The following is a 576716-nucleotide window of genomic DNA, read 5'->3' on the forward strand; positions in this document are numbered from 1 at the left end:
GTAAGTCCCCTTTTGCGGAACCCGGACCTGGTACCCGGTATGGGGGTAGACATGCTGCTAAGAGCGGCATGGCTACCTCCATACTCGTAATGAGGCCCATAGCCCAAAACATATTGCAGAATGCAGGCTTCAAACCCTGGAACCAAAATGATTATCACTATCTTCCATTAAGTACATCAGTTGCTCAAATCTTGATAAGGCTGTCCTCTCGCAACTTGAAACTGCTTTTCAACATGGTTTCCAGGCCACCAGATCCAACCTTTACCTTTGGATACAGTCAAGGCATGCCTTTTAAGTTGTTGTACTGACATTGGGCCTCATGACGACCTCGGCTGTAACCCTTAAATCCGGCGGTAGCGCTATTACCACCGGATTTAAGGGTCCGCCAAATCAGGACTTCGGCGGATTTTGCCCCAGCTCTTGGGAAATCCGCCGGCGGTAAGAGCGCAAATTTTCCCCATTGAGCCCAATGGGGAATGGGGCATTCCCGAATGGGCTCAATGGGGAATGGGGAATTACATTACCGGCAAACTCGTGATCCGGCGCTATTAGCGCCGGGGAGTTCGGCGGTAGGGCTAATACCGCCGGCGGTAATACCGCCGGCGTTACCGCCAAAGTCGTGATCAGGCCCATTAAGTAGTCTGATATATGAAGATACAATGATTTCGGAAACTGTTCCTTCTCATGTATGTTGTCTTTGCATAAGGGACTGTTTTTAGTGCATAGCGATAACTGAAGGAACTGAAACCCTTAAACACCACTTAAGGAAAGAGATTAAGATTTTTTAGAGTCATGGGGGGAGGCGGGCAATGACTGTGGGTCCATTTCAGTGGAGAATTGAAAGACCCTGCTGCCATCCCTGAAAGCTGCAAAGTGAGACTGTGACATGGGAGCTGCCTGCAGAGGCCAAAGGTTGGTTTCCCTTGTTAGGATTTTGTTCATGTTTTGCTATGACCTCTGATGCTTTTTTCACAAGTTTCGTACCTTTTTCATTCTCTGATATGCCATGTTATGATTTTCTGGCTATGGATTGGATTATCTGTGCCCCTCACCAATCTGCCCACTGATGTCCCGGACTACTTTCTGCATTAATATGCTCAAATTGTACATTCCATTTAGGGCAGAATTCTATTTTGGGGTTTCTTGTGTACCACTTTGTCAGCCCCCTAAGCGATTTGTTTTCTCTTTGTTGGCTTGGCTAGTTTTTAACTACACGTTTGTGAACAGACTTTAATAGAAGTTCCCATGCTACTGTGACACTTTTTAAAATGTACTATCATAATTGGGTAAGAATCCTTCCCAAGACCCCCATTTTGTTCACCCTGAAATGTCACGGTTTTAGTACACGGCACACTCCAGCCAGGGACTCCTTCCCCTAACAATGAATGTGGCGCACAATAAAAACGCTTTTTATATTGAATAACCCACAGGTTCTTTTATTTGAGTAGGCCTCCAACCCATCTCGCACGCACCTTTACAAATACCCCGTGTCACAATTGACTAGGAACCAGGCCGTTGTGTATCAATAAGATATTTATTTTATTATTTAATGGAAAAAGCAAAGTCAAACAATTTGACAACAGCCACCAATGTTGTGGCATACAATGCAATGTTTCCTACAGATCAATGGGTTCAGATATCCTACACAGTTCACATGAATCTTTAATTGCGAACCAGAAAAATAGTTTTAAAGCATGTGATTGCACTAAGGTTAAGCACCCCCCTTTAACATTCACCCCCAATCATCAGCCCACTTAATTCCCTTTGGATGGAAAGTAGTGGCAAGGAGTAAGGATGAAGAAAGAAAAAATGGATTTGGAATACAGCCCACCAGCCCAAAATGGGAGGCCAGAAAAGAAAGTGAAAACCTGTTTTAGGAGAAAAATGGCAGAATCGGATTTGGCTTATTATGCACACGGCTACGGGGCAGAATGCAAGGAAATTTGTGTTGCTACACTTGAGGAGATGAGGACCTTTATACACTACTAATCTGCACACAGAACAACGTGGAAACAAGGTAGGGAGATCGATTTTGGGGAAGAAAGCAAATGCAAAAGAAAAACACACACAGCAATGCAATTTCATTTTGACACAGGAATTGTGATGACAGGCAGCTAAGGAAAGGGACTTAGCTGTCAAAATCGGAAATTGGTTTTAAGGACAGGGACAAGCACACATGCAGGTAGGATTCTAGACAACGGATTGCTGGTAATGAGACTACAGTTCGGGTTTCAATGGGACAAATGCAAGTTACGAATTTGGGGTAAGGCACACAATACACGGGCAAATTCGGTTTTCAGTGACAAGGAGGCTACTTCTTAGAGACTATATTTTAAAGCCTATAGTTGGTAAAAACGAATGGCGACAATATTGAACATGAATTTCAATGGGAAATTAATTGATTTATGTCAAAATGATACTAAGGACTTATACAGACAACTGAAAGATTTCTCAAAGGAATACACTAACAAACACAGTCTAATACAGATTCTTCTATGGAAAGGTGAACAATGAAACTGGCAATTTGGGACTTTCAATGGGATTTTCAATGGGATTTCCTTTGGGATTTATGTTGCAAAAGGTTTATGCAACTTAGGGCTGGGGTTATTTTCTACTTACAAAGTAAGCCTTGGCTTGGGGTTCTGGACAGCCAGCAGGATCTCGGGTAACTCTGGACAGTTAGGGCAAGGGATCTGGTCACTGCGCTCTCCTGGATGGGATTCTGGACAGCTAGGCAAGGGTCTGGTCTCTGCACTCTCCTGGATGGGATCAGCTAGGCATGGGTCTGGTCTGTGCTCTCTCTTGGATGGGATCAGCTGCCTCCGTCCTCTTTCTCTTCTCTCCCTGGATTCTTGTGTGGGTGTCTGACCATGTGTCTGGTACAGTCCCTCCTTATATAGCCCAAAATGACATCACTCATTTTACAATCTAGGGGAGTACTCTAAAATGACCCTACCCTCAGGTTTGGACAGTCTATCATTCCCCTCTCAACCCCCTGGCCTTATTGGGTCAGGGGAGAGAGCATCATTTGTGTGTTTGGTCATTTATGACATTTCTTTGTTTCTCAGGTCCACCTTTTAGCAAAACTGAGTTATTGATCATAACTTCCAACTTATACTCGCCACCGCCATAAGAAGTAGATAGGCGGTTTCAGTGGTCCACAGGGAATTAAACTGTCTGATCGCCAACTCTGTGTGAGGTAGCATATCCCTTTGGCGCAGTTCTGCCCTTTTCACGAAATACATAACAGTTATAATTCTGCAATTAATTAGACAATGTTCATAGCCTCATTCCCCATTTGTCCACCAATTTTCCCCTTTGTCCCATTTATACATTAGCCAGAAACAAGTTTTTACTGGCCATTTCAGTCCACGAAGTGCTAAACACGTGTACTTTGTCTCTTAACTACCGCCCTGGAAATTGCATGGAAAAATAGCATAAAATGACATTTTCTCTTATTCTGGGTGCTGCGAAAAACGCCTAAAATGCATCAGTCCTTTAATGTCAATTTGGATGATCTGTCACACATGGGAGGGTGGTGCCTCATCCCCCACAGCAAACTGTCTCTTCCTGGCTCATCTTGCAACAAAAGATTTGTATTGCCCCTTTGAAGTTTGTCAGTTTGTCCTTCAGAATGGGTGCTGGACGAACTTGCACTTCTTGATCAAACACTAGTCCCACTAGCTTTCTGTGTCTTCTCTGCTAGTGATGCTTTCTTGTCTGGCTGAACAGGTAATTCTCACGCCCTCAGCCACCTCATATATCATTGCGTAATAGTTCATTTATAAGTGTGACTTCCAGGGGGGGGGAGCAGGATTTACAATTGAGTTTTTTCCTGCCTGAGCCATACTGGTTTCACTGGTATTCCTGAGCCTCTGCCAGGTTGATTGAAGTCTTGTGGGGGGGAAACATAATATACATGGCCATGTCAGCCCCCCACCCCCAACATATCCACTAACAATTCTGTGCAAGCCGTATTTCATCTAATGTTTGAAATGCGTTTTTATAAGTCAGAGGTTTCTGTTAATTTATCCTTCTTGAATGGGTTTGCATTTGTAGTTGTTCCATAGACACGGAGTGGAGACCCTCTGCACAGGGTTCTTTAATTTAACACGGGAGAAGAGAACAAACTAAGCCTTTTTCTTTCATTTGCAGTGTTTCAGAGTGCTGCCGTTCACATGAAAGGGAAAACAAAATCCGTGTTGGTTGCAATGTGAAATCCTTGCTCCTCACATGAATGAAAAATCAGATAATGCTGCTTTCTGATGTATTGCCTACCCTTTTGGGATTCAGATGGAATAAAACAAACCCAGGGCTGTTTTTCAAGCAGCGCATAACTTTGTGGTATTTCTGATGAAAGAACAGCAAAACCAGGGCCGTCTTGAATGTACAAAAAACTCTCATTTCATAACAAGCTATCATGCCATGTTCTTTTTGGAGAGGAGCGCCTGCTACCTTTTTTGAAAGGTGTGCAAGGAACTTGGGGTTGGTCACCCTAAGTTACCTGATGGGGGACAACCAGACGTGGACTCCCTGTTCACTGTGCTCAGAGAGGCACAGCTGCACCTCACTGATGAGGCCCAACAAGGCTGAAACACTTGTATGGGGTTGCTGTTGGTACTCTTGTTCAGAGAGGAATTGCCATAGCATTTCGGTGCTGGACTGCCCATGTGGGTGGGACAAAGACTGATATGGAAATTGATATTTCCCGTCTGTGAAAGGTACAGTGAGCAAAATGTGTGTGCTGCAAACTCTTATCTCAGAACAGGTTATCAAGCCATGTTCTTTCTGGAGAAGAGCGCTTGCTACCTTTTTTAAAATATTTGCAACTAACTTGGGGTTGGTCACCCTGAGTTACCTGGGGGCAACCAGACGTGGACTCCCTGCTTACTGTGCTGAGAGAGGCACAGCTGCACCTCACTGATGAGGCCCAACAAGGCAGAAACACGTGTATGGGGTTGCTGTTGGTACTCTTGTTCAGAGAGAAATTGCCAAAACATTTCGGTGCTGGACTGCCCGTGTGGGTGGGACAAAGACTGATATGCAAATGGATATTTTCCATCTGTGAAAGGTACAGTGAGCAAAATGCGTGTGCTGTCTTGAATGTAGTGCACAACTTTGATCTTCAGATGACAGAACAGCAAATGTAGAGATGTTTTTCACTGCAGCGCATAACTTGGTTCAGATGAAAGGAACAACAGTTGTAGGGCCGTTTTCCGGGATGCAGTGTCACATGCTTGCCACACATATGCCAGGGAGAACACAACAGAGCTCTTTTTAGTGGCAATGTTTAAATGTGGTTTTTCGGTGCAGGATTTCCGTTAGGGCCTGTAAATGCACCCCACATATAGTATGCTGTAATACTGGCGGGCCGCAGCTACATTTAGATTTGGCTTCACCAATAGATTGGGTTCACTCTTTCAGTCTTTCAGGGGTCATTCTTTCACTGCATCTCCCCCCCCCCCTCCCATTTTATTATGCAGGAAGGTTTTGTTTGTCACTACTTTCTCTCATTACAAGGGGGAACACCCCTGTAACCCTTGTTTTTTTTATAGGGATGCAATATACTTTACTACAGAAACATTTTCGACTGAGTCCCTCTCCAACATTCAGTGTCTTTTTCACAACATTAGCAGTCTAATAGGTCTACATAGTAGTCATTGGACTATTAATGTATTTCTTAAGTATTATGCCTGGCCTTTTTACTTTTGCCCACCCCCGTTACTGTGTGGACCATGAGGCAGGCCCAAATAAAGTGGTTGTTGTGCTGAAGTGGGCACATTCTGAACCCAGTCTTGCATTCTTTAAACTGGCTTAGCTTTGTCTCCAGCCCTGGACGGCCCCATTCTACATCCTCTGTGTGTGATCCAGTATGTTTGTTAGTTTTTGGGGACAGGCTGATTGGCTAGCCACCAATACCTTTGTGTTCCTGTCTGGGGTGTGATTGGAAGGCTGGCTTCGGCCCGCCCCAGAGTGAATCTGTTACAAGTTGGAGGCCCTTTGTACTCCTCATATTCTCACCCCAATATCTTGAAAACTGCTACCGAAGTTGGGCCGCTGCTGAAGACCTGGATTAAGCACATTGGCTGGACCCTGGCTCCTCATCCTTGCTCCTGGTTTCTCATAAAGCTTCTGGAAACCTACTCTGGGCTCTTCAGTATCCTCTGTTCGAATGGATTGTGTCCTCCCACGTATTCCTTTTCTTTGATAAATCCACTTCCAGCTTGCTGGCCTCAGATAAAATGTTCACAGTAGAGGGCGCTGCACGTCGACGTCCCTCGAGTCGGTGTCCCTCGAAGGCCTCTGTATCGGCGCCGACGTCTCCGTAGGTATAAATAGTCTTGCGCAGCATCCGCTGCGCAGTTCAGTTTTTCTGCGCTTCGTAAGCCTCGGAGACGCAACGCTCGGTTCTTCTTGTCACACTCAGGAGGAGAAGCCCTGCAGGTTTTCAATTATCACACTTGTTTTGACTGCAAACAGTGCAGGCTTGAATGTATGCCTTTACTCCATCGACCATCTTCGGCCACCAGAAATGCCTCTGAATGAAGCGGAGAGTGGCAGTAATGCCTCTTTGCCCGGAATGAAAGGTATCATGACAAAGTGTTATGATCTTGGTTCTCAGTCTTTGTGTGGGTATCACTAATCTCTTATCGTGGAAGAGGTAACTAGTCTTTGTGACCAGGTTCCATTGGTTGGTCTTGATGCAATCCTGCCAAAGATCAGAAGATGGTGTTTCGATACGGATATCCTCCAACAAGGAATTGGCCTGGGCTATGACAACGGCATTGGGAAACATCTTCGGAAAGACACAAACTTCAACAGGCTCATAATCGGGATGCCTGGAGAAGGTGTCTGCGATTATATTGTTGGTTCCAGGGAAGTGCTGTATGTGGAACTGGTACTGGACGGAAAAAAAGGCCCAGCTAGCCTGACGACTTCCAAGGACTGCAAAATTTGTAGGTATCTATGATCGGTTCGCACCTGGATCGGATGTTTGGCACCTAGGAGTAAATGACGCCAGTCAGTAAAGCCCTGTCGGATGGCTAGTAATTCCTTCTCCAGGACTGAGTAATGGGTCTCACTGGGAGTCAAAGGTCGAATAGATATGCGATGGGGTGCTCCATCTTGTTTTCAAATTCTTGTTTTAGAACTTCCCCGATAGCATAATCTGAGGCGTCCGTTTCTACCAGCAAGGGTTTATTTATGTCAGGTTGAGCCAGGATGGGGGCTTGAGTAAATCTTTGTTTTAACTCCTGGAAGGCTGTTTCTTGAGCAACAGACCAAATGAATAGTGTGTCTTTCTTCAGCAGAGCGACAATTGGATGCACAATGTCAGAAAATGTGGGAATACATTTCCTGTAAAAGTTTGCAAGTCCCAGGAAGGATTGGATCTGTTTTACTGTAGCATGTGCTGGTCAGGAAAGAATTGAGGCAACCTTGGCAGGATCCATTCCAATTTCTTTAAGCGGTTCGGACATGAAAGAGGCATTTTTCAGGTTTGGCCAGGAGCTTGTTTTCTCTTAGTCGCTGAAGAACTGCACTTACATGTTCTTGATGGACTTGGGGGTCGTTGGAATAGATGAGTATGTCGTCCAGATACACTATGACGAAAAGAAACAGCATATCCGAGAAGACACTGTCCATCAAGTGATGAAAAACCGCAGGGCCGTTGGCAAGGCCGAAGGGCATGACCAGGTACTCAAAATGACCAAAAGGTGTTCTGAAGGCGGTCTTCCACTCGTTCCCTTCCTTAATCCGAATAAGATGATAGGCACCTCGTAGATCGAGCTTGGTAAAGATTACAGCACCTCAAACAGCCTCCAATATGTCAGAAATAAGGGGTAGAGGATAACGATCCTTAAGGGTGCACTGGTTAAGACCTCAGTAGTCCAAGCAAGGTCGGAATTCCTTAGTGTCTTTCTTAAACACGATGAACAATGAGGCACCGGCGGGGGATTTTGAAGGACGAATGGTTCCATTAGCGAGATTAGTGTCCAGATATTCTCTTAGGGCTCTTTTCTCAGGTTCAGATACTATAAACATTCTGCCGAATGGAATCACTGCTGTGTCTTCAGTGTCGATAGCACAGTCCTCAGGTCGATGGGGTCGTAATGATTGGACAATGGCTGATGAAAACACATCAGGATAGGATTGATAGATCTCAGGTACTTGAGTAATGTTGGAAACACATAATGGCAGTTGCTCGGGAGTCTGGGAGTCCACTGGAGGATCTGGCACCAAGCCTTGAGACAAATAATGGGTCAAGCAGAATTCTGAACCTAAAAATAGGGATCCAGCTGCCCAATTGATATACGGGTTGTGCTTCTGGATCCAGGGCATGCCTAGAACCATGTGATAATGTGCTGCTTTTATGATATCTAAACAGAGTGTTTCTTGATGGTTGTTTATTGAGAGCAATAGTTCCTTGGTTTGGTGGGTAATGGGTCCGGAGGATAATGGTTTCCCGTCGATCCCTTCGACAGCTTGAATCACTCTTTTGGTTTCTCGAGGAATGTTGTGCCTTAGGGCCCATTCATGGTCTATAAATACTTCTATGGCACCGCAATCCACTAGAGCCAGGATGGGAAAAGTGTCCTTTTTGGTGGATGACAAGAACGTTTGCAGAACCACCAAAGTATTCTGGCGAGGAGAAGTCAAGGAAGGAACAGAAGTGGAGCAGACATCTTTCTCCCGAAGCTATGCTCCGCTCAAGATCAGGAACTGGCGTTTCCCGAATGCCGGGGTGGTGCTATTGGGCAATTCCTTACAAGATGTTTATCGGAAGCACAATACATGCAGAGTCCAGCATTGATCCTACGGGTCCTTTCTTGTGGAGAGATCGAACCCCGCAAGGAGCCCAACTGCATAGGTTCTGGATCCGAAGAGTGTTGAGTGGGTGTTTCCTGGAGGCTAGGGTACTCCACGGTTGGCTTTGGGGTTGTGGTTTTTGTTTTTCTCTCCTGGATTCGGAAGTCGATCTGTAGTGACAAATCCATCAAGGCCTGAAAGGAACTTGGACGGGCCACTCTGGCTAGCTCGTCCTTGACTTCATCATTCAAGCCTCTCCGAAACAGGGTGAAACTAGCCTCCTGGGACCAATCAGCCTCTTTAACCAGTTGCTTGAAACTAGTCACATAAGAAAGCATATCTTGATTTCCCTGTTGGAACTCCAGTAGCCTCTCCTGGGTGCTATAAACGAGTTCCGGCCGATCAAACATGGTTTTGAAGGCTTCTATGAATCCATCATAATTGTCCAGGAGTGGGTCTCCTGTGTTCACCAAGGGAGTTGCCCAGGCTAAGGCATTGCCAGAAAGGTGTGATATTATAAACCCTTCCTTAGCCCTGGGCGTGGAAAAATAGTAGGGTTTAAACGTGAAATGTACTAGGCAGGAATCGAGGAAGGAACGCAGGGATTTGGAAGAACCATCGTACTCGTCCACGATAACCCCTACCAGGGCACTTTCTTTGAATGCCGAAATCCGGGGACAACACGAGTTGTTTTAGTGCTGCGTTTTCCGCCTTGAGGTTTTGAACCTCGGTAGTTAATTCCTGCATTCCTCTCATGAGGTCCTTGACTGTAGCCTCCATGTTAGGCTCAATATCAGGTTCTAGGCGTCTCAAACTGTCACACTCAGCCTTTTTTATCACCTGTTTATCGCTGGTCGGTGTCTTCTTGGGAGATCTTTCCTTCTTCCTGCTGTTCGGGATTTATAAAGGTAAGGGCGCATATCCTCAGGGTCTAGGTCCAGTGTGAGGTTCGCTGTCTGCCTCAGGAAGCAGGGTAGAGTTCAGGATCCAGGAAGGAAGCACTGCGGCGGAATCCAGGAAAAGAATAGGAGCAGAGATTCAGAGTTCGGAGTGTGCAGGGGGAAACCCACTAGCACGGAATCACAGAGCGCGGTCCGGGATGGAAGGAGGAAAGAACCAACTGAATGCAAGGACAGTTTAAGGGGGCAGCTTGGAAGGAAAGGACAGAAGAAACTGGAAAGGGCACTGACGAAAAGGAGACGTAACAATAACAATCGCTAACAACACGGAGCAGTAGCGTTGAGACGCGCAGAGCCGCGAGGAGTGCCTATTTTCTAGAAGGCAACGCATCAAGCGTAAGTGCTAGAGAGCGGCGTTCCTGTGCAGGCGGCCATGTTGGAAGGATTATTGACCCGATGTTGTGGTGCATTATGGACCATGAAGTCCATAGGGGGCGAAAGCAGCGATTTATGACACTTCTACTCTTCAAAAATCTTCAAAATCTTCAAAAATCTCAATATATACGATGGCATCTTCGTCAGAAGCATCGATGCCACGATCTGTTTTCAAAAAATCTTGAGATTGTGGTAAAAAGATGTCACTAACAGATCCTCACAGGATCTGTTTGTGGTGCCTGGATCAGAGCACCAGTGTTCGGAATGTGAGGACTGTATGCCTATGACAGAGAAAGCCTTGAAGGAGCCTAAGGGGAAGTTAGAAAGAGGTAAGACAGTTAAATCTTCTACCCCTTCAAAATTGTCCTCGGCTGAGTCGAGACATTTGTCTCATCATCGAAAGAAACATTCCCGATTGAGATCTCGAAGCGGTTCCCATCACTCTTCGAGATCGAGACACTCTAAGAAGAGACGCCATAGATCTCCCTCTTCTTCATCCTCAAATTCCCCAGGAAGGGTCACCTGCCCCACTAAACACAGCTCTCCAGCTAAGTGGGAGGAACTTTGTAAGAAAATGCTTAGGGTCTTCGAGAATGCAGCCTTGACCCCCTCGGAGATGCCTAGAGGTGATACCCCGGGTGAAAGACCCGAAAAACAAAAACGCAGGGAGTCGTCGAACCCGGCGAAGAAAAACCCTCGAGAGCGTCATGAACCCTTGAGTAAAGAATCATTGAGTAAAGCTGCGTCATCAACACCATCGTCGAAGGTACATTCGACGCACAAATCTGTGTCATCGACGCCGTCATCGAGGCCTCCAACCTCAACTACGCCACCGGGACCAAATGTGTCGAAGGTCCTGCCCAAGGCGTCGAGAGTTACGTCGACAATATCAACGACACCGAGTAGGATTCCGGTTCTCTCGAGTACATCGAGGCCCTTTTCGAGTTTTTCAACATCATTTGCGGGTTTGTCGAGACCTGTAACGTCTACATCGACAACTGCAACCTTTTCCCAAGCAGTATCCACTAATTTGGCTCCTTCTTCTCTGGAAATGGGTTTTACCCCTTATCCAAGATCTGATTATTTCAGAGCTTTATTCTCTATATATGAGGAAGGGGGGGACTCTGACAATGAGAGACCTTTTGGGTTACAAAGAACAACAGTACCCATTCCAGAGGAACTAATTTCTGAGGAGAATAGATTGAAAGATCTACAAGAATCTCTACAAGATGCCAGTGGCATAGATACCCCCCCAGAGGCAGAATTTTCTAGACCAGAACCTGGAGAACATGCATAAATGCCTTGCAGAGCCCTTATGGCTAGAATTATGCAATTTATGGGGTGGACAACACCTGCACCCTCTTTCCAGCAAGATGATCTTATTGACATCTTAGATAAAGGGCCTCAAGAAGACCCTATAATACCTTTTCATGCTGCATTGCAGAGTAAAATAGCTGCAAATTGGGAGACACCTGAAGTTATCCCTGCAGTAAATAAAAAGCTCTCTGCGAAGTACAGAGTATCCGCCTCAGACCCTGAATATTTAAGTAAGCACCCAACTCCAGAGAGTTTAGTAGTGCAGGCAGAGACATCGTCAAATAGTAAGTCGGCATACCCCACTATACCACAACACAAAGACAACAAAAGATTTGATGCCATGTCTACAAAAGTCTTTCACATGCAGTATGGCACTTAAGTCTATTAACGCCACTTGCACGCTAGCTAGATTCAGCCACACCCTTTGGGAGTGTGCTTCATCAGCGGCTGACTGTCTCCCAGAAGGGGAGGAACGAGACGGATTCTTGAACATCATCAGGATCAGCAGAGCCATGGCGGCAAGTACCACAATCTGCAGATTTCCGTGGTTACGGAAGTCTGGTTTTGCTCCTGATGTGCAAGCCAGGCTTCTGAATATGCCCTTTGACGACACCTCTCTATTTGGCAAAAAAGCTGATGACAGTATGGAGAAATTGCAAACCTCAAAAGCGGCCGCAAAATCACTTGGGGCTGCAATCCGTCAAACTCCAAATCGCCCCACAGGTACGTCCCGGAGGGGGTAGCCCTTTCGTTTTAACGCCACATTCGGAAAAGGCAGAGGGCAGCCAGCTCAAAGGGGCCAGAGACGATTCACCCATGGTGTACGGGTCAAAGATATCAAACCCGCATCAGCATGTGCTGCTTTACCCTCAGCATCTGCGTCAGCCGCTTCTAAACCCCTCTGAGGTGTCCCCATACTCGACACCAGTAGGAGGCAGGTTAACTCAACATCTGACAGAGTGGCAGGCTATTACGTCAGATGCTTGGGCATTGGAAACAGTTGCCCAAGGTTACTGCCTGCCTTTCCTACACACTTCTCAGAGTCATCCACCAGGGAAGAACTCTTTGAAGCTTCCAGACCCGCCCCTAATGCAGGAGATTTCAGACCTGCTAGAGAAAGGTGCCATAGAACCGGTACCTGTAGCGGAGAGGAACAAGGGTTGGTATTCCCCTTATTTTCTAATACCGAAGAAGGACAGAGGATTGAGACCCATCTTGGACTTGTGAGAATTAAACAAATTCCTCAGGAAAGACAAGTTCAAGATGGTAACCTTTTCTCAGATCCTTCAGGCCCTCCAGCTTTAGGACTAGTTGGTATCTCTAGACCTTCAGGATGCTTACTTTCATGTGCCGATCCATCACAAGCACGGGAAGTACCTGAGATTTGCCATTGGCAACTCTCATTATCAATTTTGAGTTCTGCCATTTGGGCTGACCTCCGCCCCGTGGGTCTTCACCAAGCTAATGGCGGTTGTGGCTGCAAGTCTAAGGATTTAAGGGATTCATGTCTACACCCACCTGGACGACTGGTTGATGAGAGCAGCGTCCCCGGAACAAACTCAGATCCATCTAGATTATGTTTGCCACTTCCTCCACAAGCTGAGCTTCTCCCGCAACTTAAAGAAGTCACAGATGATACCATCACAGAGACTCCGGTTCATTGGGGCAGTCCTGGACACATCCCTGGGAAAAGCCTTGCCAGCAGAGGTGAGGGCTCAAGATATTATACAGATGGTCATCAAGTTTCAAAATGCCCAGCGTCTACCAGCCTTCGATTTTTTGAGGTTGCTCGGCCTCATGGCATCCTGCATTTTTCCAGTGCCAGAGGCTCGCCTGACAATGAGATCTCTCCAGTGGGCGCTAAAGACTCAGTGGTTACAATACTCAGGAAAGATGTCAGATCTCTTATTAATCCCGGACAGAGTGGCTCGAGACATTCTGTGGTGAGCCTGCCGGGAGAACATCTTGAAAGGAGAGCAGTTTTGGCAACCATGGCCGGAGATAATAGTAGTCACGGACGCTTCACTCATGAGGTGGGGAGCCCATGCCAACGACTTGACCATCAGCGGTCGTTTGTCTCCATCGAAGTCCAGACTACACATCAACCTATTAGAGCTAAGAGCGATCAGACTAGCACTGAAAGCTTTCCTGCCATCAGTACAGGGAAAGAATGTCCTGATAATGATGGACAATACAGTGGCCTCAACAAAAGAGGAGGCGTAGGGGCACTGCCACTGTGCAGGGAGGCAATGCAGCTCTGGTTCTGGGCAAATCAAGAAGGAATCTCTCTATCGGCAGTTCACCTAGCCAGAGAGAATAACTCTGTGTCGTACGCTCTGAGCAGGCAGAACACACTCTCCCACGGGTGGGAACTAGCTCAGGAAGTCCTTCAAGAGATCTTCGCCCTTTGGGGAACACCTCAAGTGGATCTGTTTGCCACCAGTATCAACCGGAAGTGCGATCAGTATTGCTCAAGGGAATTTCACCCCGAGGGGGGCGCTATGGGATGCATTCGTGGTGGACTGGGAGTTTCCACTTCTGTACGCGTTTCCTCCAGTCCCGTCATTCCTCAAATGATCAGGAGATTCAGGAGATTCCGGAAACCCATGATCCTAATTGCCCCGGTCTGGGCCAGGAGAACGTGGTACCCGGATCTTCTCAACATGTCCATCTGTCCTCCGATTCGTCTTCTGCAAAGAGTGGATCGTCTCTCACAGAAGGGAGGTTGGGTTCTCCATCCAGATATCAGGACCCTCAACCTTCACGCCTGGTTTCTGAAAGGTTGAGATACAAGGATTGGGACATCCCGGATGATGTAATGGAGGTGTTGCTTTCAGCCAGAAGGCCAGCAACAAAATCTTTATACTGCTGCCGTTGGAACAAATTTTGCAGCTGGTGTAGGGAAAAGAATATTGAGTGGATTGTGTCCTCTAACGTATTCCTCATCTTTGATGTATTCCATCCAGCTTCAGCTGCTTCTGAAAAATATTTCGGCAGAGGGCGCCGTGCGTCGATGTAGTCGAGTCGATGGTCTCTCGAAGGCCTCCGTCATCGGGTGGATAAGTAGCACGCGCGGTGCCTGTTGGCCTCAGTTCTGTTTTTCCGCAGTGTACTTTGCTTCGGAGATTCAGCGCGCCTCACGTTCTGTGAAGAAGAATAAATAACGAAATATGTCTTTGTCATCGACGCCGACCACGACCCCGAAATCGGGTTTCAAAAAATGCAAATCGTGCGGCTCAAAAATGTTGATTACCGATCCACACCGAGAGTGCTTATGGTGCCTTGGAGATATGTATGATGTGTCGAGCCATTACGGGGAAAGCCTTGCGAGAGAGGAGGGGAAAACTGCAGGTAGGTCGTAAGTCTGACCGAAAAGCTTCTAGCGTTGAGTCTAAGTCCCGTGAGGAGAAATCTCCTCGACGCGAAAGGCATCGGTCTAGGTCCCGAAGCGATCCCCATCGCTCGTCGTCTTCGACAAAAAAATCGAAAAAATGACGCCACAGATCCCCCTCCACTTCGTCTTCGGACAAATCCCCAAAAAAGGATGAAATGTCCCACAAAACATTCATCATCTGAAGAATGGGAAGCATTTAGAGTAAAAATTATGGAGGTGTTCGAGAAAGCGAAGCCTCGGTCCGCGCCTTCCTCGGAAGCCGGCCGGGAGCGTTATCGCTTCGACACTCGCGCGCCCTCGAGCCCGGGTGATCGAAGGAGGAAGGATAGAGAACCTTCTAGGACATCGAGCGAAAAAGATTGCTCGTGTTGAGTCGACCGCTCGAGGTCATCGACGCCGTCCGAGTCAGGTACTACGTCGACGTTATCGACACCTTTGTCGACGCCGAAGCCCTCGACGCCAAAACATTTAGCTCGACAAGATCAGCTAGGAAGAGAGAAAGAAAAGGCTAAAACCTGGGTTGCATTTAGCACTCCTCCTCTACCTCCTCCAGAGAAGGTTTTCAAGCCTCTGCCTAGGAAGGAGTTTTTCAAATCCCTGACATCAATTTTTGAGGAACAAGAAAGATCTGATGAGGAAAAATGTACCTTTTGGGCTTGAATTTGGTACTCCAAATGTTCCTGAATGCCTGATTTCAGAGGAAAGCAGGAGGAAGGTTTTGGTTGAATCATTGCACAATGCAAGTGGTATTGATACGTCCCCAGAAAATGAATTTGGTAGACCAGAGCCAGGTGAACATGCCAATCCATCATACCGTCAGTTAATGACTAAGGTAGTAGATTATTTGGGCTCGGCCAGGCCTACAGCCCAATCTTACAGACATACTGGACCATGGTCCTACTGAAGACCCAATTCTACCTTTCCATGTGGCCTTACAAAATAGGGTGGCCAAAAATTGGGAGACGCCGGATTCTATTCCTCCAATGAATAAATCCCTTACTTCAAAATACTGCCCTGCCAGTAGTGACCCCGGCTATCTGTCTAAACATCCCCCTCCCGAAAGTTTGGTCATACAGGCAGCCACAGATTCTAACAAACTTGCATACCCGTCTATCCCTCCAGACAGGGACGATAAGCGTGTGGATGGCTGGGCACGGAAGGTATTTTCAGCTGGGAGCATGGCATTAAAATCAGTCAACTCCACTTGTGCCTTGGCAAAGTTTTCGTACACTCTTTGGGAGTGCATTCCAATGGCCGCGGAGCACATACCAGAAGGGGAAGAAAGGGAAGGATTCCTAGCCATTGTTAGAGATGGAAAGGAAGCTATGCAGGAATCCCTTGAATCTGGTTTGGACACTGTTGATAGTGTGAGCAGGTCCATGGCTTTTTTGCACCAGACGTACAGAACCGTCTTCTGAACATGTCCTTTGATGGGTCTCACCTTTTTGGCAGCAAGGCTGACGAGAGCCTTGAGAGGTTGCAGACCTCAAAGGCAGCTGCCAAGTCTTTGGGAGCTGCTATCAGGCAACCTCAGCCCTTTCGTGCGACAAATCAATCTTGGAGGGGACGATCCTATCGTTACTACTCCTCATATGGAAGAACGAGAGGAATGGCCAGTCAAAGGGGCCAAAGAAAGGCCACTCGCGGTGGACGAGCAAAACGTGCAAAGCCAGCTCCAGCTACAGCCTCTTTGCCATCAGCGGCTGCGGCAACTGCCACAAAACCACTTTGAGGACTTGCATCACAAACCACCTGTAGGAGGCAGGCTGTCACAGCATCTGCAAGAATGGCGAGCCATTACTTCAGATGTTTGGGGTCTAGAAATAATAGCCCAAGGTTACTGCTTTGCTTTTCTAACACAACCTCAAAGCAATCCACCAGGGAGACACCCTTTGAAGTTTTCGGACCCGCTCCTACAGCAGGAAGTTCTAACCGTGCTGGAGAAAGGTGCTATAGAACCAGTATCCGCAGCGGAGAGGAACATGGGATGGTACTCCCCATATTTTTTGATCCCCAAAAAAGAAAGAGGACTGAGACCCATCCTGGATTTAAGAAACTTGAACAAGTTCCTCAGGAAGGACAAGTTCAAGATGGTCACTCTTTCTCAGATCATTCAGGCCCTTCAGCTTCAGGACTGGCTGGTGTCATTGGACCTCCAGGATGCTTATTTTTATGTGCCGATTCATTTCAGGCACAGAAAATACCTGAGGTTCGTGGTTGGCGACTCACATCAGTCTCGAGTCCTTCCATTCGGATTGACCTCCGCCCTGAGGGTATTCACCAAATTGATGGTAGTAGTGGCAGCACACCTCAGGAGAGGGGGGATTCATGTCTACCCCTATCTGGACGATTGGTTGATCAGAGCACGATCTGCCGAACAGGCACTGGATCACCTGAAAGTCACCTGCCATTTCCTCCACAGTCTGGGCTTCTCCCTCAATTTCAAGAAGTCACAAATGACACCTTCTCAAAGGCTCCAATATATAGGAGCTGTGTTAGACACATCCCTGGGAAAGAGCTCGCCTCCCAGGTCGAGAGCTCAAGACATTCTTCAGATGGTTTCCAAATTCCAAAACGCCCAAAATCTTCAGGCTTACGACTTCTTAAGGTTGCTCGGCCTCATGGCATCCTGCATCTTTCTGGTGCCAGAGGCACGCCTGAGAATGAGATCCCTTCAATGGGCTCTAAAGACTCAATGGTCCCAGTTCTCAGGTCGAATGACGGATCTTCTCCAGATTCCGAACAAGGTTCATCAGGATTTTCTATGGTGGACTTGTTCAGAGAATATTCTGAAAGGAGAACCCGTTTGGCAACCATGGCCGGCGATTACAATAGTGACGGACGCCTCACTCAAGGGGTGGGGAGCTCATGCCATCGATCTGACAATCGGCGGTCGTTGGTCTCCATCGGAGTCCAAACTACACATCAACCTTCTGGAGCTGAGAGCAATCAGACTAGTGCTGAATGCTTTCCTGCCATCTGTCAGAGGGAAGAATGTCCTGATAATGACGGACAACACAGTGGCCATGCATTATCTAAACAAAAGAGGAGGTGTAGATTCACTACCTCTGTGCAGAGAGGCAATGCAACTCTAGTATTGGGCAATTCAAGAACAAATCTCTTTAACGGCAGTTCACCTAGCCGGGGAAGAGAATATGACAGCAGATGCTCTGAGCAGGCAGAGCACAGTGTCCCACGAATGGGAACTGGCTCAGGAAGTCATTCTAGAGATCTTTGCCCTTTGGGGAACCCCTCAGGTAGACCTATTTGCGTCTGGTATCAACCGAAAGGTATTGCTCAAGGGAATTTCCCCCGAGAGGAGCCCTGGGGGACGCGTTCATGGAGGAGTGTAATTTCCCACTATTGTATGCGTTCCCTCCGATTCCCGTCATTCCTCAGGTCATCAGGAAACTGAGACGGTTTGGGAGCCGCATGATCCTAATTGCCCCGGATTGGGCCAGGAGAACGTGGTACCTGGACCTTCTAGACATGTCCATCTGTCCTCCAGTACGTCTTCCTCAGAGAGAGAACCTTCTCTCTCAAATGGAGGGTCAGGTTCTCCATCCAGAGGTCTAAACGCTCAACCTTCATGCTTGGTATCTGGAAGGCTGAGATACAGGGATTGGAACCTTCCAGATGACGTTATGGAGGTGTTGCTTTCGGCAAGACGACCAGCAACAAAGTCTCTATACCGTTGCCGTTTGAAAAGGTTTTGCAACTGGTGCAGAGAAAAGAATGTCAATCCTTTTCTATGTTCTATTCCGGAAGTACTATCTTTTCTTCTGACCCTAGCACATAGAGGTCTGAATGTTGGAACCATTAAAGGTTATCTTGCGGCGCTTTCCATCTTCAAGCGCTCGTCGGAAGAATGCCCCCACTTCAAGATTCCTTTGATAGTACAATTCTTAAAATGACTCACTAAGGTGTTTCCTCCTCGCCCATTTCAAGTACCGATTTGGGATCTCAATTTGGTCCTAAAATTCTTAATGTGTGCTCCTTTTGAGCCTTTGCACACGTGTCCATTAAGATTACTAACATGGAAAACTGCTTTCCTAGTTGCTTTTACATCTGCAAGAAGAGTGAGCGAATTGCATGCACTGTCTTCTGGGCCACCCTATACTGTGTTCCATAAGGACAGAGTTGTGTTGAAGGTTAAACCCTCATTTTTACCAAAAGTTGTATCGGAGTTTCACTTAAATCAAAAAATTGTTACATGCATTCTATCCTCCACCCCATCCTAGTAAGGAGGAGGAAAGTTTACACGGGTTGGATCCAAAAAGGGCTTTAAGCTTTTATATCTCTAGGCTTTCTAGGCTTAGATTGGACAACCACCTGTTTATTGGTTACACAGGAAAAAGATTGGGTCAATCAGTAACAAAACAGACAATATCACGCTGGATTGTGCTTTGCATTTCGGAATGCTACAGACTGGCGGGAAAAGACCCACCAGAAGGTTTAAGCGCTCATTCCACCAGGGGCATCGGTTCGTCTACAGCCCTGCAAAGAGGTGTTCCTATAAGTTCCGTTTGTGAAGCAGCGACTTGGTCATTGCTGCATACTTTTTCAAAATTCTACAACCTAGATGCTTCCCAATCTAAGGAGCAAAATTTTGGTAGAGCAGTCCTATACTCAGCCATCTGAAGATATTTAAAAAAAAAACAAAAAAAATAAAATCTAATCCCTCCTCCATAAGAATTATCCTTACTGCTTTGGGAGTCTATCAAAGATGAGGAATACTTTGGAGGACACAATCCACTCGAAGAACAAGTTACTTACCAACTGGTAAGATTCTTTCAATTGAATGTTCCTCCAACATATTCCTCATCGCCCTCCCAACCTACCCCTCTGTAGATTTTTCCCAGGCTGTTGCCACTCCAACTCTCGCAAGGCAAAATACCTGCCTACCGGCACAGTCTGCACAGTGGAAAATTGATAATAAAAGGGGGAAAAACATAACTGAGGCCAACGGGCGCCGCATGTGCTACTTATACACCCGATGACGTCACCCTCGACGGAGGCCTTCGAGGGACCATCGACTCAACGACATTGACGCACAGCGCCCTCTGCCGAAATGTTTTTCCAAAGCAGCTGAAGCTGGATGGAATACATCAAAGATGAGGAATACGCTGGAGGAACATCCAATCGAAAGAACGTTACCAGTTGGTAAGTAACTTGTTCTTCGAAGGGATTGTGTCCTCCGACGTATTCCTCATCTTAGATATATCCTTCCAGCTCTGCTGGCCTCGGAATTTTTTTTCTAGAGGGCGCTGCGCGTCGACGTCCCTCGAGTCGATGTCCCTCGACAGCCGCCGTATCGACGCTCGACGTCATCCTGCCTATAAAGGCCGTGCGCAGCGTCCGTTGCTCAGTTCCGTTTTTCCGCGCTTACTCGGTGCCTCGGAATACCGTTGCTCAGTTCTTAGTCAGATTAATCCTATTTACCTCAAGTTATTCGATCCATACTCGATGGCTTCCTCGTCGGAACCGACAACTCCTCGATCCGGCTTCAAAAAATGTCGAGATTGTGGGAAAAAGATGTCGTTGACCGATTCTCACAGAAATTGTCTGTGGTGCTTGGGAGCTGAACACCATTGTTTGGAATGCGAGGACTGTAGGCCCATGACAGCTAAGGCCCTGAAGGAGCGTAGGGGGAAGCTGGAGAAAGGTAAGACTTTTAAAGCTTCTTCTTCGTCGACGAAGTCGAGACATTCGTCTCCTCGTCACCATTCGCGCTCCAGGTCTCGGAGTGGGTCTCATCACTCCTCGAGATCGAAGCACTCGAAGAGGAGGCGTCGAAGATCCCCTTCCCCGTCTTCCTCTTCCTCTGTTTCGCCAAAAAGAATCCCTTGCCCCACGAAACATAGTTCCCGGGCTGAATGGGAGGAATTCCGAAAGAATATAATGAGCGTCTTCAAAAAAGCGGCCTCGACCCCCTCGAAGACTGCCGAGAGCGATGCTCTGGTCGAAAGACCCGAAGGTCAAAAACGCCGCGAGTCGCAGTACCCGGCGAAAGAAACCTCTCGAGCGCGTTTCGAACCCTCGAGCAGGACTATGACCTCCAAACCTTCCTCGAAGGTTCCGTCGACGCCGTCGACGAAGGTCCCGTCGAGGTCGATGTCTTCGGCGCCGTTGTCGAGGGGACCTCCGACACACGGGTCTGTCGACTCGACGCCGGCCTCGACACCGGCGTCGACGCCAAGAAAAGTCACGGTGACCACACATCCAGTGACTATCCCCAGGCCCTCGACGTCGTCGATATTGTCGAGTAGAATTCCAATTCTGTCGAGGTCCTCGAGGCCTCCACCTCTGTTTTCGACGCCACGCTCGAAGCCTTCGATGTCGGCGTCGACAACATCGACGTTTTCGAGGCCAATAATGACAAGTTCGGCACCCTCTGCCTTGGAAATGGGATTTACTCCCTTTATGAGTTCAGAACAATTGAGAACTATATCCTCAATTTTAGAAGATGGTGATTTGTCTGAACAAGACACATTTGAGTTACAGGGACCTGTAACCCCAGTTAGAGAGGAATTTTCCTCTGAAGAGCGCAGATTAAAGGATCTTCATGATTCTTTACATGAGGCAAGTGGGTTAGACACTTCCCCTGAGGTGGATTTTGCTAAGCCAGACCCGGGGGAGCATGCTGAAACCCCCTACAGAGCCTTAATGGCCAGGATTACAGAGTTCATGGGGTGGTCTGCACCTTCACAATCTTTCCAGCAAGATGACCTCACGGATATTCTTGACAAAGGCCCACAAGAGGATCCTGTGGTGCCCTTTCATAAAGCTCTTCAGAGAAAGATCATGACAAACTGGGAAACCCCAGATGTAATACCAGCAGTAAATAAAAAACTGTCGGCAAAGTACAGGGTATCTTCCACAGACCCAGAGTTTTTGTCTAAACATCCATCCCCAGAAAGTCTGGTGGTACAAGCAGCATCCTCTACCGATGTCAAAACGGCTTATCCTACAGTCCCACAGGACAGGGACGATAAAAAATATGATGCTATGGCAAAGAAAGTCTTTTCAGCATGTAGCATGGCGTTAAAGTCTGTTAATGCTACTTGCACCCTTGCTAGGTTCAGCCATACACTTTGGAGTGTGCTTCTACAGCGGCTGACTGCATCCCGGAGGGAGAAGAAAGGGATGCGTTCCTGAATATTATACAGGACGGTAAAGACGCTATTTGCGAATCCCTCCAGACGGGCATTGATTCGGCTGACAGTATCAGCAGAGCAATGGCGGCAAGTACATCAACCAGGAGGTTCGCTTGGTTGAGAAAGTCGGGTTTTGCCCCAGATGTGCAAGCCAGGCTCTTGAACATGCCATTTGTGGGCTCTTCTTTGTTCGGGAAAAAGGCGGATGACAGTTTAGAGAAACTGAAAACTCCAAAAGCAGCAGCAAAATCCCTAGGAGCTGCAATCCGTCAGACTCCTTTTCGTCCCACAGGAACCTCTGCGAGGGGCAAGTCCTTTCGCTTCTACTCCGCATTCGGAAGAGGTAGAGGACGACCGGCTCAAAGGGGTCAAAGAAGAACTACCCGAGGTGGACGGGGTAGATATTCTAAAGCCGCAGCAACAGCAGGTGCCTCTTTACCATCGGCATCTGCATCAGCCGCCCCAAAACCACTCTGAGGACTCCCCTCACAGGACACCTGTAGGAGGCAGGTTGACTCAACATCTGACGGTATGGCAGGCTATCACGTCAGATGCTTGGGCATTGGAAACAGTCGCCCAAGGTTACTGCCTGCCTTTCCTACGTATACCTCAGAGTCATCCACCGGGGATCAGCTCTCAGAAAGCTCCAGATCCGCTCCTCTTGCAGGAAATTTTGGACCTGCTAGAGAAAGGTGCCATAGAACCGGTACCTGTAGCGGAGAGGAACAAGGGCTGGTACTCCCCTTACTTTCTCATTCCGAAGAAAGACGGAGGACTGAGACCCATCTTGGACTTGCGAGAATTGAACAAATTCCTCAGGAAAGACAAATTCAAGATGGTCACTCTTTCTCAGATCCTCCAGGCCCTTCAGTTTCAGGACTGGTTGGTATCTCTGGACCTTCAGGACGCTTATTTCCATGTGCCTATCCATCTCAAACACAGGAAATACCTGAGGTTCGCAATTGGCAACTCTCACTATCAATTTCGAGTACTGCCATTTGGGCTGACCTCCGCCCCGAGGGTCTTCACCAAGTTAATGTCGGTAGTGGCTGCAAGTCTAAGGAGGGAAGGGATTCACGTCTACCCCTACCTGGACGATTGGCTGATCAGGGCTGTTTCTCCGGAGCAAGCTCAGATCCAGCTAAATCACGTGTGCTACTCCCTTCACAAACTGGGCTTCTCCCTCAATTTAAAGAAGTCTCAAATGATACCATCGCAGAGACTCCAGTTCATAGGAGCGATCCTGGATACTTCCCTGGGAAAAGCCTCGCCACCAGAGGTGAGGGCTCAAGATATTCTACAGATGGTTACCAAGTTCCAACATGCCTAACGTCTCCCAGCCTTCGACTTTTTGAGGTTGCTAGGCCTCATGGCATCCTGCATTTTCCTTGTGCCAGAGGCTCGCCTGAGAATGAGATCCCTCCAGTGGGCACTGAGGACTCAGTGGTCACAATTCTCAGGGAGAATGACAGATCTTCTTCAGGTTCCCGGCAGGGTGGCTCGAGACCTTCAGTGGTGGGCCTGTCAGGAGAACATTCTGAAAGGAGAACAGTTTTGGCAACCCTGGCCGGAGATAACAGTAGTCACGGATGCCTCAATCACGGGGTGGGGAGCCCACGCCAACGACTTGACCATCAGCGGTCGTTGGTCTCCATCGGAGTCCAGACTGCACATCAACCTGTTGGAGCTGAGAGCCATCAGACTGGCACTGAAGGCTTTTCTGCGTCTGTACGGGGGAGAAACGTCCTGATAATGACGGACAATACAGTGGCCATGCACTACCTCAATAAAAGAGGAGGCGTAGGGTCACTGCCACTGTGCAGAGAGGCGATGCAGCTCTGGTTTTGGGCAATTCAGGAAGGAATCTCTCTATCGGCAATTCACCTAGACGGAGAGAAGAACTTGACAGCAGACGCTCTGAGCAGGCAGAACACAGTCTCCCATGAGTGGGAGATAGCTCAGGAAGTCCTTCAAGAGATCTTCGCCCTTTGGGGAACCCCTCAAGTGGATCTGTTCGCCACCAGTATCAATAGGAAGTGCGACAGATTTTGCTCAAGGGAATTTCCCCCGAGAGGAGCTCTAGGAGATGCGTTTGTATTGGACTGGGAGTTCCCACTTCTGTACGTGTTTCCTCCGGTCCCTGTCATTCCTCAAATGATCAGGAGGTTGAGAAGGTTTCGGATGACCATGATCCTAATTGCCCCGGATTTGGCCAGGAGAACGTGGTACCCGGACCTTCTGGACATGTCCATCCATCCTCCAATTCGTCTACCGTACAGAGAGGATCTGCTCTCGCAGAAGGGAGGTCAGGTTCTACATCCAGCCATCAAGACCCTCAACCTTCACGCTTGGTATCTGAAAGGTTGAGGTAAAAGGATTGGGACCTTCCAGATGACGTCATGGAGGTGTTGCTTTCGGCCAGAAGGCCAGCAACTAAAACTCTATACCGCTGCCGTTGGAATAAATTTTGCAGCTGGTGCAGAGAAAAGAATATCGAACCCTTTTCATGTGGTACACCTGCGGTGTTATCCTTCTTAATTTATTTGGCAAATTCAGGCCTTCAAGTTGGCACTATTAAGGGCTATCTCGCAGCGCTATCGATCTTTAAGCGCACTGCAGAGGAGCCATCGTATTTCAAAATTCCATTGGTAATACAATACCTGAAAGGTCTAACTAATGTTTACCCTCCAAGATCATTCCAAGTTCCCTTATGGGACTTAAATCTAGTTTAAAACTTCCTAAAGGGTGCTCCTTTTGAACCACTCCACTCTTGTTCATTGAAGTTTCCCACCCTCAAAACTGTTTTATTGGTAGCATTAACATCTGCTAGAAGGGTTAGCGAGATACAAGCCCTATCTTGTAAACCTCCTCATACAATTTTTCACAAGGACAAAGTCGTTCTACAGGTGAAGCCTAACTTCCTCCCAAAGGTAGTTTCTGAATTTCACATTTCTCAGAAGATTACTTTACCTTCATTCTATCCTCCTCCCCATCCGGGGAAAGAGGAAGAGAGACTACACAGGCTGGACCCTAAGCGAGCCTTGAGTTTTTATATCAGTAGACTTGCTAAAATTAGACAACCAGACCAACTCTTTGTAGGTTACTCAGGACATAAATTGGGATTACCAATAACCAAACATACCATCTCCAGATGGATTATTTTAGCCATTCTGGAATGCTACAAACAGGCAGGGAAAGAGCCCCCTCAAAATCTAAGGGCTCATTCAACCAGGGGTATCGCAGCCTCCTCAGCTCTTCAAAGAGGGGTACCAATTCGAGTCATATGTGCGGCTGCCACATGGTCATCCGCACATACCTTTACCAAATTTTATAGCCTAGATTCCTCCTCTAGTCAAGAGACTAGATTTGGCAAAGCTGTGTTACACTCTGTTCATTCTTAAAGAGTAATATGGCATCTCTTACTCCCACCTCCAATCACATACCACTGCTATGGGAGTCTATCATAGATAAGGAATACGTCGGAGGACACAATCCCTTCGAAGAACAAGTTACTTCTTACCTGGTAACGTTCTTTCGATGGGATGTTCCTCCGACGTATTCCTTATCGCCCCTCCCATCCATCCCCGCAGTAACATTTCCCTTGTGGTTGCAGCTTACGCTCCTTCAAGGGTAGTAACCATCCATGCAGTAACTACCTTACTCTACAAAACGGAACTGAGCAACGGACGCTGCACGTGGCCATTTATAGGCATGATGACCTCGGCGTCGATACGGTGGCTGTCGAGGAACACCTACTCGACGGACGTCGACGCACAGCGCCCTCTACTGGGAAAAAAATTTCCGAGGCCAGCAAGCTGGAGATACAAATATCATAGATAAGGAATACGTCGGAGGAACATCGCATCGAAAGAACGTTACCAGGTAAGAAGTAACTTGTTCTTCTCATCATTTGCAGGTTGGATTAGCTATTCCATTTCGAGAATATTTCCCGACTGCTGCAATTCTGCCTTCTTGCAAAATCTCCCTGGACTAAGTGCCTTGAGGTGAGGAGCCTCCCTGTCCTGACTGAGTGGTGGTGTGCTGCTACTCCACTTCTGCTTAATCTTATCCCAACCTCTTTATTTTCAAAACATTACTCCCATTGTGAAACCATTCTCTGCTGAGTGCTTTCGCCTACTGCTCCCCTGAGCTGAACTGAACCCTTGGTTGGTGTATTGCATTCTCCTGGTGTCTCCATCACTTCTGCTGCTTTTACCTGGTGGGTTGTTCTCTTGGGTACTCGTGCTATCCCTCCTTTCGGTTGCCTCGGTCATTGCTGGTTGAGGATTTGAGTCCTTTGTTCTCCAGACTTGTAAAGCAATACCTATTCTTACGGGGTTCTGCTGGCATTCGCGGGATGCATCTGAAGTAACTGGCACTGTGAATAGGTCTACAGGTCCTGGAGTTCTGGGATAGCCCTTGAAGACTTTATAAGGGGTCCCCTAGGAAGGCAGTAGTGGCGATTTGCTGACCCCAGCCCACAAACACCTGCTCTGCAGCCATCCTTCTCTGGCTGGGTGGATCTTGAACCTGGAGCTGGAGCTCTCCGATGCAGTCTTCTCCATGTCTTCTTTTGATTTGTTGCTTCTTTGATGTAATCTGCGGGTGTAATGATCTATCATTAAGAAATGGATGCAGTAAAAATTGCTGAATTTAGAAACAAAAATGCGAGCTGCAGCCTGCGCACAGCATCTGCAAAATGAGTAAATGCGCAAAGTTAGCAGCTGATCTACTACTACAACAGGTTATGTCCAAACTGACTGACAAAGCCAAGAAAGTAAGTCCTTCCAGTTACCAGAAAGTATCCAGCAATTTTATAAAAATGGAAAACAGTTCAATCTGAGATGAAAAGCAAAGCATTTCACAGGCGAGTCAAAACCAAACAGAAGCCTGTAATGTGTTTATTTTCATACAGGTTTAGGAATCAGCATTATAAAACCCACAGATACTCAAACATGTAAAATGTTGACAGGGGTCACTGCAAAGAAATGTTATAATGTTGCCCTGGTTTGTCGAAATGTAAAATCAATGGGGAAAAGAAAATGGCTGTAAATGCTGCATTTGTGAATGAAAGTGATATTTTCCTGACCTCCCCACAACAGCTGCTGAGGATGTTTGCTCCAAGGAAATACTGCCAGCTTTGAAGCTGACCAAGACCAAAAAAGTGACACTTTCTGGAATGCAGCAAAGGACCAAATGTTTTGCTTTGTTCCTCAAAGTTGGGCCATGCCGAGGAAGACAAATCCATCATAGATACACAGACTTTACTCTGAGCAGTGGTCTGTTCTCCAAATAATCAAATGTTGTAATTAGCCAGGCCTTTCCAGAATGAAACACTTCAGACCTTAGAAGATTTGGAGTCTGACTAAAGTGACAAAGTGGCTGTAATCATTCAAGGGGGCAGAGCAATATAAACATGTGGCTTTGAGAAACTAAACCTCAAATAACTTGCACAATGACAACCATCTTTCTCAGCAGTCATGAATGACCAGCTCTGTGCTCTAAAGGAACTGACACCATATGGCTATCAGCCAGAAACTTGAGGTGCCATTTCATATTTTGATGTATCCTATGAAATGTAAAGGGAAACAAATGCACTATTTAAAAATTACACATGGAAACGCAGTTTTGTAAATAACTCTTGTTTGGAAGGTTGTAGAAAATAAATGTTTTTTTAAATTATGTTAAAGGTCAGAAGCTCTCGGCTGAATGTATAAGAATATTTTTCTGATATGATAATTATTATACACCCGATGGAGAGCAATCTTATGAGCCAATTAGAAACATAACCACATGTGAGAAACATGATGTTTCAGAAAATTACAATTGTTTAATGTAGAAATTTCCAAAATGACATCACATCAAATAGGGGGAAAACTTGGTATAGAAGTCACTCCCATTAGACGGCCCTCTTCATAGATATGTTCAAGAAGTACAAACAGGATGGTTTAGCATGATGTCACTTTTGGAACACTGTCAAATCGCATGCACTGACCAATTAAATTAGAGAAATGATACACACATGTAAAGGGAGGAGTTTCTGTTCTATACATGTTAAAATCAATAGATTCTGGGGAGAATGACACATTCATTCACTAACTGACTGACTCGCTGACTGATTGATGGGAAGAAGGAGTGAAAGGAGAATTGACAAAAGAAAGGAGAATGGAATAGATTGTTTTCATTTGGACTCATTTTGGATTATTAGCAGAACATTGTACGTGAGGCTAATCTCGAATGTATACCCAGGCCTTCTTCAGTGAAAGAGGCAGCAGACAGTCCCAATACAGAAAGATGAAGACCAGGCTGTGGAGGGAGGCAGACACCATATTGCTGACTAATGTCCACCTGTTCCTAGAGAGGAGGAATAGAACCAGTCCTTAACAGGTTACCCATCTGTCTGAGACAGCCAAAGGAAATTCCTGTGTAAGTATAATATTAAGGAGAAACCATTTGGAGGGCAGCAATACACTAAAGGGGAATAGATTCAATCCCAGCCTTTTTTTTAATTAGTGAAAGTACTAAGGGGGCAGGGTATATACATTGACTATATATCCTGAGAAATTAATAAGCATTTCAGAAATGTATGTGCTTCTGGAATTGTAGATTTGATAGAATAAGTCCTATGGTGTGTATAATGGGATATCCCCTTCCACCATCTCTGTGTAATGATCATGCACAGAATATGTTTTCTGAGTGTCAAAAGGATATCAGAATGTGTGCATACCTAGACAAATAAGGTGATTTAAGTAATTTCCTGATTACATCACCAAGCAGAGTTCTGTTACTGGTGCTGAGTCATTCAAGACAAAGGGGAAAAGGTGATTATCCGCTATCCATTTTCCCACATTTAAGTTGTCCATTGAAAATGACAAATGCACACTTTTGTAGATTAAAGCAATATAACCCCCAGTGAAGGGAATAAAGCAAACATACATGTTAAACATACATGTTCCTTTTTGCAAGCAAATTACATGCAAGAGCCTGCCTTTTAAATGGAATTTCTGGAATGCTGTTTGAGATGCTTGAGATGCAAAACACATTTCAATGCATGGGGGATATGCGCTCAGGGTAAATCATATGGCGATGTGTGTGCTACAAAAGTCTCCATTGCTGTGAATGTACCATTGAAAATTGAGGTGACTAGTTTATTGATCATCTTCATGGAAGTCACCATTAACATTGGAATTTCATAGATATATAATTTGGGAATATTTAAATTGATTCAATTATTTCGAATGGATTGTGACCTCTTACGTATTCCTCATCTTATGATGGTTATCTCTACAGCTTCGACTGCTTTGAATTTTTTTTCGACAGAGGCTGTGTGCAGTGTCGTCGAGTCAATGTCCCTCGAGGGCCTCCATTCAACGGTCGACATCATCATCAGTATAAATAACGCATGCAGCGCCTGTTGGCTTCAGTTCAGTCCTTCCGAGCTAACGCTTCGAGAGAATTACGGCGCTTCAGTGAAATAGTGATTTTCGTTTGCAAAATGTCTTCTTCATCGACACCCAAGTCGGGCTTTAAGAAGTGCCAAGACTGCCGGTCGAAAATGTTGATCACCGACCCTCACCAAATATGTCTGTGGTGTCTGGGCTCTGGGCACCGTACCTCAGACTGTGGCTCCTGTCAGGCAATGACCGAGAAGGCTCTCTTGGAGTGTAAAGGTAAATTGGCGGTTGGGAGGTTCCCTTCAAAGACCGATGAGTCGAGGGATTCTTTCTGACTAAAAAAATCAAAATGGTCTTGATCGAGAAATTGATTGCGCCATTCTTCAACTTCTTCGAAGAAAGCCAAGAAGAGGCGTCATAGGTCACCATCAACCTCCAGTGATTCCTCCACGGAGGTAATCGGGTATCCTACGAAATCATACTCCCCTGCCAAATGGGATGCATTTCGTAGTGAGATGCTTCGAATCTTCGAAGAATGCGGCCTCGAACCACTCGAAGGGCAAGCGGAAAAGTCATGCCCCAGTCACTCCGCATAAGGACGACAAGGGAAGTAACACAAAATCTTTGAAACCGAGCTTGAAGCCGGTTTTGCATCAAGAAAGTTCTCGATCCAACGAGAAATGGCAGAGGGCTTCGACAAGTCAGGAACCTAGCCCCTCTAGGGTTCCGTCAAAGAAGCATAAGAAGTTGACGACTTCGCCGACTCTGTCGGCGTAAGAGCCATCAACGCTGAAGTTGACGCCGACTAAATCGGTACCGATTTCGAGACCATCGTCGACAACTACGACGACTACTTTGACTTTGTCAAAGCCTGTAATGGTACAGGAAAAGGTTTACAAACCAAAAAAGGACTATTTTAAGTCCCTGTCAGCCATATATGAGGAGGAACCTCCTTCTGATGACAATACACCACCTTTTGGACTACAATCTGGCACCCCTAATGTGCCAGAGGAACTAATATCTGATGAGTCCAGGCTAAGAGATTTATACGATAATCTTCAGTCAGCCAGTGGGTTGGATACCTCGCCAGACTTAGAGTTTGGCAAACCAGACCCAACTGAGAATGCTGACTCATCATAACATTTATGGGAAAGATTATCAAATTTTTAGGATGCAGTAGGCCTACTCCATCTTTTGAGCAGGATGATACGATGGACATTGTGGACCAGGGCACTCAGAAAGACCCAATTCTTCCCTTTCACATGGCATTGCAGAAAAGGGTCTCTGCAAATCGGGAGACACCAGAAACTGCGGCTGCGAGGAAGTACAGACCAGCCAGCAGTGACCCAGAGTATCTCACTTAGCATCCCACACCAGAAAGCTTGGTGGTTCAGGCTGCTACATCTACCAAGCAGCCAGCTTACCCGTCCATCCCCCCTGACAGGGATGATAAGAAAGCGGATGCCTGGGCGAGAACATTTTTCACTGCAGTTAGTATGGCATTGAAATTGACAAATGTGACTTGGACATTATCTAGATTTACGTTTACCCTGTGGGAGTGTGCTGGTATGGTGGCTGACCACATCCCGAAAGCAGAGGAAAGAGACTGCTTCCTGGCAATTATCAAGGATGGTAAGGAGGCAATGGGTGAATGTCTCCAGTCAGGGTTGGATACTGGAGACAGCATCAGCAGATCCATAGCGGCTAGCACAGTGTTACGCAGATTTGCGTTGTTGCGGAAGTCCGAGGTTGCACCAGATGTGCAAGCTAGACTACTCAACATGTCCTTTGACGACTCAAGGCTGTTTGGGAGCAAGGAGGATGAGAGTTTGGAAAAGCTGCAGACCTCAAAGGCGATGGCCAAATCCCTTAGTGCCGCCATTAGACAGCCTCAACAACCCTATTCAGGCTTATCTTCCTGGAGGGGTAAGTCCTTTTGATTCTACTCCTCATTTGGAAGAGGAAGAGAACAAGCAGCTCAAAGAGGTCAGAGAAGATTCCCTTGTGGTGGACGAGGGAGAGGTGCTAAATCAGCCCAAGCAGCGGCAGCCTTACCTTCAGCCGCTACTTCAGCCACCTCTAAACCACTCTGAGGCCTTGGCTCACAAGACCCAGGTGGGAGGCAGACTTACTCAGCATCTGAACAAATGGCAGGGCATTACTTCAGATGCTTGGGCACTGGAAACTGTGGCCCAAGGTTACTGCCTTCCTTTTCGAAAAAGGCCTCTTTTCAACAAAGGCCTCAGGCTCTTTCCAGATCCGCTCCTTGTGCAGGAAATGTTGACCCTGCTAGAGAAAGGTGCAATAGAACATGTACCTGTAGCGGAAAGGAACAAAGGTTAGTATTCCCCATACTTTCTGATTCCCAAAATGGACGGAGGATTGAGACCCATCTTGGACCTACGAAAATGGAACAAGTTCCTCAGGAAGGACAAGTTCAAGATGGTTACCCTTTCTCAGATCCTTCAGGCTCTCCAACTGAACTCCAGGACTGGTTGGCATCATTGGACCTTCAGGATACTTACTTTCATGTGCCAATCCATCTCAAGCACAGAAAGTACCTGAGGTTCGCAGTTGGCGGTTCGCATTATCAATTTTGAGTTCTGCCAAACAGGCTGACATCCCCCCATTCCCTCAAGGGTTTTTCACCAAGTTGAGGGCAGTGGTGGCAGTGAGTCTCAGGAGAGTGGGGATTCACATCTATCCCTTCCTAGACGATTGGCTGATCAGGGCTCGTTCACCCAAACAGGCCCGTGAACATCTGAGCGTAACCTGCCACTCTCTTTACAAACTGTTCTTCTCCCTCAATTACATGAAGTCTCACTTGATACCATCCCTAAGACTCCAATTTATTGGGGCAGTCCTGGATACTTCCTCAGGGAAAGCCTTGCCACCAGAGGTGAGAGCTCAACACATTCTGCAGATGGTTACCAAATTCCAAAGTGTCCAGCATCTTCCGGCCTTCATTTTTCTGAGGTTGCTCGATCTCATGGCATCCTGCATTTTTCTGGTGCCAGAGGTTCGCATGAGAATGAGATACCCCCAATGGGCTCTCAGGACTCAGTGGTCCCAGTTCTCAGGCAGGATGTCAGACCATCTGCAAGTTCCGAATAGAGTTGTTCAGGACCTTCTGTGGTGGGCTTGCAAAGACAACATTCTCAAGGGAGAATCTTTTTGGCAACCATGGCCGGAGATAAGGGTAGTGACGGACGCCTCACTCTGGGAGTGGGGAGTCCACGCCAACGATCTGACAATCAGTGGTCGTTGGTCTCCATCAGAGTCCAAATTAAATGTCAACCTTTTGGAGCTGAGAGCAATCAGACTAGCGCTGAAGGCCTTCATGCCGTCTGTATGGGGAAAGAATGTACTGATAGTGATGGACAACACAGTGGCTATATACTTCCTCAACAAGAGAGGAGGTGTAGGGTCACTACCGCTGTGCAGAGATGCAGTGCAGCTCTGGTTCTGGGCAATTCAAGAAGGAATCTCTCTATCGGCAGATCACCTAGAGCAGAACACAGCGACTGACCCTCTGAGCAGACAGAGCACAGTCTCCCACAAGTGGGAAATAGCTCAGGAAGTCCTTCAAGAGATCTTCACATTTTGGGGAACCTCTTAAGTGGATCTGTTCGCGACCAGTGTCCACCGGAAGTGCGACCTGTTTTGCTCAAGGGAATTTGCTCCACGAGAAGTCCTAGGGGACACGTTTGTGGTGGACTGGGAGTTTCCACTCCTGTACGCGTTCCCTCCAGTCCCTGTCATTCTTCACATGATCAGGCGATTCTGAAAGTTTGGGAAACCCATGATTCTCATTGCCCCGGATTAGGCCAGGAGGATGTGGTACCCGGACCTTCTGCACATGTCCATCTTCCCTCCAATACATCTTCCACGAATAGAGGATCTTCTCTCGCAAGAGGCTAGTCGGGTTCTCCACCCAGAGGTCAAGACACTTAGCCTTCACGCATGGTTTCTGAAAGACTGAGATACAAGCATTGGGACCTACCAGATGACGTAATGGAGATTTTTGCTTTTGACTAAAGGCCAGCAACAAAATATTTGTACCGTTGTCGTTGGAATAAGTCCAGCAACTGGTGCAGGGATAAGAATGTGTATCCCTTTCTATGTGACACACCTACGGTACTGTTACATTTGGCAAATCTGGGGCTCCAGATTGGAACAATTAAGGGTTACCTAGCGGCGCTTTCCATTCTCAAGCCCTCTTCAGAGGAGGATTCATATTTTAAGATCCCTCTGATTGTTCAATTCTTGAAAGACCTTACTAATGTATATCCACCAGTACCATTGAATGTCCCTGTATGGGACCTCAATCTAGTGTTAAAGTTATTAACATGCATTCCCTTTGAGCCTTTACACTCATGCCCGTTAAGGCTCTTGACATTTAAAACTGTTTTGCCTATTCCAATAACGTCAGCCCCCTGCATCAGCGAGTTGCAGGCCCTTTCCTGCATACCCGCACATACGGTATTCCATAAAGACAAGGGGCCTCATTATGAGTCGGCCGGTCCGGAAACAATGGTCCGTAAATCCGCCACCACCATTATTTCCGGACCGGCTGATTCTGAGTTCTGCAGGCGGGAGGTGTCACTCCCGCCAGGTCTGACCTAGCAGGAGTAATGCCACCCGCCTGCAGGCCGGAAATGGAAACACCAGCGCTGTTATAGACAGAACCAGTGTTTCCGTTGTCCCCATCTCCATGTGAATGGGGATTTACAGAATTTCCACCTCCGGAATTAACGGGTCACCGGGGTTGTAATGCCCCAGTGATTCCAGCAATCATGGAGGTGGAATGGTATTTCCGGCATGGCTACCGCTGGACTCGTAATGAGGCCCAAGGTAATTCTCAAGGTAAAACCTTCCTTTTTACTGAAGGTAGTCTCCGACTTCCACTTGTCACAAAAAATTACATTACCAACTTTCTATCCACCTCCTCATGCAGGAAAGGAGTAGGAGAGGTTGCATAGATTGGAATCAAAAAGGGCTCTGTTTTTATATATCCAGAATGGCTACATTTCACTAAGATGACCAATTATTCATTGGCTATACTGGTCCCAAATTGGGCCTTGCGGTTACTAAACAAACCAAATCCAAATGGATCTTACTGGCTACTGGAGGATGCTAGAGATTAGTGGGCAAAGACCCGCCAAAAGACTGAAAGTCGCATTCCACAAGGGGCATGGCAACCTCTGCTACTCTTCAAAGAGGTATACCAATCAATGATATTTGTTCAGCGGCCACTTGGTCGTCCATCCATACCTTCGTAAGACATTAATGTCTGGATTCATCTTCCAGTCAGGGAGAACAACTTGCGAAAGCGGTCCTTCATTCAGTCCGGATCTAAAGTCTTTAGATCTAAATTTAATTGGTACTCCCACCTCCAAATTATTACTGCTTTGGGAGTCTATCATAAGATGAGGAATACGTGGGAGGACACAATCCATTCGAAAAACAAGTGACTTACCCCTGGTAATGTTCTTTCAATTTGTATTTCCTTCCACGTATTCCTTGTCGCCCCTCCCATCCTACCCTGCCGTACAATTTACGTGTTATTACACTTACGCTTTCTGTGAGCCTACGGTCTATGGTATGCCTGGTGAGGTGGAAAAACAAATACTGATGATGATGTCGACCGTCGAACGGAGGCCCCCGAGGGGAAAAACAGAATTGAAAACAACGGGCATTGCGTGCACTACTTATACTGATGATGATCTCGAACGGATGCCCTCGAGGGACATCAACTCGCCGACACAGCGCTCTCTGAATAAGGAATACATGGGAGGAACATCCAATCGAAAGAACGTTACCAGGGGTAAGTAACTTGTTCTTCTATTTTATCAATAAATAGACCCACGCATTCCAGTCCGTTCCGTGTCGTGAAAGTGGAGGGAGATTGTAGGGAACCAATATTGTTAAATTAGGGCTCCCTGGTTCATAAAATAACTTTATTAAATGAATGAAAATTGTGCGCGCCTGATGAAAAATGCCACCAAACTAGTTGGCACCCAATTAAAACATACGGAAGGGGTAGAACTGGTAGTTACCTTGCTTTAACCTATAACCCCAACTTGCCTATGGATTTTGTTCACTTATTTCCCATCGACAAATTATTTTGAAAATTCTATACTCTTATTAAGTGACTGAAAACAGGTACTTACATGAAAATCAATTTCTTATATCCCCTTTTATCTCTCTTTGGTCACCAGAGCTTCTACCAAGAACTGTGATGGTAGATGGTATCAATGATTTATTAGGCAATTTAATGTAACCAGTCGCTATAGCTCACTCCTTTACCATAGGATAACACTGGACTCAAAACTCATTTTGTAATTGTGTTTCTATTTATATCTAGACCTATAGATTCAGGTCCTGTATTGTGTATCAAACTTTACATGATCTTTGGGTGGGCCTCTGGGACTGGTTTCTAATTGTCTAACCCTTTTACCCATCTGTCTATTACACTATGTGTATGGTCTCTACCTGTCGGTGTTTGCGGTTGTTGTGAACCATATGTTCAACCCATCTACTGCCTGATGGTTCCAGGATATATGTATGCATTTAATTGTCTGTGGGCATCCCTTTTGTTCTCTTCCTTCATTGGCATTGACATCCAGCATGGGATTAGTCCAAACTCTGGCTATAGAAGTGGGAAGGGTCTGTCCTATGGCCCTTTACATTTTTCTTAATGTACTGTTTCAAGTATATCTATATGAACTACGTATTTGAACTTCATGTGATTTTATGTGTAGTAACCTTAAAATATAGTGCACATATTTTCAGTATATCTGTCTAGTGCCCTCTTTAATGTAATCTATTCGACCTAACTGTATCTACCTAGAGTCCTTCTTCACTCACCTGAGTGAAGTCCGATTAATCTGCCACATTACCCAATCGAGAGAGTTTGGATTATCCCTGGTGGTCACGCTATACTCATTTAAGATAAGTGTTCCTACATCCTTCACCAAAGTGTTGCGGAAAAACTACTCTAACAAGTGGAGGCAGCCTGGTGGGACAACCAGAGCACAGACTCAGTGAAGCAATCACAGAGCTGTTAACCTACAGATCCACGCCTACCTGCATTTAGTGCAACTGCAACTAAAGTAAGTGACTTAGAAATATGGAAACGTTGACAGCACAGGCCTGGGCCCTATTCAAGATTGATAGATTTACAGAACTGTGTAAGGGCAGGGGCCTCAACATGTATGGGGCCAATGCTGATTTGATATAAAATACCCTTGATTTTCAATCTGAAGAACCGTCTTCGTAGGTAGCTGGCGATAAGGCCTCCCCCAATTTGGCCCATTCATGCCCTCGTACCTCTGTATCATCCTGTGCTGAGGTCCTCCTAAAAACTGAAAAGGAAGCACAGATTAAGAGCAGAGATCTTGATAAAATGGAGACAAAAATCTGTAATTTGAATTAAAACATTTGGAAATTATGAAAAGTTAAAAGAAAAAAGATCCAGGATTTACAGAAGGACTATGCGCAAGCCTACCAACCAGAAAGGAAAACGATTGATGTGTCCAATAACTCTTATGTTTCTAGGATAGGTACTGGGGATGCCTTCAGGTCCTCTCCTATTCCCAAAGTCTCCAAGGACCTGATGAGTATCCATGATGAAAATAATGATGTCTTGGATTGGCTTGTTATTTGCTTGTCAAATCTATAAATTGAGTGTGGATGGTCAGGCTGCCTATCTCCTCAGCAGACTCCCTAAGAGTGGTTAGCTAGATGGTGTCTGCAAGAATGAAAGAGGTATTCATCCATAGGTTTGGGAGGATTGGGGTACTATTCTTAATACGTTTCAGAGGTAAGAAAAAGGAGTGTGTGCAGTGGACTACTTTTTAGGGACTCTCATAAGAACATAGATGGTGTCTTAGTACTGTCTAGTATAATCCTTTCAGTGCATTCATATCCTTGTTTCATGTAACCCTGAGCTGAACCAGCACTTGGCTGATTACAAGATGTCAGATCTTGTAAAGTTTGAAGTTTCTGTTCACCTATGGGTTTCTCCCAGAGGGCCTCATAAAGACAACATAACTTTTCATAAGCAGGAGGAGGGCAAGAAGTAGAAAGGAAAAGAGGGGACAGAAAGGAATCCCACCCTAACAGAACCATGAATATGATAAGACACATGGAAAGTTCAATATGCATAGGGAAAGTCCTGTGGCAAGCATGAGTATGGTCACCACAAGAGCCTAAATGAGAACGAATTTTGCAAGCATTTGGTTTGTGAGGCTGGTGATCATGTGAAGGGCAACACCACATTTAAAAGCTTGGTAGTCTAATATGTGCATTTAGCATTCTCACAGATTAGTTAATCAAATTCACATGCACATCCTTCCCTTCTGCTCAAGCTGAAGTTGTTTTGGTGTTCAATGGGGCCTTGGACCAAGAACTTTTAGAAACCCATACCTCCATTCCTGACAATACCAAACATTACTTTAAGGATAGTTACATTACAAGGCCTCATTACAAGTTGGGCAGTGTGGGTTACATTTGGCAGTATTACCGTATAATGCTGCATTACCGCACCGCCCGACTATGACTTTGGTGGAAAATTGGAGGATTCACGTCCAGCTATGACCATGAGGTAAATCCACCAAGTTTCTGCCCAATTTGAATGGAATCCGTGCTGGCAGAATTACCGCCATGGTGATTTTGCCAAAATGCCCCATGGAATCCTCTGGACTCAAAATAAATAGGGACTTACAATGCTGCACCACCGTAATACCAATTGGTTGTAAAGGCAATACTATTTTGTGGTATCTCAGGGGATTTACTGCTGAAATGCCACCAACTTATAATAAGGCCTGGTGCCTTTATTTTGGAGACAACGGGACCAGTAAGTCAATGGTGAACTACTGACAGTTAGACCCAGGATCAGTTGCTAGGGCTGCTATATTGGTTATAAAACGGACTGATGGTTCCCCTCAAATGTTTCCGTTTATACCTTTTAATCTATTAATAAATGGAATGGCTGTCACCTTATTTGAGAGAATCCATGAAGAGGTTCCAGGGAGGGAGCTGTTAGTCAATGATCTCAAGGTATTAGAACTTGTCTCAGATACAGCAGCCCCTGCATCCAGAAAAAGGTCTTCAACCAAAAAGGCACTGGCTGCAGCCAAATCTCAGCCTAAGGCAAAGAGAAAGCCCAAGGCCAAGATTGGAGTGACGTTTTCTGCCCCTTCAGCACCTCCAGTTGAACCTGAGGTTCCAGACCCAATTATGTAACCTTCTCCTGGTGGAGAGGAAATGCTCACTTCTTTGGAAGATCCCAAACCTAGAGACCACTTGAACTGTAGACCTTTCTTGAAGAAGGTGAGGCCTCCAGGGAGATTTTTTAGTAAGGGTCAAGGGGAGTGTCTCCTCCTTGAAGACCTGAGAAGGCATGCCTGTTCCCAGTTGGAGAGTGAGCTCCCTGGAAACACAGATCTACTGGAAAGATGGGCTCCTTCATAGTGAATCGATTGAGTCCACAGCTGAAGACCACAGGAGGTTGTTGGTGCCCTAGTTTGAGAGGCCCTTCCTACTGAAGCAGGAACATGATGTCCTCCTTACAGGTCATCCTGGCATCACAAACAGTAAGGAGAGGTTATCATTCTACTTTTACTGGGCCAAATTAGGTATACACATAGGAGCTCATTTTAATAAAATTAGTAATTTGGCACTGGGGATCCGTTATGTGTTGATATAACTGTAGGCGCCTTCCCACCATCAAATTTGTGTCATTTGAACGGCAGAGTGAAAAAGTGCAGGGCAAAAGGCAGCGTACACGTGTGTTCACTGTATTTTGCCCTGCACTTTTTCACTCTGCCGTGCAAAATGAATAAGCACTGCCTGACATGCTTGCATGCCAGACAACATTTACTTTTTATTTTGAGTGCTGCTTGCTATGCTTACACAGCAAGCGGCACCCACAATTAAAAGTAATTACAATTGAACCCTAACCGACATGCCCAACATGCTTGAGCATGGCAGGCAGCATGTACAATGGATTCATATGGGGTCCGTCTGCTTAAGCTGGCGGATCCCATAGGGATCTCCAGCATTTGCACCAGCATGAAAATCCAAGCTGGTGCAAATGCTGGAGCATTTGTATGGCAGAGAGGAAGGGGGGCCGGCGGAAATGCAAGCTGCGTTCCGCCCCTCCTTTCTGCCATACAAACACATTGAAAATGTGGCAGGGCTTGACTTTCAATTATGTTACGCCACTGACCAACATGAGCCCCATAGAATGTGTGTCACTTGTTGGGTGTTTTGTTTTCAGCCCCTTTGAGCTATCTTTGACCATCTAGTTGGAGCCCTTTGGTCCTGATGAAGTAAGGCAGAGAAACCATCACTCCTACAGCTGATTTGCAGGGGACTACATTGTAGGTCTCAGGAGGAGAGAGGCACGTATGATGGCACAAACAAATACCAATCTGCATGCAGGTCTGGCCTTGATCAAGCACAGGTATTACCAAAAGTCCTTGCACATTCATTTCACTTCTGATCAAGAAGTGCTGGTCATAAAGCCTCTAAAATGTAGTGATTCCCAAGAAAAATTGTATATAGACAAACCTGCTCAGGTAAGCTATTTAGTGGATATGGGAAACCCAGAGAGGCCCCAGGGTTTTCTACATAAATAGGTTGAAGGCACTGATTCCTAGGATTGAACTTGGAGCCCTAATGTTGGTCTCAGACAGAGAACAGGAAATGGAGCATCTTCTAGATTTGCTCCAAAGTGACCTTTCTAATGCCACTGTTGAAAGAGTGATTCTCTCTTCCTCCACTCTCTCATGACCCCTATCTCTTCTATCCTCTCCCTCCATTCTCTCTTTCTCTGTCTCTTTCCGCATCATACCTTACATTACAGTGACATTGCTTAGGAGGTTAGCGCCTCTGTTTTCACTCTCCACAGGGAAGAAACTCTTGAATCAACATGAGTTTGACACAGGGGACGGTGCACCTATGCAAATCAGGGGCTAGAGGATGGGTTATGACGTACATTCATCAACATGCATTTTTTTGATGAGTTTTATGCAGGTTTTTTTTATTCTTGGCCAAAACCCATCGCAATAAATAGGGGGCTGTCAGGAAGGGTATATAAGAGGTGGGGGTCTGGAATAGTCTTAGATTAATGGGCGTTGTTGTGGAGACCCCCCAAAGAGAAAAAAACATTTAAATGTTTTTTTCCAAAGAAAACATATCTGGCAAAAAAAACATTAAACAAAAGCATGTCGCTAAATGAACATAGAACCGAATGTCTAGTAAGATAAGGGCCCACACCAAGGCAGAGGTGAACAAAATGTTGGACCTTTTTTGGAGGGGGTGGGGGGTTGAGCGGTCTAATGGTCCATGTTCCATTTCAGTAGTTGAGGTACCAAAATCGGACTCAAAAGTCTTGAGATTCTGTGTTAACTATAGAGTACTTAATGCTGTCACTAAGACAGGTGCTCGTCCTCTTCAACAAATTGACGTGTTAGTGGACAAACTAGGTGATGCCAAATGCCTTAAAACATTTGACCTACCTAGTGGTTATTGACAAATAGCCATAACTGATTGTGCCAATGAGAAGACTGCGTTCTCCATCCTAGAAGGCCTTTACCCATTCATTGTAATTCCTTTTGGCTTGAAGAATCTACCTGCCACTTTCCAGAGGCCAGTTAATCATGTACCGGATGCGCTTGATGACATTTGAATGCATGTCTGGATGATATTGGTGTGCACAGCTCCACTAGGGGACACACTTTTTGATATTTCACATGAGTATTGCAGGTCCCTCATAAGGATCACTTGACCACAAATGCCTCCCAAGTGTCTAATTGGTCAGGGCTCAGTAGTCTGTCTATGGCATCGGGTAGGAGGGGTAAGACGTACCCTCTACCCACTACGGTAAATGCTATACATGACGGAGAGACCCCCAACTGCTCAGACAAGTTAGAGCCTTTTTAGACCTTACTTCGCACTATAAGAACTTCATGGCTGACTATGGGACCATGTCAGACCCTTAATTGCCATTCCTTCTCTACGAGACCTATAAATGTAACTTGTACTGAAGACTCTGAAAGTGCAGGGACTTAAGGAAAACATTTGTCAAGCACCTATTTTTAGGGCAATTGACTTCAAGAGACTTTTTATTGTGTAAACAGATGCTTCTGAAGTGGGTGTTAGTGCAGTATTATCCAACTCGATGGGCAGGGCAAAAAGCACCATGTATGTTTCACCAGTAGACAGTTTAAGAGGAGGGATTTGAGATGGGCCACTATAGAACTATTTATTTTGTCATAGTGTGGTTGTTGAGAAGATTCAGGCCCTATCTGATAGGCATGATAGGCACTAACTTCAAGAAACGGTGGAGGTGGGTGGGGGGGGACACATGCCCCTTAAATGCCCAATGAACCAAAGGGGTGTTGATCTTACAATAGTGAGGTGGTTCATAATCCTTAAAATCTTTAACTTCCCCAATGGGAATGGGAATAGTTCTAAACTAAAGGCCAAGTTCTGAACATTGCAATGCCGAGGGTTTGTCAATGAACAATAACCAGCCTGTAGGAAAAATTAATAAGACATGGAGTCTTCCTCAACTTTAAAGTGAAGAAGCGGCAGAATAATGCATTGCTTCATTCATCATTTGTGATTCTCCTCACTTATAAAAATTGTGTATCTATAGGCCGCAGGTAGTTACATTCCCCCCTGAGAGACCACCCCCTGCAAATGGTGTTTAATTTCCCACACACAAGGAACATTCTTTTCAACTTTCTCAGGGACTATGTTTTAACAACTTTAAATTTGACTACATGAAATGCTGAAAGACACAGTTCAAAATGTAACTCTCTGCATTGGTTGAAAATGGTGCCCCTGCTACACTGAAACAATGAATATTAGCGGAATTAACAAACAAGAAGTATTAGCCAAGCGTAGAAGAGCATGGTATTTCATCAATAATCACATCATTCCAAATAAATCATGGAACTGCATATCTAAAACTGTGCAAAGGCCCAGCATGTAAGAATTGTACTAATGTAAACAGTATATTTTGTTTTCTAATATCAATTGAAACCCTGGTTTATATTTCAAGAACATATATTTCGAAGAGATTGGGTCCTCTGACGTATTCCTTATCTTGATAATAGATCACTTCCAGCTTTCTGGCCTCAGAATTTTTTTTCAGTAGAGGGAGCTACGCGTCAACGTCCCTTGAGTTGGTGTCCCTCGACAGCCTCTGTATTGGCGCCGACATCATCATGCGTATAAATAGACTCGCGCAGCGTCCGTTGCTCAGTTCCGTTTTTCCGCGCTTCGTGGGCCTCGGAATCATATTGCTCAGTTCGATCTTCAAGTAGATTCTACTTATTCCTCGAAGATATCTCACTATATTCGATGGTTTCCTCATCTGAACCGTCGACCCCATGGTCCGGCTTCAAGGCGTGTCGTGATTGTGGAAAGAAAATGTCGTTGATGGATCCTCACAAGATCTGTTTGTGGTGCTTGGGATCGGAGCACCATTGTTCAGAATGCGAGGACTGCATGTCCATGACGGCGAAAGCCTTGAAGGAGCGTAAGGGGAAGCTCGAAAGAGGTAAGACTCTTAAAACTTCTACTCCTTCGAAAGTTTCCTCGGCAGAGTCGAGACATTCGTCTCCTCGCCGTCACAGGAAACATTCCCATTCGAGGTTTCGAAGCAGTTCCCATCAGTCTTTGAGATCCAAACACTCGAAAAAGAGGTGCCGTAGATCACCCTCTTCTTCGTCTTCTTCTGTTTCCCCAGAAAGGGTCACCTGCCCCACGAAACACAGCTCTGCAGCTAAGTGGGAGGAATTCCATAAAAAGATGCTTAGCGTCTTCTAGAAGCGGCCTCGACCCCTTTGGAGACGGCTAAAGGTGATACCCTGGGTGAAAGACCCAAAAAATCGAAACGCTGCAAGTCGTTGCACCCAGCGAAAGAAACTGCCCGAGAGCGTCATGAACCCTCGAGCAAAGGCAGTAAGACCGCGTCATCGACGCCATCATCGAAGGTCCCTTCGATTCATAAATCTGCGTCATCGACTCCATTATCGAAGGGCCCATCGACACACAGATCGGTTGAATCGATGCCGTCTTCGACGCCGATGTCGACGCCGATAAAGGACAAACCTACTGCTGTCACTACTTTGCAGTCAGTAGTCATACCGAGGGCTTCGACAATGACCTCGAGAATGTCGTCGATAACCTCGACGACTCCGAGTAGGATTCCGATCCTCTCGAGTTCTTCGAGGTCTCTTCATACCTTTTCGATGCCTTTTTTCGGTTTCTTCGAAGCCTTTGACTTCCGCGTCGACAACTTCGACACTTTCTCAACCGGTTACTACAAGCTTGGCCCCTTCTGCTTTAGAAATGGGTTTTAAGCCATTCCCAAGGTCAGATTATTTCAGAGCCTTGTCCTCTATTTATGAGGAAGGGGAGGATTCTGATCATGAAAGACCTTTTGGATTGCAGAGGACTACAACACCTGTACCAGAGGAATTTATTTCTGAAGAAAATAGGTTGAAGGACCTTCAAGAATCCTGCATGATGCAAGTGGGTTAGATACTTCCCCAGAAGTAGAATTTGCCAAACCAGACCCAGGGGAACATGCTGAGAACCCTTACAGAACTTTAATGGCCAGAATAATAGAATTCATGGGTTGGTCTACACCTTCACCTTCTTTTCAACCAGATGATTTTACAGACATTTTAATTAAAGGCCCACAGGAAGATCCTGTGGTTCCATTTCATACTGCATTGCAGAGGAAAATATCGGCCAACTGGAAAATTCCTGAGGTTATCCCGGCAGTTAACAAAAAACTATCTGCCAAATATAGGGTACCTGCTTCTGACCCTGAATATTTGTCCAAACATCCAACTCCAGAGAGTCTGGTTGTTCAAGCAGCAACTTCATCGAACAGTAGATCTGCATACCCTACTGTTCCACAAGACAGGGATGATAAGAGATTTGACGCTATGTCAAAAAAGGTCTTTTCTGCGTATAGCATGGCGCTTAAATCCATGAATGCTACTTGTACGCTCGCAAGATTCAGCCATACATTTTGCAAGTGTGCTTCATCTGCGGCTGACTGCCTCCCGGAAGGAGAAGAAAGGGAAGCTTTTCTGAACATCATTAAAGATGGTAAAGACGCAATGTGCGAATCCCTTCAAACTGGCATTGATTCTGCTGACAGTATCAGCAGGGCCATGGCGCCAAGTACTACAATCCTCAGATTTGCGTGGTTGCGAAAGTCTGGTTTTGCACCAGATGTACAGGCCAGACTTTTGAATATGCCCTTTGACGGCTCTTCTTTATTTGGTTAGAAGGCTGATGACAGCCTAGAGAAGTTACAAACATCCAAGGCAGCAGCGAAATCCCTTGGAGATGCAATCCGTCAAACTCCCTATCGCCCCTCAGGAACCTCTTGGAGAGGTGGGTCCTTTTGTTTTTATTCCGCATTCGGAAAAGGCAGAGGACAGCCGGCTCAAAGAGGCCAAAAAAGATTCACCCGAGGTGGATGGGTTAAAAGTACAAAAGCCACAGCAGCAGCAGGTGCCTCTTTACCCTTAGCATCTGCGTCAGCCGCCTCTAAACCACTCTGAGGACTCTCCTCACAAGACACCAGTAGGGAGCTGGTTAACTCAACATCTGACGGAATGGCAGGCTATTACGTCAGATGCTTGGGCATTGGAGACAGTTGCCCAAGGTTACTGCCTGCCTTTTCTACACACCCCTCAGAGTCATCCACCGGGGAACAACTCTTTGAAGTTTCCAGATCCGCTCCTTTTGCAGGAGATTCTAGACCTGCTGGAGAAAGGTGCCATAGAACCGGTACCTGTAGCGGAGACGAACAAGGGTTGGTACTCCCCCTACTTCCTGATACCGAAGAAGGACGGAGGACTGAGACCTATCTTGGACTTACGAGAATTGAACAAGTTCCTCAGGAAGGACAAGTTCAAGATGGTAACTCTCTCTCAGATCCTTGAGGCCCCCCAGCTTCAGGACTGGCTGGTATCTCTGGACCTTCAGGATGCTTATTTCCATGTGCCAATCCATCTCAAACACAGGAAATACCTGAGGTTCGCAATTGGCAACTCTCATTATCAATTTCAAGTTCTGCCATTTGGGCTGACCTCCGCCCGAGGGTCTTCACCAAGCTAATGTCGGTAGTGGCTGCAAGTCTAAGGAGGGAAGGGATTCACGTCTACCCCTACCTAGACGATTGGTTGATCAGAGCTGTATCTTCGGAACAAGCTCAGATTCAACTAGATTATGTCTGCCACTTCCTTCACAAACTGGGCTTCTCCCTCAATTTAAAGAAGTCACAGATGATACAATCACAGAGACTCCAGTTCATCGGAGCGGTCCTGGACACTTCCCTGGGGAAGGCCTCGCCACCAGAGGTGAGGGCTCAAGATATTCTGCAGATGGTCACCAAGTTTCAAAATGCCCAACGTCTCCCAGCCTTCGACTTTTTGAGGTTGCTAGGCCTGATGGCATCCTGCATCTTCCTTGTGCCAGAGGCTTGCCTGAGAATGAGATCTCTCCAGTGGGCTCTAAGAACTCAGTGGTCGCAATTCTCAGGAAGAATGACAGATTTCCTTCACGTTCCGGACAAAGTGGCTCGAGACCTTCAGTGGTGGGCCTTGTGGGAAAACATTTTGAAAGGAGAACTGTTTTGGCATCCATGGCCGGAGATAACAGTAGTCACGGATGCCTCACTCACGGGGTGGAGAGCCCATGCCAACGACTTGACCATCAGCGGTCGTTGGTCTCCATCAGAGTCCAAACTACATATCAACCTGTTGGAGCTGAGAGCTATCAGACTAGCGCTGAAGGCTTTTCTGCCATCTGTACAAGGAAAAAATGTCCTAATAATGACGGACAATACAGTGGCCATGCACTACCTCAACAAAAGAGGAGGTGTAGGATCGCTGCCACTGTGCAGAGAGGCGATGCAGCTCTGGTTTTGGGCAATTCAAGAAGGAATCTCTCTATCGGCAGTTCACTTAGCCGGAGAGAAGAACTTGACAGCGGACGCTCTGAGCAGGCAGAGCACAGTCTCTCACGAGTGGGAGATAGCTCAGGAAGTCCTTTGAGAGATCTTCGCCCTTTGGGGAACCCCTCAAGTGGATCTGTTTGCCACCAGTATCAACAGGAAGTGCGATCAGTTTTGTTCAAGGGAATTTCCCCCGAGAGGAGCTCTAGGGGACGCGTTTGTGGTAGACTGGGAGTTTCCACTTCTGTATGTGTTTCCTCCAGTCCCTGTCATTCCTCAGATGATCAGGAGGTTGAGAAGATTCCAGAAGACTATGATCCTAATTGCCCCAGACTGGGCCAGGAGAACGTGGTACCCGGACCTTCTGGACATGTCCATCTGCCCTCCGATTCGTCTTCCACACAGGGAGGATCTTCTCTCGCAGAAGGGAGGTCAGGTTCTCCATCCAGACATCAGAACCCTCAACCTTCACGCTTGGTTTCTGAAAGGTTGAGATACAAGGATTGGGACCTCCCAGATGACGTCATGGAGGTGTTGCTTTCAGCCAGAAGGCCAGCAACAAAGACTTTATACCGCTGCCGTTGGAACAAATTTTGCAGCTGGTGTAGAGAAAAGAATATTGAACCCTTTTCATGTGGTACACCAATGGTGTTATCTTTTGTACTCTATTTGACGAATTCAGGTCTTCAAGTTGGTACGATCAAGGGCTACCTCGCAGCGCTATCGATCTTCAAGCGCACTGCAGAGGAGCCATCATATTTCAAATTACCCCTAGTAATACAATTTCTGAAGGGGTTAACCAATGTCTATCCCCTGAGACCGTTCCAAGTTCCCTTATGGGACTTAAATTTAGTCTTAAATTTCCTGATGGGTACTCCTTTTGAACCACTCCACTCTTGTTCGTTAAGATTTCTCACCCTTAAAACTGTCTTATTAGTGGCTTTGACATCTGCCAGGAGGGTGAGCGAATTACAAGCCCTATCTTGTAAACTCCCTCATACAATTTTTCACAAAAACAAAGTTGTCCTACAAGTGGAGCCTAATTTCCTCCCAAAGCCTTGAGTTTTTATATCAGCATACTTGCTAGGATTAGGCAAGCAGACCAACTGTTCTTAGGTTACACAGGGCACAAATTAGGATTGCCAATCACAAAACAGACCATTTCCAAATGGATTATTTTAGCCATTCTAGAATGTTACAAATTGGCAGGCAAAGAGCCCCCTCAAAATCTTAGGGCTCATTCAACCAGGGGTATCGCAGCCTCTTCGGCCCTCCAAAGAGGAGTACCGCTTTTGAGACATATGTGTGGCTGCCACATGGTCGTCCGCACATACCTTTACAAAATTCTATGATCTGGATTCCTCCTCTAGCCAAGAGACTAGATTTGGCAAAGCTGTGTTACACTCTGTTCATTCTTAAAGGGGAATATGGCAATTTTACTCCCACCCCCATTTACACACCACTGCTATGGGAGTGTATCAAGATAAGGAATACGCCGGAGGACACAATCCCTTCGAAGAACAAGTTACTTCTTACCTTGTAACGTTCTTTCGATGGGATGTTCCTCCGACATATTCCTTATCGCCCTCCCATCCATTCCCTCAGTAAAACTTCCCTTGTGGTTGCAGCTTACGCTCCTTCAAGGTCAATAACCAATTCATGCACAGCTACTCTTAAACTTCAAAACAGAACTGAGCAACGGACGCTGCGCGAGTTTGTCTATACACATGATGACGTCGGCGCCAATACGGAGGCTGTCAAGGGACACCAGCTCGAGGGATGTTGACGTGCAGCGCCTTCTACTGAAAAAAAAATTGAGAGGCCAGCAAGCTGGAAGTGATCTATTATCAAGATGAGGAATATGTCGGAGGAACATCCCATCGAAAGAACGTTACAAGGTAAGAAGTAACTTGTTCATTTAAAAGATTACTATGATACTTTTATGCATGCATGTAGAAGCCTATTATCGATTATACAATGATTTGTATGTGCAATATTTTAAAATATTACTGCTTAAATGTGTAAGAAATTAATGGTTTTATAACTTGGCTTTCGTAAATGTTTGTTTTGGCAGCCCTCAAACTCATTTCTTCTGTTCTAGCTCTGCATGTATGATCAAATCGGGGGGAGGTTAGCGATTGGATTTGCCACTTGGAGCGAATAGATAGGTTTGTCTTTAATCATGAAAACACATTGGGGCTCATTTTTTCAGGGGCGTAATGTAAGAAACATGATTTAAAGGCTTTTGCACATGTTTCTTATGTCACATGCCTTTTTCATTCATTTGTATAGCGGAAAGGAGGGGTGGAACAGAACTTGCGTTTCCACTGCCTCCCTTCCTCTCTGCCATATAAATGCTCCAGAATTTGCCCCGCATGCATTTTCATGCCAGGGAAAATGCTGGGAATCCTTATGGGGTCAGCTGGCTTTATGCACAAGCAAAAAGCAGGCAACCCCATAGGGATCTATTGTAAATACTGCCTGCCATGCATACTGTGACGATTCATGGGATCTTGTCAATTCTCCCCAGAGGGGATCCCTTCCCTATGAGAGGCTAAGCAGGTGAGCCTGCTACGCAACAATCCCCCTAGGGATGGTGGAATGTGGGACCTGACAGGGAAAGACTCCCCCATTGGGGACAAGGACCCATGATGGGGAGTTCTTTGATGGGACGCCCTAACCCCTTTAACTTTGAGACCATGCAATCCTCAAGCTCTTCCAAGAACCAAACTGAGAAGATAACTGTCTGTTATTGTAATACTCCCTCCTTTCCTTATATAAGACATGACAATACCAACATGAATAGGAACACACAAAGTGATCATAAGTCATCTCCCAAAAGTACTGAGAAGAGGAAGCTTGAAGGAGTGATGGCAACGACTCATTTTTCAAGTCTAGAGAGTACTAAGAAGAGGTGGCCCCAAGGAAGCATGAAGAATTCCCCATTAACACAGAAGGACTATGGCACTCCGCTGAGGATGACCCAACTATAGGCCATACAAAGCAAGAAGGGTCTTAATGAGGAGGGAGCCTGGTGGGAAGCCTGTCAACTCCGGAGATTCAAACCTGGGAGCGAGGAATTGAGCAGGAGAAGTTAGTCCTTTTGTTCTTTGCTGAATACCGTTGGTTAGTGGTAGGGTCAGAGTACGATAATTTTGGACAGAGGATGGACGCTTTAGTTTGACAACCACAGTGATGAAGAGCACTCGAGTTAGAATTCTGTTAGGTAGGGCAATCCTTTTAGTTGTATGAAAAGAAAGGTATTTTTCCTTTTTGTTGAATAAAAATCTTGAGTTGAAATGCCACACCTTTGTCTGACTCCTTCTTCTGACTTACCACAGGACCTACCTATGTGCATGTTGTGATGAATCCAAGATAATTATCCAAAAACCCTGTCCTGGAACCATTCCCATGTGGCCAGGGAAAAGCAGATGCTTCCTGATCCTGACCCTGGGTTTGGTGTTCTGTGGGAGGATCACACGAGGGGGGACTTGGGTCAGGATAATTGGGAGAACTCTCTCTTTAATTTCCCTAGAGACCCTACCGTTTTGATGGCTGATTGTGGCAATAAGCCACAAAAAGGGGAGCCAATACCGCCCCAGGTAATGCCCGGGGGCCCATAGTTACATGCTCGGGCCTTAATGAGGCCCCAGAGGCATTACCGCGGGCGGTATTTGCCCACCGTCGAGGGGCTTATTGCCATTAGTACCCTGACCCGTTAGACTGAGTACTAATAGCATTTTTTTCTGTTCTGAAACAAGTCCGTTTTCCCTTTCCATGGCGGCCATCGGGAGCAAACAGAAGTGTTTCCAGCGCATTCGCTCCTGAGAAAAGAAGAAAAAAGCAGGTAAGTGGGGTTTGGGAGGGTGAAGAGGGGATAGTTTGCAGGGGAGGCGGTGGAGGAAAGAAAAAAAATACCCGAGTCCCCGTTGGGGACGAAGGCAGCCTCCAGCAGTGGGGGGGCTCGGAGCGGGGATTGCCCTGTTTCGAGCCTCCTCATTGGCCAAAGGGCTACCACGCCCCCCACCGGAAACAAATGCAGGCACGTACGTGCGTCCACAGGATTACACTGTGGTATTGTTCCGCTCACCTGGTCTCTGCGGAGGCGTTGAGACACGGTTGCTGCCCTCCCTGAACTTGAATCACCCCCTTCAGGCCTCTCCCTCAGTAGAAAAGCTGTGAGTGGTGGTACGTGGTGATACTGCTCCTGCGTCGAGATAAGAGTGTGTGAGTGCGCCAATCTGTGATTGTTGTGCCTCTCAAACCCTTTACCCCAAAGTACGGTTTCTATGAGCATACGCTGGCCCATAAAGCTCACCTTTGAATTATGGAAGATGAGCTCTCTGTCCTGCTACTTCGAATGGGATCTAGTTCCTTCACTGATCCCTGATAAGGATTAGTCCAGTCCAGCTGCGACTATGCTTCTACTTATGATTGGTAAGTCTTTCTTGAGCTCTTGTGATGCTGTTTGTTCTGTTTAATATCTTTATATGTTGCTCCTATTTATGCCCGCAATAATGTCTCTCTTCCGTTTTCTTCCCTTAGATGGAAATGCTGCCTCAATGCAGCTGTGAGACGCGAGACATGGCCGGATGGAAGATGGATGCTACCGCAATTTTCGACAGCAGGTAAGTGATGGTTAAGGAAAGCGCAAAGTATGGCAAATCGCAACCTTAAACTGACTGTTTTTTCGATGTCTAACCTTGTCTTCTGTTTTTCCTTGCAGGCGCTGGTGTCGACGATAGAGCGTGTCGTGCTGCGGTGCCAAGGCGAAGATGAATGCTTGGTTCGCCGAAGAGATGCACAGGTAAGAACAGCTTCCCCAGTTGGTAAGTATGCTGGCAGGAAGCAGGATGTCCAGGAAGCAGGATCTTCAAAGGTAAGTCTGACCTCAGGCGACGATGAGCGTTACCCTGCTTGCAAGTGCAGAATAACGCAAAGCGTCTGTCTTGAGGATCGGGGCAGTTTATGGCCGGCTTACCAGCCACACCCTTCCACTCCTAGAGAGCGAGCATGTGCAAAGGCAATCCATTTGCAGCCACACCCAAGAATACACTTGGGGCTGCTTAATGGATGACATGTTCAAGATTTATGCATCCTGCTTAATGGGTGGAATGTTCAATGTTAATGCATCTGAAGTGCTATGTCCATAATAAAAGCTTTTTGGTGTTAAATGGATGTTCGTGTTTAGTTTTGTTCATGAGCCTGGTGCCAAAGGCGCCAGGACAGTGTCCACCCAGGTCTCCTGTGCATGCGACCCCTGCATGCCTGTGCCCCTGACTTCATGACCATGACAGGTATAGCTTGGAAACGAGCCAATCACATTAAGTGTATCCTGTGGATGCACGTACGCTGGGTACTAATGCAAAATAGAGGCCTTTGATACAAAGAGAGACCAGAACATTGGGGATTTCAAACCCCACAATGCCCGAAGTACTGGGACGAGGAAAAGTGACTATATAAGCACCCACCTAGGTGCAGCCCATTAGAATTAGGAGTAGCAGTAGGAGTTGTAAGCCACAGTTGCAGCTGCAGAAGACTGAAGACGCTGGAGCCGCCGCTGTTGTGAGAGCGGAGTTCGGTCCTGAGAAGGTCTTAACAGTGGAAACGCTGAACTGCAGAGGTTGCGCAATGGGGAGCAGTAGACTGACAAGCTATCCTGCGAGAGAGAGGCTCTCTTCATTTTATGCCTGGTTCCGGTGACTGGTGACCACCGTAGTGCAAGAGGAGCAAGACAGACTCCTTTCCCAAACAGCGGGACACAGGAATGCGACAGAGGCTGTCGGGAGTTCAGATGTCCAAAGAAGAAACCGAGGCAGCCATTCAAGTGGGCACATGTGTGAAGACCTGTGAGTTTGCCTGTATTAGGAAACCTTGCAACGTTCCGTAGTCGAAGGCTGACCATTGGTAATACATTTTGAATGTAGGCGATATACTCACTATAAAGGAAAGCAAGGTTACAACTATTGCTGCCAAAACCAAAAGGGGGCAATATTGCAGGAAGATAAAAACCTGCATTGCCAAAGTAAAGAGGGGGAAATACTTTGGCAAATGTATAGCCTGCATCGGCAATGTGATAAAAGAACGATATTGCAGAGATATTGTAACGATTGCTCCCAGACTGAAGAAGAGGCAATAGTTTAGCCACCCACCAACACGCATTGCCTAAGCCAAAAAAGTGTGACAAAGTGACATTATCAGCAGTTGTATGATATGAAAGTGGCAGATAAAGAATGGCAGGAGAGAAACCGTTTTTATAAGACATATCAAGGAGGAGAGGGACATAACCTGCATTGCCTGGGGCAAATAAATCAGTGGAATGAACAGCACCAATGTGTATTGTGTCTTCACAGAAGGAATTATGAATCTTAAATGTTGTCTAAAGTCAAAGACTTTCTGAAAGTTTGAAAAAATCCTTACAAGAAAGTACTTGTAGTAGCGTTACAAGTTTGTTTCCTCACCGGGGGAGTATACCAGGATAGGGATTGTTAGTGGTAGTCCTGCCAGGTTAGTGGACCAGAAAGAAGGCATTAAAGTACTGTATTGTAGTTGAAGGTTGTGAAAGAAGGAAAGTGGCAAAGCCACTATTGTGGTTGAAATATGATAAAAACCATCCTGACAAAGACATTGTGCCTCATTCCGAAATTGGAGGTAGTCATGGCGCTACTTGCGCCATGACTGCCTCCAATAATGGGACCGAGTCCGGTGTGGTGCAATGGGGACTTACCGGTCTAGTCCGACCCTGGCCGGACCGGTAAGTCCCCATTGCACCAACCATTCCCCATTCCCATTTGAGCTCCCATAGGGCTCAATGGGAATGGGGAAGGCGCTATTTACGGGCCTGCTAATGGCAAGCCCGCAATTAGTGGCCTGGTCCCCTAACGGGACCTGTAAGGGACATGTGGTCCGACCACACGTCCCTTGCGGTTCCCGTTAGGGGACCTCGGAATCGGGCAGTAGGGGACCGGTCTCCTTACTGGTGCCCGGTATCCCCGACCGCCAGACTTGTAATGGCCCCCATTGTTGTGTAACAAGAAGTGGTGTTGAATTGCTTATGTTCCAAGAAGAAGTGTTATTGCATTGTTGATTATCAGTTTGAAGATCAAGACCTTTTCTTTTCATTTTGCAACTTGTCAAGTGTCGAGTGAAAGACTTTTGGAGCAAGAAGAACTTTCTGAACAGAACTTGACTATACAAAAGGGGAACTTTCTTGTTTGGAACCTTGATTGAAAATCCTGCTTTTGAATCTGGGGAAGGGAATCCAAATCAGGTTACAAGTATACAAAGTTATTAGGTTCATTTTGAATATAACTGTTATTTCTGTTAAACCTGAATTGCCATATTGTACCTTTATGAGTTTTATGTATGTACAAGTGTGACGGATAGATTCCTTTTATTAGAGTGCTTTCCTTTAGTTTTGTTTTGATAGGCAGGAAAATCATCTTTAGTTTATGGATAGTTAGGCGTTTCTCACACCCTTTTGAGTTAATAAAATGTCTACTTGTGAAAAACCTTTAACAAGTTGTCCACTTCGCATTTCTGATACCTCACAATGTCTACATATAACAGGTCACCACCGATTTATGCAGCTCCATAAAATGAGCCCCATTAGGTGTACATAACAAAGGACCATGATCCCTGAGTAAATGTGACATATCCCTCCCACATTTAAGAGAATACTCTAAAGAATATATCTTCCATCAAGGCTTAATCCATGGTGTCCTGAGATGGTAAGAAACAGACCTATTCATATGACAACCTAGCCTGCGAGAAGCCAGGTCGGACTTCAAAGGCTGGAATACACTTACGATTTCAGCTTTTGGCATCATTTAAAGCAAGGGTCTGCAACCTTTGTCTCTCCAGATGTTTTGGACTACAACTCCTATCAACCATAGTCAGCGCAGTCAATGTGAGGGATCATGGGAGTTGTAGTCTAACAAATCTGGAGAGTCGCAGGTTGCAGACCCCTCATTTAAGGCAATAAAGCGGACCAGAAGCCCAATAATGGAAAATAGACAATGGGGCCTCTCAGAGCTAATAACATGACTTGTGATTCTAGCACAAGAGTTTCACAATTCTAAGCAACTAAACCTAACGATAGAACCATACTACAGAAATATAATGGGCCATTGAAATCAACATTATTCATGCATTTAAAAATAGTTTTTGATATAAATCTGCAACCATATGTCTCAGACTTAAAAAGAAAAAAAAAGCGTGTGTTGTCCATGAGATAATCCTCTATAAAATGAGTCAATCTAACGTGCCTATGTTTTTTAATAATCAATAACATTATAAATATTAATAACTTCATACAAAATGAATGTATATACTTATGTTGCATGTCCTTATTTTTGTCTAGGCCGGCGGATCCCAGAAATTCACATTCCATCCATGTGCCATATTGCTATGAGAAGATATGAAATAAAACATTTTTGAATGGATTGTGTCCTCCCACGTACGTAGTCCTCATCTATATTTCCTATATCCAGCTTCAGCTGCTTCAGAATTATTTTTCGGCAGATGGCGCTGTGCGTCGATGTGGTCAACTTGATGTCTCTTGAGGGCCTCTGTCTTGAGGATGACATCATCGAAGGTATATATGGAATGCGTAGCACCCGTTGGCTTTAGTTCAGTTTTTCTGAGTAAGCTATCGCATTGTGAACTACGGCGCGCTTCATATTGTTTCTTCATAGTTGTGAAAATGTCTTCGTCTTCGGCTCCGACAACTGCGAAGACCGGGTTTAAAATATGCCAGGACTGCGGTGCTAAAATATCACTGACGGACCCACATCGGGTGTGTTTGTGGTGCCTTGGTGCGGAGCTCAAGACCTTGGTCTGTTAGTCATGTCAATTGATGACAGGAAAAGCTCAGAATGAGCGTAAGGGGAAATTGGCGGTAGGTAGACTGCCCAAAAAAAAAACCTTCACCTACCGTGTTGAAAAACCATTCCTCTGACGAAGCTAGAGATGACTCTCCTCGACGGAAGAAAACTGAAAAATCAAGGTCACGGAGTGGCTCTCACCACTTCTCGTCGTTGATGAGATAATCAAATAAAAGACATCATAAATCACCTACTTTGTCTTCCTCGTCTGACTCATCTCCATAGAGGTGTATATTTATTTATTTTTGCATTTGTTGCAGCTCACTGAACCCTTGGGTATATAGGCGCTAGTTACATTGTGAGAGAAAAATAAAATACGGAGTACAGCAATTGCAAGCAAAAACTAGAAAACACAAGGGGGAGGGGTGTCATTGGGCCTCATTACAAGTCAGGCGGTAACCATGACAGTAAAACCGGCAGGTTGCTGCCAGACTTGAGAATTTTTCCAGCGCCTGACTTGCCGGAAACGCCAGGGCATTACAGTGAAGTCAGGCACCAGAAAATGTAATTCCCCATTCCCATTGAATCCCTTTGGATTCAATGGGAATGGGGACCATGGAAGCACTGGCACAGTTAGTAACGGTGCTGGTGCTTCCGTGAAACTCTGGGGGTGGGTTCTGTTCCACCCGCCAGGTCTGACCCTGGCGGGCGGTGCGGCACCCACCCGTAGACTTGTAATGTGCTGGCTCGGTAACAACAGTGCCGGTAGGCTTACTGGCACTGTTGTTACCAGACCAGCACACGTGTAATGAGGCTCATTGTGTCTTAAAAGTCTTTGTTCGAGGAGCAGGGGTGGAGGAGGGGGAGACAGGTGTCATGGTCATCGGGCCAAGAATGCAAACATTAAAGGGCCACATACAGAGGGGCCCCGGATGGACAAAGCCCTGGCGCCAGGCTCATGAATAACAATAAGCAAGACCATTTATTTGGGACAAGAAGCTTTTATTTTGGATATAACACCTCATTTTCGGTGCAAGGTGCATTTAAGCGCTATATAAACCTAATAAATACAAATACAAACATGGGAACTTCCGTCATTAAAGCAGCCCTACGTGTACTCTTCGGTGTGGCTGCTGCTGCTATTGGTTTGCCTTGCACGTGCTGACTCTCTAGAAGTGGCAGGGTGTGGCAGGCAAGCCCGGCCTATTGGGTGTGTCCACGATCGAAGTTATATAAGCTGCTCCGATCCCTGAGGCAGACGCTTTGCGTTATTCTGCACTTCCATGCAGTGTAACGCTCACTGCCGCCTGGGATTAAATTTACCTTTTGGAAATCCTGCTTCCTGCTTTCATACTTACCAACTGGGGAACCTGCTTTCACCTGTGCGCGTCTTCATTGATCCTAACATTCTTCATCAAAGCTTCCCGAAGGCTGAAATATTCTTCTTGACACCGCAGTTCATCTTCAAGCCTTCTGGAACGCGGACATCTTCTTCCTGGCACCGCAGCTCATCTTCAAATCTTCTGGGATGCTGAAATCTTCATCTTGGCACCGTGACATCACGGTGCCAAGATGAAGACAGCAGCACCTGCAAGTAAAAACGAAAGGCAAAGTTAAACACTTAAAAGACATTCAGTTTAAGGTTGCGCTACCACCGAACCTCGCGCTTTGCCTCAAACCATCACTCAACTCTTGTCGGACATTGCGGTCTCAACCATCTTCTCCCTGGCCGTGTTCCGCGCCCCAACAGCTGCTTTTGAGCCGCATTTCTATCTATTGGGAAGAAAACAGAAGAGAAAACATTATTCAGGAATTAACAGCCATATTTGAGAGCAATAATACCAAGACAGAAAACGAGAAGAGGCAAAGAGAAAATGGAAAGGGAAAGAGACAAGAGGAGAAGCATAGTTGCAGCTGAACTGGACTATTACTTACCAGGGATCAGTGAAGGAACTAGATCCCATCGACAAGCGCCCCTGCCAGAAGTAGCATGACGGAGAGCTCAGCGTCAATAATTAACAGGTGAGTCCTATGGGCCAGTACATGGCCACAGAAATCGCCCCTTGAGTAGAAGGGTTTGAGAGGCACAATAGTCACCGATCAGTGCACTCACGTTTTCTCATATCCACGCAGGAGCTTTGTCACCAATTACCTCCGCTCACAGCTTATCCGCAGAGGGAAAGACCGGACGAGAGTGATCTAACTCCTGGGAGGGCTGCAACCGTGCCCTCAAGGCCTCTGCAGAGACCAGGTGAGCGTAACGGAACGCCAAGCCTCTACGACTCTCAGCCTGGGCGATATGAAAACTTCAGAGACAGACCATTTGGCCCAATTACTAGGGGAATTACGGACTGAAGTACATGCGTCAAGGCAGGAAACCAGTGCATTAAGGAGGGATCTTATTGGAACTCGAGAAAGGACCGACTACTTGGCAAGACAGATGCTACAGGCACAAGCAAGGCAGGTTCCCTTGCCGGGGATAGCCCATTCATCCACGCCACAGCAATCAACACCGGTTCATGTGGTCTTTCCAGGAGCAGTGCCTTTAGCCCCACCCGAACGCTTCATCAGCGATCCAAACACGTTCGCCATATTCATGAACCAATGTCGCCTTAATTTCTTATGCAGACCAGGAGCCTTTCCTAACGGTCAAGCCAAAGTTGCACTTGCACTCTCATATCTAGGAAGCAACGCGGAGGACTGGTCAATACCATTGGTCACTCAAGATGATCCTTTGCTTCAGAACTTTGGGGATTTTTAGCATGAGATGGAGAAATTGTTTGCCCCGGAGAAATGTTTTGCCCGACATACTCGAGGACAAGCTCTGGACAACGAATTGTTGTCACTCAGACAGGAGAATCAAGATCTATTAACCTACATTGCAACCTTCAATCGTCTCATAGCCCAGACCAACTGGCCAGAAGAAAAGAGAACTACGCTCTTTTATCCACGGTTACGTGGAGAACTTAAGGATGTGTTGGCTCAAGTCATGAACCCACTTGAGGGGTGTGCGGACTACATAGACCTGACAGTGCAACTCGATTATAGGTTGCAGAATAGGAAAATGGATTGAGCCAGAACAGAGGGAAGGTCAGTTTATGTGCGACCCCGTGAGAACCAAACCAAACCATACGAACAGTCGGAACCAATGCAATCGGTGGTTTACAAAGTCCTCTTACCAAGGCGGAAAGAGAGAAAAGAAGGCAGCAACAGCTCTGCTTATATTGTGGTAAAGCAGGTCACTTCCTCCGTGAATGCCCAGGAAAACCACCCAAGAAAATAGTTGGAGCAACAGACAAAAACGACAAAGAGGTAGTACAGGACTCGGAAAACTCTAATGCCCGGCAAGCATAGGGGTCCACTTGTCGAGCGAGAAAAAGGAATCCGTGCAGACCTCACATCTAGTCCTTCCAGTTCTTTTGGTGAATCACAAGCAACCGTCAAAGATACATGCCTTGGAGGCGTACATTGACAGTGGAGCTGTTGGTAACTGCATTGACCAAGATCTGGCTATCCGAATAGGCCTTCCTCTCCAACAAAAGCAGAAATCGGAAAACGTCACTGCAGTGGATGGTTCTCAGCTATCATCCGGCCCGGTGACACAATACACAGAAAATCAAGCTTCTGTTGCAGGACGGGCATCAAGAGGACATTACCTTCAATCTCATTGGTGCTTTTCAGTTCCAGATGATATTGGGAATGCCTTGGCTGGAGACCCATAATCCTAGGATCGACTGGCGAAAACGAGTTCTGACCTTTCCTCAAGATTGTGCCGACACTTGTTATAACAAAGACGTTGTCAACCTGAAACCAAAGAAAGGAATCGTGCTGGGCCTCACTGGCTCTTTACCACTTGAATACCTGGATTAGCAGGAAGTCTTCCAAAAAGAGCAAGCCAACATTTTGCCCACGCACAGACCCTACGATTGCCAAATAGACCTCGTACCCGGAGCCCAGATTCCCTGCAGCAGATTTACGCTGTAACAGAGCAGGAAAACCAACATCTTAGAACTTAACTGGATCAGTATCTGGCAAACAGTTTTATCTGTCCACCCAAGTCCCCTGCTTCATCGCCCCTCTTCTTTGTGCCTAAAAAGGAGGGGTACTTAAGAACCTGTATTGACGACAGAGCAATCAACCAGATCACAGTAAAAAAGATACCTCCTTACCACTTATACCAGAACTCCTGGATCAGGTGACACATGCTCAGATTTACACAAAACTGGATTTACAAGGGGCCTACCATCTTGTGAGAGTCAAAAAAGGTGACAAGTGGAAGATGGCCTTTTGCACAAAATATGGCCTCTTCGAATACCAAGTCATGCCCTTCGGGTTATGTAACGCCCCTGCAGCATTCCAATTCTTTATAAATGACGTGCTCCGTGAACTATTGAAAGTTTGCGCACTTGTCTACATAGATGACATTGTAATCTACTCAAATTCCAAGGTAGAACATGTTGGTCATGTCCGAGCAGTTCTAGAGAAGCTTCGACAATACCATTTGTATGCCAAGCTGGAAAAATGTTTCTTCCATGTGACCGAGGTCGAATTTCTCGGTTTCATGCTCACACCACAGGGCGTACATATGGACACGTAAAAGGTGGACGCAATCCTCCAATGGCCTTCACCAACATCCACGAAAGGAGTACAAAGTGTGCTCGAATTCGCAAATTTCTATTGTCGATTTATACCTGGATTCTCACAGATCGTACACCCAATTATTTCCCTGCTAAGAAAGAACAAGAAATTCCATTGGCCCACAGAAGCCGAAGAAGCCTGTCAGAAGCTGAAACTAGCATTTACCACAGCACCAGTTCTTCGACACCCTCGACCAGACCTGCCATACATGGTTGAAACAGATGCTTCAAACGTAGCAACAGGAGCGGTATTGTCCCAACGGGACCCGGAAACAGGACAGTTACATCCTGTCACATTCTGGTCTGACAAGTTCTCTGACCCTGAATTGAACTACGCAATCACGAATAAGGAATTACTGGCGATTAAAGCAGCATTCAAGGCACGGAGAAATTATCTTCTTGGGGCAAGACACACGGTCACCGTCATCACGGACCACCGTAACTTACAATACTTTAAGACTGCCAAAGCACAATCCTTGCATCAACTTCGTTGGGCTCTCTTTTTCGCAGAAAACGACTTTATTATCACCTATAGACCAGGAATACGGAATGGAAAGGCAGACTCACTATCACGCATGAGTGAAGAAAAAGTGGCTTTTACAACATCAGATCCCGTGGCCATCATTCCCGAAGAACGAATCCAAACCAAGATTGCCATCACCACGTGTGTAGATGACTTAAAAACCAGTTTGCAATCCCAGATGAATCAGTCAACACAACAGGAATGGCTTTTAAAGGGAGACGGGTACACCATCAAAAACAATCTACCATATTTTCAAGGATGCTTATATATCCTGGACAAGAAACTGCGAAATCAAATCATCACTAACTATCATGATTCCTTAGTGGAAGGACATCCAGGAATAGCCAAAAGTCAGGCTAAAATAAAGCAAAACTACTGGTGGCCAACTTAGAGAAAAGACATTGCCCAGTTTATTGCAACCTGTGGTGTCTGCACATAACACAAATCTCAGAAACAAAACCCTGCTGGCTTACTACATCCCTTGATGGTACCATCAGCATCTTGGCATACTCTGTCAATGGACTTTATCACAGATCTTCCTCTCTGCAATGGTTACAACACTATCTTAGTCATTGTGGATTTATTCTCCAAAATGGCCCATTTCATCCCTCCGAAGGGACACCCAACTGCATCTACTTTCGCTACTGTGTTTTTAGAACAAATTGTCCGATTGCATGGATTTCCATCAATATTAATATCAGATTGTGGAGCTCAATTTGTTTCTGCCTTTTGGAGAAGGTGTTGTACAATGGCCAAAATTGACCTCCGGTTGTCCACAAGCCATCACCCTCAAACTGATGGGCAAACCGAACAAACTAATCAGACGTTATAGCAGTATTTAAGGTGTATGTTACAGCACTCCGAGGACTCCTGGAAAAACATACTCATACTCTGGGTAGCCGAGTATGCATACAACAACTCTGTTCACACGAGTAATGGGCAAACTCCATTCTGTAATGTGCACGGAAGACATCCGTGGACATCAGAATTTGATCCACTCAATACTTTGGAAATGCCAGCAATAAAAACCTTGCATAAAACCGTCACTCAGGTTCTTGAGGAAGCGACAGAACATTTGACTAAGGCCAAAGAAAGACAAAAACAGTTTGCTGATCGACACCGAAAAGAAGCTCCCGATTACCAGATTGGGGATGAAGTCTGGTTGGCATCCCGATACTTACCGTTGAAAGGACACAGGGCCTTCCGCCCCAGATATTTGGGCCCCTATACTATCAAACCAATAATCAATCCTGCCACCATGAAATTAGAGCTACCATTGCACATGAAGATTCACCCAGTATTTCATGTCTCTCTACTCAAACCAATGAAACCAAATATACGGATTAGCCCTCCACCAGAGCCCGAATTACTTGATGGGGAACCGGAGTATGAAGTTAAATCCATCCTCGACTCCAAGGTGGTTTGGTCCAAATTGTATTACCTTATAGACTGGAAAGGCTACAGACCTCAAGACCGAACATGGGAACCCAGTGAACATGTCCATGCTCCATGCTTAATCAGGCAGTTCCATCGCAATAATCCCACCAAACCAGGACCGGGAGGAGGACCACCCTTGAGAGGGGCCTTGAGGGGGAGTGCTGCCATGGTCATCGGGCCAAGAACCCAAACATTAAAGGGACACATACACAGGGGCCCTAGATGGACACAGTCCTGGCGCCTTTGGGGTTAGGCTCATGAATAACAATAAGCAAGAACATTTATTTGGGACAAGGATGCTTTTATTTTGGACATAACGCCTCATTTTGGTTGCAAGGTGCATTTAACATGGGAACTTCCATCACTAAAGCAGCCCCACGTGTACTCTTGGGTGTGGCTGCTGCTGCTATTGGGTTGCCTTTCACATGCTGACACTCTAGGAGTGGCAGGGTGTGGCAGGGAACCCAGGCCTAGTGGGCGTGCCCACGATCGCAGCTATATAAGCTGCTCCGATCCTTGAGGCAGATGCTTTGCGTTATTCTGCACTTCCATGCAGCGTAACGCTCACCGCCGCCTGGGATTAAACTTACCATTGGAAATCCTGCTTCCTGCTTTCATACTTACCAACTGGGGATCCTGCTCTCACCTGTGCGCGTCTTCGTTGATCCTGTCATTCTTCTCCAAAGCTTTCGTAACACTGACATCTTCTTCTTGACACCGCAGTTCATCTTCAAGCCTTCCGAAACGCTGACATCTTCATACTGGCACTGCAGCTGATCTTCAAACCTTCTGGGATGCTGAAATCTTCATCTTGGCACCACGACACGATGCACTTTGCCAGCAACAGCAGCACCTGCAAGTAAAAATGAAAGGCAAGGTTAGACATTTAAAAGACATTCACTTTAAGGTTGCGCTACCACAGAACCTTGCGCTTTGCCTTAAAAGATCACTCACTCGCCAGTTGGTGTCTTTCCTGGCCTTTGTGACGTGGTCATGTTTGGACAAACCTAGGGCTGCTCAGCGGGCATTTTTTGGATGGTTTGCAGCTTGCGCAAGTTGCATTTGGAAGGTCCTGCAAAGAGAGCGTTACAGTTATCCAGTTTGGCTCCGGTGATGGCTCTGGCTTTGGCAATGGCTCTGGCTATGGTGAGTTGGTTGTTTGTGATGAGGAATGGCTTGCTGGCATTCAATAGTTTTGCAGTGTAGGCAGCCAGCGCAGGAAGCAATGTGTTCAACTGGCAAGAGAAGTCAAGGGTGGTGTCTATGTAGATGTGCAGGGTTTTGGCTGCAGAAGATATTTGGATCTGGTTGCAGTGGATGTCAAAAGCTTTGTAAGATGGGTCAATGCTGAGGAGGGTGGAGTGCGAGCCTACAATGAGGCATTACTGAGGGGTTGCCATCCATTTTTGTACAATGTCATAAACTGAGTTTTTGGTTATGATGTCAAGGTGATAAGAACCAGAGAGGGAGAGGAGGATTTGTGTGTCATCGGCCTAATTCATGTAGGATATGCAGAGCGCATCTAGATGATCAAAAAGGGGTTTGGTATAAATGTTGTACAGGGTTGAAGAGATGAAGGACCCTTGTGGGAGTCCACAGGTTACTGGTGTCGGTGGGGCAGCATGGTTGTCCATAAAGACACAGGAGGATCAGTCTGCCAGGATGTGTTTGTCCTCAAGGTGTTGTTCGACCTGGATATATGTTGCACGGCAAAGATTTTAAGGATGAAGGGTATGGTGGTGAATGGGCGGTAGTTAGTGGTGATAGTGGGATCAAGGGAGGTTTTTTTTAGAAGCGGGAGGAGCCAGGCTTCTTTCAGGACAGTTGGCACAGTCTTTGTTGCGAAGGAGGAATTGATGATAAATGTGATGATGGGTGTAAGCGTCTCAACGCAGTCTTTAATGATCGGGGCAGGACAGGCATCTTTACATCGGGAGGGTTTGAGGCCTTTGATTGTTTGTGACTTCGTGTCAAGGAGTTCCCCCCTTCTCACCTGAGTTCGATCTTTGCTGGATTTCGTGATCAATGTGTTCTTGCGGACTGATCGAGTCTTGAATAAGGCTGCACAAGTCTCTTCCGACTCCAGCGTGCGTTCAAAGTTCCGGGATGCAAGGATCCAGGAATCCGAGAAATTAACAGAGTGCTCAACTAGCACACGAGTCCAGGAATCAAGAAAGGAAGGAAAGGGACTAGGAATGGGGTAGGCTGGAAGAAGCAAGGGAAACAATACCGCGAGCTACGGAGCACACGTCTGGTCGCTACTTCGCAATAGCATTGAGACGTGCGGAGCCGCGGGAGGCGTGGTCTATAATTAGAACACACTACGTCCAAGGTGTAGAGCGAGGAAGGTGTTTCACAGTGGACAGCCATGTTGGAAGTACAAGTGAGTGTAATCCCTGTTGAGACAAGGACCAGGAAGTCCAAAAGGGGCGTGTTCTGTAGTTCATGACAGCATGCCTCCTCCAAAGGCCCATTCCTCCGGGTTTGCCCGGGTGTATAAGGTGAAATCTTCTGAGTAGTCGAGGGGCCTTGAGATTAGAAAGTGGTTCCCAGGTTCTTTCACTAGGAGGATATCCTTTCCATTCAACCAGGTATTAAAGCTGACCTTGTTTATACCTGGAGTCACATATTTGGGATACTTATTATTCCAATTGGTTGTCGACCAGTAGAGGAGGAGGTCGGCAGGATTTCCGGGAGGATTTGGTGTAGGGTTTTAATAAGGATGTGTGAAATACTGGGTGAATTTTCTTCCAGGAGTCTGGTAGTCTGATCCGGTATGAAACTGGATTGACAATTTGCTTGATGGGAAATGGACCATAGTACCGAGGGGCCAACTTGTTTGGCCGTAAATGTCGGGGTAGTAATTTCGAGGACAACCAGACTTGATCACTGATTGCATAAGAAGGACCTGGTCTTCTTTTGAAATCCGCATACCTCTTAGTCTGTGTTCTGGCCCTCTCTAAGTTTTCTTTGGCCTCTTGGTGTACGTTGATGAGGGTTTCTATCCAGGAGTCGACAGTAGGTACTGGTGTAGGATGAGGTAGAACAGGGGGTAGAACCGATGGATGGAAACCTTGGCTACAATAAAAGGGACTGGTCTTAAGTGCTGAATGATCAGAATTGTTGTAGGCGAATTCAGCCACGGGTATCAGGAGCGACCAGTCATCCTGAACCTTGGTGGCGAAACATCGAAGATACTGCTCCAGGGTCTGATTAGCACGTTCTGTGGCCCCGTTGGTTTGGGGATGATAACCAGAAGAGAGGGCGCGTTGGATTCCCAAAATGCGACAGAGATGTTTCCAGAATTGAGAGACGTATTGAGGTCCTCGATCAGATATTATCTTGGAAGGAAGTCCATGTAAACGGAATATGTGTTCCAGGAAGAGGATGGCAGCTTACACAGGGGTGTAAAATGAGCCATATGAGTAAACAAGTCAATGGTAACCATGATGGTCGTGTATCCTCGGGAAGGTGGTAATTCTACAATGAAGTCTGTCGCAATGAATTCCCATGGCCTTGTTGGCAGTGTAGGTTGCAGTAGAAGACCCTCCAGTCTCTTGTTATCATGTTTATTTTGACTGCAGACAGTACAAGCTTTGATGTACTGCTGTACGTTGGTCTTTATTCCAGGCCACCAAAACTGTCTTTGTATAAGACGGAGGGTGTTGGTTATGCCACGATGTCCGGAGTGTATCATGACAGAGATTTATTATTCTTTGTTGTAATTTCTGTGTAGGAATGACCAGTGCATTGTCCTTGAATAAATATCCTTCCTTAAGTCTTAGGTTCCATGGATTCTTCCTTGAAATATCCTTCAGGAGGTCAGAGGATTGGGTTTGCACTCAAATTTCTTCCAGGAGGTTGACTGCTTGAGCTACAAATATCGTGTGGGGAAACATATTAGGATAGGCCTTGTCTTCAGTGGTTACATAGTCAGGACGTCGAGATAAGGCGTCAGCAATCATTTTTTGTGATCCGGGAACATGAGTGATTTGGGATTGGTACTGTGCAAAGAAGTAGGCCCAACGCGCCTGACGACTGTTCTTGCACTCCAACAACTGTGGAATTTGAAGATTCCGATGGTCCGTGCGGACCTGAACTGGATATCTAGCACCCAGAAGTAGATGTCGCCATTCAGTGAAGGCTTGGCGGATGGCTAACAGTTCCTTTTCCAGGACGGAATAGTGTGTCTCACTGGGAGTCAGGGTTCGTGAGAGGTAAGCAATGGGGTGTTCCAGTTTATCCTCAAGTTCCTGCTTCAAGACCGCTCCTATGGTGTAGTTAGAGGCATCAATTTCCACTAGGAATGGCCAATTTATGTCGGGTTGGGCCAAGATGGGGGCTTGCGTGATCTCTGTCTTTAAACGTTGGAATGCCTTATCTTGCGGTGTAGACCAGATAAAGGGGGTGTCTTTCTTGAAGAGGGCAACGATCGGCTGAACAATCTCGGAAAAGGTAGAAATTAACTTCCGGTAGAAGTTGGCAAGCCCCAGGAAGGATAGAACTTGTTTCACAGACATGAGAGCTGGCCATGCCAGTATGGCCTTTACCATTGAAGGGTCCATACCCATTCCTTCTGGGCTGAGGATGAATCCTAGGTAGTGAACAGAAGTAACGTGAAACAAGCATTTTTCGGGTTTGGCTAAAAGTTTGTGTTCACGGAGTCGTTGTAATACTGCCTTTACATGTTCTTCATGCTTTAGAGGATCCTTGGACAAGATCAATATGTCATCCAGATAGACAATGACGAAGAGGAATAACATGTCAGAAAACACCCTATCCATAAAACGTTGAAAAACTGCGGAGGCATTAGCTAGTCCAAAGGGCATGACTAGATATTCATAGTGACCAAAGGGTGTTCTAAAGGCTGTTTTCCATTTGTCTCCTTCCCGGACACGGATCAAATGATAGGTACCCCAGAGATTCAACTTTGTGAATATTACGGCGCCTCTCACAGCTTCCAGGATATCCGAGATCAGGGGCAGTGGGTACCGACCTTTGAGGGTGCATTGATTTAAGCCACGACAGTCGAGGCAAGATCTGAGTTCCTTGGTGTCCTTCTTGGGAACAAAGAACAACGAAACACCCGCTGGAGATTTTGAGGGTCTTATGGTGCCGTTTTTAAGGTTGGTATCCAGGTATTCTCGGAGGGCCTGTTTCTCTGTTTCGGAAAGGATGAACATTCTGCCGAAGGGAATCGCTGCTGAGGGATCTGTATCTATGGCACAGTCTTCAGGTCTCTGAGGGGGTAAGGCCTGGACTATAGCAGTTGAAAAAACATCAGCATAACCCTGGTAGGCCTCTGGAACTTGTATGATATTGGAAACCATGAGTGGTGTTTTCTGGTCTCTTAGTGGTTCTCTAGGGGGTGTCGAGGAGGGATCCAGGAATAGATAGTGGGACATACAAAACTCTGAGCCTAGGAATAGTGATCCTGCTGTCCAATTGATATACAGATTGTGCTTCTGTAACCAGGGCATACCAAATACCATGGGGTAATGAGCTGACTTAATGATGTTGAATGTAATCCGCTCTTGGTGATGGTTTATGGAAAGTTGGATCTCTTTTGTCTGCAGGCTTATGGGTCCTGAAGTGAGGGGTCTTCCGTCGATTGCTTCCACCGGCTGCATGATGCTTCGTGTCTCGTACGGAATATGATGACTGACAACCCAGTCTTGATCAATGAAAATTCCCATAGCTCCGCAGTCTACCAAGGCCAGAATGGGATAAGTCTTATTCTTGGAGGGCGACAGGAAGGCCTGTAGAATCACCAAATTGTTTTGTCCAGGAGAGTTCAAGGATGGAATTGATGTGGAGCAAACTTCTCTCTCCCGAAGCTCTGCTCCATCTAGGATCGGGAGCTGGCGTTTCCTGAACGCTGAGGAGGGGCTAGAGGACACTCCCTAACCAAGTGTTTGTCTGAGGCACAATACATGCACAACCCCGTATGAATCCTTCTCATTCTTTCTTGTGGAGATATAGGTCCATGGAAGGCTCCTATCTGCATAGGTTCTGGTTCAGACACTGAGCCTGGGTTTGTCTCCGTCTTGGTAGTACTCTCAAAGGACAGCTTCAGAGTATTACCCCTGGATTTCTTCTTCTCTGCTTTCCTTTCCTGGATACGGAAATCTATTTGCATGGCAAGGTCCATTAGTGCCTGGAATTAATTTGGGGGAGCCACTCTGCCAACTCATCCTTAATCTCCTCGTTCAGTCCTCTCCTGAAAAGGGTAAAACTCACCTCAGGGGACCAATCAGCTTCCTTGACTAATTGCTTGAATCGGGTAACATAGGTGAGCATATCCTGGGATCCTTGCTTAAAGTCTAACAGGCGTTCTTGGGCACCTTAGACCTGCTCTGGACGGTCAGACATGGTCTTAAGTGCTTGTGTGAAGCCATCGTAGTCATCTAGAAGAGCATCGCCGAAATTAACGAGGGGCGTAGCCCAGGTTAAGGCGTTTCCTGAAAGGTGGGAAATTATTAACCCCACCTTAGCCCTGGGAGTTGAAAAGTAGTAGGGCTTAAAAGTAAAGTGGACCAAACATGAATCCAGGAATCCGCGAAGGGTTTTTGCTGAGCCATCGTATTTGTCCACTATGCCACCCAGCAACGCACTTTCTTTGGTGGCAGAATCACGGGATAGAACTAATTGTTTGAGAGCAGCGTTTTCCGCCTTTAGATTCTGCACCTCGGTTGATAGCTCTTGCATGCCACGCATTAGGTCCTGGACGGCCGCTTCCATGTCCATATCGAGTTCGGTCGGTTGGCGTCTCAAACTGTCGAGGAGTTTCCCCCTTCTCACCTGTGTTCGATCTTTGCTGTATTTCGTGATCGATGTCTTCTTGCGGACTGATCGAGTCTTGAATAAGGCTGCACGAGTCTCTTCCGACTCCAGCGTGCGTTCAAAGTTCCGGGATGCAAGGATCCAGGAATCCGGGAAATTAACAGAGTGCACAACTAGCACACAAGTCCAGGAATCAAGAAAGGAAGGAAAGGGACTAGGAATGGGTTAGGCTGGAAGGAGCAAGGGAAACAATACTGCGAGCTACGGAGCACACGTCTGGTCGCTACTTCGCAGTAGCATTGAGTCGCACGGAGCCGCGGGAGGCGTGGTCTATAAATAGAACACGCTACGTCCAAGGTGTAGAGCGAGGAAGGTGTTTCACAGTGGACGGCCATGTTGGAAGTACAAGGGAGTGTAAGCCCTGTTGACACAAGGACCAGGAAGTCCAAAAGGGGCATGTTCTGTAGTTCATGACACTCTGGGTTCTGATACCGGGAGAAAGTCAAATTGGGTAATGGGTCGTATGGTAGGTGGAGTGGAGCGAGGAAGTAGCTGGTGGTGTTTTGGCGAGGATGTCCAGTTGCTTACCGCAGATTTTCACCTGGAGGGAGGCAATTTTCCCTTTGAGGGCTTCTTGTAGCTTGGTGCACTTTTTGTCGTCTATGATGAGGTCTGAGGGAGGGGAGACTGGCGACTCGAGTTCACGTAGGATCATGATGAATTCACGGGTGTTGGATTGTGCATTGTTTATTCTGGCATTGTAGGTGCAGGCTTTGGCGGTGTGAATTGCTCTTTTATACTCTTTGGCTAGGGAGGTATACAGGGCTTTAGAAATTGTGGAAGGGTGGTGTCCAGTTAAAGGTTTGAACACAAAAGGTTTGAATGCAATAGGGTCATGTGAATAGGACCGATAACAAAAGGTTTGAATTTTTAAAAATTATATATATATTTTTGTTGGTTTCCGTATAGGTAAAAAAAGTGGTTTTTACCACAAAAATGTGGGTTGGAGGGGACCCCCCCAAAAAAATATATAATTTTTTTTTTCTGAACCTTTTGTTTTCGGTCCTATTGCCTCAAACCTATTGTATTTCAAACATTTTGATTCAAACCTTTAACCTATAACCTGGAAGGGTCTTTTCTCCACGCCGATTCTGCGGCACGTTTCTTGGCGCGAAAGGCAAGGAGCTCGGGCGTGAACCAGGCATTCTTTTTTAAAGTTTGTTTGGCTTTGCGATTTTTAAGCAGGGCTAGAGTGTCGACAGCCAGAGCAATGGTGTGATTGTACAATTTGACCAGGGGCTCTGGGTTCTTGTCCGTGGTGGACAGGATTATGAGGGCCGAGAGGAGGGGAGTGAGGCGGTCCTTGTTATGGTTTTTGGTGCAGCAAACTAAGGCTACAGGTTTCATTGGATGATGGGGGTTGGCCCTCTTGTTGATGGGGAGGTCGAATGTGATGGTGTGGTGGTATCAGGACTGACACTATGGGCTACGGGACTTGCTAGGTGATCAGCTATATCTTCGTCTTCACTCGATTGATAACCCTCCCCAATCTCTTCCTCCTCACCTGAATAGTCCAGTTTCTTCCGGCGGGTAAGCCCAATGTACGGCTTCTTCTTTTTTAGAAGATATGGTCTACCTCGGAAAGAAGCCACCGTGACTCCCAGACAGAGAAAACCCACGGTGACTCCCCTCCGCGACAGCCAGAGGGGAAGAAGCCACTGGAACGGCAAAAAACCCCTAGATCATATATAGTCGTGAAGGTTTGTGGAAGTCGTCGGCACTGCAGTAGGTTGAATGGTCCTTCGCCGAAAATCCAGGAAATAGTAAGGTCGGCGTGATTCCGTTAATCAATGGAAATGAATAGGGCGGTATACAGGTAGGTACCCCTCGGGTTGGAAGCCAAGAGTGAACGGAATATCCGGGAGATAGAGAATCCTAGAGCGAAGAAATCTCAGCAGAAATTCAGCACGGGAACAAAACACAGGAGAAGGCACACAGGATCCAAAGAAGGGGGGGGGGCCCATAGAGAACGGGAGGAGGAGAAAAAACAGGAAGAGTAAGGCGTGATAGCAAGGCAGACTGTCAGATGGAAAAACTAGCGCAAGCAACAGGGTGAGGAATGAACTCAGTTGCAACGCGCCGAGCCGCCGGCAGCCGAGTGAGATATACAAACGGCGGCGGCCATCTTGAAAACAACTAGACCGAGTCTGGTAGGTGAGGAGGAACGTAATGGAACAGTTTAATGGCGTCCTTGTTTCCACCTTCGCCACAAACGCCAGTCGCCGGCGGCAGTGACAGTATGCCCCCTCCGAAGGCTTCTCCCTCCCGGCCTTTCTGGATGTAGTCGGTGGAACTTGTGTAACAGTTGAGGAGAGTGAATATGGAACTGCGGTTCCCAGGTGTCTTCTGAGGAGGGATACCCTTTCCAATGAACGAGATACTCAAGACGTCCCCGATGATAACGGGAGTCCCGTATCTGAGATACTTCATATTCATCGGAAGCTGGAACTGGCAAAGTCCACAGCTTGGGGGATGCTTGTTTCCGAGTATCTGGCACAAAGGGGCGTAAGAGAGATGAGTGAAACACGGGATGAATCCGTCTGAGTCCCTCTGGCAACTTTAGGCGGAAGGCCACAGGATTTATCTTAGAAGTTATCTCGAAGGGTCCGATGTAGCGGGGTGACAGCTTAGAAGGCCGAACCCATCGAGGAAGGAACTTGGTGGACAGCATGACCTTGGAACCCTTGTCCCAGGCAGGAACTTGACTCCGGTGTTTGTTGGTTTGCTCTTTGTAACGACGGCTAGCCTTAGAGAGGCTCTGACGGGCTGTGTCGTGGGCCTCCTTGATCTGCACAAGGGTGTTCTCCAAAGAAGGAATGTTAGTTTCCTCCCAGAAACTCGGAACTATGGACTGCGGGTTGTATCCGTAGGTACAAAAGAATGGGCTATTTCCTGTAGCCGTGTGGACAGTGTTATTATATGCAAACTCTGCTGTGGGAAGCAGGTCCACCCAATTGTCCTGCTGTTTATTGATGAAACACCTTAAGTATTGCTCTAAGGTACCGTTTAACCTCTCGGTTTGTCCATTTGTTTGGGGGTGAAACCCCGACGAAAGAGCTCTCTCAACGCCCAATGAATTGCACAATGCTGACCAGAATCTGGAGGTATACTGGCTCCCCCTGTCTGAAATTATCTTTTGAGGAAGCCCATGTAACCTAAATATGTCCTTGAGGAATACGTCAGCCATGATCGAGGCGGACGGGATCTTTGTCAATGGAGAGAAATGTGCAAGTTTCGAGAAGGCGTCTACGGTTACCATAATGCAGGTATCCTCGGGAAACTGGTAACTCCACAATAAAATCCGTAGAAATGCATTTCCAGGGACCAGGTGGAACCGGTTCCTGTTGTAGCAGCCCCATAGGTTTCGAGGTGGTATATTTGCTTTGTAAACACACCATACAGGATTTGACATAGGCTTGAGTGTCGGCCTTCATGTTGGGCCAGATGAAAGCTCTTTGGAGAAGTTCCAGAGTTCCTCGTACTCCTCGATGACCTGCAGTCTTGGAATCGTGGCACCACTGAGTGACTCGTCTTCTGAGATTATTGGAAGGAATAAACAGTCTTCCACGGATAAAGTGCAACCCGTCCTTAGTGGTGACTGGTTGATTTCCCATATTGAGAGTAGGTTCTTGGAGGCAGGCTCCTCGTACTTCTTCCAAGAAGTTAGACACTGTAGATATGATCCGGGTACGAGGAAACATAAACTCCTTTCTGTACGGGAAGATAACATCGTCTCTGCGGGAGAGAGCATCGGCAACTAGATTTTGAGAGCCAGGGATGAATGTGATGACAAAATCAAACTGGGCGAAAAAATGAGCCCATCTGGCCTGACGGGTGTTATAACACTCTTGCTGCTTGAGTATTTGCAGATTTTTATGGTCTGTTCGTATCTGGAACGGGTGTAGGCTCCCTTGGAGCAAATGCCTCCATTCCACACAAGCCAACTTCATAGCAAGTAATTCCTTCTCTATGACTGAGTAGTTGCGTTGGCTAGGATTTAAAGTCTTTGAGAAGTAAGCCACCGGATGTTCTAGGTCCTTGACTCTCTGAAGAAGAACAGCACCTACGGCTGCTGCAGAAGCGTCAGTTTCCAGAATAAAGGGTAGTAATTGATCTGGTTGTTTCAAGATAGGAGCTGAACAGAACTTGTGTTTTAAGCTGAGGAAGCTTTCTTCAGCCTCATTTGACCAGATGAACGGACCTGTGGATTTCTTGAGAAGGGATGTAATAGGAAGAGTGAGTAAGGAAAAACTCGGAATGAACTTCCTATAGAAATTTGCCAGCCCCAGAAAACGTTGAATATCCTTAACTGAAGAAGGCGACGGCCATGACAAGATGGCATCTACCTTCCTTGGGTCCATAGTAACCCCTTTGTCGGATAGGATGAATCCCAAGTAAGACAATGAGGATTGAGCAAATGCACATTTCTCAGGTTTTACCAGAAGACTGTGATGTTGTAGTCTGTGCAGAACTTCCTTTACATGTCGAGTATGTTCCTCCTGGCTCTGTGAAAAGACTAAAATGTCATCCAGGTAAACCACTGTGTTAAGGTTCAGAAGGTCGGAAAACAATCGGTCCATGAATCTCTGGAAAATGGATGGTGCATTGACTAGGCCAAACGGCATGACTTGGTATTCAAACAACCCATAGGGAGTGCGAAACGCCGTCTTCCACTCATCTCCTGTTCTTATGCGGAGTAGATGATACGCATTCCGTAGATCTAGTTTAGTAAACACAACAGAGCCTTGGACAGCCTCTAGAATCTCTGATATGATAGGCATAGGGTATCGATCTTTTATGGTCACTCTGTTTAACCCCCGATAGTCGATACAGGGCCGCAGCTCCTTGGTGTCCCGTTTGGGTATGAAAAACAGAGAGGCCCCAGCGGGGGATTTGGAAGGTCTTATGAGTCCATTTGCTAAATTATCATCAAGGTAACATCGGAGTACAGCCTTCTCCGATACAGAGAGGGAATACATCTTCCCAAAGGGGACCAATGCTTGTGGCACTAGGTCGATACCACAATCCTCTGGGCGATGTGGAGGAAGTTTAATGGGGGTCTGCTCCTGAAAGACTTCATTGTATTCTGAAAGACATTCCGGTATGCAATGGATGGAACTGCTTTCAACAGCAGACATGGTCTTAACAGTTGCAAATGTTGGTTCTGGAAGACATTCTCGTAGGCAAAAAGCGGAATGACCAATCCACCGTTGGGTTGTGCTTCCTGAGCCACCCAATTCCTAAGATGACAGGGAAGTGGGCCGCCCGTATAATGTCGAACTTTATGATTTCAGAATGCTGGTGAATTGTCATGATCTCTGCTTCCAAAAGGTCAGGGTTTTCCCAACTCCCCTGGAAGCAGATCCATAACCCAGGTTCCGAGTGCCAACCAGTCCCAATTGGGACCTTTTGGACCCAGTCCTGGCGCCAGTGGCACCAGGCTCATAAATATGCCCAGTCCCAGCGCTGGAAGCGCCGGGCTCATAATGCTTGGGTGGACTTACCTGCAGCAGACCATGCTGCTTACTTGCCTGCCAGTTGAGCCTCTGATCCCCTTCTGTTTGGAACTACTTTTCCTGTTGGGTGGGGCTGGAGCCACTCCCTAGATTCAGAACACTGGAACTCTTCTGGAAAGCAGGAACTCTTTTCTTACCTAGGCGTGGCTGTGGAAGGAGACACCGAAGCACTGCAGGAGGCTATTTAAACCACACCCGGTGGATGAATCTTGCTTTGCGTTATTCTGCAACCTCTGCAGCAGAACGCTCATCGTGTCTTCTGCATCCGGTCCTGGGCCTAAGGAAAAAGGCTTACCATCCTGAATCCAGTCTTCAGCAACACCTATAAAGACAAGAAAGAACAGGTTAGCATTCCGGCATCTGAAAGGCAAAGGCTTACCATCCTGAATCCAGTCTTCAGCAACACCTATAAAGACAAGAAAGAACAGGTTAGCATTCCGGCATCTGAAAGGCAAAGGCTTACCTACTCTTCGTGCGCTCCGGAGGTCTTCACACTGCATTCCGGCATCTGAAAGACAAAAGCTTACCAACTCTTTGCACGCTCCGGAGGCCTTCGGCGCTGCATCCCGCATCTGAAAGACAAAACAAGGTGCGTTTAAAGACATTGGGGAACTTTAATACTCACGTGCCATTACTCCTTTCCACATCTAATCCAGTGGGTATTCCGGCACCCTGCAGCCGCTCCGAACTCGTACCTGCAAAATAAAAAGACAGTTAGAGCGCATCGTGAAGCAGGCAACAAGCGCTTACTTACGTGCTTCCAGGCGCTTCTATTCATCACACGGGCTCCATCTTCAACTCACTTCAGCCTGTCATCCGCCATCGCCGGAACCCTGCAAAACAAGAGACATCATTACTAAAGACTTTAAAGACATTTGAATGACTCGAAACTTACCGTTCGTGCAGTAAACGACGGACAGCAGTCCTCTGAAGTCAAGAGGCCTGCGCTACCTATCCAGTGAAGAAACTGGTTACAGCACCCTGCCCCGAGGCAGATGGAGAGCTCGGCATTCACTTACCTAAGGTGAGAGCGTTAACCTTTGGGGGTCTACAGGAGAGGAGAAGAGGAAAGAGATAGGGACACCCCAATAACCCCAGTTCATTAACCCCATATTTTCTATCTGCAGACATCTTACTCTACACGTCAGGCATACAGTGCACAGAGGTCCAGCCCAAGAGCCAACCGGGTGCTACACATCACCTTTGGAGATACGGTAGTCGCCCAGTCAAGACCGGCGCCTCTGCGAGAATCAGGTGAGCGTTACAGAACGCAAAGCCTACCGCAAAACTCTCGCCCAGGCGCTATGGAAACCTCGGATACTGACCCCCTAGCCCGGTTACTTGGGGAACTAAGGGCAGAAGTGCATGCAGCTCGTCAGGAAACGAATGCTCTAAGAAGGGAACTAATTATTTCCAAGGAGAGAACAGACAATCTTGCTAGACAAGTGCTACAGTCACAAGCCGGACAGACCCCGTTACCCGCATCAGGGGCAAATCTTCCTTCAACATCCTCTATGAATCCAGTGCAGATCAACCTACCTGGGAATGTACCTCTGGCTCCGCCCGAACGATTTTCTGGTGACCCAAAGAGGTTTGCAGTATTTATCAATCAGTGCCGGTTGCACTTCTTATGCCGGCCAGCAGCCTTTCCAACTGATCAAGCAAAAGTAGCTTTTGTACTTTCGTACCTTAGTGGCAATGCGGCAGACTGGTCGATCCCTCTAGTTAATCAAGATGATCCGGTTCTCCATGATTTTCAAGCCTTTCAGCTTAGTATGGAAAAACTGTTCGCAAGACATTCACAGGGGCAGGCCTTGGACAATGAGCTTCTTTCGTTGCGACAGGGTAATCAAGACCTTTTGGCTTATATTGCATCTTTCAATAGACTAATAGTGGAAACTCAATGGCCTGAGGACAAAAGGATTACGCTGTTTTATAGAGGTCTACGTGGAGAGCTCAAAGACGTTTTAGCGCAAGTAGTGAATCCCCCACAAGACTGTTCGGATTATATAGACTTGGTCGTTCAAATAGATCACAGGCTGCAGAACAGGAAGGCCGATCGTTCCAAGTTTGATGCTCGAGTATTTTCCAAACCGCCAACTCCTTCCAAAGGAGTAGACTCCGGGAAACCCATGCAAATAGGGGGTCTGAAAGGTCCTCTAACACAAAGGGAGCGGGAAAGGAGGAAACAGTTGCAATTATGCCTATATTGCGGAAACTCAGGGCACTTTCTTCGAGACTGTCCGGTGAAACCTGCCAAGAAGGCAGTAGGAGCTGCAGTTACCAAAGTTACAAACTCTGAGCAGGGAAACGACCTCGCCCGACAAGAATAGAGGTCCTCTTGCCGAGCGTGAAAACCAGTTCCGTGACCTCGCATTTCGTGATACCTATGGTCCTCATTAGCCCTGATAACCCGGATCGATTACATGCAATTGAAGCTTACGTCGACAGCGGTGCCATCGGCAATTATGTGGATCATGAAATGGTTTTGAGGATGAATCTAACTCTTTGTCCCAAGGCTGTAAAGGACGTCATTACTACGGTGGATGGTACGGAGATAGCCTCCGGGCCAGTAACGCATACCACTCAAGAGGTGACGCTAGTAAGTCAAGATGGACACCATGAGAAGATCGTGTTCGATGTGATCAAGGCCCCTCAGTTTCAGATTATTCTAGGAATACCTTGGTTAGAGAAACACAATCCTCTGATCGATTGGCGAGCAAGAACGGTCCAGTTTCCAGAATGTGTCTCTACTTGTCACCCTCCACCTGGTGTTGCACTGGCCGCAATTTCTTCAGAGACTCCCCAGTTACCTCCCGAATACCTAGAATACCAAGATGTTTTCCGGAAGGATCAGGCTAACTCTCTACCTCCTCATAGGTCTTATGACTGCCAGATAGACCTGATACCTGGATCTACTCCTCCTTGTAGTAGAATTTATGCCCTCACCGAGCCTGAGAACCTTCACCTTCGACAATACCTGGATCAATACCTGGCAAATGGGTTTATTCGTCCTTCCAAGTCCCCTGCTTCTTCAGCTTTGTTCTTCGTTCCAAAAAAGGAAGGAGACCTTAGAACTTGTATCGATTATCGCTCCCTGAACCAGATCACCGTTAAGAATAGATATCCGTTACCTTTGATCCCTGAACTCCTGGACCAAGTCAGAAAAGCATGCATATATACAAAGCTGGATCTTAGAGGAGCTTACCACTTCGTGCGAGTAAAAGAGGGCGATGAATGGAAGACGGCCTTCCGCACCAAGTATGGGCTATTTGAATATCAGGTCATGCCCTTCGGACTTTGCAATGCCCCGGCCGCCTTTCAATATTTTATGAATGATGTCCTCTTAGAGCTCATAGATGTATGTGTTGTTGTTTACATTGACGACATCCTCGTTTATTCTTCATCGGAATCTGAACATCGGAAACACGTGAAAATGGTCCTCGAAAGATTGCGTCAACACAAACTTTTCGCTAAGTTGGAAAAATGTGTTTTCAACGTGACTGAAGTTGAATTCTTGGGATTCATATTATCACCTGGCGGAGTGCGTATGGATTCGAAGAAGGTCGATGCAGTTCTCAAATGGCCATCACCATCCTCCGTAAAAGGTGTGCAAAGCATGTTAGGCTTCGCTAACTTTTACCGCAGGTTTATCCCCGAATTCTCTCGAATAGTCCAGCCCATCACTGCCTTGTTAAAGAAAAACAAACGTTTTGAATGGTCTACCGAGGCGGAACAAGCTTTCCAGGATTTGAAGACTAAATTTATCTCTGCACCAATCTTAAAACACCCTCGCCCCGAACTCCCCTACATCGTGGAAACTGATGCTTCAAGCCTTGCCATGGGGGCAGTTCTATCACAAAAGGACCCGGTAACCAATCAGTTGCATCCCGTGTCATTTTGGTCCCGCAAATTCTCGCCTCCTGAAATCAATTACACGATTACTGACAAGGAACTTCTGGCTATCAAGTCTGCCTTTAAGGCTTGGCGGCATTACCTGCTGGGGGCCCGACACACCGTTACTGTGATTACGGATCACCGAAACCTGCAATATTTGAAAACCGCAAAAGCCCAATCCTCTAGACAACTCCGTTGGGCATTATTCTTTGCCGAGTTTGACTTCATAATTACCTATCGACCTGGTACAAAGAACGGTAAAGCCGATGCCCTTTCTCGGATGGGAGTGGAAGAACACTTGATCAACCCCAAACCTGTACCAATCATTCCCGAACAAAGAATTCTGGGTGTAATCGCCACCGAATCCATAGAGGAAGTTAAGGATAAAGCCAGGCAACTTGTAACTCCAGCAGACATACAGAATTGGCATCTGCAGGGAAAGGACTTTGCAGTAAAGGACAACTTATTGTATTTCCAAGAACGATTATACCTACCCAGCACAGATTTACAGAAAAAAGTAATCTCTTGTTATCACGACTCTTTAATGGAAGGTCATCCCGGTATGGCCAAGACCTCAGAAAAGATCAAGCGCTACTTCTGGTGGCCGTCTTGGAAGAAAGATATCAGAGACTTTATAATGTCCTGTGGAGTATGCGCCCAAAACAAGAGTCAAAAGGAAAGACCAGCAGGCCTCTTACGCCCTATTGACATCCCACCTCGCCCTTGGCATACGCTTTCTATGGACTTCATCACCGATCTACCTCCATGCTCCGGATACAATGCGATTCTAGTAATCGTGACTTATTCTCCAAGATGGCGCATTTCATTCCGCTCAAAGGCTTGCCAACAGCAGCAACTCTGGCCCGAGAATTTCTCGAAAACATCGTCCGACTGCACGGTTTTCCTTCGGTTCTAATTTCGGATCGAGGTAGTCAATTTATTTCTCATTTTTGGCGAAGTTGCTGTCGGTCGGCTCAAATTGATGTGAGACTATCGACCAGTCACCACCCTCAGACCGACGGACAAACCGAGAGGACCAATCAAACTCTGGAACAGTATTTACGCTGCATGCTGCAACAAACTGAAAAAACTTGGAAAGATATCCTTTGGATAGCCGAATATGCCTACAATAACTCTGTCCATTCGGGAACTGGGAAAACCCCGTTTTTTCTTTTGTACGGCAGTCACCCTCGAACCTCGGAGTTGGATCCCCTCCAAGATCTTGAAACACCAGCAGTAGACTACCTGCATTCTACAATCACCCAAGCCTTTAAGGAAGCTGTTTCTCACCTTCAAAGGGCTAAAGAACAATACAAGAAAGGAGCAGATCAACATCGGAAGGAAGCCCCTCACTATCAAGTAGGGGATCAAGTCTGGTTATCCACCAAATATCTATCTCTAAAAGGGCCACGCACATTCAACCCAAGATACCTTGGTCCCTATTCCATCACTACCATAGTAAACCCAGTAGCGGTCAAGTTGGACTTGCCCCCGCACATGAAGATACATCCGGTCTTCCACGTCTCTCTATTAAAACCCGTGCAACCTCAAACCCGACTAACCAAATCTCCAAAACCTATCCTAGTTGATGGAGAACTCGAGTTTGAAGTTAAAAGCATTCTGGACTCCAAGATCTCCAAATCTAAACTATTCTACCTAATTGACTGGAAAGGCTACGGCCCCCAAGAGAGATCCTGGGAACCTGCTGAATATGTCCACGCTCCTCGCCTAATCAAAAGATTTCACCGAACATTTCCTGACAAGCCAAAAACCCCGGAGAAGCCCGGTTTGGGAGGGGCCTTGAGGGGGGGTACTGTCATGATCTCTGCTTCCAAAAGGTCAGGGTTTTCCCAACTCCCTTGGAAGCAGATCCATAACCCAGGTTCCGAGTGCCAACCAGTCCCAATTGGGACCTTTTGGACCCAGTCCTGGCGCCAGTGGCACCAGGCTCATAAATATGCCCAGTCCCAGCGCTGGAAGCGCCGGGCTCATAATGCTTGGGTGGACTTACCTGCAGCAGACCATGCTGCTTACTTGCCTGCCAGTTGAGCCTCTGATCCCCTTCTGTTTGGAACTACTTTTCCTGTTGGGTGGGGCTGGAGCCACTCCCTAGATTCAGAACACTGGAACTCTTCTGGAAAGCAGGAACTCTTTTCTTACCTAGGCGTGGCTGTGGAAGGAGACACCGAAGCACTACAGGAGGCTATTTAAACCACACCCGGTGGATGAATCTTGCTTTGCGTTATTCTGCAACCTCTGCAGCAGAACGCTCATCGTGTCTTCTGCATCCGGTCCTGGGCCTAAGGAAAAAGGCTTACCATCCTGAATCCAGTCTTCAGCAACACCTATAAAGACAAGAAAGAACAGGTTAGCATTCCGGCATCTGAAAGGCAAAGGCTTACCATCCTGAATCCAGTCTTCAGCAACACCTATAAAGACAAGAAAGAACAGGTTAGCATTCCAGCATCTGAAAGGCAAAGGCTTACCTACTCTTCGTGCGCTCCGGAGGTCTTCACACTGCATTCCGGCATCTGAAAGACAAAAGCTTACCAACTCTTTGCACGCTCCGGAGGCCTTCGGCGCTGCATCCCGCATCTGAAAGACAAAACAAGGTGCGTTTAAAGACATTGGGGAACTTTAATACTCACGTGCCATTACTCCTTTCCACATCTAATCCAGTGGGTATTCCGGCACCCTGCAGCCGCTCCGAACTCGTACCTGCAAAATAAAAAGACAGTTAGAGCGCATCGTGAAGCAGGCAACAAGCGCTTACTTACGTGCTTCCAGGCGCTTCTATTCATCACACGGGCTCCATCTTCAACTCACTTCAGCCCGTCATCCGCCATCGCCGGAACCCTGCAAAACAAGAGACATCATTACTAAAGACTTTAAAGACATTTGAATGACTCGAAACTTACCGTTCGTGCAGTAAACGACGGACAGCAGTCCTCTGAAGTCAAGAGGCCTGCGCTACCTATCCAGTGAAGAAACTGGTTACAGCACCCTGCCCCGAGGCAGATGGAGAGCTCGGCATTCACTTACCTAAGGTGAGAGCGTTAACCTTTGGGGGTCTACAGGAGAGGAGAAGAGGAAAGAGATAGGGACACCCCAATAACCCCAGTTCATTAACCCCATATTTTCTATCTGCAGACATCTTACTCTACACGTCAGGCATACAGTGCACAGAGGTCCAGCCCAAGAGCCAACCGGGTGCTACACATCACCTTTGGAGATACGGTAGTCGCCCAGTCAAGACCGGCGCCTCTGCGAGAATCAGGTGAGCGTTACATGAATGGACACCTGAATCTCCTCGGTGGTGTGAGTAATGAGTCCTGAACATAGGGGTGTACTGTCCACTCCTTCAACCTTTTGGTCCTCCTTTCTTTCAATCTTTAGTAGACCCACTGATCAGCCCAAAAGGTGTCAAGGAAGTTTCCAGCCGCCCCACAATCCAGTAGAGCCTGCGTCTCTACCTCTCTCTTCCGGAAGCAGAGTTTTATGGCAATCACCATGAGACGCACATCTTCACTCATCTGAGATGAGGCCACAGAAAGTGTAGTGTAGGAACAAGGTGTAGCCCCTCGATAGTCTGTTCCACTGATTATCGAGGGCGGTCGTTTCCCGATCTCCTTGGGGACACATCGGGACAGTCTCTCAACAGATGGTTGGCGGCTCCACAATATAAACAAAGGTTCCCTTCACGTCTCCTCTTCTTTTCTTCGGCAGTCAACAGAGATCTGGTGCTTCCGACCTGCATGGGTTCATCTCTGGCGGGACGCGATCCAGGTGAGGAGGAGGCGGGGGGTATATCCAAGAAAGAATGTGGACCTCGAACCTTCTTCCTTTCGTTTCTTCGTTCCGTCAGGCGGAAATCTATTCTTAGAACTGCAGTTTGAAGATCTAAAAAGGTTTCTGGGCGCGGGATCCGGGCAAGCTCATCCTTGAGCTCTTCTCGCAAGCCCCGGCGGAATATGGCATACTGGGCCTGCTCTTGCCAACCTGCCTCTGCAGCGAGTTTCTTGAAAGTGGAGATATAGGATAGTAAGTCGGTACTCCCTTGACGCACATCCAGCAAGTCTTCGCTAGCCACGTGTGAGCTTTCGGTTCGCAAAAAGGTGTGTCGCAGTAGTTCCTTAAAGGCCGCATAGTCCTGCAACACTGGGTCTGATAGGGATACCAATGGAGTAGCCCATGCCAAGGCGTTTCCCGTCATGTGCGTGATCATGAAACCCACCTTGGAATGATCTGTGGAAAAGGCATTTCTGCGGAAGGTGAAATGAATATTACAGGCTTCCAGGAATTCCTTAACTTTTCTTTCCGAGCCGTCGAATTTACCTGACACCAGGGGTAGTGGGGGTAAATCAGTTGTCTGTTGTTCTCTTGCAGCTACTCTTTGTTGGAGCGCCACGTTGTCAGCTTTTAGTGTTTGGACTTCTACATTGAGGGTTTGGACAGCTGTCACCAGCTCTTGCAGTTGTTGTGGCGTAGCCATGTCTTCTTTTAGGCGTTGCAAACTATCAGGACTGACACTATGGGCTACGGGACTTGCTAGGTGATCAGCTATATCTTCGTCTTCACTCGATTGATAACCCTCCCCAATCTCTTCCTCCTCACCTGAATAGTCCAGTTTCTTCCGGCGGGTAAGTCCAATGTACGGCTTCTTCTTTTTTAGAAGATATGGTCTACCTCGGAAAGAAGCCACCGTGACTCCCAGACAGAGAAAACCCACGGTGACTCCCCTCCGCGACAGCCAGAGGGGAAAAAGCCACTGGAACGGCAAAAAACCCCTAGATCATATATAGTCGTGAAGGTTTGTGGAAGTTGTCGGCACTGCAGTAGGTTGAATGGTCCTTCACCGAAAATCCAGGAAATAGTAAGGTCGGCGTGATTCCGTTAATCAATGGAAATGAATAGGGCGGTTTACAGGTAGGTACCCCTCGGGTTGGAAGCCAAGAGTGAACGTAATATCCGGGAGATAGAGAATCCTAGAGCGAAGAAATCTCAGCAGAAATTCAGCACGGGAACAAAACACAGGAGAAGGCACACAGGATCCAAAGAAGGGGGGGGGCCCATAGAGAACGGGAGGAGGAGAAAAAACAGGAAGAGTAAGGAAGACGTGATAGCAAGGCAGACTGTCAGATGGAAAAACTAGCGCAAGCAACAGGGTGAGGAATGAACTCAGTTGCAACGCGCCGAGCCGCCGGCAGCCGAGTGAGATATACAAATGGCGGCGGCCATCTTGAAAACAACTAGACCGAGTCTGGTAGGTGAGGAGGAACGTAATGGAACAGTTTAATGGCGTCCTTGTTTCCACCTTCGCCACAAACGCCAGTCGCCGGCGGCAGTGACAGGTGGTCAGACCACATCTTGCCCTACTATGGACTCAGTTGAATGGGAATCATTCAGGCAGGAAATGATACCATATTTCGAGAGACAGGTTCCCTCGAAGCAAGTAGGCCATGCTCCTACTGTGCCTTCTAAGGAAAGGGCTAGAGCCAAATCCTGCACACCCTCGAGCTTGGGGCAAAGGCCAGATTTTCATCGAGAGCTGTTGAGGCCTCGAGACGATGAAAAATCATCGAAGAATCCGTCGAGTCATTGAAGTCAATCACGGACAATGTCTACGGAAACCATCAACTTCATCTGCGTCCAAGACACCGACTTCATCAATGCCAAAATCAAGTTTGGTGACAACTCCATCGGCATTTGGCTCAAAACCATCAAAGACATTGACGCCTTCACCGGACATTCAAAAATCCTTTAAAGGATTGCCAAAAATTTTTTTTTTTTAAAAACTCTCGTCGATTTATGAAGACTATGATCCTTCAGATGACAATAATCCTCCTTCTGGGTTACAATATGGCACACCTAATGTTCCTGATAGTTTTATATTGGAATAATCTAGGATGCAGGACCTACGTGATAATTTACAATCAGCCAGTGGGGTGGACACCACCCCAGAAATGGATTTTGGCAAGACAGACCCGACAGATCACGCAGATGCTTCTTACAGGCAATTAATGACCAAGGTCACTGATTTTCTGGAATGGAGCATGCCTACCATCTCGTTCGAACAGGATGACCTCACCGATACCCTGGACAAAGGTCCTCAAAGGGATCCAATCCTACTATTTCATGTTGTTCTACAAAAAAGAGTAAGTCCAAATTTGGAACCACCAGAATCAAGTCCGGCAGTCAATAAAAATGTGACAAAAAATATTGACCGTCAAGTAGTGACCCCAGCTATTTGTCTACACACCCTACCCCAGAAAACCTGTGAGCAAAAAGCACAGTGAGCAAAAAGCGTGTGCTGCAAACTCTCACCTCAGAACAGGTTATCATGCCTTGTTGTTTCTGGAGAGGAGCGCCAGCTACCTTTTTGAAATATTTGAAAGGAACTTGGGGTTGGTCACCCTGAGTTTCCTGGGGGCAACCAGACGTGGACTCCCTGCTCACTGTGCTCAGAGAGGCAAAGCTTCACCTCACTGATGAGGCCCAACAAGGCTGAAACACGTGTATGGGGTTGCTTTTGGTACTCTTGTTCAGAGAAGAATTGCCAAAGACTGATATGCAAATGGATATTTTGCATCTGTGAAAGGCACAGTGAGCAAAAAGCGTGTGCTGCAAACTCTCACCTCAGAACAGGTTATCATGCCTTGTTGTTTCTGGAGAGGAGTGCCAGCTACCTTTTTGAAACAACTGTTTATACTGGTCATAGACTGAGACAGGCTGTATCTAAACAAACCTTGTCCAGATGGATAATATTAGCTATTACTAAATGCTCTAGACTGGCTGGGAAAGATCCCCCAGAAGGCCTGAGAGCCTTTTCCACTAGGGGCATGGCTACTTCTTCTGCTATGCAAAAATGGCTTTCAATAAAAGATATTTGTGAGGCAGCCACTTAGTCTACCATTCACACTTTTACAAAGCATTACTGCCTTGATTCCATCTTAAGCCAGAATGTGAAAACAGTCCTTCATTTGGTTCCTAACACCTGTGAGAAACCAGAAGTTGCCTCACCCTCTAGTCCCTGGGGATCTTTCATCCCTGTCATCCCTGGGGATCTGACATCCAGGTGGCCAAGATACGGCCGTCGCTTTTGGATCTAGTTCCTGGGGGTGGACAGTGTGTGAGGATCCTCTGGATGAGGGTTCTTGAGGGAGTGGGAGTGGGATACCGGATGGTAAAACGCGGTATTCCATCCCCAGTGACACCTTTTCCCCATCCTACCAAGTAGAATACGTAGGAACGTTGCCCCTCCCTTTTACGACACAAACACTTTCTCACTAACAGGCCGCGATAAGAAAAAACTGACCCAAACCGTATACCTGACATGTCCCAATAAAATGCTCAGGCAATTACTGATCATGACACACACACCTGACTTCCATTACACTTCCCCACACAGATAGAAGGTGGAGCATGAGAGCACACTCTGGGCGAGGCAGAACAAACGAGGAAAGAGCAGTTCCAAGATGACAGTTTAACATGAGAGGAACGATGGCAAGAACGAAGGGGAGCGCAAGGAGGGAAATTCTTGACGTTTTCAACAAGTAACTGTTACTTTCCAGAGACCTCAAAGATAGAAAGCATAAGACCAGGAAACCAGGCTGAAGAATCCTGTATTGTGTGTCAGAGATACCTGGGGCCCTCCCGGGTCGGTAATCAAGGCAGGGAGGATCACAAGCCTCTGTGGTCCCGTCCTTGGCTCCAAGTTCAAAGCAGCAAATCAACAAAGCCGATCAATTGTACATTGATACAAGACCAGTCTGTGTTGAAGCCATGGTTGCAGGTAAGAAAAATGCAAGTGAAGTTAAACTGCTGATGAGTGATTGAACTTTAAAACCAAGATACAATACCTTTGACAGAGTGGTCCAGCACCGTGTGTGTGCTCAATCGAAAGTCTCTGTAAGGTATCCAGCTGAGAATTGGTTAAGTGAAAGTAAGCAAGAGAGCACATCAAGAAAAGAGCGAGTAATTATAAAGGAACGTGGTCCTGTGGCGGATTGAGCAAAATCCTGCGCACAATCCAAAGTCTTCAATTTCTGAAGTAAAGAAAGTTTGGAAAAAGTTGAGCAAATTGGTCTGAGCCCAGCCAATGGAGATCAATTGAAAGCTTGGCGTTAAAGTGGGTCTGAACCTTGGCAGAGGGGCATACGGGGTGAACAGTGAATCACCCAAGAAGGTTTTGTATGTTAAAGGGGTCTGAGCCCAGGTGAGGGGGGCCCGGTGTGAATCGAAAATCATCCAAGAAGTTATACATGAGATTACTAAGGAGAAAGGAACTTTTGAATGTTTTTTGTTGCATCAGGCCCTCTGAAGTAAAAGGGTTTGAATGGCAAAGAGACTTTGAGCTAGAAGGTCCTGATACTGAGATTTGAACTGCATCCTTGTGTTGGTGAGCCAGAGACTGTGCCGTCCCGTGCTTAAAACAGAGGGCAGGGAGGCCAGCGTGTTGAATATTGTGACATATCATTCCTTGAACACTTATATTTTGCATAACATTGTTTCCCACACTATTTGTATTTAGAAGTAAAGATTGGCAATAGGTTTATTAGTATAGGCCCTTTTATTTTGACAAGACACCACTAGGACGGCGTTATTATTATTTGATGGTCGTAGCTTGCTCCCATCTTTAGATTTAGGTTTAGATAGGTGTTTTTCAAACCCAATTGAAGTTCAATAAACACCTTTGAACTGTGGTAATGTGTGTCTGTCTTACTGTTTGATACCATGCCTTCCCTACATATGGTGTCAGCGTGGGATGTGACTCAATTGAGAGACACTTTGGGGAACCCTAAAATTCCATAAGCTTAGGCATAGAGGCTCAGATCCCTCAAGAATCCATAGGCTTTGATAGCTGTAGCATCAGAGAAGCGACTATTCCTCCAAGGAAAAGAGGAATGATTCCCACAGACTAAGGGCCTCATCACGACTTTGGCGGTAACCCTTAAAATCGGCGGTAACGCTATTAGCGCCAATTTTAAGGGTCCGTCTGATCACAAGTCCAAATACCGCCGGCGCCATTACAGCCGGCACAAGTACAGCCGGCTGTACAAGCGCCGGCCATAACAGCTCCAGGAACCATTCACGCTAAAACATCAGCAATCACGAGTCCGGCGTTGGGGCTATTAGCTACATAAAAGCGGCGGACAATCCGCCGAAAATACCTCCAGCAAAAAGCTGGAGGTAACAGAACACAGGCCACAGCAATAAGGACCCAGGTGGAACCACTGCAAATCAGAGGCCTACAAAGGACCCAACCATGCACAACACACCCTCCCCAACACCATTACACCAGCAGGAGCATGGAGGGAGGAGACAGCAATAAGGACCCAGGTGGAACCACTGCAAATCAGAGGCCTACAAAGGACCCACCCATGCACAACACACCCTCCCCAACACCATTACACCAGCAGGAGCAGGGAGGAGACAGCAATAAGGACCCAGGTGGAACCACTGCAAATCAGAGGCCTACAACATCATGCTGCCATTTGGAGCTGGGAGCCTTGATGTTGACTTCTAGCTGCTGCGTCTGGAGCTAAAGAGGCCAGCCAACCAGGCCAGGGCCCTGGGAGTGCAGGGGTCAGTGGGGATGAGGAAAAGGAGTTGGAGAGCAGCACCAGCAAGGCAGCCAGTCATCCCCAGAGTCAGGCCAACACTCTGGGCCCTGACCGATGGTCAGTTGGTGACAGATTATCGGCTGGACAGGGCGACCATCAGTAGCTGGACACAATCCAGGGTGACATTGGCAGCCTCATAGCCACTAGCACGGCAGTACCTCCCCTAGTGAAGCTTGTGTCTGTGCTTCAATTTCTTGGGACTGGCAGCTACCAACATACCGTTGCCATGATGCATGGAATGTGCCAGTCCACATTCAGTGCCATGCTGGGACAGGTGCTTGATGCACTGTTGAATCATGTGAACGAACACATTGCATTGCCAGCCACACAGGCACATCTGCACCAGCTGAAGTGTCAATACTATGCCATTGCCCAAGTCACGAATGTAATAGCAGCCCTGGACTGCACACATGTGGCACTCGTACCATCCCATGCACATGAGGCTGCATACCAAAACCGGAAACAGTACCATTCCCTCAACGTGCAGATGAAATGTGGTCCCGACCACACCTTCATCCACTTCTCTGCCCGCTACCCAGGATCCACCCACGACTCCATGGTCCTGCGCAACAGTACCCTGCCGGCGTACATGAAAAGGCATCGAGGGCAAAACACATGGCCACTGGGTGAGTACAAATGTATACCATAAAGCATGTCAATCCACAACAGATGGTGCCTGTCACAGAATCCAACATTCACAATAGGCAGCAGCATTACTGCAGCATACACATTCAAGCACCTTGCACGATAAATCTCGGACATGTGCAACACAGCAGAACACACCCATGCAGGATGTACGACATGTGGCGGCACAGTGACATATGGAAGCCTCCTGTGTGCGTAGCACCATGGCTCCCAACACTGACACAGTACAGAATTCCCACCCTGCCCACCCGACAATAATTCATTTTCAAATCATAAGCTGGCACAACCAAAAACGCACCCCACATAAGTAGGCCGAGTAATGACAATGTTCATCCCACGAACACTGTCCCCAAAATGGCCATGGAAATGCATGGATAACAGTACAGAGCAGTGACAACCAGCAAATGAAACTGTAGCCAAATGGATTTGCAATGGCACATGAGGCAGCCACTTCTGTCATGCAGAAGTAGATGGAAGTGCCTCTTTATCCTGCAACAACTGAATGAGTACTGTTACCTACAGATACATAGGCGTACCAAGTGGAGAGTACCCCATTGATTCTTTCGTGCCCGTAGGACAGCACACTCCACAATGTTATAGGCCAAATGATATAAAAGGCAAAATGACACTAATGACAGAGCCTTGTACACCCACTGGATTTACCTTGTCCCCATACCATCTTACTCTCCCCTGCAGGTGAATCTGCATATCCCCAAGACATGTGGCACATGACCCCTGTGCGTCACCCACACACGGCAGTGGAGTTGTATGCCCGTATACGGGCATACAACCTTGCCCATGCCCGTACACGGATCTGCGTGTAGAGGGCATTTGGACTGGTGAAGGCACGCTTCCGGTGCCACGACCGCACGGGAGGGGCAATGATGTATGCACCAGAATAAGTAGGCTAAATTGAACTGACATGTGCCATGCTGCACAACATCTGCTGTCGCAGAAATGTGCCACTGCCCCCTGATGCTCATGTGAATCAACCTGAGGATGGTAGTGAGGGCGATGAAGTGCCAGAATGTGTTGCACATGCACAAAGGATTGGGCTGAGGGAGGGGAGGTTGGCCAGACAGGGATTGATGGATGGATTATTTTAGAAATGGGTAATGGGTAGATCGGAAATATGTCACTTCAACATTGAATTGCATGATTTACAATCACTACAGTCCATGAATTGTGAATTTTCTAACGTGAATTATTTAACATCCAACAATCCCCCCTTGCCCCAGTGAACACCCAGCACACTATCCCCCCTCCCCCAGTAAACACCCAGCACACTATCCCCCCTTCCCCCAGTAAACACCCAGCACACTATTCCCCCTCCCCCCACTTAACACCCAGCACACTATCCCCCTCTCCCCCCAGTAAACACCCAGCACACTATCCTCCCTCCCCCCAGTAGACTACCCCCAACTGTGAAGATAGGCACATGTGTCTCATCAGGGCAGCAACAACGATGCCATGCACCACTAGGATGGTCGCGGGCGCTTCCCTTTTCCGGGCCCCTCCAGTGTGCGTGCCCTTAGGTGGCGCATGGACCGGCGCCTAGGAGATGGCTCTAGGGAACCCTCCGTGGGTGTGGTCGATGTCGAGGGGACTGAAGCGGTGGCCATCACGTGCTGTCGCATGAGGTTGTTTGCCTCCCGTGTCTGTTCAGCAAGTGCTGAGACTGCCTCCGTCAACTCCCTCACTCATTGGCCAAAGCCTGTCAGGGCAGCGTACATTGTTCAACAACTCGGCATGTACGCGCATTGTCCCGCGCTATGTACTTGCACCCATGCCTTATTGATTGACTGACTGCCTTGATGTGCCTGCTCTGCACCTTCGCCTTCGATTCCACCCTGGCCTGTTTGGCCTCAGTGATGTTGAGTCGGCCCATCACTGCTGCCCCAGTGACGAAGGGCTCCCCTGGTGCGTCACGTGGTGGCCTACGACTTGTGTGCTGTCGGGGGGGCTGCATGGCGACATGGCGCCAGCCTGGACTGGGCCGCCTGGCTCAGAGTGCCGGTCTTCTGGGCTCCCATAAGATGGCGTGTCCACGTCGGACTGCGGTGTGTGGACACGACGCACAGGCACATGTCGACTCCCTGCATGCTGTGTGCCTGGGCTTGGGCTTCCCTGGGGTGTGATCATCCCTTCAGCCTCACTACTTCCGGGAGAGTGTTGTCCTATGGCATGATGGCCACATGGAGGTGTTGCTCCCACGTCGGGCTCCGATGCAGACCTCTCTCCCTCAGCATCGGGGCTGTGAATGGTGGCTTGGGGTGAGCTGGCGGTCTCCTCCCTGCGGCCATGTGGCTGCCACTGCTGTCTGGCGGGGCTGCGTTGGGGTGAGGTGGGTGTTGGCCTGGGTCGTCTCCCTTCAGTGCGGCCTCTTTGTGGGGGCTTGTGCTGGTGGAGGTGCAGTGCTGTGGGCGCTGTGTTGGTGTGGCCTCGTCCCCATCATCTTCGTCCCGTTGGGATCGACGTGTGCCTGTGGGGTACATAGGGTGTGGTTCAATGCTACATATGTTTGTGGGTTTATAGTCATAATCTCGAATTTACAAATCTCGAAAAAAAAGGCTGAAAAAAAAATAATTGGACATTTTTTTTTTTTCGGCCTTTTTTTCGACTTTTTTTTTCTCGAGATTTGTAAATTCGAGATTATGACTGACCACCATATTTGTGTGATGCAGGTCATGCCAACAAGTGTGATTGAAGACAGTAACAATGACGCATTCAACTTGCATTCTGTTCAGTCACCATGTGGTGCTTGTTGTGAATGTGTATGGAGGTACACTGCATGGGAATGTGTGGTTGGGGTGCACTGCGCTCTGGGTTTTGGGGGTGTGTTCATACACACTCCAACTCTACGTAGCTGTCCTATGGCTATGGAAGTCTATCCCCTGCCCCTGTCATTCATGCACTGCACGTACGGGGTCGTCTAGGCAGCACTACCATTCTTGGGAAGTAGGCCTCACTTATGGGTGTATGCAGTACCTCAGACACATGCCTTCGCTTTCATTCACTAAGGGTCTACATGTGTGGTACTTTCAGCTGCATGTATTTGGGGATGGGACTCACCTGCCGGTGGGTTGATGCCAGTCCCTGCCTCCGCTCCACCAATGCCCTCGATGGTTCCAACGTCTCTCAGGGCTGTCATTTTCTTCTCCCAAGGTGTGAGTTCCGGTGTGGGTGGGGGTGGGCCTCCTCCAGTGGCCCTGCTTGCACTCCTGTGCTGTGACAGGATCCCACGGACTCGCAACGCGCAGGTCATTCAGGCGCTTGCGGCAATCCTCCCCATCCCGGGGCACGCGCCCCACAGCACTGACCCTTTGGCTGATGGTTCTCCATATTTGGGCTCTGCGCTGGCCACTAGTTTTTCGCTGCTGCAGCTCCTTGTGGTGTATCTGTGCCTCCTCGACCAGTACTGCTAGCTCCTGGTCACTGAATTTGGGCTTCCTCACCCTGTCCAGGGCGGACTTGCCCCTAGTGCGCTCCTGAGACATGTTTTGGCCTTGGATCGCGTGGATGGCTTCCAGAAGCTGTGATATCCGACAGATTGTGATTTCCAAGATGGCCGCCGCTTTATTTCCCGTTCCTGCGGTGACGCGTTTCTGGCGTGCTCATAGCGCGCTATGAGCGCGCGCTATTGGCACGCACTATGAGCGCGACATGACGGTAGTGCTCGGTGCGCCGGATTTAAAGGTTTGCGCTATTCGCGCTAACGCCATGGACCTGGGCGCGTGCACGATAACTTGTAATCTGGCGGATTATCCGCCGGGGGCCTTGGCGTTAGCGCTAATTAGGTCCGGCGGATAATCCGCCACATTTACCGCCAAAGTCGTGATGAGGCCCTTAGTCTTGATACCCCCTCCAGGGTGTTATATAAGATTGGCTCAAAAATGTGGCCTAGCCTGGAAGGTCCATCTGGATGTCATAGATACCTACTACCAGGGAGACATAAAGGTTTGCTTACAAAACCATGGCAAAATTCCACTTGAAGTACATCGTGGGAACCAAATTGCACACAGAATTCTTGAAAGGGCTCTATTTCCCTGTTTTATACAGAGTAAACAAGAATAAACTGAGTGGGTTACCTTAGGCTTTGGGGAAGCTGATGAACCATTTAATACAGAGGCAAAAAGGGAAGAACTTACCATCCTTCCTGACCAACCCTTCGCCTAGTGAAATGATCCAGCACTCGCAGAGGCTTTCTTACAGGTGATTCATGAAGGCAAAGTATTAGAGAAGGAAGTCCTTTTTTTCTTCTTAAAACAAGGATTACTGTACAGAAAGGAAACCTCCACAGAAGACTTAAGTACAACTCAGTTAGTAATCCCTAAAACCCATCGGAAAATTGTGCGAGAAATTGCACATTCTCATTTTAAAGGGGGACAGTTAGGACAATCTAAGACCCAGGCGCACATCAGTGGGAAGTTTTACTGGCCAGGTATCCATGCTTATATAAAGAACTACATTCAGACATGTAAAATATGTCAGAAAACCAGTATACATATTCCCTTACCTGCCCCTCTGAACCCTTTACCAATAATAGAAATCCCTTTCTCCCGGATTGGAATGGATATCATTGGACCGTTGGAAACCTCCAGACTGGGTAACAAGTATGTCCTTGTCATTTTTGATTATGCCACCCGATACCTAGCGGTATTCCCCATGTGGAACAACAAAACCCAACAGATTTGTAAACATCTATTGACATATTTTCCCAGGGTTGGTTTTCCCAAGAAAATTCGAATGGATCAGAGATCCAATTTTATGAGCGAACTCATGGTTGAAGTCAAAGAATTGCCCCATAAATACTCAGAGGGTTGCCCACCACTGATTCTCCATGATCTGTCAGCAGCCTTTGAAATGGATTGCCTCCTTCCTCAACAGGAACAAATCGCTTTCCTCCCACCTTTTGTCTCAACTGCTTGCACCGTGAATACTGGAGTACCCCAAGGTGCTTGTCTCTCTGCTCTCCTTTTCAACCTCTGTCTAACCACTCTACCAGGAATCATGCGTGCGCATAACCTCACCTGCTACAACTACGCTGACGATACTCAAATTATCCTAAGAATTCACAAAACAAGCTCCAACCCATGTCCCAACCTTGAAGGTTGCCTCAGTAATATTGATTGATGGAAACAACCTGCTTCTGAACCCAGATAAAACAGATCATGGTATGCGGCAATACTGGCCTTCTCCCGCGACCACTCCCTTGACCCCCCTCCTTTGGCAACCCCCCTCTCTCTCTCCTCTGGATGAGGGTTCTTGAGGGAGTGGGAGTGGGATACCGGATGGTAAAACGCGGTATTCCATCCCCAGTGACACCTTTTCCCCATCCTACCAAGTAGAATACGTAGGAACGTTGCCCCTCCCTTTTACGACACAAACACTTTCTCACTAACAGGCCGCGATAAGAGAAAACTGACCCAAACCGTATACCTGACATGTCCCAATAAAATGCTCAGGCAATTACTGATCATGACACACACACCTGACTTCCATTACACTTCCCCACACAGATAGAAGGTGGAGCATGAGAGCACACTCTGGGCGAGGCAGAACAAACGAGGAAAGAGCAGTTCCAAGATGACAGTTTAACATGAGAGGAACGATGGCAAGAACGAAGGGGAGCGCAAGGAGGGAAATTCTTGACGTTTTCAACAAGTAACTGTTACTTTCCAGAGACCTCAAAGATAGAAAGCATAAGACCAGGAAACCAGGCTGAAGAATCCTGTATTGTGTGTCAGAGATACCTGGGGCCCTCCCGGGTCGGTAATCAAGGCAGGGAGGATCACAAGCCTCTGTGGTCCCGTCCTTGGCTCCAAGTTCAAAGCAGCAAATCAACAAAGCCGGTCAATTGTACATTGATACAAGACCAGTCTGTGTTGAAGCCATGGTTGCAGGTAAGAAAAATGCAAGTGAAGTTAAACTGCTGATGAGTGATTGAACTTTAAAACCAAGATACGATACCTTTGACAGAGTGGTCCAGCACCGTGTGTGTGCTCAATCGAAAGTCTCTGTAAGGTATCCAGCTGAGAATTGGTTAAGTGAAAGTAAGCAAGAGAGCACATCAAGAAAAGAGCGAGTAATTATAAAGGAACGTGGTCCTGTGGCGGATTGAGCAAAATCCTGCGCACAATCCAAAGTCTTCAATTTCTGAAGTAAAGAAAGTTTGGAAAAAGTTGAGCAAATTGGTCTGAGCCCAGCCAATGGAGATCAATTGAAAGCTTGGCGTTAAAGTGGGTCTGAACCTTGGCAGAGGGGCATACGGGGTGAACAGTGAATCACCCAAGAAGGTTTTGTATGTTAAAGGGGTCTGAGCCCAGGTGAGGGGGGCCCGGTGTGAATCGAAAATCATCCAAGAAGTTATACATGAGATTACTAAGGAGAAAGGAACTTTTGAATGTTTTTTGTTGCATCAGGCCCTCTGAAGTAAAAGGGTTTGAATGGCAAAGAGACTTTGAGCTAGAAGGTCCTGATACTGAGATTTGAACTGCATCCTTGTGTTGGTGAGCCAGAGACTGTGCCGTCCCGTGCTTAAAACAGAGGGCAGGGAGGCCAGCGTGTTGAATATTGTGACATATCATTTCTTGAACACTTATATTTTGCATAACATTGTTTCCCACACTATTTGTATTTAGAAGTAAAGATTGGCAATAGGTTTATTAGTATAGGCCCTTTTATTTTGACAAGACACCACTAGGACGGCGTTATTATTATTTGATGGTCGTAGCTTGCTCCCATCTTTAGATTTAGGTTTAGATAGGTGTTTTTCAAACCCAATTGAAGTTCAATAAACACCTTTGAACTGTGGTAATGTGTGTCTGTCTTACTGTTTGATACCATGCCTTCCCTACATATGGTGTCAGCGTGGGATGTGACTCAATTGAGAGACACTTTGGGGAACCCTAAAATTCCATAAGCTTAGGCATAGAGGCTCAGATCCCTCAAGAATCCATAGGCTTTGATAGCTGTAGCATCAGAGAAGCGACTATTCCTCCAAGGAAAAGAGGAATGATTCCCACAGACTAACGGCCTCATCACGACTTTGGCGGTAACCCTGAAAATCGGCGGTAACGCTATTAGCGCCGATTTTAAGGGTCCGTCTGATCACAAGTCCAAATACCGCCGGCGCCATTACAGCCGGCACAAGTACAGCCGGCTGTACAAGCGCCGGCCATAACAGCTCCAGGAACCATTCACGCTAAAACATCAGCAATCACGAGTCCGGCGTTGGGGCTATTAGCTACATAAAAGCGGCGGACAATCCGCCGAAAATACCTCCAGCAAAAAGCTGGAGGTAACAGAACACAGGCCACAGCAATAAGGACCCAGGTGGAACCACTGCAAATCAGAGGCCTACAAAGGACCCAACCATGCACAACACACCCTCCCCAACACCATTACACCAGCAGGAGCATGGAGGGAGGAGACAGCAATAAGGACCCAGGTGGAACCACTGCAAATCAGAGGCCTACAAAGGACCCACCCATGCACAACACACCCTCCCCAACACCATTACACCAGCAGGAGCAGGGAGGAGACAGCAATAAGGACCCAGGTGGAACCACTGCAAATCAGAGGCCTACAACATCATGCTGCCATTTGGAGCTGGGAGCCTTGATGTTGACTTCTAGCTGCTGCGTCTGGAGCTAAAGAGGCCAGCCAACCAGGCCAGGGCCCTGGGAGTGCAGGGGTCAGTGGGGATGAGGAAAAGGAGTTGGAGAGCAGCACCAGCAAGGCAGCCAGCCATCCCCAGGGTCAGGCCAACACTCTGGGCCCTGACCGATGGTCAGTTGGTGACAGATTATCGGCTGGACAGGGCGACCATCAGTAGCTGGACACAATCCAGGGTGACATTGGCAGCCTCATAGCCACTAGCACGGCAGTACCTCCCCTAGTGAAGCTTGTGTCTGTGCTTCAATTTCTTGGGACTGGCAGCTACCAACATACCGTTGCCATGATGCATGGAATGTGCCAGTCCACATTCAGTGCCATGCTGGGACAGGTGCTTGATGCACTGTTGAATCATGTGAACGAACACATTGCATTGCCAGCCACACAGGCACATCTGCACCAGCTGAAGTGTCAATACTATGCCATTGCCCAAGTCACGAATGTAATAGCAGCCCTGGACTGCACACATGTGGCACTCGTACCATCCCAGGCACATGAGGCTGCATACCAAAACCGGAAACAGTACCATTCCCTCAACGTGCAGATGAAATGTGGTCCCGACCACACCTTCATCCACTTCTCTGCCCGCTACCCAGGATCCACCCACGACTCCATGGTCCTGCGCAACAGTACCCTGCCGGCGTACATGAAAAGGCATCGAGGGCAAAACACATGGCCACTGGGTGAGTACAAATGTATACCATAAAGCATGTCAATCCACAACAGATGGTGCCTGTCACAGAATCCAACATTCACAATAGGCAGCAGCATTACTGCAGCATACACATTCAAGCACCTTGCACGATAAATCTCGGACATGTGCAACACAGCAGAACACACCCATGCAGGATGTACGACATGTGGCGGCACAGTGACATATGGAAGCCTCCTGTGTGCGTAGCACCATGGCTCCCAACACTGACACAGTACAGAATTCCCACCCTGCCCACCCGACAATAATTCATTTTCAAATCATAAGCTGGCACAACCACAAACGCACCCCACATAAGTAGGCCGAGTAATGACAATGTTCATCCCACGAACACTGTCCCCAAAATGGCCATGGAAATGCATGGATAACAGTACAGAGCAGTGACAACCAGCAAATGAAACTGTAGCCAAATGGATTTGCAATGGCACATGAGGCAGCCACTTCTGTCATGCAGAAGTAGATGGAAGTGCCTCTTTATCCTGCAACAACTGAATGAGTACTGTTACATACAGATACATAGGCGTACCAAGTGGAGAGTACCCCATTGATTCTTTCGTGCCCGTAGGACAGCACACTCCACAATGTTATAGGCCAAATGATATAAAAGGCAAAATGACACTAATGACAGAGCCTTGTACACCCACTGGATTTACCTTGTCCCCATACCGTCTTACTCTCCCCTGCAGGTGAATCTGCATATCCCCAAGACATGTGGCACATGACCCCTGTGCGTCACCCACACACGGCAGTGGAGTTGTATGCCCGTGAACGGGCATACAACCTTGCCCATGCCCGTACACGGATCTGCGTGTAGAGGGCATTTGGACTGGTGAAGGCATGCTTCCGGTGCCACGACCGCACGGGAGGGGCAATGATGTATGCACCAGAATAAGTAGGCTAAATTGTACTGACATGTGCCATGCTGCACAACATCTGCTGTCGCAGAAATGTGCCACTGCCCCCTGATGCTCATGTGAATCCACCTGAGGATGGTAGTGAGGGCGATGAAGTGCCAGAATGTGTTGCACATGCACAAAGGATTGGGCTGAGGGAGGGGAGGTTGGCCAGACAGGGATTGATGGATGGATTATTTTAGATATGGGTAATGGGTAGATCGGAAATATGTCACTTCAACATTGAATTGCATGATTTACAATCACTACAGTCCATGAATTGTGAATTTTCTAACGTGAATTATTTAACATCCAACAATCCCCCCTTGCCCCAGTGAACACCCAGCACACTATCCCCCCTCCCCCAGTAAACACCCAGCACACTATCCCCCCTTCCCCCAGTAAACACCCAGCACACTATTCCCCCTCCCCCCACTTAACACCCAGCACACTATCCCCCTCTCCCCCCAGTAAACACCCAGCACACTATCCTCCCTCCCCCCAGTAGACTACCCCCAACTGTGAAGATAGGCACATGTGTCTCATCAGGGCAGCAACAACGATGCCATGCACCACTAGGATGGTCGCGGGCGCTTCCCTTTTCCGGGCCCCTCCAGTGTGCGTGCCCTTAGGTGGCGCATGGACCGGCGCCTAGGAGATGGCTCTAGGGAACCCTCCGTGGGTGTGGTCGATGTCGAGGGGACTGAAGCGGTGGCCATCACGTGCTGTCGCATGAGGTTGTTTGCCTCCCGTGTCTGTTCAGCAAGTGCTGAGACTGCCTCCGTCAACTCCCTCACTCATTGGCCAAAGCCTGTCAGGGCAGCGTACATTGTTCAACAACTCGGCATGTACGCGCATTGTCCCGCGCTATGTACTTGCACCCATGCCTTATTGATTGACTGACTGCCTTGATGTGCCTGCTCTGCACCTTCGCCTTCGATTCCACCCTGGCCTGTTTGGCCTCAGTGATGTTGAGTCGGCCCATCACTGCTGCCCCAGTGACGAAGGGCTCCCCTGGTGCGTCACGTGGTGGCCTAGGACTTGTGTGCTGTCGGGGGGGCTGCATGGCGACATGGCGCCAGCCTGGACTGGGCCGCCTGGCTCAGAGTGCCGGTCTTCTGCGCTCCCATAAGATGGCGTGTCCACGTCGGACTGCGGTGTGTGGACACGACGCACAGGCACATGTCGACTCCCTGCATGCTGTGTGCCTGGGCTTGGGCTTCCCTGGGGTGTGATCATCCCTTCAGCCTCACTACTTCCGGGAGAGTGTTGTCCTATGGCATGATGGCCACATGGAGGTGTTGCTCCCACGTCGGGCTCCGATGCAGACCTCTCTCCCTCAGCATCGGGGCTGTGAATGGTGGCTTGGGGTGAGCTGGCGGTCTCCTCCCTGCGGCCATGTGGCTGCCACTGCTGTCTGGCGGGGCTGCGTTGGGGTGAGGTGGGTGTTGGCCTGGGTCGTCTCCCTTCAGTGCGGCCTCTTTGTGGGGGCTTGTGCTGGTGGAGGTGCAGTGCTGTGGGCGCTGTGTTGGTGTGGCCTCCTCCCCATCATCTTCGTCCCGTTGGGATCGACGTGTGCCTGTGGGGTACATAGGGTGTGGTTCAATGCTACATATGTTTGTGGGTTTATAGTCATAATCTCGAATTTACAAATCTCGAAAAAAAAAGGCTGAAAAAAAAATAATTGGACATTTTTTTTTTTTCAGCCTTTTTTTCGACTTTTTTTTTCTCGAGATTTGTAAATTCGAGATTATGACTGACCACCATATTTGTGTGATGCAGGTCATGCCAACAAGTGTGATTGAAGACAGTAACAATGACGCATTCAACTTGCATTCTGTTCAGTCACCATGTGGTGCTTGTTGTGAATGTGTATGGCGGTACACTGCATGGGAATGTGTGGTTGGGGTGCACTGCGCTCTGGGTTTTGGGGGTGTGTTCATACACACTCCAACTCTACGTAGCTGTCCTATGGCTATGGAAGTCTATCCCCTGCCCCAGTCATTCATGCACTGCACGTACGGAGTCGTCTAGGCAGCACTACCATTCTTGGGAAGTAGGCCTCACTTATGGGTGTATGCAGTACCTCAGACACATGCCTTCGCTTTCATTCACTAAGGGTCTACATGTGTGGTACTTTCAGCTGCATGTATTTGGGGATGGGACTCACCTGCCGGTGGGTTGATGCCAGTCCCTGCCTCCGCTCCACCAATGCCCTCGATGGTTCCAACGTCTCTCAGGGCTGTCATTTTCTTCTCCCAAGGTGTGAGTTCCGGTGTGGGTGGGGGTGGGCCTCCTCCAGTGGCCCTGCTTGCACTCCTGTGCTGTGACAGGATCCCACGGACTCGCAACGCGCAGGTCATTCAGGCGCTTGCGGCAATCCTCCCCATCCCGGGGCACGCGCCCCACAGCACTGACCCTTTGGCTGATGGTTCTCCATATTTGGGCTCTGCGCTGGCCACTAGTTTTTCGCTGCTGCAGCTCCTTGTGGTGTATCTGTGCCTCCTCGACCAGTACTGCTAGCTCCTGGTCACTGAATTTGGGCTTCCTCACCCTGTCCAGGGCGGACTTGCCCCTAGTGCGCTCCTGAGACATGTTTTGGCCTTGGATCGCGTGGATGGCTTCCAGAAGCTGTGATATCCGACAGATTGTGATTTCCAAGATGGCCGCCGCTTTATTTCCCGTTCCTGCGGTGACGCGTTTCTGGCGTGCTCATAGCGCGCTATGAGCGCGCGCTATTGGCACGCACTATGAGCGCGACATGACGGTAGTGCTCGGTGCGCCGGATTTAAAGGTTTGCGCTATTCGCGCTAACGCCATGGACCTGGGCGCGTGCACGATAACTTGTAATCTGGCGGATTATCCGCCGGGGGCCTTGGCGTTAGCGCTAATTAGGTCCGGCGGATAATCCGCCACATTTACCGCAAAAGTCGTGATGAGGCCCTTAGTCTTGATACCCCCTCCAGGGTGTTATATAAGATTGGCTCAAAAATGTGGCCTAGCCTGGAAGGTCCATCTGGATGTCATAGATACCTACTACCAGGGAGACATAAAGGTTTGCTTACAAAACCATGGCAAAATTCCACTTGAAGTACATCGTGGGAACCAAATTGCACACAGAATTCTTGAAAGGGCTCTATTTCCCTGTTTTATACAGAGTAAACAAGAATAAACTGAGTGGGATACCTTAGGCTTTGGGGAAGCTGATGAACCATCTAATACAGAGGCAAAAAGGGAAGAACTTACCATCCTTCCTGACCAACCCTTCGCCTAGTGAAATGATCCAGCACTCGCAGAGGCTTTCTTACAGGTGATTCATGAAGGCAAAGTATTAGAGAAGGAAGTCCTTTTTTTCTTCTTAAAACAAGGATTACTGTACAGAAAGGAAACCTCCACAGAAGACTTAAGTACAACTCAGTTAGTAATCCCTAAAACCCATCGGAAAATTGTGCGAGAAATTGCACATTCTCATTTTAAAGGGGGACAGTTAGGACAATCTAAGACCCAGGCGCACATCAGTGGGAAGTTTTACTGGCCAGGTATCCATGCTTATATAAAGAACTACATTCAGACATGTAAAATATGTCAGAAAACCAGTATACATATTCCCTTACCTGCCCCTCTGAACCCTTTACCAATAATAGAAATCCCTTTCTCCCGGATTGGAATGGATATCATTGGACCGTTGGAAACCTCCAGACTGGGTAACAAGTATGTCCTTGTCATTTTTGATTATGCCACCCGATACCTAGCGGTATTCCCCATGTGGAACAACAAAACCCAACAGATTTGTAAACATCTATTGACATATTTTCCCAGGGTTGGTTTTCCCAAGAAAATTCGAATGGATCAGAGATCCAATTTTATGAGCGAACTCATGGTTGAAGTCAAAGAATTGCCCCATAAATACTCAGAGGGTTGCCCACCACTGATTCTCCATGATCTGTCAGCAGCCTTTGAAATGGATTGCCTCCTTCCTCAACAGGAACAAATCGCTTTCCTCCCACCTTTTGTCTCAACTGCTTGCACCGTGAATACTGGAGTACCCCAAGGTGCTTGTCTCTCTGCTCTCCTTTTCAACCTCTGTCTAACCACTCTACCAGGAATCATGCGTGCGCATAACCTCACCTGCTACAACTACGCTGACGATACTCAAATTATCCTAAGAATTCACAAAACAAGCTCCAACCCATGTCCCGACCTTGAAGGTTGCCTCAGTAATATTGATTGATGGAAACAACCTGCTTCCGAACCCAGATAAAACAGATCATGGTATGCGGCAATACTGGCCTTCTCCGGCGACACTCCCTTGACCCCCCTCCTTTGGCAACCCCCCTCTCTCCGAAATAGTCAAAAACCTTGGGTGCACTATGGACTCAGGCCTAACCCTCTCCTGTCAGATGAATAATGTATCAAAATCCTGTTACTACCACCTCAAACTCCTAAGATACATTTTTCCTTAACTCTCCTATCACAACATACTCGCCACTATTATGTCCATTGTTATGTCGAGACTGGACTACGCAAACTCCTTATACCTGGGAGCACCGGCATACCAACTTAACAAACTCCAAAGAGCCCAAAACGCTGCAGCGAAACTCCATCTTGCTCTGGGACACGGATCACATCTCTCCCGCTCTCTGCACCCTTCACTGCCTCCGTGTGGGACGAAGTGCCACTTTCAAAACCCTATGCATTACTCACCGAGCAGTGCACAACACCGGCCCATTGCTCCTGCAAGACAAGATTAAACCCTACCTCCCACCAAGTACCCTAACATCAAGCACTGCCCTCTTACTAGTGATTCCTGCCTCCAGTTCAGCCAGGATTGGAGGGTCCACCTTCTCGACCTTGGCTCCAAATGTGTGGAACTCACTCCCTCCACACATTCGACACAACCATGACTACATGGCCTTCCGCAAAGTTCTAAAAACCTGGCTCTTTCCGTAAACCTGATTAGGACCATTTAGAGCCGCTGAAACCCAGCAACATCATGGACGGCAATTTCAATGTCATTAAATTGGAAAGTAATTACAGCCTGCAGACAAATATACAAGGAGATACCGAGCAAAGAGACTGCAGAAAGAGCCTAATAAATCACAGAGACAGATTCATGAAATAGATACCATAGATGGCAACCTTAGCGTCCTGCAGGCGCGAAAATACTTAATTGCTGACTAGCCACTTCCTGAGTCTAGTACACAGGCCTAGCAGCCTCTTGCGCCATCAAACCGATAATACCCTCTCGCTCCATATTCTGTCCCAACTACATACCTAAGATACAATCCCTCCTTAATGCTAGAACTCCCAGACTATACACTGCCTCCGTCCAGGCTATCCTTTAGCGTCACTGCCCCGATGTTACTGTGTTGGTGCAAAAATAACTCCTGTCCTATAACCAACTCTCCAGCCTAGACCTACCCTGCAACACACCATTAATGACAGAGACCCAGAAAATTAGCTTGATGTGCCTTCATTGTTGCGAGATAGCTCCTGCGCTATAACCAATTATCCTGCCTATTCCTATCCTGCGACCCACCATAAACCACAACCAGTGACCCGGAAACAGGGCCATGATATGCATAGTGCTGAACCTAAAAATAATGACCCTCTGACCGAATGAACATATCTTACTTGGCTCCATCTACCTATGACTGCAGCTATAAATGAAAAAATGTAAAAAGATGTAAAAAGATAAACATACCAATGATATATAGAGCGCTATATAAATGCCACATAACATAACTTATTGCAACATTAAGAACCTCAGTTTACCACCCTCAAATGGACGTATTGTTAGAAAGATTTAACAAAACACTTAAGATGATCCTAAGAAAGTTGGTAGACATGGATGGAAAAGATTGGAGTAAGAAAGACCACACAGGCGTCCACTGGATTCTCTCAATTCGAACTACTTTATGGTAGAGAACCAAAAGATGTCCTAGACATACTCCGGGAAACCTGGGGAAAACAAGAAGAGGCACCTATTCCCCGCTCACAAACAGCTACCAGATTGCGAGAGCATATGAAACTTGTTCGAAATCTTGTCTACACCCACATGGAAACAGCCCAAGCACAATAAAAGTTCACCTATGACAAAAAGGTAAACTTAAGATCTTTTTCAATAAGACAAAAGGTATTAGTCCTCTTACCTACCCCTGAAAATGAACTTGTCTCCAAGTGGCATGGGCCATATGAAATATTAAAGCGAACAGGGACCTCTACCTATAAAATAGTCCAACCTGACAGGAAACAAAAGACCCACCTCTATCATGTAAATCTTTTAAAAGAGTGGGAGGGAAATCCATCCTCAACTACTGCCACAATATTGTCTTGTTTGGTACCAGAGGAAATTGATCATTTCAAATTAATTCCCAAAGAGCTACCTAGTCAACAACAACAAGACTTAAAGATTTAGTCACAACATTCCCTGATGTATTCTTTGAGAAACCAGGGAGAGTGCGAGGCACTTACTATTATAACAGAACTCCAAAGGGAAAAGTGGTCCATTTGAAACCAAATAGACTTCCGGAAGCCCGTAGACAGATAGCGGTTGAGGAAGTGAACAAAATGCTAAGGGCAAATATTATCAAACATTCTTCAAGCCCATGGTCCTCCCCTGTAGTATTGATCACAAAACCTGATAATTGCTGGAGGTTTTGCATAGGCTTCCGACAGGTCAAAGCCATCTCCGACTCCGATGCCTATCCCATGCCACGTATTGACAAATTGATTGATAAACTCTGAAGTACCACCTTCCTATCAACCCTAGACTTAACGAAGGGGTACTGGCAGGTCAGAGTACATGGACCTGATAAGGAAAAGACAGCTTTCTCGACGCCCCTGGGACTATTTCAGTTCAAAGTCCTCCCTTTTGGCTTACATGATCTCCCCGCCACTTTCCAATGGCTTGTGGACAGGGTATTACAGCCCTACTCCAATTTCTGTGGGGCTTATATTGACGACATAGTCATTTATAGTAAGACTTGAGAAGACCATCTTTTCCATCTCTTTACTATTATGAAAGCCTTCAGAGAAGCTGGCTTAACTTCAAAACCATCCAAATGTAGCTTGCTCAATCAGCCGTGAAATACCTTGGCTTCTTTGCATGATATGATATGATATTTTATTTGTAGAGCGCCTACACACTAGTGTTTCAAGGTGTGACGAGGCAGGGGAGGGGGGTAAGGGAGACAAGACAATGATGGTACTAGGCCCAGTGACATTGAGATTGTGCAAGTGCAGGGGAGAGGAAAGGTGAGAAGTGCTGGGGGAGGGGAAGGGAAGGAAGAGCAAGTTTAGGACACAGGATCAAAAACAAAATAAGTAGTGCAGCCAGCAGGTGGCAGTGCAGGGGTTAACTGTAGACAGCAAGTGTTAGATAGTGCAGTTAGGGGGACTGTTATAGCCAATGACAGCATCCAGCCTCAATGAGAAAAAGTGAAAGCTGTCCTAGATACTCCCACGCCTAAAACCAAGAGAGACCTTGGAGCATTCTTAGGTTTAATCATTTATTACCATAGGTGTATCCCTAATTTCTCAGACAGAACAGTTAGGTTGACAGACAAATTACAGAACGCTGAACCCCAGAAGATGCATTGGATTGACAAGGATGATGTATTTTACAACAGCTTAAAACAAACCCTGTGCGAGAACCTGATCCTAGAGGTAGTGGATTTTTCAAAAGAGTTTGTGTTACAAACCTGACACCTCTTACAGCGTTAGGAGCAGTTTTGTCACAAGTTTGTGATGGATTAGGACACCCTATCCTATTCAATATTCGTAAACGCTTAACATGTGAAAGAAATGACTGTGTTAGAATGAGAGGCCTTTGCAATCAAATGGGCCATCACCCATCTAAGATATTAATTTCTAGGAAGGAAGTTCACACTTGTCACTGATCATTCTCCACTAGTGTGGATAAGCCAACGAAAGGACTCTAACCCTTGAGTCATGTGATGGGTCCTAGACCTGCAACTCTACTGTTTCACTGTGGAGAACCGGAAAGGTAAAGACCAGGAGATTTCCTTTATCAGTTTCCCTGTGAAACAGATTCGACGACATCGCATAGGGGAATGGCATGTGAGAAAATAGAAGGTGTGTCACCCGCTAGTCCGCAGGGATCTGTCATCTAGGTGGCCAGGCGACGGCCATCGCTTTTGGATCCAGTTCCTGGGGGTGGACCAGTGCAGGAGGATCACCTGTGTGAGGGGTCTTCGGGGAGTGGGAGTGATCAACGGATGGTGAGATGCGGTATCCCCTTCCTGGTGATACCTTTACCCCATCCTACCAAGTAGGATACGTAAGAACTTTACCCCCACCACCCTTTCACAACACAAACTCCTACTCACGGACAGCCCGCAATGAGAGAAAACGGACTAACAACCGAGCCTAATACCTGACGTGTCCCAATACAACGATAAGGCAAGGTCAGGCAATTACTGATCATCACACACACCTGACCTCCATTACTCTTCCCCACACGGATAAAAGGCGGGGCATGAGAGCACACTCCGAGCGAGGCAGAACACATGAGGAAACAACAGCTCCAAGATGGCAGTTTAACACAAGATGAAAGATGGCAAGACCGAAAGGGAGCGCAAGGAGGGAAATTCACTTGACCTTTTCGACAGGGAACCATTATTTTCCAGAGACCTTGAAGATAGAAAGCATAAGACCAGGAAACCAAGCTGAAGAATCTGCATTGCGTGTCGGAGATACCCGGGGCCCTCCTGTTTCGGTAATCAAGGCAGAGAGAATCACAAGTCTCTGTGGTACAATCCTTGGCTCCAAGTTCAAAGCAGCAAATCAACAAAGCTGCTGGTTTGTAGACCGATACAAGACCGGTCTGTGTTGAAGCCAAGGTTGCAATTAGCAACATTGTATGGCGAGCGCTGGAACATACATTGTTAAAAAGCATGTGATAAGAAATGCAAGTGAAGTTAAACTGCTGATTAGAGACTGAACTTTGAAACCAAGAAACAATACCTTTGACAGAGTGGTCCAGCACTGTGTGTGTGCTCAATCGAAAGGCTCTGTAAGGTATCCAGCAGAGAATTGGCTAAGTGAAACTAAGAAAAAGAGCACATCAAGAAAAGAGTGAGTAATTGTGAATCAAAGTGGTCCTGCGGCGGGTTGAGCAAAATCTTGTACACAATCAAAAGTCTTTGATTTCTGAAGTAAAGAAAGTTTGAAAAAGTAGAGCAAATTGGTCCTAGCCCAGCGGGTGGAGATCAATTGAAAGCTTGGTGTTAAAGTTGGTCGGCAGAGGGGCATCCAGGGTGAACAGTGAATCACCTGAGAAGGTTTTCTGTGTTAAAGGGGTCTGAGCCCAGTGGAGGGGTGACAGGGGTGAATCGAAAATCACCCAAGACGTTATACAATCGAATTGTCACATCATGTCCTATGAATTAAGAGAATGGCAAACAGACTTTGACCTAGAAGGTCCTGATACTGAGATTCGTACTGCATCCTCATGCATCCTCGTGTTGGAGAAGCCAGATACTGCGCTAATCTTGAGTGTGCTGCCTGGTCCCGTGTGTTAAAGGGGTCTGAGTCCAGCAGAGGGGTGCCAGTGGTGAATCGAAAATCACCCAAGAAGTTATACATTAGAATCCAAAGGCGATAGGAACTTTTGAATATTTGTCACATCATGCCCTATGAATTAAGAGAATGGCAAAGAGACTTTGACCTAGAAGGTCCTGTTGCTGAGATTTGTACTGCATCCTCGTGTTGGAGAAGCCAGATACTGCGCTAATCTTGAGTGTGCTGCCTGGTCCCGTGCTGAAAACGTGTGTAAGGGACACCAACGGCTTGAATATCGTGACATATTATTTCTTGAACACTTTTCTTTTGCATAACATAGTTTACCACACTATTTGTATTTAGAAGTAAGGATTTAAAATAGCTTTATTAGTATAGGCCCTTTAATATTGACAAGACGCCGCTAGGACTGCGTTATTATTATTTGATGGTCGTAACTTTTTCCCAGGTTTAGGTAGGTGTTTTTCTAACCCAATTGAAGTTCAATAAACACCCTTGAACTGTGGTCACTTGTGTATGTCTTACTGTTTGATACCATGCCTTCCCTACACAACCCTTGATTACGAAATTCTTACTTCCTGTAACAATCTTGCCAAGAGGATGATAACAAGCCACCACCTCAATGGGTATATATAATGAGGTATTCACTTACCTGGTCAGAATGCCGGTATGGTAACAGCAACTGCAGAAAGGAAGAGCCTCCCTGAGGATCCTGAACCCCCTCCCGGGAATGTTACTCCTGCGGGGGAGAAGCACGAACCCCAGGGAAACCCTCTGGAAAAATAAAACCCTGGATGTGTAGATAGGAGGTCTTGCTGATGGGAGAATATCTTAGGCATAGAATCTCTGGAAGACTGTTGCTCGGGTTCTACTGAGTAAAGAAAAGACAAATAAATTACAAGGAAGACAGAGGGAAAGGACAGTAGAAACACATGTAGAATAGCTCTTACGGAAAGATCCTAACCTGGTTAGATGCGGGCATAGAATAACGATCATTCACTGTCGTCGAGGGATAGTGACTGGTACTCTGAATCCTCCAGGGTTTCCTGCAGTACGAAAAGTAGTGAGTAGCGGGACAAGAGAAGGGAAAGGGAAATTTATCGGAAAGAGAAACTCACTGAATCAAGACGAACTGGGATCCTACTATTTGCTGCTCGTGAGGATGAGGGCAAAGAATCAGGTAAAGTAGAATAACCCGGAAGAGAGGTCTGGATCGGAAGAGTCACAGGAAGAAAGCACTGCAAAGGAATACTGAGTAGAAGACAATAGAGCGAAAGGGTGAGTACAGACAAGAATCTCAATACTTGGAAAAGGTATGTCCTAGAGTTCGAACTTACGGAGCGTCATGCAAAACAGTAGCGACGCAATGAGAAGCAAGTCTTCGGTCCTTAAATGATATCACGTGACTTGCCGTTGGCGTCAGTTGACCGCGTGATGTGATCACGTGGCTCGCCTCTGACGTTCGTTGACAGTGTGGAACAACTATACCGCTGAGATTGTTATTGTCAGACTCTGCCGTCTTTGAAGAAGAATAGTAAAATATAGAACCACATAGTTTCCTTCTCTGCAACCAGGACCAACATCGAAAAGGTGTAACAGTATGCCCTCTCCTCTGGGGTGGTGAACCAGGCTTCCCGGGGTGAAGGTGAAAAAATCGCTGAATCAGGAGGGGAGGGTGGACACCAGAAGCAGGTTCCCACGTCCTATCCGCCAGGGAATAGCCCTTCCAATCAATGAGGAATTGAAGGCGACCCCTATGATAACGAGAGTCACAAATGTTGGCCACCTCATATTCCGTCCCGGTATCTGTTATCACCGGAGGAGGAAAGGCCTTCGTAGCTCGTTGAAAACTGTCTTCAACAGTTGGTTTAACTCGGGACAGATGAAAAACAGGGTAAATACGAGACCAAGCACGTGGAAGAGCTAGCCGAACGGCACCAGGACCCACCTTGGATAATACCTTGAAAGGACCGAAATATCTAGGAGACAACTTGGAAGGAATCAGGTGTTTCGGAAGAAATCGAGAAGCCAACCAAACTCTGTTACCAACGTTCAAGTCTGGCATTTCACGGCGGTGTTTATCTGCATGTAGCTTATCTTGGGCTGCTAGAAGAGCTAAACAAGCTTGTTGGTGGCCTGTCTGAATGTCAGTTATGAGGCTGTCCACTCCTGGAGATTTAGAGGAAGGTGGAGTAGCCGTAGGGATAAAAGAGGGGTGATATCCATAAGAACAGTAGAAGGGACTAGATTTAAGAGCCGTGTGTTTGGCAATGTTATAAGAAAATTCTGCCAATGATAACAGATCCACCCAATTATCCTGGGCTGCAGATACAAAGCAGCGTAAGTGCCCCTCTAGAGCCTGATTGAGGCGTTCAGTCTGCCTGTTTGTCTGGGGATGATATCCTGAACTAAGTGCCCTCCTGATTCCCAAAATGTGACATACTCCTTTCCAATATTGCGAAGTGTATTGAGGCCCTCTGTCCGACACTATGACCTCAGGTAAACCATGTCGTGAAAATACTTCTGAAATGAATAATCTTGCTATCTGGGCTGCTCCTAGGAGCTTGACTAAAGGAGTGAAATGAGCCGTTTTGGTTAGATAGTCAATGGTGACCATAATGGTGGTGTATCCGGAGGATGGTGGAAGATCCACTATAAAGTTTGTGGAAATTATTTGCCAAGGTTTCTCCGGTATGGGCATGCGGGTAAGTAACCGAATGGAGGAGCTCGTGAGGATTTGGACTGAATACATGTAGTACAAGCGCGAACATAATCCTGTACATCAGTCTGAACGGTTGGCCACCAGAAATGTCGTTTGACCAAATCGAGAGTGGTCAGTATACCCCGGTGACCGGCCGCTCTAGAATCATGACACATCCGGAGTACTTCCGCTTGAAAAGAACTGGAAGGAATAAGTACTTGGTCTGCATGGAAATACAAATCACAATCCTTTGTAAGATGATAAGTCGAAAGTAGACTTTCGCACATTGATTGATGTTTGGTGGTTTCTTGTTTCAGTAGTTGTAGAAAGTCGGAAATAACAGCAACAAACCTTGCTTTTGGAAACATCTTTTCAGAACAGACCTGTGTAGTCTGCGGTTTCTTCCGAGATAGGGCATCAGCTCTCAAATTTTGGTTCCCTGGGAGGAAAGTAAATTCGATCCAGTATGGTAAAAAAAAAAATGAGCCATCGTGCCTGTCTACTATTAGTAGTTTGAGCCTGTTGCAAAACTTTCAAATTTTGATGATCTGTGCGGACCTCCACTGCAAAGGGGGAGCCTAATAATAGATGTCTCCATTCTTCGAAGGCCCTCTTGATGGACAATAATTCTTTTTCGAGTACTGAATAGTGTTTTTCCGAAGAGTTAAACATCTTAGACAAAAAGGCCACTGGTCTCTCTTCTCCTAGATCTGTCTTTTGCAGGAGAACGGCTCCTAGGGCATGATGAGAAGCGTCTGTTTCGACAATGAACTGTCGAGATTGATCAGGATTGAGTAGGATAGTTGCAGAGGTAAATAATCCCTTTAAAGTTTCAAAGGCTTGTTGAGCTAAAGGGTCCCAAGAAAAGGCTGTTCCCTTCTTTAGTAATCGAGTAATAGGTAGAATTGTCTCAGAATAACAAGGAATACATTTACGATAAATATTCCCAAATCCGAGGAATCGTTGAACCTCTTTTATAGTAGACGGGGAAGGCCAATCCAAGACGGCAGAAACTTTTTTGGGATCCATGGAAATACCATTTGCAGAAAGTACAAATCCTAGGTACGTTATTTGTGTTTGATGGAATTCACATTTCTCAGCTTTACAATGTAACTGGTTAGCCTGTAAATGACATAGGACAGTGTTGACATGCTGGATGTGATCCTCCATATTTGTGGAGAATATCAAGATGTCGTCTAGGTAAACAACGACAAAATGAAGGAGAAGATCTGCAAAAAGATGATCCACAAATCGCTGAAAAATGGCAGGCGCATTTATCAGATCAAACGGCATAACCTGGTATTGGAAATGACCAAAAGGAGTTTGAAAAGCCGTCTTCCATTCGTCATTAGGAGAAATCCGAATAAGGTGATACGCCCCCCTAAGGTCTAACTTGGTGTAGAAAGTAGAACCTCGAACGGCTTCAAGAATATCTTTTATCAAAGGCATAGGGTACTTGTCCGGTATTGTGATCTCGTTGAGTCCTCTATAATCGATGCACGGTCTAAGTTCATCTGTGTTCTTCTTTGGAATAAAGAATAAAGAGGCACCAGCAGGTGACTTGGACTCAGTTATAAGGCCGTTCTGGAGATTACAATGAAGATACTCCCTAAGAACACTCTTCTCTCGTTGCGAAAGTACATACATCCGTCCAAACGGAATCGGCTGGTCCGGAAGAAGGTCTATATGGCAATCATCCCTTCGATGTGGAGGAAGAGTGGGAAACTGTGGAGTAGAAAACACTCTGAGATAATGCTGGTGACATTCGGAAATCTGACCTAAGTGACCAATGGAGGGGATCTCAGGTGTCTCAGAAGGCTCCGAGGGTATATAAACGCCAACCGACTTTTGGGACAGACAATGAGAGACACAATACTCAGAGCCCAAAAAAAGGGTCCAGCCTTCCAGTTTATATAGGGGTTATGTAGACATAACCAAGGAAGACCTAGAATTACTGGGAAATGAGCAGCTCTTATTAAATCAAATACCAAGGTTTCTTTATGAGAGGAAATCAAACAAATAGCAGGCTTGGTTTGTTCTCGAATTGGTCCAGAGCTCAACGGGTTGCCATCTACTCCTTGAATGTGTGTTGTATATGGCTTGGAAAACCTGTCTATCCCATTCTTAGCTGCCCATTGATCGTCTACAAAATTCCCTGCTGCTCCGCAGTCAAGTAAAGCAGGAACTCCCTGCAAAGTCTGTTCTGGCAATATGATAGTTAATGAAAGGACTATCATAGAAGGATTGGGAGGTAATGGATCAACAGATGATTCTATTTTAACCGGGGAACCCTGAAGCTGAACTCCTACTGTGGTTCCCCTTACGACAGGGACTTGGCGTTTTCCGACGGCATAGGTCTGGATCTGCGGGGAGGAACAACGGGACAGTCTCGCAAAAGATGGGGGGAAGATCCGCAGTACATACACAGATTTAAGGATTTTCTACGTTCTCTTTCAGTAGCGGAAATAGGACCCCTAACAGATCCTATCTGCATGGGTTCTGCTGAATGGGTAGACTTATGCAGGGTAACCAAAAGATCGGAACTCGGGCGAAGGCCTTTCACCTTTTTCCTCTCCAGTGAACGTTCTTGAAGACGATAGTCTATTTGCATAGTCAGGGTTATCATTTCCGCCAAATTAGCTGGTCGAGGAACCTTGGAAACCTCATCCTTCAGGTCCTCAGCGAGTCCCCAATGGAAGGGGGTAAGTAATCTGTCATCAGGCCAACCGGTCTCAGAAGAAAATTGTTTGAATTGGGTAATGTATTTCATAAGATCCTTGTGACCTTGTCTGAGATCTAGGAGTCTTTCCTGAGTGGCTACAGAAATTTCTTGTCGACTAAACATGGTCCTAAGACTGTTTGAAAATGCCAGGTAAGAATCTAATATGGTGTTTCCAGATTTGACTAACGGGGTAGCCCATGCAAGGGCAGGACCCGTTAGATGAGAGATGAGAAAACCCACCTTGTCTTTATCGGTAGGAAAGAAACGGGGTTTGAACGTAAACTGTACTGTGCAGCTATTAAGAAATTCTTTTAATTTATGTGGGTCCCCATCATATTTCCCCGAGGGTAATGTTACTAGAGGGGTCTCAGAAAACGCTTGGGTAACCTGTTGCCTCAACTGGGCGTTGTCCTGTTTAAGGGTCTGCATCTCTAAAGACATAGCCTGCATTGCAGCCATTAGCTGCTGCATTTGTTGCTCCATTCCAAAAGCCGTCTGACCAGGAAAGCCGTTAAACAGGCGTCGCTAGCTGTAACAATCTTGCCAAGAGGATGATAACAAGCCACCACCTCAATGGGTATATATAATGAGGTATTCACTAACCTGATCAGAATGCTGGTAAGGTAACAGCAACTGCAGAAAGGAAGAGCCTCCCTGAGGATCCTGAACCCCCTCCCGGGAATGTTACTCCCCCGGGGGAGGAGCACGAACCCCAGGGAAACCCTCTGGGGAATAAAACCCTGGATGTGTAGATAGGAGGTCTTGCTGGTGGAAGAATATCCTAGGCGTAGAATCTCTGGAAGACTGTAGCTCGGGTTCTATTGAGTAAAGAAAAGACAGATAAATTACAAGGAAGACAGAGGGAAAGGACAGTAGAAACACGTGTAGAATAGCTCTTACGGAAAGATCCTAACCTGGTTAGATGCGGGCATAGAATAACGATCACTCAGTGTCGTCGAGGGATAGTGACTGGTACTCTAAATCCTCCAGGGTTTCCCACAGTATGAAAAGTAGTGAATAGCGGGACAAGAGAAGGGAAAGGGAAATTTACCGGAAAGAGAAACTCACTGAATCAAGACAAACTGGGATCCTACTATTTGCTGCTTGTGAGGATGAGGGCAAAGAATCAGGTAAAGTAGGATAACCCGGAAAAGAGGTCTGGATCGGAAGAGTCACAGGAAGAAAGCACTGCAAAGGAATACTGAGTAGAAGACAATAGAGCGAAAGGGTGAGTACAGACAAGAATCTCAATACTTGGAAAAGGTATGTTCTAGAGTTCGAATTTACGGAGCGTCATGCAAAACAGTAGCAACGCAATGAGAAGCAAGTCTTCGGTCCTTAAATGATATCACGTGACTTGCCGTTGGCGTCAGTTGACCGCGTGATGTGATCACGTGGCTCGCCTCAGACGTTCGTTGACAACGTGGAACAACTATACCGCTGAGATTGTTATCGGCAGACTCTGCCGTCTTTGAAGAAGAATAGTAAAATATAGAACCACATAGTTTCCTTCTCTGCAACCAGGACCAACATCGAAAAGGTGTAACACTTCCTCTGCCAAAATAAATACTGCTTTGGGTGTCTATCATAGATGAGGAATACGTGGGAGGACAATCCATTCAAAGAACAAATTACTTATCCCTGGTAACATTCTTTCGACTGGATGTTCCTCTCACGTATTCCTCATCGCCGCTCCCAGCCTACCTCGCATTAAGAATTTCCGTGAATTACACTGTACGCTCCTTCAGAGTCTCGTATGGTGTAAGCAAGATTAATACTGGTAGTTCTACTCTAAGAAAAAAACTGAAAACTAGAACTGAAGCCAACGGGCACTGGGCCTTTCATATATACCTTCGATGTTGCCATGCTCGAGACGATAGCCCTCGAGGGACGAGTCGACCACACTCTGCCGAAAATGTTTTCCTGAAGCAGATGAAGCTGAATATGGGAGATATCATAGATGCGGAATAGGTGGGAGGAACATCCAGTCAAAAGAAGGTTACCAGGGGTAAATAACTTGTTCTTTGCATTTAAATGTGTGATAGCAGGCAGCCCCTACCATTTTCACATGTATTGAAAATATGATAATCCTATGAAGATGTGGTTATGCATTTTCTGGGAGTGTCTTACGATTAGTGTCTTATGATTAGGCAAGCCAATGGAAAGATTTTAACCAATTACAAAGTATGATATCATCATGACAAAGTGTGGGAATATCACTCGTGATAAAAAGGGAAACACATAAGGAATAGAGAGAGACACAAACTGGAATTAAAAGCCGCAGGGAAGGAGAACACCTTTTCCAAATGGATGAGTGCTGTTCCTTGATGATATCTAGAGATGACAAAGCCTTGTCCAAGAGGGAACCTGAACTAGATTAACTTGAGACCGACCTACTTTCCTAAAAAAGGGAGAAAAGGACCAGGATAAGCCAACTGTCTGGGAATTCCCTGTCAACACTTGAGGGTCCCTGTTGGCTCTGTGTCTTAAAAAATTGTTCAAAAGTGAATATGAAACCCCCCAAATGTAATTTGACATAGGCCCTCTAGAATTACTTCTCTGCTAAGTCACAGGAGCGGGGCAATGGGAGGTGGTTTCACTAGGAAAAGCTAATTTCGAATAGAATCTTTTGATGTTCCTGTGTGAAATGCACTTTGCTTCCCCAATGTATGCAATGCCAAGGAAGATGCCATTGCAATAATAATCAATAGCGTTTTCAGTGCTGTGTGCTCAGTGTAGAACTGATAGCATATATGTGTAGCTAAAGGGCAGTCCTTTGTAAATTAAGTCAAATCATGTTGCACACAGTGTGTTTGCACAGGACTAATCAACCACATAAGCTGTGATTTGAAATGCTACTTTCCATAGCCTAACAGAGAATTTCTTGATAATTTCTGACCTATGAAACCAATAGATATTTAAAAGAGACCGTGGAGAGATGAACGGGAGTTTGACTGTGTCACTTCTGGTCCTGTAGAAAATGATGCCAATGTAAATTACTTTCTTTCCTCTTTATTGACATTATACAGTTGGGGAAGGACCCAATCTGCAAAGTGAAGTGGGAAAGATATTCATCTCTGTGTTAGAAAATCATAAACCATTTTTCTATGTTGGGTGGGTGAACCAATACCCTATGTTCTCTTAATTGATAGTACTGCTTCCCTAGCCCAAACCTTCAGAATTAGATGAAACTCACAGCCTGCATTGAAATTACATGCACACAATAGCAACCCACAACACCATATTTACAGAGGGGTCTGATTTCTATTGAATGATAAACATGTTGATACTTATTTTATTTTAATTTTAATTTTTTTATTTATGATGTATTTGGTTAGTAAAAACCTTAAACACTTTTCACAATATACACAATTCATTATACATAATGTAATTCAACATTTCGTATAGAATAGAAATAAACAAACTTATACCTTTCTATAAAACTAATTACCATTAATATATTTTCATTAAATAAATTAATTCTACCAAAACTACAATTAAAAACATTTCATATCTAAAATTCCAGTTAAAATACTAATCAATTAGTAGAACAATTTATAACCTTGATTATTACATTTGACATTCTTTCTGACATTCGATCACTAGATAAATCTCTCTCCAATCCTGGGAAACTGAGTGCTTTCATTAATTAATCACAAATTTGGTGGCTTTTACATTATTTTCTGTACCCAGTGTTACAGACGGAAGTTTTCCCCACTCTAGCCAAATCCTTTTCCAAATGTAGAATGCTGTCCCAATGTACACAATAGGAGTTGCCATATAAATTGTGCTCCAGAACTGATCCGACTCCATCATTCTGTTATCTGACACCAAGTCCTCATAACCTGCCTCATACCAATTTTTCTAATTATTACATGCAGTGAGCAAGTGTCTAATAGTCTCCACCTCTACATTACAGAATCTACATAATCTTTTCTCCCTAGAGATTCCCTTCCATAATCCAACATATTCTAAACAAGGAAGCATATTAAACCTGAGAAGTAAAATAAATCTATTGAACTCACTATTACTAATCTTCAGCAGATTACTACGTGGAAAATTTGGAGGCATTGCTTGGAGACTATGTTGCAAACCTGGTTTTATTCTTCAAGCTATCCATATTATTTATTAAATCCCATTGGATAGCTTTATTTTTTAATGTATTATACAGGGGATTTAAATTATCGATTTCATTGGGCAATTTAAGGTTAATCAATTCCAGGCAGGTTAGAGCAGTGTTGGTTAAGTCCTTAAAGGCATCATTATTAAGATCTCCATTAGTTATTGTCTCCCCCAGAAATCTGATCAGACTACCATCATTATTTGTGTCCAGAGTCATTTTAATATATAGTTGCAACACCTGATTTTCCAAAGTGTTAACCAGGATATAAGGCCAAGTTCGCAACGGATGGCTTCTATAGGAGTTGAATTAGCTTCTCCTAATGCCGGTCTCCAAAGCCTGCCTTCAATTTTGTCTAAGTTTCTCATATATTTGGCTGCCACCGTCCCCGATGCATACATGGCAAATGGTATAATACATGAAATATACATCTCAAGCAGACCTTCCATAGAAAACCCTCCTTTCTCATTTATATAAGATCTCATGATATTCCATTTCTTATGGATCTTTTTACCAATCATGTCCACTTGATGATCTAAATGAGGGAGGTTTTTAACTGTCATGCCTAGATAAGGGTATGATTCCACTACTTCTATTTATTGGGTATCAATTCGCCATCTGTATTTCACTGGTTGCTTCATGCCACTCTTTTTCCCAAATATAAAAATCTTTGTTTTATTCACATTAATACTTAAACTATTTTCTTTAGAATAACTATGGTGTTCATTTAACAGTCTCTGTAACCCAATTGGGGTCTTATCTATCAGAATCGTATCATCAACATAAGTGAGCCAACAGATAGATAAGTCACCAATCTTAGGAGGGAATGTATTAATATTGTCAAATCTTTCCCCCATATCTGATACGTACAGATTATACAAGGGGGGAGAGGTTACACACCCTTGTTTTAGGCCTATATTGGTTTCAATGGGTAGAGTTCTTTCCTTTTTGTTGTTCAAATACATCACAACTGTGGTTTTCCTATACATTTCTTTGAGAAAGTGGAGCACTATTGGGCAAATCTTCCACCTTTCTAGATTGCCCCACAGTCTCCCTCTGTCAACACAGTCGAATGCCTTCGTGAAATGGATAAAACAAGCATACAATGTGAGTTTATTCTCCACTTCTTCCGTCAACAGAGCATTTAATGTCATGATGTTATCGATAGTTCAATACCCTGCTCTAAATCCCATCTGCATCGGGGGATACGATTATTTTCCTCACTACATTTATTAATAATTTGCAAAAGGAGGGTGCAGAAAATTTTGCAGCTGGAGTCTGGCATCGCAAGTAACCTGTCATTTTTAGGGCAGGATCTTCCGCCTTCTTTATACACAGGAATTAAAATTGCTTTTCGCCAGCTGTCTGGTATCATTCCTGTTTTCCAAATATGGGTATAGAGTTCCAATAAAATGGTGGCCCATTTTTCCTGGTTACGCTTTAATACAATGTTTGACAGATGGATTGGCCCTTGTGCTCTCGAAGATGTCATGTTTTTCATGATCTTGAGCACATCAGTCCAACCAAACGGAAACACCAATTCTTCACTTGACCATTTTAACTCAATCAGATGTATCCCATCTTCTTCTTTAAATTATAATGAGGTTACAAACTCTATCCAGACCTTGATTGGAATGGTATTAACATCAGTATTATCTTCAGTTTTGTGTTGTCGATACAGGTACCAAATATTTTTTACAACTTGTGTCCTACACAGTTTGAAAATAATTTTCCAGTTGGCATTGTGGAGATTATGTTCATAAGCCTTAAGCCAGTTCTTGAATTTCATACGGATCTAGATATATTTTGTAAACGATCCTTCTCATTTAAATTGGATTCTTTCTTTGCCAGCCTAATGGCACAGTTTGTCTCTTTCTTTTTTACTAGCTATCTGGCCATCACATGAATTTTTATGTTTTCCCCTTTTTTAATTAATTGTAATTCTACTTTCAGTCATCTGGATCACCAGAGGTCCATTGAGTACCAGATCCTGTCCATTAATAGGCATGATATTAAATACCTTGTTGAACTTTACCAGATTATTTTATGTCCAGCAAATACTAGTACCAATGGTTGTAAAGGTAACTCTGAATGATACCTTTGCATCAAGTGCAGGCCTCCAAGTGTACATTTAAGGATAAGGTGGTCACTATGAGGGTAGGTACATGTTCAAACCCTTGTATCCGCTCCCACCATCCCCTATTCACAAACACATAATCCAGTTTGTAGGAGACACTACCATTAGTCCATGTAGGACCATTATTTTCCAAATTAGCCGGTTGCAAAAAATGTAATCCCCAACTATGCATCAGATCCAACCAGATCATACCTGTGGAGGTATGTGAGAGAATATGTGTTCCCCTATCAGTAATTAATTTTGTCTTCCACGGGATGTGGTAATTCATAATCCCCACACAATACTTCCCATGCATCAGATTTTAACATTGCAACATCACAAAGTGAATTAAAATCCCCCACTATCATGACATTCGCTTTCGGTGCTTCAGTATGCCAACCCTTCAGAGTAGCCCCAATCACCTTCACCACTTCCGTCAAATTAGCCCCTGCAGGTCTGGAGTTCAAGTTTATCAACAGAAAGTCCTCCTTTATACCAAAATCACCAATTACAACACACATGACAGTCTGATTTACCAAATGTATCATAATGATTAACACTTACCGTGTTTTTCACCCCAACACATAAACCCCCTTTAGGTCTTCCTCTAGGGCCAATGCTTGCAGGATTGGTTAGTACATTATATCCATCTAATTATATGGTTCCCTGAACCCAGGTTTCCGGAATCGCAAACATACCACAGTTTTGTAAAATGGCAATACTTTCATTCTGTAATATCGATCTGAAACCTCTTCTGTTCCAGGATAGAATGGTTCTACCGCAATTCAACCATCTATTAGATAGATAATACTTATGAAAACGTTCTCTAGTAGAAATAATTTTAATTTATTCTGGAGAAAATAGTGTTCTAAAATATGTGCCTGATTATAAGGAAATTAAGGCGATGTACTAACAGCTTGCATTATCTTAATATACTGGCTGTTAAACGGCCTTTCAAGAACTAGAATACGTTTTTGCAATTATGGAATTCGTCTCCTGCATATAGCAAGGCATTTTTTTTAATGTAAATAAATTAAAGTTTTAACTATAAACACATCCTGTTTCTTGTCTAACAGTTGTGGGATGGGCGTGTATAGCCACTTAGTGAAAAGAGTGACATAGAAACAGATATCTCAACGCAATGGGGTTTTGGCCTGGAGCACTAAGTAAATAACTTAACTGATGTTGATGCACCCATCAATTGAGTAACAATTTTATTTTGCAGAACTACAGATCTGTGTGGTGAGGTTTCAAGAGGGCGTGAAATTAGATGATTCCTGCTGTACAGTCTCATTTAAAAATACAGGTTATTTTTCTGACTTTGTGGGATTGTTGGTTTAGAAATAGGGGATTTTGAAGTGAGAAAATAATTCTGGTGGATTCTTCATTTGACGAGGTTAGTAATTGATATAGTGTAAGGTTAGTGTGAACACCAATCATACTGCGTTGAGCCCAAAGTTCTTTTTTAGAATGTGACGTTAAGCAACCGTTCCAGGGGATGGAATGGGTGTTAACGGCCTGGCGGCCCAAGCTTAACTAGAGACCCGGGACTTTAACACCCATTCCAGCCCCTGGAATGGGTGCTTAGCGCCATTAGCACCCTGGGTTACCAAAGCGGTAACCTGGGGGTCCTAAAACAAAATGGAAAAAAAAGATTTCATTCATTGAATGGGATGCAAATTAATGAAATTCTTTTCTAAGATGGCCACCAGGGAAAGAGACGGTAGGGCTCTTTGGAGCCCCTCTTCCCTTTCCATGGTAGCCGGAGAAGCTGGGAAGCGGCTGCGGTGGCAGCCCGCGCTGCCACAACAAACGGGTAAGTGGGGGTGGGAAAAGGGGAAAAAATAAACAAAATAAGGGAACAGAGGGTGGGGCGAAGATGGCGGTGGGGGAGCCAGCGGTCAGGCAGTATAGAATGCGGGCTTGCACCGGCAGTTCAAGCCCGCGTTGCTAGCCGCCAAAGTGCTAATCTAATATTCAAGTGTCATTACAGTTTTGCAGTACTCCCAAAATCATGGGATGTCACTGTTTCCTGAAGCAGTTAGGGCATTTCCTCTTGAATATGACAATACGCAGCAGCCAACTCTAGTAATTTTCTATCACTCCTATGCCTCAGCGCGTAATACAATTGGTTGCACTAAAAACTGTTTATAGTAATTGATGTATATGAAATCATACTTGTGAACAAATATACAATCTAGCCTTGTCATCACAGGACGTTCAGATTGATTTGTCTGTGCCTCTTGATCATATAATATTTCTTGCATGGGCAATGGCTGATGCAAGATATTGAGTTATTGGAATACAAAGTTAAAGAAATTGTGCAAAACATATGAATAGATATTTCGGCACCAGAAGGTCCATTATATAATCATTTTGTTATTTGATGCATGTATTTGTTTATTTAAATTACAGACGCTGAAGGAAAGGCTGGAGTTTGGCCCTTAGCTGTTTGGCCTGGGTGACCCAGCAAATGGCAGAGTCTCTCCAAGAGAAGGAGTCAAGAACTGGAAGTGGTGATGTGCATTCAATGGTGGGAAGGGGAAGTGGGACCAAAAGCCTGCGGCTAGAGAGAAGGGCAGGCATGCAGATGGTGTTCTGGCCCGGACGCCCTGTTCGTCGCTTGCTTGTGGTGCAGGTGGCCGGAGGCGACCGGCTGGATGGAGCGTGCCATACTGAGATTTGCAGCAGGAGTCGATGGGGGAGCCAGCCTGTCTCTGCAGCCACCTCTGCAGGCATAGATAATGAATTACAAAAATGATGTCTAATCTTCACAGCCAGGGAGAAGAGACAAATTATTGAGAATCTTTCTGCCCATCTCTTCTTCCACCTTCATCTGGTAGAGGATAGATTGGCTTAGAATATGCATCAGGTACAACAATTTACAGAAAATGCCCACACAACAAGCTTGTGTTCAGCATGAGCGAAAGGTTAAACAGTTGAATGAGTCTCTGGGTACCAAGCAAGTGTTACTACTGAAACAAAATAATTTAGTGGAAGTAATACAATACAAAATGAAAGTGTGCAAAGAAGCCAAACAATGGTTAGAAAGAGAACTTTTAAACACTAATTACATTTCATCGCTAGTACCTTTATGCATTATATAATTTAAAAGCCAAAATAGCTGATCAAGTCACTTATATGAATAGCTTGTTGGAAGGCAAGATGAATATAAAAAAGGAAATAAGAGAGTAGAGCGACAGCGGCAGAGCTTATTATAGAAAATGTAGATTCACGGTGTGAATTTGATCAGTGATATAATGATATAAAAATCATTAAGCAGCGAAGGACCAAGCACAGGGAAAAGGCACAGAAATTTAGGAAATTCATCAGCTCACTTTATATATCACACAGGCAGATGCCCAGGGTGATCAGAGTAAGGTAATTTCACAAGAATTAATGCTAAGATTAGTAGAGAATGACACACTGAGACAGAAGTCTGAAATATTAATGAACGTTATGATGATGCAATGTCAGAGATTGAGTACCTGAAGAAAAGATTAGCTAGCTGGCAGTCCATAAACCAAGCGTCAGTGAAAAAAATGCATATTTATCAGAACTAAAAAGATTGATTGCAGAAAGCTACAAATCACGAGGTAAAAATTCCAGCACTCGAGCATTCGACACGAGCCAGGCTAGTCTGAATGCATTTTTGGCAACAACCAGTGCAGAGTAAACAGCAGATAATAATTTAAATGCACCATATGGCTAGATTGAGACCAGAAATAAAAGATGTTCGGTTGAGCTCAGAATCACAATCTAAAATGTGCACACATATAAGTTTCATTGAAGAAGGGAGAACATCCCAGATTCCTGAGGCTACCTCACGACTGCTCAGACCTTTCCAGAGTCATACTGTTGGCCTTGGTACAATTAGCCATAGTCAGTATATAGGGGACGCCAGACACCTTATTTCTCCTTCCTAATCTCTGATACACAAGAAAAATACAGATCCCTGTCAGAAACAGAGGAATTTCGATAAATTTAGGTGAGAGGAGTGGGTGGGCGGCACACCTAGAGAGGAAAGCAAATGCTAGCACTCCCAAACATCGAGATAATTAGTGAATCAAGACATGAGAATGAGTTAAAGGAACAAGCATGACAGCATATAATCCAACAGAGAGACTATTTATATAGTTTAGCTGACATTGAGAGACAGAAAATTCCACCCAGAGGGACTTTTTAACGACTGCGATCTTTGCCAAGGATCATCGGGATACCCCCATAAGCCCTAGTTAGATGGTAAAAAACTGATTTTGTGCAATGCTATGAGGACATGCTATACTATCCAGCCCTTCAGAAAGGATTTCAGGTCTATAACCAAGAAGACCAATGGAAGAAAGAGAAAAGAGATGATCCCTTGCCCCGTAAACAAAGAAATCCTCCTTACAGTCATTATCACAGGGATATGTAAGCCGTGACGGTGGGGTTCAAGTAGTGGATCTGACTCTGATGAAGGAAGTTGGACCCAATTAATGAGACAAAAAAATAAAATCGCAAAGACCCAATCAAACAGATTAAGGCCATGAAAAGCTTTTTTGACCTCTTACCATAAAAATGCAAAATATTCTGTTTGGGAATATTTTGAATTGTCCAAAATGATGATTGTATGATTTGGATTTGAAAATGACCCAAAACAACATTGAATTCATAAAATGGACATTCTCTCCTGAGTTTTCTAGTTTCTTTGCTGGTCTTGAAGGTGAAATTCATTACAAATGGTCCTCTTACAAGGCAGCCATTTTGAAATACCTTTCAACTCACAGAAAACCCACAAAGGGCATGCATGACAGTCTATAATTTAATGTGTGCTGAGGATTAATCTCCTAAGGAGTTTGCTCAAGAACCAAATGCACATTTGCCCACATTTCTCGACCTGTCGATACAGAAAAGCGAGATTTTTCTTTTTTAAAATGTCATTGTGCTTTGGCTTAAAATTCAAACCTTTCACAATAGCACATACATAACTTAGTAAAAATACAATATGCATTAGAAAAAACAGAAGAGTTTTGCATATGTGATGAATCTGGACTATTTGCCCTTTTCTACAGAGGGGTCCCACCCCCTTTGAGGCTAGGGAGTTGAACCTGCTGAGTGCGACCCTCCCTAAGGCCCTGGACAAGTGGGACCACACTGGGAGTGACTCCCCTCTCTCGCACAAGGACTCCCACTCGACAAGGAATCCCCGATCCAAAGTACATTTTCTGCTTACATGGGAATTGAAAAGAAAGTTGTTCCTTCTGTTTTGAATCCACCAAACAGTAACATTGCTTCAATACATTTGGCTTCAAGTAATGCTGGATCTCGACTGAACTCCATAGCAAAAGAGGAAAAACACACCCCTTTTTTTCAGGTTAGGTACATAAAACCAAGAGGAACTTTGACCAAGAGAGAAGGAAGAATCCTACACAGAGGCGAGCCTTTGATGGAAAGACGTCCTGGAGGAGCATAGGGTAACGAACAAGTTGTTCACAAGATGCAGGTAGGCTGACATCCGGTCTCGCAAAGAGGCCTGGATCAGAAAGGAGATGCGGACAATAAACAACTGTCTCACCTGGTGATGAGACCACAAAGCCGTGGTGGGACTGGGGGCCGTTAACTGACGCTGAGACCAGATTGCAGCAGGTAGCCCGAATCCCCAAGCTCCGCAGGAGAATCGCACTAGCTGCCCACCTGTGCAGCATAAAGGAAGCAAATGCTTCCGAAGAGCTGATGCTGTTGAGGGAGATGGACAACCACAAACCTGAACAGGGATAACACAAGCTTATTTAAGGGCCAAAGGGCTTTGGAGAGCCCCCAAAAACAAAGAGACTTCATTTCCAAGGCTGTGAAAGCCACAAAGGTAATGGAAGCTAGACAAACCAGAACACAAACAAGCCTATCAGAGGGATGTAGGGCTTTGGAGTGTCCTGAGAAACCTTTCAAGGCTGGGAAAGCCGCAAGACTTATGGAAGCCTGGTAATCCAGAATAGAGAGAAAGCAAACCTATCAGAGAGCCATTGGGCTTCAGAGAGCCCTGAGAAACAGAGAGACAGTCTGCACTGAAGAAATAGAGAACCTGGAGGGTTCCATTCATTAAGTATCATATCAGAACCTTGTCAAGCACCAAGTAAGAAATGTGGGTATTGGATTAAGAAAACCGTTCTTCCTGTAAAGAAGGAAGCATGTAGAATCAAGGTTTGACCTGCAAACTTACATAGAATTGCAAAGAACTGAAATTTGATCTACAGAACCCGCAGAGAGGTTCAGAATTATGTTTTGCTAAAACAAGAACATTGTACAGAACCAAGTTTAAATGGGTTTAATTGCATAAGGAAAACCTTTTCTTCATTGAGAGAGATAATTGTAAAGAATTGAGATTTGATCTATAGAACCCGCAGAGAGGTTGTGAACCGTGTTTTGTGATATTGAGCAGCTTGTGAATCCTATGGAAAAAAGATCCAAGTGAGTGGGTCAGGCAAGAGACAAAGACAGAGGCTATTTCTCAAGCCTCCTTCTTTTGTTATATTTGTTCTTAAGTGGCAAAGACTAATTAGCTATTAGGATTTGGACTAAGGACTATTTCTTTTGAGCAACCTTACTTTTTACTTTCTTAGGTAGGGAACTTCCCTCATAGCAGTAGGATATGATAGGCATTGTCTTTTTATTTACATAAACCTCTTCAAATTGGCATCCCTTAGTCAGAGTCCTTCTTCTGATTCGTCAAACATTGCACAAAAATAAGTATAATTTTGTTAGAAAAATCACATACAACAATGTCATCATAGGAGAGAAGACAATTCAAAGAAAGTTCATTATAACGCTATGAGCTAGCAACCCTATGTTTCCTTCCAATCCTTAGTTATGATATTGACTAAGATATATATATATATATATATATATATATATATATATATATATATATATATATATATATATATATATAGTAAATATCTAATCAGCTAAGAGATAAGGCTACCTGCAGGCCCGCAAGGGGCTTATGCCAAAGCTCTGGTGGGAAGATTAGCCCCAGGTCCTTTATAAATGTACCCAAATAGACATTTCTGCAGGTTGCAAGGGCTCCACATTCAACTACCAAATGTTCAAATGTTTCTACTTGGCCAGAAGCATTACAAAACCTGTACTCCCTATAATATCACTTAGTCTTGGCCCTTGCACCCAAGCTTTCATTGGTCAGCGTTAAGCAAGATTGTATCCAGTACCCTGTGGGAGACTGCACCAACCTTGTCCTCTTGGCAATAAATAACCCAACCTTTGATATAAGCATGTACTACACAAGTTGGTAGTGTGACTGAGCAGCCAGGCTTATCTCAAGAGGGGTCAATATGAGCTGTAGGGTTGCAACATAGACTTTCACAATGACAAGTATCCAAATAAAACTTACACTCAAGGTTTCTTGGTTAAACAATTATTAATTTAACAGTCAGTTCAGTAAGCCTTCTTTAGAAGTGAGCGAATATGTAACTCTTTGCTATAATACAAAATAAACTCTCTCAGTTTCAATAAATCAGTAGATACCCATTTGGGATGGCACACAGACACTTCCTACAGCCTGAGGTGACTTCAATAACTAGAACACTGTGGACATTAATATCTCACTGGTACGTTTAGAGCAGTACTGAGTTCGGTGTGAAAAGGAAAAGGTTAGGGAATGCAACAATGATTAACAAGTTTCTCAAACAGGTAAGCACTTCTGAACCCCCAATGCAATATAGATTAACTCTTTCTCAGCTATAAAAGTAAATAATGTATAACTTTCTGGAGGGACAGATCAAAACACAAAGTCAGAGGTTAGAAGAGTCTTCAGGGAGCCAGGACAGCCAATGTCACTTGAGCAAAGTCTAGGGGAGCTGAGGCACTTCTTGAAGGTAAGTAAAAACTCTTGCACAATGGGCCTCATTACGAGTCCGGCGGTAACTGCGGCGGTAAAACCGCCTGGTTACCGCCGGACTCGTCTTACCATTCCGCCTACGCGATTCCCGGAATTACCGGGGCATTACAACCCCGGTTTTCCGGGAATCAAAGAGGCGGAATGGTGTTAATCCCCATTCCCATCGAGTCCCATGGGACTCGATGGGAATGGGGATCATGGAAACACCGGCAGCATCTTGTAATGCTGCCGGTGTTTCCTCGTCCGCCTGCAGGTGGGCGGTGTTAAACCCGCCAGGTCAGACCTGGCGGGAACATCACCACCCGCCTGCAGGAGTCGGGATCAGGCGGTCTGTAAACAACGGTGGCAGCGGGTTTACCACCACCGTTATTTTCGGACCGCCTGAGTTATAATGAGGCCAAATGTTTTTAAAGAGCTTTGCAAAAAATGGAATCACTGTTGGGTCACAAGCTGGGGGGCTTGTGATGGGCAAAGTTGGAAGCAACTCTGCAAAAGGCAACAAATGCAGGTCTCAACTGAAAGCAAGCAAGTTACACAGCAAGAGGTAAGTACCCCTTAGTTCACAGTACCTTAGATCTGAAGAAATTGATTCCAGCTGGCTTCTGTTCCTGTTGTAGTATGACAGATTTTGTTGTTCTTGGGCTTCAGTCGTGGGGACAAAAGGGAGGACGTCTGGGGACTCCTGCATTACGATTCGAAGGTCGGCGGCAGCGATGGGCAAAGTTCAAATCAGCGGCACTTTGCAGTTTCAGCTTCTCACAAATAGAACCACCGCAGTTCTCAGATACCTTGTGGGCTTTCCTTGCTTCTGGGGTCCAGTACTCTGTTGAGGTGGCTCAGGCTTGGTTAGTCCTGCTTTGAGGCAGTCCGGATATTCCTGAAGCACGGGTCCGACTTAAAAACGATGCACTTGATTCTGGTGTTCCTCTCCCTGGCACTCGGTTCCTGCAGCAGCAAGTGAAAGTACAGCCAGCAACGAGAGGATTTCCAGATGAGTTCGTCTTGGGGTTGATTGGTCCCACCAACCCAAGGGGAGAAGTCGTCCTTTGCACGACTTCTCCAGTCGAGACGAATTCGGAGCTTCACTGCAGCAGGGCTTCACCGGGCAAACCAACGATCCAGGAGTTGCAGCAAGCATCTCTTCCAAGTTCTTCTTCGGATTCCTTCGTCCAGTGGTCGACTATGTCTTCCTTGTAAAAGACCTTGCCTTTTATGCTGGTCTCTCCCATTCATTTGCAACCTAGCTGTCACTCACCCAGCGGAGTGGCTGTCCTCCAAGTACAGCCAGTCGGCCAATCACCTTTGGGTGAATTCCTGTAACCAAGGAGAAAAAGCACAGGGTGTTTTGGGCACCTTCCTCGCTTTCTGCCCTGCCAGACCCGCTGGAGCCAGTGGCAGGCTTCACCAGTGAACCCCGTCAAAGACAAAACGAACAAAGGGACCAAACCTGGTTTGGCGCGCAAAGTAAATCTCAAGAAGGACCTTTGCAACAAGAAATGACAAAAAAAATGGGCATCCATTGGTGCCTTACTGCAGCTGAAATTGCAGCCCGCTGTAAAAACACACTATGGTAGGAAAAAGTAAACCACTGCCACCAGCCAATCAATTGTAAAAAGGGTAACATAACAATGTTACATGAGAAAGTAGCAAAAGGGGATACTAAGTAGCCCCTCCTGCACTCTATGTAAGATAGTGTGTTCTAGGTCAAAAGTTACACAAGGTAAGTAAAGTCAATTTCAGTTTACTGCTCTTGGAAACAGTAGTTTAACCAAGAGAAGGTATTTAAACCTTTGGGGAATCTGAAAGACTTCCATGTGCCACTGCACTGAAGGTGCTGTGTGCCACAATGTAAAAAGATGATGCCAATGGAGTTTGTTAGACTCCAAAACCAAAGGAAACACAGTGTTCATATCAATGACAAATACATGAGAGAGTGGGAAAAAGGTCTCACTCTCTCCAGGATAAAAATTCAAAATTTTAAAGTCCAGCAAATGAGCTGGGGGTCTCTAAGGTAGAAGGGAATTAGAACACTTCTGAGAATTCTCCCTAACAGTCGGTAACAAGTTAAATCAAGCTTTAAGAATTTGCTCTCTCCAGTAGGTATTAGGGAATTTCCTTAAATAGTTAGACACAGTTTTAAGAGGTTTCTCTCGAATGATGGTGTATGAAAATAGTTTATATGTTTTGAAATCGTCAATCGTCCTTATCCAATCCATATGCCAGGGTTTCCTTTTTAGCTTGAGGGGAACAATTAAGAGTGTGTCACCAGTGGCTTCTATTACGTTTAAAATAAAGTAACAGTGCATAATCCAGATATTAAAAACAGTGGTGGAGCTGAGTGGTGTAGGAATGGTCATTGGTGGTGGCCATAGTCTTTTTCCCTCTCTACACTGTGGAAGAGGGGCTTTGTGACCAGCTTTCCAGCATACTGCATGGGTCCAGTACAGCCTGGAGCACTGAGCAGAGTGGTGTAAGATTGGTCATTGATGGTCCGTCGTGGGCCAGGTGGAGTCTGGGATTGTAATGATTGCTGCACAGTTATTATCCAGTTGAAAATTGATATCACTCATTGACAGAAGCCTCTGAGCGCTGGACGGGTAAGCGATCACTCTGAGTGCGATTAATTCTGCAATTGTCTGAAATCGATAAATGTCAAGAATTGTCCTGTAGCTTGAAGTACCACTAAATTATTTGCAAAGCTAAATCTCTCAGGGGCTACTAATTGTAATCAGGCAAGTCTGAGTGTCTGGGACCTATCATAGCCCCCCATTGGGGCAATCCACTGAGTCGCAGGCATTGTAGGAGGTTGCCGGCCCCTCCCGTAAGCACACACAGGTTTCTAGAGGGGTGCCGATCGAGGGGCCGACATAATACCTCTGAAAGTGACTATTTAATTGGGAACGGCCGGGAGGCGATGAGGGGACTGCACATTGTTCTTTTCTTTTAATTTGGTATCACATTGCAGAAAGCTAATAGCAGAGAACCAATTCTCGCCTGCACTTGAAATGCCTTACAAAAGCAAGCCAAAAACGAATCGTTACAAACCCGAGAAAGGGGGGTACTGGGCAAACTGTGGAAGCAACTCACACCACAGCTAATGCGGGTTGCCAATAGCTGAAGTGCGCAAGCCTGCTCCAGCATGACAAAAAGGGACGATAACTTCTTTTTTTTGCCTCTCTGAGCAACCTCTAACATGACTGGTTGCTCTGGCCCCTGAAGTAATTGCTTGCTCAAACGCATGAGGCGAGTGTGTGTCTCAGGACTCTATTACATATGACGACATAGACAATAACTCGCTCCTGTACCTATGGCTAACTATCCAGCAAAGTATGGCCGGGCAGCAGAGGCGCTTGTGCCTGTAATGGGCGCGCCCTTAGTAGTGAATGCCCAAATGAGTTGAGTCCGATGCGAAACATAGTTACTAATCGTTTCTCTGCATCTCCTAATTTGGTCATTGACTCAACTATGGCGGTTCAGATTGAAGATTCAACACAGTTGGAAGACTCTTATCTGGAAATGCAGCCTTTTCTGAGCTTTAATCTTTTATGCTCTTCATACAGTTTGTCATGAAAATATTGCTAAAACTGTGTGGGAGAATACATGAAAGCCTACAACAGACATCTACAGTTCTGACCAACCCAGGGGCCACTAAGGGAAGGCGCTCTAGTGTGCCTATTTCCGGCAAAACTCTTGCAAGTGAAAGTGCAAGCCCTTGCTCCAAAGGAGGATGCGGCAGAGCTTATATCTACCACGAATGCACATTGGACTCATCTGACAGTTTCTATTCAAGAAAGCAACATCGATTGGCAAGACTAGCTGTGACTAGTAAGCTGCCTTGTGTAGTGGCAGCCACCCTGCCTCTTACTGACATTCGAGCAACAAAAATCAAAGAAATCCAGCAAAAAGGTGGCGCACTACAGAAAAGTCAGGATAAACTGCTGGGCAATTTAACTAGCTGGGTCATCGGGAACAAGTCAGCAGAGGTGACTCCTTCCGAGATGGAACAGCAGAACACAAGCTTGGATGCAATTGTAGAACAAACTGTCAGAAAGGGCCCTGATAACAACTCGAACCCTAATGCGCCAAACACGGTGTTAGGCCGCAGACCGACAATTAAGAAGGATCATCAGTTGGAAGGTGACTTACGAATGAACAGTATACCAGTGAGTAAGGTGTGTCTGGTGAAGAAATTCAGTCAAAAAACATGGGACAAATGTCTATGTCGTTCGGCCATTATGTCCCGTCTCCATCAAGTTCCTCAACTGCGTGTGCTTCTGTCTGAAGATTTTGAGTTTTTTAACCTTTAAAGTGTGCTAATTCAAATGTGTCGGCAGTTCATTACAAACACATGAACACTGCTCATTTATTGCAACATGTTCGACCTCAGTTGTTGAGTGGGGGGTCGTGCCTGACATAAAAGCTGATACCATGGACCCAGCGCTGCCACCCATTCAAGTAGCTGATAACTCACAGTTTACAACAACAGCCCTATTGCCCGGAAAAGATACATTTCAGATATCTGATATCCAAACCATGTTAAAAAGGTTAGCAGAATCCTTGCCCGTTGTTCTTAATAAACAATAAGATCTATCACTCATGTCCTGGAATACCTGGGGATTTGTCCACCTATTTGTCCATCTGCTCTTCGCCCTTTACAACTAATCCAGAACAGGACTGCGAGACTTGTCCTTGGCCTCAAGACCAGGGATATCTCTCCAGCCCTGACATCTCTTCACTGGCTCCCTGTGGCTGCAAGGATCAAGTTGAAGACCCTCTGCTTCGTCCACTGCTTGCTGGGGCCAGGGACCACACTACATCCAACCTTCTCTTCCTAAGCATCTTTCTTCTCGAGCCCTCCGCTCATCCACCTCAACTCTCTGAGGGTCAGACGCTTCTCCAGGCAGAGAGTGGGGGATAGATCTCTTTCCTCAGCTGGGGCCTCCCTCTGGAACAGCCTCCCTACCTCTCTCAAACTTGAGCAGGTCCACCTTAGGTTCCGGAAGCAACTCAAGACCTTCCTTTTCGTTTCCACTTTCTCTCTCCCTCGCTGATGTCCCTGTCTGCTACACATAGTGGTTACCTGACCACCCACTGAACCTACGGGACCAGGCACCTGCACGACCAGTTGCCTTGCACTGCCTCCGGGCATCCCAACCACTGTATCTGCAATCCTACAGTCCCCTCACTTTCTGCACTTATGAGCCAATTTCCTGGCAGCACTTAAGAGTTCCTTTGCACTCTCACCTCCCTCCTCACCCCCTGGCTCTTCTCCCCCTCCCAACCCCTGCACTTGCGCGATCTGAATGTCACAAGGCCTAGTAACATCGTTGTTTTGTCCTCCTTCTGTCTTCCCTTCCTTGTCTTGTCGCGCCTAGAACACTTGTGTACAGGCGCATTATAAATGACTTATGACATCATACAATCATCTCCTTCTGGTTCCTTGCCCTATATCACTCAACAATCGCTCTTCCTAGTTCAGGAGACATGTCTAATGACCCCAATATTTATAGATGGTTATACCATCTACCAGTCATTTGCAGCCAAGGGCGTAAGGGGCAGACCACATGGTGGCCAGGTCATGGAGGTGGCTCACAATTTAAAATCCCGTAAAATTCCATTTGCACGTCAATATAATATACTAGTAGTGGTGGTGGTAACCCAGTCAAATGGTAGGCACCACCATGTTTTGCTGGTCAGTGTATATAATCCCCCAGGGGTATCACACAGGGAACAACTTCAGAATAATAGACATGATCTCTTCATGTCCTGGTCTTGTGGTAGTAACAAGGACTGTATCATTGTGGGTGGAGATCTGAATAGTCATTGTGCATAGGTTGAAGGAATGCAAGTGGAAGGCATATTGTCCAACAAAAGTATAATGAAGCAGGCTGATTCTAACACTGAGGAGCTAAGCTAGCTGAGGTTTTTTCAGAGTTGGAATCTTCAAATTCTGAATGGTCACACTAAAGGAGATACACCTGGTGATTACACTTGGAAAAGGGGAAGTTCGAATGCGACTCTGGACTACTTTGTTAACTTAGAAGTAACCATGATGGTGATTGACTTATATGTGAGCCCTAACCTGTCAAATATACGGTTCAAAACATGCAGCTAACCACTGACCTGAGCAAATGGCAGTTCCTTTACAACAGAAAATCCCCCCTAAGAACCTTACTACCCTCCGCCTGGATGTGACAAGGAACAGAGAGAAGCAAAATCCCCAGGGAAACCCTCTGGGGAAGAAAACCCTGTGCAAGACTTGAGTGTGAAGGTAAGTGGTAATTCTTCGATCTTCAGAATCGTGGGCTGGAAGATAGTGGACTGGACCCCCTCAATAGCTGATATTCTTATACTGTCTACCAGAGATAAAAAGAAGGGTAAGTATTGTGTCAGAGAAGAGATGCGATAGAAGAAAGGCAGTGGTTTTCACCTGTAGCTGTATGCGTGCATGTCCTTATTCAGTCTGTAGCTGAAGTGCTTGTGGGTCTGGGTGATTTCCCAAAAAATGGCATGTCTCCTACGGTTGAAGGATGAGAAAAATAAGTTCTGGGTTCCCAGGTAAGGGAGTACCGTCCCTCCCCTTCTCTTTGAACCTACGTGGCTACGAGTGTTGCCGAAGGACAATGTACCTGCAGTAAGCGAGCGGGTGACTCCGGCGGGGGCCGAACTCCTTTGGCGATAAGGCTGCAGGGAAAGAATGAAAAGACCTTCTGTACGGTTTAAGATTGGTAGGGATTCAGATTTATGAGTGTTCGTTCCTACTGTGATTCTGTGGGTCCAAGAAACCTGAGAAAAGGTAAGTCAGGATTTGACTTCTGCTGTTAGAACAAGGTGAATGCAGGTTGGAGCGGACAGTGTGAGAGTACGAAGACTGAGAGCGGATGTAATCGTGGGTGTAACAGATCTGTAAAAATAGAGAGAGAGTGAGCGAGGAAAGGAACAAGAATTTCGGGCAAATGTTTACTCCTAGTTGGCGTACTTACGAAGCGTCATGCTCAAGAGTAGTGATGCACTGGGGCACAGGCTCTGGCTGCATATATACTGTCACACAACCGCACGTAGGTGGAGTCCATACACAAGCAGGAGCAGACAGGCACGTTCTACCAGAACGGAACTTCCCGGCGGCCATATTGGAATAAGCCAAAGCCACTGCATAATGAAGCCGACCACGGAGCCACCATGACCAGCGTCCATAATAAGCTGTAACATAACCTCTGGCATGATCATGAGGCGCTAATTCTCTGCCTGAAGGAGCTCTCTCCACCTGTCTTGGTAAAAGCCCTAGGGGATCTGGAAATTAACCACTCATTTAACTGTATTAAATGGTCAGAAAATAATATACAAAGAGCCACACTCTTTAATAAGAATGTATGCCACTGTGACCTCCAAGAATGTAAAGAAATGAATATCGAGGAAATTGAGACATGGCAAAGCGCCTTTGTTTGTCTGCATGCCTCAATTAGGGAGTCTTTGGTCACTAGAAAGGATAAACCAATTCCCACCTGCGACAAAACAATGTGAGATCGGAAGTGCAAATTAGGTGGGGATCTGCGTAAAGGCCCAAGTTAATCAATGCCCCACAAGAACTATCTTAAGGGGATTAAAGTAATAAAGAACGCATACCGTAATTGGCTTTGCTGAAGGTGCACCTCTACTAGAGATGTCCAATGGCAATGCATGATTGCTGTTCTATGCGAAGGCAATTCGAGAAGTATCTGGTCATTGTTGGGAGAGGCCAAAGGAAGTAGAAAACAGCAACTATTAAACCCTATTAATGGGCATCAATGGGTTACATTTCTATTGAGTCGTAATATTCCAATTATGACTTACCCTCATACACAGATTGACATAAAAACGCCAGACAGATCCCTAGAAATTGATGAGGAGGACATTAATCTGAAGATCTCGAATCTAAAATCCTCAAGGGAACTGGGGCTGGATGGCCTGGCTAACGCAGTGTTAGGGCAAAACCCTACTTTCTAATGGAGTGTGTCCTCCCATGTATTCCTCATCTATGATATCTTCGTTTCCAGCTGCTCCTTTGGAAAATGTTCACTCGGCAGAGGGCGCAGTGCATCGAGAGGATCTCTGTCTCGGCTGACATCATCGTTGAGTACATATACCACGCGCAGCGGCCATTGGCTTCAGTTAAATTTTTCCTCGAATGCTATTGCTTTGAGATTAACGGCGTGTTTCAGTTTTCTACGAAAACTTACAAAAATGGCCTCGTCTTCAGCTCCGAATACTCTGAAGAGGGGCTTCTAAAAGTGTCAAAAATGCAAGATGTCCATCACGGATCCGCATAAGATATGCCTCTGGTGCCTGGGCGTCAAGCTTGTTACTGATGACTGGCGATCCTGTCAGTCGATGACGGGTAAGCCCTCAAAAGAGCGCAAGTCTAAACTTAAAGTGGGTAGGATTTCCCCCAAGTCCCCGTTCAACCCTCCTAAATTTGGGTCATCCCACGAGTCACAAAAAACAATCGAAAAAACAATCTCACTGTGGAGCAAACACTCCTCGTCGTCATCTAAGAAAAAGAGAAGGCATAGATCACCTTCTTCTTCAGAAAGGAGCGTAGTCTGCCTGACAAAATCTTTTTCCAAAGACGAGTGGGAACTCTTTAGGAAGAACATTTGCAAAATCTTCGCGGATCAGGCCCCGTCCTCCTCAAAGCACAAGCAAAGTGGCCATGCTACTGTTGAAGACAAGCATGAAACCAAGACGAAACCCTGTGCTCCCTCGAGCCCGGGTCATAAGCCTTAGACTACTTGAGAGTCTTTGTGTACTCGACAAGATGAGAAGTTGTCTAAGAAAATGTCAAGTCAAGGGTCACCTTCGAAGCACAAGACAAAAGTCAAGCCGTCGACACCATCAACGCGACTGTCCGACGCCATCGACGTTGATACAAAAAACATTGATGCCAATTGTTTATTCATCTACGCCTTTTGTACAAAAGGGCCAAGAAAAGGTTTTTAAACCTTTACCTAAGAAGGATTTCTTCAGGTCTTTGACTTCTATATATGAGGGCTATGAAGCATCTGATGATACCCCTCAATGTGGTCTCCAATTGGATACGCCTAGTATTCAAAAGAATACTGATATACCTGAATGCTTTATTTCTGAAGAGACCAGAGTCAGGGAGCAACATGACACCCTTCAGACAGCTAGTAGGGTGGACACCTCCCAAGAACTAGATTTTGGGAAACCAGACCCAACTGATCATGCAGATGCATCATGCAGAAGTCTAATGACCAGAGTTGTAGATTTCCTGGGATGGAGTAGCCCAACTCCAACATTTGAACAGGATGACTTATCCACATTTTGGACAAGGGGCCTCAATATGACCCTATACTATCATTCCATGTGGCACTGCAAAAAAGGGTTGCAGCAAACTGGGAGGCTACAGAATCCAGCCTTGCAGTAAAGAAAAATCTTACAAAGAAATACAGACAATCAAGTAACAACCCTGGCTACCTGTCAACCCATACAAGGCCGGAAAGTCTTGTAGTACACGCAGCTACATGTGCCTCCAAGCAAGCTGCGTACTCAACCATGCCCCTTGATAGGGATGACCAACATTTTGACACTAGGGTGAAGAAAGTCTTTTCGGCTAGCAGCATGTCCTTAAAGTCTGTAAATTCAACATGTGCCCTTGGAAAGTTGACAATCACCCTGTGGGACTGCATAGCTATGGTGGCTGATCACATCCCTAAAAGTGAGGAAAGAGATGGCTTTATGAATCTGATAAGGGATGGCAAGGAGGCCATTTATGAGTTTCTGCAATCGGGTCTGGACACTGCTGACAGCATCAGCAGGGCCATGGCGGCAAGCACTGTCAGGTTTGCGTGGTTGAGGAAATCAGGATTTCCACCTGATGTGCAATGCAGACTCCTTAACATGCCCTGTGACGGCTCCCATTTATTTGGAAATAAGGCAGATGAAAGCCTTGAAAAGCTGCAGACCTCAAAAGCAGCAGCCAAGTCCTTAAGTGCTGCAGTCAGGCAGCTGCATCCTTTTCACCCCAGAAGATCATCTTGAAGGGGTAGGTTCTTTCACTACTCAGATGGAAGAGTGAGAGGACAGGCTGGTCAAAGAGGACAGAGAAGATTCCCTCATGGTGGACGAAGGACAGGTGCAAAGCCCACCCAAGCAGCAGCGTCTTTACCATCAGCTGCTGCTTCAGCCGTCTCAAAACCTCACTGAGGTCTTGAATCACGACACTCCGGTTGGAGGCAGACTGTCACAGCATCTGAAAGAATGCTGATCTATTACTTCGGATGCATGGGCACTGTAAACAGTAGCCCAAGGTTGCGGCCTCCCCTTCATGCAGAGACCTCAGAATCATCCACGGGAAGCCATTTGCTAAATTTTCCAGGTCCATTCCTGTTGCAGGACATTTTAACCGTGCTAGAGAAAGGTGCCATAGAACCAGTACCAGTGATGGAGATGAACAGAGGAGGTATTCTCCCTATTTCCTAATCCGCAAGCAGGACAGGATTGAGACCTATATTGGACTTGAGATACTTGAACAAGTTCCTCAGTATAAACAAGTTCAAGATGGTCACTCTTTCTCGGATCCTTCAGGCCTTCCAGCTCCAGGATTGGATGGTATTGTTGGACCTTCAGGATACTTACGTTCATGTGCCTATCCATTACAAGCACAGGAAGTACCTTAGATTTGCTGTTGGCGGTTCTCATTATCAGTTTCGAGTTCTGCCATTCGGGCTGACCTCTGCTCGAGGGATTTCACCAAACTGATGGCGGTGGTGGCAGCGAGTCTCAGGAGAGGGGGGATCCATGTCTATCCCTACCTGGATAATTGGCTGATCAGGGCACGTTCACCCGAACAGGCCCAGTAACATCTCTATATAACCTGCCACACTCTTCAGAGACTGGGCTTCTCTCTAATTTACAAGAAGTCACACATGATCCCATCTCAGAGACTTCAGTTCATTAGAGTGGTCCTGAATGCATCCTTGGGAAAAGCCTTGCCTCCCGAGGTGAGGGCTGAACACATTTTGCAGATGGTCACCAAATTTCAGTGCCCAGCATCTTCCGGCCTTCGACTTTTTGAGGTTGCTCGCACTCATGGCATCCTGCATTTTTCTGGCGCTAGAGGCTCGTCTGAGAATGCGATCCCTTCAATGGGCAATCAGAACACAATGGTCTCAATTCTCGGGCAACATGTCAGACTTACTTCAGGTTCCAAGCAGGGTCGCACGGGATCTCCTGTGATGGGCCTGCGAGGACAACATTCTGATGGGAGATTCTTTTGGCAGCCGTGGGCAGAAATAACAGTATTGACGGACCCCTCACTCATGGAGCCCACGCTAATGATCTGACAATCACCAGTTGTTGGTCTCCATCGGAGCCCAAACTACACATCAACCTATTGGAGCTGAGGGCAATCAGACTAGCGCTGAAGGCCTTTCTTCCCTCTGTATGTGGAAAGAATGTCCTGATAATGACAGAGATCAGACAACGCAGTGGCCATGTACCACCTCAATAAGAGAGGAGGCGTACAGTCACTAACACTGTGCAAAGTAGCAATGCATCTCTGGTTATGGGCAATTCAAGAAGGAATCTCTCTATCAGCAGTTCACCTAGTCGGAGAGGAGAACATTACGGCGTAGCCTCTGAGCAGGCAGAGCACAGTCTCCCATCAGTGGGAACTAGCTCAAGAAATCCTTCAAGAGATCTTCACACTTTGGGGAACCCCTCAAGTATTGGGCCAGGAGGACGTGGAGGACATCTGCCCTCCAATACATCTTCCACAACGAGAGGACCTTCTCTCGTGAGAGGAGAGTTGGGTTCTCCATCCAGAGGTCACAACACTCAGCCTTCACACATGGTTTCTGAGAGGGTGAGGTACAAGGATTGGGACCTCCCAGGTGACTTAATGGAGATTTTGTTTTCGGATAGAAGGTCAGTGACAAAATCCCAATACCGCTGCCGTTGGAACAAGTTTTGCAGCTGGCGTAGGAAAAGGGATGTGGATCCTTTTCAATGCGATACAACCAGGATGTTATCATTTCTAGTCCATTTGGCGAAATTGGGACTTCAGATTGGAACAATCAAGGGTTATCTAGCAGCGCTTTCCATAGTCAAGCGCACCTCAGAAGAAGCTTCCTACTTCAAAATACCTTTTAATAATTTAATTTCTTAAAGGACTCACAAATGTGTTTCCTCCTACCCCATTCCAGGTATCAACCTGGGACCTTAACTTGGTTTTAAAGTTTTTGACATGTGCTCCTTTCGAGCCGCTCCATTCCTGCTCTTTAAGACTGCTAACTTACAAAACCATTTTGTTAGTAGCGATGACATCAGTCCACAGGGTGATTGAGTTGCAGGCATTATCCTGTAAACCTCCATTTACCACTTTTTACAAGGATATGGTTGTCCGTAAGGTCAAATCCTCTTTTCTGCCGAAGGTTGTGTCAGATTACCATTTAGCACAGAAAATTGTGATTCCAGCCTTCTATCCTCTACCTCATCCTGGCAAGGAAGAGGAAATATTCCAAAGACTCGAGTAGAGGAAAGCTCTAAGCTTTTATATTTCGAGGATGGCAAAGTTGCGACAGCACGACCAACTTTTCATTGGATATACAGGACAAAAACCAGGTCTCTCGGTCACTAAACAGACCCTATCCAGATGGATTAAACTGGCTATTTCGGAGTGCCACAGGCTAGTTGGAAAAGATCCCCCAGAAGGTTTAAGGGTTTATTCCACTACGGGCATGGCAACTTTCTCTGCCCTTTAGAGGGGAGTTCTGATAAAGGGCATCTGTGAGGCAGCTACCTGGTCCACGTTCCGCACCTTCACAAAACATTACTGTTTGGACACATCTAACAATGAAGGAATATTTGGGAAGGCAGTGCTATGATCCATTCTGGACAAACAATAACTCTAAATTCTTACTCCCTCCAAAAGAACCTAATACTGCTTTGGGAGTCTATCATAGATGAGGAATACATGGGAGGACCCAATCCATTCGAAGAACAAGTTAATTACCCCTGGTAACAATCTTTTCGACTCGATGTTCCTACCACGTATTCCTCATCGCCCTTCCAACCTACCCCACTGTAGAAAAGCTTTTGATCTTGCGCTCCTTTAAAGTCTGATCATTTAAAGAAACTTATCAAGGCTGTTTATTCTGCATATGGGTGGTGAAAAAACAGAAATGAAGCCAACAGGCGCTGCATGTGATATATGTACTCGACGATGACATCAGCAGAGACGGAGGCCCTCGAGGGACATTGAGTCGACCGCCTGACGCACAGCACCCTCTGCCGATTGAAATATTTTTCCAAAGCAGCCAAAGCTGGAAACAAAGATATCATAGATGAGCAATACGTGGGAGGAACATCGAGTCAAAAGAACGTTACCAGGGGTAAGTAACTGGTTCTTCTGGTCCACCGTGCTAAAGATCCTTTGTGATAAGGTTCTAGAGGAAGAAAGAATCCGTACGTCCTGGCAAACAGCGATACTGATCCCTGTGCTAAAAAAGCATTGTCCAACAGATACAGGAAGTTATCGCCTTCTATCAATGCTGAATTGTACATGCAAATTATTTGCAATGTTCCTCTTGAAAGAATTACAGAAGTAGGTGGATCAGGAGGGCATCTTTGATAGATACCAGAGTAGTTTCTGGCCTGGGTACTCCACATGCCATAACCTTAGGCTTATAGATTCTTTGGTAGAGCAGACACACTTTAAGAATGCACCCCCATTGTATGCACTACTCATCGACTGCTTTTGCTACTGCAGCTGCTTTTGATGCAGTTAACAGGGACCTTTTATGCCAGAAGCTAGAACGCCTGGGTTGTCTATTGGGATTACTCTATTTCATCAAACTACTTCATAAGAACAACACTTCTCATTTGAAACTCGATGTAGGGGGGTCTCGGTCTGAGCCTGTTGCCTCAACCAATGGAGTTAAGCAGGGCTGTGTTCTGGCCCCCCTACTTTTCAATATGTATTTGTAAGATCTTCCTCAATGCTTGTCAAGTAATAGAAGTTGCCCACCCAAAATCGATGCATTGCATTGTGCGGTATTAGGGTATGCAGACGATCTTGTCTTTCTAGCTAGATCACACCTTTTCTGGCATGTAACTCGTGGCCACTGCGCTGTGGTCTTATGCTGAACAAAATACCTTGACCATTAATAGGGGCAAGACCCAGATTCTGCTATTTACTGCCAAACGAATAGCCAGGCCTAGATTAACCATTCAGGGCATTGAAATCTCCTATGTGACTCTGTATAAATACCTTGGGATTCACCTTTATGTGAGGGTAGGCTCCAAAACCCGTATAGAGACTTGCACAATGACGGCAGCACAGTTAACTTCGCTAGTAGCTCAATTTGTTAAAAGAACCTGAGGTTTTACGTACGTTGGAGTAAGACGATTGTACTTGCAATGCCTGGTACCGACTGTCATTTTTGGTCTTAAGAGCCTGGTTAGACTAGACTTGAAATGGCTCCATCTTATTGAAGGACGTTTTTGGAGGAAACTCCTTGGGCTGCCCAGTTACGTTCCTATGACAATGCTTGGCCTACAATTGGGGATCCTATCCCTCAACTGAATGATCCTAAAAACAAAAGTGTTTTTGTATATCCAAATGATGAAAAATCCAACTAATCTTTTTTTACAGAGCCTAGGGAACTCAGAAAACAGGCTTTGAGTAAACTCTGATTTCAATAAGAATGTGAAAGAGCAGTTTGAATACATAGGGTGAACCCCTAACTTGGAGGATTACAATCATGCTCAGAGGAAATCTCTTGAGAAGCAAATGGACTTGTGGGACTGGGATGAAAAGGTTCTTCATCTATCAACTCTAAAAAGCTCAATTTTTTTTGCTGACATGTATTATATGTATATAAAAAGACTCAGCCCTACTTGGACATATGTCCTTCTGAGCATTTGCGGAGGTTTATACTCTTATTGCTTATGCATTGTCTCCTGGTGTTGAGTATTCTGGGCCCGTCACTTTCTTTTCCCGGAACAAGAATGGTATTGTCATATCTGTCAAGTTCCGACAATGATGGAGACGCCCAAACATATCCTGACAGAATGCTTAAACATGGGCACTACATACGTGAGCTATCTTGGCAAATTTGTGTACCATCTAGACACGATTAAAGACCTGTTTTAGAATCAATGTATAAATACCAAGAGCTGGCGTTGTATAGAGTTTGGAGCATTGTGTCTAAGCAATTGGTCTTAAAAGATGTGGACCAGGAATTAGCTAAATAAATAGTAATTGCCCTGTGAGCGCTAGGGTAATCTCAAATTCCTTATGTTATTGTGCTCTTTGAACATAGCATCCAGGAGTTAACAGCACCGATTAAAGGATAGAATTGTGGTTTTATAATGCGCATGTTGTTTCTTGTAACATAGGTCCTAAATCATCATTATGAACTATGTAGTATAACTGTAACTAATTATGTTTTTAAGATTCATTTATCTGAGGAATATGAAATGGAAACTGGTTTTAAACTTTATCCAATTGTTTAAATGATGTAATTTTGAATACATTTTTTATGGGTAAAGGTATTTTATATTTAAACTATATCACTTTAAATTAAAATACATTAAAAGCAGTGTCCCCAGGTTTTCATACATCATTTTCAAGGCACTAAATAGAGCGTCACCGCTGCAATACAAATTTTCCTAAAATGCATGCATTTCCAGTTAACAATGGCCTGCAAGGAAGTTAGTTCATAGCGAATAATAAATATCAGTAGTCCCTTAGATAGCCTCCAATTCTTTTCGCCAGAATAGACCTTCAAGGGCAGACGGTTAGTGTTATATATAGTAATAAGGTATGCGCACCATAAGTAAAAATCGTTGCAACCTTTGATTCATAACATTTTAGGGTGGGTAAAAAACGAGAAACAACTGAATCTAAAATCAATTCCATTAGCTTGGCTTGCCAATGCAACTATTTTTTGCCATAGTGTATTATTCCGATTCGACTTATACAGCCCTATTGATGTGAAAACCTAGGTAGACAAAAGAGGGCATAATCTCAAGGCCAGACTGAGTTGAACTTCACTCAAAATATATCCTCTTTCTTTTTTTTGACAATGTCATGATAAGGACTTTAGTTTTGGAAGAATTAAGAATCTCTAATGTAAGATTCAAGGGCATTAAGTTGCTGCTGAAGTCTAATGGGTGTATAATCTAGGATCAGAAGATCATCAGCGTAGGCCAACCAGTTTAAGGAGAGCAATCCCAACTTCGGGGGAATTGATCTTAAAGAAGTTAATGTGTCTCTGATGTCTGAAAAAAATAAATGATAAAGAGTTGGAGCCAAAACGCAGATTGTTTAAGCCCATGCTCAGTGGACACAGACGCTGTTATGAGTCATTCAGTATGGCCGGGATGGTTATGTCCAAATGCAAAGTCCTTAAAGTATCCACTATTGAGTTATCACTGATTCCCCAACAAAGATCTCCTCCCATGTGACCAGCGGATGGCAGCAGCTACCCGATCCTTACCCTGGAGGTGGTAATATGCGGGAGGATCACATGGGAGGAGACGGCTGTCGGGGAAAGGTGGTGGCCCCATCAGGAGAGAGCGTTATTCTTCCCTTCCAAGAGAAGAAGACTTCATCAATCCTAAATTCTTGATGGCTTTTTATCACTAAACAAGTCCTTCCCTTTGCAAACCCTCAAAACCCCTTCTTGAAAATCACTCTAGGCAAAACATCATGCATACCTCATACACTCGTAACACATATTTAGCCTCTCCTATCTCCAATGGCGTTCTGAATAGAAATGCTGAACAATATTGCATTGGAAATCATAGACATACTGTGGACTCCAATTCTCAGAATCCCTAAGGCAGTGAGACGAGGAAGAGGAGAAAGGAGTTTATACGGATCAAAAGAAACACAAAGTCAAACATGCAGACTAGTCGTTTTGGGGAGGCCTGAGTGAGCAATGTACCCTTCTCTTCCCCATAGGTTCCAGGATAACAGATCCCAGTACCATGGTGAGTGCTGATGAAGCCACACATACAACAGTTCCCAGAGTTACCAATTACCAAAACTAATCTCCTGGGAGAGGTAGTTGCTCTTCTAGAGAAAACATTTAAATGATCAAACCTCCCCCCAAGCCCCTACAGTCCGGGGAGTGGAGAAGAATGTTCAGAACTTGAGAGACAGGTCAAACAATTGACAGAAAGCATTGGTCAAGTCATGAGATCCCAACAAGGAAATCTTGATTCTAATGCTCACAGAAACCTTGGGCAGAATGAGTCAACAGTTCAGGGTGGACAATGATGAGAGGAAATGGTTCCAATTCATAATGTATAAGGAGAAGAGGAAAGGAGGATACATCAGAAAAGATATGCCAAGTCTTCGAGGAAGCTTCTTTTATTTCCTGAAAAAATACCCCTGAGTTTCCCGAAAAAACTTGCAGAGGCCCCAGGGGAACCCTATTCATTCCTTGAGATAAGATTGGATCAAAATAAAAAGTGAGGAGAAAAATGTGTCAATTACATTTGAAAAAGAGGAGAACTCTGTGGATGTAGAACCCAGCATTTCTTCTTTCCCAGATGTATTGCCTCCTCCAAAAGAGCAGAGAATCCAAGTTAAAAGAAATGCAAAAAAGAACAGGAAAGAAAGGAAAGATTAACCAAGAAACCCCTAAACACGAGACCCGAGAATAACCAAATCTGATAATTTCAACAGAGATACTAGAACAAATGGAATTTCCTTTCTCTACAGGTTTTTCTAGGTGTTGTGATGATTCATGGGATCTCATAACTTCCACCCAAAGAGGAGCCGTTCCCTATAAGGCTAGGGCGGAGAACCCTACCCAATAGTCCCCCTAAGGGTGGTAAAAATCAAAAGACCTCATAGAGAGAGATTTCCCTCACGGGGAGAAGGACTCCAGTCCCATGAAATGCATCCCTAAACCCTTGTTCCCAGAAGCCAAGAGCCTATTGACTTGTTCTCCCTCCCAACCTGAAACTACCATTGTGTGTTATTGTGAAGTCTCTACTATTGTTTCTGAAAGGCAAGATAGGACAGAGATGAAGAGGAACCAAAGAAACATACAGAACAACAGTAGAAGGGATTACCCAAGAACTATGACAAGGTGGCCACTAGCATGATGATACCTTCAAAGGCTTTGACAACAAACATTGATGCTACGTTGGGGCGGGTCTAGCAGTATAAAGAGTATAAAGACTGAGGAAAGACTAAGAGAGTTCAGGAGCAGGAAGAGCAGCGAGGGAAGCTGGCATTCGTCCTGCAGGGCCTGGGAAAGTCAATCATGTGCTGCCCAAAGAATAGAGAGACAGTCTGTCTCTGAAGAAGAGCCCGAGAGGAATTATAAAAGCCAGAGGTAACGTGACTCGCTGCAGAAGCAGCAAGAATCCAGCTGTGGCGTGGCCTCTCTGAGGTGGACTATAGGGTCCATAAAACATGCTGTGACCGCCGCAGCAACAGCTCCACACAGCCGCAGGGGCATGGGCATAATTTTAGGGGGGCACAGGGGTGTTTGTCCCCCCCCAACTTTCATGGCACACCATTTTGTCCCCATTCATTTGGCTGGGGCACCTTTCCATCAGATGTCATGTCCCCCCCAACATTTTCAGCAATGTTACTACTCTGAACAGATGCCAGAGAGGAGAAAAGCAGGAATGTGAGCTGAGTGCGTTCAGAACTAACAGCGACCTGAGACCCCGGGAAGAACCGGTAGCTCTCCTCAGTGAGGATACAGGTAACGAGAGTTGCGGGAAAGCCGGGTGGGGTCCAGGGAGCTCATAGAGTCAAGTATTCTGCAGGAGTGATCTCCCTTGTCACATTAGTGGCACTCAAAGAATCAAGAGTCAAGTATTCCTCGGGAGTGACCTCCATCGTCACAGTTGTGATACCCCAGGAACCAAGAGTAAAGTATTCCTTGGTATTGATCTCTCTTGTCACAGTAGTGATCCCCAAAGAACCAAGGGTCGAGTATTCTGCAGGAGTGATCTCCCTCGTCATAGTAATGATACACAGAGCTACAAGAGTAAAGAATTCCTTGGGAGTGATCTCCCTCATCATAGTAGTGATACCCAGAGTTTCAAGAGTCAAGTATTCCTCAAGAGTAATTGCCCTTGTCACAATAGTGATGCTCAGAAAACCAAAAGCCAAGTGTTCCTCAGGAGTAATCTCCTTTGTCACAGTGGGAAGCCTAGCATATGTGACATATACCAAAAGGACCAAGAACTGTCAGGGACTAATCTCCCCAAAAGTCAAGATATATAAAGTGCTGACATAGCTCGAGCAATAAGAAGAGTTGGGCTCATTACAAGGTGGGCAGTATTCTGGCAGTAAATCTGCAGGAATATCACCCAATGGAATTACCGTTTCTGCCACTAGGTCCGGTGGTATTACTTCCAGATTACAAGTGGCGGTGGGTTAGGTCCCCATTTATTTTTAGTCCATAGGGCTCAACATGGCATTTTCAGCAGAATTATCGCATTGGTAACTACGCAGCAGTAATTCAGCCAAAAATAGGAGCAAAGTCAGTAGATTTACCTCTAGCTCATAGCTGGATCTGAATCCTCCAACTTTATGCCTAACTCATAGTTGGGCGGTGCGGTAATGAGGCGGTATATGGTAACACTGCTGCATCTTACCTACACCTCCCAACTCTTAATGACCCCCTTAACTCTGTTGTTCCATTGGAATTGGCCTTACTGCCACTTGGTCCGGCCACTCCCCGGCCCCTATATCTTGCAGGTGAAAAATGCTATGCATTACGGTGACCATATCAACCTTATCCTATACAATACAAAAATAAATGAACCTGATGTACCTAAAGATGGCCTGGAGGTGAATCCTCCAACTTTCTGCCCAACTCATAGTGCATGCATGCCTTTAAACTGCACCGAACAACTCGTAATAGCCACCAAAGTCTTAAGTCTGTTTTTCACAAACCTTGAGAAGAATGAAAGAGTCTTCTAAAGACTTGTCCAAAGGACTATCAAGGAACAGTATCCAGAGCTCCTCTAGATAGACCAGGAGAAGGGGGTCATTCTCCTGGTCTAAGTATATTCGGTAAATCAAGCCCCATTACAAGAGACTGTTGTTAAGTGAATTTAAGACTGGATTGTTTACCCAGGAGAAGGGAGCTATTTGCCTTGTGGCATGGATCAGAAGTTCATTGAACCCTTTTCTTCTTGATTTATTTGTTAGTGGTAGCGATAGAGAAGTTGGTTTGGACAGAGGATGGTATATTGGTTTCTTTTGACTTACATCCTGACGAGTACCTGAGTTATTCTGTGTTGAGGTAGGGAAAACCCCTCTAGAAATAGGGAGAGTCAGGTTATTTTCCTTATTTGAATAAAGTATATATTATTACCATCTTGTCAGCCTTCTTACTCCATCATGCCACAGTGTCCTAATCCAAGCAGTAGCAGTGACATAGAGCCTGCGGAAAGGGAAGAGGGCCCCTGTACCAATGATGATCTCCAAGTGCATTTCTATTCCTATATAGTCCTTGACCAACCCACATGATCTTGATCCTGAGTAGAATGCCCCTTAGGGGGCAGCCTAAAATCAAGCTCATAAAATACCAAACAGCAACAAAATGCAATCAAAATGATCTCTGAAAGTTGGAGATGAAAGATGACAGCTTTTCCACATCTATCAAACTTCAAGGACAGAGTGACATTTTGTTTTTCATCTGTACAGGTTTTGGGCAACCTTGATATCTAGAGTGTGGCTGCGGACTCTCGAGTGGGTACCTTTCCAAAGAACAGGTCATTTAGCCGTGTTTGTTCTCGCGGCGTGGCACCTATGGACTATTTTTTCATTGTTTAAGGGACTTAGGTTTAGTCACCCTACGTTTCCTAGGGTCATCCGGACATGGACCCTTTGTTCAATGTGCTCTGAGAGGCACAGCTCCACCTCACTGATGAGGCCCAACAAGGCTGAAACACGTGTATGGTGTTGCTGTTGGTACTCTTGTTCAGAAGAGAATTGCCATAGCATTTTGGTGCTGGACTGCCCATGTGGGCGGGACAAAGACTGATATGCAAATGGATATTTCCCTTCTGTGAAAGGTAAAGTGAGCTATGGACTATTTTTTCATTGATATCTGGAGAAGTACGAGAAACTCTGAACCAAGGAAGAGGGGGGAAATCACTGTATTACCATAAACCCCCATTCAGGGAACTACATAATTTTGATCGAAGGAAATTCCAGTAGAAAGATCCATCCAGTGATATTCATGGCTCTAAAGAGCAGATCTATTTTTACTGGGGAACGTTTTTCTTTGAAGGCTTTCACCTTCAATAGATAATGTGAATCAGGTCTTCTGGACCCAAACTCACCACCCATTCAAATTAGTGTGTGACGAAACCTGAGATGTCGTCACTTCTCCCTGAGGAGAAGCTCCTTCCCACGAGGCCAGGGAGGAAAGGCCGCTACCCGATAGTCCTCCTGGGGGTGGTACTCAGCTTGAGGATCTCATGGGGAGAGACCCCCCCTCTAGGGATCAGGGAGGACATCTCAGGAGAACACAGTATTCCAGACCTCCACTCAACTCCTTCACACCTCCTTGTCCCATGGTACACACCTCCATGTTACAGTCTCCCATGTATATCTGCAAGGTTGCCCATGTATATCTGCGATGTTGATGAGGCAGCAGTCACTGAGACTTTCCCCCTGTTAATCACCTCAAGGAAGGTAAGTTATTTGATAAGGTAAGTGGCCAATCCTGGGAGGTGGTAGGTTTTTTAAACGGAAGTCTTGTGAGTGTTTGTGTGGGTTAGTTGGGTGAGGCCCATGAATGGTGGAGGACATCATAGAGACCAGAGCAGGCGACCACAACAGGAGTGCAGAGGCTATTGGAGAGAGGGGGTCTCTGGAGTGTTTCTGTGTGAGAGTGGACAGTGTGAGAGGTAGAGGTAGAGTGGTGGAGTTAGTAGTAGTTGGGAGTAGAGGTAGTAGTAGTGAGAGTAGTTGAGTAACAGTTATAGGTGTAGGTAGTAAGTAGGAGGAGTGGTAGCAGCCGTAAAGAATAAGGCTACAAGTAGAAGACAAAGTAGAGAGGTAGTGGTAGTAACAGTAGAGCGGGAGCAGTGCTAGCAAAATAACAGTAGTGGTAGCAGAGACTCGATAGTAGTGAGTGGGGAGTGCTGGCATAAGGGATAGTGATAAGAATGGAGGGTCGATGGTAGTAGTGGAGGAATGGTCGAGGCAAGGAGGAGGAACAGAAGGAAGGAAGGAAGGAAGGAGGAGAAGATACCAATGGAGGTAGTGGAGGTAGTGACAGTAATGAGTCAAGGATCTTAGAAACAGTAGGAGAACAAACATCAAAGGGTAGAGGTAGGCAGAGTGTGAGAGTCGAGAAATGTAGACAGCTGGAGGAGAACATCTTAAGAGTCCAGTATAATAAAGGGTCACGCACAAGCGAGCGTGAGGGAAGTGAGAGTGACACTGGACGAAAGATGGCACCATCCCTAACTCCATATAGTACTAAGCGGTATAGGTCAGGGAAAGTATAGAAAATCCCAAGGGAGTTAGTCAGCGGTCGTCTTCGGGAAAGCACCACCAGTATAGGTCAGCAAACAGACAGACAGGTGTTTCTGTTGGCCAGTACTAACATCCCGTTACAGATGCCTGGGCTAGGGATGAGGGAAGGGCCCTAGCACCAATTACCCAAGAACCTGCTTAACCCTGAGAACTATCAGAGAATCCCTTAGACCAACTACTTGTTATATATTTTAACAAATATATAATATTGCAATACAGTACCAAAATCTAGCGATAAGCAATATACTAAGAGATACAGTGAACACAATACGGTTATGAATCAGTCCAAGATGGATGCCTGTGGATACTCATAGAACCAAGGCAGGATACCACATTTAAACGTAGAAACTGGCGCCAGGCTTTCAGTCTTCACTACAACAGACACAGAGAAGAAGCAGAACCCTGACCAACAAAAAGGCAAATCTTTATAAACTACTTGCAGTGTGATTTATTTGTAGAATCATACACCTTTGACCACTCGACACTGAAATAGGGAATTTATGTAGATAAAGAATCAGGACCACGTCTGATATGAAGACTTTACTTTGTTTATAGATGCAAATGTTACGATGTGAAGCCCAACTGAAAGAGAGAGATACTGACGCGGGATCCACTTTATTGAAGCCAGCGCTAGATGTAAACAGGGAACATGTAACCTGAATATTCCGTTAAATTGTGAATACAATATGGTCTAACCTAATGGAGACCAATCATTAAGAATGACATGCACAGGCTGTATTAGTTCTGGTATGCTCGTATCAATAGGATTATTGATCCTGAACAACACATAGAGATATTTGAAAAACAAAGGTTCACAGACTTAGAGAATAATATGCTAGTAAAGAAAGAAAACTATAGACAATATACTTTTCTACTGCTCCACAGATACTACGACTCTAATGGGGGGACGATAGAACAACAGAACTATAACAGTGACGATAACCGCCAAGAGTGGAATTAAAGAATTGAATATATCAATTCCACATCCTTGAAGAGAAAGGTGAGTAGAGAGTACAGACAAACTGATACCAGTGAGAAGGGAAACCTTCATGAATAGGCTCTAATACACATACATGTGTATTGTATTTTCATAGGTGGAAGAGGTCCCAAGAGGGAGTTCTCCGTGACTTATACACAGACCTCAGGAAGAGACTGACAAACGCCCATTCCGAAAGGTAATGAAGATCTATCAAAGGGGGGTGTACTAAAATTACCCTAACACATACAGTAGCATGTATAGCTAATGGACTGTTTGGTCTTTTTTGCAGTCAATGGGATTAGTTGTTGGAGGACATTTTTTTTATGAATTATAAACCGAACATACAGATAGTGATCAAGGGAAAAGCTCGTAAAGAATGTCGCAAGAACAGAAACATGTATAGCGATAAATGGAGCCGCAGGAGGTGTAAGTGCTAACCTCAAGGGCAGGGGGTGTGCAGATGCAAGTGCTGTGGATAGACAGGCGGTGGGCAGAATTGGTGTGGGAGGTCAGGGCCCCAAGGATACATAAGGGCCCAGGACACTGATTCAGCAACTGTCGGATTAGCAGAGAGACAAAGGGAATGAGGAGGAGAAGAGGAAGGTCTTAAGGAGCTTCCTGAATTTGAGATGATCTTGCTCAAGGCGCAGAGTGAGGGGGAGGCTATCCCATAGGAGGGAGCATGCTGAGGAAAGTGAACGACCCCCCGCTCTTTGTTTAGCAAAACGCTTTACACACAAAGATCTAAATTTGATTTAAACTTGATCTACAACTAATAGATAGACAGTACATAGGATAATTGTAACTATACATTGTAACTTTGTTTTTTGTATAGATTTTTAGCTTGATGTGTGTATAATGAATTGATGTTATGTGATTTAAGAGTGATTTAATAAAATGTATGAATCTTACCACTAAGGGACAATAACGTATTAATATCCCCACCCCGATAGTAAAAATACTACACATGTATTTCATTGCAAAACAAACCTCCTGGAGTCATACCTCCAATTTTTTTGATACTATAGTCCGTCTGGACATAGGTTTGACTTGGCCAACTTTCTAATTTAATTTGGTCCTGCGTTTCCTAAATTTATGAATCATTTTAAATAAACATCCTTGGAACTTTACTGGCACATCAGAGTGGTTATCTCTGGTGGGCACATATCAAAGCGGGCATAGATTTTCATGACGGGGCACAAATGCTGCAGATCCCTACGGGGTCCGCAGGGGTTTCAGCAGCTTAAAGCAGGTGGACCCCATAGGGACACATTGTACATGCTGCGTGTGCAATTACAATTAAATGCTGCCCGACATTCTTGCATAAGGGGAAGCATTCATTTGTAACTGTGAATGCTGATTAACATGCTCAGATGGCTAACGGCGTTCACAAGTAAAATTAAATGCTGTCCGACATGCCACTATCATGGCCCCTTTCAAATTCCGACCTCGCACTCTGAACAATGGAGTACCACATGGATCAGCACAGTTGCTGATACTCTTCAACATCGACATTACACCCCTACTCAAATTCATCAACCAAGCTTTTATCCCCTGCTAGATGAGACACAAAAAATCTACAAACTAGCAAACAGTCTGATAACAAACCCTGCAGACATATAAACAAAGTAGTAAAGTGCTATGTTATGTTATGTTGACTTATACCGCGTATCGCTACCACACAAGGGCAGTCTCCAGGCGCTCACGTGGCTCGGCAAGAAAAAGAGGGTGGGATATGTTAGTGGGGATAGGATGATAGGATAGGTTCAGAACCAAGAGAAACTGGCATCTGTGTGTGTTTACACGCAAAGGTGGTTGTGTGACATGGCTTGTTGTAACCATAAAGGTAAGACACAGTGCCGTGGTTCTGTACTATTGTTTATGTCAGGTGTGTGAATCATGTGCAGTTAGGGTGGTAGTATAATCGTGCTCACTGTTTTGTACTCATAAGGAAGAGTCCAGTGTCATGGTTGGTTGTTGTATACACGAGAAAAGTATGTTGGTCTGTGTTTTGGTGTGTTTTGCGTGTGATTTGGCTGGTGTTTTTTGTGGTTGTATGCACTGGTATTTTCCGTCTGTGTGGTAGGTCCAGTGTCTGGGATGTTTGTTGAGTGCAAATGTTAGTTAAGTTTGGTGTGTGTATATGTAGTTTGGCTAGTCCATAGGCATGTATAGTAACTGTGAGTTATGTTGGAGGAGCAGCAGTAGGGTGCATTAGTTAGTACGTTGGTTACTCTCAACAATTCCTCCAAGTATGGCCTCAGAGCTCATCCAGTTGCAGCTCAGTGGTAACTTCCAAGTTTTCCGGCTGAGGTTTGCAGGCTCCCAATTGGCCCCTATTTGTTTGGCACAAATCATTCTGTACAATTGTGCTTCGGTGCGTTGTAAGATTAGCAGCTAAAGTGGCACATGACTGATCTTCACAAACCTTGAGGAAGTGATGCGTGGCGGATCTACTCAAACTATCTGGAGTGACGCATGGTTAGTCCACATAGTTCAATTTAATGTGGTGCATGGCTGATCTTCCCAGCTTTTTCTAGATGGTGCACGTGGGGTGTCTTCACAGATCTGTCTAATGTTAGCCAAAGCTACTATGGTGGGTCAGAAATGTGAGGCGGACACATTTTAGAGGGTTTTTCTGACAAGGCCATTTTATTTTTAAAAAGACCGAAATCCAACCCCTATCTTGCCCTACTCTGACGGGGTTTCCCTTCCTAAGCCAACTAAGGAAAAACACTCTACTAACATAACATTTCTGGCCCTCACACTTATATCATAACATAAATAAACAAAGGTATATGGCAACTTGTATGTAAAAAACTTCCATTTGCACACCTTATAATATAATGTTCTTAACCTTTGTGTATTCCCCTTACTCGGATTTTCAAATAAAAATCAGGTTCAACACAAATTATTAAGGGAAATCCAAGATGGAAATGCAATTTCAAGACAATTACTGCCAAAGGTTATTTAGATCACATGAAATGTCTACCACTTCGCATTTCAACCCAGAGAAGGACCTTCTCCATGAGGAGATAGAGTTCTAGAAGTTCTTTAACCAAAACTATAATGTTCCTTTTGCATTGCCATGTAAAAGTATTACTTTTTGACTCAAAAAGTATCACAGTGCCGCCTCCTGAGCACCATGAAGCACTCCAACAAAAAAAAGGTCACTGTACTCCTCTCCTTGGAACTATGAAATGGTTCAGCTTTCTCAGAAAATATCACAGTGTTTCTTCCTTGGCACCATGAAATACACGATTTGTTTCACAGCACTTTTCTCTCGACATTATGAAACATAATGATCTTCTCTCACAGTGCTCTCCACCTGGCACCATGAAACATTTCAGCTTCACCTTCTTCCGGGGTGTTTCACTCCCATTCTTCACCTCCACTTCTGTCTGGTCTGCTCTCCTGCCAGACCTCACTACAAGTGTGTCCCACACACTCCTCTGCGTTTAAACTCAACAACGTCTTCCACTGTAAACAGCTCTTGATGTTTCTGTACAACGTTATAATGAAGACAAGAATTTCACCAATACCCTTTTAGCTCTGCTGGACAAGCGATGTCTTTGCCTCCCTTTAAACACCATCTTCCTTCTAGGGCACTTTTAAACAGTCTTGTTCAGCCACCAACCAAGTATCTTCCAATTTCACCTCTATTACTTTTGACCATTTACATTCTTGACCAATAGCTGTGTCTCCCACACCATAGTCGTTTATAAACAAGCTTCACCTTTAACAATGTGATAGCAGTCCCCTTTTCTCTGGTAGTAATGGTTTTTCCCCAAAGTAACAGTTAATTCAGCCTCTTTTGGCTGAGGGCAAACCCTGTTCACCTCTTGGCTCAAGGAAATGCTTGTTTTGTCTTTCATGCACACTTTATTGAGGTTTAATACATGGATACCAAGATACAATGTTGTCATGTCTTTAGCAAGGCTTGGTATTTGATTTGCATTTACTTTTATATACATGTGACCACTCTTGATGCTGTTAAAGTTGTTTGAAAACATATTGGGGGTCATTAAAAGGTTGCCCGTCCAGAAACAACGATGGAAAGGCACCCGCTCACAGACCTTGACGGATACACCGGCACCATTCATGAATGGTGCTGGTGCATCCGTCCTCCCCATTCCCACTGAGTCCAATTGGACTGGAATGGGAATGGGGAGTAATATTTTCCGTGCATATTTGTCCATACGCAAGTGCTATATTTGTTGCACTCTGCTTTCTGTCACGCTCCTGTCCGCTTTGTGAAAAGCAACTGGTTACAGTTGCCTGCCTGCACTGCTTGAAGGCTTGAGAACACCCTGCAACACTCACCGCCTCCTCTGCCGTTCCAGGCTGCAGGGCTTCTACTATGGGTGATTTCTTGACCGGGCACGTTTCTCTCCTTACGTTTCTGCCTTCAGTTCCACCTCACAGTCACAGAGTTCGGCCCCCCAAATAGGTTCATCTGAAGGAAAGCTTTCAGACTTCACGCTTTCCACTGCGCAACCTCTACAATTCAGACTTTGGGGGAAGACGACCAACTCAGGATTGGAAACTGGAATAAGTGGGTGGTAAATCCAGGTGTCCCTTCTTTCCTTCCACTTCTGTCGATTTTGCCATTAATGTGTCTCCTTTGCCAACTCCTTCTGCCCCAGCAAGTACTTCGGCTGCTACGACTACTACTCCTTCTTCCTCCTTGCCTGCACCTGACAGAGCTTTTAAGGTTCCCAGCCTCCCTCAGGTGTGGGCTGTTAAGCCCAATTGCCTGACCTTCAGGCCTGTACTGCTCTTCAGCCCTCTTCTTTGTCCCAGTACTCTTGGGTTTATGGGACTTGGCGTCCCAAGCAACAAAGTTAGAATTCAGTACTTCTTTTGCTTGGAAATATTCCATTAATAAGGTGGGATTATGGGGAAAATTATATATGGGAATATCCAAGTCTGCCTGACCTGGTTCCCTTCCCATGTGATTTTCTCGCAGAACACCACCCCCAGGGTCGGGATCAGGACACGTCTACCTTTCCCTGGCCACATGGGCAGTGTCCCAAGTCAGGTTTGTGGGGATCTCTCTAGGTGTGACGCATGACTGGGAGAAGGGGGATGGGATGGGTTGGGGCATTTCTTTTGGTCCTCATTGGTTTCAATGCTATTGTCCCTTTTCACTACTATTGTCCCTTGTGCATTTCTTTTGCTCCTCTTAGTTTTGTTGCTATTGTATTTGTATTTGTATTTATTGTTTTATATAGCGCCTTAATCCAAGGTGATTTACAGTTAACAACAAGAACACATTAAACATGAAAAAGTAGAAGCAATAACGGTAAACATGAATCAAACCAGAAAATCGGCATGTAGAACAATTTACATAAGAAAAGGGGAATGGAGAGGAAGGGGGTGGGGAAGGAGGGAAGATGGAGAGGAGAAAGTAGTGAGTAAAGTGAAGAGTAGGAGAATTTAGAAGAGAAGGGAAAAGATAAAGAGAACAAAAGGAAGGGTACTAGAGGGAGGGAGGGAAGGGTGAGAGTGGGAAGGAAGTCAGGGAGGAGAATGAAGAAGGAGATATTTCAATGAGGAGCGGAAGGACGAATAGGTAAGGGAAGAGCGGATAGAAAAAGGTAGGGAGTTCCAGTGTAAGGGGGCAAGGAGCTGAAAAGAGCACAAACGAGAGGAAGCACAAGGGGGTGGGGGAACCGAGAGTAAGAAGAGATCAGCGAAACAAAGAAAGCAAGAGAGGGTGTAGAAGGAGAGAAGAGAGGAGAGGTAAGGAGGAGCAAGGTTGGTGGTTTAAAGACAAGACAAAGGAAACTGTCCCTGTGTGTTGGTCGTTGGCAGTTGAATAGCCACGTTTTTAATCATTTCCTGTTGGAGTGGTGGTTTTCTGTGGTTCAAATTTTCTTTGCCATTGTTGTCCGTATGTTAGCAATTGGGCGTGAGAATGCAGTTCCTACTCATTTCCTTCTTTTTGTATTGTCCTGTCTCTATTTGGAGGTTGTTGCTTGATCTTAGGTCTGTTCTGGTTGATAGCAGCTGATCTTGAACTAGGAAAATGTGTCTCCTTGTTGGTGGAGGGATTTGTGGAAAATGCAGAGGGCCTTGAAATTAATGCATTTTTTTTACTGGGAGCCAATATAGGCTTCTCAGAGCTGGTGCAATGTGGTCTCTTCTGTTTAATCTCTGGAGTATCCTTGCTTCAGTGTTCTGGACGTGCTAACGTTTTTTGGTGAGCCTTTCAGGCATTCTGAGGTAGAGGCTGTTTGCAAAGTCGATTCTTAACAATGTCAGAGATATGATTGTAAGAGTTCTATGTGGAAAAGAGAGGTACGGGAGCATCCCCCTGAGGAGTCTTAGGAGATAGAAGCACTGCTTAGTGATAGCATTGACTTGTGGTTCCCGGGATAGTCTGATGTCCATGAGAATTCCTAGATTATCACACTTGAAGGTTCCGGTTGGGTTGCCATGACTGACGGGCAGTCTAGTTGGCAGTTGGTTCCGTTGCCCTCTGGGGGTGAGATCATTATTTCAGATTTGGCCAGGTTCAATTTGAGGTTGTTCATTGTCATCCAGCTGTATATGTCTGTGAGATACTTTTGCGGATCTTGTAATTTGCAGTCATGCATCAGCACTTTACACTCAAGTCGGGGCAGCCAATTCTACATGAGATGTAATGCCCCTAAAGAAGGACAATATATGGTTTGGGGGTTAACTGCTATCATTGTACGTTGCACTTTGGAGGAAATGCTGCTGCCAATAGTCATTCTTTTTTCTTTTTTGAAAATTCCATAGGTTTTGTATCAGGATTCACCTCATATTACAGGAGTTGTAACCCAAATTTTAGAAAAACAAATGTTCTTTGCAAAATATTGCACAACAAAGCGTAATGTGGTAATAAGTATTAATGATAGACAGTGTGCATGTTGGAATTTGTGATACACTTTGGGATCAATGGCTGGTTTAGATCATGTGAATCGGAAATATATACTTAGAACATCATGCGAAAATGGCACTCATGTTTGTGTCAGTTACCAATGCTACGTGTCAATCCTTTTTCTATGTTTGGCAAAATGCAACATGCACTTTGTACAAAATAAGGTTAAAATGGAAGCTTGTGAATCACAATAAAATACCAGTCTGACGAAGCCCCGGCAGAGGTGGAACGCGTGGAAGTCTTTTTGCTTTTGGAGCTTTGCTTCGTTGCTATGGTTTTGTGATTTTGTGATGCGACTATGGAAAGAACCCAATAAACCCAACTATTGTTTTTAAGGATCAGTGGATTGCCGTGTTTTATTTTCCCTGAAAAGATATGTGAGGACATTTTATATCGCAGGGAACTGGTAATCATATATATATATTTAGATATATATATATGAAGTTGCCTCGTACCACAGTATAAGGCTTTCGGAGTGCACTCCAGAAAACGAACCCACGTGATGATTCCACACTGGACCCAGAGTTACAAAAGACCAGCAGTCCTTCAAACGTCCAAAAATATTCTTTTAATGAAATGCCAAGGACAAAAGAGAAAGTGCGCGGACAACGACGCGTTTCGCGGCAAAGCTAACCGCTTGATCAGGTTGAGGGTGCTGAAACAAAAGAAGTACATTTAAACCTGTGTATGCTCTATGATGTACATGTGTACAGGGATAGAGCGCCCTGCACAAGGATAGCCATTTGCTTGCACGAAATCCGCCATGTTTCAGTGTGTTTTAAACCCCAGTGGGTTACGTAAAAAACATTAAATTGCATAGAATACATTTGTTAGGCATATCAAATTGGCTGGCAATGTATCACTTTCTCAACATGTAAACCCCACATATTAAACTTTAAAATGTCCTCCAATTGTACATATTACACTTTTTTTGTAATGCTGCCTGTAACGTGTTTGTTTATAGATCTGAAACACGTATGTTTCCAATGTCAAGAATACGCAGACAGGGGGCCAGTAAGTTTCAAGGTGTTGACTTGGTGCAGTCCTGGTTACTTAGCAATGAATATTCCTGCAATTCGAAAACGAATTACCGAAAGCTATGTTTCAATATAACTTGTATCATTTGTTGAAATTTCCATACATCAGATTATTTGTATTCTAGGCTTTCCAGTTAAAGTGCAGGTGCCTTTAGGCTGCTTCTGCAATGAAACTTAAACCAGCCTGTCACTAATAAAGTGCTAGTGCATCTCGGGCTACTTTTTACATATACCACATGTAAAGATGTATAAAGTGCAAGTGCCTATGTGCAAAATCGCAATAGTTAGCCCCAATGGCTAGTGTGCAAATAGCAATATAGCAGCATAAGGATCCAATACAGAGGTATATAAAGTGCTTAGTGCATTCCTAGCCTTAGTGTTGGATCAACAGATTATATCCACACTACCATGTGGATAATGATACAATAAAATACAAGACTGAGACAATGGATAAAATCCGAATTGAAAAAACACACCAAAAAATAATGATATACTGATCTTTGTGCATTAAAGGAAGGGGACAAGTTTAAAATCACTAGAATAGGATATAACCACAGGTTTAACTAGAGTTCCTAACTAACACAACAATAAAGTTGCTCACCCTTCATAAGAAATAAGAAAGTAAATGTTTAAAATTAGATAGCTAGAGATAAAGGGAATCTAAAATTCATTCAATTACTATCATTAAAATATTGAATTGATAGACTCTAAAACCTACAGGCTAATGTGAGAAAAAACGATGGTGTGGACAAAAAATATAGCATAAAAAACCCTGTGTGCAATTTAAATAAATAACATAAAGTAATCCTATAAAATCTATCTGACTGATGGAACTACAAATTATGTTAAAAGGTGTCCCAGAGAGTTTGAAAGAAATGCAAAGAATCGGCACGGGAGGGTCTCAAAGTAAACACTCAAGACTAACAATGCCTCCTCATCTTAAAGCAAGATAAAAAATACACAATACATAATACCAATGCAGGTAGTTGGTTTAGGTCCCAAGAAAGGTATAGAGTTCCTCATCCAGGTTATGTCCCTGGGGTTTCTTAGTTTCTAAGTCCAAAATGTATTTTGTCTCACTTTGTCTAAGGAGCAATTCTCGGTTTCCTCCTCTTGGTGCCTTTGGAATGACATGTATCCCAAAGTAGGCGAAGCCTTGATGGTTGCCTCCAGGTGTTTCCTGAAAGTTGAGAGCCATCGGGTATGTAGGATCAATATTCTTGATGGCTCTTATATGTTGCAGTATCCTCAATTTTAATTTGCCAATAGTACTACCTAAGTACCATTTGTCACAAGGACAAGTGAGCACATACACAACATACTCAGTTTCACAAGTGATATGAGATTTGATGATCATGTTTTTGTGTAATATTGGATGGAGGTAGTTTTTGGTATTCTTGGCAAATTTGCACGCCTTACATTTCATACACTTCTGGAAGCCGTCTGGTATTGCTCCGAGCCAACTTTGGCCTGTTGAGACAATTTTGGGACTCATATAACTAGATACAAGGTTATCCCGGAATGAGGCAGAGCGTCTAAAGGTGATGTTGATGTTGTTACCCAGAATGCTTTGCAAATGTTCATCTTGTTTCAATATATTCCAATGTTTATGCAATATATGACGTATATTGTTGGAAGCTTTGCTATACGTTAAAATTAATCTGGTGTCTCCTGTCTCCAAACTAGTAACTGTTGGGACTTTGGGCATCAGCAAGATAGAACAATCTTTCTCCCGTGTCTTGTTGTATGCTCTTTCCAGCACTTTCTTAGGATAGCCCCTTTGTAGGAACTTTAGGGCCATACTTCCACATTCTTTGTCGAAGGTTTCAAGTTTGGAACAGTTACGTCTTATGCGAATAAATTCGCCGTAAGGTATGCTCCACTTCAGAGCTGTGGGGTGGTTGCTTATGGCATGAAGTGGTACGTTTGAGCTAGTGGGGTTGCGGTACAGTTCTGTTACTAGTTCACCTTCTGCCACAATAACAAGAATATCTAAGTAGACGATAGCAGTCTTGCTATGTGACTCAGTGAACTGTAGATCAAATTCATTAATGTTAAGTAATTTGACAAACTCCAACCATTCAATAGTAGACCCATCCCAGATGATAAACAGGTCATCTATGTAACGTAACCAAAGTACAATCTTATCTGTCTTTTCAGCATTAATGGATGTCCAAACTTTAAACTTCTTCCACCAGCCCATAGTAAGATTGGCATACGATGGAGCAAACGTAGTTCCCATAGCTGTACCTTGCAACTGGGTGTAGAAGTTCTTATTAAACAAAAAGCTGTTATTTGTCAAGCATAGGTTGATCATTACCAGAATCATCTTGCCATGTTCTAAATAGTTAAGTGATCTGGTTTTTATAAAATAATCACATGATTTGAGGCCATCTCTATGCTTGATGGATGTGTATAAAGAAACCACATCAAGTGTGACTAGTGTATGACTTTTCCCAAGGTATCCCATCAATTTTGTTGAGGAAGTCTTTAGTATCGCGTAGGTATGACGGTAAAGTGGTGACAAATTGAATTAGGGTTTCATCCACTAATTTTGATTTGTTTTCAAGTGGTGCACCACATAGTGTAACTATCGGCCTCCCTCGTGGTTTAGTTTTATTCTTATGCACCTTGGGTAGGAAATAAATAGTAGGCATCACCGGAAATTGCGGATGTAGGTATTTACACATGTCCTCATCTAGCAAGCCTTTCTCTTTCCATTTGGAGAGCAGATCAAAAAGTTTATTGTTCATCTCTGCTGTAGGATCTGTGGCCAATAGCTTGTAGCAGTCAATGTCCTTAAGTTGTCTATTGGCCTCGCAAATATAATCTTGCCGATTCATAATGACTATGTTAGTGCCCTTGTCTGAGGGTTTAATAACACAGTCATCCATTCTGCGTAGATTAGACAAGATCTCCTGTTCACGACGAGTGAGATTCTCTTTCATATTCATTTTCTTTTTCCTGAATTTTTTCAGGTCACTTATAACCAGATCTTGAAAAGCCTCAACATACCCTCCTGGGTTAAACATCGGATTGAAGTGTGATTGTAATTTAAGTTTACTTTTGCTGGGCCAATCAGTTTGTATGTTCATTAGTTCCCATTGTGGGTCACTAATGTCTTCATTGTCGTGCCATTCCGATTCGAGGTGGATGAGGTCACGCAATATATGTGAATCCTCAATTGTCACAGGGGTGTAACCACCCAGAGGCTCATCTTTTTTGGGTATGGGTGGATTGATGGCAAAAAACTGTTTCAACCGGATTTTACACATATACTTGTCAAAGTCAATTCTGGTTTCAGCGTAATTATATGGGGACGTAGGGCAGAAATTAAGGCCCAACCTGAGTACAGATTGTTCTTCGTGGGTAAACTCTCGTGATGTGAGTTTAATGATAGACATGTATGGTGTTTTTCTTTGTTCTTCCATTCATTTTTTGTCCCAGAGCATGTTTTTCTGTCTGTCTTTTCTGCTGCTGCGGTTTCTGTGGCAGTAGTTCCTCCTTGTTTTTTTTGATCCTCGCATCTTGGTTGGTTTTCCTCACCCTTTTCCTCTGGTTGTTTTGCCGTTGTTTTTGTTTCTGCCATCCATTCCTAAAAGTCTAATTTCTTCTAAAAAAAATCAACTTTCTCTGGAGCTGTTCACTTTCGCTTTCTGTGGTGTCAATATCCGAGGATGACGGTTCGCTGGGCATATCATTTTCGGCATTGGGTGTGACTATTGGGAGTTTCTGTCTCAGAGTGTTGTACCTTTTAGCAAATGTCAATACTCTTCCCTTCTCGTAGTCATCTTTGTCGCGCAAGAATTTCCGCTGTTTTCTCAGCTTGATTTCTTCCTCGAATGTCTTGTACCCCTTTTCCATACTCAACCGGATGGCTTTTCCTTCCTCACTTGGACTAATGGCCTGTAAAGCTTCTTCTGTTTCCTGTATTTTTGTCAAGAGTTTTTCTCGATCAATTTTAGCATATTTGATGAGGATTCGAAGAAAAGTCACTGAACAAGTGTTACTTGATTGCCCCCATTCTTCCAGCATTGCGGGATCCTGATCTTCGTAGGTATGTGTGGTTAATATGCGCAGACCTCTTGGGGATGCGTCCCACATCGATGTCATTTTGCAAAGAATATTCTTCCCACCATTTACTGATTTCCCGTCTTTGCAATTTTTCTAATTCTCTCAGTAGCCTCACTTCGTTATTAGGTTGGATTTCTGGCACTTTTTTGCTAAGTTTATTTGTAGCACCTCCAGTTGGTTTCTCACAGAATAAAAACACTGCTTGTTCCTTACGCGCACTTTCTCTGTCCTTTTGTGTAGACATTATATTGTAACTGATGTTTGGGTGTTGGTCTTGAACTCTCTTGGAAAATGTTTTCCGTTTTTCATGCAAATGTTTCTTGTAGCTAAATGCTTAGGAAACTATCCTTAGCGGATGTCCAGTTAGTATGAAGCTGATGAAATACAAAGCACAGTCGTCTGCTGTCAACATGGGACTCACTTGAGTGGATGAACGCGCCTCCACCCTCCGATGGCAATGGCTCCTTCAATCCGTTTTCAGGCAGGCACCCAAGTCGACACAGACGCTGTAGCTTCACGATGCCTTGATGGCTCTGGTAATCCGGAGCGAAATTCCACAGCTCCTCAAAAAACAAAGCGGATGCTGCGTACCGCTGCTAATCAAGAGCGGGTGCACCTTCCAACGCCGTTCTTCCCTCGGCGTGTACAAATATGAAGTTGCCTCGTACCACAGTATAAGGCTTTCGGAGTGCACTCCAGAAAACGAACCCACGTGGTGATTCCACACTGGATCCAGAGTTACAAAAGACCAGCAGTCCTTCAAACGTCCAAAAATATTGTTTTAATGAAATGCCAAGGACAAAAGAGAAAGTGCGCGGACAACGACACGTTTCGCGGCAAAGCTAACCGCTTGATCACGTTGAGGGTGCTGAAACAAAAGAAGTACATTTAAACCTGTGTATACTCTATGGTGTACATGGATAGAGCGCTGTGCACAATGATAGCCATTTGCTTGCACGAAATCCGCCATGTTTCAGTGTGTTTTGAACCCCAGTGGGTTACGTAAAAAACATTAAATTGCATAGAATACATTTGTTAGGCATATCAAATTGGCTGGCAATGTGTAACTTTCTCAACATGTAAACCCCACATATTAAACTTTAAAATGTCCTCCAATTGTACATATTACACTTTTTTTGTAATGCTGCCTGTAACGTGTTTGTTTATAGATCTGAAACACGTATGTTTCCGATGTCAAGAATACGCAGACAGGGGGCCAGTAAGTTTCAAGGTGTTGACTTGTCGCAGTCCTGGTTACTTAGCAATTAATATTCCTGCAATTCGAAAACGAATTACCGAAAGCTATGTTTCAATATAATTTGTATCATTTGTTGAAATGTCCATACATCAGATTATTTGTAGTATAGGCTTTCCAGTTAAAGTGCAAGTGCCTTTAGGCTGCTTCTGCAATGAAACTTAAACCAGCCTATCACTAATAAAGTGCTAGTGCATCTCGGGCTACTTTTTACATATACCACATGTAAAGATGTATAAAGTGCAAGTGCCTATGTGCAAAATCGCAATAGTTAGCCCCAATGGCTAGTGTGCAAATAGCAATATAGCAGCATAAGAATCCTATACAGAGGTATATAAACTGCTTAGTGCATTCATAGCCTTAGTGTTGGATTATCAGATTATATCCACACTACCATGTGGATAATGATACAATAAAATACAAGACTGCAACAATGGATAAAACCCGAATTGAAAAAATACACCAAAACATAATGATATACTGATCTTTGTGCATTAAAGGAGGGGGACAAGTTTAAAATCATTAGAATATGATATAACCACGGGATTAACTAGAGTTCCTAAATAACACAGCAATAAAGTTGCTCACCCTTCATAAGAAATAAGAAAGTAAATGTTTAAAATTAGATAGCTAGAGATAAAGGGAATCTAAAATTCATTCAATTACTATCATTAAAATATTGAATTGATAGACTCTAAAGCCTACAGGCTAATGTGAGAAAAACGGTGGTGTGAACAAAAAATATAGCATAAAAAAACCCTGTGTGCAATTGAAATAAATAACATAAAGTAATCCCATAAAATCTATCTGACTGATGGAACTACAAATTATCTTAAATCGTGTCCCAGAGAGTTTTAAAGAAATGCAAAGAATCGGCACGGGAGGGTCTCAAAGTAAACACTCAAGACTAACAATGCCTCCTCATCTTAAAGCAAGATAAAAAATACACAGTACATAATACCAATGCAGGTAGTTGGTTTAGGTCCCAAGAAAGGTATAGAGTTCCTCATCCAGGTTATGTCCCTTGGGTTTCTTAGTTTCTAAGTCCAAAATGTATTTTGTCTCAGTTTGTCTAAGGAGCAATTCTCAGTTTCCTCCTCTTGGTGCCTTTGGAATGACATGTATCCCAAAGTAAGCGAAGCCTTGATGGTTGCCTCCATGTGTTTCCTGAAAGTGGAGAGCCATCGGGTACGTAGGATCAATATTCTTGATGGCTCTTATATGTTGCAGTATCCTCAATTTTAATTTGCCAATAGTACTACCTACGTACCATTTGTCCCAAGGACAAGTGAGCACATACACAACATACTCAGTTTCACAAGTGATATGAGATTTGATGATCATGTTTTTGTGTAATATTGGATGGAGGTAGTTTTTGGTATTCTTGGCAAATTTGCACGCCTTGCATTTCATACACTTCTGGAAGCCGTCTGGTATTGCTCCGAGCCAACACAGATGTGGGGGGCACTAAGTGATGTCTGGGAGGGCAGGGAAGCATTTGTTTTCCATAACCGCAGATATGAACTACAAATACCCTCGGGTATTATCCTTGGTTATTATTTTGTAGTCCTTATACCTGCGGTTATAGGGAAAAACAGTGAAAACAAATGCTTCTCTGCCCTCCCAGACACTCACCTCCTCAGCACTCGTTGTTTTGCTTTGCTTTGCTTTGCAATGTCAGCTACTCGTGGCTATTCTGTCTAATAGCCGAGGTTATAGAAAAGCTTTTTGTTGCAAAGTCAATCCCTACACCTCCTCTTACTTTAAGTTGGTGTCCTATTACCTCCGTTACCAAACGTGTAAAACGCACCTAACACCTGGTAAAAAGGTCTATAACTTTCCAAACTCTCTACCAAGTGGGTGAAATGTTCCTTCTAGTAACAGTACATAAGAACTAGAATGATATCAGCTAGTGATGTTCAGTTGGAACACCAATACAATTCGGTTTTGTAACCAATCAAAACAGACACAAGTACTCATGATATTTTTGTGTTTGTAATTGTGGAGCAAAGAAAAAGAATAAAGTGAGAAATTTCATTTGCGAAGCAAATAACTCATACCTTTAAGATGTATTGTTTTATAAAATATATGCTGACTGTGAACAGAATAGTGATATGGCTAGTTTCTTGACCTATCCCCTCACCCTAGATCAGCGCAACCTAGGTTTAGCCATCTCATGAGGGTTTAGTTGGTTCTGTTGGAGGGCAGGTTAGGTGAGTGCTACACGTTTGGTAATGATAAAAATCAAAAGTAATTGTTAACCATAACCTGAGATCCTTGTGTGTGATACGAATATTAAAGGAATCGGCAGGTGTGAACCCCCCATCAAGCCCAAAATGTGTGTTTTTGGTCCTATTACCTCCTCCACACCTCTACCTTAAAGGCATGTCCCTGATTTTTCACCTGCAAATGTATTTTTCCTGCTTTTTTTGTTTTCAGCTAATTGAGGCTATTGCCGCGGCTATCTCTCTCACATCGAGAAGAAACAAAAATGCCAGCTATTTGAGCTATAAACACCTGGTCTCAGTAATTTACCTGAGATATAGCTTCCACTTTTGGAGAAGGGGGTACCCCCTTCGCCATCACACTACTAGACGGAATAACCCCAAACCACAAAAAGGCCTCAGGTCACAGCTTTGTGCCCAAGTTGGTTCTCACCTGGTTGAAATCCATCCAGCGGTTTGGGCTGCGACCTTTTTTGTCTATAGGAAAGTGAATGGGGACTAGGCCGCAACTTTTCTTTTTTGTTGTTGTTGTTTTGTTAATAACATTTTTATTTTTTAGTAAATCATTCCCAAAATGTGCTGTCTGGGGTGTGGGGGGAGGGGGTAGTGGATGCAAGGTAAAATTGAAAAAAAACAAAGAAATTAGCCAGTTATGTTTAGCTATGCAACCATAATTTGCGCCTCTGCCATGCACTGCTAACACTGCTAACACTAACACGCAAGACCACAAAGATGACATCACAAATGGCATCATCGATGACATCACATACAACATTACTACTCTGTTACAATCCTGATGGAAAGGCCCTACGAGGAGTCCTGTTTATAGTGTTACTAGCCACATATGAAGGGTGAGCGGTAGGCCTCCGATGAACTACTCCATGTACCACTAAATGTACCTATTGAAACCTATTAATACAGCAATCTAATAATACATAAACATAGACAATGGCTGAAGCACAGACCATAGAAGTAGAGTATTTTTAATCTGCTATGTATGGCCAGTAGAATCATAATTTCAAGCTTTTCAGATTTTTTACTAATGTTAAACTTGGAATCAATAGCTAACAATGCAAGAATTACTGCACACATGTGTTAGTATATAGAATATATGTAGCGCATGACATGATATCATAGGTTATTTACAATGTGCTTAAGAAGTCACACTACCAGCTGCACTTCCTCAGAGGTATTCTTCCTTTCCTCTCCTTCCCCCAGAAGCTCACTGTCACCTGAGCTCTGGTTCTCTCTAGTCTGGAGTACTGCAACAGCCTCTTTCTAAAACTGCCTGCTTCTACTCTCAGCCCTCTGCAACTCATCCAGAACAGGACTGCGAGAATTGTCCTTGGCTTCAAGCCCAGGGATCGTATCTCTCCAGGACTGAAATCTCTGCACTGGCTCCCAGTGGCTGCGATGATTAAGTTCAAAACCCTGTGCATTGTCCAAAAGTCATTCTTGGGCCTGGGGCCTCAAAACCTTCAACTCTCTCTTCCTAAATATCTTCCATCTCAAGCTCTTCGCTCATCTGCCTCCAACTCCCTGAGGGTCAGTCGCTTTTTTCAAGCAACAAGTTGGCGGTAGATCTCTTTCTTCGGCTGGGGTCTCCCTCTGGAACAGCCTCCCAGCCTCCCTGAAACTTGAGGAGAACCATCTCCGGTTCCGGAAGCACCTCAAAACCTCCCTCTTTGCTTCTGCTTTTTCTCTTTCTCTCCCCAGACCCAGCAATCTGTAATTAAATATTCCTTGGAAAACAAAATCCCAATACAAAACAAGTACTTGTGGTCTTGTGGAAAAGCATCTGCACTGGGAACATGACAACCTCAGTAAAATCCTGGTAGCCAAATACTTCAGCAAGCTTGCTATCATCTAAAAACCAAGGGATTGCGTCTGTCCTCTGAATAAAAGTTACACTGTCCACCACATGTGTCCTTTACTTGTGCCCTGAAAAGCAGCCACAATCAGCGGTAAATAACTGCACCAGTGTCTAGGATTGCAACCTTCCTTGCCACATCCTGGGCAAATACTCATGACTTACTTGCCCTCTCATCATTTCCCCTCCTCACCCCCATGTCTAGCTTTCAACAGTACTCTGCTTTATAAAGATAACTTGAAAAGTACACATCGCATAGTGTCTTTCAAATATATAAATCCTTATAAAACTATGTTTGGCAAAAAGTGTACAATTGTGGCATTATTCCCTGCATCTTGACTGGGAGCTACAAATACCAGAATGTAATTCAGCAAAAGGCAAACAAATTCTTCATAAAAGCTCTCGGAAAGCACTGGGAACATAGAAGACCTTTAAACCATGTTGGGGATATTATATGTGTTTCTTGTTTTTATGACAGATTTTTGTCTAAATTTTCTATAACAGATAATGCGATTTTAATTTTATGCATTGGGTATTGTGTCTGAGACCCTGTACTGAATTGTAATTGCTGCTAAATAATATCAAATGCCTCATGTGGACTGGTTATAGGCACTTGCACTTTATCAACTATCTGGTAGGCCAGTGATAGTGGCTCTACTTGTCTGTATATACAGACCATAATCTATGATAAGTAGCAGATGTAGCTTTTTTCCATAGATGCACTTAACTACCTTTCAGATTATGAGCTGCTGTTCTTTGCTAGTTTGCACACTTGTGCATATATGCATGTATGCGCTAAAGGATGTTTAAGAACCAGCCGCTAGGGTGATTATTTGCACACTTTTGCGGATCATGTAATTTGCAGTCATGCATTGGCACTTTACACTCAAGTTGGGGCAGCCAATTCTACATGAGATGTAATGCCCCTAAAGAAGTACAATATATGGTTTGGGGGTTAGCTGCTATCATTGCACGTTGCACTTTAGAGGACTGTGCTGCTGCCAATAGTCATTTATTTTTTTCTTTTTAGAAAATTCCATAGGTTTTGTATTAGGATTCACCTCATATTACAGGAGTTGTAACCCAAATTTTAGAAAAACAAATGTCCTTGCAAAATATTGCACAATAAAGCGTAATGTGGTAATAAATATTAATGATAGACAATGTGCATGTTGGAATTTTTGATACACTTTGGGATCAATGGCTGGTTTAGATCATGTGAACAGGAAATATATACTTGGAACATCATGCGAAAATGGCACTCATGTTTGTGTCAGTTACCAATGCTATGTGTCAATCCTTTTTCTATGTTTGGCAAAATGCAACATGCACTTTGTACATCATAAGGTTAAAATGGAACGCTTGTGAATCACAATAAAATAACAGCCTGACGAAGCCCCGGCAGGGGTGGAACACACGGCAGTCTTTTTGCTTTTGGAGCTTTGCTTCGTTGCTATGGTTTTGTGATGCGACTATGGAAAGAATCCAATAAACCCAACCATTGTTTTTAAGGATCAGTGGATTGCCGTGTTTTATTTTGCTTGAAGATATGTGAGGACATATTATATATCACAGGGAACTGGTAATCATATATATATATTTATATTCACTGAAAAAACTTTGTTAAAGGGACGTTATGGTTAAGTTGGACTAATAAAAACCTATGAAATTCAAAGAAAAAACTTTGTTAAACAGGACGTTATGGTTCCAAGTAAAACCGAAAACCCCCTGAAATTCGCCAGTTATGGTAAGCTAAGCAACCATAACTCGCGCCACCACCGTGCACTGCTAAGACTAACACCCAGGACATCAAAGATGACATCACAAATGTCATTGATGGCATCATATCTGGGCCACTTGTTTTTGTTCCTTGACATATATAGCCCAGGGGGTTTTGTTCACTGGCATTCAGAATAATAAAATTTAAAAAGGTGCTATATATCTAGATGTTAACCTTGTCATATGTTCTTTAAGTACTTTCATTAGGGTTTGGGGGTTTGGTCTCAGCTCATGGTGCACATACATGGGGAAATGAGCAGGCCTCAAATACACACTTCATTTGTAGACATGAAGATAAACTTTAATGTCATTAACATTTTCTGATGATGCAGTTTCTTTCTTCCTTACTTTAGTTTCCCTGTATGTGCCTCTGATTTGTATGCATTGTGGTGCTTCATATGCATTGTTTGTACCAGCACAAGTGCTGTAAGTCTTGAATTGTTAGCTAGTTATTACATGTTTACTCAAAACTCTGATAAGGGAGCATTCATTATTGTACTATCCAAAATTACAATATTATAAATAGTGTACTTATATGGTTCATGCTGCAGTCATTGCCTATGTTTATATATGATTAGGTTTCTGTATTAACAACAACACTCCAATACAATGATATTAGGTCTGTACATTCTTTAATAGATTAAGTAGTTCATGATAGGTCTCCCGATCACTCCTGACATCTTGTTATCAACAATATAAACACAACTCCTTGTAGAGACTTTTCATCAAAATGTATTTCACGTGTGATGTCATCAGTGATGTCATCAAGGACATTTGTGATATCATCTTTGATGTCCTGTGTGTTGGTCTTAGCAGTGCACGGTGGTGGCGCGAGTTATGGTTGCTTAGCTTACCATAAATGGCGAATTTCAGGGGTTTTCCGGTTTTACTTGGAACCATAACATCCGTTTAACAAAGTTTTTTCAGTGAATTTCAAAGGTTTTTATTAGTGTAACTTAACCATAACGTCCCTGAAACAAAGCTTTTTCATTGAATTTCATAGATTTTTACCAGTGCATGCTCTTTTCCTACAACTTACTAATATCATACTTACCCGATATAGCAATATTTGTGTCCAATTTCCAAAGTTTCACCTTAAAACTCTGCCATTTCCCACCATCTGGAATAATTTTTAACTCTTCTATACACTTCTTGCAACTATTTCAACTAGTTTTGCATCTGTAGACGTCCACGAACATCTGACTTCATAGCGGACCTTCCGGGCAGTGCCACATGACCATACGCTGGCACGCGGCATGATGACGTGTCTGAGAACCCGTCCGCAGTTCACCATAAGATATCTGCTTGGCGGACAGTTCGGAACTGCATTTTCTACAGATCTAGGAACTTCCAACTTCAAAATTTCCCTTGCACAGCTCCAACACCTATTCCTACTCATTACCCATTAACAATCTAGTACACAGTACATTCTTTTAGCAAAACTGCTATTTATCTTAAAATGGCATCAGCTAATGCCATCCCTCCACCCCAAGAGCCACCACCACTGCTGTAATCAAGGAGCATGAGAAACAGTGCCCCCTAACTTAGAAATAACACACACGCAACATTTTCCCTTGCCCACCTATCTCTCCATATTAGTGTTTGGTTGCTCTGCCCTCATTTCCCTCCCCACCTTTCGTTCTCAGCTCTCCTGCCAAAATAAATACATCCAAAAACAACAAATGACATGTTCCTTTAGGAACCACCTTTCACAGTTAAAAAATAGAACTAAAAAATGAAATTTATAGACTCCATCTACTTTATATTTCTCAGTAAAGTACATAGACTAAATAAGATTTTGCAACATTTCCATTTGCATTTTGTGTTATGCTAATGGGAATATTGTGGCTTTCATCCTCTGTTCCAGGGACTGGAATGGTGGATACCGGCCCAGCAGCCCAAGTTATCAGCCCAAGCGAAGCGAGGGTGGATAAAAAGGTCTCTGGACCATTATCCTCCCCATTCCAGCCCCTAAAATGGGGGATGAAGGCCATTAACACCCTAGGTTCCCAAAGCGGGAACCTGGTGTGCTAAAAAATAGGATTGTTCTTCCAACACCGGGACGCCGCAAGGAAAATCCTTTTCCAGGATGGCCACCATGGAAAGGGAAGGTGAGGGTTCCATACAGGGCCCCTCTTCGCTTTTCATAGCAGCCTGCAGAAGGCAAAAAGAGAACCCTATGACCATATTACCATGAGCACATTTTTCTTCCCTTTCAAATCTATCCTAATTTCGAATAACTTTACCACAAAGCCAGTCCCAGGTGGACATGGCCACTTTAATCCTATGTTTTGTCCCTTGTGGTCATGGCCAGTAGCCAGATTGTCCGGATCATGACCTTATTCCATGACCCGGAGAATCTGGCCACTGCCCATGGCCACAGGCTACCCTCAGTCACTAAAGGTATACCGCTATTTTTTGTAGCTACATTATGACACTTGTCAAATAATAAAACACTGGCAAATTTGCAAAACTATGCTTGTAGGTCCCTGCCAATGCTTCTTGCTCAAGTTTGCTGGAAATACACCCATGTTTTATTTTTTCAAAAGTGTTAAATGTATGCACATACAATCGTCATATAACCTAGCCCCCACTGGACAAAATCCATTCAGACTTTACGAAAACATCCAAATCTAGATCTATAATCTTTTTGCAAACCTTTGTGTAGATTTGTCAAATGGCACCACATTCATAAGCCTTTACAATATTTTGGGACCCCCATTCTAATTTTGCTCCCTCTCGACAGAAACCCACCAAACTTTGCAAAAACATGTATATCTTGATCTAATATCAGTTACCCAAATTAAGTGAGGATTTGTCAAATGGCACCTCATTTATAAGCCTTTACATTATTTTGGGACCCTCCCGCTAATTTTGCCCCCTCATGACAGAATCTCACCAATCTTTGCATACTCACTCAGAATCAGCCCAGGAATATACATGCAAAATTTCATGCAGTTCCATTAAGTGGCACCAAATTTATAAGCCATCAAAGAACTGCATTTCACCAACCCTGTAATGCCAAGGTGTTCACGAACTTTCACAGGATTGTTCGCGAACATCAGGACTGTTCGCGGACTTTCGCGGCAAAAAAAACACCCTTTTTTTTTTGCTTCTTGCAGCCATATCCCTTCCAATCCTCATCACCCCTCACCTCCACAGAGATTATTTGATAAGTTTGACAAGTGGAATGTTGTGTTTTTTCATATGTTTTTACCGCGATGTCCGCGGACTTCAGCCGCTGTCCGTGAATCCAAGATGGCGGGGCGTTTCCAAAAATCTGACGCACTTCACGCTCCTCACCATCCAATCAGCGAACACATTGCATGGCCGCGGACATGACGCAAGCCGATTAGCCAATCAGGACACTGTCCGCGGAGAGAACAGGGAAGTGTGTCCGCAGACCGGACATAAATATCACTAATTTTTTGGGACCTACTTTTTGTTCATTTTTTTAAAAACTACTGGACGGATTTTCACCAAATTTACAAAAGCACGCTTTCGGGACCAAGCTGCTGCTCCTGCTGCAAATTTGGTGAAAATCCATCCAGCGGTTTGGGCTGTAGGCGTGAGCAAAGTTTTTCCCTATTCAGTCTATGGGAAAAAAATAAATTGTTTTGGGACCCCCCCTATAACTTTGCCCCCCTGGACCAAACCTCACCAAACTTTGCAAAAAAATTCAGAGTGGGCGATATACTTTTTTTGCAATGTTTGGTGAGGATTCGTCCAGGGACAGCGAAGTTATAAGACGCCGGATTAGCAACTTCACCATAACTACCGTGGCCATGTAATATATATATATATATATTTGTTAAAGGGACGTTATGGTTAAGTTGCACTAATATAAACCTATGAAATTCCGTAAAAAAATGTTGTTAAAAGGACGTCATGGTTACAAGTAAAATCGAAACACCCCTGAAATTCGCCAGTTATGGTAAGCTAAGCAACCATAGCTCGCGCCACCACCGTGCACTGCTAAGACTAACACCCAGGACATCAACGATGACATCACAAATATCATTGAATAGGTGAGGGCAGGGGAGGTGAGGAGGCTATTATGGGAGTGAGGAGAGCAGGTACAGATGTGGGGGGCAGTAAGTGAGTGTCTGGGAGGGCAGGGAAGCATTTGTTTTCACTTTTCTTCCATAACCCCAGCTATGAACTACAAATACCCTTGGGTATTATCCTTAGTTATTATTTTGTAGTCCTTATACCTGCGGTTATAGGAAAAAATAGTTAAAACAAATGTTTCCCTGCCCTCCCAGACACTTACCTCCTCAGCACTCGCTGTTTCTGTGAAGGAGTTTGCTATGCAATGTCAGCTACTCGTGGCTATTCTGTTTGATAGCCAAGGTTATAGAAAAGCTTTTTGTTGCAAACTCAATCCCTACACCTCCTCTTACTCCCGAATTTAACTTGGTGTTCTATTACCTCCGTTACCAAACGTGTAACACTCACCTAACACCTGGCAAAAAGGTCTCTAACTTTCCAAACTCTCTACCCAGTGGGTGAAATGTTCCTTCTACTAACAGTACATAAGAACTAGAATGATATCAGCTAGTGATGTTCAGTTGGAACACCGATACAATTCGGTTTTGTAACCAATCAAATCAGACTCATGTACTCATGATATGTTTGTGTTTGTAATTGTGGAGCAAAGAAAAATTAATAAAGTGAGAAATGTCATTTGCGAAGCAAATAACTCATACCTTTAAGATGTATTGTTTTATAAAATATATGGTGACTGTAACAGAATAGTGATAGGGCCAGTTTCTTCACCTACTCCCTCACCCTAGATCAGTGCAACCTTTGTTTAGCCATCTCATGAGGGTTTAGTTAGTACTGTTGGAGGGCAAGTTAGGTGAGTGTTACACGTTTGGTAATGATAAAAATCAAAAGTAATTGTTAACCATAACCTGAGATCCTTGTGTGTGATACGAATATTAAGGGATTCGGCAGGTGTGAACCCCCCATCAAGCCCAAAATGTGTGTTCTTAGTCCTATTACCTCCTCCACAACTCTACCCTAAAGGCATGTCCCTGATTTTTCACCTGGAAATGGCTTTTTCCTGCTTTTTTGTTTTCAGCTAATTGAGGCTATTGCCACGGCTATCTCTCTCACATCGAGAAGAAACAAAAATGCCAGCTGTTTTGATCTATAAACACCTGGTCTCTCTAATTTACCTGAGATATAGCTACCAATTTTGGAGAAGGAGGTACCCCCTTCTCCATCAAACTACTAGACGGAATAACCCCAAACCACAAAAAGGCCTCAAGTCACAGCTTTGTGCCCAAGTTGTTTCTCACCTGGTTCAAATCCATCCAGCGGTTTGGGCTGTGCAGTCTTGCAAACATTGACCTTTTTTGTCTATAGGAAAGTGAATGGGGACTAGGCCGCAACTTTTCTTTTTAATTGTTGTTGTTTTGTTAATAGCTTTTTTTTTAGTGAATCGTTCCCAAAATTTTCTGTCTAGGGTGTGGGGGGTAGAGGGTGCAAGGTAAAATCGAAAAAAACAAAGAAATTTGCCAGTTATGGTTAGCTATGCAGCCTTAATTTGCGCCTCTGCCATGCACTGCTAAAACTAACACACAAGACCACAAAGATGACATCACAAATGGCATCATCAATGACATCACATACAACATTACGACTTTGTAACAACCCTGATGGAAAGGCCCTACGAAGAGCCTTGTTTATAGTTTTACTAGCCACATATGAAGGGTGAACGGTAAGCCTCCAATGAACTACTCCATGTACCACTAAATGTACTTATTGAAACCTATTAATACAGCAATCTAATAATACATAAACATAGACAATGGCTGAAGCACAGACCATAGAAGTAGAGTATTCTTAAACTGCTATGTCTGGTCAGTAGAATCATAAATTCAAGCTTTTCAGATTTTTGACTAATGTTAAACTTGGAATCAATAGCTAACAATACAAGAATTACTGCACACGTGTTAGTATAGGATGTATACGAATTGTTCGAACTACAATTGTTCGAATTACAATTGACCTTTGCACAATTGACTGAATTGTGAAGGTCAATTGTTACATATATGCGGGGGGAAACCCCGCGCAATCCCCCATTATAGATATATATATACATATATATATATATATTACCAAACCAATATATATATATATATATATATATATATATATATATATATATATATATATATATATGTGTGTGCGGTCAATTGTGCAAAGGTCAATTCGGACCCTCGACTTTCGGTCAATTCGGTAATTCGAACAATTGTGTTCGAAGAATTTGGGTAATACCTTAGTATATAGAGTATATGTGGAGCATGATATGATATGATAGGTTATTTATAATCTGCTTAAGAGGTCACACTACCAGCCTTACTTCCTCAGAGGTATTCTTCCTTTCCTCTCCTTCCCCCAGAAGCTCACTGTCTCCAGAGCTCTGGTTCTCTCTATTCTGGACTACTCCAACAGGCTCTTTCTAAATCTGCCTGCTTCTACTCTCAGCCCTCTGCAACTCATCCAGAACAGAACTGCGAGAATTGTCCTTGGCCTCAAGCCCAGGGATCGTATCTCTCCAGGATTGAAATCTCTGCACTGGCTCCCAGTGGCTGCGAGGATTAAGTTCAAAACCCTCTGCATTGTCCAAAAGGCCTTCTTGGGCCTGGGGCCTCAAAACCTTCAACTCTCTTCCTAAATATCTTCCATTTGGAGCTCTTCGCTCATCTGCCTCCAACTCCCCGAGGGTCAGTCGCTTTTTCCAAGCAACAAGTTGGCGGTAGATCTCTTTCTTTGGCTACGGTCTCCCTCTGGAATAGCCTCCCAGGCTCCCTGAAACTTGAGGAGAACCATCTCCGGTTCCGGAAGCACCTCAAAACCTCCCTCTTTGCTTCTGCTTTCTCACTTCCTCTCCCCTGCTGAACTCCTGGCTGAAACTGAATCTGCACTGGTCACCTGGCCACCCTCTGATCTGAATCTAAGTGATTTGACCGCTGCTGAAACTACTGCGGTCAAAACGTTTGTATGAGAAAGGTGCGAACTACCAAACGTTTGCACCTTTCTCATGTGAACACACATACATACTCACACCCACACACACAACACACCCATAACACCTCCCCACCCACAACCTCAGCACCTCAGCACACCCCCGCCCACACCCCCAACATAAACAAACCCCACTTACCTTCTTCTTCATCCTGGGTTCCTGCAGCAGCAGTTCTCTATCACTTCCGTGATCGGAAACCGGCGCCACAGGGTCCTTTTCTTTTCTTCTTTTTTTTTTTTAACAGAAGGCTGCAGGGATGTCCCCCGCAGCTCCCGCCCACTATACCATAAAGTATAGTGAGCGGGGCGATGTGGGGGATGCCCCCGCTTTTTAAATTTATTTTTATTTTTTTAAACTGAAGGCTGCGGGGGTGTCCCCCGCAACCCCTGCTCACTATACCATGATGTATAGTGAGCAGGGCGATGCGGGGGACACCCCCGCAGCCCCTGTTTTTTTTACAATGTTACCACCAAAGGTTCGAACATTTGGTGTTCGAACCTTTGGTGGTTGCATTTTTAGAGCTTTTGGTCATTGCGATCATTTTCTGTCGGTAAAATCATCCTATGCCTCTGATCTCGGGCCCAGGTCCCCTCACTGCCAGTTGCACACCTGCACTGCCTCCTTGGCAACCCTCGCACTTGGGGACTGTTTTCTGTATCTCTACAGTCCCCTACCAGCATTGACACCTGAGGTCTGCACTTACCCCTGCACTTGCCACCAGCGGGCCACACTTTTCAATTATTGCTTTATTTATTGTATGTATCTATTTTTTTATTTTTTACTGTCGATCCCATGTACTGCACTGTCCCTTGCCCTTACCCCTGCACTTTCCCCTTCCCCTGCACTTGCGCGATCTCAATGACACCTGGCCTAGTAAGATCATTGTCTCTGTCCTCCTTCTGTTCCCCCTCACTTGCCTCGTCGTGCCTTGAAACATTTGTGTATAGGGGCGCTATAAATGCCATATCATATCAGGCTTGCTTCCAAGGCAAGCACGTTGCCCCTGAGCTATCCTCCCGAGACATCAAGGCATACAAATCAGAGGCACATACAAGGAAACTGTAGTACGGGATAAACATATACAATAACCGGAAAATTAAACTAAGATTAGAGTCCATCATCATGCATAAAAATGGTATTATCTGTCTGGGTCCTGCTTATTGTTCCATGTATGTGCACTATGAGCTCAGGGCAAACCCTAAACAAAGTAACTTAAGATCATAGTACAAGATTAAGGTCCATATATTGTGGCAAACCAGAAGGAGTTGGACTAAGATGTGACATGTTCAAGGGTGTTTATTTAAATAATAATAAAATGCCTACTGCTATGAGGGTAATTCCCTACCTAACAAACTAAAGCTAATGGTGCTCATCAAGTGTCCCAAAGAGATAGTACTTAGTACAAAAACGATTTGCTATCTGGCCTTACCACGAAGAAAAAACATAACAAAAATAGACCAGAGCAATAGCCTCTATCTTTGGGCTTTGCCTGACCCAATGGCTTGGATCTCTCTCCAAAGAAGGATTTAAATGTTTGTCAAGTTATTGATCTCTTTCCAGAAAGAAGGTTTTAAACAGTTTGTCAATTCCTCACAATATATTCCTTCAGCCTCAGGAACAAATCCAGGTCAGAAACCAGAAGGACTTGGTTTTCTTGCAAGTTGCTTGCTCAGCAACAAGTGGGAACCAGGTTTGAAAAAAAGCTTACATTGATGCCCAGCAGCCCTACGAGTGGTGGGGGGCGCACCGGGCACTGACGAAGTGCACAGGGGGGTCGACGGGAGGGCAGCAACCCTTCTCCTTCCTGGATCCCCCACCGACATATTTTTTTTTTTATTCGTAAAGATGTGTGTGTATCTATAGTTGCAACCTTTGCATAGGTCCAGATATCAAGAAAACATGTGCATCTGCAGATTGCACATGCGCATTGACACACACACACACCAAAAACAGTCAGAATACAGTCACATACAATTCACTTGTAATTTAAGTAAGCCCAGTGTGCACATGAATTATGCTTGCAAAATAAGTCAGCCCATGCGCTACCTTGCTGCTCTCCACCCAACACCAGGAACATGTAACTTCCCAATGAAAGGGAGATGGAGCAGGGACATATCTGCACATCAGACTACTCAGCACAACAGTTGATCGTTTTTAGAAGCCGCACATTCTCAACCCCATTCTTTCCCTTAACAAATTTAACAAACTTTAGTCGAGCTAATGATATAATAATATGATAGTTTATTTATAACGCGCTTAACACCCAGTGGTTTCTAAGCGCAGACCCGGGGATCGAACCTGTGGCATGCCTGGTGTTACTGCATACATGAACAACAGTTTGATACCTGCCATGTAAAGAAGGTTTAGGGGATGCTTTTTTTTATTACAGTTTTGTCCTTAATTGCAGTATTGAGAATGTCAGTGGGTTCCCCCCTTTGATCTTTCTATTGTAATGTATGCGCCTCGTTGTCCTTTTTAGTGATGATCACATGTTGATTTGGCCCTACTACCTGACATTGCTGTGGCAGGTTCCAGGATGCTGGGTGGTTAGGCAGGGATTGGAAATCAAGCATATCTGTTTGAACAGAACCACACCTTTAAGTGCTTGATGGCACATTATTTTAATTAGCACACGTTCAAGTTATTTTCTCTTGTGACATTTTTCTATACAGTAACGAATCTGGAATTCTGATTTTCTTGTTTGTTTTTATGGTAGAATTGTGTGCAATATCTTGGATCGAAATTCTGTAAAACTGAGTGAAAACATCCTTACTTGTTTGAGTTTTATGGAGTCTCACTTGGGCGCCTATTCTGATCACCACATGCCGACACTTGTTGGGGAATGAGAATGTTGAAGGTGTGGGAGAGATGAATACACCTAGTTTGAACGTGTTAATAATTGTTATATGTAAAGATTGGTTGCTGTAGGGGGTCACATCGTGCTGGTGAGAGGGTGCAGGGTGTTGCGGGTTCACTGACCAGATGGCTATGGAGCCCCTCGTTAAAAGCTGGCACATGGGCGAACATATCACTTAACCTGATAATACTATCAGTTCCGCAAGATCTCGTGTTTTATTTTGCCAAAAGACATTCTTTCCTCGTCGTGGACAAAGGGCATGCTTTGCTTCTGCTTGTAGAAGGCAGCTTTAGTTCACCGGGTTACAGCCGATGTCTGTTTCTCCTGTTCTCTCAATAAAGATTTCAGTGTGCCAGAAACGCCTGACCCTGGCCAAGGGCAGGATCCATCATCCTGACTCAGTCCTCTGCAAACCATTAACCTGCCTCCTGCAGTGACAGGGTTTGGAGATTTACGCCTCTTAGATGGCGGCCAGAAGGTCATTTCTGTGGCTAGGGGTCCTAGGAGGGCGAGTGGGAGATCCTTTCTATTTGCTGGTAAACACATCTTCAATGCATGCGCTGGGCATTTAGTTATGTGGTTTTAAAGGTCGAATTGGCACAGATTTAAGATCTGTGGGCTGCAAAAGCCACGGCAGGCATTTGAAGCCTTGGTGCCTTGCCGTGGCTGTTTCAGCCCACAGATCTTAAATATTCGACCTGCATGGAGAAATGGGATGCAAAAACATTTGGTTGTTTGTTTAGGTGCTTTATATCGTTTTAACTTGCTTTTTTGGCTCCTACAGGACACCGCGAGACACTGCAAACGTCAAGATATGCAAAAGGTCTGTACCAAAATTTAAAAAACACAATCTTATATGTATTTTTTATTATTTTGATTTCATTGAAATTGAAACAACCATTTTTTTAGCAATATGACAATATCCTGAATCCTACATCCAGATTGACAGATGTGGGAAAAAAGAAGAGTCTAAAATGTATCTACAGTGGTCGTCCTTAAAAAAGAAAATAATCTCACGACGACTGTTCCCCAAGAAGCGTGTGTTGACCAAGTCAAAGTTTCGGACAGGATTTCAGACAAACATTTGGCCACAGCGATTACGTGTTTCGTTTTGTGTCCTTCCATTAAGGACCTCCACCAGACTTCTGAGTTTCAGATTTGGAAATCCGACAGGAGGGGTCTGAAATATTTTGTTTGTGCGTCCCTGAGTGCCGGGCACGATGTGATAAGATGCATCAGGGGTTCGACCTTAGATTTCTTGCTATAATCCACGAATTGCTTGAATCTCATTCGTGGGATGAAGGTTCATACGAGCTCGCAGGAATTGATCCCTAACAATCTTATTAATCTTATTGAACAGAGAGGGGTTCATTTTCCTATGAACCATGCCTTCCATCGACACCACGGCTCATAACATAACTTGCGTTTTCAGCCCCTCCAACATTTGCACTAAGCATGCATTTTTATGCTGGCACAAATGCTGGGGACCTCTAGAGTCTAGAGAGCCCCACCCTCCTTTATGCACCAGCATAAATCAGGCCGACTCCATAGGGATCTGTTGTAAACACATTGTGCCATGGGCACATGGCAGGCAGCGTTTACTTCATTTGCCAGCAGAGTGCAAAGTGCAGGTCAAAAGGCGACGCACATGCTTGTTTGCTGCCTTTTGCCCTGCACATTTGCACTCTGTTGTGAAAACAAAATTAGTCCTGGAGAGTAGTGCATTAAAGCAGGGCAAACTGATGAGGACATACAAGGAGGTTGCCAAACTTCATACAGCATGACGTGGTATAAAAAAAAGATGACCAGGACATCCACCCCCCCCCCATTTAGCTGCTATGGAAGCCTCGAAGCTGCTTCCTTACACCAACATTCTCCATCTGGGGGATGGGAATGGGCTGAAAAAGGCCCTCTGCATTTTCTACCCACATCTGCTGATTCTCCCTAGTGCGACGGTCTCTCAGTGGTGTCTCCTAATGCTTGTGGAATCACTGTGGCATGTGGGAACTCTGCTGCCAGTCTCCCAAAGACAGCACAATCATGACTATTCTGCTGCGCTGCAACTCTCATGATTGTGTGATTTCTCCACGGAGATTCTGTGCCACCTCAGTTCATGGCAAAGAACGCCCGCCCCAGATAACTATGTGTAACTCCATTTATGCTTACACAACTGTTTATTCTGTCTAGGGACAGTGGTGTGGGTAGACACGAATCTCCCCGTTTGTGAGAGAATGTAAATGAAAGGTATTTGCCTAGTGTGAATTAGCAGGCAAATGCCTCAGGGAATATACAAAGTCTTCCATAAGCAGAATCGGTCAGGGTTTTTCCACAGGGATTCCCTGAGGGGCTGCGAATAAGGGCCAGAGTCACTGGCTTTACCAAGTCTGTGCCCCATTTCATCTCTCTGATGTGGGCCACTGGATTTTCAAAATTCTGTTCCTTTGCTGAAGTTCCCTTTCTGCTATGTCCTGCATTTATACACTTAACTGGATTTCTCCCTGTGAGCCGACACAAAGTTTCTGTCGTGTTCTCCATCTGGAATTGAACTTTGTGAAAATGTAGGCATGTCTTTATGATATTAATGTCCCTTAGAAATTAAGTCGATTTTCCTTACACTTGATAAGAAATTATGCTATGTACTATAATGAAAGGGCAAGCTTCTTGTTCTGATTGTGGATGCAATGCGGATCAACTGACTACTAATAAAAACTTTTACTTTAAATATAGTTTTATTTAGTGAAAGTGTTCAAAGCGTGGCCAAAACAGCAAACCAAATGGTCCTTCACTAACTAAAATAATCCGGATGGATACTCTGTCGAGGGCGAGCATAGTTTCTTGGTAACTTAAGGAACATAAGGGTCTCTGGAAGGAGGGGGGGCTCTCAAGCAAAAGTCTCAGATAAACACCATACTGGATTTCTTGAATCCTCTGTTGTTCGTTTTATTGAAGTGGCCAGGAAAGTCCCAGTGATGAAGAGGGGTTCATGTTGTGCGCACCTTATTTGTGACTGGGGTGTGGCAAAACGGGCACTAGGTTGCAATTTTATATATGTATCCAGTGTAGTTAAATGTGAATCGGATGTGTTATTTTATTGCTACTTTGTGTTCAAGTTGTTACATATTTGATTTGCACGCACGTAGAAAGATAAATGCCAAAACCACCAAATGAAATATAAAACACGATCCAGATATAAATGTATTAGTAATGAAACTATGCATAAACCTTTTAGCATAACTAAGTGTCTAAGTATGTATACAGTGTATATGTTAAATGTGCACATTTATAATATTGCTGGTTTTACATTGTTTCAATTAGTATGAACTGTGCTTCTGTTTATATGTTTTATTTAGGAAGAACAATCGATTTCAATTATTGTATCTATTTTATGCCCATGTGATATTGCTTTTTTGTTTAATTAGTACCAACTTTGTCAGTGTACATATGTTTTTACAGAATAAACAAACATTGACATTTTACTATGTGTTGTATGCTTGAAATTAGTTTTATATGGCATGAAAATAAGTTTTAATTATAATATGTATTGTTTTTTCAATGTGTAAACTTATATTATGCATTACATATGTCATTTTATTTGTATAAATGAACATACTTGTAAGATTAAGGCACTATATAAATAACACATCATTATCATTATTATTATTAATTATATTACTACAAATAATACATAACTACTAGTACATAAATCTAGAAAACATACTTGATTGTTTTTTATGCTTATTTCCTAGCTATATTTATATAGAAACAATATGATTTGTATTTTGTACATGTACAAATATTTGACCGTAATACATTAATTATTGAAAAAATACAGCCAACATTTAAAAAAGGGGATGCATTGCAAACACTAGTGCAAATATTCATATGTGTAGAGTATCTTATACCAAGAAAAGATATGATTTTAATAAATATTAATTTTGTTAAAGTATGTGTCATTTGAGGATACTTACATTTTCTCAGATGGGTTGCAGCATTTGTTTCTCCTACTGCAATTATTGTACCACATTTAAAGCAGTACCACGGAATCACCAATTTTATATTTTCTGGGACATTTTAAAAATACAGGTCCATGTACTTTTTCAACTGTTACACTTTCTATATGTTTTCTTTTTGTACTGCATTTTACTTGTGCTAACTACAGTAGAACTGTTTTTTAATTTGAGTTTGTTTTATTTCTATAGACATTTTTAAATGATTTCTGCTGATGTCTATTTCGCAGATGTGACAACATGGTAGAATTTCAAAAATTATATTTTTTACGGTTACACCTTTTTAAATTTGCTTTGTATATGGGGCAAATTAACTGAGTAACGTTTTGCATATAATCTGGCCGAGGAATTTCCAAGTAATCACAAACCCAAGATCTTAAGTTGCCAAATCGTATTGCTCCAGAGGTTGTTATTCTTTTTATGTTGTTTTTTGGTCTTGCTAATAGCACCACCTAAAATGCTTGCATTACGGTCAGTTTTAGATACATTCATTTTGTTTTGGTGATTTCACTATAGGCATTTTTGTAATGTGCAGATCAAAGAAGTACCAGTAATAGATAAATCATAGTTTTTGCTTTTGTGGGCCACAGCACCTTAATCATCAAAATACCAGGAAATCGCCATATCATAGTAAGAGTTTTGAGTTATTTTTTGTTAAGGTAACAGTTGTTGGCACGATTGCAATACAATGAGGCTTAATAGGCAAATTATTTGTTTTGCTTCTATGTATAAGAACAGTTTTAACATTCGGAATACAAGTATTAGCATTGCTAGGATGTATTTTGGGGTATTTATTGACAGAATATAAGGACTTTTCAGAATAAAAGGATTTTGCACCATTGAAATAGTACTAGTAGTAGTAGGTAAGAGCTCTTTTTTGGAGCCTGCATAATAGAAGTGTGCTTTTGAAATAGTACTAGGAAATGTAGTTGTGTTCTTTTTTTTATTTCCTTGTCTATGGACCATTGGACTAGTACTAGGTGTGATATTCAGTGATTTATCTTTTACATATAATTGTTTAACAGCACTTTCAATCATTGAAACATTGCTAGAACTAATAATGGTCAATGTTGGTTGTTTTTCACTTTCAGTACGAGAAGTTTGTACTGTTGAAAAAAGTGTAATTTTGACTGACTGATTTTTATACATTTTAATTTGTTAATTATAGATGTTTGCCATTGTGAATTATATTGATGACACGTGGTACAGGCTGCCTTATTAGCATTGGGAGTATTAAGAAGCATATTGCTATTTTCAGTTGTTTGTTTTAAAACTTTTAAAGGACTTGCAGAGACTGATGGAATGACTTCATGAGAAGACTGTTTAAAAAAAGAAAATCATAGACAAAATGTATAAATAGTCATTTTATATGTGTAGTGATACACGAAATTGCAACCTTGCCAATCAGGGCTTTAGATGACAGCATTAGCCGCTGAAAGCCAATAGTGTATTCAAAGTATGTGCTAAAAATGCTGACAGTAGTCTGTTGTAGCACTTCCATTATGCAGTAGTGAGCTACAAGGAATATGCAGGCCTAGTATGAAATAGGTCACATTATGCATTGTTGATAGACAGGCAGGGAGAGGGCCCCTAGCTCTGTAGCTAATAGGTATTTCTGGAGTGTTTGGAACATCTTGGCACCTATATAGCGCTTAGATAGCCAGTCTTAAGCGCTATAAACACTAAGCTATGAGTGCATGCCTTTTAGAGCTTGCAGATGGGGTTAATACATCCCTGCTTCCATCTGAATATTCTGCCTTTCTAACTGTAGCCCTGCATGGCTTTGTAAACAAATCCTGTTCCCCTGAGAAGGCCTGGTACGGCCTTGCCCACACGCTGATAAGGACATTCCAGTGCTTTCGCGGAGAGGGCTCCAAGGGAGGGGTAGGAGCGAGCAGGGAGCATCTCAGAGAGAGTTGGGTTTTTTCCATGAGCAAGCCCATATTTTGCACAGGGAAAGTTCTGGAACTGTGCGTCATGGTGACTGACAGCACGAGATTATAAAATATCCGTGCTCCCATGACTGAGGGGGAGATCGTCCTGTGGACTTGATTCGTGCAGAAACAAGTGCCCGGAATTGGCTCTGACGGCGTCCTGCAGCATTGTTTCTCTGAGCGGGGCTTGTTTAGAGCTAGTTTATGAGAGCCCAGGGTCTCCCAGTGCTGATTAAAGGGACGTAAGACTGTGTTTCTCTATGCTTCTCTATATTTCTCTATGTTTATCTAAGTTCCATGTTTCACTATATTTTGCATTTCTCTAAGTTTCATGCTTTGTAATATTCTCTAACTTGAATCCCAAATGTATATGAAATTCACTGCTTAGAATAAATATGCTAAAACTTTGAAAGTGTCATTTGTCACTAGCATGAGATCACTGCTCAGCACAATAGAACCTGTATTTTGGGCTGAATTGGGTATTTTTTGCTCTCAAAGGGCTGGCCCTGAGAAAGATTTTGCCCAGATCACGACAATATGTTAAATCATTATAACCAATTGTATTCTACTAAATCACTTTTAAAGTTAGAATAGTTAACTTATTGTTTGCAAGCTTTTAATATTTGCACTTAATGTTATAAACTAACACATTCAATTTGTAAGTACTAACCCATTTTTACTTTTATTTGTTATAATATTTGAACATACACTCACTATTATGAGGAGTCAGAAATGAGAGGCGGACACAAAGTGTTAGTGTTTTCAACATCAAATATCTTTGTTAAAAGAAAAGGGTTGGATAAAAGCCTATCTGCCCCTATACTAAAGAGAGTTTCCCCACCTATGAAACTAAAATTAAAGATCTGTCTATATCTCGTCATCAAAATTATAAAAACTGTCCTTGTGTCCAAAATATTAATCTTACCCTCATACTAGATAAAACAACCAAGAGAGTAAGGAAAGTGTCTCCGATGTACATTTAGTGAACATATGTTCAAAAAGCAAATAAATAAGTTCAACAAAACAATCCTTAGATTTAAATGAAGATTTTTCCTTCCCTTAGATGTTTCTGGTAGAATGGCAAACAAGTACCTTTCAAATAGGGGCTCCTTAATGATGGTAAAGTGTCTCCCACAACTGCTTCTTAATGATGGCAAAAGTGTATTTTCCATTTCCTAAGGATAACACATATGTCTCTATTAAACCAATAACTTCTTTGGAAAGGCTCCTGGTATACTCCCCTGCCAGGAAACCTCTTTGTCTTTGGTATAGATCACCTGGTATACTCCCCTTCCGGGAATCCCTTCCTGGAGTCTATAGATACCCTGGTAAACGCTCCTGCCAGGTATCTTCTCCTCACTTGCTTCTTGCCTGATGCACTTTGTCAACAGGGCTTCTTCTTTAATGTTCCCAATGTTTTTTAGTATATCAAAGTTGCATTCCACACTGTATCCACCTTGTTGACTTGAGGTATTACTTGTCCCAACTTTCCCCACGTTGACATCTCATTTATGGAGACTTGTTCAAGTTTAGAACTTTTTATTTCTTAAATTATATTCATTTACTTTGGTAATACTTGTTCCAACTCTCCCCATATTAATATCACACACATGGAGATGTGTTCAAGTTCCATCTTTCTCTTCCTTCATTAGCATTCATTAACTTGTGACAACACTTGCTTCAACCTTCCCGTATTGACATTTCACATAGTAGGACCTGGGCAAAAGTCTTTGTACTCTGCTTGTTTGATATTCAAAATGAATCTATAAAGCTTCACATTCTGGTTGGAATGCCTTGGGGTCACCAACTTCCCTGGGCAGACTCACCGGTATCTGGCACTGCCTCTGACCAGTATCACATTGCTGCCGTGAAGCATTCACCCCGGCATGGTGTCTTGCATGATGCAGACCTCCTTTCAGCTCTTCTGTTGACTCTGTGCCCATCTGCTGGTAAGCCTGCAGTTTCAATGCTCGACTGCGTTCCAGGTAGCCTACTTGCTGCTGCCCATTTACTTGTGGTCCGCTATCACTGCTTACGGCTTCCCCCATGAGCCAGAACCTCTGCTGTGAGCATTGCTCGCACACAGCAACTTGGGAACACCTGTTCCCTGCAGCACAAACCGGTCTGTTGCCTCTGCTCTCTCCCGTGGTTTGCATCCTTCTCACTCCGTGCAGCTTCTCTCTCTTCAGTGAACATAGACATCCTTTTTAAATGTCCCGTGTAGTTGAGCCTCTGCATAACAACTAGCCTGCGTATTCAGTTGAGTGGTTCTTCTGTTCCACATTGACTTTTTTCTCCTCTTCTTCATCCCAGTACCATAGGCCTAATGGGACTTGAAGTCCATAGAACTTATAGGACTTTTGAGACAATCTTTAATCAGCACAACACCATCAGAGACTTGGGTTGCTGTATGTGTGTTATGTACATATGAGGTGTTCCTCTCAGTATGACAGTGTGCCATCAGAATCTTAGTTGTCATAGGGGTTTCTCCTAATGGAGTCATCACCTCCTCCCGATACCTATCCCCTTCCACATGACCCTTTCTCATAATACCACCACAAGGATCAGGATCAGATAGTGGCTGCCGTTGCCTGCCCATGTGGCAGGAGACCATCATCGGGGAATCAGTGATGACTCCGCTGGATTCATCACACTGTGCTGTAGTTCTTTTTCATTGGGAAACTGCACATGATCAATTTTCACTGTAATAGTCTCTTTGGTAAGTTCAACAGGTGCAATGCACATTGTTGTGTTACTGTTGACTTGATATTCATGAAATATATCTTCTACCAGTTCTCTGATAATATTACCAACAGTTGGTACAATTGCAATATTTGTGTATTGTGAAGAAATGTTTCTTCAAGTTGCAGTTCGCTAATAATGTCTTTGGATTTCTTTTCCTTTTAGTTTTTTTTCTTTTTGAATGAATGTGATGTTTTTCCTTATGATGTTTTTTTACAGCTTTTTCATGCTTGTGTTTTCCAGCTGAAATAAAATAACAAAGTCCGAGTTTGTTTAGCAAAAGACTCTGGGCCTCATTCCGACCCTGCCGGTCCGGAAAGTATGGTGGCACTGTTCTTTCCAGACCTGCTGATTAAGAGTCCTGCAGGCAGGATGTGTCATTCCCGCCAGGTCTGACCTGCCGGGATTTACACCACCCGCCTGCAGGCGGACATGGACACACCGACTCCGTCATATACGGAACTAGTGTTTCTATTGTCCCCACCCCCATCGAGTCCTATTGAACTCCATGGGAATGGGGACTTACAGAATTCTGCCTCCGGAATTCCCCGGTCACCGGGGTCGTAATGCCCCAGTGATTCTGGGAATCACAGAGGTGGAATGGTAATACGGGTCCGGCGGTAACCTGCCGTTTCTTTCTGATACGGTTACCGCCGGACTCGTAATGAGGCCCACTGTTTTTTTTTAATTGTATTGAAAGTTTACATGTTTGCTAAAAGAAACAATTGTGTTTTTGGGACCCAAGACAATTTAGTTTTACTTTTGTAGAATCACATGTTCCTAAATAATAAAATACCATTTGGCCTTTAGAAAGTACAATGCTTATTTACTTTTATTATATATTTACATTTGTTTTACAAAGGACAATTGGAATTGGCCTTAATTTATATGGGCCTCATCACAGGTTGGGCGGAGTGGTAAAAAAGCAGTTGTAACGCTGTTATCGCTGCATTACCACTCTGCCCAATCCCGAGTTTTGGCAGAAAGCTAAGTAAATATCCTGCTTTCTGCAAAACCCGGGATTGGGCAGAGCGGTAATGCAGCAATAACAGCGTTACAGCTGCCATTTATGGCACTATTACCGCCAGGTACTAGTGCAGAAAAACCCCATAGAGTCCTAGAGACTCATAATAAATAGGACCTAACAGCACCACCGCAACTCAGGATCCGGCGCAAATTGTGCCAAACTGAGTTGCGGTAGTGCTAATAGCGCTGGGTGGTCCTGGCATAATTACCGCCGGGATACCGCCCAACTCATGATGAGGCTTTATGCCTTTTTTGTGCGTATGTTACATGAAAAGTAATTTAGGCCTATGTGCAGTTTAAGTTATGTCCAGATTGCCACATTTACCAACTCAGCCACAGAAATCTAGCGGATCTTACACTTTGCCCAAATACATGCCAGCACAAGGAAGCGCAAAAAAGCAATCTAGCCGCAAAACACAACATACATTGTCACTTCGTACAAGATAAACATTTTCCCGTACACTCACACATTTGCAATCCATCCCTGCAGTCACCACGCAAATCCAAAAAACGTACATGCATCATGCACTACACTCTACACACATCTTCCAAGATCCACCTTTGTTTTGTAAATACCCTCAAACTTACACTCACAGGCGTCACACTTGATGAGACACACATCGCCACTGACACATCCATCAAAACCAGGACACAACCACCGACACACCCCAAAAAGCTCGGACACCCGCATCGACGGACCCACCAAAAATAGTCATACACCCACCGACACGCCCACAAATCACAAAATCACAGGACATACCTGCAGAAACGCCCATTCCACGTGGCCCGGAGTGGCATGAACTAGCCAGAAAGCATGCCACCGAAATTTGCACCTTACATGTCGGACTTCCCGACTTGGACATTATGCCATGGAATAGCAAAACATCCACCAAATACCACATCAATGCCAGGGCTCCTCTGACTATATCAACATGGCACAGCACCGACAGGACACATACATCGCACAGTGATACAGACACATTCCAACACATACTAAGACACAAATACACATAGCCGACTCCATAAAGCACAATCACAACCCAGTCACATAGACGTCTCAGACACACCCAAAGGGAGCATTCCACTGGGCCCAATGTGCCGCCTTGCAGCCAAACCCCGCAAGTGACAGAGAGTCGAAAGGCTGTGCCGGCAGGGCCCATGAACAAAGGCCCAGAAGAAAGGCCAACGCCTGTCTGTGCCTGTTGGGGCTGGACCAGCAATTAGGCAAGCCCCCTATGCCCAATCATCCTCCCCTCGCCAACACCATGGCTGCCCTACTGCCTCACACAAGTGGCCTGCATCCTCCCTGCTGCTGCCACCACAACTATTGCCAAGAGCAGTGGATCTCTGATTGCCTCTACCTGCTCCAAGATGTCCACCATTTTACCAGAGATACTTGCTGAAACAGGAGTCACCCTGCCTTCCCCCACCGCAGAGTTAACGTGGCTAGGGTTCAACCACCACCTACACGAAGATAAGCTACCTTTCCAGTCACCTGCCTGCACTTTGGCTTCTTGTCACTATGCTATCAATAACACAAAATGGATTGTTGCTCGCCCACAAAAACCTACGGCTTTCTTACCTGTGCTCTCCCGCAACCCAGTGCCCCAGCCCACTACCTTCCTACTGCGCTTGGATTACCCACCTGCAACACTCCTCCACCCAACAGACCTGCCGGTGTGCTATGTGCCCCCACCCAGACACACTTAGCAAAGGAAACACGCTCCGTCCACCTCCTGCACAAGGAGCCGCAGCAGCCATGAAAGGCAGCAACTAATGGAGCTCTCCAAAATGCAGCAACCATGCCTCCCCACACCCCCTACCCATATCAGGCTCATGCTAAGGTACACCCAATGGCTGCACGGCCCCACATGGGTCAAGCCATCTGGACGTGCACCATTCCACAGCCTCTCCCTACCTGCCATCGCCACACCTCCTCTCGCACTCCCACCATTGCCAGCCTCTAATAACTATTCTGCTTGTTTCACGTTAGCCTCAGCATCATGTACAGGTGAAGTCAGACCCATATCCTCACACCTAGTTCCAGGTGCCCACCTTGCCGGCCCCTCAACCCATTCACAAATTCACCTATGCATAGACAACCTTGTTCCCACTCAATCCAAAGCCAACATCATCTTACCGTTGCCAGCACTTGCAGACCCCCTGCCTGCGACATACCTGTCTCTGCGCCTAGGCCCAGAATGCCTTTGCCACCTCAGAGCCCGCATTCAGACATTAGACATCCCCACACGGGCCTTCCCCCTTAGCATCCTTACACGTAACTCCCTCCTGTGCCACCGTTCCCAAGCCCTCAGCCCGCCACAAATGTCTATGCTTCCTTGCACCTCGCCAACAACTATACTCAACACAAAGCTGAGCAGCTCCTCACCATCTTCCTCAGTTGTCTGCACCTTGATTAACGCAAGGTCTGTCATTGCCCAAGCTCTTGGCGTCCACGATCATATAACCGCCAATAATCTAGACATGCTGGCCATCACTAAAACATGTCTCAACCCATCCACAGGCCCAGCATTATCCATTGCAATTTCCCCTGTCTACACTATACTTAGAGAAGACAGGACCTCCAGCAAGGGCAGTGGTGTCGCCTTCATCTACATGGACTCTATTCCACTTTGACTGATGGCTTCTTCCCCCATCCTGCACTGTGAATCTATTGCCACCAAACTCAGTTGCTCACATAATTGCTCCATCTCACTCCACCACCTCTAACAAACTTGAGGACCCCTCGTCACCTTCGAAGATGACCTTTTCCAAGACATTGCTGCCAACCTCAAACCTACAACTCAGCTCATCATCCTAGGAGACTTAAGTCTGGGCTTCAATGACCCCCTAGACCTCGACGCCTCAGCCCTTGCCAAAGCCACCTCAGCTCTCAGCTGCACCCAACAGATTCTCAGCCCCACACATTCACAAGGCTGCACTGTAGATTGGCCACTGGACTACAAGTACAATATATCTGTACTTTCCAATGTTCCAATGTGTCATGCCCCTGGACCAACCACCACCGCGTAACCTTCACCATACTCATTCCAAATAAACATATACCAAAATACCTAGCCAGAGATTGTCCACTCCCGGTGGTCAACACCCACTCACACGATATTAACTCTCTGGTGTTACATTGCACTTCCTTGCTAGCCATTTCTGTTGATTCCCTGACTCCCCTCAATCCACGCAAATCAAAGTATACCAAACATACAAATACTGGTTCACCTCCGAGCAGAAAAACAAGCAGCAGAATCTGCCTTGCAGAAGGCCCCCGATACTGCTAATAAAGCCCTCTTCTTAGATAGGTCCTTGAAATACAAACAAGCTATCCTTGCAACCAGAGTAGTGTCCTACAATAATTGGACAACGTAGGCCTCCTCAAGCTTGCAAGAAGTGTTCACCATCCTTCGTGAACTAGAATCTCCCGTCGTACCCACCCGACTGTCACCAAAGATGATACCTGGTGTAGAAACATCCAAGAGTTGACCTCACCAGCAATATCGCACAAATCCAAAGTAAAATCAGACACCAGGGCCAATAGACTGCCACACAATTCCCCCAAACATCTCCTCTACCCACACACATCTCTTTCACTTCAAACCCATCTCTGAGCCTGAGCTGGCCACCATCATGAAGGGAATTAAACCTTCCAGATGCAAAGGTGATATCTGCCCAGCTACCCTGTTCTAACAATGAATAGAACCTCTCCTCCCACTCATCACCACCATCGTCAATGCCTCCTTCTCTGTAGGCACCATCCCCTCCTCTTTCAAAAAGTCCTGGATTACCCCTTCCTAAAAAACATTACTTGACCCAACCATCTGCACCAACTATCGCCCCATCACCAGCGTCCCTTTTCTCCTGAAAATCCTCGACAGAGTTGCTTACACCAAAATCCAAGAATTCCTGAAAGCACACCTCAACCCCAGCTCCGGCAGTCTGGCTTCCACCCCAGACACGGAGCATAAATGGCCCTCCTTGACCTAAAGAACCAACTTGATGATGCCAATGATGCAGGAAAGCTTTCCCAGCTGTTGTTACTTGACCTATCAGCTGTGTTCAGTCTCGAGGACCACAAGACCCTGTGCCTCCATCTGACTTCGGTAGCCTGCTTCTACCCAGAAACTGCCAGCTGGATCTCCTCCTTCCTCAACAACAGGATATCCAGAGTCTTTGCAGGTAATGCTGGGCCACCTACTGTTAACAACTGCGGGGTCCCTCAAGGCTCCTGTGTCTCCCCACCCCCTATTACATATATACATAACTGCTTTTTGGCAACCTCGACTCACTGTCTCACAAACTACACAGAGAACACCATAATTTGCATCCCCCTAACAGGTGTCCATGCCCAGGACTGCACCAATGTGAACCCTGTTTATGAAACAATCCAAACCTGGATGGCCCAGTACAGCCTATGCCTGAACAACAAGAAAACAGAGCTCCTTCTAGTTGGCACGCCAGCCCGTCTTGCGAACCTTGACCCTGCGTACCTCCTCTTCAACATAGATGGCCAAAAGATTCCTTTCTCGACCTCAGTGAAAACACTGGGCATTTACCTGGATGCCTCGCTCAGTGTGACCTGCCAAATTAACCACATTACTTCCACAGCGACCTATGCCATGAAACGTATACGTGTGAGCAAACCATTCCTCTCCACTGCCAATTGCCTCACTCTGGCCCGTGGCCTCATCCGGTCCAGGTTGGACTACTGTAAGGCCTTGCTCTGTGGCACCTCTGAAAAAAACCTGAACAGGCTCCAAGTTCTCGAAAACAATGTTCTATGAGCTGCACTGGAGCAAGACTGACCATATGTCTAAAGCTAGGAGATCAGTCCACTGGCTCCCTGTCTGTAAAATAATCACTTTCGAAACCCTCTCAATTGACCATTATTGCCTGGACAACAATTCCCTTCCTGCCTAACCCAGAGACTCAAAAAACACATGCCAGCTAGACCGCTCAGATCCTCAGTCACTGCCTCCTAATCCCGAGATTTAGATGTAAAAGAGCTGGGGGGACCAGCTTCCTGATTGTGGCAGCCCACCCTTGGAACAATCTGACACTGCACCTACAAACTGAACCCTCCTACCAGCTGTGCAGGAAAAGGCTCCTTAGACACTGTATGTACCTGTTGTTATCATCATGTATGTAACCAATGCCTAAATCCCTGCTATAAGTGGAAAAATAAATATAATAATAAATAAACATGTGCACTGCCAACAATCGACATATCCCATGCCACCCCTACATGAGCCCCAACACCACCATCAATCAAGTTATGCCACACAAGCCCCACACACCAACATGCTCAATAACCATCTGACGAGAAGCCACATAGACACAGTGGACACCACAACTAGATGCAACGTATATTCCCCCACACACATAGGCATGCAATGAGTCATGGGGCTGCTACCATACCAACACAAACACCTGACACATTGCTCCATTGCCTTCACATGCACCACTCATCACCAATCACCCAAGAAAAAAATACCCTCTTTGCACTTAACACATATGTTCATGAACAACACATTTTTCAAATCAGATCTAGTTACAAAACTATTCCATGTATAATTTATTGACATAATTGCTCATACATTAATAATTCATCTTTACAAAACACATTTCATCAATTCTTTTTACACTAACAAAACAATGCTAAAATGTAGTTGCAATAACCTGTGGACCTCACTGCACACACTCCCATCATACCAATCATTCCCTCAACACTACATTCATACTGTACTTACTTCGAACTTTACTATGGGGTCGATAAATAGACCTCAGGTGCAAAACAATATATAGAAACCGCCAATGCACCATTTCTTTCTCAATGGCCCTTACCCCGCCTGTTTTTGATACAAAATAGAACTTGCTGGGTATAAAAGAGCTGTCAAGCATCTGAGTCCCCTTAAGGTTTCAAAAAGATTGTCGACTTGAGTTTCGGCTAAATGGTATGCCTGAATTGTATAGACCAGCCATCTTCAGAAAAATATAAATTTGGTCTGCAGGGGTGCATCCCAATCTTTGGAAAAAAGAGAAATATTTTTCTTCCTGCCAGAACTAGAGACGATACGGTGACCGTGCTTTTGGAATGATCTAAATTTTGAAAAACTAGACCTCATGTCTTGCAATTCCCCATAGTGTTGACAGCGGTCATCTTAAATGTACTTCTACATGGGTAACTTCTGAGTAATTTTATATTATATACCAGCTCTCCTACTCCTTGTCCCCCGCTGATGCAGTGGTATGATCGGTATTTATGTACCTGATCAACCTTCGTTCAAAGAACACTCTAATAAGCCTCCTGATGGTAAGTTACATTTTTACCTCTCATATCATGGCCTGACATGTTGCACATATGTTGTGTTTACGCAAGGAGAACCAACCACTGCAATTCCTCGTTCAGGCCATTTCCATGTGTACGAAGGTGATGTATCCATTGTTGTTCAAGCTTCAGTAGCCTGTTCGGCATATAGAAATTGGCCACCTCCTGTTTCAATTGGTCAGTTATAATCCTCTGTATATTGTTATCCGTATGATTGGCTGTAACATAATGCTGCACCAACGGCGCAGCCAAAGTCCTGGTGCAAATCAGTGACCGGTGCTCATTGATTCGTATGGCCGCCTTTCTGGTAGTCATGCCAAATGAGGTCACAAGGACACTTGATGCCATATTTTACATTGGTCGATTGCCAGTTGGTAAATTGCTGCAATTGCCACGAGAAGGTCTCATAAATAATTGTATTAGTTTTTACAGTGAACTGGCAAATACTGCAATTACTCCATGGATGTTGGCCTTGCAGTGGTGCACATTCGTGTGTCCACGCTGCATGCAAGGTATTTTGTACAAAACTAGATGAAGGAATATGCAGTCTTGAATGCACAAGTTTGTCCCGAATGTTTTTGCCACATTTAAGCGCAATAGGTAGAAGACCCACTGTGCATCCAGTGCTGGTGACCACGTTCCAATGTTATCTGATCAATTTCTTGAGTTGTGCAGTATGTTTCGAAAATGTAGTGACACAGACAATTCAATCTAATTCTGTTTTCTTTTCCACAGGAACTCAGAAGGTTCTCTCTATCCGTGAAACATGCCCTCTTTGCTGATCTCTTGATCAACTTGCAGGGATAACCCCTAGCTGACAGTTTGTTTCCTAGGGCTGTTGCGTGATGTTCAAAATCACTGTTGAGGGTACACTTTCCCCTCATTCGTAAGAATTGGTCATAGGGTCAGTTATCCCTTAGCGACATGGTATGCTGACTACAATACAATATTAAGGTGTTTTGGTCGGTTTCCTGACTTTGATGACAGATAAGCAGATCCAAAAAGGCAGTGATTCCTTATTGCAATGACAGGTGAACACTAAATTGTCATTGCATTGATTGAGCCAAGATGTAAGCTCATCCAAACCCTCTTTATTGCCTTGCCAAATAAAGAATATATCGTTAATACATCTTTTCTAATGGAGGACTTGAGTACCAAAAGGATTATTGTTATAAATAGAGTGATCTTCAAAGTCCACCATATAAATGTTGACAAAGTTCGGTGCAAAGGATGCACCCACAGCAGTACCACGCTTCTGCAGGTACAGTTTGTTTGAGAATTGAAAGAAGTTGTTACATAGAGCTATTTTCAAAAGGCTCAATATGAACTCTGTAGGCATGATATGAGTTGATGGATGATTATTTAGTTTGAGCTCCAAGATGTTGAGAGGCTCCATGTTTGTAATATTGGTATACACTGCCATTATATCAAGAGAAACTAAATAGTTATTCTCATGATCAAACAGTAAACCTACAAAGGAATAAATAGCTGCTGTTGTGTCTCATCACCAATGGCAGCACCAATACGTCCACAGGTGTAAATCATACATGGATGAAAACAGTGGATTTACAGTGCAATGGGAAGATGCACCCTAGAATTAAGTTTACCAACAACACGAGTAGAACCAGAATCAACTATCTCTATGTCGATATCTATGTCAAAAACAATAAGTTGGCCACCAAGATCCACACCAAAACTACAGACCGCAACAGCCTTCTAATGGCAACCAGTTTCCATCCTAAGCGGACCATTGAGAGTGTACCGCTCAGTCAATTTTTACGTTATAGACGCAATATCTCTGAGCCCGAGGAGTATAGACTACAATCACAGACATTGAGCAAAAAGTTTCTAGACCGTGGGTACAGCCATACTTTGATTTCGGAAATCGCTGGAAAGGTTGAAGCGACAGACAGGGAAACGTTACTTATTCCTAAAGCTCGTCAAACTGGACAATCATTGGTCTATGTGACTACCTATTCACTTCAAAGCGGCAAGATCAAAGGCATAATTAAAAAGAACTGGCCCATGCTACAAATGGATCCGACCTTACAACACCTTTTCAGTGAACTTCCTATGTTTGACCTTACAACACCTTTTCAGTGAACTTCCTATGTTTGCCTACCGCAATAGTAAACCATTACGGAAGAGTTTAATTAAAGCTGAGTTCACGAAACAGGTCGCAATGAGTCCACAACATAAAGGGACTGTTCCATGTCACAATTGTCAGCCTTGTGGGAACATTATAAAAGGGAACACCATCACACATCCTTATACAGGTAAATCTATTACCTTAAAACATTCATGCACGTGCGACTCGAAAAATGTCGTATACGCTTTAAAATGCCCATGTGGACTTTTCTATGTAGGCATCACAACCAGAAAAGCGAAGCTTCGTTGGACAGAGCATAAGTCCAACATACGGACAGGCAATCCTAAATCCCCAGTTACATCACATTTTCTTGAAGCTAGGCACACCATAGCACAACTCAAATGTGTGATTTTAGAACAAGTCTCTATTGGAAATAGAGGGGGAGACATTACCAGGAAATTACAACAAAGAGAAGTGTGGTGGATTCATTATCTGGATTCCATGTATCCAAAGGGAATGAACTGTGAAACAGACTTTATGTGCTATGTCTAACATATTGCCAGTATATGTTCGAATTGACTGTCCAAGTGAATGGTTTATACATTGCTGTGTCTAGCCTAGCCTCTCCGGGCGCTCTGGGGTATATGACCGTATTACGGTCCAAATGTTTAACTTTGGTTTTTTGCTTGATGTATGCTCAACCATCGATTCGTATTTGTACACACTGTGAAGCTGTCATTTGTTGTTTTGCTATGTAAGTGGGTGGCATGGGTTTTACATAAGGAAGTTATCCCTTTACACTTTGTGAGGGATCATTTAAATTGTGGAGCATATAAGGCTTAGGACAGGACTCGCTTAGTCTTTACCGTGGTATTCTAGTTTTTAAGATCTAGTATAGAGCTGGGCTGCACAGTGGTTCTTTTGTATCCAACTGTCAGCCACAGCGTTAGGTACTTTTGAACGGTAAGGAGGGACACAGGCGTCTACCTAGGTTGGCGCTTGGTCCCTCCTCCGTTCTACACTCACTCTGTTCAGCGACGCTCCACGAGCATAGTATCGAATTTTAAACGCGCTGTCTTTTCCGTAATATGCTTCAGGTACACGCAGATTTTTTTGCAGCTGCTAGCTGCGGGGAGCGGTCCCAGCGTGTGTTGACGTTGCCGTCGTCATGACAACACACATTGTTGCCTCTACCATCATGGCGTCAGGGTGACGTTCTGCGCATGTGCACCATTTGCGTTGACTCTTTTATTACATTGGGCTCACAGCAGCGATACATCGCTTGCAGCCGGACGCCTAGCGCTGATACTACGCAATGTAAGTTTGGCTTTTTGGAACACAGTTACGATGACCAGCAGGAGAACATTTTTTTTTTTTTTTTTTTTTTTTTGCTCGTAGTGTGCACCCTGAGAAGTGTAGTCCATGTACGATTATGTAGTCATGGCTTGTTTACGTGAGGCGTAGTAGATTGTGTTTTTGGGGAGTGTTTGATGTGGACATTCTTTATATTTACAAGTGATGTTGTTCACATTATGGTGCCTTGTAGGATTTAGATATTCTGTTTAGTTCGTACAGGCATGGGATATACTGGTTAATTAGATTTCTCTATTTTATTTCTTTTTAGTTGACTATCAATTGACTCTGAGCTGGTTTTTGACCGTGGCGGCCGCGCGAGGTCCTGTCCTCAGCCTTGAGTGCATTCTACCGTATTCTATCATATCCCAGTACAGCCTTTGGCTCCACCATTGTGGCCCCCGTTTTGGTGATTGACAGAAGGTCAGTTTTGTGTTATTCTTGAATAGCGGGATGATCAGATGCTTGTCTGTTGAGAGGAGTAAGAGTACAGCTTGACTCACCCTTACACATTTTTGTATTTATTCACAGCAACTCAGACTGAATTTGAATGAAAATGTATGCACAGCAGTAACCGCCCTGAAGAAGGATTTTTTCCGAAACGCGTTGGCATTTTTGTATATAATAAAGTGGACACTGCCCACTGAATTGGAACACATTGGGACATCAATATAGGAAATCTAATTGTTTGTAACAAAGAATTCCCGGAAGTATCATTGTGATATTGACATTCTATAGGCCTATGATGAATGTTACAACTCCTTAAATTTCCATATGAAAAGTATGTGCTCAGTGTGATCTAACATTTGACTCGATTCAACCCTAATCAATGTGGAGTTGTCGACTTACTGTATTACAATTTCAAGTGAATTCTTGCTAGTTAGCAAGAAGGGGTGTTGGTGCAAAATTCAATTGTTTGAAATTAAGTTTGGGTTTGTGTTACATATCCAATTTGAAATATTGTTCAAGCCTAGGGTCTATTAACCTTGATAAATTAATTTACTTTACACAAACAACTAATGCTTGTTGTGATTTATATTTATTTAGAGCGAATGTACCTATATCTAATACTGTAGGGGTTTTGTTTTCCCCTGTTCGAGTGCCGTTAGGGACCACCTGTCAGCAGATGACAGGTTCTGTTTGTCTACATTAGTGTACTTGTCTCTGGTGGTCTTGAGACACTTTTCAGTCCCTGTGCACCTGAAATATATTTATCAGCCAAGAGTGTGATCACTTAATTCTCCCTCTATGTTTTTTGTTAACATAGTTTACTTACCAGATTTACCACTTTTTTGTACTTTGTCGTGCCCCTCCATCCTTCGTGATTTGTTATCAAGATGCGTGAGGGCCACATATATGCCAGTATATAGCAACATGTTACAACACCAATGCCACCTATTTGCACACATTGTTACTATATCACGGACTATTAAATCCCAACTATTAAAAAACTTAGATTACAAAGAACAAATGTGGATATTTAATCTAAAAACATTAACATTGGGCCTTAATACCCTGGAACCATGGAACTCGAGTAACTAAACACTACTCGTCATAATATTTGACACCTTTGGACCGTGAGTCCCTCAATGTGAACTTATATATTTGTAATCTTTAGAGTATTGCACAAATAGTTTTCTGTGGAGGTTTATCTTATTACTGATTACCCTTCTGGCCCACACTCTTTCCACAATTTTCCTGCGGGGCCTTTCCACAGTTACCCCTGGTTAGTCTTATTTTGCCCATCGGCAGCAGTTACTACGTCATCTAATTGATCTCTCATGTGTGGGTAAATGAGATATTGCCTTTGAGTGTAGAAAAGAGACATCAAATGTTGTTTTTATAATATTTTCAGCACTTATTATAATGTGCATAAATTAAAATCTTGCCCATACATAACTGACATTGTCTTTTCCTAAGTGTTTTGCTACAGCGCGCGTTATTTCTATATCTGCCGTGCTCTAATTACGGTCTTTTCTTCACGATCGTGTGGACACGTCGTGTAGTACACTATTTTGTTGTCTAATTACGTGCGTCTTTCTTCTAAGATCGTATGGCCACTTAGAACGTAGGCCAGTTCAGTTTGTGGTCACGTGGCTGATTACGTGATCACATGATGTTTTTCACGCGTATATTAACATCTTTGAAACGGTGATACTCTGTTGCACGCTACTTCTAATTGGACCCAGCTGCTATACGGGTGACTAGCTGCCGCGAGAACCGGAGAGTTCCTTCGCTTAAGGTAAATACTCTGCTGCGCGGGTGTTTTTCCGAATCGTTTTTTGCTTTTATTGCATATAGAAGGGAGCCCCATATCTTGGGGTCTTCTATAGGCTATACCCTAGCAAAGTAATTTTGTGTGGAGTTAGAAAGATTGAGCATTTTAGTTTCATTTCAATTTTCGTTTTTGAAATTTCTAAAAAAGCAAGATTTTCAGTAAGCTAAATTCGATTAACCGCATTTGTGTAAATAATTAGATATTGCACATATTAGCTGGTTTTGGTTTATGAATTTATTTTATTAATTTGCAGTATCTTCCTTTGGGTCTAGCCAATGATATAATTGTAAGAACAAATGGGTTCTTTTTCACACACTTAAATGTTTGTGTCGTGTTTAGGCCCATATAATATCAGGCGCAGCCCTCCCTGGATCCGGGGAGTCATCTTCACATTTATGGCCGCGGGTTGAACGAGCGTTTGGACATTCCCGGTAAGACCTGTTAGTTCACCCTTGTACATTTTAAATTTTAGATTTATGATCTGCACTGTGGGAGCCAATTGGATGATGTGTAAATGCCCTTTTACACCCTGCAGAGAAGAACTTTGGCGTTCACACATTCCGTTATCTGCAGGAACTTCGACTGGGACGTTGTTATCTAGTGTATACAAGTGGACCCAGTGTATAATTAAAGGCAGAGACGTACAGCCTTCTACTGTATGAATGAAGGTTAGTTTATATTCTTTGCGGTCATGGCCTTACACCACTGGTCCATTGTCAGCCATTGATAGGTCCTTTCTTAGTTGAATCTTAAGTATGTGACTTTTGTGTTCTGTTCACGGGCCGCAATAGTGAAGGTTCTATACATTGGCCTTGTCATTTTTGTGTATATCTGTAGTACTGACTCTGCCTATGGCCTGGTTTTACATCGTATCTGCCTCCCAGAGACACCAATATAAGAGGGTAGCACTACTTTCTGCCAGACACCTCAGGCCCATCCCGGAGTTATCCCGGGTTGGAAGCAGGCTCTTGTATATGATTACCCATTGTTTTATTTAATTTTTTCATTATACATATCAATTTTACTATTGATGTTATATGTTCTCTTTCCAAGTTTAGGGGTTTCATATATTGATGTGTCCCATCTGTTTTTTTCTTTTTTTCTCTCTTTTTTATGTTAGAATATACTTTTGTTACTCCTGATGAAGACGTCACTACACTAAAGTATATACGTCGAAACCGGTTGAGTTTGGACTAAGATGAGGTCGTGGTCAAAAAATTCTGGGACCCATCTTAATTGCCTATGCCACTGATGTTACCTGTTGTGGCCCGTCAAACTGATTTCATATTCTTTCTATAAATTTTTCAGATGAATCAACTGTGATGAATTTTCTCATAGATTTTACATTGTATATTGATTGGTGTTAAGATGAGGTCGTGGTCAAAAAATTCTGGGACCCATCTTAATTGCCTATGCCACTGATGTTACCTGTTGTGGCCCGTCAAACTGATTTCATATTCTTTCTATACATTTTTCAGATGAATCAACTGTGATGAATTTTCTTATAGATTTTACATTGTATATTGATTGGTGTTCAGTATGAGTGGTTTGTCTAATGGATGGATGAGGTTGTATGCTTGGATGATTGAATAAGATGATTTTTATTATATAGATGTGTTCTTTTTAATATAAGTTGCTTCCTGCTATGTAAATTGTTTTCAAAAGTGCAGATTTAATCATGATTTGTTTAATATATTAAACTAGTATCAGGTTTAATAAAATCCTTGATACCACATTTTTTGAACTGTTTCCTTTGGATGTCTTTCCGTTATCCAAACTATATCACGGACTGACATCTCACTTTTTCTTTCCACTTCACAGCTGTGACTACGGTGGAAGGGGCCCCTGTAGAAAGCTAAGACAGGAATCAGGAGGGACTACAACACCTAGCTATCTGGAGCGTGTCCACTGAGAAGGCCCGGAGGCGAAGGACTGAGGGACCACATCTCCGCCACATAGGAGGACCGCTTTGTTGAATCGCCATCGGGACATGGGTGTGTAGCCCTCTGAATCACCCCGCCTGCAGAGGAGGCAATGGCAGAAGCACTGGCCGAGGAGACTCTAAGCACCTTACACCCTGTACCCTGACTTCCACCACAGTGCCTCACCCGTGCAGCACCTAAATACCTCTGCCCGAGCGACTGCTGCCAGCAGACCCCACCCTCAGGCTGCACAACCTCGGTCGCAGCAGCCTGCAGGACCATTAAGGGTGGCGCATCCCAAGTGGTTCCTCAAATTCCTTCAGCAGCAGCAGCTGATGGTGGAGACATTCGCCGAGAGGGGGCACGACATTACGCGGGAACTCGCAGCCTAGTCCAGCCGTCTTGATGTCATTAACAATACTGGCAAAGAAATACAGCAAGACATTTTCGGGCTAGGCACTACAATGGAGACCGAGACTGAGGCACACCTGTGAGTGTCAGGAAGATGTGATACGCTGATGGCAAGGCACAGCGCAGAGAGGAGGAGACCCGAGATGGTGGACAAGGTCATGTAGTCAACTGGCACCCCCCTCGTGTGGTACAGCCTGTCCGCAGGTCAGCCACTCACTAGAGTGCCACTCAGTCTGGATGCAGCCAAGCCATTGGGAGGTGGACAGCTTGCCCTCCTTGGCATCCCAGGCTGAGCCACAGGCTAAACGGCAATGTGGGAGTCCCAGGAAGCAGCCCCCGGCTCCCATCTCTGACTCACCTCCTTCCTCTTCGAATGGATTGTGTCCTCCCACATATTCATCATCTTTGACATGTAATGTCCAGCTTCAGCTGCTTAGAAAAAAAATGTCAGCAAAGGATGCTATGTATCGATGACATTGAGTCGATGTCCCTCAAAGGCCTCCGTCGAGGGTGATTTCATCGAAGAGTATATCTAGCTTGCACAGCGCCTGTTAGCCTCAGTTCAATTTTTTCGCATTAGCATTTGCTTCGAGTGAATTTCAGCGTGCCTCTTCTGTGACGTACCTTACAAAAATCATTGCTAATATGTCTTCTTCTTCGACACCGTCGACGCCAAAGTCCGGCTATAAGAAATGCAGAGATTGTTGCTCTAAAATGTCACTTAATGACCCGCATCGCATCTGCCTGTGGTGCGTCGGGGAGAGCCACAATGCCACCGCTTGTTCCAAGTGCCAATCCATGACGGAAAAGGTCTGGGAAACTTTAGGAAAGACAAAATCCCCAAAAAGTCACCTACCCAAACCGCTAGGTCTTTGACCAACGAGCCGAGAGATGACTCTCCTCGGAGGAAGAAGGCCAAGAGTTCTAGGTCGAGGAGTGGTTCCCACCACTCTTCCTCGTCTTTGAAAAAGGGTGCAAATGTTGAATATATTTGACAAACAAAGCCATGCTCTGACTGTGCCTTTGGATGAAGTGGGAAAGGAGAGGTCACATAGCATCAGCAGATCCATGGCTACCAGCACTGTCATGCGCAGATTTGCGTGGTTGAGGAAGTCGGGTTTTGCACCGGATGTGCAATCTAGGCTTCTCAACATGCCTTTTGACGGGTCTTATCTTTTTGGCACCAAGGCTGATGAGAGCCTTGAGAAGTTTGAGATCTCAAAGGCCGGCAGCCAAATCTTTAGGTGCCACTATTAGGCAACCTCAGCCTTTTTGTCCTAGTGGGTAACCTTGGAGGGGTAGATCTTTTCTCTACTACTCCTCAGTTGGAAGGGCAAGAGGAATGGCCAGTCAAAGAAGCCAAAGAAGATTTCCTTGTGGTGGATGAGGTAGATGTGAAGAGTCATCTGAAGCAGCAGCCTCCTTACCACCGGCCTCTGCAGCAGCCACCACAAAACCACTCTGAGGTCTTGAGCCACAATTCACCAGTGTGGGGCAGGCTGTCTAAGCATCTGCAAGAATGGCTAAACATTACTTTGGATGTTTGGAAACGATAGCCCACGGTTATTGCCTTCCTTTTATAAGAAGACCTCAGAACATTCCACTGGCAAACCACTCTTTGAGGATTCCGGATCCGCTCCTTGTGCAGGAAATTTTAACTCTGCTAGAGAAAGGTGCTATAGAACCAGTTCCTGTAGCGGAGAGGAAGAAGGGATGCTACTCCACATATTTTTCGATTCCCAAAAAGGACTAAAGACTGGTACCCATCTTGGACTTCAGGTACTTGAACAAGTTCCTCAGGAAGAACAAGTTCAAGATGGTCACACTTTCTCAGATCCTTCAGGCCCTCCAATTCCAGGATTGGTTGGTGTCATTGGACTTTCAGGATGCTTATTTTCATGTGCCAATCCATCTCAAGCACAGAAAATACCTGAGGTTCACGGTTGGCGGTTCTGATTATCAGTTTCGAGTTCTGCCATTTGGGCTGACCTTTGCCCGATGGTATTCACCAAACAGGTGGCGGTGGTGGCAGCGAGTCTCGGGAGAGGGGGGATTCACGTCTACCCCTTCCTGGACAATTGGATAATCAGACACGTTCTCCTGAGCAATTCCAGGATCATCTCAACGTTACCTGCCACTTTCTTCACAGACTGGGCTTCTCCCTCAATTACAAGAAGTCTGATATGACACCTTGCCAAAAGCTCCATTACATTGGAGCAGTACTAGACACATCCTTGGGAAAGAGTTTGCAACCGGAGGTTAGGGCTCAAGACATTCTTCAGATGGTTATCAAGCTTCGTTGTGCCCAGAATCTGCCGGGCTTTGATTTTTTGAGGTTGCTCGGCCTCATGGCATCCTGCATTTTTCTGGTGCCGGAGACCCGTTTCAGAATGAGATCCCTTCAATGGTTCTAAGGACACAGTGGTCCCAGTTCTCAGGAAGAATGTCGGACCGACTTCAGATTCCATCCAGGGTCTCACAGGATCTTCTCTGGTGGGCCTGCAAGGACAATATTCTGAAGGGAGAACCCTTTTGGCAACCATGGCCGGAGATAACAGTAGTGACGGACGCCTTACTCACGGGGTTGCGAGCCCATGCCAACGATCTGACAATCAGCAGTTGTTGGTCTCTGTCAGAGTCCAAACTACACATCAATCATTTGGAGTTGAGGACAATCAGACTAGCGCTGAAGGCCTTCCTGCTCGCTGTCTGGGGAAAGAATGTCTTGATAATGACGGACAACACAGTGGCCATGCACTACCTCAACAAGAGAGGAGGCATAGGGTCACTACCACTGTGCAGAGAGGCAATGCAGCTCTGGTACTGGGCAATTCAACAAGGAATCTCCCTATCAGCAGTTCACCTAGCCGCAGAGGACAACACAGCAGCAAGTGCTCTGAGCAGGCAGAGCACAGTCTCTCACAAGTGGGAACTAGCTCAGGAAGTCCTTCAGGAGATCTTCACCCTTTGGGAAACCCCTCAAGTGGATCTGTTTGAGACCAGTGCCAACCGGAAGTGCGAACTGTACTGCTCCAGGGAATTTCCTCCAAGAGGAGCTCTAGGAGACACGTTCGTGGTGGACTGGGAGTTTCCATTCCTGTACGCATTCCTCATGTAATCAGGAGGTTGAAAATGTTCGGGAAACACATGATGCTAATTGCTCCAGATTGAGCCAGGAGGATGTGGTACCCGGACCTTCTGGATATGTCCATCTGTCCTTCGATGCGTCTTCCACAAAGAGAGGACATTCTCTTCCGAAAGGAGGGTCAGGTTTTCCATCCAGAGGTCAAAACTCTGAAACTTCACACTTTGTTTCTGAAAGGCTGAGATACAAGGATTGGGACCTCCCGAATGATGTAATGGAGGTGTTGTTTTCGGCCAGAAGACCAGCAACAAAAACTTTGTACTGTTGCCTTTGTAATACCATTTGCAACTGGTGCAAGGAAAAGAATGTTGATCCTTTTTTGTGTAAAACTCTGGATGTACTACTTTTCTTCTATCATTAGCTGATTTGGGCCATCAGATAGGTACCATCAAAGGCTACTTGGCAGTGCTATCGATTTTTAAGAGCTCTTCAGAGGAATGCTCATATTTCAAAATACCACTGGTGACTCAATTTCTAAAGGGGCTCACTAATGTGTTCCCTCCGTCTCCTTTCCAGGTTCCGGTTTGGGACCTGAATCTGGAATTGAAATTTCTGATGTGTGCTCCTTTTGAACCTCTGCACACATGTCCGTGAAGGTTGTTACCCTTTAAGACAATCCTATTGATAGCTCTGACATCAGCCCGTAGAGTGAGCAAGTTGCAGGCACTTTCATCCAAGCCACCGTTACGGTCTTCCACAAGGACAGGGGTGTTTTAAGGGTCAAACCCTCCTTGTTGCCAAAAATAGTTTTGGACTTTCATTTGAGTCCGAAAATTGTTCTGCCTTCCTTCTATCCACCACCTCATCCTGCTAAGGAAGAGGAAAGACTCCATAGGTTGGACCCTAGGAGAGCGCTAAGCTTTTACATCTCCAGAATTCTAAATTGAGAGTTGATGACCAACTTATTATCGGATACACAGGATACAAGCTAGGTCATGCTGTTTCCAAACAGACTTTGTCAATATGGATAATTCTCACAATATCAGAATGCTACAGGCTGGCAGGTAAAGACCCTCCTGAAGGTTTGAGAGCTCATTCCACCAGGGGCATGGCTACATCTACAGTCCTTCAAAGGGGTGTTCCAATTGGAAATATCTGTCTTGCATCCACACTTTTACTAAACATTACTGTCTGGATGCTTCCCTTGGTCAGGATGGTACGTTTGACAAAGCAGTACTTTGTTCTGCCCTTGAAAATGTTTAAATTGTAATTTTACACCCTCCTAACATAATACTGCTTTGGGAGTCTGTCATAGATGAGGATTATGTGGGAGGACAAAATCCATTCGAAGAGCAAGTTACTTACCCCTGGTAACTTTCTTTCGACTGGATGTTCCTCCCACATATTACTCATTGCCCTCCCAACCTACCCCTCAGTAGAATTTCCCATGCTATTATAGCTTCCGTTCCACCAAGGCTGAGTATGTTCATGCCTGTATTTATGGGCATCTCTGCTGAAAGAGGAGGGAAAAACAGAACTGAGGTCAACGGGCGCTGCACAATCTATATATACCCTTCAATGACATCACCTTTGACAGAGGCCTTCGAGGGACAGGGACTCAACGCCATCGACGCAAAGCACCCTCTGCCAAAAAGAATTTTCTGAAGCAGGTGAAGCTGGAAATTACATGACAAAGATGATGAATACGTGGGCGGAACATCCACTCGAAAGAACATTACCAGGGGTAAGTAACTTGTTCTTCTACGGCACACTCTCCTCCACCTTCTCCTTCCCCCCTCTCCCTCCACACATACCACCAAATCCTGAAACACCACCCCTAGCATTGCACCATCTCACACACCCTTGCACATCCCCCACAACCACATGTACAGCACCACGGACACTTGCACGTATCAACTGTTTGTACAGCACTGAATAAACATCTCCAATATCACTGCTACTTCTACTTATCTGGCGTGACTTGGAAGATGCAGAGCCATCTGTGAGTGGAGGGAAGATGTAACTGTTCATGGTGAATCCACGTGAGAGACACATTGTGAACATGTGAGTTGCCACATCCAGGCACATATAATGCACATACTATATAACTACACCCATAGCCATGCACCAAGGCAATGGTCCATGTGCACCTTCATTGTTACAACAGTTTGCATACGTCTAATTAACACATCCATGTATTAGACATGTGACATCGGATGCTGTGAAGTATTCAAGTCCCAACCCTGTGTGCCATGACATCAATGTACTGATCACCCACATACACACACACAGCTAACGCATACTGGCTGAACAAGTGCAATGCAATGTCACAAGCAGGTGTGACCAAACAGTGTCGCTGTTCACCTCAGGTGACATTGCCACATCAAGGTTGCGCAACTTACATTTCACATGTGACCCACTCACCAGTTTCAGGTCCATGATGCTGTGTGCATACATGGAGATACAGGTCCTGCCTATTTACATGACAACTTACACATATTGAGGCTAAGTCACACAAACATGTGTCAGGCACACAAAGTCACTGCAACAAGGTGTGCAGACCAGATTCACAGACATCCAGCAGTCCAGACCTCAGTTAACACTTCAACACTTGATGTCCCTCAATGGAAATGTCATGATTCCAATCATCCATTATCTTGCCCGTGTACATGACATTCGCAGTCAAGGCAACACACACTACCACTACTAACGGTCAGTATCCTGAGTGGATGCAATGACAATCGCGGCAGGCATACACACCAGTGTACCATGTCTGATGCAGACCACTCATCAAGGGCCGGTGATGCTCGATGTCACGACTCATAGGTACACATGGTACATACATGCCAGTGGGCTGCCACCACCACATGAAAGTTACGGCGTATTAAACAAGTGTCCAGGTATGTGCACTGTATCACATTCCTGACCAATAGGGTCAACCTGTCCCCAGCATGTGCACAAGTTTCACAGTACATGGGACTGTCCTGTCTGTTCAATGCGTGCAACATAAACCACTGATTCCACGTAGAAGCAGCAAACACATGTGGCACACAAACATGGCAATGTTGCTTCATGTGCCCTTGTTGTGCATCTGCATGTGTGGATGCCACCGTACATGCGTGGGAGATTCCAAGCTGAATGCATGCGCCACTCCTGGTGTGGAAGCCGTGAACACACCAACCCCAATACGAAATGCCCATCACCCCATGGCTTACCATCCAACTGAGTCTGGTACCATGGCAGCAGTGAGTATGCCTACAACCAAAGGCCTCCCTCATCACATAAAAGTCGACCGTGCCAGTACACGTGGTTGACAGCTGACATGGAAGGGAACAGGAAATGCTGTGGAGCCAGTGATAACAATGATCCAAAGGAGTACCCCCTGGTCTGTGCAGGAGGACAAGGAGGGGCAGGCAAGCTTCTGTGCAGGACACTGCCACCTCACCCACCAGAGGTGTCAGTGAGGAGGGTGTACCATGGGGTAGCAGAACACCACCATGCCCACCAGCACCTGTGCACCATGCCCACCGCAACATGCTGTGAAGAGTCAGGAATGAAACCTGGACATGTTTTGGGTTAAAGACTTTTATTCAAAATAGAAGGGGTTGAGAAAAAAAAACATTCTGGCCCTATTCTAAGAGTAATTTCCCTACCTAACCAAAAACTAAGGCTCTTTCCATGTCAAGATGTCACAAACAAAACTGTCCTGTGTCCAACGTTCTATTCTGATTCGCAACACTGTAAAATTGACTCTAAGGTGAATAGGAGAAGTGTGTTTAACCTTGAGTGGTTTGGAAAAGTGTTCATAAAGGAAGAATAAATGACTTAAACAAATATTTCTTAAAGGATAAAGTTCTTGGTTCCATCGGGTAGTTCCCTGCCCCTGGATTCTTCCTTACTCCTTGAGGTTTTTATGCACTTGTATTCTCTAGACCTCTCAAAAATAACGTCCTTTTTCCAGAAGGTGGTTCCCTTCCTCTGAATTCTTATTGACTCCTTTTGTTTATATTCACAACAGTTCTTTGGGCTCCACCTGGACAAGTACAACACTTGCACAACAACCGCTTGACTTCACAATCTTTGGGCCTCTCTTGGTCAAGTACAACACTTGTACAACAGCTGTTAGACTTCAAAATATTGGTTTAATTCAGGAACAGTTTTTGACCTTTTCTTGACCAAGTGCAACACTTGCACAGCAACTATTTAACTACACAATATTGGTTTCCTTCAATAACTGTTCTTTGGGTTTTTCTTGGCCAAGTGCAACACCTTCACACAAAACTGTTTGACTTCTTTCTTGTTTAACACAATCCTTTTTAATTGCCTAGTATACTCCCCTGCCAGAACTTCAAATTGCCGGGTGTATTCTCCTGCCAGGACTTCTGATTCACACACTTGAGATTGCCTAGTTTATTCTCTTGCAAAGACTTCTGATTCACACTCATGAGGTTGTCTGGTGTACTCTCCTGCCCGAACTTCTGTTCATTTGGGTTTTTTGCCCATTCCCAAAGTTGTCTGTGTATGGTATTGGATAATCAACCTCATTATGAGTTTGGCAGTAAGTGGTAAAGTTGGCAGTAACTTTGCCAACGTTACCACTATGCCAAATTACGAGTTTGGGCATGAAGTGGAGGATTTGCCTCCAGGAAACTCCTAGAGGTAAATCCTCCAACCCACTGCCAATCGGCAGAATTACCACAGTGGAAATTCCGCCATGGCAATTCCACCAAAAAAGCCCCATTGAGTTCAATGGACACACACTCAAATTAAATGGGGGATTATGCTGCCACCGCCACTTGTAATCCAGTGGAAATTCCATCGGACCCATTGGCAGTAACAGTCATTCGTTTGGGTGGTATTCCAGCAGATTTACCGCCAGCATATTGCCCAACTTGTAATAAGGCTCAATGAACCTTCCTGATATATTATCTTATCTCTGCTTTTTCCGTATTGTCTATGTGTACAATTTAGGGGTGTACCGAATAGTACATTTACTCTTCAGCCGAATACTGAATAGTTGGCTTAAGTATTCGGCCGAGCCGAATAGTAATTTACTACTAGACATGTGTCAATATATGCATAACAAGCAAACGGTTGGCTTTGCCAATGCTTGTTTTAGCGGGACATCACTGAAGGACATGCATAGTGATTATAAATAGATCATAGATTTCTTTTATTGCTTGCTTTCATTACCTAATAAAACATTCCATCACAACTTCAATTACTTAAACATTTACATATTACAACAGGCACTGCTAATGACAAAGAAAGAAACAACTGAAAAAAGTAATTTCCCAGTCTTTCCAAATCAATCCCTGCTCCATCAAGTAAAAGGTGAAGGCCACCCACTTAGCGAAATGATATTTCACTCCTAGTGTGCAGAGAGCATGTTTGTCTCTCCTTTTGTTCTGCAGGGTGGGCCCAGAAGGAGACATTATGGGAACTGCGGGTGGTGGACAGAGGACGAGGGAGAGAGTGCTGCTTTCAGTGCTATGCCAGCCTTTCTTAATTTACTTTATGCAGCTGAACAAAGGGGTCGCCTGGAACAGGCACATGAGTGCAGCCATGATGCATCCATGCAAATGGGAGAAGACGAGCAACAAAAAGCCCCAAACTCAAGCAAAAACTGTACAAAAGCAACGTGAAAAGTGCCTGGATGGGGAGAGAGCAACAATGATGATGTTCCACACAAAAAGACACCAAAAAACATTCAAAAACAAAAGAAGTTGTTTCCGGGGGTCCTGTGCTGCACATGATGTGGTGCCTGCGCGGTGAGAGCGGCGGGCTGCTGCCAAGTGTTTCACTTGAGGGTCCCAGGCCTTCCCCCCATCAGAGCTCTTCTCATCTACCCCACTGCACACACACTAGAAAGTGCAGTCTGAGGCTGCCTATGGCAACTACCGTATTCTCCCAAGGGCACAGTCTGTGGACAGCAATCATTTTTCCATTACCAACAAGCACCATGTGATGGTCACTCGCATTCTTTGACGGTTCCATCTCCCAAGGAATGAGTGGGGGAACCGCTGCCCTCCAAGTGTGCGTAGCAGTTAAGAATTTCAAAGTTGCACACTGGCTATTTCCTGTTATGTCACCGTAAGAAATGATATATGAGTTCTGGAATCAAAATAGTCAAATGTGGGATCTTCAAACACTGTCAATTTGTTACAATCTTTCAGAGCATTTTACAAAAAGGGCTAACATCTTTCAAACCCTCATAGGCTTCTCCTCACCTTGCTAATGAATGGTCAACAAACCTGCGGCTGTTCATACGTAGATGCCCACATAGAAAGTCAGACTGTGCAGATAAGGGTTCTGCTTGAGTGGCTGCTTTTTGTACAATGTTATGTAGGTGCTTTGGAAATAGAGGGCTTTTGTAAATAAGATTAAAGAATGCATGTTAATTACCCTTTAAGGAAGGCTTGTGTTATTCGGGATCTCTAAGGTAAAATACAGAGATCTTGTTAATTTAATTGCCTTTTGTGTGAGTTATAATTTCCCAATTGTCAGTAACAAACCTGTCAAGAAAGAAGCCCTACTATGGTAGAGATGCTGAAGACAGACGGTCTATGACTGCATTCATATGGACAGTGCAACATGTCCCACCCTATGAAAGGGGGGCGGGCCCTAGTTATTGTGGTCATTGTCAGGCCACGGTAGGGGGCCTGCAGCTTTGGATCTGCCAGCTGCCTGGCTCATCTGGCCTACATACAGCAACTGGAGCTCACCTCCAGTTAATGGCTGTGGCCTTCATCAGAACCGGGAATGGGCAAAGGAATGCACAAAACATGTTTGACTTTGTGTGTGCAGGAGGAGTTGCGTAGACTAACAAAATAGAGATAGTACACTGCTGCACTGAATGATGGGAACAACTCAAGTACTATCCAGAAATACAAAGTAATTGCACATTGCAAATTCAGACATATTGGGTTTAATTTGAGTATACTGAGCCCCTTTTTGAAGGAAGCATACGTTGTTTATTTGGAAACTGCCCCTCCACAAATGCAAACTAGCATTTTAAAAAAATGTATACTTCTTGATGCTGTTGCACGTGCCTCTTGCCAATATTACTGTTAAAAAGGAAGGTAAAAGAAAACAAGGACACGATAATTGCTGAAAGCGGAATCAAGATACTCCAATTGCAGAAACCGGGGTGGTCACAATCCACGTCTGCCCGATCCTTCACACACCCATCCATGCAAAGGAAAACCTGCATGCTGACCGGCACAAAACGCAGACAAAAGTAATACAAATGAATCACGCAAGGCTCAGTGAATCAGCATAGAGCACACTGCCAGCCCATGATAAGTTGCTGCAAGTCACGTCAAAGGTATTGACTTTGCCTTGTTTATGTTTTTGCCTGAAACAACAAACGAGCATATGACCTAGTCCGCTAAACCGCATGATGCAGCACGTGAATCTGGCACAATAAACTAACGGTGTAACTTCGGCTTTGAGAAGGGATTTGATTAAGTATTCGGCCGAAACCAAATACCTGGTTTTCAGCTGAACTTCAGCCAAATACTTACTCAAAGCCGAACTTCGGGACAACCCTTAGTACAAATTCACATTAGAAAAGGGCTTGTTCATTACTTAGGTTCCCTTTTCCCAATATGTCGATTCCTCTCTTAGGTAAGTAACTTTCAATTGTTCACATTCATCATGTTCGCCGATACGCCCCAGTGTCCCTGTGGCTTTTGGGAGGACTCACTGGTTTCTGCAGGTGTTGGTATCTTCTCTCATGGGCAGCTGGCCAAAGATTCCTGTCTGCTTCCTTCTCGCGGCCTCCTTTCTTTCTTTTGCCGGTGTTCTGTGGCTTCCACTCAACAAGCCTGCTGTCTTCTTAACTGCAATAAGTGAAATACTATTTTCTTTCATCTGCTAATACACAGGAGTTCTTCACCGGCTCTTGGCATTCCCGCAGAATCTCTCGGTTCAGCTGTTCCTTCTTCCTCCAGTGGTGAGCTGCCTGGGTCCACCACACCGGTCTTGGCTTCTTGGCTCTGCGTTCCTCACACACAGGTGCAGCCCTCTCTCGCCAGTCGCCCCAGCAGCTGTCCTCCAATCTCTGTTCGGGCTGCGTACATTTCCTGGGCAGCGTTGTGTGCCAGCAAACACTTGAGCGCTCACTGGTTGTGCAGACTCTTTTGTTCTACATTGCTCGATCATCCTTCTTCATCTTTGTCCCAGTATTTCATGAATTCTGGGAACAGAAGTCCATTGTGAATGATTGACTTATGGAATTTGGATAAGCATTTTTAAAAGGTTTTGATGGGAAGTCAGTTCTTATTGATTGATAGTTGGAATTGAAAAAAATTCATTTCATCAGATTGGCAAGGTAGACCAAGGCTGAAAGGTCGGTTTGTAGATTTGGTTAAAGGGTTTTCCCTCCTGCTCTGCATGGGAAAAGGAGTGGATGCATGACAATTGGCCATGGGGGTTTCAGACAAGGGGATGTTATTTTCAAGGGAAAATGGGGGATACCATGTCTCATCTGATGGAGCAACCACATCTTCCCGGAGGTTGTTTCCTCCCATGTGATCCTCCCTCATATAGCCGCCCTCAGGGTCAGGATCAGGTAGCGGCTGCAGTCCCCTGGCCACATGGGAGAAGGTAATCACTGGGAAATCAGTGATGACTCCACCGGATTCATCACAGTCCCCACTGCTCCTGTGTTTTGAACAGGGGGAGAAGGAGGGCCTCGACCCACATGCCCCTGCATCACTGCCAACCATGACTGCTCTCACCATGCAGTTGGCACCTACCATCCAACCTACCCCACACCGCAGGACGACTCTCCACCTTCTGGGGATGATGACTCCTCTCCACCTCCTGGGTTGTGAAATCCCAACTTCACCCAACAGGAGTTTGAGGTCCATGGGGCAGAGGTGTTCATGGAGAATGTGCACCTCACCAGTCATAGCTCACTGAACACTAAGGTGGCAGCACAGGCCAAGTCCGGGCCAAGGTCTACCAGCGCAACACGACGAATGTCAAGAAGCACTGGGACAACCTTAGGTGAATCACTGGCATGAAGGCACAGACGTTGCAGGAGATGGGGACAGAGGTTCTACCCTGGCCCATGCTGTGGGCCCGCATCAGCCCCCTGGAACTCCGGGTCCTATGGCAGAGGACTACCAGAGGGTTGTGGGCATTGTCAGGCTCCTGCATATGCCCCATGGGTGGCCTCCGCCTTATCGGCCACTGCGGCATGCTGATGATGCTCGTCTCATACCTATTGTTCCCCAGATGTGTGTGCCACATGCATGTTCACTACACCTCCAATGCAGGATAGCTTTGGCTTGGTATCCGCATTTGCTAATGTTTCTGGTGTCTGTTGTCTGTGTAGATGTAATTGTGCTGCATGTCCCTTGGTGTGTACATTCATTCATGTGTCCCTTTCTCCTCTCTTGCAACCCCATGGCCCAAATCAATGGCAGTGCATCAGTGCTGCTACCCACCAACAGGGTGTACACAAGGAGAAGGATGGCAGAGGTGGAGTTGTCAGAAGTGGAGGCCCAGGTGAGGCATCAGGAGGCACAGCAGCGGTAGTAGACAGGGTATTCAGGGCCATGTAGCCCCCAAGGGCCCTCTGACTCCCTCTGTGAATGCCACCTTCTTTCACTATGTTTCATTTACCTGCACTCACCCTTTCATTTATGTATTCCCCTGCCATGTTCCTGGGCACCTTTTCCCTCGTTGTTTTTAACACGGATGTATTTTTCATTACAGAATGTCATGTGTCATCCATTACTCGTGTGCACTTTTAAGTGTGTGTGTACTTTGTACCTATGTAGCTTGGGATGGGTGGGGCGATGTCGACCTTGACCCTCCACGTGGTCAAGGCATGTGTGTCCTTGCCATGACATTGTATGGCATTCACACTTGTGCCATGTATACTAATTCCCTGACGTGTGTCCATTCACATAGTTTGTCTGTGTGATTGTCTGATAATGCACATGTGCATCCACATGTCTACCAGGATTGTAGTGCTGTGATGGAGGCAGTGAATCCACTCCATCAGTAATGTGAATGTCAGGTCATGCAGCTGCTGTAAGTGTAATTTACATGCATGGAGGTGTTCCGCCAATGAATAGTTCAACACATCGAGTGCACTTAATCTTGAATGAAGTCCAAACATGGACTTCACAGTACACGCAGCCCTGACACATTTCGACGTTGAAGGATAAAGTGCATAGCATCCCTGGAGGGTGGTTGATGCTGATTGGGCAGGAGGTTGTTAGGTGCCATGAATTTCGGTACGCAGCTGCCATGGCCTACCTACATCCTGGAACAACACACTACCTTGAACTTTCCTGCTATGTCGATAAGATGAATGGGGCTTTGTTTGCTGTAACCTTGTGGGTTGTGGGTTGGAAGGCTCATCTGCAATAGTGAAGGACACACTGTTTATTGCGGCCTACCTCAACTGATTAATGGAGATGGAATCGGATAGTGGATGCTTTGTTCCATTTTGTGTGGGGGCATGTGTCCTTCAGCAGATGGCTATGAATATGGGTAGTATTTTCCATCCTGCCAGTATTTTGCACAGAAGGGATCCGGAAGAGATTCCTTGGATATCTGACTGGATATCTAGCTGCTCCTCTTCAGGATACTGATCATACTACATACTATCGTACTACAGGTGGGCATATTGTGAACATTGTGAGTATGCGTGTACCCATGTGTACCATGAGGAACGACTGTGTGCAGAGCTGTGTGTATTGTGTGCCCTTGCATGAGCATTTCCCTGCCTGTATTTTAGGCTCAGTGTGGGACCCGCGCACAAGGCAAGGATGTCGACACAAGCCTATCCTTAGGGACCTCTCCATCTGATGTAAGGACACTTCTTTACTAGCATGGCTCCATGTATGTGTGTTCCTGCAAGCTGTGGGAAGGGATGGGGTCTTACGTCCCATATCGGCTTCCAACTGTGCCTTCCCTCTCATTGTTGCAGAAGGTGCACGATATTTGTCCCTGAAAATAGATTTTCTCGTGAAGTGACAGCCATTCAACTTCCATTTGGCTGGTCACTGTTGATCTGCAGTGACATGTACATACTTATGTGCCTGCATGTTGTGCTATGCATGGTCACCGATACCCTTGTGCTACCATCTGTGCCATTTGTAATAAAGTGTACAGTCGGCCCAGGCACTATCTGAACATGTCTGCGTGTCGTACATGGTGATAGCTGCTCATCCTAGTGCCCTGGCAGACTCATGGAAATGTGCAGCTTCTCTCACATGCATACTAAGCCGCTATGCTGGGGAGGTGGGTGCAAGGTCCACTGTGGGGAGGTGTGACATTCCTTGACGGAAATGCAGGGGTCATGTTGCATCCTTCTGCTAAATGTGTCATGGTGCTTTCCTAAAGGTCAACTGTGCCAGTGTCCTATGTCAGGTAATCATGGTTCATTCAGGTTCACATGTGTACATGGTTGGATATGGTATGTCATGTTGCTTGGAGGGACATGGGATGATTGAATTTAGGGAGAGGTGTTGTCCACAGTGTGTGTGTGTGGTGATGTACTTCCTTGAGTGGGCAAAGTGGAGTTGTAACCACTTTGTGGTTGAACCTTTCTGGTGTGTCAACGTTGTTCCACGTAGTGCACTCTCCCCCTAATCTCTCATGCCAGGCAATGCAGGCATGTAATGTGCAACAACATTTTCATGTCATCACCTTCCTACACTATCAAAGCACTCAATGCCAGTGATTCTGTGGAATCCTGAGTTGATTGACGTGTTTGTTTGAATGTTTTGACACTTACTGACTTTCTGCTTGTTGGATTCTGCAGTTACAGGGACATTTGTTGTCAGTGCATCCCCAGGATTTTATGCTGTACTATTTCCTGCCTTGCATGGCGATGTTCTTGTCGGTGAGCCGGGACATGTTGTCCCACACTTTCAATTTGTGTCGATTGCACCCTGACGTGTCTTGTGTGCAGTCATAGCACCACTGCATGTGACATGTTTGCAAATGTTGCATCACTGTCTGTACTTTTCTCTGTATATTTGCTTTGGGATAGACACTGGTCTCACCCATGCAACCGCCTAAACTACTCAGTGCTTAGATGATGATGTGTATGCCTTCAGATCTTGTACTTGGTTTCACGAGTGCATCTCGTTCAATGCTTAGTGTCACTTAACCAGGCCAGGGTACATCATGTGTGCATCTCAAGGTGCAACCACTCACAGTGCTACAATCATACATGGGACCATTTTGGGTGGTGGTATGTTTGCTTTGGTCACTTCATGGGGGCACTTTGTGACTACTGCCCCTATTGAATGTGAGAATCCATTCAGACCCCATGTGTGTGCCAAAATGTGGCCATGTGACGTAATTGTGCGTAAGGGTCAGCCTATGCGTAATGGCACCACAACTATGCAACATATGAATGCGTATTGCACCCAGGTACACTCTTAGTTGTCTCCCATTAAACCTCTGCGGTGCAACTGCCTTGTGCTGAGTGTGGAGTAGTGCAATCTTGCCATTGATTGCTTACTGCCAACAGAAGGTTTGTAGATGTTCCGCCGGGGGATGGCGTATCTCCTCACGACTACCAGTATAGACGTATTTACAACAAGGCCGACTGAGCCCAGGCCAGATGATTGTCAGAGGAGCTGCATTTTATTGCAGTTTATTTTTAATGTACTGGTTGTCATTTCCTAAATATAAAGTTAATCTTGATACTCCTAGTCTGGTTTATCCGAGCCTGGCAGACCCACAAAACTGAGAGTAATTTTTAGCTGTTAGCTGTCATTCCACTCTGACATTTAAAGTCTTTGATGGACAAAGTTGTATATATGCTTGATATTTACAAAAAGCTTTTTTGTTATGGTGTTTTATTTTCTCTTCAAAATCAAACTTTATTGGCATTTTGATTCATTGAGACAGTACAGGCCAACAATAAAACATTCTCATATGATCAGCTCAATTGAACCTGCCCATCCCCCCTAACCCTCCCAGCAACGAATTTTCACTATGACCGCAAAGTTCCAACAAGGGTTAGGACACCTTTTTATATCGGGCCTTGTGCAGGCACGCCTTTCCGTGCATTGGAGAGCACCCCCCCCTAGATCAGCATCGCACCACTGGGTATCAGGCACAGCCTTAGTCAAGTTACTCTCCCCTCGCACAGGGACAACCCCCCCCCAAATTCCAACCCCTTTACTTGTCCCTGCCTTCCTCAAAGCCCATATTTCACAAAGGAGGGGAGCCACATGCCTTCAATATCGGACCTGGACTCGTCTAGGAGGTGGGTGAGGAATTCCATCTCATAAATAGCTCGGGTTTTTGAGACCCATTCCTTTTCCACTGGTAGTCTCAGGAATTTCCATAATTGCGCCAGACAACATCTTGCTGCAGCCATCATGATCTGGAACATGTGCCCCTGAGCTGACATTCTTTCCTCCTCTATGCCTACCCCGAAAAGGAGAAGCCATGGCAAAAACTCCCTCTGAATCCCATCGACACCTTTTATCTATGACAGAACATCCCTCTAATATGTCTGGACCCTTGGACACCCCACCACATGTGTATATAATACCCTCTTTCCCGGTGACACTTCCAGCAGTGCGGGTCATACCCCTCTTTCATTCGGGCAATCCTCACTGGGGGTAGTGCCATCTATGCAGCAGCTTCAGGGCTTGGTGTCTATATTGGAGTGATGTTGTGGAGCGGTTGGCCACCATGCATATCTGTGCCCACAAGGAGTCCTCAATGTCTCTACCTAGATCTTGTCCCCACTTGATTTTGGGCGGGAGGGGTTCCCTACAATATGCCAACAGGATACTCCTATACAGTACTGCCATGAGCCCCTTGGATCCCTTCTGTGTGATCAAATAGGTTTCGAAACTCATCAGCTCCTTAAATTTATGCCCCACCAGTCCTGCGTCAGGACCCCTTTCAGCTGCAGGAAACGAAAAGGGGGTAATTTGTGAAGCACCAGGGCCTCCACCAGTCTGTCCAATGAGATAAAGGTGTCCCCTTCCCAGAGTTGTCCCGCTCTACTCAATCCGGCCTCGTACCAGGATTGGACGGCCAAAGGTTCCTCAATCCCATCCCTCAATGGGGGGCCCAGATACAGCTCAGGGGCAATGGCCAAGACGTGAGCCATCTGTTATCTCCATCCTCCCTCCATATGGGCCATAAGACCTCCAGAACCGGGTGACACAGTACCCCCTGGGGACCCATAGCCATTCATCCAATGTGACCGGGGCCAATACCTTGTTCTCCATCACCACCCATTGCTTAACCGAGAGTGGGTCGAAGTGGTCCACGAGAACCTGCAATTGAGTCGTCCTGTAGTATGTCGCCAGGTCAGAGAAACCCACTACCCCCACCTCTTTTGGGAGAATCAGCATCCTATAGGCTATCCTATGTCTAGCCCCTGCCCAAAGAAATCGCAACATCGCCACTTTCACCTCCGCGAAAAAGGACGCCGGGCTCATTACAGGCAACATCTGGAATACGAGCAGGAACTTAGGGAGCCCCGATCTTTATGCAGTTTAAACGTGCTATCCAGGACAATCCCAAGCCCGACCACCTTTGCATATCCCGTTTTGTTGTTGACCACAGTGGAAGGAAGTTTCTAGGGAAAATATCTTCAAAGCGGTATGTGACTTGGATCCTCAGGTAGCAAAAGGTGTCGTGACGCACCTCAAATGTTAACCCTCCAATGGACTTCCTCTCCCTGTCTTAAAGCCACCGACTTTCCCAGGTTGACCTTGAACCCCAACAACCTCCCGTATTCATCCGAACTGCACAGCAGGAGGGGAACTGATTGGGACGGTCTGGTAATGTAAAGCAGAGCATCATCAGCAAAGAGACTAACCTTACAGTGAATCCTCCCTACCGTTATACCTTTGATCTCCTTGTTGTCCCTGACCGCCGCCGCCCATGGTTCCATGACCAGTGCATAAATCAATGGGGAAAATGGGCACCCCTGTCGTGTAAATCTCTGCTGTGGGAAAACCTGCAATTCCATCCCGTTCTCCACCACCCTAGCAGTTGGGTTAGAGTATAAGGCCATCATCCAGCTAGTCGACCTTGGACCCATCCTAGGGATGCAAAGACCACCCCCATAAAGGACCAGCTCACCCGGTCAAACACCTTCTCAGCGACGAGGGCCAACAGAAGTATCCCCTCCTACTTTGCTGCCAGCACACTGAGGACATGGAGCGTCTTTCACATGTTATCCACACCTTGCCTGTGAAGTACAAACCCTGCCTAGTCAGGGTGGACCAAAAGGGGAAGGCAGGACTCCAAATGCGACGGAAGGACTCTGGGGAAAATCTTGGTGTCTACGTTGAGGAGGGAAATAGGCCTATATGAGGCACAGTTGGCTTAGTCTTTCCCCGGGCTCAGGATCACTGCTATGAGGAAGTGGAGAAATGTCGGCAGTATTGCACTGCCCCCCACTATAGAGTCTAACAACCTGGCCCGGGACATCGCCAGTACGACTTAATTTTGTTTATAAAAATCTGCAGTGAAACCGTCATCCCCCGGGCCCTTCCCTGTTTTTAATTTCTGGGTGGCCCCCAAAACCTCCTCCCTGGTTATCCCCCCCTCCAGGGCCTCCCTTTCTGCCCCCTTGAGCTTTGGAAGGCTGCTCTCAGACAGGCACTTCCAAAGTTACAAGAAATACTACAGAAAGACTGTTACAGAACTTATGGCTTAAACAAGAACATTATGAATCCAGGGAAGACATCCCTTTCATCCTATTTAAGAACCAGGGGAAGGAGACCACCCTCTGGATCCAAGGGTCTTTACCTTGGAGAACATTTTTGTTGGAGTCATTCTTATACTTTTAGATTTTTAACACTTTTTGCCAACATCATTTTCTTGCACCCTTTGTTGTTTTGTTTATAGTGTGAGGGTCAGGATAGGACTTTTTGGACAAAAGGGGGGTAATTACGAGTGTGGCGGTAAGGGGTTAACAGCGCTGGTAAAGGTGCCAGTGCCGTCAACCCCTTACCGCCGCATTACGAGTCTGCTCGTGAGAACCCGCTAAGGACGCCTGGTTTTCCCAGGCGCCCTTAGCGGGTCCTGTGAGCAGACCACGGTGCTAACAACGGGCCTGTTATTAACGGGCCCGTTGTTAGCTCCCCCCCCGATTCCCATTGAGCCCTATTGGGGCTCGAATGGGAATGGGGATGGGTTCCTTGAATGAGGAATTACCGGGACCTCTAAGGTCAGAATGTGTCACATTCCGGTCTAACTGGCGGTGGTTGCCGCGAATACGGCTTAACCGCCATTAGGATGTTCCACTACGTCCTCTTCCGAATGGCTGCAATGCTCTAGTGTTTTTCCATCATGGCTGCCGCTGGGATTACTTAGTTCCTGTTATCGCAGCGGTCGGCGCGTTCCAACCGTCCAGATCGGCTTCTTGCTCTTTTTGGTTCAGACGCTAAGTATTCCTTCTGTACCTTACACTTCACACCGAAGCTCTATTCCTTGTCTCCCTTTTTTGGCAACCTCTTCCTGCCTTGTTTTGCTTACCTTCCTATTCGTTCTCTCTCCCCTGTTAGTGTCTTCATTCGCTCGTTCCATTTTTTCTCCGTCTCCTTCCCGGCTCTCGGGAGCGCCTTTCACTCCTTTACGTTTAGCGTCTTTTCTTTGTTCTCCTCCTCCTTCTGCATACTTTTCTGCTCGCTCTCTCTCCGGCGTACTTTCTACCCCAGAGCTTGTTCCCTTGCCTTTCATTGGCTTCTTACTGCTTTACTCTGATGTTAGTAAGGCTTACTCTGTTGCTCTCTTACTACATATCAGAATTACTCCCATTGTCTATCTGAAGAAGGCCAGCTACGATCTCTACACCCAGGGGTTTTTTTCTGCCTTTTGGCTCCCCCCCGATTGCCGGGGCTGCAGTCGTGGTGTGGTTTTGTCTTAAACACACCACGGCTTCTACCCGTGTCAGGTCACCTACACCAAGGAAGGAGAAGAATTATCTGGCCCACCGTCAAGGTATCAGCGAAACTACGCTCTCAGATTCTAAAGGTGAGCAGAGTGGTGCTGAGAGTGGCGAGGAGGGAACCCTGCATCTAGTGAAAGAAGACCCCTCAGAGGAGGCACAGGACAGAATGGCCCGGTAATTCCTCATTCAAGGAACCCGGACCCGGTACCCGGTAAGGGGGACTTGGGGCATGGTTACCTCCTAACTCGTAATGACCCCCCAAGGACTGCTTTTTCAGTTACTGACATTCTGACACAGACAGATGCTTCGTTTTGCTTTTTAGGTAAGCAATGTCCTCTTTAGAATAGCGCCAGAAGCGCATTTTCCAAACCCGTTTTTATTTAATAAATGTCATAAAACCTAAAACATGACAACTTTGTATCCGGCTTTCATTTCGGACTCCTCACAGTTCCCACAAGTGGCATTAAAATGATGTTCAGAAGCAGGTACTCATTTCCCTCCCTTGCCCCACATTTCAGAGGGCTGTGGCCGCCCAAAAGGTGAAAGCATGAAATAGATCATAGAGAAGTTATAACGGAGAAGAGTAAATCTGAATACACAAGTGCATTGTATAGGTGGTACTAGACCCCTCCCCCCTCAAACTAAATAAAGATAACATAACAGGCTGATCAATGGATCCAGTATTGCAAAAATCAGAATTATAGTGCTTTTGAAGATAAAGAGTGCATATAGGGCGACTTATATTTTTGGGGTCAGAATGACTCAGGAAGTAAAGGGTGTCTCCAGTATTATTCACGTATAATGGATATGTAAAAATATAATCTGAAAACGGAATAAAAAAGTTATGCTCAAAAGTAAATAACAACTCACTGTTGGTAGCTGAACATCTAGGCTGAACAGACTGAGATAGATTCTAAAATGGATGCCAAAATACAAAATGGCTTCGTAGTCAGGTGTTAAAAGAGCTGTATCATGCTGATGGTGAAATATTCTTTGGCAGCAGTTCACTGTGAGATAAGTACGTCTAGAAGGGTATATTTAGAAATGTTGGCAGGGAAAGCAGACAATCGCCCTCATTAAAAGTTTGCCGGTCCGGAATTAACGGTGCCGGTAAAACCATACCGGCACTGTTTTCCAGACCGTCAAACTACAAGTTCTGCAGGCAGGTGCCGTACCGTCCGCCAGGTCTGACCTGAAGTCTTGGCGCTTGTGGTACTCCTGGAGGCTCTGACGCCATTATCCACGTTGCTTTTTCTATGCTCTAGTCTTTGGCGGCCTCGGCCGGCCCTTTCCTTTCTTAACTCCTCCCAGTACTTCCTTCTGAGCATTGCAACCTTTTCTGTACATTATGTCTACGGTTCCAAAGTTCAGAAGTGCTTTCTTTCTTGTTGACTTTTCTCCGCTTTGTTAACCTTGCTGTTTCTCATCTCCCCTGTTTTCTCTACCCTTTGCTTTGTTGCTGGCTCAGGTCCCCGTCCTTGCGGGCCCGTCCCATTTACTTGGACTGGCATTATCTTCCTTGGCTGTGCCCTCGCTTTCCCTCTCTTGTTTTCTTTCCCTTCGTAGTTATCCTTCACTTTTGTTTCACCTTCCTATCCACTGTGTCCGTCTTTTTCCCCTCAGATCTGTCTTTCTGCTGTTTACGCAAGTTCTACTATCTGGCTCTGACACCGCAGTAAGCGCCTCCCATCTCGGAGCCTGCTCTGCAGTGTTTCGGAGTGTGGGGCAGCTGGTGTTCTCTACAGCCCGCCTACCGGGCCCAGCGTTGTAACAGACTGTTCCTTATATCGCACTGCCTGTGTTGCGCGGGCCAACGGAGTGCAGGGTGCCAGCTGCAATTCTTACTCGCCCTCCAGCTTTTCCCACGTTGTTTGCCACTGATTGGATTGTGTTCTTTTGTTCCTGCAAGAACCAAGTGAACTTTCCTGGAGTTTTCATATCCCTTCAACAAGCTCGCTCAAGGACGTCATACAGGATTAATCTACACAAAGAGGTTTTTTCTGCCACTGGCTTTTTCCTCTTTTGGCGTCCTCAGGAAGGGGTCCTTTGCTGGCATCATTTCATTAAGGCAGCATAGTGGCTTCTACCCAAGGGAGGCTGTATCTCTTCCAGAAAAAGCAGTCTACCCAGAGGAAGAAGGGCAAGAGCCGTCCAACCTCATCAGAAGAATCAGCTGAGGAGAAGGGGCACTTGTCAGAACTGAGTGAGGAGCTGGAAGAGATTGGTAGCCCTGACAGATTACAGCACCACCCTATCTCCGACATGGCTACAGTGGAACAAGTGCAGGAATTGATAAACGCAGTACAAGGCCTTTCTCAAGATGTGCAAACACTGAAGGCTGAAAAGAACACCTTATGACAGATGGTCACAGCCTATGTCCAGAAACGCACCGATCTCCCTCCGATGCCTCTAGCTTCTGGTAAATATGATGGGTCACCAAGGAAGTTTAAAGAATTTATGGCGGCTTGTATCATTCATTTTACTTTCCGGCCTCAGACCTATGCTTTGGATCAGTCTCGCATAGGTTTTGTGATCTCAAACCTGACGGGAAACGCATTTGCATGGATAACCCCACCTTATGACCAGCACAAACCCCATTTTGCAAGACTACGGGGCCTTTACTACCCTCTTCAAGAAAACCTTTGAGACACAGGAGTCCTCTCTGGTTGCCAGTGAAGAGCTGCTTGACATCAGACAAAGTTCCTCCGATCTGCTTACCTACATCTCACAGTTCAAACGTGTGGCGGCAGACACTGGTTGGCCCGAGACTGCACAGTACACCATATTCAGACGCGGGCCTACGGGGGGAATTTAAGGATGAATTGGCTCGGACCCCAAGACCTACTTCATTTTCCGAGTTGTTGTCAGCTACACTACAGATTGATTTTCACCTCTCGGAGAGAAGGCCGGAAAGGAGGAAGGGTTGCAGTCTGGTGTGTTTCCCAGAGCCACCAGCCCCGACCTCTTCCAAATGCTGATTCTCTAAAGAGGAACCTACGCAGATAGGTGCTGCTAGAGCCCCTTTGACCAATGAGGAACGCAAGAGACGCCAAGAGAACCACCTGTGCATGTATTGCAGATCTGGTTAGCATTTTCTTCGAGATTGTCCTGCGGTCCCTCCTCGCTGCCCGGGAACGGGCATCCTTGGAACAGGGACAAGTGTCTGAGGTGGTTATTCCAGTCCCTACGTGTGCATGTCCGTCTTCTCTATGATTTGCACGGAAGACAACAGGCTGATGGTGGTGGCCATCCAGCTTCTGATCAAACAGCAGAACGTCGATACGTTGACCCTCATAGATTGCGGTGCGGATGGCAATTTTATGGACATCCTTTGGGCCAACCAGATGGGAATCGAATGCATCGAAAAGGAAGAGGACCAAAAGGTTGAAGGGGTTGATGGCAAGCCCCTTAGCTCTGGGCTCATCACCCATACCACTAACTTGATGAGCATGACAGTCCTTCAACATAAGGAGGATATTCAGTTCAACTTCATAAGGGCTGCGCACTTTCCGGTTATCCTTGGAGTGTCCTGGTTACGCAAGCATAACCCGTTTATTGACTGGACCAAGAACCAGATAGTGTTCAGTTCCGGGTTCTGTTGAAAGTCCTGCTTGTCCTGGATCAACTATGAGACAATAAAAGCTGTAACCAACCTTGCCAACCGCGACTGCCCCTCTGGGCGTTCATTTCATACTTTTTGAGATGTTTGATTTCAGTGAACTCTTCATGGATCAAGACCCTCAGAAACTTCCACCCCACAGGCCAGAAGACTGTGCCATAGACCTGCTACCAGCCACCCTGATTTCCCTTCGGGCGGATGTTCTCCTTATCACTCAAGGAGAAGGAAGTCCTCCGGAAATATCTTGCCTCCAATTTACAAAACAGCCTGATACAACCATCTCGCTCCCCTGCTGGTGCTTCTTTGTTTTTCGTCCCCAAAACAGACACCCAAGAATTAAGACCTTGTATTGACTACAATGGCCTGAACCGTGTGACCATCAGGGAGAGGTATCCTATGCCCTTAATCAAGGATATACTAGAGGCTGTCCAGGGGGCGGTGGTGTTCTCCAAGTTGGACTTACGACGGGCATACCACTTGTTATGCGTCTGCGCGGGGGATGAATGGAAGACCGCTTTCAGAACTCCGTACGGACACTATGAGTACAAGGTAATGCCATTCGGCTTGGTGAATGCTCCCACTATATTCCAGAGATTTATCTTGATGACATTTTGGTGTTTTCTACTTCCCCTCAAATCCACGAAGAACTCCTCCATCAAGTCCTTCTCAGGCTCAAAGAACATCACCTATTGGTCAACCCAGATAAGTGCTAATTTAAGGTGTCAACTGTGCCCTATTTGGGCTTTATTTTGTCCAAGCACGGAGTGGAGATGGAACCCAGAAAAGTGGCAGCTATTCTGGATTGGCCTGCTCCTACCTCCGTGAAGGAAATTCAGAGATTCTTGGGCCTAGCAAACTTTTATCGTAGGTTTATTGCAGGCTTTTCCAATGTACTACCCGTCACAGCACACCTTAAAATGTCTACAGCACAGTTTGTTTGGTCAAGAGAGGCGGATGAGTCTTTCCAACACCTTAATAGACTTTTCTGCTCAGCTCCTGTTCTTCAGCAACCCGATCAGAGTGTTCCCTTTATCGTCGAAGCCAACGCCTTAGCTGCGGCTGTAGGGCAGCCTTACTGTATGAACATGGAGGTGTTGAACACCCAGTTGCCTACCTCTCTAAGACTCTGTCTCCCAGCTAAGCTAATTACGCTGTAATTGAAAAAGAACTGTTCACCATGAAGACCGCCTGTGAGGAGAGGCGGCATCTACTCCTAGGGGCAGTACACCCTTTCTTCTCCGGATAGACCACAAAAACCTCAAAGTCATCCAACAGATGGAGTGTATCAATTCCCGACAGGTGAGGTGAGCACACGTTTTTGCCCAATATGACTTCGTTATTACCTATTTGCCAGGCAGCAAGAACATCCTAAGTTAGTAACATAAAGGGGCCCCAAAGGGTAATAGGGTTGGGCTCAATTCAGCAAGGGTACTGAGCCGTAGAGCATAACATGAAAACAAATGAATGTACCCTTATTAGTGAACAATGCCTAAGGCAATTGTTTAGTTGGACCGATACAGGAGTTTAGGCTGGTCCACAAGTTTAATAAGAGGGTTGGTCTGCTAAGTGGCAGATCCAAGCAAGGGGTCAAAATTTACAAACCGCTCACTGTGTTAAAGAATACAAAGTTTAGAAAGCAATTATTTATTTGCTAATACAAACAAACATATAGTGAATAAAATTTAAGAAAATGCTGGAAAATGCAACATACATATGCAAAAACAATAACAATTCACAATGACATCAAATAACAAAAGAGAGGTGTAATATATACAACAAAGTTAACATAGAATACTGTATGATTAGTATACAGGTAGATCTCAATAGTTGTTTCCTTATTATATGACAATGTACATGCTAATATGAATGCATGGGTATTTTGTCATAAATCTAAAGTAAAAATAGAAGCAAGGGGGGCTGTAAAGTCGCCCAAATTTCAAAAAGGGTCCTAATTCGTGGATAATTGCCTGTTTATGTTTCGTATTCCTTCTAATTATAACAATAAATGTTCCAGGGTCATAGGGAAAACAAGGTATCTTTTAAGCCAACATGGCAGAAACTGAATGTACAGAGTCTGGTACAACAGGGAACCGTTAAAAACAGGTGTTCCCAATTCGTATCACGTTTTGGCGGATTTGCAGGACTGGACAGTGGTGGGTGTGATCTACACGATGATTCTGCTGGTCACTACTGACAACGCTCAGTCGACCAGTCGGCCAGTCGGCCAGCGCACTCCCTGTGCTTGAGACAGACCAATTGAGCCTCCTGACCAGTGATCCTGACCTATACAGGAATCGTTTAAAGCAAATAGTCAGCTGACTAGAAGAAATAACACTGCATTCTCAATCCACCCACCTCCCAGTGAATCATTATCACCCGACCAGTAGAATCATCGTGTAGATCACACCCACCACTGTCCGGGTCCGCAATTTTTCAGCAGGACCAAGCCTGAAGAACCCCCATGCTCAGCCACTGGCCTCTTAGTGAATGAAAACCGAGAACTTGGGATATACAACACCGGCAGGGTCGCCTCCATGGAGCCCTGATGAAGGCAGATGGAATTGTATGCAAATCTGCCGAAACGTGATACGAATTGGGAACTCCTGTTTTTAACGGTTCCCTGTTGTACCAGACTCTGTACATTCAGTTTCTGCCACGTTGGCTTAAAAGATATCTTGTTTTCCCTATGACCCTGTAACATTTATTGTTATAATTAGAAGGAATACGAAACATAAATAGGCAATTATCCATGAATTAGGACCCTTTTTGAAATTTGGGTGACATTTCAGCCAACCCTTGCTTCTATTTCTACTTTGGATTTATTACAAAATACCCATGCATTCATGTTAGCATGTACATTGTCATATAATAAGCAAACAACTATTGAGATCTATCTGTATATTAATCATACAGTATTCTATGTTCACTTTGTCGTATATATTATACCTCTCTTTTGTTATTTGATGTCATTGTGAATTGTCATTGTTTTTGCATATGCATGTTGCATTTTCCAGCATTTTCTTAAATTTTATGCACTATATGTTTGTTTATATTAGCAAATAAATCATTGCTTTCTAATCTTTGTATTCTTTAACACAGTGAGCGGTTTGTACATTTTGACCCCTTGCTTAGATCTGCCACTTAGCACACCAACCCTCTTATTAAACTTGTGGACCGGCCTAAACTCCTGTATCGGTCCAACTAAACAATTGCCTTGAGCATTGTTCACTAGTAAGGGTACATTCATTTGTTAGCAAGAACATCCTAGCCGACTCCCTTTCTAGGATATCTGGTCCAGAGCATTCTTCTGAGCATCACCCGGAGTTCTTGTTTCCACGCAACAGAATCGTCAACCAGATGTCCCCCTTTACCCAAAGGGTCAGAGAAGCCACAGGTCAGATCACCATCCTTCCTAAAGTCAACCATCGGGATATCGTCCTCAACCAGGATGGTATGATCTTCGTCAACAACCGCCTGTTTCTACCGGATCTGGTATCTCATCGATACGCCCTGGAATGGTGTCACCACAGCACCCTAGCTGGGCACCGAGGGTGTTCAACCACATTGGATCTGCTCCAACGGCAATTCTGTTTGCCGGGTTTGTCTACCGGGGTCAAGAGGTATGTCTGTTCTTGTCCTACCTTGTTATGCTCACCTGGTCTCTGCGGAGGCGTTCAGGCACGGTCTCAGCCGTCCTAGGGATGAAACTCCTCTTGTCTGTTCCTTCCTCTGCGTCTGTGTGGGGAACTGCGGTGATGAGTAGTGCGGTTCCTGCGTGAATATCAGGGGGGTCGTATGAGTATGCAGCCGGTGGTCCCTGACCCCTTCTCCAGACCTCTTCTCCCTGGATGTGGCTTCCCTGGGGTTGCACTACTCTTGAGGCTCACCTACTGAATGATGATGAGCTATCTGTCCTGCTGCATCTGGCAGGGGCGCTTGTTGAAGGGAACAGAGATCCTTCACTGGTCCCTTGTCGTGGAAGTCCAGGCCAGCTGCGACTAGTCCACTTCTCTTGTGGATAAGTGTTTCCCTTGTTTCCACTTGCCCGCTTGTCTTCCGACTGTTGTAATTGTATTTGTAAAGTTCCTTCTCTGTCCTTTGTATGTAATATCTCTTTTCTCTGCTCTCTCCCCTTGCAGGTGGTGTAGTGGTGCCGGCGGTAGATACGGTAGAAGAAGCAGAGCCGGTGGTACGGAGGAGTGGGCCTGAGATGGTCCAACAGTTTGTAAGTAGCCTTTAATGGTGCCTTAGGGTGCGCGTTGGGTTTTAAATGTGGCGCAACCCTGTGTTGGGTGTTTTCAGGAGTTATAACCTTGACTTGTCTTCTTTTCTCATTTCAGGACTTCGGCTTCGTGGGACAGAGAGCACAGGCACTGCAGCATCGATTCGGGATCTGGCAAGAAGTTGGAGTGTTTCCGTGAGATGCGAGCCAGGGTCCAGGTAAGGATGCTGTTGCAGTATCAAGAGGTAAGTAGCTGGTCCAGGCGGCGGTGAGCGTCACATTGCTTGAGGGATCGGTGGGTTTATATAGTCTTGCTCCCGGCCACACCCAGTAGCTCTGGCTTGCCTGCTCCCGTGCCCTGCCACACCCGATGAGTCAGCACCTGAAGTCCAGGTGTGGGGAGCAACACCCAATGAGTCAGCACATGGGGATGTTCTCTGGAATAAAGGCTTCCAGCACCTGGAAAATTCTTGTAAAATAAAAGCACTCCAGCACTGAAGTAAAATAAAAGCACTCCTGCACTGAAATAAAGTGTGCACTGAAGTAAAATAAAAGCACTCCTGCACTGAAATAAAGTGTTCCTGCTCACATCTCTCTATGAGCGTGGCCAGGACTGAGTCCAGCCAGGGCCCCTGTGTTTATTAGTACCAAAGGGACATATGTGAGTCAAGTGACCCATTGCCCCGTCACTAGATGGTGTGGGTTTTTGTGTTCTGGGGCCCGTGACCATGACAGCACTCCCCCTCAAGGCCCCTCTTAAGGGGGGTTCCCGCCCTGGCCCTGGTTTAGTGGGGTTATTGCAGTGGAACTGCCAATTTGAATCGTGGAGCATGGACCTGTTTACTGGGATCCCAGGTCCGATTTTGGGGTCCATAACCTTTGCAGTCTATAAGGTAGTATAGCTTGGACCGGACCATCTTAGAGTGTAGGATCCTTTTAACTTCGTATTCTGGTTCTCCTTCAACTATTTCGGGATCCGGTGGAGTATCGATCTGTGAACCTGGTCTCAATGGTTTTAGGAGGGAGACATGAAACTCCGGGTGGATCCGGTAATTCTAATTTCATGGCTGCAGGGTTGATCACGGCTTTGATGGAATAGGCTCCTAGGTATCTGGGACGGAAGATTCGTAGCCCCTTCAGAGAAATGTTTTTGGAAGCTAACCAAACCTTGTCCCCGACCTGATAATTTGGAGCCTTCTTTTGGTGTCGGTCTGCAATCTGTTTTTGCTTTTCTTTGGCTCTGGTCAAATGTTCTGATGCCTGATTAAGGACTCGAGTGATGGTTTCATGTAAGGTCGTTAGCGCTGGCATCTCCAGTGCTTCAAGCGAATCAAAGACAGATGTTCCTGGATGTCGACCATATGCTGTGTAAAATGGTGTTTGTCCTGTACTGGTGTGGATTGAATTGTTTTATGCATATTCTGCCAACCAGAGTATGTCCTTCCAAGTTTCTTTGGTTTGTTATAACATGCACCTTAAGTGTACTGCTCTAGAGCTTGATTGGTCCGTTCGGACTGGCCATCGGTTTGTGGATGATGACTTGTGGATAATCGAAGGTCGATTTTGGCGATTCTGCAACATCTTCTCCAGAGAGCTGAGACAAACTGAGTTTGCGGTCTGAAATCAATATTGATGGGAATCCGTGTAGTCAGACAATTTGTCTCAAAAAGACGGTGGCCAGAGTAGAGGCCGTTGGGACCCCTTTTAGAGGAATGAAATGGGCCATTTTAGAGAACAGATCCACGATGACCAGGATGGTGTTGTATCCATTGCACGGGGGAAGATCAGTAATAAAATCCATAGACAACGAATGCCAAGGCGTTGGGGGCACCATCAAAGGATGTAGAAGGCCTGCAGGACTTTGTTTTTGAGACTTGTGCTGTGCGCAAACACCACAGGTCGCGATAAACTAGGCAATACTTTTTCGCCAAGTGGGCCACCAGTAATTTTTCTTTATCTTAGCTTGCGTTTTTGCCATTCATGGACGTCCTTCTATTAAAGAGTAATGGCAGTTTGCTATAATTTGGTTTTGCAGGTCTTTATCCGGAATGTACAGTCTCCCTTGAAAGTGCGGTAGATTGTTCACGATAGTGTATTAGTTTCCCCTTGACAGCCATTGCTGCTGTTCTGATTGGTTCATCAAGTGTTGAAGGTCAATTTTTAGGTCGTTCAAAGTGGCAATTACTGCAATCGCACTCAGGATTTGTTCTTCAGGGATGATTGCCACGGGGTCTGGTGTGGTGAACACCTTTTCGTCTTCGCTCATTCGTGATAGGGCATCCGCTTTTCCATTGCGTACTCCGGGTCTGTAGGTAATGACAAAGTCATATTCCACAAAAAAAGAGAGCCCAGCAGAGTTGATGTGATAATTGTGCTTTTGTGGTTTTCAGATATTGTAGGTTACGATGGTCCGTAATGACGGTGACTGTGTGCCTGGCTCCAAGAAGGTAATGCCACCATGCCTTGAATGATGCTTTTATTGCTAACAGTTCTTTATCTGTGATCGCATAGTTCAATTCGGGAGCAGAGAACTTGCGAGACCAGAAAGCCACGGGATGTAATTGTCCTGTTTCGGGATCTTGCTGAGACAAAACCACTCCCATTGCTACGTTGGAAGCATCGGTTTCGACGACGTATGGCAATCGGGTCGGGGATGCCGTAAAATGGGTGCTGATGTGAATGCTCGTTTTAGGGTCTGGAAGGCTTCTTCTGCTTCTGTGATCCACTGAAATCGTTTGTTCATTTGCAGCAGGGATGTGATGGGGTGAGCAATCTGGGAGAATCCTGGGATGAACCGACGATAAAAATTGCCGAACTCAAGCACACTTTGTACACCTTTCGTGGAAGTTGGTGAGGGCCATTGGAGGATGGTATCTACTTTGTGCGTGTCCATGTGTACCACTCACGGTGTGAGTATAAACCCGAGGAATTCAACCTCCGTCACGCTGAAGAAGCATTTCTCCAACTTGGCGTATAGCCATTGTTGTCCAAGTCTTTCTAAAACAGCCCGGACATGTCTGACATGATCCTCCCTGGTGGATGAGTAAATGAGGATGTCGTCGATATAGACGAGGGCGCACATGTCCAATAGTTCACGGAGCACGTCGGTTATAAAATATGGGATCACTGCAGGGGCATTACATAGCCCGAAGTGCATAACCTGATATTCGTAAAGGCCATATTTTGTGCGAAAGGCTGTCTTTCTCTCATCCCCCTTTTTGGCTCTTACTAGATGGTAGGCCCCTCGTAAATCCAATTTGGTATACATTTGCGTGTTTTTTACTTGATCCAGAAGTTCTGGAATGAGTGCCAACGGGTACTGTTTTTTTACCGTGATCTGATTGAGGGCTCTGTAGTCAATGCAAGTTCTCAGGTCTCCCTCCTTCTTAGGCATGAAAAATAAGGCTGAGGAAGCAGGGGATTTGATGGGCGAATGAAGCCATTGACTAAATACTGATCCAAGTATGTTTTTAAATGTTGGTTTTCTTGCTCCGTTAGGGCGTAAATCCGACTGCAAGGAATCTGGGCTCCGGGTACAAGATCAATTTGGCATTCGTACGTTCTGTCCAGGGGTAAGGTATTTTCTTGTTCCTTTTGAAATACATCTTGGTAATCCAGGTATTCAGAGGGTAAAGAACTGGTGAGACCTAATACGATTTCTTTCTTTGAACTTCGTTTAGTGTGATCTTTCGCTAAGCATTCTTTGTTGAAACAGGTGTTAGCACAGTCTGGGGGAAAAATCTGAACTCTTTTATGCCAGTCGATCTTGGGATTATGGGTTTCCAGCCAAAGCATCCCTAATATCATTTGGAACTGAGAAGCGCCAATGAGATCGAAGTTGATGTCCTCTTGGTGACCTCCCTGACACAGAAGCGTAACTTTTTCAGTATAATGCGTCACTGGGCCAGATGATAACTGAGATCCATCAACCGCTGTAACATTTTCCGATCTCTGCTTCTGTCTGAGAGGAAGACCTATTAGAATAGCAAAATCTTGGTCAATGTAATTCCCCACAGCTCCACTGTCAATATAGGCTTCTAAAGCATGCATTTCTTAATGGGTGTTTGTGGTCTACCAAGAGCACCGGGATGACTAGGTGTGAGGTCTGTATTGGTTCCTTTTCACTGCTCGACAAGTGGACCCCTACGCTTGTCAGGCGTTGGAGTTTCCCCAAGTCCAGTTCTTCTTATTCACTCTTGTCAGTTGCTCCGACTGTTCTCCAGGGTGGTTTCACCGGACATTCTCTGAGAAAGTGTCCTGCTTTGCCACAATACAAGCAAGCTGTGGCTGTCTTCTTTTTTTCGCTTTCCGCCTTGGTGAGAGGGCTCTGCATTGGTTCCGACCGTTCATGCGGCTTGGCCTGATTCTCACGGGGTCGCACATAGACCGACCGCCCTTCAGCTCTGGCTCTATCCATTTTCCGATTCTGCAATCTATGATCGAGTTGAACTGTTAGGTCAATATGTTCAGCACACACCTCTGAGGGATTTACTACTTGGGCTAGAACGTCCTTAAGCTCCCCTCATAATCCATTGTGAAAGAGCATAGTTCTTTTTCCCTCTGGCCAATTTGTTTGGACTATCGGACGGTTGAAGGAGGCGATGTAGGTTAGCAAATCTTGGTTACCTTGCCGGAGTGACAATAATGTGTTGTCCAGAGTCTGACCTTGGGCATGCCGTGCAAACAGTTTCTCCATTTTGCGCTGAAAACCCCCAAGGTCCGGAAGCAAGGGGCCATCTTGAGTTACCAAGGGTATAGACTAGTCTGCCGCACTTCCTCCCAAATATGAAAGTACAAATGCCACCCTAGATAGATTGTTGGGGAAGGCCCCAGGTCTGCACAGGAAATGAAGGCAGCATTGATTCATGAATACAGCATACTTATTTGGATCACCAGTGAAGCGTTCGGGCGGAGCTAAGGGAACCGCCCCTGGAAGAGCCACCTGTATGGGCATTGGCATTGACTGTGGTGGCGGAATAGGGTGGGCCAGCCTTGGTAATGGGGCTTGGCCAGCCTGTGCGTGGAGCATCTGCCTTGCTGAATTGTCCGTGCGTTCTCGATTCACAATGAAGTCCCTCCTTAAGGCATTGGTTTCCTGTCTTGAGGCATGAACTTCAGCCCGTAACTCTCCCAGTAACTGGGCCAACTGGTCCATTTCTGAAGTTTCCATAATGCACAGGCAGAGATTCATAGGAGGCTTTGCGTTCTGTTACGCTCACCTGGTCTCTGCGGAGGCGTTGGGGCACGGTCGCAGCCCTCCCAGGGATGAAACTTCTCTTGTCTGTTCCTCCCTCTGCGTCTGTGTGGGGAACTGCGGTGATGAGCAGTGCGGTTCCTGCATGAATATAAGGGGGGTTGTATGAGTATGCAGCCTGTGGTCCCTGACCCCTTCTCCAGACCTCTTCTCCCTGGATGTGGCTTCCCTGAGGTTGCAATACTCTTGAGTACCTACTGAATGATGATGATGAGCTCTCCATCCTGCTGCTTCTGGCAGGGGCGCTTGTTGAAGGGAACAGTGTTCCTTCACTGGTCCCTTGTCGTGGAAGTCCAGGCCAGCTGCAACTAGTCCACTTCTCTTGTGGGTAAGTATTTCCCTTGTTTTCACTTGTCTGCTTGTCTTCCGACTGTTGCAATTGTATTTGTAAAGTTCGTTCTCTGTCCTTTGTATGTAATGTCTCTTTTCTCTGCTCAATCCCCTTGCAAGTGATGTAGCGGTGCCGGCAGTAGCTGCGGTAGAAGAAGCGGAGCCGGTGGTACGGAGGAGCGGGGCTGAGATGGTCCAACAGCTGGTAAGTAGCCTTTAATGGTTCCTTAGGGTGCACATTAGGTTTTAAATGCGGCGCAACCCTGGGTTGGGTGTTTTTGGGAGTTCTAACCTTGTCTTGTCTTCTTTTCTCATTTCAGGACTTCGACTTCATGGGACAGAGAGCGCAGGTGCTGCAGAGTCGATTTGGGATCTGTCAAGAAGATGGAGCGTTTCCGTGAGATGCGAGCCAGGGTCCAAGTAAGGATGCTGTTGTTGCAGGATCAGGAGGTAGGTAGCTGGTCCAGGCGGCGGTGAGCGTCACGTGGCACGGAGGTGCAAAGTAATGCGAAGCGTTTGCTTGAGGGATCGGTGGGTTGATATAGTCTTGTTCCCAGCCACGCCCAGTAGCTTTGGCCTGCTGCTGCTGCTGCCACGCCCTGCCACACCCGATGAGTCAGCACCTGAAGACCAAGCCTAGGGAGCCACGCCTGATGAGTCAGCACATGGGGACGTTCTCTGGAATAAAGGCTTCCAGCACCTGGAAAGTTCTTGCGAAATAAAAGCATTCCAGCACTGAAGTAAAATAAAAGCACTCCTGCAGTGAAATAAAGTGTGCACTGAAGTTAAATAAAAGCACTCCTGCACTGAAATAAAGTGTTCCTGCTCACATATCTATATGAGCCTGGGCACAAGGACTGAGTCCAGCCAGGGCCCATGTGTTTATGAGTCCCAAAGGGACATAAGTGAGTCAAGTGACCCATTGCCCCGTCACTCGATGGTGTGGTTTTTGTGTTCTGGGGCCCGTGACCATGACATACCTGCAATAAGGGCAAGTACTGCACACAAAGATCACTCGGTCTGCTACATCAAGATCATCCACCTACACGATCGTGGAGCCATTTAACTACGGATTTTATCGTAGATCTCCCTCTTTCTGGGGGTTGTACCAGTGTCATTGTCATGGTTGATACCTTCTCCAAGATGGCGCATTTCGAATGAATTGTGTCCTCCAACGTATTCCTCATTTTAGATGTATTACATCCAGCTTCAGCTGCTTTGGAAATTTTTCTCTTGGCAGAGGACGCCGTGCGTCGATGTCGTCGAGTAGAAGTCCCTCAAAGGCCTCGGTCGAGGGTGACGCCATCAGGTACACAAGTAGCACGCGCAGCACCCGTTGGCCTCAGTTCCGTTTTTCCACAGTACGTGTTGCTTTGGAGAATCGGCATGCCGCGAGTAATTCTGTGACGCAGTTATTGTGAAGTGATATTCGAGAATGTCCTCGTCATCGACTCCGACTACCCCGCGTTCGGGGTTCAAAAAGTGTAAATCCTGTGGTTCCAAAATGTCCATCACGGATCCGCACCGATAATCTCTGTGGTGCCTCAGTGAAGGCCACGACACGGAGGCCTGCACGAAGGGTCAGGCAATGACGGGGAAGGCCTTGCAAGAGAGGAAGGGAAAACTGCAGGTAGGTTGAAAACCCGACTGGAACGCCTCTAGCATCGAGTCGAGGTCCCGTGATGGGAAATCTCCTCGACACGAAAGGCAAAAGCATCAGTCTAGGTCCCGAAGAATGGGAAGCATTTAGAATTAAAATGATGGAGGTTTTTGAAAAGGCTAAGTCTCGGTCCGCTCCTTTGTGGGAAGCCAGCCGGGAGCATTACCGTTCCGACACTCGCGCGCCCTCGAGACCGGGTAATGTTTCAAATGCTCCAATTTAGCCAGAAGCTGTCAAAATAGCAGCAAAAGAAAAAGCTGTAAAGCCATCAGTCTCTAGGGCTACACCTCTCCCAGAATTATTTTTTAAACGTCTTCCAAGGAAAGAATATTTTAAATCTTTACCTTCAATTTTTGAAGAACAAGAGAGGTCTGAGGAGGAGGATGTGCCTTTTGGCCTGGAATATGGCACCCCGAATGTCCCAGAATGCCTGATTTCTGAGGAAAGCAGAATGAGAGATCTGGTGCAAATCTTGCATAATGCAAGTGAAATGTACACTTCACCTGAAACAGATTTTGGCAGGCCAGAACCAGGCGAACATATCAGTCCCTCATACAGGCAGCTAATGACAAAGGTGGTTGATTATTTAGGCTGGGCCAGACCACCAACTCAGTTCATCCAGGATGATCTGATCGATATATTGGATCATGGTCCCACCGAAGATCCGATTTTACCCTTCCATGTAGCCTTACAAAATAGGGTGGCCAAAAATTGGGAGACCCCAGACTCTATTCCTGCGGTGAATAAGTCCCTCACCTCAAAATACCGCCCTTCCCGCAACAACCCCGGCTATCTGTCCAATCACCCTACTTGTGAGAGTCTGGTGGTCCAGGCAGCCACAGCTTCAAATAAGGTGGTGTACCCTTCCATTCCTCTGGATAGGGACGACAAGTGTGTGGATGGTTGGGCGCACAAGGTATTTTCAGCAGGGAGTATGGCATTAAAATCGGCCAACTCCACATGTGCCTTGGCAACATTTTCGTACACTCTGTGGTTGTGCATTGCAATGGCGGCAGAGCACATACCAGAAGGGGAAGAAAGGGAAGGATTCCTAGCCATTGTTAGAGATGGAAAGGAGGCCATGCAGGAATCTCTTCAGTCTGGATTGGACACTGCAGATAGTGTGAGAAAGTCCATGGCCACTAGCACAGTAATGCGCAAATTTACATGGTTTCGAAAGTCGGGTTTCACACCAGACGTAAAATTGTCTTATGAACATGTCCTTTGACGGGTCTCACCTTTTTGGCAACAAGGCTGACTAGAACCTTGAGAGGTTGCAGACCTCAAAAGTGGCTGCCAAATCTTTAGGAGCTGCGATTAGGCAACCTCAGCCTTTTTGTGCATCAGGACAATCTTGGAGGGGACGATCCTATCGTTATTACTCCTCATATGGAAAGGTGAGAGGAATGGCCAGTCAAAGAGGCCAGAAAAAAGCTACTCATGGTGGACGAGGAAAACATACAAAGCCAGCTCCAGCCGCAGCCTCTTTACCATCAGCGGCCGCAGCAACTGCCACAAAACCACTTTCAGGACTTGCATCACAAGACACCTGTGGGAGGCAGGCTGCGACAGCATCTGCAAGAATGGTGAACCATTACTTCAGATGTTTGGGCTCTAGAAATAATAGCCCAAGGTTGCTGCCTTCCTTTTCTAAAGCAACCTCATACCAATCCACCAGGGAGACATTCTTTGAAGTTTCCAGACCCGCTCCTACAGCAGGAAGTCTTAACCCTGCTGGAGAAGGGTGCTATTGAACCAGTACATGTAGCGGAAAGGACCAAGGGATGATACTCCCCACATTTTTTGATTCCCAAAAAGGACGGAGGACTGAGACCCATCTTGGACTTAAGAGGCTTGAACAAGCTCCTCGGAAAGGACAAGTTCAATATGGTCACTCTTTCTCACATCCTTCAGGCCCTTCAACTTCAGGATTGGGTGGTGTCATTGGATCTCCAGGATGCTTATTTCCATGTGCCAATCCATCTCAAGCACAGAAAATACCTGAGGTTCGTAGTTGGCGATTCGCACTATCAATTTTGAGTCCTGCCATTCGGGTTGACCTCCGCCCGAGGGTCTTCACCAAGTTAATGGTAGTGGTGGAAGCGCACCTCAAGAGAGGGGGGATTCACATCTACCCCTACCTGGACGATTGGTTGATCAGGGCACGTTCTGCTGAACAAGCCCTGGATCATCTAAAAGTCACCTGCCACTTCCTCCACAGACTGGGCTCTCCCTCAATTTTAAGAAGTCACAAATGACACCTTCCCAACAGCTCCAGTACATAGGGGCTGTATTAGACACATCCTTGGGATAGAGCTTGCCTTCCAAGTCGAGGGCTCAGGTGGTTTCCAAATTCCAAAATGCCCAAAATCTCCAGGTCTACGACTTCTTCAGGTTGCTCGGCCTCATGGCATCCTGCATTTTCCTAGTGCCAGAAGCACGCCTGAGGATGAGAGCCCTTCAATGGGCTCTAAAGGCTCAATGGTCCCAGTTTTCAGGTCAAATGACGGATCTCCTTTAAATTCCCAACAAGGTTCGGCAGGATCTTCTGTGGTGAACTTACACAGAGAACATCCTAAAAGGAGAACATTTTTTGGCAACCATGGCCGGAGATTACAGTAGTGACGGACACCTCACTCATGGAGTGGGGAGCTCATGCTAACGATCTGACAATCAGCGGTCGATGGTCTCCATCGGAGTCCAAACTACACATCAACCTTTTAGAGCTGAGAGCAATCAGACTAGCGCTGAAGGCTTTTCTGCCATCTGTCAGAGGAAAATCTTTCCTGATAATGACGGACAACACAGTGGTCATGCATTACCTAAACACAAGAGGAGGTGTAGGGTCACTACCTCTGTGCAGAGAGGCAATGCAGATCTGGTATTGGGCAATTCAAGAAGAAATCTCCTTAACAACAGTTTATCTAGCCGGAGAGGAGAATATGACGGCGGAAGCTCTGAGCAGGCAGAATACGGTGTCCCACAAGTGGGACTGGCACAGGAAGCCCTTCAGGAGATCTTCACCCTTTGGGGAACCCCTCAGGTAGACTTGCTTGCGACCAGAATCAACCGGAAGTGCAAAAAGTATTGCTCAAGGGAATTTCCCCCGAGAGGAGCCCTAGGGGACTCGTTTGTGGTGGAGTGGAACTTCCCACTGCTATACGCGTTCCCTGTGTTTCCCGTCTTTCCTCAAGTCATCAGGATATTGAGACGTTTCGGAAACCGCATGATCCTAATTGCCCCGGATTGGGTCAGGAGAACGTGGTACCCGGACCTTCTAGACATGTCCATCTGCCCTCCGTTACATCTTCCTCAGAGAGAGGACCTTCTCTCACAAATGGAGGGCCAGGTTCTCCATCCATAGGTCAGGACTCTCAACCTTCATGCTTGGTATCTGAAAGGCTGAGATACAAGGATTGGGACCTTAAGATGATGTCATGGAGGTGTTGCTTTCGGCAAGAAGGCCAGCAACAAATTCTCTGTACTGTTGCCGTTGGAAGAAGTTTTGCAACTGGTGCAGGGAAAAGAATGTTGATCCTTTTCTGTGTTCTATCCCAGAAGTGTTGTCCTTCCTCTTGTCCCTGGCACATAGAGGCCTCAGTGTTGGGACCATTAAAGGTTATCTTGCAGCGTTTTCCATTTTCAAGCGCTCTTCGGAAGAATGTTCCTACTTTAAAATTCCTTTGATAATACAATTCTTAAAGGGACTCACCAATGTGTTCCCTCCTTCTTCTTTCCAAGTCCCAGTTTGGGACCTTAATCTGGTTCTAAAGTTTTTAATGTGTGCCCCTTTTGAACCCTTGCACACTTGTCCATTAAGATTTCTAACGTTGAAAACCGCTTTCCTGGTTGCTTTAACCTCTGCACGAAGAGTGAGCGAATTGCAGGCACTGTCTTCTGGGCCACCCTATACTGTGTTCCACAGGGACAGAGTGGTATTGAGAGTTAAACCCTAATTTTTACCTAAAGCTGTGTCTGATTTCCATTTAAATCAGAAAATTATTCAGAAAATTACTCATCTCAGTAAGGAGGAGGAAAGATTGCACAGGCTGGACCCGAGAAGAGCTCTAAGCTTTTACATTTCTAGGCTTTCCAAGCTTAGAGTGGATAATCAACTTTTCATTGGCTACACCGGAAGGAAATTGTGTCAATCGGTGTCAAAACAAACCATATCACGTTGGATTGTGCTTTGCATTTCAGAATGCTACAGATTGGCGGGCAAAGATCCACCAGAAGGCTTGAGGGCCCATTCTACCAGAGGCATAGCCTCTTCGACAGCCCTTCAAAGAGGTGTTCCCATAACATTTGTTTGTGAAGCAGCAACTTGGTCATCGCTGCACACTTTTTCTAAATTCTATAGTCTGGATGCTTCCCAGTCTAAAGAGCTTGCTTTTGGTAAAGCAGTGGTATATTCGGCTATATAATAATATTAAAAATATACTCCCTCCTCCAGAGAGCTTCCTACACTGCTTTGGGAGTCTATCTAAGATGAGAAAAAAGTTGAAGGACACAATCCATTCGAAGCAAAAGTTACTTACTAACTGGTAATGTTCTTTAGACTGGATGTTCCGCAAAACATATTACTCATCGCCCTCCCATCCTACCCCTCTGTAGATTTTCAGGTTATTGCCACTTCAACTCTCGCAAGGCTGACACCTGGCTACCTACACTATCTATACAACAGAGCAAGAGGCGAAAAACAGAACTGAGGCCAACGGGTGCCGCCTGTGCTACTTGTATACCCGATGACGTCACCCTTGACGGAGGCCTTCGAGGGACTTCGACTCGACAACATCTACGCACGGCGCCCTTTGCCGAGAGAAAAAATGTCCGAAACAGCTAAAGCTGGATGGAATACATCTAAGATGAGGAATACGTTGGAGGAACATCCAGTCGAAAGAACATTACCAGTTGGTAAGTAACTTGTTCTTCTCTCCCCTTCCTGTCTACAGATGCAGAGATGGCAGCTGTGTTTGCCAAGGACATCTTCCGGTTACACGGACTACCCGAAAAGATAACCTCTGATCGAGGTAGCCAATACACATCACGTTTCTAGAAAACTTTGTATAACAAACTGGGTATCGAGAGGGCGTTATCCTCAGGTTTTCACCCCCAAACCAACGGGAAGACTGAGAGATTAAATGCCCCCTCAAAAATCCGTTTCTCATGTCCCCTGTTTTTTCTACCCTTTGCTTTGTTGCCAGCTCCGGTTCCCATCCTTGCGGGTCCCGTCCTGTTTCCTTGGACTGGCATTATATTCCTTGGTGGCGCCCTCGTTCTGCCTTGCTTTCCCTCTCTTGTTTTCTCTTCCTTCATAGTTATCCTTCACTTTCATTTCGCCTTCCTTATCGACTGTGTCCATCTTTCAGCCCTCGGATCTATCTTTCTGCTGCTTATGCAAGTTCCACCATCAGGCTCTGACACCGCAGTAAGCACTTCCTATCTCTTAGCCTGCGATGGCGGTGTATCAGAGTGTGGGGTGGCTGGTGCTCGCTACAGCCCGCTACCGGCCCTGCGGTGTAACGGACTGTTCCTTTCATCGCACTGCCGGTGCTGTCCGGGCCAACGGAGTGTGCGGGGTGCCAGCTGCAATTCTTACTCACCCTCCTGCTTTTCCCACATTGTTTGCCACTGATTGGATTGTGTTCTTTTGTTCCTGCAAGAACCTGTCGTGATAAGCTTCTAGGCGCTTGCAGTAACCTGCATTTGCACTAACCTATTGCGCTATCTTGTGTGTATTAGAGCTTATTCGAAGCGTGGAGGAAAATGCTGAAATCAGCCAGGCCTCTCGAACTGGGTGAGCCCACATGCTTGTAAGGGATTAACTGCAAAGGCCTTTCTTGAAGACATACATATCTAGCCTTTGCAAGAGGCTCTACGCAGCCCTTGGGAGCCAGGCACAGCTTTGCACAGCTCTGTTCATCTTCTCTCTGTGAGTCAGGTGCACTGATAACACAGAAATGCCAGGCCTTCCCCAAAACAATGTGCACAAAGCCTGGGAGCCAAGACTGGCTGTTTCCAGTCTTGTAACTTTCCAGGTGAAAACATGTTTACTGCCCGGAAGGATGAGCCCAGAAGCTTATCGAAGAGCTGGTACATCATAGTGATTGACGTGCAGCCCCTAATAAGAGAACTATACCTGGGCCAGTGAGGGAGGGACTCATCCTGGGCTGTTTGGTGAAACGCGCGCACGAAGAGGAACAGTGCCTGGATGACCAGCCGTGCACTATCTGGGCCGAGACTCCTAGCATCACATCCCCGCTCTGGTGTAGAACTGTGGGGGGCTTGGCCAGTCCTCCCCTCCTCTCTCGAGGAGTGCTGGGCACCTGTAGCGGCAAGGGTCCCGGGTGTGACCTGATCATCTACATTTTCTAGGAGCGTAAGATAAATAATTGCATATTCATCTGTGACTGATAATTGGCATTATTCAGCTTGCACTTTTATTCCCATATTATTGTAAATTGCTGCTTAGTTCTCACTAGAAATTATAGAAATAAATGCAAGCATCGTATATTCTGTGTGATTGGCTTTCTTCCAGACTGAGTTCATCGTGCTTTGTATAAACTTACTTGTGTGGGAAGGTGATTAGGAGTGATTATAGCACCACGGGCTGGCCCCAAGGAAGGGTGCGGGATTCCCCTTTTCACTACATTTGGCGTAGTCGATTGCAGGATTTATGAGCACGATGCCTTTCTGGAAAAAAAAGCAAAAGGTGAATGCAATGTGGGAGATAGTGCACACTGTCACATTCCAGGATGGCCGGCAACAAATGCTTGGTCGGGTGTGGCAGACATTTTGCATCAGTACTCGGCACCGAGGGCATGGGACATGCTTGAAAATGATGTTTCCCCGGCGGTAATTAGTGAGTGCTTGGAGAGTTTGCCACTTGGGAAATGCAGACAGGAGTTAAAAGCAGCAGGAAACATAGGCTGGTTATTCCTGCAGGCGCTCAGGAAGTTGCATGAGAATGAATTGCTTAAAGATGCGCAGATTCGCAAATTAACAGATGAGAGTTCCCTGCTCCAGGAGCAACAAATCATTATGAGAGAGACCCTTGAATCGTCCGTTAAACGTGAGATGTGTATGTTGCTCATTATATTGATGACATCATGCTGACCAGTGCTGAGAAAGAACATGTAGAAAAAGCTGCTGGTACAATACCATACGACAAAGGTACTAAGAAGTCAATCTGACGAGAAGGTGACAACAAGATCGGTGACACAAAGAGTAGACAAAAGTTCGTCCACACAGAAAAAAGAAGCTCCACAGAACATCAAAACAGGACTATGGGGTTGGCTACCGAAAGCACTGTCTCGCCAACACAACAAATAGCCATTCTGGCAAGACAAGACGGCAACTAGCGACCAGAACAACGAGCAGGGCGAAACTGTAAAGTTATGCTCATGGAATACGAGAGGACATTCCCACTTAACCACACTAGGAGACCCCAATCTAGGAGAATTTGATATCATATGTCTCCAAGAGACATGGCTGCAACAAACTCCAACGATGGAAGGCTACCAGATCATTCTGGCACCTGCAGCAAGGGGAACTAAAGGACGTCCAACCTCAGGACTGATGATAGCATGCCGAAACGGATGTGGAGCATCAATGGAAACAATAATAACCTCCAACCAGTCAATCCTAGCAGTAATATTCACCTGGGGTGAGGTAAGCAAACAAAAAGTGAAAAACAAAAAAGTTATTATAATCAACACTTATTGGAATCCAGCAACAACAAGTGCAAAAAAACTCAATGCAATGTGCGACGAGGCAATAGAGGTAGCAATGCGTGAGTATCAAGTATCAACAATACTCGTGTGCGGAGACTTAAATGCCAGCTGCAAAACAACACAAAAGGCAAGTAAAACCATAGCACTGCAAGCCGCAGAACAACGCGGCAAAGAATGGCTCAAATTCACCGGCATGCATGGACTTCACAATGTAGACGAGGCCTTCCCAGTAACAAACAGAATACCAACATGGGAGCGTGCGCCTTTGGCATCCACGATTGACTATATCTTTGTATCACAATCACTACTGCATGACATCAAAGAGTTCAGTGTGCGACGCACGTCCATGAGTGATCATAACATGCTGGTAACATCATGGCTGGCAGAGAACAACAAAAGCGGCCAAAAGTTGCAAGTCGAACCTAATGCACAGGGAACACGAATAAAAATAAGTGCGAATGAAATCATCAAAGTGACAGCAAAATACGAAGCAGATGCACTGACATCAACAGTGCCCGACATTGATTATCAACCACTACTAATTTCGCATACATGTCCGACAAAAGGAAGAGGATACATGATGAAAACCGATACAAAACATGCATATAATAAAGAACTTACTGCAAAAAGACGTGAGTACAGAAAAGCGCTACGTAAAGCACGCAAAAAATCCATCAATGAAACACCTGCAAATATCAGGAATATTAAATCAAGATATAAAGCATGGGTAAGAGCCCACAGACATAAATTGTATCAAGCTGATGCGGAACAAATTATCAAGGCTCTCATCACAAACAACAGCAGACATTTCTGGACTCTATTAAGAGATACAGAGCAAACCCTTGAGAGACAAATCCTGAATAACATTAGTCAACACGCTTGGGAAAAACACTTTGAAATAGTTTTCAAAGCAGAAGTAACAGAAGCTAGCATTGAGACAAAATCGAAAGCAATAAACTGGGTCAATGTAGAAAATAAAGAAGACATTTTGGACATAATCAAGAACTTAAAGAACTCCAGAGCACCTGGTCCAGACGGCATTACCAACGCCGAATTAAAAAAATATTCAAATGAATGGACAAGCTTCATAAGTGCCATTGTTCGACGCTGCACAGAACTAAAGTCTATACCTGAATCATGGACAAAAGCCATAATAGTTCCGATTTACAAAAAAGGGAACCTCACTGATCCAGCAAACTTTCGACCGATTGCGTTATTGGACGTGATAGGCAAAGTATATGCAAAGTTACTAATGAAAAGATTTCAAATATGGGCAGCATCAGCAAAATGCAATGATGAATATCAAACTGGCTTTAAAAAAAATGCAGGAACCTCGTGCAACATTCTGGCGTGTAATGTTTTAAAAAGCAAAGCATTGCAACATAAACAGTGTCTATTTGCAGTCTTCATTGACTTCACTCAAGCTTTCGATCGTATAGAACGACCGATCCTATGGATAAAACTAAAAGAATGGAATTGCCCTGAAGATATACTAGCCCCGATACAGCCTCTGCATTACGAAACCAAAATGCGAGTACGTCTCAGCCGAGAAGGGGATCTGTCAAACGAAGTCAAAAGCACCCGAGGAGTAAAGCAGGGATGCCCGTTGGCTTCAGCGCTGTTCATTACCTACATTGGGGATTTTCAAGACATTAGGAAAACAATAAGGGTATTTCCGCCAAAAATCGGAGCCACAGAAATCGGCCATCTCCTATATGCGGACCATCTAACTCTCTTTGATCAAACACAAATAGGTCTGCAAAGGAAGTTAAGTGCCCTACAGCAATACGCAACAAGCAACCACCTGGAAATAAACATAAGCAAAACAAAAGTTATGATCTTCCAAAATCGTGAGAAAAAAAACAGCAATTTCAGATGGCGACTGGGACATACCGAAATCGAGTCTGTCACCTCATTTAAATATCTTGGAGTATTCCTAGACAGCTCACGCCAAGAAAACACAATGCAAGCAGAACTGTTCGGAAAGACAGACAAACTAGCAGTCCAAGCAAAAGCTATCGATGGAAAATTTGGGAAATATTCACTTGTCCCAGTTTTAAATTTCTATAAAATGAAGGTTGTACCTACCCTGACATATGGGATGGAAGCAATGCCTATGATGCCAAAGCAAATATGGGCAAAACTGGAGGCCCGATTTTGGCGAAAGGTATTGAAATTACCCCAATCGACATCAGGGGTGGCCATACGCCGAGAACTCAGCCTGCAATCTTTAAAATGCACAGTGGTGTGTAACACCATAATGCTTTTTAGGAAAAGCAGAATGGACACCAGCAATAAAATCTTTAACATGATTAAATGTGAAATGGATGCCAGAAATTGCCAGATGCTAATAGCATGGCAAAAGGAAAACCTAGGTGTACTATGTGACATAGCATCGGATGAACAAGAACTGATTGAAAATCCATGCAAAATCCTACAAAAAATTAAAGATGCAGACTGGGCAATGACGATCGATGTTACAACAAGATCGAAACTTATGGCTCACTTACCACATAATATATTGAAACGAAACGTGCTACAAGGCTTCATAAACCAATTTCCAAACAAAAAGGCGCAAAATTTAATCTTACGAGCACGACTCAATATAATGAAAACAAATGAGATACTGTATATTAGAGGACAAACAGCAACTAATGAATGTCGATTCTGCAACAATGCCAGCCACCCCGTTAAAGAAACAATAAGACATCTGCTCATGTCATGCCCAGCAACGAATCTCATCAGACAACAGTATCTGTCACACATGCCCGGCTTTAACATATTACACGAGGAAAATACTTGGTGGTGTAGGCTCATTGGGGGTGATAAAATCACATGGCAAGTTGCAGTAGCAAAAATGTTAGAATACATTGACCAACAACTACTCAACAACAATGGGTGTCACCAAGAACAAAGACAATTGTGACCGCAATATCCAGCAAATGAACCGTCAAAAATACAAACTGCACATAGAAAGCAAAAAACTGACTAGATAAATAATCGTTTGAAACGTTGAGAAAAGCTGTATTGTAAAAATCCAATGTGATTAAACAATAAAAAAAAAAGAAAAAAAAAAAAGCTGCTGAAAAGTTGATCACACACATGCAAGACCAGGGGGTGGGCCATAAATCCCAAAAAGGTACAGGGGCCTGCTCAAGAGGTGAAATTCATAGGTGCAATCTGGTCTGGCTCAGTTAAGAAAATTCCCAACCCTGTAATTGACATGGTTCAGCAGATGGCTCCACCAGCAGATAAAAAAGAGGCACAAAGATTCATTGGGTTAATGGGTTTTTGGAGAAATCACATACCTCACTTAAGCCTGATACCGAAACCCATCTACAAAGTCACCAGAAAGAAACATGATTTTACATGGGGCCTATAGCAACAGTCTAACTTTCAGCAGGCTACGGACGCTTTGCAGAATTACATCACGCTGGGCCCCATGAGAAAAACTGATCCTTTTGAACTGGAAATTCTTGTCTACAATGATGTTGCTGTGTGGAGCTTGTGGCAAAAGCAAGGACAGAAAAGAGTGCTGCAAGGGTTCTGGTCAAGAAAGCTCACAGATCCTATGACAAGATACACTCCGCTTGAGAAACAAGCTACTGCAGTGTACTGGTCTCTAGTCGAGACTGAAAGAATTACAGGCGAGCAACCAGTGACAATTTGCACAGAAATTCCGATCATGGGCTCGGTGCGCGACACTGCTGCAAGCGAGAAAAGTGGCAGAGTGCAAGACGCCACTCATGTCAAATGGAAATGGTATTTACAGCAACGTGTGAAAGCTGGCCACACAGGGGTTTCCAGACTGCAAGAACAAATAATGGAGGCAGTGAACTTGGAAGCGATGCATGAACCAAGCACCCCTGTGGCTCTGCCAGAATCTCCCTTCAAAGTCGCACCTGCCTATGATACATTGACAGAGGAAGAACAAAAGTCTGCATGGTTCACGGACGGCACCGCAAAGTATGATAAAGGGCAAAAACACTGGCAAGCTGTTGCATTCCAGCCCCACCGAGAAACACTGCTAATGACAAAAGGTGTGGGAGGATCCAGTCAATATGCTGAACTGCAGGCGGTGGCCTCCGTGATTGAACAGGCGAAAGAGACAGAGACTGCATACATATACATGGACAGTTGGGCCACGTGCATTGGGCACCGGCATGGAGAAGAGACGGCTGGCAGATCAAGAACACTCCGATCAGGGGAGGGACGGACCTCTGGGAAGAGATATGGTGCAAAGGTGAGAGGTGTAAAATCTGCATTGGGCATGTCCATGCACACATGCCCCCCTGACACCTCACTGGCTGCCCTGTTCAACAGCGAAGTGGATCAAATGGCAAAGATTTGCCCAGTGACAACACCTGAAGAAGCTGAGGTATTGCAAGGAATGGCGGACTGGGCACACCAAACCTCAGGGCATCTAGGGCAAACAGGAACATATCAATGGGCTAAAGGAGACAATTGCCCATTACCATGGATCAAGCCAGGCAAGCTACCTCCCAATGTTCCGTGTGCTGCGAAGTGAAGCACTACCCTCTGGAGAGGAAGCCTCAAGGCCCTTTGAAAAGAGCTGAAAGAGCTGCTAGCGTATGGCAAGTTGACTACATTGGCCCTTTACTGCCCGAGAATGGAAAGCATTATGCGTTGACCATGATTGACACATACTCTGGACTGCTGTTAGCTTATCCAGTCGCCCATGCAGATCAACGGGCTACCTTGCAAGGAATGGAATACCTCATCAGGCACTATGGCATCCCGGATGAAATCCAATCAGACCAAGGCAGCCATTTTGCTGGACACAATGTGCAAGACTGGGCGTTAGAACAAGGCATCAAATGGACACTGCACATCAGTCGATACCCAGAATCCTCTTCTTATGGTGGAGCGCCACAATGGGCTGCTCAAGCAACAAATAAAGAAACTGACTAAGACTCACACTCTCAAGAGGTCGTCCAAACACCTGGCACAAGCGCTATTTGAACTGAACAATCGCCCGTTGGGAAACCGCCAGACACCCTTTGTGAGACTGACAAGTGAGAATCCACAAAGACTCTTGTTGTGTGGAAAACCGACAAAGAAGCAAAGCTGCCTGCGCAAGCCACTGCAGGCAGCATTGGGCTTGATCTATCTATCTGTGAGGATGATGTTATACCAGCGGGGCAAACCAAATCCATCTCGCTGGGTATTGGCATCAAATTGCTGGCTGGCACTTATGGATGCATTGCTGCACGATCCAGCCTGGCGAAAAAAGGCATTTACATTTTGGGAGGTGTGATTGATCCTGATTATAGAGGGACTGTTTCAGTACTCTTACATAACGTTGGTGCATCTGCAGTACCATTAACCAAATATGACCGAATTGCACTGAGGGGGGAAGGAGGCTTCGGTAGCATGGGAAAAAAGGTGTGGGTTCACCATCCTAACAAAAAGCCTGAGGCTGGGGAAGTGTTAAGTCAAGGTGTTGGAAGTACTTATGTTGTACCTTTGCAAAATTCTGACATGCCTGTTTATATTCTCGCTACTAGGCTCACACCACGAACGTAGAGCAGTATGAAGGGGATGGGATTTATCTTGCTGTGGGTGCTCCTGGCCTGCCAAGCAAAGCTTTCTCTGTAAAGAATGGGTTGATGCGAGACGCTACATGGACTCTGAGAATCGCATGCACTACACCTGATGCTCCAGTCCTGCGTGATAACTACAACCGCACCGTAACCTGTGAAAAAAGCGCTACAAATGAGTAGCCACATGGAACTGCAAAAGTGATAGAATCGCATATTGTCAGACACCCTTTGTCACTGACTCATATGACTGGTGCTTATGAAATCTTAGACCCAAACGTTTCAGTGAATGGATCCAATAATTTGTTTGATGTTTGATGTTTCTTCTGTCCCAAGAACTGCAGTGAGTGTACTCGCCAAGATTTTTTGGACTATAACTTGACTAAATGCATTTCATACAATTGTACGTTGAAACAGCCGCTACCGGATGGTAGTATGGTGTTTGTATCTAAAACCAATATTGTATATGGTAGGCATCCCACTTGGAGAATGGTGTTTTTCAAATCGCACAAATTAGAAACTGTGAACATGCTAGATTTTCCAGTAGTAAGACAACACGTGATGCACGCGTCTATCATTACAGAGGTACACTTAGACATAGATTTGTCACGAGGCAATGTTTCCTTAGTACTATCAAGCTTCTACAAATGGAGTCAATTTCTATGGCCCATCGCCAAATTGCGCGTTGCTAAGGGGTTGGATTCATTAATTGCGGGAGTGGCGGGAGTGGGAACGGGAGCTTTAAATGCTTTTGACATAGAAACTGTGCGCAATAAGTTAGCCACTATGGGTTCTGATGCCAGCGCTGCTATAAAACTTCTGGCCCAGTGGGGCCCATTGATAAGCCCTACCCTGCGCAACACTGCTACAAGTATTGGCAACCACTGGAGATGGCAGAATTTTAGCTATGAAGACATATTTTTTGCCATAGGGCAGGTCAACAAGACTGCTAAAGACACACGATGCATTTTATGGCAAACTTTGTTAAATCAGCAGGTGTTGGCTTTCTGCTCCGAATGGGGGCGACTATCCTCAACCCACTGGCACACAGAGCTACAGTTACCAGCAAACATATGGATTAAACCGCTTGCTTTTGATTGCATGAATAATACATGCCATGATTTAATGCAAGTTAGTAGAACCGCTTATGCTTTAGAAATATGGTGTACTTTTATAGTATTGCCTATGAAAATCAATGGTTCTTGGTGGGTGCCGCAGATACGAGGGGAATGGTTAGACAGCCAAAACTACACCATCCACAGTCACACCTGCATGCCCTGGGATCAGGGGTGGGTGTGTCCCCAAACGGGAAGGATTCTGGACCCATGCATGCATCCCGTAGCAGGGGAGTGCACCTGGATGCAATACCACATTAATGGGACTGACATTTTCCAAATAGATCAGCATAAAGCTTGCATCGTTACTAATCATTCCTTGCTTATTAACAATTACAGGTTATTAGGGAATCCTCAAGTATTTTGCGTAGATCAGGTTGTGACTATCTTAGACATTGTTACTCACACCTTATATTCATTAACCCAGTGGTCTCACAATACTTTGCATGCCAAGCTCACGCATTTGCTTAACTGGACTCTACCCTATGGGGTGATTAATGCCCGGCTTCAAGCTATTAGACAATTTGCCCAAATTGCTTGGAAAGATTTCCAGACGCTAGCTACTTCAGTTATTTCTGCAGAGTGCAAGCTGATGATAGACAGGAACCAATTAATCAAGACTGCTGACCATCTGCAATCGGTTACTACTCACCACTGGTGGGATGTATTCACTGGATAGTCTCCCTCCTCCACTAAGCTGCTTAATATAATGCTGCATCGATTGCTGTGGCTGCTGATTTCCCTAATATTCATCCTTATCGTTTTCATTGGGCTCTTGCGCAGAATGTCTTTCCTTTATACTAGAATGACTGCGCTAGAAAAACGCTTAATCTGCCTAGAGCGCACCGTACATGCTTCTAAATCATGGAACTGAGTCAGCATTTTCAGGCCTCACTTCGAAAGGGGTGGAATGTCGTGATGAGCTTCTAGACGCTTGCAGTAACCTGCATTTGCACTAACTTATTGAGCTATCTTGTGTGTATTAGAGCTTATTCGAAGCGTGGAGGAAAATGCTGAAATCAGCCAGGCCTCTCGAACTGGGTGAGCCTGCATGCTTGTAAGGGGTTAACTGCGAAGGCCCTTCTTGAAGACATAAACATCTAACCTTTGCAAGAAGCGCTACGCAGCCCTTGGGAGCCAGGCACAGCGTTTGCACAGCTCTGCTCGTCTTCGCTCTGTGAGTCAGGTGCACTGATAACACAGAAATGCCAGGCCTTCCCTAAAACAACGTGCACGAAGTCTGGGAGCCAAGACTGGCTGTTTCCAGTCTTGTAACTTTCCAGGTGAAAACATGTTTACTGCCCGGAAGGATGAACCCAGAAGCTTCTAGAAGCGCTGGTACGTCATAGTGATTGACGTACAGCCCCTAATAAGAGAACTATACCTGGGCCAGTGAGGGAGGGACTCATCCTGGGCTGTTTGGTGAAACGCGCGCACAAAGAGGAACAGTGCCTGGACGACGAGCCGTGCACTATCTGGGCCGAGACTCCTAGCATCACATCCCTGCTCTGGTGTAGTACTGTGGGGGGCTTGGCCAGTCCTCCCCTCCTCTCTCGAGCAGTGCCGGGCACCTGTAGAGGTGAGTGTCCGGGGTGCAACCTGATCATCTACATTTTCTAGGAGCGTAAGATAAATAATTGCATATTCATCTGTGACTGATAATTGTCATTATTCAGCTTGCACTTTTATTCCCATATTATTGTAAATTGCTGCTTAGTTCTCACTAGACATTATAGAAATAAATGCAAGCATCGTATATTCTGTGTGATTGGCTTTCTTCCAGAATGAGTTCATCGTGCTTCATATAAACTTACTTGTGTGGGAAGGTGATTAGGAGTGATTATAGCACCAAGGTCTGGCCCCAAGCTAGGGTGCGGGATTCCCCTTTTCACTACAGAACCAAGTGAACTTTCCTGGAGTTTCCCTATCCCGTCAACAACTACACTCAAGGACGTCATACAGGATCAATCTACACAAAGAGCTTTTTTCTGCAACTGGCTTTTGCTTCTTTTGGCGTCCTCGGGAAGGGGTCCTTTGCTGGCCTCATTTCATTAAGGCAGCATAGTGGCTTCTACCTGAGGGAGGCTGTATCTCTTCCAGAAAAAGCGGTCTACCCAGAGGAAGAAGGGCAAGAGCCGTCCATTCTCATCAAAAGAATCAGGTGAAGTGAAGGGGCACTTGTCAGAATTGAGTGGGGAACTGGAAGAGATTGGTAGCCCTGACACCTGCCCGCAGAGACGCACGGAAACACCGGCACCATTATGACATGGTGCCAGTGTTTCTGCGGTCCCCATTTTCATGGAGTCCTCTGGGACTCCACGGGAATGGGGATTAACAGAATTGCTGGCGCCTAATTTACCAGACCACTGGGGCTGTAATGCCCTGGTAAATCCGGCAAGTCCGGCGCCGGTAATTCGATACGGGTCCGACGGCAGCCTGCCAGTTTTACCGGCACGGCTACTGCCAGACTCATAATGAGCCCCAATGATTCATACTGAATCAGATAAAGGCATGGGAAGGCTACCAATTAGACAGAACATCTGCCTACTTGGCAACAAATGACCTCATGGAGTCTTTCACTGTATGAGCTGCCAAGTAAATTTGGCAGGACCTCGAGAAGTAGATAAGGCCTGTTTCTTGGCAGGCATTCAAGGATAAGTAATTTGGTCCGGCTGAGTCTCAAGTAAGCTTATCAGTCTATGGGGGTCATTCTGAGTATGGAGGTAACCATGCCGCTATTAGCAGCATGGCTACCCCCATGCCGGGTACCGCGTCCAGGTTCCTTGAATGAGGAATTACCAGTCCATTCCGACCTTGGAGGGCACAGTATTTCTTCATTCAAGGACCCCATCCCCATTGCCATTTGAGCCCCCATAGGGCACAATGGGAATGGGGAGGATGCTAACAACGGGCCCGTTGTTAACGGGCCCGTTGTTAGCATCCTGGTCTGCTCGCGAGACCTGCTAAGGACGCATGGTTTTACTCGTAATGGAGCAGTAAGGGGTTGACGGCTCCGGCACCATTACTGGCACCGTTAACCCCTTACCGCCAAGGTCGTAATGACCTCCAATGTGTCAGTCAACCGGTGCTTGCCAAAATGAGCTAATGGGGACTTTGAGAGTGACAAATAAGCCAACCAATCAAAGACAAGGGGGGCTTATATTAAAGCATTATGTCATTGGGAAAATCCTATAAAAGAAAGCTGAATGAAGCACCTCTGTGTGCTTTCCAGAATGGCTTTTTAAACCTGTCTAAAAAGATGGCTGTGAAATGGCATCCGGGCGTCCATCTTCCTACTTTGTTCAGTCTCCAGTGTCAGCGTCTACAGATGTTAAAGCTGATGAAGGGCAGAGGGTCCCCCTTTACAGCATCAAGAAATATGTGAAAGGATACCCAAAGCCATTAAGGGTGAGAACAAAAACTGTGTGTCAAAGGTACACACTGCTTCACAGATGTAAAGGTGTTCCATAACAATATCCATTAAGCCATCTTTACAGAAGCAGCTCAGTTCTAAGCCAGCAAATGGCATCCTCGCTGGGTTTATCATGTGTCTTGGATAACATTCTGCTGCATTCTCAGTACTACCAGGAGAACCAACTGCAAAGTATGTCACACAATGGATAACTGTGATGTTTGTAAGTAATGTTTACATGAATTATATTTTAAATACAAGGTAGGACTTTTACTGTGAAACAGTACTTCAAACGACAGCAGGACATCTATACATATATACCCACAAATCTCAAAATGTTCCTATGTATTGGACAGCGCAATCAACTCTATGAAGTTAACAAACATTTTGAATTACCTTTAACGCAATCCCTCAAGACCCATAGCCCACACCACACTGTAAGAGGATTCAATTCAGCACTACAGCTAAGTTAACGCCTAGTCTAGAATACTGAATGAAAACCCTTATTGATATATCTTTATGTCCAGTTCATGCGTTCTGGATGACTACCCCTATATAACACCCCTCTCTTGGAATCCTCCTGACCCCACTGAGCCAAGAAGTAGTTCTGTTTTGCAAGTTAAAAGGTTTATTTGATAATTTAACAATAGATATATAGATCACACTTTATAATAAATTAATAATTGACTAGCACACTTAATCTGATATGATAAAGATTAACAACGGAGAATCTGGCACTAACACGCTTCTCTATAATCAATAAGGAGTTGACATGAAATGGATAATGTAGCACACTGGTAAATAGGAACAAAAGAAGAAGGTGGTACAAAATGCTTTATAGAGTTCAAATGGATGCAAGGTTGAATGAATGAAAAGCAGTATAGAAATACTCAATATGATTTCAACAAAACAATGTAATCACTTTTCTCTGGCAATCCCCTCCCCCCCTTGATGCAAGGCAAGGAAATGGAAGGAAACACACAGTTCTCAGAAATGCAATCAAATGTGATTCAGTTCACCCCGGCAAGCTTAGACAACAGAAGTTTAAAACACAGGCAAATGCTTTGATATGTGCTAGCAATGGATGAGAAATATGCTGGAAATGCTTTTGATTCCCTTTCAGAGGTTCAGGGTGAGTGGTATCTAGTTAATATTAGTGCAGGCTCACACTAGCAATGAGGCAGGGATAGTTAGCAGGTTAAACGAATTTCTGGCAAATGGAAGGCAAGCAGCAGCAGTTTTACATGTGAAGAAATTTGCAAATCGCGGTAAAATTCGCGAATGCGTCGAGCGCTATTACAGAGGAACCACAAGGACTATCTCTATCGTTTATTATTATTATTTGGGGTCCTAGGAAAGCCTAGGATCTCAGCTTCAAAATGAAAGTTACTGCAAGTCTCTAGCACAAACGGTTGCGGAGATATGAACGATTGAATAAAGGTCGTTTTTCAGATTTGAAATTTTAAACGCACACTTTTTCAGCTTTAAAAATGATGGCAGGATCACACAATTGCTAAGCTGCAGTTCTACTTAGGTTAAAAATGGATTGAATTATATTATTTTAACTAAGAGATGGGTTCTACACAGTTTTACTATGTACTCACACTATATTCTTGAATTAAATGGGCCTCGTCACGGATCTGGTCAGGGTTTTAAACTGGACTCTGGTCTGGTCTGGCCTCTGCACTTCACAGTGATCTGGGTCAGCTCTCTCTGCTGGTCTGGGTCTCTCTGGGTACAGCACTGCTCTCTCTCTGGTCTGGTCTCTTAGTTCTGGATAGATTGAAGTCTCTAGTTTGGCTTTCTGGAGGTTGATGGAGGTAAATATGGATTTTTCCGGCAGAGCGTCCCGCTGCAGATGGAATTGAAGGTCCCTATCTGTCCTGTCTGTCTGCTTTTATGTGTTTAGAATGTGGGTGTGTTCTAGCATCACTGACCCTACCTCTCTCTCAGCTTCTAATTGGTCAAACTTCCATTTATCATTTGATTGGGGAATGAACTGTGAGTCAGAGGGATGTCATTTTATGGCTTGCAGATAGGACACTCCTCTGTCAGATTGCACACATTCTATATTTGATAATAAAAGACATATTTCACAGTTACACAGTTGCTTGAAATTACATATACATGGTGTGGCTGAATTTAGCCATGTCTCTGTCCAAATCTGCTGTTTCTAAGAGCTTGCATTCAGAAATGGCACATAATTGACTTTTTAACTGATTTTTCACTTTCTGACATTGACCCAACTTTACATACATGTGTGCAGGGAGTATGGACATTAACTGATGAAGTTTCAGATTTTTAACATGCATACATTTAGAGTAATATCCACTTTTCCGCTAAAACCCCCCTGAACATGCCACCGGGTCGAAAAACCTCTTAAAATGTGGGCAGAAAAATCACAAGAATTATGGTGTCATTTATAAAATTTTCACATGTCCGTACTATGAGTGATCCATCTTTTTAAAGTTATGTTCTGGCTCCAAAGGGGTGTGGTTTACCCTCAGCACAAGGTTGAATTTCTGGTTTTTCCAGTTCTGCCAAGCCAGCTTGCTCTCACAGGCAGTGCTCCTCCCCTTTCCTCAGGAGGAAGCCACTTTTTACGACCATTTACGACTCCTGCCAATAAAACCTTTGCCTGAGCCAGGACAGGGCTTTGTTCACTTTCCTGCAGAGCACAGGTAATTCAATTATCAGATAGATGGCATATCCTTAGTGTGAGCAGCAAAAGGGCAGCTAGGCCTGGGAACACAGCTGTGACTCAAGTTTCACTCCTGATGGGGGTAGTTGCCAGGCAGAATTGGAATCTCTTTAAGCCAGTTTCAGATAAAATGTCACTTTTTGTTCCCCAGTTTCTGCATTCAAATAAAACTAAACATTTTCACATATGCAGCTAGAATGCTGATTCTAAGTTCAAAACTATGACATTTAAACAATTGCAACCTATGTGACACTCAAAGTAGGTCACTCATTTCTTTTAAACATTTAGATTTGTAGTGTCTTTCAGTCCAAATTTACTTAAACTGCTGAAATCCACAGCTAAGCCAGTCTTGTTATAAACCTTCAAGTCACTTCAGAATATAACTTTACATTGTATCCACCTCTCAGTAAGTCTTTCTTTGGCTTGCCTTGGGTTCACTTATTCAGTTTTACACAAAAAAGTAAAATCTGGTGTTGTTTTAAATTGCCGGCTTTTGGATAGTGGTGAGTACTGGTACTGCACCCCTTTTTGGGATTTAAGAAAATGAATTCCCAACAGTTATGGGTCTGCTTTTGGCAATCAGCATTGCCATTCCCAATGGTTTCAGACTACTGTGCGGGTAGTCCAATGGTGATTTTAGGCAGTGTCCTTCTGTGCCCATAACATCGGCAAAAATTGAGTGGCAGCCTATTCTTCATGCATTTCCCTGTGCATTTTCTGGGAAGCTCTGGCCATCATGATGTTTTCCATGTCAGTACTGCACAGTTTTGAGGTATGGCTCGGATGCATGGGTAAATACATCCCACAACACCCACAAAGTTAATTTTGTGCTGGAACGCCTGATCCATTTTTCAACTTTACTCTTGGAGTGTTGGGTATTTTGAACAATCGCACAAACAGCAGTGATATAAACAGTGTCTGCCACTTCTTTTCTTATAAATGAACCTTCTCCAACTGTATTTACTCTACTGAGGTGTCTATGCCCAGGCAGAATTCAGAAACTTCACTTGTGATTTTGCCATTTTTTTAATGGTGTTCCAGACCAAGGGATTGGAGGTATATCGGCTGCAACAGGCAACTTGCCTTTTTTCCATTTTGCCCCCTGTTAACACCAGAGCTATAACCATGAGAAGGGGTTGAGTTTATTTTATTCAACATTTTTGTAAGATGTGCCTGTTCCACTTGCATATATTTTATATGTACATTTTAGCATTTGACAAGACCGGATGTGGAAATTTAGTTATGTTGCATTAATATTACAGACCAGTCTATATGCTTCTCATAGAGTGACAGCTGGCAATTTGTGAGAGAAGCCAGATATTAGCATTGAAACCAAACTTCCTTGTTCCAGCCTTCTGTCACTTGTGTCTAGGTTTTCGAACGCTTATGTTTTGATTGATTGATATTTTATTTCTATCGTGCTCATACACAAGTGTTTCAGAGCAGGGAAAGGGAACAGGGGAGAACAAAAACAACGATCATACTAGGCCCAGTGACATTGAGAACGTGCAAGTGCACGGTAGAGGGAGAAGGGGGAGAAGTGCATGGAAGGGGGAACAAAAGGAGAGTGCAGAGCGAGAAGGAAAAAAAACAAAAATAATAATAAAATAATAAATAAAAAGGCAACAAACAATGGGAGTGCAGCCAGCAAGTGGCAAGTGCTGGGTTTATGGCAGCAGGCCGTGTAGGTCTGAAAGTGCAGGTAGAAAAGGGGAGGGCTGTATGGGTACAGACCCCAGTGCAGGGGGTGGCCCGGAGGCAGTGCGTGAGGGTGGCAAGATGAGCAGGTATCTGGACCCAGAGGACAGAGGGTGGCTAGGTAGCATGGTGAGAGTAGAATCAACAGGGGAGAGGGGAGGAGAAGGCAGAAGCAAAGAGGAAGGTTTTGAGGTGCTTCCAGAACCGGAGATGGTTCTCCTCAAGTTTTAGAGTGGCAGGGAGGATGTTCCAGAGGGAGGCCCCAGCTGAAGACAGAGATCTACCCGAAGCTCGTTTCTTTGAGAAACAACTGACCCTGAGGGAGTTAGAGGTAGAGGAGCGGAGTGCTCGAGATGGGAGGTATTTGCGGAGGGATAGCTGAAGGTATGTTGGACCCAGGCCCCAGAAAGCCTTGTGGACAATGCAGAGGGTTTTGAATTTAATCCTTGCATCCACTGGAAGCCAATGGAGAGATTTCAGAGCTGGAGAGATACGATCCCAGGGCTTGAGGCCAAGGACAAGTCTTGCAGTCCTTTTCTGGATAAGTTGTAAAGGGCGGAGAGTAGAGGCAGGTAGATTAAGAAATAGGCTGTTGCAATAGTCCAGCTTAGAGAGAACCAGAGCTTGGGAGACAGTGAGCTTCTGGGGGAATGAGAGGAAAGGAAGAATACCTCTGAGGAGGTGCAGTAGGAGGTTTGACTTTTTTGATACATCAGCGATGTGGGCAGAGAAGGAGAGTGTGGAATCAAAGGTGACACCAAGGTTCTTGGCCTCGCAGGTGGGGATAGGAGGAGGGCCAAGGGAGGCCAGGCAGAGAGTGAGGGGAAAGGAAGGTGATGGTGTGCCAATGAGGAGGATCTCTGTCTTGCTGGCATTAAGACAAAGATCGTTGGCGGCACACCAATCTTGGATGGCAGTTAGGCAATCAGTGATGAGAGAGGTGGAGGAGGTGGCCGAGGGCAGCCAGAAAATAAGTTGAGTGTCGTCTGCGTAGCACTGGAAGTTTGAGCAGAAAATGGCAATACAGCGTGCAAGAGTTGCCAGGTATTGGTTGAAAAGCCAGGGTGAAAGGTTAGACCCCTTCCGCTTCCTCCAAAAAAATGTTTTCTGACCTAATGGAAAGTAGACAATTAGCCGTAACAATTACCTCTAGTGCACTCAACTGTAGAATACATTGCCTTCTCCAAACCTTGGCAGCAGAGATCTGAACACACTCTTTCAACTAACATAGATGACAGACTTGAATTAATAGAGAGGAAGCAAAAACTTTCCAATCCCCGCAACCTTAAAAACATCCTTATAATGTTATGGAGCCAAAATGAGGGACAAAATGGGGTTGAAGGGGCGTAGTTTGGGTTACGTAGACAGATCTTTTTGAAGGGGTGTAATCTGGTGCAGAGGTGGAGTAAAGTTGGGGGGCATGCACTTATTTGGGCTTAGGGCAGCAGAAGGCCTAATTACGCCACTAACTACCAGCATGCCAGGCTGTCTAATTTTGATTTGTCAGTCCACCATTGTGACGTCTTTGGTATGGCACTGGTGAGTGTTTGAACACTGTTACACTGCTCTCTTGTTGTGTCACAATGGGCCTCATTGCGAGGTGGGCGGTAAGGGTTAACGGGCACCGGTAAGGAGACCGGTGCCGGTAAACCCTTACCGCCTTATTCTGAGGTCCCTTAGCGGGACCCGCTATGGGCGCCTGGTTTTACCGCTAAGGGACCGCTATTAGCGGGCCCGTTATTAGCTCCATCCCCATTCCCATTGAACCCTATGGGGGCTTGAATGGGAATGGGGAATGGTTCCCGGAATGGGGACTTACTGGGTCCTCCAAGGTTGGAATGACCTGGTAAGTCCCTATTTCGATAACCCGGACCCGGAATGCGGTAAGGGGGTAGCCATGGTGCTAATAGCACCATGGCTACCTCCTACCTCATAATGAGCTCCCATGTGTCATGTGCTATTGCTTATTGTTGTGAGTACAACATGCAGATGAGTGGTCATGTGTGACATGTCTTGTACACCACATGTGTGGTGGTGTAGGTATAGTTGCATGCATATTTCCTTTGTGTTGGCATGCCTTCATGTCCGGGTACATGGGTGTCTCAGGCAGGTGATTGTGTGCAGGCCGTGCCTGGCACTTGCCATCCTGTCATCATGAACACTGTCTCGTGTGTGGTCACTATTCCTCTCAAGCAGCATGGGTGCTCCTGTAAAGAAACTGTTCACCAGCCGCTCCCACATGGTGCAGTCGCACTGGCTGCCCCTGAGGTCGGTGGCCTGGCATGTGGCTGTGGCCTAAGGTCAGGTAGTAGTTCTACATGTGCACCTTTGTGCACTGCAATGTTATCCTGGATGCAATAGGCATGTATGATGTCGGACACAATGTGTGGCCTGTACAGGAGCAACCCACCTAAGTGATCTAGGCATCTGAATCATGACTTCAGGAAACCTATGTACTGTTGAATGATGCCCATGCTGGCCATATGTTTTCGTATTGTACCTCTTGTGTTGTGTACTGATGGCCTGCCTGTCGGGAGTCATGAGGTAGGGGCACAGTGGGAACTGGCATGACTAGCATGACAAAGCACAAGAATGGTGTCAGTGCGCATTGGGTGTTCCATCGTGGGTAGTGTTGGATGGGTGGTAATTGCCTTTGTGTGGACCCAGTGTAGTCCATGTTGCGATGGTCATGTGTCTGTCCACCCATGTGTGGATGTGAGGCTGCGTGTGTGTGTGTGGATGTGGTGGGTGTTTGGAAGTGGTGGGTGTTTTTGTACTTACCTGGCAGCCAGTGTCCAGCTTCCAACTGTGCACACATGCTGGAGACCTAGAAGATCTGGCTTTCTTGGTGAGCGCCTAGGAAGTTGGCATACACATCCATGAAGAGGCCACTGGCATCACAGACCAGTTGTGTGTTGAAGGAGAGCCATCGGTGCCGGTTCCGGTATATGTACACATTGGCCTGGGTGGCTGGGGGGTGGGGCATAGTGCAACATGGGTTCAGTCAATGGGGGAATCAGTGAGCCATGTAGAATCGGCTTGCTAACTGTCTGAGTTCCTCCTGGGTCGATGGCATGTAGACCTGGAGTTGGCTGTGTGATATAATGCATGCCACTACCTGGTGCAGGGCGCATGATTGCGTGACCTGTAAAATGCTTAAAGTGATGCCATTGATCCTCTAGAAAGAGGTAGTCGCGAACAGATGAATGGCGCCAGGAGCTTCACATGTACCTTTTGGCATGTGAACGTGCAGTGGTGGGGTGCAAATCAGCTTCGCACTTCTTCCACATGTCCATGATGAAATGCAGATGAAAGCGATACCTTTGGTAAACCTCTGCATCGTCCAAGAGGCCGAAGAGGCCGACCCTAGAGCAGAAGACCTGCTCCGTCCATCTCCTCCTTGGCTGGGGTGTTGCAGCTGCAGCAGCATTGTGTGATTCCTGCGAGTAGACCGTTATCACCAAATCACAGGAATACATTTTCTGTGATGGAAGTCGCAGAGTGTCGCTATGTGCCTTTCTGTTGGGACGTGTTGCATCATGATATGCGTGCTGTTGTGCATCATCGCTCTTTGGGTTATTTTATTTATTGGTAATTTGTTTGGTGTCTATACACAAGTGTTTGCAGGCACCATAATACAAACATGGGATGGGGGGATATAGGGAAAAAACAACAGTAACTGTTATATTGGCCTTGTGACTATCCTACCATGCAAGTGCTGAGACAAAGTTGATAAAAGTGCAGGGGAGGGTGGAGTAGGTGGTGGCGATGGGAGGGGGTGAAATTCCAGAGTGGAGTACGCAAGGGAGGTGAGCAAGTGCTGAGGGTAGCCAGAAGGGCAATTGCCAGGGGAAAAAGGGGGGATTGGTGGACAAGTGCTGTGGACAGGGTCGACCAGATTCAGGATAGTCCAGGAAGGGTGCCTGAGGGCAAGTGCTGGTAAGGGTTGCTTGGGGGAGACTGGTCAGGGATGGTCTGGCCCCTGTATGACTCAGAAGGGTCCATGCACCAGTCGCAGAGGCAGAGGGACATTAACACGGGAGAGGGAAGGAAGAGGAGAAAAGGAAAGTCTTGAGATGTTTCCAGAACTTAAGTTGATCCGGGTCAAGTTTGAGGGGGGTAGGGAGGCTGTTTCAGAGGGAGGATCCTGCCGAGGAAAGGGATCTACCTCCCGCTCTCTGCTTAGTGAAACGTCTGACCTGCAGAGAGTTGGAGCTAGAGGACCGAACAATTCTAGCAGGGAGGTATTTAGAGAGCGAAAGCCCCAGACAGTCCTGTGGATGATACAACATGTCTTGAATTTGATCCTTGCGGTCACCGGGAGCAAGTGGAGAGATTTTAAGGCTGAGAGATGCTGTCCCTGGGCTTGACGCCAAGGATAAGTCTTGCAGCCTTATTCTGGATTAGCTGACGAGGGCGAAGGGAAGAGAGAGGCAGATTGAGGAAGAGGCTGTTGCAGTAGTCGAGCATAGAGAGAACCAGAGCTCTGGAGATACTGAGCTTCTGGGGGAAGGCGGGGAAAGGGAGAATGCCTCTGAGGAGATGAAGCTAAAAGTTGGACTTCTTTGCAAGGTTTGTGATGTGTGGGGAGAAGGAGAGAGAAGAGTCCAAGAAAACCCCATGGTTTTTGCCTCACAGGAAGGTGAAGGGAGGGGACCCAAGGCGGGTGGCCAGCGAGAGGGAGGGAAACAGGGAGCAGGTGTCCCAATGAGAAGGATCTCTGTCTTACTGGCATTTAAGCAGAGATCATTAGCAGAGCATCATGACTGAATAGCAGTCAGGCAACCAGGTATGAGAGAGATGGAGAGGAGGTAGAAGGGAGATTAAAGGAGAGATGAGTGTTGTCAGCATTTCACTGGAAGTGAGGAGAGAAGGTGGAGATCACGTGGATCTGAGGGGCAAATTAGATATTGAAAAGCCATGGTGATAGGCTAGAGCCATGAGGGACGTCACAGGTATAGAGTGATATGGAGGATAGAGAAGGGCCCATTTGCACTTGGGAGGGCTGGTTTGAAAGGAAGGAGGTCAGCCATGCCAGTGCCTGGTCCATGATGCCAAGGGTATCACAGAGACGATTTATGAGGATGGCATGATTGATCGTGTCAAAGGTAGAGGAAAGATCAAGAAGGATCAAAACAAGGGAGAGTTTAGGAGAGCAGTTTCCGTGCCTCTGGATGTTCTGAAGCCAGACTGGTGGTCGTGGAGGCAGCCATCCGATTCGGTCTGGTGGGTTAGCTAGGAGATGACCAACTTCTCCATGACTTTGCCCAAGAAGGGGGTGATAGAGATAAGACGATAGTTAGCCAGGCATGACGGGTCTGCAGATGGCTTTTTTAGGAGGGGGTGCATACGGAAGTGCTTGTGGGGTTGAGGGAAAGAGCCAGTGGCAAAGGAGTGGTTTCAGAGGTCAGCCAAGGAGGAATGAGGGAGAAGATGTTGTCCTTGATAGTTCTGGAAGAGCAGGGGAGCACCTGTTTTGAGGAGACTTTAATGGATCAGACTACTCTAGAGACCTCTTCTGGTGCAATGGTAGATAAAGAGGACTGAATGGGGATTAGAGAGAGGCTAAGGTAGGCAAGGGAAGAGGAGGGTGGGAAGAGGAGTCAAGGACAGTGCGGACAGGATCTTCTGGGTTTGGAAGAGAAGTGGGAGGCCAGTGCAGTGCAGAGGGCCCGGGAGGGAAGGGGAGAGGTGGAGACTGCAATAGGATTGGCAAGTTCCTTGCAGATTCTGACAATTTCAGTTTTGTTATTGGTGGCCCAGAGATGTGGGCTTGGACATGAGCCCTCTTCTTGGAGCAAATAGTGAGACGATATTGTCTTTGTAGGAGGCGACAGGTCAGTTTGTCAGAGGATGTACCTGAGGCTTGACAGTTCCACTCAGCTGCTTTGCACTTTTTTTCAAAGCTGCCATGTCAGAGTCATACCAAGAGTTGCATTTGGAGGCAGGCATCATGCAGATCGTCATGACACAGACAAGGATGTCCAGAGTGTTGGAGATGGAGAGATGGAGATTAGACAGTGCCAAGTCAGAAGTGGAATTAGAGGTAGAAGAAGGAGATGAGATGAAGGTGGTGGTGAATGCAGCGACTGACACCCGCTTCATTGGTTGAATGACGGAGAAGGAGACTGGCAGTGCGGGCAGAGGCATCATCAAGGGGCCAGGAAGCTCAAGGTGGCAGGAGAGGAGAGAGTGGTTGGACCACAAGAGGGGTGTAGTTAGAGGGTTGGAGATAGGGATGTCAATTGGGATTAGAGCTTCCAGGGTGTGTCTGGTAGCGTGGGTTGGGTCAGAGGGCAGAATTGTGTGTGAGAGAGAGAGTCACAGAGATCACAAAAGAGTACAGATGCCAGATCATGAGGGTCCAGATGGATTTTAAAGTCCCCAAGGAAGAGAAGTTTGGGAGAGGAAGCCAGGAGAGGGAGAAAGGTCTGTCCATTCTGATAGGAAAGGGGGGTAGGTCCAGGCCGCCTGCAGATCATAGCGAGAGTGAGGGAGAGAGTAGGAGAAATAGATAACCTGCAGACAACGCACTCAAAGGAGGAGTAGGATTGAGTGGGAATGATGGTGGCCAGAACCCACTCAGGAAAAATCAGGGCCACTCTGCCCCTAGACTGAGTGGTCCTGGGATTGGATAGGATCTTGTAACCATCAGGGAGAAGGGTGTGAAAAGCAGTGACAGAGCTGGCCTAGAACCACGTCTCAGTGAGAGCAACGAAATCAAGGTCAAGGTGTTCAAGGAGGAAACAGATGTCAGAGGAGTGTTTGACAGCAGAGCGGGAGTTGAGGGTAGGTAAATGTAGCTCTTTGCCCCCTTTAAATGATTTTTGAGGGGGGACAGGGGCTGGGTACCACCACCAGATGGGGTGGAAGTCTGGAAAAAGGGCTGTGGGGGTGCAGGAGGTGGGGGGAGTTGAAAAGAGACAACAGACGCCTGTCAAGAAGTAGGAGGTTGGGCTGAGATCCCTGGGACATGATTGTGCCATTTCTATAGACATTGATGATGCACCTGGATGATGAGAAGTGAGCCAAGAGCAATTCCCATCTGGTACCACCATTAATGGGAAAGGAACAGAAAGAGGAGATGACAGAGACCATATGGGGAGTCCATGGGTCACGAGAAGGAACGACAAAGAGAATGTCAGTGACAGTCTGTCTGGAGGTAGCATTGATGGAGGTGTCAGCAATGGGGCAGACCTGAGTTGGAGACCAGGAGAGCCATCTTACATTTCTTCTTTCCAGACTTCGAGAGAGAGGGAGGATAGGCGATGGAGAAGCAGTTGGAATAGATAGGAGAGATAGAGAGCACCATAGGGATGAGGGGGGAAGTAAGTGGGTGCGCAGAGGTGGGAGAGGGACAGAAATGTACAATGCATGATAGAACACCAGGTGGACGAGTAACCAAACAGAGCAGAGAAAACACCAATAACAGGGTCTTGGTGAGGGCTGCAGAACTAGAGGTGTAAGAAATGAGGTTCAGTCATTCATGAGGACTGGCAGAGCACAGAAAAAATGACCAAAGTTAAAAATCATTTAGCACAGAAAATGCCTGGGGAACTTTGTTTTGTAGCTGTGTGTGTGGGTGGCATTCGGGTGTGCCTTGTTTGGTCATGTTGTGTGTGTGTTTAGCATGGAGGTGTTATTCCTTTTTTGGGATGGCTGTATTTGGTCCAATTATGATGCAATAATATGTGTGTCTGATGTGTTCTCTGGTGTGTTACGGGATATGTTTTGGCGGTTGGGGGCCCGTACTCATCGTGGTTGGCTTAGTGGTGCATATGGTAGCTGTGGTTTATTTTATGGAATTGTGTTGGCTGAGCTATGTATTTTTATGCATTATAATAAATTCTTCACATGCATTCGGATTGTCATAACCTCTGCGCTTGGCGGAAGTTCTGAAATGACGCACACTCTTTTTCTTGGCTTCAGCCTTTCTGTGTTTGTGTCGTAAGTCCTTTTCATACATAGGTTTAACTTACCTCCACGTAAGTTAGGACTCATTTTAGGCATAAAATGGCCTTACAGCACCTATCATCCTTAATAAATGAGGATAAATTGCATTTGACTTTTTTTTGTTTTTTTTTAACATAGTCCAGCCTAGTGTGTAACTGCTGCGGGGCAGAATAATGCAAGTATTGCCTCTCGTGGGGGTGTTGTGTCCTCCACACATCTCCAAACCCAAAGTCATTCAACAGGATCTGCAACGCCTTCGCGGCTGGGGCAGGTCTATCAAATTTCCCATCCGATCTATCAACCTTAGGGTTTAATATACAATTGAAGTCTTCTCCCAAGATCATTTCACTCCCCACACATGCCAAGGTTGTTGTACAGTGTTCTGAAGTATGCCGCTGTATTTTGGTTCGGGGCATACTTATTTACAATACTTATATCCCTGTTTTCCACTATTCCCCTCATTATGACCTTCCTCCCATCCGTCGCAACTATCGTCTGTACAAGCTGAAACGGGACATGTGGCGCCGCCCAGATAAGTACTCCCTTGGCATAAGCTGAATATGATGAGCCCGCTACAGTTCCCTTCCATTTCTTCCCGATCATCTCCATCCTCTCTCGCGTCAAGTGAGTCTCTTGCAACAGGGCTATGTCTATCTTTTATCTACTCAGGTATAACATAACATTGTTCCTTTTTAAGTAGTTATTGAGCCCCCTGACATTCCAGGTAATTATTTTAATGTCCCCCATGGCCTGTTAAATCCCCACCCTTCCTTCCATCCGTACAGTCCATGTTCAATTTTAATCCCTTTCTGTATAGGCTTGTTTCCCAACTAAAAATCCCCTTAACTAAAAACACGTCAAACACCCCAACTCCCCCCCAACAAACACCCAAACCTCCCGCCCTCCCACCTCCCTGCCCCAACAATGTCTCCAACTTTCTCAGAACTCCACCTCCTCTGTTCACCCTCCCTAGCCCCAACTTGCCCTGTCTCCCCAACTGTTGCCCAGCTCCATCCCTGGATCTCAGGCACCCCGCATCTAGCCCTTTCTGGCAGTTGCCTTACTCGTAGCTCAGCAGGGAGGTGTCGCCCTAGTGGTGGTCCTCCTAATCTAACTCTTGGGGGTAGGTTGTCTTCGTTCCTTGCTCCCTATTCAAAAATCAGGTTCGTCGCACCTCCCTTCTCCTTATTATCGTTACACATTCTATATTCCAGTCCAACATGTCCAAATGCCTCATGATATAATAACCCTCTGCCCCACGCCATTAATCTCAATATACTTGGCTATTAGGTCACTTATCGTTACTTCCAGGACCCTGAGCCTCATCCTGCTCCGGACAGCCATGTGCATCCAACCACGTCGCTGCATCCTCCGGAGATTAAAAAAAATGTGCTTTGTCTTTGTAAAGGATCTTAAGCTTAGCGGGGTACAGCAACATTTATTTCAATCCAGCCGTGCGCAGTCTTCTCTTAATTGCCACATAACTGTAGCGTTGTCTCTGGACTAGCATAGTATAGCCAGGATATGCAGTGATGGTCGCTGATGCTCTCTTGATCGTACCCCCTTTCCTGAAGAACTCCAAAATCTTTTCCCTGTCTCTGTAGTTCAGGATCTTCGCTATAATTGCTCTCGGAGGGGTTCCAGGTTGCGGTTTTCTCATCAAGGCCCTGTGCGCACGTTCCACCGCAAATCCTTGGGAGAGCTTATTTGCACCTATTTCCTGCAATATCATGTTCTCCACGTAATTTGTAGGGTCTTGGCCTTCCTCCCCTTCCGGCAAGCCAACCACGCGTATATTGTTGCACCTAGCTCTTCCTTCTGCCTCCTCTGCTCGATTTTCCAGGTTGGCTACCTGCGGCTTCAGTATGTGCACCGCCTTGGAGTTGTCCATGCCAGTGTCTGTGTTAATTTTCACAGCACTCTCCAGGCCCGCTGGTTCTTTCCGCCAGTGTTCTTACATCTTGCCTTAGCAGGTTGACCTCCACTCCAACCGCATCTATTTTTGCTTCCAATGCAGTCCTTAGTTCTGCCATCGTCGTCCCCCACGAGACCTTCAGCTCATTTATGGCTGCCAGAATCATGTGATTGTTACTTGGCATTGCTGCTCCGGCGGCTGCAGCGGTCCCGCTTTGCGTGGGGGTGGTGGGCATCTGCTGCGATTTAGCAAAAATGTCCATTGTAGGCTGTTTGCTTTTAGCCTTGCCGCTTCTCACCGACATTTCTATCCCGTTATTTGTTGTTACCAGCTTGCGGGTCACTTATCAGTTCCTACCATCTTTCAGCGTGTCCATTTTGGCATCCCCGCCTTTCGACACTATGGTTGAGCCAGGCTGCAAAGGGTTAATACCGGATGATTCACACTCTCAGGCTGTGTGGCATTGATGTATTGTAACACGTGGGGTGACCATTTTACGCCTCAGCCAGCCTACTGTTCTGTGTCCACCCCTCTTGCACAATGTGATATGGTCATCAGCCCACTTTATATATGCATGGCCAATTGTGTTCTACGGCTGCCTTAGAGCTTTCATGCCGCTTCTATTCCAGCAACACCACTGTCCGCTTTTACCACTCCTCCGAGCCCCCGGCCTCCGTGTCCAGTGGGGGGTTTGGGGTATGTGGCGCCTCTCATGCTATTTCCTGTGCCTCAGGTGGGCTTGCCGACCCCCACGGGGGTGCTTCTTCACAGTATCCCAGCCACAGGCACTCCAGGCTCCAGCCTTCCAGGGTCCCACTGTAGCCCACCCAGAGCTAGTGTTGTAGTGTGCTGCTAAGGGCATTTCCATCATACAGGGCCAGGTGATCCCATTCCCTTTATCTTTTGGGCCAGGCACCTTCAGGGACTGCGGAAGTGATCATTCGCACCTCCGTGCCCCCGAAACCACTCTCACTCGTTCAGCCATGCCAGGTTTTAATTTGCTGTATCCTCATTAATTACACTGGCAAGCCCTCCGGGCGCTCCGCGTGCACACGGGCTATACGCTTTCAGGCACTGTAGGGTCGTGCCCAGCCCTCCAGCATGCCCAACGTCTTTTTTCCCCTGTTCCAATTATCAATCGCACTTCTGTGTTATTCAGCCGTGCCAATATTTAATTTGCCTCGTCCTCATTAGTAACACTGGCAAGCCATCCATGCGCTCAGTGTGTACCCGGCCGGGAGCCACAGACCGCTCAGCACAATCGCTTACGTTAATTGCGGGTCTGCCGGTGCCCGCAAGATCCTCCTCTTCGTTCAGGCAGGCCGGACTCCTTCACTCTCCGTTTTTGTATTCTATACACGGACTGTCCTGTCCTCTCAGGCAGCCGCGCCTCAGCTTCGTTGTATCACTCGTTGGGGTTGCCGCGATGCTGGCTCTCAGAGAGTCCTTTGTCTGCCCTCCGCTGCCATTTTGTAGCCAGCCTTCTCTTCTTCTTCGGCGGGGGCTACAATGTAACAGAACTTCTGTTACTGGCATTCGATCTCGGCGCAAGGTACTGCATTCAGCGCCGCTTCTCTTCCCATCAGCTTTCGTCCGCCTATATTCCAAAAGTAACTGCTTAAAGGTGTGTGAAACAACGGATCAATTATCGGCTCTGGGAGCTCCGACATAGAGCAGCCTACTACATGGCTGCCAGGCCACCCCCCCACCAAATTGCATTTTACTTTTATTGGTCAAAAGACAATTTGGTTTTACATTTCTTCACTTTGACATGTTTTTGTTGTACATGGTTTCATTTGTTATTACAATAAATTGGACTTACAAGATTTATGATGATGTTTATGTTTTTTATTTTCCTCAGGGTTTGGCTCAATTGGATTTTTATCTTGTATTAATATTTATATTTCACCTATAAAAAAGAAACATGCTGTTATAATAGTAAAACATGTGTATGTTAATGACAATGTAATTATTGCAACAATGGTACATGTATTTGTTATTGTAAAGTATGTAATATGTTACATTTGACAAATTATTAAAAAAAGACTTATATACATTTTTCTTACTAATCGTACACACCTGTTGAAGCTATATAGTGCATGAAGCATACACACTTGTTGAACCTATCATTTGTATGTTACTGCATACACTTGGTTTTGCAGTTGATATATACTAAAGTAGTTATCCTTAGTACACAGGTAATTACTGTTTTAAGGAATTGTACATTGGTAATGTTATGCGTACAGTAGGTGTGAACAAAAGTACATTATAATTACTAGGATACTTGTTAAATTTGAAGTGCATCTATTGAACCTACATACCTTTTGAAGCTGTAAAGCGTATGAAGGGTACAAACTTGTTGAATCTATAAGTTGTATGCTACAATATACATTTGTATTTGCAGTTTATGTTTACCAAAGTAGTTATCATTAGTATGCTGGTAATTAAAAGTTTAACAAATTGTGCATTACTGATGTTATATGTACAGTAGGGGTACACGACTGTACACTATAATTACCAGAATATGTGTTAAATATGAAGTGTGCCTAATAGATGGTTATTGAGCGTACATACCTGTTGAAATAAAGTGAATGAAGTGTACATCCTTGTTTAACCTATGAATAATATGCTACTACAAAAAATTCGGATTTGCAGTTTATATTTGTAACAAAGTAGTAATCATTAGTACAGTGGTAATTTAAATGTTAGAGAATTGTAAGTTACTAATGTTATACGTACAGTAGATGTGAACAAATGTATGTTATAATTACCATGATACTTGCTAAATATGAAATGTACCTAATGGATGGCTATTGAGCATGCACACGTGTTGAAGTTATGAAGGGTGTAAAGGGTACAGACTTGTTGAACCTATAAATAGTACGCTACTATATACATTCACATTTTCAGGTAATATTTACCAAAGTACTGTTATCATTAGTACTCTGGTAATTAACATTTTAGCAAATTGTACTTTATTGATGTTATGCGTACAGTACAGCTAATCAACTCTATGTCATAATTACCAGGACATATGTAAAATTTGAAGTGCACTGTGAGGAGTCAGAAATGAGAGACAGACACAAAGTTATGTTATTCTCAAAGTCAGACATTTTATTAAACAGAAATGGTTTGGAAAAATGCCTCTCTAGTGAGGAATTTCCCTACCTAGAAAACTAAATATAAAGATCTGTCTGTGTCAAGTAGTCAGTAACTTAAAAACCGTCCTTGTGCCCAAAAATGTCTAAGCACACCATCACACTAGAAATAAAACAACAAAAAGGGTGCAAGGAAATGTCGTTGATGTGATATTAACAAAAGTGTTCACAACCAAAAATATACAGATAGCTCCAACAAAAATGGTTTTCAAGGAAAGACCCTGGGGTCCTGAGGGTGGTTTCCACCACCCAGATTTTTAGGTAGTATAGCAAATGTGTCTCTTTATCCAAAAGTTCCTTTGTGTCAAAAAGTGTCTCTTTATCAACCCGTTCCTTTGTGCCAGAAAATGTATTTTTGTACTGGACTCACAAACTTCTTGTTTAAACAATACATTCCATAACAGTCTTTCCTTAGCTACACGTGATAAATTCCATAACAGTCTTTCTTTAATTTTGAACAATACATTTCACAACAGTATTTCTTATGCACTTCTTGAAACTTTTAAGGATTACCTGAGATACTCCCCTGCCAGGAATTCTTTTATGGGTTTTTCATATCCCCTGTCATACTCCCCTGCCAGGTGTCTTCCCAACAATGTCAAACATCTTTAGACAACTTCAGGTGCCTGATGTATTTGCTTGCCAAGACATCTTTCATGGGATTCTCAGATCCCCTGGTAAAATCCTCTGCCAGCCCTTGCCAGGACTTTATTTGTTTTACTGTTCTTTTCACTATGCCACAGTAGCATATACCCCGTGGTGCTCTGTATATTGGCCTATGATAACACTTGCTTCAGTTCCCCCCCCCCACAAAAAACATCTCATGTTTCTGTACTTGCTTGGGGTTTCTTGCTGCACTTTGCCTTGTTTGCTTTCAAACATTCTTCTCATTGGGGTTTGAACCCATATTTTGCCTTTACTGTATTAAAACAAGCTTTGTGCCTTTCTGTCATTTGCAACTTCAAACAGTTCAAACATTTGCTGGCATGTGTGTTGCAATTCCCCGGGGTCCTCCGCTGCTCTGTGCAGACTCACCGGATCTTCTTTGCATCCCCGAACTTGCTTGCGCTTCCACAGTGTTGTCCCTTCACCGCCGGGAATGTGAAGATGCTCTGTCAGCGTGCCACATGGCCTGGCTTTCAACCGCCGACTTTCACGGAGCGGGGAGCACTGTTTGCTTTGTAAGCGATATTCAATCAACACTACAGCTAAGTCATTGCCTAGTCTGGGATGCTGAGGAAACCCTTATTGATGTATTTTTATATCCAGTTCAGTACTCTGGATGACAACCCTTGTATAACACCCCCCTCTTAGAATCCCCCTGACCCCACTGAGCCAAGAAGTAGGTTTGTTTTGCAAATTTAAAAGGTTTATTTGGACAATTCAACAATATATATCTATCACACTTAACAGGGATGAGTTTTAAACACAGGCAAATTACTTTAATGTGGTTTGCAAGGAAGTGAAAAGGTGCTAAAATTGCTTTTAATTCCCTCTAGAGTTTCAGGGTAGGTGATGGCTACTTTATATTAGTTCAGGCTCACTTTAACAATACTCTAGCACAAACGGTTCCAGAGATACGGACGATTAAATAAAGGTAGTTTTTCGGATTTAAAGTAAACTCAAAATGACAGGTGACAGCTTGCAGCTGCAGAATTGACAGGTGACAGTTGTGCAGCTTTAAAAATGACAGATGACACGATTTCTAGGAGGCTGTTCTACTTAGGTTAAAATAGTTTGGATTAGATTATTTTAGCTAAGAGATTGGTTCTACACAGTTCTGCTAGGTACTCACAATATCAATTTGAAAAAGGCCTCGTCACGGTCTGGTCAGGTTGGACGGGACTTCCGGCGGGTGGTTCTGAAGTCCCGGCTATCTGGGTCAGCTCTGCTCTCTGGGTCTCTCAAGCACTGGATCTGCTCACAACGGTCTGGTTTGTGGTTCTCTCGGGTTCCGGATACAGCACTGCTTTCTGGATACTGCTACAGGTTCTTGCAAAAATTATTGGCAAAAATTCAAACAGCTCGCCCGGCTGTTGAATAGTTTGGTTGGTTTTGAGGCCTGCTGAAGAGGATTCAGCTGGTGGATTCAGGCCTCTAGGCTACAAATTCTGGAGTTAATTTCTGCTACAGGTTCTGGAGATTGATGGATTTGAAGTCTGGATCCCTGGATGTGAAGTCGTCGGTCAGCATGCTCCGCAGCAAATGGAATTGAATGTCCCTACCTGTCCCAGCAGTCTCTTTTTTATGTGTTTTGAAAATGGGTGTGTTCCTGGGCCTAGCTAAGCCTGCCCCTCTCTACTTGTCATTGGCCCAATTCTCCCCTCTCCCATGATTGGGGGAAGGAAATGGATTGTCATCATGATGAGGTCTGTTTATGGGTCAGAGGATCCTCCCCTGGTCAATTTGCCACACAAATCTATTTCTGACCCAAATACATATTTATCTATGTACCATTTTTCTAATATTATAGGTCCAGTTAACATATTTTCTGTAGCACCAAACCATCCGATCCCTGTCTTTGTACGATGTTGTGTCCACTGATGACAGAATTCTCCCCTTTTCATCCAGATAACGACCTCTAATCCTTTCCAGATTTTACACAAATGTGCACCAGGGATATGGGTTACAGATGATAAAGTGTCAGATTTTTAACATGCATACATTTGGAGTAACAACCTTTTTTCCCGCTACTATCCCCAGGAACATACCACAGGGTCCTAACACCTCTTAAAATGTGCACAGAAAAATCACAAGAATAATGATATTACTTATATAATTCTGACAAGTCTGCACTATGAGTTATCTATCTTTTTAAAATTATGCTCTGGTCAAAAAGGGGTGTGGCTTCCCACATCACATGGGGGAATAACTGGTTTATCCACTTCCCCCAAGCCAGCTTGTTCACAGAGGCACAGACTGCCCCCCAGTTTCTCCCAAGAGGAAGCAATTTTACGACACCCCTAATATAACATTTGCCTGAGTCAAGGAAGTTGCATTGTTCTGTCCCTTCCAGTTCCCAGGTGCTCCACCCCTAATCTAATCAGAGAGGTGTCAACTCCTTTTGGCAAGGGGCAGCAGGATGCAGCTAGGCCTGGGAAGAGTGGCTGAGCAGGTTTCAACTCCTGTCGGGGGTAGTTGTCAGGCAGAATCCAGTTTCATTAAGCCAGGTTTCAGCTAAATGTCACTTTTTGTTCCCAGTTTAAATCAAACTTACAATTTTTACATATACATTAAATAACTACTTCCTTCAAGTCATTTCAGAATATAGTTTTACATTGTATCCACCTCTTAGCAAGTCTTTCCTTGGCCTGTTTTTGTTTCATTTGTTCAGTTTTACACAAACGTCTGGTGGTTTTAAAATGCCAGCTTTCTGATAGTGGTGAGTACCGGTATTGCAACCATTTTTGGGATTAAGAAAATGAATTCCCCACAGTTCTGAGATGTTTTTTGGCAATCAGCATTGCCATTCCCAATGGTTTCAGGCTACTGTGTGTGTAGCCCAATGGTGGTTTTAGGCAGTGCCCTCCTGTGCTCACAACATAGGCAAAAATGGTTGGCAGCCTATTCTTCATGTTTTCCCTGTGCACTCTCTGGGGAGTTCTGGCCATCATGATGTTTTCCATGCCAGTACTGCACAGTTTTATGGTAGGGCTTGGATGCATGGGTAAAAACATCCCACAGCTTGGGCGGTCACATTCCCTGCGATCTCTGTACAGCCGCCAGCCTCTTTACCGGTTTCCTTCCTCCACGCCTTCTTTTCTGTCTCGCCACACCGATTCGGACACCTTGTGGTCTGGAAACCCAGCACAGGGTTCCTTGTCCCCACCTCCACACCCCTATCCCGCACTGCCTCTGCCATTTTTAAATGACCAACTCCCTTTAGGTCCAGAAATTATCCTGAACATTAGGCTTCAGGTTTCCCTTGAGTTGCATAAACTCCTTCCTCCTCTCAATACTTCAGGGTTTATGGGAGTTGAAGTTCCTAGATGTTACTGGATTTCTTGGATGTGGTTTTTCAAAAGTCTCACAAAAAGACTCATCAAAAGAGAAGATGCTATGTATGAGTTGTGAATGTTTGTGTCAAGCAAAACGACATGGAGCAACACAGGTTCAATCCCTGGGTCCGTGCTTAGAAACCTCTGGGTTTTAATCACCTTATAAATAACCAAGTATAATTAGAATTATAGATGGAGGCTTGACTAAAGTGATTTAGGGAAAAGCTTTTCTGGATTTTACGATAGGGTGAAACTGTTAGGGTACTACAAGCCATTAAGGACTTGGGTATTATAGGGTCTTCCTCAGGGGGAAAGGTGGGAATACCTTGTCTCATCTGATGGAGTCACCACTTTCACACCGGTAGTTGCTGCCTCCGATGTGATCCCCCCTTGTATAACCACCCCCAAGGTCAGGATCAGGTAGTGGCAGCTGCCTCCTGGCCACATGGGAGGGGGTCACCGCAGGGAAATCAGTGATGACTACACTGCATTCATCACAGCACCTAATGGATGGTTATTGAGCTTACACACCTGTTGAAGGTATAAAGCATATGAAGCGTACAAACCCATTGAACATATGAATAGTACGCTTCTTCATGTATTCGTATTTGCAGTTAATATTTAGTGCTATATAGCATTGTAAAATAAGTAACTAAAAGGGTACTTTTTATTGTTTAATGATGTTCACAGTAAGTAATTGCTCCATTCACTGGTAAATGTAGATTGTATAATGACTATTTACTAATCTGGCTCTGTAGAAGCATACAACGAGGAAGTTCACATTTTGAAGTTAGCTGAAATAAAATAATCAAATTAAAGAAGTTCAAAATTATTAATAATACTAGTAGAGCTTTTTTTTTTTACATGTTTCAAAAGTTTGTAAAGGGTACTCACCTTGCATACTCACTAGTCATTGTCTTCATTTGCAGTGTTTAATATTGTTAATAGGGGTGATTGGAAAGATGCCACGTTTGAGCATTGTTAAAAGCATAAACGGCACGTACATTTGTTATGAAACAAATTTGGTGGAGTGTTTCTGTATGTTCAATGGTCATTACTATAGCAACATAGAAGTAGTTTAAATTATGCATGTGCTGTTAGTAATTGTTGGATCATACTTATGTGAATTATGTGAATTAAAAAGTGCTACGTTGTTTTTAAAGAAGTTGACACTGCAGTTTATGTAAAATGGAGGAAGAGGTAAGTGTACAAGCAAATCTTGTGTGTATGTATAATTTATAGTTGAGTAGTTTAAAAAAGTGTGTATTATGCTTTAAAAGTTTTTTAAAGTTTTGGAGTAATGCATTTTATGCATTTCAACATCAGTGTATTTTACAATATGCATGCAATTGTTAGCATTATAAATCTAATATATTACGCATGTACTTTCAATTATTGTTGTCACGTGCATATGAGTATTGGTGCCGCGTGATTACAGGATGCATGTTTGTATAGCAAATTCTGCATACTTTACTTTTCGCATGTGTGTATAGTGTTATGTACCAAATTTAAATTATGCATGGACTTGTAATTATTGTTTTGCATGTGAGAATGGGGATCGATAAATGCTCAAGTTAAAAATGCTCCCATTGCAGTTTTTGTAAAATGGAACAACAGGTTAGTGTTATAAAAAAGTTTGTATGTGTACATTTATGTACTTGTGTGTGAAATAAGTTAAAGGTATTATATTTGTTTATTTTTTAAATTTAGGGAAAGTATGTGTTGATTATTGGCGATTTACAGATTTTCTGGCTACAACATTATGGCACACGAGTGCTGGCTCTCCTACCATTATAGAATGTGAATGTTGAATGGCATGGATATCGTGGTGCCAAATGGGAAGACATAGTGGAGAAACTTGTTCACTGTCATGACAGTGGCGAAATACCAGAGGAAATTATTTAGGATACAGGAGAGGAATATAATTATGACACCAGATAGAAAATGATTTATTATGTCTAGTAGGATTGTTTCCAAGAAATAAATTGTGTTTCTGAGCTTGGCTGCACATACAATTTGAAAAATTAATTGTGCTAGAATACATGTGAATAGGTTTTGTGATGAATCCAGTTGAGTCATCACTTATTCCCTGGTGATTACCTCCTCCCGTGTGGCCAGGAGACGGCCGCCGCTACCTGATCCTGGCCCTGGAGGTGGTGATATGAGGGAGGATCACATGGGAGGAGATGGCTGCCGCGGGAGGTGGTGACTACTTTGGAAGAGATGCAGTATCCCCCTTTGTTCCAAAAGAAAACCCCATGAACCCTAAACCTCTGATGGCATATTGTCAATTTAGTCAAAATCACAATCATGCCTCAGATATACACAACACACACATTAGATCTCCTGATTCTGCAAAAGCCCCTATGTTTGAGATGTCAATTTAGGGAAAGTTGGAACAAGTACTACATTAGGCAAGCAAATAGAAATGCAACAAAGTGATACAACTGTGACATATTACAGGACAGTGTAATTGATAAGAGGACCTGGTGAAAGGAGTACACCAGGCAGTGGACATTTGGGGAGGAGAAGGATACCTGGCAGATAAGTACAACAGGGGATTTGTAGGATCCCAAGGAAGGATTCCTAGCAGGGGAGTATACCAGGCAATACACGCAAAAGTAAAAGGTTATAAGACATTGTGGCAGGATACCTGGCAGTGAAGTATACAGGTGGATCTGGGAAGCCCAAAGAGGAAGTCCTGGCAGTCAAAAGGGCCAGGCACTTTTAAAACTGAATACAAACTTTAAAACTGGGGGAAGATACCTGGCAGGAGAGTACACCAGGTGATCTGAAGAACCCATAAGAGGATTCCTAACAGAGGAGCATACCAGTAGAACCACTGAAGCTGTAAAAAGGAAACCTATTGGTAAATTCCTCATATGAATAAGAACTTTTGTGAACCCAATACAAAGAAACCCAGGAAGAGCTGAATGTTTTAGAACATATTATTTGCACAAGAACGTTCTGAACCTAATTAAAAAAGACTGTTGTTTGAAAGAGACACTTTTGCTGTGCTACCCACGCATCAAGAACCTGTTGTTTTGAAGAGAAACCTTTGCTGTTTTACCTAACTATCCAGGGGAAGGGAACCACGTCTGGATCCAAAGGTTTCTCCTTGGAAAATACTTTTCTGTTGAATGTATTTATTGACTTTGATTATTAACACTTTTTGCCATTCATAAGTCAGAGACATTGCCTTGCACCCTTAGCTGTTAATTTCTAGTGTGAGGGCCAGATTAGAATGTTATGGGCACAATGACAGTTTATACGTTTCATGACTTGACACAGAATGATCTTTCGTTTTAGTTTACTAGTGTCAGGAATGGCACTCTATAAAGAGTGGCACAGGACACCCAGAAAGGGTTTGGGTGGTTGTGCCAAATAAAGTGGACAGATAAGAACACACACAGCGGAAAGGAAAGAGAACGAAGAGTAAGCAAGAGTAGCAAGGGAAAAGATACAGAATGAATACCCTCTTGGGGTGTATGCAGATAGAGGAAAAGAGTATTCCACGAACCTTGGAAATACTCTAGCCTTCTGCACAGTTTGCTATAACAGAGGCCCACGCTGATTGCTCATGACTTGGAACAGCAGCTCTGGGTGTCTGTAATGTAGAAACAGGACAAGGGAAGGGGCAGGTGTTGACTGATGGGAACCAACAGACAAGCTCTGTGCAAAAGGGTCTACAAACAGTACAAGAGAAGATACTACAGGCAAATCCAGTAAAGGAGGTGATAGCAAACTAGCAGAAGGAAATGAAAGGAAAGTCGTGTAACAGGATAGGATAGCAGAAGACGGTAAGGAACAAGGTTGAGAGCTCAGAGGAGCAGGAAAGCAATGAGTAAGCCCACAGGAGTAGGACTGTAAGGTAGAACGCCCAGAGGAAAAAGGGCTTAGGGCAGCAGAGTAAAGCAGACTGCAGGGCAAGGATCCCGTAAGGGCCGGGCAGTAAGGAGTGAACCCTGAGGGACAGGGCCCCTGAACGTAGAAGGTAGCAGAGGACTGTAGAGAGCTGCTAGGCCGAGAACCCAGCGGAAAAGGTAGATAGTAGGCAGCGGAGCGTGATAAGCTGCAAAGTAGGAAGGCCCAGAGGACAAGGGCTGTAGGTAGCCAGAGAGAGGTAGGCTGCAGTGCAGGGAGCCCCAGAGGACAAGGGCTAAGGCAGCCGGAGTGAGGCAGGCTGCAGGGCAGGGAGCCCAGAGGACAAGGGCTGAGGAAGGAAAGCAGCAGAGCGTGATCAGCTGCAATGTAGAGGGTCCACAGGGCTAGGGCGGAGGCTGGAAGGCAGCAGAGTGTGATCGGCTGCAATGTGGAGAGCCCGGTAGGACAAGGGCGGAGGCTGGAAGGCAGCAGAGCGTGATCGGCTGCAATGTGGAGAGCCCGGTAGGACAAGGGTGAAGGCTGGAAGGCAGCAGAGCGTGATCCGCTGCAATGTGGAGAGCCCGGCAGGGCAAGGGTGAAGGCTGGAAGGCAGCAGAGCGTGATCCGCTGCAATGTGGAGAGCCCGGCAGGGCAAGGGCGAAGGCTGGAAGGCAGCAGAGCGTGATCCGCTGCAATGTGGAGAGCCCGGCAGGGCAAGGGCGAAGGCTGGAAGGCAGCAGAGCGTGATCCGCTGCAATGTGGAGAGCCCGGCAGGGCAAGGGCGAAGGCTGGAAGGCAGCAGAGCGTGATCCGCTGCAATGTGGAGAGCCCGGCAGGGCAAGGGCGGAGACTGGAAGGCAGAAGAGCGTGATCAGCTGCAGTGTGGAGAGCCCAGAGGAGCAGGGCTGTGAGGCAGGGAGCCTGGAAGGCTATGGCTGGAGGCAGCAGGGTGGAGCAAGCAACAAGGCAGGGTCCAAGCAGGAGTGAAGGTAAGCAGCATACAAGATCCGTAGAAAGATGCAAAAGGTGGAGGAACAACTCTCAGATGCAAGAGGCTGAGCCACTGCAGGCAGCAGCCTTTATACTGCCTAGCCCAGCACAGAGGCAGGCTAATTGGTTGCACCTGGCTAAGCACACCTGCATGCAATCGGCCACCTCCCTTTCTGTTCCTGGGCTGGTGGAAGCAGGGCAAGTCTCTAGGGCTTCTGGGGGGTGTAGTTCCATTGATAACCAATAGGAACAGCCAGGAATCGATGCTTGTAACCAGGTGCATTATGGTATGCGTAGTTTGTTGGAAATAATAATTAAGCAGCAAAGTCTCGCAAATGGGAAATAAAGTTTCCAAAGTAAATATAGATGGATCCAAGAGTCTGTTGTAAATAAATGATAAACATATAGTCCAAATTGAGCGTAAATGGATGCGCCCATGGCGCAGGCATGACAACTAGGTAGGGAAAGGTTCCTTAGGATAGCTATAGAAAGGCGTTTATCCAACACATGTTGTTATTAAAAATTTCTGATAATGAAAAAATTACAACTTTGTGTCCACCTCTCATTTCTGACCCCACACATAGTATATATATAAATGTTAGGTTCAACATGGTCTACATTGTATATTCCACCATAATATGAAAAGTCAAAATACAGCCATTTTTAGAGTTGATGGAGCACATTTAACAAATGAGGGGAATTGTTTATTTGTAAGAAATATTGTTGAAGACCTGCGTAAAGTATTGCAGTGATGGGCTGCTTTACTTGTATTAGTTGTAATATGGGCTGCTTTAATTGTATGTGTTTTATTGATAACCGCACCATTACCAATTGTTATTGTTTTTCAAATAATGTGTTTTGCTACTTTAGTCTATGTAGTGATGTGACCACAAAAGGGGGGTGTCCATATGTTGCCTGTGTTCATTATAATGTTGCCTGCATGTTGTTGCTTTACTGTGTGTTGCGGTTTGATATACGGTGTGTAGTGTATGTTGTAATGTATATGTAGTGGCTCCCTTCGCAAGGCCCCCTTCCCAGCGACCCTGTCCCGCGGGATGGGGTGGGTGGCGAACGCAGGCGGCTTTCGCCTGCGGCACTGACTGATTAATGCCAACGAAATTCACAACGAAGGCAGAGAATCCAGAATCCCCTGTGGAGCGCAGCTTCCATGCCCCAGACACACTCAAACGGATAGGGGCACCTAGACCCGAACTGTAATCCTGCAATAAATCCACCCTGAAGTCATCTACAGTGGCTCGCGCAGCCCCACGCCAGCTGGAGAGACGAAGGCCCCTCGGGCGTAAGGTACCGTACCTGTTGGGACTTAAAGCACTGGCATTTTGAGTAAATAGTAAAATAGTACTCTGACTCTGGCACTGGCCAACGCTGCCGGCCGTACGAGGCGCCCCCCATCAATAACACCCAATAAACACTGCCTTCATCAAATACTAGGCGACGAGCAGCCAGTTTTCCCTTACACAGACACACTAAATGCATTAAAGGAAAAGCTGATACAATACCGGCCTGAAAAACACCAGATTATACTGCCCCGCCAGCTGCGCCCTCAATGCAGACCACCCGGGGGACAGCACATTAGTACTACCCGATCCAAGACCGACCGTCTACCACCTCCTGCATCATACGACAGCAAAAGTGAAATCTGTCGGGTAGCGGTCATACCAGGTTACATCTTCAGCAGTGACCAAGCACCTTGGGCAGCAACCCACTGAATGCAACTAGGCCTAGTAGCATACCCAGTCAGACACAACCTCATAAGGCTACCCAGCACAAGCCCATTTACACTGATTTTGCTCCCCTCTCACACTCAGGAGGTTTGGTCCAAGAAGACCTCCCAGAGCCCAGCTGGTCTCAGCAGGTTCAGCCATCACCTCGTTCCAGCAGCGGCCCAAACCCCGGCTCCCTTTCCATCTAAACTCAATATGGGGAAAACTGACAAATCACAACGTAAGTTAAATTTCGAATCCGGAACGACCACCAAGACACCTCATCCCAACAGCAGGCCAGAATCTCCTATACAGGATGCACCCGCAGTGGAAGATCCCCCCCAATCCTTCGATATTAGAGAGATCCATCTTGAGCTAAAAGCTGGGATTGGGAATCCAGATAGCAAAAAAGACATCCTCTCCTCCAAAGTGGACCAGCTACAACATCGCCTCGACAAACGTGCCAAACGCAAGGACACGGTGGAACACAGAGTGTCGGACCTAGACGACGGCACAGCAGCATTGACTGCCAGAGTGTCAACGCTGGAGGCTCAAATGAAAACGGCAATTGCGAGGGATGAAGACTTAGAGGGACATTCCCGAAGGAACAATGTGAGACTAGTAGGGATCAGGGAACAACAGCTCCAGTCGAGAATGGAAGACCACGTTGAAAAGATATGTACTGAACTTTTTGGAACAGAAGCACTATCACGACTATTCATCGTGGAAAGGGCCCATAGAATTCTGATCACCAGACCAGTTCCCGGGGCCCCTCCTCACCCAATCATAGCAAAGCTACTCAACTACAAAGACCGAGACACAAACCTTGGAAAAGGCCGAGCTCCAGTATGATGGCGACACTATTAATTTTTACCCATATTTCTCCCCCGCTGTCCAATCACAAAGGAGATCCTTTACAAGAATTAAACATCGGCTACGGGATAACCAGATACCCTATTCAATGCTCTTCCCCACCAGGCTGCGAGTTCAATATGACGGGAAGGCTCCATTCCTCCAGTCACCTGAAGAGGTGAACTCCTACCTGGATCAGGGCGGCTGCAGACCTCTCAATTACAATCCTGGACTGCTGCGAAGGGACAGAGCTTGGAGGAATCCACCATAATCACGTAACAGAGAGCAGAATAACGTAAGTTCAAGGCACCTCTACCACCGGAGACCCACAACTTTTCAAAGACACAGAGCCCCACACCTCGGGAGGCTACTAGCGCACCTTGCGCAGCACTGTTACCATATTTTACTTTGGCGTTAACTGGGTGGGATAAGAAGACGGGCATGTTGGGGGTCACCCGTGAGAATGGGTGGATGACAGAAGTCATGTCGGGGGTTGCCGAGTTGAGTAAAGTTTATCGTTTCAAACATGCACCGGGTGCGGCCTGGTTGCCCTGTTCCCGCCCCCGCCTCGACTTTCAGTGTCGAGCCCCACCTCCACGATTTCCGATTGACATCAGGGGACCTTTCAAAGATCACCTCACTATCCTCGAGAGCACAGAAGATTCCAGGCACGCCGCTGCACAGATGGTGATAGACCAGCACATTCAACCTAGTCACATGGAACATTAGGGGAGGCAACCAGCTGACCAAAACATGGAAAATATCTCAATATCTGCGTCGGCACAAGATCGACGTAGCCCTACTCCAAGAAACACACCTACGCCCTACCTCTGAGAACGCCTGGGCCCAAGATTGGGGCTGCCACAGATACTTCGCCTCCTACGCCAGGGGGGTCGCTATCTTAATTGACAAGAGGACAAAATTCAAACTAATTCTGACCCAAAAGGATCCTGAGGGCAGATCGCTACTCGTGCGAGGGATCATGGACGCGGAAGAAATCATTCTTGTGAACTCCTACGGCCTGAATACAGGCGGGTTGAATAATTTCGACTGGGTGATGACACACCTGGAATCAGCCAGAAAAGCCACGATCATCTGGGGAGGCGATCTAAACACACCACTAGATCCCAGGAAAGATACATCTTATAACTCAGGGACTCCTCCCTCAAAGGCGAGTATGCAGATCACAGAAATATGCAAAGCCTACGACCTTAGCGATATTTGGAGGCACAAGCACTAGGAGACCCGTGAGTATACATACTATTCTTGTTTCCACAAATCTAGCTCGAGACTAGACTACCTCCTTGTGTCCTCACACAGCCAGCCTCGATGCGGGGAGTGCCAAATTCTACCCAGATCCCTATCAGAGCACTCAGCTGTAACGCTTGAATACAACACATCACTAGCCAGTAAAACCATACCACACTGGAGATTCAAACCTGGCGCCCTCCAAGACCATGTTTTCGCAGACGAACTTCGAGCTGAAATATCAACCTTTATCGAGGTCAACCAGCGCTCCGTGGCATCAGCAGGTACGCTTTGGGAAATACTAAAGTGCTATGTCAGGGGGATTTGCCTAGCAAAAGAAAACAGGATCCTCAAGCTGATAAGGAGAGAACTAGCTTTAAGTGAAACTCGTTTTAAAGAACTCAAATGAATACTCTCGACATCAAAATACCTTCAAACTCTGGTGGCGCTTAAAACTGAACTACAAACCTTTAGAACTGCAGCAGAGAGAGACACAAAATTCCTGGCCAGGAACTATAAAATACGCCAATACGGTGAAAGGCAGAAACCTGGAGCCCTCCTAGCAAGGCTAGTGGCAGCTGAAAGAAAACCTATGATAGTTGAAGCAGTCCTAGACCAATCTGGTGATGCCGTTTACTCCGAAGATGATATAGTCGAAACCTTCTGCAAGTTCTATCAAGAACTATACAACTCTCACTACACCGCCGATCCCACCGACTTGGCCCAATATCTAGATGACTTTGAGTTATACTGGACGAATGCCGAACTCCGAGGACCACTCAATGAGCCCATTACTTCAGAAGAGATTCTTGAAGCAATCAAAGAGTTGCCGAATGCAAAGGCACCCGGACCTTGAAGGCCTAATTGGCGAGTTCTATACAAATTTCACAAATCTTCTGGTCCCGCTCCTGCTACAAGTTTACGACAAAGCCCTGATCAAGGGAAAATTATCAGCAACTCTCTACATGCATAAAATTATACTCCTCCACAAGCACGGTAAACCAAAAGAAGACTGTGCATCGTATCAACCTATTTCTCTAATAAACCTGGACAATAAAATACTTGTGAAGATCCTGACAAAGAGATTGCTCCCTCTGATGCCTGCCATGGTACGAGCTGACCAAGCAGGCTTCATGCCAGGCAGAAACACATCATTTGGTATAAGAAGAATGTTCGGTGTCATGGAAGCCCTCGACCCGGAATCCCAGGCGATTGCGGTGCTACTCGGCGCTGAAAAGGCCTTCTACTCAGTCGAATGGCCCTTCCTCTTCACAGTCCTGGAGCGCATGGGTCTTGGAAAACGATTCATACAACTAATCACTCTCCTGTACAAACATCCGACATCCACCATCACCTTGGACAACACACGCTCAGCCGGCATTCACTTACAAAGAGGGACGAGACAGGGATGCCCATTGTCAGCATTGCTGTTCGCCTTAGTTATGGAACCCCTGGCCACCAATCTCCGTCTCAGACACCTGCACAGGGGCCTTTCCCTGGGACCACATAGACTGATCATATCCCTTTATGCAGACGACGTCACACTTTTCCTACACGATCCAATAGAAAACCTGAACCCTCTGATGCGCGCCATACTTAACTTTGCCAACTTCTCTGGATTGAAGATTAACAACTCGAAATCTATAATCTTCCCACTGACTGCCAATGCCGCAGAATTCTCAGACGACTTCGGCTTCCAGTGGCAACAGTCGAAAGTTAGGTATCTGGTGATTTTCCTGTCCAGATCCAGTCACAACATCATGCACGACAACTACGTGAAAGTGGTGGAAACTATCCAAAATAAAGTAAACAGATGGAATCTGCCCCCCCTTATGCTCTGGGGTAGAGTATCCCTGGTCAAGATGATCATCCTTCCTAAACTACTATATCTGTTTTGGAACATCCCACTGGTACTGACACAGCGATTTCTCCAACGCATCAGAAGCATCATTCTCGAATTACTACGGGCGGGCAAAGTTGCGAGAGTGGCCTACACCACCCTGACTCTTCCTGTGACATGGGGTGGACTCGCTCTCCCCATCCTGGTGCGCTAATATTGGGCCGCTCGGGTGCAATTCCTCAGTCATTGGTACGCTATACACTTTATCAGGCCTCATGTCCAGATAGAGAGAGCTTTAGCGTCCCCCTACCTTCTCCGGGCAGTTATCTTCGGTGAATTGCAGACACCCCGCACACAGATGAACATTGTTGCTACCACATACACGATCTGGAAGAGGATGGCTCTGAAGAATGATGTCAAGGTTAGATTTTCTCCCCTCATCCCAGCGAGGTATATACCGGGAATACCCATCACCTCAGAAAAGATTTATCTACAATTGACTGACAAACTACAAGTAAAAACCCTGAGCAGCCTTTTCCCAGAGGGCACATTCCTGTCGCCACAACAGGTCAGAGACATGGGCAGCAACAATGCTCTAGACATGTTCATCTACTTTAGACAACACCTGGCTCTTCAAACTAACAGGCCCACCTTCCCACGACAACCACCCACATGGCAACTGCTTCACGGAGTGATTCAGGCTCAGGGAGAAGGTTGGCTGGTGGCAAATATGTACAAATCACTTCTGACCGGATCAATCCTACCACAATCTGGATCCAGAAGGAGATGGGAGAAAGCACTAAACACCACCATAGCAGACAAAGGGCCTCATTACACGTTGTCTGTTAAAAGTCAACATTTACTGGCATGGCGCTATTAACGTGTCCGCCTTGGCAAGAGGGCGCTAATAGCGTACCATTACGAGTACGCGGACACGAGCATAGCGCCATGCCGGTAAAGACCCTACCGCCATGCCGCTAAAGACCCCAAAAAGTCCCTTACCGGCTTCGACGAAGTGCAGATAGCACCTCCGCCCTCACTCTACATGCAAATAGCGGTCTCCGCTATTAGCGATCACCGCTATTAGCGGTGACTGTTAAATTGCGGAACCGGAAATAGCGTCATCGCACAGGAACGGGAAGGAGCACGGCGGCCATCTTTAAAAACACAATACATTGCCATCCTCTGCATCCAGGACCTCTTTCCATAAGACTCCAACACAAAATCATCCAGGATAGCGTGATGCCCAATGCCGTCAAGAAAGGCGCTGATCGCCAGAGAAAAGAAAAATTCAGCGATGAGGAGCTGATCATGCTTACTGAGATACTTGCGGCCAATGTCAATGTAGTATTTACAAATGACATGCGGCGGGAGACCCTCGTCAAGAAAAAGGCCATCTGGGCAGAGGTTGCCCACAAAGTCAGTGCGTTGGGCACCACCACCCGCACTGTCAAGGACTGCCGAAAGCGGTGGGACGACCTACGGGTCCGTGTATGAAACACCCTGTCTGTGAATCGCAAGCTGGCAATGGCCACAGGAGGTGGGGATGATTCTCTTATAAAACTCCGGGAGTGGGAGGAGACCTGCGCCACCACAATTGGTGTGGAATCGATCGAGGGTGTTGGAGACATGCAGCATGGTGCGCCCACTTCATCAGATGGAGGTGAGTGTATACATCAAACAATGCACAGTGAAGGGTGATGGGCCCCCCAAATATGAGTCCATAATCAGGCCATCGATCCAGCCACAAACCTACATGCACGCATCACCACATACACGTGAAACACAGACCCATTCATGCATGACCCACCCGACATCCCCATTACCGGAATCAAAAATAAAGAAGCCCCAATGCATAGAGCAACATGACGTAAACATTCTGCATAAGGCACGTAGAACCATAAACGGTGACATTCCCTATTTTTGTCCCCTACAGGGTCACAGACAGACACTGATGAACCGGGCACTGTGACACCTGCTCCACCAGCTAAGAAAAAGCCCAGGACACATGACAGAGGGGACACCGCCACCACCTCAAGAGGAACCGGGAGGAGTGATCAGCAGCAGAGGGGCAAAGGCAGCAAGAGCACCAGTTCTACACAGACTGAGGTCACGGCTGCTGCAATTGTTCCACCCACGGCAGTGCAGCCCATGACATTGGAAACCAGCACAGAGGGCCCGCACTCTGCTGCCACCAGTTCCACTGGTGAGGCAGCAGCCACCGCCCTGCTTTCAGACGTGGAGGAGGCAATTGACATCCAGAATCAAAGCCAGACCCCCAGCCCACCACGGTCCATTGAGCCAAGCCCAAGGCCATTATCACGATCAGGTAGCCATGTGGAATCAGGCGTCAAAACTGTGGAAGGGCGATGGAGCCCTCAGGTGTCCTCACCTGATGCCAGAGGCTTGGAACAGGGCACAGCAGCCACCCCAACAGCTGGACCCAGTCAACACGACCTTGCAACCATCAGCCAGAGGCAGGTTGAAATCACTGCGCTGGTTGGCCAGCATGTGGGAGAGGCAGCCCGTCTGAGGGATGACCTTAGGTCGTATGCAAGCCAGACAAGGGAGGGCATGGAGGCCTGCACGAACAGGATTTGTGAGGAAGTGGCCCAACTTAGTTAGGCCCTCACACGTATTGCGGACGCCATGGAGCGACAATACCCCCCCACCACAGGATCAACCGGGCACCTCCTCCTCTGCGAGTTCCCGACAAACAAGCCCCCAGCACCGCTCTCTGCGCACCATGAGGCGCACGCCATCCCAATCACCCAATGGCGGAGGAGCCCATGAGAATTAGGGCCAGCAAGAACTTGCTGGCACATGTCGAGCAGGACACCTACACACTATGAACCTCACATGGGGGTGTTGTGGGGGGAGGGAGGGTGTTTTTGGGAGTGTTGTGGGGGAGGGGGGAAAGGGTGTTTTTGGGAGTGCTGTGGGGGAGGGGGAAAGAGTGTTTTTGGGAGTGTTGTGGGGGGAGGGGTAAAGGGTGTTTTTGGGAGTGTTGTGGGGGGAGGAGGGAAAGGGTGTTTTCGGGAGTGTTGTGGGGGAGGGGGAAAAGGGTGTTTTTGGGAGTGTTGTGGGGGGAGGGGGGAAAGGGTGTTTGCACAGTTGGGGCCATGCACTTTTTGTTCACATTTTGATCAATCACAATACACTGTTGAAATTTTGAAACACAGGCTTGGTCTTCATCATTGTGTATGTGTACTTCATTGGGGACAGCGTCCTTTGTGGGCCTCACCACATACATCAGGGCAACAATACCCATCTCCGTCCATAATAGTTCTCCCTTGTATCTCATAACATTTGATACATCAGATGCTGATGCTCATCGTGTCCCTCCTGGCCATCGCCTCTTACATGTCCTGGCGGACCATTTCACCCATCCTCATCCCCATCAACATCATCCTCATCTGGTGGTTGCATGTCAATGTCAGGTGGAATAGGCACATTCCGTCTGATGCACATTTTGTGCTGCATTACACATGCCATGGTTATCTCCGGCACTTTGTCATAGCCGTACAGGAGAGCCTCACCCGGCCTGCCGCTTAGGCACCAGAGCTGTGTCTTCGAGAGGCCAAATGCCTGCTCTATCACGACGCGGGTATGGGTATGTGCACGATTGTAGTCCTCTTCCTGCCAGTTCTGTGGGTTCCATACAGGGATTAGGAGCCACCTCTTCAGGGGAGAGCCGGCGTCGCCTGTATGGGCTGAAGAATGGGTACCTGTTACCGTTCACCTCAGGTGTGGCCTGTACATGTCACATAAATCGACTTTGCATTGTGTTTCAAAATCACGACTACCAGCATGCATGCAGACGATCTGCGTGACTGCAGTGTGCAAAGGTGAGCTTGACCCTGCAAGTGGACATGCCCGAATCATGCCTCTGACAGCAAATGACATGTCCCGGGTGAGGCCAGGTCTTAGGTGTCCCTTGGCCCAGGCAAATTTGGTACCACACTGCTAGTGTACTGCCATTCCGACATCAATGTTGCCATGCTGTGTGGCATCACTTCAGTGGTGCTATAGGTGTGTGGTTCAATGGTATGGCTAGGGGTGTTACCTTTGCATGCATTCAAGGGCACATTGCTGTCTTGATGTTGTGCTGTGCTGATTCTGTAGTACCATCTTGACACCATGTTGCTGATTTGTGTGGTATGTGGTGTGGCATGATGTGCAATGTGGATGTGGATGGATGTGCAATATTTGGAAACCTGGATTGTACTCTATGTTGTGCAGCTCATAATTGCATGTGGGTTCTCCTCAAGGACATTGCAGCCTTCCCTGATGGACATTGGCCTACATCTGCATGTCCATTTGTCCTACAGACGACAGTCAACACCCAGTAGGAGTCTGTATCTCTCCCCACCACATCACACTGCCATGTGCTTGCCCTGCTACTCACCAAGTAGCCAGGAACGGTGACCGGCTTGTCGCTCTATGTAGCGTGGCATGTTTAAGTTATGCAGGACCATGGAATCATGGGTTGATCCGGGAAATCGGGCACAACAATGTGTGATTATCTTCTTAGCGTCAGATAGCATTTGCACTTTGATGGAGTGGAATATTTTTGTGTTTTGGTAGACTACTTCATTGTGATGTGGGACCACCAATTCCACATGGGTAGAGTCGCTGGCCCCGATGCAACTTGGGATGCCTGCCAGTGAATAGAAGCCAACTTTGGTGTTTGCGATCTCCTGGGCAGTCCGTGGCAGGAATATGTGTTCCCATGCATGCTTCAGGAGGGCATCGAGTACCTGGTTCAGCGTGCGTGAGGATACTGGTTGTGAGATGCCATGCATCTGCCCCACTGTATGCTGGTAGGTGCCTGTGGCCAGGAAATGGAGCACAGTCACCACCTTCAGTAGAGGGGGGGATGGCAGTTCTGATGTCTATGAGGCTGACAATGTCGTCATGTGTCATGTACATGATGCTGGTGATGGTATCCCGGTCCAGACGGTACAGGGTGTGTATCTGCTCAGGGTTTAGGTTTAATGGACTGGCTCGGATCCTGGGGATTGGTGGCTGCCTCTGTGGTATGGCTAGGTGCCCTGGTGGTGCTTGCTGCGCCTGTCTTGCCATCCTCCTCCTTCTCCTTCTTCTTCCTTTGTGCTGCCTGTTGTTGTTGCTGCTGCACTGCAATCATGTCCTCCAGCCCATGTAATGCTGCTAGTATTGGAACCATCTTGGTGTGGGAATGGGTGTGTGAAGGGGTGTGGTGTGCTCCTTTTGTGCTGCCACAGTCTCCATTGCCTCCACCTGTGCTGATTTTGTCCACCTGTGGCAGGTGGGAACACTGCTAGGTTCTGATAACGGGTGGTTCGCGAAGCCGGTATTTGCGCCATGCCGGTAAGGGGTTTTGGGGGCTTTTCCATGCTGCTATTAGCACGTCCGCCTGGCTTGTGATGATGTGCTATTAGCGGCATGGCGTTATTTACGGAATCGAGGGTCGCGCGCCCGCGGACTAGCCGCTATTAGTGGCACCGTACTTAGCGGTGCCGCAAATAGCAGTGAGCCGGTTCGCAATTGGCATGGGGATTTGACGGTACCGGTATTCCCTTACCGGTAACGTTAAATCCCTACCGCACAATGTGTAATGAGGCCCAAAGACTGGAATTACATACTTCGACTCACTCAGAAAGTTGCACTTAATACAAGATATAAGATATAATACAAGATATAAGCAAATTCACTTTAATTATCTCCACCAAGTGTACCACACGCCAGCAAAACTCCATGCTCAACGACCAACAATATCCGCATCATGTAGCCGTTGCAAGGCACCCGATGTGGACTTCATGCACCTGGCATGGTCATCCCCCAGTGTATCAACGTTTTGGAGCACAATACTAGAGAAAATTTCAGCAATCACCGGGTCACAACTGGATCCTAATCCCATACTGGCGCTGCTGGGCTTAACCAAACATTGTTTAGCCAGCGTTGCCAAACATGCAACGCTGGCTAAACGATGTCACATATTGTCAAGATGTGGAAACAAGCTTAATAAAGACACTGCCTTTACACCCCCGCACCCGACCCCAGGACATCTGTGGCCCTTACATAGCATATTTGATATCCACCACTGATACACTGGGTTCACAAACTGCATCTCCAGCCTCGAGCCAGCACTCCCCATCATAACGCGACGGTGGAATCAGAGGGACGGTGTAACAAAGACGGCTGAGGGAGAATTCCTGAAATTGACTTTATGAATGAGAAGTGTGTGTGGGGAAGGGTGTGGCCACTTTAATAAAGAAAGTTTTAAAAAATGAAATAAAGGTTTTTAAAAAATAAATGTTTTAATGTAGAAAATGTTATTGTTTTTGCATATGAACAAGATATACATTATTCTTAAATTGTAAATGTGTCAGAAAGGGTGTGGTGTGCGTATGGTTGGCGTGTGGTTTATCATATCGCAGGTCGTGCGTTTCTTAACAGTTCATATGTTGTTCATATTTTTTATAAGAACTTTTTTTTGTCATTGTGCATGCATCATACACAGATAAATCTAAAAATTGGCGAAGTCAATTTTCAAAATTGCTTTTCAGTGCACCAATTCCTGATGACATCCAGGCGCATGTCAACAATTTGGAAAATCGAAGCGGGCAATTTGGAGATATTTTGGTCGAATTTCTTTTTTTCCTATGGGAAAACCCCATGTTAAAAGCTGTTCAGAACATGATCAAAGTAGACATGTTGAAATTGTGTGTGCAGAGGCCACTGCCTCAAAATATTACTGTGGAATATTTTCTGAATTTGTCATGAAAGGGTTTGAGCGTTATTGAGAGGCTTATTTTTGAAACTCCATACAGACTTCGACTTATCCTTAACTATACCATGCTCTAACACAACTGCATAATACAACTGGTTATGGAAACTAATGTTTCTGCGGGAGACATGGTGAGATTCATGCAGGCAGGTAAAAATGTTTTTGCTGACCAAGTATTTATGAGTATTTAATATTGTGGTAACTTCCCTGGCATAAAGCTGCAGACCGCTCGCTTTTGTTTAGATTTGACTTTAATTTTCTTTAAATAAGTTTGACCTTTCATACCTGTAAATGGCGCAGAATTATGAGGTGGGACTGTATGAGCGGGTGCGGGAGACCAGCAATATCATACTAATGCTGCATCTGTCATTTAAAAAATTCACAATCAACTGCTGCAACATCATGGGATAGCATGGGGTTACAACATTTGTTATGCCAGTGGTTCCTTTTTTTGCCATTTTGGGGTTACTGTGTTGGTAGGGAGAAGGATCCCATTTTGTTTCAATGTTTAATTTATTTATCTCAGGCCTTCCCTCTAGACCCCCAGTAATGCTGGTTCATAGGGACAATGCAGTGTTGCAATAGAGACGTGGGGTCCATAGTATGAGGTGTAGTCAGGGCCTGGTCAAGCACTGCTTTCAGGGCCTTCTGCTTTCATGAGTTACAATAGAGATGTAAAACAATTTAAATTAAAGTAGCTGCATAATGCCTCCCTGGAGTTAGGAGGAGCTGCAAATTGTGGTGCTCTCATTTCTAGGTGTGGCTAACATGACAGTGGAAGGAGGGCATTTGTCTATTGACACAGGTTTTTGAGCAGCACGGTACATAGTTTGCCTCAAATAAAGGCACAGCGGCCTAGTAGGAAGGAATGTTGATTAAACAACATGGTCAGAAGAAGAATACTCACACCAGGAAAGGCATGAGTCATGGTTGTATCCTTCTGGAACGTCTGGTGGCAGAGCATGGGCCAGACGAAGTGCACCTCCCAGGTAGGAGCAGGAGGGAGATGGGGTGGGTTTAAGGACCTCGTGCAAGTTCAGGACAAAGGAGTTATAGAGCCTTCTCCACATAATCTCCAGAACAGGTCAAGGTGTGCTGTGCTCACTGAACATTGGGCCTCATTACGACCCAGGCGGAGGACCATGGTGCTATTAGCACCATGGTCCATGCCGGTGTCCGCCATGGCGGAATGGGGAATTACCACCCCATTCCGAGGTTGGCGGGGCGGTAATTCCCCATGCCGCCATGGCCCTTCCCTATTCCCATTTTTGCCCCATAGGGCTCAATGGGAATGGGGAAGGCGCTAATTACGGCACCGTAAATTACGGTGCCGTAATTAGCTCCTAGGTCCCTTTGCGGGTTGGTTTTTTAACGCCTGCTTAAAGCAGGCGTTAAAGTGCAACCCGCAAAGGGACCTCGTAATCAGGCGTTAAGGGTTTAACGGCGCCGACACCTTTTACGGTGCCGTTAACCCCTTAATGCCTGGGTCGTAATGAGGCCCATTGACTCAGAAATGGTTTTATTGGCAGGAACACCCTGATATATATAACTTATTAAGCAATACTGGAAGGGCTGACTCAGGGTACTGACCCCACAATTGCCCTTTTGCATCGTTTGCTCTCAAGTGGAAGTAATGTGTATTTATTCATGAAACTTTAAAACTACGTGAGCAGAACAATCTCCGGTTCCGGAAGCACCTCAAGACCTTCCTCTTTGCTTCTGACTTCTCTCTTCCTCTCCACTGCTGATCTCCTATCTGATACTGCACTGGTCACCTGCTTACCGTATGAATTCAGGCCCATGTCTGTGCCTGCCCAGTTGCACCCCTGCACTGCCTCCTGGCAACCTTTCACTTTGGTCTGTATCTGCAACCCTACAGTCCCGTTACCTGCACTTATTAGAAACCTGCTGTCTGCACTTTCACCCTCACACTTACCACTTGCTGGCCACACTACTTGTTTTTATCGCATGTTCGGCACTTGCTCATTCTCCCCTCCCCCCGGAACTTCACCCTCCCCTCTCTCATGCACTTGCGCAATCTCAATGTCACTAGGCCTAGTAAGATCATTGTCTTTGTCCTCCCTCTGTTTCCCCTCCCGTGCCTCGTCGCGCCTTGAAACACTTTTGCAAAAGCGCGTTATAATGCTATATCATGTCATATCATAAATAGACTTTATTTTGGACACACAGACTCATTAACAGTTGGATTTCTTTATATCTGTGTGAATTCACAGCTGCATGCATTATCTAGCATTTCTTGGAAAGGTACCAAAGATGCCCAATTAATTTGCAATTTTCTGTGCTTACTTTCAAAGCAAAACTGAACCATACTGGTCAAGCCTTGCTGTCTTTGCAGTCTATCCATATCCCGTGCAGGTTATAAATCCAAGATAAGCATGCTGGGTGGGATTGTGTGCATGTTAATGGTAAATGCATAGCACTCAATCTGTCAAAGTTGTATGTGGGTCTTCTGATGTTAAAATGCTGGTCAAAGTTTAAACTTACTGTGAAAAGTATTAAATGAATTGAACAATTTGGAAGGTCATACTAGCACTTCGATGATGAAAAAAAGGGCTGAACCTCCAAGTTGATGGCATATAAATGCAGGGTCGGAACAACTAATGGTCTACTGGGGGTGCTTTGAACATAGAGGATGCTGATGGCACTTTGCCTGAAGTGCACTTGTCCTCTAAAGAGCCACATATGCTCCAGCCAAGCTGCATTGCCCTGCAGTCTAAGAACGTGCTCTCTGGCTGCCCCGTCCCACCAACTAGGACAGCCTGAGATTGGCTAGTGTGCATACTTGCGAGTGGATACTTATTGCAATGGGAAATGACGTGTGTGTGTGTGTTGTGCAGGCCAGCAACAGCTGTCCTTACCACCCCATTTTCTTCACCTCACGTTCCACCCACAACCAAGTAAGTCTGGAAATGAGCTATTTGACGAGACAGATTGAGGAAAGCAGGCACGCTTGCACAGTGTACCCCTGTAGTTTCCCCACTCCCGAGTCAGCACATGGCCATTGGCAGCAGCTACTAATTGGGCTAGAGCAGGGTTGTCCCACTCCAGGCCTCGAGAGCCAGAAACATGTCGGATTTTCAGGGTACCCCTCACTAATATTTATGAGATACATTTGCCTACAATGATTCTAAATGTATGCACATTGTTGCTCATAAGTATTAATGATGGATATCCTGAAAACCGCTCAGGATTCCAGCTCTCTAGGCCTGCAGTTGGACAAACCTGGGTAAGAGGGTCATATAAAAGAGGAGCTCTCCGCATGCAAGGGAGCGAACAGGCTGCAAGCGAAACCTGTATTGTCACTGCCTATGATTTGCAAGTTGTCTGTTTAGCGAGCTTCCCCTGGCACTGACCATGCTGCAAATGTACTATTTGAGGAGGAACCTGCACTGGCCTTGCACATGCTGTACCTGTATCAGTGTGTGGGGGAACCTTGCACTGATCCTGTTTGTGCCAGAAATTGACCAATTTAAGTGAGGTGTGCACCAGCCATTGCAATCAGGTGCTTTGCCACTGCTATATTTGTACATATTTATGAGGGAAACTTACACTGGACCTGGCATGCTGTGCAAGTACCTGTTTACACGGGACTTGCACTGACCCAGCCCATGTAGTACCTGCTTGTCAGGGAGGCTTGCGGTGATGCTACGCATTACGACTCAGGCGGTAAGGGTTTTACGGCGGCGTAAACAGCGCCGACCCTTACCGCCTGAGTACGAGGTCCCTTAGCGCCATGGCGGACTTAACACCTGCTTTTAGCAGGTGTTAAAATCCATGGCGCTAAGGGACCATGGAGTTAATTACGCCACCGTAATTTACGGTGGCGTAATTAACGCCTTCCCCACTCCCATTATGCCCTATGGGGCAAAATGGGAATGGGGAAGGGAAAATGGGAAAATGGGGATTTACCGCCCCGCCAAGGTTGGAATGGGGCGGTAAGTCCGCCTACCACCATGGCGTAAACGTAGTTTACGCCATGGTGGTAAAGTCACGGCCCAGGCGGTAACTTACCGCCTGGGTCGTAATGAGGCCCACTGTGTCTGTTTGTGAGGGAAACTTGCCTTGCCCTATCCTTGCTCTTTAAGCTCCCATTTGTTAGGGAAGCATGTCATAGACGTGTCCATGCTGTGCTTGTACCAACTTGTGATGGAAAAATGCACTGGCCTGTCCACTCTATAACTGTAGTTTTTTTGTGAGGGACGCTTGCATTGGCTTTTTTTGTGAGGTAGCTTCCACTTTACCATGCTGAACCGTTTGTGAGAAAGGTTTGAGCTAGTTGTAAGAAACTGTATCTTTTTGAGAGGGAATGTTACACTAGCCCTGTCCAGGCTGTATGCATGCTTGGTTGTTAGGGAAGCTTATAGTGACCACCATTCACATGCTGCATCTGTTTGTGGAAAGCATCCACTGGCCCCACCCATGCTGTTCCTGATGGCTTTTGAGGAACGCCTGCAGTAGCTTGGTGCATGTTGTACCGTTGAGGAAAGCCTTTGCTGGTCCTGCCTGTGCAGTGCCTGCACATGTTTGTGAGGAAGCATGCACTGGTCCCATGCATATAGTAACTGTATGTGATGTATCTTGTACTTTTGAAAACCTTGCAGCAGGGCTTCCTAGATTAGGACATATGGGTGACTATGAGGGAATTCGGACGTGCTGCTTTCCATGCTGTAACCTAGAATGTGATGGGTGGAAGGTTTTGAATTAATCTGAACCACTGGCACTGCTCTGGGCAACCTTACACTCTGCTGTTTCTTAGCCTGTCTGCGCCACTGCAAAAGTAGTCCAGCCATATGCAAATCATTCAGCTACTGCGACCAATGGGAGCAGCCCACCCCAATCTGCTAGGCCGAGTCCTCTCTGCATGGAAACACAAGCAACCCCAGGCATGGTGTACCTGTTCAGTGTGTTATAGTAATTTGCAGTATCTCTGACCATGACATATCAGTTCAGTGTGTGATGGCAGCTTTCAATTCTGCTCCTTGTGTGGTTCTTGTCCTTTTTGTAAGGGTTAGTTGCTCTGATACCCATATTGTACCCTTCCTGTATGTCAGCGAAGTTTCAACTTCTGCTGCATGCCATATCTTGTATTTTCTGTGTGTGAATAATATTTGCACCGTTTGTGCCAGAAGTGTACCTGTTAGTGAGTTAAGGAAGCAGTGTGGCACACAAATGTCATTAATAACATTACACAGCAAAATGAGGAGTACCTGGGCAGTGTGTGAGAAATGGGACATTTTGAAGAACATTGTGCCATTAAAAAGGATTATAATTCCCAGTTGCACATTGCACCAAAACTCCTCTTTGGAAAACCTACTGGAAGCAGAGCAATAACCACATCTTCAATCCAATTAATGGCAACCTGGCCGGGAGGCAGAGCCACATCCCCATTTTCGGATCTGGCCCTAACGGCAGCCCATTGGCGGTCATCATCCTGGCCAAAGAATTTTCACCAGGTGGATTTCCTGAAACACCAGATGGTGCTTTCCACCTGCTTTGGGGTGGAGGATGGCTCCCTTCTGTTCTTCTCTCCATCTCTGAGATTCCCAAGGAATTCCCTCTACTCACCTACGACTGCAGTCGAGCAAAGGGTATACTTTGCCATCCCTGATACATGGGAAAGGATGTCGGGGGCTACCATCAAACAGAGCCAGAAGTGGCGGTAGTGAAACTACTGACAGCCACAGCCACTAACACCCTCTCACTTTGAGTGACTCAAGCAGCAGTTTATGCCAATCTGTTTAGTGAAGGCTTAATAGATGCATGTGTAGGCAGAGGCAGAGATATGGCAAGCATTTCCAGTGGTTGTCCGACCGACAAATCATAGATGCTCGCAGAGATGCAGCGGGGTTGGCGGAAAGAAGCAATTGCATCCTTCCAACAACCTTTAAATAGATGCCTACTATTTGTAAATAAATGGCTCACAATAGCCCAGAAAACTGCCTCACAGAGGGACACACGTGTGTTTAAGTGTAGGGCAGGGTGGGGAGTGTGGGAAGGGGATCTCTGAATGTAATTATTTTCAATTCTACTGATATCATAGCGTGTTCGTGCTTCTGCCTGTTTGTATTGCTAATCCTTCTTGATCTTGACATAATTTCTAATCCAGCCTGTATACTATGCATGTGTAAGAGAGAATTATTTAATTTTACTTTGTTATGAAAGGTCTAAAACATGATGAGAAAACTGTAGCGTGTGAATATGGTGGGCAAGACACCTGTGAAGTGTTGAGGACACATCTGGGATGAGGGTATTGTATGATCAAGATACATGGGGTTGGTAGTGGGGTTGGCAAAATGACCTTTCGCCTAGGATGCCAAATATCCTTGTGCCAGCCATTGGTGTGGTTCACCGCTGATGAATATACCCTCCTAGTTGATAGTTACCCATGTTTAATTTTGTATATTTTTTGCTAAATATCTCAATAGTGTTGGGCACTGTCTACATAGGTATAGACTGTTTAATTAATGAACATTAGGAGCACATCCTATATGTAGCAGAACAGTATGCCACATGAGAAAAAAGTGCAGAACTGAAACAACCTTGCTTAGTGATTATTAATATTGCAGAAAGCTTTATGAAAGACTTAAATCAACTTTTTGGCAGTTGCAACTCCAACTTGAAACCTTTGCAAGAAAGGACAATGGGCCTCATTCCAAGTATGGCGGTTTAGAAAAAAGGGTGCCGGTAGCAATGTACAAGCACCCTTTCCAGACCACCAAACTACGAGAATGCTGGTAGGGACACGGATCCCCAGGCAGGCCTGAGCTGCCGGCTGTTCAGGCCTCTACCAGCATTTCTCTCATTGAAGCACCGGCACCGTTAGTAACGGTGCCGGTGCTTCCGTGTCCCCATTCCCTGGACTCCATGAGAATGGGGACTTACACTTTCCGCCACCTAATATCCCATGGCGCCGGGACTTGTAATGTCCCCGTGGCACCGGGATATCAGGCGGCAGAATCAGTGTTACGGGGTTGGCAGCAACCGGCCGCTAGCACCGGCGGGTTACCGCCAACCTCAGAATGATGCCCAATGGCTCAAGATGAGCACATTTAAAGCGTGCTTTGATGCTGCTCAGCCTAGGAATGTCTTTTCTAATGGCTAATAAAATCTGCCTGATGCGTCATTGAAATGCAGACTATCTTTAATGATATTTCTTGCACCTTTATTCCACACGACATTAAAACATTCCATTTATAAGAGCTAGTCAATCTTTTCCGTTGAGCCGGGGAGCCCAGTTCTCGGTTGACGAACATATACTTTGCAAACTTGATGCGCAAACGCATATAAAATGTTTGCAAAGGACAGAACCCCTTAGGCGATCTAGTCAGTTCTTTGTTGTCTTGGTCAAAGTAACTTTGGATAGGTGGTTACTAAAGCATCAATTTCGAATGGACAATGCATTGAACTGAATGGATAAGTTAATTCCATCAAATGATGATCATTGGTACCTCAATGATTAGAGGTTTGCCGCACCACAACGTGCACATAGGTGTTTGCGTGCGCATGCGCACGCAGCCCTGTTCTTTATTTAAGTAAAAAGCAAACCCCCTGCAATAAAACAATTTGATCTAGTACACAGGAACAGGGGGCGTTAGTGATTCCCTGGCAGACTGGTACAGAGTTAGGAGTGACCCGGAAATGACGCCTAGAAGCAAACAACTGTGAGGCAAACATCTGCTGTCCACTTGGCAAACAAAAGGTTTATCGAAATTGGTTTTCACTAGTGGTCGAAGTGGGTAGGAGCGGTTGGAAGAGGTGATCCTCTACTTTTTTAATTGCCTTTTACAGTTCCTATACATTTATTTTTAAAAAGAAACCGTTCTATAATGGTTTTGTTTTAAAATAAACACATAGGAAGAAGGTGAAAACAAGGTCCAAGTTTGAGTACTTCTTTCTGCTTCTGGTGAAGCCTTCAGATGATCTGCTTGAAGAGGGGCTCCAGCCCTCTCTTAAAGCCAAGTGGGCCGCAGTGATTGGTATAGGTTGAGCCTACCTTAGTGAACCAATTCTGTCCCTACCAACAATCTCCTGTATGGGTGAGGTCATAACCAGAGTGCTTTGCCACAGGAAAGGTAAAGGGGTGAAAACGGGAATCAGTGGTGCCCCAGAACCAATATGGCGGAAACCTTCTCTCAACAGAAAGAGCTCTGGGCACACTCCCTTGTGATACTACGTCCCACCCATCTTCCTGCCTATTGTTGTTCAAAGAGTCTCTCTGGTTACTGGATCCCTCTGTGGTTCCTGAAAGCTGCACTGAACGCTCCCTTAAACAGCTGGCGCATGTGTTTTGTGGGTTTGTATTGAGGGTCTGCATTGTGCGTGGGAGTGGGTATGGCGATGGGGCTTGTACACTTCGACCACTGGTTTTCAAGCAGATAAGCCAGGACCTATCGATACCACTGCGCAAAGTGAGATTTTTTAACTTTACCCATGAAAAAGATATATGTAACATCACCTCCTTGGAACTATTGCTAACACGGCGCCAAAATTACGAGTGCAACGGCCCAGGAAGGCATAGTTGGAATGTGGTGGTCCGGAAAGGGTGCCGGTATGGTGCGACCAGAATGAGGCCCACAGTATGAACACATATGCTGGCCGCCTGGTAACGTATTTGTGTGACTCCCTAACTATCAACACAATACAGCATAGGCAATGTGAAATTCTTACATGGTTAAAGATTGTCATTTCACTGACTTGCCAAAACACCTGGATAAGTCAGTAAGGGGTCATGCGTGAAAAATCAGTGATCTAATTATGCAATTGTTGCGGAAGAAGAATTTGCTACAGCCACATCTCTGGAGGCATGTGTGATAGTTGCAACACACTTGACATTTCAGTACAAAAGTACACATGTGAAAAAGGACTTACCATGATATTTATACGAAACTAAAGACATCAGCAACATGTGAGCTATTAGAATGAGAGAAAACTAGGACATTCACGTTGAGACATGGTCTCAACGTGAATGTCTCCTATTGTTTTTGAGTGGTGGGTGGGGCTGTACAGTGTGCCAGGACAAACAAAAAACGATTTGCATGAGGGCCCCAGGACTTGGGCTTGGTTAGAGCTGGGGAGACAGAACATTGATGGCTTGAGCTAAGCCAAAGCCGAGCCTGCGGGCCCTATTTGCCTCTTATAGCCGAACATGAACTAAGCTGACACTCGATGCAAAACTTGCGTCCAGCAACCACACCCACCAGCAAACATAATACAACTTAAGCCACATAACACAAGACACATACCTGACATTCTTGCTCCTCACTGCCCCTCCGCGCACCACACTAAACCCATAAATGGTGTCCTAATTTTTGTAGACAGTACATAGTGAGATACACTGATATGACCAGGATCACACACTTGACTTAAGAAGCTTGGGTTTGAGCCCTGTTTGCACTTTCGACACAGGACCACATATCTTCTCTGCTCCAGCTGATACAAATTAAACCAAATCACATAAATAAATAAAAAAGATACAAATGTGTGTCAATGTACATCTCAAAAAGAGTTAAATTGATCCTCTTGGACATAAAGTGAACTTAAAAACGCTCAAATCAACTTGCTCATTTGAGTGTGTACTGGGCCAATGAAAGCTGAAAGAACATGGGCTTTCTTAAATGTCTGAATTCTCTCGCCAATGCTTAGTTCAGGATGTGGGCGGTACCTTCTCATGCTCCGCTAAACACCCGCCCCCACTTTACAAAACACCCCTCCACTTACTGTTCCATATCGCCACTTTGCTGGCTTCCATCTTCATTCCTCTGACTCTCCTCGCTCCCAGGCTGCCATGTGAAAAGGAACGTTGTTCATAACTTCCTTTCACCTCTCCGATAGCGGCCTTCTTGAGCTGTCCCTTTTTTCTTTCTTTCAACTATGCACACCGTGCACAGTGTCCCATCAAAGGAAAACATTTGCACCTTTTTTTGTTACCCAAATGACCACCCTGATCCTGCTCCTGGGAGGCCAAAGACAGTACTGGCTACAAAGAATTTAGAAAATAATTTACAAAATGTACACAGCAATGTGTTATCTCTGGGCTAATGAAGGATCCAAAGCATATCGGTGGTATCTTGTATTCTACATTTCATTGCCATTCGAAAGCTGTCTCAACCTAATGCCCTGCATGCTCATCTGGTGAGGGCCAGGGTGGTATCTGTTGCCTTTCAAAAGCACTTTCATTTGGACTTGATCTTCAAAAGTAGCTGCGTGGGCCTCTCCATTGGCCTTCTGTAAACACTATTTTTTGGACTTGTGTTCAAGGGCGGATGCGAAGTATGGACAAGCGGTACCAAGGAGGAACCTTCATAGTTAAAACTTGAAGTTAGTGCCTTCCGCCCACATATAGATGCATGCTTGTGAATCTCCCAGAAGTATGGAGGAAAGGGATGGGACATAGGAGTAAGGAAAGGTTACTCACTGTAGTGACTGCTGTACTGCTAGTCCTGAGTCCTCTTTCCTTCATACGCCCGCTCTCCATCCACCCTCAAATGCCTTAGCTTCCAGTCAGAACCTGAGCTCAACGGGTGGAAAAGGATTGAAGGGAAAGGCCAGGAAGCCGGGTTAGGCAGGCGGAGCCGGATGCCACGCATGCGCAGGGCCCGATGTAAAAATAAAAAAGGTCACACATGTTTTGTGCTGCTACAAAACACGCTACAATGCCGTCTCGTAGGGCGGAGTTTCCAAAACGTACGGAGGAAAGGGGATTCAGGACTAGTACAGCAGTCACTAGAGTGAGAAACTTTCCCTTTATTGATGATCCGAATGTCCTTGGCATGGCAGAAGTCAATATGGTGGCCCAGAATGACTCTCGGTGGTGGTTCTGGACTTGCTTGTTAGCGTACCCATGCACAAAAAGGTCAGGTCGCCAGGGAAATGATGCATTGCCCTTTCTTCCACTTCATAAGACGTTGGTAGCTCCTCAACAATCACAGCTGCTGGCAAGAATAAGGTATGGTGTTTGCCTTGTTCTCAGAAAAGGGGAAGATGGCCACAGGTGGAGGACTCTGCTCTGCCTTTTGTCCTTATGTAAAATAGTTGTTTTCGCTCCAGCAGAATGTTCAAATGTTCCTGGCTCCATTTATTCCCCCCTCAATGAACTGTTTAATATGTGCTTTTAAGGTAAAAGTGCAGGGTACTATGATATGATAGGTTATTTATAACGCTCTTAATACCCAGAGGTTTCTAGGCGCGGACCCAGGGATCGAAACTGTGATGCAATGAAAACACTCTTTGCGGAGTGACAGAGAGTAACAGTCCTGCACCTGCCAGGAGAGACTGCACTCTGTTATTCCACTTCCTTGCTGACCCTGCTGAGACTTCCTGAGTCTCTCTTCCTGAGTCTTTCTTCCACCTCGGTACTGGTGGGTGGACCCACAGTACAAAGACTACCCAGAACCGCGGATCGGCCGCGGAGTGACAGAGAGTGACAGTCCTGCACCTGCGATGAGAGACTGCACCCCATTATTTCACTTCCTTGCTGACCCTGCTGAGACTTCCTGAGTCTCTCTTCCTGAGTCTTTCTTCCACCTCAGTACTGGTGGGTGGACCCACAGTACAAAGACTACCCAAAACCATGGAGCAGCCGCGGAGTGACGGAGAGTGACAGTCCTGCAGTCCTGGCAGGCAGGGCTGTAATGCACCTCTCCACTACACCTCCAGTCCCTGATGAAGATGAAGGACACCGTCTCAGTAGCGCTCGACTACTCACAACAACAGAGACAAAGCGGTTAGTAGAAATATCTGGTCAGACTAATGGTGCTATCCCCCTCCATACACCAAAGAGCAAAACTAAGAACACGAACACAAACACTGAACTTCGACCAGACCCAAGCTCTTCGTCCCCAAATCCCGCCATTGACCTGGGCGCCCCTACTTTGGGGGAGGGTCTGATGCCGGGCGGGCTGGGTGAGCCGTGGGCCGTAGCGCCGGCTCACCACTTGGGCCAATCACACAAGAGTGCGACTTAAGTTGCCAAGGCAACTCAGTCAAGGGAGCCTAAACCCCCTCCCGCACCCCCTGTGGTACCAGACAGAGTAGCACCACTTTTGGAGGCTTCTGTGGAGAAGCCCGCCAAAAAGTGGAACAAAGGGCTCGAGTTGGGTTGGAGTCACAGAAGAGAACACAAACGCCATTTTAGAATCGAGTCCTGGCAAAGAATACCAACCGGTGAATTAATATTAAATAAATAACCCGGCGGTATGTTCGAGGCTACAGGAATTAAATAATTAAAGTTGGTAGCCTCGAACAATGGGAAAATCCCATAGAGATCTATTTGCGGTCGAATATAAAAAGTAGTATCCACTGCCACCAGCCAAAACCTGATCAGGGGGGACGGAGACGTGCCCCCTCGAATAACAGACCCCGGGGCAATCGAATTGCCCCAACCATTACGTCCACAATATGATGGTTTGTACTGGTTTCTGTTCATAATTTGGGACTAGTAAAGCCAATGGTGACTTTACATGCCCTGGGAGACAGTAGGCAGTCCCAGGGTATGGAGTCTATGGTGGGGTGTCACTATGACACCCCTGTGTCACTGCACTGAGGGTGCTGTGTAACACACATAGTAAAAACACATGAGACCCTATGGAGTAAAAGACCCCATAGCCCATAAAACACATTAACAGTCAAAGGAATCCCTCAAATCATGTCCAAGAGTGTGAGGAAAAGAGTCTCACTCTTGGCAGGAGAAAAAAAAACTCCAGAAATCCAGCAAAGCTGCTGGGGGACTCACTAGGTTAGGAAATTCCGCCTAAACAGAGAATTCTCCCTAACACTTGCCCCCCCCCCAGACTAAGGGACAGGAGGATTCAATCCACTCCTGGATGAAGCTCATACCTCTAGTCGATGACATACATCCTAGAGAGACCATCAGCATTTTGGTGGTGACACCTTGACCTATGTTCTATGGTCAAATCAAAGGTTTTCCTTTGTAAGCTATATGACCTACAAACCCTTTGCGGAATATCAGTCTTTTTAAAGTTATAGGGGATCTGGTTGACCAGTCCCTCAGAAGTTGTTACAACTTCTGAACCTTTGTTAGGCTTTTTCAAGTGGTCCTTATAAAGGATTCTCTTAGATCTAGAGGGGCGTCCAGAGGTCCTCACCACCTCGCTGTTGGGAGAAGGTTTTGTTTTAGGCCTCTTGGTTGGAGGGGATGGAGATAAGCGAGGTACATGCTTCTCCTTCCTCTTAGATCTACCTTTACCTACTTTAGAAGTTTCCCCCTTAAGACTAGGAATTGGTTGGAGTCTTCTGTGGAAGGTCCAACAGTCTGAAGGTTTTTGGCCTTATACTTTTCTTTTCTGGTTTTCCACCAGCACTGAGAATTACCAGTTCTCTTAGGCCTAGTTAGGGTTCCAGTAGGTCTATCCGCCTCTTCCTCAGAAGCAGGGGGAGTCAGAGACTCTGTAACTGGGGGAACAATGATAGAGCTTGGTTGGGGCTCCCATTTCCCTAACATTTTAGCCTGAAATTTTCCTGGGTCAGAGGTCAATTTACCAACCCCAGGGCTTGTAGTGGGGGTCTCAGTAGAGGTTCCCACAGGCTTAGAGTGGTTCCTTAAGGTGGCCTCTCTAGCCAATTTGGTTTGGTTCTGGGCCTCCATACTGGGAGGCCTGGGGGTACTGGATACTACTCCTAGAGTTCTTAGATAATTCCCCAACAGGACTCTCCCAGGCACCTCAGTCTGAACACTGACAGGAATCAACAATGTCATGTCATTACACTGAATGAGGGCTGGTAGAATTGGAACCATTTGGACAGGGCCTCCAGACATCTTAGTGGGACCTTTGGGTGCCTTAGCAACATCCTCAGGCCTGAAAAAGCTTTCATCCACTACTGTTCTGCTGGCCCAGAGTCTCGCCTGGCAGGAGTATCCTGGCCATTGACAAGAACACTGTCCATATAATAAACTTTAGAGTTTTCTGGTATGGAGTTGTACACACTCCTATTCTTATCACTAACCAGACCCATGGACTCTACTGTTACACTTGCTTGAAGACCCAAAGGTTCTTCAGCAAAGACTTCAAAGTGAGCACTAGCCGTTTGGACTTCCTCCTCAGGAGTGAAGGCTAAGGAGACTGTGCTGATCCCTGTAGGTTTACCCTTACATCTGGGATCTCCTTTGATGTGGTCAGTTGCCCCACAGAGATAGCATGTTCCAAATGCTCTCTGAAAGGGTGGGTTGGCCTGACCTCCTTCTGGTTTGTGACCAGAAGGTTCACTAGCCTGTTGTGGTTTACCCAGGGGCTTACCCTGGTTATTTTGTGGTTTGGGGCCCTCTTTGGTTTGGGAGGTATTAGAACTCTCTTGGCTCCCTTTTGGTGGCTGCTTTCTCTCATCCTTTTTGTGAGTGACCCCGAGTCCTTGTGAGTGGCCCTGTTGGCAACCCACAAGTCAGCAGCCTTAGCTAGCCTTCTAGGATCTAATTCCTTTGAATCAGCCAAGTACTGTCTGAGCTCAGGAGAGCAGGCATCATAAATTGACTCCAACATTACAAGATTTCTCTTTCCCTCATAAGTGTTCAGCTTGTAACCCTTAATCCATCGCTCTAAGTTTTTCAAACACTCACTCACCCAGGTATCCCAAGGGGTACCATCATGCTTTTTGAGGGTCCTAAACCTCTTAAGGTACTGGGAAGAGGTCTTCCCAAATCTAGCTATTAAAGCTAGCTTCACACACTCATAATCCTTCTTATCCACCTCCCCCAACTCCATTACCACATTAGATGCAACAGGGGGGAGCCTAGAGAACAACCAAGGAAGTAGCTCATTCCCTGTGATGTCCTGGAGCCCTTGATTATATTCAAACATTTTCAACCAATCCAACACATCCAACTTAGGTTCATACATACCCACTAATTCCCTAGGTATCGGGTCTTTTGGGACTGGAACTCCCAGAGGAACCAGAAGAGAGAGAAGCAGTTTCCCCAGACAACTTTTTCATTTCTAGTTCATGATTAAGCTCTATTTCTCTGAGCCTCAACTCAGCTTGCTTCTGCTCAGCTTGGGCATTGATTCTCCTGAACTCTAACTCTTGGTTTTGTTCAGATTGAGCAATAAAACGTTTGTATTCTAATTCAAGCTTCATTTTTTTCAAGTTGAAAATATTCCGGATTATATGTGGGACCTGGTATAGGTCCAGTAGGTACAGTTGGTAAGGCAGACAGAGGTTCAGGGTGGCTAACTGCATCAGGCTCACTTTCCTCTTCTGACTCATTATCAAGATTATCAATACTTTGATTCAGATCAATACCATCACTGTTATCTACATTTGGTGGGGGGTAGATTCCTCTGTACCACCCAGACTTTGATTTTCTAACAATCTTTCTATAAGTTCGATTTTCTTGCCCTTCCCAGAGAGGTTCTGATGTCTACACAATACTTTCAAGCAATCAGCAGTTTTGGCAGACAATGATTCTAGGGTATAACTTTCCATGGTAGACAGGTTTAGAAAATCAGCTTTTTAGTGCTAAGCTTTGTGGTTAGTTGTCCTAAAGTATCTAAAAGCACACTAAAGTGTATACTCAATACAAATCCCACCGCTGTACACCAGTGTTAGGCAGAAACCTGTGCAGTTCCCTTAGGGACCACTGCAAAAAGTTTAGGACTACAGGAGTTAGCAGTAAACCCAATTGATAGCAGTCTGTACCACCCAGATTTACCTGGTAGCTGTGGCTGAGCAGTCAGACTTCTCTCAAGAAGAGTTAGGCAGTATACAGAGCATACACAATAGGGCAGGTAAACACAGTAGAACAAGCAAACACTGACCAGAGCTTTGGTGTAAAAGATATATAATTATTTATTTAAAAACACATCTAAGAAAACACACTGGCACTAATCTCAAGCACGTTCAAAAACCCAGTCACTAAAGTATATACACTCCCTTAAAAGAATATTAGACAAGTCTTAAGTAAAGCCCCACTTATTTTCAGACAGCGGTGAGCGCTTAACACAGATGGCACTCTAATAATTCGGTTTCAAAGGGAGAGAAAGGCAGAGCATAAATTGAAACAGATCCCAACACTTTCAAAAGAACATAGCAAGAGAGGAAGGCAGAATCACACCGTGAAGTTAGAGTTCAGAAAGCCGGATCCACTTTAAGAGGATCAGAACAAAATGTGTCCAAGGTCACACGGTGGAAAAGTGCACAAAAGTCTCGAAAAGGTTCGGAAATAAGTTGGACCAAAGGAAAGGGACCAGTTAGATGGGCAAGAGGCCAGCCAAGTCTAGAAGGTTAAGGATTTACTGTCACCTTGTAGCAATCTATAGAAAGGGAGGCCAGGCGGACACAGTACCTTGAAATGGTGAGAACACTCCAGCGGGGGCAGTTGTTCCTGGCAGCGTTTGCGAGTCGGTGCTTGGTCCGGCAGAAGAGAAGATCTCGGCGTGGAGGAAAGCAGGAGGTCGTGGTGCTGCTAGGGAAGAAACCAGCCGTGGAGTTTCTCGATTAAAAGGAGTGGTCCTTTCTTTCGCGGTTCAGTGGTAAGTGGCTATCCGGTTGCTGGGGTGCGTGGCACGGGCAATTCGACCACTAGATGTCCTGGTAGGCGAAAAAGGAAAGTGAACTGGTTGTCCCCACCAGCTCAAGGAGAAGAGACTCTCCGGCAAGAAGAACTCCTCTGTCATCGGGAAGTGGTGAGACGGTTCAGCAGGGCTCCACCGGTGGTGTCGTCGTTGCAGGTCGGCTCAGCTTCTCCCTCTTCGGATTCTCAGGTCCTGTGGCGAATTCTGAAGTTCCAGTCCCAAAAGCCCTGCTTTTATGTAAGAAACCCCCATTCATTCAGCCTAGCTGTCAATCAAACATGCTAAGTGGTGAGCTGGCCGGCTCACCACTTGGACCAATCACACAAGAGTGCGACTTGAGTTGCCAAGGCAACTCGGTCCAGGGTGCTTAAACCCCCTCCTACACCCCCTGTGGTACCCAGACAGAGTGGCACCACTTTTGGAGGCTTCTGTGGAGAAGCCCGCCAAAAAGTGGAACAAAGGGCTCGACATGGGTTGGAGTCACAGAAGAGAACACAAATGCCATTTTAGAATCAAGTCCTGGCAAAAAATACCAACCGGTGAATTAATATTAAATAAATAACCCGGCGGTATGTTCGAGGCTATAGGAATTAAATAATTAAAGTTGGTAGCCTCGAACAATGGCAAAATCCCATAGAGATATATTGTGGTCGAATATAAAAAGTAGTATCCACTGCCACCTGCCAAAACTCGATCAGGGGGGACGGAGACGTTCCCCCTCGAATAACAGACCCCGGGGCAATCGAATTGCCCCAACCATTACGTCCACAATATGATGGTTTGTACTGGTTTCTGTTCATAATTTGGGACTAGTAAAGCCAATGGTGACTTTACATGCCCTGGGAGACAGTAGGCAGTCCCAGGGTATGGAGTCTATGGTGGGGTGTCACTATGACACCCCTGTGTCACTGCACTGAGGGTGCTGTGTAACACACATAGTAAAAACACATGAGACCCTATGGAGCAAAAGACCCCATAGCCCATAAAACACATTAACAGTCAAAGGAACCCCTCAAATCATGTCAAAGAGTGTGAGGAAAAGAGTCTCACTCTTGGCAGGAGAAAAAAACAAACTCCAGCAAAGCTGCTGGGGGACTCACTAGGTTAGGAAATTCAGCTTAAACAGAGAATTCTCCCTAACAGCCCCTCGGAAACGTCATGTCTGTTCAGGCACTGGTGCACATAGAGCCTGAGACGGCATCAGTGCCTGACTCAATCCCAGTAAGCCCTACTGACTTCATAAACAAAAACGACACAGCAAATTAAAAAAAGCATCAAAGAAATTCAGACCCCCAAAGGATTGGGGGTAAAGTAAAAAAAAAGACATTAAAAACGTGCAAGCTAGCTAAAGGATTATACACGAAAGACGTTCTACAGCCTTTGAGAAAGAGCAACAACATTCCCAAGGGACACACAAACTTAAGAGACTTTTTTAGCCTCAGATCCCTGGCCAAAAGTATCAGGAGAGAAGAACTCACTGACTCGGAAATTCTTGAAGCTGCATGCTGGTAGCAAAACAGAGACGACTGGATGGCCACACTGCGCAGGCTTCAACGCCACTCGGTGAAGCCACAGAAAAATCAAACGAGACCTCAACCAAACTGAGGGACGTGGAATGTGCCAAGCTGACTCCGAGCATTAATGTTACAAAACAAAACCGGAGAGACGCAGAAGCAAGTCGGCCTAACAGTCCCAGGCTAGTCTCAAGCCCTAAAGCAACCAAAGAACATCTGACACCGGAAATAGGGTTGCCTGTGCCGCAAGTGAGGCTGAACACAGTGTCCAAGGAATTAGCAACGAACAACTCGCCGAAAGATCGGACCACATCTAATGACCCACAGACCACAACTGGTAAGAAACCGATACGGGTGCAAGAGATGCCGGATGTAATCAATAGTTCTCGAGCCTCTGAGGGCTCTCTGAGAGAACATTTAGATGAAGGCTTGTTTGCGCTGCAAGAGAGACTGAATACAGTGCCAAAGGACCCAGCAACGATCAACATGCCAAAAGATCGGATTAAACCTAGCGCTCCACAGATTACAACAGCTAGGATAACGTCTCGGGCGCAAGTGAAGCCGATCGAACTTGACAGTTCTCTTGTCTTTGAGGACCCCCTCAGAGAATACCCTGACAACCTAGAGCTGCCGGGAACCCTAAGTACACCAGGAAAATGCTTAAGCGACTTGTCACAAAAAACCAGACCCCAAAGAACTAGGAGTTCAAAGGGGGGTAAAACAAACCACCAGACACCACACATGGAACAAGATCTTTGGGATCCCTTAAACCTGGCCGGAAGACGAAGAAACTCATTGGACCCTAAAAGATCACACAGCTCCTCACCGGCCAGCGTCCGTCCCTCTTTCGACTGACTCGCCCTTGAAAGAAAGACACCAACCTTACACAGAACCAAATATGGGTCCCTCTACGACAAAGAAACCAGACATACTGTCAATAATGTCGACGGTCACGATAGCACTAGCTCCCTTCATGAAGCTTTATAAAGGGATTAGTGACTCTTTGAAGGACCATACGTAGAAACAGGCCAAGCTATTAGATAAGCTGATGATTCTAGAAGTCTTCATCATGACCAGGGAAATAAGAAAACAGACAACCCAAAGAGGGACCTTCAATATCTGCAGGGAACATACCAGCACAAATAACTGAACCAGTGACCAAAAAAGAGACTGGATCGCAAACAACGATTACGATTGACCTAACTACGATCTCCAGTGAAAAACCAATAAAGAGAAATGAAAACAAAAAGGATGATGAAAAACTTGAGAGACCCCCAAGCACCAAAGTACTAGAACCAATGTTCATTTTAAATAGGCCCTGCAACAAGACGCCCAAAGCTAAAAGAAAAACTACTAAAAAGGCACACAGAAGTGAGACGACAGGTGGCCCACCAGGAACAACAACGTTGGTGCCCACTACAGTCGTGCAAAACTCACCAAAAACAATAGACAAATTCCTGGTGTGTGAAGCCCTGATGAACACAAGTCTTCACATTGATGACAAACTGTCCCCAGAACAGAGGATCGAAAGGAAGAGTGAACACTCTCAGATCCATCCTCGATGAACCAACTCCCCAATACAGAAAAAGAGACGAGATGAAGAAAGGGAAAAGGTCGGCTAACACGAAACAGCAAGCGGCCGCGAAGTGAGGGGCAAGGTCACAACTCACATAGAAAACCTGAGGAATTTTCCGGAAACCCAAAGGTCCCAATAGAGTCTGAGCCCCGTAGAAGAAGAGGAGTCAGTAACGAGCATCTTCAGGAGAGCCATCAAAAGTCCTCCCATTGTATAGAGATAACAAAAAAAGCAGTACCTCTAACAGACCAATACCGGATTGCCGGTAAAGCCCTCCCGGGCCCGTTAGAACCCATTACATCACAAAAACAGAGATGTATAACAAAGGCTGCAAGAAGAAGGAGTCCACAAGATGGATCCTGAAACTGGAACAGATTGAGGGAAATGAAGATTAAGATATCCTAAACCGGAGCTCGGTACTGGCATTGTTCAGTTACTTCCCACACCTGCGTAGCATAAAATCAGATGACCTACTCATAGTGGATCCTAGCCATAGACAGGGGAAAGCCCTCGTCCACTTATACATTGCTTCTTCATCTGTTTTAAGGCTATTAAAACAGGAAAATACCAGCCTGCTGAAAATGGGCTACGATTTAACTGAATCAACCAGAGAGGTTTCCACGCAACAAAGAAAAAATTCAGTTACTTGTGTCTTTGGAAGAACTCAAAAGCGAGAAACGGAAGATAGAAAACACCACACGGAGCGAAGGGAGAGTCCAAAAAACTCTTCCCAGAAGTAACAAGGCTGATGGTACCCATAGAAACCGAATAGACCATCGCAGAATAAAGTCTCCAGAACAACGCCCAACTGGACGCAGCTGCCAGATCTCTCCAGGTGAAAACAGAAGAGAAGTGTGTACAGCAATGAGACCCACACGGGCGACATTGCCATATCAGTGTGTGGCTATGCGACCCAAGAGCTTAACAAGACCAGGCAAACAGGTCATGAGAGAAAGTCCACCCAAAAAACCTTCAACGCATAGTCTGTGGGCCTGGCTGCCGAAGGTTCTCTCAACACATCAAAGGAGATAGCAACCTTCGACTCCTGAGCATGGCAAGGAACGACTTGAAACTTTAAAGAAGCCTATGAGGGACATGAAGCTATGCTCATGGAACACTAGGGGTCACGCCCATCTGACAGCTCGAAGTGATACAAACTTGGGGGAATTTGATGTCATCTGTCTACAAGAGACCTGGTTGACAGAGACTCCATCTCTTGACGGTTACAAAGTCTTCCTAGTTCCGGCAAAAAAAGGCCCTCGTGGACAACCGTCGTCAGGAATTCTGACAGCTATACATCATGGCTGCGGAATATCGGCCGCAGTAGCATTAATACGCAACCAATCACTGTTAATGATAAAGGCAGAGTGGTCTAACTCGGACACTAACATAATAAAAGCAACAAAGTCAACGATCATGATCATTATCGTATACTGGAACCCAATCACAAGCGACCCTGGCAACTTCCTTGAGATGATAGAAAATGCAATTGATGAAGCAACCGCAGTACACCTGGTTCCATCACTCCTGATATGCAGTGATATTAACGCAACCTGTAAGAGGAAAAATGTCGCCAATTATCCTGTCAACAAGAGATCGGCGGCTGACCTAAGAGGAGCAGAATGGATAAAACTAATGACATCACGGGAGTTGCACAACATAGGTGATGTGCTACAAACTGAAAACACCTTGCCAACATGGGAACGTGACATGTCCAGTGCAACGATTGATTAGATCTATGCATCAAGTCAACTTGCTCAAACAATGACTTTGTTCGAGGTGGTCCAAACCGCCGCAAGTGACCATAACTTATTGCGTATTACTTGCCCAACAAAATTAACCTCAACTACGAAATCCATCTCACACCTGGAGGTAAACAACCAAGGATCAAGGTTAAAAATGTCAGCCGCAGCAATAACTGACCTAAGGACTAAATATTTAGCCCAAGAACATCAAGCACCCGTGAAACAAATCGATTATGTTCCATTGTTGACGATCTATAAAACGACACGGGGCAAACTAAACAAAGCCGGCTCCAAAAGGCATGCGTTTGATATGAGCCTGGTAGAAAAAAGAAAAGAACTAAGAAAAGTGAAGAGAAAAGCCCAACTCTGAGAACCTACAAAAACAAACCCGACAGTTATTGAGGCTACTCTGAGATATAAATCATGGCTTAAAAACCATCGGATTGCACTTTACCAGCAAGATGCAGAAGCTATCCAAATAGCCATTCGGGAAACAAAAGCAGAGAATTTTGGTCCCTTCTAAATTCAACAAGCCCAAAAGAAGAAACATCACTATCAAACAGCATTGGTGAAACCTCATGGGTGAACTTCCGTAGCTCTTTGTTTCTACCACCTAAAACCAACAAACTCTTCAAACAAAGTTCGGATGAGGCAGTTTGGATCTGTCTGGACGATTGCGAAGAAATAACTCGGCTCATCAAGACCCTCAAGAACTCTAGAGCTCCAGGGCCCGATGGAATAACGAATATGATCCTAAAGGCACACCCAGAAGAATGGGCAGCTCTCTTGAGCAAAATATTTCATAGATGTGCAAAATTAAAATCAGTTCCACCATCATGGAAGTCAGCTACGGTGGTGCCAATCTACAAAAAAGGGAAAAAGAGCAATCCAGCTAACTATCGGCCGATCGCCTTGCTGGATTGTATTGGAAAGGTGTTTCGGTCCTTGCTTCTAAACGAATTCAAAGCCTGGGTCAAGTGCCAAGAGAGCGCCTTGTGAGGACTTCTTACAAACAGGATTCAAGAAAAACCTGGGAACTACAGCCAATATCCTGACAATAAACATCTTGAAGCACAAGGTCCTAGAGGGGGGTCCCAGGATATTTATTGTCTTCGTGGATCTCACACAAGCATTTGACCGCATGGACAGGTCACTAATTTGGGAGAAACTATCGAGCTGGAACTGGGCAACTTCACTCCTGGCGCCTATCAAAGCCCTGTACTCGGATACAACCATGAGAGTGCGACTAGACCAACAAGGCACATTCTTTGAACAAATACAGACCCAAAGAGGAGTAAAACAGGGATGCCCATTGGCGCCAGCACTGTTTCTCGCGTTCCTTGGTGACATTAAAAATTCCTAAACAGAGCTTCGTATGTTTCCTCCAAAAATTGGAAAAAACACAAATAAATAGACTTTTATATGCAGATGATTTGACACTCCTAGACTTCACACTGATAGGTTTGCAACGCCAACCTAGCAACCTACAGTCATACATGAAAGAAAACAACTTGGAGATCAATGAAAATAAAACCAAATTCATGACTGTGTCAAAAGGCACAAAAAGGAATGAAAAAATAAACCTGGTCTTGGAGGGAAGACGGATAGAAAACGTTGCGGAATTTAAATACCTAGGAGTGACACTAGACAACTCCAAGAACGAAATAGGCATGCGAAAATCTTTGAAAGAAAAACTAAAAAACTCACGGTCCAAGGTTGTGCAATTGACAGGAAATTTGGTCGATTTTCTCCAATTCCTGTATTAAATTTTTACAAGATGAAAGTTGTCCCAACACTGATTTATGGCCAGATGCCATGCCCAACATCCCAAACTCTCTCTGGTCAATACTTGAGGCCCGATTCTGGAGGAAAGTACTAGGACTGCCGAACAGCACTGCAATAGCTTGTATCAGAAAAGAACTAAGTCTACTTTCTCTAGCGGCCTCAGTGAGATGTAACGCCTTGAGGCTCTTTCGTAAATGTCAACTGGCAGAACATCCGTCTCTATACAATCTTGTTTTTCGAGAAGGTTCGGATTCAAGTTGTATAATGCTAAACAGGTGGGTTCAACGGAACCTGGAATCTCTTCACGAAGTCACCTTAGATGCAGAGACACTTAAAACAAATCCTGTGAAAGTTTTGAACAAAATAAAAGAGCTGGATTGGATCAAGACAGGCGAAACAACAGCTGCCAATAAATTGATGTGCCATCTTCCTCTAGTCCCGAGAAAACTAAACGACCTACAACCATTCATAAAACGGTTTCCTTCAAAACAGGCAAGGAATCTGCTACTAAGAGCGAGACTGAACCTACTGCACACTAATGAAATTTTAACCATACAGGGGTTGGCCATTACAAATGGCTGTCATTTCTGTGGTCTACCTGATGTGGTGGAGTCTGTCCGGCATTTACTCCTTTCCTGTGCAGGTATTTCGAAGATAAGAGGTCATTACTTTAGGTATTTGCTCTCGGACTTCGTCTTACGAGATGACGACCTTTCCTGGTCCAAAATCATAATGGGAGATAACAGATCTTGGTTATTGGCAACTTATAACATCTTACAACATATACAAAACTCTTTTCCAACGCCAAAAGAACCAATGAATGACTGATGACCAAGGTCTGATTTCAATAAACAGAGTACTCTACGCCTAAAAGCTTGAATGGCTAGCCTCTTTTTCTGAGACTTCAAGATCAAATTAATGAGGCTGAAAACGTTGTTCGTCTTCTGTTACTTCTGCTTTTTGTAAAAATCTAATTTGATTAAAACACAAATAAAAAAAATAAAAAAAACTCTTTTAAGTGTTTTGCGCCTTCACTAGGAGGAGACACTGATCAGGAGTTGCAATTGTTCTTTACTCTGCAAATGCATGACATGGGGTGCTGTCTAAATTTGTGGCTAATCAACCCCTCCTCCCCGTAAAACCGTGATGGCCTGCCTGTCATTCCTCAGCCTCTCCCACTGCTCCTAGACGTCTTGCATTATGCACTGAATTGTGTCCACTTGTAACAGCACAATGGCAAAAGCTACAGGAGATTGTTTCCAGGTGATGGACGGTAGAGGCTGCCTGAGGGCAATGCATACTCCGGCTTGTTTTGTTCTGCATGGCCCTAGGCCACAGTGGATGTCCATGCCTCTGCTGACAAGGTGAAGCTGATTATCATCTGCCAGTGACTGAAGGCATGCAGGTCAATGGGCAGGCTGGTACATGATGCCCCGACTCTTCAGGCGGGAAAAGGAACAGACACATCCAGGACTTCTCCTTTCCCCTCAGACCTCATGTCTAGATTTGGTGACCAATATTCTGGCCTCCCAATTCCCTCATTCCAATGATTCCAGAACCCACCTTCTCCAGGGAGTGAACAAGGCCCCCCATTGAGGCAGACCCTTCTGCCCAACTCCAGTCCAGTGCTTTGTCCCCTGCACAAACAGTAGGCATGGCAGTGTTGATTCTATTGGGCAAAGTGGTGTTGCTGTGCAGAAGAACAGATTAATTTCAGAATCACTGGTGAAAATGAAGAAGTCCACGATGGAATGGTGGTATTGGTATTTTGTTGTGTTTGAGAACTCATGGAAATGGTGTTAGGGTGCAACACGCCTGGTCGTTCCTAGTGCGTACGGAACATGGTGCCGGTGATCACCTACAGCTTTGGTGTTTGCTGCCTACTCACTGTGATAGAAAAAGTAGTGGAACTCTGACTCCAGCGAGGGACACAGCAGTCATGCTGTTTGACAGCCAACTGAGTTCAAAGAGATATCAGTTTGGCTGTAACTGATATCCGGTGATAAAGTGGAGAGGTGTGCTTTAACTACATAAAGAACAGTTCCGGAGTGTTGAAAATGGTTGCAAAAGTAGTGGAGCTGTTAACAGTAAAAAATAAATGTAGTGGAACACCGCTCCCGACCGTTCTCGCTCACTTCGACCGCTGCCTGCTGAGCGCTTAGGTAGGAATTACGCTGCCTACTGAGCACTTGGGCATTACGCTGCCTGCTGAGCACTTAGGCATTACGCTGTGTCTTCCAGCATGCCTCATCACGCACATGCTGTGTGCGCCGATGTCCTGTTTCACTCTTGATGCGTGTGGGCCAACCTTGGCCGTGGTATCAATGGCACCCACTCTAACATGGTGCACAGGCTTCAGCCAACGTCTTGACGCAGACCCTGAAAAAAACCAGTACTTCAGGGTCCAAATCTTCATAACACTGCGTCAAGAGTCTTCAGACACGTCCCAATATGTTGTGTCTAACTCATCTCTGGCAGCGCCAACGAGCCTGAATTCTCTAATTTCTTTTCTCTGTTGTGCTTTGGTCTTCCCCAGTGCTTCTTTTTCTGTCTTTCTTCTGTTTATTAGCGCTTTGTTCTTTTCAGTTTCCTCGCCTCCTCTGCTCCTGCCTTCAGGCCATTTTCTACACTGTGCCTTCTGGCTCTGCTCCTCTAGCCACCCTGACTAGCGGTTATCAACCCCAGAATAAGGGTGATGGAAGGTCACCCACATCTTCAGTCCTCCAGATGGGACAAACCTAGGAATGTGCTATGTCCAGCCCTTGACAAAAGAAAGGGTGGTGTATAGGTCCTGCACAGTGTATGAGAGTCATAGATGGGCATTAAAGGCCAGACTGCTGTTCAACGTTGTTTTGAAGGCAAAGGGAGGGGAGAGCTAAAATAGGCAGACTGGTAGAATGCCTCAAAGAAGATAATGAAATGTTGCTGTCGTTGAAATTAGGAAAGAACGTGAACTTTCCCATTGCTGTCGAGGTGTGGTGCATTCAGAGGTGGCAGTAGTGATGGGTGTGAACCAACCTTAGGGGTTATTCAGGTGCATGCATTGTTTTGATCCTGGGATAGAGACATACACACTAATACAATTGGGCAGAACTGAGGATGGATGTCACACAAAAATTACAATCCTAAATGTTGAACTGCAGTAAGTGGCTTCTTTAGTGGATCATGGAGCAAAGAGGAGGCCAGCTGTGAAGAAAGGTAGTTTTACCTTTCATAGGCCTTTAAAATAGAAACATGCATGTACTTAATTTAATTTATATGGTGCAATGATTTAACAATAAATCATGAGCAGTAAATGGTAATGAATATCAGCTGTCAAAGGCTCAGAATGAGACTGAGTACTAAACAGGAAAACTATATAGAAGAAATGAGATGTAAGTCTTTGTTTTAAGTTAATGAAAGAAGGAACTGGTCGCATAAACGAGGAAGAAGAGAAAAAGATTGGAATCGGATATAACCACCTGTTGCATGAGGTGATGGAAGAAGGCCAAGTGAACCAGAAACAATAACAGGAGTGGGCCAATCATGCTTGATAATATCAGGCGGATAAAATGGAGCGAGGTTGAGATAGGCCTTAATAGTTATACAGAGAAGATGACATTGAACATGAAACGACATTGCAAGACAGTTAAGGCAAAGCAAATAGGGAGACATGTGTGGGAAATCAAGAGCGTTCCAAAGAAAATGACCTGAAAAGTTACGAATACATTGGAAAGGCTGACTATTATTGGCAGGCCAACCACTCTAAAATAGTCCGTGTGTGAACGAACACGTGTTTGAAGAAGAGGCTTTGAGAGTTGAAAATGGAACAAAAGCTCTAATCATTTTGATGTCGTACAAATGGTTAGACTTAGGGTTGGATTAGGTGAGGGCAATACTAAGACCATAAAACATAACCCACCAAGGATGAAATAGTGTATATCTGTCGAAAATCTTAGAAATACAAACATGAGATACACTGAGCAATGGATCCTGGAGGTCTGTAGATGGCAGCCATGAAGAGCGGGCACCAGTTTGCATGATCCTAAAATGTTATATCAGGTGTAGCCATGGAAGGGCTTAATGCTACCTGTGAGGGGGCATGCGATTTCCAGTCTATTCATGGTGGAGATTGGGGTGCAGAAGAAGACCGCCAATGCAAAGGGATCCAGCAGAAGACAAGTTGTTAATAGGCTCTGATGGATGTGGGAGGATAAACCGGGAGGCTCCTGGATGGTGGTAAAGAGGGAGTATTGGATATGCATTCTATTCCGCATACAAGGAGAGGTGGATTTATTTATTTATTTATTTATTTGAATTTGTAAAGCGCACTACAGCCCAAGGGCATGAGGCGCTGTTGCAAAAATGTGTCTTACTAACAGGATTTAGGCTTGGCTCTTGGTTACAGTCAGCGGAGGCCAAGCATAATACAGTACAGTCAATCACATACGGGAAGTTTGATCCAGAAAACGTTCAGCTAATGCAGTTTATACAAACAATAGCAGTTTAAGTTCAACCACATACCACACAATCACTCATGGATGAGTGCGTACTTGGCTTAATGAGGATCTGACTGGCCAGGCAGGGATCCCAGAGAAAGGGGTATGCTCATGGTTTATTATGGCTGGAGCATAAGGAGAGGTTAAGCTCTTCAAGTGCTGAATAATAAAATCTAATCACATTTTCCAAATATGCACAGTGAAAATGTATGATACCTCTATATTATATAAAAAAAAGTATACTTAAAGTGATGTTGCGTGTGTACCACAAAAAATCAAAACCACAGAAATGAAACAGCTATGCTCCACAAATCACCTATAATGCGGCCATCTCCCGGCACTGCTTATGGTGGCACATCTTGTACTTATTGGCATTGCAAAACAGACTCACATAATAAATAAACCTTACAGTCCGCTTGGCCTTTCTTTTGTCTTGGTCCTCAGATAAATAGTAAAACTCTACAGAAGCAGCCTGTGCTACTATGGTTTTTCTGTTTTGTTCCTCATGTCCTGTAGGATCTGTGGGTATGTGCATGTCATCTGCGCTGTCACAAGCGGCGGCATCTTGAGTGGTGCATGCTGGTGGCTGAGTTAGGGTTGGTTCAGGAACCATCACTGGAAAACGTCAGTAGTTTCTAATCTTTTGCACTGAAACTGTAAAATTCTTTCAACTGAAGTTTTTCAGTGCATTTCTAGTTTTTTGTTAGAAGATGAACCATAACTATAATTCTTTTCCTTGATATGTATTAATGATATTCACTAACATATACAGAGCGACCACTGGGCATGGCTGGATACTTTGCTAGAGGCATAGTTATTGGCCTTGCCACCGTCACCTGAAAAAACATGCAATGTACCCACCGGGCTTGGCCTAGAAGCATGTCTTGTGGCCATGCTCATTGGACACTGCATCCAGGGCATGGCCTTTGGCAAAATCCTGTTAGCTCTGCCATTTCAATTCCTTCCTTGCCTATGTCTCCTTGCTGTCTGAGCACCAGGAAACCTTAGGTTGAATGTGCACAGTATAGTTGTTAAGCATAACATACATATGTTAAATTGGTGAGTGCCCATGAAGGTCAAGAGCCGGTTTGAGGGTGATATATTAAAGTGCAGCCAAAGAGAAAAGGTTGATAACCTGGACATAGCAGAGCTAAGAGGAGGAAAGATGGGGTGAGCTGAAGAAGGTGGAAAGATATGTGATGTTTCATTAGGATCAGAATGGAAGATTGAAGTGCCAGTGAAATGAGCAGGTGTGGTAGCTAGCAACATATTGGCGGCAAAGTCTCTCTAGCAGCAATATCCCTTGCCCTGCTGCCTGGGCAAACTCTGAAATGCACACGGAAGATTAGCGGCTGAGCAGCGGCGGAGCGGAATGGCTCTGCTTCATGTCTTACTTTGAGAATTGTGCATGGTACACTGCAACAATCACTCTGCCAAAATGAAGAATAATGAAAAAGAAAAGAAAAAAACATTTCTTGAAAATGATGAGGCAAAAGGGAATCCAAAATATCACAAATTTAATACAAAAATATAAAATAGATCCAAACTAAAACCAAATAACCCCTGTCTGGGATAAGTTTGGTTTATGTCAGTGATGAGAGTGGGGAGGTTGAAATTCGACTTGGGAGGTTGGGGGGTGCCCACATTTGGTAAGTATCTTTTAAGGCTGGAAATGGAGGAGTGCAAATAATGGGGTAATGGGTTTAGAAAGGAGCTGGATGGTGGGGTTTACCTTGTACTGCTGAATCAAGAAATCAAAAAGAGGGCCTCATCACGAGTTTGACGGTATACCCGCCATTATTACCACCGGGGCTATTAGCATTACCGCCAAACCCCCCGGCACTATTAGCGCCGGATCATGGTTTGGTGGAACGGTAAGTCCCCATTCCCCATTGGCCCATTCGGAAATTCCCCATTAGCGCCAATGGGGAATTTTCGGCGCTAGTAGCGCCGGCGGTGCTAGCGTGACGGTAATAGCGCTGAAAATCGGCAAAATCACTGTAGATTTTAGCCCAGCTCAGAGGGGTAAATCCTGCCAAGCCCGTGATTTGGCGGACCCTTAAATGCGGCGGTGATAATGTTACCACCGCATTTAAGGGTTACCGCCAAACTTGTGATGAGGCAGTTTAAAAAGAAACACAAATATACATTTACTAAGCTGCTAACAGTGCCAGTGCTCCTGTGAAAAATCACCGTCCCGCCCCGCTGGTAAGCTTACCGGCACCGTTCTTTTCGAACCGGCACACTTAGAATGAGGCCCACTGTCTCAAGAAGTGACCTATTTATTTTTCCCATTTCTGATATTCCCAACTGTGTGGTGATAGACAGAAACCGCGTCACCCCGGCACACTACTGCCTGAGCCGAGTCAAGGCTCGTGCCTCCCTATGTGTTAAGGTGGAGTTGCACAGGTCCGAAGCCCTTTGCCATCCAGCACAGTTTTTTATTTCACAGACACGTTTTTATGTGCTCTGTAAATACAGCATCTGTGAATTTTAAATTGAGTTCTATTGAATTTTATTGTTTTGCTTATACGGACCGGTAGCTGCCATGAATCAGCAGGGACCATTCGGACATGTGTTTTTTTTTACCTTTAATTTATTACAGAACTACATGAGTAAAATGTGATTAAAATAATTAAATGTCTTCATTAAAATGTGCACTGCATTTCTAACAGTATAGTAAATGCTCGAGCTCCGAAAGCACATGCCACTCCGAACTAGAAGAAGGAATTGGACAGTTTAGAGGCATGTTCGAAAGAGTTTTATTTAAATTAAAAGAAAACTCCTAAATCACCCTATCACTATGAGGGAAGTTCCGTACATAACAAAAGTAAAACTAACGGTGCTCGTCAAGTCCAAATAAAAAATGTGTCTGTCCGAATCCTAAGTAGCTAACTCCCCCTACCACTTTAGAAAAATACTCAAAAGAAAAGGGAGGCTTGTTCAATCGCCTCAGTATGGACTTCTGCCTGGCCCAATTGTAGTTGACTTCTTCTCAGTCTTTAAAGTTCTTGTAGATTGTCTTCACAATTTTAGTACCAAATCCTTTTGGAAAATCAACAACTATCTTCTGTAAGGCTCTGATAAGGAAACCGTTTCTTAATTTTAAACATTCAAATACTTCTTTCGTTCCACTTTCATAACATTGGGATTTCTCAAAAGTCTGTTTGCTCTGTGGTAAAAGTCTTGTTTCTCAGTATACACTTTAGCTTAGTTTCCTTGCCCAGTTGAATGGCACCGCTCCCCGTGATTTATGCCCTCTGCTTTGCCTGTTGTAGAGTATTCAGCTTTCCTTTCCTCTGTCTCAAAATGGGACGTCTACCTGTGCTTCGTTGATGCTCTTGGTGGTTACTTCAACTTTGATATATACAGTTTCTGTATCTTTTCCCACTCTTATTTAGTCAGAGCAGTGCGCCCATCCCACTCTCTTAACTTTTCATACTTTGTTAGCTATTTGAGCGTTGTATTACATTGCACGTATACCTTTTCTGTATGGATTAGAAGGGCCTTTTGCATGTTACGTTATCTTGACTGTTTGTAGTATTGGCAGCTATTCCAGCCTTTCAGTGCAGTGTACATTTTGTTTGCCCTCTGACTCAATGGGTCTGTGTGCCTGTTACATTTTACTTTGGTTTTCATACCTGTGTCGGTTTCTGTGTTTCTGGAAACCCACAGCCATGTATCTCGCTCACATCCACAGGTCCGTAGCGTTCCTTTCCCCGTCGGTGGAGGGAAAGACACTTGTCAGCGGCAGCTCAGGATTTCAGACTCTTCTTTGCTCTCGGGTATAAGCGATGGTTGCTGTGCACCAGGCCCACCAGTGCTTTTCAGTGGTCACACCAGCCGGCAAGATGTTTGTCTTTCTGTTCTCTATCTCGCATTTACTGGAGCCTCTTGCTCACGTCTTATACACGTCATTAGAATGAATGAAATGATGCCCGTCTTCTATGAATATGCCACCCGGGCAAGGTTCACCATTACCTGAAACCAATAGGGTCACAGAAGGATCTTTGTGATTCATAGTTGTAACAGGGAATGCAACGGTTTTTCCAACATCCATATATGAAGAAAGGGTCGTTTTGATTAGGAGTTCCATGTTGGAAGGGAAGTCCATGTCCCCAAGAGGGGAGTCACTCCCAGTGAGGTCCCACTTGCCCAGACCCTATGGAGGGTCTTGTGTAGCAGGCTTCCCCCACTAGCCTCAAGGGGGGTGGCTCCCCACTGGGGAGAAGCGATGAATTGTCCAGATTCAGTACGGTGTACATAATGTATATAATTGCCTCTAAGAGTATGCACAAGGACCAGACCTGGTTGTAGTTGGCTTGTCATTATATGTGTAAACTGCAGGCAATCACAGAAAAAAACATATACCCTTGGAGCAATATGAAAATTATTCCTTGACCATTCTTTTGTGATATGGGGGAGCCGTGGGCGGAAATCCCTCCCTTAGTTAAATGTGCCCGTACTTCCTTCCCTCTTTCCCATATATAGAACCTGGGCGTTCAGGGCTTTGGGGAGTAAGCAGAAGGGCATGTCATACTGTGGTTTTTTGGCATGGTTTCTACATGCCTTGGTTCACCATGACACTGTGAAAGGCTCATAGTCTGACAACTGCATAGCAATAGACATGCTTTGTGTCCTTAAGCACATGGCACAGAAGCACAAACCTGTGGTTTTGGTTTAAAACATTGAGTTTCTAAAATGCAACCGCTTTTAAATGTTTGATGGGGGCCTAGTGAAGGTAAGGAAGTAGAAGGGCTTTGCTGTGTGTTTTCTTGGGCATGGCTTCAACATGCCTTGGCTCACCATGCGATGAGTATGTTCCAGACATACCCCTTCCAGGTTGAACATCTTTATCCAGCTGCCTCTCCTTTCAGTGTAGCGCCTCATAGAATACAGTTGAGTCCCATGATAAATGTGGTCCAATTGTACAGATTCTCTGCCTTCCCTTCCATTGCCTTCCTGAGCAACTTAACTATCCCACACCTTAATCCACGATAACTACCCAACTTTGCGCCTCCGTACAACAACTGAATATTATACCATATTCCTCATTTGTTTCTCTGACAGGCTAAATGCTCATCGACCCATAACTTATGGCAGTAGGTGCAATTCAAATGCAAGATAACCTTACATAACATTTGAAACAGTTTAATGAGAGGCCACCCTCATCATGTGTACCAAAATGGCACTATCATGGCCCAGGGTTCTCAGCCTAACTTCCTTCTTCTAGATAGGTGTCTCTCATCTCTCGTTAACTTCCTCCCCTCTCCCGCCATCCCTCTGACTGCCACTCCTCTGTCCTCACCTCCCCCTCTCATGGGTGTACCATGTATCTGTACCCCACTTTGGAAGACCTTCAAAGGTGGCAACCAGCTTCACTTAGCTACCCTCAATTCTCGCTCTGCTGTTAAACACTCCTCTGGCATCTGTCACCTCCCTGAAGACTTTGACCTTGACGTCCTCTCTCTCATTGATCTCAGTTTGGTTCAATGCCAGCTCTGTCACTGCTTTCAACACTTTCCTTTCTGAAGGCTTAAGGATCTTCTCCAAACCCCAGACTAATCGGTCTGGAGGTGGAGTTGCCCTTGTCTTCCCTGAATGGATTCCTGCTACTATCATTCCCACGCAATCTTACTCTTCCTTTGAATGCCTCGTCTGTAGGCTGGGTGTCTCTCCTACCCTCTCCCTCACTCCCACTACTATCTATAGGGCCCCTGGACCTCCCTCTGCTTTTCTCTCTGAATGGGCTGACCTCTTCTCCTTTCTTCTGACATCCTCCCCCAACCTCTCTTCCTTGGTGACTTTAATATTCATTTCGACTCTCCTGATGCAGCCACTGTTCTTTTCTGTGACCTCTGTGACTCTTTCCCTCACAATTCTTCCCTCTGGCCCAACCCACTCTGCTGGTCACACCTTGGATGCACTCATTTCAGCAGACATCACTCTCTCCAATCCTCCAACTACCTCTCTCTCCTGATCGGACCACTCTCTCCTCTCCTCCCATCTTGATCTCCTTGCTCCCCCCACCCGGCGATGCCTCTGCCAGCACTACCAGTCTCCTTCTCTGTCATTCGACCAATGAAGCGCGTGTCAGTCGCAGCATTTGCCGCCACCTTCATTCCTCCTCTCACCCCTGCTATTGACTCTCATTACGACTCACCACTTGCTAACCTCCATCTCTCCATCTCCATTACTCTGGACGTCCTTGCTGGTCATGAGGATCCGCATGAAGCCTGCCTCCAAGTGCAACTCTTGGTATGACTCTGTCTTGGACACTCTGAAACGCAAGTGCAGAGGTTCTGAGCAGAAGTGGCAGGCCACAAGCATATCCTCTATCAAACTGGCCTGCCACCTGCTCCAAAGGCAATATCGACTCTCTATTCGCTCCAACAAGAGGGCTCATGTCCAAGCCTGCATTTCAGGGGCCACCAATAAGACGGCTGAAGTTTTCCAAATCTGCAAGGAACTTGCCAAACCTACTGCAGTCTCCTGTTCTCCCCTTCCCTCCCAGCCCCTCTGCACTGCACTGGCCTCCCACTTCTCTACCAAAACTGAGAACATCCTGTCCTTACTCTCCTATGCTCCCCTCCCCCAAAGCCGCCTTCTCTTGCCTCCCTTGGCCCCCCCGACTCCCTTTGTATCTCCTCCTTCTCTCCAATTGCACAGGATGAGGTCTCTAGAGTAGTCCCCTCTATGAATGTCTCCTCCAAACAGGTGCTCACCTACTCTTCCAGAACTATCAAGGACAACATCCCCTCTCTCACCCCTGGCTTGGTTGATTACTATTAGCATTCCTTTGCCACTGGCTCTGCTGACCCTTCCTGCCCAGCTAACTATCACCCTATCTCTATCACCCCTTTCCTGGGCAAACTCCTGGAGAAGTTGGTCATCCTCCAACTGACCCACAACACCAGATCTGCTGACTATCTCCACGACCACCAGTCTGGCTTCAGAGCATCCAGAGGCACGGAAACTGTTCTCCTGGACACCCAAGAAGACCTGCTCTTAAATCTTGATTCCAACTCTCCCTCCGTTCTGATCTTGCTCGATCTTTCCTCTGCCTTCAACACGGTCAACCATGCATGCCATCATAATTAACCGTCTCCGTAACACCCAAGGCATCACGGACCGTGCTCTGGCATGGCTGACCTCCTTCCTTTCTAACTGACCTTCCCAAGTGCAATTGCAATTGAGACCTTTCCTTTCTGGCGCCTCACTCTCTACCTGTGGTGTCCCTCAGGGCTCTATCCTATCGCTGTGGCTCTTCAATATCTACCTTGCCCCTCTGGTCCACTTGATCTCCACTGTCTCTCCTCACTTTCAGTGTTATGCTGATGACACACAACTCTCCTTTAAGCTTCTCTCCTCTAACTCCTCTTCTTCCTCTCACACCCGACTGCCTGACTTCTATCCAGGTGTGGTGTTCTGCTAATGATCTCTGCCTTAATGCCAGTAAGACCAAGATACTTCTTATTGGGACGCCTGCTCCCTGTTTCCACCTCACCTCTACCAGTCCTCCTTGGGCCCCCTCCCTTCACCCACTTGTGAGGCAAAAAACCTTGGGGTCATCTTCGACTCCTCTCTCTCCTTCTCCCCTCACATCTCAGACCTTGCCAAGAAGTCCAAATTTCAGCTCCACCTCCTCAGAGGTATTCTCCCTTTCCTCACTTTCTCCCAGAAGCGCAATGTCTCCAGAGCTCTGGTTCTCTCTAGGCCTGACTACTGTAACAGTCTTTTCCTCAATCTGCTTCTCTCCTCCCTTCACCCTCTTCAATTAAAAGAATAGGGCTGCAAGGCTTATCCTTGGCCTCAAGCCCAGGGACCACATCTCTCCAGCCCTACAATCTCTCCGCTGGAACCCGCTGGATGCAAGGATCAACTCCAAGACCCTCTGCTTCATCCGCAAGGCTTTCTGGGGCCTGGGACCATGCTACATCCAACTTTCTCTTACTAAATACCTCCCAGCTAGAGTCCTTCAGTCCTCTAGCTCCAACTCTCTGCAGATCAAATGTTTCTCTAAGCAGAGAGTGGGGGGTAGATATCTTTCTTCCTTCCTCTGGAACAGCCTTCCTGCCCCGCTCGGACTTGAGCCGGATCTCCTGAAGTTCTGGAAACTTCTCAAGACTTTCCTTTTCTCATCCTCCTTCCTGCTCCCCCTTCCTTGCTAACATCCCTGTGCTGCTACAACTGGTGCTTGGTCCCTTATGTACCTTACAGGGGCCAGGCCCTCCTCGTCTGGTCCTCCCCAGCACCCCTTAACCAGCACTTGTCCTCGGGCACCTTTCCACGACTAGCCTGATTCTGGTCCCCCCACCCTCGCACCAGCTGACCCTTAACCCTGTTTGCCCTGGCACTTGCCCACCTGCGCTCCCCTCAGCACTTGCCCTTCCTCTGGGGCCCCATCCCTCCTACACTTCTTCCCTCCCCCTTTCCCTTAGCCTAGCCCTTCCGCCCTGTCCTGCACCCTTCCCTTGCACTTATTGTTACTGCACTTGCATGCTCCGAATGTCAGGAACAAAGGCACCCCTCTTCCTTGAAGAAGTTGGGGTTAACAGGCCAAATAGGATTACTCAATTGCATTACAGTCTATAGTTTTCAGCGCACACTGGGAATCTGGGAATGAGCTTTGTTAATTTTGAATTTTAACAAACATCTACTGTAGTGTTCTGCCAAGGGCAATTCATTAAACGAATATTTTTATAAATAGGGTAAGGATCTACACATTTTCCCCTCCCCCTGCCACTATAAAGGGAAAGGATTTAAGACCAGCAGATTCCAGCACCTTTTGGTTACAAAGGGCTCAAGTCTACTTACATTATACAGAGAACACGGCAGGGGTCTTGTCACTCCACTGTCAAGGATGGCCCCCAGCTCTTCAACATAGGACCCAGACAGCCTTTTAGGCTTCCACAGCAAGATACAGCAGCAACAGACAGCTGCGCCCAGAAGCAATTACAGCGAAATCTCCTTTTAGTGTTTCCTGGAGGCTGTCAGATGGTACATTTCAGCAGCTCTGTTTCCAATGATAATTGTAGGAGCTCTGCCCGTTCTCTCATACTACATTCACTTTATATAGCAGTGATAACACCGTCAAGTTTACAATCTTGGGGAGTACTCTGAAAAAGTTCTCGCAAATAGGATTGGACAGTTACCCTTCTCTCTCCTCCTAAATCCATCCTCTCTCTAAGGATTGCCTTAGGAGTCTGGAGCAGACATATGGCAGCTTCCATTTGCGATTCCCATTGTTGTCTTTTCAATTGTTGGCAAACACTAGTTATGTAGCAAAACTTCATCATTTTACTCGTAACTGTAATATATATATTTTCTGATTCAGATTATCAGGGGGAATTTAATAAAACAACAGCCGGGTCCACACCATTCTGCCCAGTCATTTGGCAATTGGCCGCCATTTTTACAAGCATAATAGTTAGGAACATGTAAGTTATTACCCATATTCTTAATTTTACACTCCACCTGTTCCCCAATTCTTAAATCCGGAACATGTTCAGATCAGCCAGAATTTTAGATGGCCATTACAGTTCCCTAAATCGCAGGTCTGGAAATTACCTAATAAATGACACATCAATCAAGGAAGTATGACTTATGGTTGCTGAGAAAAAGTGTCATACCGCCGAGTTCTTGGCGTCTATGGAGCCGCTGGCGACGCGGAACCTAGCTTCGTTCGCTTCGGCCACGCCCCCTGTTTCCTGGTTTCCTTTTTCTGATTCTGATTGGCTAGACGCTCCGCGGCCCGGTGTTTTAACCAGCCACTTCCGGGTCACGGACGCGTTGCAACGCTTCCGGTTTCGTCCGTAGGCTGAGTTGCTTGCTGCCTGTGGCTTCGTGCTGCTCTCTCGCTTGCTGCTGGTCGGGTCCTCGTACCCTGTCTGAACCTGTCTATCATTCATTCCGCTGGATCTGTCTGCCTTTCCCTTTCTCTCTTGGTTCGCAGTAATTCTCCTTTGCCCTCCTTCCATCTTGCTTCCCCTCCCACCTTCCCATCTTCACTTACCGCATTTTTCCTTTTCCTGTCTGTTATTCTTCCCGCTCTTCCTTCACCTACCTTCAGTATTGCTTCTGTGACCTACCGTGTACCAGACTCCGGCCTGTTCCCCTGGACTGCCTTTGCTTGCTGCATCAGTACTTCCTCACTTAGCCTGTGTACCAGTTCCTCGGACCTCTTAATGGACTGCCTGTGTTTCTGAATCTTCACTCCACGTGTTGTCTTCAGTCACTTCTACCAGATCTTACCTAGAGTACTCCTGGTTCCACGTTTACAAGACACCCAACGATTCTACAGGGGTTTTTTGTGCCTAAGGCTTTTTCCCCTCTTGGTCGATCCCGGGGGTGGGCCCCCTGGTCTCCCTTCTTTGGGGAGCACGGTGGCTTCCTTCCGGGGTCGTCCCTATCTTCATAAAAAAAAGGTGTCTACTCGAAGAAAAGAAAAGAAGGGTTCTTGGAAGGAAGAAGAAGGTGAGGAGTCGGGGGAGGGGGAGATTTCAGAAGCTACACTTTCGGACGAAGATATCACCGACCCCGGTGACAGTTTGCAACGCCCAAAAAGAGATGGCCACCCCACAGCAGGTACAAGAACTCGTAGCCGCTGTACAAAGTCTAAGTCTAGAGATGCAGAACCTTAAGACTGCTAACGCCACCCTTCAACAGCGTATGACGGACAGAGAAAGACCTTTAGCCGATTTACCTCCACTTCCCTTAGTATCAGGGAAGTTCGATGGATCCCCAAAGAAGGTTAAAGAATTTCTGGACGCATGCAATCTTCATTTTACCTTTCGCCCTCTGACCTTCGCCTCAGATCACGCCAAGGTGGGGTTTATGATCACCCACATGATCGGAAATGCCCTGGCTTGGGCTACCCCTCTAGTAAACCAGTCAGACCCGGTTTTACAGGACTACGATGCCTTTAAGGCCCTGATTCAACAAACCTTTTTGCGAACAGAGAGTACATACTTGGCCTCGGAGGACCTCCTTGACATCCGTCAAGGGAATTCTGATTTACTGACATACATCACCACTTTCAAACAGGTGGCTGCAGAGGCAGGTTGGCAGGAACAGGCTCAGTATGCCATATTTCGGCGAGGTTTAAGGGAGGAATTGAAGGACGAACTTGCCCGAATAGAAAGACCGGTGTCTTTCGCCGAACTTCTGACAGCTACCCTCCGAATTGACTTCAGGATGACGGAAAGACGTCAAGAAAAGAGGAAGATCAGGCTAAGCGTACCCCCTCCCGTGGAGACTCCTTCACCAGCATCTGTACCCTTCCAACGGACAACTAAAGAAGAACCCATGCAGATTGGGACCACCAGAGCCCCACTGACACCGGAAGAAAGGAAACGGCGCAGGGAGGGTTCCTTGTGTATGTACTGTGGATCTTCATTACATTTATTAAGAGATTGTCCGGAAGTACCACCCAGAAGATCGGGAAACGCTCGCCCTCGGTAAACATTGGGACGCATTACCGAGGGGCTGCTTTTAGTCCCTACGCACCACTTTCTGTATCCTCTACAGAAACATCTGAAGACTCCCGGTTGATGGTGCTCACAGTTTCTCTCAGAGTAGGCCCCAAAGAAGTAACCGCTTTAGCACTACTCGACTGTGGAGCAGCAGGAAACTTCATGGATACCCATTGGGCAGAACGACATGGAGTCAAGAGGATAGCCAAGAATGAAGATCAAAAGGTGGAAGGAGTTGATGGCGAACCTTTGAGCTCGGGTTTGATCACTCATACCACTAAAGCACTTACTTTATCCATTCAACAACACACCGAAAGTATCACATTCGATATCATCAGAGCTGCTCACTTCCCTCTTATCCTGGGTATCTGTTGGTTACGCAGACACAACCCCTGTATTGACTGGTCTAGAAACCTACTTAGCTTTCAGTCCTCACTATGTAAATCGGAATGTTTGCCAGAACCAAGATTCGAGACCGTCAAGACCACTAATAGCTGCGAAGTCAAAACGGTGCACTGTCTTCCCCACTACCTGAAGGAGTTCAATGAAGTGGCAACTGAAAAGATACCCGTAGAGCTCCCTCCTCACCGGCCTGAAGACTGTTGCATCGATCTCACCCCAGGTGCATTGGTACCCTTCGGTAGGATGTTTCCACTATCATTAGAAGAAAAACAATACCTCCGAAAGTACCTGGACAGCAACATGGAGAACGGGCTAATTAGGCCTTCCAAGTCCCCTGCAGGGGCATCACTGTTCTTCATCTCAAAAAAGGATTCTAAGGAGTTGAGGCCGTGTATAGACTATCGCGGCCTAAACAAGGTTACCATAAAGGACCGGTATCCTATGCCATTGATAACCGATATCCTACAAGCTGTACAGGGTGCTACCATCTTTACCAAACTCGACCTGAGGAATGCGTATCACTTACTCCGGGTGCAGAAAGGAGATGAATGGAAGACAGCATTCCGGACTCCTTTCGGACTTTTTGAATACCAGGTAATGCCGTTCGGATTGGTAAATGCCCCGTCGGTATTCCAACGATTTATGGACAGACTATTCTCAGATCTCCTGTGCCAAACCACATTGGTTTATTTAGATGACATACTGATATACTCTCGTACTCCTGAAGACCATGTGGAACATGTTAGGGAAGTATTCAGAAGACTACAGAGAAACCAGTTGTCGGTTAAACTCACCAAATGTGTGTTTTCAGCCTCCTCCATTCCTTATTTAGGATACATTCTGTCAGACCACGGAATCTCCATGGATCCTAATAAGGTGTCTTCCATCCTTGAATGGCCCTCACCCACCTCAGTCAAAGAGATACAAAGATTCCTGGGGTTAGCAAACTTCTACCGAAGATTCATCCCAAATTTCTCTCAAAAGATATTACCTATCACCTCGCTCTTAAAGAAATCTGCAACTCCATTTAAATGGACAACGGAGACAGAAGACAGCTTTTGTACTCTTAAAGAAGCCTTCTGTTCAGCACCCATTTTACAACAGCCAAACCAACATCTACCCTTCATTCTAGAGACGGACGCTTCTTCAGCCGCAATAGGGGCTGTACTTCTTCAAGAAATCCAGGGTACTGAACATCCGGTGGCTTATTTCTCGAAGACCCTAACCTCCAGCCAAAAGAACTACTCGGTTATTGAGCGAGAACTTCTAGCCATGAAAGCGGCCTGTGTAGAATGGCGTCATTTACTTCAAGGAGGAAGGTTCCCGTTCACCATAAGGACTGATCATAAGAACTTACAGGTTCTCAAACAGTTCGAGTGTTACAATACTCGACAGGCCCGATGGGCTCATTTCTTCGCACAATTCGAATTCAGCATAACTTACATCCCGGGAAAAAATAACGTTGTAGCCGACTCTCTTTCCCGCCGGTGTGATTACCTGTCAGAGTCAGAGACGAATCTTGAACGGATGTTTCCCCAGTCCAGGACCATCGGAATAATTTCTAAATTCCTTCAGCAGGTACAGGAGGATTCTGGAGGTCGTTTTGAAATTGAAAAACACTCTAAAGATCTGGCCTATGAAATCAGGAACGGTCTTTACCTTGTAGGAGGAAAACTTTATCTACCCACTCCGGCTTTTCGTAAAACCGCACTTGTCTGGTGTCATGACTCTAAACTAGGAGGACACAGGGGTGTGGCTGGTACTCACGACTATCTTCAAAGACATTTCTATTGGCCTACAATGAGAATGGATGTAGAGCAGTACGTTCAGTCATGCATCATCTGTCTGAGGAGTAAATCATCCCGAAAAAGACCAATTGGTCTACTGGAACCTAATGCTGTACCCAAGGGTCCCTGGAGCACAATTTCAACTGATTTCATAGTGGATTTACCTCCGTCTGAAGGATGCACCTGTGTCATGGTAGTAGTGGATTCATTTACCAAATTGGCTCACTTCTCCCCATTACCTGGCATCCCTACGGCAGCCAAGATGGCGGAAGTGTTTCTCCAAGACATATTCCGGTTACACGGTCTACCTAACAAGATTATTTCAGACCGGGGTAGTCAGTACACTTCCCAGTTCTGGAAGGACCTGTGTAGCAGACTAGGTATTGAAAGAGCTCTCACCTCTGGATTTCATCCACAATCCAATGGGCAAACTGAATGTTTGAACGGAACCCTGGAGCAGTACTTAAGATGCTTTATCAACAGCCAACAAGACAACTGGTGCACACTACTCCCTCTAGCTGAATTCTCTTATAATAACTCCACACATGCAGCTCTGGGGTTCAGCCCTTTTTTTGGTACTTATGGTTTTCACCCTCGCTCCATTCTTCCTGTCTCAGGCCTTTCTACTAACGTACCTTCAGTAGATTCTTCACTCTCCCTCCTTAGAGAGACACACAAGAAGGTAGAAGAAGGCCTTAAGTCAGCCCAAGCCCGATATTGCATTCAAGCCAATAAACATCGTAGACCTGTACCAGGATGGGATGTGGGTACCCATGTTATGCTCTCCACTAGATATTTACCTCGTTGGGTACATCCCTCCAAGTTATCTCCAAAATATCTAGGGCCATATGAGATCATACAGAAAATCAATCCTGTGGCTTTTCGCCTAAGACTACCAAATAACCTAAAAAGGGTACACCCTGTTTTCCATGCTTCCCAACTTAAGTCATTTCATGCTGATACATGGGCACAACAGGTTAGACAGACTCCTATTCCCCAGGGTTCCACTCGAGCTGAATATGAGGTCGCCCAACTCTGTGACTCCAGGTATCATAAGGGCAGGCTGGAATATTTGGTTAAGTGGAAAGGCTACCCTTCTTCGGAAAACTCTTGGGAACCCATCACACACATTAATGCTCCTGTCCTACTTCGCAAATACCACTTTTTCCATCCAGGGAAACCCGGAGGAGGAGCGTATAGGAGGGGGCATACTGTCATACCGCCGAGTTCTTGGCGTCTATGGAGCCGCTGGCGACGCGGAACCTAGCTTCGTTCGCTTCGGCCACGCCCCCTGTTTCCTGGTTTCCTTTTTCTGATTCTGATTGGCTAGACGCTCCGCGGCCCGGTGTTTTAACCAGCCACTTCCGGGTCACGGACGCGTTGCAACGCTTCCGGTTTCGTCCGTAGGCTGAGTTGCTTGCTGCCTGTGGCTTCGTGCTGCTCTCTCGCTTGCTGCTGGTCGGGTCCTCGTACCCTGTCTGAACCTGTCTATCATTCATTCCGCTGGATCTGTCTGCCTTTCCCTTTCTCTCTTGGTTCGCAGTAATTCTCCTTTGCCCTCCTTCCATCTTGCTTCCCCTCCCACCTTCCCATCTTCACTTACCGCATTTTTCCTTTTCCTGTCTGTTATTCTTCCCGCTCTTCCTTCACCTACCTTCAGTATTGCTTCTGTGACCTACCGTGTACCAGACTCCGGCCTGTTCCCCTGGACTGCCTTTGCTTGCTGCATCAGTACTTCCTCACTTAGCCTGTGTACCAGTTCCTCGGACCTCTTAATGGACTGCCTGTGTTTCTGAATCTTCACTCCACGTGTTGTCTTCAGTCACTTCTACCAGATCTTACCTAGAGTACTCCTGGTTCCACGTTTACAAGACACCCAACGATTCTACAGGGGTTTTTTGTGCCTAAGGCTTTTTCCCCTCTTGGTCGATCCCGGGGGTGGGCCCCCTGGTCTCCCTTCTTTGGGGAGCACGGTGGCTTCCTTCCGGGGTCGTCCCTATCTTCATAAAAAAAAGGTGTCTACTCGAAGAAAAGAAAAGAAGGGTTCTTGGAAGGAAGAAGAAGGTGAGGAGTCGGGGGAGGGGGAGATTTCAGAAGCTACACTTTCGGACGAAGATATCACCGACCCCGGTGACAAAAAGGCAGAAGTTATAATAGTCCTTTAAAATGAAGAGTACATTTTAAGATTAATTCAAATAGGAGCACTTCTTCCTCCAAGCCATTTGTCTCTCTTGGCCAATGTTTTTATTAGTCTCTTTGTATTTGAAGTTTGTTGCAGATCGTAAATTCCTGGGGTGCACCGGCAGTGTCATTTGTAGTGCCCCGAGCTGGGCTTTCAAAGACAGCAAGTCTGGGGGACACTTGGTTTTCAACACTCTTAACAGCTACACTTTATTGCAGTTACCCTCCCCACCCTTCCTCCTCCTGCTTTTCCGTACTCTGAACTTCTTCTATCCTCATGTACTGTTTGTTTTGTCCACCCCTCTGTTTTCCACCATCCTCCCACTTCATCTCTCCCACCCTAACATCACACCCCTGTATTAGACTGCAACTTGCGAACTGCTTGAGTAACTTTGAGTGTAGTAGTGCCCTGTACTCCACCTGTTTCTGCCTCTGTTCCTGCCTCATCATTTCCCTCCCTACCCTAACTCCTTACCCCTTTCCACCCTCGCCCTGTCTTTATGTCACACTGCTATACAATAACTGTATGGCCCACTCAAACCCAGCATTGTACAGTAGCCTGTCTGTGCTACCTTTCACCCCCTCTGACCACCCCACCTTCTTAGCCTATTTTGTGTAAGGCACTTTGAAAAACTAAGGATCGTCATCAGACCTGAAAGAGTTATCTATACTGTTATATGTTACATATGCACTTGTTTCCTGTACCTTGATGCCCCTGAGCAGACTTGTAAGAATTCGGAAGTTCAAGGGCTCGAATTGACTGTTTGTGTTTTCCCCACTGTTCTCCTCTTTCTTAAGTTCTTTGAAACACCTGTAAAATTGTGTACAGGCACTATACAAATAAACAATACTGCTGCTACTACTAACAGTTGGGATGCAAAAACCAGGCTGGCAGTGGGGGAAGCCTTTGGGAATTTTACCCAGAGCCCCACCATTTGTTGTTGGCTGAAAGGAACCCACATATTGCATTTCTTAACATCAGACTTGATTCCTTGCCATACAGTGTGTTTTCAGGGTCCACTTTGCTTTTGCGCTGAAAGTACAGGGCTGTTTCTTTCAATCCTTAATACAATATGCTTTTAATTATTTGCCATTTGTTTTCCTGCTGAAAAGTGAGTCTGAATGATCACAGTGCACCGCCTTTTGTTGGATGGTACTTTCAGTGAAAATGCAGCATTTATTTCTTAGCCAGTAATGTAATGTGAGGTGCTTTTCCAATGTGCACTTGGATTACCTTTTTGTTTTAGCCTTCGCTCTATTTCCCTTGCAGAAAGACACCCTTGCAAAGCCATTTTAGTGTCAGTGTTAAAAATAAAAATATGTGAATTTCTTCTGCCTTTGTTATTTCAAAATGCTGCTTTTCCTTTGGTAATGACAGGTATGCCTTTTTTACATGTCCCTTCAGTTCTGTTGGTTTGAGGCCTTTCATAACACCCCACAATATACTGTGCTTATCCCACATAAATATTAAACAAAGATAGGACCTTTGATTAAAAAATGTACTTTGATGTGTAAAATGTATGAAGTACACAATGAACCTCAGCGTGAACATTTGAGAAATGTTTTAGCTGTGTAAATACATTTTCACAATTTAAACAAACATACATTAATAATACCATGGTTCTATGGTGCTAAGTAACCCATTACAGTAATGCAGCAATGGCTAATCACTCTCAGGTTTTCCCTCATGCAGTCCATCTTTTATTACCACACCAGTAGGCAGGCACACTCACAGAAGAGGATAATTAAAAACCAGGACGAGTAACTGTTGCAAAGCCTGATCGTGCTATCTATAGGAACCAAACTGGGAATATGTTATGCACATTACATTGATTTTGTATTGCACATTAGCACATGCATCTGCCAATAGCTGGGATTCTGTGGAAGCAGTCATACTACTTGCAACAAGTTGTGACGGCCCCTTATTGAACTTTATAAGCAAGGCCATCACTGATTCAAGATGTTCCACATTTCCTTGATGAAAATATGGTAAGCCTAGGCAACAGTACTGTAAATTAACCTTTACTTTTTCTGTCATTCACTTTAGGAATATGTGCAAGGTCACAGACAAGCTTCTGCAACATGATGTCGAAGCCGCCCCACCTAACTGGGACCCGAGAAGGGCCTATTGACCTTAAAAACAAGTAGGGAAACTAAACTGAAAGAAAAAGCTGGATATCATCATCTCTATCCCAGTTGTGTTCCAGAAGCACTTAGGGAAGTTTATCTAGACCCATGCCTGGCAATACATACACAACCCAGTGTGGATCCGTCGCATTCTTTCTTGCGGGGATATGGGTCCACGTAAGGCCCCCAATTGCATAGGTTCTGGGTCTGTAGAGGGGGCAGAAAATGGCTCAGGTTGGACTTGAATAATGCCTACCCACCAGAAAAACTATTTGGGAAACCAGCCTGCCAAGTGAAGCAAGTCTGTGTCATGAACCATCGGACTCATCCCTTCTGGACTTCCTGATCCCTGACCCATAGAGGCTTGCCCTCAGCAGTACATCCAACATGGCCACCGACCGCGGAATGCTGTGCACCAGTTTCCGTGTCACACGCATCACGTTCTATAAAGCGGCCACGCCCCCGCGGCGCTGCGTGTCTCAACGCTACTGTTTTCTGTGGTTGACGTGTGCTGCCGAAGTTCGCTCTCGTTAACTTCTTGTTCCTGGTTCCTGGCTCCATTGAACCCTCCACCTACCTCCTTTCCCTTGCACTCCTTTGCCGAGTGTAAGCTTCACTGTTTCCAGGAAACCCCGGACATTCTGAACGATCCAGGACTTGGAACGCGGAACACACGCTGGAAGCCGCGGACATTCGCGCGGGCTTATATAAGACCGGTACCGTACGCAGGAAGACTCCATCGAAGAAAGAACACAAACAGGTGAGAAGGGGGGAAACCTGTGACAGATTGAGACGCCAACAAACCGACAGTGATATGGACATGGAGGCGGCTGTCCAAGACCTCATGCGCGGCATGCAGGAGTTAACAACAGAAGTTCAGAATCTGAAGGCCGAGAATGCCGCATTAAAACAGTTAGTCCTATCACGGGATTCCGCGACCAAAGAAAGTGTATTGCTATGCGGAATAGTGGATAAATATGATGGCTCATCAAGAAACCTTTGTGGATTCCTTGATTCATGTTTAGTCCACTTTACTTTTAAGCCCTATTACTTCTCTACCCTGAGAGCAAAAGTGGGCTTTATGATTTCGCATCTTTCAGGGAATGCACTAACTTGGGCTACGCCCCTGGTTAACTCTGGAGATGCCCTCCTGGATGACTATGATGGTTTTGTACAAGCTTTAAAGGCCATGTTTGACCGCCCAGAACAGGTCTACAGTGCCCAGGAGTGGCTACTGGACTTCCAACAAGGTTCCCAGGATATGCTGACCTATGTGACACGCTTTAAACAACTGGCCAAGGACGCAGATTGGTCCCCGGAGGCCTGATTTACCCTTTTTCGAAGAGGATTAAATGAGGAAATCAAAGATGAGCTAGCAAGGGTAGCTCGTCCAGGTTCCTTCCAGGCTCTTATGGATCTCTCCTTACAAATAGACTTCCGTATCCAGGAAAGGAAGGCGGAAAAGAAGAAGACTAAGATGACTTGCCAAAAAGGCTGCATAGAACCTTCCTCTAAACCTGAGCCATTTTCTGCCCCCTCTACAGACCCAGAACCTATGCAATTGGGGGCCTTACGTGGACCCATATCCCCGCAAGAAAGAATGCGACGGATCCACACTGGGTTGTGTATGTATTGTGCCTCAGACAAACATCTTGCGAGAGAATGTCCCTTGGCTCCCCCACGGGGTTCGGGAAACGCCAGCTCCCGATCCTAGATGGAGCGCAGTTTCGGCAGAGAGATGTTTGCTCCACATCTATTCCATCCTTGAACTCTCCTCGACAAAGCAATCTAGTGATCTTACAGGCCTTCCTATCGCCATCCAAGAAAGAAACCTACCCTATCCTGGCATTGGTGGATTGTGGGGCCATGGGGATATTTATAGATCAAGACTGGGTCACTACCCACCACATTCCATATGAAACTCGGGGCATCATGCAGCCTGTAGAAGCTATTGATGGAAGACCCCTCTCTTCAGGACCCATCACCTTACAAACCAAAGAGATCCAGCTCTCCATAAACCATCATCGAGAGAATATCAGATTTGACATCATAAAGTCTGTCCATTATCCAATGGTGCTGGATATGCCCTGGTTGCAGAAGCACACCCCATACATCAATTGGGCAGCAGGATCCTTGTTTCTTGGTTCCGAACATTGTATATCTCATTGTCTATCCATGGATTCCTCGCCATTCTCTCCAGAAGATGCGCCCACAAAATAGCAAAGCCCATTCACAGTCTCAAATATTATCCAAGTTCCTCTGGCCTATCAGGATTACACGGATGTATTTTCAACTGCTATCGTTCAGTCTCTACCCCCTCACAGACCTGAAGACTGTGCTATAGATACAGAGCCTTCAGCAGTAATCCCCTTTGGAAGGATGTTCATACTATCTGAGCCAGAGAAAAAGGCCCTAAGAGAATATTTGGATACCAACCTAGAAAATGGCACCATACGACCCTCCAAATCTCCAGCAGGAGCTTCGTTGTTTTTCTGTTCCCAAAAAATATACCAAGGAGTTTAGGCCCTGTCTTGATTATCGTGGTCTAAACCAATGTACCCTCAAGGACCGTTATCCATTACCCTGAATCCCGGATATACTGGAAGCAGTGAGAGGAGCGGTAGTCTTCACGAAATTGGATCTCAGAGGTGCCTATCATCTAATCCGGATAAAGGAGGGTGATGAATGGAAAACAGCTTTTAGAACAACCTTTGGACATTTTGAATATCTGGTTATGCCCTTCGGACTCGCCAATGCCCCGGCGGTCTTCAAACATTTCATGGACCGAGTGTTCTCCGATATGCTGTTTCTCTTCGTCATAGTTCACCTGCATGATATTCTAATATACTCCAAGGACCATCTCAAACATGAAGAGCATGTTAAGGCAGTCCTACAGCGGTTACGTGAACATAAACTCCTGGCTAAACCCGAGAAATGCCTTTTCCATGTCTCTGCTGTTCATTATCTAGGATTCATCCTCAGTCCTGAAGGAATCGGAATGGACCATTCAAAGGTAAAAGCCATACTATCCTGACCAGTCCCAACCACTGTGAAACAGATTCAATCCTTCCTGGGGCTTGCCAACTTTTACCGGAAATTTATACCGCCCTTCTTGGAGATAGTTCAACCAATCATTACACTGTTGAAGAAGGATACTCCCTTTCTCTGGTCAGCGGCCCAAGATAAAGCCTTCCAGCGACTAAAATCGGAGTTTACACAAGCCCCCATCTTGACTCAACCAGACATCGATCGACCTTTCATAGTGGAGACGGATGCCTCTAGCTGTGCCATCGGAGCAGTTCTCAAGCAGGAACTCGAGGACAAATTAGAACACCCCATCGCTTATCTCTCGCGAACCCTAACTCCGAGCGAGACTCATTATTTTGTCCTAAAAAAGGAACTGTTAGCCGTTTTTGAGGGCATAATGTATTCAGCATTCTTCATTGAGATCAGAATTATGCAGGAGTTCTTGCTATATTCAAGGACATATTACCAGGAGGACACCCTCAAATTACAAAGTGTGTAGTACAATGTCCCCAAGAAGTTCTTTGAAGCTGCCTTTGTTACGGGACAACGGATAACTTGGGTTTATACTCACTCAGAATCTCCTGACCCAAATCCTATTGAGAAGAGCACAGTTTAAGGACTGAAAGGTGCACATGCCCACCCATAAGGCAGAAATCTGCAAGAGCATATCAAAGTTTTGGTTGTAGGTCCTCACCCAGGCACCTCTTCGGGGATAATAGACCACATAAAGAAGGTTTGTGGAGAACAATGGGGCCTCAAACAGCCAAAGCACTGAGTGGTCCCTCTGAATGCTTGTACTATTATGTTATGTTACCCAGCTACTCAGTTGTTATACTGCACCAATGACTCAGCACATAGAGTACAATAGACAGATACATATAGAACTGTTGTGAAACCTTTTGTTGTGGGAGCATGAACACAAGTAAAGCACCGTATGGTAAACGATTTGCCCACAATGTGAACTGAAGGAGGGTTAGGTGGAGGAACTGTTATTCGGAAGGGGAGAAGGGTTAACAACTACCAGTAGTGTGGTTGGACCAAGAGTAGAGAGGTGGGTTTGGTACACGAGGAAAGATTGTCGGATGCCACTGGTGTCTGGGACAAGGGGAGATAAAGGTGTGTGGAATACAGGAGGAATGTCTATGGATGCCACTGATGTCAGGGGCCAAGAGGAGGAGAGGTAGAGGTTGGTGTGGTACAGTGGGGAAGGTTGCAGACTGCCACTGATATCAGGGTCCAAGGGGATAGGTGATTGGAGTATAGAGGGTAGATTGACAGTTTCCACTTGACTGGAAAGAGCAAGGGGGGACAGTGGGAGGGTCAGGAGAGGGAGGGTGCAGGGGAACACATTCTACCAGGAATGTTTTATTTTATTCTTAGATAGCTGGGTTTGTCACCCTTCAATCTTGCATGCATGGGTCTTCAGACGAACAGGGAGGCCTTCATGGTTAACTCAAAGGTGACCAAATGCCTGAACAGTATTTGTGCCATATCACCTTTGCAGAGCCCATACGTATTATAAGTATTGCTTGCTCATGAAATCGATGTCACTACCTAATTTGCCAATGGGGGACCATCAAACTCGTTTTCTCTCCTCCAAGAAGGAAGAGACATGTCGTATAATATACCCATGGACATACTGTAATGTAACCAAAAGAAGAAACAAAGAATATACTGTACCATTTACAAGGCCTTCTAGCTGAATGGTTCTCATAACATTACACAGTGCACACAACAGTAATGAACGCAGGATATTCACAACGCACAATGCAGTAAGGTAAAGAGGTGGACCAGAGAATTTTGTGTGTGGTGAGTTTACGACTGGTAAGGCAGCACAATACTTACTGTATTGAAAACTGACCATCTTCTTCCATTCCAGCTTTGTCGGTGTTATGGGTGGCTTTTCTGGGCAGTTGGGCATCAGGGATGCTTGCACTCTATGTAGGGATGTGGTCTTCCAAGCTCTGGGCGATCAAAGCAGAGTTCACGTGGCAGAGAGAATGTTTTGTAGAAGTGCCTTGCTTTCAAGGGCAGTTTAGTCCAAATTTGAGTGCAACTGTGATACATTGGACTATAGTATGTTTTTTTTTTTAATTCCCTTTGTCTGGTTACAGAGACATTTGTAAGTCATTCCAGTGTACCATACAGATGGACAACACCGAAAGAGTGGTGTGAGTATATGGGAGTGCTGAGTTGGGTCGAAGCAAGGAATTCCTGTGCAGTGCACGCTACTTGTCTTGGCTTTGAGGCGGTAGCACAGGCAGTCGCAGTCGCTGCCTGTTCACAATGTATCTGTTCTGTCTAATGTAAGGGAGGGGAATCATTGCATTCTATTATCCGGTTGCCGGCTTGCTAGATGGACAGAGGAGCCGCGAGTACAAACACTCTCCCTCGTGCTAGTTGTGGATGATGTCAGAGATGCTGTTCCATTCCGTGAAAGCTGCCGCCTGTTAACACAGAGGAGAGACATATAGGGCTATGCAGAAATTATTCATCTACAAATTGGAGCAACCATGATTATCTTGTTTTATGATGCAGCAGCAGCATCTGCTCCACTGCTCAGATCACAGTGATCACAGACTCTGTGGTTTTCAACGTTTAATGTTAAATTGTGCATAGACTACATGGGAATAAAGACTCAAGTAATAAGAAAACATGTAGTTTATAGTTGTTCAAATTTTTATGTTGTATTGAATGTTCATGGAAATGACTTGACTACCTGCTACCCCCCAACTCCATCCATGACGACAGATGTTGGTTGGAATCAGTCTCTTGACATGGATTGGGGCTAATTGACAACTGAAAGAGGGAAGGGGCAAAGTCTATGCTGCTTGGCACACAATTGGCGACTAACAAGGGTCCCATTAAAGTGCCATTGCCAAAATTTATGGCAAGGCAGCAGCTTAAATTTAGGTGTGAATACATTGCTTTTGCTGTAATTTCAGCCACAGGAAGAAAGACTTGAGAATCCAAGTGTGGGATACATATGCAACTGGCGTTGGGCTGTGGGGTGGGATTGCAAGAGGCAAGTGTGCAATGTCCGGTTCCCTGGACTTGTCTCCTGCATCAGCGCCAGTACCCTGGCCTTGTCAGGAAGTGATCTAGCACCAGTCCTAACCACGAGGGGGTGATGGCAATAGAGAGGTACCCAATTCATGTTCCCAACTCTTGTGCCAGTATGCTTCCTTGCATTCCATGTATTACTCATATCATGCCTCCTTTCAAAAGTGTTTTCCAATATTTCTCTTTTTTCTTGCAGCATTGAAGAAAGACCATAGAAAACACAGAAAAGCCCTCAGAAACACAGATACTATGGGAGACTAAACCCACTAAATGCCCGAATTCCCGGAACAAAAAAGAGAGAGAAAGAGCCACCGGAGGGGAGCGGCAACCTTGCACGGCATTCAGGCAAACAGCGGAGCGTCGTCCAGAAGCATCGGCAGACAACCGCACACACTGCATAGACCACCACGGAATGTTAGAACAGACCCAGGCCACCCTGGAAGAACATATCTTGCTGGGGGAACTTGAACATTGCCTGTATCGGGTCACGTGATCTTTATCACATGGTGATGCCACACGGAAGAAGTGACATGGCATAAAGACCCTTCTGTAAAGTTTGCCAAAGCTCAATCCTCGGAGATGGGGATAGCCAGCTTCGATTGGTCAGGTAAATGGTACCCATCCCTGGAGAAGTGCGGGTTATCTTTGTTAGGTCAGTAGTGGAGGTGTACCAAGAAACCAGCAAGCGGAAGGGGAGAGCGGTGACTTGTGGAGGAGATATGTGCAGCAGGTAAGGTATTGGTTTAGGGCTGGGCGTGGCTCTGCAGTGTGTTTTTGTGTGGTGAGTAGAGTAAATTAGTTCAAGGAGTAAATGTGAAGTGGCTCTTACAGAGTGGAAGAAGAGTGTTTGGGCAGCTGGGAGGGAGGAGGGTAGTAGTAGTAGTGGGAGGTGTCGATTAGTAGCAGTGGGAGAAGGACAGTAGTTGTGGGAGGAGAAGCAGTACTAGTGGGAGGAGGAGAGTAGTAGTGGTAGAAGGGGAGTAGCAATGCAGAGGACGGGAGAAGTGGTGTGGGGGAGGAGTAGTAGAGTGGTGTGGGAGGAGATGTAACATCAAAGGATGAAGCAGAGAGATATGAGGGGTGAACCATCAAAAGGACAGAAGAGTGGTGGGTGGAGTAAGAAGGAGGGTGGATGATAAGAGTAGTAGAAAGGAGGTGAGCATGGACGTGAGTGAGCCACCCTGAGTGCAATTGAGTATGTGCAAGGCACTATCCTAAATTCCCATTAGGACATTAACAACTGGTTAGAGTAGGGTCAGTTAGGAAGTCCCTGGGGGAGCTCAGGTAGCCTGCATTTAGGGGGACACCTCTTGCCGATTAGAGGTAGGGTTACCCAGTAGCTATTAGAGAGTAGGGGTTACTGTTCGGTAGAAGTGAACAGGGGTATGGACACCTGGGCTAGAGAGGAAATCCCAAGGGAGGCGAGAGAGCAAGAGTGACGGCCCTATGGCCCACATTAAAAAATTAAAAAACGTGGACTGTCATTGAATTGCAGAGGGATTTGTATAACATGTGACACAAGAGACAAAAAGGTATCTGCTGCATCTTCCTGCATACTGTGATTAAGTAGTTATGCACTAGGAGGGTGATGTATTTTCTGCTGCCAGGGAGTTTTTGAAACGGTACACTTTACCTACACAGGGGCATATGAGACATGTGGGGATGGGTTGAAGGTCTTTCCTATTTCTCCTGGGTTCATCGTCACAGTGCCAGTTGTGAAGCAGCAGCAGTGTTTATCTTCTCTGCCACAAAGCTGGGTTTGGTTGCCACCTCTGCCAACACCTTTGGAATTGGCATTTTTTTTATGTAATCATCAGAATACTAATATTTAGAATCCCATTACTGTCTCTATTCTGTGACATTTTCATTGAAATGTGTGCTACTGTTCGGGCTGCCTTTTTTCATTTCATACCTTTCTTACAGTAACTTTTATATTTGGGTTTACAGTAGGGGGGTAGTTTTGGTGACTGAGGGGTGAGGTTGGCGGAGCACCAGCCATTGGGAGATGTTACAATCTTGCAGAGAGCTTGACACATTTTCACATGAGATCTTGTTGGTGCAAGGTGGCAACGGCTGAAGGAGGCTGGATGAGTGAGGAGATGGCAGCTTAAGCTGAACACTGCTTTTGTAAAGGAGGGAATGGAGCTTCATCCAGAGGTGTACTGTACAGAATATTGTTTTGGTTTGTGTTGTACATAGGTTATATAGTATGCCTAATGCATTCAATACGTACTATAAAATAAACAAACATGCATTCCCTGTCACTTATTTCTGGTGCTTACTTGCTGAATCCAAATAAAAAGCGGATATAAAATAAACAGGGGATATATCAGGAAAGCGAAAATCATGAATAAATACACAAATGCCACTGGTGTAAAATGTACTATTTAATGAACCCATTAAAAGGAACAGTCGGGCGGATCGCCTCGCCTAGGATTTGCGCCTTGGTCGCCAGTTCATCATAAGAGCATCAGGTAGGTTTCTCGCTCTCTCAGTTCTTCTTCCCTCTTTAGACTCAACGTTCCCCGTCCTCCATGTGCCCAGTCCCATTTCCCATCTTTCCATCTTTCCATCTTCTTGCTCCTCTACGCTGGAATGCTCTCCCACCCTTTCTCCGCTCCATTGCTGTCTACTCTCTTTTTCGTCTCACCTTGGAAACGCACCTTCTTCAATATCCCTGGTTGTCTGCTACCAGCACTGATGTTTATTGCCTGTCATTCTTTAGTACCGCATTTTGTTTTTAAAATGTACCACATTTTGGTTTAAGGCGCTGTATAACATATAAATAAAATACAAAAATACAAGATAGGTTGGGACCAAAGCAGCGTTGAGATCTGTGGCCGGTGCGGCCAATTGGGTTGTCAAACTAAAGTGACACTTACGACTTGCTTATAGGTACTGTATGAAAGCAGTTTAGCTAGAACGAGTTCTAATACAGATTCTGAAAGCCTAGCTATATTTTACATTTCTGTGGGTTGGCAAAACCACACTAATTGGGCAGTGAGCTTTAAAGGTTTCCTGGCTTGACCTAGATTGCTTGTACTGTCACATTACAAGCACCAGTTAGAGCTGCACATTTTAAAGGCACGTTAGTAATACCGTAGAATTTTTAGTATTCATATTTAACATTTGCCGAAGGGATATGTATTTTCAGACCTTGTGTATCATCTTCACTTATTTCAACGGCCGGGATTAGAACCTCAGCCAATAGTATAATCCGGTCTGCTTTTCAGCACATGGCCGGCTATTGTAAACACACTAGTGGATTGTGGTATGCACCAGAAATCCAAGTAATCCCAGGCCAAATCACCCCTGCTATTTAATGTGTCTTGAATTGATTTAGGCCAAATCCTCCCCAATTTCTCCTGAAGTTTAAGAACCATGACTTGAAGAATAATGCCAATACGATTGTTGCTTGTTACACAAGCCTGTGCGGATCGTTACAGGAACCCGTTTCTTCCAATGCTTTCCATCTAAAGTGAGAAGTAGAGCCCTCAATTAGAGGGTGCACAGCTCAGGTCCCGGGGGCCACAATTCAGCATGCCATCCAATGTGAATATAGACGAGATCCAATGGATCCAAATGGTAAATCGTTTACATCTGCAGTGGTTATCCTAAAATAAAGGCTTGGCTTGCTGGATCAACGGCCAGGGTTGCGCACCACTGCCTTAGTCCATCAACGCTTTCCACAACATGAGGCGGGAGAGCACCTGGGCTCAAACACAACCCAGCCACAATAAGGCATTCCCTGGATGATGAGAAAAGTATAGAGGCACCCTACACACGTTCAGTGGTAGATGAGGACATTCTAAACCATCCTTGATATGAACTCATGGTGGAAGGGATGTCCTATTTACAAGAACGCGCATTCTTTCTAGCCTATAAGAGCGACCCACAGCAACAGAGGCCTCAGCTTTGGCCGAAAGACTTTCTTTGAGTTTTGTAAAGTGCTTCCACTGGAACTGAGTCCCTGAAAACGAGGGTTGAAAACGCCTTTGAGGGGAGTCCTGTGTTTTCACTCTGCCATGAATACATCTAATACATTTGAAGTTGCCCGAAGGAGAGGGATCCATTTCATTTAAATGCAGAGTGACGAATCTCACTGCACGGTGGAACAGACAACATTGCTTTTATTGGCCAGTCAGGAATTATTACTCAGATGTAGCTGGCACTAAAACAGCATAGAAAATTGCAAAACGATTCCTTGGGTGGAAGAAAGCGACCGAGGATTATGCGCATTGCATTTAATGAAACTGCTGACACGCCTGGAATAGTGCACGCGGCTCCTGCCGGAGCCCGCATCACTTATGACTGCACACGTTCCTCTGGGTGCAGCATGGACAAAAAAACCAAAGAATCAAGTGTTTGTGGCCCTGAATTGAAAAACTTGAAAAGGAAAGAAAGAATAACTTTGACTCTTAAGAGCATCAAAGCACTAACACAAGTTCCTCAAACACATTACCAATTCTGAGATCTCAGGTTATGCATAGCGTGCTTAATACCCAGAGGTTTCTAAGCCGGACCGGGGATCGAACCCGTGTTGCTGTGTGTTGTCTTGCTTCCAAGGCGCGCACGTTGCAGCTGAGCTATCCTCCGGAGAAAATCTCTCTGGCAGCTTGCTACTCATTTATGTAGATGGTGCCTTCTGTCACACTGCATGCTAACAAGATGTAGGGCTCTGGTTGAATGGCGGGTGTGGGTGGTTGGTGGAGTAAGGACAGGGAAACAGCAGGACCCAGAAGCTTGTGATTGTTTAAGCTCGGATGCATTAAGAAAAGAACAGAGTCTTGGCCCTGCATTCCAGCCTCTGAAGGCATACATTATTAATTTTTGATTATCTCATGGAAGGTGATCTTTACAGAACGTAGCACCCTTGGGGGGTGGGGGGTGGGTGTAGAGATCAGGAGGGTCTGCAAACTGCAGATGAGCATATGTTTTGGGACTACAACTCCCAGGTTCCATCAAAATTGACTATGTTGGCCAGGGCGAATGGGAGATGCAATCCAGAAGCTCTGGAAAGTGAACGAGAATGTGAGGGTTGGGCCTCTTGAGAGAGCTCGGCAGAGCCTGATGGCACGCCTTCCATGAGAGCAGCATAGTGCAGGCGGGCACCACTGCTTCTTTAGTGGTCATTGCTGAGGAATGTATGCAAGTATTCGGTGTAAAGCAAAAATCTGAAGTGCACCTTTTCAGGAACAAACTGTGTGCATGGATGTCATCTGATGGAGCCCGACCAGAATTAGTAACACCTTTGTAGTGTACACCACTGCAATTCAATACATTGATGAAAGAATGCACCTGTTCGCTTCCTTTTCTTCACAATAATGGCCCTCATTCCGAGTTTGGAGGTAATCATGGCGCTATTTGCGCCATGACTACCTCCAATACCGGTACCGAGTTAGCCCTGGTTCAATGGGGACTTACCGGTCTATTCCGACCTTTGCGGGACCGGTAAGTCCCCATTGAAAAAGCCATTCCCCATTCCCATTTCAGCACCCATAGGGCTCAATGGGAAGGGGGAAGGCGCTAATGACGGTACCTCAAGTTGCAGTATCGTTATTAGCTCTGAAGTCCCTTAACGGGCCCTGTCCATAACGCCTGGTAAAACCAGGCGTTAAGGAAGGGACCCGCTAAGGGACCTCGGAATAGGGCGCAAAGGGATTACCGGCACCAATGTCCTTAACGGTGCCCGATATCCCTTTGTGCCCAACTCGGAATGAGGGCCAATGGGGGTCATTACGAGGTTGGAGGTAGCCATGGTGCTATTAGCACCATGGCTACACCCTTACCGCATTCCGGGTCCGGGTTCCCGAAATAGGGACTTACCGGGTCATTCCAACCTTGGAGGACCCGGTAAGTCCCCATTCCGGGAACCATTCCCCATTCCCATTCGAGCCCCCATAGGGCTCAATGGGAATGGGGATGGAGCTAATAATGGTACCGCAATTTGCGGTACCGTTATTAGCTCTGAAGTCCCTTAACGGGTCCCTTCCATAACGCCTGGTAAAACCAGAGGAAGGGACCCGCTAGGGGACCTCGGAATAGGGTGGTAAGGGATTACCGGCACCGGTGTCCTTACCGGTGCTGGTAATCCCTTACCTCCAACCTCGTAATGAGGCCCAATGTCTTTGTTGGTGCTGGCTTTTCACCATCACTTGAGTGGCAGAATCGCCAGCGCCTATTCTGTCGATTGTGGGAGCATATCTCTTGTGAGCACACCCCAAACTGTGCTTTCTCGAGTGTCTAGGAGTGAGAAACACAAGAAGAGTCTGCTCCTCCACTAGACTCCCCAGTCGCATGGAGAGTGTCCTCCTAGCGTATTTACCCTGCAGCGTGTCAAACAGAACGGGCCTTGCCCCGCGAAGCCCAAAGAGCGAACATTTAGAACGACTTCAAAAAGCAGCCGTTTGAATTCAAAATCGATTCGTGCATGACAGTGATACATCCTTTGCATTATAAGTGCTGCCTGCCAATGAATGAAAGGACCCCCTGTCCGGTAATTGCCTGGTGCAAAGCCGTTCGGGTTTATTTACGTAGCCAACAGATGGTGTGGGGATCAGAATATCAGATAAACAATGCAAAGGGCCTCATTACACGGAATGCGGTAAGGGTTTACCGGTACCGGTAAGGACACCGGTACCGGTAAACCCTTACCGCCTTACTACGAGGTCCCTTTGCGGGACCCGACCTCAACGGCTGGTAAAACCAGCCGGTAAGGAACAGGCGCGCAAAGGGACCTTGGTGCAAATTACGGTACCGCAATTCTCTGTACCGTAATTAGCTCCTTCCCCATTCCCATTGAGCTCTATGGGGGCAAAAATGGGAATGGGGAAGTGCCTTGGTGAATGGGGAATTACCGCCCCCGCTCACCTTGGAGTAGGGCGGTAATTCCGCCACCCACCAAGGCGGACACAGTAAAATACCGGCGGCAACCATGGCGCTAATAGCGCCATGGTTACCGCATACCGTGTAATGAGGACCAAAGTCTTTTATTTATTTACTACATCTGGGACGAAAAAGTGGCAAGGCCTTTTAATTCCCGACACACCTTGATAGCACGTGCTCTTTTTCATCTATCAAGCTCCGCGTTCCAACGAATGAGATCATAGAGTAAATGGTAAAAAAATAAATAAAATAAGGTTTCTCGGTTTGCCAGGCTGTTCCATAAAGAGTTCAACTTATTTTTTTCACTCATGCGATTATGGGGCAAAGTCCTTGAAAACGCTAAGGCTGTTGGATGAGTATTGCTGAGTCATATTGCTTTCTGAGGCTTTTATTGCTGAGTCATATTGCTTTCTTGTATCGCATGGCATGGATGATACCTTCATGGTGGTGACGGTAAACATGCAGTATTTTAAATGCCACGGGCCTCATTACGAGGTGGGAGGTAAGGGATTACCGGCACCGGTAAGGGCACCGGTGCCGGTAATCCCTTACCTCCCTACTACGAGTTCCCTTTGCGGGTCCTTCCTTAACGCCTGGTTTTTGCAGGTTTTTGCAGGCGTTAAGGACGGGACCCGCAAAGGGACTCTAGAGCTAATAACGGTACCGCAATTTGCGGTACCGTTATTAGCACCTTCCCCATTCCCATTGAGCCCTATGAGGGCTCAATGGGAATGGGGAATGGCCCTGGTGAATGGGGAATTACCGGTCCCCCCCGACCTCGGGATGGACCGGTAATTGCTCCATTCACCAGGGCGGAGTCGGAAGGGTTTTGGAGGCAGCCATGGAGCTAATGGCTCCATGGTTACCTCCAACCCCGTAATGAGTGTTATTAAAAGACGGGCTGATTATGAGTTCACAAAGCCTGGAATATTTGCTAGGTGGGGTACATGAAAAGACCTGGATGGGGTAAATATGGGTTATTTACCCCATGCTGTATTTTCAATGATGCCACGCAGGAACAATCTAATGCAATCCTAACTCGTGGAAGAGATGCCATTTTAAATATGATATGATAAGTCATTTATAGCGTGCCTGTACACAAATAGAGGCAGTATTTATTCTAAAGCTGTTTTTAATATTACAACTATACTCATATGTAATCTGTTTTGTTACCAGCAGAATACTGCAAAATTGCTCTGATTTATCAATTTATCCGAAAAACAGCGCAAACGTTCTCGAATCTGCATGATTACGGGATTAATAGTATTAGGCGCCTATTAGAGGACTGCATACACAGTCCAAAGTTTGAATCAGTTTGCAAATTGGTAGGTGCTGGGGAAAGGGCACTTTTCATTCAACGTTTAAACCCTTCCTGTCACTTAGGTTGATTTCTCTTTGCCCTGTGTTCAGGGAGGAGGGGGGCTAGACCCTAGCTAGGCCACAGGACTCCTGCAAGCTTTTTTTGTCACTATGATTTTTATTCAGTTTCTTTACAAGCATTTTGACTTAAGAACCATGGTAGTACAGCCTTAAGACTAATTCAGAATCGTGTATGTGTAAGTAAGTATACCTTTGATTCCACTGCAACAAGCCTAGCTATGTTGCACTTAATCTCTAGACTTGGGTCCAGATTGCCTTTCCATCGGTCTTTTATCCTTGGTTCCTGCGATATCTGACCTGGTCCTACTAGGACTTCTGTGATCATCTCAATGTCTGCATGCATTTGACTCTAGAATACATGTGTGCCCTTTTAAGTCTCTGGGAACACAACATCTCATAGGCCTTTGTTTACGCCTTTGTTTACGCTGTTGTTTACACTTTTGTGTACGCTGTTAGCTACCCTAGCTACCCTAATTTGAAGCAATCAAGCCATATAAACATTCTCACTTGGAGAACAAGGGGCAAGGTATAAACTAGGAGCAAATAACATAACAAGAAAACCTGTGAACCTAATGTTCAGGCTGACAGGCTTTAATCAGTACACATCATAAGAGTATTGTAGATTCGAAATGAGTGATTGATTGAGGAGGGCCTGGTAGCCAGCCTTTCGAGTGGTAGTGCTCTGCTGGGAATGAGTCTGTGCCACGCTCTGAGATCACACTCCTAGACGAGCTGCAGAAAAGCACCCAAGGTTGTCAGAAATTCGGTCTCCTTGTCCATTGCCCTGCAGATTATTCGCTCAAAGGATGCAGCTTCAATCATCAACTCTTCCCAAGTGGCAGCCAGTGGGCATGTAGCTGATCTCCATAGCCTTCAAATTACCTGTTTTGCTACAAGCAGGCTGTGACCTAGCGCGCCCTGGATCTTCTCTGAAACATTTGCCCAGTACCTTTGCAATGTGAGACAGAACCATGGAATATGGCATATGTCCCCTGGCACTGATTGGCATCTGCAACACTGCATTCTGCAAGAGTGTGGCCAATGTCCGGGGTCCAGTATCATCCCTGGATTATTTTGCAGCGCATTAGGTTAAATCTTGTCTCCTTGGCTCCACGTTCATAATTGTGAACACGCTTTCTATTGCCCTTCATTAAGTTGTTCCCCTAATAGTTTTTGATCCCTGTTTGAAATGTCTGTCCTACTCTCTGTGCTATATGATGCATCTATCTTTGTGGCACAGAGTGCTCTCACTGGGCCCTTGCCACTTCTCCAAGTACAATGATTGGCGAGCTTCTTAGGGAGGTTTTAAGTGGCCTGTAAGCCGCTCTTAAGCGGTGTGTGAGCTGCCCGTATTTCCACTCTTCACTATTTGCCAGTCCAAATCTATAGTCTCATTGAAACTCAAACATTGGCTCCCAGTTGTAATATCTTTTATTTGTGTTGGGCCCGAGTCTGCCCATCTTTATTTAAGTCCTCTGATGCCAGTGACATTCCTCTTTGACCAGGACATGGACTCTTTTCCAGATTGACACACGAGTATCCAGTACAGGGTGTATCCCATTTCTCTCACGCCTTCACTGAAAACCAGAGCTGTCCAATTTTTCTCACTGATTTCCTGTTCCCATAATGCCCATGCCAGCCTGGTTTTATGTTCTCTAAAGAAAACTGCTACCTGCTAGAGTTGCTGGTCCAGATAGTACAGGTCCTCATTGGGGAGTCTCAGACCCCCTGCGTGCATGGGCGCATATAACTTCTCAGCCTATTGCCTCAGGAGCAGGCTTCCCCAAATGAATGATTTGATGCCTTGTGTAATCTTTTTCATAAGCGTGGGTGGTATTCTCAGAGGTAGTAACCCAAATATGTAGTTCATGCGTGTGATTACTACCATTTGAACTATTTGGACTCGACCGCATATAGATAGATTCATTGAAGACAATTTAGTGAAGTCTAGTTGTGTCTTGGACCAGGCTGGTTCTAAGTTATTCCTAATCATCCCTGCTAGGCCTCTGTTCAGGGAGACCCCCCAAATAGTTGAGGCGCGTCTCTACCCAATGCAGCTGGGTTTCCTTAATGCTCTGCCTGAACGTGTTGCCGTTCAGGGGCAATGCCTCACATTTATCCCAGTTTATCTTATTGGCTCACATTTATCCCAGTTTATCTTATAGCCTGAGAAGGCGGAGAAGGTGTCGACTACCTGCATCAGCTCCACTATTGAGGCACCAGGTTCAGCTAGTGTCAGCAGGATATCGTCATTGTATAACTGTGCCTTTTGTTTTCCAACTGGTGTCTTGATCCCTTCGATTTTTGCATTTTGCCGGATGGCTATAGATAGTGGTTCCAAAGATAGAATGTAAAGCTTTCGGGAGAGGGAGCAGCACTGTCTTGTCCCTCTGTTTATATTGAAATACTCTGACAGGGATCCACCCGAGCCCACTCTGGCACCTGGATGACTATATAGACTATATAGAAGCTTAACTTTCCCAATGAATACCTGTCCCAGCCCAAACGTCTCTAGCGTTCGGAACAGCTATCCCCCACAGTACCTGATCAAACACTTTCTCAGGGTCTAAAGAAAGTGGAATTTTTGGCTCACTTCCTCTCTCTTCCTGCTAGATCACATGCAACAACAGGCAGATCTTACCTCTTGCTGACCTGCCTAGCACAAATCCTACTTGGGTCCCATGGACCAGCTTCGCAATCACTTTTTTGAGTTTGTGGATGATACCTTCGCTAATATATGACATCTGTGTTTATTAAGTGCCACGTGCCAGCAGATCTCTGCCAGCTTTATGAATGATGTAAACAATTGCTGTATTCATTCAGCTCTAAGTGTGCCCCCTTCCTCAGCCTCATTGAACATTCTGGACAGAACTTCTGCAACTTTAATTCCTCCCGCCTTGTACAATTCTATGGGTAGATCGTCTTCTCCCGGTGATTTCCCATTTTTTATTCTGGTAATACTTTACCTCACCTTCTATATTAGAATCGTCCCACCCAATATGTGCTATCAAACAACTCCAGGATGGACAGGGCTTCCATGAGTGTTCTTTCACCAACTGTTCTTTCTGGGGCTCAGTGATATACACAGCTTCATAGAAAGTACAAAATTATCTCATAATGTCGCTGGAATCGGTCACACATTTACCTGTGTCCTTGCATTGAATCGATGCAATCCTTTTTGCTCCTCCCTTTGCTTGAGCTGGGCCGCTAGGACACGCTCATCTTTTCCCCTCTGCTCGTATTGCACAACCTTCAATTTTAACAGGGGGCATTCCACCTTTTTGTCGAATAATTATTCGCTTCAAATGTTACCTTCCTCAGCACTAATTATGTATTTCTGCAGGAGTGTTTTTCATGTTGTTGCGTTAGTTTCGCCACCTCGTTCTCTAAAGATGCTAGGTTACCGTTTTCTGCTTTTTTATCTTTGCGTTCTTTTCAATTAGGATTCTCCTAATGTACACAACCCAAAGGGTTCCAATGGAGTTCACTGATCCTTCAAGAGTGAGGTATTCTGTAACAGCATCCCCAAACTCTGCTTTATCTCAGTTTTTTTAAAAATCAGGCTGACATCCATTCTCCATCTATTGGAGTCATGTCATTTTAAAAGTGTGTCTAGGGTGATCATCACTGCATTATAGTCGTACATACCCCCTGGAAGTATGTCAGAGGTTAACACTTAAGATACCATTGAAGTAGTCAATTCTTTATTTTAATTTCTTTTTATTTATATGGCTGATTTAACAATATCAACCTTTCAATATTAAATTACACAATACAACATTAAGCATAAATAAAATGAAAAGTTACAAACTATCAGGGTAATTCATAGAATTTCGCAGAAAAGTGTCGCAAGCGGCTGGCGCAGTGCGCTAAAACCGAGTGTCCGCGTGCGATTGTCTGCGCCAGGCACGTGCGCTAAAACCGATTTCCGCGCACAGCATATTCATGGATTTTAGGCTCCCAAACCAGCCGTGGCGCAGAGAATCGCAGCGACCCTGCAGCAGCGCCAGTAACGCCCCCAAGAACGCCCTTGCGCAAGGAAAAGCCATCAAAATCGCTAAATCATCGCAAAGGGCTGCGCTAACCCTGGACCAGTTCACCGGGCTGGCAAACAGCAAACGCCAAGCGGGGAATGTGTATTTCAGGGGTGTGTGGGAAGTTCCACACGCGATTGGGCCAGTGCGAGCAGGGTACGTGTATTCCATGGGTGCGCGGGAAGTACCACACGCGATTTCAGCAGGGTACATGTATTCCAGGGGTGCGCGGGAAGTTCCACACGCGATTCCAGCAGGGTACGTGTATTTCAGGGGTGCGCGGGAAGTTTCACACGCGATTGGCCCAGTGCGAGCAGGGTATGTGTATTCCATGGGTGCGCGGAAAGTTCCACACGCGATTTCAGCAGGGTACGTGTATTCCAGGGGTGCACGGGAAGTTCCACACGCGATTCCAGCAGGGTACGTGTATCTCAGGGGTGCGCAGGAAGTTCCACACGCGATTTCAGCAGGGTACGTGTATTTCAGGGGTGCGCGGGAAGTTCCACACGCGATTGGCCCAGTGCGAGCAGGGTACGTGTATTCCATGGGTGCGCGGGAAGTTCCACACGCGATTGGCCCCGTGCAAGCAGGGTACGTGTATTTCAGGGGTGCGCGGGAAGTTCCACACGCGATTGGCCCAGTGCGCGCAGGGTACGTGTATTCCATGGGTGCGCGGGAAGTTCCACACGCGATTTCAGCAGGGTACGTGTATTCCAGGGGTGCGCGGGAAGTTCCACACGCCATTCCAGCAGGGTACGTGTATTTCAGGGGTGCGCGGGAAGTTCCACACGCGATTTCAGCAGGGTACGTGTATTTCAGGGGTGCGCGGGAAGTTCCACACGCGATTGGCCCAGTGCGAGCAGGGTACGTGTATTCCATGGGTGCGCGGGAAGTTCCACACGCGATTGGCCCCGTGCAAGCAGGGTACGTGTATTTCAGGGGTGCGCAGGAAGTTCCACATGCGATTGGCCCAGTGCGAGCAGGGTACGTGTATTCCATGGGTGCGCGGGAAGTTCCACACGCGATTTCAGCAGGGTACGTGTATTCCAGGGGTGCGCGGGAAGTTCCACACGCGATTTCAGCAGGGTACGTGTATTTCAGGGGTGCGCGGGAAGTTCCACACGCGATTTCAGCAGGGTATGTGTATTTCAGGGGTTCTGGGGAGTACTACACGTGAATTGGCCGTGTGGGTCCTCCCAGGTGTACGCTCCACAACCTCCACGGCCCCTGCAGGCAGCCCACACCACGGGGGACTACCCTGCACCCCTGCTCATGTCCCGCAGGCAGCCCATCCACCATGGGCATGCCCCCCAGCCAACCCACATGTCACCTTGCACTACTGATCAACAATGCATGTCTCCCACCACCCCCACCCCCCAGCAGTGCAGGGGCAGCCTCCACCAGGCCCCCACTCATGTCTCCCACCACCCCCACCCCCCAGCCACCAGGGGCACCCTCCACCAGGCCCCCACCCATGTCCCCTATCACCCCCACCCCCTAGCAGTGCAGGGGCACCCTCCACCAGGCCCCCACTCATGTCTCCCACCACCCCCACCCCCCAGCAGTGCAGGGGCACCCTCCACCAGGCCCCCACCCATGTCTCACACCACCCCCACCCCCCAGCCACGAGGGGCACCCTCCAGCAGGCCCCCACTCATGTCTCCCACCACCCCCACCCCCCAGCAGTGCAGGGGCACCCTCCACCAGGCCCCCACTCATGTCTCCCACCACCCCCACCCCCCAGCCACCAGGGGCACCCTCCACCAGGCCCCCACCCATGTCCCCTATCACCCCCACCCCCCAGCAGTGCAGGGACACCCTCCACCAGGCCCCCACTCATGTCTCCCACCACCCCCACCCCCAGCATCCAGGGGCACCCTCCACCAGGCCCACACTCATGTCTCCCACCACCCCCACCACCCAGCCACCAGGGGCACCCTCCACCAGGCCCCCACTCATGTCTCCCATCACCCCCACCCCCCAGCCACCAGGGGCACCCTCAACCAGGCCCCCACCCATGTCTCCCACCACCCCCACCCCCCAGCCACCAGGGGCACCCTCCAGCAGGCCCCCGTTCATGTCTCCCACCCACCCCCAGCCACCATGGGCAGCCCCCACCAGGCCCGCACTCCTGTCCCCCTGCACCCCTACCCCCAGCATCCAGGGGCACCCTCCACCAGGCCCCCACTCATGTCTCCCACCACCCCCACCCCCCAGCATCCAGGGGCACCCTCCACCAGGCCCCCACTCATGTCTCCCACCACCCCCACCCCCCAGCCACCAGGGGCACCCTCCACCAGGCCCCCACTCATGTCTCCCACCCACCCCCACCCCCCAGCCACCATGGGCAGCCCCCACCAGGCCCCCACTCATGTCCCCCTGAACCCCCACCCCCCAGCATCCAGGGGCACCCTCCACCAGGCCCCCACTCATGTCTCCCACCACCCCACCCCCCAGCAGTGCAGGGGCACCCTCCACCAGGCCCCCACTCATGTCTCCCACCACCCCCACCCCCCAGCAGTGCAGGGGCACCCTCCACCAGGCCCCCACCCATGTCTCCCACCACCCCCACCCCCCAGCCACCAGGGGCACCCTCCACCAGGCCCACACTCATGTCTCCCACCACCCCCACCCCCCAGCATCCAGGGGCACCCTCCACCAGGCCCCCACTCATGTCTCCCACCACCCCCACCCCCCAGCCACCAGGGGCACCCTCCACCAGGCCCCCACTCATGTCTCCCACCACCCCCACCCCCCAGCCACCAGGGGCACCCTCCACCAGGCCCCCACTCATGTCTCCCACCACCCCCACCCCCCAGCAGTGCAGGGGCACCCTCCACCAGGCCCCCACTCATGTCTCCCACCACCCCCACCCCCCAGCAGTGCAGGGGCACCCTCCACCAGGCCCCCACCCATGTCTCCAACCACCCCCACCCCCCAGCCACCCGGGGCACCCTCCACCAGGCCCACACTCATGTCTCCCACCACCCCCACCCCCCAGCAGTGCAGGGGCACCCTCCACCAGGCCCCCACTCATGTCTCCCAACACCCCCACCCCCCAGCAGTGCAGGGGCACCCTCCAACAGGCCCCCACTCATGTCTCCCACCACCCCCACCCCCCAGCAGTGCAGGGGCACCCTCCACCAGGCCCCCACTCATGTCTCCCACCACCCCCACCCCCCAGCAGTGCAGGGGCACCCTCCACCAGGCCCCCACTCATGTCTCCCACCACCCCCACCCCCCAGCAGTGCAGGGGCACCCTCCACCAGGCCCCCACTCATGTCTCCCACCACCCCCACCCCCCAGCAGTGCAGGGGCACCCTCCACCAGGCCCCCACCCATGTCTCCCACCACCCCCAGCCCCCAGCATCCAGGGGCACCCTCCACCAGGCCCACACTCATGTCTCCCACCACCCCCACCCCCCAGCATCCAGGGGCACCCTCCACCAGGCCCACCCTCATGTCTCCCACCACCCCCACCACCCAGCCACCAGGGGCACCCTCCACCAGGCCCCCACTCATGTCTCCCACCACCCCCACCCCCCAGCCACCAGGGGCACCCTCCACCAGGCCCCCACTCATGTCTCCCACCACCCCCACCCCCCAGCCACCAGGGGCACCCTCCACCAGGCCCCCACTCATGTCTCCCACCACCCCCACCCCCCAGCAGTGCAGGGGCACCCTCCACCAGGCCCCCACTCATGTCTCCCACCACCCCCACACCCCAGCAGTGCAGGGGCACCCTCCACCAGGCCCCCACCCATGTCTCCCACCACCCCCACCCCCCAGCCACCAGGGGCACCCTCCACCAGGCCCCCACCCATGTCCCCTATCACCCCCACCCCCTAGCAGTGCAGGGGCACCCTCCACCAGGCCCCCACTCATGTCTCCCACCACCCCCACCACCCAGCCACCAGGGGCACCCTCCACCAGGCCCCCACCACCCCCACCCCCCAGCCACCAGGGGCACCCTCCACCAGGCCCCCACTCATGTCTCCCACCACCCCCACCCCCCAGCAGTGCAGGGGCACCCTCCACCAGGCCCCCACTCATGTCTCCCACCACCCCCACCCCCCAGCAGTGCAGGGGCACCCTCCACCAGGCCCCCACTCATGTCTCCCACCACCCCCACCCCCCAGCAGTGCAGGGGCACCCTCCACCAGGCCCCCACCCATGTCTCCCACCACCCCCACCCCCCAGCATCCAGGGGCACCCTCCACCAGGCCCACACTCATGTCTCCCACCACCCCCACCCCCCAGCAGTTCAGGGGCACCCTCCACCAGGCCCCCACTCATGTCTCCCACCACCCCCACCCCCCAGCAGTGCAGGGGCACCCTCCACCAGGCCCCCACTCATGTCTCCCACCACCCCCACCCCCCAGCAGTGCAGGGGCACCCTCCACCAGGCCCCCACTCATGTCTCCCACCACCCCCACCCCCCAGCAGTGCAGGGGCACCCTCCACCAGGCCCCCACCCATGTCTCACACCACCCCCACCCCCCAGCATCCAGGGGCACCCTCCACCAGGCCCACACTCATGTCTCCCACCACCCCCACCCCCCAGCATCCAGGGGCACCCTCCACCAGGCCCACACTCATGTCTCCCACCACCCCCACCACCCAGCCACCAGGGGCACCCTCCACCAGGCCCCCACTCATGTCTCCCACCACCCCCACCCCCCAGCCACCAGGGGCACCCTCCACCAGGCCCCCACTCATGTCTCCCACCACCCCCACCCCCCAGCCACCAGGGGCACCCTCCACCAGGCTCCCACTCATGTCTCCCACCACCCCCACCCCCCAGCAGTGCAGGGGCACCCTCCACCAGGCCCCCACGCATGTCTCCCACCACCCCCACCCCCCAGCAGTGCAGGGGCACCCTCCACCAGGCCCCCACCCATGTCTCCCACCACCCCCACCCCCCAGCCACCAGGGGCACCCTCCACCAGGCCCCCACCCATGTCCCCTATCACCCCCACCCCCTAGCAGTGCAGGGGCACCCTCCACCAGGCCCCCACTCATGTCTCCCACCACCCCCACCACCCAGCCACCAGGGGCACCCTCCACCAGGCCCCCACTCATGTCTCCCACCACCCCCACCCCCCAGCCACCAGGGGCACCCTCCACCAGGCCCCCACCCATGTCTCCCACCACCCCCACCCCCCAGCCACCAGGGGCATCCTCGACCAGGCCCCCACCCATGTCTCCCACCACCCCCACCCCCCAGCCACCAGGGGCACCCTCCACCAGGCCCCCACTCATGTCTCCCACCCACCCCACCCCCCAGCCACCAGGGGCACCCTCCACCAGGCCCCCACTCATGTCTCCCACCACCCCCACCCCCCAGCCACCAGGTGCACCCTCCACCAGGCCCCCACTCATGTCTCCCACCACCCCCACCCCCCAGCAGTGCAGGGGCACCCTCCACCAGGCCCACACTCATGTCTCCCACCACCCCCACCCCCCAGCAGTGCAGGGGCACCCTCCACCAGGCCCCCACTCATGTCTCCCAACACCCCCACCCCCCAGCAGTGCAGGGGCACCCTCCACCAGGCCCCCACTCATGTCTCCCACCACCCCCACCCCCCAGCAGTGCAGGGGCACCCTCCACCAGGCCCCCACCCATGTCTCCCACTACCCCCACCCCCCAGCCACCCGGGGCACCCTCCACCAGGCCCACACTCATGTCTCCCACCACCCCCACCCCCCAGCAGTGCAGGGGCACCCTCCACCAGGCCCCCACTCATGTCTCCCAACACCCCCACCCCCCAGCAGTGCAGGGGCACCCTCCACCAGGCCCCCACTCATGTCTCCCACCACCCCCACCCCCCAGCAGTGCAGGGGCACCCTCCACCAGGCCCCCACTCATGTCTCCCACCACCCCCACCCCCCAGCAGTGCAGGGGCACCCTCCACCAGGCCCCCACTCATGTCTCCCACCACCCCCACCCCCCAGCAGTGCAGGGGCACCCTCCACCAGGCCCCCACCCATGTCTCCCACCACCCCCACCCCCCAGCATCCAGGGGCACCCTCCACCAGGCCCACACTCATGTCTCCCACCACCCCCACCCCCCAGCATCCAGGGGCACCCTCCACCAGGCCCACACTCATGTCTCCCACCACCCCCACCACCCAGCCACCAGGGGCACCCTCCACCAGGCCCCCACTCATGTCTCCCACCACCCCCACCCCCCAGCCACCAGGGGCACCCTCCACCAGGCCCCCACTCATGTCTCCCACCACCCCCACCCCCAAGCCACCAGGGGCACCCTCCACCAGGCCCCCACTCATGTCTCCCACCACCCCCACCCCCCAGCAGTGCAGGGGCACCCTCCACCAGGCCCCCACTCATGTCTCCCACCACCCCCACCCCCCAGCAGTGCAGGGGCACCCTCCACCAGGCCCCCACCCATGTCTCACACCACCCCCACCCCCCAGCCACCAGGGGCACCCTCCACCAGGCCCACACTCATGTCTCCCACCACCCCCACCCCCCAGCAGTGCAGGGGCACCCTCCACCAGGCCCCCACTCATGTCTCCCAACACCCCCACCCCCCAGCAGTGCAGGGGCACCCTCCACCAGGCCCCCACTCATGTCTCCCACCACCCCCACCCCCCAGCAGTGCAGGGGCACCCTCCACCAGGCCCCCACTCATGTCTCCCACCACCCCCACCCCCCAGCAGTGCAGGGGCACCCTCCACCAGGCCCCCACTCATGTCTCCCACCACCCCCACCCCCCAGCATCCAGGGGCACCCTCCACCAGGCCCACACTCATGTCTCCCACCACCCCCACCACCCAGCACCAGGGGCACCCTCCACCAGGCCCCCACTCATGTCTCCCACCACCCCCACCCCCCAGCCACCAGGGGCACCCTCCACCAGGCCCCCACCCATGTCTCCCACCACCCCCACCCCCCAGCCACCAGGGGCACCCTCGACCAGGCCCCCACCCATGTCTCCCACCACCCCCACCCCCCAGCCACCAGGGGCACCCTCCACCAGGCCCCCACTCATGTCTCCCACCCACCCCACCCCCCAGCCACCAGGGGCACCCTCCACCAGGCCCCCACTCATGTCTCCCACCACCCCCACCCCCCAGCCACCAGGGGCACCCTCCACCAGGCCCCCACTCATGTCTCCCACCACCCCCACCCCCCAGCCACCAGGGGCACCCTCCACCAGGCCCCCACTCATGTCTCCCACCACCCCCACCCCCCAGCAGTGCAGGGGCACCCTCCACCAGGCCCCCACTCATGTCTCCCACCACCCCCACCCCCCAGCAGTGCAGCGGCACCCTCCACCAGGCCCCCACCCATGTCTCCCACCACCCCCACCCCCCAGCCACCAGGGGCACCCTCCACCAGGCCCACACTCATGTCTCCCACCACCCCCACCCCCCAGCAGTGCAGGGGCACCCTCCACCAGGCCCCCACTCATGTCTCCCAACACCCCCACCCCCCAGCAGTGCAGGGGCACCCTCCACCAGGCCCCCACTCATGTCTCCCACCACCCCCACCCCCCAGCAGTGCAGGGGCACCCTCCACCAGGCCCCCACTCATGTCTCCCACCACCCCCACCCCCCAGCAGTTCAGGGGCACCCTCCACCAGGCCCCCACTCATGTCTCCCACCACCCCCACCCCCCAGCATCCAGGGGCACCCTCCACCAGGCCCACACTCATGTCTCCCACCACCCCCACCACCCAGCCACCAGGGGCACCCTCCACCAGGCCCCCACCCATGTCTCCCACCACCCCCACCCCCCAGCCACCAGGGGCAGCCCCCACCAGGCCCCCACCCATGTCTCCCACCACCCCCACCCCGCAGCATCCAGGGGCACCCTCCACCAGGCCCCCACTCATGTCTCCCACCACACCCACCCCCCAGCCACCAGGGGCACCCTCCACCAGGCCCACACTCATGTCTCCCACCACCCCCACCCCCCAGCCACCAGGGGCACCCTCCACCAGGCCCCCACCCATGTCCCCCTGCACCCCCACCCCCCAGCATCCAGGGGCACCCTCCACCAGGCCCCCACTCATGTCTCCCACCACCCCCACCCCGCAGCATCCAGGGGCACCCTCCACCAGGCCCCCACTCATGTCTCCCACCACACCCAACCCCCAGCCACCAGGGGCACCCTCCACCAGGCCCACACTCATGTCTCCCACCACCCCCACCACCCAGCCACCAGGGGCACCCTCCACCAGGCCCCCACTCATGTCTCCCACCACCCCCACCCCCCAGCCACCAGGGGCACCCTCCACCAGGCCCACACTCATGTCTCCCACCACCCCCACCCCCCAGCAGTGCAGGGGCACCCTCCACCAGGCCCCCACTCATGTCTCCCACCACCCCCACCCCCCAGCAGTGCAGGGGCACCCTCCACCAGGCCCCCACTCATGTCTCCCACCACCCCCACCCCCCAGCCACCAGGGGCACCCTACACCAGGCCCCCACCCATGTCCCCTATCACCCCCACCCCCCAGCAGTGCAGGGGCACCCTCCACCAGGCCCCCACTCATGTCTCCCACCACCCCCACCCCCCAGCATCCAGGGGCACCCTCCACCAGGCCCACACTCATGTCTCCCACCACCCCCACCCCCCAGCATCCAGGGGCACCCTCCACCAGGCCCACACTCATGTCTCCCACCACCCCCACCACCCAGCCACCAGGGGCACCCTCCACCAGGCCCCCACTCATGTCTCCCACCACCCCCACCCCCCAGCCACCAGGGGCACCCTCCACCAGGCCCCCACTCATGTCTCCCACCACCCCCACCCCCCAGCCACCAGGGGCACCCTCCACCAGGCCCCCACTCATGTCTCCCACCACCCCACCCCCCAGCAGTGCAGGGGCACCCTCCACCAGGCCCCCACTCATGTCTCCCACCACCCCCACCCCCCAGCAGTGCAGGGGCACCCTCCACCAGGCCCCCACCCATGTCTCCCACCACCCCCACCCCCCAGCCACCAGGGGCACCCTCCACCAGGCCCACACTCATGTCTCCCACCACCCCCACCCCCCAGCATCCAGGGGCACCCTCCACCAGGCCCACACTCATGTCTCCCACCACCCCCACCACCCAGCCACCAGGGGCACCCTCCACCAGGCCCCCACTCATGTCTCCCACCACCCCCACCCCCCAGCCACCAGGGGCACCCTCCACCAGGCCCCCACTCATGTCTCCCACCACCCCCACCCCCCAGCCACCAGGGGCACCCTCCACCAGGCCCCCACTCATGTCTCCCACCACCCCCACCCCCCAGCAGTGCAGGGGCACCCTCCACCAGGCCCCCACTCATGTCTCCCACCACCCCCACCCCCCAGCAGTGCAGGGGCACCCTCCACCAGGCCCCCACCCATGTCTCCCACCACCCCCACCCCCCAGCCACCCGGGGCACCCTCCACCAGGCCCACACTCATGTCTCCCAACACCCCCACCCCCCAGCAGTGCAGGGGCACCCTCCACCAGGCCCCCACTCATGTCTCCCACCACCCCCACCACCCAGCACCAGGGGCACCCTCCACCAGGCCCCCACTCATGTCTCCCACCACCCCCACCCCCCAGCCACCAGGGGCACCCTCCACCAGGCCCCCACCCATGTCTCCCACCACCCCCACCCCCCAGCCACCAGGGGCACCCTCGACCAGGCCCCCACCCATGTCTCCCACCACCCCCACCCCCCAGCCACCAGGGGCACCCTCCACCAGGCCCCCACTCATGTCTCCCACCCACCCCACCCCCCAGCCACCAGGGGCACCCTCCACCAGGCCCCCACTCATGTCTCCCACCACCCCCACCCCCCAGCCACCAGGGGCACCCTCCACCAGGCCCCCACTCATGTCTCCCACCACCCCCACCCCCCAGCCACCAGGGGCACCCTCCACCAGGACCCCACTCATGTCTCCCACCACCCCCACCCCCCAGCAGTGCAGGGGCACCCTCCACCAGGCCCCCACTCATGTCTCCCACCACCCCCCAGCAGTGCAGGGGCACCCTCCACCAGGCCCCCACCCATGTCTCCCACCACCCCCACCCCCCAGCCACCAGGGGCACCCTCCACCAGGCCCACACTCATGTCTCCCACCACCCCCACCCCCCAGCAGTGCAGGGGCACCCTCCACCAGGCCCCCACTCATGTCTCCCAACACCCCCACCCCCCAGCAGTGCAGGGGCACCCTCCACCAGGCCCCCACTCATGTCTCCCACCACCCCCACCCCCCAGCAGTTCAGGGGCACCCTCCACCAGGCCCCCACTCATGTCTCCCACCACCCCCACCCCCCAGCATCCAGGGGCACCCTCCACCAGGCCCACACTCATGTCTCCCAACACCCCCACCACCCAGCCACCAGGGGCACCCTCCACCAGGCCCCCACTCATGTCTCCCACCACCCCCACCCCCCAGCCACCAGGGGCACCCTCCACCAGGCCCCCACCCATGTCTCCCACCACCCCCACCCCCCAGCCACCAGGGGCAGCCCCCACCAGGCCCCCACCCATGTCTCCCACCACCCCCACCCCGCAGCATCCAGGGGCACCCTCCACCAGGCCCCCACTCATGTCTCCCACCACACCCACCCCCCAGCCACCAGGGGCACCCTCCACCAGGCCCACACTCATGTCTCCCACCACCCCCACCCCCCAGCCACCAGGGGCACCCTCCACCAGGCCCCCACCCATGTCCCCCTGCACCCCCACCCCCCAGCATCCAGGGGCACCCTCCACCAGGCCCCCACTCATGTCTCCCACCACCCCCACCCCGCAGCATCCAGGGGCACCCTCCACCAGGCCCCCACTCATGTCTCCCACCACACCCAACCCCCAGCCACCAGGGGCACCCTCCACCAGGCCCACACTCATGTCTCCCACCACCCCCACCACCCAGCCACCAGGGGCACCCTCCACCAGGCCCCCACTCATGTCTCCCACCACCCCCACCCCCCAGCCACCAGGGGCACCCTCCACCAGGCCCACACTCATGTCTCCCACCACCCCCACCCCCCAGCAGTGCAGGGGCACCCTCCACCAGGCCCCCACTCATGTCTCCCACCACCCCCACCCCCCAGCAGTGCAGGGGCACCCTCCACCAGGCCCCCACTCATGTCTCCCACCACCCCCACCCCCCAGCCACCAGGGGCACCCTACACCAGGCCCCCACCCATGTCCCCTATCACCCCCACCCGCCAGCAGTGCAGGGGCACCCTCCACCAGGCCCCCACTCATGTCTCCCACCACCCCCACCCCCCAGCATCCAGGGGCACCCTCCACCAGGCCCACACTCATGTCTCCCACCACCCCCACCCCCCAGCAGTGCAGGGGCACCCTCCACCAGGCCCCCACTCATGTCTCCCACCACCCCCACCCCCCAGCATCCAGGGGCACCCTCCACCAGGCCCACACTCATGTCTCCCACCACCCCCACCCCCCAGCATCCAGGGGCACCCTCCACCAGGCCCACACTCATGTCTCCCACCACCCCCACCACCCAGCCACCAGGGGCACCCTCCACCAGGCCCCCACTCATGTCTCCCACCACCCCCACCCCCCAGCCACCAGGGGCACCCTCCACCAGGCCCACACTCATGTCTCCCACCACCCCCACCCCCCAGCATCCAGGGGCACCCTCCACCAGGCCCACACTCATGTCTCCCACCACCCCCACCACCCAGCCACCAGGGGCACCCTCCACCAGGCCCCCACTCATGTCTCCCACCACCCCCACCCCCCAGCCACCAGGGGCACCCTCCACCAGGCCCCCACTCATGTCTCCCACCACCCCCACCCCCAGCCACCAGGGGCACCCTCCACCAGGCCCCCACTCATGTCTCCCACCACCCCCACCCCCCAGCAGTGCAGGGGCACCCTCCACCAGGCCCCCACTCATGTCTCCCACCACCCCCACCCCCCAGCAGTGCAGGGGCACCCTCCACCAGGCCCCCACCCATGTCTCCCACCACCCCCACCCCCCAGCCACCCGGGGCACCCTCCACCAGGCCCACACTCATGTCTCCCAACACCCCCACCCCCCAGCAGTGCAGGGGCACCCTCCACCAGGCCCCCACTCATGTCTCCCACCACCCCCACCCCCCAGCAGTGCAGGGGCACCCTCCACCAGGCCCCCACTCATGTCTCCCACCACCCCCACCCCCCAGCAGTGCAGGGGCACCCTCCACCAGGCCCCCACTCATGTCTCCCACCACCCCCACCCCCCAGCAGTGCAGGGGCACCCTCCACCAGGCCCCCACTCATGTCTCCCACCACCCCCACCCCCCAGCAGTGCAGGGGCACCCTCCACCAGGCCCCCACCCATGTCTCCCACCACCCCCACCCCCCAGCCACCAGGGGCACCCTCCACCAGGCCCACACTCATGTCTCCCACCACCCCCACCCCCCAGCATCCAGGGGCACCCTCCACCAGGCCCACACTCATGTCTCCCACCACCCCCACCACCCAGCCACCAGGGGCACCCTCCACCAGGCCCCCACTCATGTCTCCCGCCACCCCCACCCCCCAGCCACCAGGGGCACCCTCCACCAGGCCCCCACTCATGTCTCCCACCACCCCCACCCCCCAGCCACCAGGGGCACCCTCCACCAGGCCCCCACTCATGTCTCCCACCACCCCCACCCCCCAGCAGTGCAGGGGCACCCTCCACCAGGCCCCCACTCATGTCTCCCACCACCCCCACCCCCCAGCAGTGCAGGGGCACCCTCCACCAGGCCCCCACCCATGTCTCCCACCACCCCCACCCCCAGCCACCAGGGGCACCCTCCACCAGGCCCACACTCATGTCTCCCACCACCCCCACCCCCCAGCAGTGCAGGGGCACCCTCCACCAGGCCCCCACTCATGTCTCCCAACACCCCCACCCCCCAGCAGTGCAGGGGCACCCTCCACCAGGCCCCCACTCATGTCTCCCACCACCCCCACCCCCCAGCAGTGCAGGGGCACCCTCCACCAGGCCCCCACTCATGTCTCCCACCACCCCCACCCCCCAGCAGTGCAGGGGCACCCTCCACCAGGCCCCCACTCATGTCTCCCACCACCCCCACCCCCCAGCAGTGCAGGGGCACCCTCCACCAGGCCCCCACTCATGTCTCCCACCACCCCCACCCCCCAGCATCCAGGGGCACCCTCCACCAGGCCCACACTCATGTCTCCCACCACCCCCACCACCCAGCCACCAGGGGCACCCTCCACCAGGCCCCCACTCATGTCTCCCACCACCCCCACCCCCCAGCCACCAGGGGCACCCTCCACCAGGCCCCCACCCATGTCTCCCACCACCCCCACCCCCCAGCCACCAGGGGCACCCTCGACCAGGCCCCCACTCATGTCTCCCACCCACCCCACCCCCCAGCCACCATGGGCAGCCCCCACCAGGCCCCCACTCATGTCCCCCTGCACCCCCACCCCCCAGCATCCAGGGGCACCCTCCACCAGGCCCCCACTCATGTCTCCCACCACCCCCACCCCCCAGCATCCAGGGGAACCCTCCACCAGGCCCCCACTCATGTCTCCCACCACACCCACCCCCCAGCCACCAGGGGCACCCTCCACCAGTCCCACACTCATGTCTCCCACCACCCCCACCACCCAGCCACCAGGGGCACCCTCCACCAGGCCCCCACTAATGTCTCCCACCACCCCCACCCCCCAGCCACCAGGGGCACCCTCCACCAGGCCCACACTCATGTCTCCCACCACCCCCACCCCCCAGCAGTGCAGGGGCACCCTCCACCAGGCCCCCACTCATGTCTCCCACCACCCCACCCCCCAGCAGTGCAGGGGCACCCTCCACCAGGCCCCCACTCATATCTCCCACCACCCCCACCCCCCAGCAGTGCAGGGGCACCCTCCACCAGGCCCCCACTTATGTCTCCCGCCACCCCCACCCCCCAGCAGTGCAGGGGCACCCTCCACCAGGCCCCCACTCATGTCTCCCACCACCCCCACCCCCCAGCCACCAGGGGCACCCTCCACCAGGCCCCCACCCATGTCCCCTATCACCCCCACCCCCCAGCAGTGCAGGGGCACCCTCCACCAGGCCCCCACTCATGTCTCCCACCACCCCCACCCCCCAGCATCCAGGGGCACCCTCCACCAGGCCCACACTCATGTTTCCCACCACCCCCACCTCCCAGCCACCAGGGGCACCCTCCACCAGGCCCCCACTCATGTCTCCCCCTGCACCCCCACCCCCCAGCCACCATGGGCAGCCTCCACCAAGTCCTCACAATCCCCAATCATGTGCGTTATGGTCAGCCTCCACAGCCAAAAAGCCCTACCAAGTAACCCATTCACCCACATGGAAATGGAAATTACATGTTACACCCCCAATGTTCATAAAGCTAATGAACCCATGTCCGTCACACACAATGGTTGCAATTGAATGGGAAAACACCCAACATGACATGCATGAAACCAATGAGATGATACCACACAGTAAAGTATGAAAACAAAATTGTATTAAAAAAAATAAGAATGCAAAAGAAATGAAACAAACTACAATGGCAATGAAAAAAAGATAAGCTGCATGTCCGTTTAAAAAAATAAAAACACCAAATCCTAATCCAAAAAAATGTTGTCCAAAGTCAAATGAAAAATAAAATCAATCCAATGAAGAACTATGTACAAAACTTCCAAGGGTCCATGAGCCCAACTGAACAAAGGAAACCTACAAAAAACCCTAACTAAAATGCAACTATATACAGAAAGTGGAGCAGTGTCCGTCGACTCCAAATCATAAGAACAAACAAAGGAAACCTAAAACTAAAGAACTATATACAAAGGCGGCGGGCAAGTCCAGCGGCTCACTCCGTGGTGTTCCGGGCCAGGGCATCATCGAACTCCTGTTCGATGTCCCGGAGGCGGTCCTGTTCCATGGCCCCGAGGGTCCGCAGGGACGACGCCGTGTCCTCCTCCAACCCCCTGCGGATTGCCTCGAGGCACTCGGCCCGCCTCAGGGCCCTCCGCATGGAGTTCTCCGCCCTGACCATTGTGAGCCGCGCCTCTTCCGCCCGCCGCCGCTCCGCATCTATGGCGTGGCCCAACCGCTGCCACACGGAAGACACTCTCTGTCCTGGGTCCTCCTGCCCTCCGGCCGATGCCTGCCCCTCCGATGTCGAAGGCCCCGAGCCTTCATGGCTCCCACCATGTTGCTGCTGCTGCTCTGCCTCTGCCCGTGCACTGCCTCCTGCTGCCTGCACATCCTCCGCCGGCTGGGCTGCAGTCGTAGATGTGGCCACCCCTGCTGGACGTCCGACTCCCGACTGTGGCAGGGATGCCTCCTCCACCAGCCTGGCCGCACCGTCAGAGGCAGCTCCACAGGGCACCCAGGTGACTGATGGGTGGGAAGATGGCACAGAGGACGACTGGCGCGTAGGGGGTCCAGTTGAGGAGGGGGTCGGAGCAAGCCCCATCAGACGGAGGAATCCGGCCTGGGTGACCTGTCCCAGCAGGCTGACGTGGTCAACGAGCCATTCGAGATGACGTGCAGTCTCTCCATGAAAAGACTGCAGGTCACCTCGCATGGCCCGTTGACGCAACGCCACACCAGCCAGGACAGGCTCAACCCGGACCTGGATAGCCACGTCCGCAGGCAGAGGAAGGCCAGTTGACGTCAGCTCATCCCCTGCCTGAAAACGGGTCTGGACGTAGGCATCCCTGCTGGTGCAAGATGATGCAGGGACAGGATCGGGGACAGGATTGCACACAGGCACCTCCGCGGCGGCCTGTGCTGCCTCCTGTCCCTGGTCCTGCACTGCACCACTAGCACCAGTGGGATCCCCACCTCCAGACCCCGTCTCTAGTGCTTGCACGGCCTCCTCCTCCACCAAACCCCCCACCAACCTGGATGACTCCGTGCCATCTTCCCCTGTTGGGCCCTGTGGGGTCCCAGCTGCCCCTTCTGCTGCCGAGGAGTCCAACTCCAAACTCCGCCTCTTGGACCTCCCCCCGGCAGCTGCGGCCTGGGACGCAGCACCGGACTCCTCACTCCCCGACGAGATGACAACACGGGAGGGGAGCCGGGCCTTGCGTCTCCGGCTGGCGGTGGAATCCCCGCCGCTGTGCTCCACAGCACCTTCTCCGCCCTCTTCATCAGTTGACGCTGCAGACAGGGAGAAACAAAACACAGGCATCAGGGCACTGTACAATGGACACATACACACATGACAGTTGCACATGAGTGGCATTGGCAAACCTCAGACATGTCATCACAATCCCCAACACACATGTCATTACAACTCGCACACATGAGCCATACCACAGCCATATCGCAACTGCCACCACCATCCCTACACATACAACAGCATGAGCAGCCAAAGGTGAGCCCGACATCACATGCAACACAGGAAGTGCACCACACATGTACACACACCACCACACTTGCATGCATTTGTACACCTCTGCCAAGTGTCGCACTGTTCAGACGGGCATCCATGTCACATCTGCCAATCAGGCTTCCACATACCGTTGTCACATGCATCCATGTTGCATCACTGTTGCACCCTTGTCAAATACACACACATGCACATGTACACAGTGCTGATACATGCAGCCGAAAACAACATACATGCGTGACATCACGGACATGTCTACTTACATACAAACATGTGTGCCCACACAACTGCATTTGGCATGCAAGCCTACACACACAAGCACCATCCATGTCTCAAACATTACAGCCCTCGCATGTGTCAGCCCCACGGCCCTGTACACCCCCACCCATACTCGACCCCATACAAACAGATGTGCAACCTGCACACTACCGAATAATCACCACACGCACTGCTCACAATCAGGATGCATGTACACTCACCGCTCGACTCCAGACAGGTCTGCTTCTCTAGGACCTGGACGTGGAGCGCTGGGGATATGCGTTCCAGGACCCTCATCTGTTCTTCCGACAAGTGGCCCCGGCGCCCCTTGGCATCCGCTGCCTTCAAGAGGCGCCGGGCCTTGTTCAGGGTCCTGGACCTGAAGTCCTCCCAGCGCTTCCTGACATGTTGTAAGTCGCGGACTGCCACCCCCTCCGCGTTGATGGCAGTCACGATGTCAGTCCAGATCCGAGTCCGTCCTTCCTTGTCGGCGCGGGAACTTCCGAAGAGGGCATCATACTGCCCCAGGACTTGCTCCACCAGGACACCACCTTCGGTGGCACTGAAGCTGGTGCCCCCCGCCTCTCTGGCCGGGGGTTGTCAGTGGTCACAGATGGTGTTTGCCCCGACATGACAACCCCAGAGGCAGGAGTGGGTGGGCAACTGGGTCCTGGGGCTGGGCTGTGGAGCGATGGAATCCCAGTCGGGAGTCTTCGGTTCCAGCAGGGGTGGTCACAGCAACAGCACCCCTGGCTGATGTGCAGGCAGCAAATGGCAGTGCACGTGGGCAGCAGGCAGTCAGGCAGCAGCAGATGGCAGGTGGGAGCGTGCTCGGGGCTCTGGGGGGCAGTAGTTCGGCCTTCTGGGCAGGAGCGTGGTCTTCCGTGTGCATACGCGTGGCCAGCTTGATACGGAGTGATTTGGCACGTGAAAAATCTGCACGTCAGCGTGTAATTCGAGGAAAGGCCCTTAGCGCGTAAGCGCGTCTGCACGCATACGCATTTTCATTGGACAGAAGGCCCCTCAAGCGCAAGCGCCCCTGTGACGTGACGCATACAGACGTGCATGCGCATTTCAGCGCGCGTGAAAAACTGCACGTCCGCGTGTAATACGAGGAAAGGGCCATGCACGTATGCACGGCAGCACGCATATGCGATGTCATTGGACCAAAGGCCCTTAGCGCGTAAACGCGTCGCCAGCGTATGCGCGTCTATGAAGTCACGTGCACGTTGAATTGGGCACACGTTTGAAAATGTTGCGTGTTAAAAAAATGAAAGACACGTCCGAGTGTCAAAGCGTGTAATTGGTGGGAATGGGCCTAGCGCGTACACGCGGCAGTGACAAAGCGTGTAATTGGTGGAAATGGCCCTACACGCAGAAGTGACAAAGCGTGTAATTGGTGGAAATGGCCCTACACGCAGAAGTGACAAAGCGTGTAATTGGTGGAAATGGCCCTAGCGCGTACATGCCGCGTAAGTGACGCTGGACGTGTGGGCCTGTATAAAAGGTACGTGTAGAACACCATTTCCTTGTACGTGCTTTTCGTGGAGAGCGAGTGGGTGAATTCTGTACTTCTTGTCGTTTCACACGCGATTTACTTCACGGCGTTTCAAGTTTGTATTCCCTGTTACCTCTGACAGCTTTTTCTCTTTTTTCTCTTTTACTGGTTTACCTGGGCCTGTTCCCTCAAACAGTGTTCCCTTCTACTGTTGTCCTGTCTCCTCAGACAGCGTACAAATCTTCTTTTGGCGGGGGTGTTGCCAACCAAACGCGCTCCTTTTTGACGCTCTTTTACCTGGCAGACGGTGAGTCACGCACGTATCTAACATCTGTGCTTGCCCCGTGTGTAGCCTACCCCTTCAGAGGTCATTCTAGGCTGCGTGTGACATGCATACGTTCATTCTTGTGTTACTGGGTGCCACAGCGTAGTGCAGGTTTTTCTTTCTGCACAAGTGGTCTAGGAGGGGTTGCGTGCACGTCATCTCCCTTTTTTGGGGCTCCTGTGCGTAGCGTGACCCGTCATCTTTCCCCAGGGGTTACATTCAGCCTTGCTAGAGCACTAGGGTACAATTACCATCTGGTACCCAACCCCTTTGACCCCCAATTGCCCAGGACAATAGTTTACAGCCACTCCCATACGCACATTAACATCAGTGCCATGGCTGGGAGGCGAGGATTCCGTAAGGGTGGCAAAGGTGGAAGAGCCACAAGTGGTGGCCGTGGTGGATCCGGTAGGGGACGTGGTCGTTACTTGCAGGGTGAGCCTGTCCCCCCATGTGTGGAGGACCAGTCAAGGGCACCCATAATCCCCCCTCCCCCCCTCCCGTTGAGGCTGATGTGGCTGACACCATCCATGCTCAGCACTTGTTGGACCAGCCCATTGTGGCACCAGACCTGGCTGACTCCATGGCTGACTTCCAGGTCAGCAGGCCTATGACACGTGCGCTGGTGCACGTTGATGTCAACATGCCACGTGCATCTGGGGCAGCAAGGTCATCTGCTGCCCCAAGTAGGCAGGGCGGAGAGGCTGCAGGGGCAGCTGCGGCTCCATCCACCCCAGCTCTCACACACCCAGCCAGGACAGTGTCGGTCCTAGTCCATCCTGCTGACATTCCCCCTGACACCATTACACTTGAGCCAATGCCTGCACCAACTCCCATGCTGAGTGTGCAATCCCACACTCCTGATACAGAGTCCACCAGGGCTCCTGCCCCTAGTGTCCAGAGCGGTGCAGGACACTCAGGATCACCACCACCTTCCAAGCGGAAGAGGAAGAGTGCTCGTCCGGCACAGGCTGATGCCCCAGACACGGCTACACAGTCCGGCACGTCGAGGAAGCACAGCTTCACGGATGACGAACTGAATGCACTTGTCGAGTATGTGTCCGCACATGATAACGAGATGGTCATTGTTGCAGGATCCAAGACCACACCTGCACAACGCCAGGCACACTGGCAGACCGTTGCGGACATCGTAAGTGCCCTTGGAATCGTGAGGCGCACAGCCAATGATTGCTATAAGCGCTGGAATGACCTAAAGCGCAGGGCAAAGAGTAAGCTGGCCTCAAGTCATGCCGCAACTCTAGTGACTGGAGGTGGGTCTCCAGTAGTAGACATGGAACTCACTCCACATGAGTCAGTCGCTGGGACCTATGTCACGGAGGAACAGATCCAAGGCGTGGGAGATCTGCCTGATTACGAGGCATTGTCCGGTGAGTGCACATGCATGTGTGTGTCATCCATGTGCATGGTGTGTGTGTGAGGGCTTCTGTTTGTGTGCCAGGTGAGAGTGTGTGCGCCTGAGTCGTATGGGTCAGCCATGTGCTTCATGCAATACATCCTGCGCAGCTGAATTTGGCCATAGCAGTATCCCTTCTGCCAACAGTAGACATCTAGCCCAACTGCACGCCAGTTGCCCTTGAAGTGTCACCTTGCCACAACATTGTTGCTTATTTTTCACTGTTCATTCAGTCAGATTGTTTGCATTCCACCACTTTTACTAGGCATTTCGCAGTCCTCTAGTCACATGTCTGACATGGCTATGGTAAAGTGGAGTGACTTTGTTACCTGGATATCATTTGTTCACACATGTCCCTGTGCAATTGGACCATTTTGGACTGGCAGCTCCAGGTGAAAAATCTGACCTGTTTGAATTAGAAAAGCTATTACATGCGGGAACTGAATGAATAGGTGCTGCCCTCCTCTCCATCTTCACTCAATAGCAATGGTACATGCCATCTGTGTGATGGCATGTGTGTTTCACCTGGCAATCACAGGCCAATGTGTGATGCCACTGCCAGGCAGCATGCAGAAAATGTGTTCATCTTCCATCTTGGTGTCATCAATGTGTGCCATTTGCCTCCCCTTCATACGCAGTGACGGTGCATGCATGGGAGGGTTTTAGTCATGTGGCACATGTGTCAATCAAGTACTGGTTCTCTTGCTTCTCAGCCCTCATTGTGTGCCATGGTGCTAATGCCTGTTTCCATTTCTTTGTTTTTATGTCTTTGCAGGGGAAGACGCACCTGATACTGCTGGGGTTGTGGAGATGGTGCAGACCCAGGAGGGGTCCGAGGGCCGACCAACCACCAGTGAGGGACGTGGTGTGGTGGTGGGTGAGAACCCACAAGTGCTGCAGGTCGTGCTCTCAAGGGGTGTCTCTGGCTGCACCTCCCCCGAGCTGTACTCAGGTGTTGATTCGGATGATGAGACCTACGTGTCGTCGCAGGTGAGTGTTCCAGGGAGGGATTCTGTTCTGTCCCACCTACCTGCACCAGGGTCAGAACCTTCAATGGGGATGTCAGTGTTGGCAGCTACGCCTTTGGTGGTTACGGATGCAGGGTCACACTCCGTGACATCTGATCCTGTTCCTGGGCCAGCAGATCAGAGGGGGAATGCAGTCCTGCAGCCTCAGGCAGTGCCGGCACAGCAAGGCGCAGTTCGCCTTGCCCCAGACAGGTGTGGTGCCCGCCGACGTGGTGGCCGTACGCCACCTGGCAATACCGCATGGGAGCAATCCATTTACGGTATGGCAACCCAACAGGCAGCATCATCCGAGATGGTGGCTCAGGCCATGGATAGGGTGGCCACTTCCATTGTCCCCCCTGAAAGGCTGATGGAGCGACTACAGCAGGCAACCGACTCCATCTGCCAGTCACACAGGGAGGACATGTTGGCGTCCAACAGGGACAGGCGGGCGGCACTGGCGACTCTGCAGGAGGCCATCTCCATAGAGTCCCAGGGCCACAGGGAAGCCCTGAGGCAGGAGCTCCTTCACCTCAGGACGACTCTTGTTGAGCTTGAGGCTTCAACACACCAAAGGACAGAACAGCAGCTGGAGCGTCTCACCCGTACGCTCTCAGCTGAGATGCAGGCAGAGAGGGCGGAGGTCCGGGCATCCCGTGAGTTGTTGCATGGGGACCTCCGCACACTCATCCTCCAGAACGAGACCTACCACACCCGCATGCTTGCAGCCATGGAGGAGCAGACTAGGGCCTTGCGTGGGCTGCCTCCCATAGTGCAACCACCTCCGGATGCAGCTGCACAGGGTGATAATAGCGACAGCAGTGATACTCCCACAATAGGGTAGCCGTGTGGGCCATGAGCCCATGGAGGTGTTTTTTTTTCCCAGGATCCACACAGGTGGGTTTTGGTGTGCACCCTGTCCTCGGACCTCCTGGGTGGCCTCCCCAACCCCCCCGGGCCCATCAATGGCCATTTTTGATTTTTTTTAATTTTATTTTTATTTTTATTTTTAATTATTTTTTTCCCAATTTTTTTGGGACAATTTGTTGCCTTCCGTGGTTCCTGTGGGCATACGCTGCATTGTGGCTGGGCACATGCAGGCTTCTCATGTATTTGGTTCAGATGCTTGGGTTTGAGTCACACACACCCCTCCTGCTTCCCGTTTCCATGGGCTTGCAAAGGGTGTGCCCAAGTGACATTGACGTACATGGTGACATTGGACTCCCACTACATGTGTGGGTAGTCTAGTCAATACTGTGTATACATTCCTAGTGCATATTGCTGTTGTGTTGTACACTGCATGTTGCACTGATGTGTAACTCATCATCTGTGTCTACCTCCCAATTTGCAGGTCCCTTCCTCATGTCTACACAAGGCCCTCTAGTTTGGAGATGGGGTCCATGTTGGCAGCAGTGCACCTACAACTCTACATGGCGCCAACACTGCACAGTTGGTAGTGGTGGGAGTGCAGGCATTTCCAGGTGGTGAGACTACTAATTTATTACATTTGTGATGTCATGTTAATGGTAGTACCTGCTCAAGTTTGTTGTTGGTCCTACATTACTGTGAGCATTTCAGGTGTTGCAAGTTTCAATTAGGGACACTGTACATTGTGACACTAGTGTCATGTTGTGGGGATTACTTTGTTTACCTGCAAATAGCATGACATGGCACGGTGTGTCGTGTGGCGGTGCTGGGGATGGGTTGGCTGACATGGCACTGTCCTCTTGTTGCATTTTGCAAGTGGGTATTCATTTTAGCTGCTTGAATGTGTTTCTTCACAAAACTGCATTGGTGGTGTCTGTGTGGGTAGGGATGCACACATTGTAACACTTCCAGGTGAACAATCACAGGCTGATATGGTTTTCACGGTTGATTCTCCAGACATTCAGGATCAGTGTCAGGTTGAGTCATCATTGATTGTCAGATGGAATGTGCCAGGGCAGTGTGCACTCCACAGGGGTGTGATTTCTATGTGAAGTAATTAGCCACTAGCTGTGTATGGGCTGCCTCCCCCGTGCCCTTTCCCCTCCCATGCGCAGCGGCTGTGCATGTGGTTGGGGATGTGGGGCCACCACCATGTCCACGGCCAGGCCCCGGCGTGTTGCAACGTTGTGCAGGACACCTGCTGCCACTATGATCCTGCACACTACTGGGGGAGCGTACAACAGCTGCCCGCCAGAACGGTCAAGGGAGCGAAAGCGTGACTTTAGCACTCCGAATGTGCGCTCCACTATGCCCCGGGTTGTAATGTGGGCTGTGTTATATCTTACCTGGGGTGGCGTGGTGGGGTTCCGAATTGGCGTCATCATGTGGGGGCTGAGAGGGTAGGCACTGTCCCCTGTGGAGGTGGTGATTGGTATCATTGGTGGGGTTGTGACCTTGCTCAGTATCTGACATGCATGCATGTGCAGTGGCATTTATACTCACCAAGCAGCCATGTATCGCCATGCCGCCCAGCTTCTAGGTCCCGGCTTAGGGTGGACATTCGGTAAATGAAGCTGTCGTGGGTGGACCCGGGATAGTTGGCATATACTGAGGTGATGATTCCCTTGGCATTACATACTACCTGCACGTTGATGGAATGCCAGTGCTTGCGGTTCCTATAGATGTGCTCTGATGCCCTGGGGGGACGTAGAGCCACATGGGTGCAGTCGATGGCACCTAGCACTTTGGGGAATCGTGCCACACCGTAAAAATCCAGGGCGGCAGCATGCCTTTCTGCAGGTGTTCTGGGCAGGTATATGTGCCTGCGGACTGATGGGCGTGCAGTGATGATGTTCAAGACCTCGTGTAGGCAGCGTGACTGGGTGGCCTGTGATACCCCACCCACTATGGCACTTGTCCGCTGAAATGATCCAGTGGCTAAGAAGTGCAGTACATTGAGGACCTTCTCCAGGGGGCTGAGTGCTTGGGAGCACAGGGTGGGTGATGTGAGGTCATCCTCCCACTCACTCACCAGGTCCAGTATTATGTGTGGTGGAAACCTGTACCTCCCATACACCTGGTCATCAGGCATCCCGAAAAGGCTGGTTCTGGGTGTGAATATTCTGGCCCTGACTATCCTCCTCCTCCTCCTTTGGTAGCCCACGCCCACTGCTGCTAGGAACGGTATGTTCATCCTGGGTCTGAGCTTGTTATTTTGTTAGCGCGCAAATTTATGCGTTGCGTGTGTTGTAGGCGAGCGTGTGACCCGCGCACCCCTGAAATCCAGTACCCAGTCCAATAGCGTGTGGAAATTCCCGCGCACCCCGGGATACAGGTGCGCTGACGTACTTGCGTGTGTAAGTGCCCGCGCACCCCTGATATACACGTACATAGGCCAATCGCGTGTACGCGCACTTTTGTCCAATTACACGCGATGACACTCTGACGTGCTGTCCAATTACACGCGATGACACTCTGACGTGCAGTCTTTCCACGTGTGCTCTGTCATCACGTGCTGTGTGGGAAACACCCGTGCGGGTCACGTCACAGACGCGCTTACGCTCTGAGGGCCTTTGGTCCAATAGAATCGCGTATGCGTGCTGACGCGCTTACGCGCTAAGGGCCTTTCCTCGAATTTCACGCTGACGTGCAGGATTTTCACATGCCAAATCACTCCGTATCAAGCTGGCCACATGAAAACACACGGAAGACCACGCTCCTGCCCAGAAGGCCGAATTACTGCCCCCCAGTGCCCCGAGCAGCCTCCCACGTGCCATCTGCTGCTGCATGCATGCCTGCTGCCACCGTGCCCTGCCATTTGGTGCCTGCACATCAGCCATCTGCAGGGGTCCAGTTGCTGTGTCCAGCCGTGCTGGAACTGAAGACTCCCGACTGGGATTACATCGCTCCACAGCCCAGCCCCAGGACCCAGTTGCCCACCCACACCTGCCTCTGGGGTTGCCATGTCGGGCACTTCCACATCTGGCACCAGTGGCAACCCCAGGCCAGAGGGGCAGAGGGGCACCAGCTTCACTGCCACCGAAGTTGGTGTCCTGGTGGAGCATGTCCTGGGGCAGTATGATGCCCTCTTTGGATCGTCCCGCGCCAGCAAGGAAGGATGGGAGAGGATCTGGGCCGACTGTGTGGTTGCCATCAACGCGGAGGGGGTGGCAACCCGCGACGTCCAGAAGATCAAGAAGCGCTGGGAGGACTTGAGGTCTCGTGGAGGGGGGCCGGGGCCGCATGAGTTCCATCCAGATGAGGGTCCTGGAACGCGTACGCCCAGCGTTCCACGCCCAGATCCTTGAGAGGGAGACCCGTCTGGAGTTGAGCGTTAAGTGTCCAAGCATTGCTGTATGAGACAGAGCATGTTGCGGTGTGCTGGTTCTCTGATACTTGCCTGTATGTGTGACATAGGCCATGTATGCATGTATGTGTGCAGGGACATCATGGTAATGCATGTGCGACCAGTGATGTGTGAACCACATGGTTGTTGCATGTGTTTAAATGCCACATCTGGAGCCCTATGCAGATTTCAGACATGAGAGCATGCCAGTCTCTGTTCCTGGACATGGGTGGGGGTGAGGGATGGGTGTGATGGCAGGTACATATATGGTAGCCATGTCTGTGTGCCTGACCTGCGTGTCTGTGACTTGTGCATGCCATGGATGCATGACACATGTGTGTGACAATGTACAGATTCACTGATGCAGCCTAGTTACCCTTGTATCCGCTGTGTTTGGGGTGTATGGGGCCAGATGGATGTGACTGAGGTGAAGTGTGTGCATGTGATAGGCATGACCCATGATGCATGTGAGTTCCATATTGTATGTTTCAAGAGTCCATTGGACATGTATGGAAATGTCCATGGCATGCACCATGCCCGTTACTGTGTGTGTTTTGCCTGGACTGACCCATGTGTTGTGGAGGGACATGATGGAAGTGTACTTTGACAGTGGTACTCATCTGCTCTTGCTTCCTGTCTAGGGGACCATTGTACAGTACCCTGATGCTTGTGTTCTTTGTCTCCCTCTACGCAGCGGCTAGTGAAGAAGAGGGCGGAGACGGCACTGTGGAGCAAGGCGGCGGGGATGCCCCCACGGCTGCAGCGGAAGGGGTGGGTGAGCCCCCACAGGGGCCTGCTACGGTGGAAGACGGTGAGGAGCCATCCAGGTTGGTGGTTTCCACAGAGGAGGAGGAGGCCGCCACAGGGGCACACATGGGGCCTGGTGGGGGCATCCCTGTTGGTGCAAGTGGTGCAGTCCAGGGCCAGGGGCAGGAGGCAGCACAGGTCACCGTGGAGGGGCCTGTGCATGTCGCTGTCCCTGACCCTGTGAGTGCACCACCATGCACCAGCAGGGTTGCCCCGTCCCAGGCCCGTCCGCAGGTAGAGGGGATGTCCATGTCACCTGACTCCCCTCCACCTGCGGACGAGGGGACCCGTGTCCGTATGGAGAAGGTCCTGATTGGGGTTGCGATGTGCACGGGTGCAATTCGTGATGACGTGCGTGCTTCCCGGGAGGAGCACGCACATCATCACGAAGAGCGCCGTGCCGACGTGGCCCAATTGGAATCTTCCATGTTCGGGGGTTTCCTGCATGTGTCGGCCAATCTGGCGGCCCTCTCTTCCTCTGTGGAGGCTATACGCCAGTCGTTCTCCTTGCCGTCTTCCGGCCCAGATGCCACCAGGGCCCCCTGTGGACCTGCCCTGACCTATGCAGCCAGCTCGGTGGGGATCCCATCCCTGCCACAGTCGGGAGTCGGAGGTCAAGCAGGGGTGGACACCACAGCAACTGTACCCCAGCAGATGGAGGATGTGCCGGCATCATCAGGCAGGGCACGTGCACGACGGCATCGGTGGATTCCATCAGCCTGGATGCCGTCGTGCTGGCAGAGGCAGTTGTGTCGGAGGCAGCAGCAGAGTCAACGTGGGAGGCATCATGGCTCGGGGCCATCAACATCGGAGGGGCAGGCATCGGCCGGAGGGCAGGAGGACCCAGGACAGGAAGTGTCTTCCGTGTGGCTGCGGTTGGGCCAGCAGATAGGTGCGGAGCGGCGGCGGGCGGAAGAGGAGCGGCTCACGATGGTCAGGGCGGAGAACTCCATGCGGAGGGCCCTGAGGCGGGCCGAGTGCCTCGAGGCAATCCGCAGGGGGTTGGAGGAGCAGATGGCGTCGTCCCTGCGGACCCTCGGGGCCATGGAACAGGACCGCCTCCGGGACATAGACGAGGAGTTTGATGATGCCCTGGCCCGGAACACTACGGAGTGAGCTGCTGGACTTGCCCGCCGCCTTTGTATATAGTTCTTTAGTTTTAGGTTTCATTTGTTTATTCTTATGATTTGGAGTCGACGGACACAGCTCCACTTTTTGTATATAGTTGCATTTTTGTTAGGGTTTTTCGTAGGTTTCCTTTGTTCAGTTGGGCTCATGGGCCCTTGGATATTTTGTACATAGTTCTTCATTGGATTGTTTTATTTTTTAATTTTATTTTTTCTTCTCCATGGAGCAATGGTGTTTGGATTTTATTTTTTTTCTGTCGGATTGATTTCATTTTTAATGTGACTTTGAAGTACATTTTTTTTGGATTTGGTGTTTTTCATTTTTTGGGACGGACATGCACCTTTTCTTTTTTTCATTGGCATTGTAGTTTGTTTCATTTCATTTGCATTCATATTTTTTTAATACATTTTTGTTTTCATACTTCACTGTGTGGTATCATCTCATTGGTTTCATGCATGTCATGTTGGGTGTTTTCAAATTCATTTGCAACCATTGTGTGTGACAGACATGGGTTCATTTGCTTTATGTACGTTGGGGGTGTAACATGTAATTTTCATTTCCATGTGGGTGAATGGGTTACTTGGTAGGGCCTTTTGGCTGTGGAGGCTGACCATTACGCACATGGTCGGTGATTGTGAGGACCTGGGTGCAGGGGGACATGGGTGGGGGCCTGGTGGAGGCTGCCCCTGGTGGCTGGGGGGTGGGGGCGGTGGGAGACATGAGTGGGGGCCTGGTGGAGGGTGCCCCTGCACTGCTGGGGGTGGGGGTGGTGGGAGACATGAGTGGGGGCCTGGTGGGGGCTGCCCATGGTGGCTGGGGGGTGGGGGTGGGTGGGAGACATGAGTGAGGGCCTGGTGGGGGCTGCCCCTGGTGGCTGGGGGGTGGGGGTGGTGGGAGACATGAGTGGGGGCCTGGTGGGGGCTGCCCATGGTGGCTGGGGGGTGGGGGTGGGTGGTAGACATGAGTGGGGGCCTGGTGGGGGCTGCCCCTGGTGGCTGGGGGGTGGGGGTGGCGGGAGACATGAGTGGGGGCCTGGTGGAGGCTGCTCATGGTGGCTGGGGGGTGGGGGTGGGTGGGAGACATGAGTGGGGGCCTGGTGGGGGCTGCCCATGGTGGCTGGGGGGTGGGGGTGGGCGGGAGACATGAGTGGGGGCCTGGTGGGGGCTGCCCCTGGTGGCTGGGGGGTGGGGGTGGTGGTAGACATGAGTGGGGGCCTGGTGGAGGCTGCCCCTGGTGGCTGGGGGGTGGGGGTGGTAGGGGACATGAGTGGGGGCCTGGTGGGGGCTGCCCATGGTGGCTGGGGGGTGGGGGTGGTGGGAGACATGGGTGGGGGCCTGGTGGAGGCTGCTCCTGGTGGCTGGGGGGTGGGGGTGATAGGGGACATGAGTGGGGGCCTGGTGGGGGCTGCCCATGGTGGCTGGGGGGTGGGGGTGGGTGGGAGACATGAGTGGGGGCCTGGTGGGGGCTGCCCATGGTGGCTGGGGGGTGGGGGTGGTGGGAGACATGGGTGGGGGCCTGGTGGAGGCTGCCCCTGGTGGCGGGGGGTGGGGGTGATAGGGGCCATGAGTGGGGGCCTGGTGGAGGGTGCCCCTGGATGCTGGGGGGTGGGGGTGCAGGGGGACATGAGTGGGGGCCTGGTGGAGGGTGCCCCTGCACTGCTGGGGGGTGAGGGTGCAGGGGGACATGAGTGGGGGCCTGGTGGGGGCTGCCCATGGTGGCTGGGGGGTGGGGGTGGGTGGGAGACATGAGTGGGGGCCTGGTGGGGGCTGCCCATGGTGGCTGGGGGGTGGGGGTGGTGGGAGACATGGGTGGGGGCCTGGTGGAGGCTGCCCCTGGTGGCGGGGGGTTGGGGGTGATAGGGGCCATGAGTGGGGGCCTGGTGGAGGGTGCCCCTGGATGCTGGGGGGTGGGGGTGCAGGGGGACATGAGTGGGGGCCTGGTGCAGGGTGCCCCTGCACTGCTGGGGGGTGGGGGTGCAGGGGGACATGAGTGGGGGCCTGGTGGAGGGTGCCCCTGCACTGCTGGGGGATGGGGGTGATAGGGGACATGAGTGGGGGCCTGGTGGGGGCTGCCCATGGTGGCTGGGGGGTGGGGGTGGGCGGGAGACATGAGTGGGGGCCTGGTGGGGGCTGCCCATGGTGGCTGGGGGGTGGGGGTGGGTGGGAGACATGAGTGGGGGCCTGGTGGGGGCTGCCCATGGTGGCTGGGGGGTGGGGGTGGTGGGAGACATGAGTGGGGGCCTGGTGGAGGGTGCCCCTGGATGCTGGGGGGTGGGGGTGCTGGGTGACATGAGCAGGTGTGCAGGGTAGTCCCCTGTGGTGTGTGCTGCCTGCAGGGGCCGTGGAGGGTGTACAGGGAATACCTGGGAGCACACAGCCAAATCGCATGTAGAATTTCCCGCGCACAACTGAAATCCACGTACCCTGACAAATCGCGTGTGGAACTTCCCGCGCACCCGTGAAATCCACGTACCCGGCCAAATCGCGTGTGGGACTTCCCGCGCACCCCTGAAATCCACGTACACGGCCAAATCGCGTGTGGAACTTCCCGCGCACCCCTGAAATCCACGTACCCTGACAAATCGCGTGTGGAACTTCCCACGCACCCCTGAAATCCACGTACCCGGCCAAATCGCGTGTGGTACTTCCCGCGCACCCCTGAAATCCACGTACACGGCCAAATCGCGTGTGGAACTTCCCGCGCACCACTGAAATCCACGTACCCTGACAAATCGCGTGTGGAACTTCCCGCGCACCCCTGAAATCCACATACCCGCCCAAATCGCGTGTGGAACTTCCCGCGCACCCCTGGAATCCACGTACACGGCCAAATCGCATGTGGAACTTCCCGCGCACCCCTGTAATCCACGTACCCTGACAAATCGCATGTGGAACTTCCCGCAAACCCCTGGAATTCACATGCCCTGCCAATTCGCGTGTGAGACTTCCCGCGCACCCCGGTATACACGCACACGTATTTGTTGTCAGCGGGTGTCCGTGTTTGTGGGTACCCCTTTGCACGTCATTTGTCCTGGAGGGCCACAGTATGGGACATTCATCATGGCAGTATATAGGTGCTATTTTTTGCCGCACCTTTTGGCGCACATTTCTTACAGGCGCAGAGACGCTACCGCCTGCTTTCTTGTGGCGGTCGTGTTTGTGCCTGTGCGCTGGTTTGAGCGTGTGCTTTTTTGCCCTATTCTATTCCATGAATACGTGTTGTAGGCGAGCGTGTGGGCGTTCCGCGCACTTGTACCCTGTACTTCCCCCGTGACGCCCACATTTTGGCAAGTTGTTCCCCATTCCGAGTGTTACGCCCCGTGTTCCGCCTACTTTTGTTGCGTGCGCCGCGCTATGTGCGATTTTCGCTGTGGCCTGTGCGATTTTCGTGGTGACCTGGCGCACGCAGTTAGATGGCCTGTGCGCTAACGTGCGCCGCGCACTTTATTATCGCACATCCGATGGTTTTCTCGCGCACGGCCTTCCATGAATCGATGTGCGCTGCTTTTCGTGCGATTTTCGCACTTGCACTGCGATTTTCGCTATTCCACTGCGATTCGCACGTTTTTGGCCACTTGCGCCGCGCTAATTATTCCATGAATCGGCCTGTATATCTGAGTATGTACATGATTGCGATGCATGAATACAAATTCAGTACATAGTATATAAAAAAAGAGAAAGGCTTAAGATACACAGAAGACTACAGACGTAGAATTTATCAGTATTCTCCATGTAGCATTTGAGTGGATAAAGGATGGCGATTATCCTATTCGCTATGTTCAATCTTATCAGATAACAGTCAATTATCCATCTCTGCATGATCTATACTCAAAGTCAGGAGAAAATTGACAATTGCAATTCTAACAGATTGACTTTCAGTGCAAAATATGTTTTACCAAAATACATCTGTGGTCATGATTACAAAATCTTTAAAATATGCTTTGAAGTAAAACATTCTTGCAGGTAACAGTTTGGGACAGTCAACATTTTTCTCTTGTGTTAATCCAGTCGCGCTGCCATAGTTTCACTTTGGCTCGGTCAGGGTTTGTCAAAAGGAGATTAATCGATATATTGGCCTCTTCTAGAATATTCTGTATTTTAGATCTCCATTGGGTGATAAACTGGTGATTTGATGACTTAACATACACAGATAACATGGACAATAAGGAGGTGGTGTTAGTTGCAAGCAGGCATTTTCGATATAAAGAGCAATGCTTCCAAGCATACATACTATGAAGAGAAAGCAAGCCTAATTAATACCTAATAATAGGCGTAGGTTGAGACAAAGGGAGCCTTAGTACGCTCTTCCAATACTTCCCTTCAAGTTTAAGCCAGAAGGTTTCCGGCTTCCATGACTTGGTCTCAACCACATATAGTAGAATCGGAGTGACCTTCTGCTTATAAAATGTCATGATTGGAATGATAGAGAATTTGCCATATCTAGCATTGATTATCCTCGCTTGTGATATGGCTGTAGACATTTTTGTTTTAAGATTTTCCAGATAGGGCAGATCAGAAGGGTGATCATTTATATGGAGGCCCAAGTAAGTGTATTCATGAACCACCTGTATTTCAGAATTCTGCAAGAGCCATTGATAAGTCTTCTTTTTGTCTCACTTTGTTCCATATTGCACAATCTGAGTTTTTGTTGTATTAATAGTGAGGTGATTTTCTTGGGCGTACTAATCTAGACCTTGAGAAGAGTTTGCAGACCGTTTGGGGTCTTGGATATCTGAACAGTCAATTCTTCATTGTGCCATGCACGCAGGAGTTTAAAGTGTAGTCTTTAGGAGTTGGGTTACATGGATGCCCGGGGTCCTCCACACCATGATCTACCAGTAATTGGCTTAGTATTTCTCTATCCCTCTTATTCCTGTCAGTGTGCTTATCTGTTTTGTCGATGAACAGGTCTAGAGGAAGGTTCCAATCCCTCCCCCCCCCCCAATAGAATTTGACTTGTGTTCATTTCAGTCAGCATTCTGTGTAGAAAGGGAAGAAATGGCTGTTTGTCACTAGTGGGGTGGGGGTATACTGAACCTACTACCAATTTTCTCTCGCCTATGTATATTTTAACTGATACCAGCCTTCCTTTGCCATCCAACCAGATTTCAGCTGGTCTTACAGGTAAGGATTTCTGTAACAGAATGGCGACCCAACATTTCTTTCCCTCCATCCAGCTGCTATGGTTTACTCTTCTCACCCAGCCTCTTCACAGATTGTCCGCCTCTGGCTTTTGGAGGTGCATTTCTTGGAGTAGCACAATATTCACACCTTTAGAGTTTTTGCACTGCAGGATTTTCTTGCTCTTAATGTAATTGTTTAGGCCTTTAACATTGAGGGGTTCAATTTAAAGTCCTTAATCGCCATCTATCTCCCTACTGGTATGGTTAATCACATTTAGTTGTGTCTCCTCTTGGTTTTCTGAACCTTCACGCTTGCTTTGTGAGCATTAAGGTTTGCCTCCTAATCCTGCCCTCTAGTCCGTGTTTCCCCTTATGGTAAGATTGTTGTGACCTATGTATCAACAATTGAAAGACCTCCTACAACTGTATATGACAAGTCTTATACTCTCTATCCTTGTCCTCCCCCAGCCCCCATCCCTCTCCTTCCTGCTTCCCTCCTTTTGCTTATCCATGAAAGCATACGTGAGAAGGACTGAGCAGTGGTTCTCCCTCCAGCATCTTCACCTCTTTTCTGGGTGGGGCTCCTCCTGCACCTGCCCCACTAACTCCCGGCCCCTTCTGTAGTTTCAGCGTGCCGCTCCCTACTAATTTGTACAGTTTTTACATGCATGACAGTTCTGTATATTTATCTCTTGATAGACTGCCCTTTCTGGGTTGTTCATCGGTGTGTCTCCCCATCTGTCTTCAGATAATGATTTTATTGCCGATCTAGACCTCTCTCTTAGCCTGTCTTCTCCAGATCCCTCCTTCGTCACAGCTTTTTCATTGATCAGCTTCCTTCTGCAGATTTAATGCCTGTCTGGCATATTTGTTCTTCTCTACTCACCTCTAGGATTGTGCAGACTTTTGTCTTGTCTCTCCTCATAGTTATGGCGTACCTCTGAGATATCCATTGGTGGTGTTCTTGTTCCTTCAGGAATTGCCAGAGCCCTTCAGGATCCGTGAACTCCATTGTTCTATGCCCTTTTGAATGAGTACAGTAGCAGCGTCCAGGAGACCATGGGCCTCATTACGACCCAGGCGGTAAGTTACCGCCTGGGCCGTGACTTTACCACCATGGCGTAAACTACGTTTACGCCATCGTGGTTGGCGGACTTACCGCCCCATTCCGAGTTTGGCGGGGCGGTAAGTCCCCAATCCCCATTTACCCTTCCCCATTCCCATTTTTGCCCCATAGGGCATAATGGGAGTGGGGAAGGCGTTAATTACGCCACCGTAAATTACGGTGGCGTAATTAACTCCATGGTCCCTTAGCGCCATGGATTTTAACACCTGCTAAAAGCAGGTGTTAAATCCGCCATGGCGCTAAGGGACCTCGTACTCAGGCGGTAAGGGTCGGCGCTGTTTACGGCGCCGTAAACCCCTTACCGCCTGAGTTGTAATGAGGGCCCATATCTTATCTCTAGCCTTTTCAGCTATGGTCTCATGATTTCCATTGTTTCTCTTGAGAAATCTGCCACTATGGAGATCTTGTGCCCTTTCCACATAATTCGAATTCCCTTTCTTGTCCAATGACAAGATTTGTTGAGCAAGCTGATATCTTAGAAAGCATGCTGTCGGGATGATTTGGTATTGGAGTTATCTCTCTCCCAGACTCTCTGGGCCCTCTGGATTTGAAGCGGTCGGGTGAAGACTGTCTTCAGCTCGGCTGGTATCTATTTCTCCAGAAAGGTTAGCGGATCTCTCTCTTCCACTTTCTCCGGGTAGCTGAATAAGTGGATGTTACATTTCCTACTACGGTCTTCTAGTTCATTTCTCAACGCCTTCACTACATCCAGTTGTACTTGCAGTGGGAACACTTTATCAGCCACCTCCTCTACCCGGTCCACTCTTTCCTCTTCTTCAGACAGCCTGCTATTGTATTAATGTCTTCCTTCAGCACTTGCCTCAGCCGCATAGCACTTACCATAACTTGCACTTCATCTGTGGATCACCCTCGAGCACGGACACCACATCACCTACCCCACTGCCCTCTTCCTTCCTGCACTTGCACATTCTGAATACTCATAAGGCATAGTAGGTTTGGCCATCCCTTCCCCCACTGTAATTTTCTTGTTGTTGTATTTCATTGTACTGCTATCCCATGTTCCCACCGTTCTACCCCGTGGGCGCTTTGAAACAGAATGTATTTCCTGTATAAGCACCTAACAAGCAAACAATAAATAAAATACATAAATAAATTGTATTTGCCCATGTCCAATTTCACAGCAAGTACGTCTGCACGAGTGTCTTTCACCTTTGCATTATTGCCTGAGATTGCTTCACTAAGTTTAGAGAACTATTTTTTTCTTTAAATTTTATTTTCAATTTAAATACAACAAAACATGAAATGTCAGCAAAATTATATAAAAACTGTATATATAATTATAAAACATCATAGTAATATCCCCCCCAATATTTACACAGTTGACATCATATAATATACAAATATTAGGTTCAGTACATCGCTAGACATGTTCCCCATATCTTCATAAACAACCCAGTCTTGCCTTGTTTCCTATATAAAAACGTTTCCACATCTGCTAGGTTATGCATTTCATTCAACTATATTTCCTTCTCTAAAGTAATATCAGATTTCCAATTCCTAAGGATGATTTTTTTCCCGCCCTGGCCTCTCTAAATAACCATTTCTTTTGGCATTGAGTGAGCTCCTCCAAGGTTGTATCATTTCTCAAAATCAATGTTTCAAAATCAAAACCAATCGGTTCATTCAAGACCTTCTCCAGAATTAAACCTATATCTCTCCAAAATCCTCGTACCTTCCTGCAATCCCACATCACATGTTCCAATGTACCAGTTTTGTGAGCACAAGCCCAATATTCCGGATCATCCTTCAAACCTCTCTTCCATAATCTATCCGGGGTCCGATATACCCTGTTTAGAATCTTAATTTGTCTCGTTCTTTCAGTTAAACCCAGGGAACAAAGTTTGACATTCGCACACATCCTTGTCCATGTATCCACTGAAAGGTCAGATACAATCCTTCTACTCCACTCATCTCTCAGCATATCATTGCCTTTATATTCATTCACAATCTGTTTGTATACTCGGCTAGCTAGGCCACCCTCTGCCACCAGTGACTCTCTTCTAAGAAAATCCAGATTTAACGTAGCCCGAGAATCAATCTCACCAATAGCAATCTTTAATTTCCTGTAATCAGAAATTCTAAAATTTTCAATATTAAATTGTTGTTGTAATTATCTAGCACTTATCTTTGAGCAGATCTCCAATCCAACTGACACCTCCCAAAAACCAATCCGGCCAGAATAACGTTTTGTTTTCTAATTTAATAGAGGGATTCATCCATAATGAAGCATCAGGATTTTTGTATGCATCCACACCCAATAATCCAGCCAATTTCATCCATGAGTTTCTCAACCAGATCGTTAGTGGATCTTTCATACTTCTCTCTCTCGATTCTGTGGTTAATAATGCCCTTGGTGATAATGGGCCATTATAACTTGCCTCTGCCATAACCCATTCATCAGGTATCAATGTCAAGAATACAGCTATAAAATCACAAATAAAGGCAAGATGATAGGCCCTAAAATTAGGTACTCCTAATCCACCTTTCTCCAAAGGTAATTGTAGTTTCCATAATCTTATCCTTGGGGGCTTCTTATCCCACAGAAATCCCTGGATAAGTCTGTCCAACTCATTCCAATATTGATTTTCAATATTTAGCGGGATTATACTCAAGATATAATTGATCTTGGGGGTCGAAACCATCTTTAAAGCATTAACCTTTCCCCATAGTGACAGATTCAATAAACCCAATCGCGCTAAATCATTTTTAAAGGACATACTGATTGTATTCATGTTTTCCTTCACCAACTCACTGACTTTCTGAGTAATCCAGATCCCAAGATACAGCATTTTATCCAGGCACCATCTGAACCCTAGACCAGTTATATATCATTTACTACAACAAGGTACTAGGGGCACCACCTCTGACTTTGTCCAATTTACTTTATAGCCAGAGAAACTATGAAACATAGTCAAAATCTCCATGAGAGTTGGTAATGACTTTTCCAAGTCCCGATGTACCAGAAGGATGTCATCAGCAAACAGCCATATTTTTTGTTGAAACCCCCAACATGACACTCCATGTATATTTGGGTCATTTCTAATAACAGCCGCCAGTGGTTCGATCGCAATAACTAAAAACAGTGGGGAAAGAGGACACCCATGTCTTGTCCCTCTCTCCAGCCTGAATGGATCCGAACGTCTACCGTTGGTGTTGACATCAGCTGTCGGATCTGAATATAGTAGTTGAATCCATGATCTGTACTTCACCCAAAATCCCATTTTTTCAAGGACTAAAAAAAGGAAGTTCCAATCCACTCGATCAAATGCCTTCTCTGCATCCAGTGAAAACACAGCAGCCCCGTCCAAAGGATCAGTCGCCTTAGCAATCGTATGGAACAGCCTCCTAATGTTACTTGATGTCTTTCTACCCTTCACAAAACCCGATTAGTTCTTATTAATCAAGGTTGGGAGAAGATTTTCCAGTCTAATAGCCAGGACTTTCGCCCGAATTTTATTGTCCGTGTTAATAAGACTAATTGGCCTATAGCTCGTAGGAAGTGTCTCATCTTTCCCCTTCTTAGGAAAGACCAATATCATTGCATGTCTCGTGATGTTGGTAGAAAGCCATTTGCCAAAGAGGCCACATACATATCCTTTAGTAATTCAAGGGCCGAATTTGGCAACAGCTTATAGAACTCCACTGGAAAGCCATCAGGCCCTGGCGATTTCCCTACATTCAGTGTGTTGATAGCCCTTTTGATCTCATCCAATGTCAATTCCTCCTCAAGTAACTGTGAATCAGAATCTGTAAGCCTGGCAAGATTTACCTTCTCAAGAAAGTCTCTACTACCGGTGGTTGTACCCAATTCCTTCCGGTATAAATTTACATAGTAATCTCGAAAGATTTTGTTGATTTCTTCCGGATGAAAGGTGACCCGTCCATCCTTGTCTTGAATAGATGTATTTGAGCGTTCCAACTCCCTCTTCTTCAGCCTATAGGCTAGCCACCGGTCACACTTCTCTCCATTCTAAAAATACACAAATTTCTGGCTATGGTATTTCCGTTCTGTCCGTTCCTCAATTATATTTTTCAGTAAGTTTAGAGAACTGTTGTAATAGGAGGTCCAACTTGGTTGCCTCCATGGTTTGATTGTGGTCTTCCATGTATCCCTTGTCTACTCTGCAGGTGGTCTGTAGCTCTATGCATTGCTCCAGGGAGAAGCTTACTTTATCGCTTGGCCCTTAAAGTTAATGCTCATTGGGGCTGAGACTCCTCATCCAGGTAATTTGAGTAGGCGTGTCTTGCAGTCTTAGTTAGGCTTTAGGAGTTGCTTGGGTCCAGGGGTTCACGTCAAGGTTTTTCTAAGTACGTTTTTTAAATCTGACATGACTCTGTCATATTTATTGTTGACTCTGTTGCCCTCGGGGCACTTAGTGACATACACTGTTGCCCTATGACCATTTTGCTTTTCCCATTTGTGGGGACTCTTCATCGCAAGATTGTGGGAAGGCGATCTCGCGAGAGCACAAGAGAGCGAGAAGCGCAGAGAAATGCGCAAAGCAGGCAGAACTCGGTGGGCAGCATTGCAAATGCACCGCCCCAGCGCTTCTCCTGCATCCAGGGAGCTCCAACGACCAGGAGCCCACGATGCCTACAAGGAGGCAATTCGCCGCAACGTGAAGAGGTTCACTAATAAGGAAAATGTGGTGCTACACAGACTAAGGTTCTACACTTGCAAGCAAGAAGTCAACGAGCCAGTAGACAACTACACCACCAGGATGAGGGAACTTGCATCTCTATGCGGATTTGGCGACAACACGGAACAAGTCATCTGCGACATGCTGCTAGTTCACACAAATTCCAGGAAGGTGCAGGACAAATTCATACAGGAAAAGGAAGTGGACCTCGACAAGGCCATCCAAATCGCCAGAGCCGAGGAGGAGACCTGCAGCAGGCGCAAAGAAGTCAGAAGCTCATGACCTGTACCCGAACAAACCGCGCTGCAATGGAGAGGGCGAAAAGAAAGACAGCCCCACGACAGCCCCAGAGACAAATTTCCCAGGCAAAGAGATGCACCCAAGTGCTACAGATGTGCCAGCACCAAGCACATGGCGAATGATGGCGACTGTCCCGCCAGGAACAAGGAGAGTTCAAAATGTCGACGCATTGATCACGTGGCAGCAGCCTGCCCATGGTGGGAAAAAAACGTCACCTGCAACGATGGCGACAGAGAGTCGAGCGAAGACGATGATCTACATGACAAACCCATGGTAATCATGGTCAATGCACCCCACGCCAAGAGGGATAAACCTCACTACATAGTGAAAGTAGACGGCATGGAGACATGAGTCATGGCTGACTCAGGATCAAATCTCACCATCCTCCCCATAACATCGTATAAATAGATGATGGGGCATGACCAATTGGAAATCAGAACCACCAGACAGAAGCCGACGGTCTTTGGGGGGGCCAACGTAGATTTGCTCGGCTACATCAGAGCTAAAATCGAATTGAAAGTCAGGTCCACCACTACCAAAGTTTACTTCTCTTCCCAAGGCCCCACCGTGCTTGGATGGGATGATCAACACAGGCTCAGCATAAGGCTAGACCCCAGCACCCCAGAGCAGGTGCATTTGGTCTCTTCAGGAGGAGCGGGAATTTGAAAGAAGCCTTTCCTGGCCTGTTCTCCGAAACTCCTGGAAAAATCAGGAACTATGTCCACAAGATCCGCCTCAAACCAAATGCAGTGCCAGTGAAGCACAAGGTCAGGTCCGCTCCTGCCACAGCGAGGCCAGCGCTGGAAGCCCACCTTCAGAAGATGGCTAAAGAGGGCACCATCGAAACAGTGGAGTCTTCAGAAAGGTTGAGCCCAGTAGTCCTCATCAAAAAGAAATCTTCAGAAGATCTCATAGTCTGCATAGACCTAAGAAGTCTCAACCTAGAAGTTATCAACAACAGTTTTCCGCTTCCCAGCATCAGCGAACTTGTGCTCATGATGAAAGAAGCAACCATATTTTCGAGCCTTGATATGCGTGACGGTCTCGTGCTCGCTCACAGCTTTCATCACCCCCTTTGGCAGGGGAGTTGCTAGGTCTGGAAAAGACCCGGGGCTAAGCTGATGTCAGAACTGTTGGGACTGGGGGCTAGCTAGTCTTTTGGCTGTAGCTCCTGAGATTCTATCCCGGGCTACAACCTAAAGACCAGGGGCTATAGCCCCATTAGCCCCCCCCTAGCAACGCCCCTGCCCTTTGGCACATTTAAGTATACATGCATGCCGTTCGGCTTGTCCCCAGCGGCATCGGCTTTCCAGAGGATGATGTGCTCTCTGTTGAAAGGCATCACAAACGTTTCCTACTTTCAGGACGACATCTTAGTGTACACCAGAGGCCTTCAAACTGTGGGACGCGCCCCCCCAGGGCGGCGCGACTGCATCCCAGGGGGGGCGCGAGAGCCCAGCATGAAATGTAAAAAAAAATATATATATATATTTATTTTTAGATTGGAGGACATGTACAGGGGCGTCTCACATGGTCGGACTGGGGCATAAAACTGTCTCAGGCACCAAAGAAAAAGTGGCCTGCAGTTATGATATGATATGATATGGCATTTATAATGCGCCTATACACAAGTGTTTCAAGGCGCGAATTGCAAATGGATATTCATTCAGTCACAGACTGTTTGACTAGTACCCAAGTTTCGCGCCTTGAAACACTTGTGTATAGGCCCGTTATAAATGCCATATGATATCATATCATATCAAGGGGGTATTTTTTGTTAAAATGTAAGCAAATTGTAATATTTAAAGAATATTTATTCAGCAACAATGGTCAAAACTACTAGCTGCATAGTGAAGTAACTCATGAAACTGGCCCACATTGGCCAAAAAAGAGGCCCATTTTGATTGTCCTACACTAGCATTTTGCATTATTGGTAGGGGCATTGCCCTATTGCCCTATATGCCAGTCTGAGCCTGGCGGCTCATCCATAATGGGCGAGGGGGCGTCCACCCAGTGGCCCCCTCGCCCATTATGGAGGGGCCGAGGAGCCAGCCCAGTGAAACACTGAGCACTCCCTCAGTTGCTTTTTCCAGCTGAGGGAGTGCTCCTGGGTGAACTGTTTCCCTTTGACAGTTCAGTTCACCAGCCGCACATGCTCACAGAGCCATGCAAAGCTGGGAGCGTTTTGCTTCGCCAGCCTTGCATAGCACATTGGAAATGCTGGCTGGGGTACTGCATGTCTTTATGTGCGCGAGGGAGCTCTTGCGCCTCTTTGCAAATACGGACAGAGCAACCTGGAGTGGGGCATTTCAGCACCCACGCGTAGGCCCCTGCAGAAGGTACTTTTATGTTCATTTATTTTTTATTTAAATATGTGTATGGATGCGTGTATGCTTGTGTTATGAGTGAGTGTATGGTGATGGGTGCTCGTATGCATGATAGAGTGATTGCTGTGTGAATGTGTGTGTGTATGTATGTATGTGTGTGTGTGTGTGTGTGTGTGTGTGTGTGTGTGTGTGTGTTTTGGTCCGTTGAGCTGATTTTGGCAAGTGGGGGGTTGAGGGGGAATAAGGGTTGTACAACAAAGGCATTATAAAAATTCCTTTGTTGCACAATCCCCCTACCCACCTGCCAAAATTAGTTCCCCTTATGTGGTGCTGTGGAGCCCAGGGGACAGGGATGGTATTTTTTTTACTGGATATCTATCATAGATGTCCTGTCAAAAATACCAGGCTTTCCCCCTTGTCCCCCCAGTGTCAATTGCAAGCTGTTTGGCTTTTTACCCATTTTTTTAAAGTGTGCTCTAAAATGCAAAATGTTAACCCATTATTTTTAAAAAATTCACGGGGGGAAATCCCCCGAACCCCTCTTGATTAGTTTGGGCTCCCTCATGGCGCTCTGTCGCTATGGCATGTTTGTGGGAAATATGTATGCCCCTCCACTTAAAAAATTCACCAGCTCCCACTGGCCCTTGGACTGTGATGGGAACAGGGTGGGGGGAGCCCAAGGACTGTGGTGGGAGCAGGATGGGCAGAAGCACTGGGATAGTGGTGGGCGCAGGGTGCGGAGAAACCAGGGTCTGTGATGGGGTGGGGAGAGCCCATGGATTGGGTAGGAATGGAATGAGGGAGCCCAGCGCCTGTGATTGGAGAAGGTGGGGGAGACCAGAGACTATACTGGGAGTAGGGCGCAGTGACAGCACGCAATAATTCATACCCATTTGTACATACTGTCCATTTGGCATTTCTGTGCGGGGCCCAGCATGCCCAAATTTGCTCAGGGGGGGCCCAGGCCAAAAAAGTTTGAAGACCACTGGTGTATGCCAAGGATACGGATACCCACGACAGGGCACTCACTGCGGTACTGAGCAGACTACAAGAAGGGAGTGTCCACCTGACAACGAGAAATGCGTGTTCGGCATAGGTGAAGTTGAGTACCTTGGGTATCGCATCTCGAAGGATGGTGTGAGTCCCAAGAAGAATCTCCTCAAAGCCATGACTGACACCCGGCCCGATGTCCAAAGATGAACTCTGGTCCTTCTTGGGCCTTGCGGAATACTAGGCTGAAATTTGTCCCCAGATTCTCCGAAACCACGTCTCCTATGAGGGAACTCTTGACGAAGGGTGCAACCTACACGTGGGGGCCCCAGCAGGACGAAGCGTTCGTCGAGATCAAAAAAAGGATCCTGCACACGCTGTGTCTCAAACCCTTCAACCCTGAATGGGAAACATGTATCACAATAGACGGCAGCGCCTACAGGCTAGGCGCCACACTAACCCAAAAAAGGGGTGACACAGAGAACATAGTAACCTTCGCCTCAAAGGCCCTATCAGCATCGGAGAAGAACTACTCCACCGTGGAAAAGGAAATGCTGGCGTGCGCCTGGGCCATCGAGAATTTCAGATCATACGTCTCGGGTACCAAATTTCTATTGGTCACAGACCACAAACCTCTCATAGACATGTTAAGCCCATGTGGCACCAAGACCGCCACTCCAAGACTTGCCAGAATTGCCGCAAAACCTCAAGAGAACTCCTACGGAATAGCCCACATCACTGGTTGGAAGAACACCCAGGCAGACTGTATGTCCAGGCTCCTCAACCAAAATACCCCAGGAACCATGTTCCTTGAAGACGAATGCGGTGTAGCCTCCATAAGCGATATAAGGAACTGCAAACTCATGGAACTAAGTGAGCGCCACTGGCAGGAAGAATATGAGCAGGACAAAGCCCTATGGCGCATGACAGTGTGGGTCTGCGAGGCATGGCCAAACGAAAGAGCAGTCCCAGAAAGCCTGCGCCCCTACTGGAAGGTGAGCGATGAAATCACCGCCATGAATGGTCTCATTCTGAGAGGCGACCGTGTAATTCCCCCAAGAAAGTAATCCTGTGCAGGGCACATTCAGGCCACTTAGGAAGCAACATGACGAGACGCAGAGTACGCAATGCCTACTTGTGGCCCGGCATGGACCAGGACATACGGACAATGATTGAAAGGTGCACAAATGTATTAATAGCGACAAATGCCTGTCCGTGAGACAAGCCCGCATAATGCCTACTGAAATCCTGAAGGGGGTGTGGCACAAAATAAGCCTGGACTTCATTGGCCCACTGGACGGCATGTCCTCAGAGCACAAGTATGGAATAGTCACGGTGGACTACTTTTCCAAGTGGGTGAAGATCGAATTCGCCCCGGACATCACCACGAGCACGGCCATCAAGGCACTCACCGCCGTCTTTCCGCACAAAGGTCTCCCTGAGGAAATCGTAACCGACAATGGAGTGCAGCTGGTGTCCCGAGAAATGGAAAGGTTTCTTAAAAGACATAGGGCCTCATTACACGGTAGGCGGTAACCATGGCGCTATTAGCGCAATTTTTGCCGCCTGTATTTTACTGTGTCCGCCTTGTTGGATGGCGGAATTACCGCCCTACTCCAAGGTGAGCAGGGGCGGTAATTCCCCATTCACCAAGGCCCTTCCCCATTCCCATTTTTACCCCCATAGGGCATAATGGGAATGGGGAAGGCGCTAATTACGGTACCGCAAACTGCGGTACCGTAATTAGCACCAAGGTCCCTTTGCAGTACCCTACTTTAACGGCTGGTAAAACCAGCCGTTAAAGTCGGGTCCCGCAAAGGGGACTCGGAGTAAGGCGGTAAGGGTTAACGGTCACCGGTAGCAATACCGGTGACCGTTAACCCTTACCGACTTCCGTGTAATGAGGCCCATAATGTCTGGCAGTTGAGGGCGAGTCTGTACCACCCGCAGGCAAATGGGCTGGTGGAAAGAGCAAACCACTTCATCAAAGGCGCGCTGCAACTGGCCCATGCTTCGGGCCTAGACCCCAGCAAGACGGTAAAGGAGGTCGTCGTGGCCCACTGCATCACTCCCAACGCCATCGCCGGCATTTCCTCTTTCCAACTGTTGAGATGGAGAAGGGCGGCGTCCACACTGGTACCGCCCTGGCTTCACCAAGTAAGGGAAGACGAAGACGTGGACATGCAAGACATGTCCATGCTACTAAACTCTTAATTACCTCCCTCATCTTCTCCAGACTTTTCTACTGTTCCTCCCTTTTCTTTGGACTCCCCTCCTGTCACCTCTCCACACTCAAATCTGCCTACCACTCCGCCATCCACTCCCTCTGCCTTCTCTCACCTCTTGACTCCATCTCCTCTTCTATCACCTCTCTAAGCTATCTCTCATTTCACTCCCAGCTCAAATTCAAGTTCCTCTGTCTTGTCTTCAAATCCCTCTATGGTCTTGCCCCCCCTAACTTTCCTCCCTTCTTACTTTCTATACACCTTCTCATTCTCTCCGCTCTGCTGATCTTTTCCTACTCTCTTCTCCTCCACCACCCTGTGCCCCCTCCCGCTTCCGCTCTTTCTAACTCCTCGCTCCATTCCACTGGAACCGCCTCTGCCTCCCCATCCGCTCTTCTCCCTCCTACCCTTCCTTCTGCTCTTATCTAAAATCTTATCTTTTCCATTCCCCTCCCTAACACCTTTCGCTTCCTCTCCTATTTCTCCCACTGCCTCATCCCTCACCTCTTACTCCCTCTCTTACTTCTGTACTTCATCACCCTCTCCTTCCTCTCGACTCCCTTCTAACCTACCTCCCGCTCTTATCTAGTCTTCTTCTTTCCACTCTTCTCTCTCACACCTTCTCGCCGCCCCTCTTACTTCTGCTTCTACCTCCACTCATACCTCCCATTCCCTCTCACACCTCTGTCCCTCTCCACTCTCACCTTACCTCAGCAATAATGTAAATTGTTCCTTGTACTGATTTCGAGTTGTGATTCAATTGCAATTTTATGCTTCTTTTATATTTTCTTGTTCCTCATGTAAAGCACTTGGATTAAAGTGCTATATGAATTCAATAAAATACAAATACAATAATATTCTGCATACAGAGAAACAAGGAAGCAATTAAGTCGCAAGGCGACAAACGCACGGCTGCTCACCACGCAGAGATCAGCGAAGGCGATCTAGTAAAAATACGCCTCCCCACAAAGACACCACAACCGGCTCCAAATACTGTAGACCCATAGAAGTCACTACAAAGAGATACAACCACATCTGTACCAGTGATGGAAAGCGATGGAACTTGGAAAGAGTGGCCGTGTACCGCAGAAGAGCATCCACCAACCACCTGCCTGCGGAAGCAGGAGAAGGCCTAGCCCAACGAGTTTCATCCAGAAACCCCCATCATCCAGAAGGAGACACATCGGAGATACACGATCATGACGAACCCTCAGGCATGAGCCTCCTACCCCCGTCCGTGGGAATCACGGAGAGAAACAACAAAAGAACTCGATCCACCTGAAATTCCCCCCGTCACTTCTCGTTCTCCAGCTTCGCTCTCCGACCAAAGCAGACCACAGCGGGAGAGAAGGAAACCAAGCAGGTTCTCGGAATTTGTCATGCACTAACTACCCATCCTTTTTCCATCAAGAGAGGTGTATGTGGACTCCTCATCGCGAGATCGCGGGAAGGTGATCTCGCAAGAATACGAGAGAGCAAGAAGTGCGGAGGAACGTGCAAAGCAGGCAGAGCTCGGCGGGCAGCTTTGTCAACACACTGACCCAGCGCTCCTCCTGCATCCAGGGAGCTCCAACGACAAGGAGCCCAATAAGTGAGGACACAACTCCAGAGCGTAATACCAAGGCTGCAGGAAGCCACCCGGGTGCTCTGGCAAAGTTACTGTGTGCAGGCTATGCACCCTCTGACTACAGTGAGTCAACTGTATCTATATGGACAACAGTTAATGTGAGTACAGCCCTTCCTCATCCCATGGACAATATCTACCCCAGTTGATCAGTTCTTGAGGTGTCTAAATAAACACCGTCTACAGCACCATCTGTGTCACAGCCACAACACCATTCTCCTTCGGATATCCTCCCCTTATTGTTGTATGTCCCCTTCACTCAAGGCTTGAGGAAGGGACTCTTCAGTATGGCCGCGACCAAGACCCAGCACTGCTTGAACAACGGTTGTGCTCTAGTCCTCTTTTTGTATTAAATCCTATTTTCCGAGGCCTTCTGTACCTCTGAATCGTGCTCCACGTATCGTGACGGCTTGACTGCCGACTATTCACAGGACGCTCTGCTGTACAGCAAGCATGCCTGCATCTTCATGATTCTCCCTTCACTTCTCACTGTGCGTGTGATACCTCCTGCCGGTACCGCACTTTCAAGATCGCTCCTTTCCCCAAGGAGATCTTCGTTCATTCCCTATTGGTATGATCGCAATCATGTCAGCTCTGCTGCAGCCGCGGGACACCGTCTGCCATTTTGTGCTTAGGTGCTGATGACCGCATGTCCTTGCAGATTACCAGAACACCAGCATTTCTACTGCCTTGTGTAACAGCAAAATATTCACTTGTTGTTCATATTTCTGAGGTACATCATTGGGGATTCAATTAGGGGCTCTGGCTGGGGCAAATTGCAGATCTTGGTATGGCAGTAGGGTAGTCAGCATACAGGATATACTTAGCATTCAACAAGAGAATGTTCACATAATGCAATGATACAAATTGGCTTTATCTTCTGTTAAGACAGGGATCGCTGGTGCAAGTTAGAGGTAAGGAAACTTAAATAGGAACAGTATTTTCTCTAATAAAAATCAATGGGAGAGATGCCATATCTGCTAATTGGGTGAGTGGGATACAGTCGTGATGCTGCACTATCCCCAATATTAGAGACTGGCCCAATGTAAGAAAAGGTTTACATTGCAGAAGTGATAGGCAAATGTCAGCTGCTAAACTATGTAAGTCAAGGTTCACCAGTGGCATAGTTGGAGTCTGTTTTTCCCTAAGGATTCCAGTGGGTACAACGAGGTGCTGCAGGAAAACAGGATGCTGGCAGGTCTTCTGGAGAAGGTGCACAACTGAAGAAAGGATTACATCTTTTAACTGGGATATTGTGTAGCAGCTGTGTTTTTTCTTCTTCTTACAATGGTACGGTTTCTGTACTGGGTAGATGCAGGTGTTTACCAGTGGTCACAATTCAGGTAAGAGGATGGACTCCCCAGAATCCAAATTAATATCTGCGTGGTAGTTCTTTGTGTAGTAAGAATAGACGTTGGGTGCTGTCCACTGCTGGCAATCAGGGCGTGTTCCCTTTTCTAGCCTCTTCATTACTTCTTTGCACAAGTATGAGCAGCAAGGTTTTTAAGAGAACTGAAATGTTTTGAAGCTTTCAACCCAGCTGTTGCAACCGGTTTAGAAAAAGGGAGCACATATCAGTCGGTTCCCTCTGGTCATGGGAAAGTATGGTGTCCTCGGATAGTGGCCCGCTTCACAGTCAGACTGGTCTTGGTAAGTTGCGGCCGCAGGGCTTTCTCGCAGGCTTCTTCACTTGGACGTCTTCTCATGTTTCAGGACTTGTCTTAAGGTTAGACTGTCAGGATTACCACCAAACATCCAGCCCTAAGTGTTCGACAACATGCTTTGCACAGTTCAAGGAAACTCTGTTCCTCTGTTAACGAGCCGAAATGCCTTTTCCAAACGTGTGCTGCCACGTTACCATGGCTACTATGGTGTCCTCTCCACAAGCGAGACTACCGCGCTGTAGGGAGGAGGAGGAGCCAAACGAGGTCGCCCCTACCCGTTATAACGCTTCCGGGTAGCCGTACTCGCTGCTTCTGATTTCGTTTGAATCACAGCTAAGCTCTCGTTCCTATGTCCTGTTCCCCCTTGACTGTGCCTGTTTATTGTTTCTGGCCTTGACCGCAGTCTGTGTTCTTGACCGCCTTGTTTTCCTGTTTATCTACTACTGAACTGCTACTCGTTGCCGAACCTCGGAACACTGTTGACCTGTCTTCTTCTACTGTTTGTCTGATCCTGAAGTATTAAACGTTGCCAAACCCGGAACGCTGTTTGACCTGCCTTGCAACAAAGTTGTAATCACCCTTGATTGACATTCATCTCACTGGATCAAAAGGAACAAAGGCATCACCTTACCTGAGTGAATCTGCATAACCCAAGAGAATATCGCACGAACTAGAGACTGCCACCTTTCACTCAGGTCGTTAGGCATCCTCGTTTTGTCGGGGTAGTCTGTGGACTAGAGACTGCTGAATTCCGCCTAGGCATCCTCGTTTAGTCGTGAGTTAGGGATAGGTTGGATTTGCAGAGTTCTCTCAGTGTTGCTTTCCCGGTGCCTGTCCATTGGTAAGTCAATCTATGCTTGTTATTTGTTCATCTTCCAAACACTCTTTTTTGTCGTTTCCTGATTTTTCTCTCACCTTCTGTGCCTTGAACTCCTCTGATATACAGCTTTACTTTCTACAGTCCACTCTGTCCGTGTCCATCAACAGCCACTGCTTCTTTCTCAAAACCGGCTGCCTTTTCTACACTCCACAGCGTCTGTGTCCATCTCCAGCTGCTGCAGTAGATCCATCTTTCGACTAATTGGTTCCTTTGTAGTTTATTTTGAAAATACAAAGCAACACATTGGTAGGAAGAACTAAACGACTACTCTTCGAGTTCTTCTACCGGGCCTCCTGATCAAGGGTTGGACTAAGTTGACATAATCAGAAGCCAATAACAAGAAAGATGGATGTGAATGACACTTTGGTCAATCTCATGCAACTGATGGCTGAGTTCAGGACCGATATGACGGCCGCTCATACTGCCACTCAAGCAAGGATTGACAAACTACAAGCACGAGCCCCACCTACGGCGTCAGTACCCCCACCGGCATTTGCTTCTGGTTCTGCCTCCCCGAATCACCAGCCAGCCATACAACCTTCGGTGGTCATGGCCACACATTTTCCATTAGCTCCTCCTGAACGATTTCATGGCGACCCCAAAGTTTACCGGACTTTCCTTAATCAATGCCGTCTGCATTTTTTGTGGCGTACCATGGCCTTTCCTGATTCAGCTACGAAGGCGGCTTTTGTATTGTCACATTTAGCCAGTACCGCAGCCACATGGGCTAACCCTTTGTTGAAAGCCGGTAGCCCGCTACTCTTTGATTGTGATGCCTTGTTGGAGGCAATGGGTCGAGTGTTTGATACTCGTTATAGGACCTAAGCCACCGAGTTGGAACTTTTGGCTATTCAACAAGGAGACTTGTCTCTGTTGTCCTCTGTAGCTAAATTCAACCAACTGATGGCTGAAACAGGCTGGCCAGAGGACAAGAAGGCCTCATTATTCTATAAGGGCTTATTGGATAATATCAAAGACATCCTTACTACTGTCCCGGTGGTACCTACGGCCTTCCAGGAATTGTTGGATCTCGTCCTTCAGATAGATGCTCGGAGAGCAGAACGAAAAGGCGAAAAAAGGGGCACAATGCCTGTGTTGGTCACCCCTTCTCTTGCATCGCCTAATGCACCTGAGCCCATGCAAATTGGTGCCGTACGGGGTCCTTTAACACCCCTGGAAAGAGACAGGAGACGTTTGAACAATCTCTTTTTCTATTGCGGATCCCCCGACCATCTTTTGAAGGCTTGCCCAAAGGAACCCAAGAAGTCGGGAAACGCACTGACTCAGTAGCGGATGGGGTACCCCTACTGAGTCCAATGCCTCAGGACTCCACATTGTCCTCTCCAGTCACTCTCAATGCCTCTTTCCAACTCGTGTCGGGTCCTTCTTGGATCGGTGAACCGATTCTGGATTCAGGAGCCACTGGAAACTATATTGACCTCTCTTACGCTTGTGAGAAAGGCGTGACCTTTGTGGACAAAACCCATCCAGAGGTTGTAAAATGCCGTAGATGGCACCTTGTTACTGTCAGGTTTAGTCACCGAGCAAACAGTGCCCTTGGTTATGACCACACTCACAGGTCATGCTTAAATAATCATCTTCAATGTTATCACAGCACCACAGTTCAGAATCATTCTTGGTTTACCTTGGCTTAGAACGCATAACCCGACTGGTAACTGCACCACAGTTCAGAATCATTCTTGGTTTACCTTGGCTTAGAACGCATAACCCGACTGGTAACTGGAATGAAGGGAAGGTTTCCTTTAACTCTAAGCACTGTGAGAATGTTTGTAAAATACACCAAACCTCTAAGGAAGGTCCCTGTCGAGCCCTCATGGATGTCGCACCCACGGTGGGTGCTCTTGTTGTCATGTCTTTGCCTCCAGAATATTCGGCCTATCAGGATGTCTTTGATGCCAAAGGAGCCAAAGTTCTGCCACCCCACCGGCCCTATGACTGCCCCGTTGATTTGATCCCTGGAGCTAAAATACCAATGGAAGGGTATATTCCTTAACTACCAAAGAGGACGTTATCCTGAAGGAATATATAGATAAGGCCCTCAGTACGGGATTTTTCCGTCCATCTCGGTCTCCTGCGGCTTCACCTATGTTCTTTGTACCAAAGAAAGAAGGAGATCTTCGTCCCTGTATTGATTACCGGGAATTAAACGCAGTCACTGTCCGAAATCAGTACCAAATACCATTGATTTCAGTACTCTTAGACCAATTAGGCAGTGCCAAGATATTCACTAAATTGGATCTCAGCGGTGCATACAATCTTGTGAGAATGCGTTCAGGGGATGAATGGAAGACTGCATTCAAGACGAAATACGGTCTCTATGAGTATTGTGTCATGCCCTTTGGGCTATGAAATGCCCCTGCTACTTTTCAGCATTTTATCAATGATGTCTTTCGAGACATGTTGGATACTTATGTGGTGGTATATCTGGACGACATTCTCATCTATTCTCCATCGTACCAGACCCACATTAAACATGTGTCTGCGGTTCTCCAGCGAGAGAGACAATCATTTGTACGTGAAGTTAGAGAAATGTTGTTTCATGTCACTTCCATTGAATTCTTGGGTTACGACATCACAGACAAGGGCGCACAAATGAACGACACCAAGGTCAAGGCTGTTTTGGAATGGCCGGTACCATCTACCCTTAAGCACTTGGGATTTGCTCATTTTTACCAGCGTTTCATAAAATCCTTTTCTAGTATCGCTGCTCCCCTTACTTCTTTGACCAGTTCTAAACAATCCTTCCATTGGAATCCGGCAGCCCAAATGGCTTTTGACTATCTAAAGTCCTCGTTCACCTCCGCTCCTGTTTTGATGCATCCTAACCCAGACCTACCGTTCGTGGTAGAGGCTGACGCCTCGGACATTGCAGTCGGGGCCATCCTTTCACAGGAATGCAAAGATAGCGGGCAATTACATCCGGTAGCCTTTCATTCCAGGAAACTCACCACTTACAAGGCAAATTACACTATTACAGAAAAAGAAGTCTTGGCCATTGGGGATGTTTTCCTCGTATGGTGTCACCATCTCTTGGGGACTGCTCTACCGGTTCGGGTTTTCACGGATCACCATAATCTCCTGGCACTGCAGTCAGTAAAATGCACTACCGGCAGACATGCCCGTTGGCATGATTTTTTCTCCATGTTTCATTTCAAATCACCTACAGACCCGGTTCCCGACACTCTAAAGCAGATGCTCTTTCCAGATTACATGGTGTTTCTCCATCATCGGTGGATGAACGAACCGTTCTTCGACCTGCTCAGGTAGCGTGTGCTTGTGGAATACAAAAGCCCTTATGATCGGCCCTGATACAATGGGCTAACTCTAATCCGCAAGTCATCCAAGACCTGAATCTGACTATGATTCATGGCATTCCTTACCATGATGGAATGGTGTACCACCCTGACTCAGAAACTCGTACTACTGCTATGCAGTGGTGTCATGAAACCAAATTCTCAGCCCATCCTGGCAGTCGAAAAACCCTGGAGTTACTACGACGCTGGTCTTGGTGGCCGAAAATGTCTAAAGACGTTCTGGATTACGTAGCCTCCTTTGCCATTTGCGCTCAATGCAAGGTTTTTCCAGCCAAGCCTATCGGTCTGTTACAACCATTGCCGACTCCTGGAGAACCATGGGTCATGATCTCTATGGACTTCGTTGTCGAATCGCCGTGCGACCGAGGTCATGATACTGTTTGGGTCATTGTCGACTACTTTACGAAATTAGCCCTTTTTGTGCCCTGTAAAGGGCTTCCTATGGCACCTGCTTTGGCTAAACTATTCTTGCACCATGTTTTCAGACTGTTTGGTCTTCCTTGTGTGATTGTAATGGATCGTGGATCACAATTCACTTCTCGTTTCTGGCGAGCCCTTACAGCCTCCTTGGGTATCGAGGATCGTTTTTCCACCACATACCATCCCCAAACAGATAGGAAAACAGAAAGGTTGAATGCCACTCTAGAACAGTATCTTCGATGTTTTACCTTGCAACATCAAGAGTCCTGGTTACCCTTGTTGGACATGGCAGAGTTTGCATACAACAAGTCAGTACACTCTTCTACCGGAATATTGCCCTTCTTTGCTATGTATGGGCGTCATCCCTGCACCCTGCCCATGCAGCCAAATCTGTCACCCTCTAGCCCTGCGGCCGAGGCCTGCGTACGGGACTTGGCTAAAGTACGAGATGAGGTCTCATCACACTTGCAGAAGGCTAAATTACAACAAAATGCTCAAGCAGACGCTCGCAGACTCCCAGCGCCCGAATATAGGGCGCGTTCCAAGGTTTGGTTGGCAACTAGGAATCTTCGTATCCCAGCCCGTTGTTTCCTTCTGCCACATTTTGTTGGCCCCTAACTGGTTACTGCTATCATCAATCCGTTGCTGTACGTCTGGATTTGCCAGATAGTTGGCATACCCATCCCGTGTTTCATGTTTCTTTGTTGAAACCTTGTCTTCCCTCCACTAGGTTGCCCTTGCGCCCCTCTCCGGTCAACGTTCAGGGATGTGATGAATATGAAGTGAGCCACATCCTGGATACTAAAGTTCGTAGGGGGGTTTGTCTTTCTTTAGTGGATTGGAAGGGCTATGGTCCGGAGGACAGGACCTGGGAGAATGTCAACATACATGCTCCCCGATTGATTGCTGAATTCTGATCCGGGAAAGGGAGGCCTTCTTTGAGGCGGGGAACTGTCAGGATTACCACCAAACATCCAGCCCTAAGTGTTCGACAACGTGCTTCACACAGTTCAAGGAAACTCTGTTCCTCTGTTAACGAGCCAAAATGCCTTTTACGAACGCGTGCTGCCACGTTACCATGGCGACTATGGCATCCTCTCCACAAGCGAGACTACCGTGCTGTAGGGAGGAGGAGGAGCCAAATGAGGTCGCGGCTACCCATTATAATGCTTCCGGGTAGCCGTACTCGCTGCTTCTGATTTCGTTTGAATCACAGCTAAGCTCTCATTCCTATGTCCTGTTCCCCCTTGACTGCGCCTGTTTATTGTTTCTGGCCTTGAACGCAGTCTGTGTTCTTGACTGCCTTGTTTTCCTATTTATCTACTACTGAACTGCTACTCGTTGCCGAACCTCGGAACACTGTTGACCTGTCTTCTTCTACTGTTTGTCTGCTCCTGAAGTGTTACACGTTGCCAAACCTGGAACGCTGTTTGCCCTGCCTTGCAACAAAGTTGTAATCACCCTTGATTGACATTCATCTCGCCGGATCAAAAGGAACAACGGCATCACCTTACCTGAGTGAATCTGCATAACCCAAGAGAATAGCGCACGAACTAGAGACTGCCACCTTGCGCTCAGGTCGTTAGGCATCCTCGTTTCATCGGGGTAGTCTGTGGACTAGAGACTGCTGAATTCCGCCTAGGCGTCCTCGTTTCGTCATGAGTTAGGGATAGGTTGGATTTGCAGAGTTCTCTCAGTGTTGCTTTCCCGGTGACTGTCCATTGGTAAGTCAATCTATGCTTGTTATTTGTTCATCTTCCAAACACTCTTATTTGTCGCTTCTTGATTTTTCTCTCACCTTCTGTGTCTTGAACTCCTATGATTTACGGCTTTACTTTCTACAGTCCACGCTGTCCGTGTCCATCAACAGCCACTGCTGCTTTCTCAAAACCGGCTGCCTATTCTACACTCCACGGCATCCGTGTCCATCTCCAGCTGCTGCAGTAGATCCATCTTTCGACTAATTGGTTCCTTTGTAAATACAAAGGGACACATTGGTAGGAAGAACTCAACGACTACTCTTCGAGTTCTTCTACCGGGCATCCTGATCAAGAGTTGGACTAACTTGACATAGACAAAGTAATGGAGCAGACTCCCAGGTTATATAAAAATATCAGAGGGTATAGTCGGCATCCAGTCAAGATGGTATGACTATTCAAAGATTTAGTGGCCATACACTCACTGGTGGTTGACACTTTCAAACGTTCTCAAGCTGCTTCTAGGGCAAACACTCAAGATGTGGATTATGTGCAGCAATTCAAGCCATTGGTCATGCATCCCGGCAGACCTGGATTTGGTTTTCCCTGACCTCTTCCTTCTGAGACAGACAAAATCCATGACCATATATGGCCCCAAATGTTACCTTTCACACAAAACAAATAAAGTATAGCTCTAAAATGCATATTGAGTTTCAAACACATGATCACTCCCTAGAGCAGAGGACACCTTCCTTTGGCTCTGCAAATGTTTTGGATTACAACTCCCATCAGCCCCAGCATAGTCAATTATATCATGAAGGGTCACGAGACTCATAGTTCAAAACATCTGGGAAGTTGTAGGTTGCAGGCCCCTTCCCTAGGGCCTCCATGTGTTAATATCCACAACCAGCAAAATAAATATTCAACCAATGGTGTAATACCTCCTGCCTCTAAACCTGTGAGGGAAAGGGTATCTCAAGTGCACATCAGAGAGTGGCATTCTGGGTGACTGTAACATGGCAAAGAAAGGGTCACTGAGGAATTAAAACTAGCTAGGCTCTTAGACAAAACGTTGCTTATTGTAGAGGTATCTTTCCTTAGTAGTGCTGTATTGTGAGGGGTCAGAAATGAGAGGCAGACACAAAGTTGTAGGGTTTTCAACATTAGACATTTTATTAAAATAAAAGGGTTTGGATAAAGGCTTTTTGTCCTTATCCTAAAGATAACTTCCCTGAGTAAGAAATCAAAACTAAATATCAGTCTGTGTCTCATCGTTGTAATTAGGCAAACTGTCCTTGTGTCCAAAACCTATCTGACCCTCACTCTAAAACATACAATCAAAAAGGTGCAAGGTAACATTTCTTTATTTTAGAGTCAGCAAAAGGTGTGCAAAATATAAATCTATAAATCAAACAAAACAATCATTTTAATCCAGGGGGCTATTCCCATCCCCTGAACTGTCTCTGGTAGAATATTGAAAGTATTCTGTTTAAACAAAGATTCCTCAAGTGTAGCAAAAATAGCCTCTTTCACCCAACACTCCCCTAAGGATAATGAAAAGTGTCTTTTCCAAGCAATGGTGTTTGAACAGATGGCAAAAGTGTCTTTTCTAAACAATGATTCCTTAAGAGTAGAAGAAATGTCTCTTTTACACAACACTTTCTTAGGAATTATGAAAAGTGTCTTTTGAAGAATAGTAACACGAGTCTCTTTCATTCAATAGCTTTTAAGGATGGGCAAAAGTGTCTCTTTTACAGAATAACTTCCAAAAGATGGTTTCCTGGTATACTCTCCTGCCAGGAACCTTTTCGCAATCACATACTCTAGTTGGATTGCCTGGTATACACTCCTGCTAGGGATCCCCGTCTGTGCTTTGTAGATCCCCTGGTGTACTCTCCTGCCAGGTATCTTTCCCCCACAGGCTCATTGCCTGGTGTACATCTTTCACCAGGTATTCCTATATCCTTCTCTTTATCTTTCAGTTCTCTTTCTCTTTAAGTATAACACAGTTGTACTCCTTCACCGTTTATACTTTATTGGCTCCAGGTATTACTTGTTCCAACTTCCCCCATATACGCATCTCATATATGGAGACTCGTTCAAGCTTTGTTTGTTTACTTCATTGTTAGTGTTTATTGGCTGGTAGCAATACTTATTCCAATCTTCCCCATATTGACATCTCCTATATGAAGATTCGTACAGATCTTGCCTTTTAATTACTTCATTGCTCACTTGCTTATGACATTTGCTCCAGCTTTCCCCATATCGACATCTCATGTATGGAGATTTCTGTAAACTCTGTCTTTCTATATAATTTGGTTGATGTTCAAAATACGTTCCCAATTGTTTCTATGCCTGTTGGTATGTCCCAGAGCTCCCAATGCTTCTGGGCAGACTCAACTGTGTCTGCTGGCATTTCCGAGCTGTTGTGTATGGCTGCGGCGAAGTCGGTGCTTTGGGAAAGTGTTTCCCGCTCTGCAGCCCCTCCTGCTGTTCTCCTGCTGGGTTCTTCTTCATCCAACGGTGTAACCTCTGTTCTTCACTGAGACCACATCCCTGACAGCTCCTCCACTGCTGCTGGCTCCTCAGTGATTCACTGCAGCATCCGCTGTTCTTCTCCCGGTCTCCTGCCTTGCCAGTAAGAAGCGCCTGCCTCTTCCCACACAGTCCTCACTTGTGTGTCTGCCTCTGGTTCTCCTTCACGCTTCACCCGGGCTGCATCTCTCTTCTCCTCCTTCTTCACATTCAACTTGAAAAGGCACACAATTTTTGGAATGTTCTGCACAGCTGATTTTCATTAAAACTATTCTGCACATTTAGCTTGCTGTTTTTTATGCTCCACATTAACTCCTCTTCCTTGTCCCAGTACTGGAGGTTTTATGGGAGTTGGAGTCCACATGTGTTTTAGACTTTTCAAAACTGCATTGCTTTGAATACTTGTTTGACTCAAAACTGTCAGAATAACAAGATGTTAAGTGAGCAGTATGTACATATGAAGTGTGAATGGTATCCTGACGAGGGTGTCTGCCAAAAAGGGGTTTCAGGGTTTTACCACTGGAAGGGTTTGTATAATGACAACATGCCATCAGGAATTAGGAATTATAGGATCTTCTTCACATGGAAGGGAAAAATACTGTCTCTCTTCTGATGGGGTCACAACATCCCCCTGACAGCCATCTCCTCCCATGTGATCCTCCCTCATAATACCATCCCCAGGGTCAGGATCAGGTAGCGGCTGCCTTCCCTCTGACCACATGGGAGAAGATCCTACGCAGGGGATGAGTGATGACTCCACTGGAGTCATCACAGTATGAGGTACCTATATAAAAGGGATGGTACATGGACCCTACTTCCAGCTACTTATCGCTCACATAGTCGGGATAGTTCCAGCCTCTAGTGTATAACCGATTTGGTCAGTATGAGCAAATAAAATAATTTTATGAGATGAACACTCTCAAGGGGAGACTTATCTCCATTTATTATTGCTTACCCCCCATTCACATTTCACTAATAAAAAAGTTAAAACACATTTTTCAGCAGAAAGTTCAAATTATCGCTAGAGTATTCTTCAAATATTATCATTGCCTGCTTTCTGCAATTTGCTGATCAGAGCATTCTTCAGGATTGTAGCTAAACCTTTGGCGGCTCACTGTTTTCTCAATGGAGACCACTTGAAGCCATCAACTTAATTGTGCTGTGCCCACTTGTGGACTTGCCAACCACCAGTGATTCTCATTTGTTTGCCCACTCTCAAGGTGTTGAGCTCTCTGGTTGCCATTTTGAATTCTTTCGGTCCATGTCCCAATGATGAGTGGTTTTGTTTGTATGACACCTTTTTTGTGCTTGTATAAGAGATTTTCAGGTTGATCTCACTCTCATGACCTGTCCACTCTCTAACATAGTTTTCCTTAAGCTCACTAGGGCAACTGGATTCCATGCCTTGTGGTGGGTGAGGGTGAATACCGTTTGCACTCCTGGTTTGCTGTCTGTTGGAGACCCGTGTTTACTTGGGAGTTGCTAACAAGAGTCTGTGACTCTGCCACCTGTGTACTATCCTTCAATATACTGCTTGCTGATTAAGCATCTGTGGCCATGAGTCTTCTAATGGATCAAGAGCCTGCCATGTTGCCTTTTCTACCAGTCTATTAATAGTGCCACGGCATGCCCTTCACGGTGAGTCCACACTCTCAGATACATTGGCTTGGCAGCCTCACCATGGGATGTCAATTCTGAGGCCAACACACTACAGGGAGACTTGGGGGCCCTGAAAGATGCTACAGAGGCCAAAATCAATGACAGCACACATCAAGCAATGCTTCTCGGTTGGCTGTAAACCCCAGAGGTAATAACGATGCCCCGTATGTTGAGAAAGTTGAAATACAGCCATGGAGAAAAATGCATGGGAGCGTGAATGCCTAAAAGCCTGGAGTCAGAACTTCTTCTTTGAATAACCTCTGCCTCAAATTGGATTGAGCAGTAGCCAGTTGCCTGGGAATTGGAGAGATAGGTGCAGGAATGATGGGCCATTGACAGGGAGGAGGAACTGCCAGAAGTAAGGATGTGGAGACAGCCTTTGCCCCAGTTTTTTTTTTTTTATCAGGAGTAAAAGCGCATTGCTCCACCAGTGTACTGAGCTTGATGGGCTGTAGGCTGCAGACTCAAGCCTGGTTATGCCTCTGTGCAACTATCACCGCAGCAGCATGCCAAGGATGATTCCATATTTGAGTACTCACAAGGATGGACTGAAGATGTTGTTTCTGAGAAACAGTAAGATATGTCATATTTTGAATATCGCAAGAGTAGTTAGGTTGTAGGTCTCAGGCACCTACTCTGAATGCTTTTTGAGATCCAACGAGCATATACTGCCAAGAAGCTACGTGACAAAATGATTTTCCATTGCAGAGCATGAGGGTGCAGTGATGTTAGATGGCTCCCACTGTCATGTATGGTAAAACATGTATTTATAATATGTTGACCAAAAATATAGTTTAGTGAAAAGAAAGAATATGGACTTGTCTTTTAAAAAGTGAGGATAGCAAAATCCCGTGCCACTGAAATAGAGAGGCAACTAGCGGCACACTGGATTTAGATTTTCGCTTTGGCTTTCTGTGTTGGCTTCGTCACTATAGGATGGCATGCTATAGTACTGCTATGTGTGGGGTGGGTGGTCATCTCTGGACCCCACTCTAGCTCGGGGAACTCTTTGATTTTCTTTGCTTTGTTTTGATACACTCTTCTTCTTTTGCACACACACATTTGTTTGTAGTTCCTTATATTCATCTATGCCATGTGATGAATTCACCAAGGACAGAGCTTTTTCAAACACTAGTAGAGGCTAGGCGTTGATTTAGTGAAATGCTGTTGCGCACACGCTGGTAAAGCAATACAGCAAAACAATAAAAACAACAAAAAGTCCTCTTCACACAACCAAGAGAATGCCTCAGTCGAAAACTATATCCGAAACCAGTGAAAATGGAACGTAAGGTAAGGCATTAATTAGTTCATTTTTGTAGTATCAATTTGTAAAACCATATATCCTGTTACGTCAACTGACCAGAGAAACATAGAAAACGTACGTTGACAGTGTGCTACTAGCAAACCTTTACAGTGTTAGGGCAAAATACTCTTGGCACTCTGGCGCATCTGTAATGGAAGGAGGGAGGCGGGGTATGTTAGTAGGACTGAGCGGGAAAAGGAGCATGAGATCTTTGATGCGCTGTTGGCAGCTTCAGTTCAGAGAAACAGGTCACTGAGCGTAGGTGAGTTTTTCGGTTGATAGTCGCCATGTGGTGTTGAGTGAGATTCTGCGTGGTAGGTTTCGTTGTCGTTAATGGAAGGAAATGAAGTGCAACTGAAATGTCAGAATTGGTTGGATGGCTTTGACCATCTAAAGGTTCAGGGAAGCTAAAAGTTCATAAACTGATTCTCGCTGGCCCCAGGGTTCCCTTACCAGGAAAAGGTTTTGCAACAAGAGAAAGTCTTACAACAAAGTCACGCTTGTGCACGTGAGGATACTCTGTTTCTCAGAAATCACCACAATAATGCATACAGATCTGTGATTCTTTATTATAATGTAGAACAGCATCATTTGAATTTGAAGAAAAAAAAACGGTTACCTAGCAATACGTTTGCAGATAGCGCTTTGCTTCTCTGCCATGCCATTTTTACAGGCCACTTAGAGTAACATTCGGCTAGTGTTATACTCAACCATTTTTAAGTAAACACTTTTGGTGATGCAAAAGCTTCAGGAGGGGGGAGAGTCAGGAGGAATCCATGGTGAAGGTGTGACCTCAGACTGAGATAAGTAGAAGAAGGAAGTTTCAAAGAATAATGTAAAACCCATGAAAGGACTCTCCAGTACACAGAGAATGATTCTGTTTATAAAATGTAAGTGTCCAGTTATGGGTGTAGGCTCTATACCTGCAATTCTTCTATTTCCAAGCACGTCAATGGACGTCAGAAAAGGAACTGAGACACGATGAGATAGTCATTTTTGTTGGAGCTCACATTGTGATGAAGTGGAGGAACAGGGCCAGAACCCATTCATTCTGGAACTACAGTCGAGAGAGTAGCTCCTTTACAGTAAGTATATGTTTTTATTTATTTGGCTCAAATGGTTTGCCAATTAGAAAACCTTTAGCCAATCAAACAATTTACACCCAACCTACAAAAACAATCCAAACCTAAAAAGGAAAGTTACAACCAAATAAAATGACAATTCATATACAGAAAATGTGCTTTCCTTGTAGTTTACTAAGGAGAGACTCACAGGAAAATCTTTAGATTTGTTCTTAATTCATGGACATTTGCCGGCATCTATACATTACTTCCTGTGTTGCCAGCAATTGCGTTGTCCAGTTTTTCAAATATCAACAACAGAAAGCTTGTTAAGGCCATAGTAATGTGTGTTTTCTCTCCTTCAATTAAAGTCCTCCACCAGTCTTCAACGGGTTTTGTTCCATACTTTCCCATTACTTTCCCCATCACAAAGTCTCTCTGGACTTTTAGCTCTGGACACATCAACACTAAATGCGGAAGGGATTCTTCCAGGTTACCATTTCCACATAATCTACATCTCGTCTCGGTAGAATATTCTGTCCTTTTGCTTAGGACCTGGCCGGTTGGCAAACTGTTAAATCGGAAGCACATATAAGTATATGGTTATTAAGAGTAACCTTCTGTACCGTAACACACTTCCTTCCAGGAGGGGCCGACAAGGACACACATGGATTCACAGACCCCTCTAAGGATGACATCAATGATTCTTGTTCGTTCACATCATCCATGTCACCCTTTTTGTGGATGTTGCCATTATAGAAACTTCCCTCCCTCACGGGCAGCCGCAAGGGTGATGTTGATGGGTCAATATTTTATGTTAATGGATCATTGTCTTCCAGGAGTACTTCCGTTTCCAAGCTCTAGGAAGCCGCTCAAAACAAATGGTTCATGTGCAAGTCAGCACATTTTCCCATGCTTGGGCTCCCTTTTGCCTGGAGGGCGAGATACCACTTCCAGAGTCCATTTTGCACTTTGACTCCCATTTTGGGGATTTGTGCAGGATACTCTATTTGGGGCAGATTAGGATGTTATTTTCCCATGTCTGATTCTCCCGTTGATGATGCCAGGTGGCAGGATACTCTATTTGGGGCAGATTAGGATGTTATTTTCCCATGTCTGATTCTCCCGTTGATGATGCCAGGTGGCAGGATACTCTATTTGGGGCAGATTAGGATGTTATTTTCCCATGTCTGATTCTCCCGTTGATGATGCCAGGTGGCAGGATACTCTATTTGGGGCAGATTAGGATGTTATTTTCCCATGTCTGATTCTCCCGTTGATGATGCCAGGTGGATATTCATCTTTCTCCTTACACAGTTCTAACCTCATCGTGCCAGATATTTGGGAGACACGTCAGCAGTTCCTGATGCTGTACACATAGGCTGATCCTACAATGAGCAAATCTAGAATGAGGACCGCTAACCAACAGACAGGGGTGTTGCTAGGTCTGGAAAAGATCCGGGGCTACACTAATTTTTGGGACTGTCAGGACTGGAGGCTAGCTAGCCTTTTTGATTGTAACCCCTGAGCTTCTATCCGGGGCTACAACCAAATGACCCGGGGCTATACCCCCCTCAGCCCCACCCTAGCAACGCCTCTGCCAACAGACCTTCTCCGGGCGACACTTAGCCGCACAAAAAATTGATTTTAAATGGAAGGCTTTTAAGTTCCATATCACAGCGAGCTGATTAACAGCTAACCAGGTAAATACTGATAAGTGATTATACTTGGGACTTATTCAAGCTCGGATGGTTTAGCAGAAAAACGTGAAAGCAGCATGCGTTACAGACATAGCCTTGCATGAGCCCCAACACAAGCTGTTACCTGAAATATCTGAGCCAGGTCAACCAAGATGCACAATGTCGGAGGTCAGTTGAAATCCGAGGTTTTATCCATCGAGTTTACGTGCAGGTGAGTGAGTGAGTGGATTCCAAAGATTCAATACCAACTCCAGCTCCAGTTCCAGTCCTTCTTCCAATGGGCTCCTCACTGATTCTGTCGAGCGGTTCCACCATGTAGCTGCACCAAACTCAACCACATTGCTTACTCGGTGCGTCACCTCCGACAACTCTAGCGGCTCCGGCTGCCTCGCCAGAACTGCCAGAACTGCTGCTCTGGCGGATGTGCTGAGGTGCTGTTGGCCCCTTTTTGAACACTCTAGTGCATGACTGAGGTAATGCGTTCACTCCACCTTCCACAACACTCATTCCTCTGCCAGAATGGCTGCAATGCCGACTCAACGCTGAACGCATTTCTCAGATACTACGCTAAGAGAGAACCCTGGCATAATCAAAAGAATGCCATAATCAGAATCATGTCATATTCAGGGCCCTGGAACCAGTAGGGAACACAGCCTGCATGAGCAGTGCCCCCACCTGAACAGGGCCACAGCATGAACGGAGTCCCTGATATATCAGAACACTGGTCTTATTAGAGCTTTGGCTTACATGAAGACCGTATGAAATGTATTTTATTTATTTTATTGAGCATTTGTTAGGCCCCTATACAACATAATTGTGTTTCAAAGCACCACAGAGCTAAATGGGAAGGGAGCAGTGGAAATGATAACAATGGCAAAAACAGTAAAATACAGTGATGGACCTACTAGGCCTTGTGCCATTCAGACGTGCAAGTGCAATGATGAGAAGGGCAGGAGAAGTAGGAGGTGGTGGGGGGCAGAGGAGTGGACAAGTGCTAAGGGGAGCCAAGGAGGAGACCTTCAGGCAAGTACTACTGCAAGAGTAGGATGCAGAGCCGTGAAGCAGGGGCCCGCAAGGGCAATGCAATGGGAGGGGGTGCGATTCATGAGGATCAGGCCACTGGTCACAGTGGCAGTGGGGTGTTTAACAGGGAAGGGAAAGAGGTAGAGAACAGCAGAGTTTTGAGCAGTTTCCCGAACTTAAGGAGGTCCGGCTCAAGTCTGAGAGGGGCAAGGAGGCTGTTCCAAAGGGAGACACCAGCCGAGGAGAGAGACCTGCCCCCCGCTCTCTGCTTAGAGAAGCATTTGAGAGTTGGAGTTAGAGGAGCGCAGAGCTCTAGAAGGGGAGTATTTGGGGAGGGAAAGTTGGGGATAGCATGGTCCCAGGCCTCAGAAGGCCTTGTGGATGATACAGAGGGTCTTGAATTTGATACTTGCAGCCACCGGGAGCCAGTAGAGAGATTTTAGGGCTGGAGATATACAGTTCCTGGGCGTGAGGCTAAGGATACGTCTTGCAGCTCTCTTCTGCATTATCTGGAGGGGGCGTAGGGAAGATTGAGAAAGAGGCTGTTGCAGTAGTCCAGCCTGTAGAGGACCAGCGCTCTGGAGACATTTTGCTTCTGAGGGAAGGTGAGGAAAGGAAGAATGCCTCTGAGGAGGTGGAGCTGGAAGTGGGACTTCTGAGTAAGGTCCGTGATGTGAGGGGTGAAGGAGAGAGCGGAATCAATGAGAACCCCAAGGTTTTTCGGCCACACAGGATGGTGGGGTAGAAGGCCCAAAGAGGGTGGCCAAAGAGTATGAGGAAAAGAGGGTGCAGGTGTCTCAATGAGAAGAATCTCCGTCTTACTGGCATTAAGTCAGAGAACATTAGCTGCACACCATGCCTGAATGGTGGACAGACAGTCAGGGATCAGAGAGGAAGAAGTGGTAGTAGAGGGAAGTTTGAAGGAAAGCTGTAGGTCATTGGCATAACACTGGAAATGAGGAGAGAAGGAGGAAATCAGGTGAGCAAGAGGGGTAAAATAGATATTGAAGAGCCATGGCGATAGGATAGAGCCCTCTGGGACACCACAGGTGGAGAGTGAGGCGGCAGAGGAGAAAGGGCCCAGTTGCAACTGGGAAGGGCGGTTAGTGAGGAAAGAGGTCAGCCAATACAGTGCCCAATCAGTGATGCTGAGTGTGTCACAGAGTCTTTTTATGAGAATAGAATGGTTGACCATGCCAAAGGCAGAGGAGAGATCAAGGAGAATAAGAACAGTGGGAGAGTTGGAGTGGAGATTTGCGAGCATTGTTTCTCAGGTGTTCAGGAGAGTAGTTTCCATTCCTCTGGATGCCTGAAATTCAGATTGATGGTCATGAAGGCAACAAACAAGGTTAGTGTGGAGGGTCAGTTGGAGGAGGACCAACTTCTCCAAGAGTTTACCCAGGAACGGGGTAGTGGAAATAGGGTGATAGTTAGCCGGGCAGGAGGGGTCAGCAGATGGCTTTTTTAAGACAGGGTGCACAAGGGAGTGCTTGAGGGATAGAGAGAAAGAGCCAGTGGCGAAGGAGTGGTTACAGAAGTCAGCAAGAGCCAAGGTAAGAGAGGAGATGTTGTTCTTAATGGTTCTGGAAGAGCGGGGGAGCACCTGTTTGGAGGAGACCTTCATCGGGCGGACCACTTTAGAGACCTTATCCGGTGCTATGGGCAGGAGGGAGGAGAGTGAGGGGGTGGAAGGAGGGGATCCAAGGGAGGCAGGGGAGCAGGTGTGGGAGTGAAGATGGGGTGGAGGAGAGTGAGGACAACATGTCCTAAGTTTATTATATGAAATGGAATGCCAAAGCGGTGCAGTGATCCTAGGAAGGAAGGAGAGAGGTTGAGACTGCAGCTAGATTGGTAAGTTCCTTGCAGTTTTTTAAAAGTTTGGCTGTGTTGTTAGTGGCTTTAGAGATGCAGGCTTGGATGTGGGCCCACTTCGTGGCGCGGTTAGAGAAGTGATATTGCCTTTGGAGCAGGTGGCAGGCCAGTTTGTCAGAGGGTAAACCCAAGGTCTGCCACTTCCGTTCAGCAACTCTACACTTGCATTTCAGAGATGCTAGATCGGAGTCGTACCAGCTGTTGTTCTTGGAGGAAGGTTTTAGGTGGATTCGGATGATAGGGGCAAGGATGTTAAGGGTGTTAGAGATGGAGAGGTGCAAGTTAGCAAGGTCAGATTTAGAGGGAGAGTCAGAAGTGGAAGGGGGTGAAGGTGGAGACGAAAGCAGCGACTGACACTCGCTTCACAGGTCGGATGCTGGCGAAGGAGGCTGGCAGTGCTGGAGGTGGCTCAGATAGAGATAGGGATATCGCCAGAAATTAGGGCATCCAGAGTGTGACCGGCAGAGTGAGTCAGGCCGTAGGGGAGAATAGAGAGGGAGTCACAAAGGACACAGAACTAAGAGGTGGGTGATTCAAGGGAGTCAAAATGGATGTTGAAGTCACCAAGGAGAAGGTGTCTGGAAGAAGAGGTTGAGAGGGAGGAGGTGAGGCTGGCCCATTCAGAGAGGAAGAGAGAGATAGGGCCAGGGAGCCTGTAGATAGTGGCAAGGGTGATGGAGTAGGCGAGACCCCAAGCCCACAGACAACGCATTCAAAAGAGGAATATGATTGAAGGGTATGATGGAGGCAGGGACCCATTCAGGGAAGATCAGGGCCACTCCACCTCCATGCCTGTTGGGTCTGGGTTTGGAGAGGATTTTTATAGCCCTCAGGAAGGAAAGTGTCAAGAGCAGTGACAGGACTGGCATTGAACCACGTCTCGGTAAGAGAGAGGACCTCTAGGTCAAAGTCTTAGAGAAGGAGACATATGTCAGAGGAGTATTTGGCAGCAGAGCAAGGTTTCAGAGTAGCTAAGTGAAGCTGGTTACCAACTTTGATGGTTTTCCAAGGGGAGTATAGGGCGTGGTACTCCCGTCGTCGGTTGTGGAGAGATGGGAGGAGAGGAAGAAGGAGTGGCAGGAGAAGGGAGAAAGTTTATGAGAGAGGGCAGGTGCCGATCGAGAAGCAGAAGAGTAGGTTGAGAACTTTGGGCGAAGATAGTGCCATTGTGATAGACATTAATGATGCACCTAGCGGATGGGAAGTATGCCAGGAGTACGTCCCACCTAGTGCCACCATTAATGAGTGACGAGGAGAAAGGGGAGATGGTGGAGACCAGATGGGGTGTCCATAGATCAGAAGGGACAGAAAAGAGGATGCCCATAAAAGTCTGTCTCGAAGTGGCGTTGACGTAGGTGTCAGCAATAGGCAGGCCTGGGTTAGAGTCCAGGAGAGCTTTTGTCAGCATTTTTCTTCCAGACTTTATGAGAGAGGTAGGATAGGTGATGGAATAGCAGTTAATATAGATAGGGGAGATAGAGAGTGCCATGGGAATAGTGGAGGAGAGAGAGACAAACCAGTGAGCTGCATAGTGCACAGGAACTCACCAAGTGGCCTAGCAGCCAGGCAGACAGAGAGGAAGGCCTTGTGAGGCAATGAGTAGTACCCTAGAATAATCAGATTCTTTCCATAATCAGAATCCTGCCATAACCAGAATGCTGGCATAATTGGAGCCCTGACTTTATGGGAAGAATTACATATGAATAGCAGAGGTAAGAAGAACTCAATTCATGATATAAGCTGGGCCTCTCAATAATTGGACCCCTGGCAGAATCACAGGCTGCAGAAGAGATATGTGGAAACGTCGGGTCACATGCCCAAAACCTGGCAGATAGCAGACTGTCGATTGATGCTTTTGGTGATCAGTGTAATGATTACCCAAACCAAGGATATTCATTTATCCCTCTCCATCCTCTAGTATTTGACCTGCAGGTTACACAAGAAGCCACCTCACCGAACAGAAATGAACAGCAAAAGAGGGTGCGAGTGATGTATTACTCATTAACATAGATCACAACACAAACTGAATGAATGAAGGAATCAGTGAATTTGTTTATTAACACTTTTGGTTGTTTTAGACCTTTCACACAAAACATGTAAAGGTAACATTTGTGTTGTAAGTGAATTTAAAAACAATGAAGAAAGCCCACCACAACAGAATTGTCTTTAAGGGCTTGCAATACACATTGTTGATATTACCTAACTAAAAGATACTCATGTTATCAGCCTTAGAAAGTTAAAAGGCCGAGTCAGGCCTTGATGTGAAGAACTCATTCCTCACCATAAAAGCTTTTAGGTATCAAGTTATCATAAAATCTCAACCTTTAACATGATCTACCTCGATCGTGCTCATATCAGCCCAACGAGAACAGGCAGGCAAACCTGAACTTGGTCTGACTTGGCCCCAGCTATTTGGTGCTTTCGGATGTACCTGTATTTATTTATTTTAATAATTTATGGCAGCAAACAAAGCCTGAGTGCATCTAGGCACTAGTTAGAGTACAGAAGAGCCGTGAGAAAAGAAGAGAAATAGTTGAAGAGGCACGTTTTCAGTTTCTTTCTGAACACCAGGCGAGATGGTTCAGCCTGCAGGTGGGGGTGGCAGGTTGTTGCAGATGGTAGCCGCACAGACTGGGAAGCTGGAGCCTCCAGCTCTTTTGCGGTTGTATGTTATGCATCCTCCACATTTTAATACTGGTGCAGTATTTCATGAAATGTACCCAGTAAATATTATCTAACCCAGTTTCTCTCAACAGTTCTCCCTCAAAAGGATGAAAGTATGATTGCAGCAAACCCACATGTGGCTGTTTCTGCTTCCAACCAAGAAGAGACAAGAGGTACCAGGCTGCAGTATTCGATCTCGTATTGTAATGCCACAATCCTCAATTGTACACATCTTATCTCCTTTTGAAGGATGAACGACTAATCCAGCGACACCTGGCACAGCTCACTCTACCCCTGCCCTCTCAGTCTTTCAAATATAATGGATATTTTTTTTTATTTATAGAGCATTTGTTAGGATGTGTTTTTTAAGAGGTTGCCTCAGTGCAATAGTATATTTTTCAATGCTACCCATTTTCACACCCGGAGAAACATAATGTCTAAGGCAAGCACATCTGACATATCGTTGACTCGGCCCCAACCTAACAGGCCTTTTTCAGATTTCAGATTTTGTTCTGATTTAATGTTATCTAACTCTTTGTTACTCATGTGATTGCCATCAGGAGGATGAAAGGCTGAATTATGCATTAATCGCGTAGAACTGACTATTCATAGGAGCTAGTGGGCTTTCAGATGTACCAAGGTGCCATGAAATTTCCCCTGTTATGTTTCTATGGTTTCAATGGTGCTCATTGTGCCATCCTTAGAAGGTTGAAGGGCGTTGTAGATAGACCAAGCATACAGCTCCCTTCCCTTGCATTGCCAGACCTGTTTTTAATGGAATTTCCCGTTTAACTTTCCAATTTTTTGACCCTTATGTTATCTCTCTTAGAAATATCGTACAGTTGATTTGGCGCACCAGACATGTGAGGGTGTCTGCAGGGACGTCTTTTCATCAAAATGCCAGCGGTAGCGTAGGTAACATCACACGACCCTAGACCTCTGATTGACCCCCTCACCCCGAAGTGAAATCATGGGAAGCGATAAAACACGACCTTTCACCCCTTAACAAAACAGGAAGTGGCATCACACAGCATTGCTCCTAAGCACACTACACGATATCACTATAATGTGATATACATTTCATACAAGAATGGATCACCATATGTATCGTTAATATCAGTGTGTATAGGCCCAAATGACCAAATTACTGTGAATGCAAGCAGACGTCCAAGGCCAAATGATAATGATGTGTTATTATATAGCACTTACGGTTAAGAGCTTTATATTAGAACAAATATACATACAATATCACCCAACCTGTGTTGGTACTCATTTATCGAACTCAGAAGGATGAAAGGTTGAGTTGAGGTGTTTAAGAACAGACTAAATCAGTGACTCACCCCCTGAAGTGTGCCTGAAATAAACCTTTAATGAGTCTAGCAGTTATGATTGCAGAAAGACACCTTATTTGTTATTCCTATTCTTTTTTATTTAGGGTCACTGCTCAAAGTGTTACACTTGTGGAACCCCCTGTTTTTTTTTAAGAGGCCTGTACAAGAAACCAAGCCACTCCAGAAACAAAGAGCCACATGGCGCTAACCACAGCCCAGGAACTTACATTTTAAAAAAGAAAAAAGTTATTTAAAAATAAAAAGGTTTTCATGGGTAGCAAGGGAGACCTCAGGGGTCGACAACTGTGATCCTTGGCAACCCCCAAATTACCTCCCTGGGTGTTTGGCTAAGTGGGACACCCCCCCCCTTTTCATATTATCCTCAGTGACAGTAATTTTATAATCGTTATAAGGGTGAAATGTTAAATCACACTGACCTGAGATGCAACTGACTCTGCCTCAGTGTTACTGGCCTTTCACAGGTGCAGGATGTAGTGAAATGTCTGTAGTTTAACTTATATCAATGTAAAGATGAAAGGAGGGGCCTGGCACATCCCCAAATCCACCTCCATCATACACAGCATTCATTGGTACGGGCCTATTTTAACATCTTTTTTAAGATTACCCACTTATGTGGAACTGATTATCACCATGCGAAAAAGAACGACTGAGTCAGGAACAATTTAGATGAAACAGACTTTTCCTAAGTTCTATTAACCTTCTACATGTACCTGCATGATATGAGGGACTCCCAATGTCACCTGCGGCGTGACTCATCATTACCCAGCTGTACTGGCCTTTAGAGATACCTGTGTTACGTTGCTCCCCAAGAAACATTATCTGAGTCAATTGGTCTCATTTGATGCCCTGAGAGGGAGTAAAGTTTGTTAAGGCACAATGAAGATATGATTGATTCTTCCTCATCCCTACTGAAGTATGTGTGGTACCAACTTGCAATATTATATATTCCCTATACAATATTAGCAATGTTGAGGTGGTCAGGAAGGGTCCCCATGATCACAGAGGTTTATGTTGCTCGCACCATATTGATGACTGGGGGCAGCAAATTGGGTGCAAGGATACAATTGTATATGCATCGAGTGTAGATAATTATGGATGGGAGATGTTACTTTAGTGTTACTGTTGGTCTAGAAATTGATACATATTAGCTTAGATGAACAGAGAAAGATGAAATGTTAAACCCACAAAATGAAAAAAACATACATGCACAATAATACAAATACATGGGGAATTCAGGAATCTCACAAATGAATCATAAACACAGTGGGCCCATTTACTTTTAAACTGACTTTGCCTGGTTTTCAGAAGGTAGAGGGCAGGTGAATGCGTAATTTCACAAGCTTTGTGGTTAGCAGCTGCACAATGAATTTTAGGTAGCAGGGACATGCTGGTTTTATGGGCCTGGGTGGTTTGCGAACAGGACAAAGGTTTATGTTTAACAGTTCCGCAAGGGAACAGGAGTAATCTTGCTCATTGCATTGAAGTCGCATAAAGGGGTGTTGACCATTTACTTAGGCCAGCAATAAAGATGAATCCCAAGGCCAGCGTGGCTCGTCGTCAATTATTTTTATAGGTTGAAACTAGAGACTGTATGTGCTGGAGTGGTGGCTGCATGATTTAGAATGTCTTCAGAGGAGCCAGGAGTCTGGGGAAGATGACATTGCAATCAGTATTTCATAGAAAAACCTGTTTATTCAGGCCATCCTCGTATTGCTAAAATATTCAAGCAGCCATGTGCAAACACACTTATGGTTAAAGGCCCTAGGCTAGTTGTTACTCAGTAATGAATCATGTTATATGTGAATGTTTCATTGTACCATGATGTCAGGACCTACCACGGACCAATCCCAAGCAAAGGTGGACTTCAAACACAAGCTGAAGATGGTCGTAAAGATTGTCAGTGACCAATGACAAAGAATGAATATGTAGAATATGGAACTCTTTTGTAAATATTTTGATCAATCATGTCTGGGGGTGCATTGTAAAATAATATCAGGGAGTGTTTTAACTGTTGCAAAATTGTATAAAATATGTCAACTGATGTGGTTTGTTGATACTTGGGTTAGTTTGGTCCCGCAACACCATCTAAAAGGCCCCTGGAGAATTGTACAATGAACTTGCTTTATGTACAAATTGTGTACTCGTTCCTCAGGTGGTGGACCTGGTTTGGGCTGAGGTAATTAGAGGACCGCCCCTACAAATCTGGTGACCAGAAAGGGACCCAATGCTTTCTGAGATGTTGGCTGTCTCCTGTCCGCACCACTCATCTGCATCACCTCCCTGCAGGGACCAGTTTTCTGTGCATAGTGAAAAAGAGGTCTTTGGATGCCATATTGGTTGAAGGTCTGTCTGCCCCCGAGAGACATAGTGCTGTGGCCTAGCTGTGCAGGACGTCTAGACAGAGCACCACATCTCGGGTTCATGTGAGTGCAAGTTTGGGTTGTGAAGCAAGAGGGTAAATAGGGGTAAGAGAGGGTTGTTTCTTTGATTTAAGGGTATTTTTGGAAAGGGTAGACTTGCAGTGTGGGTGTGAAATTAGTTGAGGTTACGGGGATTGGAAAAGTGGATATTTTTGATAGAGCGTTTGAACTGTTCTGTGTTGTAAGTCCTCTATATATTTTTTAACTAGTTAATTTGAGAGGTGTGAGGGGGTATCTTACCCCGCACGTCCAGTGTGAGGCTTGTCCTGATACCCTTTTGTTTTCTTGTCAGGTTGGCTGCAGCCCTCACCTAAAGGTGGGGTGGTATCTTAGGGTATGTCCAACCGTGGATACCTTTCTGAAGTAGGCCTTGACATTATTTTGTATTTGCCATGTGGACACTGCCCCTCACCTCGATTTTCTTTGTTAGTTGAAGTAGTGAAAGTGAACTTCCTGTAGTCAGGGAAAGATGGTTTTATAGTCAGTCAGATAGCACAGCGAGTAGAGTGCTCTCTTTGACAACCGTGCAGAGCCTGCTGACGCAGTTTCGAATCCCAGCAGGATCAAACTCAGCCTTTCATCCTTCTGAGGTCGTTAAATGAGCACCATACAGTTTGGTTAATAATAAGCAGTGTTCAGATGCCTGAGGGTTCGTAGTACTTTATAAAGTCCATCTGTCCAGTCCACCTGTCTTCACGGAGGAGCAGGAGATCCTTCCAACACTGCAGAAGCAGTGCCACGGTGTGGAGAAGAAGCTGGAGCTGCCTCCAAACATTGTGGTAAGCCTGTGCGCTTAATCTCCCTCATCGGAATACTGCCGTTATTATATTCATTGAGCGTGGCTGAATGCGCTTCTACAAATGCCTGCTGTTTAAATACCAGCTGCAGGTTGGGATCATTGCTATGCGGTGTTGAATGCACTTTCATCTGTGCTCCCATATTCTGGGACACAAGAACGACCGCTTCAAGATGGCCGCCTGGGTGCAATAGGCATCCACCATCCTTTGACTATTCCCACCCAGAGCCATCCATCCCCCCCATTGGACAGCCTTGCTTATGAAGTGGCCAATCAGTTGCTGGCAGGCGTAAGCCGACCCTCCTCAGCAAGGCCCCCAAAGAAGGCTGATGCCTGTCCTAGCCTGATCAGTCCATCTGTCTTCACGGAGGAGCAGGAGCTCCTTCCAACACTGCAGGAGCAGTGCCACGGTGTGGGGGAGAAGCTGGAGCTACCTCCAAACATTGTGGTAAGCCCATGTGCTTAATCCCCCCTCATCGGAATACCGCCGTTATTTTATTAAAAAAGTACGGCGGAATGCGCTTCTACAAATGCCTGCTGTTTAAATACCAGCTGCAGGTTGTGATCAATGCTACGCGGCGTTGAATGCACTTTCATCTGTGCTCCCATATTCTGGGACACGAGGAAGCCCGCTTCAAGATGGCAGCCTGGGTGCAATAGGCATCTGCCATCATTTGACTACCCCCACCGGAGCCAAACATCCCCCCATTGGACAGCCTTGCCTATGAAGTGGCCAATCAGTTGCTGGCAGGCATAAGCCGGCCCTCCTCAGGAAGGCCCCGAAAGAAGGCTGATGCCAGTCCTAGCCTGATCAGTCCATCTGTCTTCACGGAGGAGCAGGAGCTCCTTCCAACACTACATGAGCAGTGCCACGGTGTGGAGGAGAAGCTGGAGCTGCCGCCAAACATTGTGGTAAGCCTGTGCGCTTAATCCCCCTCATCGGAATACCGCCGTTATTTTATTCAAAAAGTGCGGCTGAATGCACTTCTACAAATGCCTGCTGTTTAAATACCAGCTGCAGGTTGTGATCAACGCTACGCAGCGTTGAATGCACTTTCATCTGTGCTCCCATATTCTGAGACGCAGGGACTCCCGCTTCAAGATGGCCGCCTGGGTGCAATAGGCATCTACTATCCTTTGACTGCCCCCACCCAGAGCCATCCATCCCCCCCATTGGAAAGCCTTGCCTATAAAGTGGCCAATTAGTTGCTGGCAGGCGTAAGTCGGCCCTCCTCAGGAAGGCCCCGAAAGAAGGCTGATGCCTGTCCTAGCCTGATCAGTCCATCTGTCTTCACGGAGGAGCAGGAGCTCCTTCTAACACTACAGGAGCAGTGCCACAGTGTGGAGGAGAAGCTGGAGCTGCCTCCAAGCATTGTGGTAAGCCTGTGCGCTTAATCCCCCTCATCGGAATACCACCGTTATTTTATACAAAAAGCGCGGCTGAATGTGCTTCTACAAATGCCTGCTGTTTAAATACCAGCTGCAGGTTGTGATCAACGCTACACAGCGTTGAATGCACGTTCATCTGTGCTCTCATATTCTGAGACACGAGGACGCCCGCTTCAAGATGGCCACCTGGGTGCAATAGGCATCTGCCATCCTTTGACTACCCCCACCCAGAGCCATCCACCCCCCCATTGGACAGTCTTGCTTATGAAGTGGCCAATCAGTTGCCGGCAGGCGTAAGACGACCCTCCTCAGGAAGGCCCCCAAAGAAGGCTGATGCCTGTCCTAGCCTGATCAGTCCATCTGTCTTCACGGAGGAGCAGGAGCTCCTTCCAACACTGCAGGAGCAGTGCAACGGAGTGGAGGAGAAGCTGGAGCTGCCTCCAAACATTATGGTAAGCCCCTGCGCTTAATCCCCCTCATCGGAATACCGCCATTATTTTATACAAAAAGCGCGGCTGAATGCGCTTCTACAAAGGCCTGCTGTTTAAATACCAGCTGCAGGTTGTGATCAACGCTACGCGGCATTGAATGCACTTTCATCTGTGCTCCCATATTCTGGGACACGAGGACGCCCACTTCAAGATGGCCACCTGGGTGCAATAGGCATCCACCATCCTTTGACTACCCCCTCCCATTGGACAGCCTTGCCTATGAAGTGGCCAATCAGTTGCCAGCAGGCGTAAGCCAGCCCTCCTCAGGAAGGCCCCGAAAGAAGGCTGATGCCTGTCCTAGCCTGTCGTGCCGCGTCGGAGCCGCGAGGCGCAACTCTTTGCCCTTTTGTTTCCCGAACCGCATCATCATGCCCGCACCCGAAGACATCTATGGCCTTATCCAAGAGGCGTGTGACGCGTGTATACATCGACTGACTCTGCCCGGACACTTCCTACTTGCTGCACTAACTGTCGCTATGCATACACGGTAAGACTGCCCACCACACCCCACTGTGCCCCCCTGCCTTTACCATTTGGCAGCCTGTGGCCTGTACATTTATGGCATTCCATCGCCGCATCTGAACTGCTGACTTTCACTAGTACTTTTATGCTGCGCGGCATCAGGACCCATGTCCTACCATAATTTACGATCTACTGTTTGAATATTGAGCATGCATTTTGCCTAAATACCTGCTATCTCTTACCTGCCAGACTAGTGTACGCCACCAGCGTCTCATTTGCGACGCCATTACGCATGTTACCTACAGGTCCTTAGTTACCATCTATACCTTCACTAGCTATTACCTAGGCCCGAAACTATTACATTCTTTCGCTCGCTTTTCCACCCTGCTTAGCAACATTCTGCTTAGTGCTAGCTCTGTACCTGTATGCGGCTCCCTGCACATTGTCCTAACTAAAGTCTAGAACCTATCTTACCGTCTGCATCGTATGTAACTGTATACACCCCATAATGTTTATATGCAACCAAGACACATGAGCAAGAGCAGGCACTGATTGCTGCAACAAGCACACAGTCCTATAGCCTTGTAATCTCACATTCTTCATGTCCATATTTCTACATTTGGCACCTGAAATTCCGCGCTTGCACGACATTGAATGCCCTCTGTATGCCTAATCAACTGTTTTTGCTCTGATTGTACACCACCTGCCCACATTTGATTGCTTTCCATAACCTTAACCTATTGTTTGCATTTCTTGTTGCCCACTTGCTTACATTGATTGATGTCCACAAGCCTAATCTGTTGTTTCCGCATTGATTGCTGCCAAAGTGATTGTTGTTCACATTGATTGCTGCCCACAACCTTAATCTAATGCTATTGCATTGCTCGCTGCCCCCTTGCTTACATTGATTGATGCCCACAAGCCTAATCCTTTGCTTCTGCATTTGATTGCTGCCCATTTGACTGGCTTCATGCCGCCGCAGGACCAGCGCTGTCTCTAGCAATCCCCAATGGATATACCATCTTAATATCAGATAGAGCTGATACTCGAGGTGGAGGTATTGCACTTATTGCACGAGACAATCTACCAATTAGACTAGTGCCATCCCCAGACAACAAATCCTGTGAAAACATGACAGCCAAACACAACTTAAATAGCTCCCAGACCCTTATGATCCATCTGATATACAGACCTCCAGGCCTCATTGGATCATTCGAGGATGACCTATCCAATATTGCTTCCAATAACCTAAAAAACTCCTCCCAAGTTCTACTACTAGGGGACCTCAACCTAGGCTACAATTACCCAAAGGATGCACCCGCTTCCTGCGTGGCAAACATCCTAATAGAACAAGGCTTCACCCAGAAAGTGCTTCATCCCTCCACACAAAAGGAAGAACCCTAGACTGGGTAGCAGACTACAACTGTAATGTTACTATCTCCTCCATATCCCCTCAGATATGGTCGGACCATTACCTCATAACCTTTACCCTAGCTACCAATAAACCCATCTCCATACCTGTATCCCCTGCTCCACCTATTCCCAATCAGAATAAAAAGAATATCACCTGTGACAACCTACTTTCTCTCATTTTACCTACACTTAATGCTATCCCGGATAACATGGGACCTGATGCATTGGTCAGGGAATATAACCATATCATGACTACCTCCTTAGACGCTATAGCGCCACTTAAACTTCGACAAAGCAAACCGAAGGCCCACCTCAATTCATGGTACACACCATATCTGAAAACACTACGTACCAAAAAAAGGTTATGCGCAACATCTTGGAAAACACAACCGTCTGAAGAAAATAAGACCAATCTCAATGCCATCACATCCTTATGCAAAAATGAAATACTCCTAACCAAACGTGAAACTTATAATGCTAGAATATCCCAAGCTAAATCCGGTACGAAAGAACTTTTCGCTATCCTTAAAGAGCTCGAAGCCCCTATCCCTGTGCCAGACAACTGTACCAAGGATAAACTCTGGTGCCCGAATATACAGCAAGCAATAGCGAACAAAGTTACGACTCTACAAGTAAAAATTGCTAATAAAAAAGCCTCATTAACCAGTAACATGCTGAACAGAACCTCAGCAGACTCCCCTAATAACACTGTCAAGCCTCCTAGATTCAAGTTCTCTAACGTCACCATAATTGAAACAGAAAAAACCATACTATCACTTAAACCATCAAACTGTCAGGGCAACCCATGCCCCGCTCAACTTATAAAAGACACAGCCAGAGATCTGTCACCCTTCATCACAAAACTTATCAACGCGTCATTTATGTCCAACACCATCCCAACCAACCTCAAGGAAACATCGGTGCTCCCATTACTAAAAAAAACAGACTCTAGACCCGTTGATTCCCACCAACTACCGACCCATTACTACGGTGCCATTTCTTTTGAAAATTATAGATAAAATGGCTTATTCACAAATCCAAAAACACCTGGAATCTAACTCCTTTCTAGGGTCTAGGCATTCAGGTTTCAGACCTCAGCACGGGACAGAAACTGCATTAACAGATCTAAAGGCCCAAATCGATGAACTGAGAGATAAGGGAGACCCAGCCCTTCTTCTACTTTTGGATTTATCGGCCGCCTTTGATTTGGTGGATCACCAGGTCTTATGTAGCCATGTGGACACGGCAGCATACTTATCCACTGAAGCCATAGCATGGATACAATCCTTTCTTAGTGATCGTACCATGAGAGATTTCTCCCCTACGGCTGCAGCCGACCCCATTCCTATCATGTGCAGTGTGCCCCAGGGATCTTGTGTCTCACCTACACTGTATAACATCTTCACCAAGCCCCTTTTCGATTATCTGGATCATCTGGGTATCACCTACACCAACTATGCTGATGATACACAGATCTTCCTACTGCTTACTGGTGATTATGAAAAGGATTTGGCCTTGGTGAACAAGGTTTATCTCATCATCCACGCATAGATGGCCACACATGGACTATGCCTGAATGATGACAAGACTGAGATCATTATCCTGGGCACCCCATCGTCCCTCAAAAAATGGAGCCCTAAATATTCAACCTTCAATATCGACAATAACATCATCACAGTCGCCAAGGAAGTAAAACCCTTGGGGTTCTACTTGGACTCCACTCTATCCCTCAAAAAATAGGTAAATGCCATGGCCTCAACCACAGCCTACACCTGCAAACCGATAAGAGCAGGCAAAGCCTTCCTTTCTAATGACAGTTGCATTACCCTGGCTAGAGCACTTATACTCTCAAAGCTCGACTATTACAACGCCATGTACATAGGGGCGAACAAACAAATAACCAAGAAAATCCAATTCCTGCAAAACAATGCTCTTAGAGCTGCTTTGGGAATTGCAAGAAGAGAACATATCTCTGAGACAAGAAGAGCCAACGACTGGTTGTCTACATCTGACAAAATCAAACTAAAAGTTGCCTCGCTCACTCACAAATACATAAATAAGGCAGCCCCACTTTATCTGTCGGACAGAATTGTCATGAAACCTGCAACAAGAACAACCAGACTCTCCAATATGAATTGTCTTCTGATCCCCAGATTCAAACTAACCAGAGTGGGAGGCAACAGCTTCCAGGTTAAGGCAGCCCAGCTCTGGAATTCGCTCCCCCCCACCTTAGAATGGAGCAATCTTACCATAATTTCCGACAGTGTATAATTAAGTGGCTTTAAGACTCTGACCTCTAAGCGACCCTATGACAACTTGTTAAACTGGCCCACGCCAGCCACTGGTCACGTTTTACATTCCAGTTAACCCGCTTTTCCATAGACTACACTTGCCTCTGTCTGCCCAAAGTTTTTGAATTCCTGACTTGTAAATATGCTATATGTAAATATTCTGTGTATCCGAAAACTTACTTATTTTACTATGTGTAACTATATTGTATGTATATTTTTTATGTGCAACTAAGCTTTGAGTGATCTTATGCAATGAACCTGTATACACTTGGGTCTGGCGCGCAATACAAGTAATAAATATAACATAACAAACATAACATAAATGCTAAATTATTATTATTATTATTATTATTATTATTATTATTATTATTATTATTATTATTATTATTGTAGAGAAGGTCATACTAGTGATAAAGATAGCGAGAGCAGCAGTGCTTCTATCTCGAGTGGTGGAGATATCTCGGAAATATTGGCTGGTGAGTGTTTTTTTTTACGAGTTCCTGTTTTTTGTGTAAAAGTGAGAAGTAGAATTGAAGTAAGTAGCTGAGTGAGGTGATTGCAGTATAAACGAGTATGGTGAGTGATTGAGGGAAACAACTAAGCAATGCGGTAGGGGTAAAAAGGAGGTTCTTTGGGTGAAAGAAAAGTTTTTGTGCTGCAGGTTTGTCTCGAAATTATTTTGCGTGAAATTATTCTTTTATAATTTGGGGAGGAGTATGGAAACTCCATTGAATCATGTGTGCCAGGTGTTGCCGGGCTAGAAGGTGAACATTCTAAAATACCACACGGAGCGGCTGTGGGAAAGTAACGGAAAGATGATGGGATATTGGAGAACCTGCATACCTTTTTAACTACAAAGCACAAAGTCTCGAAGTTAGAGAAGTGGTTATGGAGGATGTACGAAAAAGGCGGGAAGGGCCATGATGTCGAAATTGTGGTGTGAGGGCCGAAAAAGGAGGGTGCAGGAATTTCTTCTGTACCACCCCCATATGGGGGCAATCCTTTATCGCCCACAGAGGGGTACACAGACCTTGAGGTCGTAGGACCATTTTCCCCAGCGGCTACTCCAGTGGTTGCGAGACGGACACTTGTAACGTTTCCATAAGTTACGAATTCTAAGAACTGGGATTTTGAGGAAAGTGGAAGAATAACTCCTTCAATGGTTAGGGCTACAGAGAGATTGAAAATGGAGAGTGGGAAGGGGATAACTCCCCCAACTGATAGGTTAGCAGATAGATTAAGGGTGGAGTGAGAAAGAGTGAGGCCCGTAGTCAGAAAAGCAGAGGAAGGATTCAAAATGAGAGAGAAAGAAGAGGTAAGTCCTTTTCCTGCTAGTTTAGTGGATATGCTGCAAATAGTGTTAGATGCGCAAGAATGGGAAAAAAAGAAACAAGCGCTAAGGCTAGCAAAGGAAGAGGTAGTGTTGCTACAGCGGTAAAGAGACAAAGAGCTGGATGAAGTGAGAAGACAGGGAAGGGATTTAGAAGGAGGAAGGTGGAGACAAGGGCAGGTTCTTGTCAGATTGGACAACTCGGTTATCAGAACGTTTGAGGTGGATATGGAGAACAGGGATGCTGCCACAGGTACAGGGGCTGAGCAGGGAGGATGGGAGATGGCACCCTATGGTAGTGCTGATTATTCTTCCATGCTAGAAGGGTCAGGGGATGTAGTAGCCTGAGTAGACAATGAAGGAGAGGAATGGGATGTTGAGCAAGGAGGGCAGGGCATAGTCATCCAACCTCTCACTACAGTAGCAGCGATAGAAAGCACAGCATGGAGCCAAAGGATACTTGCATGGCTGTAGCAAGTAGTAGGGGAGAGATGGGGAAGCCCCAGTAAAAACGGGTATAACTCAGTTTATGTTGCTCCAGAAGAGTCTGGGAAGGGCGTATTATGACCCATGGTCACACATGGACCAGAATAACTTGATGAAGACACTCCCTTCTCTCACTGCAGGGGCAGGGAAGTGGATTTATGCATTAGAGAAACCCGCTGCCAGTATCGTGTTGGCCATAGGGGCTACAAATTCAGCTAGCATAACCTATCATGGGGGACATGAAGAGCTAATTCACAGCCCTAATGGGGGAGCGGTCAGACGAGCTTTGGGAGAGATCGGGGTATCTGGGAGTTCAGTTGAATGCAGATACCCATGATGGAAAAGCTTTTAATAATCTTAGGGAACAGGTATGGGGGGCCTTTCAGATCATGTATCCCGATACACCTGATATCAATTACATTTTAGCTAAGATGATGAAATTGGATGATGATCCTGCCAAACAGGAGAAGCATAGGACAAGAATGTGGTGATCTTTAACCACATGTTGAAGAAGGGACTTCTCAAAGAAGTCAAGCATGATTTATATAAAGTGGTAGGGATGGAGGCCAATGGATAGCCGGAGATTCAAGCACAAAGCAGGGGCTAAGCGTGTTCAAAAGAAGATGGCGAAGAGGGAATGGGCCCTTGGTTTAATGGGCCAATGGGAAAGGTTGGGACATGTGTCACGGGATTGTTGTGAATGGTCACAGTACCTTAACATGGGAGCTCAGCAGATGCTGGTCCGGCCCTGTCATATGCCCCGGGCTCTGTGCAATCGCAGCAGGCACAGATTGAACACAACCCAGTGATTGGGGCTGCACAGACCTTGGGGATCCCACCGACCATGCCAGTACAAGCATCGGTTTAGACATGGGACAAGAATCCTTTATCCCAAAGAACAGTTGCACACAACCCTGGAGCAAGTGTTTTCAGGGGAAATCCCTTTTCTCTCTGAGGTGCTAATATGTGGCAGGAGTAGGATGGCCCAAAGGGGTCTCTGACGTGTCCAGTCCTGTCCATTACCACACATCCAGAAGAGGACACCTGAATAGGTGTGCAGGTAGGTGCCCAAACATTCTCATTTATGGTTGACACAGTGATTATCTGGTGCTATCCTGTTGGTTCCTTATACTGAAGATATTTGTATCAAGGTGGGTAATTAAAATGTATCAGCCCTTTTGATGTATTGTATGGACACCCCAGCAAATCTTTCAGGAAGGGACATTCTGTGCAAGTTGTAGATGTTGATTGCCTTCACGGAGAAAGTTTTCGTATGCTCGACCCCAGGGAAGCAGCACAATTTCAGACCTGTTGTAATGACAGCGCGATTACGGGGGTTCCCGTGCATGCAACATTGTTTCTTTATCGGATGATAGTTTTGTTGAATTGGGTCCCGGGGATCAGAAATCAGGGCTGGAGAGTACCATTTGAGTTTTTATTTTAACCTGATGTGCTGCAGAAAGTAAAGCCAGGCACCATTGTTACGATTCTCTTAGAGGGCGTATTGATCAAGAAGAACAGGGTGGTTCTCTCAGGCATAGATGAGGAAGGTGGAAAATGGCGCACAGTTCTGTGCATCGATCCAACCTTATCGCTAAGGGACGTGCTCGAAGACACAGGAGAGATGGACTTTGAAATTGGGGTGCCTTGCCAGATAGCAATAGAGCAAAGGGAAGTATCGATCATGCTCATCATTACAAATACATCGCCATTTTGGAAGGAGAATTTGGTAAAAGTGCCAGACCATTTGTGAACCAGCAATCCTCATGATGAGGGGCTTCTAAAGAGTGTTGGAGCAGTGAGGATAAAATTGTAACCAGGTGCGATATTACCATGGGTTAAACAGTGCCCCATGTCTGAGGAAGTGGACAAAGGGATTTATGAGACCATTATGGCACTGTTGAAGCAAGGCATAATATAACCGTCTGTGTCCCCATGCAATACGGCTATCTACAATGTGAAGAAAACAAAGAGGTCCAGTTGGAGGATGGTCCAGCATTTGCGCCCCCTCAATAAAATTGTTGAGGTGGAATTTCCAGTGGTACAGAATCCTGCCACCTTTCTCTGTAACATCCCTACTGGGTCGAACTACTCCATGGTAATTGATTAAAAATGATTTTTTCTCTGTTCCCTTACACTCCGATTCTCAGTACACAAGGTTGCCCCAGGGGTATTGCGACTCTCTGAGTATTTTTAACAGAGTGGTTCAGATGGATTTGGGGAACTTACATGTGTCCAGTACCATAATTCAGTATGTGGACGATCTATTAGTCTGCAGCACATCAGAGGAACAGTGTCGATGAGACTCTATTACACTCCTCACCATGCTCGCAGAGAAGGGGTACAAAGTGGACAAGGAAAAATTGCAGTACTGTCTGACAGAGGTAGTATATTTGGGGCAAGAAATATCGCATGCAGGAAGAAAGGTAATGCTGGAGAGAGCCACTGCAGTTCACAATGTGCCTCAGCCAGACACAATAAAACAGATGCAGCAGTTTCTGGGGCTCTGTAACTATTGCAGATCGTAGATCTTCAATTACTCTAGTTATGTGAGTCCCTTACTGCAGGGACTAATGGAAGTGCAGAAGGTGAAAGGTCCGATGGAATGGTCTGAGGAAATGGGGACTTGCTATCAGGAACTCAAGGCTGCGTTCAGCAATGCTTTGGCCTTGGTGACCCTGAATTCCAAGAAGCCATTCTTTCTATTTTCCTATTCAAATGGAAAGGGGATGACAGTGGTCCTGACCTAACAAACATCTTTTTAAAATGTATTTTTTAATTTATTTATTGTGCATACAGTCAAATTCTGACTTTTTACACAAATTCATCTTAATTTCTGAATAGTCAGAAATAAAAACAGATTCAAAATGAAAGAAAACAAAACAAACCAACAAAAAGAAAGAACACAGTCATACTTATTACAAAAATGTGATAAAATAAATCATCCTCATTAGACATGATATAGGCCAGAGAATGACAGGAGGCAAGGAGGGGCACACCTGCTCCCTCCTTTCCTGTCACTCTCTGGCCGGCCTCTCTTGGCCCTCTTCCTGCTCCCACCTGTGAGGCTAAAAACCTTGGGGTCATCTTTGACTGCATACTCTCCTTCTCTCCTAACATCTCTGACGTCTCTAAGATGTCACACTCCCAGCTGCACCTCCTCAGGGGTATTCTTCCTTTCCTCTCCTTCCCCCAGAAGCTCACTGTCTCTAGACCTCTGGTTCTCTCTAGGCTGGACTACTGCAACAGCCTCTTTCTAAATTTGCCTGCCTCTCCTCTCCGCCCTCTGCAACTCATCTAGAACAGGACTGCAAGACTTGTCCTTGGCCTCAAGCCCAGGGATCTTCTCTCTCCAGGACTGATAGCTCTGCACTGGCTCCCTGTGGTTGTGAGGATTAAGTTCAAACCCCTCTGCATTGTCCACAAGGCCTTCTGGGGCCTGGGGACTCAATACCTTCAACTCTCTCTTGCTAAATATCTTCCTTATCGAGCTCTTCGCTCATATGCCTCCAACTCCCTCAGGGTCAGTCGCTTCTCCAAGCAACAAGTTGGTGGTATATCTCCTTCTTCGTCTTGGGCCTCCCTCTGGAACAGCCTCCCTGCCTCTCTGAAACTTGAGGAGAACCATCTCCGGTTCCGGAAGCACCTCAAGACCTTCCTCTTTGCTTCTGCTTTCTCTCCTCCTTCCCCTGCTGATCGCCTAGCTGAAACTGAAACTGCACTGGTTACCTGGCTACCCTCTGATCTCAGGCCCGGGTCCCCTCCCAGCCAGTTGCACACCTAAACTGCCCCCCTGGCAACCCTTGCACTCGGGGGCTGTTTCTGTATCCCTCCAGCCCCCTACCAGCACTTGACACCTGATGTCTGCACTTACCCTTGCTCTTGTCACCAGCTGGCCACACTTTTTATTTATATGTTTTATTTATTTTTTACTGTTATCCTATGTATTGCTTTGCCCCCACTCCCTTCCCCCCGCACTTTTCCCCCTCCGCCTCCCCTGCACTTGCGCAATCTCAATGTCACCTGGCCTAGTAAGATCATTGTCTCTGTCTTCCCTCTGTTCCCCCTCCCTTGCCTTATTGCGCCTTGAAACACTTGTGTATAGGTGCGTTATAAATGCCATATCATATCACATCATATCATATCTTATAGTAGACTTCATCTTAGAAACAAAGTGCATTAGTGAGCTGTCAATTTGTCTCTCAAGTTACTTCATAGGGCAATGTTTATGAACTTTAATTCATTCAACAATTTCAGTAACTCAAATGATAGGAAGATTTCCTTACTTGCCGAAAGCCTGTACCAGAAATCTTGAGTGTTAATCCACTCTATATGATGTACAAAACTGGCAAAATATTTCTCTCTAGTTGACAATGTACCTTTACAGATTATTAGAAGGTGTCTGATGTCTTGAACATAACCTTTGTTACATAGATCACAGACCCCTGCATTGGGCTCCAGATTGTTCCATATTCTCGTGGTCTCATTTGTTTTTACTAGATTTAGTTGAAATCGTAATAATTCACTATACCATTCAGGGTTCGGAAATCTTCTCAAATATGGCAAAATATATTTGCATGATTTTTCGCAAACACTAAATTTGTTTGAACTCTTAAGTTTACATAATTGTACTCTAGTTGTAATCCAGTCTGTTCTTAGCAGAGCAAGTTTCACTTTGACAGGATTTTCAATTAGAATTTTGCTGATCACCTCACAGGACAAAAATATTTGCTCTGCGTCACTTCTCAAATTGAACAAGTAGCCACTCTTCATTTTACTCCTATGTTTGCCCAAGTTTTCACATAGGGAATGTTTACAAGGATCGAAAATTGATCAATATATAAGTAACAATTTCTAAGATTGGAGTGACGACAAGCCCAATTCATATCTTAAGCACACAATAGAAAGAGACATAGGAAGGTTACGTGTTTTTTTCCTTATCCGCCCTTCAGGTTTATCCCAATTCATGTTACCTGCACTCTTAGCCGTATAAAAGTGGGGGTATAACTTTCCCCTTATAAAATTTTATCAGGTGTAATATTGAGAATCTACAGAGACTTTTCAGAATATTTTTTTGTTGACTGATGAATTGGATTGTTTTTAACTCCAATTCCTCGCTAAGATCTTTCAACGAGTTGGTAGTTTTTAGGTTAAAGCATAAAAACATTTTTTTTTCACAGTTGGCAAATTCTGATTATTCAATCTCCAATTGTCAGATTGTCTACTTTTGGGCTGATTGCTAAAGATCATTATGTGTGATTTGGCTGGATCAATCTTCAGGTCATTTGCCGTCACATACTCTTCCATGGCTTTCAACAGATATTTGAGACCAAGTGGAGTATGGTCTATCAGGGCAATGTCGTCCGCATAAACCAGAAAGTGGACAAGGTAGTTACTGATCCTAGGACAGACAAGCGAATGGGCCATTAGGAATTCCACTAAGTCTGCTAGATACAGATTAAATGAGTATGCAGCTAATATGTATCTTCGTCTAACTCCATTTCTGGTAGATATTTTTGATGACAGATCTCCTCTAAAATTTAATCTCACTCTAAACGTTGTTTGATTGTCAAGAGCTATGATTATTGTCAGCAGAATACCCCAGTTTCATATTCTGATCCATAATTTAGCTCTGTTCACCAGATCAAATGCTTTGGTGAGATCTATCAAAGATATTTATGTAGAGTTTGATTTAGGATGGATACTTTGATCTTTAAGAATCAAAATGATTAGGCCATTAAATATGGTGGATAGGCCTTTTCGGAATTCCGTTTCATGTTTGGCAATAATCATTTTGCTCTCAGCCCAATTCCCTAAATCTTGAAGTACAATGCCTAAAAAAATGTTACTGTCACAGTCGAGCAATGCGATAGGAAGGTAGTTGCATGGCTCTGTTCTGTCTCCTTTTTTATGGATCGGAATGACAATTGCACGCTTCCATGACTGACACTTTAGGATGTTTACAAATAAAACATAAAGAATGTTTGACCGAAGTGAAGTGTCCAATTTCAGAATCATGTTTGTTAGACCATTAGGGCCTGCTGCTCTGAGTCTCGAAGATTTTACGCATAGTGACTCAATTTCTTTTTGTGATACATTGAGAGACCACTTGATGCCTTACTGTGTGGTTGATTAGCTATTGTCATGACCCCTGCCCCTGGCCTTGGCAGATAGGCCATCTGGGCTGCACCACCGTCTTCTATCATGGCCTCAAGGGCCCCATCATGTCCCCCAAGACTCTCTGGGAGTCAATCCTGGCGCCTTTGGCGCCAGGCTCATATGGGAAGTCAGATAACTGGAACTTACAATAGCATTTACACAACATGGATGCCCCTGCATGGCTCAGTTCCAGAACTGAGCCATGCGGGCTAGCATTTTAGGTGTGGTCATGCCTGGGGGCACCTGGGATACCTGCAGGCTATATAAGCCACGGCCAAGCTGGGGAACACGCTTCGCGTTACTCTGCTGGTCGCAGCGTGCTGCTCACCAGGGTCTGTTGGAATCTTCATCTGCATTCCGGGCCCAATTAACTGCAAGAACAAGAACACCGTTAGTATTCATTTACCTACGAGTGAGCCCTGCTTCTGTCCTCCGTTCCAGAATCCCGAACATCCAGCATCTCGTCGAACACTCGCTCTATCTGGGAAGCTGCAACCTGAGAAGAAAGTGAACAGAAACGCAGCATTAGTAAGTGTTTATTCTTCAACAATGAAAAACAACCAAAAGGCGCACGCTTACTTGAATTTGACTTGTTCTTGGTCCACGTCCATTCTGGGCCATTTAACAACCCGCAAGAAGAAAGAAAAGGTTGATTAACACGCAGAAGTGCTAGAAGGCGGCTTGTGCAACACTTTACTCACTGCTCTCCATATTCTCGGCAACATACAGTCCGGGACATCACGGTGGCCTGCAAGAAAGGGACAACAAACAGGTTAGCACAAGAAAGGCACATAGTGCCGCGCTCCGCGCTTTCACTTACCATCTCGTGCACAGCCCCAGGCAGCACGGCATCACCAGAACCGCACCTAAGAAAGAAGGAAAGACATTAATAGGTGCAGTTGCAGAATAAAGAACAAACTGCCAAAACAGCAGACTTACCTGACAAACGGAGTCGCAGCAGGCCTGGACTCTGAGGGGCCCGCACCAGTGAAGCAACTAGGTTGCGACGCGCCCATCCACAATGTGCCCCTGCACAGAACAGCAGGACGGAGAGTGCACAATACCACAAAGCAAGTTGAGGAGAGCACTAAGGGGTTGTTGGGTCCACAAGGGAGGTGGGCTCCGAGCTAGAAGAGACAATAAATCTGAACCTAAACGCCTGTGTTTTCAGACCTGGTCCTCAGCCGAACAAGAGTCCAAGGGAGTGGGTCCAAGGTCGGAAGCAGTCCAGCCAGACTGGGTGGCGTCCCTGTGGATACCAGGTGAGCGTTACAGCTATGAACATTTCGGGAGGTACTAAAAGTATTCCGTCCAAATATGATTTGTTATAGGGCAAGCTTGTTGCATCCCTTGCGATTGAGTTTGACCATTAATGATCAGCCTAAAATGTCTGAACTGTAATGGAAGAAGAGCTTGTAACATTGTGTGTCCATTATGAATGCTACGTGTGAGTCGTTGCATGCGGGACCAATGACGGAAGGTGTTTTTTAACTTTTTTTTGGTTTCTGGTCAAACATTCCTTGTTTAGACCCTCTTTTTTTTAGTGCTCTTGATTTTTTACTTAGGTCTTTCTTTTTTATATAAGCTTCTTCGTCAAAAGTGCTTCATGAATTCAACTTTGAACTCTGAGCAATATTGATGTAATTCGACATAATGTAGTCAATGGTCGACACCACATTCATTTCCATTTGACCATGTAGAGACAGGAATCACATCAACACTCACATTATCATTAACAATGATCAAATTCCAATCCAAAAACCAGGCATCCCACAATTCACCATTACTTTTGTTCAAATTTGCTTTTGCAAATTGCCTTACTTCTGGTGAACAATATGCATTAAACTCACCACCTATTATTATCAAGACATCACCATATAGGATGTGTATATCAGTCATGATCGCTGACATCATCAAGAAATGTAAAAATACTCTTGTTCGCGGGGTTCCAAAAGATGTTAATTATAATTAGACCTTTCACACTTTCTCACCAATTGATCAAGCATCTGGAAACAACGATGCCGTCCAAATTATGGCTTATACAAATAATATAATTTGCTATACTCTTCCTAATGGCAATGAGAAGGCCCCCAAAGTGTCTACCTCCATTCGGACATATTGCATTATGATTTATAAATGTAAACCCATCTAGTTGGACATTGTCCCTTAACCATGTCTCTGGGAGAAAGATCAGGTCTTTGTCTTTAAAAATGGATTGGCTCATACCGGTGACTTTAGACAATGAGGGACCTAGTATGTTCCAACTTAAGAGGGAGAGATTTACTTTTTTCTGTTTCCCTACAGAGGGTCTCCACATGCGGTGAGTCTCTGTAGGACGTCTGCTAAAAATATCAGGCAGAAGGGTCCATAACTTTGCTTTCTCCTTATTCAATTTCGACAAGGATCAATTTTCCAACATGGATAGGGTGGAACTTGAATCCTTCTCTCCTTTAGCACTGTTGTCCATTTGACTACTACAGAGTCTCTCACAGGAACTTTTCATAGGTGTTGGAGGTAGAGGTGGTAATGCCTCGAATACTTCAATATTGAGTTTACTAAATTCATTATCACACACTAACAAGGCATTCCATCCCTCATTTGATTTTAAAACGAGTTCCACTATGAAAGTACAGTTTTCACATGGAAAGGAGATCTGGTCAATGTCTTTACTATGGAACAGATATAGATTAGGTATTTTTTGTGTGTTATTCAATATGGTGGTGCGATTTAGTGCCTCATAGCCTCTTGATTCTGAAGGTTGTCTTAGCAATAGTTTCGGTAATGCATAAGGTTTAAAAGGAACAGTTAGAGTGATTACAGACTGTACCAAGATATTTGTTGGCTCACATGGGTCCAATTTAGGTACAGATGATTCTGCAGTTATGACAGAAGTTGCTGCAAGGTCTTCATTATTATCATTGCAGGGTACCATGATTTTGTTCGATGGACAGACTTTTTTCTTCTACTGACAAAGATGGGTGCAATAGGCAGTGGTTTTTGCGGGACGGGAATCCAGTCCCCTGTCTGGAAACTCATGCTGATCATTGACTTCTGCAAATCTTGATTAGAGGTGGTCTGGTTCATTTCACCACACTAAGAAGAGTCAGCACAATTATTTTTTTCCCTTTGCCATTATTTTGGCATGTAAGGTGATGTCATTTACTGCAGATATTTGACCGTCTCCTGAATCAATGATTTTGTTTTATGCTTTGAAGAAATTCTTTTTGCTAGATTCATTTTGTTTCCTCAATTTAAATTTTTCAGTGGGTTCAGTCACAGACTCATTTGCTACCACTACAGACTTTGAGTTTTTTTTCTTTTCCCCTTCTGTTGGTGATTTTTTGAGGGGGACTGTACATTAGACCCGCCTTGCTCTGTCAGTTGTACAACTGACGCGTCTTGCCTTGCGTCCTTCTCAACATTAATGGTCAGAGAAAGGGCAATCTTATTATTCAACAAACTGCCAATTTTAGAGAGGCTTAGTGCCTGGTCATCGAGCAGTTGAGCGAATCTCATGAATTCCTCGAGTCCAGATGTTGAAAGTGGAGTCTCATCACGGTAGTAGCATTCATTTATTTCTGAAATGCAAGTTTCGTTTAAGCTCTCTCATGTTTCTTGAGGTCTGTTAGAGAAGATGTAATTTTCTTCCACATATTTTTGTTTTCGTCATATTCTTTCTGATTGCGAAAGTCCGTTTTCAATTCATTTAATAATATTGTGTGTTCTTTACTGAGACCGCACAATGTGTCTATGAGATCTTTCCCTTTGTTGTTGATTGCTGTTGAAAGACCTACTAATGCAGATTCGCAGCTAGCAACTTCCTTTGAAAGCTCTATTAGTATGCCTGAATAAATGTGTACCTCATTTTTCACTGAGTCAAACACATTAACCAGCGAGTTCAAAAAGAAATGTAATGTTTCCAGGGTGGTTTCTTGTGTTAGGTCTTGTGGTGGCAGTCTCTCTGAGGAAATATTCCTCCACTGTTGCCAGTTTCCGAGGTTTGTACTTCTGATTGATGGGTTAAACTGAAGATTATGCGGAGTTGATGGTATATGGTGGATGTAATCCACATTAGTATGTCTAAATCTTTTCGTGGACAGATTTCTTCCAAGATCACTGGCTGGCTCGTCAAGAAGTATAATATAGGGGGTATGGGAGGCAGGATTACTACTTAGACCTAAGAGACATTGGCCCTCATTCTGAGTATGGAGGTAAGTACCGTCCCTTACCGGCATGGCGCAGATAGCATGTCCGAGCTGGCAGTAGCCCACTAAAAGCGCACTATTACGAGTTCGCGGACACAAGCTTTGCGCCATGCCAGTAAGGGACCTAGCGCCATGCCGCAAAAGGGCCTGAAAACCCCCCTACCGGCATGAATCACACCGTAGACAACACTACCGCCATAGACCAACGCGGCATTAGCAGTGACTGTAAATAGCGTTCACCGTTATTTATGGTCACCGTTAAATTGCAGAACCGGAAATAGCGTCATCGCACAGGAACGAAAAGGAGCACGGTGGCCATCTGTAAAAACACAATCCATTGCCATCCTCACCACACAGGACCCCTGGCACACTGGTGACCGACCGGAAAGTTCCTACAACCACCCAGGAATGCCCAAAACACCAAAGAAGGGAGCTGCCCGCCTCCGAAAGGAGCAGTTCAGCCCAGATGAGCTAAAAATGCTCGTAGATACCCTATACAAGCATGCTGGGACTGTGTTTAGCAGCAACATGCAGAGGGAGGCGGTGCTGAAAAAAAAAGAAATCTGGGCACTAGTATGCCAGAAGGTGAGCGCAGTGGGCAACACCCCCCGCACGGTAAAGGATTGCCGCAAAAGGTGGGATGACCTGCGGCTGAGGGTGCGGAGCATCCTTTCTGCGAACCGAAAGCAGGCCTTGGATACCGGAGGAGGACCAAGTTCGCCAATAAAGCTCATGCCGTGGGAGGAGACATGTGCGGGCATGATAGGGGCAGAATCCATTGAACGGGTCGGAGAAATGGAGTGTGCCACCACGTTATCCGCTGATGGAGGTGAGTGTCCAAAGTAAATACTGCTAAGGCAAATGTGATGAAAGTCACTGCTAACGTCTGGCCAAAGAGAGACGCCATGGTCGGCCACACACACCCCCCCTGTAAATTATGCCGAAGCAAGTGAGACCCAAGCCAGTGCCTGGTGCAAGGCCGTAACGTACATGACACATACCACACAAAGTTGCTAATCCAATGAGGCACACAGGGTCGTTGATGTAAACAGTGTGCATGTTAGACAGCACAGTACCTGGCCAACATGAGTGACACCGACATATGCATGCATTTACCACCCATGTATGGAATGACGTGCCGTTCCCTACACAAATGCCGATTACCCACAATTGTCTGAATGTGCAATCGTAGCCATGTATGAATGCTGGCTATCCAAACATCACTCATGCCGTCCCTCTCTTCCACCCCCACAGGCAGTGAGCATGACAGTGAGGAGCAGGACAGCAACTGTTCCAGCACATCCAGGGGCCAAGGCAGGGGCCGCCATGTCCCAGCGACAAAGACACCATTGGGACGTACACCACCAGCACCAGCAAGGCTTGTGGAGGGTGCACCACCCCCACCCCTCCCTGCACTGCCTGCAGACACCTGCCCAACGCCACGGTCCGAGGAGTCCAGTGTGGCTGGGGAGGAGGCAGCCACGGCCCCCCTCGAAGTTGAGGACAGCCCCAATGACATCAGGGGAACAACGGAGGACGACACTGTGGAAGTAGTGCACACCCCTGAAGATTTACCAAACCCCCAGGTATCCTTCATTGACTCTGGTGAGAATGACACACTGGAGCAGTCTGGCCAAGAACAGACACAGGAACATGGCAGTCCCGTGTACAGTCCCGTTGAGGAAGCGCCGGCAGGACATGTCAGCCCGATCCCCAGCAGGGCCACTGCTTCATCCGCCGGTGCACAGCGGGCTGACCAGCTCTCTGCCCTGATATTGGAATTTGTGCAGGACAATTGCCAGGCCAGGGAGGAGTGGCAGGCTGATTTGAGGGCACTGGGCCAGTCCATAACCGAAAACACTAACCGCCTCTGCGAGGTGCTCGGCCGCAACTCCACCCAGACCAGCCCGCTCCGTCCGTCGCTCCGTGCGCAGCACCGACGGGACATGTGGTGTGTGTGGAGTTGTTGTGGGGATGAGAGTGGTGGAGGGTTTGTTTTTCACATTCAGATTTTCACTTGTAATACACCGGTTGTGTTACAAAAAAATAACCAGAGTGGACATTCATCATTGCGCATGTGTCATTTAATCTTGCACAGTGCATAGTGTACATGTATCCTCACACCCAGTGCCCTATGTCCTAACATTATGTCACCCTCTGCTGACTTGTGTGTCAGAAATATTGTGCGATCAATGACTGCCGCACAGCACGTCCCTCCTGTGTATCGGCACCGTGATGATGTCCTGCCCCATCTTCCTCCTCCCCTTCATCACCATCAGGTGGTAGTAGTTCCATGTCAGGGGGCTGGGGCACGTTCCGACGGATGCACATATTGTGCAGCATTACACATGCCATGGTGATCTTGGCCACCTTCTCATGGCTGTAGAGGAGTGCACCACCCCACCGGCTGAGGCAGCAAAATCGTGCCTTCAACAGGCCAAAGGTCTGCTCAATCACCACACGTGTACGGGTATGGGAACGATTGTAGTCCTCCTCGTGACTGTTCTGTGGGTTTCGGACAGGGGTCATGAGGCACGGCTTCAAGGGATAGCCACCATCACGTGCATGAGAGGGGAATGAAGATGAATGTTCGCACATTCATGTTGGACAACTGTACTAGTCTCACATGGCAGCAGGTAATTTGTGCCCACACGCACAGGTCCCTGGATGCATTGACCCCATTTCTAGCCCCGCTATGTTTCCTGTGCAATCGACTAATGGTGTGGGTTGCATCTTCAAGATTGGTCATGGTGTGCACTGACATCTTGTTGCACGTGCATCATATATGCATACAGCAGTGTCGGTGTAAAATCAGTGATGAGTTGGGTTCTCTGGGATTTGGTAGTAGGGAGTGTTGGCTGTAGTCAGTTCTATATTGGGCATTCTGCACTGATCAGTTCCATGGTGACATGTAGCACTCTTATGGGTGTGCTGAACCAGTGACACACTGTGGTATCCCTGGTTGACTCAGTTCAATGCACTCCCAGGGATGATTGTCCTGTATGGTGATATGCTGGAGACAGCAACATAGTGCATATGCAGTGCATAGTGCAGGATGACCTTACGGTGTGTGAGGGCCGCTGATGAGTGGTGCATGTGTTGTGGGATGTGGGCTGGTTACCTGTTAGTCATGTCGTCATAGGTGTCGGCCTTACTTCATCACTATGGGATTTGGTTGTCATGTACTATTTCAGTTGCTTTGGGGCATAGTGTTCGGTGATGTGCACATCGTGCACTGACGTCAACATTCCCACCCAGGTGGAGTATGCATCCCCCCCTTCCCAGCCAGATGGAGTATGCATCCCCCCCTTCCCACACAGGTGGAGTATGCCTCCCCCCACCTTCCCAGCCAGGTGGAGTAGGCATTCCCCCCTTCCCAGCCAGGTGGAGTATGCATCCCTCCCCCTTACCAGCCAGGTGGAGTATGCATCCCCCCATTCACACCCGGTTGGAGTATGCAGCCACCCACCTCACAACCCCGATGCACTGCCATGGCCCAGTCAGGCAACTCACCAAGCATCCAGGCACGTCGTCCAGCATGTCGCTCCATGTAGCGTGGTAGCGTGGAGTTCCGCAGTACCAAAGAGTCATGAGTTAATCCTTGATATTGGGCGCAGCATTGTGTGATGATCTTGCTGGTGTCGCATTCCATCTGCACATTGATGGAGTGGTATTGCTTGCGGTTGCGATACACCACCTCCATGGTATGCGGGACCACCAACTCCACGTGGGTGCAGTCGAGGGCACCTACACAATTTGGCATGCCTGCCAGTGCATGCAAGGCAACTTTTGTATCGAATATCTCCTGGGGAGTCCGTGGTAGGGATATGTAGTCCCTTGTGTGCTTGAGGAGGGCATCCAAAACTTGGTTCAGTATCCAGGAAAATAAGGGTTGTGATATGCCATGCATGTGCCCCACTGTGTGCTGGTAGGTGCCTGTAGCAAGGAAGTGGAGCACAGACACTACCTTCAGTAGAGGGGGGATGGCGGTGCGTATTTCTATGAGGCTGACTATGTCGTTGTGTTTCAGGTCCACTATGGTGGTGATGGTGTCACGGTGAAGCCGGTACAGGGTGTGGATCTGCTCAGGTGTTAGGTTGAAGGGGGTGGCTGTGATGCAAGGGATTGGGGGCTGCCAGCATGGTAACGGTGGCTGCACTGGTGGGGCATGCTGTGCGCTTTCTCATCCTCCTGAGTCTCCTCTGTGGTGGCGGCTGTTGTTGTTGAGGCATTGCAAGCAGGGCCTCCAGTTCCAGTAATGCTACTACTATTGGTATAATCTTGGTGTGGGAGGGGGTGTGGTGTGTGGGTGTGCTCCTTTTGTACTGGCCCTGACTCCATTGCCTCCACCTGTGCTGATTGTGTGCACCTGTGGCTCTTGGAAACACTGCTCAGGGTTCTTAACGCCTGGTCTGCGATACCGGTATTTACACCATGCCAGTATGCACTTTTTCGGCCTTCAGGAGGCCGTTATTTGCATGTCCGCATCACTTGTGATCTTCTCCGGTTTACCGCATGCTGCTAATGCCGGCATGGTGTGTCACGTGTTTGCTATTTATGGCATTGTACTTGATGGTGCTGTAAATAGCGTTCTGGTTGGTCAGAATAGCCTGTAGCAGTAAGCAATGCCGGTAATCCTTTACCGTCATCGTTTTTCCCTTACCTCCAAACTCAGAATGAGGGCCATTGTGGTAAAAGACCTCTATTTTCAGCAGTATTGTATAAAACATCTAAACTTTGTGATAGATGTTTACTCTTTATTAATTCACCTATCGTGCGTTTCATTGTGGCATTTGAGATGGCCTACTCCAAGTTCTGATCTTAAGATATCTTAATCAGATGACTATGCACCAGGGAAAGTTCCAGCATAACGTGCTGTTGGTGACAAGAGCACAGTCTTCATTCAAATCATCAATATTTGCCAAATGTGGTGTACTTGAGAGAGATGACGTAGCGCACAAGTTAGGTGTTCTGCGTTGGTTGGAACTAATCTCTCTGGACGGATCGAACTCCAGGGTTCGCAGATCATCCTTCATTGATGCACTTCTGGGGTTATGCATGTCTCTTAAGCAGTGTGAGCGTTTATTTGGTGAGATCTCGGGGGAACACTGCATGCCGTGTCAGTCAAAAGATACTTCTTTTACCACTAGTTGGCAGTTACTGTAGCGGTAAAATGTATTAGAGGTTATATTCTTATATTTTCATTACTTTTCGAAGCAGTTCTGAGCTGGAATGTTCCACTTTCCCCAAAAGAAGATTTTGCAGGCTGCGTCTTATCGTGAGCTATAATAGCTAGATTGAAGTCAGTCGTATGTGTTATGCCGAAGATACGGTACGCGGGGCAGTCTGAGGCTACAGCTAACTGGCGGTGTGTCGCTTCATTCGTGGGGGGCCATCTGGCTCTCCATCAAACACAACAGATACACTTGCAGCACTCAGCTGCGCTCCGCTTGTGGTGGAGTCTTTTTACTCCACTTGGTCTGCCTCCTGATGTCAAGGAAAAAAACACTTGTCACAGGTTCTACTCCACTGCAAAGGGATAGTGCTGCTCCCAGTTCACAGCAAACACACTCGTAGCACTCCGCTGCGCTCCACTCGTGGTAGAGTCTTTGTACTCCACTTGGTCTACCTCCTGATAGCAATGAAAAAAAGACTTGTCACAGGTTCCACTCCACCGGAAAGGGATAGTGTAGCTCACAGTTCACAGCAAACACACTCTCAGCACTCCCTACCAAACATCGCTAGGCCAGAAACCTTTAGCGTATTACAGTGGACTCCTAGACCCAGTGATGCAGGGACAGTTCCCTTGTGAGAAAGCTCTAGTGGCAGCAGTTTTTGCGATTCAGAAGTCTTAGACCAATACTATGGTGTTAACCAGTGACATTGTACCTGGTGCATGAGGTCTTCGCGATTCTATAAAAGTCTAAATCCATGTTAATGACTCCGAGAGTGTCAGGGTATGAGCTAATTTTGATCAAATTCATAACTTCATCCCGTGCGATTTCACCTAGTCAATCCAGCGACATTTGTAGCATAGCCAGTGCAGCCTGAGGATGCTGTTCATGATTGTGCCACGTATGAGGGAATGAGGGAGAAGAGGAAGAGACAGTGAATGAGAAAAAGAATGCCCTGGTTGGGCGTGAGGGGTAAGGTGATTTTTGTTGATGGGTTTTAAACCATCCACCAGGAGACGAGTGAGAGGCATACGGTTGCCGCTGTCGTGGGTCTTGTGGGGGGGGGGGTACTGGGTCAGACTGAAGAGATGGTTGCCTTCTCATTACTCTGCCTTAACAGTTAAACTGGTGGCACTAGAAATGAGTAAGGGGAAGGCAGTCACTGTTTATTCTGACTCTGCATATGTCACCTCCACAGTGCATTCTGGGTTATCAAGATGGCAGAGAAGAGAGTTTTGGAGGTCTGAAGGGTCCCCTGTCCAGCATACTGTGCTGCTATCCCGGCTAATTGAAGTGTTAACCTTGCCAATAGAGAGAGGTCTAGTAAAGTGTGCTGCCCATACTAATGGGATGAATTCAGTAGCTCTCGGAAATGATACCGAAGACAAAGCAGTGAAGGAAGTGGGGTATTTTCCTTTCACAGATTCACAGAAAATGGAAACTGTGGGCCTCATTCCGAGTTGGGAGGTAAGGGTTAACGGTCACCGGTAATGAGACCGGTTACGTTAAACCCTTACTGCCCAATTCTGAGGTCCCTTAGCGGGAGCCGCAAAGGACGTGTGGTCTGCCCACACGTCCTTTACGGGTCCCGCTAGGGGACCAGGGCGCTAATAATGGGCCTGCTATTTGCGGGCCCGTAATTAGCACCTTCCCCATTTCCATTGAGCCCTATGGGGGCTCAAATGGGAATGGGGAATGGTTGGTTGAATGGGGACTTACCGGGTCCGCACAGGTCGGAATGTCCCGGTAAGTCCCCATTCAACCAGACTGGACCCAGACCCGGTTTTGGAGGCAGCCATGGCGCTAATAATGGCATGGCTAACTCCAAACTCGGAATGAGGCCCTGTGTCCCAACAGGTACAGTTACCAGCCTTGTACACCGCAGTCCTGGTGCTCCAGATAATAGAAATGCAAGGGAAAGCACCAAGAGAAAACAGGAGCTCTGGAAAAAGAGAGGATAGGTTCTCTCACCCACATATTTGCTTTGGAGACAGGAGGTGATGGGGAAGCTAGTAATGCCTGTAGAGCTGCTCCTTTTGGCTCTAGAGCAACTGCAATACCCATCGCATACTTCTCAATGGTAAATCGCATCAGTGCTCCAGGAGGACTGGCTTATTCCTAAGTTACAAGAACAGGTAAGTAGATTCATAGGGAATTGTGTAGTGTGCAAGGAGTTCACTTCCAGAAATACCATGAGGTCGGTGAGGGGGGTCTTGCCCAGGCTATCCGGTCCATTGAAGGAGCCCCACATCCATTTTGTGGACATGATAACGAGGTGCAGTAACTTCAGATATCTAATTGGCATGGCTATTCCATTCTCCCGGTGGCTTAAAGTTGGTCCCTGTGTACATCCTGATGATAAATTGGCAGCAGAATTTCTGGTGAGAGAGGTGTTTCCAAGATGAGGAATTTGCGAGGTCCTAAATTCCGAGAACGGAACCAACATCTTGAATGCCTTGTTCGCAGAAATCTCTTTGCTGCGACGAATAAAGCATAGGTTGCGCTTAGTGTACCACCCAAAGGCCAACAGAATCATGGAGAGGCTCAATGTCCTTAAGGCCCATTTTGCTAAAATATGTGCAGAATAAATCATGGTATATGTGTCTCCCACTAGCACTGCTTATTTACGCAATCAGCCAGGGAGGGATCATCACTTGAGCTCTCATGAAGTCGTGAGTGGGCGTAGGTTACTTACACCTCTCTCACCTGCACGCATGACAACAAAAGCACAGAAGTCCCCAGCAGGCTTAGGTGAGGAGTTTAGGGAATACCTTAGGGTGTTAACAAAAGTGTTAAGATTATATCTTCACAAGTTGCATTTTCTCACCAACAGACAAAAGTAGAAAACAGCAAGACTACCGATGATCAGCACATGACACATCTTCTCCCTGGGGACAGCATCTATATCTGCACCTTCGTGCATCATTGGAAGTAGCAGCGTTTCCATGGGCCACATAGAGTAATCTGTGAGACCCCGACTGCTGTAAAGGTGGAGGGCAACAAGAATTGGATCCACCTGAGTGACACTCGAAGGGATACTGGCAGCCCTCCAGCGGCACAGGAGCAGGCATAGAAGTAAAGTACGGACTAAGGATTCACTGTTCGTTTCTGTGTAAAGAGGGGTGCGAATAGAAATCTGGAATTTAAATAATTTGTGTATAAGAAAAGGAATGTCTAAGATTGTAAATTGTGTAAAAATGTATGTTTTTGTGGGTTTCATGGTCCTTGGGTCATCATGTCTAAAGATGATAACTAGTATAAAAAGGGGACATTTAAAATTGTCTAGTTTTATTAAGTCGGAGGAGAACATTTTAAGAGTGAAAAGAAATGTTGATAATAATCTTTTTGATAATGATGATGATGAATTTGATCCTGTGCACATGGTTTTGCAGCAGATAACATATGTTATGGCCATATGAGAAGGTGGGGAGAAAGAGATCCGTAGGATATTGCTACATCTGATCTTTCATCCCCCTTGCTTCTGGCATTCCTAGGGTATTTATCCCGATTGAGGTAGAGGTAGCAGATGCGCTATGCGTAGTGCACCTAGCTATGTGCAGGGTTCGAGGGCAGTTTAAAGGGCAGTCAATTACGGCATCAATCATACCAAGTGACAATGATTGTTCAATTGCCGAGCGTACAGAACACAAAATTATTGGCTATGTTAAAAGAGTCCAATTGACCTTGGAAGGAGCTTTTTTTTCTAAAAATTGGTGGGAGCAAGGGATGAAGAGTTGCAGTGTGGGACAGTATGGATAAATCATTTGCAGTATCTGACGTGGGTCAAAGAGTCAGAAACACCCTTTTGAGATACAGACACTTACCCATTTTTCTCTGTGTTGTAAGGGCAATGGAACAGTGTCTGTTGGCATAAAAGGAAACTACAGCCACGCCCTTAGCATCGCAGACCTGGCTGGAGGTATGGCTGCTCTTCTAGACAACTTTTGGACCTGTGGACAGAATGTGTACACACAGTTGTCTCCTGTCTGGCAAGGTGTGTGCAGTCTCTCTACCCTTCATGTGCCCATCCTTGTGATGCCTGAAGTGCACCTGATTTTGGCCCGTCCAATGTCTTAAGCTATACCTCTGCCCCCTTTGTCCCCTGTGCCCCTTGTGTCCCATTCACCACCTTATATGAACAAAACAAAGACTATGTTTGACGGTGAAAATCACAAACAATTGTACCATAGGAGAAGATTGAACTACCTTACAGCAGCATCATCAAAGGCTTTAGCAGACATTCCCGATCAATATTGGCTGTTTAGCCACACCAACACCTTCTTTGCCTCCCTCCTGGCACCTGGTACCCAAGCTGCGGCCAATGCCAAATGACTGCAGGTGACCAGGTATGAACTGCTACTCTTCTTGAATGCTTCCGAGTTAACGTTTAGTGCCATTAAGGAAGAGTTGCGGGCAGAAAGGCTCATGACTTTGCAAAACCGGTAATACTCAACCTCCTGACAGCAATGGCGGGCAGAGTATGCTGGAAAATTGTGAGTACCTGCTGCACGTTTGCGCCTCCCAATGATACATAAAACGGTATGCTCATAAGGGCCCAGCCCACCAATCACAGCGACTGTGAGGGTTTAGCATGGGGGAGAGAGGAAAGGAGAAGGAGAAGAGGAAGGCCTTGAGGAGATCCGGCTCGAGACAGAGATAGAGGGTGGGGCTGTTCCAGAGGAGGGAGCTACCTGAGGAAAGAGAACGGCCACCCACTCTCTTCTTAGGGAAGCACTTGTCAAGCAGCGAGTTGGAGCTGGAGGATCAGAGGGATCTGGAAGGAGAGTATTTGGTGAGAGCAAGTTGCAGATAGCATGGTCCCCAGCCCCAGGCAGCCTTATGGATGATGGAGGGGGATTTAAATGTGATCTTTGCAGCAACTGTGACCCGGTGGAGGGATTTTAGGGCTGGAGAGATAAGATCCTTGGGCTTGAGGCCAAGAATAATCTCACAGCCCTATTCTGGATTAGCTGGAGGGGGCAGAGAGAAGAAGAAGGTTGAGTGAGGAAGAGACTGTTACAATAGTCCAGCCTGGAGAGTACCAGGGCTCTGGAGACATTAAGCTTCTGGGGGGTGAAGAAAGGGAGGATGCCTCTGAGGAGGTAGAGTTGGAAATGGGCTTTCTTGGCAAGGTCCAAGATGTTAGGAATGAAAGAGAGAGAGGAGTCAAAGATAACTCCCAGGTTTCTGGTTTCAGAGAAAGGGGAGGGGGACAAGCTCATAGATGGTGGCCAGATTGAAGGGAGAAAAGAGGGATCAGGAGTCCACATAGGAAGCATCTTAGTCTTTTTTTTTCTTTTTTGTAAACATTGTATTAGTTTCATGACAAACAGTGCACCTTAACATGGTGCATGAAATACTCAAACCCCAACACCCCCCTCTTTACTTTCCTCGCCCCCCTTAAAGTTACTAAAAGAAAGAGCCAGCACGGTCCACTAGCCCACAACTGTCTCTTCTCCATAGTCCAGGGAGCTATTCGTGTCCAGCTCTCCGGGTCCCAGGCCCGTCAGAGATGCAATCAAATGCTGCCACGCCGTCAATGTCTCTGCTTCCTCCTCCCCACCACTACTTGCTGCCTCCCTCCAGACCACCGTTTCAGCCTCAGCCCACTGCAGGAGGTCCCTTCACCAGGTGTCTACATTGGGTCTCGCTTGAGCTTTCCATCCCATGGCTATCCTTTGTTTTGCTAAAATATAGGCCAGATCTTTGAGCTTGCACACATGCTTGAGTTTGCGTGGTCTAGGAAAGCTCCCAACCATACATGCCCACAAGGAGTCTACCACCAGTTCAATCCCTGTGGTAGCCAGTCGGTCTGCTATTTCCCTCCAATATCTTGCAATTTCGGGACAAGCCCAAAACATGTGTACCATCCCGGCATTTTCATCCACGCATTTCTGGCATCGCTGTGTAGCCGCTTTTGCAAACTTAGCAATTCTCTTGGGGGTCATATATGCTCTATGAGTAATATACATCTGAATCTGTTGTAATTGGGTGTTCCTTGACACTTTTTTGTGGTATCCTTGCACCCTTTCCCATAGTCCATCACTTATTGTCTCCCCACTTTCCTCTTCCCAGTCCATCCTCATCTGAACCACCTCTTTTCCCACTTTAGACATCAGTATTTTGTAAATTCTGGAGACCTCGTGACCACCATCTGACACTGCTTGGAACATTTCTATAGCCTCGTCTGGCTGCTGGGCCAGTTCTACTTCTGACCACGTCTTCTTTAGCACTGCCACCAGCCTCACATACGTGATGTACTGACCGCTATGTAGGCCTGTGTCCTCTCTTAAGCTATCAAACTCTATTCTGCCATCTCCCTGCCTCACGTCCCCTACTGTTGTCACCCCTACCGGCTCCCAGTGTTCCCTTATGGTGCGTCTCAGTTGGTCTTCTATCCCCTTCAATGTCACCAAGGGGACCTGCGGGGAGCACGGTGTCTGGCTTCCCAGCATTACACAGGTCCTAAGCCAAATCTTCCTTCCCAGGGTCAGTAATGCCGCTCTCCTACTTTTCGGGGGCTCAGTTACCCACATCCATTCATTCAAGAAATATGGTGTACACTCCGCCCTCAGTAGTCTGGACTCTGATGTGGTGTCCTCAGATAGCCAACTAGCTACATATTGCAATTGGCCCGCTAGGTAGTACATCTCAAAATTGGGTAATCTAATACCTGCCCAATCATGTGGGTAATGCAATTTCCATAGGGCTACCCGATTCCTAGTGTTATGCCAGACACACCCTCTACATATGTTGTGGAGTCTATTAAAAAAAACGTTTAGGTATTAGATACGGGGCGTTTGCAAAATTGTGTATCAACATGGGCAATACTATCATTTTAAGCAATGCCGTCCTCCCTATCATGGTTAGGGGCAACCTTGTCCAGAATGCCATACTGTGTTGAATCCCCTCTACTGCTTTATCTGTATTATTCTGGTGTTCATCCTCGACCTTGTGATATACATTTATCTCCAGGTATCTAAAGGTGTCTACCGCCCATTCAATCTGCAACACTGGTAACGTACATTGAAGTATTCCCACATATCTACCTATCAGGAATATCATGGATTCCCGTGGGTTTACCGTTATACCTGACAATAGGGCATATCGGTCTAGTACCTATAGTATATACTGTAGGTTTTCTTCAGGGTATTGCAGATACAATAGCATGTCATCCGCGTACAGTGATATGAAGTGTTATCCACCTTTCCTTGTAATGCCCACCTCCGCATATTGGTATCTGAGGTATGCTGCCAGTGGCTCCAGCGCTAGAATAAACAGCATCGGGGACCAGGGGCAACCCTGTCTAGTTCCTCTGCCTAGCGTCCACCTTTCCGAGACCACCGACCCTGTCCGAACTCTAGCGTCCGGTGCTCTATACAATAATTTCACCCATTGCAGGTACAGCGGTCCTATCCCAAATTTCTTTAGGACCGCTAGTAACCATGACCACTTAACAGAGTCAAAAGCCTTGACTGCGTCTAGTGAGACTATCGCCAATTCTTGGGAGCTTCCAGCGGTCTAGTCTATAACATGGTGCAATCTCCTGAGATGATATAGTACGCTGAGGGACATATCCCGTTTGGTCATGGTGTATCAGGGCACTGATCAGTGGTTTCAATCTGTTCTCCATCACCGCGGTGAGGATTTTACTGTCCTGATTTAACATCAACAACAGTCTCTAAGATCCGAAGTCGGTGTCTATTTTACCCGGCTTGAGGAGCGGGATGATGACCGCTTCCCTCAGAGTCTCTGGCAGCCTACCCCTTTCAAATGCCTCATTCAGCATAGCCAACAGTGGTGGAAGCAGATCTGTCATGTATGTTTTATAAAATTCACTTGGGAGGCCGTCGGCCCCCTTAGTCTTATTGGTGAGTAGGTTACAGATTATATATTCCAGTTCCTCCAATTCCAGTGGTGCCTCAAGCCTTTCCCTATCGGCTACCTCTAGCCTGGGCAGGATGATGTCTTCCAACACATCATTTATGTTAATTTCCTCTCCCTCTGTTTTATCAGTATACAATTTACGATAGTATCTCTGAATGCACTCATTCACCCCTTTTTGTGTGTCCTCAGGTATGCCACCCTCGCGGCGCATCTCTCGGATCACCTGTCTCGGGGTCTCACTCTTACACAACCAGGCAAGTAATCTGCCTGGTTTTTCCCCTTCAGCATGCTGTCTTTCTATGTATTTTCTATAGTTGAGGTTACATAATCTCTCCCAGTGGGATTTACATTTTTCAGTTAGGTGTCTTATTGCCTCAGTGTTTCCTGGGGAGTCCGACATCTCTTGCATTTTATTTTCTATCTCCCTCTCTGTGGTTTGTAGGTCTGCCATTATGCCCCCCAGTAGCCCAGTTGACTTTGATATCGCAGCCCCCTTACCACTACCTTAAATGCTTCCCAAAGTGTGCCTGCTGACTCAACACTTCCATCATTTAATTCACAATGCTCCTGTATTGCTTTTCTTAGGTCTTCCCTGAACATAGTATCCTTAAGTGCCTCCGCTCTAAGTTTCCATGTCTGTATCCTGGGCCTAGGCGGCGAGATCTGCCATGTCACCATCAGTGGCGTGTGCTGCTTTGTACTCCGCATACTTAATCTCCTCCACTATGGAACTAGAAAATAGTATGTAGTCTAACCTGGTGTGAAAAACATTTGGGGCTGCATAATGTGAGTACCCTCTGTGTTTGGGGTGAAGTTTCCTCCATATCTCAGTGAGCTGGAAATGTCGTATAAGTGTAGTCAGCGCCTTTGCTGGCAGGTTAGGCTTGGTTATTCTGTCATAGGATCTATCCATCTTGGGGTCTAGTGTGCAGTTAAAGTCCCCCCCAATTATGACCGCTCCTTCCATGTATGGGCTAACAATGGCGTACAAATTCCTGAAATAAGGTGCAGTATCATTGTTCGGGGCATAGATATTAATCAGGTTGACGACTTTATTGTCCGCTATCCCCTTCACCAGAACCATTCTCCCATTTTCTCTTACTTCCTGTTGCAACAATTTGAAAGGGACGTTGGACGCTATCCATATGAGGACCCCCCTAGCATATACTGAGTATGTGGCCCCTATTGTGGTCCCTTTCCAGTTCCTCTGCATCAACTCTAGTTTCTCTTTAGTTATGTGGGTTTCCTGTAGCATTGCTATATCTATCTTCTGCCAGTGTAAATACATCATAACTTTGTTGCGCTTGATAAAGGTGTTTAACCCGCATACACTCCAGGTTACAATTTTAAGATCCCCCATTTCAGCTATATCCTACTCCGCCCACCCTCCTCCCCATCCTCTTCCTGTACAGATTTGGTTGTGTTCATAGCTGTCCCGTGCTGTGCTCTTGTGTCATCTCTGTTGTTCCCTCCCTCCCCTTTTCCCCCCGTAAACCAAGTCCCCCTCTACAACTACCCCCCCACCACCTCCCCCTCTCCCAACTGTTGCCCAGCTCCATCCCTGGATCTCAGGCTCCCCCGCATCTCAACCCCCACCCTGTGATCACTGGTGTAGAGGTCGGAGCGGGTGGATACTATACTATAATATCCTACCTAATCTACCCTCTGGGGGTGAAGTCGTGCTCCATGGTATTGCTCTCGTATGTTAGTTTCAGTGCCCTTATTCCTCTGTCACAAATTGCCCCTTGTCTTTCTAGCTTCACCTGTTTTATCATTCCTCCCATCATACCAAATAATCTGGCAGAGTCCCGTGTGCTCCCCCCTCATTTTCCATATTGGGGTGATGCTTCGGTTTACCCCACTGGGCCCCCCTCCGTGAGGAGAAAAAACAGCTGGTCACTTATCCTTCTCTGTCAGCTCTTGATCATCTTCCCCGTCTGGACAGTTCATCCCGTCCATCCACCTCGCTGCATCTTCCGGGGTTTCAAAGAAAAGTACTTTGCCACCGTGTAGAACCTTAAGCCTTGCTGGATAAAGCAGTCTATATTTCAGGTTGGAGTCTCGCAATCTCCTCTTAATCGCCACGAAGTTCAGGCGTTGCTTTTGCACCAGGAATGTATAATCCGGGTATGCCGTGATGGTCACTGAAGCCCTTGAGATAGTTCCGGAAGCGGTTGTATTCCAACCATTGTTCGCAGGCACAACGCTAGCACCAAATAAAGTAGGTTAACACCACACGCTATCCCATCCTGCTATTTCTCTAATTCATCATCTGCCCTGTGAGATTAGCAACCAAAGCCATCCATTCTTTAAATGGCAACTTTCTGGAAGAGTGACCCTGCAACTCCTTGCCTTAAATGCAGTGTTATCGGAATGCTGCCTCCTGTCAGGGGGAATAACTAGTGAGAGGTCACTTTCACATGTTCTTATTTTGCTCCCTGGTTCACAGACCCCTCATCAAGATTTGATAGCCCCTTCACAATTACATTAACAGCCTCCTTGTACCATCCAGGCAGAAGTATAAGTCCAACAGCAAGTAGGGATTGAGGTATGTTCACAGAGAATAACACAAGACTTACCATTTTTTTTAAACCTATTCTTCCTACATAGGAAAAGAGTATCAAGTGCTGGCACTTCCTAGCTTGATTTCACAGACAATGCACACGGTCACTAAGCGTGGGTAGTAGTGTAAACTACAGGCTCTCTCCTGCTCCTAGCAACAATAGATCTTCTTTTGTTGTCTTCACTCAGTAAATTCTTAGTGATGATAATAGCTCTGGAGAACATCTAGGAAATCACTATTTCCAAACTCATGTAGGTCATTCTGCTTTTCAGGCCTATCCTTGTTCTGCAAGTATGATCTCTACCATGAGTTGCCAAAATAGGTGTCTGGATGTCTGTGCTACCACATTTTCCTTTACAGAGCAGACAGGTTGCATTGTGTCTGAAGGAGCTCCACTCTCTTGCTCTTGTTGTAGCATATTTCTAGTCTCTGTTGATCAGTGCATTCAATCATGGGCTTTCCACACCCCGCAGCTGTTGTTAGGGAGATGGACGGACGATGTCAGTATTATTGGTGGTAACACATTGGCGGTGATGGTCTCAGCGTTTGCCACCAAATTCTCAAAGTACGTCTTCATCCGTTCACTGGTCCTTCTCCACAGTGCTAATGTGTGCTTCTGCATCGTGCTCAGAACAGTTTTGACAACATGGTGACAAAATCATCCTCATCACTGCCATCATCCTTCTGCACTCTTCATGGGATTGATGCATTTCCAGATGTATAAATGCCACGTTGTTTCCTTCAAAGATTGAATCAACATCATCAATTTCTTCATACCGTTTAAAGCCACTGATCCTTCCTCAACAGTTATGATTTATGCTGAAATCCACATGACGGGACAAATTCCTTGCATGTATCCCTCTCCTTCCCACTATGCGCTCCTCTCTCAAAATAATCCCTCCCACGACCCATGACAGCAGCTAGTTCCCTCCACTACAGTTACCACCTGTTGCTACTCTACATTTTCATATTGAACCCGCGACGCCCTTCTCAATTCGCCTCCGAAGCTGAATGGCTAGGCATTGTTGACGTAACTTTGTGTGTATGCTCATTATGGTGCCTACAAGCACCCCAACAGCATTGTAGAGTGGCTAGACCATTGCTGTATCACTGATTTGGCAATGACACGTGCATCTGGCTATACTAACTATATCCCCTTTCGATCACTTGTCTTCTTACATGTGCCCTCAGTTCTAAAAGAAAACACCTTTTTGACCATTATGTAGTTATTTAATACTTTGGTGGGTGTCCAGTCAAAGGATTGAAAACAAAAGGATCGAATAAAATAGGGTCGAGTCAAAAGGACAGAAAAAAAAAAAGTTGAATGCCTTTTATAAAATGCTATTTTTTTTTGGTTTCCGTATAGGAAAAAATTGGTTTTTACATCAAAAACAGGGGTTTGGAGGGGAGACCCCCCCAAATAAATAAATAAATAAATAAATAAATTCGACCTTTTTTTCCGGTCCTTTTGACACGAAACTATTGCATTTCGATCCTTTGTATTCAATCCTTTTGCCCAGGGCTTTAAGTGGGGTAAGAAATCGAGGGGGGGGGCCCTCATTTGGGGGCGTGGCTTGTGGGAGGGGCGTGGCCTAAAAAGTACGCAAATCGTAGGGTATACACACAAATATATATAAATGTTATATTTGTGTGCGTACCTTACTATGGTTTGTGTACTGTGCAAGCCATCTTTTCTAAACATAGAAATATGTAACATAGTTCTACGTTTATAAAAGATGGCTTGCACAGTACACACACCGTAGTAAGGTATGCACACAAATATATAACATTTATATATATTTGTGTGCATACCCTACGGTTTGCCTAGTTTTCAGGCCATCTTTTTTAAACATTTCGGGTTTATAAAAGATGGCTTTGAAAGTACACAATTCAAGCCATCTTTTATAAAGCTTTGACTACGGACAAAATTGTCCGTCGGCAAAGCTTTATAAAAGATGGCTTGAAATGTGTACTTTCAAAGCCATCTTTTATAAACCTCGAAATATGTCGAGGAATCCCCAGGTTCGCCGAGGGTTAAAGACGCCTCGGCGACCTGGGGAAACAAAGGGACAGTAACTGCCTCTGGTGACCTCTCGCGCGAGGGGTCACCAGATGCAGTTACTATGACTGACAGAAGTAGCAGCCAGTCACAGCGTCGCTGTGGTTGGCTGGCACTTTTGTCAGATCGCCTGACTTCATGGCAGGCGCATGCATCTCCAGTCGCGGCTGCGGCCGCGACGGGATAATGCATCCTGCCAATGTTGCGGGCGGTGGGACGGGGCCCCGGCAGGGCCCCGGCTCAGCCCCACTTTTTGGAGACTGCCGGGGCCCAGCCCCGGCAAGCCCCTGCAGGCCCCGTCCCACTTTAAGCACTGCTTCGCCCATAACCACTTTGATGTAACATAAGCTTTCTAATGTGTCAGAAACTGTGTTTGTAGCACTGTAAAAAGTATGCAAACTCTTACCCAGATTGACGGGTCTTGTGTTATCGAAATTGGACTATTGAGAGAATTGGTGACAAAGACATCATAGTAAATAGCACAGAATGCCTGGGTGAAACTAATCATGTCCCCTGGTATACCCGAAGAAGTGCTATCCTTGAATGTTTTAAACAAAATTGTGAAACCCTAGCAATGACAGCCACCAGATTTTATAACTAAAGATTATGAACCCTTGGTATCTAGTCTAGAAATGACATTGGAGGTATGCAATTAAGAGAAACACATAATTATGGGAAATATTAAAATCCACATACAACTAAAAATAGACAGAATCGTGAAAAACCAGAAGTAAAACGGAAATCGGTTCTACATCACGGCCTCTGCCGCCATCCGCTCTTCAAAGCATATTCTCAACTCTGAAAATAGGCTGCTAGTCCATACCAACATGTTCACCATCCTGGCATCCCTGGGAGCCGATTTATTCCAAGGAAAACCCCATCCACTGGACAAGGGACTGCTTTCATAGCCTAAATGTGTTTTTTTTCCCAATTTGATACGTACTTCCAATTTGAATCCTGGGAGGCCAGAGCTCCAGTCTAAAACATGGCTCCCTCCATTATGCAAGATCACATGATGCTCCCATGTCTCCAGCAGTGACACAGGGAGCTGCTTGCAGTCTTTCAGCTGCCATGCCATTAAAGACAAAAGAAGTCGCAATCGTAGCAGTTGAAGAACCTTGCACTCTCTTGCCCTCAATAAACCCAGCAACCATAGCTTTTAGAAAAGAACTTGGTGCGCTGAGTGTTTACGTGGGACTCTCTGCAGAATGTGTTGCTGGACAAAGTTTGTTTCTGGACACAGTCTGTCTATACTGTTTCATAGCTCTCAACCATTTGTCTGGCAAAGGCGGGTGAAATCACCCGATTTTGTTTTTGGCGGGTGAGACGCCCATTGGAATGAATGGGCGTGCAGGAGGCTTGGCGGGTGAGTCAGCCCTTTGCAAGGCGGGTGACACCCGCCAAATGCGGGTGAGTTGAGAGCTATGCTGTTTGACAAACAGAGGAATAGGTGCTTGTTTAAAACATCTGGTCACGCGGACTGCATTGCGTGTTTCCGTGGGACTCTGCTGAATTTGTTGCTGGACACAGTTTGTTGCTGGATACAGTCTCTCTACACTGTTTGACAGAGGAGGAGATGCTTGTTTAAAACATCGGGTCACGCGGACTGCGCCGAGTGTTTCCGTGGGACTCTGCTGAATTTGTTGCTGGACACAGTCTGTCTACACTGTTTGACAGAGGAGGAGGTGCTTGTTTAAAACATCTGCTGATGCAGAGTGCACACAGTGCGCAGAGTGTTTTCGTGGGATCTCTCTGCAGAATTTGTTGCTGGACACAGTCTGTCTACAATGTTTGACAATTAGAGGAGGAGGTGCTTGTTGAAAACATCTGCTGCCATTGAGCGCATGGAGTGCACCAAGTGTTTCCATAGGACTCTCTCCAGAATTTGTTGCTGGACACATTTTGGCACTGGACACAGTCTATCTACATTGTTTGACAAACAGAGGAGGAGGTGCTTGTTTAAAACATATGCTGCTGCGGAGTGTGGAGTGCACCCAGTGTTTCCGTGTTCCCGCACTCCCGACAATTGAGAGAACCCCTTGCTGTTATAGTCTACAAGAGAATTCTTTGTCATTTAAGTCGCACATTGACACTGCAGCGATTTGTCCGCTTTATTGCCAGTTACAAACTATGGTATATTATGTCATATTATAGAAACGTATAAAGCGCATGTTCACCGAAGGCTTCATGGTGCTCACCTAACAGGTAAGGAATCAGAAGAGCAGTAAATATGTATAACTAAAAAAGAAAGGTTTTCAGAGGCAGGCAGAAAGGTAGATGGTTAAACGTAGCCCACAAGGACAGAGGGAGAGAGTTCCAGGCCTTTGCGTCCGCCACAGAAAAGGCACGGCCACCCATGCAAGATAGGCTCACCCGAGGTATTTGAATTAGCAAAGATGATTGGGAGTGAAGAGCTCTAGCGGGCACATACAGGGGAAACTTGGCTTGGAAATAATCAGCACCAAGTTTGTAAAAGGCTTTGTGGACGATGCACAGTGACTTAAACAGCACTCGCTTCTCAACACTCAACAGGGAGCCAATGAAGCTGCCGAAGAAGGGGTGAGCCATGGGACCGAAAGAGGGTCGAAGTACTGCTTGGGCCGCTGCATTTTGCATTAACTGCAAACTGTGAAACAGGTAGGCATGTTGAGCAAGAAAAAGAGGGTTGCAGTAATCAATACTGCTTAGCACCAGAGCAGCCATCACAGGAGCATGATATTTGAGAGGGATAAAGGGTAGGACTTTCTGAAGACTCCTAAGATTAATATATACATCTTGGCAAACTGAAGAGACCTGGTCATGCATCGACAGGGAGGATGATAGTTTTATCCCCCGGTCTCTGACAGAGACAACAGGAGAAGGAAATGGGCCAAGAATAGAGGGCCAGAAGTCGGGGTCCAGAAAGACAGGTTGACAGCAAGAACCAACAACCAGCACCTAAGTCTTCTCCCCGTTCAACTTTAGCAAGTTCTCAGCCATCCATCCACCAAACACCTCAAGGCACCCCCTAAGCCGTGCGGCAGTATCCGGTCTGGCAAGATCCAGACGAAGAATAATCTGCATATCGTCGGCATAAGAGTAGCACATGAAGCCATGGGAGTGGATAAGGCCATGAAGAGGCTGAATATAAATGTTGAACAGAGTGGGAGAAAGTGCAGAGCCTTTAGGGACTCCACAAGACCTGGAAATGGACCTAGCACAAAAAGGAGAGAGATAAACAGACTGAGAACGATCGTCCAGAAAGGTAGTGAACCATGTAAGAACCTGGCCCAAGAGACCTGCAGAAGATAGCCGGTCAATCAAGGTGGGGTGGTCTATGGTGTCAAAGGCAGCTGACCGGTCCAATACAATGAGTGCCCCTTCCCGGCCCTGATCTATCAGGCAAGCAAAGTAATCGACCACGGACACTAAGACCGACTCAGTCCCCATACCAGGCCGTAAACGTGACTGGAAGGGGTCAAAGAATTTAGATGATTCAAGAAAGGAACCAAGCAAAGAGGAAACCAAAGACTCAAGTTGCTTCATAAGAAAAGGTAGAAGCAAGGTAGGACAGTAATCAGAAAAAGTAGAGGGGTCAAGAGAGGGTTTCGTAAGCAGAGGGATTACCAAGGCATGTTTAAACTCACTAGGAATTTGGCCAGAGGAGAGAGAAGTATTAATTGCCATCGTAATCCATGGTATGATCTCAGCTGAGATCTCCTTGAGTAGAGAAAGAGGAATCGGATCAAGAGGTGAAGCAGATTTTAATTTATGAATAGCAGCAAGGACATCAGGATCAGTAAAAGTGGGGAAAGTGGACCAGATTGCAGTGGATGAAGAGTCTGTAAGGGGATGAGTAGAGAGCGAAGGATGAGAACAGACAGTATCGATGTTCTGATGAATGATAGATATTTTGTAGGAAAAGAACTTGGACAAAGATTCGCAAAACACCTGAGAGGGTGAGAACCCAGAATCGGCCTTAGCAGGAGAGAACAGAGAGTGTACCATGCTCAATAATGCCTTAGGCTGATTGATTGCAGCCTGACCTTAGTACTGAAAAAAGATTGTTTGGAAAGCAGGATAGCTTTCTGATAAGTGGCAGTGGCTTTGTGGAAATGAATTTGATCTGCAACGCAGTAGCCAACTCTCCACTTCCTTTCAGCCTGCCAGCTACCATTTGTCTTTTAACGTTGTTACTTGTGTACTGCAACGTAAATACATTGCACAGAACTTGCATCAGTTACCAGACTTGATCAATTACTGAACAGTCATGGCAGCTGCCTTGCACAGTAAATGTACTATTAGCACCAGCACTATTGAAGGAGGATTTTCAACCATCTCAATTACAGCCCCCTTTATCAACTCTTCTGACTTGGTCCCTCCCACTTATGCGAACACTGTGCAATAAGCACAGGACACACAGGAAGGTGGGACAGTCAAAACCACTGAAATGAGTGGTGCACAACACACCCAAAAAGTTAAGATTTCTACTTTTTGTCACAAAACAAAGCCTCAACAGGCTATTACGTCGACACCGCACACAGAGAAAGTGCCATGGGCTAGCCTGGAGAAACCAAGCTTGGATAAGCAGCCACCTAGCGCTAACAGCAATGTGCTGTCTACTGGGCTAGAAACATGTTCAACAGTCTTAGTAGACATGCACACATCTGATGTTAAATTAATTGACATCTTGATGAGAGCCAGCCAATCGGATGTCCGTGGGAGCAGTGTGTGCAACAATTCCATTATTTTGGATGAATTCTTCCTATGTCTCTGTAGGGAGATGGGGGACTTGGAAGAAACGGTTGAACGAGATGCTGCAACTAATGACCGTGTTTGGGTCAATCCACCGTCTATTTTATTAGCCTCTAGGGAATCAATTTACAAAGACATTGCCCAGCTGCAACTTTCTTACCCCCAGAAACACCCACAGGCGGCGGGAATCAAATGTTCTGCCCAACTTGTAGTTCCTGGGGCCTGTGTTAATTTGAGCCCTCCATCTAATCCTCAAATCTCTGTTGAGATTATATGACAATATCAAAGACATTGTGCAAGACAACGCAGAAAAATTATCGTTTACTGACCATAAAACTCAAACAATCATGGACATTTTTGAGAATCCAAAAAGCAGATCTAAGCCAAGGCCACTGTAGCATCCAGCTTTTGACCTTGACGATCAACGGCCCAGTACAAATTCTGTGACTAATTCACAAACAATCATCATCAGTCAAACCCCAAACAGCACGACGCTGCACGTTAAATGGAGCTACGATCTAAGTGCTTCGCCAATATTGTTTGACACCTCATGAGCACTGGTATTATGTGAGGATGAAACAACAGGACATGGTCTAAATGATACAACTGTTTGATCACAAACCAAGCAGCAGCAATCTTTTGTGGTGGTACAACAAAATCTAAGAGAAAGAAGAAAAATGGTAAGCAAAAGAAAAATTCAAAAAACCTACCTGCCCAGAATGGCAATTAAAGGAAATCCTCATGCACATTTCTACTCTCCCTCCCGACTGAGGGGGATATTATTGACCTAAACTCTCACAGCCCCTCCGACACTGAAAGAACTCCACAAACTGACTGGCCTATTATGCAAGAACCTCGTGCAGAAGTGCATCGAAGGGATAAACAAAATCAAACCAAATCACTACTTTTATGTTACCTCTGACCGAGGGACTTTCCAGTACTCCCAGGATGGAGCAACATTTAGTATCTGACCTGGAATCTCCACATCAACATCTTTCAATTGAGGGGTCTTCTCACCAAACTGAGCAAGACGCAGTTGGTTCATTACCAGTATCCACAAAAGACTCAACGCTCCGCAACTCTCTACTAATCAAATCACCTAAGCAAGCCAGTTTGACAACCAAGACCATAGGTAGGGAGAACATTGGGAACGTAAATGGTGAGCTAATACTAAACAGAAGGAAATTACTGGAGACTTTTCAGAACATACCAGCATTAAGGCCACTGCACGCAGGGAATATTAACATTGTGTCACAACAAGATCACAGAGGGGATTATGTTGCTTGTTATTTCTATTCCAACTTAGTAGCACGTTTGTTTGTAGCAGAAACATCTATCCTAAGAACATTGGATTATGACCTATATGAACCTAAATCCTGAAAGTGACCTCTACATTTCTGGCTGTTTCGTCGCTCAAAAGAAGAGAAGAACCAAAGACTCATTCTTCTCAACATCTTCTTGGAACACGGACAGGTCAACAACTGACAGTATCCCAAATTCCGGGTAGAATACGAACAAAGAGACAGCGCAAGATTGGTCATGGCTGGAGTCAGCACTGAAAAGATTTGCTAACTCCAGAGTAGGAGTATCCCATCTTTAACCTAACTAAATTATGTGTGGCAGTCTGCAAAGTTTGTGGCTATAGCAACGTACGTAGGGGTTTACAGAACTCAAAACTACCCCACAATAAACATAGTATGATGTTTCAAGAGACTAGGGCCTGAAACCATTTTGAAATGGACAGTTACAAAACTTTTACAAAAACTGCATCTAAGGGCTTACTTGGGCATCCATCTGGAGGTTTAGCAGTAGCAATAGATTTAAACACCAAAGCAATTTACCACAAAGTCGACACACAGCACGATGGCCTACAGGCAATTGGTCTTCACACAGAAGCTTTTTTAAGGATCTTCTAATCATAAGCATATACTGGAATCCTAGAACAGCTCATATTTTAATATACAACTGGCACTTAATGAGGTGATTAAAAATTGGTTAGATCTAGTACATCTGCATCACATTATCATTGGAGGAGACTTCAATTCAGTCTGCGCCATTGGGCACAGACATAATGAAGAACAAACCGTTCCGCTATATGGCTCCTCCAGTAGCATATTTGCTCGAGTGGGACTCTTACATGCATAGGTGGGGACTTCTATTCTGTGTACTAGATGGAGCATCTCATGGGAAGCCAATCTCCACCTGGAATCGAGGTGAGGCTTCTTCATGGTTGTTCTACGTATATGCTTCTCATAATCTTAACTCTGCGTGTAGCCCTTTAATTATTACCACCACTGACCTGAGCGATATTGCAATATTATCGTACGAATTAAGGCTGTCAGTTGAGACATTTACTTGTTATCCTACTACGGATATGATTATGGGGACCAGGAACGTAGGGCTTTTCTGAAGGTCTTAAAAGAAACTATGATCAGCCACACATCAAGAGACATAAGAGCATTAATTATTTTGCTGTCGCCAACTTTAATTGCACTATGCAATATTGTTTAAAGACTTTTGTGTCTAGGAGAAGATCATCAACGTTGAGAATGCACAGGCATAAATACAATGACAAAATAGCTGAAGCAAAGAAGCACAAAAGGAATGAGCTAAGAAAATTGGGTCTCTTACAAGCGAACAAAGAAGCATATATTGCAGAGCTACAAAAATTACATCAAGTCGCTTAAAATCCAGATGTTTAATAATGACAGCCAGAATATGTTGGACAAGCTTGCCCTCAGCCACACTGCCGACTTTTGGTCTCTTACTAGCGCTAAAGTGGGAGTCGGGGGAATTAGTCCATATGATGTGTCCTGTTACTGAACAAAGCTGGAAAGATTATTATACTACAAAATAGGCCATACCCGCTAAGGTTACACAGATAAATTCAAAGATCATTGGGCCCATCGTTGATACTGACTATACCTGGATCAAAGATTATCTCCTTTGGGCTATTGGAAAAGCTAAGGCATCTAGAGCACCGGGCCCCCATAGCCTCGTCCCCGCAGTTAACAAGTGTAACACTGAAGCTTGGTTAGATCCTTTGATGCCACTATTTAAATTGACTTTTGCAACACATGTACTCCCCTCTACGTGGCTTCAATACATTATAGTCCCCATTCACAAAAAGGGGGACTTAAATGACCCAATCAATTACAGGCCTATAGCCCTAAGAGATGCCTCTAATAAAGTTGTTGCATCCCTCCTTCTGAGAGATCTTAGTATCTGGTCGTCACACCTTGGCATCATCTCTGAATTCAGGTGGGCTTTAAGTCGTAAATGGGCATGACACTGAACGCTAGTATCACCGCGCATCCCTCTGTTGCTGTAAAGAAAGGCTAAATTGGCACAATCTACATAGCATCTATAGACATGAGTAGTGCATTCAACAGGGTAAATAGAGAACCTCTTTGGAATAAAATGTCTGACTGGGGTGTATCTATGAGGCTGATTCAACTGTTGGCAGCCATACACAATCGTACCATGCTTAGAGTAAGATTGACAAAGGAGGGCGTGGTGTCTTGTAAAGTTCAAACCTTTGTGGGTCTCAAACAGGGCTGCGTTTTGGTCCCTGCCCTTTTCAACATCTATGTTTCAGATATCAACGAACTTTGGTCCTCCGAGAGACACTACCCAGTAAAACGTGTTCATCTTAGTTTATATTGGTTGGTCTTTGCTGATGACCTAATTTTTTTCGACCAAACTCCATAGGTTCTTCAGAGAAAGTTGGAGGTTTTTTTTTATATACCGTCAACAACAACCTTATGATAAAAGGGGAGAAATTAAACATTGTTATATACACCACTAAAAAAACTAAAACCATGTTCTCGAGGGTGGGCAAGCCGAGACTGGAAAGGGTCTGTACCATTAGATACCTGCGCACACTATGTCTAACCGTAGTTCTAAGACTGAGTGGAATAACGTTCTGAGAGAGAAATTGCAGCCTTGGATTAATCAACTCAAAAGACTTCACAGTCAACTGTGTAAATACTCACTGCTTCCTCTCATCAGATATTACCTGGCGAATGTGGAACCTACTCTACTTTATAGACTGGACATCACACAGTTCGATCTACATTTTTACCGATCAACATTTTTACTGAAACACCTTCCAAGGTTTAATCTGAAAATAGACCCTTTGCTTATCTAACTATCCCAAACTCGGTTATTAGGCATGTGTTGGGTCTCGCCTCACTACGATATAGAGCCCTTTGGAGACAATTATCATGCTCTGCACAAATGCTCAGGCCTCCATTAAACTCTCTTTACATTGATTTGGGGAATACCATAGCCCTCAACTCGCCAGAATCACTCACTGATTTCAAGACCAGGCTGGCCGACCTCTTACACAAAATCCCAATCCTTAGAAGAATCGACAAACAGACCAGCCACCACAAAAAATAGACTGTTCTCTATGGACTGGGTAAAGACAGTCAAAGATAGGGACACCTGTGAAACCTATAAGGATTACGCTATGTTTACTACGAAGAGAAATATGTTACCTCAGTATGTTCATCTGTTTCCATGTAACAAACTTTGCATTGTTAACCTGCACTTTCGTTTTGAATCAATTTCTGACTTTGGAACGACTGGCAGGATGACCACAATATAGAGGTCGATCATTATACTGTAGATTCTGCAAACAGCAGTCCATCGTAGAATCCCTTAAAACTTAGTTCTGGACTGCGCTTCTTTCACGAAAACCAGAATTTTCTACTTCAAAAGCACAACACGCGAGGGTCTTTCCTGCACCAGTTCAGTTGACTTGTTTTGGGCTCGTCTAATGTGGGGTGAAAATGTCTCTCTAATTCTGTCTCTATGCAGATTTCTAAATAGTGTTTATAAGGTCCAAGCTGCAATTAGATTGATTCATCAAAAAATGTATTTGTATTTTCATCTTACGTGTATCAGTATGGATATCACGTTATAGTCTCCCAAGACCAAACTAAAACACAGTCACTTCAATTCTCAGACTACAGTGTTTTATTCAAACAAAATCAGAAAAAAGCACATAGTAAGAAGATAAAATTGATTACAATACATTAAGACCCAAAGGTCCCTCTTTCAAGAACATGAACAGTACTGTGAAAAGGGGATGTAGTTAATGGAAGAGAGGGAATCCTAATCTCTGTAGAACAGGAGAACAAAATCTAATTCCACTCATCAATGTTTTCTTTAGGTAAGATCAGTATAATGAATAGCATGTAGAGCTGTACAGAAGTGTCTCTAAAAATACAGCATGGTAAATATATCTCCATGTATAGGTCACGTCTATCTGTGTCCGGAAAGCTACTGCAGCAAGTTAGAGACCGTTACCATGGAAACCGTATGGCTTTACTACTTCGCCAAGAAGCTGGCAAAATGCCGGAACGTGTACAAGTGCCCTTTAAACCTAAAAGGGCACGGTTATGAAGTTATGATGTGTAAATATACGTAGGCAGACAAAACCTATACATGGAGATTTATTTACCATGGCGTATTTTTAGAGACACTTCTGTGCAGCTCTAGATGTATTCACAGTACCGATCTTACCTTAAAGAAAACAATGATGAGTGAAATTAGATTTTGTTCTCCTTTTCTACAGAAATTAGGATTCGGTCCCTGTCTCTATCTAAAAACACTTCTGTTGGTTTTATTTTCTCTCTTCACCCAAATTCAGGAATCTTTTCCTGTTTTCCCTCTCTTCCATTAACTATATACTCTTTTCAGGGGTGTAGGAGACACATAAAATCTGCGGAGGACAGGGGACACCTTGGGGGCTTTTCTATTTTTTTATTTATTGTGTTTTAGTCAAAGAACTCGACTTTTCACAAAATTAAAATTAAAATAGCAGTATGTATTCAATTACATATACCATCACTGTATAAAACAAGAGAAAAGAAGAAAAGAAAAGAAGAAAATTAACAAAAATAAGAGCAGTTCAGAGTATAAAATCCTTCAATTTGGCGTCTCACTTCAGAAGGCTCAGTTCACATACAAATATTACCATTTCAAGTCAAAAGGCTTTCATGGCCTGAGCATAGTTTGTCCCAAAAAGATTGGGTGTCCACCCACTATTCCTTGTCCACAAATCTTACAAACTTTAAAACCCTCTTGACAGGGACTTTGCTGCAGACACAAACCACAGAGTAAAATGATCTGCCAATGAGCATCATGAGCATTTTTTAAAAAAAACAAATATTTTTTTCTGGCATTCGGTACGCATGATACATTCTGTTGCTATTGTTTGTATGTCAACCAGATCCATTATATTGTTGTGTATATTGCACACACAATCATGATTGAGTCTTTTCTGAGTCATAAAGTGCAATGTGAATATATTGGAGAGGTGGCTCAAGACAGACACCCAATGTTACAACATTTTTTTAAATCAGGCTCCCCGTGCTCTAAGCATGGCTTAGTGAATACCAGAGGCCATTAACACTGCAGTTAGGATCAAACTATTGGGGTAGGTCTGAAGGTATCCCCTCGCCTGGCACAGTGTCTATTGGGTGTGGCACCAGGCTATGCAGAAGTATAAAGTTAAAACGCCCTCTCTCCTGTATAGTGGAGCAGGGCGTGCAGCGGGCTGTTGGAATGAGAGCTCTGTGTGCTTTCGGTGACAGCCCAACACAGCCAGTCAGTGCAGTGTGTGACAACGGTCCACCGTTTGTGACTAAGGAGATAGTAAGGGATCTTGGCCAACGTTGTATAAAACACAGAAGGGCAGGCTGTACCTCCCCAAAGTAATGGGGTGGTGGAAATTGTTCATCGCTGCCAAATGGTGAGTCCAAGTGATGTGGACCAGAAGGAGGCGATCCATGAAAGAGTGAGTTGATTGCACTAATGTCCACACAAGGTCATGGGAGTCTGGGATTGATGGTCGCTGGGAGATGAGGCTGAGGCTTGCTAGGCAGGGGAATGTTTTTATGTATACGGTGTGGAACCTTCTTAGGTGGTCAAAGTGCATGTGAGACATCGCTCAAATATGTGTACAAAGAGGAGGTGTGTGTTTTTGTCATTGTTTGAGCTCATATGGCACCCTCATTCAAACTCCTTCCTAGAATGGTGTCAAATGCAGAGTCCTGACGTTATAGTGTATTCTATGTCCACAAAATAACAAAAGGCTCTGCTCCCATATAAAAATAAAAGTTCCCTTCCTCTTTGAGGTGCCTGAGCACCACCAAACCGCAGTGGTTGAACGACTGCAACTGGTTTCAATCTCCTTTCCTGTGCTAGATGGCTCAATCCAAGTCCATCCAAAATACATGGTCCAGGATAATGCAATTTCCAACACTCCAGGCCTCTTGTTGCCCACACCTGTGAGCAGAATGCATCAGCCCACCCATTAGCTAAAACCTGATTAGCGTCACATAAAGTAGGGCTGCAAGGGCTCCCGATATACAGGAACTGGCCCGTTCAGTCTCAGGTTCTCCTATACCTGCATCCCCTATCCCACAATATATAAAGCTTCTTTTATTATAAGGATTTTTTGAGGATGTTTATTCTACTATCAATAACTTATTTTTGAATTCCCACATCTAAGTGCTTGCACCTTACTTTCACCAATAGAGTACATCTACTCACACAATATCTTCTTCAATTGATTTTATACTTATTGATTTGAAAAAGAACAAGCATTGCCAATGCCAACAGTTTGGGATTTTGAGTCAGCAAAGTCACTTGTGGTGTGAGTACCTGGGCATCTAACAGCAGTGTGTGGCAAATGCCTAATACTTATACACAAGCCAAAACTGCTGGCTTTGCCAATGTTTGTTCTTACCAGGACTTCAGTGAAGGACACACATAGTGCTTGTAAATCGAGTGGCTGAGCATGAACTTGGTTACGACATTTTGATTACACCAATAGAGCCTTGGCAGCCGCAACATCAATTTCTCAGCTTTGTGCCTAGAGTCTGTGGGAGCTGGTATAGTTTTGCCAGCATTCTGGGATGTGCTGCGGCTGAATGGGACAGAACTGAGTAAGCAGTGATTAAAGGACCTAAAGACCCTGGATTCCGGACTGGTGAGGCTCCATGAGGCTGAGTGGAATTTATAATAAAGGTCGCTTTGGCGACTTCTCTATTTCAAGCTTTACTGGTTGCCCAAACACGTGCATGTGTAGTTGCTTCACAGAGATATTTTAAGAGAAGGAATCAGGATATGTGAATAAGGGTCAGGAGCTACTGACTTATTATCTCACTGACGTCTGACAGACAGAAGTTTCTAGTTGCAATATGGTTAACAGCAAGGCCTAGTAGGACTGTCATTGGTGTTTTCCTCCCTGCCCCCCACCCTCTTTGTTATCTAGTCGCGCCTTGAAATACCCGTTTCTGTCTAGGTGCTTTATAAATACCCAATACATAAATAAATAAATGCACTCCTTATATATGGCGAGGGTCAGTTCTGCAATGGAACAACCAACCCAATGATCATACATCTTCACACACCACATATGGCCATAAATTTGTTTATGTGGTTCATTGTAGGAAACACTGCCCAGTATGGAGGGAATTGAGAATTACATTTTTCTAAATTTCCTAGATACCCCTGTCACTGTACTAGTCCTTGTCCTTGCTAACTGCCATGTTTAGCAGTGCCTTATTGCCATAACAGCTTTTGTCCTATGTTATAGTGCGCATGTCTTAACCACAGAGGGGCTTCGTCTTCCACCGCATAATGATTCCCGCTTCTATCATCTTTGCTTCTGATGCTTTTCCCATACGACATATTGATGTGTATTTTAGAGACTCTCCTCACTAGACAAGGCGGCTTTAGCAGGTGGATGTAGAAATAGTAAGCAAGCCATCTTCCCCATGGCCATGTGAGAATCGTGGAAGTAGCATGAACAGCACAAATTTAATGTATCTTAAAATGTGTTCTGCTAAGATCAAGATTGTGCCTTCCTGGGCATGAGAATGTAGCATCTGCCAATGACGTTTATTTTGAGAGACTGAACAGCCTCCCAAAACATAGTTGCTTGTCGATCTCATGCAATGACTGAACCACCCCTTCCATTTAATTTCATGGGTACTCATCTGTATAAAAGCACTGCGAGTGGATGGAGGGAGGTTGCTCTGCCGAGTGTCGTTCTGCCGTTGGGATGCTCTTTGTCCCATGTATGCTGGCTTGGATGTACGTGATTATTTCGAATTTGAACATTTAGAAGACGGAAATGTGGAATTCTAAATGTATTTGAAATAAGCACCCCACAGCTAAATGGCCTTTGTAGACCCTGCTTACCCCACCCCCACCCCGTTACTTACCCTTTGGTGGCACACTTTGCTGTGTACCGCCCAGTCCCTGCAGCTTCAGTTCCCTTCACTTCAGAGGATGTGAACCGGCGCTACAGGGTCCCTTTTTTTTGTAGTTCAAAAACATTGTTTTGGATGCGGGGGACACCCCCCCAAATCCAACACCCTCACAACCTCTGTTTCCCTTGTTCCCTATAATGAAAACCGAATACTTGAAATGTTCAGCATTTTCAGCTGTATGTAATTTTGATACAGCCGAAATCCGATCATTTCAACCATTCGTTTTTAAATATATACATATATTTTCGTGTAATCCCTGCAGCCTTTAATGGCTGCTAATAAATACATTCACCAATCCACCTGAAGAGTCTGTGGTTATTTTTTGATGACGCCGGCTGCAGCAGGAGCTTAATTCTTTATAGGTGTTTCAGGTAGGCATCACATAGGATTACAACCATATCTGTTGCCGAATATAGCAGAGATACTGCTACTAACTATGCATGTGGACAGAGCCAGCCAGGCAAATTTGCCAACCTGCGGAGACTGGATTACTGAGGTGGACATCTTGAATTGCCAACCATCCTGGCTCTTAGTTACAAGGGTATACATTGGGTAATGGAGCGATCCATTAGGGTAAGAGGTGACAAAGGACCAATATCCTGGAAGATAGATCACACCTTAAAACCTTTGGTCTCGAGAGCACCCGTACAAGAAACACTGAATAGTCACAATTTCAGTGCATATTGGAGAGATGGGCACAAGAGAGCAGACACGACTTTCATTTAGAGGGAGTTTTAATGGTTAAGGTTCAAAAAGTCAGCAATCATCCAAGACGTCGTCTTCTGGAGGTAGCGCATAAAGAGATGGATGCCATGTTGGTACAAGGCATGCACATCTATGACACATAAAAGGGCCAGGGGACTGCAGCTACTACATTCAAAGATTAAATAACATGGGGGACATGATCCATTGCAGGGGCATGTGTTAGGGCGTGGGGAATGGCCCAATTCATCAGCACTTGCTGATGGTGGCCTGATAGATAGTAGGCAACTTAGGGCAGCGCACAACAGCCCAAGCCCATCTGGTGCCTCGAGATGGTCACGAGAGCCTTGTGTTGCAGGTCAACGCCAGATGATGCACTTAGTGATTGCACGCCGATTCGTGGAATTTTTTGCACAGTTCAAAGTGACTTTGCACTGCTGATACAAACCCTGATTCATGGAACTGTGCAAAGTATTTTTTGCAGTACAAAATGACTTGGCACTGGCTTTGCACTGCAAACATACAGTTTGTCCAGTTCCATGAATCAGGATTTGGGTTGGCAGTACAAAGTCACTTTTCAGCAGTGCAAAGTCACTTTGAATGGTGCACAAAATCCATGAATCAGGCCCTTAAAATTGAAAAGTCGCCACAAAGGTTTCTGACAGCAACCTCCTCTGTGCATTGCAAACAGGTTACAGAAATCACAAGAATTGTGGGCAATGTGCACAACACTTACATTTTCTGGGGGGTATAAATGCCATTATATCCCCCCACTTAAAATTGTGGGGGGGATTTGTCCCCCCTGTCCCCCCATGTCCTACGCCCATGCCTCTTTTCAAAGTACTGTTCATGTTCTTGAAAGAGGGACCTTAGGGTCTTAATGTATTGTAATAATTTGTATCGTCTTACTATGTGCTTTTTTCTGATTGTGTTTGAATAAAACACTCCAGTCTGAGAATTGAAGTGACTGCGTTTTAGTTTGATCTTGGGAGACTATAACGTGATATCCAGATTGATACACGTAAAATGAAAATACAAATTAATTTTTTGATGAATCAATCTAATTGCAGCTTGGCCCTTATAAACACTATTTCGCTTTATCACCCCCAACATAGCTGCCCACAGGGGGACCCCTATATGCGTATACATTTCTATGCAGATTTCTTGCTGAAATATCTAGTCACCTGCTCTATGACGGTAACTGAGGGATATTGCTCAGCTGATTTCTTCTGTTCAGCCACATATGGGGTGTAAAATGTTTTAACTTTGGTGTGAATCACTGAAACATTCATCTGGCGCCTGCAACAGATTTGATCTTATTTAATGATTTATTTGCATTGTACAGATTTATCTATTCTTTTCTTGTTTCACACGTGATTGTGAAAGGTTTACATTTGTAAACCATAACACAATGAATACAATTAAAAATTAAAAAGAAAAGAACCACTATGCATAAAGTGCTTTGCTTTCACAGTGGGGTGTTGTTTGTTCAAAAGAGAAATGAATGTGGGTCCTGTCCTGAGGTTATTGCCCAGAAATGTTGTGGGCAAAACCTAAGTGCTGCATAAGGTTTCTGGTTAAGTATTCTATGGTCGAGCCCAGAGAGTATGCCCAGTGGGATGCAGTAAAGAAAACATTCGAAATGGCCTAACATGAACATAGTCTTCCAGATACAAAATTGCAATGGCAACCCCCAATGGCAACCCCCAATGGCAACCCCCAAAGGCTTCTCCCACCACCTCCAGCCACAGACGCCTAATGATAAATGAGATAATGAAAGCCGCACAAGTTAAGCACATCACCGCCTACAGGTGTCATTCACTCACAAGCAGATACAGTGCACTAAGCAGGCTAGGACTCATCTCCAAGAATCCATGTGCTAGTAGCTTGAGTTAAACGTAGGCCAGCCACGCTAACAACTTGTGCCCACTATACCTGATACTCATGTGGAGGTAATTCCATTACTGCCACTGTTTTGGCAGTAATCAACGTACCACACCACTAGTTTCAATTAACTGGTGAATTCTAAGTTAGATCTTGGAGCAGATGGTTGACCTCCTGCACATTTTTCTGGGGATAATTCCTCCACCTTAAACCCAAAAAGTGGCAAATTTAGCAAAGGTGGAATCTGTGGTAAATCTGCTCACTCCCCAATGGAGTCCGAAGGACTTCAAAAATGGGATTAACACTGTCATGCTATTCGGCCGAACCAAATAGCAATAAAGGTACATCCGTTTTACAGTATTTCTGCAGAATTGTTGTGGGAATACTTCCAAACTCAGAATGAGGGTCTGAGTTTGGTAGATGGTTTCTGATTGAGCCCCCCAAAAAATACTCTCTTTTTTAAACTACACAAACAAGGGATCTTTTCTATTATTAAGTCTGCCTTGGCTGACTTCTGTAACCATTTCTTTGCCAGTGGATCCTTCCCACAACCCCTCAAGTACCCCCTTGTATGCCCTCTCCTAAAAAAGCTGTCTGCTGACCCTTCCTGCCTGGCTATCGCCCTATCTCCATCACCCATTTCCTGTGCGCACTCCTGGAGAAGTTGGTCATCCCCTAACTGACCCTTCACACCGAATCTGCTATCTGTCTCTACGACCACCAGTCCGGCTTCAGAGCATCCAGAGGCATGGGAAATGCTCTCCTGAATACCCGTAAAGACCTGCTCTCAAATCTTGATTCCAACTTTCCCTCCATTCTGATCCTTCTCGATCTTTCCTCTGCCTTTGACACGGTCAATGATGCCATCCTCATATATTGTTTCATTGATACCCTATGCATCACTAATCGGGCACTGGCCTGGCTGACCTCCTTCCTTTCTAACCAACCTTCTTCTCAAGTACAAATGGGCCCTTTCCTCTCTGCTAACTCACTCTCTAACTGCGGCATCCTTCAGGGCTCTATCCTATTGCTGTGGCTTTTCAATTTATATCTTGCCCCTCTGGCCCACTTGATCTCCACCTTCTCGCCTCACTTCCAGTGTTATGCTGATGGCACATCTCTTCATCTTCCTCTCATATACCTGACTGCCTGACTGCTATTCCGGCATTAAGCTCTGTTCTAAAGGTCACTGCCTTAATGCCAGTAAGACCAACATCCTTCTCATTGGTACACCTGCTCCCTGCGTCCTTCTCACTCTCTGGTGCCCTCCTTCAGCCCCCTCCTCTCATCTGTTTGGGAGGCAAAAAACCTTGGGGTAATCTTCGACACCTATCTCTCCTTCTCCTCTCACATCATGGACCTTGCCAAGAAGTCCAACTTTCAGCTTCACCTTACCCTAGAAACTCAATGGGCCTCATTACGACCCTGGCGGAAATCGTGGCGCCAAATGCACCATGGAGCACGGCGGAAAGCTGCCGATAGCGCCATGGGGGTTGGCGGATTTACCGCCCCATTCCGACCTTGGCGGGGCGGTAAATCCCCATTCCCCATTTTACCCTTCCCCATTCCCATTTTTGCCCCATAGGGTATAATGGGAGTGGGGAAGGCGTTAATTACGCCACCGTAAAATACGGTGGCGTAATTAACAACAAGGTCCCGTAGCGCCATGGATTTCTCCGCCCGGAAAAACCAGGCGGAAAACGCTCCATGGCGCTACGGGAAGTCGTAGTGGGGCGGACGGGTCCGCCGCGAATACCGCTGGCGTAAACCCACTCCGCCAGGGTCGTAATGAGGCCCAATGTCTCCAGAGCTCGGGTTCTCCCTGGGCTGGACTACTGCAACAGACTCTTCCTCAATCTGCATCACCCCTCCCTGCAAGATTTATCCTTGGCCTCAATCCCAGGGACCGCATCTCTCCAGCCCTAAAATCTCTCCACTGGCTCCCAGGATCAAATTCAAGACCCTCTGCATCATCCACAAGGCTTTCTGGAGCCTGGGCCCCGCGACATCCAACTTTCTCTCCCAAATTACCTCCCTACTAGAGTCCTTCGTTCCTCTAGCTCCAAATCTCTGCAGATCAGACATTTCGCCAAGCAGAGTGGGGAGGGTAGATCTCTTTCTTCGACAGGAGCCTCCCTCTGGAACGACCTTCCTGTCCCTCTCAGACTTGAGCCGGGTCTCCTTAAGTTTTGGAAGCATCTCAGGGCTTTCCTTTTCTCCGCTTCCTTCCCTCTCCCCCTCCCCCTCCCTTGCTAATCACCCCTGCCGCTGTGACTGGTACTGGTCACTTATGTGCCTTACAGGAGCCAGGCCCTCCTCATCCAGTCTACCCCAACACCCTTTAACCAGCACTTGCCCTCGGGCACCCTTCCCTAACTAGCCTGACTCTGGTCCTTCCCGTCCTCGCAAAAGTTGACGCTTAACCCTACTTCCCTGGCACTCGGCCAGCCTGGGTTCCCCTCAGCACTTTCCCAGCTCCTGGGCCCCCGCCTCCCTGCACTTTCTCCCCTCCCCCCTTTCCCTTATCCCAGCCCATTCGCCCTGTCCTGCCCCTCACCCCGTGCTTATTGTCACTGCACTTGCAAGGTCCGAATGACACAAGGCCTAGTAGGACCACTTATTGTTGTTTTTAGCCTCTGGCAGCTCCCCCGCCCCCCACCGCACCCCCTCCCTTTTTTTCTTGTGGCGTCTTGAAACACTTGTTTATAGGCACCATACAAATGTCCAATAAAAAAGATATATACATTAGTAAAATACCAGCTATATGTTCACGTGCCAGACAAATCATTTTCATCTTACTTCAGCTATTGACGTAATATCTGAAAGGGTTTTCCGATTTTATATTTAAATGGATAATTTCAAAGAAGAAAGATTACGTGTGACATAAGAGTCGATTTTTTCTTTTTTTTTAAAAGCGTTTCTTTTTGACGGTGCCTAGATTAACGCTCCATTTTAAACTAATTATGTCTTCCTGGGAGCATATCTCGGAGTGCGAAGGGAAAGGTAAAATGTACCGGCAGAGTAATGAAACACATTTTCCCCTTTGCATTTTTTGTTCCATTGTAAACTCCCCATTCTTCGACGCGTACTCTGGGTTGTTGGGTACATTCGGATGAACTCCTTGTCGTCGCCCCAGTCCTCCACCCCCTCACACACGTACATTATTCCTGAGATGTGAGTATCTGCCGCTTTAATGCACGGCTCTGCAAAGAATTAGAATTCCTTGCATGTCACTGAGTTGATGCAATACAGTGGAGATTTAATGAGTTGAAGGCGGACTGCATTACTCATCAGCGGAAAAGTCACAAGTTAGTTACACTGTCCACCCTAATGAGAATCTCAACGCGGCCCTGAAATGAATCTTCGTCGCTCTGCATTTTCTGATTTTACGCCGCATTTACAGAGAGCCATGCATGTGAAAGAGTTCTTTTCTTTTTAATCAACGCGCTATAATTCTACCAGCGCGAGCTGCGCCTTTTGTCTAGCGTGAAAAAGGACAGAAACGTGCAGAGTAGCTAGGCAAGTTTCGACTGTGTGGCGTCGTTGCCTTTAGCAGGGAACATGCGCCTAACTGGCAGGTGGTTTTCGCTACTGTTGCAACTTTTACCTGGTTACTACTGTTTAATGTTTTCTTTCTCTCTTTTTCATCTCATAGAAAGCTGTAAATGTGTTCTGGCCCCCCTGCTTGTTCAATCTCTACATATCTGATATGGATAGTGCCCTTGGTCTGGGCGGGAAAAGAAGCAGTGCCCTGGATCCTTTATGCAGATGACACTGTTTTGATCGATCGCACCGCCATTGGTCTGCAGCGGTCTATAACTGCTCTTTCTTCTTATTCCATGCTGAATCATCTGTCCGTTACCGAAGCTAAAACAAAAATATCGATATTGGGCAGTAAACGAACTGCGCGATGCAAATTCGTTTGGAAATTAAATCAGCATCCTCTGGAGGTGGTTGATAGTTACCTGTATTTTATGCTTTTTCCTTTCTATGAAGACCACATTTCCTCCAAAATTGTGGGTAGTAATTAAAAGGTTCATTGCACTAAAATGAGGCAATGTAGGGGGGATTTTGTCTATATACTGTGCTAGTATTGTGCCCATATTATTGTATGGCCTGGAGCTACTTCCAGAGAGATATAGACTGGCTTGACGCGCTCAAGGTAAAATCTTTCCCTCCATTTTAGGTGTGCCGCAATCGACGCTTGTTGAGGCGTCAAGAAGTGAATTGGGTGTTATGTCAATCAGATCCCGCTGTTTAATCCAGTGGTGTAAATTATACAGTCAGCTCTCCGCTTGTTTGCCTGGAGATTGCATTTTAATGGGACTTCTCACCACACAGATGGGGGGTTCTTTGTTTGAACTTATTTCTTCATGCATTAAGGGAAACGGCTCTGTCTCATTTCAATAACATTGCCCTCACGTTTGATCAAATGTTGTCCATCGGGAACGCTGGGCTTGTTTTGATTTTTTTTGCTGTATTGGGATAGCGCCGAGACCATAGATAATCTGCAGGGGAAGAAACGTTATTAGTGAGTATATTCTCCAGAGCCACCAACTTGGAACCCCTTGTTCCTATCTCACTAAACTCTGTGATGGGAAGCTAAGAAGGTTCATAATTAACCTACTATTTAATTGCCTTCCTACTTGGGAGTATACCGGTAGTTGGTTGAATATACCATTTAACGATAGATGGTGTAGGCTCTGTAACACCACTGTGGAAACTCTTTGCCATATTTGAACCAGGTGTCGTGCTTTACGATCTCTCTATGCCAAAGAATATCGGGTTTTGTTACATAATACTGCATTTGTCATGACAGATCAATTTTGGAGTTCGATTTATTCTGCCACATCTTTAGTTGTCAGTGCTGCCGCAATTTTATGCATGGTGTGAATTTTTTTCCTTTACCTGGACAGTATTAATTGTTTTTTTAAATTGTTATTAGATTTTATATTGTTTTTTTTTAACTGTGTAGAATAATGATGATGTTGTGTTGTTTCTTTTTATAACTGTATGTGCCTAAGGTTATGATTAGACAAGGGCACTAATAAGAAAGAAAGAACCAAAAAAAAAGAAAAAGGAAATGTGAGTACATATGTGTGGAGAAGTCAAGGGAAACGGTTGCATTGTGGTTATGCTGCGTTCAATTATAACAGATATCTAATGTTGTGGCTCGGGACAGTTCATGGTATGATATGATATGATGTTTTTACTTATAGCGTGCCCACACACAAGTGTTTCAGGGCGCGATGAGACAAGGGAGGGGTATAAGGAAGGACAAGACAACAATCTTACTAGGCCCAGTGACATTGAGAACGTGCAGGTGCAGGGGAGAGGGAAGGGGGAAAGTGCAAGGGGCAGGGGAGAAAAAAAATGGTAGTGTGGCCAGGAGGTGGCAAGTGCAAGAATTAAGCGCAGACAACGGGTGTCAATAAATGCAGGTAAGGGGACTGTAGGGTTGTAGAAACATACCCAAGCGCAAGGTTTGCCGGAGGCAGTGCGGGTAAGCAGCTGGATGGGCAGGGATCTGGGCCCGAATTCAATGGGTTCCGCAACCGTCTTTGCATTTGTATTTATTGAATTTATACAGCGCTTTCCTAAAAGAGATTGACAAACATGTGATTAATGTTACATAAAGTGTGATAAAATGAAAAGTATAAAAGAGAGGAAAAAGAAGCTGACTATTTGAGAGAAGTGAGAGAAGTTATTCTTTCAAGCATTAAGCAAAAAGATAGGAGATGTTTCGGATGAGCGAATATGGAGGGGTAAGGTGTTTCAGTGTTCAGAGGCCAGAAAGAAGAAAGAACGAAAATGGGAGGTGGCATAAGGAGCTCTAGGCACAGAGAAAAGAAAGTGTCATTTGGAGCGAAGGAAACGAGGGGACGGGGCTATGAAGACATTTGAAAACAAAGAGAAAGTGAAAAAGGAGATTAAGATCTGGGGAGGCAGAGAGAAGATAAACCATAATGGAAGACTGAGACGGGAGTGGAAAGAGGAGACGTATAGAGGAGTTAAAAAGACAGAACGTATTGGGGTTAAATGGGAGCAAAGGAGACCATGCATTAAGGCAGAGCTGTAGTTGGGACAAGAGACGATAAGAGAACATCAGGAGTCTAGTAGCCTGGAAAGAGAGAAAAGGATGAGCACGACAAAGACTATAATGGTGGAAACGGGCAATTCGAGCAGTGTTGGTGACGTGCGGTGAAAAGGAGAGAGAGGAATCGAAGGTGACACCAATATTGCAATCTAAAGAGAAAGAGAGAACAGCAGGGGGAAAGCAAAGACCGGCAGGGAAGGTGGGAGAAGAAGGGGAAGAATAGAGGAAGTGAAGAACTGTAGCGCAGATTCAGTAGAGCGTGAAGGACGAAATCCAGATTGTAGAGGTGGGAGAAGAGAGTGGCGTTGTAGGGAAGAAGATATTTCAGAGTATCCAATCCATTCAAGAGGTTTTGATAAGAAAGGTAGTAAAGAGATAGGATGAAAGTTAGAATGGAGAGGCAGGTTTACAAAGGGTTTTTCAGGATAGGGATGACAGCAGCATGTTTGAAAGAAGAGGGAAATGTGGAAGATGAAACGTGTTTTCACAGATCTGGGTCTTTTTTTGTGTGGACCATTAGGCGTTGTTTGCGACACCTGTAAGCCGAAACGTTTGCGTTGGAGTACATACAGATAGCGAGAAATGGCACAAGGGCAAGAACACACAGCTTGTACGTGTTGTTTGGTTATTTGCCCACCCATTGCCTGCCCATGGCCATGCAAATCCCTATGGGCATTCCTACCCAGTTCCTGCCTCTCCACGCCCAAAACACCTCATCATGGGAACTCTTTGAGCTTGCTTTATTCAAGCCTTGCCATCAAACTTTGCACTAGAAGGACAAGCCATTGTTTTTTCAAAGCAGCCTTCTGAGAGTTAATGGGCCTCATTACGAGTTTGGAGGTAGCCAGGCCGTTTTTAGCGGCATGGGTACCCCCAAACTCGGGTCCGGCTCTGGGTGCCGCAAAGGGGACCTACCGGGCCATTCCGACCTTGGAGAGCCTGGTAATTCCCTTTCGCATGACGCAGAGCCGGTACGTCCCCATTCCCATTGAGCCCCCATAGGGCTACATAAAAGCCCAAACTGTTGGCATTGCCATTTCTTGGTTGTTTCCCGTTTTCTCTTCACCATACCCCACCATTTTAAAGAGCATCTCATCTTCCTATAGCCGTACCCCCAAACCCAAGTAGTTTTGGGGGGGAGTGGGCGGGGGAGTTTGTTATTCGTGTTTTTTGCTCTCTTCGTTGGAAGAGAGCTTTTCTCATACACGTTCGATTTTTTTTCGTTAATGGCTGTCAGTGTCCTATGTGCAAAGATCACGTCAGACTACAGTCAGCCAATACGCACATAAGGGAACACTTCATGAAAACTACTCTGTATCCGTTCCTGTTGTTAATGGTTTCTTTTGGTTTCGGTTTGTATTCAGATTAAACCTTCGGACGTCCTCTTATTTGTTATCTTGCCCACTGCCCAAAAACCCATATGGCCCAGTTGAAAAAACATGTCAACTGGTTAACTAGAACTTCCACCAAGGAAGTACATGCATTTTTATATCTATAGGTAGAAAAATACTAAAACTCAATACAAATACCCTCAGTAGTGACGCTCTTGACAGAGGTTCTTCCGGAGAGCGGAATCTGTAAAACTTTTTAAATCTTTAAACTTCTAAATCTTTACATTTTAGACTGTATATTGCATAAATTGTTCTTGTGTGTATGGACATCTGCGAAAATTAAGCTTGCTTTTGCTAAAAAAGAATTGTTGATTCAATTTTAATGCAAATACATTTTTTTTAAAAAAAGAATACCCTCTTGAATGTGTATGGCCATCAGACATCCGTCTTGGAATGTTATGTTCCAGGGTGGCGGCGAGTGTGTGCAGTGTTTACACTTGCAAGTGCGTATTACGCCTTTGCTGGCCTGTACAGTTACGGCACCGCGCCCAACTCCTTCCGCACGCAGAACCCTGCCACCCATCACCGGTGCTGTAAACAAAGCACGGCAGGCCCCCCGCCACCCCTCCACTCACAGCTTCTTCCCTCCACCAGCACCTTCCCATCCCTATTGCTGCAAGCTGTTTACAAAAAGCACATTCTCCAGGTGGCTGCCATTTATTCCTGATTGAGACCTTCTGGGAACTTTCTTGCCGAGTTGGCGAAATTCCATTCCAGCTTCGGTTCAAAGGTCGAAACCGAGGTGATCGAAAAATAAAATTAGAATAAGAATAATAAAATGGAGTGACTGCGGCAACCATAACTTCTTCGGAACCTGTACATGTTTAATCTTTCGTTTTTCTTTTAACATTGTGCTTAATATTGTGTACAAAGTTGTGTTTAACTCAAGATCCCTTCAGGAGACCAGTTGACATTTTGGGGGTTGTTTATAATGTGTTATTTATTATATTGTGTTGTAGTTGTCATTTATTTTGTCGCGCCTTGAAACACTTGTCTATAGGCGCGTTATAAATGCCATATCATATATCAGATAGTGCCCTTTACCATTATTATAGTCAATGCGCTGGTTGTGGGAACACCCTCTTTGACCTAAGTCCAGAGTGTTGGAGGTCATGGAGTAGGATTAGAATGAGTGTATGCATTTGGCCATGATAAGGCTTAGCAGGGCTGGCCAGGCTCTGGTGGAGAGAAGCCCTTGAGGTCAGGAATGTGGATGGGTGCTGAGAGGAGTCAGGAGTTGGCGTGAGTGCTAGAGACTTGCTATGTGTCCAGTGTGCCTGTTCCATGTCGCTTTTAAACGATGCAAACACCTAAAGTGGAGGAGTCCTGATACTTTTATTAGCACTTGTGCAAATAATGGGGAGGGTGGGGTGAGGATTTTCTGCAAAAGACATTTTATTGCCACTAGCTGAACACAGCATTACCTATGCCAATCTAGTGCGCTGTCTCTGGCTCTCCCGCTCCCCTTCTCTCTCTCTCTCTCTCTCTCTCTCTCCCTCCCAGTCTCTTTATCACTTCCTGCCTGTCAATCAGTGCTTTATGAGCCGCACTGAGCCCCCTTCGCCCAATCCCTGAAGTCTTCCCGAGATGCAATGGATGGATGGGCTGAGTGGGGTGTGGGCTGAGTGGGGTGGTAGCAGTGGCAGATTTAAGGCAAAGGCACCTGACATAGGACCCTTGGCGGGCGGGCAATGAAGGCGGAGCTTAGGGTGGGTGGAGTCAATTGTGGTCACAAGTGCACAATGGTAAACTTTACAGACAAAAGCTAGCCTTTTTAAAGTTGCCTTTATTACAGTTGCCTGTGTTTAGGGGTCTGACTAACGGGAAACAGCTGCACCACCTCCAGCTTCTTACTGCTCTCCATTCTCTGTGCTACAGGAATGCTGAACATACCACCTCTGCATTGGACTACCACTTCCTAATAGCCATCAAATTCCTTTCAATGCATTTAACTGGGCCACGCACAGCTGTCTCCCCAAATCATTGTCTCTCATACATATTATAAGCAACACAAGCAGTGCATGACTTTAGGATGATGGCTAAAATCGTCCACCAAAGATCCCAAGGCATGCCCACAAACCAGACCATTTTACCAATGGAGCTACACTAACCAATAGCTGCTTCTCCTGGCTTGACCACACCATTTGACCCTGTGCCAAATATTTTACCTCGCCCTGCCCTCTTTTCTTAGATTTAGATCAGCCAGCAGTGTTTAAGCCACTTAACAAGCAATAGACTGTATTGTTGCCCCATATATGTCATGTTATGTTATCTTGTGTTTGTATAGCCAGTGCCAAGAAGACACTTGGGGCACCCGTTGCACTTAACAAGCTTGTTAAAGAAACCAACATACATTTGGAATCAACTCACATTTTTGCACTAGCAGTTCAGTCCATGTCCAGCAAAACCATACATGGCAACTGGATCCAGTAGAAACCTGACAGGTGAACTGGGATGTGCACCAGGGTTCCACCAATGGATACATGCAATTTCAGTGGCAAGAGGTGCCGCGTCTTTGGAGCACTTTGAATACGGAATGCATTGTGCTGGGCGCGAGTTGCCCCACCAATTGCTAAATGATATGCAAATATATGGCGTAGGGGTTTCGGTGCATACATTTGTTAGTGACTGAGCAATTCGGTTTTTGGCGGATTCCTTTGCTTTGCTGTCACAGATCGATAGATGTGCAGAAAGTTAGAGAGGAACAACAGAGGGAATCCACATCGTGGGTGTCGGCACAGCATTGCAAATGGTGCATATCCAGAGAGCTCTGTGTATCAAAACACACTTGTTAAATTAATCTTGCGTGACAAACAACAAAGATAACATTAAAAGCGGTTGAAATGAAAGTAGGGGCTGAGGCGATGTTGGCGCAATGGCAATTGCCCGCCAATGACGCAGACTTGTGAAATGTTGCTGCTGCGTGCGCGTATCAGTTACTCAGCGGTGGTTGTTTTCTATTGCAGCGCATTAACATCTCCCTTTGAAATGTTCGCCGGGCCTCCAGCATGCACGCACCTTTTCTGGAACAGACTGAAGGCCATGGCCACCGACACCCTGCTAAGGTGCTGGTGGCCATGGAGGCTCCTTCTTCCTTGTTGTCTGAGGCACGTAGGTGACGTAAACAAGTCCGCCGTACCCTCCACTATCCCAGGAGGAGGAGAGAATACAAAAGGTGGAGTGAAACACCACAGATCATAATCCTGGAAGTGTCTTTGTGCTGGGGAGTGGCATGCGGGTGACAGGTATCAAGTATGACATGACCGGAAAGACAGGAATGACAGTTACAGGAATGAGGAGACTGAAACCAGCATGTGAGGTGGAAAAACTTTGACCACAAGCTTTATTATAGTACCAGCCATGGTATAAAAGAAAAACTAATCATAACATCACATAAGAAGGATAACAATAATATATTTAGGGGACAGCAGGATCAGGTGAGCGGGGGGCCCTAATCCCAATTAGGCCTGCTAGAGGCTGATCCCCGCCGCCATGCATATGAAAGCTGTGACAATTGTTTGGCCTCAGTGCGTGAGCTGTGACTTGTTCATAATTTGCTTGTCTTTTGGAGCAGGTTCTGCCTGCTTTCTCTTGTCCTTTTCATGTGAGGTAGGGAGGTGTGCGCTTATGTGCCTTTCATTGACGTCCAACCTGACCAGGTTTAGCACTTGCGCCCTTGCTTGCTCAAAAGTTATGGCTCTTGATCCACTTTTCTTGACAAAATAACCCCCCGTTGTGAAACCTTTCACTTGATACTCCTCGGGGTGGGTACTAGAGCCATTTGATTTTTTGGTCATGTGTTTTGTAGTTTTCCATGGATGGAGGCGTTTTAGCCTCTTGGTGTAATCTTTGTAGATGAATTTGGCATTGTCTACTCACATGATCCACTTGCCGCCAACTTGATTCCTCAGTGGTTTCTTGTGATCCGCTCCACTTGAGTTTTTGAAGCCCCCACGCTCTGTTTGTGGGGTAATTATTTCTTCGGGGTGGGTTCTAAGTGCCTTAATAGATTTTTGCCCTGCTCCTGATCCACTTGTGTTGTGAGACCCCTTCAGCACTTGTGTTGTACTATTTCGCCGCTGGGGTGGGTTCTAAGGGCTTTACTGGGAGCCTCCCCTGCCCACAATCCACTTGTGTACCCCAGTGCGCTTAACTTGGATATAAAAATGCGAGGGGGGTGGGTTCCGGAGCCTTATTAGTTACTTACCCTGCTCTTGATCCACTTCGGTGAGACCCCCCTATGCATGCATGGAGGTGGATACTTGAGGCTTACTAGTACTTGTTTCTGCTCATGGTCCTCCCTCCTTATCTGTTTTGGAAGAACCCTAGAGCTCTAACCTGTATTGATTTGATCTGAAATGGTTTCCTGGAGACTTGATGAGGATCCTTCTATCTCGTGATCCGCTTTTGTTGGTGGATTCTGAGCACCTGGGTTTTACATAACTGTATTTTTATAGAAAAATTAAATAATCGACAAAAAAAACCCTGGTGTCTATTAAAGCCCTTCTTGGAGTTTAATTTTATTTTTATTTTTAAAGTGAGGCGTTTTAACCTCCCCTTGTATTTGTGTACATTCTATAGTCTACCTGGCCCATGCTACTGGGGTTCTTTACAGCTATTTACAGAGTAGGAGGGAGTTATTTTTTAATCCTGCAGCTGTCCTGCTGCTGTCAGAGATGGCAAGGATGTTTCAAAATAGGGATTGCCTTACTGCCACAGGTTGTTCAGGCTAAATATAATGGAACAACAAAAATGAACCTGGGGGAAATGAGATCAGAACATCTGTACACATTTAAACAATACCAGGTCTTGTAAAAATATATATATATTTATTTATAAACAATTTACACAAATATTCATTGTTCTCAACATCCCCATTTAAACACCACCATTCATTCCATCATTCATTCACACTCTCACTATACATGTCAATATTCCACACTTGTGGTACTCAGACCACCTAGAACCAATATGTTAACATACATTTCAACACCTCTTGGTGATTACAGTAAGTGCTAATACAAAAACAAATAGCATCCTGCTTATTTGCTGTAACTCAACATATGTTTCGGTCGTCACAATAGGCCCCTAATTTAAGCCGGAAAATATAAGCAACCTTCTTCAGGAGACGGATGGTTCTGTTGCAACCACTCCGAAATGTCAAAAGCTGGAGGATGTCATCAAACCTCAATCTACAAACAAACAATATACATAACATCAGAATTCCGATCTCTTATTTGTTTAGACACAGATATATCTTGTGTGTATATCTCAGTTTATGTGTATACAGATTGGCACTCACCTCCACGGGAAATAATGGAGACGCGTGTCAACGATGGACTAAATCCTGCAGTGGTGCTAGATAACTCTGCGCCTATAGTGCAACGTAAGAGGAGGACAAAGCATCTTAGTAAGCCTGCCCTATAAACAATACACCATTGTATAAATGGTCTGGACACACTGTCTTACCTGATCAAAGATTCAGGTATGGGGGTGTCTTGCGTCTTTAGTCAATAAATCCAAAGAGGAAAAATCCCTGTTCTCGCCTGAAATGCAACACAGAGACTCAATACTCAAATATTTTCATGTTGACCACACTGGAGGTAATCAAAACCTCCTATCAATTCGCCTCACCTCATGTGGCCGAGTCCAGAAATGTTCTAATCTGGTACCCCAGTTTTTTCTCACTGCGCGGTGATTCCAGTTCAATGTTCCTGAAGGGATACATGGAACTAAACGTCATGCTCATATATCTAACTAACTCAGAACATTGTCAAGGTTTTTTTAATGCTGTTGTCCCACTCCCCTGCCCCTCCCCACATAGAGTTTTGTGGAGGAAACAGATTCAAATTCCCTTTATGAACCTTTGTTCAATAATGCTGGAGTTCTATAACAACCCCACTCTCATATTAGGCTTTTCTGACCCTAAAAATAATAATGGGTCAGCGTGCACAGTGACTGCCAAACAGCTTCTAATGCTTATGGAAAAACACACAACTGCTGCCTTAACTGGGCTCCATGGCTGTTCAAACGCCTCTATACGAGTGAAAAGGGGAAAAACAGACACATCCAGCATCTGTTTACATGCGCTACGCATGCTGATTGTCAGCAGAAATGGAATTGAAAGGGTTGAGTTTACCCTCGCACTCTCTCTCTCTTCAAAACTGCAAACAAACTTTGTGGATTTAAACACTCAAACCCACACACACATTTTACTTACCATGGGTTCCTTCTCTCTTGTCCTGCACACACTCCAAATTTCGTGCTGTTTCCTGGGCGTGGCTTCCTTAAATATGCCATCAACATGGTGAAAGGACTCTTGAGCCCCAATACCCAGAGGCTTCTGGGCAATGTAGTCCCTCCGTAAGCAAAACATTTTTTTCTTTTTTTCTTTTTCCTTTTTCATGAACCAAATAGTGTTTGTTTGATAAACCTGGAGGAACAATGCAGCATGAAGGATGAATTACCTCACCCTATTACGTGCATGAAACAATAAACGCTGCTATACCATGATTGTTTCTGTTGGTGAACAGAACTGTTAAGCCCCGGCTCCCAGTGACTTATGGGCATTGTAGTCCCTTCATGGACAAAAGTTGTTTACATGTACACACATTTTGGATTGTGTAAAAATACATTTTAGATTGTGTAAAAATACCAGTGCATCATGAGGGATGTTAAAACTATGCATTGCCTCACCCTATTTCGTGCATAGACCTATGGGTGCTTATGCTGCATGATTGTTACTGTTGGTGTATGCGGCTCATTCCAACATCCGAGGTTATCCTTGGGTATAGCTTGCTATTCTGGGTCATGGCCACTCACCTTCAGTTCATCCTGGATTATGGTGTGATCTTTCATGACTTACTAATGGACACGAACTCCCTTCCCCCTCACGGTGCCAGGAGGCGCCTTCGCCACAACCAATATTGTCAAAATTAAATATGGGTAAACCAGAGTCCAAATGAATGTGCTGACATGCCATTCCCTTCATATATATTTATCAGATGGCATATATATCAGAGGTTCACCATATAACATATAGAACCGTGCTCAACCAATGAGAGCAGAGACCATGGGCCTCATTCCGAATCGGGCGGTAAGGGTTAACGGTCGCCGGTAACGAGACCGGTGCCGTTAAACCCTTACCGCCCTATTCCGAGTTCCCTTTGCGGGTTGGAACTTAACACCTGCTTTTTGCAGGCGTTAAAAAACCAACCCGCAAAGAGACCTTAGAGCTAATTACGGCACCGTAATTTACGGTGCCGTAATTAGCACCTTCCCCATTCCCATTGAGCCCTATGGGGAAAAAATGGGAATGGGGAAGGGCCCATGGTGAATGGGGAATTACCGACCCCGCCAACCTTGGAATGGGGCGGTATTTCCGCCATTCACCATGGCGGAGTCGGAATGATAACGGCGTCAACCAAGGTGCTAATAGCGCCTTGGTTAACGCCAGCGTCGGAATGAGGCCCCATGTCTCTTATCCAGTTACCAGTTTGTTCCACTCTATGGAAATATTCAAACCATTTTTAACTATGTCCAAAGAGTGAATCCATCTTTGTTCAAGTCTGTGTAACATAGTGGACATGTCGCCTCCTCTCATGGGGGTCTTGATGGTTTGAAGTACAAACCACCTAATATCCTTGTCAGTGTGCCCCAATTTAGAGAAATGTTCAACTAAAGGTTTGTCTTGCACATTGTTCCTTATGCACGAACGATGTTCCGAAATTCTCTGGCGTACCTCTCTCATAATTTTTCCTACATATACAAGATCACATGGACATTGGATAATGTATATGACGTTTTTACTCAAGCAATTGGTGTGATTTAAAAAAAAACACTCCTTCTTGTTGCCATATTCAAATGATTTTTTCGTAGAAGTAAATTGGCACGCCACACAATGGCCACATTTGTGATGTCCCGTGATGGGTTTCAAACCACATTGGTTCATCACTGTTTTGTTATCTTCTTGTTCTTTATATGTGTGGACCAGTTTTTGTCTGAGATTCATGTTGCGTTTAAACGCAAACATTGGTTTCTGTGCCAGACTCCCTGGGCATTTCACCAGATGCCCATTCTTATTGACACTCCTCTTGATCAAATTGTTATTGGGGAAAATGTAGACACACAGATCAATCTGTTATTCTTTTCTTTGGTCTTCGTTAATAGACAGGTCTCCCGAGTGTGTTGAGGGCTCGTTTATAGTGTTGTTTCACCAACTTTTTTGGTACCCTCTATCCATTAGTCTGTCCTTCAATTTCACGGAGTGGTTCACAAACTCGTTTTTTTTGTGTGCAATTTCTCCTGATGCGGAGAAATTGACCGTATGGTAGATTTTGTTTAAGACCTCCCGGGTGAAAACTCGAGTAATGTAGGAGTGTGTTTTTATCTGTGCTTTTCCTGTGTAATGTTGTTTCCAAATGATCTTCTTTCTTTTGGATCACTAGATCCAGAAAACTTACACTCACATTGTTCCACTCCATTGTGAACTTAATGTGGGGATCACATGCATTAACCCACATATGGAAGGCCACCAGAGATTCGATAGAACCTCTCCACACAATGAACACATCGTCTATGAACCGTTTCCACACTCTCAAGTGTCCCCCAAACGGCTGTTGTTTCAAAGCACATAAGGTTCCCAGTACAAAATTATGTTCAAAATCAGCCATATATAAATTTGCCACATCAGGTGCAAAGGTGGCACCCATACTTACCCCTCTGAGTTGTTTATATAAACTTTTCTTAAAAAGAAAAAAGTTTTCACACATGGCCAAACGCTCACATTCAAGTATGAATCCCGTTGGTGGATTTAATGGTGTTTCTCTTGTATCGAGGATCTTTCTGAACACCTCCAAACTCTGCATCTGCGGGATGGACGTATACAATGATTCAACGTCCATCGTCACTAAAATGTCATTTGGTTCCACGGTGATGCTTTCCAGCATGAGGAGCATATGGGTCGTATCCTTTATATATGCAGGCATTAATTCAACAAATGGTTTCAAAAAGAACTCTGTATATACAGATAGGGGCTCTAACAATGAGTCAATGGCAGAGACTATCGGTCTCCCTGGTGGGTGCTCTGCATTTTTATGCACTTTTGGAAGTACATAAAATGCCCCTTTTCTTGGGTGAACCTTACATAGGAATAGTTGTTCTTCCTCACTAATCCATTCTTCATTCACCGCGTGTCTCATCAGATTTCCTATTTCCTCTTGTAGAGCTTGCGTAGGGTCATGATCTAATTTTCTATATGTATCCGTGTCTCCAAGGAGCCTCAAACATTCATCTTCATACCTCTGAATATCCATCAACACGATGCCTCCCCCTTTATCAGCAGGTTTAATAATTCTAAGAGGATCTTCACTGAGCATTTTCAATGCTTCTCGTTCGTCTCTATTCAGGTTATCTTGATGGAAATTTTTCTTCTTGATAGCCTCCTTCACTTGTTTCCTCACAATGTTTTCAAAGGCCAAGATTTCGGGGGGGGGGGGCACACGTGTATGGGAGGTGTGCCCCCAGGATGAACTGGATGTGAGTGGCCATGACCCAGAATAGCAAGCTATACCCAAGGATCACCTAGGATGTTGGAATGAGCCGCATACACCAACAGTAACAATCATGCAGCATAAGCACCCATTGGTCTATGCACGAAATAGGGTGAGGCAATGCATCGTTTTAACATCCCTCATGCTGCACTGGTATTTTTACACAATCTAAAATGTATTTTTACACAATCCAAAATGTGTGTACATGTAAAAAACATTTGTCCATGAAGGGACTACAATGCCCATAGGTCACTGGGAGCCGGGGCTTAACAGTTCTGTTCACCAACAGAAACAATCATGGTATAGTAGCGTTTATTGTTTCATGCACGTAATAGGGTGAGGTAATTCATCCTTCACGCTGTATGGTTTCGCCAGGTTGATCAAATAAACACTATTGGGTTCACGAAAAAGGAAAAAGAAAAAAGCAACCATTGGTCTATGCACAAAATAAGGTGAGGTAATGCATCTTTTTAACATCCCTCATGCTGCACTGGTATTTTTAGACAGTCTAAAATGTTTGTTCATGTAAAAAACTTTTGTCCATGAAGGGACTACAATGCCCATAAGTCACTGGGAGCCGGGGCTTAACAGTTCTGTTCACCAACAGAAACAATCATGGTATAGCAGCATTTATTGTTTCATGCACGTAATAGGGTGAGGTAATTCATCCTTCATGCTGCACTGTTCCTCCAGGTTTATCAAACAAACACTATTTGGTTCATGAAAAAGGAAAAAGAAAAAAAGAAAAAAATGTTTTGCTTACGGAGGGACTACATTGCCCAGAAGCCTCTGGGAATTGGGGCTCAAGAGTCCTTTCACCATGTTGATGGCATATTTAAGGAAGCCACGCCCAGGAAACAGCACGAAATTTGGAGTGTGTGCAGGACAAGAGAGAAGGAACCCATGGTAAGTAAAATGTGTGTGTGGGTTTGAGTGTTTAAATCCACAAAGTTTGTTTGCAGTTTTGAAGAGAGAGAGAGTGCGAGGGTAAACTCAACCCTTTCAATTCCATTTCTGCTGACAATCAGCATGCGTAGCGCATGTAAACAGATGCTGGATGTGTCTGTTTTTTCCCCTTTTCACTCGTATAGAGGCGTTTGAACAGCCATGGAGCCCAGTTAAGGCAGCAGTTGTGTGTTCTTCCATAAGCATTAGAAGCTGTTTGGCAGTCACTGTGCACGCTGACCCATTATTATTTTTAGGGTCAGAAAAGCCTAATATGAGAGTGGGGTTGTTATAGAACTCCAGCATGATTGAACAAAGGTTCATAAAGGGAATTTGAATCTGTTTCCTCCACAGAACTCTATGTGGGGAGGGGCAGGGGTGTGAGACAACAGCATTAAAAAAACCTTGATAATGCTTTGAGCTAGTTACATATATGAGCATGACGTTTTGTTCCATGTATCCCTTCAGGAACATTGAACTGGAATCACCGCGCATTGAGAAAAAACTGGGGTACCAGATTAGAACATTTCTGGACTCGTCCACATGAGGTGAGGCGAATTGATAGGAGGTTTTGATTACCTCCAGTGTGGTCAAGATGAAAATATTTGAGTATTGAGTCTCTGTGTTGCATTTCAGACGAGAACAGGGATTTTTCCTCTTTGGATTTATTGACTAAAGACGCAAGACACCCCCATACCTGAATCTTTGATCAGGTAAGACAGTGTGTCCAGACCATTTATACAACGGTGTATTGTTTATAGGGCAGGCTTCCTAAGATGCTTTGTCCTCCTCTAACGTTGCAGTATAGGCGCAGAGTTATCTAGCACCACTGCAGGATTTAGTCCATCGTTGACACGCGTCTCCATTATTTCCCATGGAGGTGAGTGCCAATCTGTATACACATAAACTGAGATATACACACAAGATATATCTGTGTCTAAACAAATAAGAGATCGGAATTCTGATGTTATGTATATTGTTTGTTTGTAGATTGAGGTTTGATGACATCCTCCACCTTTTGACATTTTGGAGTAGTTGCAACAGAACCATCCGTCTCCTGAAGAAGGTCGCTTATATTTACCGGCTTAAATTAGGGGCCTATTGTGACGACCAAAACATATGTTAAGTTACAGCAAATAAGCAGGATGCTATTTGTTTTTGTATTAGCACTTACTGTAATCACCAAGAGGTGTTGAAATTTATGTTAACATATTGGTTGTAGGTGGTCTGAGTACCACAAGTGTGGAATATTGACATGTATAGTGAGAGTGTGAATGAATGATGGAATGAATGGTGGTGTTTAAATGGGGATGTTGAGAACAATAAATATTTGTGTAAATTGTTTATATATAAATATATATATTTTTTGACAAGACATGGTATTGTTTAAATGTGTACAGATGTTCTGATCTCATTTCGCCCAGGTTCATTTTTGTTGTTCCATTATATTTAGCCTGAAGAACCTATTGCAGTAAGGCAATCCCTATTTTGAAACTTTGTATGTACAGCCCACTGGCTGAAGGGAAACGTATTATACGTAGCTAAAATATTGAGCTCTATTTAAATGGAGAATGTGAATATTGTTTCATTCTCCGATGAACATTATAGGAAGCTACTGGACGTTCCAGCTCTGTTTGAGAATGAAACACCAGTAGAAAAGATCCCGGATGGGACAGATGAGCTGAACACCATCACGCAGAAAAAAAAGAAATTAGCTCGCACTCAATTACATGGCAGCTTTATGCTGCAATATTTGAAAGGTGGAATTATACCGGAGGGTTTGCAGGTAAAGATAATTCGGAGACTGTTTATTGATAACGTAAAATTTCAAAAAAACTTTAGCGGAGTATGCAATAAGTGTTCGAGAGATTTGATTATTCTTATAGTTGAGACTGCGGAAGAGGAGGCCAAGGCACAAAGCGAAGAGCTAGAACGCTTAGAAAAAGTTTTTGAGGAAAATCAATCTATAAAAGATGCAAAAGCGTTACTAGCAAATATAGAAGAGGAAATTAAAAAATTCAAACAGTTCAATTCGGACAAAAAAATAAACAAATTGAAAAAAGATTTGAATAACTACAAAGAGGAAAGAACTTATTCCTATTTACGCACAGGATTCTATACAGAGACCACCTCAGGTCCTTATAATAGAAGGCCCAACCGTTTTGTAAATTTCTCCAACTCCTCTGCCTCATCTAGTGACTCGGACCAAACAGGGGCACCACAAGGTGGTGCAAATTTAACTAACATCCGGGGACAACAACCCGTTTTTTTTCGGAGAGGAGGCCAGAGAGGCCTGCCGAGAGCGAGACAACAATTTGGACCAGGAGTCCGCACGAGGCAGTGGTACCAGAATCAGTGAACCCAGATAAAATTCCGATTTTCAATTTATCATCTAAAGACTTGACTGATATTGAACTCAAACTACTGTCGAAGGGTTTATCCTACGTCCCAGTAGCGAGAGTGGATCCATTCAAGTGTGAAATGGAATTACAAGGTTTCTTTCGTAAAATCAGATTAAAACATTATTTTGAGGTATTTTTACCGAGTACATCAACAGGCAACAAAGACGGTCGGAAAGAACGTGAAGAAGTAAAGAACGTCACAAGGCTCAAACCTAAATCACATTTTTCACCTCCCATACACATGTGCCCCCCCGAAATCTTGGCCTTTGAAAACATTGTGAGGTAACAAGTGCAGGAGGCTATCAAGAAGAAAAATTTCCATCAAGATAACCTGAATAAAGACGAACGAGAAGCATTGAAAATGCTCTGTGAAGATCCTCTTAGAATTATTAAACCTGCTGATAAAGGGAGTGGCATCGTGTTGATGGATATTCAGAAGTATGAGGATGAATGTTTGAGGCTCCTTGGAGACAGGGATGCATATAGAAAATTAGATCATGACCCTACGCAAGCTCTACAAGAGGAAATAGGAAATCTGATGAGACACGCGGTGAATGAAGAATGGATTAGTGAGGAAGAACAACTATTCCTATGTAAGGTTCACCCAAGAAAAGGGGCATTTTATGTACTTCCAAAAGTGCATAAAAATGCAGAGCACCCACCAGGGAGACCGATAGTCTCTGCCATTGACTCATTGTTAGAGCCCCTAACTGTACATAGAGAGTTATTTTTGAAACCATTTGTTGAATTAATGCCTGCATATATAAAGGATACGACCCATATGCTCCTCATGCTGGAAAGCATCACCGTGGAACCAAATGACATTTTAGTGACGATGGACGTTGAATAATTGTATACGTCCATCCCGCAGATGCAGAGTTTGGAGGTGTTAAGAAAGATCCTCGATACAAGAGAAACACCATTAAATCCACCAACGGGCTTCATACTTGAATGTGGGCGTTTGGCATGTGTGAAAACTTTTTCTTTTTAAGAAAAGTTTATATAAACAACTCAGAGGGGTAAGTATGGGTGCCACCTTTGCACCTGATGTGGCAAATTTATTTATGGCTGATTTTGAACATAATTTTGTACTTGGACCCTTATGTGCTTTGAAACAACAGCCGTTTGGGGGACACTTGAGAGTGTGGAAACGGTTCATATACGATGTGTTCATTGTGTGGAGAGGTTCTACCGAATCTCTGGTGGCCTTCCATATGTGGGTAATGCATGTGAGCCCCACATTAAGTTCACAATGTAGTGGAACAAAGTGAATGTATGTTTTCTGGATCTAGTGATCCAAAAGAAAGAAGATCATTTGGAAACAACATTACACAGGAAAAGCACAGATAAAAACACACTCCTACATTACTCGAGTTTTCACCCGGGAGGTCTTAAACAAAATCTACCATACGGTCAATTTCTCCGCATCAGGAGAAATTGCACACAAAAAAAACGAGTTTGTGAACCACTCCGTGAAATTGAAGGACAGACTAATGGATAGAGGGTATCCAAAAAAGTTGGTGAAACAACACTATAAACGAGCCCTCAACACACATCGGGAGACCTGTCTATTAACGAAGACCAAAGAAAAGAATAACAGATTGATCTGTGTGTCTACATTTTCCCCAATAAGCAATTTGATCAAGAGGAGTGTCAATAAGAATTGGCATCTGGTGAAATGCCCAGTGAGTCTGGCACAGAAACCAATGTTTGCGTTTAAACGCAACATGAATCTCAGACAAAAACTGGTCCACACATATAAAGAACAAGAAGATAACAAAACAGTGATGAACCAATGGGGTTTGAAACCCATCATGGGACATCACAAATGTGGCCATTGTGTGGCGTGCCAATTTACTTCTACGAAAAAATCATTTGAATATGGCAACAAGAAGGAGTGGTTTTTTAAAAATCACACCAATTGCTTGAGCAAAAACGTCATATACATTATCCAATGTCCATGTGATCTTGTATATGTAGGAAAAACTATGAGAGAGGTACGCCAGAGAATATCGGAACATCGTTCGTGCATAAGGAACAATGTGCAAGACGAACCTTTAGTTGAACATTTCTCTAAATTGGGGCACACTGACAGGGATATTAGGTGGTTTGTACTTCAAACCATCAAGACCCCCATGAGAGGAGGCGACATGTCCACTATGTTACACAGACTAGAACAAAGATGGATTCACTCTTTGAACTCAGTTAAAAATGGTTTGAATATTTCGATAGAGTGGAACAAACTGGTAACTGGATAAGAGACATGGTCTCTGCTCTCATTGGTTGAGCACGGTTCTATATCAGTTATATGGTGAACCTCTGATATATATGCCATCTGATAAATATATATGAAGGACATGGCATGTCAGCACATTCATTTGGACTCTGGTTTACCCATATTTGATTTTGACAATATTGGTTGTGGCAAAGGCGCCTCCTGCCACCGTGAGGGGGAAGGGCGTTCGTGTCCATTAGTAAGTCATGAAAGATCACACCATAATCCAGGATGAACTGAAGGTGAGTGGCCATGACCCAGAATAGCAAGCTATACCCAAGGATCACCTCGGATGTTGGAATGAGCCGCATACACCAACAGTAACAATCATGCAGCATAAGCACCCATTGGTCTATGCACGAAATAGGGTGAGGCAATGCATCATTTTAACATCCCTCATGCTGCACTGGTATTTTTACACAATCTAAAATGTATTTTTACACAATCCAAAATGTGTGTACATGTAAAAAACTTTTGTCCATGAAGGGACTACAATGCCCATAAGTCACTGGGAGCCGGGGCTTAACAGTTCTGTTCACCAACAGAAACAATCATGGTATAGCAGCGTTTATTGTTTCATGCACGTAATAGAGTGAGGTAATTCATCCTTCACGCTGCATGGTTTCGCCAGGTTGATCAAATAAACACTATTGGGTTCATGAAAAAGGAAAAAGAAAAAAGCACCCATTGATCTATGCACGAAATAGGGTGAGGTAATGCATCTTTTTAACATCCCTCATGCTGCACTATTGGGTTCACGAAAAAGGAAAAAGAAAAAAAGAAAAAAATGTTTTGCTTACGGAGGGACTACATTGCCCAGAAGCCTCTGGGAATTGGGGCTCAAGAGTCCTTTCACCATGTTGATGGCATATTTAAGGAAGCCACACCCAGGAAACAGCACGAAATTTGGAGTGTGTGCAGGACAAGAGAGAAGGAACCCATGGTAAGTAAAATGTGTGTGTGGGTTTGAGTGTTTAAATCCACAAAGTTTGTTTGCAGTTTTGAAGAGAGAGAGAGTGCACAAGGGTAAACTCAACCCTTTCAATTCCATTTCTGCTGACAATCATCATGCGTAGCGCATGTAAACAGATGCTGGATGTGTCTGTTTTTTCCCCTTTTCACTCGTATAGAGGCGTTTGAACAGCCATGGTGCCCAGTTAAGGCAGCAGTTGTGTGTTTTTCCATAAGCATTAGAAGCTGTTTGGCAGTCACTGTGCACGCTGACCCATTATTATTTTTAGGGTCAGAAAAGCCTAATATGAGAGTGGGGTTGTTATAGAACTCCAGCATGATTGAACAAAGGTTCATAAAGGGAATTTGAATCTGTTTCCTCCACAGAACTCTATGTGGGGAGGGGCAGGGGAGTGAGACAACAGCATTAAAAAAACCTTGATAATGCTTTGAGCTAGTTACATATATGAGCATGACGTTTTGTTCCATGTATCCCTTCAGGAACATTGAACTGGAATCACCGCGCAGTGAGAAAAAACTGGGGTACCAGATTAGAACATTTCTGGACTCGTCCACATGAGGTGAGGCGAATTGATAGGAGGTTTTGATTACCTCCAGTGTGGTCAAGATGAAAATATTTGAGTATTGAGTCTCTGTGTTGCATTTCAGGCGAGAACAGGGATTTTTCCTCTTTGGATTTATTGACTAAAGACGCAAGACACCCCCATACCTGAATCTTTGATCAGGTAAGACAGTGTGTCCAGACCATTTATACAATGGTGTATTGTTTATAGGGCAGGCTTCCTAAGATGCTTTGTCCTCCTCTTACGTTGCATTATAGGCGCAGAGTTATCTAGCACCACTGCAGGATTTAGTCCATCGTTGACACGCGTCTCCATTATTTCCCATGGAGGTGAGTGCCAATCTGTATACACATAAACTGAGATATACACACAAGATATATCTGTGTCTAAACAAATAAGAGATCGGAATTCTGATGTTATGTATATTGTTTGTTTGTAGATTGAGGTTTGATGACATCCTCCACCTTTTGACATTTCGGAGTGGTTGCAACAGAACCATCCGTCTCCTGAAGAAGGTCGCTTATATTTACTGGCTTAAATTAGGGGCCTATTGTGACGACCGAAACATATGTTGAGTTACAGCAAATAAGCAGGATGCTATTTGTTTTTGTATTAGCACTTACTGTAATCACCAAGAGGTGTTGAAATTTATGTTAACATATTGGTTCTAGGTGGTCTGAGTACCACAAGTGTGGAATATTGACATGTATAGTGAGAGTGTGAATGAATGATGGAATGAATGGTGGTGTTTAAATGGGGATGTTGAGAACAATAAATATTTGTGTAAATTGTTTATAAATAAATATATATATTTTTTGACAAGACCTGGTATTGTTTAAATGTGTACAGATGTTCTGATCTCATTTCGCCCAGGTTCATTTTTGTTGTTCCATTATATTTAGCCTGAAGAACCTATTGCAGTAAGACAATCCCTATTTTGAAACTTTGTATGTACAGCCCACTGGCTGAAGGGAAATGTATTATACGTAGCTAAAATATTGAGCTCTATTTAAATAGAGAATGTGAATATTGTTTCATTCTCCGATGAACATTATAGGAAGCCACTGGACGTTCCAGCTCTGTTTGAGAATGAAACACCAGTAGAAAAGATCCCGGATGGGACAGATGAGCTGAACACCATCATGCAGAAAAAAAAGAAATTAGCTCGCACTCAATTACATGGCAGCTTTATGCTGCAATATTTGAAAGGTGGAATTATACCGGAGGGTTTGCAGGTAAAGATAATTCCGAGACTGTTTATTGATAACGTAAAATTTCAAAAAAACTTTAGCGGAGTATGCAATAAATGTTCGAGAGATTTGATTATTCTTATAGTTGAGACTGCGGAAGAGGAGGCCAAGGCACAAAGCGAAGAGCTAGAACGCTTAGAAAAAGTTTTTGTGGAAAATCAATCTATAAAAGATGCAAAAGCGTTACTAGCAAATATAGAAGAGGAAATTAAAAAATTCAAACAGTTCAATTCGGACAAAAAAATAAACAAATTGAAAAAAGATTTGAATATCTACAAAGAGGAAAGAACTTATCCCTATTTACGCACAGGATTCTATACAGAGACCACCTCAGGTCCTTATAATAGAAGGCCCAACCGTTTTGTAAATTTCTCCAACTCCTCTGCCTCATCTAGTGACTCGGACCAAACAGGGGCACCACAAGGTGGTGCAAATTTAACTAACATCCGGGGACAACAACCCGTTTTTTTTCGGAGAGGAGGCCAGAGAGGCCGGCCGAGAGCGAGACAACAATTTGGACCAGGAGTCCGCACGAGGCAGTGGTACCAGAATCAGTGGACCCAGATAAAATTCCGATTTTCAATTTATCATCTAAAGACTTGACTGATATTGAACTCAAACTACTGTCGAAGGGTTTATCCTATGTCCCAGTAGCGAGAGTGGATCCATTCAAGTGTGAAATGGAATTACAAGGTTTCTTTCGTAAAATCAGATTAAAACATTATTTTGAGGTATTTTTACCGAGTACATCAACAGGCAACAAAGACGGTCGGAAAGAACGTGAAGAAGTAAAGAACGTCACAGGGCTCAAACCTAAATCACATTTTTCACCTCCCATACACCTGCACCCACCCCGAAATCTTGGCCTTTGAAAACATTGTGAGGTAACAAGTGCAGGAGGCTATCAAGAAGAAAAATTTCCATCAAGATAACCTGAATAAAGACGAATGAGAAGCATTGAAAATGCTCTGTGAAGATCCTCTTAGAATTATTAAACCTGCTGATAAAGGGGGTGGCATCGTGTTGATGGATATTCAGAAGTATGAGGATGAATGTTTGAGGCTCCTTGGAGAGAGGGATGCATATAGAAAATTAGATCATGACCCTACGCAAGCTCTACAAGAGGAAATAGGAAATCTGATGAGACACGCGGTGAATGAAGAATGGATTAGTGAGGAAGAACAACTATTCCTATGTAAGGTTCACCCAAGAAAAGGGGCATTTTATGTACTTCCAAAAGTGCATAAAAATGCAGAGCACCCACCAGGGAGACCGATAGTCTCTGCCATTGACTCATTGTTAGAGCCCCTATCTGTATATAGAGAGTTATTTTTGAAACCATTTGTTGAATTAATGCCTGCATATATAAAGGATACGACCCATATGCTCCTCATGCTGGAAAGCATCACCGTGGAACCAAATGACATTTTAGTGACGATGGACGTTGAATAATTGTATACGTCCATCCCGCAGATGCAGAGTTTGGAGGTGTTAAGAAAGATCCTCGATACAAGAGAAACACCATTAAATCCACCAACGGGCTTCATACTTGAATGTGGGCGTTTGGCCATGTGTGAAAACTTTTTCTTTTTAAGAAAAGTTTATATAAACAACTAAGAGGGGTAAGTATGGGTGCCACCTTTGCACCTGATGTGGCAAATTTATTTATGGCTGATTTTGAACATAATTTTGTACTGGGACCCTTATGTGCTTTGAAACAACAGCCGTTTGGGGGACAGTTGAGAGTGTGGAAACGGTTCATAGACGATGTGTTCATTGTGTGGAGAGGTTCTACCGAATCTCTGGTGGCCTTCCATATGTGGGTAATGCATGTGAGCCCCACATTAAGTTCACAATGTAGTGGAACAAAGTGAGTGTATGTTTTCTGGATCTAGTGATCCAAAAGAAAGAAGATCATTTGGAAACAACATTACACAGGAAAAGCACATATAAAAACACACTCCTACATTACTCGAGTTTTCACCCGGGAGGTCTTAAACAAAATCTACCATACGGTCAATTTCTCCGCATCAGGAGAAATTGCACACAAAAAAAACGAGTTTGTGAACCACTCCGTGAAATTGAAGGACAGACTAATGGATAGAGGGTATCCAAAAAAGTTGGTGAAACAACACTATAAACGAGCCCTCAACACACATCGGGAGACCTGTCTATTAACGAAGACCAAAGAAAAGAATAACAGATTGATCTGTGTGTCTACATTTTCCCCAATAAGCAATTTGATCAAGAGGAGTGTCAATAAGAATTGGCATCTGGTGAAATGCCCAGTGAGTCTGGCACAGAAACCAATGTTTGCGTTTAAACGCAACATGAATCTCAGACAAAAACTGGTCCACACATATAAAGAACAAGAAGATAACAAAACAGTGATGAACCAATGGGGTTTGAAACCCATCATGGGACATCACAAATGTGGCCATTGTGTGGCGTGCCAATTTACTTCTACGAAAAAATCATTTGAATATGGCAACAAGAAGGAGTGGTTTTTTAAAAATCACACCAATTGCTTGAGCAAAAACGTCATATACATTATCCAATGTCCATGTGATCTTGTATATGTAGGAAAAACTATGAGAGAGGTACGCCAGAGAATATCGGAACATCGTTCGTGCATAAGGAACAATGTGCAAGACGAACCTTTAGTTGAACATTTCTCTAAATTGGGGCACACTGACAGGGATATTAGGTGGTTTGTACTTCAAACCATCAAGACCCCCATGAGAGGAGGCGACATGTCCACTATGTTACACAGACTAGAACAAAGATGGATTCACTCTTTGAACTCAGTTAAAAATGGTTTGAATATTTCGATAGAGTGGAACAAACTGGTAACTGGATAAGAGACATGGTCTCTGCTCTCATTGGTTGAGCACGGTTCTATATCAGTTATATGGTGAACCTCTGATATATATGCCATCTGATAAATATATATGAAGGACATGGCATGTCAGCACATTCATTTGGACTCTGGTTTACCCATATTTGATTTTGACAATATTGGTTGTGGCAAAGGCGCCTCCTGCCACCGTGAGGGGGAAGGGCGTTCGTGTCCATTAGTAAGTCATGAAAGATCACACCATAATCCAGGATGAACTGAAGGTGAGTGGCCATGACCCAGAATAGCAAGCTATACCCAAGGATCACCTCGGATGTTGGAATGAGCCGCATACACCAACAGTAACAATCATGCAGCATAAGCACCCATTGGTCTATGCACGAAATAGGGTGAGGCAATGCATCATTTTAACATCCCTCATGCTGCACTGGTATTTTTACACAATCTAAAATGTATTTTTACACAATCCAAAATGTGTGTACATGTAAAAAACTTTTGTCCATGAAGGGACTACAATGCCCATAAGTCACTGGGAGCCGGGGCTTAACAGTTCTGTTCACCAACAGAAACAATCATGGTATAGCAGCGTTTATTGTTTCATGCACGTAATAGAGTGAGGTAATTCATCCTTCACGCTGCATGGTTTCGCCAGGTTGATCAAATAAACACTATTGGGTTCATGAAAAAGGAAAAAGAAAAAAGCACCCATTGATCTATGCACGAAATAGGGTGAGGTAATGCATCTTTTTAACATCCCTCATGCTGCACTATTGGGTTCACGAAAAAGGAAAAAGAAAAAAAGAAAAAAATGTTTTGCTTACGGAGGGACTACATTGCCCAGAAGCCTCTGGGAATTGGGGCTCAAGAGTCCTTTCACCATGTTGATGGCATATTTAAGGAAGCCACACCCAGGAAACAGCACGAAATTTGGAGTGTGTGCAGGACAAGAGAGAAGGAACCCATGGTAAGTAAAATGTGTGTGTGGGTTTGAGTGTTTAAATCCACAAAGTTTGTTTGCAGTTTTGAAGAGAGAGAGAGAGAGTGCACAAGGGTAAACTCAACCCTTTCAATTCCATTTCTGCTGACAATCATCATGCGTAGCGCATGTAAACAGATGCTGGATGTGTCTGTTTTTTCCCCTTTTCACTCGTATAGAGGCGTTTGAACAGCCATGGTGCCCAGTTAAGGCAGCAGTTGTGTGTTTTTCCATAAGCATTAGAAGCTGTTTGGCAGTCACTGTGCACGCTGACCCATTATTATTTTTAGGGTCAGAAAAGCCTAATATGAGAGTGGGGTTGTTATAGAACTCCAGCATGATTGAACAAAGGTTCATAAAGGGAATTTGAATCTGTTTCCTCCACAGAACTCTATGTGGGGAGGGGCAGGGGAGTGAGACAACAGCATTAAAAAAACCTTGATAATGCTTTGAGCTAGTTACATATATGAGCATGACGTTTTGTTCCATGTATCCCTTCAGGAACATTGAACTGGAATCACCGCGCAGTGAGAAAAAACTGGGGTACCAGATTAGAACATTTCTGGACTCGTCCACATGAGGTGAGGCGAATTGATAGGAGGTTTTGATTACCTCCAGTGTGGTCAAGATGAAAATATTTGAGTATTGAGTCTCTGTGTTGCATTTCAGGCGAGAACAGGGATTTTTCCTCTTTGGATTTATTGACTAAAGACGCAAGACACCCCCATACCTGAATCTTTGATCAGGTAAGACAGTGTGTCCAGACCATTTATACAATGGTGTATTGTTTATAGGGCAGGCTTCCTAAGATGCTTTGTCCTCCTCTTACGTTGCATTATAGGCGCAGAGTTATCTAGCACCACTGCAGGATTTAGTCCATCGTTGACACGCGTCTCCATTATTTCCCATGGAGGTGAGTGCCAATCTGTATACACATAAACTGAGATATACACACTAGATATATCTGTGTCTAAACAAATAAGAGATCGGAATTCTGATGTTATGTATATTGTTTGTTTGTAGATTGAGGTTTGATGACATCCTCCACCTTTTGACATTTCGGAGTGGTTGCAACAGAACCATCCGTCTCCTGAAGAAGGTCGCTTATATTTACTGGCTTAAATTAGGGGCCTATTGTGACGACCGAAACATATGTTGAGTTACAGCAAATAAGCAGGATGCTATTTGTTTTTGTATTAGCACTTACTGTAATCACCAAGAGGTGTTGAAATTTATGTTAACATATTGGTTCTAGGTGGTCTGAGTACCACAAGTGTGGAATATTGACATGTATAGTGAGAGTGTTAATGAATGATGGAATGAATGGTGGTGTTTAAATGGGGATGTTGAGAACAATAAATATTTGTGTAAATTGTTTATAAATAAATATATATATTTTTTGACAAGACCTGGTATTGTTTAAATGTGTACAGATGTTCTGATCTCATTTCGCCCAGGTTCATTTTTGTTGTTCCATTATATTTAGCCTGAAGAACCTATTGCAGTAAGACAATCCCTAGTTTGAAACTTTGTATGTACAGCCCACTGGCTGAAGGGAAATGTATTATACGTAGCTAAAATATTGAGCTCTATTTAAATGGAGAATGTGAATATTGTTTCATTCTCCGATGAACATTATAGGAAGCCACTGGACGTTCCAGCTCTGTTTGAGAATGAAACACCAGTAGAAAAGATCCCGGATGGGACAGATGAGCTGAACACCATCACGCAGAAAAAAAAGAAATTAGCTCGCACTCAATTACATGGCAGCTTTATGCTGCAATATTTGAAAGGTGGAATTATACCGGAGGGTTTGCAGGTAAAGATAATTCCGAGACTGTTTATTGATAACGTAAAATTTCAAAAAAACTTTAGCGGAGTATGCAATAAATGTTCGAGAGATTTGATTATTCTTATAGTTGAGACTGCGGAAGAGGAGGCCAAGGCACAAAGCGAAGAGCTAGAACGCTTAGAAAAAGTTTTTGTGGAAAATCAATCTATAAAAGATGCAAAAGCGTTACTAGCAAATATAGAAGAGGAAATTAAAAAATTCAAACAGTTCAATTCGGACAAAAAAATAAACAAATTGAAAAAAGATTTGAATATCTACAAAGAGGAAAGAACTTATCCCTATTTACGCACAGGATTCTATACAGAGACCACCTCAGGTCCTTATAATAGAAGGCCCAACCGTTTTGTAAATTTCTCCAACTCCTCTGCCTCATCTAGTGACTCGGACCAAACAGGGGCACCACAAGGTGGTGCAAATTTAACTAACATCCGGGGACAACAACCCGTTTTTTTTCGGAGAGGAGGCCAGAGAGGCCGGCCGAGAGCGAGACAACAATTTGGACCAGGAGTCCGCACGAGGCAGTGGTACCAGAATCAGTGGACCCAGATAAAATTCCGATTTTCAATTTATCATCTAAAGACTTGACTGATATTGAACTCAAACTACTGTCGAAGGGTTTATCCTATGTCCCAGTAGCGAGAGTGGATCCATTCAAGTGTGAAATGGAATTACAAGGTTTCTTTCGTAAAATCAGATTAAAACATTATTTTGAGGTATTTTTACCGAGTACATCAACAGGCAACAAAGACGGTCGGAAAGAACGTGAAGAAGTAAAGAACGTCACAGGGCTCAAACCTAAATCACATTTTCACCTCCCATACACCTGTACCCACCCCGAAATCTTGGCCTTTGAAAACATTGTGAGGTAACAAGTGCAGGAGGCTATCAAGAAGAAAAATTTCCATCAAGATAACCTGAATAAAGACGAATGAGAAGCATTGAAAATGCTCTGTGAAGATCCTCTTAGAATTATTAAACCTGCTGATAAAGGGGGTGGCATCGTGTTGATGGATATTCAGAAGTATGAGGATGAATGTTTGAGGCTCCTTGGAGAGAGGGATGCATATAGAAAATTAGATCATGACCCTACGCAAGCTCTACAAGAGGAAATAGGAAATCTGATGAGACACGCGGTGAATGAAGAATGGATTAGTGAGGAAGAACAACTATTCCTATGTAAGGTTCACCCAAGAAAAGGGGCATTTTATGTACTTCCAAAAGTGCATAAAAATGCAGAGCACCCACCAGGGAGACCGATAGTCTCTGCCATTGACTCATTGTTAGAGCCCCTATCTGTATATAGAGAGTTATTTTTGAAACCATTTGTTGAATTAATGCCTGCATATATAAAGGATACGACCCATATGCTCCTCATGCTGGAAAGCATCACCGTGGAACCAAATGACATTTTAGTGACGATGGACGTTGAATAATTGTATACGTCCATCCCGCAGATGCAGAGTTTGGAGGTGTTAAGAAAGATCCTCGATACAAGAGAAACACCATTAAATCCACCAACGGGCTTCATACTTGAATGTGGGCGTTTGGCCATGTGTGAAAACTTTTTCTTTTTAAGAAAAGTTTATATAAACAACTAAGAGGGGTAAGTATGGGTGCCACCTTTGCACCTGATGTGGCAAATTTATTTATGGCTGATTTTGAACATAATTTTGTACTGGGACCCTTATGTGCTTTGAAACAACAGCCGTTTGGGGGACACTTGAGAGTGTGGAAACGGTTCATAGACGATGTGTTCATTGTGTGGAGAGGTTCTACCGAATCTCTGGTGGCCTTCCATATGTGGGTAATGCATGTGAGCCCCACATTAAGTTCACAATGTAGTGGAACAAAGTGAGTGTATGTTTTCTGGATCTAGTGATCCAAAAGAAAGAAGATCATTTGGAAACAACATTACACAGGAAAAGCACATATAAAAACACACTCCTACATTACTCGAGTTTTCACCCGGGAGGTCTTAAACAAAATCTACCATACGGTCAATTTCTCTGCATCAGGAGAAATTGCACACAAAAAAACGAGTTTGTGAACCACTCCGTGAAATTGAAGGACAGACTAATGGATAGAGGGTATCCAAAAAAGTTGGTGAAACAACACTATAAACGAGCCCTCAACACACATCGGGAGACCTGTCTATTAACGAAGACCAAAGAAAAGAATAACAGATTGATCTGTGTGTCTACATTTTCCCCAATAAGCAATTTGATCAAGAAGAGTGTCAATAAGAATTGGCATCTGGTGAAATGCCCACTGAGTCTGGCACAGAAACCAATGTTTGCGTTTAAACGCAACATGAATCTCAGACAAAAACTGGTCCACACATATAAAGAACAAGAAGATAACAAAACAGTGATGAACCAATGGTGTTTGAAACCCATCATGGGACATCACAACTGTGGCCATTGTGTGGCGTGCCAATTTACTTCTACGAAAAAATCATTTGAATATGGCAACAAGAAGGAGTGGTTTTTTAAAAATCACACCAATTGCTTGAGCAAAAACGTCATATACATTATCCAATGTCCATGTGATCTTGTATATGTAGGAAAAACTATGAGAGAGGTACGCCAGAGAATATCGGAACATCGTTCGTGCCTAAGGAACAATGTGCAAGACAAACCTTTAGTTGAACATTTCTCTAAATTGGGGCACACTGACAAGGATATTAGGTGGTTTGTACTTCAAACCATCAAGACCCCCATGAGAGGAGGCGACATGTCCACTATGTTACACAGACTAGAACAAAGATGGATTCACTCTTTGAACTCAGTTAAAAATGGTTTGAATATTTCCATAGAGTGGAACAAACTGGTAACTGGATAAGAGACATGGTCTCTGCTCTCATTGGTTGAGCACGGTTCTATATCAGTTATATGGTGAACCTCTGATATATATGCCATCTGATAAATATATATGAAGGGCATGGCATGTCAGCACATTCATTTGGACTCTGGTTTACCCATATTTGATTTTGACAATATTGGTTGTGGCAAAGGCGCCTCCTGCCACCGTGAGGGGGAAGGGCGTTCGTGTCCATTAGTAAGTCATGAAAGATCACACCATAATCCAGGATGAACTGAAGGTGAGTGGACATGACCCAGAATAGCAAGCTATACCCAAGGATCACCTCAGATGTTGGAATGAGCCGCATACACCAACAGTAACAATCATGCAGCATAAGCACTCATTGGTCTATGCACGAAATAGGGTGAGGCAATGCATCGTTTTAACATCCCTCATGCTGCACTGGTATTTATACACAATCTAAAATGTATTTTTACACAATCCAAAATGTGTGTACATGTAAAAAACTTTTGTCCATGAAGGGACTACAATGCTCATAAGTCACTGGGAGCCGGGGCTTAACAGTTCTGTTCACCAACAGAAACAATCATGGTATAGCAGCGTTTATTGTTTCATGCACGTAATAGAGTGAGGTAATTCATCCTTCACGCTGCATGGTTTCGCCAGGTTGATAAAATAAACACTATTGGGTTCACGAAAAAGGAAAAAGAAAAAGCACCCATTGATCTATGCACGAAATAGGGTGAGGTAATGCATCTTTTTAACATCCCTCATGCTGCACTATTGGGTTCACGAAAAAGGAAAAAGAAAAAAAGAAAAAAATGTTTTGCTTACGGAGGGACTACATTGCCCAGAAGCCTCTGGGAATTGGGGCTCAAGAGTCCTTTCACCATGTTGATGGCATATTTAAGGAAGCCACACCCAGGAAACAGCACGAAATTTGGAGTGTGTGCAGGACAAGAGAGAAGGAACCCATGGTAAGTAAAATGTGTGTGTGGGTTTGAGTGTTTAAATCCACAAAGTTTGTTTGCAGTTTTGAAGAGAGAGACAGTGCGCGAGGGTAAACTCAACCCTTTCAATTCCATTTCTGCTGACAATCATCATGCATAGCGCATGTAAACAGCTGCTGGATGTGTCTGTTTTTTCCCCTTTTCACTCGTATAGAGGCGTTTAAACAGCCATGGAGCCCATTTAAGGCAGCAGTTGTGTGTTTTTCCATAAGCATTAGAAGCTGTTTGGCAGTCACTGTGCATGCTGACCCATTATTATTTTTAGGGTCAGAAAAGCCTAATATGAGAGTGGGGTTGTTATAGAACTTCAGCATGATTGAACAAAGGTTCATAAAGGGAATTTGAATCTGTTTCCTCCACAAAACTCTATGTGCGGAGGGGCAGGGGAGTGAGACAACAGCATTAAAAAAACCTTGATAATGCTTTGAGCTAGTTACATATATGAGCATGACGTTTTGTTCCATGTATCCCTTCAGGAACATTGAACTGGAATCACCGCGCAGTGAGAAAAAACTGGGGTACCAGATTAGAACATTTCTGGACTCGGCCACATGAGGTGAGGCAAATTGATAGGAGGTTTTGATTACCTCCAGTGTGGTCAAGATGAAAATATTTGAGTATTGAGGGATTTTTCCTCTTTGTATTTATTGACTAAAGACGCAAGACACCCCCATACCTGAATCTTTGATCAGGTAAGACAGTGTGTCCAGACCATTTATACAATGGTGTATTGTTTATAGGGCAGGCTTACTAAGATGCTTTGTCCTCCTCTTACGTTGCAGTATAGGCGCAGAGTTATCTAGCACCACTGCAGGATTTATTCCATCTTTGACACGCGTCTCCATTAATTCACGTGGAGGTGAGTGCCAATCTGTATACACATAAACTGAGATATACACACAAGATATATCTGTGTCTAAACAAATAAGAGATCGGAATTCTGATGTTATGTATATTGTTTGTTTGTAGATTGAGGTTTGATGACATCCTCCACCTTTTGACATTTCGGAGTGGTTGCAACAGAACCATCCGTCTCCTGAAGAAGGTCGCTTATATTTACTGGCTTAAATTAGGGGCCTATTGTGACGACCGAAACATATGTTGAGTTACAGCAAATAAGCAGGATGCTATTTGTTTTTGTATTAACACTTACTGTAATCACCAAGAGGTGTTGAAATTTATGCTAACATATTGGTTCTAGGTGGTCTGAGTATCACAAGTGTGGAATATTGACATGTATAGTGAGAGTGTGAATGAATGATGGAATGAATGGTGGTGTTTAAATGGGGATGTTGAGAACAATAAATATTTGTGTGAATTGTTTATAAATAAATATATATATTTTTTGACAAGACCTAGTATTGTTTAAATGTGTGCAGATGTTCTGATCTCAGTTCGCCCAGGTTCATTTTTGTTGTTCCACAGAGATGGCGAGGAGAAAGAATGAGAGGGACCACCTTCCCCCCACCATATAAAGGCAAAATACTGACCTGGGGACAAGGCGGCCCCTCTTTGAACTTCAAAGGTCCCCACTCCGCATCCGCCAGGATGGGAAGCGGGGACCTTTGAAGTTGGAGCGAGGTGACAGGGGGCAGGGACTACCTGTTGTCACTTGCCCCCCTCACCTCGCTTTCCTGCACAGGTGACACGCAGTCTGGGTCCCCTTTGTCTCAGGGACCAGCTGCCTGCCCCCACCATGTGCATGCTAAGTGGGGCAGCACCTGAAGGGTGCTGCCCCACCGGACCTTCGTACAAAGCTCCCACCTCCCAGCTTACGGCCCCGGGCCTCCCATGTAGGAGCTGAAGGACCTTTCTGCGTGTCTCGGAGAGACACTGGGAAGGGAAGGGGCGGGGCAAGGCACAGGGTCCTGCTTGCTGTTTGTCTGCCTGGCTACCGTTAAATCTGCATCTGGGTTGTAGCAGTCATTTATGGCTTGGTGGGATGCAAGATAGGGAGCCTTGCTGACACTTGGGAAGGAGGTGCTGAAACAGGCTGAAAAGAATTTTAGAATTCAAAATCGGGACGGGCTCCTACCATACATGTATGACTACAAGTCAACAATTGTTGCCAACCAAAAAGTAGGACTAAACTCCAGTGGTGTGGGGGGCAGACATAGGATTTTCTCTCGTTTGTAATGTCCTAACTGTGGCAGCGATTGCTAAGCATTGAATGCTAATCCATGTTGTTTGAGTTTGAAAAACTATTTGTCCAACTGTAAGTCATGCCAATGAAGCATGATTGCATTGAACTGAATTTAAACTTTGCCAGCACATAATTATTGTGCCCTGTTGTATGGGGAGATGTGCAGGCAGAGAACCACTCATTGCATCAATTCGAAGCGCCAGTTCTTATCAGGGTTCCATGTCAGAGAGGCAGAGTTTCTGCAGATGCTCTGCACCCCATCCTCTCCAACTCTCCTCACCTCCCCTAACACATTGCTTGGTCCCGAGTTTGCTAGAGCCACCCCAGTTGTTGCTCACAGCAACGCAACAAGAAAAAAACACAGATCTCTTAGAAGGGTGCAGAGGAGGAGCCAAGAACCCCCACCAGAAACTCTGCCCCCATGTTGCCTATATGTTGGGAACCGGAAAGTGCGATACAAGCAGTACCAAGTGAGGATGCCTATAACGCAAAGAATTCTTGAGACAAGGTATCCATTGAGAAAACCCTATATGAATGCACAAAGAAATAACGTTCTTCTGGAAGGAGTTCCGGTAGAAGCGTGAAAATGAATGAAAAAGAAGACTGGTGATGTCATGCGAAGCAGAACTGATGCACCCTGTAAAGATACACAAGATGAGAAGTCATAGACATTCTATAAAAACTGAAGATGAAATATCAAAGCTAAGCTACATTTTGGGAACGAAATAAAGATACTCATGCAAAGAAGCACTGAAGAAAATGCAAAGTCATTTTACTCTTGTACAGATGCAGTTAAGCAAGTAGACCAGTCATAAGACTGGCTATGTAGTGAATAGATTGCGCTGATGCGTCAATGTATATACATAGGAATGTATGGAACCTGGATGTTCCACAATGCACTTCAGCAAAGCTTGAAACCCCATGATTGGAAAGGATTTCAGTGTGGCACAGTAGGAAAAAAGCTGATGGTGAAGGAGAATTTGAGAAAGGCTTGGCTGGCCCAGCACCAAGAGTTGAAGCCACAGAGAGCCTGACTGTCTGTTAAGAAGTTACAATGAATGTGAGCAAGGAACACACTTCTGTTTGAAGTGGAATGAAAAAAACACTGAAGGCGTCAAAAGTTCATAATTTAATAATGTAATTTAATAATATATGCATCAAGAGCTTGTAAACATGGTCTTTAGTCACATGGTGGTGAATAAAATAGCATTGGGTCAAGCTACGCCGAAACCAGAAGACAAGATGATGCCACTCTCCCTTTAATTCTCAGGCACAGAGAGCTTCTGCAAGGCCAAGTACAAAGTCAATTGAATAGCAGACTGTAGGAGTGATGATAGGTGTTGGGTTAATTGGGTGGGGAGGCATGACCAAGCCAACCCTCCCTGCACCTGGGATACCAGCCTGTGTCTGCTAGCGTGTCGAATATTCCAGAAGGGTACAAGCGTGCCAACCAATTATAGAGGGCCATGTATCAGAGAGCCCTAGAGTTTGTGTAACCAGTGAATCGTCATGTATTTTGTGACGATGAAGATGACTTTCACTTGGAATGGGCTTAGTTGTTGACCTGACCTTAGAGACCCATTCACTACTGACGGCTGTATAGAATGTATACCTAGATGTTCCCCTTAAGCCAACCACAATTCCCTGTAGGTTTTTCGTTGAATTGCTTTGAGAGAGAAATTACTGTGCGACATCGGATGATGTCCGGTGTACTCCCTGTTTTAGATAATTACAATTAAAACAGTATTGAGTTTTGCTGACTTACTGAGTCATTTTGATTATTGATGTTTGAGAATGTGTGCATCCCTATCCACCTCTAAGTATTGTTACCTCATCTTAAAGGACCCAGGTCTATGGGTACATGTGGTAGCAGAGGATGGTTTCGATCCATCGACCCAGTAGGCTTTTAAGGGTTTCTGAATATCGGCTGCCCTTTGCCATTTAGCTGGAGGACTACGAAGCTCCCTGTGGATAGTTGCCACAAACAAGCTCTTGCAAGACATAATGAGACAGGTGGGACAGGTCCCTCTTTCACGTAATTCCCCTCCCGGTTTCTACAGGCAGCTGAGCAGACCGAAGGCTACAGTGGCCGGTTGAGGAGGAGACGATCCTGCGGGTCAGGAGCTGAAAAGCGAATGGTGAGTAGATTGAGAAAAGTGACAACAAATTCATTATTGCATGGGGAAAGTGATAACGGGGAAAAGTAACGGGCGGTTGGTTGGGTATTAGGTTAATGATGAAGAGCGTCAAATAAAGATATATGTACGAGGAGTGATCCATATGAAAGCCCAGAGTTCTACGTTCAGGAACGTTTAGAAGAAGATATTTAAAAATCCAAGTGGATACATAGGCCACGAGCAGATAGATCTTCTAAAGGAAATATCTTACACTCCGTATCATGAGTCTATTTAGGGGCAAGGAGATAGCCATGAGGAGTCTTGGCAGAGATATATGTTGGGCTGGAATGTTCGTCTGTTTGTATTGTGTGTTATGTATTTTATGTATAGAAGAAAAAATGAGATGTCGAAGAGCGACAAACAATAGATAGTGTTAAGAAGTTGAGAGTAAATTATTTATTTATTTAGTCATTTAGAGTATTCACTGAAGAGGTAGAGTGAAGTAAAGTGAGACATAGAGGTTTGGAGCAGCAACGATTGGTGCACGCTCATATTGTATGGCTTTTCTGAAAAGTATTTTCTGTGTAGAATAATGGTAAGTATTGACAGTTGATTGAGACTTGTCGCAATGGAGGATGTTACTCCGCTCATGCTCCTGTGCAAACAGTTGCCAACACACGCATCCAAGCTTAAGCAATGTAGTGCAGAAGGTGTTAAAGGCACAGCAGATAAGATGTTCATGCCATGGCCACAAGGGGGATCGCTGTCAAAAGCCATTTTGCAACACATGACCACATACTTGCACGCTGTGTACACGGGAAAGAAATTGGAAAAGCGGTTAACTAGCTTAGAGCTTTGGAAGATGTACCAGGAGGAACGGGAAGACCCGCACCCTGAAGACTGGATGCTTAACCAGTGTAAAGAGGGGGTGTGGGTGTTAAGCCTTCTGCTCCCCCTACCACACCTGAAGTAAATGGCAATAGTGCCAAAGATGGAGTGTATCCGTTAAAGAGCTGAAAGCAGCAGGATATAGTAATCCAACGCACAAACCGCCTGCGTATAGCAGTGAACAGAGACCAGAGAGAACTCTAGAAAAAGATGTGATCTCTAAAGTCCCATGGGACAAAGAGAAAAGTGAATGACCATGTGCGACCCTAGACATAGAACAAGAAATTAAGGGATCCAAGGGAGAAAAAGATGAAACGTACGAGATAGCGCTCATACAGAATGAATGGATGGGCGGTCAGATATTGTTGAAAGCTTGATGGAAAGAACATTGAGGACGTACGGCAAAGGGAAGATCAAGACGAGCAAGATAAAAAAGACAGGGAACGAGAGAAACAATTGAAAGAAGACAAGTTTAAAAGAAAGAGTAGGCAAAGGCATGAACAGATGTATCAGGAAGAACAGTTAAGAAAGGAAAAAAGGGCAGAAGAGCAAAGAAAATATGACAATAGGCAGAGAGCAATCGAAGAACGAGACAGACTAGAAAAGAAAAAAGAAGAGGAAGAACAGAAATTAAACAATAAAAGAATGCAAAGACGAAGAGGTGCGTAGGGCAAATGACAGAAGAGAAGCGAAGAGATGGGAAGAAGAAAGGGTTGGAGAAGAAGCAAAGAACCAAAGGTTATTTGATGAGGAAATGGAACGAAAGAGAAGAAAGAGGGCAGGCGACATTGATTGCATTGAGAAAGAGCTAATGTAACCGAATCCAGTAGTAGAATGGGAGGACATAGAGGAGTTTCTCCCATCGCAAGAGGCAATGCCAATACCCTCTAGGATAAACCTAGAGGAGAACTTTGAAAAAAAGCTTATCAAGTGAGGAGGACAAAAGTGAATTGAGAAATAAAGGGAAAGACGTTCGATTTGAGATTTCCCAGTCATGGGATGGTAAGGAGGGAAGTCTGTTTCGTCTTGAGCATAGAGCTTTGTCGTTGGACAGGCTGACTCTCAAAAGGGACAAGAAGGATGACAGCCATACTAGTTGGGGACAGGATATATCTGTTACAGAATACTTGATTCTAAGTCTAGGTTAAATGGATCTTTAAGAACCCCCGATAAATAGGTCTGGAGGTCTTACCTGAGCAGACTGATATGTTCAATGGGAAGCATATGCTGAACTCAAGAATCTCCCCGACCAACGCCTCCACCTCTCAACCGGTAGGGAAACTCAGAGTGAGAGGTACGCACCAGTCAGGGAAACCCTCTGGGGAAGAAAACCCTGGTCGAGCACAGGATCCGAAGATTGGAGCGTGGTTCGCGGGCTGATGACGCCTATTCGATCGTGGTGTAGCGTATTGGAAGACTGCTTCTGGAGAGGGAAGAAATGAGAAGCGAAGTAATGAATAGCAGAAGTATAGGAAGAAGATAAAAACAGGAAAGAGACTAATTCCCCTGACCTCTTAACCAGCCGGATTGTAAATACCAGAAGAGAAGCTGAGAATATGAGGAACGGAGAAGAGGACTGGAACACAAGTCTGTCAGAAGAAAGTAAAGGTGAGTAAGCCCGTAAAGGCAATTCCTACAATACCTGAAGACAGGTTCAGAAAGGGACTGGGACGGGAGTATTTAATATTACCCAGAATGTAGTGACTCGAGAACTCAAAGGCAGCGTTTCAGAATGAGACGCAAGATGAATCCGGGGGGTTTGTGTCAACAAAGAATGCTGAAAGGAGAATCTGAAATATTAAGAGGAGAGGGGTTAGTATTGATCAGAGGTAAGAGATTTCTGCTGAAGATTTGAGATTGCCTACTTGCGAACTCACGGAGCATCCACTAGTACAGTAGCGACGCGAAGAGCTGGAAGACTCCGTGTCCTATGAAGAGTCACGTGAGCGGTACGCCGTACCTCTGGCGAACGTGAGAGGACTGGAACGGTGATAGCGGAATCGTCCGTGCTGCGATCCACCATCTTGAAGGTACCTTTCCGAATGGAGCCACAGAGCCGGCTTCTAGACCAAAGGGACCAGCGCTTCGTGAGTGTAACAGTATGCCCCCTTCTCCTGGGGGGCGACCCTGGTTTCCCAGGATGTAACCTAAAGAAGCGTCGGATCAGACGTGGAGCATGAACACCTGAGGCAGGCTCCCAAGTCCTTTCTGCAGGGGAGTACCCCTTCCAGTCCACCAAGAACTGTAGTTTCCCCCTCCGATAACGGGAGTCACAGATACCGGCGACTTCATAATCTGGGCCAGCATCAGTAGAGATAGGAGGAGGAGGGGTGCAGTCCGACCGGTGAAATCGGTCCGGTACTGTCAACCGAATCTGGGAGAGATGAAACACAGGATGGATCCGGGACCAAGACGAGGGCAAATCGAGCTTGACTGCCGCAGAACCGACCATCGATAGGATCCTGAAAGGACCGAAGAACCTAGGGGATAGCTTAGAAGGGACCAAATGCCGGGGAAGAAAGCGAGAAGCCAACCAAACAGTATCTCCCGGGCTTAATGGTGGGACGTCTTGGCAATGTTTATCAGAAGTCCGCTTGGCCCTATCTTGAGCCATTCGTAAAGAGACTTTGGCCAATTTATGTCCTTCTTGTATTTCAGAAATGAGGCCATCCACTCCTGGACAGTTAGAAGGGGATAAAGCGACAGAAGGAACAAAGGACGGATGAAACCCATAAGTACAATGGAAAGGGCTAGTATGAAGGGCTGTATGAAGGGCATTGTTGTATGCAAATTCGGCTAAGGGCAACAAGTCCAACCAATTGTCTTGGGCTGCTGATACGAAACACCGTAGATAGGTCTCCAAGGTTTGGTTAAGGCGTTCCGTCTGTCAGTTCGTCTGTGGGTGGTACCCCGAGCTGAGAGCCCGCTTGATTCCCAAGACATGGCAAACCTTTTCCCAAACTCTGGAGGTATATTGAGGGCCTCTATCGGAGACCACTGTGTCCGGTAGACCATGTCTGGAGAAGATTTCCGAAAGAAAAATCTTAGACATCTCCCCAGCCCCTGGCAGCTTGTTCAAGGGGGTAAAATGTGCCAACTTCGTAAGATAATCTATGGTGACCATTATGGCGGTCTTGTTGAGTGAGGGAGGAAGATCTACTATAAAGTCGGTAGAAATCACTTGCCAAGGTTTCTCTGGAATAGGCATCCGGGTGAGCAGCCCCAAAGGTGGGGTCCTGGGATTGTTGGATTGGGAACAAACGATGCAGGCTGCTACATAATCCTGTACATCATTGCGGACTTCTGGCCACCAAAAATACCTTAGCACTAGGTCTAAAGTGCCTTGAACGCCTCAATGCCCTGCGGCCAGAGAGTCATGACACATTCGTAATACTTCATGCTGCAGCTCTGAAGTAGGGATAAAAACTTGTGATTTGTGAAAAAAGAAAGAATCGTTCTGGGTAAGATGATAAGTGCTGGCTGTCTTCCTGCAGGCGTCTAGGTTAGAGACCGATGCAGTCCTCAATTCACTCAAGAAGTCGGTGATGACAGCAATGAATCTTGCTTTGGGAAACAATCGTTCCGAGCTGAAGTGGGGGACAGGAACGTCCTTGCGAGAGAGAGCATCCGCCCTCTGGTTTTGTTTTCCTGGAAGTATGGTAAATTCGATCCGGAATGGAAGGAAGAAGTACGCCCAACGTGCTTGTCGACTGTTGGTTGTATGTGCGTTCTGTAGGACCCTAAGATTTTGATGGTCTGTGCGTACCACTATAGAAAAGGGAGAACAAAGTAGTAAGTGTCTCCACTCTTCAAACGCCCTTTTTATAGCCAGCAATTCTTTTTCGAGCACCGAATAGTTAAGTTCTGAGGCACTGAAGGTTTTAGAAAGATATGCAACTGGTCTTTCATCTCCTTGGTCGGTTTGTTGAAGTAAGACCGCGCCGAGAGCATGATGAGATGCATCCGTTTCCACAAAAAACTGTTTGTTCTGATCGGGGGTTATCAAACAGGATGCAGAGGTGAATAAGGATTTAAGAGTCTGAAATGCGAATTCGGTGGATTTATTCCATATAAATGGAATTCCCTTCTTTAGCAGCCAAGTAAGAGGCAGAATAATATCCGAAAAGTTAGGGATGAATTTCCTATAAAAATTAGCAAACCCTAAAAAACGTTGAATCTCCTTAACGTTAGAAGGTATAGGCCATTCAACCACTGCGGAGATCTTTCTTGGATCCATAGAAATGCCTTGGGCTGACATCACAAACCGAGATAGGTTACCTGTCTTTGGTGAAATTCGCATTTAGATGCTTTACAGTAAAGCTGATTTGACTGCAGTCGTTCGAGTACAGTTTTTACATGTGTCAGGTGTTCTTCTTGAGAGTGGGAGTATACTAGGATGTCGTCTAGATAGATGATTACAAAATGGAATAGAATATCTGCGAATAGATGGTCCATGAAACGCTGGAACACAGCAGGTGCGTTCACCAATCCAAAGGGCATGACGTGATACTCGAAATGCCCAAATGGGGTTCGAAATGCTGTCTTCCATTCGTCTCCAGGGGCAATACGGATGAGATGGTAAGCTCTGCGAAGGTCCAGCTTAGTATAAAAGGAAGCTCCTCGAACTGCCTCCAGGATGTCAGGGATTAACGGCATGGGATATTTGTCTGCCACTGTGATCTTGTTAAGACCCCTGCAGTCGATACAAGGTCGTAGTTCATCGGTCTCCTTCTTTGGGATGAAGAAGAGAGAGGCTCCCGCCGGGGTAACCGACTCAGTAATGAGTCCGTTCTTTAAATTGGTTTGGAGATATTTTTTAAGGACTACCTTTTCTTGTTGGGAAAGGACGTACATTCTCCCAAATGGGATGGGTTTGTCAGGAAAAAGTTCAATGTGACAGTCATCTCTTCTATGCGGTGGTAGAGTAGGGAACTGGGGATTGGAGAAGACGGAGTGATACTTCGAATAACATTCCGGAACAATCTCCAAATTGTTTATTGAAGATACTGGTGTAGGGATCGAGTTTTCAGTAGGAATGTAGATGCCAACTGATTCCTTGGCTAAACAATGGCTGACACAGTATTCCGAGCCAAGGAAGAGAGTACCTGCTGTCCAATTTATAAAAGGGTTATGTCTCCTTAACCAGGGGAGACCCAATATAATGGGGAAATGGGCTGCCTTGATTAGATCGAAAGTTATGGTCTCTTTATGTGAGGCTATTTGACAGACAATAGGTTCTGTCTGTTCTCGGATAGGGCCGGAACTTAGTGGATGACCGTCAACTCCTTGGATAGGAGTGACCATCGCTTTGGGTATACAGGTAATTCCTTGTTTATTGGCCCATTGATCATCAACGAAATTCCCTGCAGCTCCGCAGTCTATCAGAGCAGGTACGTTCTGCACCATCTGATCGTGAAAAACAAGAGTAACCGAAATAATAACCATATTGTGAGTGGTTGCTACAGAGTCCAGATTTACGGGGATCTTCTTTGGGGAATCAGAATCTTGTACCCCTACCGTTGTTCCCCCTGCGGTAGGGCTTTGAAGTTTCCCGACCCCTTAGCTGGAGTGCGTCGGGGAGGAACTAAAGGACAATATCGCAACTTATGAGATGAGGCTCCGCAATACATGCATAGTCCCAAACTCTTCCTTCTCTCTTTCTCTGCTGCCGATAAGGGTCCTCTCACAGTTCCAATTTGCATAGGCTCATCAGAAGTTATAGGTTTGTTTGTTATGGAGGGATAATCGAGTTGGGATCGTATGCCTCTAGTCTTCTTCTTTTCAGACGAACGTTCATGTAAGCGGTAATCAATTTGCATGATGAGTGTTATCATATCTGCTAGATTTGCCGGACGCGGAACCTTAGCTACCTCATCCTTTAGTTCGTCTGAAAGCCCTCGTCGGAATAGAGTGAGCAACCCATCGTCTGGCCATCCTAACTCAGAGGAAAGTTGTTTGAAGAGAGTGATATAGGTAAGTAGGTCTTTGTTACCTTGTCTAAGATCTAACAGCCTTTCTTGTGTGGACACTGAGATCTCTTGTCTACTGAACATTGATTTCAAACTGTTGGTGAAAGCAGAATAAGAGTCTAAGATCACATTATTAGAGGTCACCAATGGTGTAGCCCAGGCCAAAGCAGGTCCGGCCAAATGCGAAATCAAAAAGCCAACCTTATCTTTGTCCGTGGGAAAGAAGCAGGACTTAAATGTAAACTGCACAGTGCAGCTATCAAGAAACTCCTTAAGTTTGTGTGGATCTCCGTCAACCTTGCCAGAATTCAAACTTACTGGGGGAGAGTCTGAGAAGGCACGAGTAACCTGTTGTCGTAATTGAGCATTATCCTGTTTGAGGGCCTGCAACTCTAGGGACATTGATTGCATGGCGGCAATAAGTTGTTGCATTTGCTGTTCCATTGAATCTCAGTCTGCAGTAGCCTTAATGTTTTTATCTTTTGTTTTATGGGCGTCGCTAACTGTTACAGAATACTTGATTCTAAGTCTAGGTTCAATGGATCTTTAAGAACCCCCGATAAATAGGTCTGGAGGTCTTACCTGAGCAGACTGATATGTTCAACGGGAAGCAAATGCTGAACTCAAAAATCTCCCCGACCAACGCGTCCACCTCTCAACCGGTAGGGAAACTCAGAGTGAGAGGTACGCACCAGTCAGGGAAACCCTCTGGGGAAGAAAACCCTGGTCGAGCGCAGGATCCGAAGATTGGAGCGTGGTTCGCGGGCTGATGACGCCTATTCGATCGTGGTGTAGCGTATTGGAAGACTGCTTCTGGAGAGGGAAGAAATGAGAAGCGAAGTAATGAATAGCAGAAGTATAGGAAGAGGATAAAAACAGGAAAGAGACTAATTCCCCTGACCTCTTAACCAGCCGGATTGTAAATACCAGAAGAGAAGCTGAGAATATGAGGAACGGAGAAGAGGACTGGAACACAAGTCTGTCAGAAGAAAGTAAAGGTGAGTAAGCCCGTAAAGGCAATTCCTACAATACCTGAAGACAGGTTCAGAAAGGGACTGGGACGGGAGTATTTAATATTACCCAGAATGTAGTGACTCGAGAACTCAAAGGCAGCGTTTCAGAATGAGACGCAAGATGAATCCGGGGGTTTTGTGTCAACAAAGAATGCTGAAAGGAGAATCTGAAATATTAAGAGGAGAGGGGTTAGTATTGATCAGAGGTAAGAGATTTCTGCTGAAGATTTGAGATTGCCTACTTGCGAACTCACGGAGCATCCACTAGTACAGTAGCGACGCGAAGAGCTGGAAGACTCCGTGTCCTATGAAGAGTCACGTGAGCGGTACGCCGTACCTCTGGCGAACGTGAGAGGACTGGAACGGTGATAGCGGAATCGTCCGTGCTGCGATCCACCATCTTGAAGGTACCTTTCCGAATGGAGCCACAGAGCCGGCTTCTAGACCAAAGGGACCAGCGCTTCGTGAGTGTAACAATATCAGACGAAAACAGGGAAACATTCTGTGGGGAAGAGGGAGCTAGTGCATGTGGTCCCAAGGGATGTTTTCAGACAGACAAGGAAGTTAGGTGGTCAGATTTTGACCAACCTAAAGATAGGACACCAGAGCCTGTGGCATGCTCAAAGCAGTCTAAAGGGCGATCTCATAGTGAGAGGGGGGAATCTCCATGGTATGTAAGTAGACTAAGGTAATTGCCAGGGAGAAGGCGATCCGGAACCATTATCCCTACTATATGGATAGGCAGATGATGGGAGCCAATTGCGATTTTGGGATTTCCCAATTCCCCTAATTAGACATGGAGGGGCCAGACCGCAGTATATACCGTAGCCCCAAATGGATCAAGACAATTTGAGATGTAAATTGCCCAGCTTAACGTCGGATGCAGGAAAATGGATATAAGAGCTAGAGAAGATGACTAGAGGGAATACTCTAGCCATAGGAGATATTAAAGGTCTTTTAGAAGCTATACTTGGGGAAAGGGCTGATGACATTTGGATGAGAGCAGGATACTCAAGTGTCACAGCACAGAACACCACGCATGACGGCACACCATTTAATAATTGTAGAGTGGCAGTCTGGAAAGCGCTTAGAGCTCAATATACTGACACGTCAGATATGGGCGTAATTATGGCAAGTAATATGCAGGAAGGCGAAGATCTGCTTGCTTATATTCAGAATTTTCAAGAACAGTGGTCTTTGGAAACTCAAGATCCTTGGGGGAAATCGATACAATACCAGTTTTCTATCATATTCTATGTCAGGGATTGCCAGAACAAGTGTAGAGACAGCTTAAGAAGCTGGTGTGTATGGGAGCAAAGCCATTGCCAGAGATACAACTGACCATTGCGCCCCATTGCCGATTGTTGCAAGAGAAAAACCAGAAGCAGGAGGATACTAGGAAGATTGTGGAAGCTAAATGAGTACAGAAGAAGTTGTCGAAATATGCTATAGAAGGGGTGATGTTGACTAGCGGAGAAGGGCCAGGATCACAGTAAACAGCAGGTATGCCACAGATGAATTACCAATGGCAATCGGACCAAGGAGGAAACGGGTTTGTGCCAAGAGGCAAGGAAACAGGTTTCAGAGGAAGGGGAGGCTTTCAGAATAATCAGAGAGGCTTTCAGAACAACCAAGGAGGTTTTCAGAATGTGCAGAATGATACTCAAGGCATGCAGGGAGGGCAGATTATGAGATTCCCTCCTGTGTATTGGACATGTGGAATGACAGGACATATTGCATGAACATGTGGGAGGCAAGGGTATGTACAGAATGGGCAATTCCCAAGAGGGGGGACAATTTATCCTCCAGCAAAAAGCCCACAAAATAGGGATGGGTTTGCCCAAGATCAGACCGTGTCTCAAGCACAAGCAACACAAACACAGCAGGCTTTGCAACCAGAGCAAGCACCATTAAACCCCCTGCAAGGGCAGTCGCAGCACGCATCCATGCAGATATAGCAGAGTGTAAACACAGGGCAGTTATTGACTCCTAGAGTAGGGGGTGTCATCATCGAGGGTGGGAATCCTTTTACAGGTACAGGAATAAGTATGTACCCACAATAGGACAGCTCACAGGGTGACTTGATGTGCTCAGTACTATCCATGATGCCGAACCCTCAAGAGGAATCAAGGGTTGACGTTACCATAGGAGGCAAATATTTTTCTTTTTTGGTAGACACTCTCGCTCATGTATACGAGAGGGAACATTTTCATTGTCAGGCCTAGCCATGAATGCTCAAGGGCTCTCTGGAGCTGCAAGTAGAGTTCTGAAGTTTTTCTTTATGGGATATGCATTTTATTAACATGGTTACCTGGTTTAGTGGGCAAGATTATGAGAATACCTGATGAATTTCTGTTTAGACCACAGATACCTACCCACGAAGAGGGGGACAGCTATTTCCCTTTGAATTACAAGCAGCCATAATATGAGGGGAATTGGCTATGCTTGAAGGATTTGATGATGAAGGCAGGCCATGAAGAACAGTGATTGCCATTGGGGAAGGATACAGATTAACTGTTTAAAGATGACCCGTCGGATGACGAAGTAGTATTCAAAATGAGCATTACGTATTGGATCAGGACAGAAAGATGAGAGGTCACACAGAGAATGGGGATGGTGAAGCAGCGTCCCACATTTTCTGACGAGGATATGGAGAAAATACCAATCTCTTTATGGACTACGGGCCCTTATGACGTAGGCCTGTTAAAAGGGGTGGGTGAAGTTAAGATTAAGTTGAAATCAGGAGCAATTGTACCTCGAGCAAGGCAGTATCCTATGTCTCGAGAGGTAGACAAGGGTATTTTAAGACTATATCAGCTATGATGAAACAAGGTAGTTTAGTAATGTCAAAGTCACCATGTAATACTGCAGTGTATCCGATCAAGAAATTGAAGGATGGGTCATAGTGTTTAATTCAGGACATGAGACCAATAAATCAGATTGTAGTGGCACAGTTTCCTCTAGTTCCAAATCCTGCAACAATTCTATGCAGTATTTCCTCTGAAGCAAAATATTTCATGTTGATTGATTTGAAGAATGCGTTTTTCTCAATCCCATTGCATAAAGATTCCCAAGATCTTACGTCATTTCTGTTTCGCCAGACGCAAATGAAAAACACACGTTTATCCCAGGGGTACTGTGAGTCTGAATCGATCTTTAATAGGGTCCTGCAGATGGACCTAAGCAATATTGATTTGCCAAGTGTTGTGCTGCAATATGGAAATGATATTCTGGTCTGTAGCAAATCAGAGGAAGAGTGTAGGCGAGACTCGATTCAGTTAATGATTATCCTAGCAGACAAAGGGTATAAAGTGGCTAAAGACAAATTGCAATACTGTCAGGAAGAGGTGCTATACATAGGACAGTTAATTTTGCATGATGTTAAGAAAGTTACCCCTGAGAGAGCTGAGGCGATTATGAAAACATCAAAACCACACACGATAAAGCAAATGCAACAGTCTCTGGGACTGTGTAATTATGTAGGAGCATGGGTATTTGATTATAGTTCATACACAAGACCTTTGTTGCAGGCCCTGAAGAAGGCCCAGGTGAATAAGACAAATATTGAATGAACTGAGGAAATGGAGGAGGGGGTTTATGAGTTAAAAAAGGCAATTTGTTCAGCTCCAGTTTTAGGAATTCCCAATTATTCTGAGGAGTTCTTTTTATTTTTGCACACAAATGGAACAATCATGACTGCAGTACTCACACAGAGATCCACGTTGGGGTACAAACCCTTAGCGTATTGCAGCGGGATTTTAGAACCAGTAATGAGGGGTCACTTCCTGTGTGAAAAATCGCTGGCAGCCGTGTTCGCGATCAAGAATTCTGTAAGCATAGCGATGGGGTGTTTGCTGTTTTGGAGAAACCTAAGGGTACACTGACATCTCAAAGAGCTTCTGCTTATGAGGAGGTTAAATCGAATCCAGCGATCAAAATAGTCAGGTGTAAAATGGTGAATTCTGCCACGTTTGTAGCCGAACCACTGGCAGTGGATGAGCAAGCGGGGGAGGTTCTCTTTATTGATGGTTCTTCGAAAATTTATCAGACAGATGGAGAAAGGCGTTCAGGTAAGGCACAGATCCAATGGGGAATTTGAAGTTATGATAAGTGCAAGACTACTGTGTCACTATTCAGCCCAGGCTGCAGAATTAGTGGCACTTATTGTCATGCTCGAGAATAATGTAGAACAGGAAGTAACGGTGTACAGTGACTCCACTTACATGACATCAACTGTGTACACAGGATTAGCACGTTGGAAAAGGAGGGGATACCTCCGAGTGACCGGCACTCCAGTGCAACACGCTGCATTATTGGACAGGCTTATTAAAGCACTACAACTCGCAGTAGCCATTGCAATAGTTAAATGCACAGCACATACTAAAATAACTGACTTTATTTCACGAAGAAATCAAGCCGCAGACGAAGAGGCAAAAAGGGTTGCATATTCATCTAACATAATGAGTTTGACACTCCTGATGTAAAAGAGAAAATGTTTGTAATGATGGTTGTGAATGAAAGTTTTAATCATTTGCCACACATGCAGTTAATGGAAGTTCAAGGTGGAGGTCCGCAGGAAGAGAAAGAACTGCGGACGCGGAGGGGTGTTCTTTATCCCCTTCAGAAAGCACTGTGGCGACAAGACAGCACTGTGAAACTGGTGATGCCCGTAGCCTTATTAAGGGTGGCATTAGAGCAGCTACAATACCCTGCGCATGTCACTAGGGAGTGCCTTGCTGCAACCATTGCAGAGGACTGGTTTGTGCCGAACCTGTTAGAACACGTTGCTTTTTATGTAGTAAATTGCATCGTATGCAAATGTTTACTGCTGGGCACTCGCAGCCAACAGTGAGAGGAGTAATTCCTCGACCAAATGGTTCTTTTCTGCATTTACATATTGACTATATTAATATGCTGAAAGTCTGTAATGGATACAGGTATATGATAGTGGTAGTGTGACAATTTTTTAGATGGATTGAAGCTGGTCCCTGCACATATCTTGATGCCACTTGCACTGCAAAGTGTTTAGTCTGAGAAGTATTTCCTAGATGGGGAGTATGTGAGGTGTTAAGGTCTGATAATGGACCCCATTTTGTGAATGAGGTATTTTAGCAAATTAGTTTATTATTACTGAGCATTAAACACAAGTTTTCTTCTGCTTTTTACCCGCAAGCGAATGGGATATGTGAGAGACTCAACGGTCTGCTCAAAGAGAGAATAGCAAAGTTGAAATTGACATTGAAGAAGGGGTGGCTGCATTGCCTGCATTAAGGAATCAGCCTGGTTCTGACCACCACCTCACACCCCACAAAGTAGTTACAGGGAGAGAACGAATCTGACTCCTCCATTGAGGACTAGGAGTGATGCCCAGACAACTTCAGAATTGTTAGGAAATGAGTTACGTGAGTACTTGTATGACGGCTATTATCTCTGTCATTTCAGATCAAGTCAAGCAGACGGGGTGTCGATCTCAGAACACAGATGAAGACCTTACAGTAACCAGAGTTAAAGAATTACCTATACCTAAACTATTTGTTGGAGATAAGGTTTCAATCACGAATTTCACAAGAAAGTGGACAAGGCCAGATTTAGTGACCCTTTCATTGTGGAGGACATTACCCCATCAGCAGTCAAAGTCCAAGGGAGATGAGCTTGGATACACTAAGGAGATGTGAAAGTCTACGCTGGAGAGACAGACGCACCCCCAGCCCACTTGGAAGCAAGTCACGAAGAAGAAGTTCAGCATGTGCAGACTAGATCGATAAAGAGGAAGAAGGATGCAAAGATTATCCAGTAGATAGGCCAAAGGTGTACTTTGGACTGTGGCTCCTTCCTGGATACTCTTATAGATGTTTAGTAGGAGTGCAAAAAGCAATTGTTTTTGAGCCACAGGAGTTCATTGACACTGGACTGTGGAGTTCAGAAGTAAAACGAAAAATGCCCGATTTTGACTTTCTGTTTGAAGAATGGAAGAGGGAGCTGTTCCCTGACTCGTTTCCAAGGGAGTTTCTCTTTGGTGGGCCACATGGTCCTCACTGATGCTGATGTACACAGACTGCTTCTTGCTGTCTTCATTTTTATTCTCAGAGCTTACCCTGCTCTAGTTGGGCGCAGCACTAATGTGCGTACCTTTGTCCAAGATCCTAAGAATGGCCCAGCTAGTAGACGTTTATTGGCAGCGATTATAGAGCAAATCAATTACCTGAACATCTCTTCGAGGGCACGAATGGTTCTATTTAACGACAATGCTCACAAACTACTAGCCATGATCTTTTACTATCTGCTTCAAGTTCATCCTTATCTTGTTTGGCAAAATACCAACACTTACGTGTTCATGCGAGATCCTAAAAATCATCCTGCAATCAGTCAATTACTTGAGGCGATTATAGAGCAAATGCAATGACCACCGTAGCATTTAACGAGTTTGCCTGATTAAAAAGAATGTTTCCTTCTTTAAAAGTAATTACAGGCAATCATGTGGTCTATTGAGCACATTGCAGTTCCAGAAAGTGAGCAAAGTCAACGACGAGTGGATAGACATTGATGGTGGAGCCTAATGTATTGGTGCATAATCTATGCATGTTCAGCATTCATCATTGTCTTTCTGATTCTATTCATTCACACTGTGTATTTCTTTGGTCCTAAGAAAGAGAGAGATCCCACAATTGTTCTCATTCCAGTGACCAATGCAGAACTAGATATTACAGGAAGGCCTAGGCCATATGTGATTGTTCCTACTCCAGTGGTGGATGAGAAGGCACCTAGTTCCTTGACAAGTGCTCCCATGGTTCCGTTTGCAGCACAGTCTATTTTTGATATTCTATATGATAACCAGGTACAAGCTCTTTTAGCAAAACAAAGAAAGAGACTTAATAAAAGTCCAAGGGAGGATGATTATGAATTAAATTATTACTTAGAGAGTACAGCACATTTGGGGAACAACATGTGGTATCAGCATGAAAGAAGCGGGAAAAAGTACCTGTGAGTAGGATTGCTATGTTTGTTCACTCATGCCTTAAGCTACGGCAAAGTCTAAGGTATTCATAGCTGTTGAGATAGATGTCCAAATAGCTTATTGCCTGCCTCACATTGCACTCAGCCATGCAAGAGATCAGTTCCTGGGCCGAACGGCATCCTTGGCATGGGCAACAGAATGGTCAGCCCCAGATGCAGATGATTATGTCCAAGATTTGAAGACAAGACCAAGGATATTTACAAGGAATCGTGTGATTAGATATGACCAGCCTGGAGTGAAAGGAGCTAGAATCAGATGGGAAGTAAATAGAATACTCAATCGTAAAGGAAAAACTGATAAAGAAATTCGAAGCTGCAAGGAAGGAGGCCAGATGCAGATCTGGGGAACAATACTTTCTCCAGATGGCTGGGATGAAGGCGTAGTCATATGCATAGCTTTGGTAGTAGTTGGTTGTCACAAGCTAACTATCGACAAAGTGGAAAATGGATACAAAACTCTGTGGCGAAGACAAAGGAGGCCCATTACACATAGTGTCTTTGGCTAGTGCCGAACTATGTTTCAGAAACAATGGCACGAGAAAAGTTGGAGAGAATCAAAAGTGTGGCTGAATCTTCGGTGTGCCAGGAATGAAAGTTTGGGCAGCAGTGATAATGGATCATTACTGGGCTTGTGGATCTAGAGCTTATATGAAGCTGGCCAGAAATTGGGGAGGACTATGTTCTTTAGTGATTGTCCGTGTTCCAGAATTAGTGATTCCAAAGAGTGACCTAAACATTGGAGAATTTCCAAAAGCAGATGCTCATCTGAGGAAAAAGAGATCTGCTTAACTGCTAAATCAAATGAAGAGAGAACATTATTTCTCAGCCAAGTCAATAGAGGCCTTTGATGCTAATCCATATGAACACAGACTGTTTTGCCAAACTTCAGCGCTTATTTCGGTTATCTTCATGCCTGGGGTCCAGACAATGGAAAATACCAAGTGGCTAAAGATAACCAAATGGGAGCTTCTGCAGACGATCAACACCACCATAAAGAGATTCAATACTATCAAGGAAGAGCTAAGAGCCACACGACTAATGACTCTGCAGAACAGATATGTCTGTTCACAGCTATGGATGGAGGTGTTTGTGGCAAAATTGGAGAATCGTGTTGCACATTCTACCTTCTCATGACGACGAGAATGGCATCTTGACAGAGGCCATAACGATGCTGACAAACCTGCATAATAAGATGGAAGACGAAGTGGAAGACATTGTTGATGACAGTTGGTTTGCGTCAATCTTCTCATGGGTTCCACAATGGATGGTGAACATTTTCAAATTCCTTGGAAACCTGTTGGTGATGATCATGTTTGGATTCTGTGTGATCAGGATAATAATTGCACAATGCAAGAAGATTACAAAGAAAGTAGTAGGAATGAAGATTGTGATCGATGTCAAATCAGGATCCGAACCCAAAGAGCTGACAGATGAAGAAATCAGAGACTACGTGAAGGCCAGTATTCATGCACCCGAGGGAACGAAGTTCCTGTATCTGAAGAAGTATGTGGGAAGATGGATTTACTGCAGTCCCAATGGACAATGCAGTCTTGTGACCTGGAGTGTTGATGAACATGTGAAATCAGCGGGATGCCTGAATTGAGTTCTGGAGATATGGGTTCCAAAGAAGCATTTCTTCAGAGGAGGATGTCTGGATGTGAAGATTGATGAGATAGTGGTTGATGAATCACTCAGAGGGGGGAGTGTAGAGGAGGAGCAAAGTCCCCCACCAGAAACTCTGCCCCCATGTTGCCTATATGTTGGGAACCGGAAAGTGCGGCACGAGCAGTACCAGTGAGGATGCCTATACAGCAAATAATTCTTTAGACAAGGTATCCATTGAGAAAAACCTATATGCATTGATGAAGAAATAACATTCTTCTGGAAGGAGTTCCAGAAGAAGTGTGAAAATGAATGAAAATGAAGACTGGTGATGTCATACGAAGCAGAACTGACGCACCCTGGAAAGATACACAAGATGACAAGTTATAGACATTCTATAGAAAATGAAGATGAAATATCGCAGGTAAGCTACATTTCCGGATCGAAATAAAGATGCTCATGCAAAGAAGCACCAAAGAAAAAGCAAATTCATTTTACACTTGTACAGATGCAGTAACGCAAGTAGACCAAGTATTCATAAGGCTGGCTATGTAGTGAATAGATTGCAGCGATGCGCCAATGTATATACATAGGAATATATAGAGCCTGGATGTTCCACAATGCACTTTAGCAAGGCTTGAAACCGTATGATTGGAAAGGATTTCAGTGTGGCGCAGTTGGAAAAAAGCTGATGGCGAAGGAGAATTCAAGAAAGAGAGCCTGACTGTCTGTTAAGAAGTTTTAATGAACATGAGAAAGGAACAAACTTCTTTTTGAAGTGGAATGAAAAAACATTGAAGGCGTCAAAAGCTCATCATTTAATAATATTTTATGCAGCAAGAGCTCGGAAACATGGTCTTCAGGCACATGGGAGAGATTAAAATAGCTATGGGTAAAGCTACACCGAAACCAGAAGACAAGACGATGCATACAGGTGCCTCAACACACGTGCCTCATCACTGGACCTGGTCGACTAATGACAAATATCCAGCTGTGCTGATGCCATTAGAGACAACACGACATAGTAACATTAGCCACGAAGCAAACTCGCATCCCTGCGCGAAATTACGCAGACACACATGTGCACATACGAAGAACATGCTTACACAGTTCTGTAAATAGAGAACAGATACATATACATACTGTTGGAAGCCTTTCCTTTTCATTAGCAAACCGCAGAAATGCAGAAACACAAGAAAGCAAGAGAAGCAGAGCAAGTTTGCAGCCGCATATTACAACTAACCATATGGAACTGCAGGGTTGTATAAGGAACCTGGAAGGACCAAGTACCACTAACCCATAAGGAAAATAATACAATATAGACATATAGAAATCAGAGCATATCTATAGTAGAATTATATGAAGCCACAGTCCTCAGAATATGGGACGAAGGAAAACAGATTTTGCAGCACACTATCCAGGGCTGGTGCTCGCAGCCAAGGCTAGAGATGAGTACAACATTCCTGGCTCCAGGGACAGGGAGCCACCTGCAAAATAGCAGAATAAATCACCACGAATTGCAGACAGAAAAACTACATTTTGCGGTCTTCACCCATGTGATCTGGTCGAGCCGAACAATAGCAATCTACCCATGGTGGGAAGAGGAGCACTTCCCAGTGAAGCAGACAAGAACTGATACATGTTTTGTTTTACAACGTTGCAACCTACAGGCACGCTGCAGGGCAAAGTGGTTATACCAGTAGCAATAATGGGGACACGTCTTTCTCATCACCTTGAGAAGGTACTTGGAGTGCTGTGTGGTGTTGATGAGCATTGTTGATAATCGTTGGAGTATTGTTGAGTATCATTGAAGTATTGTTGAATATTGTGAAGTTTAGTTGAGAAAGGAGCGTAGGTACATGTTATTTGTTTGTGGTTAGGGAACATTCGATCTTGAGGTAAACGATTCAGGTGGTTAGCCTAGACTCTTATTTATTTATTTTATATTTATAAAGCGCTCACACAGCCCGCAGGCATCGAGGCGCTGTTACAGGAATTGTTTGTTTTTCTTAGTTGCATATGTTTGGTTGTCTTAGTTACGTATTTATAACGCGCTTAAACACCCAGAGGTTTCTAAGCGCGGACCCGAGGATCGAACCTGTTGTTGCTTCGTGTCGTTTTGCTTCCAAGACGCGCACGCTGCCGCTGAGCTATCCTCCCGGGACAGGGATAGACTATTAACTTAAGGGTACAGATGACAGGAGTTATGTAAATATTGGATTTCCTGTGGATCGGACAATTTAGCTCGGGTCATGGATGATGGTATCCATGAGTGTAGGATTTAGCATTTGAGGCTAGCTTGAACTGCGGAAGGTGTTCTTCTGGTGAAGTCTTGCAGAGCCGTTTGACTACAAGGCGATGCTGTAGGTATAGATTGAGAACATGAAATATTGGTATCCCTTGTTAGGAGGCAGGACGACGGCCATGAGTATATGTTTTTGGGTTTGTGAAAATGTGTTTGTAATGGGACAATATTGTTGTGAGCTCTATTAGTGATTTACGCACTGAAGATGTGACGACACCAGTGAGATATGCGTATAGGAGTAGGAGAGCATGAGAAGGTGCATAATTCAGTTATGACAATCAAAAATTGATGGAGTAGGCTGTTCTGTGGTGGTGATAGTTGCAGAAGGGAGGTGCACGGAGCACGCCTCAGAAATTGGTTCGGAGCCAGCGAGGCTCGTGACTTTGAAAAAACTGGCATCTGTAAAATTGAAGAAAAATAAGAGAAACTGTATTTTTGTGTCTGAATAATAGTGGAAGGGTCAAAAACCTTGACTTGAGGCCAAGTAAGTATTAAAAAGCAATATATTGTGGTAAAGGTGCTGGGGACATGCCTCTCAGGCACCTATGCAAGCCCTTCTGCGATATGAGTACAAGATTTGTAAATATAGCGCGGAATGGATGAGAAGCACAGAAGGTAAATTGTCTAAGCCATGGCCAAAGGGCGGGAGCTTCTCCAAATATGTGCAGCAACCGTTAAACACACACATACAAGAGGTTTATAATGGGGAAAAGTTGAGCAATTTTATGGTGATAGTTGAGCTCTGGAAGATGTTTTAGGACAATGAAGGGGATGTGGCACAGCAGCAATGGATGCAGAGGCAACAGGAGTCCCCTGGCAATAAGCACATGGGGACAAAGGGGCTGCAGCAGGAGCCCACAGACTATATCCTATACGAGGATTAAGAGCAGCAGATGGGTGCACAAATCCAATATTCACACCTCTACCATACACCAAGGAGGAGGGGCAGAAAGGGGTTGCACCAGCAGGCGGGGGATCAACGAGTGCCAGAGGTGGTAAGGGTGTGCGCAGCGAGACGCACACAAGTTCATGGGAATGTGACCTGGGAACAGAGGAAAGAAGGGAGGGGCTGGAGAATATAGTATCGAACAAGTGGGTAGGAGGACAAGTACTCCTGAAATTAGATGGGAAGGCAGCGGGAGAAGAAGGAGGGGCGAGTAAGGAAGTAGTTGGTTGTAAAGAAAACAGGCACGCATGAGAGTGGGCAGAGATAATGTAAGAGGCAGAGAGACAAGAAATACTCGAAAAAGGAGGAAAGCGAGAGTGCAAAGAGAAAATCAAAAGGCAGAAGAGAAAGAGCAGGAGTAGTGAGAGAGGAGCAGAAAAAGAGAGCTCGAAGATATAGCAAGGAAAAGGGAGGAAGAAGATAAGGAAATGCAGGTTTTGATAAAGAGGGAGAGGAGGTAGTTAGAAGTAGAGCGGCTCATAAGAGAGCGCAAACGCAAAGAGAATGATGAACGCTCAGCGAGAGACATAAGACTAAGGTTGGGATTAGCATGTTTTAACGATGACGAAGGAAGAGACAAGCAGGTAGGGCGAGATTGCGGCAGAAAAAGTGATAGGGAAGCAACGCTCCCAGACAAACTCAATACTGGCGGCTGCATGAGGGGGGACTGCAAGAACTTAATCGACATAGAATGGGGATCACCAGGAGCACCAGCACTGAGGAGACTGAGCATTCATGACGATATCGACAGGAGTCTGACAATGACAGTAGGGAGTGAGGATGAGGGAGCAGAGTGACCTGTTTGTCAATCAACAGGGAAGCACACCGATTGAAGTTCAACATGGGGAGCAGACAAAGACACAGGGGGATTACAGGGCGACATGGATGAGAGACCACGTTGGTCCAGGGTTACATCGCACAGCATGGATAGCAGTGTAACTCTGTATACACAGAGGCTTAGGGACCTTCCACTACGAAGGAGGGGAGAATTGGCAAGGGCATTCACTGCCACCAAAGACACCGGGAGACTGGATGGGAAGGTTGGTCTGACATAGTTCCCCCTACTGGAAAAGGGATGGCAGCCACCTCAGTACATACCTCAGAAACATATCAACAAAGACAATGTGAGATGTAGGCTACCTTCATTGACGGTGGGTATGGGGAAATTAATATACAAAATGGAGAGGATGACAGCAGGGCAAAAGTTAGCAGTAGGGGACATAAAAGTTTTACTAGTGGTGACCCTCGGAGAGGTTGCCGATGACATGTGGAAAAGGGCTGGATACCCAGGGGTAACCATCCAGAACACGTTGTATGATGGTTCACCATTTAATTAGTGCTGAGTGGCCATATGGCAAGCTCCACGGGCACAGTACCCAGACACGTCAGATATTAATGCGATTATGGCATGCAGAATGGGAGAAGACGAAGACCCCCTACAATATTTTCGGGCTATTCAAGAGTTATGGAGACTTGAAACATGAGAACCGTGGGACATGACAGTGGCATTATTCTATCATATACTATGTCAAGGGTTGTCAGAGCAGGTGCAAAGGCAACTAAAGAAGTTGGTGGGGATGGAGGCAAAACCATGGTCCGCAATTGAATTTACAATAGAACATTATTGCAGGTTGATGCAAGTAAGCGCAAGGAAAAAGTGTGAGGAAAGAAAGCAGGAGGGGGCGAAGTTAGGGCAGAGAAACTGTCTAAATACACCATGAAAGGGGCAGTGTTAACAAGCATGGGAGGACAGAGTGCCTCACAGACACAGTACGCACTACCACCCGTGTGAGGAGGGTTCATGGGGCTGGGGATGTGCAGCATGTGTTCCGAGGAAGAGGGGTAAGTGGGCCACCAAAGGGACATGGGCATGGGCATCAAATAGAGCAAATACAGCAAAGCCATGTATATTTTTTGGGAGGGTATTGCGGTTACAGGCACAAAAGGAAGCAGGGCCCAGAAGGGTTCTCTGGTGGGTATTAGAGGCAAATAAGAGAACCACCCCAGTGCTGGGTGTGTGGGCAGATAGGACACATCTCTAGGGTATGTAGAAGCATCCCCAAAGATTGGGGGAAGGCAATACCAGGCAGCATATCCAGGAGAACAGAATGAGTATTATGCACAGGCACAGACACAACAACAAGGACTGGCACCAAACGCATACCCGCAGACACACCAGCCCATGACACAGACACCACAAATGCAGGTGCCAGTGCAGAATTACCTGTAGATGTCCCAGGCACCACAGACACAGAATAACACACAGCCATCACAGACAGTACAGCAAAATGACAGGACACTGGCACGCACAGACTCCATGGCAATGACTCCCATTAGGAAACTAGGGGGGTTACTGTGGTGGGGGCAGGTAATGGAATGTCACTATATCGTCAATAGGACAATGTGGAACTCGTTTCCCCCTTATATTCGTCACACCCAAGATTATATGACATTCTGCAAAGCTCTAAAAACATGGCTCTTTCCGTAATACCAACCACGTCCTCCCGAAGCAACGGAACCATAGCAACCCGATGCCTAATGCTCAATGAGATCCCGAACATTGTCATCCTTAAATACGCCTATCAATTCGATAAGAAGCAACTGCATACCTGAAATGCAGAATATCGATCTCCTTAGATCATATCTCCATGCAAACACTCTCCTCCCATATCACTATGCCTACTCTATTCTCTACACCACCACTCACATAGAGCGCAGCTATACCCCTCGATCAATTCGGCCTAGCCGCTCACATACGAACATTACCCCATGAACACCTCATCACTCTAATAAAATACAGCTATACCCCATGACAAACTGGATTAGCTGCACTCGTAAGCGTCCGACAGGCCTAACGCAGCCAGAACCCAGTCTCGGTGGTCAACCACCTGACTGCTCACATTCAACTGATATCAATACAGCACACCTAGTGCTAGGATACAGCTTCCAACAGACCATTACATCAGCTGCACACATAACTGGTGCACCCATGCACCCTACGACACCCTACTCTCTCCTGATCTGGACTACAGTCTCCAAGGGCGTTCAACCTACCAGCGCTTTGAGGTCATACCAATGACATATAGAGCGCTATACAAATGCCAAATAACATAACATAACATAACATAACAGCCCACATACAGACCTGATGTGTTCTATCCTATCGATTACACCCAACCCTGTGGAGGAACCACGCATAGGGGTGAAGATAGGTGACAAAACGTACTCCTTTCTTGTACACACATGGGCGACTAGAAACTGCATCCAGGAGGGGAAGTATAGAATGTCAGGCAACGCCACGAATGCTCAGGGATTTTCTGGGGTGACAAAATTGGTTCCATTTACAGATGATATTGCACTTTCTATAGGAGAGCATGACCTAGCTCTACCCTTACTGTATTCCCGACAGACACCGGTAAACATAATGGGGAGGGACATCATGAACAAACTTAACATGACCACCTCATTTATTGACAAGGGGATAGTGTGTTCCACACCTGGGATACACCTTCTAAATGTGAGGGAGATTATTCAAGATCATTGTGGATGCAAGGTACAAGGGATGTGTTCTAACTTGATGGGTCCGACTTGATGGTCGTGCAGTTATGTAATGCCTCCGTCCCCAAGTATCGCTTGAGCAGAATGTAAAATACTGCCCTAGCAATCTTTGAGGCCACAGGTGGGAATGTCGTTGTCAGCCTGGTATTCGGAACGCCAGAAGGACCCCTGAGTACTGTAAGGCAAAGGGTTATAGTCAAAGAAACACTCAAAAAGGCACTTGCAATTGGCAGACGGAGTAAACAAGATGCAGTGACACCAGCTTACCTAAAAGGGGTGGAGTGTAGGTAAGGAACCTATGCAGGGGAACCCACAGCAGGCTGGGATGATGTAGTTGACACTCCTGAAAGCACCTGGTGGAGCAAGACTGAAGCCGTGGCAAAACGTGAAGCAATCCGAGGGTTGCAAAAACAGAAGGGCAATCCAAAAGCAAGTCCAGAGTACAAATAGGTGTCAGATGTCCGGAAAATCAGAGAGCACGCCAGAGTCCAAGGGTAATCCAAGAGCAGTTCCAAGAAGCGTTCCAGGGTCGAAGCAAGGAGAGAAAACAAGAAGCAAAGGTAACGCCTGGCAGTCCTCCGTAGAAGTAGCTGTGAAGCAAAGAGTCTTGTTTGCCGGCTTCTTTTGAAGAGGCGAGCGGTATCACGTGATGCATCACGTGACTGCTCGCGTACGTTGCGTGGAGCGCAACGCGGCCAGCGATTGGGGCTGTCGGTATGTCCTGGTATCCTGGCATCGCCGGCTGTGCAGGAGGCGCCATGGCAACCGCCAACGCGGAAAAGGGCGAAAAGAGGCAGGTCCGCCCAACATGGTATTCCGCCTGCCGTGTTTCCCCCGCTGGTGTGAATGGGAAATACGACGGCGAGAAGCGCCTGATGAGGGAGACAGGTGTGAGGGGGGAAGTGAGAAATGGGTTGTGTGAGAGGGCGTGACAGATCCCCCCCTCAAAGGCCCACGACCGCGTGGGCTGGAAGGATGCTCCCGGTGAAACCGGGCCACCAGGCGAGGAGCGTGAACATCCCAGGAAGCAACCCAGGAGCGGTCCTCAGGGCCGTACCCCCGCCAGTCCACTAGATACTGTAACCCGCCCCTGTGCAAACGGGAACCCAGAATAGCCCGCACCTCAAATACATCGGGGGACGAGACAGAGACCGGGGCAGGAGGGGCAGCCAATCGGGTAGGGCCAGGGCATGGTTTAAGCAGGGAGACGTGAAAAACCGGGTGGATCCGCCGGGCGGGGGGCACCGCCAGGCGCATAGCCACCGGGTTCGGGACTTTGACCACCTCATATGGACCCACAAAGCGAGGGAGAAGTTTGCGACATCCAGGGATGTGTAAATGGCGGGTAGAGAGCCAAACCCGGTCCCCCACCTTGTATGCAGGTGCATCCGCCCTCCTCCTGTCAGCAGCAGTTTTCATGGAGGATTGGGCCTCACGCAGGTGGACCAATGTTTGGGCATGGACCGAGACCAAATCTCGAGCGCAGGCCGAAGCAGCGGGGGTATCAGAGGAGGAGAAGTCTGGAATAGGAAGAGTACGGGGATGTTGGCCATAGAGGGCGAAGAAAGGTGAGAACCCAGTAGCAGAGTGCAATGTATTGTTATAAGCAAACTCGGCGAGATGCAAGAGGTTAAGCCAAGTGTCCTGATACTGTAACGTTAGGCAGCGTAGATACTGCTCCAATGACTGGTTGACCCTCTCGGTTTGCCCGTCGCTCTCTGGATGGTAAGCAGAGGAATAATGAGCATCAATACCCAACAGAGAGGTGAGGGCCCGCCAGAATCGGGAGGTGAACTGTGTGCCTCGATCGGACACCAAAACATGGGGCAGGCCAAAGAGACAGAAGACAGACCTAAAGAAATGCTTGGCTAAGACCGGGGCTGAGGGTACCCCCTTGCATGGTACGAAACGGGCCAGTTTGGTATAGGAGTCGACAACGACCCAAATAGTATCGAAACCCTGTGTACGTGGAAGGTCGGTAATCAGGTCCATGGAGACCGTGTGCCAGGGACGTGGAGGAACCGGGAGAGGAAGAAGAAGACCCAAAGGTCGGCTCCTGCGTGACTTGCCCTGGGCACAAACTGAGCAGGTATTGACGTAATTTTGTACGTCGCGTTTCATAGTCGGCCACCAACACCATCGTTTGAGTAATTCCAGAGTACGATGCTGCCCGGGGTGACCATTAATGGCAGCATCATGAGACCACTCCAACGCCAGGTTCCTGGTTTCACTTGTGGGAAGAAAAAGCTTCCCGTGTACAAAGGGCAGCCCATCCTGCATGACCGGATCCCATTCTGTTAGTGACTGTGGATAACGGGAGACCCACTGCCGTATGGTGGACTGTAAAGAAGGTGATGGTGTGCAGACACAAACTACATGAGTCTCACTCAACAAGGTTTCAGGGAAGGATGGGAGAACCTCCCCCCCAGGGGAACGAGACAGAGCGTCTGCTTTCCCATGCCCGACGCCTGGTCTATGTTTGACCACGAAGTCGAACGCGGCAAAGAAGAGATGCCAACGTACTTGTCGGCTGTTTGTACATTTCAGGGAGGCCAGGTCTTGGAGATTCTTATGATCGGAGAACACCACCGTCTGGTGTTTTGTGCCCAGGAGGTGGTGTCTCCAGGTCTGTAGGGCGTCCTTAATGGCCAATAGTTCTTTTTCTGTGACTGTGTAGTGCAATTCGCTTGCCGTGAACTTACGAGAGTGAAACGCAACCGGATCCAAATGACCAGTGGCAGGACATGGTTGGGACAGTACAGCTTCTAGTGCATAAGAGGATGCGTCTGCCTCGAGGACAAACGGGAGTTCAGGGTCAGGGTGTTGTAACACCGGAGCAGTGGTGAACATAGTTTTCAGGGAGTCAAAGGCGTTTTGTTGTGTCACGGACCAGACATAGGGGACTGAAGGGCTAGTGAGTGCAGTGAGTGGCGCTACAATAGAGGAGAACCCCGCTATGAATCGTCGGTAAAAGTTGGCGAAACCCAAAAATGATTGCAGTTGCTTGAGTGTGGTCGGAATTGGCCATTCGTTAATTGCCCGGACTTTGGACTGATTCATAGAGAGACCCCCAGGAGAGATATGGAACCCCAAGAACTCAACCTGACTGGTGTGGAATATGCACTTCTCGGGTTTAGCAAATAGTGTGTTGGCTTGAAGACGCAACAACACTTCCTTGACATGCGTGATGTGTTCATCAAGGGAGGAAGAGAAAACCAATATGTCATCCAAGTACACTACCACGTAAGCGTTCAGGATATCGCAAAATATGTCATCCATGAAGCGCTGAAACGTAGCAGGAGCATTACAGAGGCCAAACGGCATGACTGTATACTCAAACAACCCTTGTAGTGAGCAGAAGGCCGTCTTCCATTCATCTCCCTCCCGCATGCGTATGAGATTGTATGCTCCCCGCAGATCCAGTTTGGTGTAGATTGTGGCATGAGTGAGTTTGTCTAACAATGGGGTAATGAGAGGTATAGGATATCGTTTTTTTACCGTGATGGCGTTCAAACGCCTGTAATCAATGCAAGGACGGAGATCCCCTTCCTTCTTTGGCACAAAGAAGATAGGACTCGCAGCTGGGGATGTTGATGGACGAATGTGACCCAGACGCAGGGCCTGCTGTATGTATTCTTGCAGGACTCGCTCTTCTGTCTGGGTTAGGGAGTAGATCTGCCCCTTTGGGATGGGGGCGTCCGGGACTAAATCAATGGGGCAGTCGTAGGATCGATGCGGAGGAAGACCTTCCGCAGAGCCTTTGTCAAACGCAGCCTGAAATTCAGAATACTCAGGAGGTATGTTGGTCGTGACCGCCCCTATCATGTGAGTGTCCTGGGCGTCAGATCTGTCTTCTATGGTTAAAGAAGCGACTACCCCTAGAATGTCTGCGGGACCTGAAACCCGAGGTGTCTAGAGCAGACAGTAGTATTGGCATATTTCTGATTCAAAGGAGACTTGACCCGTGCCCCAGTTTATCAGAGGATTGTGCCTCTTTAGCCAAGGAATGCCCAGGATAACACCAAACTGAGGCGTGGCTATGAGATCAAATGACATGGTCTCTCTATGGACTTCCTGTATAACTAATTCCATAGGGGCTGTCTGTTGTAAGATTGGTCCAGAGGCTAAGGATGTCCCGTCTACTGCATGAACCGGTTCGGGGTGTTTCTTTTTGATCAGAGGTAAGTTTAGCGAACTGGCTAGCGCTATATCTATAAAGCAGCCTGTAGCTCCAGAGTCAATCACTATTTGTACTGCATGGGAGACTCCTGCAGCTGGGTTTATGGAAGCTTGTACCACCACAGGTCGGACGGGACCAAAAGCTGGATCAGAGGTATTTTGTATAGGACTCGCCTCAACCCCTGATCTCAAGGGCGAGTCTTCGGAAAACCCGGAACTTTGTTCCTTGGCCGGCGGGGACATTCCTTTACAAAATGCCCGTTGAGACCGCAGTAGAAGCAAACGTTGTCCGCCCTTCTGCGCTCTCGTTCGGCATGAGTAATAGGACTGCGTACTCCGCCGATCTGCATGGGTTCAGGTAAGGTGCCAGATGAGGTTGAAGGTGAGGTATGGGATAATCCTGCTTCCCCCTTACGTTCTGCCCGCCTGGCGTCGATTTGCAAGGTCAAATCGACTAGGTCGATATAAAGTGAGGGAAGAGAAGGCACCACAGATAAAGCATCCTTCATGGAACCACACAATCCCCGATAATAGATCACTGCTTTCTTGTTCTCTGGCCAGGAAGTCTCAGTCGCGAGTTGGTTGAACTTGGTGATATATTCAATGAGGGTGGATCGGCCTTGAGTAAGATCTAAGAGTTTCATGTCTCTGGATTGGGCTTTATATCTAGTGTCAAAAACCTTGGCCATTTCTTGGGTCAATAATTCGAAATCATACAGAGCAGGATGGTTGCCCTCCAACAATGGGTTAGCCCATGTGGCTGCCACACCCGACAAATGGGATAGAAGAAAAGCTGCCTTAGAGACCGGGTCAGAGAAAGCCTGGGGTCGGCATAAGAAATGCAGTTTGCACTGATTTATGAAGGTGCGATATTTCAAGGGATCCCCCTGATACCTCTCAGGGGCTGCTAGAGGAAATGGGGTCTGAACCACCACAGACGGGGCTGGCAGAGTGGGTGGTGTGACGGGAATCGTGTTTTGGGATGGGGCAGCATCGCCGAACTCGGCGTCAACAGGTAAGGGATGTCGTGTGCTTTGCATGGCATCAAGACGGTGGTTCAGTGCAGTGTTGGCAGAGGCCAAGTCAGTGCGGAGGGCAGTGGTAGCAGCTGCCATATCTGTCCTAAGCGATGTCACTGCTTGCATTAAAGCAATCACAGGGTCCCCGGCTGAAACATCCATAACTGGATGACCATAAAGCTTCACAGTCTGTTCTAACTTGATGGGTCCAACTTGATGGTCGTGCAGTTATGTAATGCCTCCGTCCCCAAGTACCGCTCGAGCAGAATGTAAAATACTGCCCTAGCAATCTTTGAGGCCACAGGTGGGAATGTCGTCGTCAGCCTGGTATTGGGAACGCCAGAAGGACCCCTGAGTACTGTAAGGCAAAGGGTTATAGTCAAAGAAACACTCAAAAAAGGCACTTGCAATTGGCAGACGGAGTAAACAAGATGCAGTGACACCAGCTTACCTAAAAGGGGTGGAGTGTAGGTAAGGAACCTATGCAGGGGAACCCACAGCAGGCTGGGATGATGTAGTTGACACTCCTGAAAGCACCTGGTGGAGCAAGACTGAAGCCGTGGCAAAACGTGAAGCAATCCGAGGGTTGCAAAAACAGAAGGGCAATCCAAAAGCAAGTCCAGAGTACAAATAGGTGTCAGATGTCCGGAAAATCAGAGAGCACGCCAGAGTCCAAGGGTAATCCAAGAGCAGTTCCAAGAAGCGTTCCAGGGTCGAAGCAAGGAGAAAAAACAAGAAGCAAAGGTAACGCCTGGCAGTCCTCCGTAGAAGTAGCTGTGAAGCAAAGAGTCTTGTTTGCCGGCTTCTTTTGAAGAGGCGAGCGGTATCACGTGATGCATCACGTGACTGCTCGCGTACGTTGCGTGGAGCGCAACGCGGCCAGCGATTGGGGCTGTCGGTATGTCCTGGTATCCTGGCGTCGCCGGCTGTGCAGGAGGCGCCATGGCAACCGCCAATGCGGAAAAGGGCGAAAAGAGGCAGGTCCGCCCAACATGGTATTCCGCCTGCCGTGTTTCCCCCGCTGGTGTGAATGGGAAATACGACGGCGAGAAGCGCCTGATGAGGGAGACAGGTGTGAGGGGGGAAGTGAGAAATGGGTTGTGTGAGAGGGCGTGACAGGATGCCAGCAGATGAGGAACTATTTTGATGTGGGGCTGAAATAATAATAATAGCATGGCTCCCAGGGATTCAGGGAAAAATATGGCACCTTCCAAATGAGTACATGTTTAGGCCAGAACTTCCATTATATGAGAAAGAAGGGACGATGGTACCACTAGAATAAGAGGCAGTAATAGTGGGGGACGACTGGATAGCAGTACGTGGGACAGATGATACAGTGTGAGCATGGCGATCAGTGATCGCTGTGACCAAAGGGCACAGTTTGACTACAGTCATAGATGAAGAACTGTTCAAAGACAATCGATCAGATCAGGAGTTAGAGTTTGAAATTAGCATTACATACTGGGTGAAAATACATTACAGAGCGGAACCACAATGAATGGTGATGATGCTACAAGAACAAATGACATTTCTCATACGAGTAGTGCAAATAAACTGAAGCCAGGAGCCATTTCACCATGATCTAGGCAATATCCCCTGTCCAGGGAGGCAGAAAAGGGTATTTATGAGACAATTACAGCACTAGTAAAGCAAGGCATCCTAATATCATTAGAATGACTGTGCAACACAGTGGTGTACCCTGTCAAAAAGGCATTGGGGAATAATGGCATTATTTTAAAGGACTTGCGCCCTCTGAACCACATTGTTGAAGCAGAATTTCCTTTAGTTCCGAATCCAGCGACAATTTTATGTAGCATACCCACGGAAGCTACCTACTTCACGGTCATAGATCTGAAGAATGCTTTCTTCTCTGTACCACTATTCCCAGACTCACAAGACTTAACTACGTTTTTATATTGAAATAAGAAGTGGAAACATACTACACTTCCTCAAGGATACTGTGAATCACCTTCCATATTCAACAGGGTCCTTCAAATGGACTTAGGAAATGTAAAGTTAGAGAGCATTGTTATACAGTACATAGACGACATAATGATTTACAGCAAGACAGAGACACCGTGTAGTTAAGACTCTGTGCATAGGTTGACTATACTAGCAGAAAAGCAGTACAAGGTAGACAAGGCTAAATTACAATATTCCCAGAAACAAGTGTTGTTTATTGGACAACTGATATCTCAAGATGGGCGAAAAGTGACACCAGAAAGAGTAGAGGCAATATGAAAGACTGCAAGGCCCACAACCATAAGACAAATGCAGCAGTTTCTAGGATGATTTAATTTTTGCAGAGCCTGGGTATTTGACTACAACACTTACACTATGCACTTATTGAGTGCACTGAACGAAGCACGAAACGGGGAGGGTACATTACAATGGACACAACAAATGACTGAGTCATTTGACAAGCTGATAGAAGCAATATGCACAGCTCCAGTGTTAGGGAACCCATCCTATCAAAGTGAATTCTTCTTAATCTCACACTCCAATGGAGTGGTTATGACTGCAGTACTGACACAAAAGACAATCATGGGGCACAAACCTCTAGCATATTACAGTGGGAGATTAGACCCAGTGATGAGATCACACTATGCATGTGAACAGGCACTGGCTGCTGTCACATTCGCAGTAGACAAATCAGCAAGTATTACCATTGGATGCAGCACCATACTTTTTGTGGAACATGCTCTTGTTACAATGCTGGAAAGGACAAATAGTACATTGACAACACAGAGAGCTTGAGGGTACAAGGTGTTAGTGTCAAACCCAGCTCTTAAGATATTGAGATGCCGACTTCTCAACCCAGCGACTTTCATCGCCAAACCCATAGAGGAGGGCGACTATCTACATGACCGCATGGCCAACATAGATCAATTCAGTGACACCCCAAAGGTACAGGAGAACGCACTTGAGGAGAGAGACGTGCTTTATATTGATGGGTCGTCAACAATTGACCAAACAACTGGGGAAAGACATACTGGGACAGCAGTAGTGCGATTAAAAGAAGACAGGATGAGCGAGGTGGTGACAAATGCACGTCTACCGGCATATTTATCAGCACAAGTAGCAGAATTAGTAGCTTTAATATTGGCACTTGAGCACAGCATAGGCAAGAAAGTAACAGTGTATTCAGATTTAGCCTATGTGACATCCACAGTGCATCCTGGGCTGTCATGTTGGCTGAGGAAGGGCTTCAGACATGCTGATGGGTCCACGGTGTAGCACGCATTATTATTGGGTAGACTGATACAGGCTTTCAGTACCCACTGCACATGGCAGTGGCAAAGTGCCAAACACACAGAGGGAGGAGGACCTCATATCTAGGGGCAATGAGGCAGCAGATGTGGAAGCAAAATGGGCTGCCTATTTTGGGGACATTTTAGAAATGGATGCTTCATTCCCAGCATGCAATTATGCATGAACAATGATGCATGAACAATGATACGAAAGGAAGGATATAACACATTACCAGTGACACAGATTATGGAATTGCAGGGAGCCACACCAAAGGAGGAAAAGGAATTGTGGATAAGGAGGGAATGTACAGTGTCGCCGACAGATGCCTTATGGCAGCAAAATAACACAGGAAAAGTGGTAATGACATTCTCATTATTTCACACTGCACTGACACAATTACACCATCCTACCCATATAGGGAAGGAGGTGCTTGCTGCTCATATTGGAGAAGATTGGTTATGTCCTAATTTGGCGGAACATGTGGCAGACTTATTGACTAATTGTCTAGTTTGTAAACAATTTACAGCAGGTCATACACTAAGGGCAGTGAGAGGAGCCATACCTCACCCAATCTGTCCATTCCAACACCTTCACGTGACTATGTTAAAATGCCAGGGCTACCGTTACATGATAGTGGTTGTGTGCCCATTTCACCGATGTATCGAAGCCCGTCCCTGTTCCCATCCTAATGCCATTGGAGTGGCAGAATTCCTGGTTCAAGAAATATTCCCACTATTGGGCATGTGCGATTGGCTGATCTCGCTATTCATGGTCTCCCTGGAGGGAAAGTCTGAGCAGTAGGAGAGGTCCGGCAGAGATGCCGGGCCAGGGGTTGAGGGGAGGACAATAGTTTATTACGGTGTGTCTCTGTGAATGCTGCCGACCTCAGTGGGGTATTGGTGTGTAGGAGTGTTGTTGTGTTTGGGAAGGAGTAGTTTGCCACGGTGTGTCACTATGAATGCTGGCGGCATCCGTGGGGTAGTGGTGGGTAGGAGTGTTGTTGCTCTTGGGAAGGAAGAGTTTGTCACAGTGTGCCCCTGCCAATTCTGCCATGCATCCCTGGCGAATACCCACGGATGCAGGCAGATAGGAGTGCTGTTGTGCATGGGTCCACGTTTCTGTGCGCCTATCGAGAGTGTAGAGTGAGGGACGGTTTCCAGAGGAGAAAAGGCCTTTCTGAATGCCAGATGATTGTCAATATTCCAGATGTGCAGGACAGGGAGCTCCAGATGATCGGTGCTTGGCCAGAGAAAGAAGATTCGCAGAGTCTAGAGGAGTTATACTGTGGGACGGGTTTGTACCTTTTTACCAAATATAATGGTTTGCATGAACCAAACGTTCTCAAAATGCTACCACCAAAGGTTCATACACCAAAAGTTCGATCCTTTGGTGATAGCATTGTAGAAAAAAGAAACGGGGGCTGCGGGGGTGTCCCCCGCATCGCCCCGCTCACTATACTTTATAGTATAGTGAACAGGGGTTGCAGGGGGAACCCCTGCAGACTTCCATAAAAAAAGGACCCTGCAGTGCCGGTTCCCGATCACGGAAGTGAAAGGGAACTGGCGTCGGAGGGACCCAGCATGAAGAAGAAGGTAAGTGGGGTTTGTTTATGTTGGGGGTGTGGGTGGGGGTGTGTTGAGGGTGTGGGTGTGGTGTGTTATGGGTGTGTTGTGGGTGTGTTGTGGGTGGGGGTGTGGGTATGTACGTGTGTTCGCATGAGAAAGGTGCAAATTTTTGGTAGTTCGCACCTTTCTCATGTGAACTTTCCGGCCGTGGGACATTCAGCCACAGTCAGATCACATAGATCCCTGTGGGACTACAAGGAGAGATGCTGTGCCAGATCTTAGAGTCATTGAGGGGTGATAGCGGGTGACTTAGTCTTGAAGGAATTCCGGCCCTATGTTGTGGATGGCCCAGTGGGCGATGCACATGGCTTTGAAGGTAGTGCGTCGGCCAATAGGGAGCCAATGGAGGGCTCTCAGTGTAGGGCTGATGTGGTCTCTGGGAGGTAGGTTAATGAGCAGGCGGCTGCAGAATTTTGGATTCTTTGCAGTTTGCTTAGCCGAAACGCTGGTGCACCTAGGTAAAGGTAGCTTGTGTAGTCTAAGTGGGAGAGGGTGATGTAGATGATGGTGGAGAAACAGTGAAATAGGTGAGGTAAGGGGAGATACGCCTTAGGATGCGTAGGTGGAAGAAACAGGTTCTGGAGACAGAGTTAACTTGTTGGGAGAGGGATCAATCTGTGTCCAGTGTGCATCTGATGTTTTTCACTGAGGTGGAGGTTGCCAGTGGAGTTTGGGGAGGGCCTATGAATTGCAGACAGGGAATAGGTTGTGGGAAGAGCAATATTTTCCTACAGACAATGATTTCAGTTTTCCCAGAATTGCGGATGCGATGGTTGGTCGTCATCCAGTAGTCAATATCCGAGCGGCATGATGACCATTCTGGACGGTTGGGGCCTGGCGATTTGGGGATTTTAAGGATTATCTGCATGCCGTCTGTGTGTTGTAAGCGTGTTGTTGTGTGTGGAAGCGTAAGAGTGTGGGCAAAGTGTTTAGATAGATGTTGAAGAGCAGGGGAGATAGGGATGCACCTTGTGGGACCCTTTTGTTACTGGTTGTGAGGTGGAGGTGAACCCGTGGAGGAGCATGATTTGTGAACGATTAGAGATGAAAGAGGAGATCCAAGAGAGGGCTGTGTCTTTGATTACTAATGAGTGTAGAATGTCTAGGAGGATGGTGTGATCAATGGTATCGAAGGCGGCAGAGAGCTCAAGAAGGATGAGTACAGCACATCCTTCTGCATCAGCTGTTCCTTTTAGGTCATCCCAGATGGACACTAGGGAGGATTCTGTTTCTCGTAGCAGTGTCAAGCCAGATTGTGCAGTGTCCGGGAGGTTGTTGGCCTCAGTGAAAAGGCCAAGCTGCTTGTTTGCTGTGTGGTCCATGAGTTTGGCCATGAAGAGGGTGTTGGAGATAGGCCAGTAGGTCTGGGGGAGGAGTGGGTCGAGTATAGGTTTTCTGTGCAGGGGTTTGATGTAGCAAGTTTTTAGGGCTTCTGGGAAAGTTCCCAATGTTAGGGAGTGGTTGAGGATTGAGCGTGCGATACTGCCTGCACAGGTTGAGGCTAGGATGCTTCTGAGGAGGGGTGGGGGCCCTCAGCGGAGTGAAGTGAAAGAGGTGAACGTTTGTATCGAAGGAGGGTTTCAACAGGGGTTGGGCTGTGGGCTGGGCCAGGGGTGGGTACGTCTGTTCCAATTAAGAGATCATGGTGGAGTGTCTGTCGATAGCAACATTGTGGAAGTGTTCTGATAAGGGGTCACATAGAGATTGGGAGATGGGTGGGGCGGTGGATTTGAGCAGGCCAGGGAGTTGAATTCAGAAATGATTCTATGCAGCTCCTTGCTCGGGTTCCGAGAGTTTAAGATTCTATTCCCATACATGCTTGGTTTTTCTGATTACTAGTCTGTTTGCTCTGGTTAGGCTTGCTAGGGCGGTTTTGTCCTGGACCATAGGGATGGTTCTCCAGGTCCATTCCAGTCTGTGATTGCGGGTTTTTTGTGATTTGTGGTGTACCACCTGGGTGAGGGTCCTGATATCTGTGAGGACTGTTTTGTTGGCGTAAGGGGTGTGAGGGCTTTCGAGAGCCAGAGGTTGAAGAGTTTGATGTGAGGTGGCCCTTCCTGGAGGGATAGTGTTGGGACAGAGGAGAGGAGGAGGTTGGCTAAATCTGGGGTGATGATGACTTTATTCCATAGTGGAATGAGAGGTGGGGGTTGGTGGAGGTCATGCATGACCTTTGGTGCGGGCCACAGTGGTCAGTGGTACAGAGAAGAAGATTGTTGAGTGATTAGTTCATGATAGGGGCATGGGGGCAGTGTGGATATGTTTGCAGTGGTGAAGATTGCATCGAGGGTGTGACCCCGAGTGTGGGTGGGTGTGGAGATGTGTTGTGTCAGGTTGAATGCTTTTAGGTTGTATGTGAGAGATTGGGTCATGGGGTTTGAGGGTGAGTCAAACCAGATGCTGAAATCTCTGAGAACGGTATGTGTTGGATGGAGGTTGAGGATGGTTGTCAGAGCATCGCAGATCATGTCTGTTAAGTTTTTGTTTTAGCCATGGGGTCTGTAGATAAGTAGGAAGCTGTGCGAGGCGGAGGGTGAGAGTTGGAGTTTTACCAGAAGGGATTTGTAGTCAATGGTGTTGGGTGAGGTGTCCTTAATTATTAGTGGGAATTGGTGTTTGGGTGTAGCAGGTGGGGGGTCGAAGGCTGGGATTATGGTTTGTATGTTCGGGGTGGCTGAGTTAGGGTGTGGTGAGACTCGTCAGACTTACTGATGCACAAGAATGCGGCTCTGATTTGGCCAGTGCGTGGCATGGTGTCTAACCTGTGGGAAGGGTATTATGTGACAGAGCAGAGGGGGCGCATCCAACTGGGCACGTCCAATTGAGGTACCACACTAGATATGTACTTACCTGGCCTTGGACAACTGATCAGGGTATTAGGAGCAGGTTTGGGGCACCAAGATATAGGGTTAGGGGTGGGTGCACCTAAAAGGCAGGTACCACAGTAGACAGTAAAACGTTGTAGCTTCTAGATTTGGGACACCTGAATAGCGGGAGAAACACCTAAGTGGGCATACAACAGTGGACAGGGAAATACAGTAGTACCTAGATCTGGGACATCTGGATAGAGGGAGAGAGGCCTAAATGGGCATACAACAGTAGACAGAAAATTTCAGTAGCACGTAGATTTGGGACACCTGGATAGCGCCTAAATGGGCCTACTAGAGTAGACAGTAAAATGCAGTAGGACCTAGATTTTGGACACCTGGACAGTGGGAGAAACGCCTAAATGGATTGAAACAGTACACAGTAAAATACAGTAGCACTAGTTTTGGGACACCTGGATAGCACTTAAATGGACCTACAACAGTAGACAGTAAAATACAGTAGCATCTAGATTTGGGACACCTGGATAGTGGGACAAACACCTGTATGGGGATACAACAGTAGACAGCAAAATACAGTAGCACCTAAATTTGGGACACCTGGATAGAGCAAGAGAGGCCTAACTGGGCATACAAAACTAGACAGTGAAATGCAGTAGCACCTAGATTTAGGACACCTGGATAGATGGAGGACCCCTAAATGGGCCTACAACAGTAGATAGTAAAATGCAGTAGATGGTGAAACGCCTAGATGGGGGTATAGCAATGCAGGCAGTAGCTATAAGGTTTAGGGTATCGGGACGGAGGGGGAAATGCATTTTGCTGTGAGTGCAAAAGAGGAAAATTTGCCTGGATGAGAGATGTTGCTACCTGGCCCAATCTATCTAGATGTGGGCTATGGCTGACTAACACAATCTACCTAGATGTGAGATATGGCTGACTAAGACAATCTACCTAGATGCGAGATATGGCTGACTAACACCATCTACTTAGATGCAAGATATGTCTGTCTAACACAGTTACCTAATCCATGCCTGTTAGTGTCCGCGATTACCTTTGCGGACGCAAACAGGCATGGATTGTGCATTTGGGGATTGAACCCATTATATATGTCACTGGAATGACAACAACTACTAGAATACAAAATATTTATCAAACAGAGATACTAACGCTTTGAAGTTCGCTTGTGCCTACATTTACTGAGATTCTTTACCTGCCATTACATTGTGATGAAGATTTTCTTCATATCGGAATATTTGATTTCAAAGTGACAACACAATATTTTAGAAGTGGGATGGACTGGTCCCTAAGATTTGAGATAACGCAATCATTCTCGCACCTTGATAATGACCAAGCTGGTCGAAAAAACATATTTGCTGTTCTGCTGAACAACAAGAAATGAAATACAATACTTTTGCAATTCACGATACTGTTCATTTCAGGATTCTGCTTATTATTTCAACTATTAACTGTCTGATTACTTGTGATCTGCATAGACTATTTAAAGAAATCTGTACCAAGAGCGAATATTGTCTCGAAACATTCACGTAAACACTAATACAATTACCTAGATGCAAGATATGGCTGACTAACACAATCTACCTAGATGTCATGATGCCTACCTCCAAGGAGCCAGACCAGGCCCAGCTACCCCAGAGGCAGACATGTCCCCGAGGGAAGTCTCAGCAGCCCCAAGTAGGGGCCCTTTGGACTCAGTCCTGGCGCCTTTGGTGCCAGGCTCATATTGGACAACAGTCCTGGCGCCATAGGCGCCAGGCTCATAAAAGATGACTTTGTGTTTAAAGGTGCTTGGTGTAAACTTACCTGATGCAGACCATGCTGCAACATCCAGGCCATCTAGAGGCCTGAATGGGACTACTTTATCTTTGGGGACTACGGGTGTGGCCGGAGGAAGAATACATACCTGAGAGGAAGGATACATACCTGGAACTACTTTGAAGGCTATTTAAGCCACGCCCAAGCAGCAACTCACGCTTTGTGTGGTTCTGCGTCTAGTAGCTGGACGCTCACCTTGTCTGCTCCTGCATCCTGACTTCTTCCACGCCCGCCAGCATCCTGGAACACCTGCAAAGGGAGAAGAGAAGAGAATAGGAGAAAGAAGAGTCCTTACCTGCTAAAACCGCATCCCGGAGACATTTCGCCGACGATCCTGAAAAGGAAGACATTCATTTTAAAAGCACATCGCATCGATCGCTGCAGCGCCACATTCCACTCACCTTTATTAGGCGCCTCCATGTTCATCAGTGACCATCTGGATCCGCAGCCACATTTCAGCACCTAGGGAGAAAAAGACAAGAGCAAAGGTGTGCTAGGGAAGAGAATAAGAAAACCTTAATTTGCCATCATAAGACTTACCTCTTGGGTCATTCCCACTTCATTTCGGGTCGGTGCCGCATCCTGGCATTTCCGGACCCCGGCCCCTAAGGGGAAAAAAGAGACATCAGCGTTAGTGAGCGAATGCTAAGACATTACCTGAATGCTCATTAAAGACTTACCTGACATCTACTGGAACTGCACCTCTCACTTTGGGTCGGTGCCATATATCCGGCATTTCTGAACCCCGGCCCCTATGGGGAAAAAAGACACAAGCATTAGTGCATTAATGCAAGGACACTAAAGGAACCTCTCATCAAACAACTCACCTGAGTTTCCTTCGTTGGTTCCATTGCTCATCTCGGAATCTTTGTTCTGGACCTGAAATAGAGACAACGGACAATGATTATTTCGGGCTCAAACTTATAAACAGAATTCTCACAGTATTTTACCGGGAAGGTCAACCAAACTTGAACTCTCTACAATCCAAGATCTAGTGAAGTACCTGGATTACAACGCGCCCCTGCATCAGAAGCAGGATGGAGAGCTCGTCCTTTCAGACCCTAAGGTGAGACTTCACGGGGAATCGCAGAAGGGTTTCATGGAGGGTGAGAAGGGAGTGGGAGGCTTACACATTATCCCGCAGATTGTTAATACTCCCTTTTCACACACAGAAGGATATTTCTGCGAGCCAGACAAGCCAGATTTGAGGGTCCGGTCCTGCCCATCTTCCGAGTCCTGCGCTTCACCATAGAAGAGGCAACAGCACTCCAAACCAGGCCTGCGCCTCCGTGGGAGTCAGGTGAGCGTAACAGAATGCGAAGCCTACCTACAATTTCCCACCCGGGCGCTATGGAAACTTCCGAGACAAACCAGCTGGCCCAGCTTTTGGGGGAATTACGGGCAGAAGTACACTCCGCCCGCCAGGAGACTAACGCTCTCAAAAGAGAACTGACCCTATCTAAGGAAAGAACTGATGACCTGGGCAAACGGTTGTTGCAGGGTCAGGCAGGACAAACTCCTTTACCTAGTTCTGGGGGTAATCCCACTTCTATGATTTCGAATAAATCAATCTACCTGGAAACATGCCTTTGGCCCCGCCTGAACGTTTTGCTGGGGACCCCAAGAAATATGACGTTTTTATGAACCAATGTCGCTTACACTTCCTATGCAGACCTGGGGCCTTCCCTAATGACCAGACCAAGTTAGCTTTTGTATTATCTAGTGCTGCCAATTGGTCAGTTCCTTTGGTAAATCAAGATGACCCAATTCTCCAGGATTTTCAAGGCTTCCAGGCAAGCATGGAAAGATTATTCGCTCGACACTCTCAGGGACAGGCCCTAGACAACGAACTGCTATCCTTACGACAAGGTAACCAGGATCTCTTATCTTACATCGCCACCTTTAATAGGTTGGTTGTGGAAACTGGGTGGCCAGAGAATAAAAGGATCACATTATTTCATCGAGGTCTGCGCTGAGAACTTAAAGACGTGCTAGCCCAAATAGTAAATCCACCCCAAGTCTGCGCGGAGTACATAGACCTTGTGGTCCAACTTGATCACATACTTCAGAATAGAAAAGAAGATCGATCCAAGTTTGAAACCAGAGTGTTGATCAAAACTCACGCTAACCCCAAGAGTACCAACGTTTCAGAACCTATGCAAATCGGTGGAGTTAAAGGACCGTTAACACAGAAGGAACGGGAGAAAAGGCGGCAAAAGCAATTATGTCTCTATTGCGGGGCTTCTGGTCACTTTCTACGAGATTGTCCGGTAAAACCACCCAAGAAGGTGGTTGGAGCCAGTGACAACAATTTAACAGAACCTGATTCGGGAAACGACCAAGCCGGACAAGCGTAGAGGTCCGCTTGCCGAGCTTGAAAACAAACTCTTTGACCTCGCATTTCATCATGCCAATGGTCCTCGTGGATCCGAAACAGCCTAGGCGGTTACATGCTATAAAGGCATACATCGACAGTGGAGCTATTGGAAACTATGTAGATCGTGAATTGGCCTCCAGGATTAATCTCCCTCTCCGTCCTAAAACTAACAAGGATGTCATTACTACAGTTGATGGAACCAAAATAGCCTCAGGGCCGGTAACTCATTCCACTACAGAAGTGACACTAGTGGGTCAGGATGGACATCGGGAAGCTATTGTGTTTGACGTAATCAAGGCCCCACAGTTTCAAGTAATTCTAGGAATTCCTTGGTTAGAAACACATAATCCTCGAATAGACTGGCAAGCAAAGAGAATAACCTTTCCTGATTGTGAACAAACTTGTTATACAAGAAATCCAAATACGGGCCTGGCCTCAGTAACTTCCGCCACTATACAACTACCGGCTGAGTACCAAGAATTCAGAGACGTTTTCCAAAAAGAACAGGCCAACACGTTACCTCCCCACCGGTCGTACGATTGTCAAATCAATCTGGTACCCAATGCTCAACCACCTTGTAGTAGGATTCATGCTCTTACTGAACCTGAGAACCTTCATTTGCGTCAGTATTTAGATCAGTATCTTGCCAATGGTTTTGTTCGCCCGTCAAAGTCTCCTGTTTCCTCAGTTCTGTTCTTCGTGCCGAAAAAAGAAGGCGACCTTAGAACATGTATTGACTACCACGCCCTAAATCAAATAACGATTAAGAATCGTTATCCTCTGCTTCTGATCCCTGAACTTCTCGACCAGGTAAAAGATGCTTGTATGTACACCAAGTTAGATCTCCGGGGAGCTTATCACCTGGTGCGTATAAAAGAAGGCGACGAATGGAAGACTGCACTCCGCACCAAATATGGGCTCTTTGAATATCAGGTGATGCCCTTCGGTTTGTGCAACGCACCTGCCGCCTTTCAATACTTTATGAATGATGTTCTTCGGGAACTTATCGATGTTTGTGTCATCGTATATATCGACGACATCCTGGTGTACTCATCTTCGGAATCCGATCACAGAAAACATGTCATGGCAGTTCTTGAAAAATTGCGCCAGCACAAACTGTTTGCAAAACTCGAAAAATGGATTTTTCATACCACAGAAGTCGAGTTTCTCGGATTCATCCTGACACCTAAAGGAGTCCGAATGGACTCGCGAAAGGTGGACGCCATCCTCAAATGGCCATCTCCTAGCTCTGTGAAGGGGGTTCAGAGCATGCTTGGTTTTGCCAATTTTTATCGAAGATTCATCCCGGAATTTTCTCGAGTGGTCCAACCCATCACAGCTCTCTTACGGAGGAATAAACGCTTCGAATGGACTCATGAGGCAGAACAGGCCTTTCAAGACCTAAAGACTAAATTCACCTCCGCACCTCTGTTGAAGCATCCACGCCCAGATCTCCCTTACATTGTTGAAACCGACGCATCCAGCTTAGCCATGGGAGCTGTCCTGTCTCCAAGGGATCCAATAACTAACCAACTACACCCTGTAGCCTTTTGGTCAGAAAATTCTCGGCTCCTGAAATTAATTACGCAATCACCGACAAGGAGTTACTAGCTATTAAGTCCGCCTTTAAAGCTTGGCGTCATTACCTCCTCGGCGCAAGACACACCATCACGGTGATTACAGATCACAGAAATTTGCAATATTTAAAGACGGCCTAAGCCCGATCATCACGTCAACTCCGATGGGCTTTATTCTTTGCCGAATTTGATTTTGTAATCACATATCGCCCTGGTTGCAAGAATGGCAAAGCGGACGCCTTATCCCGGATTGGGATGGAAGAAACAATTTCAAGCTTAGAACCTGTACCGATTATACCTGAACAGAGAATTTTGGGTTTGACCTCTTTACAAACTATTGAGGACGTTCAAACTCGAGTTATACAACTATTAGACTCCACAGCCTTACAAGAATGGAGCCAAAGGGGGTCACACTTTTCCGTTAATAACGATTTACCGTACTTCCAGGGGCGATTATTTCTGCCTAACAAAGAACTGCAAGAACTCGTTATTGCCCATTATCATGATACATTAATGGAAGGACATCCTGGTATCGCTAAAACTGAGGAAAAGATCAAACGACAATTCTGGTGGCCATCCTGGAGAAAAGACATAAAATCTTTTGTGATGTCTTGCAGAGTTTGCGCCCAAAATAAAGGTCAAAAGAAAAGACCAGCTGGTCTTCTACAACCTTTGGATATTCCACCGGCACCTTGGCACACCTTGTCGATGGACTTTATTACCGACCTGCCTCCTTGCTATGGATACAACACTATCTTGGTGATTGTGGATCTCTTCTCCAAAATGGCCCATTTTATACCTTTAAAAGGGTTACCCTCAGCCTCCATCTTGGCCAAGGAATTTCTGGAGAACATAGTTCGTATGCATGGTTTTCCATCCATATTAGTCTCAGATCGAGGAAGCCAGTTTATTTCCCATTTTTGGAGGAAATGTTGTCAACTGGCACAAATTGATGTACGACTATCCACCAGTTACCATCCACAGACCGATGGCCAAACCGAGAGAAGTAACCAAACCCTTGAACAATATCTTCGGTGTATGTTGCACCAATCTGAATGCAATTGGAAAGACATTCTTTGGATCGCACAATATGCATATAACAATTCTGTACATTCTGGAACAGGACAAACCCCTTTTTACACCTTGTATGGCCATCATCCTCGAACCTCAGACCTGGACCCTCCTCAAAACCTGGAAATGCCTGCGGTAGATCATTTGCATTCCACGATAACCCGAGCTTTCAAAGAAACTACGACTCATTTTCAGCAAGCCAAGAGAAAGTACAAAGAAAATGCTGATTTACATCGAAGTGAAGCACCCCCGTACCAAATAGGGGACCAGGTGTGGCTAGCAACTAGACATTTACCTCTCAAAGGACCGCGGACTTTCAACCCCAGATACATAGGACCCTATCCCATCAAAGCTATAATCAACCCGGTGGCCTTTAAACTCGATCTACCAGCGAACATGCAAATTCATCCCGTTTTTCACGCCTCACTGTTGAAACCGGTCCAACCAGGAACCAGACTGATCAAACCACCAGAACCAATTCAGGTTGATGGGGAATTAGAATTTGAAGTTAAAGACATATTGGATTCCAAGGTGTTAAAGTCAAAACTCTTCTATCTAGTTGATTGGAAGGGGTATGGACCTCAGGAGAGATCTTGGGAACCAAGCGACCATGTACAAGCATCGCGATTAATACAAAAATTCCACCGAAAATTCCCAAACAAGCCAAAACCCCCTGAGACAACAACCTTGGGAGGGGCCTTGGGAGGGGGTACTGTCATGATGCCTACCTCCTAGGAGCCAGACCAGGCCCAGCTACCCCAGAGGCAGACATCATGTCCCCGAGGGAAGTCTCAGCAGCCCCAAGTAGGGGCCCTTTGGACTCAGTCCTGGCGCCCTTGGCGCCAGGCTCATATTGGACAACAGTCCTGGCGCCATAGGCGCCAGGCTCATAAAAGATGATTTTGTGTTTAAAGGTGCTTGGTGTAAACTTACCTGATGCAGACCATGCTGCAACATCCAGGCCATCTAGAGGCCTGAATGGGACTACTTTATCTTTGGGGACTACTTAACCACACAGGTGTTCCCGGAGGAAGAATACATACCTGAGAGGAAGGATACATACCTGGAACTACTTTGAAGGCTATTTAAGCCACGCCCAAGCAGCAACTCACGCTTCGAGTTGTTCTGCATCTAGCAGCTGGACGCTCACCGTGTCTGCTCCTGCATCCTGACTTCTGCCACGCCCGCCAGCATTCTGGAACACCTGCAAAGGGAGAAGAGAAGAGAATAGGAGAAAGAAGAGTCCTTACCTGCTAAATGCGCATCCCGGAGACATTTCGCCGACGATCCTGAAAAGGAAGAAATTCATTTTAAAAGCACATCGCATCGATCACTGCAGCGCCGCATTCCACTCACCTTTACTAGGCGCCTCACTGTTCATCAGTGACCATCTGGATCCGCAACCACATTTCAGCGCCTAGGGAGAAAAAGACAAGAACAAAGGTGAGCTAGGGAAGAGAATAAGAAAACCTTAATTTGTCATCATAAGACTTACCTCTTTGGTCATTCCCACTTCATTTCGGGTCGGTGCCGCATCCTGGCATTTCCGGACCCCGGCCCCTAAGGGGAAAAAAGAGACATCAGCGTTAGTGAGTGAATGCTAATGTCATAAATGATGAATGTCACAATAATCATTACAATTTAAACAACTGGCAGGTTACCCCAAGGACTCACCGTTACCTCTCTTCCTGTCCTGTGACTGACACCTTCCAGCAGGGGAAAACTCTCCTTGTTCCAAGCGAGGGAGATGAAAGTGAAAGCCTCCCAAGTACCTCTTCCCCCTCCCAGATAAACCAGGTAGGAGAAGAAGTCCCAGGAAAACCCTCTGGGGGAAGAAAACCCTGTGCCGAAGGTAGCGGTAAGATGTCTTCAATTGCAGGCGGAGATTCAGGTGAAGTCCGAGGACGTTCGTCTTGAAAGAGAAAGAGACTGGTAAGTATAAGCAGGGAAGTGGAAAAATGGATATGTAAGATGTATAGGAATGTTGATTACCCTTAAACAGGAACGATGTGTGGGAAAAGGTGCCAGTCAGAAACTTCAGAAAACTTCTACGATAGTAAGAAAGGTTTTGATGAGAACTAGTAAGATAACTAGATTGAATAGTGGAAAGCCACGGGGAAGTCTTTACCTGAGAGGCATGAAGGGCGGAGCTAGGAGTTGTTTTGATAGAGCAGAGTTTTGCACGGGCGGTCGCAATACCGGTGGGACATAAGCCTGTAACTATTCGAAGGAAGAGAGAATAGTAAGTCGGGAAAGGTAGAGAAACGGGAATTCAATATGTCAGAGAATTCCGAATAAAGCTTACCGCTCTCCGGAACGAGACCGGTGGGCAAACTTGGGTGTGAAAGAGATGGAGTCCGTGGAATCGGGAGACAGAGAGGCAGTGAGGAATGCACTGAAATTGAGACAGAGCAGGAAAGTTTAGAATGCTGAAAGGTAGTGTTTAGTAAGCCGTATCAGGATACCTAGATGCGAACTTACGTAGCGTTGTTGAAGCAGAGTAGCAACGCAATTGTGTGCTGATCACAGGAACAGATATACCTACACTCGGGTAGGGAGACAGCACTTCCTGGAAACCGAGTCGTGCAGAGGCTAGACCCGCAACTCCAGTTACGGCGGCCATCTTACTAGTAAAAATGGCTGACACACGTCGTCCTAAGGTCCATCGATGCCACAAGGACCACCGCCTTCGAAGGGGCGTGACAGCTAAGACATTACCTGAACGCTCATTAAAGACTTACCTGACATCTACTGGAACTGCACCTCTCACTTCGGGTCGGTGCCATATCTCCGGCATTTCCAAACCCCGGCCCCTATGGGGAAAAAAGACACAAGCATTAGTGCATTAATGCAAGGACACTAAAGGAACCTCTCATCAAACAACTCACCTGAGTTTCCTTCGTTGGTTCCATTGCTCATCTCGGAATCTTTGTTCTGGACCTGAAATAGAGACAACGGACAATGATTATTTCGGGCTCAAACTTATAAACAGAATTCTCACAGTATTTTACCGGGAAGGTCAACCAAACTTGAACTCTCTACAATCCAAGATCCAGTGAAGTACCTGGATTACAACGCGCCCCTGCATCAGAAGCAGGATGGAGAGCTCGTCCTTTCAGACCCTAAGGTGAGACTTCACGGGGAATCGCAGAAGGGTTTCATGGAGGGTGAGAAGGGAGTGGGAGGCTTACACATTATCCCGCAGATTAGTAATATTCCCTTTTCACACACAGAAGGATATTTCTGTGAGCCAGACAAGCCAGATTTGAGGGTCCGTCCTGTCCATCTTCTGAGTCCTGCGCTTCACCATAGAAGAGGCAACAGCACTCCAAACCAGGCCTGCGCCTCCGTGGGAGTCAGGTGAGCGTAACAGAACGCGAAGCCTACCTACAATTTCCCACCCGGGCGCTATGGAAACTTCCGAGATTAACCAGCTGGCCCAGCTTTTGGGGGAATTACGGGCAAAAGTACACTCCGCCCACCAGGAGACTAACGCTCTCAAAAGAGAACTGATCCTATCTAAGGAAAGAACTGATGACCTGGCTAAACGGTTGTTGCAGGATCAGGCAGGACAAACTCCTTTACCTAGTTCTGGGGGTAATCCCACTTCTATGATTTTGAATAACCCGGTACAAATCAATCTACCTGGAAACATGCCTTTGGCCCCGCCTGAACGTTTTGCTGGGGTCCCCAAGAAATATGCCGTTTTTATGAACCAATGTCGCTTACACTTCCTATGCAGACCTGGGGCCTTCCCTAATGACTAGACCCAGGTAGCTTTTGTATTATCTTATCTCAGCGGCAGTGCTGCCAATTGGTCAGTTCCTTTGGTAAATCAAGATGACCCAATTCTCCAGGATTTTCAAGGCTTCCAGGCAAGCATGGAAAGATTATTCGCTCAACACTCTCAGGGACAGGCCCTAGACAACGAACTGCTATCCTTACGACAAGGTAACCAGGATCTCTTATCTTACATCGCCACCTTTAATAGGTTGGTTGTGGAAACTGGGTGGCCAGAGAATAAAAGGATCACATTATTTCATCGAGGTCTGCGCTGAGAACTTAAAGACGTGCTAGCCCAAATAGTAAATCCACCCCAAGTCTGCGCGGAGTACATAGACCTTGTGGTCCAACTTGATCACATACTTCAGAATAGAAAAGCAGATCGATCCAAGTTTGAAACCACAGTGTTGATCAAAACTCACGCTAACCCCAAGAGTACCAACGTTTCAGAACCTATGCAAATCGGTGGAGTTAAAGGACCGTTAACACAGAAGGAACGGGAGAGAAGGCGGCAAAAGCAATTATGTCTCTATTGCGGGGCTTCTGGTCACTTTCTACGAGATTGTCCGGTAAAACCACCTAAGAAGGTGGTTGGAGCCACTGACAACAATTTAACAGAACCTGATTCGGGAAACGACCAAGCCCGACAAGCGTAGAGGTCCGCTTGCCGAGCTTGGAAACAAACTCTTTGACCTCGCATTTCATCATGCCAATGGTCCTCGTGGATCCGAAACAGCCTCGGCGGTTGCATGCTATAAAGGCATACATCGACAGTGGAGCTATTGGAAACTATGTAGATCGTGAATTGGCCTCCAGGATTAATCTCCCTCTCCGTCCGAAAACTAACAAGGATGTCATTACTACAGTTGATGGAACCGAAATAGCCTCAGGGCCGGTAACTCATTCCACTACAGAAGTGACACTAGTGGGTCAGGATGGACATCGGGAAGCTATTGTGTTTGACGTAATCAAGGCCCCACAGTTTCAAGTAATTCTAGGAATTCCGAGGTTAGAAACACATAATCCTTGAATAGACTGGCAAGCAAAGAGAATAACCTTTCCTGATTGTGAACAAACTTATTATCCAAGAAATCCAAATATGGGCCTGGCCTCAGTAACTTCCGCCACTATACAACTACCGGCTGAGTACCAAGAATTCCAAGACGTTTTCCAAAAAGAACAGGCCAACACGTTACCTCCCCACCGGTCGTACGATTGTCAAATCAATCTGGTACCCAATGCTCAACCACCTTGTAGTAGGATTTATGTTCTTACTGAACCTGAGAACCTTCATTTGCGTCAGTATTTAGATCAGTATCTTGCCAATGGTTTTATTCGCCCGTCAAAGTCTCCTGTTTCCTCAGCTCTGTTCTTTGTGCCGAAAAAAGAAGGCGACCTTAGAACATGTATTGACTACCGCGCCCTAAATCAAATAACGATTAAGAATCGTTATCCTCTGCCTCTGATCCCTGAACTTCTCGACCAGGTAAAAGATGCTTGTATGTACACCAAGTTAGATCTCCGGGGAGCTTATCACCTGGTGCGTATAAAAGAAGGCGACGAATGGAAGACTGCATTCCGCACCAAATATGGGCTCTTTGAATATCAGGTGATGCCCTTCGGATTGTGCAACGCACCTGCCGCCTTTCAATACTTTATGAATGATGTTCTTCGGGAACTTATCGATGTTTGTGTCATCGTATATATCGACGACATCCTGGTGTACTCATCTTCGGAATCCGATCACAGAAAACATGTCATGGCAGTTCTTGAAAAATTGCGCCAGCACAAACTGTTTGCAAAACTCGAAAAATGCATTTTTCATACCACAGAAGTCGAGTTTCTCGGATTCATCCTGACACCTAAAGGAGTCCGAATGGACTCGCGAAAGGTGGACGCCATCCTCAAATGGCCATCTCCTAGCTCTGTGAAGGGGGTTCAGAGCATGCTTGGTTTTGCCATTTTTATCGAAGATTCATCCCGGAATTTTCTCGAGTGGTCCAACCCATCACAGCTCTCTTACGGAGGAATAAACGCTTCGAATGGACTCATGAGGCAGAACAGGCCTTTCAAGACCTAAAGACTAAATTCACCTCCGCACCTCTGTTGAAGCATCCACGCCCATATCTCCCTTACATTGTTGAAACCGACGCATCCAGCTTAGCCATGGGAGCTGTCCTGTCTCCAAGGGATCCAATAACTAACCAACTACACCCTGTAGCCTTTTGGGCAGGAAATTCTCGGCTCCTGAAATTAATTACGCAATCACCGACAAGGAGTTACTAGCTATTAAGTCCGCCTTCAAAGCTTGGCGTCATTACCTCCTCGGCGCAAGACACACCATCACGGCGATCACAGATCACAGAAATTTGCAATATTTAAAGACGGCCAAAGCCCAATCATCACGTCAACTCCGATGGGCTTTATTCTTTGCGGAATTTGATTTTGTAATCACATATCGCCCTGGTTGCAAGAATGGCAAAGCGGACGCCTTATCCCGGATTGGGATGGAAGAAACAAATTCAAGCTTAGAACCTGTACCGATTATACCTAAACAGAGAATTTTGGGTTTGACCTCTTTACGAACTATTGAGGACGTTCAAACTCGAGTTATACAACTATTAGACTCCACAGCCTTACAAGAATGGAGCCAAAGGGGGTCACACTTTTCCGTTAATAACGATTTACCGTACTTCCAGGGGCGATTATTTCTGCCTAACAAAGAACTGCAAGAACTCGTTATTGCCCATTATCATGATACATTAATGGAAGGACATCCTGGTATCGCTAAAACTGAGGAAAAGATCAAACGACAATTCTGGTGGCCATCCTGGAGAAAAGACATAAAATCTTTTGTGATGTCTTGCGGAGTTTGCGCCCAAAATAAAGGTAAAAAGAAAAGACCAGCTGGTCTTCTACAACCTTTGGATATTCCACCGGCACCTTGGCACACCTTGTCGATGAACTTTATTACCGACCTGCCTCCTTGCTATGGATACAACACTATCTTGGTGATTGTGGATCTCTTCTCCAAAATGGCCCATTTTATACCTTTAAAAGGGTTACCCTCAGCCTCCATCTTGGCCAAGGAATTTCTGGAGAACATAGTTCGTATGCATGGTTTTCCATCCATATTAGTCTCAGATCGAGGAAGCCAGTTTATTTCCCATTTTTGGAGGAAATGTTGTCAACTGGCACAAATTGATGTACGACTATCCACCAGTCACCATCCACAGACCGATGGCCAAACCGAGAGAACTAACCAAACCCTTGAACAATATCTTCGGTGTATGTTGCACCAATCTGAATGTAATTGGAAAGACATTCTTTGGATCGCACAATATGCATATAACAATTCTGTACATTCTGGAACAGGACAAACCCCTTTTTACACCTTGTATGGTCATCATCCTCGAACCTCAGACCTGGACCCTCCTCAAAACCTGGAAATGCCTGCGGTAGATCATTTGCATTCCACGATAACCCGAGCTTTCAAAGAAACTACGACTCATTTTCAGCAAGCCAAGAGAAAGTACAAAGAAAATGCTGATTTACATCAAAGTGAAGCACCCCCGTACCAAATAGGGGACCAGGTGTGGCTAGCAACTAGACATTTACCTCTCAAAGGACCGCGGACTTTCAACCCCAGATACATAGGACCCTATCCCATGAAAGCTATAATCAACCCGGTGGCCTTTAAACTCGATCTACCAGCGAACATGCAAATTCATCCCGTTTTTCACGCCTCACTGTTGAAACCGGTGCAACCAGGAACCAGACTGATCAAACCACCAGAACCAATTCAGGTTGATGGGGAATTAGAATTTGAAGTTAAAGACATATTGGATTCCAAGGTGTTAAAGTCAAAACTCTTCTATCTAGTTGATTGGAAGGGGTATGGACCTCAGGAGAGATCTTGGGAACCAAGCGACCAGGTACAAGCATCGCGATTAATACAAAAATTCCACTGAAAATTCCCAAACAAGCCAAAACCCCCGGAGACAACAACCTTGGGAGGGGCCTTGGGAGGGGGTACTGTCCTGATGCCTACCTCCAAGGAGCCAGACCAGGCCCAGCTACCCCAGAGGCAGACATCATGTCCCCGAGGGAAGTCTCAGCAGCCCCAAGTAGGGGCCCTTTGGACTCAGTCCTGGCGCCTTTGGCGCCAGGCTCATATTGGACAACAGTCCTGGCGCCATCGGCGCCAGGCTCATAAAAGATGACTTTGTGTTTAAAGGTGCTTGGTGTAAACTTACCTGATGCAGACCATGCTGCAACATCCAGGCCATCTAGAGGCCTGAATGGGACTACTTTATCTTTGGGGACTACTTAACCACACGGGTGTTCCCGGAGGAAGAATACATACCTGAGAGGAAGGCTACATACCTGGAACTAATTTGAAGGCTATTTAAGCCACGCCCAAGCAGCAACTCACGCTTCGCGTTGTTCTGCATCTAGCAGCTGGACGCTCACCGTGTCTGCTCCTGCATCCTGACTTCTGCCACGCCCGCCAGCATCCTGGAACACCTGCAAAGGGAGAAGAGAAGAGAATAGGAGAAAGAAGAGTCCTTACCTGCTAAATCCACATCCCGGAGACATTTCGCCGACGATCCTGAAAAGGAAGACATTCATTTTAAAAGAACATCGCATCGATCGCTGCAGCGCCGCATTCCACTCACCTTTACTAGGCACCTCTCTGTTCATCAGTGACCATCTGGATCCGCAACCACATTTCAGCGCCTAGGGAGAAAAAGACAAGAACAAAGGTGAGCTAGGGAAGAGAATAAGAAAACCTTAATTTGCCATCATAAGACTTACCTCTTTGGTCATTCCCACTTCATTTCGGGTCGGTGCCGCATCCTGGCATTTCCGGACCCCGGCCCATAAGGGGAAAAAAGAGACATCAGCGTTAGTGAGTGAATGCTAAGACATTACCTGAACGCTCATTAAAGACTTACCTGACATCTACTGGAACTGCACCCCTCACTTCGGGTCGGTGCCATATCTCCGGCATTTCCGAACCCCGGCCCCTATGGGGAAAAAAGACACAAGCATTAGTGCATTAATGCAAGGACACTAAAGGAACCTCTCATCAAACAACTCACCTGAGTTTCCTTCGTTGGTTCCATTGCTCATCTCGGAATCTTTGTTCTGCACCTGAAATAGAGACAACAGACAATTATTATTTCGGGCTCAAACTTATAAACAGAATTCTCACAGTATTTTACCGGGAAGGTCAAGCAAACTTGAACTCTCTACAATCCAAGATCCAGTGAAGTAACTGGATTTCAACGCGCCCCTGCATCAGAAGCAGGATGGAGAGTTTGTCCTTTCAGACCCTAAGGTGAGACTTCACGGGGAATCGCAGAAGGGTTTCGTGGAGGGTGAGAAGGGAGTGGGAGGCTTACACATTATCCCGCAGATTGTTAATACTCCCTTTTCACACACAGAAGGATATTTCTGCGAGCCAGACAAGGCAGATTTGAGGGTCCGGTCCTGTCCATCTTCCGAGTCCTGCGCTTCAACATAGAAGAGGCAACAGCACTCCAAACCAGGCCTGCGCCTCCGTGGGAGTCAGGTGAGCGTAACACTAGATGCGAGATATAGCTGACTAACACAAGCTAGCTAGATGCGAGATATGGCTAACACAATTTACCTAGATGCGAGATATGGCTAACACAATCTACCTAGATGTGAGATATGGCTAACTATAATAATCTACTGAGATTCAAGATATGGCTGACTAACACAATCTATCTAAATGCGTGATGTGGTACAGTGACGGTTAGCATAGCCATTGGATGTGGCTAACATATGAAAGTGCAACTGACTTAGATAATATAATAATAGGATTATAAGATGAGTAAGACAGTCTAATGGGGTTCTGTAATTGCTGGTCCCCCTGTCCAGACCTTGCATACCTTGTCAGTCGCTGCTGGTTGATGGCTGCAGGCACCACAGGCTAACAAGGGCCAACACGGTCTGGAGCTGCTTTTTGGTCTTGGTTTTGCAGTGAGGTGAACAAATATTAGCAATTCTCTTACCTCCACTTACATTGGCAGTAATGCAATTACTGTTACTGCAACTTTTACTGCACCACCAAATTCCAGATTTTGGATGGAAGTGGAGGCAATACCGCTGGCCAAGTGCTGGAGGTATATTTTATTTTATTGTTTAAAGTGCAGGCGTAGCTCCAGAGCTGTGGAGCGCTGTACAGTGTGTGGGTATTGAGCATTTGGGCTGACAGGTTTTAACAGTAGCACAGTACTGTGATTTGGGTCTTTGCATCAGTCTGTGTGTCATTTCAGATTAGTCCTTAGTCAGGTGTTGTTAAAAAAGCCACATTTTGAGAGATTTGTGAAATTGCAGAATTGTTGTGGGCATTGCGAGCCAATACCAGGATCGAGTTCCAGAGGGTGGGTAAATGGCAAGGGAAGGATTGTATACGGGTCCTCTCTTTGCGGACGAGTTGTGATTCCGTTGGATTTCCTGTGGAAGAAGCATGTGCCATCATATATGTGGAGCAGCCACATGCAGTCTTGAACAGTATCTTGGCCTTGAGAGAAAGCTAATGTAGTTTGCGTAGGATGCAGGTCATTCATTCAAATTTCTGTGCACCAGTAATATGACGTGCTGCATTGTGGTGGACTGCTTTTAGAGGGGCCAAGTGAGTTCCTGGGAGCCCCGCCAGGAGGGCATTTTCCCCATCGATGTGTGAGAGCACAAGGGCCTGTGCTGCGGTCCGGAAGACCTGGGGCAGTATGGAGGTTTGATTTTGTGAAGGGTGGACATTTGGAGCCAGGCAGTTTGGGCCTTCTTGGCTTTGTGTTTCTGGAAGAACAGACTGCTGTCAATGGTAAAGCCTAAGGATGTTGCTGAATGTGAGAGTTATGGATCATATCTTTCTAAGCGTATATCAGTGAGCCATTGTTGTACAAGTTGTTGTTTAACTGGAGAACCGATGAAAATGAATTTGGTGGAAGGCAGTCGACATCCAGTACTGGATGATGACTATGTAATCACGAAAATGACTGTGAGCTTTTTACTCTCACGTACAACTGAGTGTTGTCTACGTATAAATGCATGTCTATTTTGGGACCTTTGAGGAGTGTGCCGAGAGTAAAGGTTAAAAAGGATCAGTGAGAGGATGAAGCCTTGGTGACTGGGAGTTGATTAGTATGCAACGTGTTGATCTGGAGGGCCTGATGTCTACCCGAGAGGTAGGAGGTAAACCAAATCAGAGCAAAATGAATCGGGATTCTAGCCCCTGCCTCGACCAATGCCTGACCAATGCCTTCTTGAAATGCC

Source organism: Ambystoma mexicanum, chromosome 2p, assembly GCF_040938575.1.
Source record: "Ambystoma mexicanum isolate Mex_15411 chromosome 2p, UKY_AmexF1_1, whole genome shotgun sequence".
NCBI classification, from domain to species: domain Eukaryota; kingdom Metazoa; phylum Chordata; class Amphibia; order Caudata; family Ambystomatidae; genus Ambystoma; species Ambystoma mexicanum.